Genomic DNA, 563,071 nt, shown 5'->3' on the forward strand with positions numbered 1-563,071 from the left:
CAGATAAAATGCAGCGGATGGGGCATGTGCGTCAGAGGCCAGAACACCTACCTCTGCCTCTGCATTTAAGATGACAAGATCTCCTTCCCCAGGGCGGAAGCGCACCTTGTGTGCGTCCAGACAGGTGGTGCAGCCCAGCAGGCAGCTGCGCACTTGCCAGGGAAGGCTGGTTTCCGCTTCCGGCTTCCGCAGGCTGATGCCGCTCTGCCGCGTGCAGTGACAGGAAAGCTAAGGCAACTTACTGGCCTGGCTGGAACCATGAATTAACAAATTATGGCTTCATGGGCACACTGGCTTGTAGACACCATGGAAACAGGAGCAGCCTCTTCCTTGTGACCTCACAGTGCTCTGCATAAGTTTAGGAGACCTTCAATAAATGCTTGTTGGATCCAATACTCTCATTCCTAATTTTGGGGGAGTCAGTACATTACAAGTTAAGGAATATGTAAAAAAGGACATCCTGTCATTTGAGACATGGATGAACCTGGTGCATTATTTTAAGTGAAATAAACCAGGCCCAGAAAGACAAAGGCTACATGATCTCACTTATATGTGGAATCTAAAAAAGTTGAACTCATAGAAGCAGAGAATAGAATAGAGGTTACCAGGGGCTGCAGAGGTGGTGGTGGGTTGAGGAGATGTTGATCAAACTATAACATCAGGAGGAATTAGGAGGAATGTGTTAAGGACATCTACTATACAACATGGTGACTGTGGTTAGGAACAACGTACTGTATAATTGAAAATTGCTAAGATAATAGTTTTAAATGTTCTTATCACACCAAAAAAGATAAGTACGTGAGGTAAATGACAAGTTATTTAGGTTGATTTAGTCATTCCACAATATATACATATATCAAAATATCACCGGATGCGGTGGCTCACGCCTGTAATCCTAGCACTTTGGGAGGCTGACGCGGGCAGATCACTTAAGCTCAGGAGTTCAAGACCAACCTGGGCAACATGGTGAAGCTCTATCTCTAAAAAAAAAAAGTAAATAAATACAGAAAATTAGCCCGGCATGGTGTTGTATACCTGTAGTCTCAGCTACTTGGGAGGCTGAGGTGGGAGGATCACTTGAGCCTGGGAGGCAGGGGTTGTAGTGAACTGAGATGGCACCACTGCACTCCAGCCTGGGTGGCAGAGCCAGACCCTGTCAAAAAAACAAAACAGAACAAAACAAAAAAAAACCCATCATGCTGTACAACATAAATATATGTAATTTTTACTTGTCAATTTAAAAAATATAAAATAGGTTGGGCATAGTGGCTCATGCTTATAATCCCAGCACTTCAGGAGGCTGAGGCAGGAGAATTGCTTGAGCCCCAGTTGAAGACCAGCCTGAGCAACATAGCAAGAACCCATCTCTACAAAAAACATTTTAAAAATTAGCCAGGTGTGGTGGTGTGTGCCTGTAGTCCCAGCTACTCAGGAGGCTGAGGCAGGAGGATCGCTTGAGCCAAGGAGTTTGAGGCTGCAGTGAGCTATGATCACACACCACTGCACTCCAGGCTGGGTGACAGAGAGACCCTGTCTCTAAAGAACAATTAAAGAAAGAAAGAACAATTAAAACATAAAAATAAAAAATTATAAAATGTCAAGAATATAGCCTAAGCCATATAACCTGAAAGACTCATTGCCTAGCATAAACACAGACATGATAATAAGCACATTGTAATGCTAATAACTACAGTGCATATGCTAATTGACGGTTTCACAAAGTGCTTTTATACACATCATTCCTTGACTGTTCAGGACTTGGGGACCTGAATGAAGTACTTTTCACACTCAGTCACTTTCTCAACACTGTCTACAACTCTCCCTTGCTCAGGCCTTCTCCCTGTCACTAAGGTGCTTGCGAAGCTACTACCTGCTCTCCCTGGGAGGCTCTCAGAGGGCCTCACTACCCTCAGATTCCCCTTGAGGGGCTTCCAGAAAACATCAAAACAGGTCCTGAGCTATTCCAGACTAAAGGGAAAGGGGAGACAGGAAAAGGAGGTGTCAGAAACCTCACCTCTCCCCTCTACCGCCAGTAAACCGCCTCCACTTAGTCCCCAGAATTATTGGCTAAGCCAAATATGTCTTTTAATCAATAATAAACATGATAACAACTAGTTATTAAGCATTTGACCATGTGCCACGGATTATCTCATATAATACAACAATCCTAAGCATCTTTTTTTCCCCCTAAGCATCTTGTAGATGAGGAAATGGAGACTTAGAGAGGTGAGGTCATTTATAGGGAGTAAGAGTGGAACCAGCAGTTCAGATCCTAGACCGTCAGACCCAAAACCCATGCTTGTAGTCAAGCCAGCTCATGCTCCTTCCGTGCGACTCGGCCTCTCTTCCCTGATTCCATACAGAAATCTCCCAGCAGCACTTCTGAATAGCTCCAGAAATACATCATTACTACTATTGTTCCCTACCCATGCCCCACTTGGGGGCCATCGGTGAAAGGTGGCAGAGAGGTTTCATGTCCATGTATTCATTCACTCAGCAAACATTTCAGGAGTACCCATCCTTACTGGCCACTCTTCTACACTCTGGGCACAAAGTCAAAGAAAACCTAGTTCCTGTACTCAAAAGAAGGAGATACATATCCAAGCAAATACATTCAGAAGAGCATGTTAGACAAGGCAGGGAGACACCCGAGAGGCTTGGGGAAAGGTGTGGCCACTCTACTGGTAGCTCAGCAATGACATCACAGAGTAGATAAGACATTCAAATCCTGTCATCGTCTTCAAGTAAGACCGATTAAGCCCCATGGGTGGTATGTCAAGGGTTCATACCTAGAGACCTTATAAACAGACACCTCCCTTAGTCCTGAGAGACAAATCCTGTCCCAGTCCCTGCACAGTGGCCCCTTGTCTGCAATCATTTGGCAAGTATTTCAGCTCTACCTTGTGCTTGGTGCTCTGCAAGGGGCTGGACGTACGGCAGGAACCAGAGGAGAACAGGTTCCTAGCTTCATGGAGCTAATGGCTTTGTCACCAGACCTGTCACACACCAAAAACCTGCCCAGGCATTTGTTAAATGCAATGACTCTTAACAGGAATTTTTTGTGGTGCAATTTGAAAAGCGGGCACATGCATGGTTGCAAACAAACTAGTTTAAGTCAGAGCCCTTGCACCAGATGCTATGGGTGACATAAGGACAGAGGCAGGGCCAGTATCTGCAGTGGCCCAGGGCCAAGAGCCGTAACACATTGATGTTTGCCAAGCAGTGTGCTTCTGTAAGGTGACATTTTGTTAAAAATAGGTGATCTGTGTGAATGAGCCCATTTCTCAAAACCTTCCAAGAAATATAATAGGCACATATTTCATTCCCATCCTCATCGCTACCCTCCAATATCCATTCTTCTATTAATTGTGCAGGTAAAGCTATCATGAAGAGCTTATAATAAGTGTATAATGAATGAGCAGGCTTGGAGTAGGGTATGCATAAAATCTCAACTGTATTTGTTTTTTTGTTTTTTGTTTTTTATTTTTTTTTTGAGACAGAGTCTCGCTCTGTCGCCCAGGCTGGAGTGCAGTGGCGCGATCTCGGCTCACTGCAAGCTCCGCCTCCCGGGTTCACGCCACTCTCCTGCCTCAGCCTCCTGAGTAGCGGGGACTACAGGCGCCCGCCACCGTGCCCGGCTAATTTTTTGTATTTTTAGTAGAGACGGGGTTTCACCGTGGTCTCGATCTCCTGACCTTGTGATCCACCCGCCTCAGCCTCCCAAAGTGCTGGGATTACAGGCGTGAGCCACCGCGCCCGGCCCCCAACTGTATTTGAAACTACTGTTGGACTCTGATAACTCTAGTGCCTATCCTGCCAGCCAAGCCAGATGATAGAGATGTTCAATGTCTCCGCCTCAATTCTCAGTTTCACTCTTATTATTACTATTTCTTCCTGTTTGTTCAGCCACCTTTCTGTCCAGCCCCAACCTCACCATCCATCCATCCATCCATCCATCCATCCATCCATCCATCCATCTTCCATTCACATCATTCTCTCGTTCATTCCAGGGCACTGGTTATTAAGAGATCCCCAGTGCATCCTCCCAACTCAGAATAAGAGATGATTCTGCAGAGAAAGAAAAAATTGGTGTCCTCCTGGGCTGTAGCTGCTGTGATGAGAGAAACTGGGCTTCCCTTTGAAATACGATCTGCAAAGGGACCCTCCATTGCATAGACACAAAGACACAAACAATTTCTGTGTAGCCCATGGAATGAGAGGTCACCATGTAACACTGAATCACTTCATGATGTATATTGCATGGACTATGGAGGGTGGAAAGAAGTATGGATAAAGAAGGAAATTATACCGTGATAGAATTTGGAAGAAGCAGGACTGAGGTCTCAAGAAGGTTGAAATACAAACAAAATGGAGAAAAGACAGTTCAACAGGAGATTGTGGCTGTAGACATTAGGATTGAAAATGGCTAGCAGGACAGAAAACTCAAAAGAAGAGTGCCTTAAACAAGATTGAGGCTTATTTCTTTCTCATAGAAACGTAGGCAACACAGGGCTGTTACAGAGTGCTATGATCATAAGGGAACCCAGGCTCCTTCTACATTGTAGCTCTATCACCCTCAACATGATAGCTTCCAACTCATGGTCCAAAATGGCTGCTCAAGACCCAGTCATCCGTCGGGAGCAAGATGGCCGAATAGGAACAGCTCCAGCCGCCAGCTCCCAGCGCCAGCAACACAGAAGATGGGTGATTTCTGCATTTTCAACTGAGGTACCGGGTTCATCTCACTGGGGAGTGCCGGACAATTGGTGCTTGTCAGCTGGTGCAGCCCAACCAGCGAGAGCTGAAGCAGGGCAAGGCATCACCTCACCTGGGAAGCGCAAGGGGGAAGGGAATCCCTTTTCCAAGCCAAGGGAAACTGAGACACACAACACCTGGAAAATCGGGTAACTCCCACCCTAATACTGCCTTTTAGCAAGGGTCTTAGCAAACAGCACACCAGGAGATTATATCCCACACCTGGCCTGGAGGGTCCCACGCCCATGGAGCCTCCCTCATTGCTAGCACAGCAGTCTGAGATCTAACTGCAAGGCGGCAGAAAGGCTGGGGGAGGGGCGCCCGCCATTGCTGAGGCTGAAGTAGGTAAACAAAGCCTCCGGGAAGCTCGAACTGGGTGGAGTCCACTGCAGCTCAAGGAGGCCTGCCTGTCTCTGTAGACTCCACCTCTGGGTGGAGTCTGACAGCTGTCTGACAGCTTTGAAGAGAGCAGTGGATCTCCCAGCATGGAGGTTGAGATCTGAGAACGGACAGACTGCCTGCTCAAGTGGGTCCCTGACCACTGAGTAGCCTAACTGGGAGACATCCCCCACTAGGTGCAGACCGACACCTCACACCTCACATGGCTGGGTACACCCCTGAGACGAAGCTTCCAGAGCAAGAATCAGACAGCAGCACTTGCTGTTCAGTAATATTCTATCTTCTGCAGCCTCTGCTGCTGATATCCAGGCAAACAGGTCTGCAGTGGACCTCAAGCAATCTCCAATAGACCTACAGCTGAGGGTCCTGACTGTTAGAAGGAAAACTAACAAACACAAAAGACACCCACACCAAAACCCCATCAGTACGTCATCAGCATCAAAGACCAAAGGCAGATAAAAACACAAAGATGGGGGAAAAGCAGGGCAGAAAAGCTGGAAATTCAAAAAATCAGAGAGCATCTCCCCCTCCAAAGGAACGCAGCTCATCGCCAGCAACGGATCAAAGCTGGACGGAGAATGACTTTGACAAGTTGAGAGGAGAAGGCTTCAGTTGATCAAACTTCTCAGAGCTAAAGGAGGAACTACATACCCAGCGCAAAGAAACTAAAAATCTTGAAAAAAGAATGGAAGAATGGATAACTAGAATAATCAATGCAGAAAAGGCCATAAACGAACTGACAGAGATAAAAACCATGACACGAGAAATACGTGACAAATGCACAAGCTTCAGTAACCGACTGAATCAACTGGAAAAAAGAGTATCAATGACTGAAGATCAAATGAATGAAATGAAGCGAGAACAGAAGTCTAGAGAAAAAAAAAGGAAAAAGAAATGAACAAAGCCTCCAAGAAATATGGGATTATGTGAAAAGACCAAATCTACGTCTGATTGGTGTGCCTGAAAGTGAGGGGGAAAATGGAACCAAGTTGGAAAACACTCTGCAGGATATCATCCAGGAGAACTTCCCCAACCTAGTAAGGCAGGCCAACATTCAAATTCAAGAAATACAAAGAACGCCACAAAGATACTCCTCGAGAAGAGCAACTCCAAGACACATAATTGTCAGATTCACCAAAGTTGAAATGAAGGAAAAAATGTTAAGGGCAGCCAGAGAGAAAGGTCGGGTTACCCACAAAGGGAAGCCCATCAGACTAACAGCAGATCTCTCGGCAGAAACTCTCCAAGCCAGAAGAGAGTGGGGGCCAATAGTCAACATTCTTAAAGGAAAGAATTTTCAACCCAGAATTTCATATCCAGCCAAACTAAGTTTCATCAGTGAAGGAGAAATAAAATCCTTTACAGACAAGCAAATGCTTAGAGATTTTGTCACCACCAGGCCTGCCCTACAAGAGATCCTGAAGGAAGCACTAAACATAGAAAGGAACAACCGGTACCAGCCATTGCAAAAACATGTCAAAGTGTAAAGACCATCGATGCTAGGAAGAAACTGCATCAACTAACGAGCAAAATAACCAGCTAATATCACAATGACAGGATCAAATTCACACATAACAATATTAACCTTAAACGTTAATGGGCTAAATGCTGCAATTAAAAGACACAGACTGGCAAATTGGATAAAGAGTCAAGACCCATCAGTATGCTATATTCAGGAGACCCATCTCACATGCAGAGACACACATAGGCTCAAAATAAAGGGATGGAGGAAGATCTACCAAGCAAATGGAGAACAAAAAAAAGCAGGGGTTGCAATACTAGTCTCTGATAAAACAGACTTTAAATCAACAAAGATCAAAAGAGACAAAGAAGGCCATTACATAATAGTAAAAGGATCAATTCAACAAAAAGAACTAACTATCCTAAATATATATGCGCCCAATACAGGAGCACCCAGATTCATCAAGCAAGTCCTTAGAGACTTACAAAGAGACTTAGACTCCCATACAATAATAATGGGAGACTTCAACACCCCACTGTCAACATTAGACAGATCAACGACACAGAAAGTTAACAAGGATATCCAGGAATTGAACTCAACTCTGCACCAAGCAGACCTAATAGACATCTACAGAACTCTCCACCCCAAATCAACAGAATATACATTCTTCTCAGCACCACATCACACTTATTCCAAAATCGACCACATAGTTGGAAGTAAAGCACTCCTCAGCAAATGTACAAGAACAGAAATTATAACAAACTGTCTCTCAGACCACAGTGCAATCAAACTAGAACTCAGGACTAAGAAAATCAATCAAAACTGCTCAACTACATGGAAACTGAACAACCTGTTCCTGAATGACTACTGGCTACATAACGAAATGAAGGCAGAAATAAAGATGTTCTTTGAAACCAGTGAGAACAAAGATACAACATACCAGAATCTCTGGGACACATTTAAAGCAGTGTGTAGAGGGAAATTTATAGCACTAAATGCCCACAAGAGAAAGCTGGAAAGATCTAAAATTGACACTCTAACATCACAATTAAAAGAACTAGAGAAGCAAGAGCAAACACATTCAAAAGCTAGCAGAAGGCAAGAAATAACGAAGATCAGAGCAGAACGGAAGGAGATAGAGACATAAAAAACCTTCCAAAAAAATCAATGAATCCAGGAGCTGGTTTTTTGAAAAGATCAACAAAATTGATAGACCGCTAGCAAGACTAATAAAGGAGAAAAGAGAGAAGAATCAAGTAGACGCAATAAAAAACGATAAAGGGGATATCACCACTGACCCCACAGAAATACAAACTACCATCAGAGAATACTATAAACACCTCTATGCAAATAAATTAGAAAACCTAGAAGAAATGGATAATTTCCTGGACACTTAGAGTCTCCCAAGACTAAATCAGGAAGAAGTTGAATTCCTGAATAGACCAATAGCAGGCTCTGAAATTGAGGCAATAATTAATAGCCTACCAACCAAAAAAAGTCCAGGACCAGATGGATTCACAGCCGAATTCTACCGGAGGTACAAGGAGGAGCTGGTACCATTCCTTCTGAAACTATTCCAATCAATAGAAAAAGAGGGAATACTCCCTAACTCATTTTATGAGGCCAACATCATCCTGATACCAAAGCCTGGCAGAGACACAACGAAAAAAAGAGAATTTTAGACCAATATCCCTGATGAACATCGATGCAAAAATCCTCAATAAAATACTGGCAAACTGAATCCAGCAGCACATCAAAAAGCTTATCCACCATGATCAAGTGGACTTCATCCCTGGGATGCAAGGCTGGTTCAACATATGCAAATCAATAAACATAATCCAGCATATAAACAGAACCAAAGACAAAAACCACATGATTATCTCAATAGATACACAAAAGGCCTTTGACAAAATTCAACAGCCCTTCATGCTAGAAACTCTCAATAAATTCGGTATTGATGGAACTTATCTCAAAATAATAAGAGCTATTTATAACAAACCCACAGCCAATATCATACTGAATGGGCAATAACTGTAAGCATTCCCTTTGAAAACTGGCACAAGACAGGGATGCCCTCTCTTACCATTCCTATTCAACATAGTGTTGGAAGTTTTGGCTAGGGCAATCAGGCAAGAGAAAGAAATCAAGGGTATTCAGTTAGGAAAAGAAGAAGTCAAATTGTCCCTGTTTGCAGATGACATGATTGTATATTTAGAAAACCCCATCATCTCAGCCCAAAATCTCCTTAAGCTGATAAGCAACTTCAGCAAAGTCTCAGGATACAAAATTAATGTGCAAAAATCACAAGCATTCTTATACACCAGTAACAGACAAACAGAGAGCCAAATCATGAATGAACTTCCATTCACAATTGCTTCAAAGAGAATAAAATACCTAGGAATCCAACTTACAATGGATGTAAAGGACCTCTTCAAGGAGAACTACAAACCACTGCTCAGTGAAATAAAAGAGGACACAAACAAATGGAAGAACATACCATCCTCATGGATAGGAAGAATCAATATCGTGAAAATGGCCATACTGCCCAAGGTAATTTATAGATTTAATGCCATTCCCATTAAGCTACCAATGACTTTCTTCACAGAATTGGAAAAAACTGCTTTAAAGTTCATATGGAACCAAAAAAGAGCCACATTGCCAAGACAATCCTAAGTCAAAAGAGCAAAGCTGGAGGCATCACGTTACCTGACTTCAAACTATACTACAAGGCTACAGTAACCAAAACAGCATGGTACTGGTACCAAAACAGAGATATAGACCAATGAAACAGAACGGAGCCCTCAGAAATAATACCACACATCTATAGCCATCTGATCTTTGACAAACCTGAGAAAAACAAGAAATGCGGAAAGGATTCCGTACTTAATAAATGGTGCTGGGATAATTGGCTAGCCATAAGTAGAAAGCTGAAACTGGATCCTTTCCTTACTCCTTATATGAAAATTAATTCAAGATGGATTAGAGACTTAAATGTTAGACCTAAAACCATAAAAACCCTAGAAGAAAACCTAGGTAATACCATTCAGGACATAGGCATGGGCAAGGACTTCATGTCTAAAACACCAAAAGCAACGGCAACAAAAGCCAAAATTGACAAATGGGATCTAATTAAACTAAAGAGCCTCTGCACAGCAAAAGAAACTACCATCAGAGTGAACAGGCAACCTACAGAATGGGAGAAAATTTTTGCAATCTACTTATCTGACAAAGGGCTAATATCCAGAACCTACAAAGAACTCAAACAAATTTATAAGAAAAAAACAAACAACCCCATCAAAAAGTGGGCAAAGGATATGAACAGACATTTCTCAAAAGAAGACATGCATACAGTCAACAGACACATGAAAAAATGCTCATCATCACTGGCCATCAGAGAAATGCAAATCAAAACCACAATGAGATACCACCATCTCACACCAGTTAGAATGTCAATCATTAAAAAGTCAGGAAACAACAGGTGCTGGAGAGGATGTGGAGAAACAGGAACACTTTTACACTGTTGGTGGGATTGTAAACTGGTTCAACCATTGTGGAAAACAGTATGGCGATTCCTCAAGGATCTAGAACTAGAAATACCATATGACCCAGCCATCCCATTACTGGGTATATACCCAAAGGATTATAAATCATGCTGCTATAAAGACACATGCACACGTATGTTTATTGTGGCACTATTCACAATAGCAAAGACTTGGAATCAACCCAAATGTCCATCAGTGACAGACTGGATTAAGAAAATGTGGCACATATACACTATGGAATACTATGCAGCCATAAAAAAGGATGAGTTCATGTCCTTTGTAGGGACATGGATGCAGCTGGAAACCATCATTCTCAGCAAACTATTGCAAGAACAGAAAACCAAACACCGCATGTTCTCACTCATAGGTGGGAATTGATCAGTGAGATCACTTGGACTCTGGAAGGGGAACATCATACACCAGGGCCTATTATGGGGAGCGGGGAGTGGGGAGGGATGCCATTGGGAGTTATACCTGATGTAAATGACGAGTTGATGGGTGCTGATGAGTTGATGGGTGCAGCACACCAACATGGGACAAGTATACATATGTAACAAACCTGCACATTGTGCACATGTACCCTAGAACTTAAAGTATAATAAAAATAAATAAATAAATAAAAATAAAATCCACAGGAAGAAAAAAAAAGACCCAGTCATCACATCCTTATTCCACCTCACAAGAAGAAAGAAGTAAAGAACAGATTGCCCCTTTTCTATGGAGACAGTTCTCAGAAGTTGCATACACCACTTTTGCTCACATCCCACTGAGCTAGAATTTAGTCAGATCACCACAGCCATCTAGTAGGGAGGCTGGAAAATACAGGCTTTATTCTGAACAACTTTGTACCCTTCAATGGCAAATGAAGGCTTTCTAGCAGTCTGCAAAAGGCCTGCGTAAACACTCAAGTTTAAGATCTCAGAGATGGAGCACTTCCAGGTAAAGACACAATGACGAATATGACCCCAGGAACAGGTGGTTGACAGGCAGTCAAAGTGAAGGTCATTGACATATTAAAGTCAAGGGAGAGTGAGGCTTACTTATGGAATGGATCATTAACAATGCAGAAGATGAAGCCACATAGGTTAACTGAAGAGTTAGGGTGAAGAGGAAGATTCGGAGGCCACTGATGATATTGTAGTTATATGGTAGACCTTGCAGCCGCATGAACCACTGACTTAAGTTTATTCTATAATTATTTCAACTTAAAGAATCAGGAACATTCTGATATTTTTGCCTTTGATTTCCCATAGTACTGGAGACATTGAACACACTTAATAAATACAAGTTGTGCAAAGGAGTCACAAACCCTCACTAGACCCCAGAAGATAACCAAATATATTCTATCCCCCAAAAGCTCTTGCTGACTCAGGCATCAGGAAAATGACAAATATTCTTTCTGTTGTGCTGCAGCATTTTGGTAAACTTCCCAGTTTAACAAGCAGCATATTTGAAATACACTACCTGTTCTCTGAAGATTGAAAATACTGTAGGGAAAAAGATATATAAAACAAGAAAAAATAAGGAAGTTATATGTGTGCTGTGTTACTATATAGGAGACTGAGAATAGACTTAAGAGAGTGCAGCATCTGTTTCCAAAACAGCCAGACAGAAGGGAATTCTCTTCCTATTCTCATTACTAAATACTCAAAAGAATCACTGATTTGGGGAGTAAGGGACAGAGCAACTTCTTTCTCCTTCCTGTGAAGATGAAAAGCCAGCCTGCTGGCTTCCATATGAACTGTGCACTTAAAAGGCAACCATCTAAGCAGCTTGGAGGGACCAAGAGTCCTGTGTCTGACTGCTGCCCTCACTGGCAGCAGGGATGCTGAGCCACAAGCCATGTCTTGGCTGGTGCACAAGGGAGAGGTTCATTCGGTCTGCCTTCTCTTCTTCCCTCCAAAAGCTGGCTCCAAGGAACTTTTATCTACTCGGTGTTACAAAGAGGAAGACAAATGGGTGAAGTTCCGCCAGCTGAGACAGGGTCAGAATCCTGCAAGGACCTCATGCCAATCTAAACACAGATTCAAAAGCAAGTGAGATCCAAGTCTAATGAGACTATGCAGAGACTGCAAGGTTCATGCAGTACAGGAGATAACCACCTTAGCAATTTTCTTTCTTGAAACCCTTGATTAGAAATCCACTGCCCCCTCCTTTTTATTTATTTTGTTTTTTTGGTGAGAACTGTGAGTGTACCTATCTAGCTAATATCCATAGCAAGACAGAAAAAATGTTTAAGTTATCCTAAGCTTACATTCCAAAGCAAATGTTCTTTTCAAAAACCAAATATAGATAACAGAATAATTAACAATACCTATGTATCCACCATCAGAATGAATAGTTAAAATCTATTAACATTTATATATTATAAAAATTATAATTGGCTCGCATTACTTTTGGTATTTATGTCCCACAGAGTTACCACAAACACTGAATTCTCAAATACCAAACCATTGCTCCTAGAGGAAATATAAGATTAGCTTCCTGTGAGCCTCTGGCATATGTATCCATGAACAGAATGTGGTATGGTTGTGTAGGGTTTATAAAATGTTTTACATAAACATATCATACCATTTCAATATTCTGCAACTTGCTTCCTCCACTTAACTGTATGTTTCCAAAATCTATTTATATTGAAACATATAGATTTAATTAATTGATTGAAACTTCAGGACAGTAATTCCAAGACTCAGCAATTGGATGATATCAATCACCAAGAATTTCAAGCACTTCCAGTGAAAACGTATTCTTCATCCTATACCTAAAAAGTTGTCTTAAACAAATGTGGTCACAATAGTCTTTTGTTAAATCAAATATGATGTAGAATATAATCAGAACCCCTCAGTACATCAATGTCATCTTCAATCAGGACCACTTCTCTGATGTCATCTCCCATCACTCAACCCCATGCAATTTATGCTGTGGTATACATGTTTTTCATGTCTTTGGCCCTTTCAAATACTATTAGCTCTGCCAGGTAAGTTATTTCTTTCCTTCTTTGTCTGGCAAACTCCTAGACAACCTTCCAAACTCAATGCAAATGCCATCTCCAGAGGAAGATTTACTTCAAAGCCAATGAAATTTAAGCTTCAGGCCTCTCAATTCCACAGGTCTCTACAAAGACCACGGGAGAGATTTAGCAAGGTATCCATGTGGACATTTGTATTTTTGTAAAATCATAGGATTAAGGTTTTTTTTTGTTAAAGGGCCATCCAAATGATATAATCTTAAACTAAATAACAAACAGAGATGGAGACTCTCTAAAGAAAATTATATTTATCTGGGAATAGCATTGCAATGAGAATGTGAATGTCATAATAAACTATGTGCATATTCGAGAAGGGTGGAGCAAGGGGAAGTTTTTATTATTTATTTATTTATTTTGAGATGGAGTCTCACTCTGTCACCCAGGTTGGAGTGCAGTGGTGCAATCTTGGCTCACTGCAACCTCCACCTCCCAGGTTCAAGCAATTCTCGTGCCTCAGTCTCCCGAGTAGCTGAGATTACAGATGCATGACATCACACCCGGCTAATTTTTGTATTTTTAGCAGAGGCGGGGTTTCACCATGTTGGCCAGACTGGTCTCAAACTCCTGACCTCAAGGGATCCACTTGCCTCAGCCTCCCAAAGTGCTGGGATCACAAGCATGAGCCACCACGCCCAACCAAAGGGGAAGTTTTTAAAGGTAAAATGAGAAGAAATACATCAAGTATTTTGAATCAAGTATCCTTGCCTACAAGGTTCAATAACAAGGGTGGCATCAGTCCAAGGTGAGACAGGCAGTTGCTGGATAGACATCCATGCAGAAGTATTTTCTGTGTAAGGTTACTATGGCTTTTGTGCAAGGCTGCAGTTTTTGCCATCTTTTGTAACTGTTCTTGTTATGAGGCACACATGCGTGAGAACCCTCCCTTCATGGCCTTCTCTGCCCCCATTTGTCAGGATTTTAACTCAAGTGACTCTATTTTGATTCTGACAACCTTCAAACGCTTCAGACCCCTCTAAACCTGGATCTGCCCTGATCATCACTTTTGTGAAGCTTTCCATGACCTCCTGAAAGGGAAGTCCTCCGAGGTTCCAGAGCACTTTATGTCTAATACTTAATATGTTTTAGTATAACTTATCAGCCCACATAATTGGACAACATATTAGAGAATTTTTGTTCATATGTCTGTCTCAATAGTAGGTATTCAACAAAAACTTGGTAAACGTGTATTACTGATGAAAATACAAACAGATTCGTGAGCTTATTTGCTGTCTGTTCCATTTTCAGACCCTGCCACCATCCATCTTCAGAAGGAGCCTTCCAACTGCATGCTCACTGCACACCAGCAGACAGGGAGGGGCCAGAGGAAGCCAGACCGCAGCAAGAGGGGAAAGAAGTTTTCAGGAGGGTGGTGAGAAAGAATGTGAAGTCAAATCACAAAAGGAATGGGAGTCAAACAGAAATGAGGCTGAGAGTTCAAACAGGGAAGGAGACAGTAACACAGACCCATCATCTGGGAAGAGTTCTTGTTTGAGGTGGTGGAGTAGTTTCATTTAAAAACAAAGGGAAACGTTCGAAGTACATAAAAAGGAGATATGACAAAAATAGGTATTTAGTTACAATTGGTTAGATTAAACTAGAGAAACTAGCTAATCCTGCACCGTAGCACTCGCTGTTTCTTCCGCTGGACAGGCCTCCCCTGTCAGCTCTCACACATCCTTCAAGAACCAGCTTCACTGTGACTTATCTGAAGCCATTCCTAGGCTTTCCTGCCTGAATGCTCCAGATTTCATTTCTCCCTCAGCTCTGCAACCAAAACTATAAACATAACTATAAGTGTGTTTTTTTACTTATTTTAAACATCTGAGTAAGTACTAAACCATGTGTAAATAAACTATTCTTTATATTTTCATTTGATAGTCTTAACTTTCCCACAATTAACTACTAAATAGAAAATTTTAGTGTTTTTTATTTCAAGTCATCCTTTTATCCCATGTACCCAAGATAGTTATGTTCTAGCAAAATATGACATTGTTCTCCTGGTAAGAGACAAGAAGGCAGGCAAAAGCAAAAGGCAGAACCAAAACACATTTGAAAGCACTTCCCATGGGAAAGAATGTCACATTTGAAAACAGATTCCTCCGTTGTTTCCTTGGTTTAAGCGGAAGTTACTTGCTTTGTAAAATTACAGTTGAAACCATTGTTGCAGAGCAAGAGATTCTCTGTTCTCCTGTGGCAGTTATTACTGCGTCCGAGGCAGGCTCAAATAGAATCTGAGATCATTCAAAATTTAAACAGTGAATGCAGCAATCAAAATGTCACCGGGGTAGGGGAATGAATGAATAATTCAGCTCACTAAAAGTTAACATTTAGAAAAGACCAGACTTGCAAATTCCAGGAGGTAATGAGAGCCTGGAATAAGATGGTCCCTACCGTCTGCCACCTGCTTCAATTAAAAACAAACAAAATGACCATGAAATCTGTATGTTGACCTCCTAGACACCCTGCTTTTTAGGGGTGCATTCAGATCTGAGGAACAGCAGCCAGAGAGTGATCCAACACCCCGATGGGGCATTCAGGAACATTATTTGATTTCAGTTCATCCAACATTTCCTGAGCTTCTACCGAGCCAGCTACTGAACTGGGTGCAGGGAATGCAGAGATGTATAAAACCATCACCGCCTTTGAGGAGCTCATGGTCTAGGAGAGTGGCTGACAAAGACTCAGGGATCCTGCATCATGGGAGGGTATAATAAAGCTATGACAAGGGCAACAGGATCCCTGAAAGGCCCACTTGCATAGGCTTGTGTTTGTGGTGGGGAGTTGTCTGGTATAAAATCTAGATGGCTGGTGACTGTCAGGGAGCTCCAGCAGCAAACTTGGGGTTCAGGACCAGGCCCTCATGAGGACAGCTTTGCTCTTTCATCCCACTGTGACTATAGGTGTGGTGTTTTCTCTGCCTAGGATGTCCTCACCTCCTTTGCCCACCTGGAAACCTCTATTTCTCTGCAAGACATTCACATGAGCTTTACTTTCCAGGTGAAAGTGCTCTTGGCTGTCCCAGACAGCCTCAGGTGCCCAATTGTCATAAACAAAGACAATGACCACATCCTGCGGTGACAGCTCCTCGTCTGGTTCAGTAGATGGTCTGCGAACAGAGAAGGCCATGTTTCATCTGTCTGCATGTGCAGAGCCTGACAAGCAAGGCACTCAGTAAATGTTTGTTAAAATGAATGAGGCCGAGTTCCACTTCGCTTAAGAGGATGTGGCTTCCATTCTAACAACAAGAAAAAGCCTGACATTCTAAAACATCGTAACTTTTCTTGAGCCCATCTGAGGAGGTGAGGCTACGAGACAATGAAGTGAACACAATTCCAAAGACTGACAAGTGCCTCCGACCAAAGGGGACACACCTTTGTCAGAGATGGAGGAGGACATGGCTGCCCGAAAAAGCAGGTTGGAAGGAAACAGCTAAAATGGTAATAAATTCTTAAGTGTGGCCTAAGCGCAACAACATTAGTCCCAGACACAAGGAGCGGGCATTCGTACTCACACGCGAGCTCTTTTCCAAGGTCTCCGTCGGGGCTCCTGAGGAGGCTGGGAGGCAGGACTGGAAGAGCAGAGAAGCCACCACGAGCCTAACACAGAGTAGCAACGAGCGCGGATGCAGAGTCAGCCCATGAAGGCCAAGGTGGGGAAGGGACACTGAGAAACCTCAGGGCAGCGCGGGCCCCACAAGAAGCACCGGGAACCCGCCCAGAAGGCCTCTGCCCCACCCCCGCGGCTGTGAGCGCCCACTTCCGGGTCACTTCCGGGTCCCGGGCGCTCGCTCCTCTGCGTCCGGCCATGAAGGCCGAGGTGGGGAAGGGACACTGAGAAACCTCAGGGCAGCGCGGGCCCCACAAGAAGCACCGGGAACCCGCCCAGAAGGCCTCTGCCCCACCCCCGCGGCTGTGAGCGCCCACTTCCGGGCCACTTCCGGGTCCCGGGCGCTCGCTCCTCTGCGTCCGTCCTCCATGCGGCCTCCTCAGCTGTGACACGACCAGGCTCTGCATGGGTCCCCCACCCAGCGCTGCAGCTCAAGAGACTCTCCAGACAGTCAGCTGGGGCCGTCGCGGGCCGCCTCACTCGCCTCTCCTGTCACGGGGATGACTTTCTCATGCTGCCTGTTGCCCAGGGTAAGAGCCATCGGTTCATAGATTTTCCTTAAGGTTTTTAGTGTTTTAAGTCTCAGCGGTCCGTCTGGTACTTGTTACATCATCTTGGTCAGAAGCAAACGTTCAATTGATTCTCCACAAAGGTGCCAAAGCAATGCAATAAAGAAAAGAATGCCTTTTCAATAAATTACATAGAAACAACTAGATTCTCACATGCTAAAAAATAAACCTCAGCACCTACCTCCCATCAAACAGAAAATGTTACATGATGGGTGCATAACCTGAACGTAGCAGTTAACATAAACGTAATACAGTTTTTAAGGGAAAGCATATCTCTAAAACTTAAGAGTAGGAAAACATTTCTTAGATAGGATACAGCAAATAACAACAATGAAAGAAAAAAATGGTAGATTTTATCAAAACTGAAAATTTTTGCTCATCAAGTGACTGTTAAGAAAACAAATAGGCAAGCTGCTGACTTGGACAAAACATTCACACAACTAAAAACGATTATCTAGGATGAATAAAGAACTACTACAATCCAATAATAAAAAGACAACTAAAAAGTGGTCAATTAATATGATCAGATATTTTACAAGGAAGGTATACATATGTCCAATAAGGATGTAAAAAATTGTTCAATGCCATTAGTCATCAGGGAGCAGCAAATAATTAAAACCAAAAGACATACCACTACATAACCACAAGAATGTCTAAAATTAAAAACACTGACAGCCACAAATGTTGGTGAGGAAGTGGAGTGACTGGAACTCATATATTGTTGGTGGAGGTATAGTGGTATCTAGCAATTTCTTGCTAGGTAACATACACTTACCCTATGGCCCAAAAGTTCTATGCTAGGCATTTATCCAAGTGAAATGAAATATATATTCATTTAAAAAGCTCAGATTTGTAATATCCAAAACTAGGAAACTCCCAGGTATCTATCAATAGGAAAACAGATACACAAACTGCAGTATATTTGTATAATGTGATGCTGCTCAGTAATAACAAGGAACAAATTATTAATACACAAAACAACATCAATGAATCTCAAAACCATGCTAAGTGAAAGAAACCAGATAAAAAAGAGTATGTACTACTGTCTATACATTATAATTACATTTATTTGAAATCTAGAATAAGCAAAATGAATGTACAAAAAAAAGAGAGCTATCCATCAAAACAATGATGATACCAAAAAAATCAGATTGATGGTGCCTCTGGGGAGGAAGGAATGGTGGGAATTAGCTGGCATAAGGGACTTTCTGGGATTACAGTACCATTCTATGCCTTGACAGGGGTTTGGGTTATACAGATTTAGGCAACTACCAAAATTCAACAAATGATAACCTTAAATATTTGAGCATTGGATTGATTGTAAAATTTACCTCAAAAGAAAAAAGTTAAATGGATTGATGGATGAATAGAGGGATGGAAAAATAGATACATATGTGATAAAACAAAGACAGTAAAAAATAGTAAAGTCTAGGTGGTTGGTATATAGATGTTCACTTTAAAATTCCTTCAACTTTTCTTTGTGCCTGAAAATTTCATAATATAAAGTGATGAGAAAAATTGTGTTAAATGAATAGGGCAAGATGCTAGTCTTAGACAGGCCAAAGTACTAGAACAGGGACTCAAGTACAAGGTTATAGGACAAGACCAGTTAAACAGGGGAATAATAGTAATAATGGCCATCATTTATTTATTGGATACTCACTGTACGGGGCCCTGAACAGGGCACTTCTCGAAACTCAGCTTGCTTAAGCCTTCTAACATACCCATTTTACAGATAAGACACTAAAGGTTAGAGAACTTATGTAATTCATCCTAAGCCCCACCCCACAGCCAGAAAGTGGGTAAGCCAAGGTTGAGCCCTGGCCTATCAGATCCCAGGCAGCTTATCCATCATGCTGTTCCTCCTTTGCTACACTTCAAAGGGAAGGCTGGAGCTACTTACTTGAACCAACAGCTTTTAAGATTAGAGCAGGGCTGATTTGATGAGTCACTGGAATATTAGAGTCCAGTCATGTGTTGCTTAACAATAGGGATACATTCCAAGACTGCATCCTTATGCAATTTCATCATCATGTGAACCCATGGAGTTCATTTACACATACCTAGATGGTGTAGCCTACTACACAGTTAGATTTTATGCTATAGTCTAATGCTCCTAGGACACAAACCTGTATAGCAAGTTACCGTACTGATTATTGTAGGCAATTGAAACACAATGGTAAATATTTTATGAATCTAAACATTTCTAAACATGGGAAAGGTACAGTAAGATTTGATATAAAGTTTAAAAAAAAAAGATACTCTTGTATAAAGCATTTGCCATGAATGAAGTTTGCAGGACTGGAGGTTGCTCTGGGTGAGTGAGTGGTGAGTGAATGTGAAGGCCTAGGATGTTACTGTATACGACAATAGACTTTACAAACTCTGTACACTCCAGCTATGCTAAACTTATGTTTAAAATACAGTAAGTGTGATATGACTTTACAACAGCTACAATGTCACTAGGCTATAGAAATTTTTCAGCTCCATTATAATCTTATGGGACTATATTTTAAATTCCTTCTGATTGGGCAAAGAATGAACTCCAGGGTCTAGGAGAGGGCTACCAAAACTGAGGTTCTGCAGTATACACTATGCGGCAGGGACCATATCCCTCTCATGTTCCTGCTATAAACCTACAGGGTTATATAGGTTATATACCTATAGGCATTCCACAAATGTTTACTGGTGAATGAATAAATACATACAGAAATAGGAAACCAGACAGATCATTATAAATTCTCAAGCAGGAATGTGACTACGTGAGTGGGAAAATCATCTTTCTAGATCAATCTTATTTCTCTCAAACTACTTCTGAGATTCTCCAAAAGAATGCAACTTCTTTTGAATGGCTTATTCCTGGAAAGGTTTTTTGTTGTTGTTTTTGTTTGGGTTTTTTGTCTGTTTGTTTTTTGCTGACACTAGAGGTATTCTTTGCACATTCTAATGTATGCCAAGAAGTCTGTAAGAGTTGTGAACAGTCTCAGAATCTTGCTTTTGGAAGATCTTTAGAGGTTGTTCAGGCTAGCAGCTTCCCAAATACAGGATAGTAAAAGAGTCTTGTAATCACTTTTCTCCCTCTTTGCAGGAGAAAGAGCAAAGATTCTAACCTGACAGCAATAGAACAAATGAGAACCACAAAAATCTCTTCTTGAAAGATTCTTAATCTGTGGGAGAGAGTTGCTTTATGAGAGGCCAGGGGCCAGAGCAGGCATGGTCCAGGTTTTGAGTGTTCCAGAGAAGACAGGTCTGCCTGTGCCGTCTCTAGATTTGGTTTTCTTAAGTGTTCTGAAGACAGTTCTATATGGTAGGCCGGGTAATGGAAAAAGAATGCCTCGCCTAAAGACACACTCAAAATAATTTTCTATTTCTGGTTTCTTTAAAAACGATGCTCCCAAACTACTCTTTCAATGAGATTAAAGCCTATTTGCTTCTTTGTTCAAAAGGAATGGGATTCCTTATGTAATTAATTGAGGGCCTTTTGGGCTACTTAGATTCTTTTACAGAACTGGAATTCATCAGTAGGTTCTGGTGTTAATGTGGCTGAACCGCTTCAGAACACTCAGTGATTCTCACAAAATCCCAGTGGTGCAGTGTTGTTTTTGTTCACGTTGTGCAAATGAGGAACTAAGACTCAAATAGATGAAATAACTCACAACGTCATTCCGCTGGTACGAGGAAGAACAAGAGAAGGAGAGCTGATCTTCATGCCCAGGTGAGGTCTCTTGACTGTCAGCTTGGTCTTTTCACAACAGAACTTGAGTGCCTGTTTTTCCCAGGTGCTAGCAATTAAAGCACTCCTGCTAATACTCGTCACAAGAATAGCCTGGGAGTCCGAACTCAGCATGTTTGGTTGTTGCTATTTAGATTCATGACTTATTTTGAAGCTGTCAGGCATTCCCTGAGACCTGATGCCAGGTTTGTAGTTAAAGGAGAACCATGACCTATCTCCAGAACATTCCCTGTGAGTCTGAATAGGATAGAAGTTATAGATCCCTATGTCTTCACTAAGTTCTTAGTATATTCGGAATGGCTCATGCTTACATCCTTTCTGTCAATCTTCCATCACTCTCTGGAACGTGATGTAAGATCATCAACGAAGCAGAATCACTGGAAAGCAGCTAGAAGGGAGTCAGCCTTTGAGTGGGATGGGCCCATGGTTTCCTTGCCTCTTGCTTCTTCATCATTGACAAGTCAAGGTGCTGGCTAAGTGGAGACTCAAAACAGGAGAATTCACAGACGGTTCGGACAAAAGTAGCTTTTTTTTTTTTTTCCTTAAGTGGAATTATCTTGACCAAGTCTGGCAAAGCATATGGAGACCTAACTAAAAATGGCAGCCAAGAAACTATCAGAAGGGTCTATAACCTTTGAAAGAACTCAATAGTACCTGGCCACATCTTCAATCTCTAATGCTAGGGGATGATAAATTATTCAGATGAAATAATCTTGGCTTCCACTCACCACAGCCCAAGAGCATTGATCCACATCATCACTAATGATGATGAGCATCACCAATCCACAGAGGTCTTCATGATGAGATGCCAACATGAAATGGAGGAGTGACAGCATCTCTGCTTTAGACAGTTTACCCCTTCCTCACCCTGAGATTTCACATGCTCTTCAGCGGGCCTCCAGGAGTGAACTGTTCTTCCTGCTACGTCAAACAGCAACATGAAGATCAATTATCTACCTATATTCCCTGTTGGGCTCAGCGTTTGGGGTAGCAAAGGACTGATTCAGATCCCCCTGCTGGTATGGAAGACAAATCCATTATCTCACTTCCATACCAGTGCTTTTAACATCTAGATCAGTGCTTTTAAAACTTAGATTTGCCTAAGAATTATCCATGTATCTTGTTAAAATGCAGATTCTGATGCACTAGGTCTTACTGGTAGATACTCTGCCTTTCTAGCAAGCTCCCAGGTGATGCCAATGGTCCTGGTCTATGGATCACTCTTTGGAAGGCAAGGAACTACATGACTGTGAAAAGTAGGCCCACCCTCTAGACTCTCCACCCGGGTCTAACCTCTACATTATAGCAATATCACACCTCTGCTCAAATCCACTTTCTCTCTCTTTTTTTTTTTTTTTTTTCCAGACGAGGTCTCGCTCTGTTGCCCAGGCTGGAGTGCAGTGGCACGAACTGGGCTCACTGCAGCCTCTGCCTCCCCGGTTCAAGCGATTCTCATGCCTCAGCCTCTGGAGTAGCTGGGATTACAGGTGTGTGCCACCACACCCGGCTAATTTTTGTATATTTTAGTAAAGACAGGGTTTCGCCATGTTGGCCAAGCTAAATTCACTCTTTTGCCTGACATTCAAGGTCCTGTACAAACTGATCCTACTTGCTTTGTAACCTTTTCTGTCATTGCTCTCTTCTCATGATCTGCATCTCAAGCAGGTTGAACTATTGCTGCTTCCCAGACATACTGCCACTCTGCCTTTATTTTGTTCTTTCTTCTACCTGGAATGTTCTTGCCCACCTCTTTCAAGGCCCAGCTCAAGTGCTGCCTCCTCTATGAAGCCAAATGAGTCCCTCCAGCCAGAGGCCTTCTTCCTTCCTCTGGCTACTGATATCACTTTATAGCTATTTCTCTTGGGGACTCTATCACTATCTGTCTTAAACTATGACTTGTGGACCATGTCTTTTATCTTGTCTCTACTATTATTCTTTGTAAACTTTCTTAGGGCAGGTTCTGTTTTGGTTTGCTTGTAACATATAGACACTTATCACAATGAATTACACATAGCAGGTACTTGGAAGTAAGTGCGCGTGTGTGTGTATATCAGTTAATTTTATCAGAGTACGATTTAAATCAATAAAATGCATAGATTTCAACTGTACTGTTCATTGAGTTTTGTACCCAAGCAACTACCACCCAATCAAGATAGAAAACTTTTCCATCACCTCAGAACACTCTATTTCCTGTTCCAGCCAATCCCCTGCAACAGCTCCCCTCCCTAGCTAGAAAATAACTGTTCAGATTTCCACCAGCATAAACTGGGAAAATAACTGTTCAGATTTCTACCAGCATAAACTGGTTTTGTCTCTTCTTGAATTTTACATAAGTGGAATTATAGAAAACCTACTCCTTTATCTGGCTTCTTCCACTCAACATAATGTCCATGCTGCCACACTTTGGAAATAGCTTCTTAAATAATTCACTGATGGGGGCGATGGAAGCGTTGGTTTAGTGAAATCAGACTGGCCTGGGGACTTTCCTGAATTCAAGGACATTTTGGACTTTCTGTGCTTGCTTCCTGCCTGATGTCCACCTGTTCACTAAATTACTGAAACTCTTTGAAGCCCTGTCGCTCTTTCTCTGCCAGCACTTCTGCCTCCTCCACAGTGCCCATGTGTCTTCCCACTATTGCCAGCAAAGGGCTGTCTCCCGACTGCCTTCCCTACCAGCTCCCTAAGACTCTGTTGCTGAGCTTCAAGGTTCTGTGTTCCCTCGGATTGGCTCTGTCTGTTGGAAAAGATGTGCTCTCCACTGTTGGTTTCTGTTTGTTTGTTTTTGTTTTTGCCAATCAGCTTTTCTTCTTTGAGGATGAGGGTGGGTCACCCTCTGAGGCTCAGCCAAAGTCACCCATCCAGTGTCCTCCATGCCCATGACCTGCTATGGCTCATATCAATTCTTTGGCAAGAGGCAAATGCAACTGGAGCCCCCAGTGGGTTGCTGGCCCTGGAGTCTCCTGCGTGCTGCAACCTGGGAATTCTCACCTGAAGTCAGCTTGCTCCCCTCTGCCAGGCCACATGGCCCAGCAGTGGTGACAATGGCAGTAGGCCATTCCTGGCTAACAGACTCATGCTTGGTCTGGTTCTTAGTGTATGTTGGGCTGAAAAGAGCAAGCATTGCTTCCTTCCCATCATAGTAGTCACAAAGGGCTTATTCTCATATCTTTTATTAACTTCGCTGTTGTCTAGGTCAGAGTTGCCTCTCCGGGTCTGTGTGTGACTGATAGGGTGAGAATGAGGCCCAGACTGGACAAGTCCTAAATTGCGGCTCCAGAAAAGGAAGGCCAGGCCTGCACCTCCTGACACTGGGACGTATGGCTGAGATGTGAGCAAAACGCCAGGTGCCACCCACAGTGAATTATCTTAATCTGGGAATAAGGAAAGACAGCCATAGGGTCACTCTGCCATTTTGCACTTTTTTTGTTTTGAGACAGAGTCTCTGTTGCCCAGGCTGGAGTGCAGTGGCACAATCATGGCCCACTGCAACCTTAAACTCCTGGGCTCAAGACAGCCTCTCACCTCAGCCTTCTAAGTCGCTAAGATTACATGTATACACCATCACGCCTGGCTAATTTTTAATTTTTTTCTGCAGAGACAGGGTCTTACTGTGTTGCTGGGGCTAGTTTTGAACTCCCCTGGCCTCAAGTGATCCTCCTGCCTGGATCTCCCGAAGCGCTGGGACTACAGGCGTGAGCCACCACACCCAGCCCATTTTGCACTTTATGGGATTTCATTTCCTGATTGCTCCTGAAGGACATGTGTTCCTAATAATGTGGAACGCCCACATAACCCTTGCAGCCCTATGAGGTCAGCATTGTTATTCCTGTCTTAGGAAACCACAGCCCAGAGAGGGTGCTGACCTGTTCCTGGTTGTGTAGCACAAATGGCAGATCCTGGATTTACACAGGCCTGGCTCCAAGCTGTTCCTACCACTCCATCACCTTGCCTTTCTGTCTGGCTCCTGGAAGGTGATTACGATGTCTCTGATCTCATATATCCCATCAAAGTGCTTAGATGTGCTGACCACAAAGCTCTTCTCGGCTCCTTACAGCACTTAGTGGTGGGAAGCCAAGAAGGAGCTAGTACCTTTCCCCTCCCCGCCAAGGGGTCGCTGGAGCTTGCGGTTCCCGCCCATATGCATTAGCCTCTGCTGCATGACTTGATATTTGCGGTATACTGACAAGACCTATTGTATTAGTTTGCTAGGGCTGTCGTAACAAAGGACTGCAGACTTGGCTTAAACAACAGAAACTTATATTTTCACAGTCCTGGAAGTTGGGAAGTCCAAGATCAACCCTGTCAGCAGCGTTGGTTTCTTCTGACACCTCTCCCTACCTAAGCTTGGAGATGGCCATTTTTGGAGTTGGCTTAGCAATGGCCATTTTTCCCCCTATGTCTTCATATCATCTTCCTTCTGTGCAAATTGTGTTGTAATATTCTCTTATAGGACACCAGTCATAGTGGATTAGTGCTTTAATTGTTTTAACTTAATTACCTCTTTAAATACAAATATAGCCACATTTTGAGGTACTGCGAATTAGGACCTCAACATACACATTTTGGGGGAACACAGTTCAGGCTGCAACACCTATCCAAAAGTATTTGCCATTCCAGGGTTACGACACATTTCAAATTCCTACCATTGGTCCTCTGAGCTAGAGTTTCGTTAAAGTGCAAACATTTTAACAGAAGGAAAGAGTATGGAAACACAGATTCCTACTAACATTGCAGTCATTTTTCCCTATAAATTACTCAGCCCAGTGCCAAGCCTGCTGAGATGGCCTTAGGGCAAATTATTTGAGAATGAGGGAAGAAATTAAGGAATAAACTATAGGGTTCTGCCCAAGAGCCTGGGACAACATGTGGTACCGTATTGAGCTGTGGCTTCATGGATGGAGTGTAGAGGGATGAAAGATGCTGACAGAAACTAAGATAAGATTTACCCACTTTTAGGATTTTGCTGGGCACTGTGTGGTAGAGTGTTAAGGTATGAATTTTGGAATCAGGCAGAACAGGATTTGCTGGTCACCAGCTGTGAGCCCCTGGGCAAGTTGCTTGAGCTATCTGGATCTGTTTCCACTGAGCACAGTGGGGAGATATTAACGCCACGCTCCTGGAGTTGTGATGATGAGCCATCCTCCATTGGGCAGGGAAAGCATGGAGCATAACAATAGCGCACAGAGATGTTCAGGAAATGAACCTCATGCACTGCTCCAACACTCCATCAGAGTACACACAACAACCTAGATCCCAGAAGATATTTCCGAAGTGATGTGGAAAACTTCCTTCCTCACTCGAGTGGAACCAGGATATCCCAGAGAAAGAGCAACCCAGCCGCAGACCTGAAATTCAAAGCAATAACCAGGACCAAACTAGTAAGCAGATTCCAGAAGAATGAGAACTTTCCAGTGTCTGACCTGGCCCTCCGATGGAGAGGGCCCCTGCTAAGAGGTGGCCTGGAACACTCTGAGGTGGGGACAAGGCACTTCATTTTGAACTTGAACCCCAAAGTCCACGAGTCCAAGCTGAAAAGTTAACCCCAGAGCAAACCACGCCACAAAAGACCACAACGTAAGGGCTAAACAGCCCCGACAATCCAGAAGCCAAATCACTGGGAGCTGTTAATCCAGAAGGGGAACCAAAGCCAAAAGCCACACTGAGATCAGAAAGCAAAGGTGCTCCCAGCCAATGGGACCAAAGAGGAGCAAGGCAGTGATAGACTCTGGAACCAGCAGGAAAACCAGCTGCCACCAGCTGCCTGTGGCTGAGAGTGGAGCCACATTATATGCCCTTTAAGAGTGAATATGCAAATTAAACCCATTATGACCTGCAGAGAGTGAGAAAAGACCATGTCACAGCACGTGCCACCCACCTCCTGCACCCAGTGGGCCTGTGCCTTGGCATGAGCAGGGAGTGGAGCTAGGGCTCTGCTATCTTCGAGGACAGTCTCAGCATCTGGGGCAGTTCACCTGGTGAGCATCTTGCCATCCTGAAGGTGATTTTGTTGATACAGATTCAAATTTTTCATATAAAATGGCCTCTAAACGCAAGTCAAACACTGCATCCGATGCTCAGCTCAAGGGGGCAATACTAACAGTGTGCAATTTTTACCACATGTACTGGCCAGACAACCTGAATCCTGTGAAAGTCTACTCTGTATTTGGTACCTATGAATGCAGGCGGGGGCAGATCCTGAACTGTGAAAAATAAGTATTTGTTGTTTAAGTTACCTAATCTATAGTATTTTTGTTATATAGCAGCCTGAACTGACTCAGACATATGAGTAGTCAAATTCCGAGAGACAGAAAGTAGATTGGTGATAATCAGGGGCTAGAGGAAGGAACACAGAGTTGGTGTTTAATGGATACAGTTTTACTTTGGGAAGATGAAGAAGTTCTGGAGATGAATAGTGGTGATGTTTGCACAAGAATGTGAATGTATTTATTGTCACTAAACTGCACACTTAAAATGGCTAAACACTAAATTTTATGTCATATAAAATAACATATGTATTACCACAATTTTTTTTTTAAGAATTGGTACTGTGTAACTAATAGACATTCCCCTCACCAGGAAATCTCTGACCAAACAGCTCAATTAGGTTAAGAACTATGTGCTCAGCAAGTGTATCTACTGGTGTGTTTTGTGGCCATTTTGGCTTTGCCTCCGCTTCCGTTGGAATTGAAGATGCCCAGCCTGTCAGCTGAGCTGCGGGTGGGATGGTTTGTCCCAGCTTTGCAAGGTTAGCCAGAGAGGACTTCGTGTGTCTGAGGCTTCTCCCCTTTACCAATAGTGGCAGTCGGGGAGATGCCTCTTTGCTCCTGGTATTTTCTTCCACGCAGAAACAATCTTAACAACCAGGCCATTCTGGCCTCTGGTCTTCCTCACTTCTGCTCAGCAAAAGTGGAGTGGCCTCTGCCGTGAGGGAGAGCCTCGTGTACCCAGCCCCTTGCTGTCTGCATCTGCTTGGGAGCAGTCCCACTGCAGGAAGCCCACCTTCTGCTCCACATTCCCCGTGCCTGCTGCCTCGGCCTGGGGCTGCCTGGTTGCTGGGCTGTTGTGATCAGAAGCCCCCATGCCTGTAGATCTAACCCTCCTCCTCACATACCATCCTCATCGGTAGGAAAGGTGCTAGGTTGGTCTCTGTCTGCCAACTCCTTTGTCTTTTCTCAATTCGTTCAGAACTTGGGTGGCAAGAGCAATACCGGCAGGAGGCTCAGAGATCTAAACATCATTTCTCATTGTGTTCCTGAAACCACCAGGGGCTGAGTTGCTACATTCCTCTGAGGACATTGTCATGCTCTGGGTCTCATCTCAGCCCAAACAGAGGGGAAGGCAGCCTGGGAAGCAGGGTCCTCCGTCTGAAGCGGAGCTCACCCACTGAGGTGCGCAAGTCCCGCCAGCCGGACTCCAGAGCAGCTGCTGGAAGGACACTCTGCCCTGGAAGGATAGAACATGACACTGGGGGGACCAGGTCACACACAAACAAGACAGCCTGGCCAGAGGAGGCAGCAGAAAGCTCAAACATGGTGGTTCTTTTTCTATTGCTGGGTAACAAATTATCAGATATTTACCAGCTTAAAACAACCTGTGTTTATGATCGCACAGCGTCCATGGGTCTGGAGTCTATGGAAGGTGGGGCTCGCCTGTCACCTTCAGATCCAGCCCGGGGCAGAGTTCCCACGTCAGTCCTTGCTGAGCAGACAGCATTTCAGCAACAATCTCAGTCTCTGACCTGGGGGGTTTAGAATTAAGTCAGTGATCTGGGATATAGAGGCCTGGTCACAGCAGGCTGGGTCCTCAGCTCAGGGTCTTGCAGGCTGCAATCCAGCTGCCAGTCAGGCAGGGGGGTAACAGTCAGCACACACCTCTTACCACCACAGGGCCCCCCAGGGATCCATGAATGCCTGGAGATGGGCGGCTGATGGGAGGCAGCAGGTTACAAACCCCCACAGGGTACGATTCAGAGGCCTTGGGTAACATAATCAGACAGAAGATAGAAAGAAGGCACAAAGTCATGTACGAGGCCAATCTGGAAGCACACAGCGTACCTCTTCTGGGGCTCGGGCCAGCAGAGCAGCAAAAGAGAATCATACCTGAGAGAGACGAGGGAGCCTGCCCACTGTGACCAGGCCTCTGTATCCCAGATCACTGACTTAATTCTAAATCCCCTGGGTCAGGGGCTGAGATTGCTGCTGAAATACTGTCTTGTCAGTGAGGACTGATGCAGGAACTCTGCAGGGCTGGATCTGAAAATGACAGGCAAGTTCCATCTGCAAGGAGTGGGAAGGCAGAGGCCACCAGATGCCTTTAAGCTTTTACTCTTGACCCTGACTTCTCCAGATGAGCTGCTCACCTAAACCTTTGCTCTCCTGATGGTCCTCATTCTACCAGCTTTGTGCTCCTAAACCTCCAGGCTGCTTTTTCTACCTATGCTGCCTTAGACTGCCAACTGATGACAAATTGTCGGCCTCGACTTCTCTGCTTTTTTCTTCTTCTTCACTTCTGAGGTCTTTGCTCCTGATGAAAGGCTGGTGTTGAAAGGATTCCAGCCACAGCCTGGACCACACCCCAGGAGCCAGTCTGTCGATGCTCTTGTCTGAGTACCTTTCTCATAAATCAGCCAGGGAGGGGTTCAGTCTGCATCCTGGCCAGAGATCGATGATGCTAATGGCGTCTGGTCCATTAGAGGTGGAAGAGTTACAGCCTGTGCAAGTCTGCAGCGAATTGCACCATCAGCTCTGCCAGGTACAGACTCTGGGAATATTCCTTGGTAGTTCTCTGGTCACTCAGAACAGGGCACAGTAGAAGGAAAAACCTTGTCACAGGGCCCTCTGACAGACGGTTCTGTCCTATGCCAGGTTCCTCGTCCTTCCTAGTCCTAGGGACACAACCCCTTGCAGTCATCCCATAAAGTAGTTTTCTTGATTATTACTGTAATAGAACTGTCTGTAGACAGTCATCCTTCTCCCAAAGTCTGTAGCCACTCTGCAAATTATCCTCAGAGAGCACTTTAAGCTGGACCACTCCAAGGATGAGGACCTGGAGGAAGCATCTGGATAGATACAGCCTGTGCCGTGCTGCATTGGGAGGGGGTCATCCCAGTGTGGTTCCAGGATTATGGCTCTTGGAAATCCCAGTAAGGATGCCTTATTCTAGAAAATAAGCTTTATGGTTAGCAAAGATGACTATGTTCTCCTTATTAATGGGTACCATTGGAAGATAGCGCATCCCTGGACCTACTCCCTAGGTCACTTCCATGGTAAGGCTCCAGTCCCTCCACACAGGTTCACTCAGGAACATCTCTTATTATCCAGGCAGCAAGATCCTATTTGCCACGTTGTATTCTCTTAGACCCATCTTTTAGCAGCTGTGACTTATGCACATCTTCATCTCTAGGGTATCAAAATCCAAGATCTCTAAATCAAATGTAGGCGATGGCTGGAATTTCCCCATCCTGTGGGCAGCAACTTTTGGGAACACTGACAAAATAGAAGAAAAAAAGAGGCTGGATTCTATTTGCATCTTAACACCAACGGCTGAATGAAGCCCTGACTCCCCGTTTTGATGTGCTACCAAGTTTGAATCATGCTGACACATGCCCATCTGTCAGGTGGAATAATGGGGGTTTGAGTGGCTTGATTGTAGCCCAAGGATTAAAGTCCTGCTGAGTTACCTGGTGTTGAGTTAAGGCAGTAAAGAGAATGCTCTTCTCTGCCTAAACCAAAGCAAAGACAGAGCTTTTTCCGCTAATGGCAACTCCTAGCCACAGATCTGTTGCTAAAAGGAAAACAAGCCCATCTCCTGTTTGTTCTTTAATAGCCTCATCTCTGATGTAAGCAGCCTTCCCACCTCCAGAAACTCAGCATTAAAGTGACATCATTGAAATTTGCCATAAATACTACAAGCACTTTTTTCAAAATGATCTGGTTTATGAGCAGGGTAGCATAGCCATAACAAGCACCCCTTTCAATACCAACGAATTCTATTTGAAATAGCCTGTTCATTATTCCATCCGAGGGTCTCTCACCCCTCCTACTTGAAATGCAAAGCAGAATTTTTAAGATTTTGAACTCTGAAGTCAGACATAACTAGATTCAATCCCAGCTCTGAAAATCACCATGGGGTGTGAAAGTTACAAAACATGTCATCAAAATTTTAACACTCCTTCCATCAAGAGCTGGGGTCCATTGTCCCCTATGCTTGAATCTAGGCTCTGTGACTGCTTTACCCAATAAAGTGCAACAGAAGTTATGGTACCAGTTTCTGGACCCAGACTTTAAGAAACCAGCAGCTTCTACTTGCTGTCTCCTGGGATGTTCCTCCTTCTCAGCGCCCAGTCATCCTGCTGGGAGGAAGCTCAACAGCTCATGGAGAGGTCCACGGAGAGGAGACCCAGGTCCTCAGGCCCATAGCCCCAGCTGGGCTCCCAGCCAACAGCCAGCACCAATGTGCCAACCCTACAAGTGAGCCATCTTATAAGTAGTCAACTAGCCCCCAGGCTATGAATAATGCTACTGTGAACATTCATCTACAAGTTTTTATGTAGACATATGTCTTCACTTCTCTTGGGTATTTTCCTAGGAGTAGAATAGCTAGACCATATGGTAATTCCATATTTGACCATTTGAGGAACTGCCAATCTGTTTTCCACAGCGGCTGCACCATTTTATATTCCCACTAATGATATATGAAGACTCCAGTTCTCTTTATCCTAGCCAACATATTTTATTATATGTATTTCTGCTTAGAGCTATCCTAGTGTGAGTGAAGTGGTATCTCATTGTGCTTTTGATTTGCATTTCTCTGATAGCTAATGATATTGAGCGTCGTTTTATGCACTTATTGGTAATTTGCATATTTTCTTTGGTGCATGTCTATTAGATCCATTGCCCATTTTTTAATTGGGTTGTATGTCTTTTTATAATTATTTGTATATCCTAGATATTTAACAGTTATTTGTATATTCTAAATATCAATGTGCAAATATTTTCTCCCATTCTATGGGTTGTCTTTTTTTTTTTTTCTGAGACAGGGCCTTGCTCTGTTGCCCAGGCTGGAGTGTAGTGGCACAGCTGTAGCTCACTGCAGCCTCAAACTCCTGGACTCAAGTAATCCTTCTACCTCAGCCTCCTGAGTAGTGTGGACCACAGGCATGAACCACTGTGCCCAGCCCTTTTTTTACTTTCTTGGTGGTCTCCTTTGAACCCCAAAAGTTTTTGATTTTTATGAAGTCCAATTTGTCTATATTTTTTTTGGCTACTTGTGCTTTAGGTGCCATATCTAAGAAACTATTGCCTAATCTAAGGTCACAAAGATTTACATCTATTGTTTTTAACAAATGTTATAGTTTTAGCTTTTACAGTTAGACTTTGATCCATTTTGAGTTAATTTTTGTATATGATGTGAGGTAAGGCATCCATTTAATTTTTTTACATGTGGATATCCAACTGTCCCAGAACCATTTATTAAAAAAACTATTCTTTTCCCCATTGAGTTATCTAGGCACCCTTGTTGAAAATCAATTGACTGAAAATTTGAAGGTTTATTTCTGGACTCTCAATTGTATTCCATTGGTCTATATATCATTCCTAATGCTACTAACACACTATCTTGATTACTATAGCTTTATGGTAAGTTTTGATATCAGGAAATTGAGTCTTCCAACTTTGTTCTTCTCTTTCAAGATTATTTTGGCGATTCTGAGTCTCTTGCATTTCCATATGAATTTTAGGATGATTTTATCAATGTCTGCAAAGAACCCAGCTGGAATTTTGATGGAGATTGCACTAAATAACTCTACAGATCATTATGGGGAGTGTTGCCATCTTAGCAATATTAGGTGTTCTGATTCTTGAACATGAGGTGTCTATTTATTTATTTAGATCTTCTTTAACAATGTTTTGTAGTCTTCAGAGCATTAAGTTTTGTACTTCTTTTGTTAAAAATATACCCAAGTATTCCATTCTTTTTGATGCTATTGTAAGGGACAGTTCTTGCTGTTTTTTCAGTACTAAGAAGGCCTTCCTTGCTAATGGTTCTAAGATAGAACACAGATATTTCAAACTACGTAGGAGTTTTAGGCTTCTGGTTAAACTTTAGCTATTTTACAGTTAATCAACTGGAAATAAACTACATAATAAAGACTTTTCCTTTGCCCTGCTCCAATAGGGTCTAACAAATTAAATTTATATTTTCAAGGAGCTTACTTTTCGTTTTATTTACTTTTGTTTCTCAGTTCAAATGCAATCAGCAGGGAAACAAAATGTGGCCCACTATGCTTTCCTCAGACCTATGTTAAATAACCTTACTTTAAAGAAACATAAGGCAGAAGTCCTTTCCCAGCTACTTTCCTTGAAAAGAATTCTATCTTTGGGTTATTTCTGTATGCCCTTTCGGCAATGCAATCTTTAGTCTCAACATATGTGGATATCAAGTTTCTTCTTTCTTGGGAATAATTAGAAAAAGCATAAAGTGGAGTTTGGAAATAGAAAAGAGATGATATAAAAGAAGAGTAGTGGGAATTTTGCGAATAAACCTTGACAGAAATGAAGGGAGCTGACGGCAGGGCCTTTTGTGCCTTGAATAGCTCCTGCTCGGTGAGGAGGGACCTGCTGAGGGACTCTAGTGCCCAGCAGGGCATGGCCTGGCTGTGGCTTCAGGCATCGAAATCAGAAAGAAACCAAAATGGGCTTCTTTTTTTGTTAGCAAAAAGTTTCAAATATACCAAATTTTAAAAATACATATTTGTCATAATGAACAAATACAATGTACCTCCAGGAACCCACCACCCCAGATTCAACAATCATCAACTCATGATCAATTCATCTATAAACCCACCAATCCCCCACCTCCACCTCTGATTATTTGGAAGAAAATCACAGACATTACATTATTTCACCTACAAGCCTTTCGTTGTATATGTATATATCCATATCTGTATGTGTGTCTGTGTGTGTGTGTATAATTTTAACATTATAAAATATTCAACCAGGTTCAAATTTCTCCATTACCTCATAATTTGTTTTCCTGATGGTTTTTTGGATCAGGATCCAAAAACTTATATGAAGCTTCATGTGTTGTAATTGGTAGATGTTTCCCTTTGAGTCTTTTAATCCATGTTCCAATGAAGATCCAGGCACGAGGAGAAATGCACATGAGTCGTCTGCAACAAAGCAAAATAAATGTGTGTTGTCCCGTGGAAATTGTAGGCAAGGACAGTCTTAACCACTTTCAGCAACCAATAACAGTGAGTATAAATTTCACAGGTCATAGATTCAAAAGCATAAAAATGTAACTTCATTTTACCAATTTTTAACTTGAGCCCCCCCATTCTGTCTTTAGTTTGAAAACTCAACCTAGCCTCAGATAAATTTAATCAAATGCAGTGAAATTTCCATTTTAATCACATTCAGAACATACCTTCCCTGATTTCCTCCTGGAGCTGGTGTGATCCACTTAAATGCAGCTTGTGGTGGTGGGGAGGAGCTTATCTGAGCTCCTTCTATTTCATTTTCCCCCTCTGCATTAATTTTTGATTACTGTGTAACAAACTGCCACAAACTTAGCAGACTAAAACAACACTCATTTGTTAGCACAGAGTTCTGTAGGTCAGAAATTCTGCACAGCATGGCTGGCTTCACTGCTCAAGGGAGCAAAGTCCTCTGGAGGCTCTGGGGGAAAATCCACTTCCAAGCTCATTCCTGTTGTTGGCAGAATCCAATTCTTTTTGGTTGTGAGACTGTAGTCCTGGTTTCCTTGCTGGCCTTCAACTGGGAGGTCACCCACATCCTTACACATGAACCCCTCCATTTTCAAGCCAGCAAGGCTGCATCAAATCTTCCATGGGCTTCAAACTTGACTCCCTTATCTGTAGCCAGAGGGAGAAAACTGCTTTTAAAGGGATCATGTGACTAGGTTATTTCCCCCTCCCCACAGATCGTCTCCCTGTCTTCACACCAACTGATGTGGTAACTTAATGGCATCGGCAAAATGCCATCACAGCAGCTTCTAGGTGCATATATACCAGGGACTTGGAACCAGGGTGGGGCGATGGGATCTCAGAAGTTTGCCTACAATGGTCTCCATGAGACACAGCTGCATCCTTAACTGTCCACGCCATACCTTCTGATGGTGGGTCTCCTCATCCAGTCTTGAGTCCTGCTCTCTCTCTCTGTCTCTTTCTCTCTCTCACTCTCTCTCTCTCTCTCTGTAACCTCCAGCTAACCTCCAGAAGTGAGAAAGGCAGGACTGGGGGCTGAAAGAGAAGTTGTCCCCCAGTGTGTTGTAAACTGCAGCTCCAACTCCGATGGCCATTCACAGTTGGCCCAAACTGAGACAAGGAGACTGGGCTTTTATATCCCCACATTGCCCAGTCATTGGCCACAAGCCACTTCTTGGAGGAAGGGGGTGAGGCCTTACCTTGCGGAAGGGGTTGATGCCTAATCAGTTCCCCGTGGCTGAGGGCAGTTTCTGATGACAGACCCAGCTGAGAGATACCTGCTGTTCGCAGTTGCTGGGAAATGGGTGCCTCTGTCCAGAAGAGGGGATACCAGTGAGCGCTGCAACAATATCCACTCCACCCATCTGTTCTCCTTTCCACATCACAATTGGGCCTTTCCTTTTGAATATGTAAGCCAAGAACGTTGGATTTTCAATGCATGAGCTAGCAAAAAAGACTTCATATTTTACAAACCATCCTGCCACAGGAAAGTGGATATTCAAATGCATAGTATCCATTATTATTAATTTAATGTATAATAGAATTTCATTGATTTTTTAGTTGTGCATATACTACTTTACTGGGTGTTTTCATGTCAGTAAAACATTTAAGCCCCCTCACATCCTTTCTGGAACACAGTGAGAAATAAAATCATCAAATATTCATGTGTTCTCATGGATTATTTTACACCTGGAGTCCTACTGTTAGATATGAGTTCTAAATTTCTTTTCAAATAATCAATATGTCAGTATGTTCAATTCTTTGCCTTCTACTTTTAAACTTAACTTCCTCATAAAGCAATCTTTTTCGATTACCTGCTCCACCCTAACTCATTCCGATTACCTGCTCCACCCTGACTCATTCCAATTACCTACTCTACCCTGACTCATTCCGATTATCCGCTCTGTCATAACCATTTTTCCCACCAAAGCACTCACCCCGTCATTCTCTTTAAATTAGCCAGTTGGAATTAGTTTAGCCTGTGCGGTCTAACCCTAGCCAAAAGGGTAACGGCACAGCAGCAGGGACCACATACATCAGAGATGAGAACTCCTTTCCCTCCCTTGTCTAATTGTGCACTCACCATTGCTCCATCTGCAAGGGTGCACCCATCTATAGAAGTAACTTGCCTTGGCCGGGCGCGGTGGCTCAAGCCTGTAATCCCAGCACTTTGGGAGGCCGAGACGGGCGGATCACAAGGTCAGGAGATCGAGACCATCCTGGCGAACACAGTGAAACCCCGTCTCTACTAAAAATACATAAAAAACTAGCTGGGCGTGGTGGCGGGCGCCTGTAGTCCCAGCTACTCGGGAGGCTGAGGCAGGAGAATGGCATAAACACGGGAGGCGGAGCTTGCAGTGAGCTGAGATCTGGCCACTGCACTCCAACCTGGGTGACAGAGCAAGACTCTGTCTCAAAAAAAAAAAAAAAAAAAAAAAAAAGTAACTTGCCTTGCTGAGAATTAAAAAGAAGATTTTATATTTGAGCACAATTTCTTTTGTGGCACCGAAACTTTATTTATAACACTACCAACTCAGTTCTTCCCATAAAATACAATAGGGGTTGTTTTCTAAATGTCTAGTCCCCATTAATTTACCCAAATTGACCCAAGGTTTGGGAAGCCTGAATTCCCATCTGTCTTACTACCCCTGTATCTCCAACACATGCTGCTGACTTGTAGTAGGTGTTTGGCAGTGAATGAATGTCTGATAAAAATAAATATATGCATACACAAATAAGATTAATGTTATATATAACGTTTCAGTGCCACAAAATAAATAGCACTCAAATATAAAATTTTCTTTTACTTCTCAGCAAGGCAAGATGCTTCTGTATAAGGGTGCGCCTTACAGATGGAGCAGCAGCGAGTGCACACTTGGACAAGGGAGAGGAATAAGTCCTCATCCCTGACGCACGTGGCCCCTGCTGCTGTATCATTCCCCTATTGGCTAGGGTTAGACCACACAGGCTAAACTAATTCCAATTGGCTAAAGAGAGTGACGGGGTGAGTGCTTTGGAGGGAAAAAAAAATGGTTATGAAGGGTGAAGAATGAGTCAGAGCAGGGCAGGTAGCAGGTAATCAGAATGAGCCAGGGTGGAGTAGGTAATCGAAAAAGGTTGCTTTATGAGGAAGTTAAGTTTAAAAGTAGGAGGCAAAGAATTAAACATACTGACATACTGAATCTTTGAAGAGAAATTTAGAACTTATATCTAACAATCCCTCCTCTTGCATTTCCTTACAGATTTTGCTGTTCAAACTTTTAAAACATGTCTTGGCTTATTTGCTCTGCTGGATTTTCCAAAAGAAGAAGCTTCTTTGGATAAGGTGAAGGATAGTTAAGGGAAGTTTTAGTAAGTGCCATTTCTATGAGCCCCTCCACCAACTTACAGATGCATGGTATGACACAGCACCCGAAAAGAATAAATAATCCTATTACAGTTGCGAGGGAAATGAGAATTGAGGCTATTATTCCTTTCCATTTACCGAACTACTTTTCTAGCCGTCCTCTAAAGGGGTCATTTACCCCTGAGTTGCTAGCTAACTCATTGGATAGAGCAGTCAGACCTTGCAATGCCTTTGTTATACTTCCATTAGGGGCAGTGTTGTTTGGGATGAAAGTGCAACATTGAATTTGAATCATGATGCAAACTCCTCTTCTTTCTGCTAATACCATGTCTAAGGCTATTCTATTTTCCCAAGCCATCTGGCTAGTAGCCCCTAATTGTACAGCTATTTCTTTAACAGCATCTCTAGTGTAGTTAATAAATCGCTGTTGGTTGTAGTAGATGTAGTTTATTCAATCTACATTTTTATTAACTGTCACCCACCAAACTATTGACTCAAATCCTGCAGCTATTTCACTTCAAGCTTTAAATTGATCTGGTATTCCCTATGGGACTCTAATTGTGTCTAAATAGACATGAGAGTTGAAAGACCCATAAGGGGCTTCTCTAGCTTTATGATGTCTTATTTTTCCTTCCGCTGGTTGATGAAATGCCAGGGTGAAAGGGATAGCCAATTGGACTAAAGCACAAGTGTCACTCCAGTTATTTGGCAGAGTGTCCAGTAAAGGTTCACCACGATACCACCACACATCCACTCAATGATGAACAAGGGCTGACTGACTGATAAGCTCTAGAAAATTCTTTATGCTCACTGCATCCCTTCAGGTCTCCGAGGAACGCTAAGTTTCCTCCCTGTCGTGAGAGAAACAAAGTGAACTTAAGAGTTGGGAGATGGAAGCTGGATGGCCCTTGGGGGCTGAGTCACAAGGTGCCAGACTTTGGGATACAGCAGAGAGATATAACATGTTACACTGTTAACTTTTAGCAAACTTTACTTTTGTTGAAAACCTTGTAAGTTTGGTATTTCAATTATCCTTTGCTGTTAATAAGACCTTGTTTAATCCAAATTAACTTAGAATTGGTATAGATGGTTTCTTCCTGGTTCTGTAAGTACTTTAAGGCTTGGAAACAGCTCACACATTTGAGTAGACCAATTATTAGGCAATTTTCCTAATTCTGCTTTTACAAGAGTTTCCCTGTTAATTACTGAATACCTATTGTGTCTTTTTCCCTCAGTCACCGGGAGGAACCATCTACCCTCTCGGGAACTGTCCTGAAGGGAGTTCCTCCTAGGTCTGGTCAGACCTTTGTGTGGTAATTAATTAAGATTTAGATCCCCTGTTAGGAAACCTGCTGGGTTAAGGGAATTATCAGTGGTTAATGTTAAATCATGTTTTTCTAACAGAAAATAGCCCCACACTGTAAGATTTTTGAGTTAGTAAGCTACATGTTTGCTTTTTTTTTTTTTTTTTTTTTTTTTTTGAGACGGAGTCTCTCTCTGTTGCCCAGGCTGGAGTGCAGTGGCTGGATCTCAGCTCACTGCAAGCTCCGCCTCCTGGGTTCACGCCATTCTCCTGCCTCAGGCTCCCGAGTAGCTGGGACTACAGGCGCCCGCCACCTCGCCCGGCTAGTTTTTTGTATTTTTTAGTAGAGACAGGGTTTCACCGTGTTAGCCAGGATGGTCTCAATCTCCTGACCTCGTGATCCACCCATCTCGGCCTCCCAAAGTGCTGGGATTACAGGCTTGAGCCACCGCGTCCGGCCTTTTTTTTTTTTTTTTTTTTTTTGACTTAGGGTAGTTCTGAACTTGTGAGGTGTACTCACAATGAGGTTTCCTCTAAAAGCTATTTTTCTACTTTCTTCTGCTAGCAAAGCAGTTGCCGCTACAGATTAAATGCATTTGGGCCATCTGCAGGTTACTGGGTTAAGGATTTTTGATAGGAAGGCCTCAGTGCTTTCGGGCTACACCCTTGTTTATACTGACAACAAGGTGGTATTGGAGTGTTATAGGATCACGCAGAAGACCTTCAATTATCTATTATAGGTTTCTAATTTACCCTGGCTTTTAAAGGAATATATTGCACTGTTTTCTCTTTACTACATCTATCTCTCTTTCTCTCTTTGACTTTCTGTCTCTCTTTTTCTCTCTCTTTGACTCCCTCTTTGTCTCTCTCTCTTCCTCTCCCTCTTTGCCTCTCTTTCTGTCTCTCTCTTTCTGCTCTCTCTCTCTCTTTCCCCTCTCTTTCTCTCTCTTTCCTCTCTGCTGTTCTTTCCCTGCCTCTGTCAGCCACTTGTGCTGCTGTTCTTCCCTCTCCTTCCCTTTCCCCTATGGGAAGGACAGGCAGAAGTGGAGCTACTCTTTCTTCCGCTGAAAAGAGGATGCCCAAGATGGACATTAACTTGACTCAAGTGTGCAACTGAGGTCCTAAGAATTGGTCAATTCAGTCTGCCAAATTGAGTGAGTTTCTTAATCCTGAGTTCTAGTTTGATTGCACTGTGGTCTGAGAGATAGTTTGTTATAATTTCTGTTCTTTTACATTTGCTTAGCTTAGGAGTGCTTTGCTTCCCACTATGTGGTCAATTTTGGAATAAGTGCGATGTGGTGCTGAGAAGAATGTATATTCTGTTGATTTGGTGGGGAGAGTTCTGTAGATGTCTATTAGGTCTGCTTGGTGCAGAGTTGAGTTCAATTCCTGGATATCCTTGTTAACTTTTGGTCTCGTTGATCTGGCTAATGTTGACACTGGGATGTTAAAGTCTCCCATTATTATTGTGTGGGAGTCTAAGTCTCTTTGTAGGTCTCTAAGGACTTGCTTTATGAATCTGGGTGCTCCTGTATTGGGCGCATATATATTTAGGATAGTTAGTTCTTTTTGTTGAATTGATCCTTTTACCATTATGTAATGGCCTTCTTTGTCTCTTCTGATCTTTGTTGATTTAAAGTCTGTTATCAGAGACTAGGATTGCAACCCCTGCTTTTTTGTGTTTTCCCTTTGCTTGGTAGATCTTCCTCCATCCCTTTATTTTGAGCCTATGTATGTCTCTGCTCATGAGATGGGTCTCCTGAATACACACTGATGGGTCTTGACTCTTTATCCAATTTGCCAGTCTGTGTCTTTTAATTGCAGCATTTAGCCCATTAACATTTAAGGTTAATATTGTTATGTATGAATTTGATCCTGTCATTATGATGTTAGCTGGTTATTTTGCTCATTAGTTGATGCAGTTTCTTCCTAGCATCGATGGTCTTTACAATTTGGCATGTTTTTGCAGTGGCTGGTACCGGTTGTTCCTTTCCATGTTTAGTGCTTCCTTCAGGAGCTCTTGTAAGGCAGGCCTGGTGGTGACAAAATATGTCAGCGTTTGTTTGTCTGTGAAGCATTTTGTTTCCCCTTCACTTATGAAGCTTAATTTGGCTGGATATGAAATTCTGGGTTGAAAATTCTTTTCTTTGAGAATGTTGAATATTGGCCCTCACTGTCTTCTGGCTTGGAGAGTTTCTGCTGAGAGATCCACTGTTATTCTGATGGGCCTCCTTTTGTGGGTAACTCGACCTTTCTCTCTGGTTGCCTTAACATTTTTTCCTTCATTTCAACCTTGGTGAATCTGACAATTATGTATCTTGGAGTTGCTCTTCTCGAGGAGTATCTTTGTGGCATTCTCGGTATTTCCTGAATTTGAATGTTGGCCTGCCTTGCTCCGGGAAGTTCTCCTGGACAATATCCTGAAAAGTGTTTTCCAATTTGGTTCCATTCTCCTCGTCACTTTCAGGTACACCAATCAGACGTAGATTTGGTCTTTTCACATAGTCCCATATTTCTTGGAGGCTTTGTTCATGTCTTTTTACTCTTTTTTCTCTAAACTTCTCTTCTCGCTTCATTTCATTCATTTGCTCTTCAATTACTGATACCCTTTCTTCCACTTGATGAAACTGGGTACTGAAGCTTGTACATGCGTCATGTAGTTCTCGTGCCGTGGTTTTCAGCTCCATCAGGTCATTTAAGGACTTCTCTACACTGGTTATTCTAGTTAGCCATTCATCTAATCTTTCTTTTTTCAAGGTTTTTAAGTTCTTTGCGATGGGTTCGAACATCCTCCTTTAGTTTGGAGAAGTTTGTTATTACTGATCATCTGAAGACTTCTTCTCTCAACTCGTCAAAGTCATTCTCCATCCAGCTTTGTTCCATTGCTGGCGAGGAGCTGCGTTCCTTTGGAGGAGAAGAGGTGTTCTGATTTTTAGAATTTTCAGCTTTTCTGCTCTGGTTTCTCCCCATCTTTGTGATTTTATCTACCTTTGGTCTTTAACGGTGGTGACATACAGAAGGGGTTTTGATGTAGATGTCCTTTCCGTTTGTTAGTTTTCCTTCTAACGGTCAGGACCCTCAGCTGCTGGTCTGTTGTGGTTTGCTGGAGGTCCACTCCAGACCCTGTTTGCCTGGGTATCACCAGCGGAGGCTGCAGAACAGCAAATGTTGCAGAACAGCAGATGTTGCTGCCTAATCGTTCGTCTGGAAGCTTCGTCTCAGAGGGGCACCCAGCTGTATGAGGTGTTAGTCAGCCCCTACTGGGAGGTGTCTCCCAGTTAGGCTACTCGGGGGTCAGGGACCCACTTGAAGAGGCAGTCTGTCCATTCTCAGATCTCAAAATCTGTGCTGGGAGAACCACTACTCTCTTCAAAGCTGTCAGACAGGGACATTTTTTGCTGATGCGTAACTTCTAAATCTACCCAAGTTAGGCAGTGCAGCTGAGCCAGGATCAGACATTCATGCTGTTTTCAGGCAAGCTTACAAAGCTACATTTTTACCAGTGAGAGCCACAAATATGGTCTATTCCACAAATGTTCTTTGCCCAGACTGAAGGAAAAGACTAGTATGAAGATGATAATTCCTCCCAGCGTTGATGATCAAAGAACCAGATTCTGTCTACACTGGATCTGGTTGCACTGGCTGACTTGAACTCATCTTGGTCAAGAACAGAGTCAGGCCCAGTTAATTCTGCTAGGAGAAAGTGAGTAGCTTGGCTCCAGGTCAAGATGTACAGGAGGTGGTCATTGAGGAAAACACGTGCCCAACTCATCCAACAGCTGACCGTTGAGAAGACCAAACACCTAAACTGCTCCCGTGGAGTTTGAGGAGCTGGCCAGACTATTTCCAATGCAGTGAAAATTTTCCATTTGATTCTGAATAACTGCTTATAAAACACAAATAAATGGAGCACAGTTTTGTAAGTTTTCTTCAATTCTGGCAATAAAGTAAGTGAATTCATTGGAACAATTCCTATGCTAAGCTGCTAACCAGCTGACAAACCAGATCAATAGGATGCTGTCTACTCCTCTGACAGCTACATTTGTGTCTTACCACCTCTAATTGGTATTTGATTTTAAATCTACTTCCAAAAATATGTTTTTTAGAAGTTTAAGAAATTTACTATTAATATTAATTTGAATAATAAATTATAAAATTATAATAATTAATGTGGTATAAACATTTAAAAATGCAATTGAACACATTATGAAGTTGAGAAATAGATCCATATACACACAGAAATTTACTAAAGGATAAGGTTAGCATTTCAATCAGTAGAAGAAAAACAGTTTATTCAACAAATGGTTAGGGGACAATTATTAAGAAAACAGGCCGGGCGCGGTGGCTCAAGCCTGTAATCCCAGCACTTTGGGAGGCCGAGACGGGCGGATCACAAGGTCAGGAGATCGAGACCATCCTGGCTAACACGGTGAAACCCCGTCTCTACTAAAAAAAATACAAAAAACTAGCCGGGCAAGGTGGCGGGTGCCTGTAGTGCCAGCTACTCGGGAGGCTGAGGCAGGAGAATGGCGGGAACCCGGGAGGCAGAGCTTGCAGTGAGCTGAGATCCGGCCACAGCACTCCAGCCTGGGCGACAGAGCCAGACTCCGTCTCAAAAAAAAAAAAAAAAAAAAAAAGAAAACAATTTGCAGCCTGGGCAATATAGGGAGACCCCATCTCTACAAAAAAAATTAAAAATTTGCCAGGCATGGTGGCACATGCCTATAGTTCCAGCTACTCAGGAGGCAGAGATGGAAGGATTGCTTGAGCCCAGGAGCTCAATGCTACAGTGAACTGTGATAACACCACTATATTCCATCCTGTGTAACAGAACTAGACCCTGTCTTGAAAAAAAATAAAAAAGGAAAGAAAAAGAAAAAAAGAAAAAGAAAAATATTTGAATCTGTAATCACACTTTTGTGTTGGAAAAAAATGGAATCATTCAGGTACTAGATGAAATCATGGGGTAATTTGTTTTTGTAATAATCTTAGAAAAGGAAGAGCTTTCTATGTGTGATACCAAATCCAGAGTCTGTATCGTGTGTAATAAAGAATAAAGAAGTTTAGAGAAAAAATAATAAAGGGCTTTGTCCCTGGTTCCTGGGAGTTAATATCTAACTTCTTGGAATTTCCTGGGTGATAGGAATGTCTTTGTTATTCATGGTATGCCCTGATAGTTTATTCTAATAAGGTGACTCATAGGAGGATCTTAGACAGTTTCTAAGAGATGACTCGAGACAGGGGCTGGCCGGTGACAGAAAGACCAATTATGTGATTAGAGGGTTAGAATTTGAGCCAAGTGATATCAGCCCTGACCTCCAGGGAGGGGAAAGGGGCGACTGGAGACTGAGTTCAGAAAGTGACCAGTGTTTCAATCAATCATGCACACATAATGAAACCCAACAAAAACTCTGAACTTGAGGCTCAAGTGTGTATCCTGATTGACAGTACTCTGCATATTGTACACACCAATGTGCTCAGAGGATGATGCATCCCAACTCTGCAGGGAGAGGCCACCAGAAGCTTCCCATCTAGGACCCTCCCAGAACTCTCCCTATCTGTCTCTTCTTTTGATTGATTCATATTCATAATCCTTTTATGATAATAAAACTGTAATTTTAAAAATTGTATAGCTCTTTCCTGAGTTCTATTTATCTTTCTAATGAATTATGAAACTTGAGAGGATTGTGGGAACCCTGAACTTGTAACCAGTTGGTCAAGAGTGAAGGTGGCCTGGGGACCCCTGGGCTGGACTTGCAGCTGATGTCTGACGTGAGCCTCATTTCAGGCATCAGCTGCAAGTCCAGGGGTCCCTAGGTCCCCAGGAAGTTTATCCTCACTCTGGATGCTTATTGTCAGAAGCCATTGCACTCTTTTAAAAAGGACTGATAAAGCTGATAATATTAAACTCAAAATTTTCTACACAACCTCCTCAGAAGTAATGTAAAAAGACCAACACAAACTGGGGGAAATGTTTGCAACTCATATTACTGAAAATGACTAATTTTTCTAACAAATAAAGAACATCAGTACTTTGGGAGGCCAAGGCAGGAGGATCACTTGAGCCTAGGAGTTCAAGACTAATGTGGGCAACATTGTGAGACCTCATGCCTACAAAGAATTGTTTTAAAATTGGCCAGGCATGATGGTGTGCACCTGTAGTTCCAGCTACTCAGGAGGCTGAGGTGGGAGGATTGCTTGAGCCGGGGAGGTCAAGGCTGGAGTGAGCTGTGATTGTGCCACTGCACTCCAGGCTTGGTGACAGAGTGAGACCCTGTTTCAAAATAGAAAGGAAAAAAAAAGAACATCTACAATACAAAAAAGATGAAAAGCCCAGTGAAAAAAGAAGCTTAACCGAAAAATGAAATATAAATGTCTTTTAAATTTATGAAAAGATGTTCAACATCACCACAATGAAAAGTTGCAAAATGATACTTCCTGAGATGTAAAATTTTTACCAGATAAGTAAAAATCAAAAAGTTCAATGACAAACTGTGTGTGGAAGAAGTAGGAAGTAAGCACTCTCATTCTTTCTGGAGGAAGTATAAGTCTGTATGTCCTCCAGGAAGGCCAATTTGGCAATAACTATCAAAATATTACTGCAAGCTGGATGCAGTGGCTCATGCCTGCAATCCCAGCACTTTGGGAGGCTGAGGTGGGTGGGTCACCAGAGGTCAGGAGTTCGAGACCAACCTGTCTAACATGGTGAAATCTCATCTCTACTAAAAATGCCAAAAAAATTAGCCAGGCATGGTGGCTGGCGCCTGTAATCCCAGCTACGCAGGAGGCTGAGGCAGGAGAATCACTTGAACCTGGGAGGCGTAGGTTGCCATGAGCTGAGATCACAGCATTGCACTCCAGTCTGGGCAACAGTGCGGGATTCCATCTCAAAAAATTAAAAAAAAAAATTTAAAAAATTTTAAACCCAAAATATTACTGCAAATGTCTTTATATGCAGTCGTGTTAGTTTTCAAAACCGATTCTATGGATATACTTGCTCGTGTGTAAAATTATTTATATACAAATTATTTACGACAGTATTGTTTCTAGTAGTAAAATATTGGAAATATTCTAAATATTCATCAATAGGAGAGTGGTCAGATAGTTACGCGACAACCATACAATAAAAATAATTCCTATATCCATAGCAATAAATGGAAGCTTTTATGTACTTCGTGAAAAATATAGTAAGTGAAAAAGAGGGGTCCAGCAAAGTGGGTGTTGTATGCTACTAGTTTGTAAAAATTTAAAAAGAATAGCAGAGGCGTACTGGTCTGCTAGGGCTGCCATAACAAATACCATAGACTGGGTGGCTTAAACAACATAAATTTTCTCTCAATTCTGAAAGCTAGAAATCCAAGATCAAGGTGTCAGCAAGTTTGGTTTTTCCTGGAGGCTCTCGTCTTGACTTGCAGATGGCCATCTTCTCCTTGTATCTTCACGTGGTTTCCCTCTGCATGTGTTTGTCTTCGTCTCCTCCTCTTATAAGGACATCATATTGGCATAGGGCCCACCCACATGACTTCACTTTACCTTAATTATCTCTTTAAATGCCCTATCTCCAAATGCAGGACATAATGGGGATTAAAGCTTCAGCATAAGAATTTGGGGAATACAAATTCAGTTCATAACAGGGCGCAATAAGGAAAATAGATATACAGATCTATGTCTATATATGCATAAAATATCTTGGATATACACAAGAAACCATTAATATCATTTGCCTTCAAGGTGCAGCCCTGTGTGGCTGGAGGAGAGGAGGGAAGGGCGACATTTCATTATATGCCTTTTTGAAGTGTCTGAATTTTGGATCATTGTTTATATTTAAAAATATACAAATTAAAAATTGTTTAAATGAACAAGTTGGATTGGAGTCCAGGACTTCACACCATATATGGCATCTGGTGGGAAGACTGTGTATCTGCTGATGAAATAACAAGTCCTCACACTCTTCCAGGATAGTAATTGTCTGCCTGGCACTTATGTAATGGAGATAAACCTACTGGAAGCCAATACTATCACAAGATGAATGCTTCCTATTTTAAAGACAAGCACCTGAGCATTTATCTATTTTCACAATCCAATTTTCTGTGACAGCAGCATTTTTCCATCACTAACTTCAATGTGCAGGATAATGCATTTGTAGCTGACAACTATTTTACAAATAGTAAAGAATGTAGCATAATAATGTATGTTCACTTGGGCTAAGACATAAGTAATTGAACATTTTTATAAGGTAGCTATAGCTGAAATAATACATACTTTATTGCCACAAGATAGGGGAATAATAGCTATGCCTTAATAATCTCAGTGTTAAGAATAAATTTCCCAACACCTCTTAGAAAGGTGAAAGAAGTATAGACAATAGGACTAGAAATACTACATGTTTTGAGGAATAGTAATAATAACTAGTGGTGCAGTTGTTTTGTGCTATATATGTTCAAAGTGCTTTTCACTTGCTCATTTATTCCAACTATTATTTGAAGATAAATTTTGACTCATATTTTATACATGAAAAAAATATGAGGTGGTATAGCACAAAAATGGCCAGCATCGATTCTGAGTGCTCATGAAATTCACAGACTGTTTGTGTGGTATTTGTTATATCTAGAGATATTGCCAATTTAGAGAAATTGGACCATTCTTAAATTGGCTGATGGGTCCTCCTTATACCAAGAAAATGTGATTCAGGGACCAAACCTGAAGTTAAAAAACATGCAAGAGAAGACAAGAACTCCTAGACAGTACATATTTGTTTATTTTTTGAGCAATAATTGCAGTATACCGAGAGTTTTTATTTCATTTTATCTTTACCATGAGAAATACACAGAAAAATTCTCATTTTTAAAAACTCTCAAAGACACATATTAATAATATAATGTATTTAATAATATAAAGACTGTGTTACTTTCTGCCTATGCTATTGAATATTTCAATACATATCTGCAGATGACCCTAAAAACCCACAAAGTCCAAAACTGAAGTATGTGATAGAATTCCAATGACAGACAGTAACTGAACATGAAAGAGTTCTTCTTTCCCCTCCAAAATTAACTATTCAGCCATCAGCTATGTAGAGCTGAATGGGACAGCCACTCTCCAAGGTTCTGAGGACCTGACAGGGTCCCGGTCTACTCTTCTTATCACAGCATAATGAATGCATTTGCAGATTGAGAATATTCACTCCCTGATATGGTTTGGATTTATCTCTCCACCCAAATCTCATGTTGAATTGTAATCCCCAGTGTTGGAGGAGGGGCCTGGTGGGAGGTGATTGGATCATGGAGGTAGATTTCCCCCTTGCTGGTCTTGTAATAGCAAGTAAGTTCTCACAAGATCTGGTTGTTTAAAATTGTATAGCACCTCCCCGCTTTTCTCTCTTCCTCCTCCAGGCATGTAAGATGTGCCTACTTCACCTTTGCCTTCCACCGTGATTGTAAGTTTCCTGAGGCCTCTCCAGCCATGCTTCCTATGCAGCCTCTAGAACCGTGAGTCAATTAAACCTCTTTTCTTTATAAATTACCCAGTTTCAGGTATTTCTTTATAGCAGTGCAAGGACAGACTAATACACTCCCTCACTTTGGTTCCAAGTGAAAGATCTGTTTGTGATTATACCACCAGGAATTCACTTGAGTTGCCTATGGACTAGACAGAGATGAGGAGCCTGTTCAGGGAATACTTAAACTAATCAAAGCAACTTTACTAACAGGCTTATCCCAGACACAAGCTCTGAAATAGTTGGTGATGGATTCAAAGAATGAGGAGGCCAGGTGCAGTGACTCATGCCTGCAATCCCAGCACTTTGGGAGGGCCAAGGCAAGTGGATCACGAGGTCAAGAGATCGACATCATCCTGGCCAACATGGTGAAATCCCGTCTCTACTAAAAATACAGAAAATAGCTGGGTGTGGTGGTGCGTGCCTGTAGTGCCAGTTTCTTGGGAGGCTGAGGCAGGAGAATCACTTGAACCCTGGAGGCGGAGGTTGCAGTGAGTCAAGATTGTACCACTACACTCCAACCTGGTGACAGAGCAAGATTCCATCTCAAAAAAATAATAAATAAATAAAAATTAAAAAAAGAATGAGGAGTACTATTTTCAAGTTTAGCTACATATAGCTACCCTACAAAGATGACCTCCTGGGAACCACACTTTCTGATATTCATGTCTTGGAGAGTCCTCTCCCACATTGAATCTCTGTTGGCCTGTGACTCACATCAACCAAGAGAATGTGGTAGAAATCTTACATGCCAATTCCAGGCCCAGCCTTAAGAGGCTTGGCAGCATCCGCTTCTCATTTTTTGGATCACATGCCTTTAGGAACTTTTAACTACCATGTGAAAAGTCACATGAAAAGTTACCACATGGAGAGAAGTCCCAAGACTGGAGGGAGAGAGGCAGTGTGTGTGTGTGGGGAGACAGAGAGAGAGAGAGAAGAAGCCCAGTGGAGCTCCAGCCATTCCCTCCAAGGCTGCATGTGGATGAATCATCTTGGACCTCTTCAGCCCAAGCAAGCCACTGGCCTCACATGGAACAGAAGAACCACACAGCTGAGCTCAGTCAGAATCACAAGAGATAATAAAACATTGTTTGCTTTAGACCACTGAGTTGTGAGGTGGTTTGTTACCCAGAAATAAAGAACTGAGACACAGATCCAGACCAATTTCATCAGAAATGTGCTAGGCATGTCTGTCTTGTTGCCCACTAGCATCACAAATTCAGCTTGCCCACAATGGAACTAATCATTTCCCCCATGCCCTCTCCACTCCTGTGGCCCTCATAACAATGACTGTACCACCATCCACAGAGTTGCCCAGTGGCCCTCTGGAACGAAAGGGAGAAACTCATTAGGTTTAAAGCTGAGATGACTGGGATAATACATACCCAGGCCTAGCAATGATGGCCTTCTGATAAAACACTTGAATAAATGAACGAACAGATGCCATTCCACAAATTGTCCTGTACTCTCATATTTCCATTTCTCATGCTGCCTTTTTTACTCCCAACACTATCCCTCTTATAATTAATTAGCTTAACTCCTTACCTGTAAGACCAAGCTAGGGCAGGGTGTGGTGCTCAAACCTCCTGTAATCCCAGCATTTTGGGAGGCTGAACTGGAAAGATTGCTTGAGGCTAGGAGTTTAAGATCAATCCAGGCAGCACAATGAGACCCCCATCTCTAAAAAAAATAAAATTAATAAAATTTAAAAAAAATTAATTAGCTGGGCATGGTGGCACACACCTTTCTCAGCTACTGGGGAGGCTGAGGTGGGATTATCGCTGTGCCAGGAGTTTGAGGTTACAGTGAGTTATGACGGCACAGCTGCACTGCAGCCTGAGTGAGAGAGCGAGAGCCTGTCTCAAGAAAAGAAAAAGTCAGAGTTAGAAGTTCCCTTTTCCTGGTGTCTCCCTGCTCTTCACTTCTCCCCTGTGTTCCCAGAACAGCCACACACACTGTGAGGGCTATGGCATGGTGAACAGCACATGCACACAAACGGCACAGTAGCTTCTGCTGCATGCCATGGGGTAGCTGTGTCTTTGATGTGTCTCCTGATGTTTCTCTCCCTTATCACTCATCACTTTGCTTTATACCACTGAAGAAGCTCAGCCGTCAGGGATTTCACTCAAGTGAAAAGAATGAGCAGGTACTGCCTAGAACAGAAAAGTCCTTGATCTGCTTTGAACCAGAAAGTCAAGGCTGACTTTCTGGAGCCTGTCATGAGACAACAATCAAACAATTCAGACTTTTGGGGACAAAAAGGGATTTTTAGACTCCCCTTACAGGCTGACTTGAACTAGACAGTTTGGGGTCCAGACAGTCCTACTGACTTTCGGGGGAGGCTCACAGAGAGCTGGGGAGCCTGCCATGGGGCTCGTGCATATGGGTGAGCTGACCAGGAGCAAGGCAGTCGCTACCACTGGGGTCAGATGGAGGTCCACGCTGAGGCTGGGAAGACCCTGCAGCTCCCCAGAGCTGGGGTAGGGTCAGACAGGTGAGTTATAAAAGCCCCAGACTCTGTGCTAAGACACCAGACCCCAACTTATTACAGATCAGCTTCAGATATATCAGTGCCCAGGGCCTGCACAGCTACCAAAAGAGTCACGTGGGGGCCAGGTGCAATGACTCACACCTGTAATCCCAGCACTTTGGTAGGCCAAGGCAGGAAGATTGCTCGAGTCCAGGAGTTCAAGAAGAGCCTGAGCAGCATATCAAGACCTTGTCTCTACAAAAAATATTAAGAAATTAGCCAGATGTGGTGGCATGCACCTACAGTCCCAGCTACTTAGGAGGCTGAGGCAAGGGAATTACTTGAGTTCTGAAATTCAAGGCTGCAGTCAGCAATGATTGTACCACTGCATAACAACCTGGGTGACAGAGCAGGCTCTGTCTCAAAACAACAACAACACATAAAAAAAATCAGGTGAGGCCACCATATAAGAGCAGAGACCACAGGCCATCACTTCAATACCGGGGTCAGCTGGAGCCAACAGAGAAAAACATGTCAGGAGGAAGTTCTTCCTTAAACTCAGATGCACCTTTGGAAGGAGGAGGAAGATAGAGGAAAGAGGCTAGGTAGGGAGTGTCCTTCAAATTGACTGTTCTAAACTGCAAAGGGCTGGAAGAAGTACATTTAAAGGACACATTTAAGTTTGTCCCATCAGCAAGAATCTCACCCAGATCCAGATGAGCTCAAACAGAAATAATAGAGGTATGTTGGTTTTGCACATTTAAGCGTACTGCATAAATTTCAACTCCCACTGCAATCATTCAGGCTGGGTGACCTTGATCAGGCCATTAATCCTCCCAGGTTGCCGCTTCCCCATCCATAAAGTGAGGATATTGGTACCTACATCAGAGCCACTTGGTGAGGACTCAATGAACTAAGATCTCTCCAGAACAGTGCTGGAAGTAGGGTCAGACCTAAATGTGGCAGGAGTGTCCATTCCTTCTATGATAATTCCACGAAATTTGTATCACTGACTGTCTTTACCATCTTGCTATCTAGGCATCGAGTTCACTAGATTGTGAGCAACTCAAAGACAGACTATTGTTTTGATTTTGTGTCTTTGGCGCTGAGCATAGGGCTGGGCATGTGGTAAGTGCTCAGATATGTTTGTTGAATCAATTTCTCTTGACAGGTAAAGATGAGACAGGCTCAAGGTTGGGAGGCCTCCAGAAGGAAGGCTGGCAGCATAGAGAACAAGACTCTCAGAAATTCGACTTGGCCCTGCCACCGGGAGCCCTCTCCCTCCCCAGCAGGACCCATCCATCATGCAGGAGCCGCCGTAGAGCCCTGGGTTTGATGCTTTGGGCCTTACTGGTCAAGGCAGGCCTAGGCCGTTGCTGTTCACAAAGGCTGTCAGATGCTAATGACATGAGGACGCTGGCCATCTGCCACTGGAACCTGAACAGCTGCTTAGCAGGGAGAGGCGTGCCATCTCTCCACCAAGAGTCTGAAGGTGAAGCTTCAGGTCTAAGAAATCATGAGCAAAAGCCAGGCAGGAAGGAGCAATGAGGAATTTGCTTGATTAATGGGAATAACTGATCTACTGCATATTTACTCCATACCAAGCAGTGTGCCCAGACTTTCTGTGTCACCTCATCGAATCTCCAAAACTCCAGAGAAGATTCAGGATTACGAATCCCAGTTTACAAGTAAAATAATGAAATCCACAGAGAAGTCAAGTTATTTTCCCAGGGACACAGAGCTAGCAAGAGGTGCAATGGTGACTTGGACCTAGGCGGTCTGACCCCACACTGGGGCAGACCAGCACATGCTGCCCCGAAGTATGAAGTATTGCTGAGCTGAAGGCAGTTAGGAAGAAACAGACCCAGGAAAGCTTTCTGCTCTCCCTCTATTTGCCTAAAATCAACACATAGATTTCCAAAGACAAAAGGTATCCTGGCCACCCACCACTTCTACAGAGAACAAAGTTTAACCACTGAAGACAACTTTGGACTCTTATTGGCCTGGAGATGATACATGAAGAATGCTTTGCTAACCAACCTTTGGCTGCCATTTATTTGTCTTATTCCAAGATCTTACCTCCAGAAAATCAAAGTCTTTTTCCTTGTCCTGTAAGTTCTCTAAAAGTTTACTGTTCTTACGTTGGTTAAAGTTAAACAGGTATTATTTAGTTTTTACACAAATTGAACATTGAAATAAAAGCACAACAGGATTATCATAAAACACTAATCTGCTCTTTTTTACAGTTTACAGAATTTTCAGTAAATTTTCTGTAAATTTTACAATTTTCAGAAAATTGTGAAGGGTTATAAAAGGTTTATGAGAATCTTGCCTTATGGTCAAACTGATTAAAATCAGACAGATTTGTGGAACAGACAAAACAGCATGTGGAGACTCACACTGTGGACTTTTGCTGCAAGAATCACTGCAGGAACATACTAGGAAAACCGAAAGAATTCACGGATCCTTTGACGTAAATAGCATGCTGCTTCAAATTCTGAAAGACACGTAAAAAACTGTGAGTCCTCAAAGTGTAAGAGGGGGAAAACCTGCCTCTGAACACATATCCCCACTGGGGAATCTGAAAATCCAGATTACAGGAGAAAGATTTAACCTTACCTGGAGCTGAAACGGATTCAGTGTGAAACATAAATGTAGAAGCGGTGGCAGGAAGAGCCTTGTAGGCACTCCCATTCTCCAGCTCAAGCCCAGGGGAAACCATCCCTGACTCCATCTCACACGGGCCCTCGGGGAAGGCAGCCAGCAGAATTTGGGAGGGGTTACAGGACGAAAAAAGCTCCCAAATGAACTTTGTAATAATTTTGACAAGGGCAAACTCTCTTGAGCAGAATCCGGGGGGTGAACAGGAACTGCTACAGAAAGGAGTGCAGGAACCACAGCTGACAGTATGAGTAGACGGGGAGGAAAGAACGCTGAAAGCAATGCTTGCTTTCTCAGAAGGGAAGCTTATAGCCTGGGGCAAGGTCTGAGTCCTGCATGCAAGCTGCCTAGAGATAAACTTGGTGCTGTTATTGGGGCATAGCAGGAGCAAGACTGACCTCGCCAGCTGTGTAGGAGCTGGGTGATGCCTATTGCTACCAGCTTTCCCTCATTCCCTGGTGATACAGGCAGCCATAATCCCCCCTGGGAACGTAACTCCATTGGCTCAAGAACCACTCCCCATCCACCACAGTGGCCACAGCAAGCCCTGCCCAAGGAGAGTCTGAGCTCAGACCCCCACAACCTTGCCTCACCTAATGGTATTTCTCTACCTGCCCCCATAGCCCAATCATAAAAAAACATAAACTTTTGGGAGATTTATGGCCCCACCCATCACCTGGGAAACTAGAGTACTTCCTGTGGTCAACTCAGGGCAAGCTTATATTCCCTACTATAACTACAGCTGGTGCTCTCTTAAAAGTGCCACCTCCTGACTGGAGGCCAACCAACTCAGGCCATTACAGCAACTCATGACAGAATAACCCTGCTCCAAGGAAGGAGAATACAATAGCTAATACTACTGCCTGCAACATCCTGGCTAACCAGGGGTCCTGAGTCTGTCCACATGACAACTTCACCGCTAGCATACATTCAAGAAAGCCAGCACACTAAGCATATCTACAACCAAGGACTTTCACAGAGTCTGCTTCATTCCCCTGCCACCTCTACCAGAGTAGGTGCTGGTATCCATGGCGGGGAGACCTGAAGTTGTATCACATCACAGGACTCTTTGCAGATATTCCCCAGAACCAGCCAAGAGCCTGGAGCCCCACTGGGTGGCTAGATGCAGAAGAGCAGTAACAATCATTGCAGTCTGGCTCTGAGGAAGCCCCATCCCTAGGGGAAGATGGTGTAGAATACCCTGTGGACAAACGAATCTGAACAGCAGCCCTTGGGTTCTAGATTTTTCCACTGAAGTAGTTTACCCAAATGAGAAGAAATCAGAAAAGTCATTCTGGTAATGTGACCAAAAAAAGGTTCTACAACATCCCCAAAAGACCACATTGGCTCCCCAGCAAGGGATCCAAACCAAGAAGTCTCTGAATTGCTAGATAAAGAATTCGGAAGGTTGATCATTAAGCTACTGAAGGAGAGGCCAGAGAAAGGTTAAAACCAATTTATGGAAATTTTAAAACATACAGTATAATGGATTAAAAATTCTCCAGAGAAACAGATATCATAAAGAAAAAACAATTACAGCTTCCAGAAATGAAAGATGCACTTAGAGAAATACAAAGTGCACTGGAAAGTGTCAATAACAGACTGGAACAAGTAAAAGAAAGAACTTCAGAGTTCGAAGACAAGACTTTTGAATTAACCCAATTAGACAAAGACCAAGAAAAAAAGTTTTTTTAATGAACAAAGCCTCCAAGAAATTTGGGATTATTTCAAGTGGCCAAATCTAAGAATAATTGGTAATCCTAAGGAAGAAGGGAAATCTAAAAGTTTGGAAAATTTATTTCAGGAAATAATCAAGGAAAACTTCCCTGGTCTCACTAGAGATCTAGACATCCAAATACAAGAAGCTCAAAGAACAACTGGGAAATCACCACAAAAAGATCATCACCTAAGCACATAGTCATCAGATTATCTAAAGTCAAGATAAAGAAAACAATCTTAAGAACTGCGAGGCAAAAGCATCAGGTAAACCATAAAGGAAAACTTATCAGATTAACAGCAGATTTCTCAGCAGAAACCCTACAAGCCAGAAGGGATGGGTTTCTATCTTTAGCCTCCTCCAACAAAACAATTGCCAGCCAGAATTTTGTATCCAGCAAAACTAAACTTCATAATGGAAGGAGAGATAAAGTCTTTTTCAGACAAACGAATGCTAAGAGAAATTGCCACTACCAAGCCAGCACTACAAGAAATGCTAAAGGAGTTCTAAATCTTGAAACAAAACCTCAAAACAGAACCTCTTTAAAGCATAAATCTCACAGGACCTATAAAACAATAACACAATGGAAAAAAATCAAGGTATTCAGGCAACAACTAGCATGACGAATAAAATGGTACCTCATATCTCAATACTAACATTGAATGTAAATGACCTAAATGCTCCACTTAAAAGATACAGCATGGCAGAATGGATAGAAATCCACCAATCAAGTATCTACTGTCTTCAAGAGACTCACCTAATGCATAAGGAGACACACAAACTTAAGGTAAAGGGGTGGAAAAAGATATTCCATGCAAATGGAAGCCAAAAGCGAGCAGGAGTAGCTATTCTTGTATCAGATAAAACAGACTTTAAAGCAACAACAGTTAAAAAGACAAAGAGGAACATTATGTAATGATAAAAGGATCAGACCAACAGGAAAATATCACAATCCTAAATATATATGCACCTAACACTGAAGCTCCCAAATTTATAAAACAATTGTTATTAGACCTAAGAAATGAGATAGATGACAACACAATAATAGTGGGGGACTTCTATACTCCACTGACAGCACTAGACAGGTCATCAAGACATAAAGTCAACAGAGAACAAATGGACTTAAGCTACACCCTAGAACAAACGGACTTAACAGATATTTACAGAACATTCTTCCCAACAACTGCAGAATATACATGCCTTGCATCAGCACATGGAACATTCTCCAGGATAGACAATATGATAAGCCACAAAACAAGTCTCAATAAATTTAAGAAAATTGAAATTATATCAAGTACCCTCTCAGACCCCAGTGGAATAAAACTTGAAATTAACTTCAAAGGAACCCTCAACACTATACAAATACATGAAAATTAAATAATCTGCCTCTAAATAATCTTTGGGTCAACAATAAAATCAAGATGGGAATTTTAAAATTCTTTGAAGTGAACAATAATAGTGACACAACTTATTAAAACTTCTGGGATACAGCAAAAGTGGTGCTAAGAGGAAAGTTCTCAGCATTAAATGCCTACATCAAAAAGTCTGAAAGAGCACAAATAGATAACCTAATGTCACACCTGAAGGAACTAGAGAAACAAGAACAAACCAAACCCAAACCCAACAGAAGGAAAGAAACAGCAAAGATCAGAGCAGAACTAAATGAAATTGAAACAAAAAAAATACAAAAGATAAATGAAACAAAAGCAGGTCATTTGAAAAGATAAACAAAATTGATAGACCGTTAGTGAGATTAACCAAGAAAAGAAAAGAGAAGATCCAAATAAACTCAATTAAAAACAAAATGGGAGATATTACAACCGTTACCACAGAAATACAAAAGATCATTCAAAGCTCTGAACACCTTTATACACAAACTAGAAAATCTAGAGGAGATGGATAAATTCTTGGTAATATACAACCCTCCTAGATTAAATCAGAAAGAAATAGAAACTCTGAACAGACCAATAACAAGTAACAAGATTGAAACAGTAATTTAAAAATTGCCAACAAAAAAAAAAATCCAGGACACAGATGAATTCACAGCTGAACTCTATCAGACATTCAAAGAAGAATTCATACCAATCTTACTGAAACTATTCCAAAAGACAGAGAAAGAAGGAATCCTCCCTAAATCATTCTATGAAGCCAGTATCACCCTAATACCAAAACCAGGAAAAGACATAACAGAAAAAGAAAACTACAGACCAATACTCTTGGTGAACATAGATGCAAAAATCCTCAACAAAATACTAGCTAACAAAATGCAATGGCATATCAACAAGCTAATATATCATGATCAAGTGGGTTTCACACCAGACATGCAGGGATGGTTTAACATATGCAAGTCAATAAATGAGATACTTCACATAAACAGAATTAAAAACAAAAATCATACGAATGTCTCAATAGATGCAGAGAAAGTATTTGACAAAATTCTAATATCCCTTTATGATTAAAACCTTCAGCAAAATCAGCATAAAGGGACATACCTCAAGGTAATTAAAGCCATCTATGACAAACCCACAACCAATATGACACTGAACAGGGAAAAGTTGAAAGCATTCCCCATGAGAACTGGAACAAGACAAAGATGTCCACTTTCACCCCTGCTATTCAGCATTGTACGGAAAGTCCTAGCCGGAGAAATCCAACAAGAGAAAAAAATAAAGGGCATCCAAATCAGTAAAGAGGAAGTCAAACTGTCACTGTTTGCTGATGATATGATTGTATACCTAGAAAACCCTAAAGACTCTTACAAACTGATAAATGAATTCAGCAAAGTCTCATGATACAAAATCAATGTACACAAATCAGTAACACTGTTTATACACTAACAATGACCAAGTTGAGAATCAAATCAAGAACTCAACCCCTTTTACAAGTGCAAAAAAAAAAAAAAAAACACTTAAAAATATACATAATCAAGGGGGTAAAAGATCTTTACAAGGAAAACTACAAAACACTGCTAGAAGAGGTCATAGGTGACACAAACAAATGGAAACACATCCCATGCTCATGGGATGGGTAGAATCAGTATTATGAAAATGACCATACTAACAAAAGCAATCTACAAATTCAATGCAATTCCCATCAAAATACCATCACCAGAACTAGAAAAAACAATTCTAAAATTTACAGGGAACCAAAAAAGAGCCCACATAGCCAAAGCAAGACGAGGCAAAAAGAACAAATCTGGAGGCATCACATTATCTGACTTCAAACAATACTCCAAGGCTATAGTAACTAAAACAGCATGGTACTGGTATAAAAAATAAAGACATTGACCTATAAAAGAGAATAGAGAACCCAGAAAGAAAGCCACATATTTACAGCCAACTGATCTTCAACAAAGTAAACAAAAACATAAAGTAGGGAAAGGAACCCTATTCAACAAATGGTGCTGAAGTAATTGGCAAGCCACGTGTAGAAGAATGACGCTGGATTCTCATCTCTCACCTTACACAAAAATCAATGTAAGATGGATCAAAGACTAAAATCTAAGACCTGAAACCATAAAAATTCTAGACAATAACACTAGAAAAAGTCTTCTGGACATTGGCTTAGGCAAAGAGCTCATGACCAAGAACTCAAAAACAAATGCAACAAAAACAAAGATAAATAGTTTGGACCTAATTAAACTAAAAAGTTTCTTTACAGCAAAAGAAATAATCAGTAAACAGATAACGCACAGAGTGGGTTTCTGCTTGAAATATTGTCAATCCTTTCTGTTTTGTTTTTCAGAGCCAAGAAAACTTTTGGGGGGTTACTATTTACAGCTTTTGGCAATTGAGTGGAGCATACACCTATGAGCAAAATTTGGAGCGTAGTTCCTTCTACCTGATTTCTCTAGAATTTCAAAACTATTCATGAGTATTCTTAACTTATGGCAATATAGTTATTTGCATAAGTGCAATAAAAATCTGTTTTCTTTGTAACAGGACACAGTTGGAGAAACTGGTTATTTTACCAGGGCCTTGGCTGGAATGGTATTCTTTTAAATATAAACAGACTGCTTTAAGGAATCAAAGTTGACTTATAGAGCCAATAAAAGCCCCTAGGGAAAGCTAGTCTCATTCCTTGTCTACACAGTCTTTGTACAAGGTTCCTGACCTGCGGGTAGGTAAAGAATAAAGAATGTCACTTTCTGACAGGCCCAGGAGCTGCAAGTTATCTTGGGACCTCAAGAGGAGAGGAATTTACCCCTCAGGCAGTTATTTGCAAGTACAAACCCGTGGCTGGGCTCAAGACTTTGAGAGGTCCAATCTGAGATTCCTTGTGGAACAAAGTTCCATCAAAGCCAGTTTTAAAAGAGCCTGTATGGTGAATAATTATTCTTCATGCACTTTATACAAAAAATCAGGCCAAGTGTAGTCAGGTTAAAACTTATCTTGCAAACAAATCAGTCTACCATGATTGGTTTTTAATAAAAGTGGGGGTTGGAGAGACAAAAAAAACCCATGAATTGCCCTCCCTGTGTTTAGCATATAATAAAGAAAAACCATAAGTATATTCAGTCAGGCAGTTCATACTGCTGCTCTGTCTATTGAGGAGCCATTCTTCTGTTTCTTTACTTCTCTAATAAACTTGCTTTCACTTTTAAATGAATTTAGTGTTCTTTGTTGAGGATGCTATATAAGCTGAAATCAAAGCCACTTCTTTGAGAACTACTCAATTTCTGAGTGATTCCATGTGTATGTGAAACAAACATGTGAATAAACTGTTGGGTTTCTTCTTGTTAATCTGTCTTTTATAACTGGAATCTGTTCCAACTAAGAACCTATGGTTGTCACTATTTTTCTCCAGCACCATACGGGGGACCCACCGAGGAGAGGGTCACATGACACCACATGTGCTTCTCATCAGCCTTAGAACACTTTCCAGCTGGGACATACTCCTGTGTCTCATCTTTCCTACTAGACCAGAATTTGCCACATCTATTCTCTTTTTAGTCCATCTGACACACCTATCCTCCGCCCCACCACACACACACTATACACGTGCAAACATCTCCAATTAAATTAGACTATAGAGGGCTTTGGGATGGAGGGAGGTGCTAGGACCCCAAGCCCTGCTCTGCCTGTAAGCAGCAGTTCACTGACCCATTTGCTTTTCTGAGAAATGTGACTAGATAACTCCTGAGAGCTTCCAGCTCTAACAGTCGATCATCTAGTAAATTGCTACCCAAAATGATTCTATTTCACAGGACTGTATCCAGCCTATGTGCAGATTATCAACCCCCAGGTAGGCTCTGGCAAAGAAAAAATGCTAGCCACCTACTTTGCAGACCCTGAGGCTGTGGTTTATATAAATAGGGACTGCTGTGGCTTGAAAGCCTGTGTTCCTGAGGCCAGGCACAATGGCTCATGCTTGTAATCCCAGCAGTTTTGGAGGCCAAGGTGGGAAGATTGCTTGAGGCCAGGAGTTTGAGACCAGCCTGGACAACATAGCCAGACCCCCTCTTTACAAAAATAAATTAAAATAAAGCATTTAGCCAGGTGTGATGGTGCACACCTGTAATCCCAGCTATGTAGGAGGCTGAAGTAGGAGGAACACTTATGCCCTTGAGTTTGAGGCTTCGGTAAGCTATGATTGCACCACTGCACTCCAGGCTAGGTGACAGGATGAGACCCTGTCTCGAGAAAAAAAAAAAAGAAAGTGTGTGTTTCCTATCAGTAGCCTTTACCCAGAAATGTCATGAGATCATCTCACTAGGCAGCAGACAAATTATATCAATTCTATCCATTACACAAATACTGCAGACAGTTTCCTCGATTTGCAGCCCCTGGAGACTCCAGAGACAGGGCATTGACAGCAGCATGTGATATTGATATGCTCAAATCAATGTTTTAAACATTGACCTCCAAAACTAATAAGACTAAGGAAAATAAGCAGCCCAATTTCTATTTCTTCAATCTTTGAGCAGGAGCAAACCAGACTTTTTGGCCAAATTCTTAGATTTTTAGCAGAGCAACAAGAATGTTGACACTTAACAACTTCTGAAGGACCTACGGAAATTGCTCAACAAGAGGGTGCAGATGCGTGGGCCGCTCAGGTAACTGGAAGCCCTAGGGAGCACTTCCCCCTGCCGCACCGGCAGGTTAAGAACCTGTTGGCCACAGGCCAGGCCTCATTCATCATCACCCGGGTGCTGTCTCCTGACATCAGTGAATTTTCGGCCCCTTGGCAGCACCTGTCTGGCGGCCTGGGCGATCAGCTGCTCTCCTGTGGCTCTGGCTGAGCACAGGGGACAGCCTTGGCCCAGCCCTGTGGAATCTTCCAGTCCACGCCCTCCTCCTCTTGGCAGCCCAGCACACACACAACCCCGAGGGGACCAATGAGCAGTGAGTTTAGTTTCCCTGCATTCAATGGGAGGGCACCAGATGGAAGGCCGCAGAACGCACCAAGCCAGGCCCTTTGTGGGGAGGTGGGCTGTTGGGGGGCTGTCACCATAACAACGGGAAAAGCACTGCTGAAGTTTCTATTTTGGTGCTGCCACTAATTACTATGAATGTTTCATTCGGCCCTGTGATCAGCCATCCCCAGAGCCTCCTGTTACCGGCAGATGGCTTGTTTTCTTTTCTCTAGAAAGTTAGCCAAAGACCACAGTTGTGTTTGGTTGTTTCATTCTTTTTTAAAACACCCAGTGGCCTAAGAATGCTTTGTTTTTGCATTTTGTTGTAAGAGTCAGATGCCTCTAGATTTTCTCCAAACACACACTATTCTGGGAAATAAAAGGCAGGCCTAGTAGCATTGACTAATTTAGTGTTTAAATATATGTATGAGTGAGAAAAAGGATAGTTATGCCCTTACAAGTAGAAATACTTAGCAGATCTGACAAGTAGATACATATGAGGTTATTTTTAGAAGTGCAACTTTCCCCATTTATTGTTTTATTTTTTAAGAGTTAAGGTCTCGTTCTGTTTCCCAGACTAGAGTGCAGTGCCACAATCGTAGCTCATTGCAGCCTTGAACTCCTGGGCTCAAGCGATCTTCCTTCCTTAGCCTCCCTAGTAGCTGGGACTACAGGTGTGAGCCACCATATCCAGCTAAATTTTTTTGTTGAGATAAGGTCCAGCTATTTTGCCCAGGGCGGTCTCAAACTCCTGGTTTCAAGTGATCCTCCAGCCTTGGTCTCCCCAAATGCTAGGATTACAGGCATGAGCCACCACACTCAGCCTTCCTATTTATACACTAAAAATTTTAAGTGAAACCCCATCTCTACTAAAAATGAAAAAATTAACTGGACGTGGTGGTGGTGCATGCCTGTAATCCCAGCTACTCGGAATAAGGGAAGAGATCACCGCTCATATTGTCTTATGCCCAATTTCTGCCTCCAAAGAAAGAAGAAGTAAAAACTAAAAGGCAGAAATGAAATTCACAAGCAGACAGCCCAGAGCCACACCCTGGGTCTGGTAGTTAAAGATTCAACCCTGACCTAATTGGTTATGTTGTCTATAGATTACAGACATTGTATAGAAAAGCACTGTGAAAATCCCTGTCCTGTTCTGTTCCGTTCTAATTTCTGGTGCATGCAGTCCCCAGTCATGCACCCCCTGCTTGCTCAATCGATCAAGACCCCCTCACACGGACCCCCTCAGAGTTGTGAGCCCTTAAAAGGGACAAGTATTGCTCACTCAGGGAGCTTGATTGTTTGAGATGTGAGTCTTGCTGAAGCTCCCTGCTGAATAAAGCCCTTCCTTCTTTAACTCAGTGTCTGAGGGGTTTTGTCTGCGGCTTGTCCTGCTACATTTCTTGGTTCCCTGACTGGGAAACGAGGTGATTAACGGATGGTCGAGGCAACCCCTTAGGCTGCTTAGGCCTGCCCTATGGAGCATCCCTGCGAGGGACTCCGGCCAGCTTGAGCGAAGCAGATCCTGAGAGTGCTCCTGAGTAGACAATTGCCCCAGTGGAATGCCTCGCCAGAGCAGCGCATGGCAGGCCCCTGTGGAGGATCAGCGCAGTGGCTAAACACCTGGAAGGAACTGGTACTTGGAGTCCGGACATCTGAAACTTGGTAAGACTACTCTTTGGAACTTGCCCACTCCATTTGAGTGGAAGCGTGGCCTGATCACCCACAGTGTGCCTGTACCGGCACTTTGGTTTTTGTTTTTGACTTGACTTGGATTGCTTGATACTTTGGTTTTGGTTTTGACCTGGCTTGGATTTCTTGATACTCTGATTTTGGTTTTGATTCTGGTTTGGTATAAACTGTAAGAGTGTGTGTGTACCCTTTTTACCCGTTCTTTGTTTTGTGGTGTGCCTATGGTGTGAGCGTGGTGTTTTGTCTCGAAGAAGCATAAGTCAGGCACAAAGTAAGCCCACCCCACTAAGAACTATGCTGAAAAATTTCAAGAAAGGATTTAAGGGAGGCTATAGAGTACTATGACACCAGGAAAACTTAAAACTTTGTGTAAGATAGACTGGCCAGCATTAGAGATGGGTTGGCAATCAGAAGGAAGCCTGGATGGGTCCCTTGTTTCAAAGGTATGGCACAAGGTAACCTGTAAGCCAGGGTACCTAGACTAGTTTCCATACATAGACACTTGGTTACAGCTGGTTTTAGCCTCCCGCCAACAGTGGTTGAGAGAACAGCAGCATAAGGGGCTGACAGAGGCAAGGAAAGACCAGCAGACAGAGAAACAGGAAGAGACAGAGAGACAAAGTGGAAGTCAAGGAAAGAGGGAGAGAGAGAGAGAGAGGCAGAGAGAGAGAGAAAGAGACAGAGGCAAAAGGAAAGTCAAAGAGAAGAAGAGACAGAAAACCAAAGAGAAAAAGAAAGAGAGAGATATACAAGTAGTAATGAAAAAAAAAAAAAACCAGGCCAGGCATGGTGGCTCACTCCTCTAATTCCAGCACTTTGGGAGGCCGAGGCGGGCGGATCACTAGGTCAGGAGATCGAGACCATCCTGGCTAACATGGTGAAATCCCGTCTCTACTAAAAATAAAAAAAATTTAGCCGGGCGTGGTAGCGGGCGCCTGTAGTCCCAGCTACCTGGGAGGCTGAGGCAGGAGAATGGCATGAACCTGGGGGGCGGAGCTTGCAGTGAGTGGATATCATGCCACTGCACTCCAGCCTGGGCGACAGAGCAAGACTCTGTCTCAAAAAAAAAACAAAAACCAAAAAACAGTGTACCCTATTCCTTTAAAAGCCAAGTTAAATTTAAAACCTATAATTAATAATTGAAGGTATTCTCCATAACCCTATAACACTCCAATACCATTTTGCTGTCAGTGTAAACAAGGACATATCCTGAAAGCACTGAGGCCTTCCTATCAAAAATCCTTAACCCGGTAACCCACAGGTGGCCCAAATGCATTCAGTCTGTAGCGGCAACTGCTTTGCTAACAGTAAAAAGTACAAAAAAAAACTTTTAGAGGAAACCTCATTGTGAGTACACCTCACCCTCACCAGTTCAGAAGTATCCTAAGGTGCGGGGGGCGGCGGGGGGGAAAAAGGATGATTTAACATTAACCACTGAAAATTCCCTTAACCCAGCAGGTTTCCTAACAGGGAATCTAAATCTTAATTACCATAAAAAGGTCTGACCAGACCTAGGAGGAACTCCCTTCAGGACAGGACGATCGATGGTTCCTCCCAGGTAATTGAGGGAAAAAAGAAAAGCCATCTATACCAAATCTAAGTTAATTTGGACAAAACGAGGTCTTATTAATAGCAAAAGATAATTAAAATCCCAAACTTACAAGGTTTTCAACAGAAGTAAAGTTTGCTAAAAGTTAACAGTGTAACATGTATTATAGTAACTTCTAATCTTGTGGCCTTAGACAGTCTAGTCCACAGACATAAAGGAAGTTTGCTTTAGAAAAGAATGGTTATCATCTTCGAAAAAAAAAAAAAAAAGGAGGTGGGGAAAGGGGGGAAGAATTTATGTAAAAAGAGTGTTATATGGTAAATTCTTGTCCTGAAATAAATTAACTGGTTGTTTAAAGAAAGAAATGTTTGCAATAAGTGAGAAAGTTGAGGCATGTCGAAGAATTGTCTATGAAAGTCGTTAAAGAGAAAAATGTTATAAAAAAAGAATTTATGCAAGAAATATTGTATAATTTAAAAGTAACTAGGCCTCCTGAATGTAAAACTATTGGGAAAAAAACAGTTTGTGTGCAAGGTGTATACGAAAAGTAAAATATACCTTTGGTAAAGGATTATAAGGAGGCATTGTAATACCTAACTTTGTTTTAACATGAATAGACTCTCCCTTAGAAACCACACGTTGTTAGATACCTCACCTTGTTTTAATGTAAAAAGACTCACCCTTAGCTGAGAAAACCTGAGGGACTCCATTTGGCTCCTTCATTTGCAAGACATCAAGGGCTCCTTACCCATCCCTTTCCTCAAAGACTTAACTTGTGCAAGCTGACTCTCAGCATATCAAAGAGTGCAATTAACTGATAAGGTACTGAGGCAAGTAATGCCTGCAGTTTCCAGGAATTTGCTCAGGAGATAGTACCATAAAGCCCCCACATTTGTGTCCAGCAGATAACATCCAGAGCTCCCACACCTATCACCTTGGGATGAATTTAAAGCCCCTGCACCTGGAACTGTTTGTTTTCCTGTAACCATTTGTCTTTTTAACTTTTTTGTCTGTTTTACTTCTGTAAGATTGCTACAGCTAAAATCCCCCTCCCCTCTCTAAACCAAAATATAAAAGAAAATCTAACCCCCTCTTCGGGGCCGAGAGAATTTCGAGCATTAGCTGTCTCTCGGTCACCGGCTAATAAAGGACTCCTGAATTTGTCTCAAAGTGTGGCATCTCTCTAACTCGCTTGGTTACAACAGCATAAGAATGTAAATTTTTACCTACATTAAAAGGTTAAAAAAATTGTTTTGAAAGTTTAAGCAAGCTTTAAAACATTAATTATAAAAAACATTCTGTGTGTAAACATATTAGCTAAAGTTAAAGAGGTATCACCCAGTTTTTCTGTGATGTGTGGTGGTATTGTGGTGGACCTTTACTGGGCACTCTGCCGAATAACTGGAGTGGCACTTGTGCTTTAGTCCAGTTGGTTATCCCTTTCACCTTGGCATTTCATCAACCAGAGGGAGAAAAAATAAGATGTCATAAAGCAAGAGAAGCCCCTTATGGGTCTTTTGACTCTCACGTCCATTTAGACACAATTAGAGTCTCATGGGGAGTACCAGATCAATTTAAAGCTTGAAATCAAATAGCTGCAAGATTTGAGTCAATATTTTGGTAGGTGAGAGTTAATAAAAATGTAAATTAGATAAACTACATCTATTACAACCAACAGCAAAGAGCTTTTCATGAGTTAAAAGAAGAACTCATGTCGGCCCCAGCCCTGGGGCTACCTGACCTGACAAAACCCTTTACACCCTATGTGTCAGAAAGAGAAAAAATGGCAGTTAGACTGTGGGGCCCTGACCAATGCCAGTGGCCTATCTCTCAAAACAACTAGACGAGGTTTCCAAAGGCTGGCCCCCATGTTTAAGGGCCCTGGCAGCAACAGCCCTGTTAGCACAAGAAGCAGATAAACTAACCCTTGGGCAAAACCTGAATATAAAGGCCCCCCCCCATGCTGTGGTAACTTTAATGACTACCGAAGGACATCATTGGTTAACAAATGCTAGATTAACCAAGTACTAAAGCTTGCTATGTGAAAATCCCCACATAACCATTGAAGTTTGTAACACCCTAAACCCCGCCACCTTGCTCCCAGTATCAGAGACCCCAGGTGAACATAGCTGTGTAGAAGTGCTGGACTCAGTTTATTCTAGCAGGCCCAACCTCTGAAACCATCCTTGAACATCAGTAGACTGTGAGTGGTATGTGGACAGGAGCAGCCTCGCCAACCCCTGCAAAGTGACTCTGAAGAAGACGACATGCCCTGCTCCAGTCACACTCAGAAGCTCACTGGTCCACGCACGGCTAAAGCATGAGAAAACTCATCGCAGGACTCATTTTCCTTAAAATTTAGACTTGTACAGTAAGGACTTTAACTGACCTTCCTCAGACTGAGGACTGTTCCCAGTGTATACACCAAGTCATGGAGGTAGGACAAAAAGTTGCTGCAGTCCTATAATTTTATGATCATTATAAGTGTACCAGGACTCTAAAAAAAAAACTTGTTTGTATAATGCTATTCTACGCAAGGTATGTAGCCCAGGAAATGACCAACCTGATGTGTGTTTTGACCCATCTTAGCCTCCCATGACCACAGTTTTTTAAATAAGATTAAGGACTGAGGACTTGTGGAGGCTCATAAATGATATGAGTAAAGGGTTAGCCAAAACGAAAGAAAAAAGGGTGCCCAAACAAGTCACCTTGAAGTTTGATGTCTGTGCTGTCATTCATAGTAATAAGTTAGGGATAGAATGCAATTCTTTTAATTAGGAAAGAGGCTATATGGCAGAAAATAGGTACATTTTTCAGAATTAGGACTGTGTGGAAATGAATGTGGATACTGGTCTTGTGTCATTTAGGCTACTTGGATAAAAAATAAAAAAGATCCTGTCCACCTTCAGAAAAGGAAAAGTGGCCCTTCCTGTACCAGTGGTCAGTGTAACCCCTCAGAATTAGTAATAACCAACCCCTTTGATTCTCGCTGGAAAAAAGGGGAGTGTATAACCCTAGAAATTGAGAGGGCTGGACTAGATCCTCGAGTAAATATTGTGGTTTGAGGAGAAGTTTATAAACGCTCTCCTGAGCCAATATGTCAAACCTTCTATGATGAACTGAATGTGCCAGTACCAGAAATTCCAGGAAAAACAAAAAATTTGTTTTTGCAATTAGCTGAGCATGTAGCCCAGTCTTCTCAATGTCACTTCATTTTATGTATGTAGAAGAACTGTAATAGGAGATCAATGGCCATGGGAAGCCCGAGAATTTGTACCTACAGACCCAGTTCCTGATGAATTCCCAGCTCAGAAGAATCACCTGATAACTTCTAGGTCCTAAAAGCCTCAATCATTAGACAATACTGTATATAGCAAGAGTAAGGAAGGACTTCACCCTTCCTGTAGGAAGATTCAGCTGCCTTAGGCAAAAACTGTACAATAATACTCCAAAAACAGCCACCTAGTGGAGTTCAAACCACACTAAGAAAAATCCATTTAGTAAATTCCCGAAGTTGCAAACTGTGTGAACCCACCCGGAGTCCCACCGGGACTGGACAGCCCCCACTGGATTATACTGGACATGTGGGCATGGAGCTTACACCAAATTACCCGACCAGTGGGCAAGTAGTTGTGTTATTGGCACTATTAAACCATCTTTCTTCCTACTGCCCATAAAAACAGGTGAAGTGCTGGGCTTCCCTGTCTGGGCTTCCTGCAAAAAGAGAAGCATAGTTATAAAAAATTAAAAAGATGATGAATGGCCCCCTGAGAGAATAATACAATATTACAGGCCTGGTACTTGGGCACAAGATAGCTCATGGGGATGCCAGACCCCCATTTACACGCTCAACCAAATCATACGGTTACAAACTGTCTTAGAAATAATCACTAATAAGACTGGCAGAGCCATGACTATTCTGGCCTGGCAAGAAGCTCAGATGAGAAATGCTATCAGAATAGATTGGCTCTCAACTACTTGCTAACAGCTGAAGGAGAGGTCTGTAGAAAATTTAACCTTACTAACTGCTGTCTACACATAGATGATCAAGGGCAAGTAGTTGAAGAGATAGTTAGAGAGATGACAAAACTGGTACATGTGCCCGTGCAAGTGTGGCATGGATTTGATCCTGGGTCCATGTTTGGAAAATGGTTCCCAGGGCTAAAAAGATTTAAAACTCTTATAATAGGAGTTACAATAGGAATAGAAACCTGCTTATTGCTCCCTTGTTTGCTACCTGTATTTCTTCAAATGATAAAAAGCTTCACGCTACCTTAGTTCACCAAAATGACACCCCTATAGCAAAATACAGGCTAATAAGAGAAAAGGTACAAATTTATTTAACAGAGTTTTACATGACATGGGAACCTTTAGAAAGGAAGACCCAAAGAACCAGAGAAAAGTGTATTTTTATGCTTGGATGTTATGAAGAATGGACAGTCATATAGAAATGTGATTGTACAAAAAGCAGGTATGACCTAATGGTACTAAACTGTAGGGAACTCAGCAAGGCTTGTCTGTTCAGGTACTTCTTGGCCTCTCTGTCTTTTCCTCCAGGTACAGGGCAAGCCACCTGCACATGAGGGTCTTAAGATCTCCTTCCAGGGAAGGTAGATCAGAGAATTCCTTTATGTCCAGCTGTCACACAGAAAGGCTGGGGTAACCTTCTTGCTTCTGAGATCCACCCCATCATCTTCAGTTCAAAGAAGTTTGGGGTTGCATTTTCTGAGCCCTGATAATGATTTAGTAGAGAGAATTCAAAGCATCAAATGAGAGCTGAACTTCTGAATACTAAAAAGTACCCTAGGAATTACATCATTAAAACCAGTAGTGGCACTCATCCCCAAATTCATATGGAATCTCAGAGACACCGAGTAGCCAAAACAATCTTGAAAAAGCAGAACAAAGTTAGAGAAGTCACACTTCCTAATTTCAAAACTTACTAGAAAGCTACAGTAATCAAAACAATATGGTACTGGCAAGAAGACAGATACATAGACTAACAGAAGAGAATAGATAACCCAGAAATAAACCAGGCACATATGGTCAATTGATTTTTGACAAGGGTGCCAGGATCATTAAATTGGGCAAAGGGCAGTGTTTTCAACAAATGATGCTGGAAAAGCTGGACACTAAAGGGCACTAGATTTTAGTGTGGCATTATACCACCACAAATACGCCTTTTTGGCATGTGGATTGTCTCAAGCTAAGGCCAGTGAGAACACACAGACACAGGAAAAGCTCTAAAAACAGTGTGCAAGTTTTTCTTTTATTTTTTAAAGGAAATTTCCCCTTGCAGAGATGACTTCTGAGTCTCCTATACCAGAAAGAAAAGGACATTTACTCTAATCAATGGAGATGGCACCAACTTAAATCTGTATAACATACCTTACTAAACAATGATAATTTCACTGGTCTTGTTTCTGTAACTTGCCTCCCCAACTCAGAAGCCCAAAGCCCCTTTCGTTTTAGCCTAAGAAGATATTTGAAACCATGATCTAACCTCTTTTTTGAGTAATTCATCTCCAGGCGCTTCCATGTGTACTTGTGCAACGAACACGTTAATGAACTTCTGTTTGGTCCTCTGTTAATCTGCCATTGTCCAGTCTTATTTGCGGGACCCCAGCTGGAGAACCTAAGATGGGTAGAGAAAAATACTTTTTTCCACACCTACAATATCCATATGCAAAAGAATGAACTTAGACCTTACAACATAAACAAAAATTAACTAAAAATAGGTTAAAGGTCTAAATGTAAGACCTAAAACTATAAAACTCAGAAAAAAACACTGGAGAAAACCTTCATGACATTAGATTTGGCAATGATTTCATGGGTATGACACCAAAAGCATAGTCTATGAAAAATAAACAGGCCAAGTGCAGTGGCTCATGCCTGTAATCCCAGCATTTTGGGGGGCTGAGGTAGGCAGATCACTTGAGGTCAGGAGTTTGAGAGCAGCCTGGTCAACATGGTGAAACCCTGTCTCTAGTAAAAATACAAAAAAAAAAAAAATTAGTGGGCATGGTGGCAGCCATCTGTAATCCCAGCTGCTCAGGAGGCTGAGGCAGGAGAATCACTTGAAACTGGGAGGCGGAGGTTGCAGTGAGCCGAGATCACGCTACTGCACTCCAGCCTGGGCAACAAGAGTGAAACTTCTTCTCAATAAATAAATAAATAGGACTACATCAAAATTTAAAACTTTTGCATATCAAAGGATACTATCAAAAGAGTAAAAAACAAACCCCACAGAATGAGGAAAAATATTTGCAAGTCATCTGTCTGATAAGGGATTAATATCCAGAAAATATAAAGCACTCAACAACAACAAAAAATAAGCAACCCAATTAAAAAATAGGCAAAGGACTTGAATAGACATCAATAAGCAGATGAAAAGATATTCATCACTAGTCATTAGGGAAATGCAAATTGAAACTATGATGAGATATCAGTTCATACCCACAAGATTGGCTATTATTTTTAAAAATAGAAAATAGAAAATAAATATTGGACAGGATGTAAAGAAATTAGAATGCAAGTGCATTACTGGTGGGAATACAAAACAATACAGCTGCTGTGGAAAGCAGTTTGGTGGTTACTAAAAAAAAGATAAACATAGAATTAATATATAACCTAGAAATTCAACTCTTGGATATACACCCAAAGAACTGAAAGCAAGGATTTACACCGAGACTTGTGCATGAATGTTTATTGCAGCATTATTCACAATAGCACCCCATCCCACCACCACCAATTTTGAGTTATACGACTTACATATAAAATGGAAGAGGATAGGAAATAGACTCTTAAATGGCAAAAATCTGAAAGAGTGAAAGCCTAGTTTTATTTATTTATTTATTATTTTTACTTTTTGTTTTCTTTTTTGAGACAGAGTCTCACTCTGTTTCCCAGGCTGGAGTACAGTGGCACCATCTCAGCTCACTGCAACCTCCGCTTCCCAGGTTCAAGCAACTCTCCTGCCTCAGCCTCCTGATAGCTGGGACTACAGACACGCCACCACACCCAGCTAATTTTTGTATTTTTAGTAGAAATGGGGTTTCACCATGTTGGCCAGACTAGTCTCAAACTCCTGAACTCAGGTGATCGGCCTGCATTGGCCTCCCAAAGTGCTGGGATTATAGGCATGAGCCACCATACCTGGCCTAAAGCCTAGTTTTAAATTCACAGTGCAGGGTCCTTGAGCCCATGAAGATGCCCCATAAATGTTTGATGAATGAGTACTCATGTTTCAAGGCCCAGTTCAAATGTCATCTCCTTCAAGAAGCTCTCCTCTCTTAGCCTGCATGCTCTGTGCTCTGGTGGAATGATTGTGTGTCTATTACAGAGGGTGGAGTGGGGGAGGGACAGTGATTTAACAGAGTGGACCAAGCACAGCTTACATTCCAGTCCCTGCTCTGTCCTAAGCTGTGTGATTTTGGACGAGTTACTTAGCCTTCCTGAATTTCCTCATATGGAAAGCAGAGCAATCATTCCTACCTCTTAGAATTGCTCTGAGCATTATTAAAGGGCCATACGCAACGAGCACAGAGCACTCAATAAATGCTGTAATCATTGCTATGATGACCACATCCCTATTCTTATAGCAGTAGACTGAATCCTCCCTAGAAAGAACATATCTACCTCTGTACCCCTTTTGTAATCGCGTGATGGTTCTTCCTGACTGCTGCACAGACAAAGCCAATTCACTGAGACTGTGGTATTGCAGTAAAGAAATAGTTAAATTAACGCAAGGCTGGCTACATGACAGAACTGGAGTTATCACTCAAATGAGTCTCCCTGAAGGCTCAAAGGGAAGAGTTTTTCAAGGATATAGTTGGTGGGCAGGGGACTAGGGAATGGGTGCTGCTGATTGGTTGGGGATGTAATCATCAGGGTGTGGAAACAGCCCTTATGTGCTGAGTCCACTCCTTCATGAGGCCACAGGACCAGTTGAGTCATGAGTCATGGGTCTCAGTGAGTTCATTCTGAAAGACATCCAAAAAAACCAATCTTAGGTTCTACAATAGTGATGTTATCTATAGGAGCAATTGGGGAAGTCACAAATCTTGTGATCCTTGGCACATGACTCTTGAGCAGTAAGGGATTAGGATTATAGAAACTATGCCTACAAGCCAGGTGTGGTGGATCACCCCTGTAATCCCAAGCACTTTGGGAGGCCAAAGTGGGCAGATTGATTGAGCCCAGGAATTCCAGACCAGCCTGGGAAACATGGCAAAACCCCATCTCTACTGAAAATAGAAAAATTAACCAGGCATAGTGGCCCATGTGTGTAGTCCCAGCTATTCTGGAGGCTGAGGTGGGAGGATCACCTGAACCCGGGAGGCAGAGGTTTCAGTGAGCTGAGATCACACCACTGCACTCCAGCCTGGGCCACAGTGTGGCCCTGGTGTGGTGGCACATGCCTGTAATCCCAGCTACTCCAGTGGCTGAGGCCTGAGAATCATTTGAACCTGGGAGGCAAAGGTTGCAGTGAGCAGAGATAGTGCCACTGCACTCTAGCCTGGGTGATAGAGTGAGACTGAAAAAAAAAAAAAGAAAAAGAAAAAAGGAAAGAAAGAAAAAGAGAGAGAGGGAGGGAGGAAGGCAGGGAGGAAGGAAGAAACTATGCCTACATTTTAGCAGATTCAGGCCCCTTCCATAATCCTAATCTTGTGGCCTTCGCTGGTTTTACAAAGATGGTTTCAGTCCCCTGAACGAGGAGGTAGTTAGTTTCAGAGAGGGGCTATTATCATCCCCACTTCAAAGTTAAAATATAAACTAAATTTCTCCCATTGTTAGCTGGCCCACACCCAGGAATGAGCAAGGATAGACTGTGAGGCTAGCAGCAAGATGGAGTCAGCCCTGCTAGATTTCTGTCACTGTCATAACATTTGCAAAGGCGATTTCACTTTTTCCCTCACTCAGACACACAGCTCCTGGCCGCTGGTCAAGAGTCAGCTAATGAATGAGTGAGCAAATGAGTGAATGAATGAATGCATGTTAAATCAACCTATTGTCCAGGGGGGTCTCCTGGGGTAGGAACGGCTGGAGACAGGGAAGCTCAGGAATATCACCCACAGCACCAACCTCAGACATTCAGCCTCTTTCATTCCATCTAAGCCCAAAGCAAACACTTACCTTCATGTGGTAACCAGTGGCCTCCCCCAGCCAGTTCCTCAGGACCTGAGGGTGCTACAGCCTCCAAATTGCCCTTATGCCAAGGACTTCTGCCAAAAGGTGGTATCACTTGGCTTGTGTTTCGGATTTCAGTATTATTTGTTTTTCCTCCTGCTCATGACCTTTCATAATGTGTGAAACATGATATTCCCAGCAGCTTGCTCATTCCTCTATTTTTAGGAAAATATTATAGGGGCAGAAGGAAAACTTCTTCTGAAGGTTTACTGAAAAATCAACTTACAAAAGTCAGATGAATTGGAGGAAAAGCATACAAAATATGGGGAGCATCACAGAGTGATTACCCAACCCACCAATGGGTTGCAGAAGCTTCTGTGTGAGCTCAGAGCATGGTCAAAACAAGGCTATGGTGATGAATCTGGTTATGGGAGGGGAGGGGAATGAGAGCTGGCTAGCAAAGAAAGTCTTGTTATGTAAATAAAACCACAGGCAGCAGCCCTCAGAAAGAATAGATGCTAAATGTTTCTTTCAGACCTTTAAAATTGACAGATTCTTAGTTCATCTTTCCTGGATTATGACAAGTGAGAGCCTGGCTTCCTCTATGCAGATTCTCTGTAGATGCAAATTTTCCCCACAAAAGACAGCTTTGCAGGGCTACTTCTGTATGCTGGCTCTCTGGCAGCCATCTCGAAATATGTCAAAGAAATGTATTTTAGAGTAAAATATTTTTATTTCCTTCATTATCAAAAAGTAATGTGCTATTTCTGTAACTGCATTTTCCCTGTTAGTTCAATAGCGGTGACACGTGTTGTCGTGTTTATTAACGATAAACCAGTGGTTCTAACCTGGGGAGTGGGTGAGTAATTTTCCCCCTGAGGGGACATTTTACAATGTCTGAAGACATTTGGCGGGAGGCAGTGCTAGGAGCATCTAGTGGCCAGAGGCCAGGGAGACTGCTACCATCCTGCAATGCAGAGGACAGCCCTCACCACATAGAATTATCTGTCTCAAAACATCAGTGGTGTTGAGGTAGAAGCATTGCTCTGTAACCTAAGAGAAGAAAGGCAGTTATCACTGTTAAATGGTAGTTTTCAAAAAAGACAAGATCATGAGTCTCATACAGATATTAAAAATGAACCCATGGTAAAGATTCTATTTTACCCATGAGGGAAGCAGACAAATACTATAGCCAGTTTAAAAGAAACTCCAAAGAGCAAATGTATGGATCAGTTGTATGAAAATTGATATGCAAATTGAGGCACAATGGTTTTCCCACAGTGGGAGGGAAGTTAATTGAACCTCCAGCAGACGGGACATAATTTGCATCCTACACTGTGGAGTGGGCGGGTGATTTACAGTGATTTACAGAACTGTAAAATAGCTCCCATGGAACCAGAATCATACAGAAGGGTGTTCTGTGAACTACATCAGGGCAAAACACTGATGCTTGTCAGAATTAAATGTTTGTTCCATGAAGGTCAGTTTCAAGTCATTTGAGGATGAAGGACTAACTCAAAGAAAAGTTTCAACATCAGAGTATTATTTTTATTTTCTTAGTAGAGTCTCATTCTTTTACCCAGGCTGGAGTGGAGTGGCACAATTTTGGCTCACTGCAACATCCAGCTCCTAGGTTAAAGCGATTCTCCTGCCTCAGTCTCCCAAGTAGCTGGGATTACAGGCACCTGCCGCCATGCCCAGCTAACGTTTGTGTGGTTTTTTTGTGGCAATGGGGTTTCACCATGTTGGCCAGGGTGGTCTCAAACTCCTGACCTTGGGTGATCCACCCACCTCGGCCTCCCAAAGTGCTGTAATTACAGGCATGAGCCACCATCCCTGGCCTCATCTGGTTGTTTAGAACAGACTTTCTGAAGCTTCAATGTGCATATGATCACCTGGGATCTTCATGTCTAGGATGAAGTTTGAGTCTTGGTGTTTGTAACAAGCTCCCAGGTTAGGCCAGCCAATACTACCAGCTGATGGACATGCTTTGAGTAGCAAAGGTTAGAGAAAAGAAATTTCTTTATTACAAAGTAAGGAAACCAAAGACACAAACACTACAAATAGGTGTGGTTATAGATCTCACTAGTCTCTTGAGCTGAGAAATAAGCCTTTGAAATCCTTAAAACACCCAAAGCATCAGAATTTGCAGGACACGGACCAGACCAGGATGCTGGGACTTCTCTTTGGTGTGGAAGACTAGTACATCCAAAAAAGATGTAGTCACCCAACAGGTTCTTCCTGCTACTGCACAGACAACGCCAGTTCACTGAGTCCATGGTATTGCAGTAAAGAAAGAGTTTAACTTGAGGCCAGCCACATGGGAGAACTCAAGTCACTCTCTCCACAGGCTCAGAAGCTAGTTTTTCAAAGATAGTTGGTGGGCACTGGACTAGAGAATGGGTGCTGCAGATTGGTTGGGGATGCAATCATAAGGAGGCAGGAGAACAGGATCTGGAGGCGGGGAACATAAGGCCAATTCACACTGACTTCCTAGAACTAAATCAAATGGAAACGCTTCCATTATGGCAGGAAATATCATCTCCATTTACATAGGGCATACACCAAGTAACCAAAAGGAACCTCTAGAAGGTATTTAAACCCAAGAAAATTCTGTAACTAGGCTCTTGAGCTCCTATGCTCAGGCCCACTCCCACCCTGTGGAGTGTATTTTTCATTTTCAATACATCTCTGCTTTTGTTGCTTCATTCTTTCCTTGCTTTGTTGGTGTGTTTTGTCCAATTCTTTGTTCAACATGCCAAGAACCTGGACACCCTCCACCAGTAATAATAGAGGTATGGAAAACAGTCTTTGTGTGCTGAGTCCACCTCTGGGTAGGGGCCACAGGACCGGTTGAATCAGGAGACCTGGGTCCAGGTGGGGTCAATCTGAAAAACACCTCAAAAGGCCATTCTTAGGTTCTACAATAGTGATGTTATCTATAGGAGCAATTGGGGAACTCACAAATCTTATGACCCCTGGCCACATGACTGCTGAGCAGTAAGGGATTATAGAAATTATGCTTAAATTTTAGCAGAATTCAGGCCCCGCCCATAATCTTAATCCTGTGGCCTTTCATTAGTTTTACAAAGGTGTTTTCAGTCCCTGAACAAGGAGGAAGTTAGTTTTAGGGAGAAGCTATTATCATCCTTGTTTCAAAGTTAGACTATAAACTAAATTACTCCCACGATTAGCTTGGCCTATGTCCAGGAATGAGCGAAGACAGCCAGCCTGTGGGGCTAGCAGCAAGATAGAGTCAGCTATGCCAGGCTTCTGTCAGTCATAACCTTTGCAAAGGTGGCTTTAAAGATGGGAGGGGTTGCCTTTGGGGAGTCCAGGATGAGGTAAAAATAATAAACAAACAAAATAATAAAGAAAGCAAAGATGGGAGGGGTGAATGTTGGGTAAAAGATAAGGCTTTAAGTCAATTTTAAATAATGAGGTTTAGAAAATGTGACTAAGTATGGAGTTTATTCAAGCCCAAAGGTTGAAGATGGCCACCTGGGAGACATCAACTCCAAATGACGGGGATTAGTGTTTCCAAGATGGAGAAGTTCAGGTTTCACTTATGTAGGCAGAGACAGAGAAGTTTTAGCAGGATTACAACATTTTCCATAGGAGACATAGGAGTGCACATGTTGAAGTGGCCGCATTGTCTGGGGTAAATACCCCGGTTCGTCATTTCGTGCCAGGAAAATTTCGGACATGAACACAGATGAGGATTTTAGGAGCAGAGGTTTAATAGGCAAAAGAAAGAGAAAGGAAAACGGTTCTCTCTAGTAAGAGAGAGGGGCTCCTGAGAGGAAAAAGACTGGCTGGTGGAAGAGTCCGTTAGATTTTATAGGCAGGCTTGAGGAGGCAGTGTCTGATTTACGTAGGGCCCACAGGTTGGTTCCATCAGGTGTGATGTAACATAGCGCATGGGGAAGGCTGGCCACTCCACCCTAATCTTATTATGCAAATGGGCTTTCCAGTTGACCAGCACCATCTTGCCTGCTCCTTACTGTACAAGTGGCTGGTAAAGGGAGAAGGAAAGATGGAGCCACCATTTTGAACATGCCTAATCCCAAGTAGCTTTCTCTGCCAGCGTTCACCCGTGCAAGCTTCCAGCTTGGTTATCTATGTCTGCAGCTCAATTTTACAGGCCGCTCTTTGTTAGAAAAGGATTTGGGGGCTGCTTTTCATTAAAAAAAAAAAAACCTTACTGAGGACTCCAGTAATGTCACTATCTGCCTAGATAATTTCCTCTTAACTCCTATATCAATGTTATAGCAATTTGGTTACAGATTGCTACTATTAACGGAAAAGTCAAACTCTGTAAGTTATTTTAAAGAGTTCCATTCTGAGCCTATATGAATGAATGAAGCCTAGGGAAACACAGTCTCATCAGGTCCTGAGAAAGTGCACCCAAGGAAGTTGGGCTACAGTTTTGTTTTGTACACTTTAGGGAGGCCGGAATTACAGGCAAACACATAAATCAGTGAATGGAAGGTACACGTTGGTTTGGCCTGAAAAGGTAGGATATCTTGAAGTGGAGACTTCTGGGTTATAGGTAGATTCAGAGATTCTTTATTTTGCAATTGGTTAAAGGAGTAAGGCTCTGTCTAAAACTTGGAGTCAGCAGAAAGTAATGTTTTATGATGAGAATGCTATGTAGCAAGATTCATGGCTTGCAGATATGACTTAACCGTTGCCTTGCATGGCCTTAGTCTTGTTTATGATTTGGTATCTTATTGCCACAAAGAGTCTGTTCTGTCAGCTGTATAATCTCTATTTTAACGTTAATACTGATCAGTTACTGTGCCTAAACTCCAGAAGGAGAGGGTATAAGAAAAGGTGTCCAACCTCCCTTCCCATTGTGACTGGGAATTCCGTTTTTAAGGTTTTTCTGGGGTCCCCTTTGTCAAGAGGGTGTCTGTTCAGTTGGTCGGGGACTTAGGATTTTATTTTTAGTTTACACTACGTTCCGAGGAAGATTACTTTATTACTCCATGAGGAGGGGCAGTGATCTAAGGGGTTCTTGTTTTTTATAGGAAAGAAAAGGGCAGATGTTGCAGCTGCATGCCACGTGACTCGGGCCACATAGCCACATTCCTCCCAAGGCTCAGAAGAATCTAAAGTTCCAACAGCTCTAAGTTTGAATTATTTCATTTCACAAAGGGCAAGGACTTTAGAGAGTAAGACAGGGGAAGGAGGATGAAGTGTTCTCCTGGAGAGAGGTGAGGTCTGCAGGCGTATCAGGGGAACCCACCCCCAATGGTTAATGTGGGTTCTTTTCTATTTCCTAGGTGTCTAGGCTGGTTTGAGAAATAAAGGGAAAGAGTACAAGAGAGAGAAATGTAAAGCTGGGTGTCCAGGGGAGACATCACATGTCGGCAGTTTCCGTGAGGTTCCCCTGGCTGTAACACCAGCAAGTTTTTATTAGTGATTTTCAAAAGGGGAGGGAGTACACGAATAGGGTGTGGGTCACAGAGATCACATGCTTCACAAGGTAATAAAATATCACAAAGCAAATGGAGGCAGGGCGAGATCACAGGACCACTGGATGGGGCGAAATTAAAATTGCTAATGAAGTTTCAGGCACGTATTGTCATTGATAACATCTTATCAGGAAACAGGATTTGAGAGCAGACAACCTGTCTGACCAAAATTTATTAGGTGGGAATTTCCTCGTCCTAATAAGCCTGGGAGCACTACAGGAGACCGGGGCTTATTTCACCCCTTCTTCGATTGTAAAAGGCGGTCGCCCTAAGGGAGCCAAGTATAGACCTACCCTCGGGGTGCATTCTTTTTCTCAGGGATGTTCCTTGCTGAGAAAAAGAATTCGGCAATATTTCTCCTATTTGCCTTTGAAAGAAGAGAAATACGGCTCTGTTCCATCTGGCTCACTGGTGGCCAGAAGTCTTATCTCTCTTGTTCCCTGAACATTGCTGTTATCCTGTTCTTTTTTCAAGATGCCCAGGTTTCATATTGTTCAAACACACATGCTCTACAAACAATTTGTGCAGTTAGCGCAATCATCACAGGGTCCTGGGGCAACATATATCCTCCTCAGTTTACAAAGAAGATGACAGGATTAAGAGATTAAAGACAGGTGCAGGAAATCATCTGTACCTGTCTTTTGATTGGGGAAGTGGTAAGTGTTCATGAAATTGTCACAATTTATGTTCAGAGATTTCAGTAAAGACAGGCATAAGAAATTATAAAAGTATTATTTTTGGGGAACTAATAAATGTCCATGAAATCTTCACAATTTATGTTCTTCTGCCACGGCTTCCGCCAGTCCCTCCATTCAGAGTCCCTGACTTCCTGAAACACAGGCACAGCCTGGGAGCATGGGGGCGTGGAGACAGGGTGCGGCTTTGGGACAATCACCTAGTGAAGGAAACCAAACTATGTCACCCCAAAATATATTTCCTTGACATATTTCAATATGACTCTTCGGAAGAGCTAGAAATGCAAGAATAGCTGAAAAGCTGTTTTTCGTGGGTGAGGTTTGCATCTGTAGAGAAAATCTGCTTTTATGCAGCCAGCCTTTCTCTTTTTCTGCCTTGTCCAGATCCAGGAAAGATTAACTGAGAGTCTGACACCTTTGAAAACCTGAGAGAAACATTTACCATCTATCCTCTCTGGGGTCTGCTACCTGTGAGGTTTCATCTACAAAACAAGACCCCCTTTACTAGCCAGGCCTCCTTTTCTCTCCCTCCCATAAACTCGTTTTACCACCATAACCTGTTTTGCCACGATCCAAGCCTCTGTTCTTTCTGTAACCTCAAGATGGTAGGAAAACAAAAGAACTTATCTGAGGAATGCAAGTCCTTTTAATTATCACACCTGGAGAGACATTAAAATGAGACCTCAATCACATCCTACTCCCTGCCTGAGCTATGTAATCATCTCTTGAAACTGCTTGCTACTGCCACAAGTAGCTATAAATTAACCTAATAACATCGCACCAGACACTAAAACTCACACCCTATAGCTTAACCATTATAACCCATCACTAATCAATGTTACTTCTATAAAACAATGAGAATTCCTGACAACAACTTTGCATTTGCCCACTGCCAGATCCCCTTTTTTTGGCCTATAAAAATCCACTTGTGGTCGGGCGCGGTGGCTCACGCCTGTAATCCCAGCACTTTGGGAAGCCAAGGCAGGCAGATCACTTGAGGTCAGGAGTTCCAGACCAGCCTGGCCAACATAGTAAAACCTCATTTCTACTAAAAAATACAAAAATTAAACCGGGAGTGGTAGTGCATGCCTATAATCCCAACTGTTCAGGAGACCGAGGCAGGAGAATCACTGGAACCTGGGAGATGGAGGTTGCAGTGAGCTGAGATCGCACCACTGCACTCCAGCCTGGGCAACAGAGTGAGACTCTGTCTCAAAAATAAATAAATAAAATAAAATAAAATAAAAATCCACTTGTAACTGCTGCACTTCAGAGATTCTATTCAGGTCAACTTGAATCTATGCTTCCAGGTTGGAATCCTCAAACCTGGCCCCAATAAACTCTCTACTTATATTCATTTTACCTGAGCTTCTTCCATTTAGGTCACCAATGGTGTGAAAGCATCAACCATTTGGCCATTGCTTTGAGATCTTTGTAAGACTAAATCTGCCTTCTGTCAGTTGATTTTTCAGTGAACCTTCAGAGGGTGATACAGTTTAGATCTGTGTGCCACCAAATCTCATATCGAATTATAATCCCCATGGTTAGACGTGGGACCTGGTGGGAGGTGATTGGATCCTGGGGTTGGAGTTCTCAGGAATGGGTTAGCACCATCCCCTTGGTGCTATTCTCATAAGTGAGTTATCGTGAGATCTGGTTGTTTAAAAGTGTGTGTCATCTCCTCAGTCTCTCTTCGTCCTGTTCTGACCATATAAGACACCTGCTTCCTCTTGGCCTTCCGCCAGGATTGTTAGCATCCTGAGGCCTCCCCAGAAGCAGAAGCTGCTATACATCCTAAGCAGCCTGCAGAACTGTGAGCCATTGAACCTCTTATAATTTACAAACTACCCAGTCTCAAGTATTTCCTTATAGCAGTGCAAGAATGTGCTTCTTAACTATCAGCAGCAATATCAGGAAATTCTTGCATCTACATCTTAATCAAAACCAAAAATAAGCCAGGTACGGTGGCTCACACCTGTAATCCCAACACTTTGGGAGGTTGAGGCGGGCAGATCACCTGAGGTCCGGAGCTCGAGACCAGCCTGGCCAACATGGTGAAATCCCATCTCTACTAAAAATTCAAAAATTAGCCTGGCATGGTGGCATGCACCTGTGGTCCCAGCTACTTGGGAGACTGAGGCAGGAGAATCTCTTGAACCCAGGGGAGGGGGGTGGCAGGTAGGTTGCAGTGAGCCGAGATTGCGACACTGCATTCCAGCCTGGGTGACAGAGCAAGACTCTGTCTCAAAAAAAAAAAAAAGAATAGACCAAGACATGAGATGGGGAGTTTGGAAGTGAAGTGTATTCCTAGATGTTTAATATGCAAAGCATGCCTGTAATTAGACTTTTTTTATAACTCACTTCACTCATTTACAGTTACTGTCTGACTCTCAGAGGTATTTGAGTTTCATCCTTGGTATCAACCTAATATAAGAAAATGTTTTCCTCAGATTTCTTTGGAAGCAAAGTGTATTCCTAGGTGTTTAATATGCAAAGCATGCATGTAATAAAAGACTATTTTTTAAAAACTAACTTCACTCATTTACAGTTACTGCCTGACTCTCAGAGGTATTTGAGTTTCATCCTCTGTGTCAACCTAATGTAAGAAAACGTTTCCCTTGACTCAAAAGGGCCTACTGACACAGTAGCGAAATGTAATACACGGATCTTGTTTGGTGCATAATTCAAACAAACTAACCCTGATAAAACAGTTTTGAGACAATCTGTAGAGTATAAACATTGCCTGAGATTTAGATGGTATTAAGAAATTACTGTTGGATTTTTTTTTAGTGTGACAATGGTATTTTTATTACTTTAAAAAGTATTCATCTGTTAAAAAGATATGCAGTGAAATATTTACAGGTGAAAAGACATGACTTATGGGATTTGCTCTAAAATATTCTGAAGAATGTGCACTTTTGAAAATTTTCCATAATAGATGGTTTAAGAAAAACAGTGTCTCCCCCGACGAGTTTAAACGTCTGGCCCATTCTCATGCAAAGCAGCATTTGGCTTCTTTTATCTTTTGTTCTCTTTGTTACTCCGACTAAGACTACACATCAACACTCCTGCCATATTGCTAACTTCTTTCCTTCCGCTGGAAAGCTTCCTTTTGATAGCATAATTCATTTAAATATATTTAGATGAGCTGATAGTGTTTTTATTTAAAATATTCATTTTAAAATTTTATATTTGTATATTATGTGTTTGCATTTTATATATTTATATATAATAAATTATAATTTAAAATAAAATTTAAAAGAATATTTATTTTAAAATGAGAATATTAATAGTTCTGGAAATGTTTTGTCTCCATTGGGCCTTAGTGCCAGCCAGACAAGGTTGATGTTGCCACATTACCAGCAGAGGCCTGGCTGTGTCCTGGGCACACCGTTGAGGGTCCTGCAGGGCCTCTTCCCTCGATGCCTTCACTGCTCCCCACTGAGCTCCATAACACAGTCCGAGGATGGGCCAGTGATGTGGTTCACACAGGGGGAGCCCACGCCACAGGGGCTACCGAGGAGACACTCGTACTCTGATGATAATCACAGGGACTCAGATTTCCAATACACTCGTCTTTCGGTCAGCCTACATTCCAGACAAGAGCTTCCTTGAGAAATTCCGTGAAGCTAAAAATGATCCTTCCCAGGTCTAAAAATTATAGTTCTCTATTCCCATGTCTGGCACAATTACCTTCCAAAGGGCATATGTGCCCAACAGGCCCTGAGCGTCAGCTAGCTTGAGTCTCACACGCTTAAAGAAAGGGAAGCAGTGCACTGAAATGAGTGGTCCACACCCTCTCACCAAACCAGGGAAAGCGGAAGCTAACTCACTTGTCAAGGAAACATGTGGAGCTTTTCGTTAACACTAGGACCATATTATCAACCTTGAAGGTTCTTATTTTATAGTTTATCCACAATTTTTTTTTTTTTTGAGATGGAGTTTCACTCTTGTTACCCAGGCTGGAGTACAATGGCGTAAACTCAGCTCACTGCAACCTCCGCCTCCCAGGTTCAAGGGATTCTCCTGTCTCAGCCTCCCAAGTAGCTGGGATTACAGGCACCCACCACCACGCCCAGCTAATTTTTGTATTTTTAGTAGAGACGGGGTTTCACCATGTTGGTCAGTCTGGTCTTGAACTTATGACCTCAAGTGATCCACCCACCTCGGCCTCTCAAAGTTAATTATAGGCGTGAACCACTGTGCCCGGCCAATTTTAAGGGTACCATAAAAGACTCTCGGTCCTTGGTTCAGAGGTTACAGGACACAACTTGGTCATTTACATCCTAGGCACAGATTGCCTTTGGGTGAATGGAAAAAGGTGGCAGGATAAGGTGTACATTACTAGACACAGGTCCCAGACTCATTCTTAGCAAGCTGTGTGAACTTGGACAAGTCTGTTAACATCCTTGCTGTATCCTGTTTCCTGTATATGTGAGTGAGAGACTGAATAGAAACATGGACAACAGCCAGACCACATATAAACATAGAACTCTGACCCGCAATCTGCAGTGACCAGCCCAGGAAGCCAACCTACTATTTACGAGTCACCCTTAGAGAAAGTCAGATCACTCTCTCCAGCAAACAATCCAAACTGGACAATCACCCCCTGTAACAATTGGCCCCAAATGTTCAAGACTTAATAATTAACTGGCAGCTTCCCTACTTTTTGTCCCTGCTCCCAAATTAGGACCAATCAGAGAAAATAAAATATGCACCCCTAACCAATCGCATGGGATGACCTACTCCTACTTAGCCACTCATACCTTCCCCGTGGTGACAGCTTCCAATCTGAAGCTGTCCTTTTTCATGTCGCCCAGGCTGGAGTGCAATGGTGCAGTCTCGGCTCACTGCAACCTCTGCCTCCCAGATTCAAGCAATTCTTGTGTCTCAGCCTCTCAAGTAGCTGGGATTACAGGCACAAGCCAGCACACTTAGCTAATTTTTGTACTTTTAGTAGAGGCAGGGTTTTGCCATGTTGGCCAGGCTGGTCTGGAACTTCTGGCCTCAAGTGATCCACCTGTATCAGCCTCCCAAAGTGTTGGAATTATAGGCAGGTGCCACTGTGCCTGGCCAAGCCTTCTTTTTTCTACTAGAAAGCTTTTCCACATCTCTGCCTGCCTTTGAATCTCTGCCAAAATGCAAGTGATGGTGGCTGACTCCCTTAGAAGTTCTGACTACACAGCCTTTGCTCATTCTCATTTGGGTGGTCTTCATTCATTTCCACATGAGACAGGGTAGACTAAATGATTGATCTAGTGTCCTCATGCTTTTGGATTCTACAAGAATTTACATTTGGTCAACAAGTATTTACTGTGAATCTAATTAAATGCCAGTCAGTGTGCTAGAGGCTAGAGGTATTTGGTGAGTTTCCAGCCTAGTGAGGGAGACACTGGTACATTAAATAATTACACAAATGAATGTAAAATTGCAGCTGTGATGAGGCGCCATACACCATGCATGAGTGCCTAAAACAGTTGGCCTAAGTCAGGGAGCCCAGGGAGGATTTCCCCGAGGAAGTGGCACTTACACTGAGATTTGAAGAGTCTTAAGAGTTTACCAGGTGAAGAAGAGGAAAGAGAAGGAAAATCCAGGCCGAGGTCATGGGGTGTACGAGGGTGTGGATGAAGGTGAGCCCAGATGGGGCACACAGAGCATGGGGGACAATGACAGGTGAAGTCTGAGAGAGAGGAAGGGACCAAGCCACACAGGGTCTCATAGGCACCCTTAAGGAGTTTTGTCTCTATCCAGACACTAGCAACAACTGCAACATAATGACACTGTCCCCACAGGTCCACAAGAATTGCATGCTGGGTTCTAGACAGAAATATAGTTGTAATGAAGCATTAATCAGGCTGCACTCTGGTCCACTTCCTTGCTGCTGAAAGTCACCTGACCACTGGCATCTCCATTGCTCCCATAGACAGGATTGCTGACATTAAGGTCCTAAGACTGCCTAAGAATTGATTGGCATCTCCATTGCTCCTAGACATAGGATCGCTGACATCAGAATCATAAAGTCTTTGTTTAAGGATGCTTAAGATGTTTCTCAGACCCCAAATTCCAGTGAAACAGCTGACGCCAACCAGTTTGAAGACCCCATGGAGGAATGGGATCAGCATGAGAACACAGCTTCTTCATCTCCCTGTCCCATGACTTCACCCTGCACTCTTCAACCAATCAGCAATCTCCACACTTTGGCTCACTCCAAACCCTTAAAAATCCTAGTCTAAAACTCTTCATGGAGATGGATTTAAGGTTCCTTCCCAACTCCTTAGTAGGTGGCTCTATAATTAAACCTCTTCCTCTGCTGCCAACTGGTGTCTTGGCATATTGACTTGCTGTGTGCATTAGGCAACAAACCTATTATGGTTGCAATAGTAGCTCATTATTGAATTATTGAACAACACTTACTGGAAACTATGTATCCTGAATATACAAAGAACTTTCGCAACTCAGAAATAAAAAGACAAAAACCCAATCAAAAATAGGGTGAAAGACTTGAATAGACATTTCTCCAAAGAAGCTATACAAATGGTCAGCAAGTACATGAAAAGATGTTTATGTTATTACTCACTAGAGAAATGCACATTAAAACCACAGTGAGATACCACTTCAGTACTATGGTGAGATGCCACTAGGATGACTGTAATTTTTTTAAAGGAAAATAACAAATGTTGGCAAGAATGTGGAGAAATAGAACCCTCATGCATTGCTGGGAAGAATGTAAAATGAGGTAACCACTGTTAAAAACAGTCTGGCAGTTCCTCAGAAAGTTGAACATGAAGTTACCATAGCACCCAGCAATTCAATTCCTACGTATATACTCAAAAGAATTGAAAATGTATGTTCACACAAAAATCTGCACATGAATGTTCACAGCCGCATTATTTGCAATAGCCAAAAATATAAACAACCCAGATAACCATCAACTGATGAATGAATAAATTGTGGTACATCCATACAATGGAATATTATTCAGTTATAAAAAGGAACAGAGTGCTGATTCATGCTGCAACAGAGATGAACCTTAAAAACATTATGCTAAGTGAAAGAGGCCCGACAGTAAAGGTCACGTAGCAAATTATTCCATTCATGTGAAATGTCCAAAATAGGCAAATTCAAAGAGATGGAAAATAGATTAGTGGTTGCCAGGGAACAGGCAGAGGGGAAAAGTGACTGCTTATGGTTTCCATGGTTTCTTCTTGCAGTGATGGAAATGATTTGCAATTAGACAATGGTGATGGTTGCACAACATTGTGAATATACTAAAAAACCATGGGATTGTACACTTTAAAATGATGCATTTTATGTTATGTGAATTTTTGTCTCAATAAAAAAACTGCAAAAAAAAGGGAATTAAGAAAGCAAAAACAGATGGGGCATGATGACTCACACCTGTAATCCCAGCACTTTAGGAGGCCAAGGCGGGAGGATCACTTGAGGCCAGGAGCTCGAGACCAGCCTGGCCAACAAAAAGATGGACAAAACCCCATCTCTACTAAAAATACAGAAATTAGCTGACCGTGGTACTGGGCGCCTATAATCCCAGCTACTCGGGAGGCTAAGGCACAAGAATCCCTTGAACCCAGGAGGCAGAGGTTGCAATGAGCCAAGATTGCATCACTGCACTCCAGCCTGGGAGACAGAGTGATATTCTGTCTCAAAAAAAGAGACAGCACAACACAAAAAAGCAGAGAACTTTCTCCAACTGCAATCAGAAAAAAAGGCAGAAGGAAGCCGGGTGCTGTGGCTCACGCCTGTAATCCCAGCACTTTGGGAGGCCAAGGCAGACAGATCATGAGGTCAGGAGATCGAGACCATCCTGGCTAACACAGTGAAACGCTGTCTCTATTAAAAATACAAAAAATTGGCTGGGCGTGGTGGCAGGCGCCTGTAGTCCCAGCTACTCGGGAGGCTGAGGCAGGAGAATGGTGTGAACCCAGGAGGCAGAGCTTGCTGTGAGCCAAGATCGCGCCACTGCACTCCAGCCTGGGAGACAGAAGGAGACTCCGTCTCAAAAAAGAAAAAGGAAAAAAAAAAGGCAGAAGGAGAAGCCAGAAGGATTCACAGCAAGAGAAAGACTCAATACACCTTTGGTGGTTTGAAGAAGGAAAGGGCAAAATGACAAGGAATGCAGGTGGCCATAAGGAGCTGTAAAAGGCCCTGGCTGGCAGCCAGCAAAGAAACAGGGACGTCAGTCCTTCAGCCACAAGGAACCAAATTCTCCCAACAACCTGAGTGAACTTGGCAGAGATTCACCCGCAGAGCCTCGAATGGAATGCTCCCCTGCTGACAGCTTGATTTCAGCTTTGTGAGACTCTAGGCAGAGGACCCAGCTGAGCCCCACTGCACACACCCTTTGAAACCACAAAACTGTGAGATAATAATGGATATCGTTTTAAGCTACTAAATTAGTGGCAATTTGTTAGGTCAGCAATAGAAAACGAATACATTGGTTATTTAGAAACTTAGTTTCTACCAATGTATTAATTTTCTATTGCTGCCTTAACAAATTGCCACAAATTGAGTGGTTTACAGAAAGGTGGTTTGGCTGGACGTCGCATCCCTGCATCATTTTATCTAGGTGCTGACTGCAGCATGAACGTGGATAGGAATGTTGAGCGTAGGAGAAAAGACAAGAAGAAGACAAGGAAGGAGGTGAGGACGGGGCCATGAGGATTGCTCCATTACATGGCCAGTCGGAAAGCCACCAACAGGAGGAGAAGCCATGAGGCTCAAGAAGAGGAAGTTAGTGCTGTGTTACGGCCGTTGCTTTGATCAATGCTGTCTCAGACAACAGAATACGCTCTAGCTAATTTAAATAAAATACATGTATTTAAAGTCGTTAGCAATTCATAGAATTGTTAGGAAAAGCAAGGACACAGAGGCTAGGCTGAGCTTCCAGGAATAACGGTCAGAGGAGCTGCTGCCTCTGCCGTCATCGGGCAGTCATCGATCTGGAAGCTATGTCCCTGCTCTTGGCCAGAGAACCTTCCTGCCCCGCTGCAATGCACACCAGCAAAAAGTGATGCCTCCAGCCCTGCCTGCCTGCCCAGCATCTCAGTTTCAAATGACAGTCCCAGAGAGGGCGCCTGACGGGTGGAATTGAAACCTCAACTGGAAAGAGTGGAGGGGGAATATGGAAAATGTCAATTTTAGCTTTCTCCCCACTGTCAAGAAGGTATGCACAGCAGGAATAGAATGAATGCTGAATGAGTCAGCCCACAGTATCTTCCTCAGAAGGCAAGGAAGGCCAGTGTTGCAAGGAGGGAGTGGTTAGGCTGGCAGTGTCAGACGAGGTTGAAAGAGACAATGAACCCGTCCGGAATTTAGTGATGGCAGGACACCTAAACAAAGCTGAACCATGCATCACAGAAGTGGAGCCTTGAAGAATGAATATAAAATAAGGAAATGAAGACAGCGCCTATCATCAAGTGTTTCCAGAAACTTGGCTGTGCAGAGGTGGAAAGAGATGGGGCGGAGCTGCAGGGGTGAGGGGTGTGGAGGGACAACTCAGAGTCATTTTCCCTTCCTCTCCTTTGACTCAGATTCGTTTTGTTTCCAGATGTCTAAAAACTGATGAGAAAGTCCTTCGGGGGTCGGGGGGGCGGGGTTGGATATAAAGATAAAACAGAGCATTCGAAGGGGAAAAGGGTATTCCATACAGTGAGGCTTCTGAGAAGGCAGCAGGGGTGGGGGCAGGGAGGCCCAGAGCGCAGGTGGAGAGTGAGCCTGGTGTGGAGTTAGCCACTTCTCCCCAGAGGAAGACCAGGATGCGGAGGGTGAAAGGGGGCTCGCAGACACGGTAGGAGAAAGACAGGCACAGCCATCTGGTAGCTTCTATTTTCTCTGTGAAGCGGGATGCTCAGTCAGTGGCTGAGAGGGAGGAGGAGGAGGGGGCAGGAGCGGGCAGCTGAGAGCCAGGAGAGGGACGGCGCGATGGGTGCTCTGCAGAGTGAGAGGGCGAGGGGGCCACAGACACAGCGAGGGGCAAGCATCACACCCCTGGGCATGGCAGGACCTGCGTGCTGGGGTGTGGCTCTCCTGGAGCGGAGAGAAAGTACGCGCGCGCACAGAAACAGACACACACAGAAACAGACACACACACACACGCATAGACACACTCCCAGAGACACAGACACACACACACAGACACACACAGAAACAGACACACACACAGACACACTCCCAGAGACACAGACACACACACACAGACACACACAGAAACAGACACACAGACACACTCCCAGAGACACAGACACACACACACAGACACACACAGAAACAGACACACACGCAGACACCCACACACACACCGAGACACATGCACAGACACACACCGAGACATACATAGAAACACACACATACACACAGAAACACAGGCACAGACCCCCACACGTGGACACACAGACACACATATATATGATACTTCTTGTCTCATCTGGGATTGGGTTTCTGCCAGATGAGTACAACACTAAGAAAAAATGAGCTAGGGAGTTGGTTCTGTGAACGCCTAGCTGGTTTCAGAAGAAAACAGAAAGGTGAGGGCTGAGGGAGTGGGAGAAACAGAGGCTGCGGCACCACTTCCAACCAGGTGGCACCAAGAGCCAGTGTGGCAGCAGAGGGGGGAGGTGGGGGAAGCAAACGGCGGGAGAAGAGGTCGCACGGAGAGAGTGCCTCTACTGACTTAGGGATGTGCGGTATTTTGAATGATCGCTATTTTCTAGACCCTGTGATAGACTAAATGGTAAACAACCCCAAGGAAATTCGAATAATAGTGATGACGTGTCCCCAGGGGGCAGACTTACCAAGAAACCTAAGCTGTAAGGCCTGTCACCTGTAAGTCCTGGGAGGGGCACTAGCAATTTTTATATTTGTTATTTTGCGTATACGCACAAGCTTCAGGGACAAAACTTAGGCCCACCTACGGGCCCCTCCCCAGGCCTTGGAAGAGGACATGCACATAAGGAACACCACAGTCAAAGGTTCCTCAGCATCACGCCATCTCCATCCCGTCATGACATCTAACTACGCTGAAAGAAATGAGCATCTAGCTGAGGTTAAGTTTCTGCACTTGTGCGTATGTGTATGGCATAGACTTCAAGGTGGCCCCACGACCCCTGTGACTTGCTCCTAACCAACAAAATATGACCAACGTGATGCAGTGTGACTCTCAGGATTATGTAGTTGTATAAGGCTTGGTCTCCTTGAAAGATTTGAAGAAGCCAGCTACCATGAGGTCTACATCTTTCCACAACCTTGGTGAGTTTGGAAGGAGACCTTTACCTATGAGCATCTCGAGATGAGAACACAGCCCTGGTCAGGACCCTCATTGCAGTTTTGCTGAGGACCCAGACACCCGCCCCACAGAAACATAATAAATGTGTGTTGTTTTAAGCCACTGAGTTTACAGTAATTTGTTATGCAGCATAAAAAATGGATACAATAAGTAAACATAAGGATAATAGCCCTTGCTCTGCTGGGTTGGTGTGAGGATTACGTGGGATATGTGAAGGTGGTGTTATGGTGTGAATGTCTGTGTCCCTCCCTCTAAAACGCAGGTGTGGGAACCTAATCCCCAACGTGGTGGTAGGTTTGCCACCTGAAGCAGACAACGGCCCTCACCAGATACTGAACCAGCTGGTGCCTTAACCTTGTACTTCCAGCCTCCAGAACTGTGAAATGTAAGTTTCTGTTCTTTACAAATGACCCAGCCTCAGGTATTTTGTTATCGCAGCAGGAACAGACTGAGATAGTGGCCAACACAATTCCAAGTGCCTGGTGAATGCTTCCCTTCTGTCCCTTCACGGACAGAAGGTCTAGTAAGAAGCAATAGTTCTAGTGAGAAGTAACTCATCCCAACTCTATTAGAATTGACTTAGAGGTCCAGGCCAATTTAGTTGGTGGGACAGTAAGTGTTTTAGAAGTAGACGTGGGTTCAGATCATGGCTCCATTACATCCCAGGTGTATGATTCTGGGGAAGTGTTGTGCCGGACCCCTGTTGATTCCAACAAAGATGGCACCCTGTCCAAGAGCCTGAAGAAGAGACCCAGAGCTAGCAGACAAGAGAAAGAGTTGAGTGAGGACCCACGTACAGGGCAGTCCAGGAACAGGGGGCTAGACATGACAACTGCCATTGTTTGAAAAGGCATGCCGTTTATGTGGCAATTTTCACTTCGCACCCTCCGTCTATCAACCTCTGTTTAAATGAAAACAAAGGCTTCAATCCCCTGTACGCCTGTGTTCCAAGGAATGGACCAGGGGTTTGGATGTCCCTCATAGATAAGGAGTGAGTCTCTGGGTTGGCCACTCCCAGACACACATTCTTCTTAGACCACAGGGTCATTCTCAGGGTGTGCTTTAGTTACTGCTATCAGTTGCACCTGCCATACAGGAAGTCACTTAACTACCTTGACTGGTGCTGTCTTCACCTATAAAGGAAACATGTTCTTTAATTCCCAGGGGACAGAGGGAACTAAAGCAGATAAAAATACATAGAAAACATTTTGCGTAGTTGCCGGCATGGAATAAGGGCTCAACAAAAGTCATTTCCCTCAGTCTCTTGCATTTCATGACCACAAACTCTCCACCTGGAAGCCCGTGTCCTATCCTACTGCAACCCCTGCACCGCCCTGCTCATGTGTCCTTCTCCACTCTTCTCTGGAAAGCCCTCCTGCCTTGGCCCAGCTCCATTCTTCCAGGGCTCCTTCTTAGAGGATGTGCTTTGGGAAGGAGCTCGTTAGTGCCCTGAAGCCAAGGGGTTCACAGTCCATGATTTAACATGAGGGGCTCCCTGGGGCACTTGGCTTTTCACAGGGCTTAAGCTTTCAACCTGAGGATGAATCTTTAATGACAGCACTTCAGACACTTGGGACAGAACCCTAGGGATGGTGACGAGCAGTCCGTCTTCACTATGCACTTTGGACCCTGCACTGAGCCCCATGGCCTGCTCTTCCGGTGCTAAGCGTTGTGTTGGAGCAGACAGGACTATCAGCCTAAAACACCAAACGCACCCAGTCACCGGGCAGAAACTGAGAGGCGGCACACACTTCCGACCCAGCTGCTGAAAGACGAAGCGATATTTCAAGCCCGAAAGGTTCATCTCATAAAACTCTTAAAATATGCTAATTAATGGTAAACTGGGCAGATACGTTTCTGTTAAAGAACAGATTACAGCTCTAAGTGACCCAGGGAGATGACATTCTAAAATGGATATTCCAGACTAAGATACACTGCCCTTTTGACCAGAATTTGCTGGGGCAGAAATAAACCATATCATTATACAGTTTGTGGTATGTGAAGGTGAAGTGCATTAGTTTCAACGAAACGTTGAGGCACGGGATCTCAAAATGAATTTTTGTATTGCTTCCTAGAGTGAAAAGTTGTCGGATAGATGTAGTTTGTATACTAAAATATTGAAATTTCTGGGGCATTTTGCTGTATTACAGAGACAAGTAAAATATTAGAAACTGGAATGGTTTCAGAAACACTAGAACATATGGTACCCATCCTAGCAAAATTCATTGCCAATGTAGAAACCAAAAATAATTGGAATTTTTGGTGAGGTGAATTTGGAGACACGGCCAAAAAATGGACTCTTCCCATTTCTATCCCTTCTGCTTGCAGTCTCTGGCCAAATGCTGTCCATGGATGAAAAACAAGGTTTCCCAGGAGATTGCTAAAGTAGATGGCACCATGCAGTAGGATGGCCTTGCCCTGCTGAGGAGAAATGACAAGGCACATATGGTGCTCATTCCTGCAAATGTCAACTTATTTCAAAACCAAAAAATGAAATAAAATGCGTTTCAAACATTTATGCACAGATCCACCGAGAATGTGGTTCCAAGGATGTGAGTAGGATGCCATGAAGTGGTTGTCAGAGTGTCTTGCATATCCTCTTGATATCTGGCCTTCTTCTAGCCAGTGGTGCAGCCAGGGAACTGACTCACAATCACTGCAGGGCAGCATGCCTTTCAGCTCACACCAGGAAGACTCTGCAGATTGAGTAAACTTCTTCAAGGGGCTGTTAAACTTTAGATCCTTCGTGACTCACAGAGTGAAGCCTCACAATAATCAAAGTTTAGACAACAAAATATCCTCAAGAGCACTTATGATTTTTACAAAATATGCAGCCTCTTTGCCTGTACCTTCAAGTGGCCATTGGCTGTATTAGTCAGGACAGGCTAGGTTATGCTGCAGAACAAACAGGCCCTGAAATCCTTCAACAAAGGTATAATTTTTGTTCATGATATTTCTCCAGCACAGGTGAGCAGGTAAGGGGGGGTAGTCTGCTCCACATAGCCACTCAGGAACCCAGGGTAAATGAGGCTTTGTTGTCTGTAATGTGGCCAGTGGCCTAGGCAAGAGAAAAGCCTGCACAGACAGCTCACATCTATAGTTCAGACCAACAGGGCCACATATCACTTCTTGCAGTCCATTGGCCAGGACTACTCAAATGACCCCATTTAATGGCAGGGAGGTTTGACATATAGTCTTTCATGTGCCTGATGGAGAGGAGCACTAGTAATATCTATCAGATTTTAGTATTTCATTCACTTACTTGAGCCTGTACTAAATTCTAGACCTTGTGATGGATATAGATGCATATAAAGTACATTAATTGCCCTCAAAATCAGAAGACACCATATCTCAGGATGGAAAAGGTGAGGTTTGAGACCTTGACCACCCATACTCAAGCAATTACATCACTTGGAATATCTGTCTCCTAAAAGATGGAGAATGATTGCCCAGAGGAATGACTGCCCAGAGGAAAACAGACTGGACAGTCCCTGAAATGCAAATCCAGGAATTATGTATGACCCCTGCCATCAAAGGGCTCAGCAAGCACCCTCTTACTATACCTGCCAGAGCCCTGGCAATCAAAGTGGGGTGGGTGATGCAGTGTTCAGAGAAGGATGAGAAGAAGAGGACTATGTGAAAAGCAAGAATATTCTGATTGATGACATATTCTAGGCTCTGAGGCAGGACTGGATCTGCTGTCTGTCAGGCCTCTGAGCCCAAGCTAAGCCATCATATCCCCCATGACCTCCACATGTACATCCAGATGGCCTGAAGTAACTGAAGAATCACAAAAGTGAAAATGGCCAGTCCCTGCCTTAACTGATGACATTATCTTGTGAAATTCCTTCTCCTGGCTCATCCTGGCTCAAAAGCTCCCCGACTAAGCACCTTGTGACCCCTGCCCCTGCCAGCCAGAGAACAACCCCCTTGACTGTAATTTTCCTTTACCTACCCAAATCCTATAAAACGGCCCTAACCCATCTCCCTTCACTGACTCTTTTTTCGGACTCAGCCCATCTGCACCCAGGTGAAATGAACAGTCTTGTTGCTCACAGAAAGCCTCTTTGGCGGTCTCTTCACATGGACGCAAGTGAAACTGTCGTGATGGTTCCTCTGTTTTTGTAGGTTTTTTTCTTTTCTTTCTTTCTTTCTTTTTTTTTTTTTTTTTTTTTTTTTTTTGAGATAGGGTTTGGCTCTGTTGCCCAGGCTGGAGTGATCATAGCTCCAGCCATGGCATGATCATAGCTCACTGCAGCCTCAAACTCTTGGGCTCAAGTGATCTTCCTGACTCAGACTCCTGGGTAGCTAGGATCACAGATGTGCACCATCATGCCTGACTAATTGTTTTTAAATTTCTAGATTTTTGTTTTGTTTTGTTTTGAGACGGAGTCTTGCTCTATCGCCCAGCCTGGAGTGCAGTGGCACGATCTCGGCTCACTGCAAGCTCTGCCTCCCAGGTTCATGCCATTCTCCTGCCTCAGCCTCCCGAGTAGCTGGGACTACAGGCGCCCACCACCACACCCAGCTAATTTTTTTGTATTTTTAGTGCAGATGGGGTTTCACCGTATTAACCAGGATGGTCTCAATCTCCTGACCTCGTGATCTGCCTGGCTCAGCCTCTCCAAGTGCTAGGATTACAGGCACAAGCCACCATGCCCAAATTTTTAAATTTTTATAGAGATGGGGATCTCATTATGTTGCCCAGGCTGGTCTTGAACTCCTGGCCTTAAGTAGACCTCCCATGTGGACCTCCCAAAGTCCTAGAATTATAAGCATGAACCATCACTCCTGGCCCATCATGGCTTCTCAGAACACTCCCTTTTGAACTTTTTATCTTGTCTGAAATTCAACTGATTTGCGATTCATCTTGGTTATTGAGCTCCTTTTTTTCAAAACATGCATATTTCCCAGAGGACTCTGAAGCTAACAGCTATTGAGTGTGGACCCACTCAATCAGACATCTTTCTTTTCTAACACCTAACTGAACTTGGGGATAGGGGTTTTACTGAGGACCAGGTGATGGCAAGGCTACTTGGGGTGCCCAAGTGAAGGGCTCAGGGTACCACTAGTAGACTAGGGGCCTAAGGAAATAACATCCAGGGATGGCCAGGAAGCAGCCCTCACCAGATTCCAGATATTCCAACCTCTTGATCTTGGACTTTCCAGGCCACTTTTGGGTTTGTGGGTGATGCCTTCTCATTGCATTTTCACGTGGTGAAGAGCTGAAAGAGTGAGCAAGCTCTCATATCTCTTCTTACAAGGGTGTTAATCTCATTTGTGAGGGCTCCACCTTCATGACCTACTTACCCCCAAATGCCTCTCCTAAGACCATCACGTTGGGGGTTAGAATTTCAACATATGAATTTCCAGGGTACACAAGCTTCCAGTTCATAACAGGGCTGGTAAGGGTTACAGTTGGAATTGAGGGTTCCATGCTCTTTCCCTAGTGATACCTTCCTTCTGGTCACTGACCTCACCCTCCCTCTTGCAGCTGTGGCCTCCAGGTGTCCAGAGCAGACTCAGGACAGGCCTATGAGGACCAGCATTCTCTCTCTGACCTTGTAGTCAAATGGGTCTTGAGAGGCCCAGCTCAGAAATCTCGCTTCTACAGTTGTTACGTTTCCTGTGGCATCTGAAAGGAAAATAAAATCTCGGGACCCCAAACTTGCTAAGCCAAAGGGAAACATTAAGCTGGGAACTGGGTCAGGCCAACCTGCCTTCCACTTTGTTCCTAAATAGATAGCTACAAGATAAAAGGCTACGTTCTTCCCTCACAATTTCCTCACAAGGAAATCTCTTGTGAGCCCCAAGATTTTTACCCTAAGACAGTTCTGTTGAATTTCACCCTACAATGTGTTAATAAATTAACAGCTAGTCTTCTGCAGAGAGGGAACGAAAACCAAGAACTAAAAGTCATCATTTCTCTGCTCAACTGAGATGAATGCATATCTAACTGCTTCCTCTACTTCCTATGTTTATTTTACCTTATGTAAAAATGGAGATTCACTGAGCCCAAGACAAACGCATAATTGACTATTCCTCTCCTCCCTCCTTACATGAAAAAAGTGTCTTCACTGATCAAAAGACTCAAAGGAATGCAACTGTTTGCCTCTTTTATCTACCCTTTCCCTTTCTTTTCCTCCTTCCTTTTTCCCCTACTGCCTGCTCTTTTTCTCTTTGAATATTGAAGTCCCCAGACCCTCTTTGGGAAAAAATCACAGAACACAAATGTTTCCTGTGGTTTTTACCCTTTTTTTCCCTCAGGCATGTCTTCAACTTTGGCAAAATAAACCTCTAAAAATGATTGAGACTTGCCTCAGTTATTTATTTAAAAAAAATTTTTTTTTTTTTGGTTTACAGTCAAAAGGCTCACCAGACTCCAAGAAGCTTGCTCACAATGCATCCAGGGTAAAAATTCAGCTGCTCATGAAAGCCTGCTCATGTAGTTAATCTCTTAAAGATAGGCAAGGAGTGTTTTTTGTTGTTGTTTTCATTTTTGTTTTTTTGGAGACAGGGTCTTGCTCTGTTGCCCAGGCTGGAGTGCAGCGGTGTGATCACTCCTCACTGCAGCCTCGACCTTCCAGGCTCAAATGATTGTCCCACCTCACCCTCCTGAGTAGCTGAGACTACAGGTGAACACCACCGTGCTTGGCTAATTTTTCAGTTTTTTTGTAGAGATGGAGTCTTGCTATGTTACCCAGGTTGGTCTCAAACTCCTGGGCTCAAGCAATCCTCCTGCCTCAGTCTCCCAAAGTGCTGGGATTACAGCCCTGAGCCTCCACATCCAGCCTGTGAGGAATCTGAAGGTGTTGCTGTAACAGACAGTTCTGGGATACATGACTATAAAACATGTGACTGTTCTCAACCAACCGTTTGGGGAGAAAAATTTGGAGTCTGACCTAATGCATATTCAACACCCCCCTTTCTGTATTTGACAAATACTATCTATTTTTCTGCAACAGATTTAGCTTGTTCCATGTTATCTGCTGAAATTGGCTAGGAGTGGGTCATCACTTCTGAAATAAAATGTCTCCATCCTAGGCTCTGAAATAACACAAAGCATATGAGTAGAGATCACTTTTTTGGTCACAGTTTGCAGGTAGAACACCTGGATTCTCCTAGGTTTCTTCTAGAACTGGATCTGCCACTGGGTATTAATTGCTAGAGACATCATCTAACCTGTTTGGATTTCTGAAAGATGAATGCAGTGAGCTGCAGGATATCTGTTTGCTCAGCACTCTAGGATTCTATGATCTCTGAAGAGTTGGCATAAGAAGACCATTCAGGAAAAATGTGAAGTTCTGGACCATTTAAATTCAGAGATGTAGTGTCCTGGCCAACTTTCTGCTGCCTGGGTTGACATCTAGCATGATATTTTCCATTTGGCACCTGTTTGGGTGTGTGATCAAATATTCAAAACAGAATAATTTCTCACAGCAGCAGAAAGGCAACCTTTGGTTTTCCAGTGCCTTGGAAGGCAACAAACACAGGTTCAGGAAGCAAATAAACCATTTAATGTTGTTCTGACCTGTTCTTCAGGAGGACCGGATTATCATGACGTGGCCTCCTAAAACATCCTTTCGAGGGCAAAGGAGACAGAAGAAAGTGACCTCCTAGCGACTGCCTGTGCAAAGAAGAGACTCAACGAAAGAAAAGACTCCTCTCATGAAGACCCAAGAGTTTTGGGGTCAGAATGAGGATAAGAATTTGGTGCTGCTGACGTTTCTACACCTACTCTTCTGTGCTTCTGCCTTGAAATCTTGGGAACTTCCTGCTCAAAGATGAAACCTCATACACTACATGAAATTTCTTTGTTTTTCTGTGAGTCTTTCTCTTTGGTCAGATTCAAGCTGTTTTGAGATACCCAAACCACGGTTTGCTGAAGTCAACTCATTAATTAAAAACAACAACAACAAGTGATATCAATTCTTTGGCGCTTTACAGACAAAGCAACCTACTGCATGAATTACAGGCCACTTCTACCACTGCCCAGATGAAATGGGACCAAAGCGGACACCTGCCTCCTTCCATACTTAGGTAAAAATGGAGACAGGGTGAACAAACAGGAAAACATTTCGACCATCCATACATGTGGCTCTGTTTCAACAGTGTTTGCCATATACTACAGGCAGCTACAAGTGATGTTTCTCATTGTAAATATATTCTTCAGATTGCAAAAATATTTTGCCCTTTGGTTGCTTTTATTTGATGGGTTCAATGCCATGTACCACAGGCAAAGCCCTGTGCTAGGAGATGAAGAGGTACAGATGATTATAAAGCAGAATCTCAGCTCCCAAACAACAGGTGAGGGAGGAACCAAAATACTTAGAGAATATTTGCATGTGTGAAGGACCTCATTACCGTACCACTGGTTACAAAGGAAGTTCATGGGAATCCAGTGGGGGCAGGAGCTGGAACTGAGAAGGGTGAGCCATCCATGAGCAGAGACAAAGCAGGCTGAACACAGCAGGTGGCGCTGCAGTGAGAGGAGCAGGCACTCTCCCTGAGCACACCCCATCCATTTTGAAGGTATGCTTACACGACCCTTGTGAAAATCATGATAAAAAGATGTTAACCAGGCTGGGCATGGTGGCTCACACCTGTAATCCTAGCACTTTGGGAGGCCAAGGTGGATGGATGGTTCAAGGCCAGGAGTTCAAGACTACCCTGGCCAACATGACGAAACCCCATCTCTACTTAAAATACAAAAATTAGCCGGGCGTGGTGGCAGACGCCTGTAATCCCAACTACTCAGGAGGCTGAGGCACTAGGATAGCTTGAACCTGGGAGGTGGAGGTTACAGTGAGTTGAGATTGTGCCACTGCACTCCAGCCTGGGTGACAAAGTGAGACTGTCTCAATTTCAAAAAAAAAAAAAAAAAAAAAGCGATGTTAACTGAAAGTAAGAAAACAGGAGCATGAGAGAAGTAGAGAAAAATCTTCAAGAGTGATGCATTTTTATGTTAATTATCCCATCGCAACTGAAGCGCAGATCCACCCCCTTCCCTGTTCTCACCTTACCACAGGCTGGTTCTTCCTAAACATTTCACCTGACCGGGCCTCTCAGGGGAAGGAGGATGGCGCTGAAATATTGAAAGAGATAAGCAAGGGTTAGGCAGAGCAATGCCAGCACTGCAGGGAGTATTGAGTAGCTCTTTTTGATTGAAATTTCTGGAGTGCACAGGAGAATAGCAGAAGATAAGGTTGGAAAGGCAAATAGAGATCTGACTTTAGAAAGCTGGAAATTTCAGCTTGAGTGCTTTGGACTTTTCTCAGTAGTCAATGGAAAGTTTTGATCAGGGAATCAAGAGTACAATCAAAATAGTGCTTTAATAATAGGAACGCCTTGAGTATATTTAAGCATATGTTTACAGATTAGCTACTTGGCAGAAAGCCTTGGGTCATCAGGAAAGAGACAAATATTCAAAGCTCAAGGGTTAGCAATTAGCACTAAGACCCTTATCGACCGGCTACTCAGCCGGCACTAGTCACCTACTCTTTTGAACTACAATTTCCATCTCATGTGCAATGAGAACTAGGACCAGAGAACTGCATTACAGACTTTCTGGGATGGAGGCAGCAGATAATGAATGGCAAATGCTCAGGACACATTTCTGATTAGAAATGATGACAAGACTAGACATTGTTTCTCTTTTTTCTTTTTTTTGAGACAGAGTCTCACTCTGTCGCCCAAGCTGGAGTGCAATGGCTTGACCTCGGCTCACTTCAACCTCTGCCTCCCAGGCTCAAGCAATTCTCATGCCTCAGTCACCCAAGTAGCTGGGATTACAGGTGCACACCACCACACCTCGCTAATTTTTGTATTTTTGCTAGATATGGGGTTTCATCATGTTGCCCGGGCTGGTCTCAAACTCCTGGCCTAAAGTGATCCTCTTGCCTCGGCCTCCCAAAGTGCTGGGATTACAGGCATGAGCCACCGTGCCTGGCCTGAGACTAGAAATTATAAAGGAAACTAAGAGGAACGAAAACCAGATTTGTGAACCCTGGATCTGTACTCAATTTTCAAGGAGTATCTACAGAGCAGGGGGTAGAATTTGTGCATAATTTGCATATGTTTGTGCAGAATTTGTATTTGAGACAGGAGCAGTATGTGGGAAAAGTTATTATGTCTGTTTTCATACCTATTATAGTATGAACATATTTTAAAACTCATAGAAACACATTTTAAAATCATAAATAACAGCAACAAATAAATAAAGTCTTTTGATAGGTTTGTTTTCTTCATTTGTCAGAATAATTACAATAATTCCCAAATGACCAATTCGAACAATGAAGCCTCTTGTTAGTGGGGCCAAACTCTGGATCCATTAACAGGGGCATTCCTGTCAAAATCTGATCTTTGCTCCAAGTGCTCAAATAGCCTAGGTGTACTAGATACTGTTCTTCATATCTCTAATATATGCAAACACAGACCTGACAACTATTTCACAACCTAAAAAGGCCAGCCAGAAGTTAGTCATTAACTAAGCAAGATAAATCTTAATCAACTGAATAAATGCAAAGTATGTAACATTTTAAGTAAAACAAACAGGGTAGAGTTAACCAAGAACCCTTACAGGAGGAAAAAAATCATTATTTCCTCCTTCGGGTGAGGCAAATACTGTTTCTTTAAACCTGAAATGTGAAGAGCGTTCATTTATATATTTCAGGATTAGATTCCGTTCTCAGACTGATATGCATTTCTGAAATGTGTGTTACCTTTTCCCTGTTGAGAAAGTGGGCGGATCAGAACTGACTCAGGCCAGACACACCATGGGTAGAATAGGTCAGCACTGTAGTGAGAATGGCTAGTATGTTACATTTATTCTATATTACTATGATCCATGTATATTTTGTGTTCGTTATTGTTTTTCCAGAAAAATCTGTTGATCAAGCAAATCTGAGTATATGAGACCTATGGCAGTAAGGGAGAATACTACAGTGTCAGAGTTTTAGAAGTATCTCAAAACAGAGAAATTAGGAAAGGGTGTTGGAGGGTGTTACAGCCCAGATTATGTGATTTTGAGACATGCTTGCAAGGCAAGAAACGAGATGAGATTTGGCAAAATTAAGATATAATAGGCTTGAAGAGGTGAACACAAGGCGGTGAGGGTCTTTTGTTTTGTTTTGTTTTGAAACAGAGTCTCACTCTCTCACTTAGGCTGGAATACAGTGGTGCCATCAGAGCCCACTGCATACTCAAACTTCTGGGCTCATGCTATCTTTCTGCCTCTGTCTACTGAGTAGCTAGGATTATGGGCGTGGCACCACATCCAGCTAATTTTTTAGTTTTTATTTTTGTAGAGATGGGTTCTCACTAAGTTGCCCAGGCTGGTCTTGAACTCCTGGCCTCAAATAGTCCTCCCATCCCGGCCTCCCAAAGTGCTGATACTACAGGTGTGAGTCACTGTGCCCCGCTGAGATGAGGGTGTTGAAGTGAGCCTTTATGAGCAAGCTGTTAGTTTTCATAAGAAGCCACTTTAATTGCTTCACAGTGTTATCTTCCAAGAGCAAGAATTTAATGGAGCAGGTAGTGAAGGATTGCTCCCAGCATTGTCTAACGCAGGAGCACGTCTAATGGTCAGACTCCATTCCTTCACCTTCTCTTCTGGCACTGAATGTCTTTGCTAATACACTTCCCTGAAGTCAGGAGGAGGGCAGGCATGGCTCCTCAGCGGGCACTTGCTGCCTTGGTGGGTGCGGGGAACCTGCCAGCATCTGCCAGCTTAGTGGGAAGGCTAGGCCTTCCTAGGGAGGGGTGGGCCACCTCCACAAGCCCAAGGGGTTGAGCAGAGTGCGGAGTCCAGATCTTCAGGGGCGATCTGGCAGCCAGCACCTACATAGCCCTGTCCCATATTTAGGATCCTAGCTTTTCCCCACAAGAGCCCTGACCTTTGCATAACAGACCTGCCTTGGCCGAGCATTTAAACCTCTCTGGAGCTCCATGACTCTAACAATCAGGTCCTCAGCCTGCCTCTGAGCTGTGCGTCTGTTCTTCCTCTGCAGGAGCTGGAGGCCTCTTTGGCAGCGGTCACAGGGCCCCGCATGAACAGGCCTTTGTCTCTCCTTCCTCTGTGTGCATCAAAACAGCTGAGTGACATCCAGCCCGCTCTGCCTTTTTTTGTAGGCATTTTCCACCCGTATTCTTAAAACGCCTGCATCATGGCACGCGCCACATTGTCCCCTCCCAGAACATTTGCCAGGCCACTACTGGTCAAATCTGGAGCCTTAGGCCAGGGACTCGAAGTGACCCAGCTGCCAGCCAGGACGCAACCTCTCCACCTGCTAGGGCGGGTGGGCCAGTTCCACATCCCAGCTCCGTGCCTACTTTCTCAACTCATTCCTGTCCCCACTGTGTATTCTGGGTCCTCCCAGAAGCAGATGCCACGACAGGATTGATTGTGCCAGAAATTCATTAGGGGAAAGGCCTGTGAGAGGCAGTGAGGAGGGAGCCGAGGAGACAGGAAGAGCCCAGGCTGCAAGGCAAGCCTGGGCCATGAGTGAAGGAGAAGGGAGGGAGGAAGTTTAGACAGAAGCTCCAGGCTGCTCTGCAGTGCTCAGGAGCTCAACAAGGCTGTTGCCCAATCCTTGAGCCAAGCTTGCCCATCAGACTGCGAGGGAAGGCTGCCTTAGTGACCTGCAGCCCTCCGTCCAGGAAGGAGGGTCTTGGAGTGGATGTAGCAATGCATCTCAGAGCACAGCAGCTGGGCTGCCCGGTCACACTCCCTGCAGTTGGAGATCTGAGGGACACCTTCCCATAGCTGCCACACACACACACAAACACTCACACACACGATACACCACACACAGGAATGTACAGACACCAAACCCACACAGAGCACACACACATCACATACACACACCCTTCAGAGACAGACACACAAATACCAGACACATACCCCACACCATACCACACACAGACACCACACACACACCACACACACAGACATTGAACACCCACCCACCACACACACACAGACACACACATTACATTATACCATACACACACACACAGACTACACACACATAACCACACCACACATGCAGACATGGACATCGGACACATGCACACTGCATGCCCCCCACAGATAGGCACATACAGACACTGCACACACATACCACACACATACATACACACAGAGAGACTCACTGTGGATAGATGACTATGTAAGAAAGGTTTTTAAAAATTTCTTACTGTCATTTAAATATCATTTTTACCCAAGTAAAAAGCGTCAGGCTTAAACTTTTATGACAATGCACTCTACAATTGTTAAATTGTATTTAAATATAAGTAAATCCCCTAACTTTCAATATAATTTGGAAATAAAAGGTGCAGATTATTAATTTAAAATATTAAGATTTCCTTAGCTTCAGGTTCAAAACTTTCCATGACATAGTCCCAAACCACCTTGTTGGTTTTCTCATGACGTTGACCAGTGAAACCTACACTGGCCACACCATCTCACTTGTGGTTACCGGCAATGCTATTCACTTTTATGACTCTTTCTCTTTGCTTTGCTATTTCTTCTATGTGGAGTTCCTTTTTCCCTTACTCTCCACAAATCAACATCCCACTCATTATTCAAAATCTGCTTCTGTGATTCCTGAGTTGGGATAAGCCTGGGAGACAGAGTAAGACTCCGTTTCAAAAAAAAAAAAAAAAAAAAAAGAATTGAAAGCAGGAGTCTGACATGGTGGCATGCACCTGTAGTGTCTGCTACTTGGGAGGCTGAGGCGTGAGGGTCATTTGAGCCTAGGAGTTCAAGGCTACAGTCAGCTATGATCCCACCACTACACTCCAGCCTGGGCAACAGAGTGAGATCCTATCTCAAAAATAATAATAAATAAATAAGAAATTTTTAAAAAAAGAAAGGGAACAAAAACTCAAACAGATACTTGCAAACCAATGTTCATAGCAGCATTATTCACAATAACCAAAAGGTAGGAACAACCCAAATGCCCACTGATGGATACATGGATAAACAAAATGTGATTTATCCATACAACAGAATATTGTTTGGCCTCAGGAAGAAATGAAATTGTGATACATGCTATGACATGGATGAACTTTGAAGACTTTATATTAAATGAATTAAGCCAGACACCAAAGGACAACTCTTATTTGATTTCACTTAGAAGAGGTCCATCGAGTAGTCAGATACATAGAGACAGACAGTAGAATGGTGGTTACCAGTGGGTAGGGGAAGAAAGGAATAGGAATTACTGTCTAATGAGTATAAAGTTTCGGTTTGGGATGATGAAGAAGTTCTAGAAATGGCTAGTGGTGATGGTCATGTGACAATGTAAATGTTCCTAATGCTGTTGAACTGTGCACTTAAAAATGGTCAAAATAGTAAATTTTATGTGATATATGTTTTATCACAATAACAATATTTTGAAAATTAGGATCCCAGCTTCCTGTTAATGAACGTGATTGATATTCCAGCTCCCTCTGGCACCATCATCAATTCCAGGCCTGTTTTCAGATGCAATCATGGAACTGCATGCAGCACTCAGGGGCTCCACCTAGCACATGAGTGTGGGTTGCTAGGCAGGGGTTGCCCAGCCTATTTGGGTCTAACCCTTCCCAGAAACCTAGAAAAATCTACCTGACTGAGCAGCAGGGCATGTGCACACTACAAGTACCCTGAGTGTTATGTATTAGGGAGGCATTGAATTAAGAAAAGAAAACAAATCTGCAAATATTCACCCAGGAAGGGTAAGTTACAACCTATGGAAGAGAAGCTTTCTCTCCAGAGGGACGTGTACAGGCTGGGAGCTGGGACACCACCGTCCTCTGACGGTGCAGCAAGACTGCCTGCTTGAACTCTCACCCCGAGACCCTCCCAAGCTCCACCCATCAATGCTCTTCCATGAAACTTCATGGCTGCAACAGCAGTTCCAACGTCCCCACCACCCTGAGATTGCCTGGCTCTGATCCCAGCCCCCTCACCATGCAGTTTTCTCTGTGGCAGCATCTCAGCGGTGTCCTCTCCTGCCCTTGCAGAGCAGCTGCTTTTCTCAGCATCTGTCAACAACCCCTTACCCCATCAAGCGCTGCTAGCAGCACCCCACATCAAGGGAGGAGGCTCTGGAAAGGACCAGGGCTTCAGTCCAGCCCCCACTTACCAGTTGAGCCATAAGTCTCACACTTCCAAGTGCACAAGAGTTACTGGGGCACCTGTGAAAATCTGAGATGGTCCTGGTGCCCAATTCGTAATACACACTTCCCAAAGAATTCTGATGTAGGCGCTCATATTCTGAGAAACAACAGACTTGAATCTCATTTTCCTCTCTTATAGATGAGAATAATCATCCTTTAATGAGAGAATTCCTTGAGATAATATATACAGCAGCATCTAGCATAGTGCTTGGCTCAAAGTAGGCATTTAGTATATTCATTTAAATTTGAAATGAATGTAGAAAGAAATGGGTTGTGTAAATCATATACCCTTGCAGGAGGATTAAGGCCAGCAAGAGCTTCTGAAATAGAGGGGTTGATACCATTGGTTCTACTGAAATATAAATATAGATGAATTTGATTTTCAAATTCATTTTCTGAGAATAGAGCATCTATCTTTTATCCGGAATCTACTGCATGAACAGCTGCCATGGCTCACACAATGACTAAGAAGGTTGTTCTAGCAAAGATGAAAACTGGAAGCTACAACCAGTCTAAAGTCTAAAGTGGATGCAAGGAGAGCCTCTCTAATGGGCAGCTGGGGTCCAGAGAGCCACAGCTTTCCTGACCCTAACTTCCCAGCTTTGCTCAGAAATGTAGAAACACCACAGAATTTAAAAAGAAAAAATTCACTTCATATCCATTGGGATGTCCATAATCAAAAAAGCAGAGGCTGGATGCAGTGGCTCACAGTTGTAATCTCAGCACTTTGGGAAGATAAGCAGGAGGATGGCTTGTGGCCACGAGTTCGAGACCAGCTTGAGCAACACAGGAAGGCCCTGTCTCTACAAAAAAAAGAATTAAAAATTAGCTGAGCATGGTGGTGTGTGCCTATAGTTCCACCTACTTGGGAGGCTGAAGTAGGAGGATTACTTAAGCCCGGGAGTTCGAGGCTGTGGTGAGCTATTATCACACCACTGTACTCCAGCCTGGGTGACAGAGGGAGATGCTGTCTCTAAAAATCAAGCAGACAGAAAATAACAAGTTTTGGTGAGAATATTAAGAAATGGGAGCCCTTATATATCACTGATGGGAATGTAAACTGGTCTAGCTGCTGTGGGAAACAGTATGGCAATTCCTTAAAAAATTAAACATAGAATTACCATATGATCCAGCAATCTAACTTCTGAGTACATACCCAAGAGAACTGAAAGCAGAAACTCAAACAGATATTTGCACACCCATGTTCATAGCAGCTTTGTTCACAGTAGCCAGAAGGCGGAAGCAGCTCTGGGGTTTATCAATGGGTGAATGGATGGATAAACAGAATACGATGTGTCCACACAAGAGAATATGATTTGCCCTCAAAAAGGAAGGAAATTCAGACACAGGTTACACCATAGTTGAATCTTGAAGATACTATGCTAAGAGCAATAAGCCAGTTATAAAAAGAAAAATACTGTATGATTCCATTTATATGAGAGCCTGAGAGTGTCGAATTCATAGGAATGGGAAGTAAAACGATGGTGTTAGGATTAGGGAAGGGAGAATGGGGAGTTAGTGTGCACAAACAGGTGCAGAGTTTGTGTTTGGGATGATGAAAAATTTCTGGAGACGGATGATAGTGTTGGTTGTATAACAATCTGGATATACTTAATGCCATTGAACTGTATACTTAAAATGATTAAAATGATAATTTTTATGGTATGTATATTTTACTGCAATTAAAAAAAGAAAACTCACAAGGGCGGAAATTTAGATTTTTCCCTTAAATATCCTCTTCTATTTGTGAACACAAAGTATTTTTCTCACATGATGTTATTCTGCTAGGTGGTCATGAGATGCTCTTCTGCAAGACCAGCAGGTAGAAGCAGCCAGCCTGAAGAAATAAATAGAAACTTTCTGAGGGCAGAACCAGGACGTCTTAAGCTAGATTAGAAATCTACTAGTTCTGCCTGCTAATTCTGCAGAGGTGGAAGGTGAGAGTTCACGTAGCCTGAGTGAGGTCACACAGTGGGGGAAGTCAGGCTTTGATGGCTCATGATACTTAAACTTCGACTTGCCTGCCTAGACTCATCCTCTATAATACACTTAAGAAACAGAATGGGCAGGATGAGGCTAGACTCATCCTCTACAACACACTTAAGAAATGGAGTGAGCAGGCCGGGGGCAGTGGCTCACACCTGTAATCCCAACACTTTGGGAGGCTGAGGTGGGCAGATGGTTTGAGCCCAGGAATTGAAGACCAGCCTGGGCAATGTAGTGAGATCCCGTCTCTACAAAAAAAAAAAGAAAAGAAAAAGAAGAAAAAAATAGCCAGGCATAGTGGTGCACAACTCTAGCCCCAGCTACCTAGGAGGCTGAGGTGACAGGATTGCTTGAGCCCAGGAGTTCAAGAGTATGGTAAGCTGTGATCACACTGCTGTACTCAAGCCTGGGCAACAGAGCAAGACCCTGTCTCAAAAAGAAAATGGAGAGAGCAAAGTGGACAGAACAGTATGTGCACGTGTGCACTTAACCAAAGGTAACAGCATGGGAATCATTTATGCATGTGATTCCAGTACAATACAATGATTTAAACCATTTTAGTTTGCCAGAAGATTCCAGAACCAAATGCTTACCTCTCCCCACCATTGCTGCACATTGACCTTTTTTACCCTGTGTGTGCACAAGAAACGGGCCTATTTTCCAGATCCTATTAAAACAAATTCCTACCGAACAGGGGGAAAAAAGATTCAAGAGAAACAAAACTCATTCAGTGTTTCATGCATCAAATATTTATTCAGTGTCTGTTATATGCCAGGGACTGGGACTATGTTAGCCCAGAGACTATAGCTGAGAACAAGCCAAGCATAGTTCCTGCCTCCATGAAGTGCTGTCCTCAGTCAAGTACGTAGAATGTCACACTAAGGGAAGGCTGAAGAGCTTGGGGAACATTTGGGAATTACAGGAAATCAAAGCCTGGTGTTGTAAAGGTTAAAATGAGGAAAGTTTGGAGAGCTTAGGCGGCAATTAGGATAGTTCACTCAGAGAAGGAGAACCCGTGGGAGATAGGAGATAGGTAGGTGGGGTAGGTGGGTAGGTGGGTGGGTGGGTGAATGGATAGAGAAAGGGAGACACAAAGAGGTTTCAATAGAACTGTGGCAGGGATTGGCCTTATGTGGTCATTGTGAGGCTGTTACCTTGACGTCTGAGGCTGTAGTCTAATGTCCATGGGGCAGGGAGTCGGGGAAGGAAAGATGGCTGCAGACTGGGGAGATGTAGAACATGCTGGAACCCATAGCACAAACTGGAGCCTACAAGGAGGGACTAATGTCCACGTCCACCTTACTGCCCCGTCCTTGATGTGGGTGTCAGGCATGAGCCAGCGTTCTTTGTCATGGACCAAAACGCACACACCTGGCCCCAGAGTTGGAGATGCTGAAGGAGGTCCCCGGGAGGGTGGAGTGGCAGGCCCAGACCAGGCCTCATGCCCGGGAGGGTGGAGTGGCAGGCCCAGACCAGGCCTCATGCCCAGGAGGAGAGCCCGTGGGGGCGAGACCGCCTGTGGCAGCCCCGGGAATGGCGGCTGCTCTGTCTCCGCTGCCTCCCTTTTGCAAAACTCTCTTCAGTGCTGACCGTGACTGGAAACGTGGAGGGAAGGGAATTCTGGAAAATGCGGTTCTGCCTTGCCACGCTGACACATTGTAAAGCCACCACAGATGGCAAACTAGCCTGGACTTGGAGTTGGGGCAGGTCTCCAAAGAGAAGGTGACGTCTAAGCCAAGGCCCAAAGGAGATCAGGAGGCAGCTGGATGGAGGAAAGGGAGAGATTCCCCAGAGTGCTGGAATCCCATCAAAAGAAACGTTGTCTGGAAAAATCTTGTGCTTTAAAAAGGAAATGGAATTTTAAAAGGGAAAAATGTGTCCCCAAAGAATAAACTTGTACAAAAACAAAAACATAACACTTTTATTTAGCATCTAAGTGAATCGAAATCAATAAACTGAGAAGCCACTTTCCAAACTCACCTGATGTGTCACACCTTCCTCACCCTTCCCTCCCTTCCACCTTTCTTTCTTCTTTTTTTTTTTTTTTTTTTTTGAGACAGGGATCTTGCTACATTGCCCAGGCTGGCCTCGAATTCCTAGGCTCAAGCAAACCTTCTTCCTCAGCCTCCCGAGTAGCTGGGACTACAGGTCCCACCATGCCTGGCCCTTTCATCTTTCTTACTTCCCTGCCATCCCCTTCCAACCCCTGCCCAATCCTCATTCTCCTCTGCCCACCAACGTCCTTCCCCTCATTCCTCATTTCCCTCCTTGTTCCAGCCAAGGAAATTGCTGGGTGAGGTTCAGATCACACAGATATCTTAGCTTTTGTTTTTAGATGTTACCCAGGAGTAAAATCAGTCATGCCATATAAATATCACAGCTTGGGGTTGCAGGTTAGTACTCACATCGTCTTGGTATGGGTTGCCAAAATGCCAGTGGTGTAAGAGCCTCTGAATCCTCTCAATGCCTGTACAGTCAGAGCTAGTTCTCCCTCTGCATGCCTCAACAAAGAGCAGGGAAATAAATACCATGTTTGCAATAAATACCTGGGTCAGAGTTTGACTCAACAACCAAATACATGTCCTCTAAATTCAGTTTAGTCCATTTCCTGAGTGAAACCAAATATGCTGCAAGAAAGGCAGGCTTCCTGTCTTCCCTAGCCCTTTTCAAAAATGGTTATTCTTAGGAAAACCACCCTAGAGGGCTGCCTCTGGCCTGAGGCTGGACAACCTAGGCACGACAGGGAGGGGGAAGGGAGGGGGGAAGGAGGGGGGAAGGGAGGGGGGAAGGAGGGGGGAAGGGAGGGGGGAAGGAGGGGGAAGGGAGGGGGGAAGGAGGGGGGAAGGGAGGGGGGAAGGAGGGGGGAAGGGAGGGGGGAAGGAAGGAGGAAGGGAGGAGCCCACTGCTGAAGGAGGAGACAGATGGTCCCAAACCAAAATGCAGCATCCAGATTCCAGAGCTTTCGTCCCCATCCTAAGGGGGCAAATCCTTGCTTCCCCACTTAGCCAGGTGTCCCCAAGACAAAGCTCAAATTCTGTGATCCACTGGAAGGACTCCTGGAACTCAGAAGAGCCACTGTGCTCGTGGTTATGGTTTGTTGCAGTAAAAGGATACAGACTATTGTCAAAGGAAAAGGATGCACAGGCCAGAGCCCAGAGAGTGGCGGGGGTGAGCCTCCTGTTCTTACTCTCTGTGGAGTCATGCAGATGGTGCTCAATTCCCCAGGAACCTTGTGGACAAGATGTACAAAGTATCGCCAACCAGGGAAGCTCCCATAAGCCTCCGTGTCCAGGGATTTTGCTGGGCTTAGGCTTTCAGGCATGAGTGCCTCGTTACTGACTTTAGCTATTTGAATTTCAGCCTCTCCAGAGGCGGAACAGTGTGGCCCAAGGTCCCACCATAGATAACACTGTTAGGCTAGACTAGGTAGCGTGGCCCAAGGTCTGAGATTATCAAAGACACTCCTATCAGGCAGAATATTCCAAGGGCTTGGAGGTTATCTCCCAGGAACCAGGCAAAGGCCAGACCTTTCTCTTAGACATGCAGGGTTTGAATGACCCAGGCCTGCAGAGTCAACTCTACCGCCTGTCCACACTTGTCTGTTTCTGTTCCTCACTTCTCCAGTGAGCGTGGAGTTCCACAGTCTCAGGTGGGTGACGCTAGGTAAGAGGTTTCCTGCGACTAACTAGCTGTGTGCCCTCTGGTGAAGATCTATGAGTTCTCATCGCTTGGGTCTCCTCATTGGCAGGTGATAGTCATCACACCCACTCTGAATTTCCTGACAGGCATTAGGAGAATTGAAGACACCGTGGATAATGACAGAGCCTCGTGTACTGCTCACAGGTGCGGAAGCCAAACAGTCACTTTAGGGAGTTCTGGTTGTTTTTTTGGTTTGGTTTGGTTTTTAAGAGATGAGGTCTCACTCTGTGGCCCAGGCTGGCGTGCAGTGGCACAGTCACAGCTCATGGCAACCTGGAACTTCTAGGCTCAAGCAATCCTCCCACCTCGGCGGCCTGAGTAGCTGGGACTACAGACGCCTGCCACCACACTTGGCTAATTTTATTTATTTATTTTTGTAGAGACAGGGGCCTTGCTATGTTGCCCAGGCTGGTCTCGAACTCCTGGCCTCAAGAGATCCTACCCCAGCTTCCCGAGTGGATTTTGTTTTTTAATGGCTATTTCCTTTTCCCCCTAACATTTACAAAATGCTTACATATGCCAGGCACTGTGTTTAGTGCTTACGTGGATTCTCTCATTTAATCCTCAGGCAATTCTCTAAGGAAAGTACTGTCATGTCACCCCCGTCTGAGAGGACTGAGGCTCAGTGAGGTCCCATGAGGTCACAGAGACAGCTTTTAAACTGTGTCAAGATAGCCAGAGCTGGAACAGCAGAGCTACGCTGATTGCTTGCTGGACACGGAAGAGCAGCTTCTCTCACGCAAAGTGTTTTCAGCAGGTTTCCCTCGGTTAAAGGAGAAAGGCTGGATGCAGGATAAAAAGAAAAACACTTTCCTCCATGAAGGTGGGTTCTCAAGGGTGTGTTTGACTGAGGAGACAACTGTAAAGTCTCTTGGAAATTGGTCCTTGCTCTGATTTTTGCCGCGAAAGTACTGTTGTCAAACAGATTCAAATGGGTTTCACAATTAATGTGAAGAGGCTCCGGTTACGCCGCAAACCAGTGTGACTGCCCCTCAGGATTAAGGATGTTTTTCTGTGGCTGAACTGAGGCATCTGTCCCCAGGGCTGGAGGCTGGGTATGGCCACAGCTGACCTCCTTCTCTCCATGGTAAGTGTCTCCCACCTGCCCCTCACGGCCGAACAACTCGTCAGGGGCTCAGGGAATGTGGACTGGCCTTAGAATGAGAACGTGCATTTTGCTAGTTCTCAACATCGTTGTCTTCAAGGAAAACCTCATTTGTATGTGTGTGTATGTGTGATTTTTTATTAATTTTTAAATTTTTGTGGGTACATAGTAGGTGTATATATTTATGGGTTACCTGAAATGTTTTGGTACAGGTGTGCGAGGTGAAATAAGCACATCATGGAGAATTGGGTATCCATCCACTCAAGGATTTATCCTTTGAGTTACAAATAATCCAATTATACTATTTAAGTTATTTTAAAATGTACAATTAAGTAATTATTGACTATAGTCACTCAATTTTTGCTATCAAATAGTAGGTCTTATTCATTCTTTCTATTTTTTTGTACCCGTTAACCATCCCCACTTCCCCTCCACAACCTCCCCCAACTACGCTTCCCAGCCTCTGGTAACCATCCTTCTACTCTCTATCTCCGTGAGTTCAATTGTTTTGATTTTTAGATCCCACAAATAAGTGAGAATATGTGATGTTTGTCTTTCTGTGCCTGGCTTATTTCACTTAACGTAAAGACCTCCATTTCCATCTGCGTCGTTGCAAATGACAGGATCTCATTCTTTTTTATGGCTGAATAGTACTCCATTATGTTTATGTACCACATTTTATTTATCCATTCATCTGTTGATGGACACTTAGGTTGCTTCCAAATCTTGGCTATTGTAAACAGTACTGTAACAAACATAGGAGTGCCAATACCTCTTTGATACACTGATTTCCTTTCTTTTAGGAATACACCCAGCAGTGGGATTGCTGGATCATATAGCAGCTCTATTTTTAGTTTTTTGAGGAACCTCCAAACTGTTCTCCACAGTAGCTGTACTAATTTACATTCCCACCCTTTTCTCCACATTCTGAAGAGCATTTGTTATCTATCTTTTGGATATAAGCCATTTTAACTGAGATGAGAAGATATCTCATTGGAGTTTTGATTTGCATTTCTCTGATGATCACTGATGTTAAGCACCTTTTCATATGCCTGTTTCAAATGTCATTTGTGTGTCTTCTTTTGCAAAATGTCTATTCAAATCTTTTGCCCGTTTTTGATTGGATTATTAGACATTTTCCTAGAGTTGTTTGAACGCCTTATATATTCTGGTTATTAGTCCCCTGTCAGATGGGTAGTTTGCAAATATTGTCTCCCATTCTGTGGGTTGTCTCTTCACTTTGTTGATTGTATACTTTGCTGTGCAGAAGCTTTTTAAATTGATGTGGTCCCATTTGTCCATTTTTGCTTTGGTTGCCTGTGCTTGTGGGATATTACTTAAGAAATCTTTGCCCAGAACAATGCCCTGGAGATTTTCTCCAATTTTGTTTATATTAGTTTCATAGTTTGAGGTCTTAGATTTAAGTCTTTAGTCCATTTTTATTTGATTTTTGTATATGGTGAGAGATAAGAGTCTTGTTTCATTCTTCTGTGTATGGATATTCAGTTTTCCCAGTCACATTTATTGAAGACTGTCTTTTCCCTAGTGTATGTTCCTAGCACCTTTGTTGAAAATGAATTTATTGTAGATGTGTGGATTTGTTTCTGGGTTCTCTTTTTTTTTTTTTTTTTTTTTTGAGACGGAGTCTCGCTCTGTCGCCCAGGCTGGAGTGCAGTGGCGCGATCTCGGCTCACTGCAAGCTCCGCCTCCCGGGTTCACGCCATTCTCCTGCCTCAGCCTCCCGAGTAGCTGGGACTACAGGCACCCACAACCGTGCCCGGCTAATTTTTTGTATTTTTAGTAGAGACGGGGTTTCACCGTGGTCTCGATCTCCTGACCTTGTGATCCGCCCGCCTCGGCCTCCCAAAGTGCTGGGATTACAGGCGTGAGCCACCGCGCCCGGCTGTTTCTGGGTTCTCTATTCTGTTCCATTGGTCTATGTGTCTGTTTTTATGCCAGTACCATGCTGTTTTGGTTACTATAGCTCTGTAGTATAATTTGAAGTCAGTTAATGTCATTCCTCCAGTTTTGTTCCTTTTGCTTAGGATAGCTTTAGCTATTCTGGGTCTTTCGGGGTTCCGTATAAATTTTAGAATTGTTTTTTCTATTTCTGTGAAGAATGTCATTGGTATTTTGATAGAGATTGAAAACTTCATTTTTATTAGAGAACTACAAAAGTAAACAGCACCACTTGACAGAGGCTTCTTCCCTGCCTCCATGGGCTCTTGCTGTTGCTTATCCTCCAAGATGAATCTGAAAGATAAAACAACTGCTCAGTTGCTACAAATCATGGGAAGACTCTGGTGAGAAAATCTCCATAAAAGACTTCAGAAAAGATAGATGTCTTAAGGCAGAACTTGAGGAAAAGCAGGAGACTTGGCACAGAAGCCACAGAAGGCTTTTTCCACGTGTAGGAACTTGCAAGGATGGCAGGAGGCTACAGAGAGCAGACCTGAAACCCTGTGAAAAGAAGAAATAAGCAAAGCAAGAGGATAAGCTCTGGGAGAACAGCAGGCTTCCCAATGTCTGCCTCATCCTGCACAGTAAGAGCCAGGTCAACTTCAGGGAATAAGCAGGCCTCTAAAAGGAAGCATGACTGGAAAATACAGCACAACTAGGAGCATTTGGAAGGGGTCTGAGAAGTGGGGACCATCATTTGGTAATAGAACCTGCTTTGGAGATGAGAGAGCCTAAAAGGATGCCCAATGCCCAGGCAAATACGGATTGTTCAAAATACATTCAATTTTCAATAAGCCACTTTGGGGATTTTTAAATTATTAATAGTATTTATATATGTTATATATAAATATTATTAATTATTAATAATATCCACAATGGAGTACTATTCAGCCATAAAAAGGAGATCCTGTCATTTGCAAAACATGGATGGAACTGGAGGTCATTATGTTAAGTGAAACAAGCCAGGCACAGAAAAACAAACATCACATGTTTTCACTTATTTGTGGGATCTAAAAATCAAAACAATTCAACTTATGGACATAGAGGTAGAAAGTTGGTTACTAGAGGCTGGAACAGATAGTAGGAGGTAGATGAGAAGTGGGGATGGTTAATGGGTGCAAAAAAGAAAGAATGAATAAGAGCTACTATTTGGCTGTACAACAGGGTGACTATAGTCAAAAACCTAATTATACATTTAAAAATAATGAAAAGAGTGTAATTGGATTGTTTGTAACACAAAGATAAATCCTTGAGGTGATGGACACCCCATTCTCCATGATCTGATTATTATATATTGCATGTCTGCATCAAAACATCTCATGACTCCCACAAATACATACACCTGTTATGTACTCACAAGAATTTTTAAAATTTTTTAAATAAGATAATAATATCATAGTTATTTTAATTCTAGAAAAAATTGCTGTGTCCTCAGAATATTACATTACTTATAAATAAAAATGAGAAATTAAATTGGGATACAGTTCTAATATTGTTCCTTATCCCTGCTCTGTCCCACCCTCCCATCTCCGCTCCTAGAAACATCCAAGAAGAGACCCTCTTTCTTCATCCAAAGAAGACTGAGGACTTGATTCTGTGGAATTTGAGTTTCTGACTAAAACATGGCCTGTTTTTCCTTCCCTTACAATCTAGGACCTGGCCCTCTGGAAGTGTTTCTTTTTCTGTAACAATCTAGTTTCTCTTGTCAGTCAGGCACTGTCTCATCCAGTGATAGAAACCTGTGCTACTGCCGTTCAAGTCTCACACTAACCACCTGGTGTTAGCACAGATTCCACAGGCCAAGGGCACAGTCCCCGTCAAGACAGCCCTCACTGGCCAGGTGCAGGGGCTCACGCCTGTAATCCCAGTACTTTGGAAGGCTGGAGCAGGTGGATTGCTTGAGCCCAGGCATTTGAGACCAGCCTGGGCAACATAGTGAGACCCTGTCTCTGAAAAAAAAAAATATGGGTTTTAATTACCCAAGCATGGTGGCACATATCTGTGGTCCCAGCTACGTGGGAAGCTGAGGTTAAAGGATCAATCACTTGAGCATAGGAGTTCAAGACCAGCCTGGGCAACATAGCGAGACTCTATCTCTACAAAAATTAAAATTAAAAAATTAGCTGGGTGTGGTGGCTCACACCTGTAGTCTCAGCAGCCCAGGAGGCTGCAGCAGGGGGATTGCCTGAGCCTAGGAGTTGGAAGCTGCAGTGACTATGATCTTGCCACTGCACTCCAGCCTGGGCAATAGAGCAGAGATCCTCTCTGGGAAAAAAAAAAAAAAAAAAAAAAAGTTACCCCTTACTGTGAACCAGTCTCAAGTTTGGGGATCCCAAAGCCACCTGCACTTCTGACCAACTGGCCACAAATTCAGGGTTTGCATGACTCCTTCAGTTTCAATAATTCACTAGAAAGACTCAAAGCGCTACACTTAGGATTACAGTTTCATTATGAAGGATACAAGTCAGGATGAGCCATATAAATAGATGCCCAGGATGAGGTCTGGAGGGTCCTGAATGCAGAGCTGCCGTGCCCTCTCCCCACAGCATCAGAGCAAAATTACCCTCCTGGCACATGGATGTGTTTACCAATACCCAGGGAGATCATCAGGTGTCTGGAGCTTTGAATGGGTTTCATTTGGTAGGCATGACTGACTGAATCATTGGCCGTGTTATAAAACTCCATCTCTAGCACCCCTCTCCAGGGGTCAGGAGGTCGGGCCTGTATTAAGTGACTCAAAGCCCCAACCCTCTAATCACAGGACTGGCTTTTCCACAAGACTGGCCCCATCCTGAGTCACCTTGTTAGCATCAACTCTGCTGTGGTCCAAGGGCCCATGATGAATAACAGATACTGCTATTACTCAGGAAACCCCAGGGATTTAGACGCCATGTCCCTGGAACCTAAAACAAAAACTAGACACATTCTTTATTATACAACACAATGACAACAGTGGATATTCATTGATGGTTTTCTAGATGTTAAACTCTGTGCTGAGCACTTTATATACATCTCATTTGATCCTTAGGAGATCCTGAGAACATGTGCCCAAGGTGGCCGGGTGTGGCCCACTGCTTGGTTTTACACATTTTAGGGAGATTCAAGATATCAATCAGTACATGTAAGATGTACATTGGTTCAACCCAAAAAGGTGGGACAACTCAAAGTGGGGGGCATCCAGGTCTTAGGTAGATTCCTTATTTTCTTATTGGCAATTGGTTGAAAGAGTTTATCTAAAGACCTTTAATCAATAGAAGGGAGGGTCTGGGTTGAAAGAAGCATCGTGGAAACCAAGGTTCTTGTTACGTAGATGAAGCCTCCAGGTAGCAGGCCTCAGAGGGAATAGGTGGTAAATGTTTCTTATCAGCCTTGAAAAGGTGCTAGACTCTTAGTTAATTCTCTCCTGGGTCAGGAAAAAGACTTGGAAAAGGAAAGAGATCCTGTACTGAATGTAGATTTTCCCCAGAGGCAGTATTGCAAGACCATTTCAAAATATGTCAAAGAAATGTATTTTGGGGTAAAATACTTTGATCTGTATCAGGGCCTACTATCTGTCATGTTGGTATCTTATTGCTACAAAGAGTCTGTTTTGTCAGTCTTAACATCTCAGTTAATGTTAATATTGTTGGTCAGCTATGCCTGAATTCCAAAGGGAGGAAGGTACAATGAGGAATGTCTGATCCCCCTTCTCATCATGGCCTGTTTCAGGTTTACTTTAGAAAGCCTTTCGCCAAGAGGAGGGATCCATTCAGTTGGTTGGCGGGCACTTAGAATTTTACTTTTGGTTTACAAATAATCCTGTGTGCTGGACACATGATTATCCCCATTTTACAGATGACAAAACTGAGGCACAGAGAAAGGAAATAACTTGCTTGAATTCACACAGCTGCCACAGCTGGTTAGTGGCAGAGCAGGGATTTGAACTCATATCTGTAATGTGTACTACTAAGTCCCTCCAGCCCCTCTAGAACCTACTGTAAGAAAAGGGGAAACCAAAGAGGTAGCCATTTTTGCTATAGAAGAACAACATAGGTCTAACATAGGACCCAGGCTTACTTAGCATTCTTGGGGGACAAAACAATCTACGTCCTGCCCTAGAGTGAAAGAATTCAGCCTTTAGAGTCAGAGGGGCTGCTTTGAATATGGGCCTTTCTAATTAGTTGAGTGGTGTTGGAGGGAGAAAAAAGTACTAAACTCTTTATAAAAATGTATAAAGATATGCAAAATCTTTATAAATTAAATGGAGATTCTGCTAACATCTACCCACACGTTTGGTCTGAGGAATAAAGGAGATAATTTACCTGAAAGTGAAAAATCACTATTCCAGTGTAAGTCTTTTTTCCCCCATTCAGCCCATCCCTGGCCTTTCACCGTCAGAATGATCTGCTTTCCACCTGATCTACTATCTATTTATTCCTTGCATCTCACATGATGCCCTTAAGCCTCTCTGATTGCCTTGGATCATATTTTTGTTCTTTAGCTTGATTATTTTTATACCGTTCACGTGGACCATTACTTCAGCTTCAGGAAACGCCCGCTTTGCAAAGCATTTACTAAGCACCTGACAGTGCATACCACTGCACAAGGAGCATGGCCGAGGGGCCATGAGGAGCTGGACCAGTGTAGTGGGAAGGGCCTGGAGGTCGGCCTCCGCAGAACTGAGTTCTGGCCCCCGTTCTGCTTCTTCCTCGCGTTATTACCTTAGAAAATAAACTTAACCCTCCTTCATCTCAGGCTACTCATTTGTAAAACAATACAATAATTGTACCTGACCTGCCCAGCCCCATGGGCAGTGGGAGAGTTGTATGGGAGACTGTATGCAGAATTTTTTTTGAAGCTAACGATATGAATAGAGAACTCTATGACTAGAGAGAATAATTATGTAAGAGAGCATTGAAGCAGACACAGACTCCCACATACAGAGAAAAATAATTCTAGAACAACCCTATAGAAGGAACAGACAGAAAAATAGCACAGGACGTGCACACAGATAAATGTGTTCAAACCACAGAGTCAGGTTCATTTCGGAAGGCAGTTGGCAGGGAGGCCTGGAGAAGAGGTGAGAGATTATTTACAAACGTGACTGGGACTGGAAGCAGAAACATACATAAGCCAGTGGCAGTGTGGAAAAATCCAATGCCAAAAAGGAGAAATGCCCATAAGAGGGTCTTGAAAATTACAATGTGAGTCCCTAGGTGGCACCAACGCATTCCACAGTGACGCTCAAAGAGCTCAACTCTTCTTGTCCATGTTTTGTTTAGAGACAGGGTTTTGCCACGTTACCCAGGATGGTCTTGAACTCCTGGGCTCAAGCGATCATCCTGCCTGGGCCTCCCAAAGCCCTGGGATTACAGGTATGAGTCACCTTGCTGGCCAAGCTCAATTCTTATAATGAATATGGTTATCTGTGGCCATAAGCAATGGAAAACGCCTCCATGTAAGGTGGGTGGAAGGAAATCCAAAGCTGCTGGTGACTTCATTCAGCTGAAGGCCACATGGGTTCCTTCAACTGCGTAAAATCTCCAAACACTATTTTCTGACAGGACAGAAGAAATAAATTGCATATCTTTCAGGAGGGAAGGAAAGGAAGGAAGGAAGGAAGGAAGGAAGGAAGGAAGGAAGGAAGGAAGGAAGGAAGGAAGGAAGGAAGGAAGGAAGGAAGGGAGGGAGGGAGGGAGGGAGGGAGGGAGGGAGGGGGAGGGAGGGAGGGAGGGAGGGGGAGGGAGGGAGGGAGGGAGGGAGGGGGAGGGAGGAAGGGGGGGGAGGGAGGGAGGGAGGGAGGGAGGGAGGGGAAAGAAAGAAAAGGAAAAGAAAGAAAAGGAAGGAAGGAAGGGAAAGAAAGAAAGAAAGAAAAAAGAGAAGAGAGGAGAAGAAAAGAAAACGAGGACTCTGAGGGCTTTGGGTGATAGCTTTGAAAATAAATAAAATTTAAAAGCTTTTAAAAAACGTTAAGTTTTGAGAGAGCTATGACTGTGATCTGAGTCACATAGTAGGTGCTTGCAACTTCTGCTTCTTAGAGTAAGATGAACTCTCTTCTTCATTGTTCTTGTTCTGTAAATGACTAAGAGAACAGAGACCAGACCTCCCCTGCTTCTAATCACCGTTCTTCACTATAGATTAACTGCCTCCTTTATTATCCTGTATCAAACTTAGACCAGGCGGTGCAAAAGACCCCTGACTGTTAAATCTGCAGTGTGGAATGTGAAATATACCTTTCCCAAAAAGAAAAAAAAATTACCTTGACAAATCGGATTATTGTAACTATGCAATCAGCCTTATATAGAAAGATAGTGGAATTCTATTAAGCTTCCCTAAACTTTGACCATATAAATGATCCCAAACTTCTGTACTTTGAAACACTGACTCCCATTCTTTGGAATCTGTGCTTCCTGAGTGGCTGTCCTCAAACTTTGTGCTCAAAACTAGATTCTGACCCTTTTGATTATTTTAGGTTATTTTTCATTATTTTATCTAAGTTGGTGCTAACGTGTAAAATCTTACCTTGGCTACTTTGGTTTGTTCATTTAACAATGCTTGTTCAGTCCCTACTGTGTGTGTGTTCTATGCCTTTGAGATGCCCCAGTGAGCTGACAAAAATCCCTGCCTCTGTAGGGCAGGTGGATTCTCACTGGGGCACAGGGAAGAGGCAGAGAGACTGACCGTGTGCAATAAACCAATCAACAAGGAAGTTAAAGGAGAAAGGAGATGTGATCAATGCTACTCAGAAAAGAAGAGGACAACCTGAAGGGAATTAAAAGTTCAGGGTGGGACAATTGGAATTTTCAATTCTGGGGTCATCTTGAGCACGATATTAACCTCACTAGGCCTCCTTTCCTTTTCCATAAAAGGAAACAAGTACCTGCCTCAGGGTCACAGCCACAATGGAACAAGGTGCTCAACACAGCACTTGATTCAGATGAACACCCACAGAGTCACCACCACCACTGTCACTCACTTGAGTTTTGTCCATTGGACCACTGTACACAGAGAAAGAGAAAGTTGGTAACTGTGTGATTTGTGGAGTTTAAACAACCTCTTCTACCAGAGCCACTGAGCCTAAACCTACTTTAACAAGGAGCAAAGGACATTTTGATCCACAGCAAGAGAAAAGGTTTTCAAAGCAAATACCCTTGAGGTAGAAAACAAAGATTCCACTCCTAGTTCATTTACTTGCAACAGCAGCGGTTGGAGGAGGGTAAGACCAGGCTGAGAAGAAGAAAGGGCACAGGAGGCCCCAGGGCAAGAGGAGGAGGTGAATCCCAGCAGGGGATGGAAAGATGGGAAGAAAAGGCCAAACCATTCGCTGGCTTTCTGACTTTATTTCCAAATGCCCTGCCGGAGGTGTGCTCATTAATGGTTTGTTTGAACAGGCCAAGTCTACCCAATGGACCCAGACTTCAAGGAACAGGAGAGAACTGAGGGAACCTCACTTAAAGTCAAGGGCCTGCTTAGTCTCATGGACTGTACAGAGAGCGGGAGAAACAGCTTGCCCTGGAGACAGCCTGGGAGCAGAAATAATAAGGAGCTAATCATCCATGCTTGTCTGCAGTAATAGAAAGCAAACAATTCATCAGTGGTCCCAACTATCTCTTGCCCAGACCAGTCTATGCCTTACAGAACCCCCTCACACCTCCATCAATGCAGGCTAGCATTGCTTTTGTTTTTCTTTTTTGAGACAGAGTGTCACTCTGTCACCCAGACTGTAGTGCAGTTGGCGCGATTCGGCTCACTGCAACCTCTGCCATCCGGGTTCAAGCGATTCTCGTGCCTCAGCCTCTCGAGTAGCTGGGATTACAGGCATGCACCACCACATCTGGTTAATTTTTGTATTTGTAATAGAGACAGGGTTTCACCATGTTAGCCAGGGTGGTCTCAAACTTCTGGCCTCATATGATCCGCCTGCCTCAGCCTCCAAAGGTAGGGATTACAGGCTTGAGCCACCGCACCCAGGCAGGCTAGCATTGATTTTTGTTCCAATAGCTACTTAGGCTCCCTGTTAATGTGGCTTTTGTTGCTGTTCACTGGCCGTTCACTTCTCATAAGTACCATTGAGGACTAATCAGTCTAACACTGGCACAGAAATATAAATGTATTTCTATGTGCTTTTATAATAAATCTTATAAATCCAGTGAAAAAAAAATTTTTTTATAGTTTGCCTTGGTAATTCCTAGGCCGGGAAGGGGGACCAGATATATCAGGTGCCACATGAGACACCTCTCCTAGGGCAGTACCAGGTACTAGGGAACATGAGATGCGGATGCAAACTTAAGGGGTAGCTTCCCTTGTCCGTACAGTAGCTTAACGATGAAGGTGGACGAGTGGCAGTTCTACCTAGTTCCAGAAACCTCCACAGCTAGACTTGTTTTTGTTTTTGTTTCTGTTTTGAGACAGAGTCTCATTCTGTCACTCTGACTGTAGTGCAATGGTGTGATCTCAGCTCACTGCAACCACTGCCTCCTGGGTTCAAGTGATTCTCCTGCCTCAGCCTCCTGAGTAGCTGGGATTACAGGTGCCCGCCACCACACCTGGCTAAGTTTCGTATTGTTAGTAGAGACGAGGTTTCGCCATGTTGGCCAGGCTGGTCTCGAACTCCTGATCTCAAGTAATCCGCCTGCCTCTGCTTCCCAAAGTGCTGGATTACAGGCATGAGCCACTGTGCCCGGCCTTAGCTAGATCTTTAAGGCAACGGTTCCCCACCTTTTCAAGTATGAGATGCATTGTAACGTTAGGAAACTTCATAGGTCTCATTAACAGTGCTTGTATCATTCATTTTAAAAATCCTATTGTCAAGTGACATTTTTTTTTCTTTTGAGTCAGTCTCACTGTTGCCCAGGCTGGAGTGCACTGATGTGATTGACAAGTGACATTTTAAAATGAATGCTGTGTTTTACAGATGGCAACAGCGCCCTCACACGCTATGTACAATTCAGCCTACAGATGTACTTGGTGGCATTCGAGCGTGATGAGCCTCACAGGGGTTTTCAGACACAGACTTTGCTAAGAACAACATGTGGATGGTTTTAAAAGAACAATTGGAATGAGCAGACTACAATTTTCCAACAGTTACTTTCAACACAAGTGCATGCGGAAAGCTGAAATCATATGCATCTGTGGTTAGATTCTGGCCTTATCCCTGTGCTGACCTTGAGCTTCCCTGTAATTGTTGGGCTCTTTCTCTGCCTCCAGGCTGAACCCTCCACTGCTTTCTCTACTACCAGGAATGGAGGGACCTAAGCTCCAATGTGCTCATCCCGGAACACCAAGGCGCTTTGCGTTTCTCAAACTTCAATTCCCCAAGCACAGGTTTTCTGCTCTGCTGGACGGAAAGACAACATTTCAATCATTCTCAGGCTTGCTCTGCTCCTGTTCCTACTTGTCCAGGTTCATAAACGCAGGACTCACAGGAAGGGCCCCTCCCCTGGGAGTCGCGTTCAGAGGACGGGGCCTATGGCAGGAGGGAGTGGTCTATGAGCCCCTGGGGCTGGAAGATTCCTCTCCATTCTTTAGTGGCATTTCCCTTGGCACTTGTTTTCTGCTCTCGCTACAGACACCTGAACACCTGCTCTCACTACAGACAAGCTTAACCCCACCCTGAAGCCAGGGCATGGTTACCTAACAAAGGCCGCCCTCCTGTGAAGGCAGGTCTGAGAGGCCATCTGCAGAGAGGCAGGGTCATTCCTGAGGGGCGGGGAAACCATCGCAGACACTCCAGCTGCTGCCTGACCGAGTGTCTGAGATGCCTGCCAAGGAAAAAGGAGAATTCTGGTTAAAAGGGAGCTAAAAACTCTGGGGAAGTATTTCAATATCTAACTGAGAGAGAGGCCGAGAAGGCAGCTGGGACCACTGTGGAGACAATCTCAGACAATCTCAAGGAGCTTCAACCAAAGCAACCAAGAACAGGGGGAGTTCAGATTTCTCTCTTAAATTCTGCAGGGGAGGCCAGTGTGGTGGCTCACACCTGTAATCCCAAGACTTTGAGAGGCCAAGGCAGGAGGGTCACTTGAGGCCAGGAGTTCAAGACCAGCCTGGGCAATGTAGCAAGACCCTGTCTCTACCAAAAAAAAAAAAAAATTTAGCCAAGTGTGGTGGCAAATGCCTGTAGTCCCAGCTATTTGGGAGGCTGAGGCAGGAGGATCACTTCAGCGAGCTATGCTCACATCACTGCACTTCAGCCAGGGTGACAGAGCAAGATCCTCTCTCTAAAAATAAAAAATAAAAAATAAAAACAAAGCTGCAAGGAGAAGGGGAAGAAGAAGATACTGAGACTTCTCCCAACAAGAGGAAAAGGCCCAAAGAAAGACCTTTTCTTGAAGGCAAAGTTCAGCTCCTTCATCATGCGTCTTTAGTGCTGTGAGCTTTTGTGCTGTTGGCCCTTAGGACCAAGGAGGCAACATGAGCCCAGATCCAGTAGAGCTACTAGTGATGGGGCCAAAGGGAGGGGAGTCTAGACCCATCCTACTTATTATTATAAAATGTTAGCCTAACCAGCTTCTGGGAAGCAGTCTAATTAAAAGTGGACAGAAGCTAAAAGTGGCAGCTAGTCAGCTCTGCGTACAAATCCCAACTCCATGTCTTCTTAGTTGTTGGACCTGCCCAGGCAAGCCCCTGAATCTCCTTATGTCTCAGTTTCCTCATCTGTCAAAATACTAGTCACAGCAGACCTCCTTTATAGGGTCGTTATGGCCCATGGGCTTGCAATAAATTTGGTGTCTAATTTTGGAGTGATTTGGGACTGCAGTTTAACAAGCTTGATTTCAAATGTAGCACAAAGTAGGCTCTCAATCAACATTAATGGAATGAATCACTCTCAATGATAAATACTTCAGGAGAGGTAGCTGGAAAAAAATGTTCGTGACTGATAAATTGTGTGCAGGGTGAGTTTTACAAGGGAATATTGATACTTTATGAGTCAAGATGGCATTGAGTTTTAAATAGAGGAAACATTTCAGAAGAGAAATAAATACAATTGGCTTTCCAGAACTGCATTCCACATCTGCAGATTCAACCAAAAATATTCTATAAAAGGCCGGGTGCGGTGGCTCACGCCTGTAATCCCATCACTTTGGGAGGCCAAGGCGGGTGGATCATGAGGTCAGGAGATCGAGACCATCCTGGCTAATACAGTGAAACCCCGTCTCCACTAAAAAATACAAAAAATTAGCCGGGCTTAGCGGCGGCGGCCGCCTGTAGTCCCAGCTACTCAGGAGGCTGAGGCAGGAGAATGACATGAACCCGGGAGGCAGAGCTTGCAGTGAGCCGAGATCGCGCCACTGCACTCCAGCCTGGGTGACAGAGCCAGACTCTGTCTCAAAAAAAAAAAAAAAATCTAAAAACATAGATGGTTGCGATATATAGACGTTTTTCCTTATCGTTTTCCCCTAAACAATACAACAACTATTTACATAGCATTTACATTGTATTTCTTATTGTAAGTAGTCTAGAGATTATTTAAGTATACTAGAGAATTGTATAGCTTACATGCAAATACTGTGCTATTTTATACAGGAATTGTGTTATTCTCAGGGTCCCTGCAACCAATTCCCCACAGATAGTAGGGGACAACTATATATGGTTCTACAGAAGTGGCCTTGACATCAAGATACCTAAATTCTAATCCTGATTCTGCTACTAATTTGTTTTGTGGCATCAAACAAGCTGACTTCAGACTCACTGTTTTCTCATTTGAAAAGCGAAGTTGGGCCACATTATATCTAAGGTTCATTTCTATTCAGACAGTGGATAATTCTGTAACAGTCTCTGGAACCTCTGCAAGAAATGCTACTTGTAAAGCAAGGCAAAAGTGGTTTTAAGGGGAAAAAAAAAGATCTATGTCTATTACAATACATGCCTCATTTTTACCAGGATAAAAACCACTACAAACATCATCCGCATCGTTGCTATTACCTACTGTTGACTGTGTGCTAGGCTCCGCACTAGAGCATGTTAGACATACGATCTCATTCAGTCCTCTCAACAGTTTTCAGCATTTCACAAGATTTATTCTGCAAAGAAAAGATTTGGCCAGGTGCAGTAGCTCACACCTGTAATCCCAGCACTTTGGGAGACCAAAATGGGAGCATTGCTTGAGCCTGGGAGTTCGAGAGTAGCCTGAGCAACATGGAGAAACCTCATCTCCACTGAAAATACGTAAATTAGCCAGCCATGGCAGTGCATGCTGTGGTCCCAGCTACTCGGGAAGCTGAAATGGGAGGATCACTTGAGCCAGGGAGGTAAAGGTTGCAGTGAGCCATGATCGCGCCACTGCACTCCAGCCTGGGCGACAGTGCAGGACTCTGCCTCGAGAAAGAAAAAAAAGAAAGAAATTTACATTCCCTCTAAAAAAAGAACTGGATCATTATGGACTGCGTGACTTAAAGCTACCATTTATTGTAGTCTTCTTCATGCCAGGTACTTTACATTTTTCCTAATCTTCAAACAACTCTGCAAAGTAGGCAGTACAGGTCCTGTGTTAGTTTTCTATCGCTATGTAACAAATCCTCACAAACCTGGTGGCTTAAAATAGGACCCACTTATTATCTCATGGTTTTCATGGGTCAAGGAGTCCAGCATGGCTCAGCTGGGTCCCTTGCTCAGAGTCTCTCAAGGCTGAGACACCACCAAGGTGTCAGCTGGGCTGTGATCTCGTCTCGTCTCGTCTCGTCTCGTCTCGTCTCGTCTCATCTCATCTCACTGAAGTCTTCGTCCAAGCCCACTAGTGGCTGGTTCCAGAGATGACCTGCCCCCCCTGCAATGGCAGCCAGCGTTCCTGATGGGTATAGGACTGAGGTTCCTGCTTTCTTGCTGGTTGTCAGCTGGAGCTGCTCTAAGCTCCTAGCGGCTGCCTATCATTCTCTGCTGTGTGGTCTTCTCCACAGCAAGGCATCTTGCTTCTTCAGTCCCAGCACTTTGGGAGGCTGAGGCAGAAGCGTCGTTTGAGATCAGGAGTTTGAGAGCAGCCTGGGCAACAGAGTGAGACCCCATCTCTAAATAAATAAATAAATAAATGCCATCAGGAGAGTATTCCTGACTCCCATTTGTCTCTGGCTTCTGGACCCTCTTTTCAAAGACTCACCTAACTAGGCCAGGTTCACCCAGGATAACCTCCCCTCCATTAACTCAGAATCAACAGATTGGATACTCTAGTGGCAGAAACCCTTCACCTTTGCCATACCATGAAAGATAATCATGGGTGTGATGTCCCACCATATTCACAGGTCCCATGACACTCAGGGCAGGGGGTTATCCAGGGGGTGTATACCAGGAGGAAGGCCCAGGACTCTGCCCACCACAAGCCCTGCTTTAGCCTGATTTAGAAGTCATGAGTTACCTGTCTAAAGTCCCATGGGGGACAGATAGTGACACTGGACCTTCCCTCAAGCAAAGGTCCTGAACCCACCTTGGGGAGAAATAGCCCTTTCTAGACAAGTCTAAGTTTCTTCTTACACATCACAGCTCTGTTCTAACAGCAAACTTCACAATCTCAAAATGAACCCTTTATGAGGTCATCTGGAGCACCTGCAGTTCCTAATACTTTACTACATGTCAAATTCACTGCGGCTCAATCCAGACCCAGATTCCCCTGGGAGTCCCCCCTCGGTACAAGTCAGTCAACTCTGAGCCTGTGCCATCAATTACCCAGAAACCAGCTGACAAAATTGACTAATAATGGCATGCACACCAGGGAACAGATCTCCTGACTCGATTCTATTTCCTTTCTCTCTGCCCCCGCTCTGTCTTTGCCCAGGCATCACACCATTGCTCACAAAGCTTCGCCACCTGGACAGTTTCCCACTCAGTTTGTGATAATTCTTCTCTTGCCTGACTTGGGCCTCACCCAGATTAAGTACTCAAGAAAAATCTTGGCGTGAACTCTTCTTGCTTGGTAATAAGCACATCTCAGACTACCTTAATCTTCTCCCCCTAAGTTTCAAGTGCTGGGGGTGCTTAAGTTAACCGATGTTTGATGCGTGCAGAGCTGTGTGCATTTAGTCCCTCAGTCTCTCCCCAGGTGAGCCTGGAGAGTGAGTATCTCTACTCATTGGCTCAGACACTTACCTCTTTTCTCTACGCAGGTAGCCACATGCTGAGCTTTTCCTACTCTAGAGAGCACAGTGCAAGGATCTCCAGTCTGTTGGGCACCTACTAAATGTCATATCCATATACGTGCAATGATCTATCACCTTTTATAGTTGTAGAATCTGAGGCTCAGAGAGATCGGATTGCTTGTCTGAGGTCACACTGCTGTTGGTATTGCAGCCAGGAGTTGAACTCAAGACTGTGTTTTGGCAAAGCCGTCCTCTTTCCATACTTACTGTTAAATTGTTTTGTTTTGTTTTGTTTTCTTAAACCAAGTGTAGTCCCAACAACGTTGAACAGCGTTTAGGTAGGTAAAAGCTTTGAGGGGACCTTTTAGGGTTTTGATGAGACTTCTTAACAGATATGCATTTCTCAAACATGACAACGTAACATTCATATTAAACATAAAACTTGGTATTTCCATAGAATTTTTCTTTTCTTTTCTTTTTTTTTTTTTTTGAGATGGAGTCTTGCTCTGTCACCCAGGCTGGAGTGCAGTGGCCGGATCTCAGCTCACTGCAAGCTCCTCCTCTCGGGTTCACGCCATTCTCCTGCCTCAGCCTCCCGAGTAGCTGGGACTACAGGCAGCCGCCACTTCGCCCGGCTAATTTTTTGTATTTTTTAGTAGAGACGGGGTTTCACCGTATTAGCCAGGATGGTCTCGATCTCCTGACCTCATGATCCGCCCGTCTCGGCCTCCCAAAGTGCTGGGATTACAGGCTTGAGCCACCGCGCCCGGCCTTCCATAGAATTTTTCATACATTTCTGCATCGTAGTGCATGTGTTTGCCTGAGACATATTAGTCTTTCAGGAAATATTTGAAGACAGAAAGGCAGGATGAGAGGAGAGGAAGGCGGTGGGGATGTGTGGGGTGCTGGTGGGCTGTGTGTTGGGGGGTGGGGGATGCCTGCTACCCTGAGCCTGAGAGCTGCAGAGCCGCTCTGGTACCAGCGAGGACTGGTACATCCTTGCTGCTTCAGCATGCTTCTATCGCCACCTAGCCACCTCGGGGAGAAATGCCCTCTCTGGGCAAGTCCGTCCAGACTTGAATGTTGTTTGCCCACTTACAGGTGGGTAGCTTTAGACCATGAAACTTGGAGAGTCCTTAGTCCTTCCCACAATGGACGCCTGTGCGCCCTGTCTTTTTTTTTAATTAGTGGCTTTCTTTAGCAGTTGATTCCAAGGCCTATTACATTTAAAGATAAATTTTTGAAAATTGGTATCACTGAGGATTGGTACCATTAAGGCTTCTCCGCACAAAAGAAGGGGATTGTTACTCCTTTGAGAGCCCTCTCCTGTGGGAGTGCCTGACACTGCCATGGACCCTCCCCGTGCACATGTCCATATCCAGATCAAATGTGGTCTCCATGAAACTTGTGAAGCAACAGCTTCCATTTAATCAACACTTGCCGTGTGCTGGGGGCTTTATGAGTGTTTTCTCATGTAATTCTCACAGAAATCTTCTGAGGTAGGTATGGTTAAGGGCACCGAGGCACAGTGAGGTCCTGGAGCTGGTCCATGGCAAAGCTGGGATTTGAACCCAATTGGTCTCTTCCCCAGGCCCATGACCCTCCTCTCATCCAGCGTCTCTTGATTTCCCCAACCAAAGTGTCATCTCTCTGCTCTGCAAGCACTTCCTTTCTGTCTCCTAATGCCATTCAGATTATATTTTCTCTTTCTCTAAACCAGAGACTCCAACTCCAGGAGGGACATCGTCCTTTGCTGTGTTGTGTGTGCACACACAGATTCTCACTTGAGGTGGTTACTCAATTCATTCATCCAGGTTGTGAAATTGCAGCAGCTTCAATTTGTTGTTCTATTTCAGTCATTCTGAGGTGGTATCTCCCAAGGTATATAAGGATCCCTGGTGTCAGACAACAGCCCAGGGAATTGTTATTTGCATTCTAATCTGTTCTCGTAGGAGGAGGATGGTCAACTAGTGGTGCTCTATGTAACAAAGGCAGACATGGGATTGACCACTGAGAGAGGCAGAGGGGAAGAGAGACCTGCAGCCAGACTGGAGGCAGGACCACCTGGGAACAGTGAGTCTTGGTTCACATATTTTGAGGAAACTGATCAGCAGGCAGGGAGCAAAGAGTTCCGTCAGCTCCATCCTGGAGCAGGCTGAGTAGAGGCATCAAGAAAACACTCATACAGCCCCCAGCACACGGCAAGTGTTGATTAAATGGAAGCTGTTGCTTCACAAGTTTCATGGAGACCACATTTGATCTGGATATGGACATGTGCACGGGGAGGGTCCATGGCAAACCAGGGACAATGTCACTGGTTTGCTGACTCTTCTTCTTTTTTTTTTTTTTTTTTTTTTTTTTTTTTGAGACATAGTCTTGCTCTGTCGCCCAGGCTGGAGTGCAGTAGTGCGATCTCGGCTTACTGCACCCTCTGCCTCCTGGGTTCAAGTGATTCTCCTGCCTCAGTCTCCCAGGATTAGAGGTGCTAGGAGGCTGAGGATTACAAGCGTCCCCCACCCACGCCCAGCACTGTAAAAGTGCTGGGATTACAGTCCTCCATGACCATGCCCAGCTAATTTTTGTATTTTTTTTTAAGTACAGACAGGGTTTCACCATGCTGGCCAGACTGGTCTCGAACTTCTGACCTCAGGTGATCCGCCCACCTTGGTCTCCCAAAGTGCTGGAATTACAGGCATGAGTCACTGCACCAGGCCAGGCTTGCTGACTCTTGGGAGTGTGGCTATGTTGTAAGTGACAGGCTGTCCCGGGTTCTCCACCTTCAGCCATCGTCACCATCCTGCATGAGGTTCCTCAGCAGGGGACTGAGCACTCGCAGGTCGCTGCTGGGACATGCAGAGGAAAGCAAGACCATCATGTCAGTATGGGAAAAGTGAAGAGTGAGGCCCAGGACTCTGAGAGAAAGGAGTCCTGGCCCAGAGATTGTGTGAGGAGAGCGTGGGATTAATGGGGTGCCCAAAAGCAGAGTCTGGGGGTGATTAGATAGGAAATTAAAGATTGGTGGGTAGAAGGAAAGGAAAGAAATAACAGGTGTAGACAGAAAAATTCACACTAAGAATGACCGTGGGCATGGGACACAGGCCAGTCAGACAGATTGTCAGACACCTGGAGAGGTGCCCAGCAGCTTGGAGCCCTCGGGAGCTCAGGGCACCAGCTCCTGACCAGAATGGAGCAGCCCGGGATCTTACCCACCGCTGCTCTCACGGGGCGCACACTGGCTGAACGTCTGCACGGGGTATAGGCAAGAGGAGAGAGAAACATGAATACCCGAGGTCACCAAAGGACATGCACGCCAGTCAGTGACAAAAGGGAACGTGGCACAGCATGGAGAAGCTGCTCTTAGGTCAGATCAGGCTCCTGTCATCACCACCGGTGACCCTCCCTGCCGGGGAAGGTGGCCCTGGCAGCGAGCACCTGTCCGGCTGGCTGAGCGGCAGCCCACGTGTCCGGGGCAGGGTGGCCAGCTGGCCAGCTGGGCCGGAGCCCAGAGTGCTGAGGCTCGCAGCCCGATCTCGGCAGTCCTGTGCCCTCGCATCAGGCCACAGCCCACAGGTGGCTCTTCCTGCATGCCGGAGGAAACAGAATCCCTGCCAGCAGAGAAGGAGCGGCCCAGCCACTTGCCTGTGGGTTTCATGAAATGTGCGACTCTGATCTCATACCCCTTAGAATTTCTAGTAAAAGATCCAGAATGTCTGACTTCCCAAGAAGGAACCTTCATGGGAAGGAATAGGCAGGAACGTTTTCAGAACCAGTTCCTCAATTTCTCCAGGTTCCAAAAAGCTGCAAGACCATACTCACCTCTTCAGGGTCTCCACATCCCCTGAATATCACATTCAGCTGTTGTTCCCATCACGTCTTGAGTAAATTTTTGTGGCTGTTTCTAATTATCCCCTCTGCCTGGGGAGTTCATTTTGCATCACAGTGTTACTTTGGGCCATCTAAAACTATTTCCATCTTACCATATGTGTTCGGCTCTCACTAATTGGGGAAAGTTATTTTTAGTATTTCCTCTTCTTTCCATCTTTGCAGATTTGCCCTATTTAGGGGGAAAAAAATCCTGAAACAGTTTCTTGTTTTTTAGAGACATACCAGAGATGCTTTTAAAGTTCTACAAGCAACATTTTCATGTGGCGTATGCCTGTAGTCCCAACTACTTGGGAGGCTGAGGCAGGAGGATCACTTGAACCCGGGAGGCGGAGGTTGTAGTGAGACAAGATCATGCCACTGCACTCCAGCCTGGGCAACAGAGTGAGACTCTATATCAAAAAAACAAAAAACAAAAAACAAAAACAAAAACAAACAAAACTTAAACATATTCTCACCATAAAATACAGCAATTGCACTCCTTGGTATTTACCCAAAGGAGTTGACAACATACCCACACAAAAACCTGCATGCAGACATTTATAGCAGCTGTACTCATAATTGCCAAAACCTGGATGCAAACAACATGTCCTTAGATGAATGGATAAATATAAATCGTGGTACATCTAGACAATGGGATATTATTCATTACCAAAAAGAAATGAGCTATCAAGCCATGAAAAGATATGGAGGAACTTTAAATGCATGTTAGTATGTGAAGGAAGACAATCTGAACATCTTCTATGGTTCCAACTATATGATATTCTGGAAAAGGCAAAACTGTGGAGACAGTAAAGGAATCAGTGGTTGCCAGGGGTTAGCAGGGAGGGAAGGATGAACAGGTGGGGCACAGAGGATGTTTAGGACAGTGAAAATACTCCCTATGAGACTGTAATGGTGGATATGTGTCATTATGCAATTGTCCAAATCCATAGAATGTTTAACACCAAGAGTGAAGCGTAATGTAAAATATCAACTTTGCATAATGATATCTCAATGTAGTTTCATCAATTGTAGCAAATGTACCACTCTAGTAGGGAATGTTGACAACGGGGGAGGCTGTGGGTGTGTGGGGTGGCAGTATATGGGAAATCTCTGTACCATCCTCTCAATTTTGCTGTGAACTTAAAACTTCTCTATAAAATAAAGTCTAATAAAAATAAATGTATTTTTTTTAATTAACCACCCTTTATTAAAAGACTTTGTAGGAAATTAAGCTTAACAGAGTAACTGTTACTACATTTTGGTTACTGCTCTTTTTCCAGTCTCTCTCTCTATCCTACAGGTCCAAGAAACTAACTTGGGAAAGAAGAGGGGAAGTTCTTATTTTCACATGCTGGTAAGACATTCTAGTATTACCATGTCGAAATATAAGCTTTAAAATTGTAGACCAGTGGTGGTGGGGGCTCTGCAAACCAGCTATTGAAAAACAAGTGGATTCATCTCTGCACTTTAAATAAGAGGTGATAAGTAGAAAACACAAGTAGGTTCAGAATGGACTAACAGGGCTTTTCAAATTTGAATGTTGTATTAGTCCATTCTCACGCTGCTGTAATGACATCCCTGAGACTGGGTAATTTATAAAGAAAAGAGGTTTAATCGGCTCAAAGTTCTGCAGGTTGTACAGGAAGCACACTGCCGGCATCTGCTCAGCTTCTGGGGAGGCCTCAGGAAACCTACAATTATGGCAGAAGTCGAAGGGGAAGCAGGCATGTCTTACATGGCTGGAGCAGGAGGAAGAGAGAGAGTGGGGAGGTGCCACACACTTAAACAACCAGATCTCGTGAGAACTCACTCATTATTATGAGAACAGAAACAGCACTAAACAGAGATATCCACCCCTAAGAGCCAATCACCTCCCACCAGGCCCCACCTTCAAGATTGAGTATTACATTTTGACATGAGATGTGGGTGGGACACAGATCCAACCTATAGCAAATGTGTGTACAAATCACTTGGGATCTTGTTAAAAATGAAGATTCTGATTCAGTAGATTTGGGACGAGGCCAGTAATTCTGCATGTCTAGCAAGCTCCCATGTCCCAGGTGACATCCGTGCTACTGGTCCAGGAACCACACTTTGGTGGCAAGAATTTGAGTCATTGTGTGTGTTGCTATACTTAGTCTTCCTGGTATTGAACTTGAGACCTTCTTATTCATCTTTGTATCTCCAACACTTATAAGGTGACCAACATCAAGTTAACACATATTTACAGAATAAATAAATCTTAGCCTTTCTTTCTCTGAAACAATGGTGAGAGCAACCCTCTCAGGTATGGATGGGATAATATCCAAAAGTATCCATGCTTCTTCAGGATTTAAGGAAGACCTTCAAAAGAAAATCTAAAGAACAAAAGTGCTCCACATTCGGCCCATATCCACTTCCTTTTTGTAGAAATGATAGAAGCAAAAATAAAGAAAATAGCTTGGTGAGACTAGATGGTTAGATGAAAGGGTTCCAGGGAGTAAAGATGGCAAGAGCTCAAGCTAGCACACTAGAAAAAGTCTCCTTTTCCCGGGTGCCAGTTTCCAAACTATGCTTTGCAAAGAGAACTGTGATGAACATCCTTAAACACTGAATTAATGTGTGTCAGCAAAAAAATTTCCCTAAAATTGTTTTATTCTAAGGATATTAATAGGGAGCGTGCGTGTCCTTTCAGCAACATGCTGGAGCATTGTCTAAAAAGCCCACTGAAGATTATTTAATTCTCTAACAGAATGTCCCTGTGTTTGCCTTTAGTATTTACTATTTGAATATAACTCAGACACTGTGGAGGTCTCTGTGGCCTTATATATTTCCATCCAGTAGAAGGTCTTATTCCAAAGGTTATGGTACCATTGTCCTGCACCATATGATGCAATTATGTATGTAACTTAGCAATGTTATTTAAACATCCTTTTTTAAAAAAAAAATTATTTCTTTAAAGAAATAATTTTATAAATAGAGACGGGGTCTCGCCATATTGCCCAGGCTAGTCTCGAACTCCTGAGCTCAAGTGATCCACCTACCTTGGCCTCCCAAAGTGCTGGCATTACAGGTGTGAGTCACCACACCTGGCCTATTTGAACGTTCTTTTAAAAATGTTACTATAACCCAGCATTTTGGGAGGCCGAAGCAGGTGTATCACTTGAGCTCAGGAGCTCAAGGCCAACCTGGGCAACATGGTGAAACCCCGTCTCAATTAAAAAAAAAAAAAAAAATTCCTTTGAATGCCCAGTTCCTCAAAATGCTTTCTCAACCAGCTTTACCACCTTACTGAATCTCTCACTAATGAACAAATATTTGACATGTTCTAATTGTATATTTGTATGAGAGTCATGTTTTTAACTTTTTGAAAATTATGCTTTGACAGAATAAATTACCAGAAATAGAACTTGGCTCAGAACCTCACATATCTTCAGACCAAGAACAACTATGCTGGAGAAGCTGTATTTCCTTGACCATCACTGAGGAGGCTCATCTGCACCTGGAATGAATTAAGATATCAATGTCCTATTTTGACTGCATGTTGTTCAGAAATGAGACTTTGGGAAGTCTTAGCAGAGGGTAAATGCATTTTGTATGTGTAGGGGAATATAAATAATTTTGGGTCAGTGGGCAGAGGAGTTTTTAATAATTATTTGACACCCCTCCCTTCTGTGGAGCTAATTCCCCTCCCCTTGAGTGAGTCACCTGGTGACTCATTACTAATGAATAGAATGTGGCATAAATGACAGAGCATGACTTTTTTCTTTTCTTTTCTTTCTTTTTTTTTTTTTTTTTTTGAGACAGGGTCTCACTCTGTGGCCCAGACTGGAGTGCCATGGTATAATCACAGCTCACTCAGCTTCAACTTCCTGGGCTCAAGCAATCCTCTCACCTCAGCCTCCCAAGTAACTGGGATTATAGGCACACACCACCACATCCAGACAATTTTTGTATTTTCTGTAGAAACAGGGGTTTCACAGTGTTGACCAGGATGGTCTCGAACTCCTGGACTCAAGTGATCCTCCCACCTCAGCCTCCCAAAATCCTGGGTTTACAGATATGAGCCACTACGCCCAGCCTGACAGAGCATGACTTCTGAGGGTAGGTCATAAAAGACATTGTGACTTCCGGTTTGTTCTTTGAACACTTGTCTAAAGGAAGTCAGCTGCCATGTCTCAATGACACTCAAGTGGCCCTATGGAGGGGCCTAAAACAGCATCCTCCCGCCAACAGCCATCAAGGAACTGAGGAACTGAGGCCCTTTGCTAACAGCCATGAGGGCACGATCATGGAAGTAGATCTCCCGCCCCTGTCAAGCCTTCAGATAACTGCAGCCCCAGCTGACTGCTCAACTGCAACCTCATGAGAAACCCTCAGTTAGGACAACCCAGCTAAGCTATTCTCAAATTCCACAGAAACTGTGAAATAATACATGCTTTTGTTTTAAGCAACTAAGCTTTGGTTAATTTGTTACACAGTAATAGACAATGAATACAGCTGGCTTATCAGGTATGTATAGTTTAAGGCTTTTCATGTAGATTGCAAAATTGCCTTCCTGAAATGTTATGCCAATTTACACTCCCAGGAAGAATTGCATAAGAGTGCTCATGTTCTCAGTCCTTCCTCTTGTTAAGTGCTACATTTTTTCTTTATTCTTTCTGATATTCTTTATTCTTTCTGATAGAAAATGGTATCTTATTTTATTACTCTGATTTATATAGTTTTAAAGTTCAGTGAGGTTGAACACTTTTCATGTATTTATTATCTGTTTTCTGTATCTCTTGATCAAATGCTGTGTATATATATATTCATGGTTAAATTGTAGTGTTAATTTTTTTCATTCATTGATTCCTAAGGTCTATTTGGCTCTTAAGCATCTTATATCTGCCTATTACTATGTTGCAAGTATTTCTTTTAGTTTGCCACATAGATATCCTTATATGGGGGACATGAAGATGTACTGCCTACAACCCTTTCAAGGAAGATTGGTGCCAGCTGTCTCTTGTCTCAGTTGCAGAGAGCTGCCTTGCCCAAGAGTATGCTCTTCCTGTGACCCATATCCATGGACCAGTTGTTGTAGGGTGTAAAGGTCCAGCCATTTCAGCCCACCATGGTCCTGCTCTGGCAAGCCATTGACACTCCCGAGCTCTCCACAGGGTAGCATTACTGATCTGTGTTGTAGTTCAACCACTCCCCTAGAGAAACCCTGCTTCCTTCATCTCCTTTCCACAAGTGTTGATCTGTAACAAACACAGTGCCCATCAAATTTCAACCTGGCATCTGTTTCTAGAATACCTAACCTGTGACATCCTGGAAATTAATTGCTTAATTTGTAATTGATATACTATCTATATACCTCTACACATAAATGCATTACTCTTGAAAATAATGTATTATGTTTCTTCATAGGGGAAACTGGTTCTTTTATAGAACAATTATTGGAATACAAACACAAAAAGTTGAGTGTTATTTAAAAACACAAAATCTTTCCCTATCAGCTGTTATGCAAGTCATTATCTATATCATATTTCTTCAAATAAAACCACCTCCTTATGCTGCGATATGTCCCCTGTCACTTACTATCCCCCTTTATCTTGTTTTTTTTTTTCTTCACAGCATTTTATTTGAGTATCTTTTACATCTGTATCTGCCTCCCCAGCACCTAGAATGGAACATGGCATATAATAGGTGTTCAATAAATATTGATTGACTGGATAGATGAGTAGATCAGTAAATGAGTAAGTGACATTTGGGTAAAGGTAGATAAAGTATATCCAGACCGATACCATATTTGTCCTTCTTCTTCCAGGAAAATGAAGCACAGTATTAATTTGTCTCATATAGAAGTTGCCAAAAATATTTATTGTATGTACACAAATGTATCCAGACCACTCTAGAAACCACCTCTTCTTTGTGCTCTTCTTTCCCCCAGCCTCTCCTCTTTTTGCAGGCTGCAGGACTGCCGAGCTTCGAGGGAGCTGAGAGGAATGCTGTATTCAGGTGATCAGGAGTGGTAACAGATGGTTGGATGCCCTCATTTTGCAGATGCCTCTATATTTGTGCTGCTTAAAAGCATTTTAACTAGCATAGGGCAAAACATGTATTATCTTTTAGTTGCAGCCCTAGTTTCTAGAATCCCGGATTAGTGCGTAGCCCCCTAAACCTCACAGTCACTAATCCACTGCGATGGCTCCTCTGCATCTGTTGATGTTGGATGCTTTCAGCCCCTAGTGAATTCTACGTCTTTAATCTTGTTTGGTGCTGGTTTCTTTTTCCTACCATTAGCTCTTTGGATTGGAATGTGGTTGCCTCATATTTTTTTGTCAGATTCTTTACAGACAAGTAAATAAACTCGAAGAGGGTAAGTAAGGTGACACAGGAGATCTGAGATAGAGCTAGGACTTTTGCCATCTATCCTTGTCATCAAAAGCACTCATTAACCTTATTGTCATTCTGTGGCAGGGTGGTGGAACAGCACAGGTCGATTTAGAGGTTCAGGACAATGGGGAACAGTCACTTTCTCCAGTTCTTTTGTGCAAACAGCTGACCTAAGAGTAAAACTTAAGCATCCAGAATGTCAGGAAAGCACAGTCTATGTTCATATTTAAGTTCATCTATAGCATTTTTGTCACTTTTAGCTACCATTAGGATGCCTTTAAAGCAGTTATTGTCCAACAGATTTCCATTTAAAGGAAAGGATGTTTGTCGTGGTAAGTAATTAAGCAATAGAACATTTCTTAGCTTCTAAGGGAAACCTTTCCGGGTGGAGTCATATGCAGAGGGGGAAATGTCATCTTTTATTCTTTTCCTTCAGAAGGAATTGATTAGACAGAACAACTACAGGAGACCCCAAATGTTGAAATCACCAGAAGGCCTTTAAATTGCATAAAATCAAATTTCTAAAAACATGATTCCACCTGTATTGTTGAAAATAGAGAGGCCAGGCACGATGGCTCACGCCTGTAATCCCAGCACTTTGGGAGGCCAAGGCGGGCGGACCACAAGGTCAGGAGATCAAGACCATCCTGCCCAACATGGTGAAACCCCGTCTCTACTAAAAATACAAAAATTAGCTGGGTGTAGTGGTGGGCGTCTGTAAGCCCAACTACTCAGGAGGCTGAGGCAGGAAAATCGACTGAACTCAGGAGGCGGAGGTTGCAGTGAGCCAAGATCAGTGCCATTGCACTCCAGCCTGGGTCACAGGGCAAGACTCCATCTCAAAAAAAAACAAAAAAAAACAAAAAGAAGAAGAATTAAAGTCCGTTTTATTCAGACGTATCACTGAGGGCTACAGCCCAGAAGCAGACCTCTAGAAAGGTCCATGAAACTACAGCGGCAGCGTTTCAGCTCACTGCTTATATACAGGTGTGGAGATTTTGTTTCTGCAAAATCTCATCAAACTTCCTCAGAAGTTGCATTGGGTGTAAAGTGCATTTGGTTATAGATTACATAGTCATAATCACTAACTTGCCAGACATGATCTTATGTGTAGGAAAAGGCAAGGACTGGGACCATTTATCTTTTTTTTTTGAGACAGTCTTGTTCTGTTGCCCAGGCTGGAGTGCAGTGGCACAAACATATGTCACGGCAGCCTCAACCTCCTGGGCTCAAGCAATCCTCTTTCCTCAGCCTCCTGAGTAGCTGGAACCACACGTGTGGGCCATCATGGCTGGCTAATTTTTTTCATAGAGATTGGAGCGGGGGTCTCACTTTGTCACCCAGGCTGGTTGGTCTCAAACTCCTGGGCTCAAGTGATCATCCCGCCTCAGGTCCCAAAGTGCTGGGATTACAGGCGGGAGCCACTGCTCCTGGCCTCATTTATCTTTTGAGGAATATAGTGACTCAGGCAAGAGAGTTGGGGGTCGTGTGCTCTAGCCTGTTTGGTCCTCAAAGCATCTTTCCCCAAGAGCAGCAAGTTGCCACGGGGCTGGGGCTTTGTGACATTCTGCTGCAGGCAGAAAGCAGCACACGTGACTTCTTATATTTGCTACTTTGTCTTACATTTCTATTGTTGTAATCCCTCCAGGCCCTCTTACCCGACTTGACCTTGAGACCAATGGGTGTGTTGGAAAGAGGCTGGCAAGGTCTGAGGGTACAGCCTGTGGCGGAGGTGGGGCCAGGCAGGCCCAGCCCCTCAAGCCAGGCCGTGGGCCCCAGGGCCCCGCCGGATGGCCGCTCTCTGGGAGCTGCATGCAGAGGTGCCTGGTACCCCCAACCGCGCCCCACGGGGCACCTGACCTCCAGAGGAAGGAAATGAGTCTGGAGATGCCGTAGACGAAAGAGTTGCCGCTTCCTCCGCCTGGGATCACTCACAGATGCCTCAGGGAGGCGGCCGGCCCTGAGTCACGCTGAGCGCTGAGCCGGCTGTGACTCAGCGGGACCGCGGTCCCTTGGCTGCGCCTGGGTTGATTTGCGCCCCGCTTGTTTTCTGCAGAAGACAAGGCCGTCTCGGATTAGACTGCCCCTCCTAAACAACCAGCAACTGTTTTTCTTCCTCAAAGTGCAGTTTCCCTCTGGCACAACCAAAAATAAACACAAACCAGGCTCCTGCCCAAGGAGGAGGCGGGGAGGAAGACAGTCCCCGGGGCGCCCACCGAACGCATGTGAGAGCTCGCAGGTCACCTGCTTGCATGAATCTGTGAAGCAAGCAGCCATGAAGGCAGAGAAACCTCTCCCATCGCAGGCTGCCAGCGCAGAGGCTCTGATTGTTGAGTTGGCGCTCTGTTTATTTCCCCAACTGCCTCCTCTCAGGTTCCGTCCTAACTGCTGGACTCACTGCCGCGTGGGCCTGAGCACATTTCCTTGGCAAATTGTCCTCAGTGGAAGTTTTTTCTTCTCGATGTGGTGAGTCAGAGCTGGCTCACACACAAACACCAAGCAGCAGCCTCAGGGACTAAAGTGCTTTAAGGACACGAGGACCTATCCTCCCTCCCCCTATCTCAGTGGGGTGGGCCCACAGTTCCTGAAAGCTGGCCCAGTGCAGTTCATTTGACAGGCAGAGGCTGAAAATGCAAATCACCCCAGCATAGGTGAGTGCACAGCAGAGACCACGCCCGGGCTGCAGCTTATCCTGAAATCCTGAAGGCAGGAAACACCGTGCCCACAGGAAGAGCTGGGAAGCCTGAACCATGCTAAGATGTCCCAGGGTGAACCGGAGCCACTGGTTAGTCACACTGACTTCACATTTCCTTTGTGAGAAGGAACTGAAGACAGATTCCAGACTTGCTGTGCATAGAATGTATAGTTCATTGCATGTAAGTACACTCATGTGGTTCCAAATCTATAGGATCAATTCAGCCATTTTACCGTTATGTCCATGACATCTGAATTTACAAAAATCTAAGTGTCTCTAAGCTAGAGATACCTGAAACTAAACAGACCCTACGTATTATTCATTTTATTTTTGAATAGATAATTCACTCATATATTCAGATATCAAATCCTCATAAAATGATATTCGTTAAGAATTCTCACTTCCATTCTGTTCCCATTCCTCTCTGCCCCCATAAGTAACCACTTCTACTACTTTTTTTTTTTTTTTTGAGACAGAGTCTCGCTCTGTCGCCCAGGCTGGAGTGCAGTGGCCGGATCTCAGCTCACTGCAAGCTCCGCCTCCCGGGTTTATGCCATTCTCCTGCCTCAGCCTCCTGAGTAGCTGGGACTACAGGCGCCCGCCACCTTGCCCGGCTAATTTTTTGTATTTTTTAGTAGAGACGGGGTTTCACCGTGTTAGCCAGGATGGTCTCGATCTCCTGACCTTGTGATCCGCCCGTCTCGGCCTCCCAAAGTGCTGGGATTACAGGCTTGAGCCACCGCGCCCGGCCAAATTTGTGTTATTTTAAACCACTAAGTTAGTAGTAGCTTGTTACAGACACCACAGGAAATGAACACAACTATTTCCACCTTTTTCTTTTTTTTTTTTTTTTTTTAACTGTTATTTGAGGTTCAGGGATGCATGTGCAGGTTTGTTATGTAGGTAAACTCGTGATATGGGGGTTTGTTGTACCGATTATTTCATCACCCAGGTACTAAGCCTAATACCCAGTAGTTATTTTTTCTGATCCTTTCCCTCCTTCACCCTCCGCCCTCAAGTAGGCCCCGGTGTGTGTTGTTCCCTCTTTGTGTCCATGTGTTCTCATCGTTTAGCTCCAACTTATATATGAAAACATATAGTGTTTGGTTTTCTGTTTCTGCATTAGTTTGCTAAAGATAATGGCTTCCAGCTTCATCTATGTTCCCACAAAAGACATGATCACTTTCTTTTTAGGGCTGCATAGTACTCCGTGGTGTGTATGTACCCTATTTCCACTGTTCACAATAGCAAAGATATGGAATCCACTTTTTTCTTAATGAAAGTTAGCATACCCTGGCCGGGCGCGGTGGCTCACGCCTGTAATGCCAGCACTTTGGGAGGCCGAGGCGGGCAGATCACAAGGTCAGGAGATCGAGACCACGGTGAAACCCCGTCTCTACTAAAAATAGAAAAAATTAGCCGGGCGCAGGGGCGGGCGCCTGTAGTCCCAGCTACTCGGGAGGCTGAGGCAGGAGAATGGCATAAACCCGGGAGGCGGAGCTTGCAGTGAGCCGAGATTGCGCCACTGCACTCCAGCCTGGGCGACAGAGCGAGACTCCGTCTCAAAAAAAAAAAAAAAGAAAGTTAGCATACCCTGTATAGGGTAACCCAAAAGCCTTGGTGGAACTTTAGGCATTAATAACTTCAGAATTATAAATGCTACAAACATCACTTGGAAGTTTTATTGTATAAATCTCTTTTACGCTTATTTAGTTTTGTGAATTTTAAATAGCACATTTTATTTTTTGTTTCAGTATCTCTGATCAAAGATAGAAAACAATAATGAAACAAAAATACTAAGTTTAAAATTTATTATTCCAAATTCACAAGACTAAGTGAATAAGAAATGTATACAAGGCTGAGCATGTTGGCTCACGCCTGTAATCCCAGCACTTTGGGAGACTGAGGTAGGTGGATTGTTTGAACTCAGGAGTTTGAGACCAGCCTAGCAACATGACAAAACCCTGTCTCTACCCCCCAAAAAAAGAAAATTAGCCAGGTGTGGTAGTACATGCCTGTGGTCCCAGCTACTTCGGAGACTGAGGTAGGAGGGTCGTTTGAGCCCAGGAGGTTGAGGCTGCAGTGAGCTGTGATGGCACTACTGCACTCCGGCCTGGGCAACAGAGACCCTGTCTCAAAAATAAAAAAAATAAAAGCTCTTTCCTTGCCTAACGCAGTCATGGTTGTGGTCCCAAGAAGCAGCTGAAGCGGGCAGCAGCTTCATAGCATTTGATGCTGGATAAATTGACCCGTGTGTTTGCTCCTCATCAATCCACCCATCCCCACAAGCTAAGGAAAGTGTTTCTCCCTCATCTTTTCCTAAAGAGCAGAGACTTAAGTATGTCGGACACGAGGTGAAGCAAAGAAGCTTTGCATGCACAGTTTCATTAAGATCAATGGCAAGGTCTGAACTAATGTAACCTACCCTGCTGGATTCATGGATGTCATGAGCACTGACAAGATGTAGAGAATTTCCCTCTGATCTATGACACCAAGGCTCCCTTTCCTGTACATCATATTGCACCTGAGGAGGCCAAGTACAAGTTGTGCAAAGTGAGAAAAATTTTTGTGGACACAAAAGGAACCCCTCATCTGGTGACTCACGACGCTCACACCATCTGCTACCCTGATCCCCTCATCAGGGTGAATGACACCATTCAGATTGATCTGGAGAATGGCAAGATTACTGGTTTCATCAAGTTCGACGCTGGAAACCTGTGTATGGTGACTGGAGGTGCTAACCTGGGAAGAATTGGTGTGGTCACCAACAGAGAGAGGCACCCTGGTTCTTTTGATGTGGTTCATGGGAAAGATGCCAACAGCAACCTCAACAAACCCTGGATTTCTCTTCCCCAAGGAAGGGGTATGCACTTCACCATTGCTGAAGAGACAGACAAGAGACTGGTGACCAAACAGAGCAGTGGGTGAAATGGTCTCTGAGTGACATGTTAGATCTTTGTATGTAATTAAAAATAATATGGGCCAGGTGTGGTGGCTCAAGTCTATAATCCCAACACTTTGGGAGGCCAAAGGGAGTGGATCATCTGAGGTCAGGAGTTTGAGACCAGCCTGGCCAACATGGCAAAACGCCGTCTCTACTAAAAATACAAAAATTAGCCAGGCATGGTGGCTTGTGCCTGTAATCCCAGCTACTCGGGAGGCTGAGGCAAGAGAATCACTTAAACCTGGGAGGCAGAGGTTGCTGTGAGCCAAGATCGAACCACTGCACTCCAGCCTGTGTGTCAGAGTAGGACTCTGTCTCAACAATTATTTAATTAATTAATTACATAATAATATTATATGGCATGATTAATCTAAAAAAGAAAGAAATTTATACAATTAAGTTTTCAAGTCGTGTTTCCTCTATGTTTATAGTACTTTTACTTCTAACATTATAAAAGTTTCGAACTACACTAAGACTTTTGGGATACAGTGGATATTGCTCAGCACTTTGATTTTTGTCAGTCAACAGTATATCCTAGGGTTTTTGTGTCGATACGCAAGGGCTTCTTTTTTTCTTTTATAGTTGGACAGTGTCCTCTCCTGTTGGTGTACCATGATTTATTTAAGTAGTCCTCTATTAATGAATACTTGGGTTGTTTTTAATTATGAAGTGTGCTACATGGGTAATCTTGTACATAGATCATTTTGTGTTGTGCAGGTAGATCTGTAAGTAAATTATCAGAAGTAAGGATGTTGGGTCAAAACCCTACTCTTTAGAAACAAGATTTGCATGAGCTTATTTGCAGGAAAGTAAAAAGAAGCAATAACAGGATGTTATAGATTGTTGGTAGATTGTGGTGGAGAGTGGTAGACTCTGGCAAAGATGGCTACAGTTATTCCTCCCGTCTCTCTGAATGTTCCGGTTCACTGTGACTTTGCCGCGCCTATCATCAAGAGGTCACGTTTATTTATTTACACATTTAGTTTTATTGACACATGTTACATGTATATATTTTCAGAGCACGTGTGATAATTTGATACATTCATATAATCAAATCAGGTAATTGGGATATCCATCACTTTTTTTTTTTAATTGAAACAGAGTCTTTCTCTGTCACCCAGGTTGGAGTGTGGTGGCATGCTCATGGCTCACTGCAGCCTGGACCTCTCAGGCTCAAGCAGCCCTCCCACTTCAGCCTCCCCAGTAGCTGGGACCACAGGCTTGTGCCACCACACCCGGCTAATTTTTTGTATTTTTTGTAGAGAAAGGGTTTTGCCATGTTGCCCAGGCTGGTCTCAAACTCCTAGGCTCAAGCAATCCACCTGCTTTGGCCTCCCAGAGTGCTAGGATTATGGATGTGAGCCACTGCGCCCGGCCAATATCCATCACTCTAAATAATTATCTTTTCTTGATTCTAAGAATGTTCAAATTATTCTCTTCTAGCTATTTGGAAATATATAATCAATTAATGTTAACTATAGTCACCCTACTGATCTATCAAACATCAGGTCTTATATCTTCTCTCTCATATATATTTGTACCCATTAATCCAAGGTCAAGTTGACTTCCTGACTCCTGGGATCTGGGCTGGCTAGTGACTGGCTTTGGCTAATAGAATGTGGAGAAAGTGATATTATAGGACTTCCATGCTGGAGCTTTGAAAGGCCTTGTGGCTCCCTCTGTCTCCTTCTGAACCCTGAGTCCTCCATGAAAAGCCTGGGTGCCTCCACAAGGATGAGAGAGTCAGAGAGCCAGCAACCAGCACAGGTGGGAAGGCCGTCATGGGCCATCCAGCCCCATTGGAGCCTGTGGACGACATGCAAGTGACCCCAGGCCAGACAGCAGGAATACTAGCCAAGCCCAGCCCAATCATCAACCCAGAGGCCTGCTGTTGTTGAAAGTTTCAGGTGCTTTATTATGCAGCAATAGAAAACCCATGCCTCAGGGAAGTAGTTTCTCTTCACAAAACCTTTTTGAAAGGATATACAGTATGTTAGTCACAGCAGGTAAATAACTTTCAGAGTAGCCTGTGGACTCTCAGAAATTTTCTGAGCAAGTCCAATTCAGCTCGTCTCATTTAGCAGGGAGTGTAGGAACTATGGATCCACATCTCAACCCTGAGCATGCCAAAAACCTGGCGACTCAGCACACTATCTCACTTTCACAAAGAGACAGTGGAAGGCTGAGTGTGTGTCGAGGGTGGCTAGGTGAAGGGGTCCCCCCGTCCCGGTGAGGCATTGCTTTCACTGTTGGGCAGCTTCCAAAGTGAAAGGGAAGGAAATCCACTCCTACAGCTTCCCTTCTGAGGCACACTAAGTCTCTTCTCAGTTCAAAAAATCAGGGAAATGAAGAGTCTGAAAGTGGCCTGTTTAGCTTAATCAGGCTCAAAGGAAAGAATATGTTTGATTTCCATTTTTGAACTAATACACCAGAGTTTTCAACATCAAGAAAATCAATTTAATGTGTTGCAACTAGTATTTTTAAAAAATGATATTTGTACACTCATATTCATAGCAGCATTATTCACAATAGCCAGAAAGCAGGAGCAATGCAATGTCCATCGATGAATGAAAGGATAAACCAAATGTTCTATCTATCTCTCTATCTATCTCTCTATCTATCTATCTATCTATCTATCTATCTATCTATCTATCTATCTGGATACATATACATCCAGTGGAATATTACTCAGCCTTAAAAAGGAAAGAAATTTGGACACATGCTATAACATGGAGAACCTTGAGGGCATTATGCCAAATGAAAGAAGCCAGTCACTAAAGGACAAATATGATTCCACTTATATGAAGTACCTAGAGTAGTTAAGTTCAGACGCAGGAAGTAGAATGGAGGTTACCAGAGGCAAAGGAGGGGAAATAGGGAATGGCTGTTTAATAGGTATGGAGTTTGGGATTAGGAAGATGAAAAATGTTCTGGAGATGGGTGGTGGTGATGGTTGCACAGCAGTGCGAATGTAATTAACGCACAGAACCACACACTTAAAAATTAACATGGTTCTTTTTATGTTATAAATATTTTACAATAAAAAATAAGAAGTAGAATAAAATATAGGTTACATAGATGTGTTTATTGTGTGAAAATTTATCAAGATCCACACTTATAATCATGTGCTTTTCTGCCTATTTGCTATGCTTCAATAACAGAATTATTAAAAATCCGAATATAGTAGAAGTCAGAACGCATTGCCCATAATAAGGGTAAGTGTTGTTTTGTGAAACTTTTGTTATAGTTAGAAGTGTGTGTGTGTGTCTGTGTGTGTGTGTGTGTGTGCTGCATTATGATGTTAAGTATATTTTGGATTGTGGTTTTTAAAAAATTGAAGAAACATTATTTTGGGCCTAGTCTCCATTTCTTAGTGCGTGGTTCCTTCCATCTTGAATTTGATATGCTTTTCCCAGTGGAAGTAATTTGATTTTGACATTCATCTATTCAAGCAGAAAAATCCTTTCCCTGGGGTCTTTTCATCATAATCATTTTTCTCCATCTGACTGCTTACAGTAACTAGATTGTATATGCTAGATTAACCAGTAAATTCATGAACAGACTTTCTATCATTTTGCTCCATGGACTGTTCATGAAAGCATTAGCAGCGTACATCACGATGAGAGATGATGATATGAGCTTTATGCTTCAATTCAGAAAAACTACAGTTCCTTTAAACCATAGGGTGTTCGAATTTTCAGATTCCTTGGTGGTTGTGGTTCTAAAGCTCTTGTGCCCATAGGAATCTCATCTGTATCCTCTGAAACAGTGCTTGAGTGTTCATCCAGTGCGTGAACACGTCTGATGGCAATAAGGCATCTCAGCCCATTGATTCATTGCTGGGTAGCCTCCGACTCTAGAAAGCCTGCAAGGGTAGTTTCATGGCAGTCACCCTGCCATGGTAAGTCACCCTGGAACCAGAAGAGGCATCTGTAGTCAGCTAAGCCTTGGTCAAACAGGTGCCTGGAACCATTTGTCATCCACATTTCAAAGGCATCCTTCGTGGGGCATGTGTATTGGTTTAAAAGGGTGCACTTTAATTTTCTGTGTGATTTAATAGAATGGAGCACTTAATGCCAGATACTTCTAAAACAGGATACTTCTAAAACAGGAGAGGAGGCATTGATTTAAGTATTGTGAACATGGGATCAGTGACTGCACACTGATGATTCCATTCTATCTTTATGATCCTGGGGAGAAGGCTGTCACGACTGGGGGACATCTTTCTCTTGGGTCCAAGTGGCCCTGCTCCCCACACCCTCCCTGTTATAGGGGCCGCCTCCAGTGGGGAATGAGGGCCCTGAGGTGCCTCAGCAATGCCTATGGCTGATGGATGAGTCTAATTCTAGGGATCAGTATTTGGAAGTCCACTTGATTATATAAGCCACATCTTCAATTATCAGTTTTATCCATAATGCGGGTAGTATTTTGACTTTCCTTTGCTTTTTGTTTTTACTTTAAGCATGTTACTCATTAGGCCACTGGAATGCAACAACATAGACTTCTATATCCAACTGGCTAAAGAAAGCTGTACAACTGGGCAGATTGGTGAAACTCCAGGTTAGACCCCAACCCTCTATGGCTATTCCTTAGCCCTTTTACCTGGCTTTGGCCAATTTCCTTTCCCATCCTCCTCATCACTGAAGTCAAGCTGCTTCTCTCTGATGTCCAACTGTAGTCTCTGACATCCAGCGGCTTCTCCTCTCTGCTGGCTGAGTTCTGAGTTTCTTATGGGCACAAGATAGGGGGTGGGGTGAGCTAAGGGTGGTTTTGGAAAAGGCAACATGAGCGTGGGAAAACAGGGATGTAAGTCCTCGTTTTGGCCACAGTATTATTAGGCTTTTCGCCTTGAGGGTGGAGCCTTTGCCAGGGACCCACCCTCTTCTGCCCAGAATTTCCCAGCCTCCTGTCCCTGTCATTATTATGCACTGAATGGATTTAGAAATTACTTTTTGTTGACCAGGCGCAGTGGCTCATGCCTGTAATTCCAGCATTTCGGGAGGCTGAGGCAGGTGGATCGCTTGAGCTCAGGAGTTGGAGAGACCAGCCTGGGCAACACGGCAAAACCCTGTCTCTACAAAAAATATAGATAGATAGATAAAGATATAGACATACAAAAATTAGACAGGCATGGTTGCATGGTGGCATTTGCCTGTATTCCCAGCTATCTGTGGGGCTGAGGCAGGAGGATCACTTGAGCTGGGGAGATCAAGGCTGCAGCGAGCCATGTTTGTGCAACTGCACCCCAGCCTGGATGACACAGTGAGACTCTGTCTCAAAACAAGAAAATCAGTTTTTGCTGCAGATTTGACAATGTGTCTTCATTAAGTCAAGCTAAAATTACAAGGCAAAACAGCACTTCTATGCAAATGTTACACTGTGGTAAAGTCATTGTAATTATTAATTTTAGTTGTCAACCTTCTAAGTGGGTTAAGGAATACCCAGACAGCTTATAAAGCATTTTTTTCTGGGTATGTCTGTGAAGGTGTTTCCAGAAGAGGTTGGCATTTGAATCAGTGGACTGAGTAAGGAAGATCTGCCCTCATCCAGTATGACCAGGCAACATCCAATTGGCTGAGGGCTTAGATAAAACAAAAAGGCAGAGGAAAAGGAAATTTGTGCACTCTCTTGTTCTCTCTCTCTCTCTCTCTCTCTCTCTCTCTCTCTCTCTCTCTCTCTCTCTGTTCTGGAGCTGGGACACACTTCTGCCCTTGCACATCAGAACTCCAGGTTCTCCAGCCTTTGGATTCCAGGACTTGCATCAGCAGCGCCCCTGCTTCTCAGGCCTTGGAATTTGGACTGAGAATTACACATCAGCTTCCCTAGTCCTGAGGCCTCTGACCTGGACTGGGCCATGCTACCAGCTTCCTTGGTTCTCCAGGTTGCATGTGGCCTATCATGAGACTTCTCAGCCTCCATAATCTCATAAGCCAATTTCCCCAATAAATCCCCTTTTATATATTTATATCTACATCTATATCCTGTTGGTTCTGGTCTCTGGAGAACCCTAACGAATGCAGATTTTAGTGTTGAAAATGAGATGGTGCTATAACAAATACCTAAAAATGTGGAAGCAGTTTTGGATCTGGGTAATGGGTAGAGGCTGGATCAATTTTGAACCGCATACTGGAAACATCCTAGATGGCCATAAACGGAGTATTAAAGGCAGTTCTGGTGAGGGCTCAGAAGAAGAGGAAAGCTTAGAGAGCCTCGGTCTTCTTAGAGATTATCTAAGTGGTTGCAATCAGAATGCTGGTAGAGATGTGAACAGTAAAGCCCATTCTAATGAGATCTTAGATGAAAATAAGGAATATCTTATTGGAAACTGGAGGAAAGGCCATCTTTGTTACAAACTAGCAAAGGAACCTGACTGAATTTTGTCTGTGTCAGTACTTTGTAGAAATCAGAATTTAAGAGTGATGAACTAGGATATTCGATAGAAGAAATCTCTAAGCAAAGTGTTTCAGGGTGCTACATGGCTTCTCTTGACTGTTTATAATGAAATTCAGAAAGAGAAAAATGAATTCAAGATGGAATTTATATCAAAAGGGAACAAAGGGCTGGGTGCAGTGGCTCATATCTATAATCCCAGCACTTTGGGAGGCCAAGGCAGAAGGATCACTCAAGCCCAGGAGTTTGAGACCAGCTTAGGCAACATAATGAGACCTCATCTCTACAAAAAATAAACAAAATTAGCTGGGCATGGTGTGCATACCTGTAGTCCCAGCTACTTGGGAGACTGAGGTGGGAGGATCACTCAAGACTGGGAGATCAAGGCTGCGGTTGAACCGAGACTGTGCCACTGCACTCAGCCTGGTTAAAGAGAAGGAAAATTATCAGCCTAGCCATGTCGTTAAAAAAGAAAAAGTGTGTTTGAGCAGGAACATCAAGGGTGTGACCAAGCAAAATATTGCTAAAGAGATTAGTATGGACAGAAGGAAGCCAGTTGCTATTCATCAAGACAATAGGAGAATGACCCCAAAGGCACTTCAGAGATCTTTGAGGCTGTGACTCTCATCACAGGCCCAGAGTGCTAGGGCCTTGAGGGAAGAACGTTTCAAAGGAGGATCCCAGGACACCCATGGGACCTTGGGGCTCACAGCCCAGGGGCACCCCAAGCTTCTGCTCCCTGAATTCTGGTGCCACTGGAATGCAACAACATAGACTCCTTGACCACCCCAGCTGTGGCTCAGGGGGTCCAGATGCAACTCAGGTCAACAATCCAGAAGGCACAGTATGTAAATCTTCATGGCATCCATGTGATGCTAACTCTCCAGGCATGCAGAACGTGAGAACGGTGGAAGCATGGCTACCTCCACCTAGATTTCAAAGGATGCCTCACAACCTCAGTCTCAGAGCTCTGAACAGCCACAAGGCAGGGTGTGGCAGAGAGTCCCCACTATGGCAATGCCCAGCAGAGCCACAGGGTCAAGACCACTGCAGAGAGCCCCCAGTAGGGCAATGCTTAGTGAGGCAATGCAAGACAGCCACTCCTAAAGGCTGCAAACCTGTAGAGCCACCAGCATGCAATGCCAGCCAGAAAGAGCCATAAGCATCCAACTCCAACTCCTGAGAGCTGCAGCGTGGGCTTCATCCAGCAAAGGCATGGTAGTGGGGTCTCCTGGGGGACTGGGGACCCAATCCCCACTCCAGTGTGTCTGGAAGCTAAGATGTGGAGTCAAAGATTATTCTCAAGCCTCAAGATGTAATGTTGTTTGCCTCACTGGGTTCTGGACTTACTTGGGATTTATTACCCCTTGTTTCTTGCCTTTTTCTCCCTTTTAAGAATGGGAATGTCTATGCCATGCTTGTCCCATTACTCTATTTTGGAAGTATATAACTTGTTTGATTTCACAAGCTCACAGTTAGGATAAATTTTTCTCAAAATGAGTCATATTTTGAGTTTCACCCTGAGTCTTATCCATATCTGATTTAGATGATATTTAGATGAGACTTTGGACTTAGATTTTAAAGTAGATACTAGAATGAGTTAAGACTTTTGGGGGCTATTGGGATGGAATGAATGTATTTTGAATATGAGAAAAACACGAATTTGAAGGGCCAAGGGGTGGACTGCTACTGTTTGAACATTTGTATTCCCTCCCAAATTCACATTGAAATACAATCCCCACTATAATGGTATTAAGAGGTGGGGCCTTTGGGAAAGTGATTAAGTCATGAGGGCTCCACCATCATAAATAGATTATTGCCTTATAAAAGGGCTGAGGGAATTAGCTTAATCCCTTTTCGCCCTTCCACCTTCCAACAGGTGAGAACACAGCAACAAGGCACCATCTTGGAAGCAGACAGCAACCCTCACCAGACACCAATTGCTGGTTCCTTAATTTTGGACTTCTCAGCCTTCAGAAGTGTAAGAAATAAATTTATCTTCTTTTTTTGTTTGTTTGTTTGTTTTTTTTGAGACAGAGTTTCGTTCTCATCACCCAGGCTGGAGTGCAATGGTGCAATCCTGGCTCACTGCAACCTTCGCCTCCCAGGTTCAAGCGATTCTCCTGCCTCAGCCTCCTGAGTAGCTGGGATTACAGGCACCCATCATGCCTGGCTAATTTTTGTATTTTTAGCAGAGACAGAGTTTCACCGTGTTGGCCAGGCTAGTCTTGAACTCCTGACCTCAGGTGATCCACCTGCCTCAGCCTCCCAAGATGCTGGGATTACAGGCTTGAGCCACTGCACCCTGCCAAATTTCTCTTCTTTATACGTTACCCACTCTATGATATTTTGTTACGGCAGCACAAATAGACTAAGACAGTCATTTTGACCACGACTAATGTTTGAATCATAAGTAATGTCAATCTGCTTTGTCTACTTCTGGTACTAACAAAAGCTAAAATAAGAAGTGAGATCTTCATCCTGACACAACTTTGCACTGGATATATTATTCAAGTTCAAACTATAGTCCCAGTAGTATGTTGTAGACCTCAATGCAAGTACAAAGGAAATTTACATCTTTCAAAACCCGTTTAACTGTGCAATCCTGAGCTTCCACACAACCTTTAATTTGAAGAGATTGTCTACAATGTAATAATTTGCTAAAAAGCAAATATCAAGAGGAGAATCCAATAGAATTTTGTAATGCCTTCCAAGTGATTAATATGCTCAATTAAAATCACATGCTCGTCTAAGACCAAGAATAAGGCAAAGATGCCCACTATCATCAGTACTGTTCAAGATAGTACTGGAAGTTCTAGCCAGAGCAATTAGACAAGAAAAAGAAATAAAGCAGTGGAGGTTTGAGATGTTGGCCAGTTAGATATGAGGAACAAGTTCAAGAGATCTATTGTACAACATGGTGACGCTAACGAGTAACAGTGTATTTTATTCTTGAAAATTGCTAAAAGAGTAGATTTCAAGTGTTCTCACCACAAAAAGGATACGTAGGTGAGGTAATACATGTTAATTAGCTTGGTTTACGTATTCTGCAATGCGTACATAATTCAAAAATCACGTTGCACATGATAAATATGTACAATTTTTATTTATCAATTAAAATAAGCTTAATTTAAAAAATAAAAGGCATAGAAACTGGAAAATGATAAAGTTATCCCTGTCTGCTGATGACATATGTAGAAAACACTAAAATTTCTAAAAAGTCCAGGTGCAGTGGCTCACACCTATAATCTCAGCATTTTAGGAGGCTGAGGTGGGTGGATCACTTGAGCCCAGAAGATTGAGACCAGCCTCGTCAATGTCTCTACAAAAAATATAAAAATTAGCCTGGCATGGTGGCATGCACCTGTAGTTCCACCTACTTGGGAGGCTGAGACAAGAAAATGGCTTAAGCCCAGGAAGTCAAGGCTGTAGTAAGCAGTGATTGCACCACTGCACTCCAGCCTGGGCAACAGAGTGAGATTCTGTCTCATCAATAGACAAAAAGACACCAAACCATAGATCATTAAAGAAAAAAAATGACCAATAGACTTCAAAATTAGATTTTTCTGCTCTTTAAAAAACGCGAATAAGAAAGACTGAGAGGAAATATTGGCAGTATCTGACAGACTAATATTGAAAATATATGAATAATTCTTACAACTTAATAATAAAATAATAAATAACCAAATTTAAAATGGGTAAAACAACATTTCAACAAAGAAGCTATACAAATATCAAATAAGCACAGGAAGTGGTGCACAAAGTCATTAGTCCTTAGGGAAAGCAAATTGAAACCATGGGAGATACCTCTATACACCCACTGGAATGTCTAAAATTAGAAGCTTGAGGGCCGGGTGCGGTAGCTCATGCCTGTAATTCCAGTACTTTGGGAGGCTGAGGCAGGCCGATCACTTGAGGTCAGGAGTTTGAGACCAGCCTAGCCAAAATGGTGAAACCCCATCTGTACTAAAAATACAAAAATTAGCCAGGCGTGGTGGTGGCACCTGTAGTCCCAGCTACTTGGGAGGCAGAGGCAGGAGAATCACTTGAACCCAAGAGGCAGAGGTTGCAGTCAGCCAAGATTGCGACACTGCCCTCCAGCCTGGGCAACAGAGCGAGACTCCATCTCACAAAACAACAACAACAAAAAGAAGCTTGAAAATACCAACTGTTGAAGAGGCTTTAAGGCAATCAAAACTTTTATACATTGCTGGGGAGTATGTAAAGCAGTATAACCACTCAGGAAAATAGCTTGGCAATTTCTTATAAAGTCAAACATACACTTACCATCTAACCTAGCTATTGCAGTTTTGTTTTGTTTTGTTTTGTTTTTTTGAGACAGCGTTTCACTCTTATTTCCCAGGCTGGAGTACAGTCTCAGTTCACTGCAACCTCCGCCTCCCAGGTTCAAGCAATTCGCCTGCCTCAGCCTCCCAAGCAGCTGGGACTACAGGCACCCACCGCCATGTCCAGGTAATTTTTTGTATTTTTAGTAGAGACGGGGTTTCATTTTGTTGGCCAGGCTGGTCTCGAACTCCCGACCTCAGGTGATCCACCCGCCTCAGCCTCCCAAAGTGCTAGGATTACAGCTGTGAGCCACTGCGCCCAGCCCTATTGCAGTTTTAAGTATTTTCTTTAAGAGAAATAAAAATTGATGTCCAAGAATCTGTATACTAATGATAATAGCATCAGCCATAATAGTCCCAAACAGAAAACAACTCAAATGTTTATCAGTAGTTGAATAAAAAGTTGTATATATCCCTGCAATAAACACATCAGCAATAAAAAGAACCAAATTACTGATACCTAGATGAATCTCAAAAATATTGCAACGAGCAAAAGAAACCACAAAATAGTACATACTGTATGATTCTATTAATATGAAATGAGAAAAGACAAATCTAATCTTTAGTAACAGAAAGAAGACTGGGCAGAAGGGAACTTTTGTGGAGTGACAGAAATGCTCATGTTAATCACAGTAGTAGTTACGTAGCTGTATACTGTCAACAGACAAAATTACCACAAATTTGGTTATAGATCTGTTTAGCTTTGCTCAAGACTTGTGAATTGGGACAGCCTCCGTTCTACAAAATATGATGAGAACTCCCACCAAGCTAAGGCAGAACACTGGGCTTTGTGAGATGAAAACAAGGAAACAGAACAATAGCACTGATTAATATCAGGTTACTTTTTTTTTCTGAAAGTTAAAGCAGAGGAACTTCCTTATTATGCTGACTCAGGTAGACTGGAATCTCCTGTTCTCAAAAAACTGGTCTGGCTGGGGATCTATCCGCTTGCTTCCTTGAAGTTTCAGTTTGATTATGTGGCATTTAGCATCAGTGACTCTATTTTGGTTTGGTCTGGTCTGTTGGAGCCTAGCACAGGAGCTCAGCCTAAAACAACAGCCTCCCATAATTTTGTTTAAAAGTACGATTGTCAAAACTCATTAGATAGTACATTTATAATGGGTGCATTCCAGTGTATGTAAACTTAAAGAAATTCTCCACCAGGAGCAGTGGCTCACGCCTGTAATCCCAGCACTTTCAGAGGCCAAGGTGGGTGTAGGTTTGAGCCCAGGAGTTTGAGACCAGCCTGGGCAACACGACGAAACCCTGTCTCTATAAAAAATGCAAAAATTAGCCAGGCCTAGTAGCCTGCGCCTGTAATCCCAGCTACTCAGGAGTCTGAGGTGGAAGGATCACTTGAGCCCAGAAGGCGGAGGATACAGTGAGCTGAGATCATGTCACTGCACTCCAGCCTGGGCAACAGAGCAAGCCCCTGTCGCAAAAAAAAAAAAGAAAAGAGAAGAAAAATCCTTTCTTCCCTATAGTTTTCCATCTCTCCAAATCAGCTTCATTGGGTTTCTGTTTTCACTCCTCCTTTCATCTGTTCAGAACCATTCCTCTCTGAGGAATATTGTATTTGTTTCTTTCAAATGTAAATTGTTTTGGCCTTTTTCAGCTCCATCCAACTCTCTCAACTTCATCCTTTCAGGGATATGCATAATACAACTCCAGTCTGTACAAAGCACCCTTCCTCCTTGGAAGCTGGAGGCTGAGAACTGCAGATACTTATAAATTGCCCCTCACACACACACACTGAAATACATTGCTGTGCCAATGGCAGTGCCAAAGCCAGGACTATAATCCAGATTACCCAATTTTCTGATAGAATGAATGTGTTTCTTATGCCAGCTGCAGCTTAACATGCAAAATCCCTTTTTTGTCTTCTAGTTCAATATACACTATTTGAATAGACGTTAGGTAAATCCCATATTTTCTTCAGAGATAGAGGCTGAGGAGGCTGGGGTGGGAGTGAGGGTTTAATTTGCACCCATGTTAGATGTCATGCCTCCCAGGCTCACTGCTTTGCAGAGGAACTTAGGTAATTATCATAAGGAACAAGCACACACAAATCAAAGGTCAACTGAGCTGAAGTTATTTGATTTAGGATTTTGGTGATGTTCTTTGCCCTTGTTAATGCTGCTGCCGCTTTTTGTTTGTTTTTGTTAAAAAATAGCAACCAAGTGCCCACATTTAAGATATTTTCATCACAAGTTTACTGAAGAGCAACTCACATATTGTCTTTCTAAGAATTCAAGCTGCATTCATTCTTCTCCTTGCCTGTCCCCATGGCAACAGTACCCAGGTGCCATTTTAGCAGGTTTTACTTAGTAACTTTCAGTATCAACACGATTTTTGCATTGTTCTTCTTGTATATACTAAATTAGAAAAGTTAACAACAAAATGATGGACGATAGAAAACACTTCCAAACTCATTTTGTGAAGCCAGCATTATCCTAATGCCAAAATGAGACAGACACCACAGTAAAAGAAAAAACTGGCCGGGCACAGTGGCTCACGCCTGTAATCCCAGCACTTTGGGAGGCCGAGGCGGGCGAATCACTAGGTCAAGAGATCGAGACCATCCTGGCCAACATGGTGAAACCCCGTCTCTAATAAAAATACAAAAATTAGCTGGGCGTGGTGGTGCGTGCCTGTAGTACCAGCTACTCGGAGGCTGCGGCAAGAGAATCACTTGAACTCAGGAGGCGGAGCTTGCAGTGAGCCAAGATCGTGCCACTGCACTCCAGCTTGGTGACAGAGCGAGACTCCATCTCAAAAAAAAAAAACTCTTAAAATGGTAGGTCTCTTGTTAGGTATTCTTACCACAGTAAAATAAACATAATTTTTTTTAAATGACACAGACAGAAAACAGGGTAGGATACACTTCAAAGTACTTGGAAACAACATTTATGTACATCCAAATGTTCTAGACTTTTTATTCCAAATTCCATAGGAAAAGTCTCAATACTGAGTGTTAAGCAGGGAAACACTCAGAATAAAATATATAATTTATTCTATGTAGGAGCTAAATCTGATAGAACAGCTATTAATATATTAATAAAATTGAATAATGCACATTCCTAAATATTTTTTAAATGGTTATTTTTTTCTCTTAATCACCAACTAAGTAGAGTTGTAGACTCCTCAAGTTTGAATATTTAAAAGCTTTTTCACTATCTGGCGGTTTTGTTTTCAGATATTCTGTTTAAGAGTTATTCTTCTGGGCACAGAGGCTCACACCTATAATCTCAGCACTGTGGGAGGCCGAGGCGGACAGAACACTTGAGGTCGGGAGTTTGAGACCAGCCTAGCCAACATGGTGAAACTCTGTCTCTAATAAAAATACAAAAATTAGCCGGGCAAGGTGGCGAGTGTCTGTAATCCCAGCTGCTCGGGAGGCTGAGGCAGGAGAATCGCCTAAACCCTGGAGGTGGAGGTTGCAGTGAGTCAAGATCACGCCACTGCACTCCAGCCTGGGCAACAGAGCAAGACTCCATCTGAAAAAAACAAACAAAAAAAATTATTCTAAATATTGAGGCTAATTAACAGGTACTAACAATCTCCCCCTCAGTGCTTCTCTCAGGTATGACGTGAAGGAAGAAAACAACTCAGGCCTAATTGTCTCTTAAAGTAGGGCTAGAGAACGTTTTTCTAAATCAAGAATTATTAATCCACAGGAAGAGAAAGAGAAAAAGTTACAAGCCACCTGGTTTTGTTTTTCTGCTTCTTTTTAAAAAGAAATTTTATTTTTAGAAGAAAAAGTTTAAAATCTTCTACATGCTTGCCTTTTATATTAATAACAAGAAATATATACATAGTAAATGATTATATAAATTAAAATATGTTTTATTTTTATATTAAGACCAGTTATAGAGGCGCTGGGCACAGTGGCTCACATCTGTAATCCCAGCACTTTGGGAGGCCGAGTTGAGCAGATCACCTGAGGTCAGGTGTTCGAGACCAACCTGGCCAACATGGTGAAACCTCGTCTCTACTAAAAATACAAAAATCAGCCAGGTGTGGTGGCATACGCCTGTAATCCCAGCTACTTGGGAGGCTGAGGCAGAAGAATCGCTTGAACCTGGGAGGCAGAGGTTGCAGTGAGCCGAGATTACGCCACTGCACTCCAGCCTGGGCGACAGAGCAAGACTCTGTCTCAAAAAACAAACAAACAACAAAGACCAGTTATAGACAAACACCATAGGGAAGAAAAGTAACACAGAGAAAGGGGCAAGGATTCAAATACATCTATTGGGAAAGGGCAGACAACACGCATACAGAAAATCATGCCTGGAAAATAGCTCAGCTTAGACTATCATGGAACAATAGTTGTTTTTACCTCCCTATCTGGATATTTCACCTGAGACTTTTTTTTTTTTTTTTTTTTTTGAGACAAGGTCTCACTGTCACCCAGGCTGGAGTGCAGTAGTATGATTACGGCTCACTGCCGCCTCAACCTCCCAGGTTCAAGCAATCCTCCCACCTCAGCGTTCTGAGTAGCTGGGACCACAGGCATTGCACCACCTTGCCCAGCACATTTTTGTATGTTTTGTAGACATGGGGTTTTGTCACATTGCACAGGCTGGTCTCGAACTCCTGGACGCAAGTGATCCACCTGCCTCGGACTCCCAAAGTGCTTGAATTACAGGTGTGAGCCACTGTACTCAGCCTCACCTGAGACTTTAAAAATCTTCGTTGCATTGGTGCAGATCTCAGCACAAATAGCAGTATCACTAGGACCAAAAGGAACTTCAGCATGAAGGTGGTTCTACTCTCTAGAGCTCTGAAATTTCAAGTCTATGAAGCTACTGGCTCCACTCACCTGGGGATTTAGTTTATCTTTAATCCTCATCTTTTGGCATTTGGTAAATCAGGAAATCCAAAGGCAGCCACAACCTCAGATCAAGTCCCAGGCAAAACTGGGAGAGGAAGCAAAAAAGTTTCAAGTCCTTTCCTCCTTTTGGACACCTATCCCAGGAGCAATCTGAGCATCCCAGTGTCCTAAGAGACCGTATCCCTTGGGGTAAGAGCAGGAACGCTAGCCACCATCACAGAGACTTCATAAAGGTGAAGACAAGTGCCAAAACTTATTAGGTGACCTTTGGAAACAGCTTCAGCTGTAAAATCCAGACAAGAATCATAGTACTGGACTTACCGGTAAGATTTTGTTGCATTAGAAGGAAAAACTATTTAAAACGCATAGCACGGTGCTTAGCATTAATAAGCACTCATTAGGTATTAGCTATTATCCTCACTAAGCCTACCTTCTCTTGCCCCGGTCTGTGTTGTCTAGACAATCCAATATGGATTATAGGGAGACACAGTTTCAGCTCCACAAAAAGTTCACAGCCTCTCAAAAGGAAGCACACGTTTGTGAAAAGTGTCACATGGAGAGACTATGGATGAGATGATTCCTAAGGTTGCCTGCCACTAAATACCCCCAAGATTCTGTGAAATCTGAGATCCTTAGTAAGAGACCTGGGGATGCAGTCATTCTGCCCCCTCATGGAATCACAGCTGCCTCCTACCCTCTCTTCCTCCTTCCGCTAGCACAGGGGTCCCTAATCCCCAGGCCATGGACTGGTAGTGGCCGGTGACCTGTTAGGGACTGGGCTGCACAGCAGGAGATGAGCAGCGGGCAAACGAGTGAGTGAGGCTTCCTCTGTATTTCTAGGCACTCCCCATTGTTTGCATTACCACCTGAGCCCCGCCTCCGGTCATAAGAGCAGTGGCAGCATTAGATTCTCATAGGAGCACAAACCCTATTGTGAACTGCACATTCGAGGGATCTAGCTTGCATGCTCCTTATGAGAATCTAATGCTTGATGATCTGTCACTGTCTCCCATCACCCCCAGATGGGACCGCCTAATTGCAGGAAAACAAGCTCAGGACTCTCACTGATTCTACATTATAGTGAGTTGTATAATTATTTCATTATGTACTACAATGTAATAATAATAGGAATGAAATGCACAATAAATGTAATGCACTTGAACCATGCTGAAACCATCCCCCAACCCCTGTCCATGGAAAAAATTGTCTTCCATAAAACGGGTCCCTGGTGCCAAAAAGGTTGGGGACCACTGCTCTAGCACAAAGCTGGAGGAACCCTATTAAGTTTCCTCTTTAATGAAGGACATAAAACAAAAGTTATGCTTTGCTCTGGAATGGGAGGATTCGCTCCTTTGTAGCAAGGTGCTGACACAGCCAATCTTACAAATGATGTTAGTTGTATCTCCCTTTTTTTTTTTTTTGAGATGGAGTCTCACTCTGTTGCCAGGCTGGAGTGCAGTGGTGCGATCTCGGCTCACTGCAACATCTGCCTCCCAGGTTCAAGAGATTCTCCTGCCTCAGCCTCCCTAGTAGCTGGGACTACAGGTGCATGTCCCCATGTATTAGAGACGGGGTTTCACCATGTTGGCCAGGACGGTCTCGATCTCGACCTCGTGATCCACCCGACTTCACCTCCTGAAGTGTTGGGATTACAGGTGTGAGCCACCACACCTGGCCTGTATCTCCTTTTAGAGGTGAAGGCTGTAAGTCACTCTAGAGAAAATGTTTACTATTATAGACAAAATCACTTTGGTGACTTCTGTGCCTTTGCATTAGACCAACTTATCTAACAAGTTTGACACTGGGGTGGCAGTGGATTCATTTGCATACAGACTATGGAGTCTCCTGGGAGGAAAGGTTCTGGGCCTTTCTCTTTTGAGTTCAATGTTAGAACAGCTCTAATAGGTTGAAGGCATTCCAAATGAAAAATGTTAGCAAGAAAGAACACAAAGGACTCTTTCTTGAAGGGCCTGAGGGAGGTGACTCAGGCTTGGGTGCTGTATTTGCAGAATGACTGTAGCACATGAGTGTGAACTAAAAGAGCAGTATCCTTGTGGCTCTGGCAAAGAGCTCTCTTGACCAAATTGGACCAGTAGGAATGTCACTGCAGGGGAGAATAAGAATACGTCAAACTCATATGATATGCAAGAGACCCCAACTAGCCAAAACAACCTTGAAGAAGAAGAACAAAGTTGGAAGACACACTTCCTGATTTCAAAACTTACTACAAAGCAATAATAACCAAGACGGTGTGGTACTGACACAAAGAGACATATAGGCTAATGAAATAGAATAGAGGTCAGAAATAAACCCATACATGAATGGTCAATTGAATTTTAACAAAGGTGCCAAGATTATTCAATGGGGGAAAGAATGGTATGTCAACAAATAATCTTGGGAATAACTGGATATCCAAACGCAAAATAATGAAGTTGGACCCTTACCTCATGTCACATAGAAAAATTAATTCAAAATGGACCCAAAACCTAAATTTAAGACCTAAAACTGTAAAATTCTTAGAAGAAAATATAGGTAAAATTTTCATGATATTGGATTTAACAATACTTTCTTGCCAAAAAACATAGACAATAGCAACAACAACAAAATAGATATATTAAACTACATCAAAATTTAAAACTTCTATGCATCCAAGGACACAACAGACTGAAAAGATAACCCATGGAAAGACAGAAAACACTGGCAAATTATCTATCTTATGAGGAGTTAATATCCGGAATATATCAGAACTCCTACAACTCAACCGTAAAACAAAACAAAACAAAAATCCTGATTTAAAAATGTGCAAAGCCCATGAAAAGATGTTCAACATAATTTGCCATAAGAGAAATGCAGATCAAAACCATGAGATACCACTTCACACCCACTAGGATGGCTAGAATTTAAAAACTGAAAATAGCAAATGTTGGCCGGGCATGGTGGCTCGCGCCTGTAATCCCAGCACTTTGGGAGGTCGAGGCAGGTGGATCACAAGGTCAGGAGATGGAGACCATCCTGGCTAACACGGTGAAAACCCATCTCTACTAAAAATACAAAAAAATTAGCTGGGCATGGTGGCGGGCGCCTGTAGTCCCGCCTATGCGGGAGGCTGAGGCAGGAGAATGGGGTGAACCCGGGAGGCGGAGCTTGCAGTGAGCCGAGATCGGCCACTACACTCCAGCCTGGGCGACAGAGTGAGACCCCATCTCAAAAAAAAAAAGAAAAAAAGAAAAAGAAAATAATAAATGTTGGCAAGGTTATAGAGAAATTAGAACCCTCATATGTTGCTGGTGAAAATGTAAAATGGTGCAGCCATTGTGGAAGACAGTTTGGCAGTTCCTCAAAAAGTTAAAGAACCAGGCATGGTGGCTCCCACCTGTAATCCTAGAACTTTAGGAGGCTGAGCCCGGTGGATGGCTTGACCCCAGGATTTTGAGACCAGCCTGGGCAACATGGTAAGACCCCGTATCTACAAAAAATACAAAAATTAGCTGGGTGTGGTGGCACACGCCTTTTGTACCAGCTAGTTGGGAGGTTGAGGTGGGAGGATCACTTGAGCCCAGGAGGTGGAGGCTTCAGTGAACTGAGATCATCCCACTGCACTCCAGTTTGGGCAACAGAGTAAGGCTCTGTTTCAAAAAAAAAAAAATTAAAGATAGAGTTAGCATATGACCCAGCAAGAGTCCACTCCTAGATAGATACCCAAGAGAAATGGAAACATATGTCTACACAAGAACAAGTACATAAATGTTTTTAAATACACTATTCAGCCAAAAGGTTGAAACCCGAATGTCCAACCACAGACAAATGAATACACAAAATGTAGTATCGTCGTAACTGTCTGCCATAAAAAAGGATGAAATGTTGATACACTCTATGACATGGACCAACCTTGAAAACATTATTCCAAGTGAACAAAGCCAGACACAAAATACCACATATTATACAATTCCATTTATATACATGTCCAGACTCAGCAAGTCTATAGAGACGGAAGGTAGATTCGTGGTTACTTCTGGCTGGGGCTGGATGGGCCATCAGGAGGGTGAGAGCTAAAAGGTATAGGGTAAAGCACCGTCCTGGGATTGTATGCCCCATGCCTGGAACCCTGGGTGCTAAACACATGTCTGCTGACTTGTATTCACTTTAAATTCTAGTTCAAAGAAATAAGCATCTGACATACTTATAGTGAGAGAAAAACATCAATCTGAACCGTAAACACATCCACCCTCTTCAAAGATCTGTTGCTTAAAATGCCAAACCGCTGTAGGTCACTTCCTCACCAGAGAAAATGAAAACAAATGTAGCTCTGATCATAAACTAGGTAGATGTTGTGTTACATAAACGTTTTCACATCACCCTAGCAAAGATGCTGTATCTGCTAAATTCTCAGGTGTAAAATGGAAATTTAACACCAGCCTAATAAAGTTAAATTGAGGATTAAACTAAATTTTTGTATAAAGTACTTAACAAAGTACCTGAAACAGAGTAAGTCCTTAATGAACGGTAATTACTGCATTACTATTATTGTCCCCTACTAGAAAAGTTAAATGCACCTTCACTATGGATCTGCCTATCTGAACAAGAACCAGATAGCGAATTGCCTTGATGTAGCATCATTTCAATTTCTTCCACTTTCTGACTTGAGATAATTTATTGAAGCAAAATAGTAAGCAAAAAAAAAAAAAAGTATTGAAAAAGTATTAATAATGGGGGGAGAAATAAGATATGTAACACTTTAATAAACAAATTTATGTCTTTTCATTGAAGTGTCAATAGAGATCCAATTTTACAATTGTGCCAGCAGTTAAGGAGCTTTTCAATATTTGTGACAAAATAATGTTCACCTAATTGTTTGGCCACAGCTACATAAAGCCCTTTTTAAAAAATTCTATACAAATTGCAAGTATGGAAGTATTGGTTTTACATATGTAGAAAGGATACAAGAAAGAGCTTTAAGGCTACCAGCCCTGAATATTTTACTTCAAAAGCTTATTTCAAAACACTATGCTAAGGCCAGGCACAGTGGCTTACACCTGTAATCCTAGCACTTTGGGAGACTGAGGTGGGCAGATCACTTGAGGACAGGAGTTCGAGACCAGCCTGGCCAACATGGTGAAACCCCATCTCTACTAAAAATACAAAAAAATTAGCCGGGCGTGGTGGCACGTGCCTGTAATCCCAGATACTCAGGAGGCCGAGGCAGGAGAATCGCTTGAACCTGGGAGGCGGAGGTTTCAGTGAGCTGAGATCACACCACTACATTCCAGCCTGGGTGACAAAGCGAGATTCTGTCTCAAAAAACGAAACAAAACAAAACACTATGTTAAAAATAACATGAATGAGATTCAGAGGAGTGTGTTGTTATTTGGAGTCTGCTGTGAAGGGCTATCACTGCTGCAATAGCTACATGATCGCTAGATGGCTCTCAAGGGAAGATCAGCCACCTGCTGTGAAGGAAAGCAGCCACATGGTTATGTTGCCCTCGTTGGCGTCTCCCTCATTAAAGTTGCGTCCAAAATATTTCTAGAACATTGATTTCAATTTCATGAAACTTCAGTTATAACCCCCTCTCTCTTCCTCTCTATCCACAACCAACTCCTTACTCAATAAAATTGAAAATTTAGGTCAGTTCTCTTCCTTCCCATTCTGCCATATGGAAGATGGTGATTTATCAGGCAATGAACCAATGACTGGCCTTTTGTGTCTTAAAATATAATCCTGGGCAGAGATTCCCCCAAGTTTGTACTTTGATGGTATTGTTCCCCAGTTATTGAAACTAAGGCCAGTATTTGCAGAACGGAAGCAGTAAAGCATAGTGGGTAGGCCGGGCGCGGTGGCTCAAGCCTATAATCCCAGCAATTTGGGAGGCCGAGACGGGTGGATCACGAGGTCAGGAGATTGAGACCATCCTGGCTAACATGGTGAAACCCCATCTCTACTAAAAAATACAAAAATTAGCCGGGCGAGGTGGCAGGCGCCTGCAGTCCCAGCTACTCGGGAGGCTGAGGCAGGAGAATGGCATAAACCCGGGAGGCGGAGCTTGCAGTGAGCTGAGATCCGGCCACTGCACTCCAGCCTGGGCGCAAAGCGAGACTCCGTCTCAAAAAAAAAAAAAAAAAAAAAAAAAAAAGAATGGTGGGTAGGAGCTTAGACACTGCCGTTATGCAACTGATGCTGAAGGTCCAAGTTTCCTCTGATCTGTCACCTCACCACTCCCACAACCTCTCAACCTCTCCCAACCTCCTCTGCTGAACCCACATCCTGAGGCTGAGATTTTTACATGGGAGGTTGTTGGACAACACCATTTGTAAGAAGGAAGAGGAAGCAGAATTGGGCAGACAGAGAAGTCCAGTTACAATTTATTTGCAGTAGAGGCCTCAGCTGACCCCACAGGAAATTATGGAGCTCTTCTAACTCTTCAGGGTTAGTCTCCCTTTGATTCTCCTTGTAAGAAATTTGAATTGGCAAAATCGATCAGTCACAGAGACTTGTAGCTCAAAGAGGTCACTAGGATTGTAGGACCTCAAAAGTCTGCTGGTTTCCTAGCACCTTTGACCTGGTAGATGCACAAACCGTACGGTCTATCTGAGTGCACGGGGACACTGAAAAGAATTCAGCTCAAACCGGGTCCAACAACAGTACACGGACTTGGTACAAAGTGTACTGTTAGGTTTCTTTTTCCAGTGAGAACCCTGCCCAAACCCCATCAGGTGAATCTTTCTGCCCTTCCCCCTACAGAACTGGGTATGATAATCACCTTCGTATCTGTATTCAACAGAGCCATAAAAGTTTGACTAGCCTCCACCCATCACCTAAGTTTCCCGGTGCACTTAGAAAGGTGTGTGTGACCCAGCACTTCCTCCTGCCTGGAGGAGAGTGAGCGACAACTAAAGCACCATTTGGAAGGTACTTGTTTCAATTCTTGCCAGATAGCCTCTAAACCATTCATTAAGAGCTAAGAACTGGGAGATCTTACTCCCTACCCACCAACACTTGGGCAAGAGCATTCACAATCAAATCCCAGGAATTATTCTCACGTCACCTATCCTAACCAGGGACCTTTTTCATTCCCCTTCCAGAAAGACGTGACTCTTTCTGAATCGCATTTTCATCACCAGAACTGCAAGAAGTGGGAAGAGTCTGAGATTTTGCACTGATTGTACAAGTTAACAAGTTAGCCTGTTACTATTTCATGGATGCCGGCAGAAGACACGAGACTCCTGAGTCAGAGAAAAAGGACTTTATTACTCATAGCATAACAGGAAGCTGGAGCTTCAGGTTTGTGTCAGTTCCCCTTGCCCACCAAGTCCCACAGGGGCAACTTGCATGGATCCAAACAGATGTTACGCATCTATATGTTATACAGTGGGTTTGCATCACATCTGAGGAACCCTAAACTGCAAGAAAACCTAACTGACCTTTGTCCCAGGGTGAGGCCTTATCTTTATTATACTGGACAGCAAACAACCCTGTCCTCTATGCTATCTTCTAAGATCCTTGAAAAGATAATCCAGAAGAAAAGCCACCAGTACTTATGCTCACAAGACATTCAGAAATGTGAGGGACCCATGGAGAATTGTCTTCCAGTAGTGACACATTCCACCTCTTGATGAGGAAATGGCAAATTTCCAGAAGAGCATGTATGATAGGTGATATAGTTAGGCTGTGTCCCCACCCAAATCTCATCTTGAATTGTAGCTCCCATAATTCCCAAGTGTTGTGGAAGGGACCTGGTGGGAGATAATTGAATCATGGGGGCAGTTTCCTTCATACTGTTCTCATGGTAGTGAATAAGTCCCACGAGATCTGATGTTTATATAAAGGGTTTCCCCTTTTGCTTGGCTCTCATTTTCTTTCGTCAGCAACCATGTAAGATGTGCCTTTTGCCTTCCACCATGATTGTGAGGCCTCCCAGCCATGTGGAACTCTGAGCCATTAAAATTCTTTTTCTTTATAAATTACCCATCTTGGGTATGTCTTTACCAGCAGTGTGAAAATGGAGTAATACAGTAAATTAGTACTGGTACAGTGGGGCGCTGCTATAAAGATAACCAAAAATGTGGAAACAATTTTGGAACTGGATAACAGGCAGAAGTTGGAACAGTTTGGAGGGCTCAGAAGAAGACAAAAAAATGTGGGAAAGTTTGGAACTTCCTAGAGACTTGCTGAATGGCTTTGACCAAAATTCCAATAATGATATGGACAATGAAATCCAGGCTGAGGTGGTCTCAGATGGAGATGAGGAACTTGTTGGGAACTGGAGTAAAGGTGACTCTTGCTATGTTTTGGCAAAGAGACCGGCGGCATTTTGCCCCTGCCCTAGAGATTTGTGGACCTTTGAACTTGAGGGAGATGATTTATGGTATCCGGCAGAAGAAATTTCTAAGCAGCAAAGCATTCAAGAGGTGACATGGGTGCTGCTAAAAGCATTCAGTTTTAAAAGGGAAACAGAGCATAGAAGTTTGAAAACTGCACCCTAATGATGCAACAGAAAAGAAAAACCTATTTTCTGAGGAAACATTTAAGCCAGTCGCAGAAATTTGCATAAGTAACAAGAAGCTGAATGTTAATCTCCAGGATAATGGGGAAAATATCTGCAGGGCATGTCAGAGACCTTTGCGGCAGTGCCTCCATCACAGACCCAGAGGCCTAGGAGGAAAAAATGGTTTCTGAGGCCAGGTCAAGAGCCCCCGTGCTGTGTACAGCCTAGGGACTTGGTGCCCTGCATCCCAGCCACTCTGACCATGGCTAAAAAAGCCCAAGGTACAGCTTGGGCCATGGCTTCAGAGGGTGCAATCCCCAAGCCTTGGCAGCTTCCATAAGGTTTTGAGCCTGCAGGTGCATAGAAGTCAAGGATGGAGGTTTGGGAACCTCCGCCTAGATTTCAGAGGATTTATGGAAATGCCTGGATATACAGGCAGAAGTTTGCTGCAGGAATGGGGCTCTCATGGAGAACCTCTGTTAGGGCAATACAGAAGGGAAATGTGGGGTTGAAGCCCCCACACAGAGTCCCCACTGAAGCACTGCCTAGTGGAGCTGTGAGGAGAGAGCCACCATTCTCCAGACCCCAGAATAGTAGATCCACCAAGAGCTTGCCTGGAAAAGTCACAGACACTCAATACCAGCCTGTGAAAGCAGCTGGCAGGGAGGCTGTACCCTGCATAACTGTAGGGGTAGAGCTGCCTAAGACTATGGGAACCCACCTCTTGCATCAGTGTGACCTGGATGTGAGCCATGAATTCAAAGGAGATCATTTTAGAGCTTTAAGATTTGACTGCCCCACTGAATTTCAGACTTGCATGGGGCCTTTACCCCGTTCACTTTGGCCAATTTCTCCCATTTGGTATGGGTGTATTTATCAATGCCTTTACCCCCATTGTATCTAGGAAGTAACTAACTTGCTTTTGATTATACAGATTCATGGGCAGAAGGGACTTGCCTTTTCTCAGATGAGATTTTGGACTGTGGACTTTTGAATTAATGCTAAAATGAGTTAAGACTTTGGGGGACTGTTGGGAGGGCATGATTGATTTTGAGATGTGAGGACATGAGATTTGGGAGGGGACAGGGGTGGAATTATATGGTTTGGCTGGGTCCTAACCCAAATATCATCTTGAACTGTAGCTCCCATAATTTCCACATGTTGTGGGAGGGACCCAGTGGGAGATAATTGAATCATAGGCAGTTCCCCCCATACTGTTCTTGTGGTAGTGAGTAAGTCTCATGAGATCTGATTTTTTTTTTTTTTGAGATGGAGTTTTGCTCTCGTTAAATGCGAATATTTAGACCTACTATATAATATGTAAACCCAGTGATATGAATATTTAGACCTACTATATAAATATTAAAAGCTACTTAAGTGCCTAAGTATCAACTTTAAATATGAATTGTGAATTTCACAACTCTGGTCTCTACTGGCTCTTAAAACCACCCAAGCTACCTGTTGTGGGGAAACTATTCTGTAAGATGGGTAAGGAGATTTTAAAAATGGTTTACTAACTTCTTAAGCATAAAAACAATGGAAGGAAAGACTGAGAAAATAACTCAGCACATTTGACTAAACATTTTTCAATTTTTTTAATGCTAAAAGTCAAATGGCAGGCTAGGATGATTTTACAGTGGAATAGGAAATCCAGCAAACACTGTGGAAAGTGTAAGACGGGAGGTTGACAACAAGGGGAAGCACAGGAATAGGGGCTGGGAAAAGGAGGGACTGGAAGACCAGGAAAATTGGCATTTTGGATGGCAGCAGCAGAATATGGTGAAATATGGTAGGCTTCATATCCTCAAGTTAGTAATAAAATGGGCAGAGCAATAACCTGTGACTGTGCATACTAGGGCCCCAATGAATGTTTTGGGTCTAAATGACCTTGGAAGTGTACCACCTTCACTAGCTTTAGCTCAGAGTTGGGAATGGAATATGGAACAATGTCGTGTTATCTTACACCCGAGAAGCTCGTTCTCTGACAGTAAGGGAAGGAGAATTTATTCACTCTGAAAGCCTTCACCTTTTAATGGAACTAATAACCACCCATGGAGAAATGGAGAGCTGAGGCTTCTGAAGAATACTAAATGTCCCTACAATGTCTTAATGAACAAAGAGAAATATCCATGGTAACTCACAGCTTCAGGATGGAAGATCTCCCAGTACTGGGATTCCCAATAGCTCTGACATAATTCTTTGCTACCCTCACCATTTTTAGATATATTCTTGTTTGTCCACTCCCCTTTTTTCTCTGCTGAGTTAATATCTTAACAATAAAGGTCCCTCATATTCTCCAAAAATCAGGAGAAAAAACATCCTTCCAGTGTACTTTTCCTCTTCTTTTTTAGCAGGGAAACTGGAGCTGTAGCTGCCCAACAGGTTCTTCGCACCTGCTGCCCAGATAAAGCCAATTTAGCAAGACAAGGGAATTGCAATAGACAAAGGGTTCAATATACAAAGGGCCAGCTCAACAGGAGACCAGAGTTTTATTATTATTCAAATCAGCCTCTCCAAACATTCAGGGGCTAGGGTTTTTTCAAGATAGTTTGGCGGGCAGGGGGCTAGGGAATGGGTGCTGCTGATTGGTTGGGAATGCAATCACAGGGATGTGGAAAATGGTCCTCATGCCCTGAGTCTGCTTCTGGGTGGGGGCCACAGGACCCATTGAGTCATAAGTCCAAATGGAGTCATCTTGGCCATCAGAAAAGCTAAAGTCTGAAAAGATATCTCCAAAGGCCAATCTTAGGTTCTACAATAGTAGATGTTATTTACAGGAGTAATTGGAGAAGTTACAAATCTTGTGACCTCCAGAACGATGGCTGGTTATCCTTTAACTATGCCTACATCTTGGCAGAACTCAGATTCTTCTCATAACCCTAACCTTGTGGGCTTTCATTAGTTTTACAAAGGCAGTTTGGTTTGGGGAGGGGCTACTATCATCCTTGCTTTAAGGATAGATTTCTCTCATAGTTAGCTTGGCCCACACCCAGGAATGGAGGTTACAGGCAAGATGGAGTTGGTTAAGTCAGATCTCTTTCACTGCCATAGTGTTCTCACTATTAGAACTTTCACAAAGGTGGTTTCAGAGATGTGCAATGGCATAATGGTTATGAACCCAAACTCCAGAGGCAGTCTGCTTGGATTTGAATCCTAGGATTTTCATCTAGCTGTGTGACCTCGGACAAGTGACTTAACAGCTCTGTGACTCCAAGTCTCCTGCTGTAAAATAGGGATGATAGCATCTTTTCTTGGTGAGGCTGTGAGGAAAAGGAGTTAATCTGTGTAAAGGCATTTAGAAAGGCCCTGGCATACAGTAAAAGTTAGTTACTGCTATATTTGTTCCTAAAGGAACAGAATATTTATAGACATATAGCCTATTTATTTTCTTCCATTGAGCAGCCAACAGTAATAGTGGATGTATATGTTTGTCTTCTTAATAGGAAAGAAGTAGACTTAGGTTAACAGAGTGCCTACTGTTTGCTAAACACAGTGTAGATATATTTTCACCTTATTCTCCAAACAAGACTGAGAAGTAGGTATTTTATCCCCATTTTTCTTAGGCAGAAACTCGCCCAAAGTTGCACAACTCACTCCAAATCACAGTGCCTAGCAAGGTCTAGGCAGGAATTCAAGCCCATCTGACTACAACATACAATGTGTCAACACAGATGCCCACAAGTTTGCTTTGTATGTAGCCACCTGAAAGAGAATGAATTAGAATCATTATTTTTGAGGGAGTTTAGCACCATCAGGAGTCAAATTATTTATTGGCTATGCCAAACTGTATGGTTTTCTATTTAAACAGAGATTTGGTCTAGGTGTAATTGTAATGTTCTAGATAGAATATTACTTATCTAGTGGCCTATCTCACAAGAAAAGAAATAAATAAAAGAAAAATATTGCTGGAATTTAAAGGATAAATCAATACAGATGCCTCAGAAAAGATGGAGTAGGGTGAGTGGAGTAATAATTTTGGGAAATGTAATGATCAGAAAACAAACTATCACTATTGCTACATTTTGCTTTTGTCCAATATTCTCTTGGCATGTATGGACATGAACTACCATTCAGTGAAACTTACATGTTCTCTCTCCTTTGGGAAGGATCATGGAGGTTTCTGGTGTCAGCGTTTTAAATGTTCTAAATAGAAGCAAACATCTACTGTTAGAAAAGTAAACCAAGTGAATAAAAGAAAAGAAAATGACTTGCATTCTTTTGTGTAGATATGGCTATATCAAGTAATTAGGGTTGTACTAAAGAGGTTGCGAATATATTTTATTTATTTGCTTATGTAATTTTTACTCACTATTTTCATTTTGTGGTGAGTAAAGGGAAAAATGTAGTAAGAACGAAATGACCTTTCCGTTTTGTCCTAAAACCAAACAGGAAGAGGGAGTACTGCCATCTTTTGGTTACACAATATAATAATTTTACATCATTACACTTAACAGCCAGATGAATGCCAGTATTAGTCATCACCAGATAAACAGAAACAGACTTACCTGGCATGAATTAGTTCGTTAGACTATTTCTTCATAATAGCTTTCCTCTGCAAAGCAATCACAGAGACTCCAAAGAGAAAGTACTGGTGGGCTAAGTAGATTATCTTAAAGACCACTGACAGTTCTAATATTTGTATTTAATGATTCTAAAGCATTCAGAGTAGACAAAGATAAAAGAGAACTTTTGTGTTTAATTACTAAAGTCAATTTCACTATTGCCTCGGGGTGAAGAACTTGAGTGCAAGGCTGAACTCCCTTAGACCAAGGAAACACTATGGCAAAGGCTGCCAGGTATCCACTACAGGGCTTCATCTACACCAAGCAAGACAAAAAGTACAGCAAAAACACAACTGGAGCATTCCTAGAATGTTCTTTCTCTTTTTCTTTTTTTTTTCTTTTGTGAGAATGGAGTCTCACTGTGTTGCCCAGGCTGGAGTATAGTGGTGCAATCTCAGCTCACTGCAACCTCCGTCTCCCAGGATCAAGCAATTCTCCTGCCTCAGCCTCCCAAGTAGCTGGGACTACAGGTGCCCACCACCACGCCTGGCTAATTTTTGTATTTTTAGTAGAGATAGGGTTTTGCCATGTTGGCCAGGCTGGTCTCGAACTCCTGACCTCAGGTGATCTGCCCGCCTCGACCTCCCAAAGTGCTGGGATTACAGGCGTGAGCCTCCACACCTGGCTGATTTTTTTAAAGGAAATATGGAACTACAATAGAAGGAAAGTAAAGAAGTTTATCAGAGTGTACTATAGAGGGCCGCCTCTCAGTGAGCTGAATTGGCTGCAGCGAGGCCATAGACACTGTTGTTACAAGACACATTTTATTAACAGGCATCCTGAAGAAAAGACTGAATAGCTTGAGGGTATATATTTTAAAGAGGAAACATTAATTTGAAAAGGAGAGGAATCTGGAAAGGAAATATCCGCTCAAATCATGTCTGGATCCAGAGAGGCAGCTATCCAAATGAGGTTTTTTTAAGGCTCATCAAGGTGGCAGAAAATAGAATATAAAGCCTCAAAGGGGAGTCTTAAGAATATTTGGGGCCGGGCGCGGTGGCTCAAGCCTGTAATCCCAGCACTTTGGGAGGCCGAGACGGGCGGATCACGAGGTCAGGAGATCGAGACCATCCTGGCTAACACAGTGAAACCCCGTCTCTACTAAAAATACAAAAACTTAGCCGGGCGAGGTGGCAGGCGCCTGTAGTCCCAGCTACTCGGGAGGCTGAGGCAGGAGAATGGCGTGAACCCGGGAGGCGGAGCTTGCAGTGAGCTGAGATCCGGCCACTGCACTCCAGCCTGGGTGACAGAGCGAGACTCCGTCTCAAAAAAAAAAAAAAAAAGAATATTTGGAATAAAAGGGAAATATGGAAGTGTCATGGCAGTTGAGTGAAAGGAAGTGAACTGAACTTGACATTTATTTGGATAATATCACTTTTCTATATGTGCAGTACTGATATGTTTTTAAAAATAAAAGCATGAAATTCTTATTTGATATTCTTATTAAGAAGAGAAATAAGCAAACATTTTCACAGGGTACCAGAGAGGAGAGCAGGCTAAGGGAGGACCTGGTTTCTAGTCGTAGGTCTCCACTGACTAGCAGGGTGCCCTTATGCCTCTTAGACTCCCTCAGTCTTTGTTCCCTCATCTGCAAAGTAAGTTTGCTGGATGCCACCATAGCTTCTCAAGCTGAGTTCTGAGGACTCCTCTACATCAGAAGCTGATAGGTTCTCTGCTTTGAGACATATCAGACTCAATCATTTCTAATAGCTTTGCTAGCTCTAAAATTCTAAGATATAAGATATATTTCTCTTCTCTAATTCCCTCAGGACCCAGAGGAGGAAGAAAAGTCAGCATACTTATTTTTTTCCTGTTTTCCTTCTCCCTGACGTGCAATTATTCTATTTTTCTGAATTTCTAGAGCAGTGCTTTCCCATAGAAATACATCTAGCTTAAAATTTTCCAGGCCAGACACAGTGGCTCATGCCTGTAAACCCAGCACTTTGGGAGGCCAGGGCAGGGGGATCACTTGAGGTCAGGAGTTCAAGACCAGCCTGGCCAACATGGTGAAACCCCGTCTATACTAAAAATAGAAAAATTAGTCAGGCGTGATGGTGGGCACCTGTAGTCCCAGCTACTTGGGAGGCTGAGGCAGGAAAATCGCTAGAATCTAGGAGGTGGAGGTTGCAATGAACCGAGATTGTGCCACTGCACTCCAACCTGGGCAACAGAGTGAGACTTTGTTTAAAAAAAAAAAAATTCTAGTAGCCACAGTTTTAAAAGCAAAAAGACGTGGGTGAAGTTCATTTTAATTATATATTTTATTTAGCCAAATATATCCAAAATATTCTCATTTCAACATGTAATCAGTGTAAAAATTAATGAGATGGTTTACATACATATTTTTTGTACTAAGTCTTAGAAATCCAAAATGTATTTTACATTTACAACACATTCCAATTAAAGTAGCTAGGTTTCAGGTTCCATAGTCACATTATAGCACCAGACCCATCTGATTCATCTTTTATATAACAAAGTTACGGATTGTTTTTCAGCTGCCCTGGACCCTCGGGTCACGTGACTTGGGCATGCCCAGATGAACCAAGAATCACAGGGGAAACCTAAGTGCTCAGGCTGAGGATGGGGGACTGGATTAAGAAATGGACACAACATGGCAGGATCCAGGATCCAATCAGATTGAGCTGTGGTGTCACCCCATGGCAGGATCCAGTGAGATCATGCCTCATTACCCTTTGCTTATAAAAACCAGATCCAGCTCCCAGTCCAGGGAGGTACTGCTTTGGGAGCTATCCCAGGTGTTCTTCTGCTCTGTTGCAAGTAAGAAAATCCCTTTGTTAATAATCCTCTTTGGTTCTGGTCATGGGGCTGTCACCCACCAAGCAACCAAACCCACCCACTGTATGGGAAACAACACATGACTGATGTGGGAAGGTCTGACGTCCTGGAGTGGACAGCACAATGACAACCCTATAGTTAGAGGGCTGATATGTGGCTGTTCGGGTACCCTGAAAAATAGGCCTGTTTGGTTACCCAGTACCACAACCTAGGGATGGTCTGGAATGCATAGGAAAAGCTGCGGACCGAGAGGAAACATTTCTCTACTCAAAAACCTGCAGTGTACATGCTTCCTTCTCAGACCATCAGTCCTTCCCTTCCAGAACACATGATAATCGATATTTCTTTTTTTTTCCAGCCCTAATACTGCTTCTCAGCAACAAAGCTGAAAGTGTTTTTCTCAACAGACCACTCCCCAGAGAAGAATGTAATTATATCTCTGTCTTTGGACTCAGTGGGATAATGATTACCCACAAAAATCCCTGCTGTAGAAACAATGAGCATTTGTACTAGTGCTGTTCGTTTTTTAAATGATGCAGAAACATCCATTAATTCACCAACCCTATTGCAGGAGCCTGACTTGGAGACTGTCTGCAATTAATGTATTTTTTTGTTGTAAGACATGAGAGCAAAAGAGGATAGAAATAATTAGAATCTAATTTGGAAGTCGGTGATGTAGACTTCAGTTTGAGATATCATGTTTGTCCTTTTATAGAAACACTTGGAACAGTGAGTAAGAGGAGTAATAAGAAATTTTGCACATTAAAATAAGACAGACTATTCTGTATGGGGGAAGATAAAGTTTTTTTAAAATTCAGCCAACACACTCTGTGAAATAAGAGTATTATCTATGTATAGAAGTACAGAGCTTCTACTTCTTATCAAAGTGGCTTCTGGCATCTTTTAATTTCATCATCTTTCCATTTTCTTATCTTTTTCTCTTGGGGATGGCAGTGTCGTTCAAAGGAATAAAAGGAAATATAGGAATTAAGTATTTCCTGCTTTCTTTTTGAGACAGGGTCTTGCTCTGTCGCCCAGGCTGGAGTGCAGTGGCACGATCAGGGCTTACGGCAGCCTCAACCTCCTGGGCTCAAGCGATCCTCCACTTCAGCCTGTCAAGTAGCTGGGACCACAGGCATGTACCACCGTGCCAGGCCAGGCTGATTTTTTTTTTTTTTCCGCAGATGGGATCTTACTTTGTTGCCCAGGTCTCAAACTCCCAGGAGTAAGTGATCCTCTCACCTTAGCCTCCCAAAGTACAGGCATAGCCACAGGGACAGCCTTCTACTTTCTTAAGGGGGCAAGGGAAAGACTATCAAGATAGAGTATGTCTGTCAACATCAGGTACTTATGTAACATTTGTCACAGTGTGTCAAACTAACCCTCTCCTCATCCCTCTAGGAACAGACTTGGCAAGCCAGAGGGCTGAAGAAGCTAGAGGGGCCACGGGATAAACCACTGATGAAATCACTGGTGGGAACATGAGATTTCCCTGTGTCTCACTCAAGCCCATTGCTGCAGTACTGATTAATCTGTGTGCTTTTTGTGTCAATGGTTCCAGACAAACGCCATCATGCACTCTCTCCCTTTTTCATCATTGGTATCAACTCAAAAAAGATGGGCTCCAATAGAAGGAAGAAGGATTATACCACATATAGTATAAACAATAGATTTGGGGCCAGGTGTGGTGGCTCACACCTGTAATCCCAGCACTTTGGGAGGCTGAGGTGAGCAGATTGCTTGAACTGAGGAGTTCAAGACCAGCCTGACCAAGACAGTGAAACCCCATCTCTGCTAAAAATACAAAAATTAGCCAGGTGTGATTGTGCGTGCCTATGATCTCAGCTACTCGGGAGGCTGAGGCAGGAGAATCCCTTGAACCTGGGAGGCAGAGGTTGCATGAGCTGAGATTGCACCGCTGCACTCCAGCCTGAGCCACAGAGTGAGACTCTGTCTCAAAATAATAATAATGATAATAATAATAATAATAATAAATTTGCAGATCTTCAGGTATTTGGCACATTTCTACATTACTACTGTCCATTTTTAAAAGGTTGATGCTTACTGAAATGGTATCTCCTTCTGGTGTTCTCATAGACAATAAATAAACTCTTCTAGGCCTTTGTACTTCCCCGAGCACTTCCATAGGCATCTGCTGGCTGGTCTCTCACTGGGCATCAGTGCCACAGAGAAGGGAGGTGGACTCGATAGTAATTAATGTGAATGAGGAGGGTCAGCACACCAGTGGGCTAGCCAGGCTAAAATTTCTTAAAAGGAAATGGCAAATTGGTTTTCTTTGTAAAAATTCAGGTCCTGCTGTTTTTCTTTTTCTTTTTTTTTTTTTCCTTTTTTTGTAGCCTGGCCAACTGTCTCTCCCTAGGTGAAAGTGGACTTGGATTTCTTTTGTTTCAGCAGTCATTATCTGCTGTCTTTACTCTGAAAATGCACTTTCCACCTGTCCCCATCTTCCACTCAAGCCTAAGGGATTATAAAAAGGACTCATGTTTACCACTATATGTTGGGTCAAAGAGTATCAACAAATTGGAAATTAGCCTAATCCTTTAAACTCCATATAATCTGTATCCTTCATTTTGCTCCTATCCCCAAATATTTCATTCAGTACCAAAGTCCCCAAGAGAAAATGGATTTCTTCCTAGCTGGACCTGGGGCATCTGGCCAGATCCCCATCATGTTTCACCCCAAGCTACCCCTTAATCCCAGATGGGGCTTTAGACTCCTTTGAGAGAGATGAGGCCTGTCAAGAACTGTAAAAGCTCTGGAACTTTCTCCAACTTACACTGTTAACTGTTTCATTGATGCTAGCAGAAGCCTGTTGGGTCAGAGACAAAGGACTTTATTACTAACAGCACAGCAAACAACATGAGCATATTTGCCCTAGTTCTCTTCCCCATACACAACATACGGATGACATCATAGTCCGAGATGATACCTGCACATGCAGTGGGTTGCGTTATAGGAGAGGAACCCAGGGCTAAGGGCCTGGCCCTTGAGCAAGCAACAAATGAGCCAGTCTTTCTCCACTTTGACCTGTTTAATTGCCTGTGTGACTAACCAGAGAAACCATTCAGTATCAGGAGACAGATAAGTCCTAAAATCCAGTACACTCGGCTGGGCACAGTGGCTCACGCCTGTAATGCCAGCACTTTGGGAGGCCAAGGCGGGCGGATCACCTGAGGTCAGGGTTTCAAAACTAGCCTGGCCAACATGTCTCCACTAAAAATACAAAAATTAGTCGGGCATGGTGGTGGATGCCTGTAATCCCAGCTACTCGGGAGGCTGAGGTGGGAGAATAGCTTGAACCCAGGAAACAGAGCTTGCAGTGAGTTGAGATCATGCCACTGCACTCCAGTCTGAGTGACAGAGTGAGTAAGACTCCGTCTCAAAAAAAAAAAAAAAAAAAAAAAAAATTCCAGCACACTCAGCAAGAACAGGCAGGGACCTTCAGGGTCCATGGTGGGCTGCCTTTCCCAATAGGACCCACATACTTCTCATTATTCCAATCTTTCCTTCAGAATTACCTAATCCAAGGGGGTACAACACTGAGAGCTAGTGGCCCTGGGCTAACTGTTAAAGACTGCATGAAAAGTACTACTAGTTGCTGAAGGAAAATGGATTGTGGGATGTAAATTTGTCTCCTTATATTTAAACAAAAACACTCAAAACCCTCTTCCCCATCCCTTCTACTGTTTCAGTTCCTACTGGTCTGTTATGTAAGTTCTCAGTTCCTGTTAGGTTGTAACACTGAAAAAGAAACCCTGTCTACCCTCTAAGTTGGATGGAGAATTCAACATAAATAGGAAAGATATGTCTACTAAGCGACTGAAGCTTAATATGTCCAAAACCAAACTTCTGGACTTCTTCACACACCATGCTGTCTTCTCCCATAGCTTCCCCTCCATAGAGAAGGTAACTGCTATCCTTCCAGGCGCTCCCGCCAGCAGCCTCGGAATCAGGCTTGATTCCTCTTTTTCTCTCCCATTTCATAGCTCGCTCAACCCCCCAGGCTATCCAGAACCTGAGTGGCTGCCTTCCTCCACGCTGAAGCACCATCATTTCTTGCCTGGATTGTTGCAGTAGCCTCCAAACTGTTTTGCTGCTTCAGTCTTTACTTTCTCACACCGTTCTCAATTCAGCAGCCACAGGGTCCTTTCAAAATGGAAAACCACATCATATCACTTCCTACTCAAAACCTCCCATTGACTCCTAACTCATTCAGAATAGAAGGCCAGCCAGGTGTGGTGGTGAACACTTGTAGTCCCAGCCACTCAAGAGGCTGAGGGGATGATGGCTTTAGCCAAAGAAAGAAGAACAAGGAGGAGGAGGAGGAGGAGAAGAAGGCGGCTAACTTCTTGTAGTGACGTGCCAGGTTCTATATCTCTTTGATCTGATATCTGACTACTGTCCTCTCATGGCCTCCCCATCCCCCTGCCCCCAATACCTGGAACACAGATGCCTGTGCCTGGCCCTTGGCATGTACACAGCCCCTCCCTCTGCCCAGGTGCCCCCTCCACCAGCTGTCCATGGGGCTTGCTCCTGCTGCTCCTTCAGGGCTCCCTACCCCAGCATTCCCCATTCCTTTGTTTGTTTTGAGACAGAGTCTCACTCTGTCGCCCAAGCTGGAGTACAATGATGCAATCTTGGTTCACAGCAACCTCCACCTCCCGGGTTCAAGTGATTCTCCTATCTCAGCCTCCTTAGTAGCTGGGATTACAGGCGCCCGCCACCACACCAGGCTAAATTTTTTTGTTTTTAGTAGAGACAGGGTTTCGCCGTGTTGCCCAGGCTGGTCTTGAACTCCTGAGCTCAAGTAATCTTCCCACCTAGGCCTCCCAAAGTGCTGGGATTACAAGCATGAGCCACCGCGGCTGGCCCCCGTGTTATTTTTATCCATAGCACTTATCACTGTCTGAGGTAGTACAGATGTTTATTTCCTTGTTATGATCTGTTTCCTCTGACTACAATAAAAACTCCATGAAGTCAGGGATTCTATTTGCCATTGTGCACCAAACCCCAATGCCTAAAAGGTGTCTGTCATACACTAGGCATCTAATAAATTGTTGAATTCATTAATTCAACTCATATTTATCATCACTTTTTTCATTTGCAGTTCAAGGCGGAGAGAGAGACAAATCAACAGGTACTTATAATACGGTGGGTAAGTGCTATATTTGGAGAAATATAGGGCATTACAGAGTCACAAAGGAGAACCAGATGCAAATAAAGAATAAGGAAATATAAGCGCCCTCAGAGAAGTCCTCTGACATCCTGCATGCTCCGATTCGGCATAAACAGCCTCCTATCTGACCTGGGGAGTTCTGGTGCTTTTGTTTGAATTTGTGATTATAAATGCGTCAGATGTGTCAGTCACTGCCTTCGTAGGCAAATGCAAAATGACGAAACATTTTCTTACCAAAAATAATAGCCTGGGGCCAGGCGCCATGGCTCACACCTGTAATCCCAGCACTTTGGAAGGCCGAGATGGGCAGATAACTTGAGGTCAGCAGCTCAAGACTAGCCTGGCAAACATGGTGAAACTGAAAACAAAAATTAGCCAGGTGTAGTGGCGGGTGCCTGTAATTCCAGCTATTCAGGAGGCTGAGACAGGAGAATTGCTTGAACCCGGGAGGCAGAGGTTGCTGTGAGCTGAGACTGCACCACTGCACCACTGCACTCCAGCCTCTGACAGTAAGACTCTGTCTCCTAAATAAATAAATAAATAAATAAATAAATAAATAAAATAAAATTGTAAAAAAAGTAATAGCCTGGGAGTCAACAAAAACAATGTTCCTATGGGAACATAGTTTTGTTTTTTGTTTTGTTTTGTTGGTTTTTGTTTTTTTTTTTTGAGACAGGGTCTTGCTCTGTTGCCCAGGCTGGAGTACAGTGGCACGATCACGGCTCACTGCAGCCTCAACCTCCTGGGCTCAAGCAATCCTCCCACCTCAGTTTCCCGAGTGGCTGGGATCACAGGCGCGCACCACCACACCTGGCTAATTTTTTGTATTTTTTCTTCTAGAGATGAGGTTTTGCCATGTTGCCCAGGCAGGTATCAAACTCCTGAGCTCAAGTGATCCACCTGCTTCGGCCTCCCAAAGTGCTGGGATTACAGGCTGTTTTATATTTTTTATGAATTAAGTATCTTTAAATATTTACTGAAGAATTTATTTTAATTATTCTAAATTCTCTTCTAATTATTATGAAGGTAGATACATGTTTCACAAAATTACAATTATATGCACATAAAATCTATAGTACATAAAATCTATACAGGGGGTGGCTCACACCTGTAATCGCAGCACTTTGGGAGGCCAAAGTGGGCGGATCACCTGAGGTCAGGAGTTCGAGACCAGCCTGACCAACATGATGAAACCCTGTCTCTACTAAAAAGACAAAATTAGCCAGGTGTGGTGGTGCACGCCTATAATACCAGCACTTTTGGGAGGCTGAGGTGGGTAGATCTCCTGAGGTCAGGAGTTTGGGACCAGCCTGGCTAACATGGTGAAACCCTGCCTCTACTAAAAATACAAAAATTAGCCAGGCATGGTGGTGGGTGCCCATAATCCAAGCTACTCAGGAGGCTGAGACAGGAGAATCGCTTGAACCTGGGAGGCAGAGGTTGCAATGAGCCGAGATTGGGCCATGGTACTCCAGCCTGGGCAGCAAGAGTGAAACTCCCTCTCAAAAAAAAAAAGCTATAGCTTTTCATGGAATATCTGCATTTGCACATACGTCTCCTCTGCAGGACATTCTTTCATTCACCCAATTGTTTTCTGCTCTTTCTGGTGCCTTTCTTTTCTTCAAGCAACATTTATTCGAAGAAGTCATCAGCGTGGGGGCGTTTCCTATATGCTCAGGGCTACAAAATCAGCTTTTCCCATCATTTTCCCCTTGGTATCTTCCTCCTCCCCGTCCTTCCTCCTTTTGTCTTCTATTCCTAGAAGTCTGTGGCTTTTCATAGTTTGGGGATTTTGTTGTTGTTGTTTTGACAGAGGAATTAAGGTCACACATGTACTTAATCACCTGAGCCGAGTAGCCTCTTTTCCCAAAGGCCACGGAGCTTTGCCCAGGTGCCTCTGCACTGTCATCGCTCACTCATTGGCCTTCCTTTCTCTTCCTCCAGGTCCAGGGGAAGCAAAAATCCCAAATCAAAAATTCCCTTAAGGCTTCATAAAAATTAGAGCTAGAAAGAAAAAAAAAAAAAGATTTAAATTAATTAATTAAGAGCTAACAGCTAATATTTATGAAGTGCTCGCCATGTGCTGAGCATTCTACATAAATTCTGTCACTCCCACTTCACAGTACGTCCACAAAGTAGGTACAAAGGCAAAAATCTCAGCCTCAGAGAGGGCAAGTGACTGGTGTGAGGTGCTCTGAGTTCTGAATGATGGAACATTCATTTCACGTGTACCTAAACAGTCTGACCATGGAGCCACTTCCAGCCGCAATGCAACGCGCAACACTGGTCGGGGAAGCTACCAAGGAGTTAACAAGGCAGTGAGTAACACTGCAGCTGTTACAAGAATCACTAGAAATCGTGGATTTGTAGAATATCGACAATATTTTGTCCTTGTCTTGAAGGAAAGGGACTAGGGCTAGGATTACTTTTTCTTTTTGAGACAAGGTATCGCTCTATCGCCCAAGCTCACTGGCTCACTGCAGCCTTGGATTCCTGGGCTCCAGCAACCCTCCTGCCTCGGCCTCCGTAAGTGTTGGGATTATGAGCATAAGCCATGGCACCTGGCCTAGGGTTACTTTTAGAATGTCTTCTTTCTGGATTCTCTAGGTTTTACTCTAGGATGGATCCCACCCGGTTTGGCTTGAGTAGAATGCTGGTAAAGCTATCTAAGGTTTAGGTCCCCGGGTGATTCCCAGCAGCGAGATTCTCAGCAACTTTCAGAACCCACGTCTGTGTTTGCTACATCAGCCCCTGACCCAGGACCAAGCTTTATTTGGTCTCAGCAGCCACCTGAGAACAGCAGATGCTCAGGATTCTGCCCTGATTGCTGGTGTTTCTACCAAAGAAAGGCCATTCCCTGTCTGGTCCCAAAGGTTCCTCTTCTTGGATTCAAGCTAACCTTGGCCTGCATTGATTTGAATGTTACCTTTTCCCTATACTGGCTCCACCCTAGAAGTTTCTTTGGCCCAGACTCCTAGAAAACCAGAAGCTGCCCTTGCCTTTGCCTTCTGTCCTTCTCAGTTTGTCCAAAATGTTCCTCACCAAGCCATATAGGCTGGCTTGACCTTAAATGAATCTCAGCCTCTCTTCACTGTGCTGTTCAGTTGGCACCTGGCCTGTTCTCAGTGGGGCCTGGTGACCGCGATGGCAGGTGCCTTTCTTGGGGAACCCAACTGCCTTGCATGGGATCTTCCAACCCAGCTGTTACTTCCTATTTGAAAGCTTTAGACCCAAGTAGGTCCACTACAAACTCTGTTTCCAGCCCGGGGACTTTTCTAATTCTCAGTTCATTTGCACAACAGAAACGACACCAAACCCAGTGGGTGTTCATGTCCCTCCCAGATCAGGTGACCCCCTCTGCAACCCCACTCTCTTCCCCTGGTTCCTTCTGATGATTCACCTGTGAGTTACATGCCTGCCCCTGTGCTAGGGCTGTCCTCTAGCCTAGACCCTACCGGGATATTTTGAGTGTTGAGCAGTGCTTTTCACATTTCAGTCTTTCATTTACAGTGGTCACGATTGTTGTCCTAGTTGAATAGATTTTGTCATAGATAAATAAGTATCATCCGCACTATTAATTATTTAATGTATTTTTCTTTAAATCAACTTAGTTTTTAACTTTAAACCCAGTATTCTTCAGTGTTGTCCTAAATAATATTACCTTCAAGATCAGTGGTTGGATGTGCTAGTTATATATTTACTTTTTTTCTTATTTTTTGTTTTGTTTTTTATTTTATTTGAATCATCCACCTCAAAATGTCACTAGTTATATATTTTCTTTTCTTTTCTTTTCTTTTCTTTTTTTTTTTTTTTTGAGACAGAGTCTCACTCTGTCGCCCAGGCTGGAGTGCAGTGGCACAATCTCAGCTCACCGCAACCTCCGCCTCCTGGGTTCAAGTAATTCTTGTGCCTCAGCCTCCCATGTGGCTCGGATTATAGGCATGCACCAGTACACATGGCTAATTTTTGTATTTTTGGTAGAGACAGGGTTTCACCATGTTGGCCAGGCTGGTCTTGGAACTCCAGACCTCAGGTGATCTGCCCACCTTGGCCTCCCAAAGTGCTAGGATTACAGGTGTGAGCCACCTCACCTGGCCTAGTTATATATTTTCAAACACACATTAACTAAACAAATAATTATGAGAACTGAGTCCATCTATATCAATATGATACAACTTTTTGTTCCAGGAAACACTCGCCCAGGAAAATAAGAGTGTAAGCCAATATGTAACTTGGCAATTTGCTTCAGAAAATTCCTGCAAATCAATGTATTTGGGCAGGTGATTTGCTTACCTGGGCAAAGAGCTCGTTTAGTAGACAAGGTTACTCCTAAGGACCCTCGCCTCACAAGCCTTCGAATCCGGAACGATTGTCAGAAACCGGGCCCAACCCCAATCTGTTCTCACGGTTTTGCCGCGTTGCCCAGACTGGTCTCAAACTCCTGAACTCAAGCGATCCACCTGCCGCGGCCTCTCAAAGTGCTGGGATTACAGGTGTGAGCCACCATGCATGACCTGGCATTTTATTTCTTTTTTAAATTTATTTTATTTTTATCTTTTTTCATTTTTTGGCCTGAAGTTTCATATGTTCAACTGTTTACCACCTAAAATCATCTCCTCCATTAGGAGTGGTAGGCATAGCAGCCTTTGATGAAACATTTCCCCTAAAAACACAATCAGAAAGTTCCTCTTCCAGCACTCCACTGTCTCTCCCACGCCTTGCCTTTCTCCTTCAGTCTCTTATGTTCCTCCTCCTCCCACACCTTCACCATCAGTGCCTTTTGCACCTGAGGTCTGCCTGCCTTCTATGACTCAGAAGGACATAAACTAAGGGAGACGGCGATTTCCAGCAGATAAGCAGACAGTATTACAGCGAGACTTACAAAGTGATAAGCAACCTCTGTGGTTTGAAAACACTGTTAACTGAAAATGGAATACTAGACCATCATGGAGCTCATCGTGACACTGGCCACTCTGAAGCCAAATTTCAAGTTTGGAAATTCACCCGATACGGTGCAGTGTCACTGCAGTTGACGCGATGTGATATGAGAGTCTGCACCAAGAAGACTCCTCTGCCCCACATTTCTTGCCTTTCCTCCGTTTTCCCCACAACTCACGAGTCTTAAAGGGCATAACATTTTAACTATAGCTTAAGGGAAACTTTAACTTTTTTTGTTTTGTTTTGTTTCTTTTTGAGATGGAGTTCTGTTCTTGTTGCCCAGGTTGGAGTATGGTGGCACTATCTCAGCTCACTGCAACCTCCGCCTCCCAGGTTCAAGCTATTATCCTGATTCAGCCTCCCACATAGCTGAGATTACAGGTGTGTGCCACCATACCTGGCTAATTTTTGTATTTTTAGTAGAGACAGGGTTTCACCATGTTAGCCAGGCTGGTCCCAAACTCCTGACCTCGGGAGATCTACCCACCTCAGCCTCCCGAAGTGCCGGGATTACAGGCGTGAGCCACCACACCCGGCCAACTTCAACTTTTTAACTTGAACTTGAGCAACACTTTTCTGGTCCTTCAAAGGCAGCAAATCTGAGGAGATATGATTATAAAAACCATTGGGACCAGCATGGTGACTTGTGCCTATAATCCTAGTGCTTTGTGAGGCTGAGGCAGGAGGATGGCTTGAGGCAGGAGTTCGAGGCTGTAGTGAACTATGATCACACCACAGCACTCTAGCCTGAGGACAGAGCAAGACCTTCTCTAAAAAAAGTAAATAAAATAATTTAAAAAAAAATTTTAACTCAACCATTGGTATTTATGGATCACTTATAATGGCTAGGATGTTTTTAAGGTCTCCACTACCTTGCCTGTGTGCTTTGATTCTTAAAGAACCCTGAGAATGGTAGGTATTATTTTCCAGTTTACAAAGGAATTAACCCAGGCTTCAAAAGTTTTGATTATTTTCCTGAGGTCACACAGCTAGTAAGGGGCAGGCCACGGCTGCCTCACCAAGTCCCTGCCCCTAACATTACTGGGAGTGGATCCATAACATAAAAACCGCCTCTGGTGTTTGTGTAGCCCTTGTTGGTCTTATAGACTGCTCGTTCATTTTCTCATTTCCTCACGGGACACCCCCTTGAGGAGGCAAGCTGGGGGTATTTTTAGCAATGGTTTGTCAGTTCCACTTCCTCTGGGATAAGCTGCAGCAGGTCAGCAGAGGAAGGAGGAAGCAGAGTGGGACGACGGGGGAGAGACACCACGCGGAAGGGAAGGCCCTCACTCCTCTCCAGGCCCGTCCCACTCCCGCAGAACACCGTCCTGACATTTGGGCGACAGAAGGGTGCCCTGCTTTGAGAGGAAAACTACCAGGGACCTATGTGCTCTGTAAAATATATAAGGCACTACACAAGGAAGGAAAGCAGTTCCACTGAGATTGGTAATAAATAACAGCTGTAAACAGAGTAAAAGAATAGAGTTAAGAGTCTTGTCAGAGTGCCCCAAAAAGGTAAAAAGTCCTTGTTGGGGTTCAGGCTCAGCTGTAGGCTTTAAATTGTTTAGAGATATTTACAATTCTAAGATAGAGAAATCTAGGGCAATGAAGGCTCCTGCAGCTATTTAAATGGTGTCTGTGAATTAGTGATTTATGTTATTTTTTTTTTTTTCTTTTTTGAGACAGGATCTCGCTCTGTGGCACAGGCCAGAGTGCAGTGGTGCAATCATCAGTCGCTGCAGCCTTGACGTCCCACCTCAGCCTCCTGAGTAGCTTGGACTACAGGTATGAGCCACTGTGCCCGGCTAATTTTTATTTTTTGTAGAGACAGGGTCTCCCTATGCTATGTTGTGCAGGCTGGTGTCAAACTCCTGGGCTCAAGTGATTCTCCCACCTCAGCCTCCCAAAGTGCTGAGATTATAGGCATGAGCCGTGGCACCTGGCAACTCATGCTGTTTCTAATAGCTACCTACCTAATGTTGAGTATCTACCATGTGGTGGGCACATCACCTATTGGCTTCTTATTTTCAGATTAGGATGCTGAGGTTCAGCTAGCAAGTTTATGCATCGAAATTCAAAACTAGGATTGTCTTGCTTGAATGGCTTGGCATCATCATGATGGAACTTCCAGAGGTCAGTCATATGTTACCCCAGCATCAAGGAGAAAAGAATAGACTGGACTGGCAAGCATAGGTTTCCCATTTATGTGCCTCAAATTCCATCCCATTTACTGCCATGGGCATTTTAACAGCCTTTTAAAGAAATATGGCCGGGCACGGTGGCTCATGCCTGTAATCCCAGCACTTTGGGAGGCCACGGCAGGCGGATCACCTGAGGTCGGGAGTTCAAGACCAGCCTGACCAACATGGAGAAACCCCATCTCTACTAAAAATACAAAAATTAGCCAGGCATGGTGACACATGCCTGTAATCCCAGCTACTCAGGAGGCTGAGGCAGGAGAATCGCTTGAACCGGGGAAGCAGAGGTTGCAATGAGCAGAGATCACACCATTGCACTCCAGCCTGAGCAACAAGAGCGAAACTCTGTCTCAAAAAAAAAAAAAAAACAAAGATATTTAGAAACTGGCTGGACATGGTGGCTCACTGTAATCCCAGCACTTTGGGAGGCCAAGGCGGGTGGATCACCAGAGGTCAGGAGTTCGAGAACAGCCTGGCCAACGCTAAAAATACAAAAATTAGCCAGACGTGGTGGCAGGCACCTGTAGTCCCAGGTACTCAGGAGGTTGAGGCAAGAGAATCACTTAAACCCAGATAGCACCACTGCACTCCAGCCTGGGCGACAGAGCAGTACTCAAAAAAAAAAAAAAAAAAAAAAAGGAAAAAGAAATATATAGAAACCTGTTTATACACAAGAAAACCTAATTGAAATACAATGTGGATTTTAGCTTTAGTTTGATTTTTTTAGAACAATAGAACAGAAGCTTTTGAACTTTTTTTACCTTGACCTACAGAAAGAAAAGCCCTTTACATCATGCCCTAGTATACACAAATACACATGTGTGCAACAGAAATTTCACAGAGCAACATTTACTCTATCTGTGAGAAGCACTCTGACATTTTATTTTATTTTATTTTATTTTATTTTACTTTATTTTAGACAGAGTCTCACTCTGTCGCCCAGCTGGAGTGCAGTGGTGTAATCTTGACTCACTGCAATCTCCGCCTCGTGGGTTCAAGTGATCCTCCCACCTCAACCTCCCTAGTAGCTGGATTACAGACATGCACTACCATGCCCAGCTAATTTTTGTATTTTTAGTAGAGACAGGGTTTCACCATGTTGGCCAGGTTGGTCTCAAACTGCTGACTTCAAGAGATCCACCTGCCTCAGCCTCCCAAAGCGCTGGGATTACAGGCATGAGCCACCATACCCAGCCCCTTCTGACATTTTAGATTCTAGTCTAATCTTTCTCTTTTTTTTTTTAATTTTTGTTCATAGTCTTCCTTAATTATCTTAAAAAAAAAAAAGTGGTAAAAACGTAACATGAGCTCGGCCTCTTCAAATCATTTTAAATAGATCTGGCCAGGCACAATGACTCACACCTGTAATCCTAGCACTTTGGGAGGCCGAGGCGGGCGGACCACCTGAGGTCAAGAGTTTGAGACCAGCCTGGCCAACACGCTGAAACCCCGTCTCTACTGAAAATACAAAAATTAGCCAGGTGTGGTGGTGCGTGCCTGTAGTCCCCAGCTACTCAGGAGGCTGAGACAGGATAATCACTTGAACCTAGGAGGCAGAGTTTGCAGTGAGCCGAGATTGAGCCACTGCACTCCAGCCTGGGTGACAGAGCAAGACTGCGTCTCAAATAAATAAATAAAATAGATCTTTCCTTTTTTCGATGCTGCTCATGACCTGCTATATTGATACCAGGATTCACTAATATATTGTTTCTTTTTTTTTCTTTTTTTGAGACAGAGTCTCAGTCTGTCGCCCAGGCTGGAGTTCAGTGGTGCTGTCTCGGCTCACTGCAACCTCTGCCTCTTGGGTTCAAGCAATTCTCTGCCTCAGCTTCCCAAGTAGCTGGGATTACAGGCACCTGCCACCACGCCCGGCTAATTTTTTGGTACTTTTAGTAGAGATGGGGTTTCACCATCTTGCCCAGGCTGGTCTTGAACTCCTGACCTCGTGATCCACCCGCCTCAGCCTCCCAAAGTGCTGGGATTACAGGCGTGAGCCACTGCGCCTGGCCAATATGTTGTTTCTACAACAATGGAATCTGAAACCTGGGTCTAACATTGTTTTTTTGCCTGAAATGACACAGTAGAGTAGTTAAAGGTTCAAAAGTAAATGGGAAAGACAGAGAAGGAGAAAAAGATAAATTTTAAAACTTAATTATTGATGGCTACTCAGTGGGAATATTACCACCCTTATGCATTTTTAATTATTGAAAAGAGATGCCATTTATAAATGCTGCTTATTTTTTCCTACAGGCTGATCGAAGATGATGAAATGCCACATTCGCTTCAGTAAACAGACATTTCAAAGTCCAAAGGAAACAAACTCAAAGGTTAGTTCATTTGTGTCTCAAATAATATTCATCAGCTGGTTTGCTAACTAGGGCAAGTCTCTCTGAAGCAAATGCACGAAGGAACGCGGGTATCATCATCCACTAGGTGGCAGTATAGAACAGGAATAGCCTTAGCCTCAGCCTATTTACTGACACGTGGGTGGTGTGAACTGCAAAAGAATTTCGAAATCCAGGACTCCCCAGTAATTCACAAAGATTCCTCCTGAAAGTTTACTTAATGCTCCTGGCATGTTTCTGCCCTTTCTTGGAACATCCCTGAATTTCAGCTTCATTCTTGCTGACAGGCTGGTATTTAAAATTAGTAATATCCCTGGCTACTTCCTTGTGGCAATGTGGATGAACTGTGGCTGTGTAAAGTCAGAGCCGTAGTATTGTCTGTATTTATTAATGACCTACAAGGTAAGCGTATGCCATGAAGGTTTTATCTCTCGCCCCCTACCATCTAACAGCTTAAAAATACTGAGTTCCTCACATCATTCTCATTGCTAACAATTTCCGTATTTTTCTTTTGTTTTTGTTTGTTTGTTTTTGAGATGGAGTCTCACTCTGTTGCCCAGGCTGGAGTGAAGTGGCACGATCTTGGCTCACTGCAACCTCCACCTCCCAGGCTCAAGCGATTCTCCTTCCTTAGCCTCCTGAGTAGCTGGGACTACAGGCACGTGCCACCATGCCCAGCTAATTTTTGTATTTTTAGTAGAGATGGGATTTCACCATGTTGGCCAGGATGGTCTAAATCTCTTCACCTCGTGATCTGCCTGCTTCAGCCTCCCAAAGTGCTGGGGTTACAGGTGTGAGTCACCCCATCCGGCCTTTTTTGAGACGGAGTTTCACTCTTGTTGCCCCAGCTGGAATGCAATGGCAAGATCTCAGCTCAATGCAGCCTCCGCCTCCCGAGTTCAAGTGATTCTCCTGCCTCAACCTCCCGAGTAATAGGGATTACAGGCATGTGCCACCGTGCCTGGCTAATTTTTGTATTTTTAGTAGAGACAGGGTTTCTCCATGTTTGCCAGGCTAGTCTTGAACTCCTGACCTCAGGTGATCCACCCGCCTTGGCCTCCCAAAGTGCTGGGATTACAGGTGTGAGCCACCCCTCCCCCAGCCCAATTTCTATATTTCTTAGTTGCTCTGCAAATTGTAAAGTCACTGAACATATTTGATTAACATTTTGGTTCTTGTTGTTCAACTGAAAAGGATGGTCTTCTCAAGTACACATTGGCAAGACATTTTCCCTGCAAGAACTAATAGCTGATAAGTTGGAAATGTATCATAAACAAAAATGTACGCTTTATGCAATATGATCATATTCTTTTGACATAACCACACGTATGAGAGATTAAAATCCCCACAGGTAATGTTTATTCATAAAACTTCTTTATATTAACTTAGAAGTTTTACTTATTTTAAAATATTTTTTGAAGTAGCTAAAGAGAAGACATTTATGAATGATTTTCTCTTGCGAATTTATGACATTTTTGTATCATCTGAATCTGAGTATGTATTACTTTTACAAACAGAAAAATAAAAGTGTTTTGTTATAGAATAATACATAACTATCAGAGAAAAACATACATTTTAGTATAGCACAACCTAGAAAGTTATTACTAATAGGTCACATAACTTAAGTGCTAAGTTCATCTTGACCATGAATTGCCGATTTTGGAAATATTTTTGAAGTTAGGTCACTTCTACCTATTCTTATCTATAATTAAGTATTCTTCTCAAAGAGGAAAGATCAAGTTGCTCATTATTCTTACCATGAAGACAATTAGTAAGATACCTAATAGTAGCACCTTCAGTTGTTAAAAACAGCAAAACCAGTATATCTAATATTTTTTGTCATTCTTTACACCACACAGTGACACATCCATGTGGTGGTTCACAGGTTTAGAGCATAAGAAGCACTCTCACTTACCTCTGCACATTTCATATTCCTATTAGATGCATGAAATGGGTGGGGCATCCATAGGGATACAAACTTCTCCATATGAGACCATACATCTATGCAGTCACAGAGCCAAGGAAGAACTAAGCATTGATTCCGAGTCAGGCTATTTGCCTTTCATTTCTGTGGGCATGGCATGAATGCTCCATCCATGTCGATGAGAAAGAGGATGCCTTTTTACCAGGCATTCAATGTGCTAGATGCTCTTTGTTGCTTCTTCTTCATCCGCATGTGGGGAATGAGCTGGAGGGAGTGAAGAGGAGCACAGAAGAACAGGAGTGACCCAGAGCAGCCTGTGAGCACCCGTAATGCTCTCACTCCCAATGTGGAATGGGTTCTGGGAGGATGGCAATACAGGTATTATTCATGCTAAATCTTTTTTTTTTTTTTTTTTTTTTTTTTTTGAGACTGGGTTTCACTCTGTTGCCCAGGCTAGAGTACAGTTGCACAATCATGTTTCACTGCAGCCTTGACCTCCCAGGCTCAAGCAGTCCTCTCACCTCAGCCTCCCAGGTAGCTGGGATACAGGCACACACCACCACGCCCAGCTAATTTTTGTGTATTTTTTGTAGAGACAGGGTTTCACCATATTGCCCAGGCTGGTCTCGAACTCCTAGCATCAAGTGATCTGCCCGCGTCAGCCTCCCAAAGTGCTAGAATTATAGGTGTGAGCCACGGCTTCCAGCCCATGCTAAATCCTAATACCACATTCATTTATCACATTGTCCATTACCTTTCAAATTCTGTGGCAACATAGCCATGTGTTCACCCAATTGTTAAGTATTTGTTGAGCATCTCCTAAGCACCCGGGACTACGTTAGATGCTGAGTCCAAAGTTGAGAGCAGCAGACAGGCTCCCTGTCTACGTGGAATTTGGAGTCTAGCAGGAGAGAGACATTACATTGAAAAGCACAAAGACAAACACATCATTACTAATTCTACGGGGAAACGAAAAAATAGACTTTATGAGAGACACTAGCAGGAAAGAGACATAATTAGGATGGAGGAGGGGTGTGGCAGGAAGTTTTTCTCAAGAAGTATCATTTAGGCCTGGCGCAGTGGCTCGCACCTATAATCCCAGCCCTTTGGGAGGCCGAGGCAGGTGAATTGCCTGAGGTCAGCAGTTCGAAACCAGCCTGGCCAACATGGTGAAACCCCATCTCTACTAAAAATCCAAAAATTAGCCAGGCATAGTGGTGCACTCCTGTAATCCCAGTTACTTGGGAGGCTGAGGCAGGAGAATCTCTTGAACCCGGGAGGCAGAGGTTGCCGTGAGCCAAGATGGCGCCACTGCACTCCAGCCTGGGCAACAGAGCGAGATTTCATCTAAAAATAATAATAATAATAAAAGTATTATTTAAGCTGAGACCTAAATGATGAGTAAGGATTTACAAGGAAAGATTTCAGGAATGGTTTCAAGAAGAGGAACTCCCCTATACCGAGGCCCTGAGGTAGGAAAATGCTTAGTTTGTTGGAAGAATTGAAAGCAAGCTCATGTGGGCAGAGCAGACGATGCAAAGGGGTGTGTGGCCAGAGACCAGGCGAGAGAGGCCTTGCTGCCCATCTTAAGTACTCTGTGTTTATCCGAAGATCAGTGGCAAGCCATTGCTGAGTTACAAGTAGAGAAGAGACATAATCAGACCTTTTCAAAGATGGCATTGGCAGTTTCTGTTGGGTTAGAATGGAGTGGGAGTCCGCGTGGGAAATCAGTGCAGAGGCCCCAGGGACAGATGGTGGTGACAGCACTGGGGTGGTGGCTGAGGAGGTGACAGGAAAGGGAAGCATCCAGACTTGGTGCTGGATGGGATGAGGGGGGTGAGGGAGAGGGACATGCCTCCAAAGTGTGGCTTGATAAAGAGCTCGTGGGTTTGTCACTCGTGAAGGTGCAGAACAGGAGGGGAACAGCTTTGGTGACTGGGGAGGTGGCATCATCAGGAGCTTAGATGTAGACTTATTAGGGGCAAGCCGTCTAGGAGACATTCAAGTGGAGATGTCAGGGAGCCACTTGAATTTAATAGTGTCGTTGAAAAGAGAGCCTTACGTTGGAGCTAATTGCTTTGGGAGATGGTAATAAAATTCATCAAAACTGATGGGACCATCTTGGGAAAAAGAGTATGATGAAAAGAAAGGAAGATCCAGAACCAAGCCCAGAGAAACCTCTACTCTTAAAAATAGATAAAGGGTGCTGGCACCATGGCTCATACCTGTAATCCCAGCACTTTGGGAGGCCAAGGTGGGAGGATCGCTTGAGCAACATGGTGAAACTTCATCTCTACTAAAAATACAAAACTTAGCCAGGCATGATGGCACACACATGTAGCCCCAGCTACTCGAGAGGCTGATGTGGGAGGATCGCCTGAACTAGGGGAGGTCGAGGCTGCAGTGAGCTGTGATCGTGCCACTGCACTTCAGCCTGGGCACAAAGTGAGACCCTATCTTAATAATAAAAAAAAAAAAGGCAAAGGAGAAGGAGGCAGTTAAAGAGCTGGAGCAGGACCTACCGGAGAGGTAGGAGAAGAACCAGGAGAGTGTGGTGTCTAACAAGTCAAGAGAAGAGAAAGTTCCATAAGGAGGAAGTGGCCAGCAGTGCCCAAGGCAGCTGGGAATACAACCCATGAGTAAAGCTTGCAAAGCGCTCAGCAGCAGTTCAAAGAGGAGAGCACTGCACATGAGAAAGGAAAAGATACCTCTGTAGAAATGTCAACTGTGAGTAGCTGGTTTATTTTCAAGGGCACCTTTTACCCACATTCTGTAGTAGCCAGATAAGTAGGAACTGTTAGTACCATTTTTATTTTCCTAATATTTATTTATTATTTATTTTGAGACAGAGTCTCGCTCTGTTGCCCAGGTTGGAGTGCAATGGTGTGATCTTGGCTCACTGCAACCTCTGCCTCCGGATTCAAGCAATTCCCCTGCCTCGGCCTCCCGGGGAGTTGGAATTACAGGCATGTGCCACCAAGCCTGGCTACTTTTGTATTTTTAGTAAGGATGGGGTTTCTCCATGTTGGTCAGGCTGGTCTCGAACTCCCGACTTCAGGTTATCCACCCGCTGTGGCCTCCCAAAATGCTGGGATTACAGGCATGAGCCACTGTGCCTGGCCGCCCAGCTGATTTTTTTTTTTTTTTTTTTTTTTTTTTGTATTTTTAGTAGAGACGGGGTTTCACTATGCTGGTCACCAACTCCTGACCTCAGGCAATCCACCCGCTTCGGCCTCCCAAAGTGCTGAGATTACAGGCATAAGCCACCACACCCAGCCATTTTCCTAATATTTAATTAGGAAAATTTTCAGACATAAAAGTTGAATGCATTACACAATAAGCACCCAGGTGTCTATCACCTGGATTCCACAAGCAACATTTTATTATACCTGCTTCATCACGTTTCTATCCATCTAACCATCCCTCTAACCGTCCATCAGTCCATCGTAATTTTTGGATGCGTTTCAAAGTAAGTTTTAGACATAAGAAGATTTCACAATGAACATTTCAGCATCCATGTAATTAACTAGAGCTCAATATCTGTTTATGGTTCTTTTTCTTTTTCTTTTAGGAGATGTAGTCTCACTGTGTTGCCCAGGTTGGACTTGAACTACTCCCCAAGCAATCCTCCTGTCTCAGGCTCAGTAGCCAGAACTACAGGCACTGCCACTGCCCCCAGCTGATGGTTCTTTTTCCTTTAGGGTAAAATTTAAAAAAAGCAAGCTGCGCAAATCTTAACTGTGCCATTTGATGCTCTTTCTTTCTCTCTTTCTTTCTTTCTTTCTTTCTTTCTTTCTTTCTTTCTTTCTTTCTTTTTCTTTCTTTTCTTTCTTTTCTTTCTTTTTGAGACTGAGTCTCTCTCTGTTGCCAGACTGGAGTGCAGTGGCGCGATCTCAGCTCACTGCAACCTCTGCCTCCCGGGTTCAAGCAATTCTTCTGCCTCAGCCTCCTGAGTAGCCGGGACTGCAGGCACGTGCCACCACGCCCGGCTAATTTTTGTATTTTTAGTAGAGACGGGGTTTCACCATATTGGCCAGGATGGTCTCCATCTCTTAACTTTGTGATCTGCCTGCCTTGGCCTCCCCAAGTGCTGGAATTACAGATGTGATCCACCATGCCCAGCCCTTTCTTTCTTTCTACAGACAGGGTCTCACACTGTCACCCAGGCACAGTGGTGCCTCATGGTTCACTGCAGCCTTGACCTCCTAGGCTCAAGTGATCCTCCCATCTCAGCATCCCACGTAGCTGGGACTACCGGCACACGCCACCACGCCCAGCTAATTTTTTTATTTTTTGTAGAAACAGATTATCCCTATGTTGCCCAAGCTGGTCTGAAACTCCTGGGCTGAAGTGATCCTCCCACCTCTGCCTACTAAAGCTGGGATTTCAGGTGTGAGCCACTGCACCCTGCCTGATACTTTTCGACAAATGCATATCTTGCATGCATCCTATTAAGTTATAGATTATTACATCGCCCCAGAGTTTGTCACTGCTGCTTTATCTTTCAGAAAGTGCAGAGAATGGAAGGAAAGAGCTCTGGTCCTGGGCTCATGGTAAGAACACAGCCAGTGTTCATTCCCTGCTCCCTTCTACAAGGGGATTCTACCACCACGCACACAGATTCACCCACATTTTCACCAAGATAGAAATAGACATTGAACTCGTCCTAAAAGTGCTTTTGTAAACCTTTCACAATAAACCCTTTGTAGAGGACAATGGTATCCAGTGAACCAAGCCCAGCCTGGGAAATCATAATTCCTCTCTCCAAATCCTGCTCTGGGCGTGCTGAGCAAGCTTCTGTTGCAGTTCTCTTACTTGTAAAACAGGAACAATAACCATCTACATCAGAGAAGTGTAACAATGACACTGGCATTTTCATATATTAACGAAAATAGCCCCAGAGAAAAAGGTGAAAAGATTTCAATACCAGGTTAGGAACATTTTTACCAACCCGCCACATTGTCACAGTTTACCCCCTTTGGTGCCCTAACCTGGCCACACTACTGAGGAGAGGCCTGTTGGGCACCAGTTTGAATCAGGGACGCTCTGTGTGGAGTGCTGGGTCTGCTCAGATTTGGCACTGGAATCAGGACTGTGGTTGCTTGTGATGTCTTCCCAGGTCCAATATCAATCGCTAACAACCCCTGAAAGAGGATGTAGACTTTGTTTATTTGTTCATTTTCTTGCTTTTCTTTGTTTTGTTTTCCTTTGTTTTGTAACTCAGGGCTTTAAGGAGATAGTATTAGAAACTTATCGGTTGGAATGAGGAGAGGGTTTCCAAATTACTTGCCCTAAATCTGGATTTAAGGAAATCGGACACGTAAATTGAGATAAGAGTATCTTTCTTTTTTTTTTTTTTTTTTTTTTTTGAGATGAAGTCTGGCTCTGTCCCCCAGCCTGGAGTGTGATGGTGTGATCTCGGCTCACTGCAACCTCCGCCTCCTGGGTTCACAGTATTCTACAGCCTCAGCCTCCCGAGTAGCTGGCATAACAGGCGCCTGACACCACGCCCAGCTAATTTTTGTATTTTTAGTAGAGACGAGTTTTCACCATGTTGGCTAGGCTGGTCTCGAACTCCTGACCTCAGGTGATCCACCTGCCTTGGCCTCCCAAAGTGCTGGGATTACAGGCATGAGCCACTGTGCCTAGCCAGTAAGAGTACCTTTTAAGCTTTAATTAAAATGTGCTTAAGCCTTCTTCCCAAGCTCTGTAAGAAGTCTAATGATTTCCCTGGGTTTATGTTAATTCCTGAGGTTTTGCAGACACATATTCACTTCCAGTTCCACAATCCTGCCCTTGCTGAATGCACGCCTGTGTTGGTGTCTACTTCTGCTGTTGTCATCTTTTTCTGCCCTGGGACAATCTTGTCCTGGAATGCAACCTCTTTTCTTTGATTTCTTCCAAACCACTTTCCCAAGGCAAAGCCTTGTATAATCCCATCTCTATATCTTTAATTTCTCTCCCCTCGCCTCTCTTTTTTTTTTAATTAAATTTTTTAGTTTTTTAATTTTTTTGAGACCAGTTTCCGAATTTTGCTCTTTCACCCAGGCTGAAGTGCAATAGTGCGAGCTAGTCTCATGCAACCTCCGCTTCCTGGGTTCAAGCGATTCTCCTGCCTCAGTCTCCCGAGCAGCTGGGATTACAGGCATGTGCCACCACACCCAGCTCATTTAAAAAATATTTTTAGTAGAGACAGGGTTTCACCATGTTGGCCAGGCTGGTTTCAAACTCCTGACCTCAAGTGATCTGCCTGCCTTGGTCTCCCAAAGTGCTGGAATAACAAGCATGAGCCACCGCACCCGTCTCCCTTTCTTCTCTTGACTGTTCTACTCCCACTCACAAATTATTGTTGATGTTTAGACGTGGAATGGTTTAGCTATAACTTTACTACCTTATATTCTTTCATCCAATGGCCCCAGGGTCTTACTTTCCACCCACAAGTGGCTAATCAAGGCATTTTTCCAGACAAAGATAGTTCTCTAAGAGGAACTTTGGTATAAATTCTTTAAAAAATATATATATACATGTATGCACATATACACATATATACACACAAACACATACATATATACACATATATAATATATATGCATATACATACATCATATATCATGCATCATAGATATGTATATAATATATAAAGTATAAAGATAATTACACAAATACATATTTATTTATTTATTTTATTCATTTATTTTTGAGACAGGGTCTCAACTCTCACCCAGGCTGGAGTGCAGTGATGCAATCTTGGCTCACTGCAACCACCACCTCCTGGGTTCAAGCAATCCTCCCACCTCAGCCTTCCGGGTAGCTGGGACCACAGGCACGTGTCACTACGACTGGCTAATTTGTATTTTTGGTAGAGACATGTTGCCCACGCTGGCACATAAATACATATGTATTTAAATCTATGATACATATTACATGTATATACACACATATAGATATACTCCACTGCACAGATTCAGTCATCTACACATCTAAACCACCTTCACTGTGGAATTAGCGAACTCTTTAGCTCCTGCCTTAGTCTGTTTCTTATTCTCATCTTTATTTCTCATGAAACTGATTATAATATATAAATATATTTGTTATATTGATCTCATCTTTATTTCTTATTCTTACTCATCATTTTATTTCTGCATTGCCACACACCTTCCTTTCTGATTAAAATTAATCCCATCCAGTTTGCACTGTTGAGTTTACAAAATGGGAGACTGGAAATATCTGTTCAGCCACTCATTGATTCAATCATACATTCATTCAACATACAGTAATTGAGCACCTACAATAGAATACCATATTGGGTCCTATAGAAGAGATGGATAAAAGGGAGGGGGTCCATGCCTTCGGAAACTTAAAATCCAGCTGGATGTGCAGCACTCAACACACACGAGACAAAGGCATCCTCAAATGCACAATTCTCATCAGAGGAACAGCAAATTAGAGCAGAAAGCTAAAGCTTTGCCGTGCACACCAGTGCTGCTATATCAGCAGAATGAGCAGGAGGGGGAAAAAAGCCACTGTGGTTAAAAGAAACTGCTGGCCTATGGATTTTTTTAAATTACAATTTGCATGCTCTTCTAACAGTGTTAGTTCTGCTTAGGTGGCAGAGTGGCTTTCCTGAAAGTATGAGCTCAGCCTCGTCTTATGCCTGTTTAGAGAAAGAGGTCAGGTAAAGTGATTGTAGTAACAGCACCAAGCTGGCTGAAAACCACAGTATCGCTCAGATGGCACCAAAAAGACTCACACGATGGAAAATGTTTGCCTGCTAAAAACCTCTCGAAGTCGTTTCAGAAATACTTATGAGCAGTATTTGCTCTTCTCCTTGGGAGTGTTCTCGAGGAAAACAGCTTTCCAAACTTAACAGGTTAAGGTAGTAGAACACTCTAGTAGCCTGAGTTAATTTTGCATTGAGAAGCAAGTGGGCCTTGGGTATTCAGGTAGCAAGTGGTTAAGGAGAATTTGGAGCTGGTCAGTGCCTGGCTAAATTGCATGTGCCTTGAAAAGAAGTCCTTCCAATCCACCTGTGTGTACACAAATTCATGAGTGACTGGTGCTATGAATTCAGTCCCACTAACGCACCAGCTGTGCTTTTCAGTAGCTGTTTCCTTTTCTTGACAATTGGTTTTAGGTTGTGTCAAAAGGGGAAGACACAGAACTGACACAAGGCAAAATTATAAGACATGTATCTTATTATTTAGCTTCTCTATATTGCTATATTTGAGGTGAAGGACTTAATCCTTATATAGCTCTTCCAAATCTCTTCATACAGTACCACAATTTATAACTGAACTCTATACTGAATAATCATTTAAAGCATTTTAAACTACCTTGGAAGACAAATGAGTGATGACTGAATGTATTTGCAAAAACCCATACTCTATATATTGTAGGATGTCTACATAAAAACTAAATAACCCCATCAGTGTTCATTTGACATCTAAGTAGACCCAGGGGCAGAAAATAAAAGGACTCTCATCTTAAAGGCGGATAAATATAGTCTATGTGTGGGATTGATACTTTAATTCACAAATCAAATATATTTTAATGTACACATGGAAGAATCTAACTATGAAGTTCATGAAGAATGGCAACTATTAACATCCTGAAAGATGGTATTCATGTGCAGGAGAAAGATAATCGTCTGTTTCTCAGTGATGACAACATACAGTAAATGACTTCCTTCCATAGAACCTCCAAATTAGAGTCATTCAGGTATTTCCCGTTTCACATTCTAGCAAAGTAAGTTATATCATGCTCTTCTAAGAATTGGTTGTTTTTCGTTGCATACTTCTATGACAAAGTTAAAAATAATTTATTTGTAAGATGATGTACTAGTGGTCTTAATTTGAAAACATTTAGTGAGATGTACCTGGCATACTAGATGTGATACTAAAAGACTTGTGGGGCCGGGCGCGGTGGCTCATGCCTGTAATCCCGGCACTTCGGGAGGCCAAGGCTGGTGGATCACCTGAGGTAGGGAGTTCGAGACCAGCCTGACCAACATGCAGAAACCCCGTCTCTAGTAAAAATACAAAAATTAGCCAGGCATGGTGGTGCATGCCTGTAATCCCAGCTACTCAGGAAGCTGAAGCAGGAGAATTGCTTGAACCTGGGAGGCAGAGGTTGCTGTGAGCCAAGATCATGCCATTGCATTCCAGCCTGGGCAACAGGAGCGAGACTCTGTCTCAAAAAAAAACCAAAAAACAAAAAAACTTGTGGCCAGGAGAGGTGGCTCACGCCTGTAATCCCAGGTGTCTCTGGCTCTGGCTCTGGCTTTGTCGCCCAGACTGGAGTACAGTGGCGCGATCTCGGCTCACCACAACCTCCGCTTCCCAGGTTCAAGTGATTCTCCTGCCTCATCCTTCAGAGTAGCTGGGACTACAGGCACGTGCCACCACGCCCGGCTAATTTTTTTGTATTTTTAGTTAGAGACAGGGTTTCACCGTGTTAGCCAGTATGGTCTCGATCTCCTGACCTCGTGATCAGCCCGCCTTGGCTTCCCAAAGTGCTGGGATTACAGGCATAAGCCACCATGCCTGGCCTCTGGTGATTTTTAATATATTTCTCTCTCTCTCTCTCTCTCTCTCTCTATATATATATATATATGTGTGTGTGTGTGTGTGTGTGTTTGTGTGTGTGTGTGTGTATATATATATATATCTATATTTTTTTTTTTTTTTTTCTGAGACAGAGTCTTGCTCTGTTGCCCAGGCTGAAGTGCAGTGGTGTGATCTCAGCTCACTGCAACCTCCACTTCCTGGGTTTAAGTGATTATCCTACCTCAGCCTCCTGAGTAGCTGGAACTACAGGCATGCACAACCACGCCCTGTTAATTTTTGCATTTTTAGTAGAGACGGGGTTTTGCAGTGTTGGCCAGGTTGGTCTCAAACTCCTGAGCTCAAGCAATCCATCTGCCTCGGCCTCCCAAAGTGCTGGGGTTACAGGTTTGTGCCACCACGCCCAGCCAATTATTATTTGAATTTTAACAATGATCGTTATTTATTTCATCAGAAGGACCCATTAAAGATATTTCCATTGTAAAAATAACTGCATTAAAAAAATTGGCTTCCTGTACTTAAATGAATAATATTAGATCCATGACGGACACCATTCACTGTTTAGTTACAGATAGAACTGTAGAAAATATATGAAACGAACACTGTATATTATTATAAGATTATCTTCATGACTTCGAATGAAGCAAAATGTCTTCTTTTAAGACAGGGTGTCACTCTGTCACCGAGGCTAGATTGCAGAGGCACAGTCACAGCTTACTGCAGCCTCTACCTCACGGGTCCATGCAATCCTTCCCCCTTAGTTTCTGGAGTAGCTGGGACTAGAGGTGTGGTGAGCTACCAGGCCTGGGTATTGTATTATTATTATTATTTTCTGTAGAAACAGGGTCTCCCTGTGTTGCCCAGGGTGGTCTCGAATTCCTGGACTCAAGCGATCTCCCCACCTCTGCCTCCCAAAGTGCTGGGATTACAGGTGTGAGCTACCACACCCAGCCAACTTCAACTTTTATTTTGGATTTAGATGTGCAAGTTCATTACATGGGTGTGTTGCATGATGGTATGAATCATTGCATTACCTGGGTAGTGAGCATAGTACCAAATAGGTAGTTTTTCAGCCCTTGACCTTCTTCCCTCTCTCCCCTCTCAAGTAGTCCCCAGTGTCTGTTGTTCCTTCCCATCTTTATGTTCATGTGTACCCAATGTTTAGCTCCTATTTGTGAGAACATGTGATATCTGGTTTTCTGTTCCTGCATGAATTCACTTAGGATAATGACCAGCTGTATCCATGTTGCTTCAAATAACAAGATTTCATTCTTTTTTATGGCTGCATGATATTCCATGGAATATACGTACCATATTTTCTTTAACCAATACACTGTTGATAGGTACCTCGGTTGATTCCATGTCTTTGTTATTGTGACTAGTTTAAGCAAATTTTATTAACACAGAAAAGACATGAATCATGAAGGAAAAGTTCTTTTCTGAGACGGGGTCTCACAGTGTGTCAGCTCACTGCAACCTCTGCCACCTGGGCTCAAGTGATCCTCTTGCCTCAGCCTCCCAAGCAGATGGAACTGCAGACATGCACCACTATGCCTGGCTTCTTTTTTTTTTTTTTTTTTTTTTTTGTATACTTGGTAGAGACAGGGTTTTACCATGGTGTTCAGAGTGGTCTCAAACTCCTGAGCTGAAGTGATTTGCCCGCCTTGGCCTCCCAAAGTGCTGGGATTACAGGCCTGATTCACCGCACCTGGCCTATAAAGGGAAAGATTTATAAATTTGCTTGTATTTTATAGATGACACTAAAATTAAAAGCTTAATTTAAAATTGAAGTTACAAAACAAGCCACAGAACCAAGGAAAGGTATAACACGTATAACAAAGTATTAGTTACAAGGAAAAAATTAATAAGCAAAAAAAAAAAAAAAATTTGTTTAATGAGCAAAAATATGAACAAGAAGCAGAAAAGGAAAACAAAATCACCAAAATCACAAACGTGTGCTCAGCCTCACTATAATTAGAGAAAAAACTTAAAATGAGATACCATGGTATATACCTCTGATTATCTACCATATTTATCCAGACATATGAGATGTTGAAAAGGATGTAGAAAATAGGAACTTACGGCCGGGCGCGGTGGCTCAAGCCTGTAATCCCAGCACTTTGGGAGGCCGAGGCGGGCGGATCACGAGGTCAGGAGATCGAGACCATCCTGGCTAACACGGTGAAACCCCGTCTCTACTAAAAATACAAAAAAAAAAAAAAAAACTAGCCAGGCTCGGTGGCGGGCGCCTGTAGTCCCCAGCTACTCAGGAGGCTGAGGCAGGAGAATGGCGTAAACCCGGGAGGCGGAGCTTGCAGTGAGCTGAGATCCGGCCACTGCACTCCAGCCTGGGTGACAGAGCAAGACTCCGTCTCAAAAAAAAAAAAAAAATAGGAACTTACATATTCTAGTAGTGGGACTGAAAGCTAGTACAGCCATTTTGATATTGAATTACTGATATCTAACAAAAATGTATGTTATGACCCAGAAAATCTTTTTCTAGAGAAACTTGCAAATATTTGCATAGAAGACATCTACAGAAAGTTGGAAACAATCTAGAAGTCTATCAGTAGGGAAATGAAAAATAAATTGAATATTCCCAAGAACATTAAAACAGCAGTTGATGCTGGATGTGGTGGTGTGCACCTGTAGCCCCATCTATTCGGGCGGCTAAGGTGGGAGGATCCCTTTAACCCAGGAGTTCGAGGCAGTAGTGAGCTATGATTGTGCCACTGTACTCCAGCCTGGGCAATAGAGCAAGAAAAAGCAAACAAAAAAATCCCCAGCAGTTTAAAACATGAACCAGGGCTCTAGGTATTGATGTTATTAACATAGATTACCAAAAAATCATTGAGAAGAAAAAAGAAGCAGGTTGCAAAAATATTTCCATAGTGTGATAAAATTGTTTTAATTGTAAAAACACCAAATATATTGATAATGGATACATAGAAAATAATAAAGAGAATCATGTACTAAAGGAAACTATTAGTTATTGTCTCTGGGGAGAGAAGTGGAGGAAAGTAATTTAAAAAGGTAGCAAAATGGACCTGATCTGAATATTATGTCACTTTTATTTCAAAAAATAAAAGCAGCCAGGGATGGTTACTAACGCCTATAATCCCAGCACTTTGGGAGGCTGAAGCAGGTGGATCACCTCAGGTCAGGAGTTCGAGACCAGCCTGGCCAACATGATGAAACCCCATCTCTACTAAAAATACAAAAACTAGCCGGGAGTGACGGTGCTTGCCTGCAATTCCAGCTACTAGGGAGGTCAAGGCAGGAGGATCACTCGAACCTGTGAGGTAGAGGTTGCAGTGAGCTGAGGTTGCGCCACCACATTCCAGCCTGGGCAACAGAGTGAGACTCTGTCTCAAAAATAAATAAATAAATAAGTGAAAACATATTGCAAAAAATAGCAGTGGTGTGTTTAGACTCTTGCTGCTCTTTGCCATAGATCCTGACAAGCCTCCTGTCTGCCCTCTGACCACCGAGCTGCAGAGCTCCGGGGCTGCAGGAGGAGGACCCGCAGGGCCTGCGGGTGCAACTGTACCCTAGTCAGCATGGGGATGGAGCAGGGCTCTAACTTCAATTTCCGTTTACAGTCATGACATGCAAAAAACATTACTTGATGCCCAGCATGAACCTCACTCACGGACACCCTGAAAATAGTCGCTGATCGCACCAGAGCAATAAAACAGCTTTCGGCCTGAGGAAGATCACATTGAGATAAGTTGAAAGCATTTTGAAGAAAAACTCAGATTGGACACAGGATTAGTCAGGTTGGTCTGAAATCTTCCCCTTGTCTTAGTCTGTTTGTGCTGCTGTAACAAAATATCATAGACTGGGTAATTCATAAAGAACAGAAACTTACTCTCGTAGTCCTGGAGGCTGGGAAGTTTGAGATCAAGGTGCCAGCATATTCAGTGTCTGCTGAAGGTCCAGTCTCCACTTCCAAGATGGCACCTTGTGGCTGCATCCTCCAGAGCAGACAAACACCGTGTCCTCACATAACGGAATGGACAGGAGGCAAAAGGGCCTAAGCTAGTTCCTTCCAGCCCTTTTATAAGGCATGAATCTATTCTTGATGGGGAAGCCCTCATGACTTAATCACATCTCACATCCAAAAACCCCTGAGTCTTAATACAACCACAATCAGAATCATGTTTCAAGATGAATTTTGGAGGGTACACATTCAAGCCATAGCACTTCCCAAAAGATAACTTCTTTAAACAAACATACAAAGCACACAACATCTCTTAGCATGAACAACACATGTGTTATGATGAAAGGGAGTTCTGTTCTTTTCTTCTTCCTTTCTCTCTCTCTTTCTTTCTTTCTTTCTTTCTTTCTTTCTTTCTTTCGTTCTTTCGTTCTTTCGTTCTTTCGTTCTTTCTTTCAGACAGGGCCTCCCTCTGTCATCTAGGCTAGAGTACAGTGGCATGATCATGGCTCACTGCAACCTCCACCTCCCAGGCTTAAGCAATCCTCCCACCCCAGCCTCCCAAGTAGCTGTGACCACAGGCATGCACCACTGTGGCTGGCTACTTTTTTTTTTTTTTTTGTAGAGACAGGATCTCACCATGTTGCCCAGGCTGGTCTTGAACTCGTGGGCTCAAGTGATCCTCCCACCTCAGCCTCCCAAAGTGCTGGGATTACAGGCACTGCGCCTGGCCAAAAGGGAGTATTTTCTAAAAAGAATTATTGAAGGTTTTTCTTCCATCTCTGCTTCTGTTTCACCTGCTGGCCCTTGGATTGGGGATCTACGTCAGAAAGCATCTGACAACATCAATCAGTACCTTCAGATGAAGAATTGAAATCTGACTTGGTTCACACAGTGGAGGCTATCTACTGAAAACTGCACCTAACTCTGCTTTTTATAAATGTTTAAGCAGAAACTAGGAAACCAAGGTACAACTCCACAGTCGAATTTATGAATTTATGCACTAAAATGCATTTGCCGATTTGTGTGCTCTTAGAATCAGCTTGCTTTTACGCAAGCCTGTGTCTGTCAAGAGTCTGGAAAGAGAAAAAAATAAATCTTTGCTAAATTCTTCAGAGATTGCGATATTTGCATATAGTTTAAAACCAAACCTTATCAGAGGTTTTTTGATTAAACTAGGAAAAAAAAAAAAAGTTGTTTACTTAAGAATAAACACTTGCACTTCCCCAGTGTTACTAGGCCCCTTGCAGGCTTGGTTTGGGTGGCTAGAGCTGGAGCCAGTTGCAGCAGTAAAAGTGACCCATATTTTTTGGCTTTTGCCATTCAAGAGCTGGGAGGGTTTAGGAGGTTGAGAAGCCACAACAAGACTATAGCCACTTCCTTGGGACTTCACTGGACCTTGCCTCACAGAAATGGGGCTTGTGGAAATGACTTAAGCCTTCCTCCAGCTCGATTTCGAAGGAAATCGAGTTCTGTGTTGATTTATAGTTGTTAGCCACGATTTTATTTGTCAGTATTGTAAAAGTTGTTGGGAAGTCTACATCATTAAAAAATATTATCTGTCAGCCCAAAGATATGGAAAATAGTTTGGTTTTGTTTTTTTGGTTATTTTTGTTTGTTTTTTGAGAAACATACAGCTTGAGAATTTTCTCCCCTAGATTTCTCGGTCAGTTTAAGGACATTTAACGTCAGTGTTGTTATTTAAATAGCCACATTTCCCAGAAAGCTCCTGTGTTTTTTGTAACCTCCTCTCTTTTCTAACAGGCCTAATACAAAGTTAGCCTCATATGTGTGAGTCCTGGAAATAGAACATTCAGCAGATTCTAGGTAGTAATTACTACCTGGGGCACCAATAGATACGTACTCCTGGTGCTATCTGGCAGACCCCTGGAGCCAGGGCTGAAAACACTGACGTACTACTGGCCAGCATCCGTCTTAACTTGCTAGCACCTGAACCTTACCAGTAGTTCAGCATCGTGAATGTTACTCTGGCCCAGGAGGGCATTATTGCCCCAGGTGCATGGGTCTTGGCATGTTTAGTGCCTCAGCACTGAAATCTGGCTTTGGACCCTTCCTACTCCACGGCTTCTCCAACCTTTCTCTTCTCATTGTTGGGCTATTTTCTTCGTCCTTACCCTTGATCTCTTCCAGTCTCTAGGACCCATCAAACCTTAGGCAGGAATTATTTGAACCTCTCTTCTCATCAACATGGATGTAATGCCAGTTCCCCAGGAGCGAAAACACGATCTGACACCTTGAAGACCTCCCCATCCCACCCCCTGCACCCCACCTCTCTGGAACACATGCATGCACACGCACTCACATACACTCCTTGGCTCTTGCGATGGGCCAGCCTGCTTAACATCCCTGGTGATGATGTCTGAGTCACGCAGCTTCCTCTGTCTTCTGCCTGAAAAGCATCATCTTCAGCAAAAGTGGTTGCCTGGTACGAGGAAGTAACGTAAGAAAGGATATGATAGGGTTCTTTGATCAATCATGTTTCTGAGAACATCATTATCTTCTATCTGTATTCAAAGCAAGTTCCGATTCCAGTGGAAAGCGTGGCCTCTCAGAGCCGTCCTTGTTTACTCAGATATAGAAGTGATCCACTGTCCTCGTGTTCTCTCTTCATATTTACATCATTAAAATTCTACCACAACCCTGTGAGGGAGGAACCACTGTCCCCATTCTCCTGATAAGGACACTGAGCTCGGAAAGACTAATCAAAATGTCCCAAGTCACACTTCTGGAAAGTTAGGAAGCTGATTCAAACCAAGGATTCTCAGATTCCAAAGCCCATGCTGCTCTCTCATCAGTCTTTATGCCTGGTCTTGGATTCAGCTTTCTTGCGTTTCTTTTGCCTGAGGCCATGTGTTGTTTCATGTTCAGCACCAAAGTCTCCCTAAGCACTGGGGTGCCGCTCTGTCCCAGCAGCTCATCCTTAGAGGATGAAAAGCCCCCTCCGACCCTGACTGAAGCCAGAATCTGGCTCCCTGCTGATGACGTTTCTCATTACTCCCTGGCTGCCTGGACATCCAAATCCAACCAGGATTTGCCAACCCAGTGCTCTCCTGTCTGATACATTACCAGACTCCTGCAGGCCAGATCCCTGCCATAGTGCCATAGCTGCTCCCATAAGCTACCAGCTCCTGTTACACACCCTTTGGCTTCAGCTGTCACCCCACCCCAGTGAGCAAGTCAACTTATAAGTCCAGCCCCTCCCAGCCTTCTCCACTGGATCCCACTTCACCAAGCTAAGTCTAGCTGTTTCCTGAGGTGCTTGACTAAATCAATGACTAGCACTTAAGCCTCCCGTCTTTCTTTTTCTGTTTGTTTTTATTTTTGTTTTGTTTTGAGACAGGGTCTTGCTCTGTCACTCAGGCTGGAGTGCAGTGGCTCAAACATGGCCTACTGCGGCCTTGACCTCCCAGGCTCAAGCTATCCTCCCACCTGAGCCCCCCAAGTAGCTAGGCTACAGGTGCATGCCACCACACCCAGCCAATTTTTGTAGAGATGAGGTCATCATGTTGCCCAGGCTGGTCTCAAACTCCTAAACTCAAGCAATCCTCTGGCCTCAGCCTCCCAAAGTGTTGGGATTACAGGCGTGAGCCACTGTGCCCAGCCAAGCCTCCTATCTTTGTCTCTGTTCATTTGCATCATAAGTTGGATTTCCTGAGAATCCAACTTTGAGACAAGGATTTGAGTCCGAGTAGTTTATTTTAGGGGTGACCCAAGGAAGTATTCCTGAATGAATTACCCATGTGAGTCCATGGGGTTCAGTCCCACTAGAGAACTATGAATGACAGCATAGAGCACATCTCAGAGTCCTGCCACATAAAAAAGGCAAGAAAGCTTAGGGTTTTTCCCTCCCATTACCACGGTCATTGGCTGAGGGGTGCACCTGCACTTCAGGCTGAAGCCCTCAAGTGGAAAGTTGTGGGTGCTTGCAGTAGGTTGCCCTGTGATATATGGTGATGGTGATAGTGAGTATCTAGGGCTTACAGGCATAGCACAGGCAGCTGTGCTATGAATTTTATTATTTATAACAAAGTTACAATAAATAAAAATCAGTAAAAATAGCACTCAAAGCTGCTGCATTGGACATTCTGGAAAGCTTCTGGAGTAAGTATCACAAAATTATTACCTGTAGAATTCTTCCCTACCTTATGTTTAGCTCATGAATTGTGCTTCAGAGCCCTATATAACACTGCTCAGGCAAGCCCCCCACCAAAACCTACGTCCAGATGCATCCAGAATTCTCAGAGGCCTTTCCTGTGTTTTTTGCTCTTTTACTAACTCTGAGAATATAGTTCATCATTTAATATTTAGTGAGCCTTCCCTCCACATGAAAGGGCATGAACTAGGCGCTATGAAAGAGCACTAAGTATAAAATACTTCTTTCTTTCTTTCTTTCCCTCTTTCTTTCTTTCTTTCTTTCTTTCTTTCTTTCTTTCTTTCTTTCTTTCTTTCTTTCTTTCTTTCTTTCTCTTTCTTTCTCTTTCTTTCTCTTTCTTTCTTTCTTTCTTTCTTTTGTCTCTCTCTCTCTCTCTCTCTCTCTCTCTCTCTCCCCCCCCCTCCCTCCCTCCCTCCCTCCCTCTCTCTCTCTCTCTCTGTTTCTCTTTCTTTCTTTTTTCAAAACAGGGTCTCACCCAGGCTAGAGTACAGTGGCATGATCTTGGCTCCCTGCAGCCTCAACATCCCTGGACTCACACGATCCTCCTGCCTCAGCCTCTGAGTAGCTGGCACTACAAGTGTGTCACCACGCCCGGCTAATTTTTGTATTTTATTGTAGAGACAAGGTCTCGCTATGTTGCCCAGGCTGGTCTTGAACTCCTGGGCTCAAGCAGTCCTACTGCCTCGGCCTCCTCAAAGTGTTGGGATTACAAGCGTGAGCCACCATGCCTGGTCCTTTTCCTACTTTCAAGGAACTTGTAGTCTTGTTGGACATTAAACTATTTATCATCATTCTTTTGAGGTGGAATACAGGATGAAAGCTGCAGAGATAGAGTTGGTCAAGTCTTTCCAGCTGGAAAATCTATAAGAACAGAAATCAAGATGGCTTGACACAAGAATTAAAATGCTAAATGCACAGAATTAGCAACCTCTGTGGAATCACTGAAGATGGCACTACCTTTAACATTGAGCTGTAGTTGGCATCCTGCCTTATTCCAGCTCTACTGTCAACTCCTCAAGAACAGAATTTTTTTTTTTTTTTTTTTTTTTTTTTTTTGTTGAGACGGAGTCTCGCTTTGTCACCCAGGCTGGAGTGCAGTGGCTGGATCTCAGCTTACTGCAAGCTCCGCCTCCCGGGTTCACGCCATTCTCCTGCCTCAGCCTCCCGAGTAGCTGGGACTACAGGCGCCCGCCACCTCGCCTGGCTAGTTTTTTGTATTTTTTAGTAGAGACGGGGTTTCACCATGTTAGCCAGGATGGTCTCGATCTCCTAACCTCGTGATCCACCCGTCTCGGCCTCCCAAAGTGCTGGGATTACAGGCTTGAGCCACCACGCCCGGCCTCAAGAACAGAATTTTTTAAAATTAATTACCTGTTGTTGCATACCAAGTTATCCCAAAACTTAACATCTTAAAACAAGATGCATGTACTGTCTTAGTTTCTGTGAGTCAGGAATCTGGACACAGCTTAACTGGGTCCTTTTCTCAGTATTTTGCAAGGCTGTAATCAAGATGTTGGCCAAATATTTGGTCTCATCAGAAGGCCAGACTGGGGAAGAATCTGCTTCCAAGTTCACATGGTAGTTGGCAGGATTCAGTTCTTCATGGACTGGTGAACTGAAGGGCTCAGTTCCTAGCCAGGTGTGCTTCTCCAATAGGAAGTCTGCTTCACCAAAGTGTACAAGCCAAGAAAGCAATAGAGAAAGAAGTCACAATCTTTTCTGACCTATTAAGGAAGGGACATCCCATCCCCTTTGCTGTATCTTATAGGTTAGAAGCAAGTCACTAAGTCTAGCCAACACTCAAGAGGAGGGGGTTTCTTACATAAGGCCATGAGCACAAGGAATCATTGGTGGCCATCTTATAAGTCTGCCTATCATGTGTTCTTACCGCCTAGCTTGATAATATTTGTTATTTTGAATGCTTACTATTCCCAAGACAACAAAACAAGTTGAAAGATTGCTCTACAGCAACACAAATATCAGATTTCAGAGGGGGCAGACCATAAATAGGAGAGTTTGGGGGTATAAATTTCTTTTTCTTTTTTTTTGAGACGGAGTCTCGCTTTGTCACCCAGGCTGGAGTGCAGTGGCACGATCTCGGCTCACTGCAAGCTCCGCCTCCCGGGTTCATGCCATTCTCCTGCCTCAGCCTCCCGAGTAGCTGGGACTACAGGAGCCCACCACCACGCCCAGCTAATTTTTTTTTTTTATTTTTAGTAGAGACGGGGTTTCACCATGTTAGCCAGGATGGTCTTGATATCCTGACCTCGTAATCCACCTGCCTCGGCCTCCCAAAGTGTTGGGATTACAGGCGTGAGCAACTGCGCCTGGCTTTGGGGTTATAAATTTCATACTCTTTAGCAGACAAGTCCACTATGAACCCGGTCATGTACTAATAACTAGACTGTGAGCTCCGTGAGGGCAAGACTATATCCAATATCTTGACATCTTCAACACTTAGCGTACCCTTCCCTGACACATGAAAGAAACTTGGAAAACATTAAAGGGTTTGAGGAATGGTCTAGTGAATGACAAATCTATCCCATGTCCCAGGGTACACATTTAACAAAATATTATGAAATTTAGAAAGTGGTCATAAAAAGGGGAAATTTACTATTGCAGGAATACTTTTTTTTTTTTTTTTTTCAGATGGAGTCTTGCTCTGTCGCCCAGGCTGGAGTGCAGTGGCATGATCTCAGCTCACTGCAACCTCCACCTCCCAGGTTCAAGGGATTCTCCTGCCTCAGCCTCCTGAGTAGCTGGGATTACAGATGTGTGCCACCACACTTGGCTAATTTTTGTATTTTTAGTAGAGATGGGGTTTCACCCTATTGGCCAGGCTGGTCTCGATCTCCTGACCTTGTGATCCACCTGCCTTGGCCTCCCACAGTGCTGGGATTGCAAGTGTGAGCCACCGCACCCAGCCTATTTCAGGAATACTTGATTAAATGAATGTCAACAAGGCTTTCCCCATGTTGGCCCTGCCTATCTTCATTTTTCAATAATACTTTTCAAAATGCAAATCTGAGAACACCTATAATGTGGACAAATAGAAACTGTATCCAGTAAAATCCACACTTGCCAGGGCAGTCGGATGAGCCTTTAGAGCCCAGACACTGGGCAAACAGAATGTGAATCTAGGTTTATCTAGTGAGGTCAACCAGCAGGCATTTAGGAACTGCATATGCTCTGGGGAGTAGTGCCCACAGAGATTCAGAGTCGAAGTTCAGCAGAAGAGGAAATTCCTGTGAAAACTTGTGTAAATTTCTCCTCTCTATATAAGGACAGCTATAAAATTTCGTAAGCTCTTAGAAGTCTGGTACTTCCGTGGGTTTAAGAATGTGTCCATTGTTTTAGCATTTACCTCAGAAGAAATGCTGGTTAGAAAAGGAAGTTCACTAGTTCAACCGTTGTGGAAGACAGTGTGGCGATTCCTCAAGGATCTAGAACTAGAAATACCATTTGACCCAGCCATCCCGTTACTGGGTGTATACCCAAAGGATTATAAATCATGCTGCTATAAAGACACATGTACATGTATGTTTATTGTGGCACTATTCTCAATAGCAAAGACTTGGAACCAACCCAAATGTCCATCAATGATAGACTGGATTAAGGAAATGTTGCACATATACACCATGGAATACTATGCAGCCATAAAAAAGGATGAGTTCATGTCCTTTGTAGGGACATGGATGCAGCTGGAAACCATCATTCTGAGCAAACTATCTCTAGGACAGAAAACCAAACGCTGCATGTTCTCACTCATAGGTGGGAATTGAACAATGAGAACACTTGGACACAGGGTAGGGAACATCACATACTGGGGCCTGTCATGGGGTGGGGGGAGTGGGGAGGGATAGCATTAGGAGATACATCTAATGTAAATGACAAGTTAATGGGAGCAGCACACCAACATGGCACATGTATACATATGTGACAAACCTGCACGTTGTGCACATGTACCCTAGAACTTGAAGTATAATAAAAACAAAAAAAAACCCAAAAAGTATAATTGACAAAAAAATTTTTAAAAAGTATAAAAGTGAAAGAAAAAAATAAATATTTTTAAACATGCAAAATTGTTAAAAAAAAAAGAAAAGGAAGTTCATTTATTAAGAGAAATTACTCCTTGGTTTCATAACTAATATACATAACGCTCATTCATTCATTCTTTCACTTCTTCCTTCTTTTCCTCTCTCTCTCTCTTCTTCTTTGTCTTCCTTCCCTCTTTCCTTTCCGGCTTTCTTTCAATACACATATGTACTGTTTTACTGGGATATTCCATAAAAATGACAAACATTCTGAGCGGTTCTCTTATTTTTAAGCAAAATCAGTATTCACAAAGATAGCCTACTTGCATAACCCAATTAAGCCTCAGTTGGAGTAAACTGATTTTTTTTTTTTTTTTTTTTTGACACAGGCTTTCATTCTGTTACCCAAGGTGGAGAGCAGTGGCATAGCTCACTGCAGCCTCAAACTCCTGGGGTCAAGCGATCCTCCCGCCTCAGCCTCCTAAGTAGCTGGGACTACAGGCGTATGCCATCATGCCTGGATAATTTAAAAATTTTTTTTAGAGATGGAGTCTCACAATGTTGCCTAGGCTGATCGTAAATTCCTGGCCTCAAGTGATCCTCCCACTTCAGCTTCCCAAAATACTGGGATTATAGGCACAAGCCACCATGCCTGGCCAATACTTTTAATAGATAATTTCATATTGCGTTTCATGACTCTTCTTATTTAGATACACCATGACACTTGTTGGTGGAGGCTTTTAGCTGAACTTGGAATTTCTGTAACCACTGTACATGTTTATTAAATGATGCTAACCCTACTACTTTCCATTCCCCTGCGTCATATGCTTACACAAAGTCAAACTGGCCTGCTATGGTTATCTTAGAAGCCAGCCTTTCACACCCTGCTGTAGGTATGGTCCCTGAGAAAGTAAGGGCAGACTCTCTTTCCTTTGACAAATTTGTCTATCACCTCTGTCTTAGGAGGAGTGATTTCCTGATTCTATACATGTAAGATATTTGTGGAAAGTCACAAACATCGCCGGCCATTTCAACATTCTTACTCCGTTTTGGGTGACTTAGACCATACATATTAACACTAGCATTCCTTAGATGTTGATAGATGAGTAAGAATCAGATTGTGCACTTCATAACTACAACGGGGTGGTGGTGGGGGGGTTCCCAAGAACTACGGATACTGCAAAAACAAATCCCTTAAGTAAATAGTGGAAAATGATCGTTTATTTTAAGCCCTTTGAGAAGTTGAAAAATGATGCAAAAGGAAAGAACTCGTCTGTTCTTAGTCAGCTTTTGACCTTTGACTATATAAACATAAGAAACACATGAGCTAGAGCTAGGTAACTAAGCAAGACTTCTCTGCCAGCCAGATGAACAAAATGAATCTTCTCCTTAAGGTTTATGGAGACGTACTAGAGCAACACTACACAAAATTATCACACTCAATAATTTATTCATGAAGAAGGCGGTTGCTAAGATCTTGGCATTCTCAGTAACTTTTTATTTTTTAACCTATAAAATGAGGAGATTGGACCAGATGTTTTCTAGTCTTTCCTGCTCTAAAATGTTGACACCAGGGCCCATCAAGTCAGGCTATCTCAGAATCCACACAACAGTTCCTGTCCTTCCACTCCCCTGATAGCAAAAGCCCCTTATTATCTGGCTTGAAAGTTCTATTGTATGTCATCTTGCCATTAGCACACAACAATTAACACACACAGTATGCGAGGCCCTCCCAAAAGCATCCACAAAGGACGATGAAAGCCTCGGCACCAACATCACGTGCCTCTGTTACTATGCACTGAAATGACCTGGCAGGAAGTGGGCCCCAGAGGAAGAAGGGGAACAACGTCTGCTGTAACCTTTATTATCAGAATCTGTTTAGGTTTGTTATATGCCACCTTGACCTTCTAGCTGCTCTTTAGCAATGCTTATCTTTCATTTCTTTCAGGTGAAAACGTACCTCCAAGAAACCCTGTTTATGGCAAATTCCTGTGTAATCTTCAAGTGTTACATGCCCTGTGACATCTGACATCCCCAATAAGACTTTGGGATTCCTTCCTCTCTAAGTTCCCAATTCATGTTGCACATACACTATAATCTTTTCCCTGCTAGCATGTAAGGTCTTCCCAGGAAGGGCTATGTCTCTTGCCTTTGTATCTCCAGTACCCTAGTGCCTGGCATATAAGAGGAGCTAAACATATATTTGCATAGTAAATGCATAAATGAAAGTCTTTTCTGACCAATTTCATCCTGCTCCGACCACTCTTTCATTATACAGCTTAGACTATTTACATCTTGCTACACAAGCATATGCAGCAAATGAACCACTGAGATGCATTATGATTTTTCTTAGTCAAGGAAAATTTTAACGTGCAAGAAAATTGACTATTTAAAGAAACTTTATGTGAATATTTTTGTAACCGGTCAAGGAAGACATGAATTCAAATATTTACAGGGATTTTAAGGAGCAGTCTGAGGGAGGGAGTCCAGAGCTATTCTGTCTAGAATGCAAACTGCCTGAAGAGTCTAAGAACTGGCCTGTTTGCCTCTTCTCAGCCCACACTCCTCAATACCCTAAATTCAAACCTGAATAAAAATTAATAGCAATCAAAAGAAGTATACTCTAAAGAGGTTTACATTCACTAAAAAGAAATGAGTATAAAAGAGAATTATTAAATTTTTCACTTTTGTTTTTCCTTTATTAGACTATTTCTCAAAATGAATATAGCTTTATTTTTTCTTACCATAAAATAGCATGTGTTAATTGAAATAAAATCAGGCAATACAAAAAGCATAAAGAAAAAAATGAAAATTACCTTTAATCCCATCACTCAGAGAGAATTCTCATTAACATTTTACTTTTCCATATTTTTTCCTATGCATATACAGAAAATGTAGTAATGTTATACATGATGTTTTGTAATCTTTTTTTATTAAGCTGCCACACATTATGGGCATCTTTCCTTTACAATGAATATTGATCTTCATTATTATTTTTAAATCTGCAGAGCAATATCCCATTGTATGTCTGTACTGTTACTTAATAAATTCTCTGTTGATGTCATTTACATAGCGTCCAGGTTTTCAGTATTACAAATAACACCATGATGAACATTTTTGTATACTTTTTCAGTTACTTCCTTGGGATAAATGCATATTAAGAAACCGAATACATATTGCCAAATTACCCTCTCCAGAGGCTGATTTTATCACACTCCTACCATCACCAATGAGAGCATGTAGCTCCACAACAACAGTGATCAGCAATCTGCAAATCTATCAGGCAAGAATTACATTCATTGTTGTTTAATTACTTTGACTACTTGCTAGGGAAGCAGGGATCCAATTCTGACAGAAAATTTCACTTCAGCCACGGAAGCTGCTAGGATCAGTCCCATGTTGGGGAAGTAACGAGCGATGTGAATCTGATAATGGTTTAGGCGACGTTCTGCTTATGTTATTTTTTTAAAACACTCTGTTCTTGAAGTCTATATAGTTAAGTTACTGGCTGTTTTGATTTTCATTTTCCCTTTTGGTCTTGCATATGCAAGAATAACTTGAGAAGAATCTGGAAGAATCATGCAGAACTCATTCGCCAACCTCATGTCCCTGCTCACTTCAGTGCGAAATGGGTCTAACACTTCAGTTTACCAACGTGACCAGATCATTCTTCTTTACACGCTCCAGTTTCCTGCTGGAAATACTTCTCTCTCTCTCTCTCTCTCTCACACACACACACATACACACACACACACACACACACACACACACACCCAGCAGTAACCTTATCCCATCCTTCCCTTCCATTGAGTTTTGACTTTATACCAACTGGCTCTCAGTTCTTCCTGCAAAGCAGGACTGGGCCTGCAGCTCACATTTTTCATTAGAAAACCCAGCAAGGCAGGCAGGTCAATATTGTTATGTGAGGGCATGCTGAGAGCCAGAGTGCACGATCTACCTGTGGCTGCTTTAATAAGTAGGATGTGACTTAGGAGATAATCACAATATAGAATATCTGACTAAACTGTTCCATAGATGGAGTGGACAACTTGTTAGATACTGAAAAAAAACAAAACAAAACAAAAAAACACCAAATAAACCCAAAGCTTTTCTGAACTCTTACTGTGTGCCAGGCACCATGTTCATCATTTTCCATAAACTGAATGATTTAATGTTCTAATTATACTTTCAGAAACTGAGAACCAAAGCTTCACAAAAGTGAGTAAGTGACAAGGTCAGAATTCAAATCCAATTACAAAGCTCATGGTTTTCATTATACCATGTCCTTGAGAGTGCCCGTGTGTGATGGTTTAAATGGCGAAGAAATCAGGAATGAAAGAGTCAAAGTTCCCACATTTGGTCATCCCTCTAGACTTTATCCTAGCTCCCCCGCCTCCAGTCCCTCACTCCCCACCCCCAACGCCCACACATTCTTTATTTAACAGCTTGACCATTATAGTTAGGTCCAATTTCCCTGGGCTTATGATACTAGTGCCAACTTAGAATAGTGCAATATATCAAACCAGGCAGCCATGGTGTTCATTACAGGTTCATTACATAATCAAGCCAATTTCAGTCAAGCTTGTAGGGTTAGGTCAGTAACTTGAAATCATCGATGTCCATGCTGGTCTGTGCCCAGAAATAATGACTTTGATAGTGGGAGGAAGAAGATGAATTTTCCAAACAGCCCCCACAATTCTATCCTAAGGACTCTGAGAATAGCTGATTGCACACGAGGTTACTTTATAAGTGGAGTGGCTCCAGAAATTAACTTACGTTACTGGATGTTAAAAGATATTCATCCTGACTTTCTCACTAAATAAATATTTGGGCTAAGGATAAGCCAAAGTTGTGCTGGACGTTAACAAGTCTTTTGACTTGGTGAACAGTGTGGTGCCACATTTACTGGCAGTTGTATTGAAATAAAGTTGAATTGAACTAAAAGCATCTTACTTTCTGTAACATCTTCAAGAAGGTGTTAACAGGCTAGACGCTCCCTTAGCACTCATCCTTACTGTTTTAAACATTACTCTTTGCACTTTTTGGTTCTGCTCTTAGGTAACAGAAATTGGAGGCAACTGGTAAGTCCTTGATTAGTGTCAGGCACCAATGGGATATACACTTTCTCTATAGGTCATGAACTCAAAAAGAGGGTGGTCTACTGTGGATGACCCCATTAGTTGCCTACCTAGATTTACTTCTTCAGCCCCTTCCTTGCTGGCAGAGCTATTTTGTTCAGGAGCTAATGGGCCCCAAACTAGCCCTTCCATTCTCCTTTCTAATTAGTGGCTTAATCATCATAATATTGTAATGTCTTGTTCTGATGATGGTGATGATGATAATGAAGGCTAACACTTTCTAAGCGTTTAGTCTGTGCTAGGTACTTTTTAAAGAACTTTAAAAGGTATCAACTCATTTCGATACAGGAGTTAAGAAGAAATTGCTTAGGCAGATAGTGAGGGTATGGGAGTCCTCAGTAAGGTTTTCCTTTTAATAAAAACAGCCCCCAATCATTTTCTTTTCTAACAAAGAGCAGCCTGTAAAATCGAGCTGCAGACATAGACAAGCAAACTAGGAGCTTGCACAGGTGAATTCCGGCAGTTGTGCCCATGGGAATATACTACTCGGGATGAGGCATGTTCAAAGTGGCAGCACCATCTTCTCTTTTTGCCAGCCACATGTACAGTAAGAAGCAGACTAGATGGCACTGCCCAAGTGGAAAGCCCATTTGTATAATAAGATTAGGGTTGGGAGACCAGCCTTCCCCACGTCACACCTGGTCAAACCAATCTGTGAGCCCTACATAAATCAGACACTGCCTCCTCAAGCCTGCTTATAAAATCTGCTGTGGTCCGCCCTTGCCCCTTTTTTCAGACGTCTTACAAGGAGCTGCTCTCCTCTCCCCTTTCTTATGCCTATTAAGCTCCTTAACCCACCCACGTGTCCGTTTCCTTAATCCTCTTGGCGGGAGATGCCGAACCCTGGATATTTACCCCAGACGGTGATGCCATTTCAGTTTCATTCTTGTAAACCAAAAGAGATAGTTCTCAATCAATCTAGAAAGTTTATTTTGCCAAGGTTAAGGACACACCCTGACATAGCCTCAGGAGATCCTGCTGACATGTGCCCAAGGTGGTTGGCTTTTATACATTTTAGGGAGACATGAGACATCAATCAATATGTGTAAGATGTACATTGGTTCACTTTGGTAAGGCAAGACAACTTGAGGGAGAGCTTCCAAATCCTAAATAGATAAGAGACAAAAGGTTGCATTCTTTTGAGTCCTTGATCAGCCCTCCACTGAATACAAAATTTAGTCTGGCTCAGTGAATTTGCATTTTCACACGAACAATAGGGCAGAGAAAGCAATCAATATGCTCTTGTCTCAGGCGAGCCTCAGAGGGATGACATCGAGCTGCGTCTCTCCTTCGTCCATAAGGAATTTCCTTGTGGGCAAATTGTGAGGGAGGTATGTAGCTTTTTATCTTTGTAGCTATCTTATTTAGGAAAAAAAATGGGAGGTAGATTACCTGACATAGTTCCCAGCTTGTCTTTTCCCTCGGCTTAGTGATTTGGGGGTCCCGAGATTTATTTTCCTTTCACATTCTCATAATAAAGCCATGAGGAAGGTACCATTATTAAACCAAAGCCCAGAGAGATTAACTTGCCTAAAGTCACACAGCTAGAAAGCAGCAGCTGAACCCCCATAGTTTGATTCTAGAGCTTCCCTCTTAACCACTATGTCTTGTAAGCCAGTGAGACAAGAAGTCTGCTGGAGGAACATCTGGGACACTTTAGAGATGAGTTCTTTTTCTTTGGAATGTTGTCATCTGCATATGATATTTGGAACTGCTGCAGGTATCTTGTGTCTATAATAGGAGACACGGCTGAGTATATTGGAGTAAAAAGATGGAAGCTGCTAAACATTTTGAAGACATCATTGGGCAGGGTTGAATTAACTAACCTTGGAACTACTCTATCTCTGGAATTGTTTTTCATGTGACATGATGAACTCAGTATCCTTTAATCTACTTGTTAGATCCCCTGTTACTTGTAGTGAAAAGCACTCTCACTGATACACATAGAAACAAGCATAATTCGGACCTAAGACAAATAGAAATGAGCATAATTCTAACCCTTTTAGGTAGGCACAATATTTGCACTATAAGCAAGATTTTCATTCAGCCAACAAATATTTACTGAACGCCTTCCATTTGCCAGGTATAGTGCAAGTTGCTGCACCAAACAATATGGGAAGGGCAGGTTTCTCCATCCATGGAGGTTATAATCTGGTCATAAATGTAGTGAAAGTGCGGGCAGGCATATTTTGGGACGGTATCTTGAGGACTAATCTGGACTGGGAGTCAGAGAAGGCCCTAATAAAATCCAGTAAAAGCATGCATTACAGATTCAAAAAGAATCCATATAATGTCTGTATCATCCATCAAGTATTTGTGACATGTTTTGGTTTTAGCTGTATAAGCAGTAAGAACTATTATGTGCACAATAGTGTTAGATGTATAAGTATTATTATTATTATTATTTTGAGACGGAGTCTTGCTCCGTCGCCCAGGCCGGAGTGCAGTGGCACGATCTCAGCTCACTGCAAGCTCTGCCTCCTGGGTTCACGCCATTCTCCGGCCTTAGCCTCCCGAGTAGCTGGGACTACATGTGCCCGCCACCACGACCGGCTAATTTCTTGTATTTTTAGTAGAGACGGGGTTTCACTCTGTTAGCCAGGATGGTCTACGATCTCCTGACCTCGTGATCCGCCCGCCTTGGCCTCCCAAAGTGCCGACATTACAGGCGTGAGCCCCGCGCCCGGCCAGGTGTATAAGTATTTAGGTAACTTTATAACAAAATACATTTACTTTAAGAGCCAGACTGTCTTTCCCTTTTAAAGGGAAATACTGAAGCTGAGTTAGGAGAGGCAAACTAACATAAAATATAAGGCAAAGGAGTGGGAACTAAGGCATTTGGTATCTATTTCTAGCTCACTGGGCAGCAGTCCTCCGTGTCTTGAATTCTATAATTTGCGAAATATGATTCATAGGGGTTGCAATGGAATATTTCTGAGTTTTTAAACTAATGAGGGATAAATTTTAAAAATCCCTGTGCTACTGTGAATGTTCTAGAAACTATTCACAAGTTTATTATAGCAAAGAAAATGGGCAAAAGGAAGGGGGTGGGTACAGGACTTGACACTCCAGAAAAGAAGGCAGTGACGTAAAAAATCAAGAGGTAGTCCACACCAGGAAATAGTGCTGTGCACATTAGAGCTGTTACTGAGTAAATACTTGTTGGAATTTCCAGAGATAACCAAACAAACATGAAGAAGGAAGTGGGTTTTTTTTTTTTCAGCTTTATTATGGAAAATATCTAATGTGTACAAAAATACCGAGAATAGTAAATAAGAACGTCCATGCAGCTTCTATGGCCGTACTTACGGCCAACTTGCTTTATTTTTCACCTCCCACTCCTCACTATTCTCAAGCAAATTCCAGACATCATACCATTTCACCCCTAAATATGTCGCACATATCTCTAATGCAAAAGAATGGGAACCAAGACATTTGGTGTCTATGGCTAGCACACTGGGTAGCAGCCTTCTGTGTTTTGAATTTATAACATGTAGAACAAGATTTATAGTTGGTTGCAACCCGAATTTATTTTTAACTAACAGCAATATAAGAGGAGGTGGCTAAACCTCACAAGGCTCTCCATGAGGGAACCTCACTCCTATAAATCCAGGCGGGCGCTTCGTTACCCAGGAGCCCAGGGCGCAGCTCCCGGGCACTTCCTTTCAAGGCCCGGACCCCTGCGGCAGCCCGTGGGACACCGCCCTTTCCGAGCACGGGCTGGTCCCCGCCCCTCCCCCGGGAAGTCTCCGCCCACAGGGCCCCAGCAGCCCCCGCGCGCCCTCGCTCCCTCCCGTCGGCCACCGCCCCTCGGCGTAGGGAGCGGCGTGCCGCCCGGGACGCCTAGGCCTGGGGTCGGGAACGCGCACGCTGTGCGTCCTGGGCTCGCTCGGGATTCTCGCCTGGCGCGGCCGGGGAAAGGTGAACAGTGTGGCCCGCCATGTTCTTCTCCGCGGCGCTCCGGGCCAGGGCGGCTGGCCTCACCGCCCACTGGGTAAGGAGGCTCGAGCCGAGCCCGGCGCTGCTGCCGCCCTTCTCTTGCTCTCTGTGTCTCCCTTAGTTTTGGGCGCAGGAGAGCCCTGGGCTCTGCACGGGCCTGCAGGCGGCAGCAAGGACACTGCGGCCTTCGCCCTCTTAGGGAGGCCGCTGCAGCCCCACCGTGAGAGACAAGCCTCGAGGGAGGGCTGCCAGACTGGGAAGTGTACTCCTAGTTTGGTCGAGGAGGACAGAAAAGAGGGGCTGCTTGGTGATGTGTTTTTGTTTTGTTTTGTTTTGTTTTGTTTTTTTGCTATTTCGCTGTAGCGCAGAATCTAGGCCTGCCCTGGCCAGATCAGTTTCGAAGACCCCCGCCCCGAAGGAGGCACCTCGCATTTCAAGCCTAGTGACCTGGATGCTGTTAGGTTGCAGCATACTGGAGAGCTCTGGCTTGTTTCGTGAAGGCTTACGGAGAACTTCCTTAGGGCTGGAAAAGGGTGACCAATGTTTGATTTACTGCAGTTGTGCTTTGCATATCGGAAATGCTGGGTAAATAAATGGTATCAAACTGACTCTGAAAGAACGGCGCCGCAAATAACTGCACCCAGTTAAAGAACCACAGGATTTTAGAGGTTAAATGGTCTGTTTGAGATCCAAGTACATCTCATTGTAGGCAAGGAAATTGAATTGCAGAGAAGTTGAAACACTCCTTCATGTTAATCTAAAAATGCAGATTCCAGAAATGTCAGTTATAACAACAGGGCCTGTTACACAAGTAATACTGGAAAGAAGCCTTAGTTTTGTTTGTTTTCTAGGAGTAAAATAGGTTAAGTCATTTCTCAGCAAGAGGGAGATAGTGTATGTTCGTTGAGAATGAATTCAGGGTTTTAAGAGTTAGACTCGAGTTTGGATGGTAGCTTAACTGCCTTTTGTGGCTCTATGACTTTGTGCTATTAATCTTCCTCAGTTTCTTCAGTTGTAAAATGGGAATATTCCTTTTTGCAGAGTTCAGTCTTTCAGTAAACATTTGAAGTCTTACTGTAGGTCATGCACTGCTGAGCTCTAGGTAACAGTGTGGATAATAATGATAGTCATTTGATAACTGTTTTCTGTATGCCAAGCACTGAGTTAAATATCTACATTCCACATCCCATTTTTGAGGTTGATATTACTTTTTCCTCATATTACAGATAAGGAAAAGACTTAGTTCCCATTCTTTTGGAATTGATAGTCTCACGTAAGAGGAACTTTAAGATAAATATGAGACGATGTAAAAGCACAGTGTTAGAGATGTGAATAGGGTCATCCAATGTGGTTTCAAGGTGCATAAGATTTTTCCTGAAGGTAGTACTAACAGATTGGGCGTGGGGTCAGAGGGTATTCTAGGTGGAAAGGACAACTTAAAAAAAGCCTTGTTGGCAAGAAAAAGATCGGTATGTATGAGAAGCCACCTCTGCTGTTGGAGGTAAGGTGTGTTCCCAAATGAAATAAGGGGGAGACAGGGGCCAGATATTGGAGCTCCTTGCGTGCCATACTGAAGAATTTGATTTTATCTCAGAGGCAGTAAGAAGTCAGTGAAAGTTTTTAGAGTACAGAAATAAGATCTGGTTTCTGTTTTGGATGGGTCACTGGATAGGACTGAGGGTGGAATGGGTTTGATTTGGACCCAGAAACTGGGAGACTAAGTAGATAAGAGGCTCTTGCAGAATGCTAGGTGAAAGATGATGAGCGTCAGACATGGTAGAAAGAATAGAAATAAGAGTGCCTGTAGATTTTCTTTTGTTTTTGAGGCAAAGGGGCTAGAAGTATAAATTGAAAAGCAGTTTTAACAATGAAAAAGAACAACTTGAGGTAGTGGAGGACCATTTTAATCAGGTTTAATGTTTCTACAACTCTCCCTCTCCCTCTCTCCCTCTGTCCCTCTGTCCCTCTGTCCCTCTGTCCCTCTCTCCCTCTCTCCCTCTCTCCCTCTCTCCCTCTCTCCCTCTCTCCCTCTCTGTCTCCCTCCCGCTCCGCCTCTCCCTCCCCGCTTTTTTTAAACAAATAGTACCTGATATGCAGTATGTACACAATATTTGAGTTGATGAATAAGTTTAATTTTTATTACACATGTAATACGTTATAGGAAAAACAGTATTGAGATTACCACATAGAATAAGCTCAAAAAATAAAAATCATCCATTGTCTTGTCAACCTGGAAATTACCATTGTTAACATTTTGATGTCTACACTTAACAGACCTTACAGATAATTAGTTTTTACAAAATGGGGAAGATATTATTTATACTGTTTGGTAGCCTGCTTTTTTGTAATGTATTCTGATCAGCTTTCCTTATCAGTAGACATTTCTACACTGTCATTTTAATGCTACATAGCATTCCATTGTGAGGCTGTTCTATTGCTTATATAACCAGGCCCTTCTAACCTTTCACAAGTAGTGGGATTTCACATTAAACCGAGCAAGTATCAAGAAAAGTACAAGAAAAGTCTACCTAAGTTCCTTTCCTAAATGAGAAACCTTTAGTATTATTTTTTATTATTGATTTATTATTTTCTTTTTAAACGGAGTCTGGCTCGTAGCCCTGGCTGGAGTACAGTGGCGCGATCTCGGCTCACTGCAAGCTGCGCCTTCCGGGTTCACACCATTCTCCTGCCTCAGCCTCCTGAGAAGCTGGGACTACAGGCGCCCACCACCATGCCCGGCTGATTTTTTGTATTTTTATAGAGACGGAGTTTCACCGTTTTAGCCAGGATGGTCTCGATCTCCTGACCTGGTGATCCGCCCGCCTCGGCCTCCCAAAGTGCTGGGACTAGAGGCGTGAGCCACCGCGCCCGGCCTAAATGAGAAACCTTTAATGATTATGCTTTCAAATAAATTGCCTATTCTAATTTCTGCTTTGCTAGCTGCCATTCTCTTGAAGAGGCTTTTCAGCTCATTGTTGCTTAAAATATGGCCAGAATTAAGTACTAGTTTGTGTGACCTTGAGCCATCACAATCTCTTTGAGCCTCATTTTTCTTTTCTGTAAAGTGAGATAATACCTCATAGGTGATTGTAGTAATTGACTAAAAGTTATAAATTATGGAGTAATAGATAATCAGAATAAGTTTATTCTCTTCTTCAGTAATTGCCCATGGTTTTTCTGTAATGTTGATGCCACTTTAGAACTTACCACTGCCTCATTCCCAAGCTGCTACTGTAGTTTTGAAGGTGAGGGGATTGTGGTGGCATTTTCAATTGCAGTTACTCCTTTACTTACAATGAGATTACATCCTGATTAAACCCACTGTAAATTGAAAGTATGTAAATTTCAATTTACAGTGGGGTTATCTGGACTTAATCGAGGAGCATGCTGAATATTCATCATGCTTTAAAGTTGGGAAATTGCACGACAGGCCATTGTGAGTCAGGGACCATCTGTATTGTATATTTTTTCATTCATTGAGGATATTTTCCTTTATGTCTTTAAGCATGATTATAGCTGTCCTGAAGTTTCTAGTTGATTCTTTCTTCTTGAAAATATGTTTTCCTTTTTTGTTTGTTTCCCATATGTTGAACAATTTTGGATTGTATGCTGAATTTTGTGAATGATAATGTTGTAGAGGTTCTAGATCCTGTTTTATTCCTCCAAATAGTGTGTTTTGTTGTTGCTATTCATATCCCTTGTGGGCAGCAGATCAAATATTGGTTCTGTTCTTTTAGCTAGATTCCTTGGAGTCTGCAGCATGTACATGCATGGTTCAGGGTTCAGCCAGAGATTTCCGTAGAATTTATATACCGAATGTATAGGACTCCCTCCCCCTTTCTGACTCTTCCTTTTCTGGGATTTCCCACTTTACCATGTCTGTTGTTGTTCTAAACTCTAAGTGAGGCCTGCCTTCAGGCTAAAAGATGTAAAGGAAAAACAAAAACCTCATTGGCTTTTTATGCATGTAGACTCCCCTTCTGTGTCTGCCTGTTTGGTTGTTCCCCAGGGCCTTCAGAAAGCTTTTGTTTTTATAAAATATTTTGTCCAGAGTTTATAGTTATTCAGTGGTTTGCCCTGACAGTGTCTACTTAGCCATACTAGAAGTATGCCATCTTGTGTGGTGGCACTTTTCCTTCCAAATTTTAAGTTTTGTACAATGAAATGTTTTCCCCATTCCATTAGAGATTTTTTTTTTTTTTTAACAATTTTTAACATTTTATTGATTTAGGGGCCAAACAAAGCAGCATTTGGTCAGTTAAGAAAGGCACCTCATTGAAAATAATACATCACAGTGCTGTTGAGTGATCCCAGTCACAGGATTTGATAATGGAAAGGACAATCTTTGGATGACATAGCTTAGGACACTTGCTCATTTATTTAAAAGAGTCCCTTCACACACTGCAGCTAAAAGAAGCATAGGACTGGCATGTGCTGGGTAGCTGTGAGAGGTTACTCATGAGAGTAGGTAGCCTAGTAAATCAGTGGTAAGTCAGGGGAAGGGAATCAGCCTCCCTTTCCATTCCATTCCCTTCCCCCTCCCCTTGATTCCAGTATGCTTGATCTGTTGAGCCACCATCCCTGTGAATACACCTTACGTCTCTTTCAAATGTGGAGACGGTTTTTTGATCTTACAGTGTGTGGAACCAGGGTCAGTAATCAAAGCCTCCCTGTTGCAAGCTATAGACACACAGGACGACAATTTGATTTCCTGTACTCTTGGTCTGGAACCCATGGGGTTCTGAGATAAAAGCTGACGTCTTAGTGCACTGGCTTTAAAAAATATTTTCACCAGTCCAGAGTGAATGAAAACCCAATTCCTTAGAAACAATACTGTATCTCTCTATTTCTACCCCCACCCTCCAAGCATGGTTTTTTTTAAAAATTAATTTTTCCCTTACACTTTAAAAACTCCCACCTATGTATAAAAGAAACTGCCACACTACAATAACACTGCTGTTGTTCCCAGTATTCCTCTGAGCCCCTCACCGGCCCTCCCTCACCATCCTCACCCTGACCACCCTTCCCTTCTGCCCAGCACCTAAGAGCAGGGATCACGCCGCGGGGTGATGAGCAGTGGTGTAGTCTCGTCTGGCCTTCTGATACTAGGATGTGGCTTTGGAGAAGGCTGCTAGGATGCTTGCGAACACGACATCAGGGGTCAGGGATGCATCGATAGCAGAGTGGATCCCCTGTTTCCTGTAGTACTCTACGAGTGGGGTGGTTTGAGTGTGGTAGGCTTGCAGGCGGATTTTCAAGGCCTTCTCATTATCATCTGATCGACGAATCAAGGGTTCCCCAGTGATGCAATCTTTCATGGGCTCTTTTGGAGGGTTGAACTCCTCATGGTAGGAACGGCCACTCTTGGGGTGAATCAGCCGAGTCTGGGATGCTGAATTCAATCACAGAATCAAGCTGCTCTTTCCGCGTCTCCATGAGGTCATCGAGCATTTCTGCCTGCCTCACAGTCCGAGGGAAGCCATCCAGAAGAAAACCATTTTTGCACAAGGGGGTCTCCAAATTCTTCTCAGTGAGTTCCACTACCATTTCATCACTCACCAGTTTCCCACCATCCATAGTTGCCTTCAGCTTTATTCCTAGCTCTGAGCCAGAAGCCGCCATGGCCCTCAGCATGTCCCCAGTAGCCATATGGCAGACACAGAAGTTTTCAGCCAATCTGGGTGCCTGGGTGCCTTTACAGGCCCGGGGAGGCCCCAGCAGCACAGCCCGGATGCCTTTAGGATACTCGGGTTCTGCTGCTGGCACGCTGGGAGCCATGTCCACCGAAGTCTCTCACTCTCCATTAGAGATTCTTAAACTTGATTTTGTAATTTCCCAGTGTATCTCCATTGTGACTCAAAGGACTCTAAAGAAGTTAATGTAGGAAAAACACCCCAAAACATTTAGTTTTTTATTCCTGCTGTAACAAATTTCCACAAACTTTGTGGCATAAAACGTCACATTTTTTACCTTACAGTTCTGGAGGTTAAAAGTGACATAGGTCTCAGTGGGCTAAAATTAAAGTGTAGGCCAAGCTTCATTCGTTTTTGGAGGCTCTAGAGGTGAATCTCTTTTCTTGGCTTTTCCAGCTCCTAGAGGCTGCTCTTGATCCCTTCTTTGATCTCCAAACCCGGCAAAGGCAGGTCTAGTTCTTACATGCATCACTTTGACCCTACTTCTGGCATTCATCACATATTCTTCCTTGACTCTCCTTCCTCTTCCACTTTGTAAGAATGCTGTGATTGATGACATTGGGCCCACCTAGATAATCTAGGATAATCTCCCTATTTTAAGGTTGGCTGATTAGCAGCCTTAATTCTCCTTTATTGTGTAAACTAATATTCACAGGTTTCCAGGATTAGGATGTAGTTATCTTTGGGAGACCATTATTCTGCCTGCCATAGCCATAAATTAGCAGTTTAAGGAGAGAGAGAATGAACAAACTATGCAGTGAGCTTCAGTAGGCCTTTTTATTAGAGACGTGACCTTTTTATTAGAGACGCAAACTCAGTTTCCGTTTCAAAGTTATAAATAGTTGGCTTTCCCTTCTCTTTGGGCACTGTTGAGTACCTTAGTGCTCAGTACATTGAGTAATAAATTATAAGTCTATTGACCATGGTGTATAACCTATTAAGTGAAAGTCAGTCTGATTTTCCAATGGGGAACCTTGTCAGTAGTTTTTGAATCAGTTCGGGAAGCATGTTATAAATCAGTTATAGGAAATGTCTTTCATTCAACAAAACATTAAAGACAGTTTACACACATTTTGGTTAGGGGGAAGGTGGCTTTATCTGTGGGATATTTTGCTAGGTGTTACCGGTAAGATATATGAAAATTGCTGGACAAATAAATGCCCAAGATCACACAGTAGTAAGGGCTGGGTTTATTTGCAAGTCCTGTTTTGTTTTGTTTTTAATCTACCTTTCTGAAGTTGCTGAAACAATTGAAGTTGCTAAGGGAAATCACTATGTATGGTGAAGATTTAAATTTAATAGGCACTCTAGTAATAAAAGGTGTGCCAGTGTAAGCAGACTAGGGAAATGATTTCACTTTGCTTAGGGAAAAGAGATGGAGGTTTAGGGGCTTTAAAGGGGTAAGAGGAGGAGGTTAACCTTGGTCATGATGGATGAGTGGAAGGTGTAAGTTGAGATAATGCCGTAGGTATAGCTAGTTACATATACAAGGACAGTGAAGAACATGAGATGAGACTGAACCCCAGGTCCACTGGATGGGTGTTTCATTTCTATAAATTATTCTTGTCCTTAGAACAGTTGGTTGTTGCTTGTATTCATGTGGGATTTTATATCTTTAAAGAATGTTTTCTTTAATGTATGGTCAAGATGACCGGAATCATTAATGTTGTTATCTTAATCTGTAATGCACAGTGCCTGTAATACCTGGGCTGTTCGTGCAGCTTTTCTATAATATAAAATTTAGCCAAATTACATTTGTTAATTCTCTCATAGTATGGTAAAAATTACTTACGTTTTAACCTGAATAACATTTTTAGCTAAGTTACTGATGGAATTTTACTTGGAGGATGTTTGTAAAAGTCCTCCTATGTCTATCTGAAAATACAGCAAAACTTAAATTTTAGTGGTTAAGGCATGTACTGAAGTCAGGAAAATCTGTATGTAGCATTTCATTTATTTAGCTGTGTGATCTAGGGAGAGTTTTTCCCCCTTCTTTGAGCCTTAATTTTCTCACCTGTAAAATAAGATAATAATACCTACTTGGTAGGCTTGCTGAGAGGATTAAATGAATTATAGTGTAGATTTGTAAAGTTTATACCATGAAATCTGACATAGAGTAAGCGTTTGTATTTACGATTATCCTTGAAATAGATTTCACAATTATTAACCCAGCATCAACTTTGTTAAAATAAAATGCACTGAAAAACTTTTGTTTTTCAGGGATTTTTTTTTTTTTTTTTTTTTTTTTTTTTTTGAGACAGAGTCTCAGTCTGTCCCCCAGGCTGGAGTTCAGTGGCGTGATCTTGGCTCACTGCAACCTCCTGGGTTCAAGTGATTCTCCTGCCTCAGCCTCCCAAGTAGCTGGGATTAAAGGCACATGCCACCATGCCTGGCTAATTTTTGTATTTTTAGTAGAGATGGGGTTTCACCATGTTGGCCAGGCTGGTCTCAAACTCCTGACCTCAGGTGATCCACCTGCCTTGGCCTCTCAAAGTGCTGGGATTACAGGCATAAGCCACTGCACCCAGCCTCGAGGATTTTTTTTTTTTAATGTAAAAATACTTAGTCTGAATGAATGTATTACAGACGCTGACTTTTTGAGGAGGTTTCAGTTTCTTGCTTGAACTGGCAATGGGGAACGCTGTAAGTAACAAGTCAGCAGATGATGTGAACAGTGGGAGGAAAGCACGGAGGGAGGGACCTCAGACCACTTTGGATTCACCGGAGATGTTTCACGTGTGCACTGTGACTCTTGCATAGGCAAATACACATCTTGGTGGATTTAATCTGTAAATATTAGGGATCGTCTAAAAGATATATTCCTTGCCTTAGCTGGCCTCTGATAAGGGGGAAAAAAGAGTTTTTGAATTGCCTGACCTTAGTCTTGTCTTTATAATTAGATTACTGCTTCTGTCAGTTTTGTTTTACTGGCTTCTGAGTCTCTTATTAACTTCTGTTAGCTGGATGGGTCCTTCTGTAATGCAAATGTCTGATAGAACTGAAAGGAGAGCTTCGTTGGATGGCAGTATTGTTTGAACAACAGAAGAAATTCAGAAAAAGAGTAGAGCCCATGAAAAAACAATGAAGGAATCTTATTCTTGAGGAGAATATAAAACTTTAATTTTTGTCATTTTGAGCTGTTGGTATTGCCAGTGACAGTGAAAGGGAAATTTCGGCTGGTAGAAAGAGCACAGGGTCCTTAGATTCAAAGAGCCTAGGCTCAAAATCCAGCTGTCACTAAATGTGCGGTATGGGGCAAGTTACTGTCTTTGAGCCTGAGTTTCTGTAAATGTAAAATGGAAATGATGACTCACTACAGATTTTTTAGGAATTGGGAAAAAGTATGTAGAAGAGCTTAACACAGAGGCACTCAAGTTTCCTTGAATCCAATGCAAAGGCAGCCACTGTTTTGGCCTGCTTAAATCTCTGTTCCTTCTGAAACACACACACACACAAGCTAGAATTCAAACCCACTGATAATTTTTAGTTGTATATTAGGCTATGATATTATTTACTTAAAAAAGTTACTTGGTTCCATGCTTTTCTTCTTAAAAAAGGGAAGTTAACTTGCATTTTCAATTGAACTCAATTGGAATTTCTTGAGGTATAGACATTTCAGAGTCCAATGAGAAGCCAGATTCTAGAGAAAAGACTATAGGTAGTCAAAGAAGGGGATGGGTGGGAACTCAGCTTATTCTTTGAATCATTCCAGCCTAGCTAAGTTGTTTTTTCCAGTTTTAAGCCTGGTCCTGGAATGCCTCTTTATTTCAAAGTGAAACAAAATTGAAATGGCCCAGTAAGTAGTGTAAAGATGTTAATGAGAAGTTTTAATATTTTATTCCTTTATTGAAAGTGTCTGACATAGACATTACAATGAATGTAAAATAGGTGATATTCTTTAAACACACAAAAAAACAATTTTCAAAGGCATTTTCAGGCCACCTGTAACTTGATAGGGATGAGTAACAGTTTGTGCCAGTTAAAAAAAACAGCGCTAAGATTTATCAGTTTATCTTCACTATTTAGTTTACTTCTTTATTGTTTGTTTACTTACTACTCTTTTAAGACAGCATCTCACTCCGTCTCCCAGGCTTGAGTACAGTGGCATGATCATGGCTCGCTGCGACCTCAACCTCTTGGGCTCAAGCGATGCTCCCACCTCAGCCTCTCAGGTAGCTGGGACTACAGGCATGTGCCGCCATGCCTAGCTAATTTGTGTATTTTTTGTAGAGACAGGGTCTCACTATGTTGCCCAGGCTGATTTCAAACCCCTGGCTTCAAGCGATCTACGGGGCTTGGCTTTCCAAAGTTTTGGGATTATAGGTATGAGCTACCGTGTCTGGCCAGCTTCTTTTATTTTATAAACATTGTCTCAGCCCTTAACGCAGTTTTGAAGAGGTCGACTTCAGACTTTGAAATTAAGTTGCTCAAATGTTATGCTAGTGTGTATACATTCAGGTTTTTTGCAGGAATAGAAGAGAATGGTGGCAAGGATTAAAAAAAGATCAAATAATTTGCATCTTTCTCTCTTAACAGGAGCATTGTAAGCCAAGTAGGCAGGGCTTTTCATTTCTTATCTGCCTGCCTGTATATATATGGAGGCCTAATTTTCTTCCTTAAACTCCTTGGTTTCTTAGACCTACTATGTTCTTTTAAAGCTTTGATGGCATCAAATAGTCAAGTGGCTAATAATAAGGTCATGGCCTTTGTAGTCATGTGGCCCTAGGATCTAACATAATTTCTGCCAATAATTAGTGATGTGACCTAACCTTGAGAAGTTTGCATAACTTGTTTAAATTTCTGGAAATTATACCCACCTTGCAGGGAACTTTAAGAATTAAATAATGTATAAAAAGCTTAGTGCCTGACATGTAGTACTTCTAATAATAATAGCTAATGATAGCCAGCACTAAATAGTACTTACCATCTGCCAGGCAGAATATTAAGCACTTTATTAAGTACATTTTTTTTCCCCCGAGATGGAGTCTCACCCTATTTCACAGGCTGGAGTGTTGTGGCGTGTGCTAGGCTCACTGCAACGTCTGCCTCCTGGATTCAAGCGATTCTCCTGCCTCGGCCTCCCAGTTAGCTGGAATTATAGGCACGCACCACCACGCCCAGCTAATTTTTGTGTTTTTAGTAGGGACAGGGTCTCATCATGTTGGCTGGACTGGTCTCGAACCCCTGAACTCAGGTGATCCATCCGCCTCAGCCTCCTAAAGTGATGGGATTACAGGCGTGAGCCACTGTGCCCGGCCTGAAGTACATCGTTTAATGCTCTCAAGAACCCTTTGAAGTACATGCCATCATTTTTCTCTTTTTATAAATGAGGAAACAGGCTCTGGAGCTGAGCTTTTAGCCATTTTGCTATATTGTCTCTCCATACATAGGGTATTAATGGAATATTAGATAACAGTGATACATCCCACCTTCAGAGTGCTAGAATGTGGAAAATGTGCTTTTTAGAAATGCTGAAATTGACACTTCCTATACTAGAACGTGTTTAGTGTTGGTTGTCTTTTACACCACACTCAACATCAGAAGGATTTTTTTTTTTTTTTTTTTTTTTGGATAGAGAATCTCGCTGTGTCGCCCAGGCTGGAGTGCAGTGGCTCGATCTCGGCTCACTGCAACCTCCACCTTCCAGGTTCAAGCAATTCTCCTGCCTCAGCCTCCCAAGTAGCTGGGATTACAGGTGTGCGCCACCACATGCTGCAAATTTTTGTATTTTTAGTAGAGATAGGGTTTCACCATATTGGACAGGCTGATCTCGAACTCCTGACCTTGTGATCCGCCCACCTTGGCCTCCCAAAGTGCTGGGATTACAGACTGTGCCTGGCCAGAAGGATGGTATTTTTAAGATTAGTTTGGTGACATTAGACAGGATGTTTTGAATTGACAAAGGGATCAGCTAGAAGACTTACAGTAATGTACAGACATGAAATAATGTCTGAAATAGTGGTGATAGTAAGACAGGGACAGAACTAAAGACTTCATTGGGTTTTTTGGTTGGTTTTGTTTTCAGACAGGGTCTTACTTTGTCACCCAGACTAGAGTGCAGTGGCGTGATTTCAGCTCACTGCAACCTTCACCTCCCAGGTTTAGGCAATTCTCCCACCTCATCCTCCTGAGTAGCTGGGACTACAGGTGTGCGCCACCACAGTCAGCTAATTTTTGTATTTTTTGTTAGAAATGCAGTTTCACCACGTTGACCGGGCTGGTCTTGAACTCCTGACCTCAAGTGACACTCTTGCCTTGGCCTCCCAAAGTGCTGGGATTACAGGTGTGAGCCACTGTGCCCAGCCCTTCATAGGTTTTTAAAAGTTTAAATGTAATACATATAATGGCAAAAAATTCAAACAGTAAGCAAGGCTACATATTATAGTGTGTGTGTGTGTGTATATATATATATATATAAAAAACAGTACAGAGTAGGGATACAAGAATATGTATTATAAAAAATATATGTTGCATATATTATATATGTTTTTTTTTTTTTTTTTGAGACGGAGTCTCACTCTGTTGCCCAGGCTGGAGTGCAGTGGCGCGATCTCGGCTCACTGCAAGCTCCGCCTCCCGGGTTCACGCCATTCTCCTGCCTCAGCCTCCTGAGTAGCTGGGACTACAGGCGCCTGCCACCGCGCCCGGCTAATTTTTTGTATTTTTAGTAGAGACGGGGTTTCACCGTGGTCTCGATCTCCTGACCTTGTGATCCGCCCGCCTCAGCCTCCCGAAGTGCTGGGATTACAGGCGTGAGCCACCGCGCCCGGCCATATTATATATGTTAACCCATGATACATCCCACGTCCTAACTTTCCACATTATAATACCTCTGAAAGTGGGATGTATCACTGTTATCTAATATTCCATAAATACTCTATGTATGGAGAGACAATGTAACAAAACAATTAAAAGCCCAGCTCCAGAGCCTGTTTCCTCATTTGTAGAAACAGAATAATAACAGTGTGTACTTCATAGGGTTCTTGAGAGCATTAAGAGATGTATTTCATGTAAAGTGCTTAATATTCTCCTGGCAGTAAAGACTAGATTTTCGGCCGGGCGCGGTGGCTCAAGCCTGTAATCCCAGCACTTTGGGAGGCCGAGGCGGGCGGATCACAAGGTCAGGAGATCGAGACCACAGTGAAACCCCGTCTCTACTAAAAATACAAAAAAAATTAGCCGGGCGCGGTGGCGGGCGCCTGTAGGCCTAGCTACTCAGGAGGCTGAGGCAGGAGAATGGCGTGAACCCAGGAGGCGGAGCTTGCAGTGAGCCGAGATCGCGCCACTGCACTCCAGCCTGGGCAACAGCGTGAGACTCCGTCTCAAAAAAAAAAAAAAAAAAAAAAAAAAAGACTAGATTTTCTTCCCACTCCAGATCCTTGATTCCTCTGCTTAGAGACAGCAGCTGTTACTGGTTTCTTTTATGATGTCTCTGTTGAGATATTTTGATAGAAAAAGCAGTAAAAAATGGAAACTGGCACATTTCTAGATTTTATTGACTTTCTTAAAAAGAACTTTGACAGATCTGAAATTTTACCCCATTTGTAAGCTAACAAGTTAACCTGCCTCAGTTTCATGGATACTGGCAGGGGGCAGCATCCTGGGTCAGTAGGCAGCATGAACTTCATGTTAGTTCCCCCTGACATTCATATCTAATGGTAAGGGAGGAGACCACCCGCATATTGTCTTATGCCCAATTTCTGCCTCCAAAGAAAGAAGAAGTAAAAACTAAAGGCAGAAATGAAATGCACAAGCAGACAGCCCAGAGCCACACCCTGGTCCTGGTAGTTAAAGATCGACCCCTGACCTAGTTGGCTGTGTTGTCTATAGATTACAGACATTGTATAGAAAAGCACTGTGAAAATCCCTGTCCTGTCCTGTTCTGTTCCGTTCTAATTACCGGTGCATGCAGCCCCCACCGAGTCACGTACCCTCTGTTTGCTCAATTGATCACGACCCTTTCACATGGACCCCCTTAGAGTTGTGAGCCCTTAAAAGGGACAGGAATTGCTCACTCGGGGAGCTCAGTTGTTGGAGACGTGAGTCTTCCCGAAGCTCCCGGCTGAATAAAGCCCTTCCTTCTTTAACTCGGTGTCTTGGGGGTTTCGTCTGCGGTTTGTCCTGGTACAACGGGAGTGATATGGAACAGCCCAGGTGAATGCTGTGCATCATAGCTAAGGGACCTTGACTTGGGAAACCCTGTCTGTAAGAAAACTCACTCAGCTTTTGCCCCAGGAGAAGATATTCTCTACAAAAATAATTGAGAAGATAGTCTGAAACAAAAGCTGTTCAGCGCTGCCGCTCACAAAATGTGCACAAACCTGAGACCCACAAATCTTTCTACCAGCCTATTTCTTCCTCCTTCCCCACTTTCTTTAACTAAAAAAGAAATTTATAAGTTAATTTCAGTGGAGAAGTAGATGGTTTTTTAACCATCAAATACATTATAAATTCACTAGAAAAACTGTAAGCCTTATATATGTGGATATAAAGAAAAACTAATTATGTGCAAATGCAAGAATATTGGCAGTATGTTGTATTTGACAGTAACTCTTTGATAAAGTCAACTAACAGCACAATTTTTAAAAATAGTTGTAGTTTTTTTTTTTTTTTTTTGAGACGGAGTCTGGCTCTGTCGCCCAGGCTGGAGTACAGTGGCCGGATCTCAGCTCACTGCAAGCTCCGCCTCCCAGGTTCACGCCATTCTCCTGCCTCAGCCTCCCGCGTAGCTGGGACTACAGGCGCCTGCCACCTCGCCCGGCTAATTTTTTTTGTATTTTTTAGTAGAGACGGGGTTTCACTGGGTTATCCAGGATGGTCTCGATCTCCTGACCTCGTGATCCGCCCGTCTCGGCCTCCCAAAGTGCTGGGATTACAGGCTTGAGCCACCGCGCCCGGCCAGAAAAAATAGGTGTAGTTTTTAAAATGCAGTTGTTTGGATTTTTTTTTTAGTTATTAAATGTTTTATCCTTATGTCAGTTAAACAGGTTATAATGCTTTACAGGTTATATAGTACTTTCAGAGAAACTTGACTTAAATCTCAAAATAGTCCAATGAGAAGATAACCCTGTTTTATAGGTACAGAAATTGAGGCTTAAAAAAAATTAAGTGAGTTGTGCAAGGTCAGATGTTAGTAAGTGGCAGAATGGTAATCTAAACCCAAGTTCTCAACAACAATTATAAAAAATCTGAAAGTCTGTTTTTTCCTAGAATTTAGCTACTTTATCTTGACCCTTCTCAATCAGTAGTCTGTCTTCAATGATTTGGACTTTAAACCACTTTTAGAAATATGTCTGTGAACTCATGTGCATATCCAGAGTTTCACAGGTCAGCAAGAGAATGCCTCAGAATAGATTTTCCAATATGTAGCAACATGGGCCTAAATAATAATTTTCAAGATTATCTCTATATTTTTATTTTAAATAAAAGTGCATGCCAGATCCTGGATTAATGAGAAAGGGATCAAATATTAATCCAAAATGGAAGCTATTTTAATTTAGAGATTTGGTGTTATTTAATTTGATATACAAGGAGGTTAGAAGGAGAAATAGGTTTTACAATAGAGAAAAGTTTTTCTTACACCTGATGAGTGTTTTAAGTAGGATTTTTTGGGCCAGTTAATCCATGCTAATAGGAAATTTGGAAAATAGAGAAAAATATAAAAATATAAAATAGAGTCCCTTATTTCATTAACATCGTAATAAGAGATAAGCACTTTTAATTATTTAAGGCCTTCTAGTCTTTTAATCAGTGTCTGTAAATTGAGATAATTTATGCATTTTTGCTTTTTTGCTTTATTTAACCCTGATTGCAGTTTCTATGTGATTATTTTTACAAAATATTTTTGTTAGCTATGTCACGTTCTAGTGTCAGAATTATTAGTATTTAGTTAAAATATGCTCAGATTGGGCTTTTAGGTTGTGTTTTTGCTGCAGTAAACATGATAGGAACAACATGTTTTCATGTACAGCTTTATCCTCATTTTGTACTATAGGAAAAATATCTAGGTTAGAATTACTAAGTTAAAAAATGGACACTTGGGGCCAGGCACAGTGGCTCACGCTTGTAATCCCACCACTTTGGGAGGCTGAGGTGGGCAGATCACCTGACGTCGGGAGTTCAAGACCAGCCTGACCGGCATGGAGAAACCTCGTCTCTACTAAAAATACAAAAAATCATCCAGGCATAGTGAGTGGCACATGCCTGTAATCCCAGCTACTTGGGAAGCTGAGGTAGGAGAATCGCTTGAACCCGGGAGGCGGAGGTTGCAGTGAGCTGAGATCATGCCATTGAAGTCCAGCCTGGGCAACAAGAGCGAAACTCTGTCTCCAAAAAAAAAAAAAAAAAGAAAAGAAAAAAGACACATATTTATGCTTTCCATATTTCATGGTAATTTGCTTTCTAAAAGGCTATATGAATTTTTAAGTGTGCTTGTTTCTCTATGTGTTCAACAGAATGGAGTGCTATCTTTACTAAGTTTGGTAGAGTTGGTAGTTTGATAGCTAGTAATGTTATTTTAAATTGCATGCTTTTAGTTACTAGTAAGCAATTTGAATTCTGTGAAACTTGTTTATGATCTTTACTCATTTTTTTCATTTTTTAAATGCATTTATGATCTCTTCAGGCTATTAGCCTCTTGTCATCAAACATGTGCAAGATTTAAGACTCACCAGTGTAGGGTTAACGGATGAGTTCTCAGAGGCAAAGGCTTTATAGAGAATAGAAGATAGAAGTGTGAACTGAGCCCTGAGGACAACCTGCAAGGAGTGGATAAAAAGCCAATAAACAGAAAATTTTAGTGTTCAGAAATTAAAGAGAAGATTGAATACTTTCCCTCCTCTTAAAATTAATCCTTCATTATAAATATACAGTCTTTTCTCTCAGGATTTAGTTCAGTAACTCACTGATGTTACTCAAAAATTGTTATTAGATTAAAAAAATTTTCTGAGCTAAGATGACAGTGACTGTCTTCTAAATTTTAGTTTCAGTTAATTTTTCAAAACAAAACCAACACAGTCGAAGCCCCCTTGTGCACCTCTCTCCGACTGCATCCCTCCCTGCCTCCCAGTTATCCTGAAATTGATATTTATCACTCCCATCTTTTGTACCTGTCTCACATCGTGTACCTTAGTCTTTTCTTAATTAAAGCAGATGTTCCATGTAAACTTATTTATTAATATTTCTTCAACTGAAATACCATTTGGACCTAGGGAAAAGTTAAATATACTATTGTGTTATATTACTCCATTTACTTTCTTCTATGTTTGCCTTTGAATTGTCCAACTCTTTGCTAGTTCCATGCTTGGTTTAACCCACTGTTCTGCCGTCTGTGGTTAGCAGAACTCAGAAATTGGAGGAATCCAGAATAGTAGTTGAAATACTTGGGGTGGGGGACAGGGTAGGAGCAAGAGGGCCAAGAGAAATGAAATGCAGCTGAGAGAATAATCAGATTCCTTCCAAAGCAACTGAACATTGTCAGTCTGCATAGCATCATAAATAGCTTTCTAAAACTACTGTTCTTCCCTGCCCCCCCAGATGGAGCCTTGCTTTGTTGCTCAGGCTGGAGTGTGGTGGTGTGATCTCGGCTCACTGCAACCTCTGCCTCCCGGGTTCAGGCGATTCTCCTGCCTCAGCCTTCTGAGTAGCTGGGACTACCAGTGTGTGCCACCACGCCCAGCTAATTTTTGTGTTTTTAGTGGAGACAGGGTTTTACCATGTTGGCCAGGATGGTCTCGATCTCTTGACCTCATGATCGGCTTGCCTTAGCCTCCCAAAGTGCTGGGATCACGGGCATGAGCCACTGCACCCGGCTAGAAACTACTTTTTACAGCTGGAGTTTCAGAACTAATTTAGTAAAGGATTGAAAAGGAGGATACAGTTGACTCATTTGTACAGAGTATATGACTCATTTGTACAGAATGAAAACATGTTTATGAACATGTTTCACACTAAGTGAAAGCTGGCATCCAACTTGATTCAGACAAAAGTGAAAGTCAAGAAGTTAATAGTACATTAATTCACCAAATGCATGCCAGCAGAGCATGGCAGGAAGGTACACAACTCAGCAGATCTGGGTTGCCCTGGTTCTCCTATTGACTCGTGTGTGTGATGTTAGGCGGGTGAATCTTGCCTTTGAATCTCCATTTGTAAAATACCTCTCCTGAAATAGAGATGGGTAGGGTAGTATACCATATTTCTTAAGATCTTTTATAAGTTGATTCCATTGTTTTAAATTATGAATCCTAAAGTATTTCTTTATGAAAAAATTTGTAAGGCTGTGATTTACTAAACTTCCTTAAAATTTTAAATTTTAGGGAAGACATGTAAGGAATTTACATAAGACAGCTATGCAAAATGGAGCTGGAGGAGCTTTATTTGTGGTAAGTAATTACTTACATTTCTTTGGAAAGAAAAGACTTGGAAATTTGGGTAAATCCATTGTAAAAATCCAAAATATCTTAAATACCGTTGTCTAAAATTGTGGGAATTTACATATAGCTAATTGAATTTACTACATTTCAAAAGACGTGTAGTTCCAGTTGAACCTCATGAGTTTAAATTAGTACCAGGAAAACTGTGGGAATAAGAATTTATTTCCAGTGAAATTACTGTGTGAGCCCTAACCTGATTCTCATCACACTTTGGATTCTCAGTCATGTTGGCTTACTGAGGGTTTGAAGATTGTAACTTGTTGAATCCCAAAATGACACTAGTTTGAAACTTATGGGTTTTAGTAATGTAGTAACTAGATTAGCAGCTGGTCTTTATATTTTTAGTTTCCGGAGTTTTAACTATAGATAGAAATCTATGAACTCCCCAGATTAGTCGCACAATTTGGAAAGGATAAGATACTGTATTTCCCTTTTCTGACAAGGTGCAGTTTTCAGGGATTACTCTTGTGTAAAGGAAATATAGTGGACTTGTGTGATGATTTAGTTAGTGGTGTAAGAAGTAGCTTCCTGCTACATATCAATCATCAAATTGGCCACATATTTGAGATCATTGTCTAGAGTTTCTGTTTTCTTTCCTCTTTTGGTTTATGTCCTTTAAAAAGCAGAACTCTGAGAGTTAACATATCAAGAGATTCATTTCTGTATTCACCACACATACATAACATTAATTGATCGTAAGTGTTAATCTCAGTGTGACTCATTTGATTTCCTGTTGACATGCCATTTCTTGTCCGTTTTTGAAGAGGGCCTGCGTCTGCTCTTTTAAGAAGAAATCAAGCTTCTTGCTGTTGGCTATTATGGAAAATGTGGGAAAGAGATGGTGCTTTTTTTTCTTTTTTTTTTTTTTTTTTGAGATGGTCCTTTTGTACCCTCCTAAAGTAATGGGTCTTAACCCTTTTGGATCCCAGATCCCTTTGACAATCTGATACCCTCTCTTTTGGGAAAATACACATGTTCACATTTAATATTTTGTGTTTTAATTTCATAAAGGCTTCCAATAATTGGTAATGTTTTGGTAATTCTGTCAGAAGATCTTATTCTCTAATGAAGCTGGATAACACTTTTTGTTGTTTGGGTTTTTTGTTCCTAAAGGTACTTTTCTTATTCTTTAAATGGTCCTTTATAAAATTTTAAATTCTAACTTTACTTTGGTAATCATACTCATCAAATGTGTGTTTAGTCATTCTTTTTGATGGAAGGATAGGGTGCCATATATCATGTTGGAATTAAAATGGAGAGATTAAACAATAAGTAATAGTATAGTAATGTACAGTATTATTCACACTTGAGAGAATTCGGATAATTCTGAAAACCTTTTTTTGTTGTGTAGCACAGAGATACTCCTGAAAATAACCCTGATACTCCATTTGATTTCACACCAGAAAACTATAAGGTATGGCTAAATTAACATTATAATTAATGTACCAAATAGGTAATATTTTCTAGATGTGGAAAATGATGTTCTTTCTTTTACACAGAGGATAGAGGCAATAGTAAAAAACTATCCAGAAGGCCATAAAGCAGCAGCTGTTCTTCCAGTCCTGGATTTAGCCCAAAGGCAGAATGGGTGGTTGCCCATCTCTGCTATGAACAAGGTACTGGATTCATTTTTGCCTTAGTTCCAAAAGAGAAGAGATTGTGTATGATAATTTCCTTTTATAGAAATTACTCTGATCATCTCCAGTGTCAGAATCTAGGATTTTGGAGCCCTTTAGCCATTTGTATGTTTCCTTGAATTGTCTTTGTGTTTTTGTTCGTTCCCTTAATGCATAGAGGTGATTTCTAACCTTGCAGGAAATAGGGAAGGCATTATGGTGAAAGAGGGTATATGTGTTTTTTTTTTCTTTTGAAGGAAATGGTCATAGGAAAGATAAAAGATTCCAAATGTGTATAACTTAGTACCAAGATATTCTGAAAATGAATGTAATATTTAAACACTAGAATTACAGAAAAAAAGATCTGCTCAACAGTCTGAAGATTTTTAATATTTTATATCTTTGGCTGCTTAGAAATTGTAACATAATAGGCCGGGCACAGTGGCTCATGCCTGTAATCCCAGCACTTTGGGAGGCCAAGGCAGGCGGATCACAAGGTCAGGAGATCGAGACCATCCTGGCTAACAGTGTGAAACCCCGTCTCTACTAAAAATACAAAAAATTAGCCGGGTGTGGTGGTGGGTGCCTGTAGTCCCAGTTACTCAGGAGGCTGAGGCAGGAGAATGGCGTGAACCCTGGAGGTAGTGATTGCAGTGAGCCGAGATCGCTCTAGGACTAAATTCATTTCTAAATCAATGCATTTTCTACTTGACCGACTATAATAGAGATTTTGTTGTACTTCATTCTTACCACTTTCTAAACTTTATTTTGTTATAACTGTTAGGCTAGACTATCATCTTTCTAAGAGAATAGGAATATCCTCAATTTATCTACTAGGATCCTAAATGCAAATTTTAGATTTAGTTTATTGATCTTTTATTGCATTGTATAGTATTATAACACTGTGTGGATCCTTGGTATTTTTTCCCTATGAAAAATGTTATAAAGCAAGTTTAGTGAGTTACTATCCTGACTAAACATAGGTGGTTATTTTTTCGATAAATTATATATTTCTTGAGAAGTTACTTAACATTTTTTAAAAATTAAAATAGCCAACTTTATAATGATTTAGGTATATGCTTCTAATTATAATTTTATTATTATTTTGAAAACATCATGTTTTTAATAATGATAAGCCTGTTGGAAATCTTGCTGAGTGTCACGTTAGCAGAGCAAACTAAAAATAAATAAGAAACTGAAAGTGAAAACATTTAAAAAATAAGACAGGCATGGTGGTGCACGCCTGTAGTCCCAGGTACTCGGGATGCTGATGTGGGAGGATTGCTTGAGCTCAGGAGTTTAAGACCAGCCTGGACAAGATGGTGAGACCCTATCTCTTAAAAAATACGTATTTATGTATTGTCCTATTATATTTAGGGTTGGATTTGTGTGGGCGAAAGGCAGGAAGTTTAGGGTGTAGGGAATAGACTCAGGATTCTTTGCACTTTACATTTGGGACTTTTATTTTAATGTTACTGCCCCTCCCCCCAACCCATGAAACACCCAACCTTACAACAAAAAATATCCAGAAGCTTAATATTTAACCATCACTAAGGTGTAGGGAGATGTGCAGAATTCCAGGAAGGAGCCTTTTCAAATGAGCCAGGGTCTCATTCCAGATTTATTAAATTATTCCTTTGGTAGGGTTCCAGCATGTATATTTTGATGGAGAGCTCCACAGATTTGGGAATACATCCTTGATTTAGAACTGCCGAATGAAATAGCACAACTACTTTATCTGTCACAAGTGAGTCATGATTAGACATCTTTTGAGAATACATTTCCTTTAGAATTCCTAGTATGAGAAAGTTCAACATACTTGTCTGAAATGCCCACTCTTCTTTTATATCAGAATATGGATATATGTATAATTTCTAAGAATACCAGATAGTAAGTCTTAATGATAATAGGTCACCTAGAAAGTTGTAGACAGAATTATAAATTACAATAGACAAGGACCAGCCCTGGCAAACAGCTAGAAAGCCTTGTTTTCCCTAACAGACTTGCCCTAAGAAAAGCATGCTGAGTTGGTGATCCCCTTAGTTCTGAACACCAGAATGTCAAAACAGTTGTTTTCTATTAATGTCTTGATGTGAAGGGTTAGAAAGTACTAGATTATATGATCCAACTTTCAAAAGAGTATTGTGATATGAAATAGAAGTAGTGTTTTGGATTATTGTGGGAGAAGAGTGTGTGATTGTGTAAGTATGATAATATGTGTATACATATATGTAGAGTTATAAAATTTTGAGTTTACATATTTAAAATATGGGCCAATTAGCTTTGATTTTCAACCTTTTTTTCTGTTGCTGTACCATTTGTATGTAGGCTTTTTGGAAAAAAATTGGTGAGGGTTTTAAAAATCTAATTGCTTCCTTTATTGGAGTTTGGCCATCAATTTTTTGCCATTTAGACAGATTACAAAATATGAGTTTTGATCAAAGTAGAAATTCTTAATAGTGAAAGACTTAAAGATTTAGAGAAAAAGAATATCCTTTTACAGAGGTGAGAAGTAGGGTAGAAGGAGGAAGTTCTGTTAACTCCATTAACTTTTGGGCTCTGTATGGTTTAAGTGTAAGTACATTGTCTGCAAAAATTGAAGAGTTTATATCTCCCAGTTACCCAAGACAAGTATGTTTTCTGCTCTTGAAGAACTTTTCTGTTTTTACCAAATTGAGCCAATATTGAAATTATACTTTGTACAACATAATTAAAGCTCCATTACTAACATTGTAATTATCTTATTTTTAAATATCCTAATATTTTAGGTTGCAGAAGTTTTACAAGTACCTCCAATGAGAGTATATGAAGTAGCAACTTTTTATACAATGTATAATCGAAAGCCAGTTGGAAAGTATCACATTCAGGTCTGCACTACTACACCCTGCATGCTTCGAAACTCTGACAGCATACTGGAGGCCATTCAGAAAAAGCTTGGTAGGGAATACATGATATTTGTAACATGGATAAAAAATAGAATTGTCTCTCTAGATTTGATAATTTCTATCTAAAATTTCCAACTTGTGCCATCTTACTGGATCTGTGTTTTCACATCTTTATTTCTTCCTATTTGGTATTCTTCCTCGGTTCTTAAAGCTGAGTTTTTAATCTTTTCATTTTTAATCAGTGTGTTTGAAATGCTTCTAGAAGTTATAAAATATTCATTGTTTAGAAGATTGTTTCACTTAGAAAATTGTTTCACTTATTCTGTGACAGCATGTGGTATATTGAAAAGTGACCCATTATTGTCCTCATATTCTTCTAAAGAAGTCATGGAACAAATAAGATATAAGCATAGTAAGAATGCTTTGGGAAGGGAAATTTGAAACATGTTGTTATAGTAGCATTTTAAAAGTAAACAGGCACTTTCCCCTAGAAAACTGCTATTGCTACACTTCTAACTATATATGTCAAATTAAGTACTATTTTGTTATTGAATATAAAGTACGTGCATGTTGTAAAAATAGCTGGGTGGTATTGAAATATATAAAACAGAAAGCTGAAGTTGGCTCAAAATCCCCATCCCCAAAACCATCAAGGTATAAATCCTGATAACAATTGGATATATTAGTTGTAGATTTTATATCATTTTAATTATTAAATATATAAACGTACTATATGTATGCTTGCTTTTTAGACTTTATTTTGGCTGTATTTCTACAGCACAATATATATGTCTGCCTCATTTTTTTTTTTCTTTTTTTTTTTGAGTTGAGGTCTCACTTTGTCACCAGACTGGAATGCAGTGGCTCAATCATGGCTCACTGCAGCCTCCAATTACCATAAATATCCAGGTTTTAAAAAAATTCTTTAAACATTTTTGCATTTAAAAGATCAAGTGATCTTTTACCTCACCCTCCTAAGTAGCTGGAGCTATGGGTGCATACTGCCAAACCCAGCTAATTGATTTTTGTTTTTGTAGAGAGGGGTCTTGCTATGTTGCCCAGGCTGGTTGTGAAATCCTGGCCTCAGGCAGTCCTCCCACCTTGGCCTCCCAACTGCTGGGATCACAGGTGTGAGCCACCATGCTTGGCCTGCCTCATTTTTCTGTTACAATTACTTTGATGTACACACATCTTTGCATACTTGTCCTGTTGTATACTGAGATTGTTTACAAGAAGTAGAATTGTAGGGTCAGACTTTGCTGTATTTTTCCCAAATGCATTCCGTAAATGTATGAGACTACCCATTTTCTTCACATCCCTTAATAATCTTTGACGTTAGAAGTTTTCTGAGTCTTTACCAAATCTGATAATGTGACTGTGATTTTAGTAGTTTAATTATTGCAATCAAAATGAAAATAATACAGCCTGATGCACTTCTGTATAACAAACACTGTGTCCTCTGAAATATGATTGCTTTTAAAGGAACAAGTCCACTAAAAACTTCCTTGAATGTTAAAATTACATAAAGAGGTTTTTTTGGGGTTTTTTTTGTTTGTTTGTTTGTTTGTTTGTTTTTTTGAGAGAGTCTTGCTCTGTCACCCAGGCTGGAGTACAGTAGCACAATCATGACTCACTGCAGCCTCAACCTCCTGGGCTCAAGCAATCCTCCTGCCTCAGCTGCTTGAGTAGCTGGGACTACATACCAGCTACTAATTTTTAATTTTTTTGTAGAGCTGGGTCTCCCTATGTTGCCCAGACTGGTCTCAAATTCCTGGGCTCAAGCCATCCTCCCACCACCGCGTCCCAAAGTGCTGGGATTATAGACTTGAGCCACTTACTGCATTTGGCCTAGGAGTTTTTTCTTTTTAAAAAACTTTTTTTTTTTCTTTTTTTTGGGGGGGAGATGGAGTCTTGCTTTGTCTCCCAGGCTGGAGTGCAGTGGCCGAATCTCGGCTCACTGCAAGCTCCGCCTCCCGGGTTCACGCCATTCTCCTGCCTCAGCCTCCCGAGTAGCTGGGACTACAGGCGCCCACCACCATGCCTGGCTAATTTTTTGTATTTTTAGTAGAGATGGGGTTTCACAAGTGTTAGCCAGGATGGTCTCAATCTCCTGACCTCGTGATCCACCTGCCTCGGCCTCCCAAAGTGCTGGAATTACAGGCGTGAGCCACTGTGCCTGGCCTCTTTTTAAAAAACTTAATAGTCTTAAACTTTTAATTTACCTCTGTAAAAATTGTTCTTTTTTTTTTTTTTAACCAAATCACTATTAAAATATAACCTGGTCCTTAGAGTGTTTGTTTATATTTTTAGGAATAAAGGTTGGGGAGACTACACCTGACAAACTTTTTACTCTTATAGAAGTGGAATGTTTAGGGGCCTGTGTGAACGCACCAATGGTTCAAATAAATGACAATTACTATGTGAGTATTTCATGTAATATAAGTTAAAGTTGTATGATTCATATTTGAAATATTTTAAATATTTGATCTTGTGTCCTTAGATGTTGGTTTCTGAATTATTCATTTAGAAGAAATGGTTACCATAAATATCCAGGTTTAAAAAAATTTTTTAAACATTTTTGCATTTAACTTCAGAAGACAAATTTTAAAACTTTAGATTATGAAAAATTTAATAATTTGGATATAAGTACAGAAAATAATCCTTGTGTAGCCAACTATCAGGACTTAACTAAGAGTAATATTTTGCCACATTTTACTTCAGATATTATCATCATCATTTGTAGAAATAAGCTACAGATACAGGTGAAATACTCCATTCCAAATCTTTTTCTCTTCCTTTTATCCCAGAGATATCTTTTATCATTATCATAAATTGTGTCTATATATGTATGCAGCCATACTAATACGTTATATGGCTTTTAAAAAAATTTTTATAGAGATGGTATCATACCTCTGAGTACTGCAGTTGGATCTCACAAGTTTTGCAGTCTTTTTTGTTTTTGATTGTTTCTATTGTTTTTTTAAGTTTTTCATTTTGATTCCTTTGACCTGTAAGTTTCTAAAAATGTTCTTAATATCCATATATATGGCATTTTCTAGTTATTTCTTTAAAAATTGCTTGCTACCCTAATTATATCACCATTTTAATTCAAGATACCTTGTTAGCTCATATTTCTTAGAAATTTGTTTATGGAAATTTTGGAGGGACTGTATTTAAGGTAGATTTTCTTTAAGAAGGGATTTGCTTTCTCTCTTGCTCCTGGCACTACTGCTGGCCCCAGAAAAGCCCCTCTCCTTATACCCTAGGCCTCTGTTCCTCTGGTGTGAAAGGTTCCAGACTAGCAGTTTTCTTTGAGGGATAGTTTACCCTTATACTGAGGTTAAAGCTTTTGGGGACCTTAACTTGTGTAGCTTATATGGTCTTCTGTTAGACTCTCTGGGGCTGGCTGGGTCCCTTGCCCCTTGCCCCTCTAAGCTTTGAAACCCTGAAGCCAAGTTTGCTTGATGTTCCACTTTTTTTCTTTGGTTTTCCTTGAGAATTTGGCCTCTGGGTACTTATTTCTTGATTTAAATAGGAATTAGACAATCAAGGCTTTGTGTGAAGCATTGTTAAGTCTAAATATAGTAGCCTGTAGACGGATTTGTCTGAGATAGATATTCTTTCAGTTAGCAGTAGTTAGATCTTTAGGCATCTAGTTAACAAGTTACTACAGCTACTTTGTACCTTACTGTTTCTTCAAGAATACAGCATTTATTTAGTATGTACCTTGACATTGTTCTGCTTTATATATTTTCTCATTAATCCTCAAAAACATGCTGAATTAGGTTTACAAATAAACTTGAGGAGGCTGGGTAACTTGTCCAAGATTACTAGCTAGTAAGTGATAGAGCCAGAACTCAAATGCAAATATGTTTCAATTCAAAGCAATATTCTGTATTGCCTCTTCAGCTGTAGCTCTTGTTGCATATTATATTTAGCAGTGTGTACTATATATAGGAGTTACTTAATTGTTGATGCCTTGGTAACTATCTTCTGAGCTGAGATAGACAATAAAATAACTGGCATTAGGGATTTACAGATTTCAGCAGTAGAAAGTAATTTTGTGCCAGGCGTGGTAGTTCATGCCTATAATCCCAGCACTTTGGGAGGCTGAGGCAGGAGGATTGCGTAAGCCCAGGAGTTGGAGACCAGCCTGGGCAACATAGTGAGACCTTGTCTCTATAAATATATTGATATAAAAGAAAGTAATTTCAATATGACTATTGTTAATTTTTTTCCAGGAGGATTTGACACCTAAGGATATTGAAGAAATTATTGATGAGCTCAAGGCTGGCAAAATCCCAAAACCTGGGCCAAGGTATGCTTTATTTATATATAAGAAGTTTTAGTGGCTCACCTAAATTAATCTTTCACATAAACTTAATTTAAAAAATTTTATACCTTAAGTTCATAGGAATTGGCAGGAGCTTTGGATAGTATTATCTGTATGAATGTCATCTACAGCAAGAATTTTTTTTTTCTAAAACCGTGTCTGATAATCATCTGATACCTATCTGAATATTTATAGAGAAGGAAATTTTACTACAAATAGAAATCTATTCCATTATTTAGAAGTTCATACTGATAGAAGATTGACCCAAAGACTATCTCCTTCTTAATTTCTACCTCAAAATCCAGTTCTGCCCTTTGAATCAACAAAAGGTAATTTTAGTACCTCTTCCAAATGACAGCTCTTCAGTTATTTGACATAGCTACCCTGTCTTCCCCGTATCTTTTTCTTAGATGGAATATCCAAAATTGTTTCATTGTTTTTCTCATATGACATAGCTTTGGTCTCCCTCCTCTGTGGGTTTTCTAGTTGGCTAGTGACTTTAATGCTTTAATGTGATGCTTAATCATGTTTTTTTTTAAATATTTTGAGACGGTGTCTCACTCTGTCACCCAGTCTGGAGTACAATGGTGCAGTGGCACCATCTCGGCTCACTGCAAGCTCTGCCTCCCAGGTAGAAGCGATTCCCCTGCCTCAGGCTCCTGAGTAGCTGTTGATTACAGGCACCTGCCACCACGTCCGGCTTTTTTTTTTGTATTTTTAGTAGAGATGGGGTTTCACCGTATTAGCCAGGTCTCCGATCTCCTGACCTCGTGATCTGCCCACTTTGGCCTCCCAAAGTGCTGGGATTACAGGCGTGAGCCACCACGCCCAGCCTAATCATGGTATTTTGAGATACATACTGAGCAGCACAGAGCATTATGGGACTGCCTCCTTTGTTCCAGACATTATGCTTGTAATAATTCTGCCTAATTACATCAACTCCTACTTCAGAGACATTACGCAATTAACTGCACTTCATAATACATAGATCTTTTTCTATTCAGTTTATCCAGGTTGCTCCTATCCCATACTTGTGTTATATTAATTACTTTCCTTTCAGTTATGAACTTGAACTTTTAATTTTAAACAAACCCTTATTCCATATATAAGTGTTAAATCACTCAAAATTCTCTCTTAATACTAGCAAATGTTTGCATGGTTTTAGTCATAATCCCTCAAATTTTTTGTGTTTATATATATAAATTTTTTCTTCCCTCAGCACATTTGGAGGTTTTGATGTCCATACGGTAATTCTAATGTTTTAAAACAGCTGTGATGTGCTCTTACTCCAGTTTTAAAATATTTTTCTTAAGCTTTATTATAAATAAAAATTCCCTGAAGTAGAATTACTAAGAGGGTATGAGTGGTTCTATAGTTTGCTAAAACTACTAATAATACCCTATTTAATGAGAAAATGAGGTCGATTCAGGATAACTTAAGTTTAGTAAATGTTAGCTGACCCCTGTTGACCATTACTTTCTTTTCTAAGAAACACATACTGTTTTCAACACCCTGAGCATATAGAATTGAATTTCCTTAAGGAGTTTTGGCATTTTCTTCCTAATTCCTCACTTGCTTGGGTATACCCCCTTTTTAAGGAGGTAAATCATTTCCCTGGTGAAAAATCATTCTCCTTTATGGAGGCAACTGAAGTGAAATCTTTAGTCATCTAACATTACAGTATCTTTTTAGCTAGTGCTCCTATCTCTTACTTATTCTTGCTTTAAATAGACACTCTCCCCCCACTAAAAGTACAAATTCCATAGAATTTTCCACAAGCTTCACCTGCTTTTTAGGAGTCAGGTATTTTAAAATAAATTCATGCTATTCTTAGGTTTGTACTTCAACCCATAACTTCTTTCACCTTTTGGGTACTCTAAAGAATATCTCAAGTGCAGATTTCCTTGTGAAATCCACTTGGGTTCTTTAGATGGCCCCTCTCTTCTGATTAGATGTTTTAAATTCTATAGTCATAACTTTGTTGGGTTCCCCCCCCCACCCCCAGATGGAGTCTTGCTCTATCACCTAGGCTAGAGTACAGTGGTGTGATCTCGGCTCACTGCAACTTCTGCCTCCCAGGCTCAAGCGATTCTCCTGCCTCAGTCTCCTGAGCAGCTGGGACTGTAGGCATGTGCCACCATGCCCAGCTAATTTTTGTATTTTTAGTAGAGACGGGGTTTTACCATGTGGGCCAGGCTGGTCTCGAACACCTGACCTCAAGTGATTTGCCTGCCTTGGCCTCCCAAAGTGCTGGGATTACAGGCATGAGCCACCACGCCCGGCCACTTTGGTGTTTAGAATATTCTGCTTTGCTTCTTGTGAACTGTGGGATCTATGGTTCACAACATTAATCCAGTTATTACTCTCCTGCCACACAAATTGATAGTTGCTTTGTCTATTTTGTTATGTCACATTACATTACATACTCAACAGTCATTTTTTTCACAAACTTTTTTTGAGTGCCTGCTGTGTCAGGCATTATTTTAGGTTGCGCGTACAATTATGAACAAAATAAAGTTCTCATCTTCTAGTGATGGAAACAGATGACTAGTGTAATATGTGAATGATAAAAAGGCTACACAATAAAATGAAGCAGGGTTAGGGGACAGATTGGGAGTAAATTTAGTGAGGAGAGGCCTCTTAGAGGTGGTAACATTTGAGCCATGAACTGAATGAAGAGCTAGAGGGAACCATGTGAAGTGGAAGGAACAGTGTTCCGGGGAGGGGAAAGAGGATGTATCAAAGTCCTGGAAGAAAAGTAAGGTAACAGTGTGACTGTAGTGAGGTGCTCAAGAAAGAAAGCAGTGGAAGGGGTCAGAGGAGATAAGGCCCAGATCAGTAATCTGGGCTGAATCTTAAATATAATAAAAACCGTTGTTGGAATGTTTTCAGTAGGGAATGAAATGAGCAATCTTAAAAAATATTGTCATAGTTGCTATGTGGAGATTAGAATTTAGTAGATGTGTGGGACTAAGGATTTATGAGTGATTTCCAGCTTTTTGGCTTGAGCATCTCTGAGGTTCCTTTACCGAAAATGGAGATTTGTGGTAGGGCAAGTTTGGGGAAGAAAAGTCAAATTTTGTTTTAGACATAGTAAGTTTGAGATGCCTGCTAGACATCCATGGTGTGATGCTGATAGGTAGATATGAACCTGGAATATAGGGAATAGGTTAGGGCTGGAAATGCAAATTGGGGATTCATCAGTTATTAAGGGTAGTATTTAAAGTTATAAATCCGGATGACATCGGGGTGAAATTAAAATCTGTTATTTGTAATATGAGGTACTATAACATTGTACTTTAACAATAAGCAGGAACTAAGTACTCAGTTAAGCATTTTCAACAACATCTGATAATAATAGGGATGTTGTTTATCAGTAATCATGAATAGTTTTTCACTGAGATTTTCTTGATAGTGTTCTGGATTTGAACCAGATACTTTAAAATTATTAGTGTCTGAATCTACTTTTTTAACTTACTACCTCATTTAAAAAGCAGACAAAAGTCTACTTAGGTTTCAATAATTGCAAGCATCCACCAATGCTGTATTATATAAAGCTTGTATTTGGACATAGCAATACTAGAATGTCTTGTCAGCATATGAAAACAAGAACTTTTCACTTTACTTACCCAGTATCTCGGATATATAGGATAATGACAGAGACTGGGATAGCAATAACCATAATACAGTTATAGTTAACTCTTTAACCAAAGCTGTCTGATCCGTTTTTATTGGTATTTTAATAATAAATATCTCTGCTCTTTGAAAGAAGTACTAATGGTGAGTCTTTGTAATGAAAAACCGAGAGGAATTAAACTGCTTCAATAGTAACTGATCCCTGAGTACCACTGCCAGGTCTTATCCTGGCCAAAATTAGTAAAAGATTGATGTCTATTTGTGCTTCAAAACTGCTTTTGTATTATTGTTGGTGAATGACCACTGAAAATATTAAAGCAGTGGTAAGATAGTACAGTTGACTCTTGAACACTATGGGCATTAGGGATATTGATTGCTTATGCAGTTGAAGATCTATGTGTAACTTTTGACTCCTCCAAAACTTTACTGATAGCCTGCAGTTGTCCAGAGGCCTTACGAATAACATAGCACATATTTTGCATGTTGTATTATATATTGACTGTATTCTTACCATAATCTAGAAAAAGTAAAATGTTATTAAAATCATAATGAAAATATGTTTACTCTTCATTAAGTGGATCATAATACAAGTCTTCGTCATCATTTCCATGTTGTATAGGCTGAGGAAGAGGAGGGGTTGGCCTTGCTGTCTCAGAGGTGGCAGAGGCTGAAGAAAATCCATGTATAAGTGAACCCATGCAGTTCAAAACTGTGTTGTTCAAGGGTCAGCTGTACTTTCTTAAACTTGACATTACTAAATATGTTTGTGCTGAGATTGTTCTTATTTTCAGTGAATTTAAAGTACTGAAAAATTCTAAACTTGTTTTCAGGTTACTAATAGAAAGTTTTTAGCGTGGATTAGTTTATAACTCATTTTAAATCCAATTTTAATTCTGCATATTTAGTTTATAAAGACATTTTAAATTTTGCATAATTCCATGGGGTGCAGGTAATATCTGAGATGTAAAAAATATAGAGCCAGGCTATAGTTCCAGTGCGGTTGGTAGATGACTCTAGACAATAGTATCACTTTTGGTTTTTTATACTAAAAGTAGGAACAGTGCTGGATATAGCTCAGCAATAGTAAAAAGATAAGCACTAAACTTTCATAAAGTGATTTGTGTATACAAACTACTTTAAGCCATGAAAGTTTACAGAAAGGCCAAGTTTTCTAGAATGCAAATGAGTTAAAATGGTACACATACGTATAGCGTTGGAATGACTGACGAACCATACTTTTTGAATTTTAGTGAAGACAAGGTAATTACTAGATGGCATTTTAAGCATGAGATATCAGGAAAATCATTTTTTGTTTAGTAAGTGAAAAACACTAGTGTAAATTGTGGCTGTCAGGTGAGTGGATAGGGCTAGCTCACTGCCTCTTGAGTGTTCTGAAGCATGTTTACAGATGAAAGGGGGGGTTACATTTTTAGTAGATTAAACAAAATGATAGGCTTTATTGGAGGATTTTGTAGCCTTTGTAGTATTTTAAGGTATACTGTGTGAATGGCAAGGAAGGGAGGTTTACAGCCAGACATACTGGATCACTGGAACTCCCGTTTTTCTAGACAATGCCATGGGATTGTAATTTTATGGAACAAACTTTAGGAAATGACCAAATTATTTTTAAAGGTACTTCCGGCCAGGCGTGATGGCTCACGCCTGTAATCCCAGCACTTTGGGAAGCCGAGGCGGGCGGATCACGAGGTCAGGAGATCGAGATCATCCTGGCTAACATGGTGAAACCCCGTCTCTACTAAAAATACAAAAAATTACCCAGGCGTGGTGGCAGGAGCCTGTAGTCCCAGCTATTCGGGAGGCTGAGGCAGGAGAATGGCGTAAACCCAGGAGGTGGTGCTTGCAGTGAGCCGAGATCGCACCACTGCACTCCAGCCTGGGTGACAGAGCAAGACTCCATCTCAAAAAAATAAATAAAATAAAATTACTTCCATATATAAAATTGTATAATCCTGTGAAGAACTCAGGAAGTACTTACGATTAATTCTCCCATTTACTGTTCCAGAAACTTCAGTTTTTATAATCTTCCTAAATTGATCCTTTGTGTTGAAAAACTGTGTGTCGATATTAAGGAGCTTATTAATTTTAGAAGATCTGTATCTATCCAAACTGGTAAGACACTTTAAGATACCAAATGCTCAGCTTTCAGAAGACATCTAAAATGAAACTTTCAAATCCTATTCCATTCTGACATTTGATCAAGAGAAAAGTTTTAGGCAGAAAAGAAAACAGGTAGCTGAGCTTAAACCGTAAGAAGAAACCTAGTAAAGGCGAATAAAGTTTCTCCAAAATAATTTCATTGGCATTTAAAGAGCAGCAGTGGTGCCTATCAATAGATAACATAAAAAATTACAGGCCGGGCACAGTGGCTCACCTGTAATCCCAGCACTTTGGGAGGCTGAGGCGGGCAGATTGTTTGAGCCAACAAATTCACGACCCGCCTGGGCAACATGGTGAAGTCTCGTCTCTACGAAAAATACACAAATTAGCCAGGCATGGTGACGCACACCTGTAATCCCAGCTACTCGGGAGGCTCAGGTGACAGAATCACCTGAGCCTGGAAGGTCAAGACTGCAGTGAGCCTTTATTGCATCACTGCACCCTAGCCTGGGTGACAAAGTGGGATCCTGTCTCAAAAATAAAATTTAAAAATTGCAAAATATAATACTTTTTTTTTTTTTAGTTAAGTATCATTTTGCTGCTTACTCTACAAGTTTCAGGCTCTTACAATATACGACTGCTTTTTGATCTGTTTTTGTAGTGAACAAGACCTGTAATCCAAATATATTAACTGATTTCTGACTTTGTAGACATTGTTCATTACTTAGTAACTTGTATTATATGCTGTCTTGAAAGATCTTATAAATATTATGTGGTGTCATTTCCCAGGCTCCAACAAAAAATGATTTCCTAGGGCTGTAAAGAACGGACTTAAAGGATTGATGACACAATGTGAAGGGCAAAGCCAGAGGGGGTTGAAAAGATATAAACTGAACAAGTTCTTTCTTTAGGTAAATCTGTGGCAGGAACAGGTAAATTAGCAAAGCCAGGCAATAGTGGTGGACGGGTGACATGATATGGTAAGCGCTGAGCTGGGCTCTAGAAACAGAGGTCAGACAGGGCAGAGGTGAGCAATTACCTGGGAAAGTGTGTGTGGGGTTGACAGACAGGTTCTTCTCCCTCTATGCTGCCTGTCTTCATAAATTGCTCCATCAGGACTTGTTCTTGTTTGCTTCCTTTTGTGGCTGCTGTGGCCATCCTGGTTTGGAAACTTTTCCAGAAAATTACTGCTACTAATACAGTCTTTATAATACATAAATACAAACTGATTTTGACTTCGCTGCTTCTAAGGGACATTGTCCCAAATCATATTTCCTCAAGGAATCCAGTTTCTCTCTATTTCCAAATACAATATATAAGTGTGTGTATTCCCTGTATTCACTGTGACTGTGGATCTTGATCTAAATAAAATTCAATTATAAGAAATACAGTGCTCTAGTTTATTAAAACATGGTTTTTAAAAATGTTCTCTGGGGTTGGGTATTTTTGCCATAGTTCTTTGCTTTGATTCTTGGGTAGATGCTGAATCTCCCAAATTTGGTTTCTCATCTGTAAAATAAAGTCAGTATCACTTGTCTTGTGGCATTGTAAAGATTAAATGAGCTAATGTATGCATACTGCTCAGTAAACAGGAACTATTGTTAGTGCTACTTTTGTATTTTTTATGTTTATGGTGAAGTCTGATGTTTTTCTATATTTAGGAAGAGAAGATCTTGCATCACTTGAAATGTTTGAATTAAATAATCCATGCTAGTTCTTGGGGTAAAAATAGTTACTTAACTGGGCTCTTGTGAGGTAACAATTACAATTTAAGTAGAAATTTAAAAATGTTAATCATTAATAGTTTAATATTACTTTTCATTTCAGGAGTGGACGCTTCTCTTGTGAGCCAGCTGGAGGTCTTACCTCTTTGACTGAACCACCCAAGGGACCTGGCTTTGGTGTACAAGCAGGCCTTTAATTTATATTGAACTGTAAATATGTCACTAGAGAAATAAAATATGGACTTCCAATCTACATAAACTTTTTATATTATGTTTATTCTGCTTTGTGTACATCCTCGTGGTAACCTTAGCAACTTGCAGCTCTAAGTATTATGTCATAATGACAGAGGACCATTTTAAAGTCTTCTATCTATGACTGTGAAGACATTACATAATCTAGTTAACAGTTACTCTGGTGTCACCCATTTTCAATTTCCAGATTGCTTTTATCAAGATCAGGTTACTGTGAAGTAAAAATTTGGTCAAATTTCACATGTTTTGCTTTCCCATCTTTAGCCACAGCCAAGTTTTAAGTTAACATGATCTTTCTATAAACTTTTGTCAGTGTTCCTTGGAAACATTATTGTATTTACAACACATAATGGTTACTGTATTTCCAACTGGTGAGACCTCAAGTGCACTGTAGGTTTAAGGAGGATATGGTAATTGTCTCTAGTCTCTAGAAGCATTACCTTTTTTTTTTTTTTTTTGAGACGGAGTCTGGCTGTGTCTCCCAGGCTGGAGTGCAGTGGCGCAATCTCGGCTCACTGCAAGGATTACAGGCATGAGCCACCGTGCCCAACCGAAGCATTACCATTTTTAGAAAAGAAAGGTCCAAAACACTTTTGACATTATCCTTAGCTATTCTGACACTGCAAGTACACAAAAAATAATTGGGTGAAGGTATTGGAAGCATGATTGTATACACTCTGCAGTGGTATGGATATTACAACTTAGAAAAAAGGATAAAACCATTTGTGTATTAAGAAACTAGCTGTAGTACATTAGTTTTACAAATAGGATTAGCCAGCTTTAATGCATGAATAAATTTATATATATTAGATTTATCTATCCTTGATTTCTCAAAGTCACTTGTACTTGAAACAGACCATTCACTATTTATTTTTTTTTTGAGACAGGCTGTGTCTCCAGGCAGGAGTACAGTGGTGTGATCATGGCTCACTGCAATACTCTGGCCTCAGAGGGGTGCCACCAACCTGGTTAATTTTCATGTTTTTTTTTAGAGACAGGGTCTTACTATGTTGCCCTGGCTGGTCTCAAACTCCCAGGCTCAAGTCATCTGCCCGCCTCAGCCTCCCAAATTGCTGGGATTACAGGCGTGAGCCACCGCGTTCGGCTATAACGATTATTTTTAAGTATATCTTTAAGAATTTTTTTTTTTAATTGAGACACGGTAAACAAGAGTTAATTTTCCAAGTGGCACAAAAAAGTAATGAAAATGTCCTAGCCTGGAGCTCTCTTGACTTTCTCATAGGCGACTTTTTCTTTGTATTTCACATCATAAATAACCAAATTAAATAACACTATTCCACCTCTAGCCGTAAGGTGCTCTCTTTCTAGTCTTGTTGACCCTAATGATTTGTAGGTGGGAGAAATCGGGAACCTAGGAAAGGGAAAACTCCTGATCTTTAATGCAGGTTTATGCTTTATATAGTAATTTGATGGGACCTCGCCGTCCCTGTCAGGTCTGAATGTCATTTCATCTGCTGTGATCACATCTGAACCCTCAGTTCATCAAGACTAAAGGACAGTTTAACATAAACTTGTAACTGCATGCAGTAAGTCATAAACGGACGCTGTTGTTGCAGATTAACCTCTGCGTAAATAATACGCGCCCAGAAGGAAGTGAGCACACGGGGTTGCCACGCTGCGACGGTCAATCTTCCTCAGGCACCCTTCCCAGTACCTGAGCAGCTCCCTCTCGAATCCCCAACACTACGTGTGGGAACGTGCACTGAATTCCTCTTTAAAGAGGCCACTGGAAGGCGTGGCTGGAAGGGGACGCGCTCTAGATCCCCTGGTCCCAGGGCAGGTGGACGCTACCGCGCTTTCGGGGCGGGGCCCAGGGCTCCACCTGGGGCGGGGGGCCGCGGGCTCTGGGCGCAGGTGCAGCTTTTCCGGCCTGGTGCGGGGCCAGGCGGCCGCCGCCGGCTTAGCGGGGGAACTTCGCCTAGTCCTCGAGCTGCGGTCACAGCGTCATTTTGCCTGAGTTGGATCACGCTCGTCCACCCATCCCGTGTAAAAATAACAGGTGTATACCCTATGTGGGGATCTTCATCGCCGCCGCCTTTTCCAGAAGCTTCCAGTCACAGCCACTGCCACGGTCGCCACAAATGCTTCTGCAGAGCCCGCTTGCCCAGCAGCGTCAGCGGCGCCTGCCCTGCCTCTTCACCCAGCCTTTGATTCCCCCTCCTTTGTCGGATGGTGTCTGCGGCGGGGAGGCGGTAACACTAGCCCGAGTGGGGCGTGGAGACCGACTAACACAAAGGGCGGAGTTCCGGCCCGCACCCCTCCGCCGCCTGCCGCTTGGTACGTCCCGCTTCCCCGCCCTGCAGCTCGCGGAGCCTGCCTGAGCAGCAGGAGGGGCGGGCGCCGGGGGGCGGGGCGGTCACGCCGCCCGTCCCGTGCCCGCGGGAGTCACGTGTCCGCAGGTGTCACGTGCTCGCGTCGCAGCCAATCGCGGGGCGGCCCTGTCCTGGGAGCGAGGAGGCTGTGGTGAGAGACGGACCGAGACCGGAGATGTTTTCAAGCCCGGCCCCGGCGGTGTTACAGGCGGTTGCAGCGGCGACGAAGACAACGACAGCGACGGCCACGCCGAGGCACTCGTTCCGGGGGTGAAGCCTCCTGCGCCGGCCTTGCCTCGGGTCCGTGCGGGTGAGGGGGGCGTGGCGACAGGAAAGGAGGAAGGAGGGGCGCGGTTTCGAGCTTGTCCCCGGCGCCTGGGAGGAGACCCCCTCAGTTCTGCGCTGCTCCCGTTCCCCCACCCCAGAGCAAGGTAGGGGACGCGCCCTGCCCGCCCCACCCGGCCCCGACGCGCCGCCCGCCTAGCCTGGCCCGAGCCGCAGCCCGCCTGACAGTGACAGGCCGTTAGTGCCCCCCGGCGCGGGTTCGCCGGGGCCCCGCCTGCCCCGCTGCCGCCGCCCCTCCCCGCGTCTTGAGGAGCCTTGGCGCAGGTGGGAGCCGCCAACTGGGCGGGGGCGCCGCGCGGGGCGGGGCGGGGGCCGGGTGGAGGACCGCGAGCTGGCCTGGGCGCGGGCGCCCTCACCGCGGCTGTCGGGGCTGGACTGCCGCCGCCTCCCGGAACATGGCGGGGCCGGAGGAGCGTGTGCGTGCGAGTGTGAGTGTGCGCGGCCGAGAGGGCGCCGCTGGCGTGCGGCGGTCGGACCCGCGGGGGCGGGGGCGCGCCTGGCCCGCCGCGCGTTCCCGTCGCTAGCCGCCGGGCGTGCGCCGACGCCGGGGATTCTGCTGGGGCCGCTCGGGCCGGGAGCGTTGGAGGTACCCGGGTCCTGGGAGAGGTGGATGAAAGCAAGAAGGGGAAATTGCTGCTTTAGTAGTGTACGGGGAAAGAGCTGCCACTCTACAGTTCTGTCTTAAATGTCGGCGTAATCTAACCTTGCCGCATTGGGCAGGCGGTTCATCGTTTTTCAAGTGCCCACTTGAGATGCTTCAAGACCCCTGGAGCACGTCAGGTGCTTAGATCTCGTTTTGAGGAGTGATGTGGAATGACGCATCCCTCCAGATCCCAAAGCGTTGAATCAACGGTTGTACAAAGAGGTATCCGAAGCTTAGCTGACAGCTGTTTTAGTAATAACAGTAAGACGCTGTCTGGGATAGGAAGTTACTGTTGCACTCGTTGAAACCTTAGGAAACATTTAAAGCAGTGTTGTCACAGGGATTGTAATTTCCACTGGACACCCGTGGTTAAACTGCGAACTAAGGTGAAGTGTGTTGCACATCCAGTGCTGTGTATGTAATGGTTCGGAATTATCTCTAATCCTAAAGTTGAAATGAGCCTGCATCTTCCGTCGTGTATTTCGTTTTCATTTTAGAATGGTTTGTGTAAATTATAAAGAAAGGCTAGGGAAATAGATATTTTAACATAAATTAACTGTTTATTAACAACACATGCACGGCCGGGTGCAGTGGCTCATGCCTATAATCCTAGCACTTTGGGAGGCCGAGGTGGGTAGATCACCTGAGGTCAGGAGTTTGAGACCAGCGTGACCAATATAGTGAAACCCCATCTCTACTAAAAATACAGAATTAGCCAGGCGTGGTGGCGCATGTCTCTAATTCCAGCTACTTGGGAAACTGAGGCAGGAGAATCGCTTGAACCCAGGCGGCAGAGGTTGCAGTGAACCGAAATCGTGCCACTGCACTCCAGCCTGGGCAACAAGAGTGAAACTCCTTTTCAAAAACAAACAGAAAAACAAACAAAAAAACCAAAAACATATGCTGAAGTAGGACGTTAAAAATCTTGGGCACAGATCTGAGTTTCTTCAATTGTTATACAAAGCCTTTCCTGGAGATTAGCTCAGAACTGGCCGAACATATGCTCTATTGGTGCCAAGTGGCTTAAAAGCAAAATGAAATAGTGTCCACTGTGTAAGATGAAGTCGTTATATTAACTAATCTTGTTGAGAAAAATCTTTAATTTGGGTTAAAAGCGAAACCTTTAAAGATTTGAAATATTTTCCCCTGGAGATTATAGACAAGGGGAGATAGGTTTTAGTGCTTAAGAATCTTTTATTTGATACAGGCACTGAATACATTTCTGAAGCTCTACAGGCATCTTGGCTAAGGTCAAGTTTAACTCGTTATGTGTTTTATGTTAGAGATAGACGAGATGTTAAAATGGAAGGAAAATGAGTGTTAAGTGTACTTATGTAGGATACTTTTAATGTTCTTTATCTCATAGTTCTCATAGTAGTTGTTAAGAATTAGTTATTGGAATAGTTTCATGAACTACACAGAACTGGGAAAGTGGAAATCTCTGGGTGTGTATTCCATGAAGAATATTTGAGGAGGAGTAAAGAGAACAAAAATATTCAGACGAGGAAAGAATTTAGCTGAAAATACATTGTGCAGACTTATACTGGTTTGTTAATACCGAAGGGGGAAAAAAAGCCTGAATTTTATTTGCAGACTAGTGTCCAGCTGGTAGAATGAGTTTAAAAGGAAGATGTTTTTATCAAGCTGTCGATATTACTTTTTCCCTATAGAAGTTGGAAAACATGACTGATAGTCTTTTGAAGTAGATTGGAGAAATGGTAGGATATTTGGAAAACACTTCGTTGGAGAAGAGATTTTTATTCTTAAAAAAATATTAAGAGTGGTTGTAAAAGTATCATTTTGATTTCTTGCTATTAGCTGACACGTAAACTTTTCTTTAAACCATTCTTACGTTTTAATAGCATTATTTCAGTCCAAAAAGAGGATGGTTAATGGAGTCATTTCCATCCTAGTTCATAAGAGGTTTCTCCTACTACTTTCTGTATATAGACTTAGTCATGTTAAGGTAACATGTATCACGTGGTCGTGAAGAATTTGTCTAATAATTGCTGTAGGTTGCTTAAGAGCTATTGACACTGCTTTCTAACTTGGAATTTGTTGCTAACAACATGTATTTGTAAAATGCGTATGCCTTATAAAGGGTACAGTGTTGAGATTTATCCTTGGGACTGGAAGGGACCTCTGATTTTCTTATTCGTTTCCTTTATTTTTACACATGAGAAAATAAAGGTGAAAACACTTGAAGCTAGTCTGCAGCTAGTTAAAAACAACCTGTGGTTTGACCGAGAGGTTTCTTTCTGTGAAGATGCTAATTTGCCTCTTCAGAAGTTTTATGGAGTTGTGGAAAGGACATTGAAATATAAGTGAGAAGGCCTGGGTTTAAATTCTTGATTTATCACTTCCTCACTTCCTAACAATGGTTTTTGACATATCGCATTCACTTTCAGAACCTTGCCTTCTATCAGCTGCAACTTTAAAAATACAATAATAATAATAACTTTGCCTTCTTAACCTGCAAAAGTAATTTTCCTGCATAATTTAATGTTATTCTGTGGAACAAATGAGAATATTTTAGAAAGCACATTGTATACTGTAAACTTCTGTACAACGTGGTGATGTTATTTTTAAAGAAAATACAATTCTTAAAGCATAACAAGGTGTTTAGATCCCTGAATTTTTGCATAGCCCTAGCTTTGTTTTCATCTTCTGCTGTTTTACAGATTATAACTCCTGTAGATACATTTTCTGATCCCCACTTAGTTCTAACCTTAGTTAAGCTGCTTATGAACATTTTAAATATTGCAGTTATTAATCTGACTTTCCCTGGAGAATATGAAGTTTCTTTAGCATTTGAAAATATTCTCATACATACTCATGCATTCATAATCTGTTTCTGTAACAGACAATGGCTTTTTAAAAGTAATAGTGAAAGTAATCTTAGTAGCAATGTTAATTTATTTGACTCTTGCTAGTTTTCAGATACGCAAAAGCAGGAGATGATTTCCTTTAAAAACTCGTCTTTGAATAGTTCATGTTATGGTTATCTGGTATATCTAAAATATTTAGAAGCGTTAAAAACAGTTTTTGTTTGCCTTTGCTGTTAAGTTTGAAACTTCTTAGTGCTGTAAATTGATAATCCTGGAAACCAACATCAGTATTGTAGTATTACATAGATTATCGGAGTTTTTGTAGTTTTGAAAATAAAGCTACTAATAATCATAGATAATATTTGCTGAACACTTAGAATATGCAAATCTCCGTTTTAAGTGAAACATTTTAGGTAATTTTCATAATAACCTTGTAAAATGGAGAGGAAACTGAGGCTGTGAACAGTTATGTGATGTGTAGATTTTACACACTAAATAATAGATTTCATTGTCCTGTTTTATTAACCATTTATCTGCTGTGCCTCTAATTAAGTTGGTTTTCTAAGAGTTTTAAGGCAGGGATTCTTAAATTTCAGATTTCATGAAAAACGTTTGGGGGACAGCTATTCTACCTTCTTGGTGGTTCGGAAAAAAAAAAAAAAGAAGTACCTTTATGGGAATCATAGAACATAGGCCAGCAACCCTTTTTATGAGATGCAGATATACTTGTTGCTGTGGTGGTGGTTTTTTATTAGTTGTCAGAGTACATTATTCTTACCACCTACGGAAAGGGCCATGGTTGTTGGCTATCGTAACAAATTCCACCTTTCTATTGATACCATTCTTCTAAAGAGACATTCTTTCGTCACAGTGAGTGAAGAAAAAACTAACCAAACTCATTTAGGACTTTCATAAGGAAATAGATCCAGCAATAGAAAATTTGCTGAGTTTGTCCAGCTTAGAAAACAGTATCCAAGATCAGGTTTTCTGATTGGTGCGATCCTCCAAAATTCTAAGAAACTTAAATTCAAACATAAGTCCTTAGAAAATTCAGTTGTAACATGGAGACACTTCCAACTTGAAGGAGGTAGATTATGAAGCTGCAAGTTACAGGGTGGAAGTCATTTCTTTTTCTTTGACTTTAAAAAAATTCTAAAAATTAAAAAAATTGTGTCATCTTTGGCCAATTCCTTAACATCTGTTTATTGGGCTAAAATTGTTTCAAAATATGTAATAGTTTACTTTTCTGGTTATCGGTGTGTATTTAGGCCATAACTGGGAAAAATAACACAAATGTTAACGATAAGTACATTTTTAACTACCCTGTGTCTGTTATCTGTCTTATTTTGACAATATAAGATTAATAATCTCTAATAATATGCATAGGTTGGGGAATTGTTAACCTTTCAAAATAAATAGGGGTTTTTTTGTTTGTTTGTTTTTGTTTTGTTTTGTTTTAGAGCCAAGGTCTCACTGTGTTGCTCAGACTAGTTTTGGTCTCGAACTCCTGACCTCAAGCAGTCCTCCTGCTTCACCCTCCCTAGTAGCTGAGATTACAGGTCTTAGCCACCTTACCTGGATATGTAGTCTCTTATTGTAACAATAGCAAAGAGTTATAATAGACCTCTATAGCTTCTCAGATTTCAGATTGTTCCTCCCACATAGGAGTTTTGTCGGCATTCTGACTTCTAATAGAGAACAAAAACCATTTGTGGCTCTCTCTTCTGCCTAGAAATAGCTATATTGACTCTCAAGATAAAAGAAAAGTAGTACCTTAAAAATTGTAGTGCTTTGTAGTTCACACAGTGCTTTTTACATCTGATTCTCTTTTGAACCTCACAGCTCAGTAAGGCAAAACAAGGATTGTCAGGTAATCTGATGATATTGAGCCATGGATTGAATCCAGGTTAAAATTATCTGGAGTAATGTTAGATTCCTTTGAAATTCACTCATGAAAGAGAAGCATTAGCAAACCTAAAGGAAGAGAAAGGAGAGACATGCACTTTTATTTTCTCCCACGAAATTCAAATTGTACACAACTTTCTATTCTGTTTACCTCTTCTGAAACAGAGTAGAGGTAAACATTAAAAACATTCCTTGTACGGCTTTTAATAATTAGTGGTAATGGGCCAGGCGCCTAGTGGCTCCCTCCTGTAATCCCAGCACTTTGGAAGGCTGAGGCTGGCAGATCATCAGAGGTCAGGAGTTTGAGACCAGTCTGACTAACATGGTGAAACCCCCTTTACTAAAAAATACAAAAAAATTAGCTGGGTGTGATGGCGCACCCCTGTAATCCCAGCTACTTGGGAGGCTGAGGCAGGAGAATTGGTTGAACCTGGGAGGTAGAGGTTGCAGTGAGCCAAGATTGAGCCACTGCACTCCAGCCTGGGAGACAGAGCGATGCTATCTCAAAAAAAAAAAAAAAATTTAGTTGTAATGGTTAATGATGATAAAGACGATTAGATAAGAAAATTAAAATTTCATAACACATTTCCTACCGTAATTTGCACAAGAATATTGTAACTAGGAATAAAGCCTTGACTTGCATTCCAGTGTTCCATGTTAGTCTTGGAACCACTGAGTTAAAATAAATCCTTTCTACCAGAGTTTAATTCTCACTACTTGGGAGTTACTTGGTAATCAAGGAAAAGAACTTCTTTTGAGCTTCTGTATGCTGCATACTATTAGATACCTTCATATATGTTACATGTAAGTGCAGATATCTTAAATATCTAGTTAAGAAAACACTTCAGAAAGTTGTCAGAATATCTCTAACTGGATCTTTTTTACTCAAGAACTTAAGTTGAAATTTATAAATTATATAAATTTAAGTTTGTTACTTTGAGAAATTTTTTCTTAAGATCATTCCAATTCACTAATGTATTTATAGTTGACGTGATCATCCAGTAGTGGTTATTCAGCCTTCAGAAATTATGCTTATCTTCCAGGATTTGTAAAAACATATCAGGAGTGAAGAACATTTTTTTTTTTTTTTTTTTTGAGATGAAGTCTCACACTGTCGCCCAGGCTGGGGTGCAATGGCATGATCTTGGCGTACTGCAACCTCCACCTCCCGGGTTCAAGCGATTCTCCTGCCCCATCCTCCCCAGTAGCTGGGATTACAGGCACCCACTAGCATGCCTGGCTAATTTTTTGTATTTTTAGTAGAAACGGGGTTTCACTATCTTGGCCAGACTGGTCTCGAACTCCTGACCTCGTGATCCACATACCTCAGCCTCCCAAAGTGCTGGGATTACAGGCGTGAACCATTGCTCCCTGCCAAGAATTCTCTTTAAGCTGCAGTTGAATATGACCAAACACCACCACCCCCCCCCCTTTACTGTGTTTCTATTTGTCGTCATGTTATTGAAAGTAAGCAAGAATGGTTGACAGCAAATTGGCTTACTCATTCTTTCCCTTGTCCTTTATCATCCTTTGAGGCTCCTCCTCTTCCTTCAGGCACTAGCGCTCTTTCTTGGAAGGGCCCATTCAAAATTAGTCTATACTTACATAGAGCCTTACATACCTATATTTGTGTTGTTAAACTTAAAAATTATATTACTTTCATTTTACATTAGCTAACGCCTGAGAAAATAATCATTTGCATTTTCTCTACTGTGACTTGACACATCATATCCTTTGGCCATTTTTCTTTTTTTCTTACTCAAAACTTCTAGGAGTAGCAATCAATGATTTAAACAAATAATATTTTAACATTTTTATTAGGATTTTACAGCATGCAAGTATTGTATGCTATTGTTTAAAGACTGTAATAAAAGATTATTAATTTTCCAACCTCCTTTTGCATAATCTTTGTATATTAGTGATTATTAGTCTTCTATATGTTACAAATTTTATTTTATAGCACCAGTGCCCCTTCAGAAACCCCAGAAGAAACAGGCTGTCTCCAGAGTACTACTCCCTTATTGGGGTGGTTACTCTTTATGCTCTTTTATTATTCCATTCACACTCCTAGTCTAAGAATTTCCCCTCCCTATAGCTTTTGTATACTCAGATGTTAGGGTGGGAGTAGCAGAAAACAGAATCTTTTGAGCATAGGGGAAACATGTACTCTCACACTTGAGTCATATTCATTAGGAAGTGCTAATAGACTGGCAGAGGTATAATTACTACTACTCCATAGTTGATCATAGGCAGCTAAGGTTTAAGTTAAATCATTTAAAGTTACACATATCTAGTAAGTGATGGTGACTGTATTGCTTCCTTTCAGTACTGCACCTTCAAAGATGATGATATTAAAAGAAAAGATAAAATGATAAATTTAGACACTTTAGGGGAAAATATGTAATTTGTATTATGATTATGGATTTTTACAAGGAGTAAAAAGTGAAAAGTCATGAAATATTCAGTCTGAAAATGTAATGGGTTCTTGAATTTGAAAGTCTTGGAATTTTTATCTTCTCATTTCTGAATTTTCCAGTTTTACCACAATGAACAAGTACTGTAGATATAATGAAGTTTTTATTAGTTTTATTTTTAGATATGGGTTCTTGCTCTATTGCCCCTGCTGGAGTACAGTGGTGCCATCATAGCTCACTGCAGCGTCAAACTCCTGGTCTCAAGGAATCCTCCTGTCCCAGCCTCTCTTGTAGCTGGGATTACAGGCGTATGCCACCATGCCAGACTCTGGATGTAGTGAAATTTTAAACACATAATTAACAGTTTTTAAAGGAATGTCTCTAGGTACAGCACTACATTTAGCATTGTTGAGGCAGGGATTTGGGAAGATACAAGTGAAGGCAATATTATAGTATATGTCTCTTTAAGAATTCACACTCAGGAAACAAAATACAGACATAATCACATAGGAGGATAGTATTATTCCTTAATCATCCAAATTGCTTTCTAGTTGATGTGGAAAGGAACATGGTCAGCCGTGTAAAGACACAAATCATTCTGTTTTGTTCTCTATTCCATCGTGTTGTAAATGGTTAGCATATATTTATTGAATCAATGAGAATCACCTCAGTGACAGTGGCAAGAGGATGGTCTGACTGGCATAAGAAGATGAACTGGGACTAAAAGTGAGTAGCAGTTGAGAACAGCCACAATTATTAGGATGAGGGGCTTAATAAAAATTAATTTCCAAGGTGGGAAATGATATAATACGCATTTTCTTAGAAAGTAATTCTAGAGGTATAGAATTTAAATAGGAGGTAACTATTTAGAAAGGTTCTTAAGGTTTTAGGCCCCAGTTGTAAGCACATATCTGAAGACGGCATTCTCTGTTTATGGGCAACTTAAAATCTAGCAAGAAGAGGTAATTACCTAAAATCAAGATGCATAATTAGGAAGAGGTTTTGTGTGTATTTTGAAGTTGTAGATTTTTTGGTAAATATGAGTTCAGGGAAAAGGACCTGTGTGTTTTAGGTACTGAAATAGGTCTCTTCAAAGAGGCCGAGAATCACTGACTTGGAAATGTAGGTTCAGTTTTTGCTGTAGAACTTTTAGATTCTTAGAGAGTCCTTAATTTCTTTTTTAGGCGTTACTTTTTATAATACAATTCCTTTAGTAAACCTGCTTAACATTTGCACCATCAGTGACATTTGCCTTTTTCTCCCCCGATTCAAAAACATTTGTGTGGTTATATGTCAGAAAGTGTTCTATTTTAAAAATAAAACCAAACCTGGCACAGTGGCACATGCCTGTAATCCCAGCTACTCCAGAAGGTTGAGGTGGGAGGAGCATGAGTTTGAGCCCAGCCTGGGCCAAAATAGTGAGACTCCATCCACAAAAAAAAGGAGTTTTGGCTGGGCACAGTGGCACACACCTGTAATCCCATCACTGTGGGAGGCAGAGGTGAGAGGATTGCTTGAGGCCAGGAGTTTGAAAGTAGCCTGGCCAACATAATGAGCTTCCATCTCCATAAAACTAAAAAAAAAGTAAAAACCAACCAAATACACGCTTATTCTTTTGCGTTGTTGGAGTTTTCAGAGTATCAGCTTTTTCATACTACTTTCTTTCAGCTATTAGAATACAGTGAAATTACTCTGTTCTGGTCCTTCATTACCATATTTCTCCTTCTTATCAACATGCTTTGTCAGGGAAAACAGTTTATAATTCTAAATGACTTTGGTCAGAAGAGCTACCAGTGACATATAATGCTACATTAAACCAGTTTAAAGTGTGTTTTCCTTTGAATGCCCTGGAATGTACAGTTGTTCTGAAATCTAGTGTGTATTGTAGGATGTAGGTTTGTGTTGGAGAGTAAGCAGGATAAAGAAAAAGGTAGCAGATCAAGACTAAAATAAAGGCCCAAACAATTCAGTCCTGGTATAGTCATGGAAGTGTCAATTTTAATCTGTAATTTGAGCAGTGTTATAACCCATCATATTGTTGGATCAGGGTGGAAATGATGTTGTATGTAAGTTAGAAATACTTTGTTACTTGGATTGCTGTCTCGTAGGGATTGATTTCAGCTCTCCACAACTGCATCAAGAATTTGGACATAGTTTTTAGGATCTCAGGCTTATATTGCAGAGGCAGTGATTATTGTTAACTATTCTGGTTTCTTAATGACCTATCCCAATCTCATTTATCTTATGTACCACTGCTAAAACTGTATCCATTATTTAAATAATTAAAAATCCTTTCGTTTAAGGCTAAAGTGTGTGCCTATCATTTTTATAGAAAGCAGTAAAAGTGAGACAGGGCCCTTTTGGGGATTAAGCTGTGAGTAATACTTAAGAGTAGCACCAGCCTTATTTATAATTGTTATGATATGTTGCAAAGATTGGCTGCAATAGCCTATCTTTTGGAGGGGGCCGCAGAGGGAGCAAAAATAAAATACAAAAAAAATTTATTTAGAATATTTTAGATAATTTAAAAGGTACAAAAAATAGCATGATGAACTTTCCCTTTTCTCTAGACCTATTTAAATCCTTTTGTTTCTTCATGGTTCATCTCAACTGTGACTTATTCAGTGAAGCCTGACCTCTTCCATCTTAACTCTGTTGCATATTGTATATAGTATTGAGAGCAGTGTGACTAGAGGAGTTGAAAATAAGATTTATGTATGAGGTGGGAATGTACCTAGAAATCTTGTGAAAGCTAAACTTCAACATTCCACTATATGCAGGACAAAACTGATAAAGTATAGATTTGAGAGGAAAGAAACAAAATAATTATTTTAGGAAGATCAGTTGTGTGGCACAATAGGTCTAAAAGGAAGTGGTGAATTGCCAACTCATTTTGATAGACTTTTTCCCCGTACTTATTTTATGAAATTTTACTCGGCCTTCAAACAGTTTACCGTTTTGCTAGAAGAGAAAGGAGATAGCAGAATTCTTAATTGTGGATGTTTCTAGTTTTCAGAATTTTAGAATCCTTTTAGAACCTGTAAGCTTTTTCCCTGTTGACAGTGAAGTGAATACAGTGGCTGTTAGGTTTCTACTTTTCAGCATTGGTAGTATTTTCTGCTCCCTGTGCCAGAAATGCAAGTAAAGCTGCCTAACCATTTTCTCTGAGCTGTTGCAGCCCTCTACTGGTTTATGGAAGTTGCAGCAATTTAGAACCTGTTAGGGCCAGAAGGTCAGTAAACTCTGCAACTCATTTTAAAAATCTCAGACCTTTAGAAGTCATCTGTGCCAACCGTCTCAATTGCAGATGAATATTTTGTATATCTACCTTAACAATTCTGGAGGGGGGAGACTATATACACACACAAACACACGTATGTATATGTATGTATATATAAGATACCCTAGGCAAATAGATAATTGTAAATACAACTGCCCATATTTATTTACAAACTCTAAATGCATTGTTAGAATTGATCCCTTATAATCAGGTGTTTCACATAGTCAAAAACGTCTCTTTAATGTCTTGTAAATATTTGATGAGATAACAAGAATTTTATTTTTAAAAAATTTGAGGTATTATTACTATTCAAAGATAAATACAACAGATAAATGCTAATTGCTTATTTAAATTATTTCCAAAGGAATTTTACTTCTTATTTATTGCTGGAGCCGGAAACTTAGGTTTCATTCTAGCCTTCTTGTTCTTGTTTACTCTTCCACCCCTGCCCCCTGTGACCCTCCTCCCACCACAATCTGGTCATTGTGCTTTAAGTGGTCTCCTTGTGTCTTAGCTAATTCCTCTCAAGTCCGTCTTTCAGAGTTTCACCAAGGGCACCTTTCTGAACACACTACTCGAATTATGTCACTACTTTTTTGGAAGCCTTTTTTGTTACCATAAAGAACAGACTACACAATGACAACGGGCTTCATGATGAGATCCCTTCCTGCTTTCTTCAGCCTCATTTTCTATCCCACTCTGCTTCAGTCTTTTGCTGTTCCTTCATTGTGGTCTGCTTCTGTGTGTGCATGTGTGTACACCTGTGCATATGCTTATCCTGCTCCCACACCAGCCCCATCTATATCTACCTGCCTCAGTCATTCTCAAGACTCTATTTTAGTGTTCCCTCTTCTTGTAATTCCCCACCCCTACCTCCGTACACATGCACCCAAATTGGGTGCTTGCTTACATAGCATTTATTATTCTGCGTAGTAATTAAATTGTCTTTTTCCTGTTAAAGGCTGTCAGTTCTCTTCAGGCTAGGATTGTGTTTTGTTCATCTTAGTTCCATTATGTGACATGTTAAGTGTTTAGTAAATGCTAAGTGATAGAATAATTGCATGAGCAAACTAGGATATGATAGCTAAAGGAAATACCCACACTTAAATAAGTTAACATCACAGACTTCATTCATTTTTGTTGAAGTTTTAAGGAGAATTACTTGATTTAGACTAGCTAGTGTTTATTGAACATACTTTTCATGATGTCTGTATTAAGGAAAGTGATGGCTGGGGGAGATAAAGAATGGTAGAATTTTAGAATTGGAATGGACATCGTTTTAAAATAGGAAACTGAAAGCCAAAGAGTGTACTAGAAATTTCGAGTTACAATTAGAACCCAAGTCTTGTAGTGCTTATTTTCTACTTTCCTAATTTCCTTCTAATGTATTTTACCTAGATTTGGCTAGGATTAGTAGATATTGGTTGTTTATTATTTCAGGTAATTGGACTATCTATATAGAACTCTATCCTATAGGTTTACCTTTGTGGAATTTTGAAAGTAATGATAGACATATAGCTAAAGCAAATTGGCTATTTGTAATGATGTATTTATTTATTTATTTTTATTTTTATTTTTTGAGAAGGAGTCTCACTCTGTCACTCAGGCTGGAGTGTAGTGGTGCAGTCTGGGCTCATTGCAACCTCCGCCTCCTGGGTTCAAGCGATTCTCCTGCTTCAGCCTGCTGAATAGCTGGGACTACAGGCATGCGCACACCATGCCCGGCTAATTTTTGTATTTTTGGTGGAGACGGAGTTTCACCATGTTGGCCACGCTGGTCTTGAACTCCTGACCTCAGGTGATCTGCCCACCTTGGCCTCCCAAAGTGCTGGGAATACAGAAGTGAACCATCGTGCCTGGCCTGTAATGTATTTATTTTGTATAGTCTTCTGAATTCTCTCATGCTCAGATTCCTGAAAGGTATAATATTTAGCAACACTAATAAAAAATGAAGCCTATATTTAATGGATTGAGCTTGTGTCCTAAATCTTTTGCTTCTTTCCCTGTTGTGGTTTTAGAGTTAGAAAATATGTAAGTACCTTTTATCTCTTTTCATCTACCACTGTCTGAAACACTCTGTTACCTGCCGCCTCATGTATTACTTCCTCTTGAGTTCTACCCAGAATGCTCTAGGACTCCAGAGGAAATCAAGTAGAAATGGACCTATGTTATTATTTTAAAAGAATTTTTATTTGCTGATAAAAGCAATACATGTCCATTCTAAAGTTAAAACTTTAGAGAACTTTATAAAATAGACCATAAAAATTCCTTAAGAACTTTTAAGAACATTGTTTTAAGGACATCATTGAGGACAGTTTATTGTAAAAGATTGTAGATGCCTGTACTTTTTTCTTCATCTTTTGCATGCTGTTGGTGGTTAAATTTTGTGATTGTGTGATTTTTTTATTTATTTTTATTTATTATTATTATTTTTTGAGATGGAGTCTCGCTCTGTTGCCCAGGCTGAAGTGCAGTGGTGCGATTTTGGCTCACTGCAAGCTCCGCCTCCCGGGTTCACACTGTTCTGCCTCAGCCTCCCGAGACTACAGGCACCTGCCACCACACCCAGCTAATTTTTTGCATTTTCAGTAGAGATGGGGTTTCACCATGTTAGCCAGGATGGTCTTGATTTCCTCACCTCGTGATCCGCCCGCCTTGTCCTCCCAAAGTGCTGGGATTACAGGCGTGAGCCATTGTACCCGGCCAATTTTGTGATTAAAAAAAAAAAAAAAAGGATACTAATTTCTTGATCTGGAGTGCAGCCATTAGGTTTTTGTGGGAAAATGTTATGGAATAACTGCCAGAAAACATCGTGGTGAAAATTAACCATTACTTTAGGAAAATATGATAAAGAGAGCATGTTCCCTTTTTATAGACTGAATTCTCACTTGAATGGCTTAAATAGTTAAGGCAGGGAGGGAAGTCCAGTTAATATCTCAGAAGCACGGCTATTTATTTTGAGGCCTTTTCCAGTATTTTTTTCAAAACCATTTTAAAAATGTGAGGGAATTAAGCTGTTTGCTCGGTTTAAGTAGGAATTAGTGTTTATGTCTAATGGTTTATTTTTTGCATGTGAGGAAAACAGCAGTAAGTACATGTAATAATTTAAGGTATCATTTTGCATTCATAGAAAAAATACTAGAATTTGAAGTGAAATCATTCTAAACCTCTTATGCAAGAATCAGAATTTTGGAACGAGAGGATCTTAAATGTCATCTAATCTAATTTTACTTTCAAGAAGAAACAGAAATAATGAGAACTGATGAAGGTCAACCAAAAAGTCTTTAGTAGATCTCAGTAGAATCTTGGACCTCAAGCTCCCAGATCAAACTACATGAAAAGTGATGGTCACTTTCCTAACTGAATGACCCTTAAGGGCCATTCAAAATTGTTTACTATGATTTGGTCCTTTACTAGTTGTCTTTTTTTCTCAAATCAATTTCGAAGAAAGCATTTTTGCCCTGAAAGCGGCTGCAGCTCAGTGGAAGCTGGAACTGAAATAAAGTTAGGAACTTGCATTCCATGCTCAGAGTTCTCTCTTTACTTTCTCCAGTTAGAATACAAAGTGGGTGGTAAGTTTGAATATTTTATATGCACTGGGGTCTATGCTAAGGTATAATTTTAGTTACTTTTCATAGCCTTTTTATTGAACTTTATCATTCATAATATAGATGATGAAATTAAGTAATTTAGGCCAGGTGCATTGGTTCATGCCTGTCATCCCAGCACTTTTGAGAGGCTGAAGCAGGAGGATTGCTTGAGGCCAGGAGTTTGTGGCTAGCCTAGGCAACAAAGCAAGACCTGGTCTCAATACTTAAAAAACAAAAAGAAAAAAAAATTTGAACTTGCTCTCAGTTGTATTTAATCTAAAGTAATGTTTTAGGGACTTCTGGACAAAAGGATAGACTGGAGATGCCCCCTTCTTTTTCAAACATGGAAATGCTAGATAAAAATAAAACATTTAAAGAAAGGGGAATCTGCAGGTGCCTGAAATGAAAAAGAACACAGTCATAACAGAGAACGTAAGTTGAAACTTTGTCCTATAGGGAAAATAAAAAGATACCTTTAGTGTGTGAGCTTTAATGTAGTAGTGGAATCCATCGGCCCAGGAATGGCAGGAAGCCGAGACTGGGCTCTTTGAGTAAAAGTCCAGACCAGGAGGACTCTCAATTTTTCATAAATAGGGCCTTAAAAAACAGGCCATTTACCAGCCTGGGTTTGTATTTCCAGATATAACTTCTTCCTGTCTTTTTATTGTCACCATTTTTGGTCTTCTTTTGTGGTCTGCCTTTTTTTTTTTTTTTTTTTTTTTTTAAAGTATATTGCTGGATTCTGTTTATCCACTCTTACAGACTCTTGATTAGTGAATTTCATTTATTTTAGTAACATATATATTGTAAATTATTTACATTCTGTTTACCACACTTAAAAACATTTTTTTTTCTGCCTTCTGTCACATAGATTGAATGTTCATTTGTTTTCAAAGATATCCATTTGATTTATTGAGACCTATATTTCTATTCATTTTCTACAGTTTTTAAATTTTAATGTGTACTTTTCCTCTAAGCCAGATAAGTCCTTTAAGTGCTTTCTCACTTTCCTGTGGCCTTTTTCCCTCTCCTCGACCCATACCCTTTCCCAGAAGCCATGTTGATTGATAGGGGTATTCTTTTACATATTTGTCCTTTTTCTTTTTGTATGAAATAGACTTATTAGATTATAAACTCACTGTTACTCCCATATATTACATAATATCCTCATATATTTCTTTTAAAAAAATTTTTTTTGTAGAGACAGGTCTCAAATGTTGCCCAGGCTGGTCTCCAACTCCTGACCTCAAGCAGTCCTCCTACCTCAGCCTTCCGTAGTGTTGGAATTACAGGCGTTAACCACTGTACCCAGCCCATAGATTTTTTTCTATTATTTGAGTGCCTACTCAAAAGCAGATTTTCAAACAGGGTATTTGTATGTCCTTCTAAAGCCTTTTGATGTCTGAAAATATTTTTAGTTAAGCCTCATGAATAGCTGATAGCTTACTATCACCAGTAGCTTAGTTCAAGTAATGATTTTGGTTTTAAATATTTTCCCTTTAACATTTTGAGAACATCACTACATTGTTTTCTTATCTCTGATATTACTTTGGGGAAGTTCTGATGTCAATTTGATTTCTTTTCCTCTCTAGAACATTTTGAAATCTTTCGTCTTTTTCAGTTTCGTTATAATGTGTCTGTGTATAGTTCATTTTCCTGGTTTGGCCCTTGGATTCATGTTTACTCATTTACCAAATATTGAATTTGTTGGGAGCCTACTGTGTGTCCCAGGATGTATTCCAGTCAATTTAATCTCAGTTCTTTCACCTTTTCTCATTTGGGGGAAATTACTGGTCATTTTTTCAGATATTTTGTTTTCTCCATGTTCTTCTCTTTATGGAAAAAATTGGTCATTTTTTCCAATATTTTGTTTTCTTCTCTTTATGAGAATTCTGTTATATGGATTTTTTCACTTCTGGTTTCTCTATATCTCTTAACCTTTATATATATATATATATATATATATATATATATATTTTTTTTTTTTTTTTTTTTTTTATAATCCCTTCCTGATGTCTTCTGTGGGACTGTCTTCTCTACTTGTTCTTCTAGCTCACTAATTCATTCTTTGGCTTATCTATTATATACGTAATCTGAAGAGTTCTTTATTTCAACCCATGTATGTTCATCCTCTGTATTTGTTCTTTTTTGTAACTACTTAGTTCTACATGTTATCAGTCTTCTAGCTCTAAGAGGCTTTTAAATGTTTTAAAAATTCTTCATATGTCTTTTCCATTAATTCTGCATTGTATACATAGTTTAGTTTGAATGGGAAACCAATACAAAAGTTCAAGCGGGGCAGTGATATAATTTCATTTTTAGTTTTAAAAGATTACTCTGCGGCTGGGCACAGTGATTCAAGCCTGTAATCCCCCGCACTTTGGGAGGCCAGGGCGGGAGGATGACTTGAGCCCAGCAGTTCAAGACCAGTCTTGGCAACATGGCATAACCCTGTCTCTACAAAACATACAAAAATTAGATGGATGTGGTAACATGTGCCTGCAGTCTCAGCTACTTGGGAGGCTCAGGTGGGAGGATCGATCACTTGAGGTCGAGACTGCAGTGCACCATGATCATGCCACTGCACTCCAGTCTGAGCTACGGAACGAGATCCTGTCTCAATAAATGAATGAATGAATGATTACTCCAAGTCAGGTGCAGAAGCACATTTGCCTGTACTCCTAGCTGCTTGGGCAACAGGTGGGCAGATCGCTTGAGGCAGGAGCTTAAGGCCAGCCTGGGCAGCGTAGTGTAACTCGTCTCTTAAACAACAACAATAACAACAAACACTCTGGCTACTCCCTGTAGAAGATAGGATATAAGGTGGAGGTGGTGACAAGAGTGTAAGCAGGAAGATAATTTGGGAAGTGTTTGCAATAGTCTATTCAAGAGATGATGGTGGCTTGGAATAAGATGGTAGCAAGTGAGATGGGAAGACATGAATTTAATTTGTGGTATATTTTAGAGATGGAATCAGCATTTCTGGTTTAAGTGATGGATGGATGTTGGTGGCATGTGTTGGAATAGAGAAGATTAACAGACAAGAGTTCTGTAGTCCTTTTTGGTTTGGTTATGTGTATTAGATATCCATGTGAAGATGTCAAGTGGGTATTTACATACACAAATCTGGAGTTCTAGAGAAGGTCTAGGACTAGAAATACAAATTTGGAAATCAGTAGCTTATTAGTGGTATTCAAAGCCGTGAGACTGGATTAGGTTTTCTAACTTCACACATTTAGGTAGCCTGGGTTAGTGAATAAAAAGTGACCTAGCCTCAAATGTTGAGGCACTCCTAATATTTACAAGTTCTTCAGAAAAGAAGAGGTTAAAAAAATAAGAAAGCTGCTTTTCGGAGAAGTGGGGAGGGTTAATGGGTACAAAAAGTAGAAAGAATCAGTGAGACCTAGTGTTTGCTGTCACAGCAGAGTGACTATAACCAAAAATAATTTAATTGTACATTTTTAAGTAACTAAAAGAGTATAATAGGGTTGTTTGCAACACAAAGGATAAATGCTTGAAGATAATTTTCAGTATAAAAATGCGCCATAATTCGTTTAACCAGGTATAAATGGATATGTAGATTTCCCTTCCAGTGTTTTGGGCATACTATAGTAACAGTTTGTTGAATATATTTTTATGTTATCTTTACATGTTTGTGTAAGTACACCTGTAGGATAATCCCTTAAGTAGAATTACTAGAAGAGAAGGCTGAGCATTTAAATTTTTATGGTTTCTGCCAAATATGTCTCCAAAGAGAATATCCCAGTTTGTATCCCCATCAGCAGTGGATTAAAATGCTGGTTTTCCTAAGCCCTTGCCAACAGTTTTAATCTTGGTCGTACTTTTAAGTGAGAAGTCATGTCATTGTTTTATAGATTCAAAACTGTGAATGAGTTTGCATACTTCTGTATGTTTATTTAACTTGTGTGTTTTTTGTTCTTTGTTCTTCATGTCTGATTTTTTTTTTGTAATGAGTTTTCTGTTTTTCACTGTTTTGTTATACCTCTTGGTTTGTTCTTTTTTGTAAGTGTTGCAAATGTTTTCACTTGTCTTCTGATTTCTGTTTATGATATTTACATTGTAAAAATGGCTTTTAAGGCCAGGCATGGTGGCTCACGCCTGTAATCCTAGCACTTTGGGAGGCTGGGGTGGGTGGATCACTTGAGGCCAGGAATTCCAGAGCAGCCTGACCAACATGATGAAACTGAAGCTCTACTAAAAATGCAAAAATTAGCTGGGCGTGGTGTTGCATGTAATCCCAGCTACTTGGGAGGAGAATCGCCACTTGAACCTGGGAGGTGGAGGTTGTGGTGAGCCAAGATCACACCACTGCACTCCAGCCTGGGCAACAGAGTGAGACTCTGTCTAAAAAAAAAAAAATAAATAAAAAAGACTTTTGACTTTCATATCGTATTTTGGAAAGGCTTTCTCTCTCCAAGGATTTTTTTCCCCTAATACTTCTGTGGTTTAATTTTTATATTTTTTTGTCCCAGATACCAACATTTTTACCTTGTCAGAATTAATTCTGAAATTTCATTTGGTGAGAATTAAGATAATTTTGAAAAAGAAAAATGGTGAGGAGGGAGTAAAATTAGTATTAGAAAGCTATACAATAAAAACAATACAGTATTGATACAAGAATGGAAAGACAGAGTAGTGGTGGAATAGACTAGAAAGCCTGAAAAGAGATTTAGTTATTAACATATAAAGGAGTAAGATTGTGGTTTAAAAATAAAAGTTGACATTATAGATAAGTGGATGAAAAGAGTTAAACATCAAAAGTAGTTGAAATAAGATTGAATGTATTCTGATCTTCAGCTTTAGAAGCTTTATATCTAAAAGCAAAGGAAGGATTTATCAAGAAAACTACAAGCATCAAAAATGTGTTTTCATTGTTTACCCATGTTTATAGCAGCATTATTCACAATAGCCAGAAGGTAGAAACAACCCAATATCCACTCAGCAAAATGTGGTATATTCGTAAATGGAATATTACTCAGCTTTAAAAAGGAAAGTATTGGCTGTGTAGAGAGCATTGAAAAAAATTGTGACACATGCTACAGCATGAAGTCAGTATGCTAAGTGATATAACCTAGTCACATAAAAGGAAAAATATCATATGATTGCACGTGCACGAAGTACCTAGAGTAGGTTCATAGAGACAGAAAGTAGAATGGTGATTACCAGGAGCTGGGAAAAGTGGGAAATGAGCTGGGAAAAGTGGAAAATGAGTTGTTACTGTTAAATGGGTTTCAGTTATGAAAGATGAGAAAGTTCTAGGGGTAGATGGTAGTGATGATTGCATGACAGTGTGGATGTTACCTGGTGCCACAGAACTCTAGACAGTGCTTCTAGACTTAGAATGGCATTATATCCCAACTAAACAATAGTTGAAAATACTGTAAGTTAAAAATACGTTTAATACACCTAGTCTACTGAACATCATATAGCTTAGATTAACGTCTGTAAATGTACTCAGCATACTTACGGTAGCCTACAGTTGAGCAAAATAACATGAAGCTTATTTTATAATAAAGTGTTGATCATCTCGTGGTTGTTTACCCCTGTCATTGTGTGGCTGACTGGAAGCTGCCCAGCATCACAAAAGAGTGTAATACCACATACCAATAGCCTAGGAAAAGGTAAAGATTGAAAAATCGAAGTACTGTTTCTAGTGAATACGTATCACTTTTGTACTATTTATAAAGTCCAAATATTGTAAGTCGAACCATTGTAAGTTGAGGACCATCTGTATTTAAATATGGTTAAAATAGTAAATTGTGTGTGTGTGTGTGTGTGTGTGTATTTTTGTTTGTTTGTTTGTTTTGAGATGGAGTCTTGCTCTGTCTCCAAGGCTGGCATGCAGGGCGTGATCTTGACTCACTGCAACCTCTGCCTCCTGGGTTCAAGCAATTCTTCTGCCTCAGTATGTTATGTATATTTAATCACAGCTTTAAAACATATGTAACAAAAATGACAGCATCGGTTTTTCTCTTACAAATTGATAGGAAAATGATTGCTACAGCAGAAAAATGACCAAAGATACTAACAAAAATTCTGAAAAACAAAAATAAAGTAAGTGGCTTAAGTGGAGTAGAAAAGGTTTTTAATTTTGAGAAGTCAAAGAACCTAAGTGGTCAGACTGAGATGGGGTATAGACATGAAACCAGGATGGGGACAGGATTTGACATAGAGATAAAGGCTGTGAGTGACACAAAGTCAATATGAGGTCAAGTAACTAGAGATGTAGAAGCTTGCTCTGAAAAGGATGGAGTCGTTGCTTAATGGCTTCCAAACCAGCAGTTACCTGAGAAACTTTTTAAAATAAACTTTTTACTTTCGTAGAGTGGTTTTAGATTTACAGAAAAACTATGAAGATAGTACAGAGGTGTCCTGTACACCTTTATACCAGTTGCCTCAATTGGGATGATACATTTGTCACATATAAAAAACCAATGTTAATAAATGATTGTTAACTAAAGTTCATACTTTATTCAGATTTCCCTGGTTTTTACTGAATGTCCTTTTTCTGTTCCAAGGTCCCATCCAGGATACCACAGTACATTTAGTTATCATATCTCCTTAGGCTGCTCTTGGCATGACAGTTTCTGAGACTTTCCTTATTTTTGATGAACTTGACAGTGTTAAGGATTACGGTGAGGTAAGTGTAGGATGCTCCACTATTAGAATTTGTCTTAAGTTTTCTCATGATTAGGCTGGGGTTATGGCTTTGAGGAGGAGGATCACAGAGTTAAAATGTCATTTTTATCACATTACATCAAGTGTACATACTATCAACATGACTTAGCACTATTAGTGTTAACCTTGATCACCTGGCTGATACAGTATTTGTCAGGTTTCTCCACAGTACAGTTACTCTTTTTTTCTCCTCTTTCCGTGCTGTATGCTTTGGAAGAAAGTCACTCTGCCCAGCCCACACTTCCATGCTGTTCCTCCTTGAGAAGAGGTGTCTACATAAACTATCTGTGGTTCTTCATGGAAGACTTACTCATTCTCTCTCATTTATTCGTTCTCTCTCATTTAGTTCTTCATGGAAGACTTACTCTTTCTCTCTCATTTATTCAATTTACTAATCAGTGTGGACTTACAGATGTTGATACCTTGGGTTATAATCCAATACTACTGTATTCTGTTTCTCAGTTTTTTTCTGGCATTGTCTGTTGGGACCCCTTTCACTTTGCACCCGTATGCCTTTGACATATCACTATTATTTATGTATACTTTTTGAGTACTTCCTTTCTGGGAGTGCAAGATTATCCAGACTCATCTTTTGTTTCCTGCCTTGGCCTGGGATCAGCCATTTCTCCTTTTACTGAGAAAGGTTAATAACCAAGATCTGCATTTTAGGTGTGCTTCTTGCTACTGGGGTGTTGCAGCTTGTGGATTCTCTCCAGCTGACATAGTAAGGAAATGTATGTGTATATTACTAACTCTATATACATATCTATAATGCCTATGTAACTTTGTATCTGCATTAAACTAAACATGAGTCTGTATTCGTATTTCCAGCTGTAATCCATTACCACATTCTAGCCTTCTCCTGACTTGTCTATCTGTAATCTCCCACTCCAACAGCAAGAAATCTGGCTTCTATTCACCATCCATTTATTAATATTTAATTGTTCATTTTCTGTATACATGTATAGTAGTTTCAGATTTCTTTTTTTTTAATTATTTGAGACAGAGTCTTGCTCTGTCACCCAGGCTAGGATACAGTGGCACGATCATAGCTTACTGCAGGCTCAAACTCCTGGGCTCGAGTGATCCTCCTGCCTCAGCCTCCCAAGTAGCTGGAACTACAGATGTCCACCACCACACGCAGCTCATTTTAAAATATTTTTTTATTCTTGCCCAGTGGCTCATCCCTGTAATCCCCACACTTTGGGAGTCCAAGGTGGGCAGATCGCTTGAGCTCAGAAGTTTGAGACCAGCCTGGGCAACATGGTGAAACTGTGTCTCTCCCAAAAATACAAAGTATTAGCTGGGTGTGGTGGTGTGAGTCTGTGGTCCCAGCTACTTGGGAGGCTGAGGCATGATCACAGCTCACTGCAACCTCAGCTACCTGGACTCAGGTGATCCTCCCACTTCAGCCTCCTGAGTAGCTGGGACCACAGGCTGTGCCAAGGCACCTGGCTAATTAAAAAATAATTTTTTTAGAGATGGGTTCTTACCAGCTCAGGCTGGTCTCAAACTCCTGACCTCAAGTGATCCTCCTACCTTGGCCTTCCAAAGTGCTGGGATTATAGGCATGAACGCCCAGCCTGAACTATTTTAAGTATACAATCCAGTGGTTTTTTTAGTATATTCACAATGATGTGCAACTGTTGCCACTGCCTGATTCCAGAATACAGTCATCACCCAAAAGAAACCCTTGTAACCATTAAGCGGTCACTCCATGTTTTCCTAATCCCCTGGCAAGCACTGATGGAGCTTTCTAAAAAGTGTTTTTTTAATCACTCTACTCAGATACTCCGATTCTGTAGCTCTGAAAATGAAGGTAGGGATCTGTATCTTTTTAAAAAACGTATTCTACTTGCTTCTGGTATCCCGGCAAGTTTGCATTATCAAGTGTTATAAGCCTAAAAGAACAGCTTATTAAATTTGAGAATAAATTGTAATGTTCTAGAAGCAGTTGTTATGAATCAAGGAGCACCTAATCAAAGCTAAAAACAGTGCCAACACAATTTGATTGTCTTTAAAAGTCATCTTAGATAGGATTGAAATGAGATAAAGAAATCATTTTATAAACTGTTAGCTTGTTGCATCCATGTTTAGATTTCGGGTAAATTTAATCTGTAGTCATTATTCGTCCATCACTTTAGTTTTGGTGTGTTTTGTTCTTCTTGGTTTCCCCTAGTTTTTTTTTGTTTGTTTTTGTAGAGATGAGGTCTTACTCTGTTGCTTAGGCTAGTTTTGAACTCCTGGGCTCAAACAGTCCTCTTGACTTGGCCTGTGTGTGTGTGTGTGTGTGGTGGTGGTGGTTTTTTTTTTCCTTAAATTTTTTAAAAACTCCTGCTTACCTTAGTTCAATCAGAGGGAAGCCATCCTTCTCCATGACCTCCAGTACCTTAGTAAAAATGAGCTCTTAAAGAGTGTGTACTTCTTGCTCAGTATGTAGCCATGGTAAAGCTAAGTATATCTGAAAACTTAGTTGTGAAAGATTTGTAGACAGACTTTAATTTTGATCCCTTTTTGTCCTTTTTTTTTCAATTTCTGTTTTTATTTTTAATTGAAAAAAGAATTTTATATAGTTACGGAGTACTATGTGATGTGTTGATACGTATATATATGTGTATATGTATTTGCGTATATACGTGTGTGTATGTGTGTGTATATATATGCATGTATATATATAATGATTATACCAAGCTAACACTTTCATTATCGCTCATACTTACATATTTTGTTGCAGTGAGAACATTTACATACATTATTTATTTATTTATAATTTTTTTTAGAGACAGGGTCTCGAACTCTGTTGCCAGGCTGGAGTGCCATGACGCAATCATAGCTCCCTGCAGCCTTAAACTCCTGGGTGCAAACCATCCTCCCACTCCAGCCTCCTGAATAGCTGCAACTATAGGGGGATGCCACCATACCCAGCTAATTTTTTTCCCTTCAACTTTTAAGTTACGGGGTACATGTGCAGGATGTGCACGTTTGTTACGTAGGTAAACATGTACCATTGTGGTTTGCTGCACAGATCAACCCATCACCTTGGTATTAAGCCTAGCATCCATTAGCTGTTCTTCCTGATGTTCTCCCTCTCCCAACCCCTCCCTCCTAAAGACCCCAGTGTGTGTCTCCCCCCACCACCCCAGTATGTCCGTGTGTTCTCATCATTGAGCTCACACTTAGAAGTGAGAACATGTGGTGGTTGGTTTTCTGGTCCTGCATTAGTTTGCTTAGTATAACAGCTTCCAGCTCCATCCATGTCTCTGCAAAGGGCATGATCGCTTTCCTTTTTATGGCTGCATAGTATTCTGTGGTGTATATTTACCACATTTTCTTTATCCAGTCTGTTATTGATGGGCATTGGGGTTAATTCCACGTCTTTGATATTGTGAATAGTGCTGCAGTGAACATACACATGCATGTATCTTTATAATAGAATGATTTATATTCCTTTGGGTATATACCTAGTAATGAGATTGCTGGGTCAGATGGTATTTCTGCCTCTAGATCTTTGGTGAATCGCCACGGTGTCTTCCACAATAGTTGAACTAATTTACACTCCCACTAACAGCGTAAAAGCATTTGTTTTTCTCCACAACCTCGCCAGCATCTGTTTCTGGACTTTTTAATAATCACCATTCTAACTGGCATGAGATGGTATCTCATTGCGGTTTTGATTTGCATTTTTCTAGTAATCAGTGATGTTGAGCTCTTTTTCATGTTTGTTGGCCACATGAATTCTTTTTTTGAAAAGTGTCTGTTCGTGTTCTGTGCCCACTTTTTAATGGGGTTGGTTGTTTTTTCTTATAAATGTAAGTTCCTTGTAGACTTTGGATATTAAACGTTTGTCAGATGCACAGATTGCAAAAATTTTCTCCACTTCTGTAGGTTGTCTGGTCACTTTGATGATAGTTTCTTTTGCTGTGCAGAAGCTCCTTAGTTTAATTAGATCGCATTTGTCAATATTTGCATTTGTTGCAATTGTTTTTGGCGTTTTCATCATGAAATCTTTGCCTGTGCCTATGTCTGGAATGGTATTGCCTAGATTTTCTTCTAGGATTTTTAAAGTTTTGGGTTTTACATTGAAGTCTTTAATCCATCTTGAGTTAATTTTTGTATAAATTGTAAGGAAGGGGTCCAGTTTCAGTTTTCTGCATGTGGCTACCCAGCTCTCCTAACACCATTTATTAAATAGGAAATCCTTTCTTCATTGCTCGTTTTTGTCAGGTTTGTCAAAGATCGGATGATTGTGGGTGTGCCATCTTATTTCTGAGTTCTCTATTTTGTTCCATTGGTCTGTGTGTCTGTTTTTGTACCAGTACTGTACTGTGCTGTTTTGGTTACTGTAACCCTGTAGTCTGGTAACATGATGCCTCCAGCTTTGTTCTTTTTCCTTAGGATTGTCTTGGCTATACAGTCTCTTTTTTGGTACCATATGAATTTTAAAGTAGTTTTTTCTAATTCTGTGAAGAATGTCAGTGGTAGTTTAATGGGAATAGCATTGAATCTATAAATTACTTTGGGCAGTACAGCCATTTTCACCGTATTGATTCTTCCTATCCATGAGCATGAAATGTTTTTCCATTTGTTCGTGTCCTCTCTTATTTCCTTGACCAGTGATTGGTACTTTACTTGAAGAGGTCCTTCACTTCCCTTGTTAGTTGTATTCCTAGGTATTTTATTCTCTTTGTAGCAATTGTGAATGGGAATTCATTCATGATTTGCTTTCTGCTTGCTTGCTTGTTGCTGTATAGGAATGGTAGTGATTTTTGCACATTGGTTTTGTATCCTAAGATTTTGCTGAAGCTGCTTATCAGCTTAAGCTTTCACGAAGACAGTGCGATTTTCTACATATAGGATCATGTCTTCTGCAAACAAAGATAATTTGACTTCCTTTCTTCCTATTGGAATGCACTTTCTTTCTTTCTCTTGCCTGATTACCCTAGTCAGAACTTCCAATACTGTGTTGAATAGAAATGGTGAGAGAGGGCATCCTTGCCTTGTACTGGTTTTCAAGGGAAATGCTTCCACCTTTTGCCATTTAGTATAATAGCTGTGAGTTTGTCATATATGGCTCTTATTATTTCGAGGTATGTTCCTTCAATATCTAGTTTATTGAGTTTTTAACATGAAGGTATGTTGAATTTGATGAAGGCCTTTTCTGCATCTGTTGAGATAATCATGTGGTTTCTGTCTTTAGTTCTGTTTATGTGATGAATTATATTTGTTGATTTGTGTATGTTGAACCAACCTTGCATGCCAGGGATGAAGCCAACTTGATTTTTTTGTGTCTCTCTCTTCTTCAGTTCATCTCTGATCTTGGTTATTTCTTGTGTTCTGCTAGCTTTGGTGTTTGTTTGCTCTTGGTTCTCAAGTTCTTTTAGTTGTGATGTTAAGTTGTTAATTTGGTATCTTCCTAGCTTTCTGATGTGCGCATTCAGTGCTATGAATTTCCTTCTTAACACTGTTTTAGCTGCATCCCAGAGATTCTGGTACGTTGTCTCTTTGCCTTAGTTTCCAAGAACTTCTTGATTTCTGCCTTAATTGTATTTGTCCAGGAGTCATTTGGGAGCAGGTTGTTCAATTTACATGTAGTTATGTGGTTTTGAGTGAATTTCTTAGTCTCGAGTTCTAATTTGATTGTGCTGTATTCTAAGAGAGTTTGTTACAATTTCAGTCCTTTTGCATTTGCTCAGGAGTGTGTTATTAATACTTGTGATTATGTGATCAAATTTTGAGTAAGTGCCACGTGGTAATGAGAATAATATATAATCTGTTGTTTTCAAGTGGAGAGTTCTGTAGATATCTATCAGGTCTGCTTGATCCAGAGCTGAATTTAGGTCCTGAGTATCTTTGTTAATTTTCTGTCTCTGTGATTTGTCTGATATTGTCATTGGGGTGTTAACGTCTGCCACTATTATTATGTGTGGATCTAAGTCTATTTGTAGGTCTTTAAGAACTTGCTTTATGAATCTACGTGCTCCTGTATTGGGTGCATATGTACTTAGGATAGTTAGCTCTTCTTACTGAATTGAACTTTTTATCATTATGTGATGGTCTTCATCTTTTTTTGATCTTTGTTGTTTTAAAGTCTGTTTTGTCAGAAACTAGGATTGCGACCCCTGCTTTTTTCTGTTTTCCATTGCTTGGTAAGTTTCCCACCATCCCTTTATTTTGAGTCTGTGTGTGTCTTTGTATGTGAAATGGATTTCTTGAAGACAGCATACTGATGGGTCTTGACTATACATTTTGCCATTCTGTGTCTTTTAATTGAGGCATTTAGCTCATTTACATTTAAGGTGAATATTGGTATGTGTGAACTTGATCCTATCATCATGATGCTAGCTGGTTATTTGGCAGACTTGTTTATGTCTGCCAAATAGGAAAGTTTTTCCTTTCCATATTTAGTGCTTCCTTCAGGAGCTCCTTCAAGATGGTGATGAATATCCTCAGCATTTGCTTGTCTGAAAAGAATTTTATTTCTCCTTTGCTTATTAAGCTTAGTGTGACTGGATATGAAATTCTGGGTTGGAAATTGTGTAAGACTGTTGAGACCAGGTGCGGTGGCTCACGCTTGTAATCTCAGCACTTTGGGAGGCCGAGGTGGGTAGATCACCTGAGGTCAGGAGTTCAAGACCAGCCTGGCCAAGATGGCAAAACCCCATCTCTACTAAACATACAAAAATTAGCCGGGTGTGGTTGCACATGCCTGTAACCCCAGCTACTTGGGAGGCTGAAGCAGGAGAATCACTTGAACCCGGGAGGCAGAGGTTGCAGTGAGCTGGGATCACACGATTGCACTCTATCCTGGGCAGGAAGAGTGAAGCTCCACCTCAAAAAAAAAAAAAAAAAAGGTTGAATATTGGTCCCCAATCTTTTTTGGCTAGTAGGGCTTCCACTGAGAGGTCTGCTGTTAGTCTGATGTGTTTCCCTTTGTAGGTGGCCTGGCTTTTCTCTCTGGCTGCCCTTAACATTTTTTCTTTCATTTTGACCTTGGAGAATCTGATTATGTGTCTTGCGATTGATCTTCTTACTGGGGTTATCTGGGTTTCCTGAATTGGAATATTGGCCCTTCTTGCTAGGTTGGGGAAGTTCTCCTGGATGATACCCTGAAGTATGTTTTCCAATTTGATTCCGTTCTCCTCATCTCTTTCAGGTATCCCAATCAGTCATAGGTTTGGTCTTTTTACATAGTCCCATATTTCTCGAGGTTTTGTTCATTCCTTTTCATTCTTTTTTCTCTATTCTTGTCTATCTTATTTCAGAAAGACACTCTTCAAGCTCTGAGATTCTTTCCTGTTCTTGGTCTATTCTGCTATTGATACTTGTGGTTGCTTTGTGAATTTCTTGTGTTGTGTTTCTCAGCTCCATCAGGTCAGTTATGCTCCTCTCTAAACTGGCTATACCATTTAGAAGCTCCTCCATTGTATCATGATTCTTAGCTTCCTTCATTGGGTTGCAACATGCTCCTTTAGCTCAGCCAAGTTCATTTTCACCCACCTTCTGAAGCCTACTTCTATCAGTTCAACCATCTCAGCCTCAACCCAGTTCTGTGCCCTTGCTGAAGAGGTGTTGCGGTCATTTAGAGAAGAGGCACTCTGGCTTTTTGAGTTTTTAGCTTTTTTTTTGCATTATTTCCCAACTTTGTGGACTTACCTACCTTTGATTTGTGAGGCTGCTGATTTTTTTTTTTTTTTTTTTTTTTTTTTGAGACAGAGTGTCGCCCTGTTGCCCAGGCTAGAGTGCAGTGGCACGATCTCGGCTTACTGCAACCTCCGCCTCCTGGGTTCAAGCAATTCTCTTGCCTCAGCCTCCTGAGTTGCTGGGATTACAGGCACATGCGCCACCATGCCCAGCTAATTTTTTGTATCTTTAGAGATGGTGCTTCACCATGTTGGCCAGGCTGGTCTCAAACTCATGACCTCGTGATCTGCCCGTCTCAGTCTCCCAAAGTGCTGGGATTACAGGCGTGAGCCACTCTGCCCAGCTGAGGTTGCTGAATTTTTTTTTTTTTTTTTTTTTGAGATTGAGTTTAGCTCTGTCGCCCAGGCTGGAGTGCAGTGGCACAATCTTGGCTCACTGCAACCTCCGCCTCCCGGGTTCAAGCCATTCTCATGCCTCAGCCTCCGGAGTAGCTGGGATGGCAGGCACCTGCCACCATGCCCGGCTAATTTTTGTATTTTTAGTAGAGACGGGGTTTCACCATGTTGGCCAGGCTGGTCTTGAACTTCTGATCTCAGGTGATCTGCCCTCCTTGTCCTCCCAAAGTGCTGAGATTACAGGCATGAGCCACCACGCCCGGCCAGTTGCTGACCTTTAAATGGGGTTTTTGTGGTGTCTTTTTTGTTGATGCTGCTGCTGTTTTCTGTTTTTCTTTTAACAGTCAGTCCACTTTTCCATAGGGCTGCTATAGTTTGCTGGGGGATCGCTCCGGATCCTAGTTGCCTTGGTCTTTCCCTTACCTGTAGGTATATCACCAGTGAAGGCTATGAAACAGCTGAGATGGCAGCCTGCTCCTTCCCCTGGGAGCTCCATCCCGGTGGGGGGTTGGGGGGATGGGGGGCAGTACTGACCTGTTGCCAGCCTGGACACTGCTGTAGGAGGTGTCTGGAGATCCCTGTTAGGAGGTCTCACCCAATCAGGAGGGACAGATCAGGGACCTGCTTAAAGAAGCAGTCTGGCTGCTTTTTGGTTGAGATCAGGTGTGCTGCACTGGGAGTAAGCGTTCCTTGCCCAGACTGCCTGGACTCTCCAGAGCCAGCCAGCCTAGAAAGGCTGAGTCAACTGAACCGCAGAGACATTGGCCACTCCTCCCCCTAGGGGCTTGTCCCAGGGAGAGATGAGAGTACTGTTCCTTTAACCCTGGCTGGAGTTGCTGAAATTCCTGCAGGAGGCCCCACCCAGTGAGGAGGGATGGGTTGGGGTCCCACTTAAAAAAGCAGTCTGGCCGTGGTCTGGCACAGCAACTGTGCTGCCCTGTGAGGGACTCCTCCTCATCAGGACCACCTGGATTTTTGGGAGCAGGCTAGAACAGCTGGGTCAACTGAACTGCAGAAATGGCAGCCGCCCCTCCTCCTGGGAACTCATCCATTTTAGGCATGCCTGTCTCTAGCCTGTTGCACCGGCTGGTTAGAATTCCAAGCCAGTGGGTTGAGGTGCCATGGAAGTGAGGCCCGCAGAACGACACTGCTTGGTTCCCAGGATTCAGCCCCCTTCCTAGGGGAGTTTATGGGTAGATTTCTCACTTTGCTGGGATTCTCAAGGCTGGAGTCTGTAAAACTCCCGGGTTTCTGTGTAAGCCTGAGCAACTGCTCTGCCAAGACTCCATACAGCTCTGTATATTGAACCTAAGGCCCTGGTGGCCTGGGTTCATGAGGGGATCTCCTGATCCATGGTTGCAAAGATCCGTAGGAGAAGTATGGTTTCCTGAGTGGGGTTACACAATCACTCACCGCTTCCCTTGGCTGGGGGTGCGGTTCCTTTGGCTCCCCAGTGCTCTTGGGTGGGCCATTGCCCCACCCTGCTTTTTTTTTTTGTTATCTGTGGGTCATGCCGTCCTCCTAGTCAGTCCCGGTGTGAGAACCTAGACATTTCAGTTGAAGATGCTGAATTCACTTGCTGTTGTCATTCTTCTCTGAGAGCACCACGGACTGCAGCTGTTTCTAATTGGCCATCTTGGCCCCTCCTGCCCCCTTCTTGTCTTACAGGTGGAAGCTGAGGAATAATCCCAGTGCTTTGTGAAACTGCTATGAAGAATTTTCAAGTCAAGCTTAAGTTGGAAGATAGTGACTAGAGCAAACAGACCAAAACATTTATTTATTTATTTATTTATTTATTTATTTAATTTGTTCATTCCTGAGACAGAGTCTTGCTCTGTTGCCCAGACTATAGTGCAGTGGTGTGATGTTGACTCACTGCAGCCTGCACCACCCAGGTTCAAGCAACTCCTGCCTAAGCCTCTGGAGTAGCTGGGAATACAGGCGTGCATCACCACTCTTGGCTAAGTTTTTATATGACCAAAGCATTTAAAGCATTGATTCTGAGAGAACTCACTAAATGCTGCAGGACTATAAAGTGATCTGAAAATAGACTTTCTGTATTTGGAACACTTCTGTAGATACTCACTTGTGTTATACATGTGCAGTCTCCATGTCTGTAGCATATAGATTTGCAAATTCTATTACTTCTGTTCCCCGTAGTCCTCTAGGCCACATTGGCAACTAGAGGTGTTTTTTTCTCTCAGTCCTATCTTGTAAATAGTCTGAGTTGTCTTTCTCTGTTACTGGATTTTCCTCCATTTCTCCCTCCTTTTGTCAGTGTTCAGTAGTTTTTCCTCCACAGAAATGGTCCCAAGGCTTCTGTCCTTCTTGATCACTTGATCAGCTTTTCAAAGCCTCCTCTGTTTTTGTTTTGTTATGTTTTGTTTTTTTTGAGACAGTCTCGCTCTGTCACCCAGGCTGGAGTGCAGTGGCACTATCTCGGCTCACTGCAACTTCTGCCTTGCTGGTTTAAGCAGTTCTTAAGCCTTAGCCTCCTGAGTAGCTGGGACTGTAGGCACGTGCCAGCACACCCAGCTAATTTTTTGTATTTTAGTAGAGATGGGGTTTCACCATGTTGCCCAGGCTGGTCTTGAACTCCTGAGCTCAGGCAATCTGCCTGCCTTGGCCTCCCAAAGTGTTAGAATTACAGGCGTGAGCCACCACACCCAGCCAAAACCTCTTTTTGACAAAGTTCAGCCTCATCCTATAGGTGATTTTGTACTCTCTGCTAAGATAAAATTTTCTCCAAATTCAAATTGTTAGCCTTAGGATGAAGGACAATTCATGAACAAAAAAGAACTATTTGTTTCCTGAAGAGTCAATTTAGTTATTGTAGTAAGAAGTTTGTCAAACAAGACTTGTTGTACTGCACTTACCTCAGCTTTCAAGAAGGATGTTTATCTGTGTATCATTGCTGTTGTCTTGAGTTGTGTGTTTTGATTCTGCTAGTCTTGTTATTATAACTTAGCATTAGTTTAGTGACATTGCTATGATAATGATACTGGTTATCTATGAGGAGTCACAGCTAGGTGAACATTTCTGTTTGCCTAATATCTTTGAATGATAGAAAATTTTAGTTTTGGTTATAGTTTTGACTGAATTAGAAAACAGACAAATACCGTTCTGTTTTTTTGAGACTGGGTCTGGCTCTGTTACCCAGGTTGGAGTAGCACTGTTGCCCGGGCCAGACTGCAGTGGTGCAACCTTACCTTACTGCAACCTCTGCCTCCCAGGCTCAAGGAGTCCTCCCACCTCAGACTCCCCAGTAGCTGGGACTACAGGGACATACCACCATGGCCAGCTAATTTTTAAATTTTTTCTAGAGACGAGGTTTCACCATGTTGCCCAGACTGCTCTCAAACTCCTGAGCTCAAGCAGTCTGTCTGTCTCAGCCTACCACAGTGCTGGGATTACAGGTGTGAGCCTCTGTGCCCAGCCCAAACTCAGTTCTTAAGGTGCGTATACTTAAAAAAAAAAAAAAAAAAGGCATCTGTACATCTTCACCCAAATGATGTTTAGTTTACACTAGAGTTTTTGATGTATGTATATCTTGGTACCTCAGAATAGCAACTAGAATGTTTTGCCTTCATTATAAACAAAATTATTTAGAAATAGCAGTGATATTGAACAATATATTTTTAGTATCCCTTGAGTGATCCCAAGTAGTAATGCCATTTGAAAAAAACCACCAAAAGAATACTGGGTTATTTTGTTTTAGAAGAAGGTATATTTTACTGCTGTAAATTAGAGTGGAAAACGGTCTAATAGCATACATTTAGAGAATGTTAATCCTGAAAGTCAGTTGCTGTTCGATAATCCTGCCAGTCAGTTGCTGTTCAATACATAGACTGGTCTGTAAGGAGCAAGAACATACTAATTTTAAGGGAAGAAACATCTTCAAAGGCAGAACAGAATCTGTAAACTGCATCATTTAGCCATTGGATAACAAAGTCTACAGTAGAGCTTGCAGCTGGTTGGCTTACACAGGAAAGTAGCCCTGAACAAGTATTAATACCTCTGTGCAGCCCTTAGGGCATGGAAATTGAAGTGCAATCTGTGTAATAGCCACCAAGATTGTTACACAAAGATTGGAGGAATATGAAGAACTCTTCTTAGCCACATGAAGATACCACCAAGTATTTTCATTTAGCAAGTGGCTGTACCGCTATACATCTTGCCCGTCCCCTCTCACCCTCCAGCCACATTTGAGAGTTCTAGTTTCTCACCAACATTTTTGGTCTTCTTAGTCTTTAATTTTAACCATTCCGGTGGGTGACATCTCATTTTTATTATTTTAAAAATTTAATCGTTTAATTGACCCATAATATTTGTACATATTTATGGGGGTACATCTGATGTTTTGTTCTATGCATAGAACATGTAATGATCAAGTCAGATTATTTAGGATATTCATCACTGAGTATTTGTCATTTCTGCGTTGGGAACATTTCAGGTCCTGTCTACTAGCTATTTTAAAATATATAACCTATTGTTGTTAATTATAGTCACATACTGTGATGTCAAACGTTAGAACTTATTTCTTCTATTTATGTTTCTACCCTTTAATTAACCTCTTGTCATCCCCCACCGTCCACAGATACCCTTCCTAGCCTTTGGTATCTGTCATTCTCTCTACCTTCATGAGATCAACTTTTTTTAGCTCTCACATATGAGTGAGAACATCTCATTAATTTTCCTGGTGACTAGTGAGGTTGCACATCTTTTCCTGTGCTTATTTGCCATTCACTATATGTTCTTTGCTGAACTGTTAAAAAATCATTTGCTCACTTTTAAATTGGGTTATCTTATTGATTCATAAGAGTTATTTATATGTTCCAGATATAATTCCTTTAGAATTATATAATCTGGATATAAGTCCTTTATAAAGATGTGATTTGCAAGTATTTTCTCCCAGTATGGCTGGCTTTTCATTTTCTTAATGCCTTAACGGGATCATTTAAAGAGCAGAAGTTTTTATGATGTGTAATTTATCCACTTTTTGCTTTCGTAATTTCTGCTTTTCATTGCCTATTTAAGAAATCTTTGTCTAATCCAAGGCCACTAAAATATTCTTTTTTCTGCTAGAAGTGGTGTAGTTTTAGCTCATAAATTTAGTGTTTTTTTGTTTTTTTTTTTTTTTTTGAGATGGAGTCTCACTCTGTCCCCCAATCTGGAGAGCAGTGATGCGATCTCCGCCCGCTGCAAGCTCCGCCTCCCGAGTTCAGGCCATTCTCCTGCCTCACCCTCCCCAGTAGCTGGGACTACAGGCACCTGCAACCACGCCCGGCTAATTTTTTGTATTTTTTAGTAGAGACGGGGTTTCACCATGTTAACCAGGACAGTCTCGATCTCCTGACTTCGTGATCTGCTCGCCTCGGCCTCCCAAAGTGCTGGGATTACAGGCCTGAGCCACTGTGCCCGGCAAATTTAGGTTTATGATGCATTTTGAGGTAATTTTTCTCTGTGGAGTGAGGTAAGGGTCAAGGTTCTCTCTCTTTTTTTTTTTTGCATTTGGATATATAGTTTTTCTAAGACCATTATTGAAAGGAATGTATCCTTTTCCCAGTGAATTACGTTGACAGATTTGTTGAAAATCTGTTGGATTGGATGTATATGTGTAGATCTGTTTCTGGACTTTCCATTCTGTTCCATTAATCTATAAGTCTGTCTTTAGTAAATACTGTCTTGCTTACTGTATCTTTGTTAGTAACTATGGAAGTCAGGTGATGTGAGTCTACCAATTAATTTTTTCCCAACATTATTTGGACTTTTCTAGGTTCTTAACATTTTCATATACATTATAGAAACAATTTGTCAGTTTCCAAAAAGAAAAAAAAAGGATCCTGGAAATTTGACTAGGATTGCCTTGAATTTATAGAGCAATTTGGAGAGACTGACATTTTAACAACATCAAGTCTTCTGATTCATGAGCATGGCATATCTCTCTATGTATTTAGATCTTTTTTCACTTCTTTCCGAAGTGTTTTGTATTTATCATTGTACAGTCTTATTATATACATTTTGCTATATTCCTGAGAATTGTGTTTTTGATGCTATCATAGGTTATGTTTTTAATTTTAATTTCTAATTGCTTATTGGTAGTATGTAGAAAAAGTTTTTCACATATTCACCATGTATTCTTACACATATTTTGTTATATTATCCCTAAGAATTTAGTATTTCTGGTGCTGTTGTAGGTTGTATTTTTAATTTTAATTTCTAATTGCTTATTGCTAATATGTAGAAATAAATTAATTTTTATATATTGATCATGTATTCTATGTCCGAATACTTCCTATATGCATGTATTAGTTCTAATAGCTTCTTTGTAGATATCTTTGTCTACATAGATTATCATGGTATCTGGAAATAAGGCCATTTTACCACTTTCCAAGCTGTATGCCTTTTTTTCTTGCCTTATTGAACTATATGGGACCGCCAGTAAGTGCAATGTTGAATAGGAATGGTAACAGCGAACTCAACATCCATGCCTCATTGTTGATCTTAGAAGAGAAAGCATTCAAGTTCCCTTCTAATTCTGGTTTGCTGAGAGTTGTTTATTATTAATGGGTATTGAATGTTATCTAGCACATTTTCTCTTATCTGTTGAGATGGTCATATATTTTTGTGGTTTTAATTAATACAGTAAATTATAAAGATTGATTTTTTTTACGGGGACAGGGGCAGGGCCTCATTCTGTCACCCAGACTGGAGTGCAGTGGCGTGATCATGGCTCACTGCAGCCTCAACCTCCTGGGCTCAAGCACTCCTCCCACGTAGCTGGGACCACCTGCACGGACCACCATGCCCAGCTAATTTTTTTATTTTTAGTAGAGGTGGAGTTTTGCCATGTTGTCCTCAGGCTGGTCTTGAACTTTTGGGCTCAAGCTATCTGCCCACCTTGGCCTCCCAAAGTGCTGGGATTACAGGTGTGAGCTCCCATACTTGGCCTGGTTTAACTTCTTTGTTGTCTACGAACAAACTTTGTATGGTTTTAATTAAATTTGTTGAAGTTTGTTTTATGATACAGAATGTGGCCTATCTTGGGGAATGTCCTGTGTGCCCTTGAAAGAGTATTCTGTTGTTGAGCAGATATTTCTGTAAATATCAATTAGAACCAACTGATTAATGGTGTTTTTCTGTTCTTATATAATCCTTGCTGATGTTCTGTCAATAAAAAGTATAATAGTTGAAGCCTCCAGCTGTAGTTATGAATTTATCTGTTTTGTCTATCAGTTGGCAGTTTTTGTTTTCATGTATTTTGAAGCTCTGTTGTTGGTTGCGTACATATGTAGGATTGGGATGTTGTCTTAGTGTATTGACCCTTTTATCAATATGTCATATATAATGTCCTTCTTCGTTCTGAAGTCTGTTTTGTTGATATTGTTAATATAGCCACTCAAGCTTGCTTTCTTTCTAAGCACTTGGAAACTCAAGTACTTCCATGGGTTCTTTTTCCATTCTTTTATTTTAACCTACCTATTATTATATTTGAAGCGAACTTCTTGTTGGTTTTTTCCCCACTATCTGACATTCTCTATCTTTTGGTGTGTTTAAGCCATTTGTGTTTTATATAATTATTCGTATTTGGGGTTAGATCTATATCATTTTATAATTTTGTTCTTTCTGTTCTTTGTTGCTCAATTTTTCTTTTCCTGCCTTCCATTGGATTATTTGTATTTTTTTAATATTCCATTTTAACTTACCTAGTGTGATTTGTATTACTTTTTGTGTAGTTATTATATAGTGATTGCTTTAGGGATTACAGTATACATCTTGCACCCAGAAGCTAACTCAATATTAAATGCTTAATGTTTGTTGATTGAAGGAATATTTTTGGAATCCAGTTGTGATTTTTATTGTTACTGGTGGCATTTTTCTAGGTAGTTATTGAGAAATAATATAAGCTTTTCTTTACATAGAATCTATTTAGTATAATAATATTGCCCTGGCCAGGCGCGGTGGCTCAAGCCTGTAATCCCAGCACTTTGGGAGGCCGAGACGGGCGGATCACGAGGTCAGGAGATCGAGACCATCCTGGCTAACACGGTGAAACCCCGTCTCTACTAAAAAATACAAAAAACTAGCCGGGCGAGGTGGCGGGCGCTTGTAGTCCCAGCTACTCGGGAGGCTGAGGCAGGAGAATGGCGTAAACCCGGGAGGCGGAGCTTGCAGTGAGCTGAGGTCCGGCCGCTGCACTCCAGCCTGGGTGACAGAGCGAGACTCCGTCTCAAAAAAAAAAAAAAAATAATAATAATAGTAATAATAATAATACTGCCCTGTAGAATGTTCTCAGAAAATATTTGGCACTCCTTTAGTTCACTGATAACTTGCTTTGCTTCATCTACCAAGGAGACATCGTTTTATCTTCACAGTCTCACTTAGGCCGATGTTTATATCAAAAGCAAAAGCTCAGTTTTGCTTTTGAGCCAGTCTTTTTGTTTTCATGTGGCTCATAACTTTAACTCCATACGCTTTACCAATGGCTAGCTTTGAGGACAGTGCTATGTTTAAATGATTGTTTATGTTAATGAAACAGTTGAATGGCCCCAAGGTAAGTTCTGCTTCTTGAGTGTAATGTTAAAAATGTTTCTTAATTTCTTCAAGTTTGTTTCCTTCTCTATAAAATGAAAGATCTGAACAATTTTTCTTTAGTAGTTTTTTGTATTGTAATGTAGTCTAATTTAATTATTGCCAGATTAATATGGTTTTGATAGTTTACAAATTAGTTCAATTTATTTAAGGGAGTTTTGGTTTTGTTTCTGTCAAAACGAAAGAAATTTTAAAGCACTAACAGGACAGCAGATTTTACTAATATTCTGTTCAAGGTGTCTGAGTTTTAATAATTTACGTAGATACTAGAATGACAGCTGACTTATATCTATGATATCCATCTGTAGGAGATTTATAGCATGAAAGAGTTCAAAGTAATCTTGTCAGTCATTCTGCTTGTTGTTGTAGCCGAAGTAATACTCCCCTTGGCCAACAGCCTCAATCTAGCCCAGTGCTGTGCAGTAGACCTTTCTGTGATTACATAAATGTATATCTATGCTGTATAGTACAGTGGGTAGTTTAATTTCGTTTTAATTAATTTTAAATTGCCACATGTAGGTAATAGATTATCTGACAGCAACATAGTTGTAGCCTCATAGGTTCCTCTTTAACATGTAAAACCCCTTGGAATTTTTTCTGCATCATTCAGTCATCAACTTGTCATAATCATAAGCTCTTGGGAGAATCTTTGACCTATTAAGCTTGTAGAATAGGAAAGAGAAGGCTGAATGAATTGGAAATAAAATAATGTATACAGTGGTGATTGCAGTACAATAGAAGTATATTAGTGAATAGTTTGATAAAGTGACTAAATGGCTGAGGATGTTCAGTAAAGAAAATAAACTGCTCTAGGGATTTTAAACGGGAAGGATTTAATGTAGGGAATTAGTTGTTGTAAAATTACTGATCAGACCTAGCAGGTTCTTGATTGGGTCTTCAGAAATGACTTCCAAACCAACACAAAACTACAAGGGCATCGATTAGGAGCTCCCATTATGGATTCCTACTGAAAAGAGAAACGTTTTGTCACGGCTTCCACTTTCACTGCTTCTGGATACCCAAAGCTGGAGATGTTACTTGTCTAGAGAATATGGGAAGATATTTATAAAAGTAATTCTCCTTTCTTTTCGGTGACAAGCTGAGTGGACTTGACTAAGAGAACCAGAAGCTAAAATAAAGCGAAAACTTATTTTAGCTTAGGATAGCCTCTCTGAGAAAATAAGGTATCTTACAGAGACAGAGAGAAAACAAATTGAACTAACTTTGGTTCATAAACTTCAAGTAGGTTCTATTGTATATGTATTCAAATAACCCTTACCTATCCATTCTTTACAGATCCAGGATGAGAAGACTGACAAAAGAAGCAGCTAGCTGAACAGCTATAAAATGCCCAAATCTGGGTTTACAAAACCAGTTCAGAGTGAAAATTCTGACAGTGACAGCAATATGGTAGAGAAACCATATGGAAGAAAGGTATGTGATTATACTAAAGATTTGTTGACTTTTTGAACTGGGAAAAAGACTCCCAATTAAGTATTTTTAGTAATTTCTCATAAGATAAAAACCAGTATGGATGCTGGGTAAACCCAAACCATTTATGCTCTTTAGAAATAAATTGGATTCCTGGGGAAGTGATTGTTTATCATTCCCTAAGGTGAACACACAACTACTAAGTAAAACACAATTACTAAGATTGTGCAATTAAGAAATAATGATTGAGAGAGGGAAAAATTTTTATTATTAGTCATTGTCAATGACATGTAATTCTGTCTTTTTATATCTATCCTTTTTCATTCTTATGTAATTTAGACCCTCAGAACCTTCATTTGGACTCCTGCAATTTGTCTCCTAACTGGTCTCACTATTCCTAGTCTCTCCTTATCTCTGGTTTTATACATTCTTTGAATTTTTTTCTGTTTGCTTTTTTAAGTCTTTTTTAAAGCCATTTTCTTATGGAAAGATGTCTGAGGTGTTCCCAGACATTTTTAGCTAATGAAATTGTGCAACCATCATCACAATAAAGTTTTAGAACTTTGCCATCATTCTGGAAAGATCTGTGTTGCCCATTTGTAGTCAGTCTCCACTGCAACCCCAAACCCTCCAGGCAACCCCAAATCTGCTTTCAAAATCAAGTATAAGTTTTCAAACTATTCTTTTCAAAATCGTTTTGAGTCCTTCATGATTTCATAAAAATTTTAGGATCAGCTTGTCAGTTTCTAGAAATACCTGCTGGGATTTTGAAGGAATTTTATTGAATTTTTTCATTGCATCTGTAGATCACTTTGAGTCGTATTGCCATCTTAATATTGTCTTCCAATCCCTGAACATGGAATATCTTTTCATTTACTTAGATCTTCAGTTTGTCTCAGTAGTGCTTTGTAGTTTTCAGTGTAAAAGTGTTGCATTCTATTGGTAAATTATTTGTGAGTATTTTATTCTCTCAGTGCTATTATGGATAGTTTTATTTTGGGTTCTTTATTGCTAGTACAGAAATATAATTATTTTTGATGTAGTTATCTTTGTATCCTGTGATCTTACTCAATTATTAGTTCTAACAATTTGTAATTCCTTAGGACTTTCTACGTATGGCATCATATTATCTGTGAATAAAGATAATTTTACTTCTTTTCCAGTCTGGATATTTCTTGTTTTGCTTGATTACCTTTATTCCCCCACTTTTTTCCCCCGATTGCACTGGCAAACTCTTCTTGATTACAGTATTTAGTCCACTTACATTTAATGTAATTATTGATATGACTTATATCTGATGATAATTTATATGTGCAATTTTGCTCTTTATTATGTATTCCATGTGTTTTTTGCTACCTCTTTTATGTTGCCATTTTTGGTTTTAAATATTTTTCAGTGTACTATTTTAATTTCTCTGATTTTTTAAAACTGTGTTTTTTGATTTATTATTTTAGATGTTGATCCTAGAGATTGTAATACACATCCTAATTGATCACAGTCTACTTACAGGTTGATCTTGACACAATTCCAGTAAAATATAGCAGCTTTGTTTCAATATAGCTCCATTTTCTTCCTTCGTGTTATTTATATAACATCGATTAATCTGGATATGTTATTAACCCAACAAAAGAATGTTATAATTGTTTGATACAAAATGTATCTTTTAAATAAACAAGAGAAATCTGTGTTTATGAAGTTTCGGGTTTCCCCATAAATTTACTGATTTTGGTATTCTTAGTTTCTTCCTATAGATATAAGTTACTATCTGGTATAAGAATTTTCCTTAGTACTTACTATAAGGCAAGTCTTCAGCCATGAATTCTGTCAGTCTTTTTTTGATCTAGGTAGGAATATCTTGATATTGCCATTTTTTTTTTCCTTTTTGAGGCAGAGTTTTGCTCTGTTGCCCAGGCTGGAGTGCAGTGGCATGATCTCAGCTCACTGCAGCCTTGACCTCCCAGGCTCAAGCAATCCTTCCACCTCAGCCTCCTGAGTAGCCAAGACCACAGGTGCACACCACCATGCCCAGAGATAGGGTTTCATCATGTCATCCAGTCTAGTCTCAAATTCCTGGCTTCAAGTGATCCACCTGTCTCAGCCTCCCAAAGTGTTGGGATTACAAATGTGAGCCACCATGCCCTGGCTGATTTTGCCATTTTTAATAAATAGCTTCATTGAGATATAATTCACATATCATACATTTAAAGTATACAATTCAATTGTTTTTATATTTACAGAGTTGTACAGTCACAACCACAATCAATTTTAGAAGTTTCACCCCAATATATACTCTTGAGATAATGAGAAAGATAAAAAATAACATCTTAATGTTATTATGAAGATACTGACCTTGCAGATCTCCTCAGTTGGTCTCAGGGACCATAATTTGAGAACTGCTATACCGGTGTAATAAGCTCATTAATGAAACTACTGAGTGTATAGTGATGGGAGGAAAAAAGGAGAGAATGCTACTTAACAGGTTCAGGGATAACCTAACAGTAGAATAGGTACTTAATCTGGGTTCTCAAGGTTGAATACATATTTGACCAGAAGGAAAGTGAAAGTAAAGGGTAGTATAAGTGAAAGAAACAGCAAATGAAAAACTTGTTGGGATGTAGCCTATGGAGGATGGGAGGTGAGTCTAGCACTAGACAAAAAGCAGTTCATTATAGCCTTGTGTGCCTTGTGAAGGATCTTGGAACTTATTCTGTTGTCAGTGACTTGGGAGGGAAGGGTCATAGAAAGACCAGTCAGAGTGCTGTTTAATTAAATATAAGTAGGAGGCAGTGTGGACAGTGGCTTTCGGGATGAAGAGAAGTTGGCTGATCAAAAAGCTGTTGAATGAATTAAACTTGTGCGTGGAGAAAAAATTGTCTGGGTCCACTCTGATGCTTGTTTACGTTACTAGGTTAATGATTGGGCCATTTCCTGAAAGGAAATTCAAGAGAAGGAACAGGTTGTTTGAATAAATTTGCTTTGTACTTGCTGAACGGAGTTGGCCCTGGGAACATCCAAGTAGAAGTGGTTAGTAGGCAGTTACATGAGAGTGTAAGAACTCAAAACAAGGCTAGATTGGAAATAAACATACGAGGATTTGTAGAAAGTAAGTATGCAAAAGAGTGTACAAAGTGTGTATAAAGTGGCACAAGAATGGAGGAGGATATACTCTGAGGAATTCAAATATTTTAGGAGGAGTAAAGAGACAAAGGAAGAGGAGGACAGAGAGAGAACCAAGGGAGTTTCCACAGAGAATGGCTAAGGGAGGAGAGAGTCTGCATTGCCAAATGCAACAGAGAGTTTAATAGGAAAGATGAGGCCATTGACGCATTTTAAATGACCTTGATGAAAGTAGTTTGCGTGGAGATGTGGAGACAGAATACAATGTTAGACTTTAAGAAAGCATCAGAACTTTTATTTCTGCATGTTTAGGTATAGTGAAGGTTACATTTGTGGAAATTCATCTGGGCTGCTTGATGCCACTTTTTGGATTTGAATTTATAAGGCTAAACTCAGTGAAGCTTTAATTGTTCCTATGTACTTTTCATGTATCTTTTGAAAGTTGTCACTAAATAAGTAGTGCCTGAATATTGCCCTCCTAAAAGTTGTAGTTTCTTTTATTTTCTTTTCTTGTTTTTTTTTTTGTTTTTTTTTGAGACAGAGTCTCGCTCCGTCGCCCAGGCTGGAGTGCAGTGGTGCGAAAAAAAGTGTGATTTCTTAAAAGTGTAACAACAATAGCAAAAACCAAATATTTCACTAACGTATTTCTATTTAAAACATTCATTAGTTAAGTTAACAATACTTGTTAATCATTGGATTTATAAAATAAATGACAAGAATGAATACAAACTATTACATTCCTCTAGTTAACAAATGTTTGGCTTACATAAAGGGATGTATTTATTCTCAGTCTCTGTTTAACTGTATGTTTTTCAGGATCACTAGTTTGGGTAAGGATCAGAAGCTCTTTTAAGGCAACATGCATTGTACTTAAATTGCCATGCTTTGGGATTTCAGTGCAATTTGATGTCAAAAGCTATTGTTAGAAGTATTTTCCTCAGTTTTTTAGTGAATATTTAACCCCTTATTTTACCTTGAGAGGAAGGGCTGTAGTTTTTATTCCAAAGATGCTAGGTGTAGACCATGTTGCTGCTCGTTTTTAAGACAAAGTGAGTAAGTTGGGGTCGGGGGTAGAAGGCATGACCATTATTCACGTGTATATTTTCACTGCATGTTTCTTTGATTGTCTTTTCATAGTGAGTGGCGTTGAAGCCAGCTTCTGGGTTCTGCTAAGTTGTTTTTCCCCCATAACATTTTTAGAAATGAGGCTGGGCATGGTGGCTCGTGCCTGTAGTGTGTGCTTTGGGGAGACCAAGGCAGGAGAATTGCCTGAGGCCAGGAGTTCAAGACCAGCCTGGGCAAGACCCCCATCTCTACCAAAAAAAAAAAAAAAAAATTAGCTGAATGTGGTGATACACAACTGTATTCCTAGCTACTGGGTAGACTGAAGTGGAAGGATTACTTTAAGCTACAATGAGCTATGCTTGTGCCACTGCATTCCAGCCTGGGCAGCAGAGCAGGAGCCTGTCTCTCTCTATTCCTTTCTGATTTTTTTGAACAGTTCTCTTAGGTAAGTAGACACCCCGTTTACAGTTCAATATGACAGACTATTGCTGTTATGAGGTCCTAAATTAATAAAATAACCTAAACCAAAATCTCACTCCTTAAATTCATTTAAGTAGAGCATAACTTAAATAATCGTATTTTATAGCAATTTAATTTTTATGTAAAGTCCTCTCATTAAATACTAAAATAGTTAGGATTTTGGCAAGAATATTCACACCTTTCACTGCTCATCTGTGTTCTTTTCCTCCCATTGATTCTAGTTTAGTTTAGAAATTTCTCTACTACTCTTTTAGCTGTAAATCAGTATTTATAATTTGCAAAACAGATCTTTTATAAAATCTGTTAAGATAATCTAAAACCTGGTTAAATTCATAAAATGTGAGAGGGGATGTTAATTGTTTTAACCATCTGAATAGTTCTTTCGTATCTTTTCGTCATCAGTGTAGTTCAGACATTCATTATTTCCTTTCCAAGTGACTATTGATAATTTTTTTTATTATCCAAGTATTATAATACATGTTCGTTGTGAAGAATTAGAAAATACATTTAAGAATAATGAAAATAGAAATTACCAATTACCTTGTCAACAACTGTGAAGGTTCTGAGATTTTACCCTACTTGTAAGCTAATTAGCTTCATGGATGCTGGCAGAAGACACAGTTGCTAGGTCAGTGATGAGGGAATATTTGCTACTCAGCAATAGCAGTAGCCGGAGTATCAGTGTGTGTGCCTGTTCCCTGAGCTTCACTTCTCACAAGGGGGATGCAGTGATGGGCAGATGACAATTGCATATGCAGTGGGTTGTATTACAGGGTAGAAACCCCAAGTCTTTTATGATGGGCAGTAAGTCTGCCTGCACTTTTCCCTAGAAGGAGACATTATTACACTGGACAGCAAACAGGTATGTCCTTTGCTTTAGAGGGAGACACTATGTCTCTCTTTCTAGGCTGTTTATCATACAAATACCCATGAAAAGATAGTCCAGGACGAAGGAAATTAGTGTTTCTGCTTGCAAGATGTGCAAAAATGCAAGAGAGACATAGAGAATTATGTCCCAGCACAACTGTAATGGCACCACTGACAGATAGCTGTTAACATTTTGGTTTACAGGCGTACCTCATTTTATTGCCCTTCACTTTATTGTGCTTTGCAGATAATTGTGCTTTTTACAAATTAAAGATTAGTGGCAACCCTGTTTTGAGCAAGTTCATTGGCAACATTTTTCCAACAGCACGTACTCACTTGTTTCTGTGTCACATCTTGATAATTCTCATATTTCCAACTTTTTCATTATCATTATGATTATTAGTGATCTTTGTTACTGTTGTAATTGTTTTGTGGGCACCACAAGCTATATGCAGAAAAGATGGCAAGCTTAATACTGTATGTGTTCTACTACACTTACTGGCTGTTCTCCCAACTCCGCCCCTGCTTGGGCCTTCCTGTTCCCTGAAACAGCAATTTTGAAATTGTATTTCAATGGTCTCTAAGTATTCAAGTGAAAAAGAAGAGTGGAATGTCTCTCATTTTAAGTTGAAAGCTCTGAATGATTAAGCTTAGGAAGGTATGTCAAAAGCTGAGACAGCTTTTGCACAGGAAAAGTTCTTGAAGAACATTAAAACTGCTGTTAAAGTGAACACACCATAAGAAAGCAAAACGGTCTTATTGCTGATACGGAGGAAGTTTGGAGTGGTCTGGATAGAAGATCAAACCAGTTACAATATTCCCTTAAACCAAAGTTCAATCCAGAGCAAGGCCCTCTCTTCAATTCTGTGAAGCCTGAGAGAGGTTTGGAAGCTGCAGAAGAAAAGTCTGAAGCTAGCGAAAGTTGGTTCATGAGGTTTGGTTTAAGGAAAGAAGCTGTCTCCATAACATAGAAGTGCAAGGTGAAGCACCAAGTGCTAATGTGGAAGTTACAGCAAGTTATCCAGAAGATCTAGCTGTGATCTTTGATGAAGGTGGCTATACTACAGATTTCAGTATAGATGAAATCGCCTTCTATTGGAAAAAGATACCAGCTAGGACTTTGAAAGCTAGAGAGGAGAAGTCAATCCCTGGCTTCAAAGCTTCAGAGGACAGGCTGACTGTCTTGTTAGGGACAAATGCAGCTGATGACTGTTAAGTTAAAGCCAGTGCTCATTTTCCATTGCAAAAACGCCAAGACCTGTAAGAATTATGTGAAATCTACTCTGCCTGTAGCTTATAAATGGAAAAACACTGCCTGATGACAGCATATCTGTTCACAGCGTGGTTTTCTGAATAGCTTAAGCCTACTGTTGATACCTACTAAGAAAAAAGGATTATTTTCAAAATATTACTGCTTATTGACAACATGTCAATGAGCTGTCACTCAAGAGCTCTGACAGAGACATACAAGGAGAATAATGTTTTCATGGCTGCTGGCATGCAATCCATTCTGCAGCCCATAGGTCAAGGAATAATTTTAACTTTTCAAACAAGCCTTGTTAAAGAAATATGCTTTGTAAGGCTGTAGCTGCCATAGAGAGTGATTCCTCTGATGGATTTATGCAAAGTAAATTGAAAACCATCTTGAAAGGATTCACCATTTTAGATACCATTAAAAACATTCGTGTTTCATGAGACGATGTCAAAATACCAATATTAACCAGAGTTTGGAAAAGTTGATTCTAACACTCATGGATGACTGAGGGGTCCAAGACTTTAGTGGAGGAAGTAACCGTGGATGGGATTGGAAAAAGCAAGAGAATGAGAGTCAAGTGGAGCCTGAAGATGTGACTGAATTGCTGAAATCTCATAATTAAACTTGAAACCTAGTTTTAAAACAACTTTATAAGCAAAACACTTGTCTTTGAAGCTCCATTTCATTGGCAGAAGAGAAAAAAAAGCTCATCTTTCTTGTGGATGAGGAAATAAAGTATTTCTTGAGATGGAATCTACCCTTGGTGAAGATGCTATAAACATTGTTGAAATGACAGCAAAGGATTTAGTATATTGCATAAGCTTAGTTGATAAAACAGCAGCAGAGTTAAAGAAGATTGACTCCAATTTGGAAAGAAGTTCCGTGGGTAAAAGCCGTCAACAACATTGCATGTTACAGAGAGATGTCTTGTGAGAGAAAGTCAATTCACACGGCGAACTTCATTGTTGTCTTAAGAAATTGTAATAGCCACCCCAACCATCAAAAACCACTGTTCTGATCAACGAACAGCCATCAACCTGAGGCAAGACCCTCCACCAGCAAAAAGATTACAACTTGCTGATGGCCCATGCTATCCTTAGCATATTTCAGTATATTTAGTACTTTAAAATTAAAATAGGCATATATATATTTTAGGCATAATAGTATTGCACACTTACTAGACTACATCATAGTGTAAACATAATTTTTGTACTGGGAAACCAAAAAATTTGTGTGACTTGTTTTATCATTATAATTGCTTTATCATGGTGGTCTGGAACTGAATCTGCCATATCTCCAAGGTATGCCTTGATGTTGTTCCCGACTTTTCTGATTATATATGTGCATGTGTGTATATATATTCTTGTTTTCTGGATACATTTTTTACCATTTTTTCTAACTGAGATGACAGAGGCTATCAATACATCATTTAATAGAATTAATAGAAGATAATTCTTACCATTGATGCTTTCATTATTATGTATGATGGTTGTTGCCAGTTATTGGGACAATAATGTTAAATGAAAAGACTCCAGAAATGTTTTAAGATAATAAACCTAACAGAGTTATGGGCCTAGTATGTGCTAATGAGAGTCTCTTGAATTCGATAGAGTATTTCTACTCTTCGGTAATACAGAAATTTCACGACTATCAAAAATATTTCTTTTGAAAGTTAAAGTGTTAAGAATCTCACAGAAACCCTTTGTTCAAATACGCCTTGAAGGACAGTTTTATAGAGGACATAACAAGTAGTTAGCAGTTATGAATAGTTACACTTATCACCGTATTGCACGGGAGAACATATTCCATATATTCCTATGCTGTTTTCTTTCAATGTGATATCACATAGGTTTTTTTTTAAACTCATTTTGTAGCACAGACCTGTATCCTATATAGCTGCAAGGGAGAAGGGATTTTTAAGTGATTCTTAAATCTTTTATTCATAACAATGATTCATTTTCTAAGGCAAGTTACTGGAGTTTTGTTGGTTAACCTGTGTATTAGCTGTGTCTTTTTATTTTCTGTATTTCTGATGCTTTGACTTCTCAGGCATTGCTGACCATTGAGATACTATATCTACCAGGCCTAGCCAGTTCCTAGAGATAATAAACTCACTGTGAGCACATCTTTCATTCGCAGACTGACCTATCTAGACCCCACATCCAAATTCCCAACTTTGTTGGGCTCTCGGATTCTGGGCCACTAGCCATCTGTCCTGATCACCCCAGAACCAGGTATCAATTAGAGAAACAGCTCCTATATCCCAGAGCCCGCTGAAATTATTCAAGGTAGCCAATCCCAAGCCTGCTTACCCTGCTTCACACTTTCTTTCCTGTGGAAACTACAATAAAGGCTCTTGCTCACATTTCATCTTTCTTCTTTTACCTCTTGACCAACCACCCTGATGCTTCCCTGTGTGGTCTGGAGTGGCATGATGTGGCATGGCATGCCCCCCACCCCTTGGAACTGTGAGTAACAATCTTTTCCATAGCAGTAATATCCTGATTTGTTGGTCTCACCATATAATAAAACCTACATTTTGAACAACCTTATAAGCAAAACACCTTGTCTTTGAAGCTCCATTTCATTGGCAGAAGTGAAAAAATAACTCGAGGATTTTGCTTGAAAGCTTGGAAATTGATCAAGAATGAATGTAGAATTTATTGTTACTATTATTGTCACTTTGTTCTTGCCATCATCTGGTTTTCTTTAATGTTTTGATACAGTGAATTAAGAGGTTTTCTATCCGTGAACTATCCTTGCATTCTCTAGATGAGCCCTGCTTGATTATAATATATTCTGAGATACTGAATTTGGCTTGATAGTCTGTTAAGGACTTTTGCATTTATGTTCATAAGTTGATTTTTGTCTAATTTTGTATCTTGTACTGTTTTTGGTATCAGTTTTATTTTAGACTTTTAAAATGAATTGGGTAACTTCTAATCTTTCTGTGCTCTGGTATTTATAAGAAATGGAAAATACTTGTTGCTTGAAGTTTTGTTTATTTGGTTAAAACTCTGTTGTAAAATCTTCTGGAGTAGGTGCCTTTTTAAACATATGTTTCACTATGGATTTATCTTTTTTTTCCTCTTTTTTTTTTTTTAGAGACAGGGTCTTGCTCTGTCACCCAGCGTGGATTGCAGTGGCGTGATTATAGGTCACTGCAGCCTTCTGTCTCAGCCTCCTGAGTAGCTGGGACTACAGTTGTGTGCCACTGTGCCCAGCTAGTTTTTAAAAAATTTTTATGGCGATGAGGTCTCACTGCGTTGCACAGGCTGGTTTCAAACTCCTGTCCTCAAGTGATCCATCCGCCTCAGTCTCCCAGAGCATTGGGATTACAGATGTGAGCCACTGCACCCAGCCTGATTTACTGTTTTCTATGGTAATTGGTCTATTCTGGTTTTCCCTTCCTGTCATCCTGTCATGAGCTCATTTTTAGTAATCCACATATTCCAAGGAAATTACCGAATTTTTACAGTCTGTAAGTTTTTTAATAGTATAAAACTAAATACAGCATTTTTTTTTTTTTTTTTGGATACAGGATCTCACTCTGTTGTCCAGCCTGAAGCACAATGGTGAGGACATGGCTCACTACAGCCTCAATCCTCCCAGCTCAAGCAATCCTCCTGCCTCAGCCTCCCAAGTAGCTGGGAACACAGGCGCATGCCACCATGCCTGGCTAACTTTTAAATTTTTTTATGGAGACAAGGTCAAGGTCTCCCTATGTGGCCCAGGCCGGTCTCAAACTCCTGGGCTCAAGTGGTCCGCCCACCTCGGCCTCCTAAAGTGCTGGGGTTACAGGCATGAACCACCATGCCCAGCCAACAGCATTCTTGCATAACTTTTTAATATTCCCTCTATAGTTGTATTCAGGCTCAATCTCAGTATTGTTGTTTTTTTTAATCTTTTCTCTGATTTTCATTATTAGATTTCACCAAAGGTTTGTTTATTCATTTGCTCTTTTAGAGTCATCTTTTGTATTAATTTGTCATGCCCCTTTTTCCTCCTCATCTCTCCTTTATTTTTCATCTTGGATTGAAAACTGGTATCTTTTATAGTCTGAATCTACTTTTCATTTGCTTTTGAGAATCTCTGCAATCATGATAAATATCACGTCTTATCATAGCTTGGGAATGTTCTTTTAAGATCTCCTGCTAAGGCAGTGTGGCTTAGTTATCAGTATGAAGCACATTTCTCACAAAGGAGTTGTCATGCTTTGGTTTTAGATGTGCCATATCAATTTGGATGTTTGATTATAGGAGTGAACTTCATATTACCTATAGGTCACTTCACCTAACTGGGCAAGTACACAGTATTTTTATTTGGTATGTCATTCTTTTTCTGAATTGAATTATAAATCCATTTCTGGTTTTCTGATTTAAGAAATAGGGTTGTAATCTACTGACCTGGATAGATTATTCTTTGGTTCCTGTGACCCTTACATATTTTCTTCTTTATTGATAAATAATAGTGGTTCTCAAACTTTACTATGCATCAAAATCATGTGGCAGGACTATTAAAAACAGATCATTAGGCCCTAGCCCCAGAGATTCTGATTCAGTAGGTCTGAGATTTTGCATTTCTAGTAAGTTTCTAGGTGATGCTGATACTGCTAGTCAAGAAGCCTTTTGAGAACTGCTGATACAGATTATTTATTTATTTATTTATTTATTTATTTATTTATTTATTGAGACAGAGTTTTGCTCTCATTGCCCAGGCTGGAGTGCAGTGGTATGATCTCAGGTCACTGAAGCCCCTGTCTCCCAGATTCAAGTGATCCTCCTGCCTCAGTCTCCTGAGTAGTTGGGATTACAGGCACCTGCCACCACACCTGGCTACTTTTTTGTATTTTTAGTAGAGACAGGATTTCACGATGTTGACCAGGCTGGTCTCGAATTCCTGACCTCAGGTGATACCCCCACCTTGGCCTCCCAAAGTGCTAGGATTACAGGCATGAGCCACTATGCCCAGCCAACTTTATTTTTTAAATAAAATACCATCAGTTTGATTCAATTCAGAATTGCTTTTTAAGATTTACATATTCATTGGCGCTACATCTAGATATAGTGGTTCTATTCAAGATATTTTGTTTTACTGTTGTTTTAAAATTGTTGTTAGAAGTACCATTCAACCCAGCAATCCCATTTTTGTTTACCCAAAAAAATATAAATTGTCCTATTACAAAGACACATACATGCGTATGTTCATTGCAGGACTACTCACAGTTGCAAATACATGGAATTAACCTAAATGCGCATCAACAGTAGACTGGATAAAGAAAACGTGGTACATGCACACCATGGAACACTATGCAGCCATTAGAAAGAATGAGATCGTGTTTTTTTGCACAGCAACATGGATGGAGCTGGAGGCCATAATCCTAAGCAAACTAATGCAGGAATAGAAAACCAAATACCACGTGATCTCATAAGTGGGAGCTAAACATTGTGTATACATGGGCATGAAGGGAACAGCAGACACTGGGGCTTACTTGAGGGTGGGAGGAGAGAGAGGATCAAAAAACTGCCTATCAGGTACTATGCTTATTACCTGGGTAATGAAATAATCTTTACCCCAAACCCCAGTGACATGCAATTTACTCATATAACAGACCTGCACAGGTACCCCTGAACGTAAAATATTTAAAAATAAATATAAAATTATGTTATTAAATAAGAGTAGGGAAATATGAAACAGGTTAGGAAAAAATACAGTTGTTGAAGCTGAGTCTTGAGTATATTGAATACAGTGATATGTAACACTGTCTCTCTTTTTGTGTATGTTTTTCCCCAGTAAGGAGGGGTTTCTATATTGTATTGCTTAGCTAATGTTGATATAACTTTACTCTATTTGACTTTTTAATAGAGTAAAGACAAGATTGCATCCTACAGCAAAACTCCAAAAATTGAACGCAGTGATGTGAGCAAGGAGATGAAAGAGAAATCATCCATGAAACGTAAACTTCCTTTTACCATTAGCCCATCAAGAAATGAAGAACGAGATTCAGACACAGGTAGAATAATTTGCTGTTCTCTGGTAAAATCTTGTTCATTCTTTAATTCTGATTTTTGTTTCTTGTACACCACTCCTCTTGACATCCCAGTTTATTGAGAAATATTTGTATTTCACTGTTTCAGATTTATCATTTTGGGGCAGAAATTCATCTGTCATGCCAAGTGTGGTTTCTAACCAGAGATGACAACAATTTTCTTTATTCCTTACTCTTTGAATGTTTATTGTGAATTTCTTCATCAAGAAATTAATTTTGGGGGGAGCACTCAAATGATTAAAATTTACTCAGTGATAAGGAAGCAATAGAATATGCAGATTTGAGAAAAAGTTATTGAGCTTTTATGAACATAAGGTCACACCCCAAAGAAGTTTAGGCACTTTAGATTCAGAAATGAATTAGAAACATGCATCACGCACGCGCGCGCGCGCGCACACACACACACACACAAATTGAGGCTAAACTGCCTCAGTGCTTTTCATAGAATTTTTGTTTCCCAAAACTCCTACATACCAGAAATTGATACTTGAAATCAACCAATCCCAGTTATTCATAGCAGATGAGATTCTTACTATTGCTATCTAATAAATTACTAGCTTGTGTTTTAGCCCTGAACTAACCGATTTTTGAAACTAATATAAACTTGAATGTATGTATTTACTGTAGTTTTAGTCATTGCATGAAATATTAATAATGAACTGTTCTTAAAAATGTTGTAGCCTCAGAGAAAGTATTCCATTCTGAGTTTATGTACATAGATTATATTCTGCCTATATCTTTCTAGTCATTTTAATGGTCAGTTCAGAAATGATCTTGACTCCAGAAACTGAAAATACTCATAAGATTTTTGAAACATTCTATACTAACATAGCTTTAGAAAATCGTGTAGTATACGCTTTTGGTAGCCAGGTCTCCTTTTGTGTATTTTGCCACTGCTGTTGTGTGAATTAAAAATTGTTCTTAAACACTCATGACATTTTTAAACTTTGAAGATTGCTCTTTCTTGCAGTGATTACGAAATCATGTGTTTTTTCATTTTAAGCTACACTGGTTTCTTTGGGAGATTCAGAACCTATTTTTTTCCCCCTCGAAGCATCCTAAGTGATATTCTCAAGCTATTACTAGGTCTCTTAGCTGAGAAGAAGGTGCTTATGTGCCTTTGGACAGCCATTTAAGATTGAACTCTTCTCGCATATTAAAAGTTTCGTTGCTAGTCATTTTTAAATTATGTTACTCGGGTTTTGTTTTCCAATGAGTATATTTCTAATAGTTGTTCGAAAAATAGATTTCGATAAATTTGAAGAATATTAGTATTTTTAAGGAATAAAGTTTCAAGATAATCTTTTCATGAGAGCCTTTGTCATTAGATCAGATGGATTTTTATTTTATTTAGAATAAAATAAAGGAGAAAATGTTACTTAGGAAGATAAAAATTTAGGTATTGAATAAATGTAACCTCATTCATATGTCTAAAATTGGGTTATATACACTTTCCCCCTTACATTTTTTTCTACTATTGGACTTTAGTTGGGATATTGTAACTCTCTGTAAGACTGTTTCATAACACTTATTCTTCCATTTGAAAAGTTACATGTTGTCACCAAACAAAATTTTGATGGATTTAAAACACAACTGACCCTTGAACCATGTGGGGACTAGGGGCGCTAACCCCATCCTTCCCCCCCTTACACAGTCAAACCTGTGTATCTTTTGACTCCCCAAGTACTTAACTACTAATAGCCTGCTATTGACCAAAGCCTTACCAATAACATAAACAATTAACACATCTTTTGTGTACTCTGTTATTTTTTTCTTTACTAAGTCTTAGATGACATGTTATGTTATATACTGTACTCTTTAAGCTAGAGAAAAAAATGTTAAGAAAACCATAAAGAATAGAAAATATATTTACTGTTCATTAAATGGAAGTGTATCATTATAAAGATCTTCATCCTTATTGTCTTCACACTGAGTAGACTGAGGAAGAGGAGGGGTTGATCTTGCTGTCTCAGGGATGCAGAGAGGCAGAAGAAAATTCCTGTGTAAGTGGATCTGTGCAGTTCAAAATTAGGTGGTTCAAGGTCAATTGTATTTATTTTTTTGGTAGGCTTTGTTTATAAATTTTAGAAAGTAATAGATGACGTCTTTGGTTTAACATATCACACACAATGAAAACATTAAGGAGGATTTCCCTAGTACCAGTACAAAATGTGTTATTTAGATTCAAGTGTCTTTTATATAATTTTAAAACAAAAGTAGAATTCAGTACCATTAAGTGATATTTCCCATATGAAAAATACAGCATCAGACTTCATATTTGACGTTTATCTTTTTTGTGTAGTATGCTATATTTTAAACTATTAGCTGAAACTGTGAAGATAAAGATACAGAAGGGAGAAACATATGCAGCATTCATCAAAACCCTTAATATATGTAGCATTTAAAGATCTCTTAAATGTGAAAAGGAAACTCAAAAATGGGAAAATGGACCCAAAAATACAAACAGTTCAGAACAACAATTATAGTTGGCAAAGAAATACATGAAAAAATACATCAGTAGTAGTCAAAGAAATACAATTTATGATGAATGACAAAATTGTTTTTGGTCTGAATCACCCAGTAGTTACGGGTTGGACATAGGAATTTGCTTTAGTGGGTCTAAATTATAGAAATACTTTGTTTAAGGTAAATAGGACAATGTATATAAAAATTGTTTCTTAACATTTGACTAATTTTTTCTTTGGGCATTTATTATAATAATGATAACTATTATTATTTTGAGACAGAGTCACTCTGTCACCTAGGCTGGAGTGCGGTGGTGCCATCTCAGCTCACTGCAACCTCTGCTTCCTGGGTTCAGGTGGTTCTCCTGCCTCAGCCTCCCGTGTAGCTGGGATACAGGTGCCTGCCTAGCTAATTTTCATATTTTTAGTAGGAACGGGGTTTCGCCGTATTGGCCAGGCTCTTAACTCCCGACCTCGAGTGATCTGCCAGCCTCAGCCTCCCAAAGTGCTGGAATTACAGGAGTGAGCCACCATGCCTGGCCTCTAATAAATAGTTATTGATGAAAACATTTGTTTTTAAGGATGTTTATCTCAGCCTTTTTTTTTTTTTTTTTTTTTTTTTTTGAGACGGAGTCTCGCTCTGTCGCCCAGGCTGGAGTGCAGTGGCGCAATCTCAGCTCACTGCAAGCTCCGCCTCTCGGGTTTATGCCATTCTCCTGCCTCAGCCTCTCGAGTAGCTGGGACTACAGGCGCCCACCACCTCGCCCGGCTAGTTTTTTGTATTTTTTTTAGTAGAGACGGGGTTTCACCATGTTAGCCAGGATGGTCTTGATCTCCTGACCTCGTGATCCGCCGTCTCGGCCTCCCAAAGTGCTGGGATTACAGGCTTGAGCCACCGTGCCCAGCCTCAGCTTTCTTTATAATAGCAAAAAAATCAGGAGAATTGTGTTGACTAATACAGGATTTGTTAAATTATGATAAATTCAATGAAGAAATAGTTTTCACCCTTAAAAATAATGTTGTAAGGCTGGGCATGGTGACTCACACCTGAAATCCCAGCACTTTGGGAGGCCAAGGCAGGAGGATTACTTGAGGCCAGGAGTTTGAGACCGGACTGGCCAACAGAGTGAGACCCTGTATCTACAAGAAAATTAAAAACTGAGCCAGGCTTGGTGGTGTGCGCCTGTAATCCCAGCTACTTGAGATGTTGATGCATGGGTATTGCTTGGCCTGGTAGGTTGAGGCTACAGTGAGCTGTGATCATGCCACGGTACTCCAGCTGTAGAAGAATACATAATATGGGAAGATGATCATGATATATTGGAAGTAAAAAATTAGATTATGAAACAGGATGTGCTATTTGCATTAAAATTGTAATTTGTGTATTTACATTTATCGTGTGTATATATGTGCACACATGTATATTAACACATGGAAAGATTAAGACTGTCTAAATATAAGACTTTTTTCACTGTAGGAACTATACCTGTTGGATGTGTTTTAGGTACAGAACAAAATATAAATGTTTTAAACCTTGACTTAAGGAAATAATAGAACAAGGGGTAGGGAATAAAGAGAAAGCATATCATCTTATCTCTAAGCAAGGGATTAACTGATATTATCTAAAGTATATAGTTTCTTAAAATGATTATATAAACTTTTTAATGTTCCTGTATTTAAAATTTCTTTATATTTTTGTTTATATTTTATAGTAGTATCTTTTATAAGGAAGAAGCAATGCCTTTAGTTTTTTTTTTAATGTTGGATTAAAATAAGTCTTTAAGCCTTTTATTTCAAAACAGCATATGTGTGTTATTTTCTTGTTCTTACATAAATTTATTACTGTCTCTGCTAGTTCCTTTGTCATTAATACGTATTTAGATGGATGCTGGGAATGATGCTTGCCAGAGGTTAACACTTTATTTCTTGGATGTGGGGTATCTGTTACTTTCCTCTTGGTCCTTTTTGTATGGCTTGAATTCTTGAAATAATGGACATATGTTACTTTTATAAAGTCACTACTTTTCAAAAGAGGTATTCATGACATTGTCCAAGGAAAGCCCACTGGCACCCCAGATTAGCAGCAATGCTGTCTACTGAATGAGAGATTCCTAGCCTCCGTTTTGCAAGGCATCATAGTGTGTCTTAAACTTTCTAAATTCTCAATTATTTAATACTTACTAATTTTTTTAAAAAAGAAAACACTTTCTAGAAAAGTAAGTGCTTGGCTAGACAGAAAAAATCAGGGAATGAATTACAACGTAATTTGAAATCAGGCCAGTGGGTCCTTGTAGCTCTATCATAGTACTATGTTCATTCTGAATTAATTTATTTCAACAAATCACTAACATTGTCTTACTGTGTCAAAGAATTCCCATGAATTTTGTCCTGTGGAACATTAAGCCAATATATACAATGACCCATTGAACCTATGGAAGTAAAAAGCAACTGCTTATCTAAAAGACATTTCTTAACACCTACATCAGATTGCTTTATCACTAATTTTTACCTTCTCCTTTCATTCTCTGCTACTCTGGAATTGACAGGATAAATTTTTTAGTTGTAGCAGAGGTAAATCATGGCAGTGTTTATTACTGAAGATTTTGGAATCTGACTAGTGTTGACCCTCAGTCCCCTACAAGCGTTGGCCCAGTAATTTGACTTCTTTGTAAGTCCCAGCTTCCTTATCTGTAAAAGTACATATAATAGTATCAGTTTCAGAGAATTGTGACCTTCAAGTGACATAGCATGTAAATTTAGCTTGTAAAACTAAATTAAACATAACCAAAAACTAACACTGGTTTAATTACATAGGAATTTTACAGTTTAATGCAGTAAGAAGGCCAAGCATAGGCAGTACAGGGTTGGCATAGCAGTTCAATAATGCCATCAGACTCTGATCTCTTTTCATCTTAATGCTGTGCCACTCTTAGCTCATACATGGGCTTTATCCTTAATCATTTTGCCTTATAATCACAAGATTATTGCTTCTTCCTGGGGAGAAAGTAGGAGGGAAAAGACCAAGGACAAAAGTGTTTTTTTCCCAGTGAGATTTGGCCTTTTTGTTTCTGCATCTGATTGGTTAGGCTATTCTAGTTGCAGGGGAGTCTGAAAAATCATACTTTCAGCCGGGCATATTGTTTCTCTGATCAAAACTGGGGTACTCCTGGTAAGAAAAAGAGAATGAATGTTGTATAGGTATCATATAATATCTGCCACCATATATAGTGTAATCAATAACTGATAACTTTTGTTATCTTTAATAATTAATACAGTTTCCACCTAAGTGAACTTTATTCCTGCATTATCAGTCACGAAATCATACTTAATTTCTTCCCTAGTCTTATGGTGTCCAAGGGAAAGCCAAACTCTCTTAATGTGAAAGTGTTAAACAGCTGTCTTGAGGCTACATGAGAGAGTCTCTTCTTGGCCCTCAAACTAAATTTATAATTCTTTTGTTGTGAATAATGCCATCAAGAGCATCTTTGCAGATTGTGATGTTTGTCATACACTGAGTTGTTTCTTTATTCATTCCCAGGAGTAAGGTTACAGTGTTATAAGGGTTAAACATTTCTGTGATTCTTCAGGTTTCTCCAAAATAATTATACCTAGTTAGAAAGCCTCCAGCAGTACATGAATGTTCTTTAACCTCAGATAGCATTGGGGGACACGTTTTTCTTTAGGTTGATAAATCTGATGTTCTATAGAGATAAACCAGTAGTCCTTTGTCATTTTAGTTTGCATGTTTAAATAATCAGAAAGATTGAATGTCTTTCACTTTTTTCTTTACGTAATTGTTTCCTCTTAGCATTATTAGTAGGCAAATAGTTTACTAATTTTTTTGGCTTTTTTTTTTTTTTTTTTTTAAAGTGATACAGAGTGTCGCTCTTTCACCCAGGCTGGAGTGCAGTGGCACTGTCTTGGCTCACTGCAACCTCTGCCTCCCAGGTTCAAGCAATTCTCCTATCTCAGCCTCCTGAGTGAGTAGCTGGGATTACAGGCATGCGCCACCACACCTGGCTGATTTTTGTATTTTTAGTAGAGGTGGAGTTTCACCATGTTGGCCAAGCTGGTCTCAAACTCCTGACCTCAATTGAGCCACCCACCTCGGCCTCCCAAAGTGCTGGGATTACAGGTGTGAGCAACTGCGCCCAACCTTTTTTGGCATTTTAAAAAGAATATGAGAAAATTCAGAGAACACAGTATGATGTGTTCACTAAGTCTATGGAGGCAGTTGTAGAATGTGTTGAAATTTTATTAACAAAATCTCTGCCAGCCAGCCTTAGTTCTATTTTCCTAAGACTTTAGATGCCATTTAAGGGTTTACCATATTATAATGTGACTCAATCAAATTTGAGGAGAGGAGCTTCTTTTGAAAAGAAAACAGATAGATACAATTTTTCTGGGAACTATATTAAAATAGATAAAATTAGTGCTTTGCTTAGTAAGAATAATCACCTTTGGTGATTTTTTTCCTGGCAGTTATTCATGATACATTTACCTCTGCCCCCTTCCTGATATTTCATTATGCAAGTTTCAAACATACAGTACAGGCTTTTAAAATTATTTTTAGTATTTTTCTCTTATTTCCTTGCAACCCAAGCAAAATACTAACTTAAAAAGATTGGTTTTAAAATGCAAGTATCACTTGTTTTGCCTCGCTATGAAGAACATGTGTGGGAGAGAGAGTGGCTCTGCTTTGCACTCAATATTTTGTATCAGTCTCATAAACGGTGGTAATCTCATACAGCCTAGTCTTAGTACAGCATAAAAGGAAGTAGTTGAGGAAGGGGACAGGGATATGTTAATAGAAGCTTTAATTTTCTAGTTCCTGAGTTAAAGCTTTGTAGACTATGCAAATGCCACCAATAGAAATATAGTTGTTTGAGTAAAAGCCAATGTGGGGTCAGAGTGGTTGCTTACTTCCAAAGGAAGATTTGGATAAACTGTTAAACTACATTAATATAATTGAAAGGTTAGTTTATTCACTGTGGTTTAATCTATTAAAATAATATCTGCTTTCAACAATTCATTTAATCCTATTGGCACAATTTAATGGTTGCTGGTTTGCTTTGCAATCTGTGGTGGTTATTTAAATTTTTTTGCTTGTCTTTGTCAAATACTATTTTTCATGAAATTTTTTAGTTGCTAACTTAATGTATTCCATTTTGAAATATGTGTTCATTGAAAGTTTTACCATTCAGCCCATTTACCTGTTTAGAGTTGGTCTAAATGTTATTGATGATTCCTCTTTCAGTTGAGTGAACTTTCTCATCACTAAACTTTTAGGGTTATCTGTAAAATTTTCAAATACGATGCTTAGGGTTTATTTGTTCTCTTAAGTTGTTTTTTTTTTTTGAACACTTGGTTACTTATACCTAACTGAAATCATGAATACTGTGTAACAGTGATCCTGGGAAAAAGTTTGTCAATTAAGGATATGAAGATCACAATAATATTGTGAGTTGAAATGGCATTTGTAAGTCAAAATATATTTATAAGTAAAAATATCTGCTCTGGCCATATTACCAAAGTCAGTTCTCCATATTCATATTTCTCTGTCATGAATTGTTAGGCAGAATTCCATATATATATATATATATATATATTTTTTTTTTTTTTTTTTGGTTACGGAGTCTCCTCACTCTGTCACCCAGGCTGGAGTGCAATGGCACGATCTCAGCTCACCACAATCCCTGCCTCCCGGGTTCAAGCGATTCTCCTGCCTCAGCCTCCAAGTAGCTGGGATTACAGGCATGCGCCACCACACCTGGCTAATTTTTGTATTTTTAGTAGAGATGGGGTTTCACCATGTTGGCCAGACTCGTCTTGAACTCCTGACCTCAGGTAATCCACCCATCTTGGCCTCCTGAAGTGCTGGGATTACAGGTGTGAGCCACTGCGCCCAGCCAGAATTCCATATTCTTAACTGATAAACTTTGTTTTGATTTAGGTTACTTTCTATCCAGGCGGTCTTCAGTAGTAATCACTGTAGTAATTTATACCATTTGAAGTGTATATAATTTGTGGAAAGGTCTGTGGTGTAGGATGATAGTGCAGTCCAGAGTGTTCTACTATCTCCAGAGTAGTTTTGGCACTCACAGAACAAAAAGCGTAAGACAAGTTCTAAACAGAAAACCAGTGATAAAGTACTGGCGCTTTTACTGTTATTCAGAGGTTGAAAAAATACATAGCCTCAAAAAAGATAGTATGTTTTAATATATGACATCAGTAATACCTGTTATTGAAACTGCATGATTGAATTTCCCAACTTTAAGATATTTTTGTTGAAGAATTTAAAATATTAGGTGTTGATCAAACCTGTGTTTTAAATATAATTTTGGCTTCACTTTAAAAATAATCTTTTGGCAAAACAATGACAGCTTATTAACTGGTGGTCTTTTGAAAAATGTTGGTTTGTTGAATTCTGCATTTCCCTCCGTGTGCTTTTTTCTCTTCTCCTGTCTCTTCTCATTCTGTAGATTCAGATCCAGGACATACAAGTGAAAATTGGGGGGAGAGACTTATATCTTCTTACAGGACATACTCAGGTAATTAGATTATCAGGTGCTCCTGTTTAGCCAGTGGTTTCTGTCACATTTACAATTAATTATTGTACTATAAGTAACTTATTTTCAAACCAGTATATAGATATTTTTGGTTAAATAAATGAACTACATGGGTGACACCACATTTTCCCATTTTTGCTCTGAGGTACTCAGTGTATCATATCCAACACAAGCTGTGTGAACCTTGTAGTAGGACTGCTATATACCTCCACTCTGATTTTTTACAGCACGATGTGGGGAACACCATTCATGTAGAAAACAGTGTGAAAGTCAACCCCTGGTATTGCATAGTGCAGTGACTCCTATGGGAAGATACCCAAGTGTTTTGTTGTATACCCTTCACAAGGTATACCAAGTGTACTGATTTCAGTAGACAGTGTCATCTTACCCTTTAGTCATGTGATGTTTTTTAAAAAACACGTTTAATACAATTTTTTTCCATTGAACTCATTAGCCTTTATTGACTTTGTTGCCTAGGTTAAATTTAATTATAACTAAATTAAAATACCAGGTTACCTAGAGAAATGGCATTACCACTAACTGTGTTGCAACCTCTCTGTTAAGCTGTGGCACCTGTTATTATATGTTACTGATCCATAATTGCTCCAGATAGAATACAAGAGAATATACAAGTATTGTGTCCTCTTAAAGAGTAAATGTGTTTTCTAGTATGTGAAAGCTAATTAGTTAAATGTTTTTTGATTATCTTTTTTTAAATTGACTAACACTGTTATCTCTGAATTCAAATAAAAATGTTAATTTTTTTAGTCCCGGGGTGTCTAAGTGTCTAGTTTTCAGCATATGACATTTAGCTATAAAAACTAAAGTAAACCTGTTTTTATACACTGTTTATTTATTTTATACATTTGTGGGGTTGGGTAGGGGCAGTGGAAGAACCAAATAATTATTCTTCAAATTATCCTGAAAGTTTTAATTGAGCTGATAAATCAGTAGTGCCTGGTTACCAAAATTGAGGGGGGTGGCACATATTTACAGTCAGTTACTGTGGAATTATGCATGCTTTTCTAAAAGGTGACTTCTAAGCACCAAAGTGCCCCTGAAAGAGCTGTATGTATATGAAGCCATCCAAAATCTGAGTATCATTGCTGGAAATCAAAAGATGCAGACATTCAATTAAAAGATTCATGTAGATATTTTAGAACCAGAGAGTAATGGCAATTTTTTTTTCAGAATTGAAGTATGCACATTGCAAACAGGATTGATTTAATTATGTTCATCTTTGAGTTGTGATTCCATTGTTTGATTCTTATAGTGACTGCTTTGTGGGAAGATGTTATATTCTTTAATTTCTGAGACACTAATAGGTTTATGAACCGAGTTCCCTAAGAAAAACAATTTTGTCTCTTCTCCATAATAGGTACTTAATACTTAATTGGGATGTGATGACATTGAGCTTTCTATTTATTCTGACAAGACCTGAAAAGAAAGCATTAATTTTCAGCATTATAAAACTGGAACATCTTTGTATATCTGAAGATCCTCTAAACCTTGAAAGAATGTTGGAGCGCTGAAAAGTCCATTTCTCTGTTTGCTTTGAATAGTCTTTACTGAATCTCATGTATATTTTCTTAAAAAAATCCCTAGGCTGTCTGAATGGAAGTTTATAGTAGACTGTGCTAAATGAGCACATTTGTCAGTATACTTAGCATTTAAACTTTAAAGTTCTTGTCTATTAGGGCAAATAAATACATTTTTCAGGTACTGAATCTTGAGAAGTAGCTCTGTTTTTAAGTATTACTGAATCACCTTCCTGATAAGAGAAGTAGCTAACTCTTTATAAGATATATAGTATATTATCATTTGTTACTTACGATGGATCAGAGGAAACAAATTATTTCTAGGACAAATCCCAGATAGTCTTGTTGACTGCTTTAAACTTGAAAACGCATACTTTGGGACATACTAGTCTAACACAGTTTTGACAAACAGTATAGTTGTCTCTCTCCTAGCTGTCTTACACCGGCTGCTGTTTTCTTACTTTCCTGTCTCATGCAGAATATGAACTCAGACATATGACTATCGTAACTCAAAGAAAACAGAGTTTATATTGGATGTTAGCATCTGATTCGAATTTTTGTTTTAAATATTTGGAATGTATACAATTTGTTTCTTTCCAAAATAATTGCATCTTTAAATATTTGGCAGCATGGCATTCTAATGATGCATTTATAAGTATCTTTTTACTGTTGCCTGGATATATATTACTTTTATCACGTTAGACTGGCTTTTTTAAACCTTGTGTTAAAATGCAGTCAAAGGCCGGGCGCGGTGGCTCACGCCTGTAATCCCAGCACTTTGGGAGGCCGAGGCGGGCGGATCACAAGGTCAGGAGATCGAGACCACGGTGAAACCCCGTCTCTGCTAAAAATACAAAAAATTAGCCGGGCGCGGTTGTGGGCGCCTGTAGTCCCAGCTACTCGGGAGGCTGAGGCAGGAGAATGGCGTGAACCCGGGAGGCGGAGCTTGCAGTGAGCCGAGATCGCGCCACTGCACTCCAGCCTGGGCTGGGCGACAGAGCGAGACTCCGTCTCAAAAAAAAAAAAAAAAAAAAAAAAAAAAAAATGCAGTCAAAAAAAAAAGGCACTCTTTTTACAAACAAAAATACGAAATTTTCCCCAATATTTAGAAAACATTTTGAGGATAGATGCTAAGTATTTTTTGTTTCCTCTTATTACTATATTTTATTTCTTGTCTTTGAAACATCTTTTCTATTTTCTATAAAATTTTCATAAAGTTAAATATATTTATTTTAGGAGAGAAATACATTCATTATAGGTAAAGATTTGTTATTCAAATGGAAAACCATTAAAACAAGAACGGTTGTGGTTCCTTATTAAATACTAGAGAACCAGGATATGCAGAAAATTAAGAGAAAAAATCCATATTATGCTTCAGGAAAAAAATTGGCTTCTCCAAAGATCTGTTTAGGGCTTTATAATACAGTGTAAGTTAGGAAAAGTACTGTGCTAAAATTGGATTTATACTAAATTGGATCATTTATGATAATGAAATAAATATGAAAAAAGATTTATACTGGAAAAAATAAAGTCGATTTAAATAAGTCTTGAAATTTTGTTTTTATGCAAAATCAAATATTCAAGAAAATGGACTTTTTAGGAAATGTCTAATTTTGAAAGATTTGTGGGCAGCAGAGTTTTTAAAATTAGGACCTCTGATTTTTCTCAGCCATAAAGGTGACAGTATCCTGATTAAGTGGCACACTGGAAGAATTATTACTTTAATTTCTTATGCCTGCTAATAATATCAGGTTTTAATTAGTTTTTTTAAACTTGCTAGATTAAAACATGCTTTTCTTTTAGAGTTTTTTAGCTGCTCTTCATATATGCTTGAAAAAAGACACTGTTTTGACTGCTAAGCCTTTCCTTCTCCCATTTTTGCTATTTTTAAATATTCTTTAGTTTACTTATTTATTTTTGCAGCTCCTCTTTGCAGGTACCCTCAATCCTGGATCAATAAATTCCAGATATTTGTATAGGGTTTCCCAAGAAATAGATGCCTGGACAGGTAATAGCCAGACCTTTGCATTTGGTTGCACAGAGCACCTGCCTTAACTCCCAAAGGAGTCTTACAGAAAAGACAAACATCTGTATCTCTTACTTATAGAATTCAGTTCAGTCTGAATGTGCTGACACTTAATGGGGAATGCAGGCTGCATTGCTAATGGGTTTTCCAGATAGTTAAATCTGAGAGCTAACTTGATGATGGGTCAGATCTCTTTGAAAAGATCCTTGAAAATTTTTGGATCTTTGCAAGATCTGTTAACCCATAGCCACACAGAATCTTTAATTTGCACATTCTTGGCTTTGACTATTTCATGTTCAGCTATCCTGTGACTGGAATAAAATGATTTGGTACTTTTTTTCAGTAGTTATTCTGTGTGATAAGACTTGTCTTAAATATTTAGCTCGTTGGAAGATTGTATGAATCATTGCTGGAATTAAGGAAGTAATTTGAAGGAGCATTGCTATATAGGCTTATCAGCAATTATGAATAAAATTGAATAAAAGAGGTTTCAAAGATGCAATACTAAAGAATGTCTGCACTGTTAATCAAGGAATTAAATTTTACTAGAACAAGTCATTAAGGTAAAATTTTACTAGTAATAAGTTTCCAAGTATTACTAATTTTCTGAAAACAATAGAATTAAGAATCTATGTTTTTCAAAGCAGTCAGGAAGAAAATTGTTTATATAATATAAAACCCATTGTGCTTTTGTCTGGCTAGTACTAGTTCATATATTGTACACATTTCTCATATATATGTACAGCATCTATCAAAAAGATCATCTTACCCTTGCTTTTGAGTACTTGGATTTGTTTCAAATTCTTACATATGTGTTAATAATTCCAGAGAAAGAAGGTCCAGAAAAGAAGAAAACAAAAAAGGAAGCTGGAAATAAGAAATCCACACCAGTTAGCATTCTTTTTGGTTATCCACTCTCTGAGCGAAAACAGATGGCACTTCTTATGCAGATGACAGCAAGAGACAACAGTCCAGGTGATACCTACCATCATTGAGTTAATGTGTATCCTTAGTTTTCCTCACACAATTGTAGTCTTAACAATTATTTTAACTGCTTTCAATTTTGATTCTTTCTTGGATTTAATCAGAATTACTCGTAAGTCAGTGGTAATTTTATGATTATTTGTGTGACAGTTTATCATCTGTATCCTCTGCTAAAGTAGAAGCTATACGAGAGTAGGGCTCTTCACACTGTGTGTAAGCCATATTTTATTAAGATCTGAATTCTTTTATAAGGAAAAATGTCAGCAGTATATTATGTTTATTTCATATTTTATGTCACATTTCCAATTAAGGTGTTGTGCCACATGTATGTATGTTTGTTTATATACTGTGTGCTCCAGAGATAATTGATGATGACTTACCAGCAGGACAAAAACAAAAAGGGAACAAACCAAACAGCATGCTAATTTATAAAAGGGAGCTAAAAAGGTAGATAAAATCCAGACAGCTGGCCTGAGATAGTTATTACTATTCACATCCTGGCAGCTAAAAGTACAGAGGAAAAATTTTGAGTTACATAGTTCTCATTGACTGATTCAAGAAAATAAATCACTTTTGTCTGGAGAAAATTTCTGTTGGCCCTGAATTCAAAGCAATTTTATGTAAGACTCTGGGTTACATAACAGATCATGCTGAAATGTACTGAAAAAGATATTTTTTTTCAGTGAGTTTTTCCTGTATTGCCCTTTTTAAAAAATGGGATGACATGGTTAAATTCTTAAGAGTTTCTGAGTATTATAATTTCAAAGCATAAGTGTATCTAATATCTGTCACTGCTAAAAAAATGTTTTAGGGCTTCCTGCTTTTAAAAATAGAGTACGTTGTGGTTACTCCTACCTTTTCCACCTCCAATGTGGGAAAGTCTGTGACCAAATTAAAGACATTTTACCATGTAAAAACTTTGTTTCTGTAAAAGTTTGACTTTGACTTTAAGTCTGATTTAATAGTTAAATGGAAAGACATTTGTTAAAACTGATTTTTTAAAATAACGTGAACCTTTGTCCTTCTTAGAATAAATTAAAAGACCAACAGATAAAAAGTAAAAGTCTTTCATCTCCAGTCACCTCCCCTCAAGAGGTGACCACTGTTAACAGTTCCTTATCTTTATTTGTGTGGCTTTCCTAGGCATAAACATACAAATATGTATCTTTTGTTATGGGTTAATTTTTTTTTTTTAATTTTTTTTAGTATAAATAGGAGTATGCTATAATACTGTTCTGCAGTTGGTCCTTTTAAGGGTGATTCTTAGTCAACTCTCTGTATTAATATGTATAGAATTAAAATGGAAAACTTGAAATATCAAGATGTTTGCCATCATACAGATACACTCGGAGTTTATGGTTGTTTTATTCATTAGATACGTCTTTAGATTTTAAGAAATTCAGCAAGCAAATTCTCTTGACAAATAATTTGACTATAAGGATTATATTAAAATTTATTCATTCATCAAATATTTCTTGAATACCACTGTGGTATGTAAAAAGTCTTCTAAGCAGTGATGAGTAAGATAGATAAGGCCCTTCTCTTAGGGAGTGTAAATTTCTAGAAAAACTTATGTAGGAAACTATTACTGAGACAATGTACTTTAAAATCCAAAAGGTAGGGCTGGGCATGGTGGCTCACACCTGTAATCCCAGCACTTTGGGAGGCTGAGGCAGGCGGATCTCTTGAGGCCAGGAGTTTGAGACCAGCCTGGCCAACATGGTGAAACCCTGTCTCTACTAAAAGAGACAGAAGTCAGCTGGGCATGGTGGCACACGCCTGTAATCCCAGCCACTCGGGAGGCTGAGGTGGGAGAATTTCATTTCTTGAACCCGGGAGGCGGAGGTTGCAGTGAACCGAGATCAAACCACCTCACTCCAGCCTGGGCAACAGAGCGAGACTTCATCTAAAAAAAAAAAAAAAGTCTAAAAGGTGAACCTTAACCCTTTTTTTTTTATTATTGAGGAAAGGATGGTATTGCCTTAGAGCTCTAATCATGTTAGGTTTTAAACTGGTAAAAAGTTCTTTTCCATAGATTTCTTTTCTCTTAGAGCAGTTTCTTTTAGATAGTTGTAAATGTTCAGAATTAATTAACACTGTATGTATGTCTTGAATCCTTAATTAAGAAACCGGTTTTTGTTTTTTTTTGTAGTTTTGAAATTGGAGAGGAGACTTTGGGCATCATCTAATTTAGCTTATTTTAAATATAGAAACTAGAACAAATATCAAAATATGAGAAGGCAAAGTACAGTTTTTAAAGGCCCTTTTCCAGACTGCCCTTATTTTTTTGTAACTTTTCTCTTTCATTTTCATAGTATAATCATCATGACCTTGATTTACACATAATATAAGAACAGAACTCCAATGCTTTGTCTGAGTCAGAGGTGTGGACTCCAGCCTTCAATTTCACTTCCTGTAGGTCTTAGAATAATAGCATGACATACCTAGGAAAAATATTTTGTAGTTTATCACATCATTAAGCAAACATTTTAGAGTACATATTTGATACTTTATCATTTTAAACCAATTTTATGAATTGACAAAACATTTTTTTTAATTGGCTCATGATATATGATAGCTTTAAGGGAAGATCTCTGTGTATTTGGGTCACTAACGTATCATCCAAGTTAACGTTTAGGTTGTTAGGGGGAGAAGGTGTTCCTTGTGTTTCAGGAGATTAGCATATTACCAATAAAAACCTTTAAGTAAGTATACAAAATATTTAGCCTAGAACTTCTGCTAACTTTCTTCTTTCTTACAGATTCCACACCAAATCATCCGTCACAAACAACACCTGCCCAAAAGAAAACTCCTAGTTCTTCATCTCGACAGAAAGATAAAGTTAATAAAAGAAATGAACGTGGTGAAACTCCTTTACACATGGCTGCTATTCGAGGAGATGTGAAACAAGTTAAAGAATTAATAAGTTTAGGGGCAAATGTGAATGTGAAAGATTTTGCAGGTAAGACTAGTAGTTCAATACCTACTATTGAGGCACTAACATTTAAACGGATCCTGATTACAATTTAATCCATATTCTTTTATTCCTTCAGCTGAAATGAAAGAGTTCTAAAAATATTCTTTATTACAAAACTTTTGGAGTTTGCACGTAAAACCCCTGATCTCTACTGCAATTCCATGTCAATAATTTACTCATATTTTTACATACTAAACTTATACTTTAGTTGACGTATTACTTGCTGTATCGTTGTCTATCCAAGTTAGGTTTTGCCCTAGATGAGATTGAGTTATATGTTTTCAAAGTAGTTGATTCATTCACAAGTATTTTAAGAACATTTATTAGCTTGAACCATGAGGACTGTAAGAGTGTGGTGTTACTTTCATTTTCAGTATTCAAGTAGCATACCAGTACATTCTTACTGTAAATAATTCAACAGTAAAAGTATGTACAGAACAATACAAAAATTTTCTTTAACTTCACATACTGCACAACCTTACCCTCCCTCCCACACAGGTTCTTTCTCTTCCATAGAACTATTGTTAACACCTAGGAGGTTACTCATTCAGTTCATTTTTATTTTATATATATATAAAGTATTTACTTACATATCAACTTTTTAAAATGAAATTATTGCATCTGTATCAGTCTGCCTTAATGTCTTACAGATATTTCGGTCAGTATATATAGGTAGGCCTTCATTAATTTTTAATAGCTGCATAATATTTTCTGGTATAGCGTTCCAAAGGCAACACTGTAGTAAATACCTGTATAGAAACATCTTTGTGTATAGTTATGGAGTATTTCAGTAGAAGTGAAATTGCTAAATCAAAAGAGATACATGTTTTAAATTTCTGAAATAGTGGAAATTGTCCCCCCAAAAATTCTGTATCAGTTCATACTACCATCAAGAGTATATGAAAGAGCCGTTTTCCGCATAGCTTCACTAAAACTGGATATTATCAACTTTTGATTGTTAACAATCAGACGAATGAAAAATCTTAATTTGGATTTTCATGATCAGTAGTGATGGTAAACATTTCTTATGTGTATTTTGAATTTATGTGTATTTTGTGAATTGTTGGGTCCACTCCTTTGCTCATTTTCTTTTGGTTTAGTACTGTTTTTAACCTACAAGAGCCTTTATTTAGTCTAGATTTTCTCTATCAAATATGTAAAGATTTTCACAGTCTGTGGCTTAGATTGAATACACTGTCATTACAGTGTTTATTGTACTAAAGTTTTCATCTTTTATGTATCATATCAATTGACCTTTATGGGTTCTTGGTTTGGTATTTTATTTAAGAAGGCCTTCTCTTTCTCTGTATCATAAAACTATTCCTATATTTTCTGTTTTTTTCAAATTTTGTTTCTGTTTTGTTTTTACATGTAGCCCTATTATAATACACCTGGAATTTAGGTCTTTATTTGGTGTGAGTGGGGAATGGTGTGATATACAGTATCTACCTTAAATAATGAGACTTAAAATGCATGGCATTTATTCTAGAGGAAAACTTGACATTATTTATCAAAAACCTAAAAAAATATTTCTTTCATCTGACAATTCCACTTCCAAGGGTTTATTTTAAATAGTTAATCATGGATGAACATGAAGGTTTAGTTGTAATGATACTTGTTACAGCATTGTTTCTAATTAAAAACTAGCAATAATCTGTACCCTTAGTAATAGGAACTCGTTGAAGGAAATTATGGTATATTTGATTAGTACAATACTATGTTGTAGGAAGGTATAATGACATAGGTAATTATTTTCACTTTAGTAAGTAGAGGAAGCAGGTTGTTACTCTTCTAAGTTTTATAAATATGTGGGAGAGCTAGTAGATATTATGTTGGATTCTTGAAATTATTATATCTGGGTGGTAAGATTATGGACAGTTTTTTTTTCTTTGTATTTTTATCTAATCTTTTGTGAACATGTAACTTTTTAATTACAAAAGTAATTAAGTTTATTTTAGTTAAAATAAGTATTAAGTCCAGAAAACATTGTATCAACAGAATAAAGCCCTTAAGATATTAGGAGTTTTGTTTACTGAAAGACACTAATCAAGCTTATTAATATTTCACCCCTTTAATATTCTTTTTCATAGTTTAAATTATTGAAAATATATCAAGCTTATATTTATTGGAAGCTTAAATATTTAATACTTTTGTCAAATAATTTAGCACAGTGGAAATACTATTGACCCTTGAAACTATGTAAGTCTACTTATATGTGGATTTTTTTCAGTAATTATATTGGAAAATTTTTTTGAGATTTGGAACAATTTGGAAAAACTCAGATGAACTGCATAGCCTAGAAATGTTGAAAATAGGAAAAAATTAAATACGTTATAAGTGCATAAAAGATACCTAGATACTATTCTATCACTTACTACCGTAAAATATAAACAAATCTGTTCTAAAAAGTTAAAACATATGCATACAAACATAGGCTATACATAGCACCATTCAGAGTCAGGAGAAATGTAAGCTGACATAAAGATACAGTATTAAATCATAACTACATAAAATTTACCGTAGTACATATTGTACTCTTGTAATAATTGCATAGCTACCTCCTGTTGCCATTGTGGTGAGCTCAAATGTTGGGACTATCTGCTTAAAACACCATGTGACTGACACAAATCATCTCCACATAAGCAGTTCATCTCTCTAGTAAGTTGCATGCCACAGTGAAACATCTGATTCTTGCATGTTTTTCATCGTGTTTAGTAGAACACCGTAAGCCTTGAATAACGCCAGGGGACCCATTTTAAGTACTCCTGGTGATAAGAGAAGCGCTCCTAAGAAACAGAAAAGTTAAGACATTCAAAGAAAAAACTGAATTGCTTGATAATGTACTTGATGATAATAAATTGAGGTCTACAGCTGTGGTTACCTGCCATTTGAAGATAAATGAATCCAGCATAAGGACCAGTGGAAAAAAGGAAAGGAAATTTGTGAAGCTATTGCTGCATCTATGCTAGTGGGTTTGAAAACCTTGCACTTTTTTGTAAAACATTCTTTTGTCTCATGCAGCTTTTATGTGGATGCAAGATTGCTAAAAACAAAAACAAAAACAAAAAAAAGTGTACCTATAGGTTAGATTGAAGAAAACGTGAAGTTATCTTACACAACAATTTTAAGGAAGGTGAAGGATCTAAAGCTGGGGAATTTAATGCCGGCAAAGATGGTTTAATAATTTTAGAGCAAGTTTAGTTTTAAAAAAAATGCCCAGATAACAGGCGAAGTGGCTTCTGTCCATTGATAAGCAGCAGATGAATTCCCAGATACCATTAAGAAAATCAGTGAGGAGAAAGGATATCTGCCTGAACAGTTTTTTAATGTGGACAAAAGTACTGTATTCTGGGAAAAAGAAAAATCCACAAAGGACATTTATTAGGAAGAGAAGCACCAAGATTTAGGGCAGGAAGGGATTAGCTAACTCTCCTGTTTTATGTAAATACAGCTGGGTTTATGGTCAGGACTGCCCCCTGAACCCTGAAGGGAAAAGATAAACCCAGCTGCCAGTCTTTTGGTTATATAACAAGAAAGCCTGGACAATGAGAACTCTTTTCTGGATTGATGTCATTAATTTCTTCCCGAAGTCAGGAAGTACTTTGCTGGGAAGGAGGCTGTCTTTTAGTGTCCTCTGGCCTCCTGGAACCCTATGAATTCAACACCAAAAGCATTGAAGTGGGTTACAAACACAGTGTTTCTAAACCAGCCTCTAATTAGAGGGTCATAAGGCACTTTAAGGCTCATTACACAACGCTGTAGAAGAGAACTCCGATAGAATGTCATGCAAGTCTGGAAGGGATTACACCGTTGAAGATGCCATCGTTGTTAAAGAAAAAGCTGTGAAAGCTCTCTCCTCCTGGAGGAAACTGTGTCCAGATGTTGAACATGACGTTGCAGGATTTACCACAGGACCAGTCAAGGAAATCATGAAAGAGATTGTGGATATGGCAAAAAAGGTGATAGGGGGTGAAGTTTCAAAATATGGATCTTGGAGAAATTGAGGAGCTAGTAGATAGCACATCAGAGGTATTAATAGGTGACTTGATGGAGCTGAGTGGTTCTGAACCAGTTTCAGGTGATGAGGAAGAAGACAGAGGAAGCCCTGCCAGTAGACAGATTGACCTTAGAGGTTTCCAATAATTTAAAGTTGCTTTGAGTTTGTTTTTTTTTAAAAACATGAGCGCTTGTATGATCCAGGCACTGAAACCAAAGCAAACAGTGGAAGAAGGACGGTGGTACTGTGTTAAAACATTTTTAGAGAAATGAAAAAGCAAAAACGTCAGACACAAATTACAGTGTATTTTTGTAAAGTTACACCAAATGTGCCTGCCTCTCCCACCTTTACTTTTATGTCTTCTCCCTCTGCCACCTCTGAGACAGCAACACCAACCCCTCTTCTCCCTTCTCCTCGGCCTGCTCACCGTGAAGATGATGAAGATGACCTTTTTGATGATCTACTTCTACTTAGTAATAGATTTTTCTTACGATTTTGTTAAATAATAATTTTTCTCTTGCTTTATTGTAACAGTACAATATTTAATATATATACAAAATATGTGTTAGTCAAACTGTTCATGTTACTGGTAAGGCTTCCAATTAACAGTTATTAGTAGTTAAATTTTGGGAAGTCAAAAATTATATGTGGATTTTTGACTGCATGGGGGTTAACACCCCTAACCTTCACCTTGTTCAAGGGGTCAACTGTAATATTATCTTGAATGAACCTTCAGTAAATTGGTATTGTTCTTAGATATTTATTTTTAGTAGCTTCTTTATCACTTCTTTTTTCTTTTGCACGATGTGCAATTTTAGAATTGATGTGTCACACATAGGTATGTATATGAAAAGCATTTATTTTGAAGTAGCGCAAGTGAATCATGTTAAATTAATAATCTAACTTTAGGTTGGACACCACTGCATGAAGCTTGCAATGTTGGATATTATGATGTTGCTAAGATACTTATAGCAGCTGGAGCAGATGTTAACACACAAGGATTAGATGATGACACTCCACTCCATGATTCTGCTAGTAGTGGGCACAGAGATGTAAGTATGATAGAAAAAAATCAATAATACACATTTTCAAAATACAAATTTAACCCAAAGTAATTTCATTTACTTCTTAGTCATATGATCTGTGTCATATTCCACTCATTGCTTGATCAACTCATCTATATTTTGTTTTCCCTTTTTTCTACTTTCTATTAGTTCATAGTTTAGATTTAGCATTTTCTTTTCATAAAACCCATTTAATTTGATAGTTGATTAAATAATTTGGCAAAACTTTCATTTCAAGGCATTCTTTTATAAGACAATTGGATGTATTAAAGGGTATATATATACTTTATTTTACTATATTATATATAGTAAAAATTGTACAGTGTTGAATTGCCTATCTTTTGAAAGGCATTTTACTTTATTTGAGACAAAAATAGAATTTGGAGTAAAGATAGATACAAGTGCAGTTCTGGCCTGGCCAGTTTACTAACTCTGTAATCTTGAGCAGGTTACTTCCCTCCTTGGAACTTCCATTTCCTCATCTTTAAATTATATGATAAATAATACCTATCTAAAATTGATACTTCGAAGGAAAAAAAAGACACTACATGTAAATGCACATTGAAATTTAAGATGGTCTAGAAATATCAGGGGTAAAAGATTAAAAAGTTGCCTTTATGGGTGCAGTCAAATACACCTAAAATTCAGAAATTAAAAATGCTATTTTTCTCAATTACATTGTTATAAGGCATTTTTCCATGTTTCTTAGTAAAGAACTCTTATTTTGAATGAAGAAAAATGTAGCCTATAAATAATTTTTCTAAACTGATTCTTCCTTACCAGTGGTCTACTCTTTTCTCTGTGCTTCTTTGGCGATTTGTACAAACGTATGTCATAGCATTTACTACCTTATTTTTTAGTGGTATTCTTGTCTAGTGTCATGTTTCTGGCACTAGACTGTAAATACTACCGTACATGCTGGCATTTTGTGTTGTTTTCTGTTATTTACTCTGGAACTGCTTGTCACCTAGAAATGTTCAGTAAATCCATCATGGATGCACTTGTAGACAGATGGATAGGTAGATGAATGGGTAACTGAGGATAGGCAGAATGACAAAAACTTAATCCATCAGGTCCGACAACATGTAGGGTACGTTGCTCTTTCCTCTGAATTTATTGGAAAATGACTTATTTTCTGGCTTTGATATTTTAAATATTGCCCTTTTAAAAAATAGTTTACCAGGAATGAATGATTTTCCTTTGAATATGATAATAAAGGTTTCCCGATTTCAAAGTGTTAATTTTAAAGAATTGTGCCTGTGACTAAGACATGGTTTCTGTGAACACAAGTTTCTAAATATGCACATAGCTGCAGATATTTCCAGAAGCTGACCTTTTGAGCTCATGTACTTACAAGGACTCACACTATTTCCAGTCTCTTCCCAGAGGGAGGGACCTTGGCTTTTCCTCCTACCAGCATGCCTAGGATAGTAGGATTCACCATTCAAGAGCTATTGAGAGCTATTTTCTCCTTGTTCCTTTTACTTGTGCCTTAGGAAGAAGAAGGAGAGTCATGAAAAATTCATTTCTGTATATCCATAATGTGTATTTTTGAGCCGCTCCCAAATAATTAGATTTCTTTCTTTCAGTAGTAGTCATGACAACTTCAGCCATCCATAAAGCGTTTTTAAGATGGGAAAAGCAGAAACATAACAGTTCTGTAGCCAGGTCTAAATTATTATAGAGAGGATTGACATAGCTTACTAAGAACCCAATTTTTGACTTGCTGTTTGTAAATGTGTAGTAATTCCTAAAACCCTTTTTTTTTTTTTTTTTTTTTTTTGGAGACAGCATCTTGCTGTGTCACCCACACTAGAGTATAGTGGTGCAGTCACAGATTACTGCAGCCTCAACCTCCTGGGCTCAAGTGATCCTCCTGCTTTAGCTTCCCAAGTAGCTGGAGTACAGGCATGCACCACCATGCTAGGTTAATTTTTAAATTTTTTTTGTGGAGACCCTATGTTGTTCAGGCTGGTCTTGAACTCATGAGCTCAAGCGATCCTCCTGCCTCAGGCTCCCAAAGTGTTGGGATTATGGGTGTCAGCCACCGCACCTCACCATAATACACATTTTAATACTAGCCTTATTTCTAGTTCTATTTTAGATACCTGTCTTCTTTTGTCATCATTTTTACCTACTTCTAATTGTTGACTGTTACGTTTTAAGCAACTTTAAGAACAATTACTTGCATTTGAGGATGATCTGTAAAATCTTGATTATTTGATTTAGGGTGTTTGTAACATGAATGAACCAGCTGTACCTGATTCTTCATAGTCATGTAATAAGTATTTATTGATGTATTCCTGATGGGGATAGAAAGTTTTCAGCAATATCAAAATTCTTTATTCTGTTTTCTCAATCTAGGGCTGTAGTCTAAGGAAATCAGCCTAAAATTGGAAAAATTTCAACTCAAAGATATCCACTGCAGTATTATTTATAATGACTAGAAGATTTTTTTTTCAGTTACTCTCTCAAATCCCTAAAATGACAGTAAGGGGAAGTTTCAAAGGACGTAGACCCACAAGGGCAAAGAACAGAAGAAACAAATATTTTGGAAGATGGAAATTGGAGAAATGAGCAGTTACTGATGTAGAACAGGGTTTGACAATTTTTTTCAATAAAGGGCCAAATAGTAAATATTTTAGGCTTTGCAGGCCACATACTCCCTCCTTCACCTCGTCCGTCTCCAACTCTTCTCCTTCAACAGTCCTTTAAAAATATGAAAACTATTCTTAACTGGCAGACCAGATTGGCCCGTAGGTCATAATTTTCCCACCTCTGATTTAAAAGAGACAAGAAAATTGAAACCAAAGCCATTACAACACAGAATCCTAGAAAGAAAAAAAAAAAAAAAAAAGCTTAGGAATTGGTAGCACCAATGACCTCTGGAAGTGCTTCTTAAGATATGACTGGAAACAGCTATTAGATAAAGGTTTTTTTTTAGCTCTCGCATCCTCTCCCCAATCTTTCACAGCCCAGTAATTGCACCTCTCTCACCCTGGTAGATGACTGGAATATGGAGATAAGTATCAGGGACAATTGTTCTTCACCAGCAGATTTGGAAACCTAGTTGATCTTTTAAAATCATAAGCATGTGTAATTTGATAAAAATTAAACAGTTACAGTTGGTATATTTGTTTTCTCTACACATTATTACATTTCACATTTTCTGCAGTAATCTTGAAAATTTTTTCTCTTTATTCATTGTGAATCATTCTTAATTCGTTACAAATTTCTGATTTCAGCATCTTGTTTTAAATTATTCCTTTGATGGTAAATGCAGTCAATATTCATCTGTTTCATGTTATTCATTTAAGTATTTTTAAAGGTGTGATATTTTCTAAGTACCAGAAAACACCATAGTTATGTCCTCGGAATGCAGAGATGAATAGAGACTTGATTTTATATGAAACTTATAGTTCAAGGGGAGAAATGTGTTAATGAATTGTAGTATGGGTTTATGTATGATAGAATAGAGACTTGAATTTATATGTATGATAGAACACACCAGTGTTAATGGAAATACACAAAATATCAAAACAAGAAGAGATGGTAAGGAGGCAGAATCAATAACACCTGGCTACCTCTTTGATGTAGAGTATGAGTGAAAAAGAATTAATGATGACTCCCAAATTCTGGCTTCAAGGCTTCAGTGACTGGGTAAATTTTGGTGGCAGTTATTGAGAATGGAAATAGATAAAAGATAATAGTACAAGTTTAGTGAACTCCATTCAGATCCTGTTGGTTTTATGCTTTTGTATCAAAATACAATCAGTTGGATGTATCCCGTGAATATTTGAATGTTTGGGTTTGGAGCTCAAGAGAGCTGAGAGAGAAAACAGACAAGAGAATGAATGGGTGGATCTCATAATTGTCATCACATTCAGAGTGGATAAGTTCTCCAAAGAGATGATATATATATTAGAACGTGAGAAAGTATATCAAGGACAGCATCATAGGGAAACCATCATTGGTTTAGATCTTTTCCGGTCTTAAAAGAGCCATTCCATAAGATTGATGGTAGCAGAGTTGTAGGTGAAAGAGTGAAGGGCCAACAAGTAACAGCTGCAAGGGCAGATGTCTTTTCAGGAGATTGGCAGTGAAGAAGAAAGGTTAGCTAGGGGAAGAGGATATAGGTTTCAACAAAGTTTCCTTGTTTTGTCCATGTTTCATTTCTTTAATGCCGTTATTTTTTTAAGTTGCAAGAAATATGAACTGTGGAAAGATGGGCTTCTAAAAAGGAACCAACCAAAAAGAGGTTAAAACTATGAAAGGAAGAGGATATGAAGAAAAAACAAGTAATAACTAACAGGGCAGATCCTGGTTATGTGGAACTTGAAGCTTATGTAATTTGTTAGAGAAGGAGAGAGGTCCTTTCAAAGTGATGACTACAAAATTAGATAGAGCATCCTCCTGTAAGGACCCATGAAAGTGAAGGGTCTTGAAGTTTAAGCTTTGGAGTTCATGATACTTACAGTTCCTGGGCTACGAGAAATAGAGTAAGATTAAGAGCATTGACAGTGATATTAGCCTAAAGCAGAAGGGAAATACTTCTTTGAAACTTTTTCTAGGATACACATTTCAAGAGGCCAGGGAACTTGTTATTTTTGTTCATTGGTTTATTAGCAGAACTCGGAAATGTAGTTATTACAAGTTCTCAATAAATATTTGACTTTATGATGGAACAGGATGAAAAAATGATGAGATTAATTGCTAAAGTAACCCAGTTTAAATTTTAAGGAGGAAATTTTTTTGTAGTAGTTGAGGTCATCTGATAGGGGAGTGTCAGTGAAAATGGATCTTGAAGAGAATAACAATTTAGAGTAGATGGTGAGGAATGGATTCAGAGTAAATGAGATAACACTCAGAAGGATACTATGAGTATTAGCAAGAGAATGGGTGCAGTGATACAGTCTGTGAAGGGACTAAGTCGTCTTGCTTTTTATTGTTGCAGATAGTAAAGCTGTTACTTCGTCATGGTGGAAATCCATTTCAAGCTAATAAACATGGGGAGCGTCCAGTGGATGTAGCAGAAACAGAGGAGTTGGAGTTGCTACTAAAGAGAGAGGTGCCTTTATCTGATGATGATGAAAGTTACACAGGTTTGTTTCAGATAATCTACATTCATCTCGTTCATTTAACATGATATTTGATAGAACATTCTGGATTCATTTATAATATACAAAATGTTTGCATACCTTAGAATATTGCTGGCCAGCTAGAATCATACTCAGCTAACTAGCTAAGAATGATGAAGTTAGTAACCTAGGTGTTTACTACATACACCCTGTGTGAATGGAGTCATAATGCCATTGCCCCATTTCTGTTTTCTATAAAGTGCTGAAGTACTCATTATTACTTTTAAGCCTGCTGCAGAACCTCTCCCCATGCATAGCTGCCACCACTGCTACTCTGACTTCTTTTCATTCTGTTATAAATTACAGAGCTACTAACTAAACACTTCATGTCTTTTTCTGGTGTCCTGGTGTTAACGAGTCATCTCTATGGTTTTACTTTTGTGATTTAGATGGTTGAATTCTGATCATTGTTGCAGGGAAGGACAATTTTTTTTTAAACACAATTTTTGTTTCGAAGATAACAAAAAAACCTTTACTGTGTTGAAAGTCGTCTTTATATAGAAGGGGTTTACCATATTTCAGGCAAAATTCAATGAAAAAGAGTTTCATCAGTCTTACAAATGGCTGTTTCCTCATAAAGTCTTAAATAATTCCTATAAACAATTAGGTAATGTTACTTTTATATTACCCATGAAGGAGTAAAAACCACACTTTACTCATTTAATGTCAGCCATTGCCAGAAGGCAGTGGATCATTTATAGTTTTGAGGCAGAAAGTTCTACCCTTTATTTTCATGTACTATAGTTAAATTATCTTTCACATGGAAAGGCAATTGAAAGAACGCACCTTCTGAATATAACGTTTTACTTGTTGAACAAAAATTGTAAATATACTCCAACTGATTGAGATGATGCCAAATTATAAACAAAAAAAAAATGAAGTCACGGAATAAAAACTTTTGGCAGTGAGCACTGATTACAAACAAGATGTTTAAATAACTGTGGTAAATATTGTCAAATTGAATGTAAATATCATCATACTTGAAAAGGGAAAAATGAAAAAACTTAATTATCTGAAATTTAAATATAAAATTAAAACCAACAGCAACGTTTGAGAGGTGATGATAAAAGTATAGTAAACTCAGGGCTGGGTGTGGTGGCTTATGCCTGTAATCCCAGCACTTTGGGAGGCCAACCTGGACAGATCACATGGTGAAACCCCATCTCTTTTTTTTTTTTTTTTGAGACGGAGTCTCGCTCTGTTGCCCAGGCTGGAATGCAGTGGCATGATATTGGCTCACTGCATGCTCCACCTCCCCGGTTCATGCCATTCTCCTGCCTCAGCCTACCCCGAGTAGCTGGGACTACAGGGGCATGCCACCATGCCCAGCTAATTGTTTTTTTACCCCATCTCTACGAAAAATACAAAAAAAAAATAAAAATAAAAAATGCTTTTGAAGACAAAGTAAGAATTTCAGTATTGACATTAGACAAAGAATTAAAGTCAGAAAATAGCGCATGACAAAAGATAATTTTGTGATAATAGAAGCATATGAACAAAGCAAAGATAAAAATGTATTGTTGCCTTCTTAATTGAATGTAGCTTTTGTTTGGGAAAAAAAAATAAGAAAAGTGTACTGCCTTAAGCACTAGATAACACTGTCAAAATATATAAAGCAAAAGTTGTTAGAAATACAAGATAAAATTGACCAGAAACAGAATACTAGTTGGAAACTTCTAAGTTTTTTTTTTTTTTTCCAGCACATGCAGTTTCTTATTAAGTAGAAAGTCTCAGTTATAGATATTGTATACATAACCATTAGTACTTATGTGATGAGACCAGAGTTGTTCTGTGTTCACTGAAAGTTCATAGTTACCTTCATTAAACTTGGTAAGAATGAAAATAAATGAACTTAAGAAATCAAGAGGAGGAAGTAAAAGCAGATCCACAGAGAAAAGCAAGATAATAAAGAGCACAATTAAATGACTGGAAAACAAATTTTGTAAGTATTATATAAAGAAACAAATGTCCTAATATTTCTAGACAATACAGCAGAATGAAACCAGGAGTTGCTTTTCTGACAAGATTAACTAGAACATCTAGGAAGTCTAGTTAAGGAAAAATGAGTAGAAATTCTTAAACGTCACTGATGAGTAAGAAAATGGATAGAACCACAAAAGTATAAAATGTTTTTTCAGACTTTAACAGAATACTGTATATAGATGTTACCAAAAAAATTTTAAAATGATCAACACAGAGCAGACAGTAACACAGAACAGAAAGAGGGATATGAAGGGAGAAAGACTGGAAGGCAGAGAGAGGGGTAGGTGTAGGCAAACTCAGGTTGCCATACTGTTAAATGGTCTAATGGTATAAAAGTAGAAACAGCTGCAGCTTTTTTTTAAGCCAGCAAAATCCTGATACTTTGAGAAGGGAAGACTACAACTAGAAAACTGCAGAACAGTCTTCAGTTTAACACAGTAATTTTAACATACAGAAGTGCTTGAATAAAACTGCCCTATAAAATTGGTAAATATTTAAAAAAAAATAGTATTCGGATGTTGGTGAGCTTGGAGTGAAGTTGGCATCATACACTGTTGTTGAGAGTGCTTTCTGGAAAACAGTTTGTTAGTAAGTGTGAAAAATTCAAAAAGATACAACCAGAAGTGCTGCAAAGATATAACCAGAAGTGCTGACTATATATGTGTGTAAAGCTGTTAACATATTAGTGCTTGTAATAAAAAGTTAGAATGACTTAAATGCCCCAAAATGGGCAGAGAAATAATTTTTAAAGTTTATGTATCTTGTGTAGTCATTGTGTTTGTAAATTTTTCTAATGATATAGTTAAGTTTCTTCTATATACCGTATATACCAAAATAAAAGATAATCTACATTTTCCTCCAGTAAGAATTAAAAAATTAAAAAGTCTTGTGGGCTAGGCATGGTGGCATGTGCCTGCAATTCCAGCTATTCCAGGAGCTGAACCCAGGAGTTTGAGACTAGCCTGGGCATTAGAGCAAGCTCCTGCCTCCAAAAAAAAAAAAAAGAACACCTCTTTAGTAATTAAGAGACAACAGATGGAAATAAAGATTTTAAAAACACAAAAGGCTTGTGAACTATTTGAATAAATAAACAATATAGGGATAAAATAGTCATCTATTTAAAGTATTTATTTGGCCAGGTATGGTGGTTTATGCCTGTAATCCCAGCACTTTTGGGAAGTCGAGGCGGACAGATCACTTGAGCCCAGGAGTTGAAGACCATCCTGGGCAACAGGGTGAAACCCCATCTCTACAAAAAATACAAAAATTAGCCAGGCCTGGTGGCGTGTGTCTGTACTCAGGAGGCTGAGGTGGGAGAATGGCTTGAGCTCAGGAGGTGGAGGTTGCAAGGAGCTGAGGTCGTGCCACTGCACTGCAGCCTGGTTGACAGAGCCTGACTAACTTTAAAAAAAAGTATTCAAATATATACATTTGAGATAACATATGTATTAATGTAGAAATACTAATTTTCCCCCTACTCTGTCCTGAAATGATTTTGTAAAAACTGTTCACATATTTTGAAATCAATGTTTTCATCAACACCAGAACCACCTTTTAGCCACGAATGATTTTCCATCTTAACTTCTCTGTCCACAACCTTAGATACTCAGTACTTTTGAAATCCAAATATGATGCCATAGGAAAATTTATCCCAGATTACCCACTTAAAATTTGTGCTTTTTATAACGTAACCACTTACAGTACTTTTTTAAAAATCCCCATATGTTATTACGAAAATATTCAAACATGTAGCAAAGCTCAAGAATTGTATAATGAGCATCCTGTACCCACTAACTACATTTAACAGTTGTTAACCTTTTGCTCTGTTTCCTTTATTACACTATCACATGGCTATCCATCAATCCATATTATTTTTTGATACATTTTGTAATAAGTTGAAGACATTCCTAAGAACTTAAGCGTGCATTTCATTAACTAGAGTTTAAATTTTTTTGCAATATTCATGATATAATTCTTAAATATAATGTACATATGAGTTTTTGAATTGCCTCCACCTGTATAATCCAACACCATCAAGATGTAGACTGTTTCCAAGGCCGGGCACGGTGGCTCACGCCTGTAATCCCAGCACTTTGAGAGCCTGAGGTGGGTGGATCACCTGAGGCCAGGAGTTCAAGACCAGCCTGGGCAACATGGTGAAAGCCCATCTGTACTAAAAATACAAAAATTTAGCCAGGTGTGGTGGTGCGTGCCTGTAGTCCCAGTTACTCAGGAGGCTGAGGCAGGAAAATCACTTAAACCTGGGAGGGAGAAGTTGCAGTAAGCTGAGTTCACACCATTACACTCCAGCCTGGGCAACAAGAGCGATGCTCCATCTCAAAAAAAAAAAAAAAATTTCCATCACTCCTGAAAGTTCCTTGATGCCCCTTCCTGGTCAGTTCCTGCCCCTTCCACTGATCATTTTATAGCCATCATGGTAAACATGATTAGACAGTAATGACTAATTGCTGATAAACTTGGGAGGTAGATTTTTACATACGCTTTTCAAATCAGAAAGGGTGGGTAGAGGAAAAATAGACCAATGATTATATAGTAGAGAAATCCAGCAGCACCTAGACTGTGTGATCTCTATGTACATCATCAAAGGAAGGAGATATGCCCATATCTGCCTCCAGATGGGATACCTAAGAGGGATATAACATCACTTTATTAGTATTACAGCTGAGAATGCATCATCATGAGAAGTGCTCTTTTTTAAAAAAAATAAAGCCAGTTTTATGTAATGAAAGATTAAGAAATGGCAGTTATCATAAGAGACCAATAAAGGCAGTAGAAATATGCCAAATTATCTCCCGAGATGGTAATTAAAGGCAGTACCTGCTCCTAGACTGGATCCTGTACTGGAGGGGAAAAATGATTATAATGAACATTATTAGATCATTTAACAAGGAAATATACAGTAGATTGGTGTCATATCAGTGTAAATTTATGAAGTTGACTACTGTGCTGACAGAAGAGAATATTCTTGTGTCTTAGGACTTATATAATAAGTTGAAGACATTCCTTTAGTACTTAGGAAAGTACTAAAGTATATATGGTTTAGGGCCATGATGCACTTAATTTATACTCATATACTTCAGAAGAAGATATGTAATATATATACATATATATCTAGAAAGAAAACAAGTTATAAAGCAAGGAGGTAAAACATTAACTGGATAAATCTGGGTTACAGATATATAGTATTCAGTATTATTTCTCTAACTTTTTGTGAGTGTGAAATTATTTCTGAATAAAATTAAATATATATACAAATAACTAAAAGGAATGACTAAAATAGCAATTATCATTCCTACGTCCCAGATTATGATCTAAAAATGTTTTCTACAAAAAGAAAACCAAGATTTCTTAGAAGATGATTCCAGGTCTGGGGCAGGAAATATCTGAGCTTGGAATATCTTAAAATTGCAGGTTTCAGGGAAGCTATCAAAGACTAATATAAGATCTTACCGAAAGGTATTAGGAGACAATTTGGAGCAGTTTTGTGTTGACCAAAGATGGGACAGTGTGAGCTTCAAGAACAGTGTAAATTGCCATGGTTTGAAACCCATCAAATATGTTGTAACCCATGAGTTTATAATGATGATTTCCCCCTTTTATCGCTATATAATAATTTGCATATTTATGGGGTACATGTGAGTTTGTTACATGCAAAGAATGTGTAATGATCAGGGGAGGGTAATTGGGGTATCCATCACCTTAAGTGTTATTTTTATGTGTTGGTATCATTTCAAGTCATCTCTTCTAGTTACTTTGAAATATACATAATATTGTTACTAAGTATAGTCACATTAATCTGCTATCAAACATTAGAACTTATTTCATCTAACCCTATGTTTGTATCCACATCCACTGCTTCCCCACTCTCCACCACCAATCCCCTTCCCATTCTCTGGTATCTGTCATTCTAGTCTCTATGTCCATGAGCTTAAGTTTCTTAGCTTCCACATAAGAGTGAGAGAACATGCTGTATTTGTCTTTCTGTGCCTGACTTACTTCACTAACTCCATCCATGTTGCCGCAAATGACATCCATGTTGCCGCAAATGACATTATTTCATTCCTTTGTGTGACTGGTTTCCTTCCTAGTGTATATATGCACCACATTTTCTTTATCCATTCATCCATTGATGGGCATTTAGGTTGATTCCTTACCTTTGCTGTCGGGAACAGTGCTGCGATAAACGTGTAAGTGCGGGTATCCCTTTGATGTACTGATTTCCTTTCTTTTGGATAGATACTTGGTAGTGGGATTGCTGGATTGTATTCTATTTTTCGTTTTCTGAGAACTCTCCAAACTGTTTTCCATAGCAGTTGTACTAATTTACATTCCCACTGACTGTGTAAAAGAGGTTCGCTTTTCTCCACACCCTCGCCAGTAACTGTTATTTTTTGTCTTTGTGATAATAGCCATTCTAACTGGGGTGAGATGCTATCTCATTGTGATTTTGATGCCTTTCCCTGATGATTAGTGAGGTCGAGAATTTTTTCATATATTAGCCATTTGTATATCTTTTTTGAGAAATGTCTTCAAGTCCTTTGCCCATTTTTTAATGGTGTTATTTGGAGTTTTCTTTACTGTTGAGATACTTGAATTTCTTGTATATTCTGGATATTAGTCCGTTGTCAGATGAGTAATTTGCAAATATTTTCTCCCATTCGAGAGGTCTCTTCACCCTCTTGATTCTTTTTGTTATGGAGAAGCTTTTTAGTTTGATAGCCCCGTTTGCCTACTTTTGTTTTTGTTTCCTGTGCATTTGAGGTCTTAGCTCTAAAATCTTTGCCTAGACCAATGTCCTAAAGAGTTGTCCATGTGCTTTCTTCTACTAGTTTTATAATTTTGAGTCTCACATTTAAGTCTTTAATTCATTTTGAGTTGACTTTTATATGTGGTGAGAAATAGGAATCCAGTTTCATTCTTCTGCATGTGGTTATCCAGTCTTCCCAACACTACTTATTGAAGAGAGTGTGCTTCCCTCAATGTATGTTGTTGGTGGCTTTATCAAAGATAATTTGGCTGTAAATATGCAGATTTATTTCTGGGTTCTTTATTCTGTTTCATTGGTCTCTGTGTCTATTTTTATACTAATGCTGTGCTCTCTCAGTCCCTGTAATATATTTTGAAGTGATGCCTCCAGCTTTGTTCTGTATGCTCAGGATTGCTTTGGCTTTTCAGGCTCTTTTTTGTTTCCATACATGTTTATGGATTGTTTTTTCTATTTCTGTGAAAAGTGACATTGATATTTTGATAGGGATTACATTGAGTCTGTAGACTGCTTTGGGCAGCCTGGTCATTGTAATGACATTAATTCTTCGGATCCATGAGCATGGGAGGTTTTTCCATTTGTTTGTGTCTGCTTCAGTTTCTTTCATCAGCATTTTGTAGTTTTTCTTGTAGAGAACTTCCACCTCCTTGGTTAAAGTTATTTCTGTTTTGTTTTGTTTTGATAGCTATTGTAAATGAGATTGCCTTCTTGATTTCTTTTTCAGCTGTTTCATTATTGGTGTATAAAAATGCTACTGATTTTTGTATTTTGACTTTGTATCCTGCAGCGTTACTGAATTTGATTATCAGTTGTTAGTCAAATGTGTTTTCTGCTTGTGTTGAAATTATCATATGGTTTTTGCCCTTCATTCTGTTTATGTGATGTATGATGTTTATTGACTTGCATATTTTGAACCATCCTTGCATCCCTGATATAAATTCCATTTGATCATGTTGTATTATCTTTTCGATGTGCCATTGGATTCAGTTTGCTAATATTTTGTTGAGGATTTTTACATCTGTTCATCAGGGATGTTGGCCCATCAGGGATGTTGGCCTATAGTTTTCTTTCTTTGGTGTGTCCTTGTCTGGTTTTGGAATCAGGGTGATGCTGGTTTTGTAGAATGAGTTAGGGAGAATCCCCTCCTCTTCAATTTTTTGGAATAGTTGCGGGAGGATTGGTGTTAGTTCTTCTTTGTACTAATTGGTAATTCTTTGTACTTCTTTGTAGTAATTCTTTGGTAGAATTCTGCAGTGAGTCCATCTGGTCCCCAGCTTTTCTTTGTTAGGAGACTTTTTATTACTGAATTGGTCTGTTGAGATTTTCTATTACTTTCTGGTTTGATTTTGGCAGGTTGTATATTTCCAGGACTGTATCCGTTTCCTCTAGGTTTTTCAGTTCGTTGTGTTTAGTTCATAATAGTCTCTGGTGATTTTTGGTATTTCTGTGATATCAGTTGTAATATCCCTTTTTTATTTCTGATTTTGTTTGGATCTCCTCTCTTCTTGGTTAGTCTAGTTAGCAGTTTATCTTTTCAGAGAACTGATTTTTCATTCCATAGATCCTTTGCATTTTTTAAAGTCTCTGTATTTTGTTTAGTTCTGCTGTGGTCTTTATTATTTCTTCTGCTAGCTTGAGGTTTAGTTTGTGTTTGCTTTTTTTAGTACCTTGAGGTGTGTATCACTAGAGTGTTTATTTGAAATATTTATTTGTGTTTATTGCTATAAACCTCTTTTTTTAGCATTGCTTTTGCTGTGTCCCCAGGTTTTGGTATGTTGTGTTTCTACTTTCTTCTTCTTTTTTTTTTTTTCTTCTTCAAGACAGAGTCTAGCTCTGTTGCCTAGGCTTGAGTGCAGTGGCACGATCTCGGCTCATTGCAACCATTGCCTCCCAGGCTCAAGAGATTCTTCTGCCTCAGCCTCCCAAGCAGCTGGGACTACAGATGTGTGCCTCCACACCTGGCTAATTTTTGTATTTTTTTTTTATTTTAGTGGAGACGAGGTTTCACTATGTTGGCCAGAATGGTCTTGAACTCCTGACCTCAAGTAATCAGCCCGCTTCGGCCTCACAAAGTGCTAGGATTACAGGCATGAGCCACCATGCCCAGCCTCTGCTTTCATTTGTTTCAAGAATTTTTTTTATTTCCATCTAATTTCTTCATTGATCTAGTGGTCGTTCATGAGCATATCTTTAAATTTTTGTGTATTTGTGTAGTGTCCAAAGTTCCTCTTGGTATTGATTTCTAGTTTTATTCCATTGTGGAATACAGTGTGATTTCAAGTTTTAAAAATTTGTTGAGACTTGTTTTGTGGCCTAACATGGTCAGTCATATATATGTTCCATGTGCTGATGAGAATGTATGTTCTACAGTTGTTGGATAAAACGTTCTGAAAGTGTCTGTTAGGTCCTTTCGTCTGAAGTCCAGTGTAAGTCCAGTGTTTATTTTCTATCTAGATGATCTGTCTAATACTGAGAGTGGTGTGTTGAAGTCCCCCAGTACTACTGTGTTGGAGTCTTTCTTTGTATCTAGGAGTATTTGCTTTGTAAATCTGGGTACTGCAGTGTTGGGTGCGTATATTATTTTGAATTGTTATATTATCTTGCTGTAATGATTTCTTTATCATTATATGATAAAGACTTTCTTTGTCTTTTTTTAAACTTTTTTATACTTAAAGATATTTTATCCGAGCCGGGCGTAGTGGCTCAAGCCTGTAATCCCAGCACTTTGGAAGGCCCAGGTGGGTGGATCCCAAGGTCAGGAGATCAAAACCATCCTGGCTAACACGGTGAAACCCCATCTCTACTAAAAATACAAAAAATTAGCCTGGCATGGCGGGAGGCGCCTGTAGTCCCAGCTACTCGGGAGGCTGAGGCAGGAGGATAGTGCAAACCTGGGAGGCGGAGGTTGCAGTGAGCCAAGACTGTGCCACTGCACTCCAGCCTGGGTAACAGAGCAAGACTCCATCTCAAAAAATATATTTTTTATCCAATATAATTATAACTACTCTTGCTTGCTTTTGGTTTCCATATGCATGGAATATCTTTTTCCATCCCCTTATTTTCAATCTATATGTGTCCTCACAGGTAAAATGCATTTCTTATAGGCAACATATAGTTGGATCATGTTTTTTTACCCATTCAGCCAGTCTGTATCTATTAAGTGGAGAATTTAACCCATTTACATTCAGTTTTATTGATATGTGAAGTTTTGTTTCTGTTGTATTGTTGTTTTCAGGTTATTTTGTGTATTATTCTTTGTTCCTTTTTGTCTTGGTTGTCCTTATTGTTTGCTGATTTTCTGTGGTACTACCATTTGATTATTTTCTCTTCCTCATTTGTGTATTTACTTTACCAGTGAGTTTTATATTTTCAGGTGTTTTCATGGTAGTAACCGTTGTTCTTTCACTGCCAGGTTTAGGACTCCCTTGAGCATCTCTGGTAAGGCAGGTCTAGTGGTGATGAATTCTCAGTATTTACTTGTCTGGGGAAGATTCTATTTCTCCTTCGTTTATGAAGGATAATTTTGTTGGATGTAGTATCTTTGAGTGACAGTTTCTTTCTTTCAGTACTTATTTTCCTATTATATCCTGGCCTATAAGGTTTCTGCTGAGAAGTCTGCTGTTAGTCTCACGGTGGTGCAGGGAGGCCTCTCTGTAGGTGACTGGATACTTTTCTCTTAGTGTTTTAGAATTTTCTCTTTGTTACTGACTTTAGACAGTTGGACTATACTGTGGTGTGGAAACCTTTTTGCATTGGGGATCACTGGGCCTCCTGCATCTGGATGTCTGAATCTCTTGCTAGACTTGGGAAGTTTTCATCTGCTATTTTGATAAATAGGTTTTTCATCCCTTTTGTTCTCACCTCACCTTTAGAGATACCAGTAATTCATATATTTGATTGCTTATAGTATCCCATATATCACAAAGACTTTGTTCATTCTTTTTTTTGTTTCTTTCTTTATTTTTGTCTGGGTTGTTTCAAAAGACCTAATTTTTTGTTGTTGTTGTTTGAGACAGAATCTGGCTCTGTTGCCCAGGTTGGGGTGCAGTGGTGTGATCTCAGCTCACTGCAACCTCTGCCTCCCAGGTCCAGGCAATTCTTGTGCCTCAGCCTCCCAAGTAGCTGGGATTACTGGTGTGTACCACCACACCTGGATACTTTCTTGCATTTTTATAAGAGACGGGGGTTTCACCATGTTGACCAGGCTGGTCTCAAACTTCTGGCCTCAAGTGATCCATCCACCTCGGCCTCCCAAAGTGCTGGGATTACAGGTATGAGCCACCGTGCCTGGCCAAGACCTGTTTTCAAGTTCTGAGATTGTTTCTTCTGCTGGGTCTAGTCTGTTGTTGAAGTTTTTTAGTGTATTTTGTATTTCATTCAAGGAATTCTTCAGTTCCAGAATTTTTGTTTGGTTCTTTTTTATGATCTCTTTCTGGTAAGTTTCTCATTCTTCTCTTGAATGGCTTTTCTGATTTCTTTGTATTATCTTTGGAATTCTCTTATATCTCACTGAGATTGCTTCGTATCATGGTTTTGAAATTTCCCCCCAGGATTTCTTGAATTTCTTTTTGATTGGGATCTGTTGATCGGGAATTACATGTTTCCTTCTTTTTTCATGTTTCCTGTGTCCTACATTCATACCTGTGTATCTGGTGTAATAGTACTTCTTCCAGCTTTTCGAACTTGCTTTCATAGGGGAGAGCTTCTTCCCAAGGATGTGTCAATGGTGTTAGTTTGATAGGGCCCTTTGGCTTTGGTTCGGAGTGCGTATGATAGTGCAGTGTACTCTGTATGATTTTCTTTGGCCGTCAACAGTGTCATTGGTGTCTGTGATTTCCTTGGTAGTTTAGGGTGCACTTAGTGGAGTTTATGGTGAAGTTTTGCTAGGGACAGACATGTCGGGTGGGCCAGTCTTTGGCCCCAGTGGTGGCAGTGGTGGGCTGAACATGGCTTATTCTGAGCCCCAGCCTAGCATATTCTGGCACTGGTGTTAGCCAGGACCAGGTGGGTCAGTTCTTAGACGTCCAGGTAGCTTGCTTAGATGCCAGTAACGGCACAGTGGGCTGGGCAGGTGAGCAGGTTCTCAGGTCCCAGTGTGGTATGGGCAGTGCCAGTGGTGGGATGATCCCCTGGATTCTAAGTAGTGAATGCTGGTGTTGGCAATGGCTGTGGTGCAGGGTCACCGCACAGCCCCACACACAACTCTCAGGCTCTCTCACTCTCTTCAGCAGAGCTGCACAGAATGGAGAAGGGAATACAGCCTTCGTACACAAGCCCCAGCACAAAGGCCATGCCACCAGTAGGGGCACAATCACCACTCACAGGCCTATACAGGCAGCTCTCTGTTTCGCTCCCCCCAACATCCAGTGGTAGCAGCAGCAGCTGTGCCTGCATTGATGTTTGGAGTGGGAGAAGGGGTACCACTCTACATGTGAGCCCAGGCACAGAAGCTGCTCCACTAGTAGGAGGTGGGGGGGTCTCACTCCCACAAGGCTGAGCACAGAGTTTGTGCCACTGCTGGTGGTGGGGTCACTTTTCACAGCCGTATGCAGGGAGCTCTGGGCTCTAGAAAGCTGGTGCTTTAGTTTCCTTTGTCCCACGGGCTTCCCTTTTGGTACAGTGCATTATTATTTCCCTGGAGAATACTCTATTGAGTTAGAGTACCAGAAACCCCATAGCATCTTTGGGTCCAGCCAGCACTGTGCCACTCTAGCCCTCTGGGTAGAGACTGGGGGAGTGTCAATGGAAGCTCCTGGGATGTGGAGATACGGGGGCTATGGTTCCCAGCACATGATGAAGTCCCATGACAGCTGGGCTCTCGCGGTGGTGCCCAACTCCAGCTGCTTAGGTACCAGGGGCAGGGAGATGGGGTAGTGACCCAGTGCAAGTTCCCTGTCTGGTGCAGTGCTTGTGCAGGGTCTCCAAATCACTGCCCACACTAGTTTCAGGGTTGGTGTGGGTAGAGGAGCTCTCCTGTGGTTCAGATTGCAGCAGTTTGTGATGGGGTTGTGGACTACTAAAGTTCTCACGTACTCTTTCCCCTGCCCCAATATTGAGCCCCTCATGGCCACCAGCAGATCTCAGACAAGTAGGCTGCTTGGTTCCTTCCCCTTCTCTGCCTCAAGTGTTTCCTGTGACTTCTCTGTTGGACTTTAATGTTCTCTTCCTAGATAACCTATTCAAGATATGATTACCTATTTGTAATTTTAGCTCACTCTGGAGAGGGTGGGTGTCTGCTATCTCTAGTCTGCCATCTTGCTTAGTTCTTTATGATAAGTTAAAAATTAATTCATCATCACAAGAAGGTGATAGAGAACCAGTTTGTCATCTTAAAAAACAGGCCAATAGCTAGGCCTAATGATGCATAACTGAAGTCTTAGTTACTTAGGATACTGAGGTGGGAAGATCCCTTGAGGCCAACCTGGGCAACATAGAAAGATCATGTCTGTTAACGAAAACAAAAGTGGAATAGGAGGAGAAAAAATTCCTTTATCTTGCCTTCGTTATATGAACTCTGTCAGTGGATAATTCCGTCACAGGTAAGGAGAAGTATCTTTATAATACTAATCCAGCTAAAAAGAAAAAAGTTAAAATATGACTATTTTGCCATAGTTAATATATCTAAGCATTGAATATCAACACTTGCTAACACTAAAGAGAAAAAGAATATACTATATTCTTGCACACCTGATGAAAGAATATACTGTACTCCTGCTATAGCCTTATCAAAGGGATCAAACCTTAGTCTCTTCATCCTTAGGATCCAGCTACCAATTTGCAGGAAATGCCAAGTTCAGCGGAGCAAGTTGAACTATACCAAGAGTATGCAATCAGCAAATTCCAGATTGTGAGAAGGCCAAACAGCCTTGGTTCTTTAACAGATATTTTGTGTGGAAAAGAAACAGAAGAGGACCATGTAGAAAAAAATAAAAATGATTTAAAAGGCACATCAGACTTTTAATGGGCAAGACTGAGAAGTATGTGTTTAATAGTTGATTTATTCTTCTCTGGGAAAATCTTATAGAAAACTCAGGTAAGATAAATGGCATATATAATATCTAGATATTGAGGGACCTTTTTTTTTTTTTAGTACTGAGAAATTTTTGATTATATGTTAAGGGAAAAGCCTGATACGTTTTCCACGCTTTTGAGAAGAGACCAGCAATAGTGATAGTTCTTTTGTTTAGCTTAGGAAACAATTACGGCTTCCACTAAACTATCTACCCGTCCAAAAGTGGAACTAATTTAGGAAGAGGAGACAGGGGAAGTGGGGAATGAAGAAGAAAAAGATAGCAGTGGTAAAGGATTGACATCGATATTTAAAGGAAATAATGAATGGAGCTAAAACTATAGAAAAAATGGTGAAGGTGGCAACTTTGCTTTTAATATCTATTTTCACCTCTTCACTATCCAGTAAAAATAAACGAGCTTACCAACCCTCCAAGATTGCCTAGAAAAGTGAGAGAATGATAAAATTGAACAAACAGAATGTTAACCCACCAAAGTGAAACTACTAGAGGAAACAGCTTAAACAACAACAAAAATGGGCACTTAAGAAAATTCAAGTACAGCATAAAAATACTTTTCTGAGCTTAAAACTCAATGAAACGGGGGATGGTCACTGTGGAGACTTCAAATTATTCAACTGGAGACTTCTATTATTAGACTGGAAAAATAAAGTAAGATAAATCTTCACAATGTAGAGCAAAAATAGGAAGAGAATCATGAAAGAAAAGGTAAAAGACTTAAGGAACAGATTCAGGAGACATAACAGAGCTAATGGGAATAATATTTATAGGAATTTAAAAAGGAGAAAAACAGATGGAAGATAGATAATATTTATGCAAATAATAGAAAATTTTTCTGAGCCGGAAAAGCCTATCAGTTTTGAAGTTCAGTGGACTTCAGATTGATTTGGTGAAAACACACATACATACCCCTTGACATACATTGGCCAAATTCTTTAGCTGTGAAGTGACAAGTTATGGGCAAAGAAATACTGTCAGGTTGGCACTGAACTTCAGATTTGCAATAGTGGAAGATAGACTACTGAGAGAAAAGAACTGCAACATAAGAATCCTGTCCCTGGCTGAGATATTACTCATCTGTCAGGGTAAAAGGATAATTGCAAACATTTAAAGATTTTAAAAGCCTATAAATATATTTTCTTACACATTTTTAAAAAAGAAAGAATGAGAGAATAAACCAACAACTTATAAAATGGTTACCTAATAAGGAAAGGGGTAAAAATGGAGGTTATGTAAATTTTACCATCTTTTAGAAAAAGAGTCTAACAACAGCTAACAAAACTCAGGAGTCCTAGGGATACATACTTGACATATCTATCAATGAAATGATAGGATATGAACAAGATCTTCAAAATGATACAGGGATGGGGCGAATGGAGGTGTGAACTGGTCAAAGATTGATGGTCAGTGGAGCTGAGACAAATTGTCTCTATAACATTCTGTTCACTTTTGTGTAAGTAAAAAATTTACCATCACAAAAATGCTCTTAAAAATACTTAGGCTTCATGATCTAGCAGTCAGACTTGTGGGAGTATCTTATGTTTGTTATAACATTCTTTTTAGGGGCAAAACAATAGCCATCACTAAGGGATTGGTTGATTAAATCAGTGTATAGCCTCACCATAAACTATGGCACAACCATGAAAAAAACATGTCAGTGCCGTGCTTGGAGTTGTAAGGTTACTTGAAGACATTTTTATAAAGTATTGTTGAGTTCAAAAAATCAAGAACAGTTATGTCTCATTTTTGTAAGATGAATTGTTTTTAAAATCTGTATGTATGTTTATGTACATATGTTTGTGTAAAATTTTATTAGCATGGAGCAAAATCTGGAAGGGTGTGTACCAGGCCATTAAGGAGACATGTCTTAGGGAGCTAGTGGCAGAGGAGATGATGATTTGGATGGATAGAAGGGTCGAAGTACAGTCGAACACAATCATTGATAATTTTTTTACACATATATTTACAAGACTCAGCAAAATCTTCTTCTGCCCTGCATTGCTGTTTAATCATTTATGCCCTTCCCTTTACAACTAAGCTTTTTAAGGTACATTGTAGACTGACTGACTCTCCTGCATGGAACCTAGTTTTACTGAGATTGCACTTGCTGTCACTGCCAGATCCCACAGTCATATTTCAGTCCTTATCCTTTGAAGTTCTCCATAGAATTTGACATCGTTGACCATATTCTTCCTAAAATTCTCTTGCCTTGGTTGCTGGGACAAACTTGGCTTTCATCCAGCTCCCCAGACTCTTCCTTCTCAGTTTCCTCCTAGATTCTGGTCTTCATAGCTTCCTCATTTCCTTTCCATAACACCCCTGTGTTGGTTTTCCTGGTCTTCATAGCATCCTCATTTCCTTTCCATAATACCCCTGTGTTGGTTTTCCCAAGATTTTTACTTTCTGGACCCCTCTTCTCATGGTGCATACTCTCTCAAATAAATTTCACCCACACTTAGAGTTTTTACTGCCATTTATATAATGATTTGCAAATACATCTGTCTCAGACATTTCTCTTAAGCTTCAAACTTACATATTTGGCGGCTTTCTGAATATTTCCACCTGGATTTCCTCAGCTAAATCTCAAAAATCAGCATACCCCCACCATTACACTCCTCTTCGTGTTTTTTTCTCACTTAATTAGTGTAACGTCATTCATCTGCACATATAAGTCATACACTCGAGAGTCATCTAAACTCCTTCCTTTTCCTTCTTTCAATTACTCAACATCTGTTTTTGAGCACTCATTATAGGTTAGGCATTGCTTAAGTACTGAGGATACAGCTGATTAAGAAAATGGAGAAAACATAATCCAGTAACTCCTGTCAATTTCAGCTTTCAAAATATTTGTAAATCCATCTTCCCGCTAAAAGCCAAGAGTCCTTTGAACGTTTTCGTCCAATCTAAACTGGAATAAAGATTATAATAGCTGGAATTGCATTAACTTCCGTGAGAAAGTAAGAGTAATATGTTAAGACTGGGTGCATGCAGTGGCTCACGCCTGTAATCCCAACACTTTGGGAGGCCGAGATGGATGAATCGCTTGAGTCCAAGAGTTCAAGACCATCCCAGGCAACGTGGTGAAACCCCATTTTTACAGAAAATAAAAAATTAGCCAGGCATGGTGGCACACACCTGGAGTCCCAGCTGTTCGGGATGGAGCTGAGGTAGGAGGTTCACTTGAGCCTGGGAGGTCAAGGCTGCCATGAGCTGTGTTTGCACCACTGTACTCCAACCTCGACACAGAGTGAGACCCTGTCTCCAAGGAAAGAAAATAAGATTTTAAAGGTAAAAAATGTTTATATGGTATGTTAACTGTTATGCTATTATAAATATTATATATTTGGCTGCCCTCTGGATATTAAGAAATACCAAAAATCAGCTAATTCTTTTAATTGCTGTCACTTCTGAAGATTGTAGCTATGAAAAGCAGCTTTGTTATAAACTTGCTTTTAGAAAGAAGTGCTGCAACAAATTTTCCCACGGAAGAAGGGAGGTATTTTATTTGAACTTACATGTTTAATTAGTGCAGAACACACCTTCTAGAACCTTTTTGATTTTCACTGATCTTGATTGTTTCATGTGTTCATCAGCTATATATTGATTTTTCAGAATATTTATTTTCCACATGGTGAATGTGCCTGAATTATTGCTTGGTCAAAGTCCCTCAAGGAATGATACAAAAATCATCAGTAAGTATCATATAAAGATTTTGGAGTTGCTGAAAAAGACTGATGAAAATACCCAAAATTTATTACTTAATTTACATGAGGTCCTTATTAGATTTAACTGTACCAAACTTCATCCAATCTAAATTCAGAACATACGAGGGTATAATCATATAAGTGCCCATAGATGTTTGTATATATGAAGCCGAGTAGCATAATCTAATACAGCACATCATCTATGTGACAGATACACTTTAAGTGTTGAAAGTTAAAGAATAACCAAAATTATGAATTTCAGAACTTAATAAATTTGGAGTAACTAAGAGGGTGTCATGTATGTAGCATTCTAAATGCGGTTTATTCCATTAGTCATTGCACTTTATGCCAGTGCTACTCAGAGTAGCCTTTCCATTAACTGTTTGTTACCAGCCCTCAAGATAAGGAGCCTGTGCCAGAATGTCAGTCAGTGCATTGCTTCCTTCATTAGAAAGGAAAAAATACTATGGAAAAAATGTCCACTAAAATAAGCAGTGTGCTTAGTGACATAATTGATTTCCATGTTTGGTACCAGCTCCTTATTTTATGATGGGTCAGTAATAATTTGCAGGTTGGCCTATCTTTATGAACCACACTTTGAGTAGTAGTTTTATATCATGTATATCAGACATTTATGATATTGTTGCAGGAATACATGTCCTGGTTAATACAGCTTATTTGTGTATAAATGTTTGGCACTTTTAGATGTACATAATTATTTAGTCTTTTTTTTTTTTGAGACGGAGTCTCGCTCTGTCGCCCAGGCTGGAGTGCAGTGGCCAGATCTCAGCTCACTGCAAGCTCCACCTCCGGGGTTTATGCCATTCTCCTGCCTCAGCCTCCCTAGTAGCTGGGACTACAGGCGCCCGCCACCTCGCCCGGCTAGTTTTTTGTATTTTTTAGTAGAGACGGAGTTTCACCGTGTTAGCCAGGATGGTCTCGATCTCCTGACCTCGTGATCCGCCCATCTCGGCCTCCCACAGTGCTGGGATTACAGGCATCAGCCACCACGCCCGGCCAATTATTTAGTCTTTTTTTCCCCTAACTTCTGCCGTTTTCCCTTAGTCTAAGTACATGTTACCTTCCTGTATAGAAATTCTATCCAGCAATAGTGTTTGCTACAAATGATTGCTTCTTGCTACTGTGCGAGAACTCAGTCATATTCAGAGAACCAGATCTTGCTCATAAACCATAATCGTGGAAATGGAGAAGTGGGTAACTTATGTCACATAACACCCCTCCCGCATACTTTCTGACACTCATTAATTGCCAGTAGAGATTTTGTTAACAACTTTGCCAGACACTGGTTTTATTACTTAGAGTGTCTAATGAACAAAGTTTAAAATGCCAGTCACTGTCAAAAGAGCTAGTCACCATTTTCTACCTTACTTTGTCTAAACTGGTTTTGTTTATTAAGCGGCTCCTATAAATGTTCCTCACTTGCATACTTCAACTTAAGAAAATGCTTCATTAATAAATAAGCTACTTTTCAAGCTTACTGAAGACAGATTAGGAGATTGGAAATTACAGTAATATGTTGTTACCCACTGGTTTACTGAGTGCATTTCTGTGTCATAAAATTAAAAAAAAAAAATGACCAGGCCTTTGAAGCCTACTTTTCTCAGTGTTATAACAGTAAATTGTACTATTATAAATATATTGTCGTAATTTGTACAACTTATTTCGTCAGTTTTATATTTCAGGAACTATGAAAATACAACTATTGGTACATACTTACATGGAGTTTTAATAGTTAATAAATCAAGAGATCAAAAAAAAAAAACCAATTATTTAAGTCAAAATATACCAGAATTTTTTATCAAATGGATTATATGATGTTAACAGTTAACCATAAATCGGGAGAAGCGTCAGCTTAGGAAGTTTTAAAGTAAATTTTTTTAACCTAGAAGCATAAAGACTACAAGAAGAGGTTACATTGGGTGTTTTTAGTATGTCCAAATACATATATCAACAAATTTGATCATTGGGAATCTAGACTTGATAGAGCATTTTATAGAGTAGTTTACATATTAGTATACCTAGAATACAAGATTTTTCATTTAACATGTAGTTAAAATGTAAATAGTATTTTATTTTTGTCCTTTCTAAATGACGTCTTAGTAGCTTCCAGTGTATGTGTTAGGTAATAATTCAGGCTTCATACAAAAAATTGCAATCCATTTGTAAACCAAGAACCTTGTTTTATTTAACCAGGACTATTAGCTACCTCCCTGATTAAGCCTATTTCTGAGGCTGTTGAATAGCAGCAAGCATCATGTTTGGTGTTCAGCACCTTTGTCTCGTATCCCTGTGATACGAGTGCTTAGAAAAATTAGGCACTTAAGTATCTATTATGTGCAGAGGGCTGAGCATAGAGCATGATAGGCAATGAGGTATTCTTTAATGAACACTTAAAGTGTTTTGCATGCTTTATTTTTCCTGCTCTGCTTTGTAACGTACGTGGTGTGCTTTACACACAGATTTCTGAATCTTAGTTTTTTAAACTTTTTAAATGTATATATCACCAACTTCTGCCTCTGTCTTAAGCGAACGGAACACATACAAATGTAAATGAATTATATCAGGCTAGCTCCAAAGCCTAAGAGTTTTAAATTCCAGGTAGATTTTTTTTTCCCCCAAAAGAAAAATATATGTCAGTGTTACGCAGAGGAAAAAAGGAAAGAAATTGCGAGTACGTAAATTAACATACACTGTAAGAAATCACTTTTAGCAGTGTCTATAAATCGAAACATCTTTGACTTGCACACATATATATGTGTACATACACACGCGCGCACACACACAGACATACCAGAAAAATAAATGGCAAATTGTGCTTGCAGCTGCAGTGTTTTCTGGATGGCTGCAAATTAATGTAAGTCTTTAAACTTTATGGTACATAAGACTATTAAATATCTTTCTTTGAAGTTCATGTAAATATAGTAGACAAATTTCAAATGTATTTGCCCAAAAATTGTAGTTATTTATTGCAGATACCAAAGCTAATAGTTTTTTTGTTTAAAATATTAGCGATGTGTTTTCCTTAGAAACTGAATTTCTATCAGTGCCTATCAACTTAAAGTGAGTCTGTCACATAATTATAGTAGTGAGATATTGCTGAATATTTAAGACTAAAACTCTGCGTAAAGGGTACACTTGGGCAGAACACTAAAAAATACCTTTGGCTTAAAAATATCATATATGCATACAAAAAAAATGAGTTCAGCTTTAGTGATCTCATCCTGTCTGCAGAAAAATGTTTTGTCTAGCCATGGGTTAAAAGGACCTTCATGTAATGTATATATTTATGATGGAAGAGCTGAGACTGGGTAATTTTGTCAGTTTCCTTTAGCGACATCAAAATTTTTGTAGTGATACAAGTCTTATTTTCAGAGGAAAAATTCTTGATTAATTGTAGAATCAGATTCTGTGTTACAATTTAGTAGAAAGGCATTGTATGATTGAGGGGAGTACATAGAGTGCTGTGGTACTTGATTTTATTTTGTATGTAGATTTTGCTTTTAGACTTAGGTACTTGATTTTATTTTGTATGTAGATTTTGCTTTTAGACAGGTATTTTCAGCTATTGATTATATTCTCTTCCTTCCCCATCTCACACTTAAAGTTCTAACTGTAATTCTCTTACCAGTATGTAATACTATAGTAATACAACGAAAATAAGTTCTTTTCTGGCATACTTATCTCTGAACAGATGTTTGTGACTACTTTTCTTTTGTAAAGTAGAATTAAAATTCATAACCTTTCCTTTAGAAAATTGAGATTTAGAAATGGAAATTTAGAAGAGACTATGTAAAATTACCTCGTACTTGATTTTCCTGTCTCGAAGCTACCTTGCTCCATCAGTTTGGGGATGTGAAAGCTGTAAAGACTTGTTTCCCAAAGTGCAGGTGCTTTTTTCTGTTACTTGTTTAGGCAACATAAATAACAGTTACATGTACATAATTCTTGAATACATTAGTTTTAGTTAGTGAGCTGTTTGTGTAACAAAGGAACCACTCAATAGGAGGCAGAGTCCTGCTGCAGATGTGAAATGTTCCTCCCAGTGATGCCCCAGAGAATCTCTGAAATTCAGAGTCAGCTGGTTCAGGGAACCAGATTCAGCTGAGATCACTACTGACAGGCCTCTCACTCAGAGGAGACTCTCCACAAAACCGCTGAAAAATGAATTTTTCCCTCTATCAATATGAAAAGAAATCCAGAGATTTGAGGAAAATCAAGTGGATTACAGATAAGAAGGGACAGCATGAACAAACAAAACAGTTGATCCTCAAACAGATAATGTAGGAAACAGAAGGGTAAGTTACGAGTATCCTTGGAGGTTACAGAGGGCAGTGGATCCACCAACCATAACAAAAAGCTGCAGTGAAAAAGGGTAATCAGAGACCAAGAAAGTCCTTGGAATTCAAGATAATACATGGTTACTAAAGTAAACATTCTATCGAGAACTAAGTAATAGACTAGACATTGCTGAAGATCTAATTTGATAACATATGAAGCATGTAGAAAACAAAGATGTTGGAAATATGAGGAAAATGATTTTTTAAGAAAATGGACAAAACATACATTCTTTATCTTACAAAATGCAAATATTAGAAAGAAGATAGTTTTTTAAATTGAAGAAAGTGTCCTGAGCCAGGTGCGGTGGCTCACGCCTATAATCCCAGCACTTTGGGGAGGCTGAGGAGAGTGGATCACCTGAGATCAGGAGTTCAAGACCAGCCTGACAAACATGGTGAAACCGGTTTCCGTCTCTACTAAAAATACAAAGAAAAATTAGCCAGGCTCATGTAATCTCAGCTACTCGGGAGGCTGAGGCAGGAGAATCATTTGAACCCAGGAGGTGGAGGTTACAGTGAGGCGAGATCGCACCACTGCACTCTAGCCTGGACAACAAGAGCGAAATTCCGTCTCAAAAAATGAATGAATGAAAGTATCTCTTAACTGAAGACAGACAGACTTTTAGATCAAAGGGAGTTATTTTAAACCTAGAATGCTGTCATCAGCCAACCATCAATCAGGTAAAAAGGCTAAAAACATCCTTGGATATACTTTCTATTCCTTTTCTGGAAAATTATTCAAAAATACTGCGTTTTAGTGACACAAAATATAAAACTAAACGACGTGGAGGCTTAACTCCGTTTGTTGTTTGTTTGTTTGTTTGCTTTTGAGATGAAGTCTTGCTGTATTGCTCAGGCTGGTCTTGAACTGATGGGCTCAAGAGATCCTCCTGTTGAAGCCTCCTGAGTAGCTAGTACTATAGATGTGTGCTACCATGCCCAGCTCTAACTCAAGATTTTGATAAAAAATTCCAGAATGACAGCAACAAGCAATTGACGTATTTTATAACAAAATTTCAGAGAACTTTGTGAAGAATGTTACCAAGAAAAGAGTAGTTCCTAGTACTTGTATTGTGTGATTTTGATTCTGAGAGTTCATTGTGTCATGCTGTTGATGATATGATGGCATTTTGTGCTGATGAACAAGAAAAGAGACAAAAATTTCAGTAAGTATGACGCAGGCTAAAATAATAGCATGATTTTGGACTTCTCATGGAGTATAAGCATGCTTTCTGAAATGACAGTCGTAGATCAGATAATTTAAAAGGGCCAAGAGGACAAGCCTAAGGTTTAAAAGTTCTCTTTATTATTTCCAAGTTAATTAAATTCAGATAAAATCAAGCATAATACTTTAAGCTTAAAAACGTTTCTCCTGGGTGGTGAGATTATTTTATAGGTAGCGTTTATTCTTTTCTTTTACCCATCTCTCTGTTTTTGTGACTTTCTGACATGAAGTTTTATAACAGAAGCACAATAAATGTTATTTTAAAATAAAATAATCACTAAAATATACCTTAGGACTTTTTTATGCACTTAGCTCATCTGAATAAAAAAGGCCATATAAACAAATACCGTTCCCAGTGTAAAGGCAGTTTTTCTTAGTAGTAATTCTACTGTTTAAAAGAATACCTGGCCGGATGTGGTGGCTCACACCTGGGATCCCAGCACTTTGGGAGGACAAAGCAGGCAGATTACTTGAGCCCAGGAGTTCGAGACCAGCCTGGGAAACATGGCAAAACCCCATTTCTAGAAAAAAAAGAAAGAAAAGAAAAATTAGGTGAGTGTGGTGGGGCACACATGCAGTCCCAGCTACTTAGGGAGCTGAGGTGGGAGAGCCCAGGAGGTTGAGGCTGCAGTGAGCTGTGGACACTGGTCACTCCACCATGCTCCAGCTGGGGCAACAGAGCTGGACCCTGTCAAAAAAATAAAAAGACCAGTTTATAATCACTAGTTTGTAATTGTTTAAGGTCAAGGCATCACTATTTTCTTTATAAACTATATTAATAGTTTATATGTAAATCAAGATATTTATGCCTGAGTTGTGAATATCTCAGAATCAGGTAAAGAATAGACAAACACAAAATTCATATTTGAAATTCAATTTTAATCTCAGGTGAGTATGTTTCATAGCATTTTGTTTTCTTAATTTAAAACTTATAAATTGAACTCTTATGTAAATCAATAATAGTAAATCTCCTTTAAAATAATACTTTGTTCTAGAGCCTAGATTTTTGTGGCAGGGTTGTTTTGTCAGTATACTCAATCATGACATCAAGATAGAAGTAGAAAATATTCAAATACTTACGGAAAGGTTACAAAGTATGGCATCATTTTTTTGGATGTTTATACAGTTGTGGTACCTATATTTGGTTTTGTCTTACCTGTATTAGGAGGTAACATAGCACAATGGTTGTACCAGTTTTGGAGTCAGAGAAACTTGGATTTGAAGACATAGCTCTGCCACTTACTAGCTTTATGGTCATGACAGATGTATTATTAACATAACATAGTGGTATTCTAGACATGTAAGATAGACTTAGATGAATGAGACAATTTATAGATTTGCATAAACACAGTATTCATTTTAACCTTTTACTGAGGCCTATTTTCAGTGAAAAGTTCTCTGCTTAGCTGTAGAAACTTTTAAACATTATATACTGGCATTAAATTGTAGTTAGCAAATGCAACAAAGTTGATATTATTGTGTCCCTCCCCTGTTTGCTGTCTCCACTCCATTTCCTTTCCCTTTTAAGGAGTACTGGAAAATATGTTACACAAATAACTGTCAATTATGACTAGTACTTTTATAATAATAGTATAAATTCCACCAAACACTAATACATGAAATATTAGATATAAGAAAATAAGTTTCTTGGTTCACTCTACTTCTTCTTTCCCCTTATGCCTCCCTGTACCTCTCCTTCCCTGCCCATGAAAAATTACTATCTACATATTTCCATTGTTTATTTGAAAGACTGATGGTTTCCATTGCCCTTATTCTAAAGGACCACATACTTCCATTGTAGTCCTGTAATAAGTGAAATAAGTGCCCAGAGCAAGCTTGAATCTTTCTGTCTTCAATCTTATAGTACAGTGTTAAACAAATAAGGGATTAGACTTTGGCCTTTTAACATTGACATATGTGCTTTATTGAATTTGGTAGTATTTGATGTCAAAAATATGTTATTTAAATTTTTTTTTTTTTGGATGGAGTCTAGCTCTGTCACCCAGGGTAGAGTGCAGTGGCTCACTGCAAGCTCCGCCTCCTGAGTTCACACCATCCTTCTGCCTCAGCCTCCCGAGTAGCTGGGGCTACAGGTTCACGCCACCATGCCCGGCTATTTTTTTTGTATTTTTAGTAGAGACGGGGTTTCACCGTTATTAGCCAGGATGGTCTCGAGTCTCAATCTCCTGACCACATGAGCCACCATGCCTGGCCTAAAAGTTTTTAATTTACATGATACATTCTTCTCTTTTTTGTAGGCAGTGAGTTACTACTTATCACATGCATGGTATATGTGCCAGGTGTATGTCAGGCACTTTACATAAATTAGTTAATCCTTACAACAGTCCTGTGAGTATTAATTCCTCATGCTAGATTACTGACCTTTTGCATGGAAGAACAAAGATTTGAACCTAGGGCTAATGCCAGAACCAATGTGACTTTGCATTACACCAGGCTGATTGTTACTGAGTATAGGAAGTTCAGAGTCAGATGATCCTGCTGTTAGCATGTAACTGGAATATGAATTTTGTGTACATTTATTTGATTTAATTACACCTATTTTGAAGTGTGCCAAGACAATTTCTTCATTATGTTTGACTGTTACACCTTCTGTTGGGCAAAAAGGATGCTGAAAATGAAATAAATTAATGATTTTGTTTGTTTTGCCATAGAGCCTACTATTAACTAATTTAAAATCCTTGGGCTCGTGCCTGTAATCCCAACGCTTTAGTAGGCAGAGGCAGGAGGATCGCTTGGGGCCACAAGTTCGAGACTAACCTGGGCAACAGCCAACCCCGTCTCTACTAAAAAAAAAAAAAAATGGCCTTGGTGTGGTGATGTGTACCTGTACTCCTAGCTACTTGAGAGGCTGAGGCAGGAGGATCGCATGAGCCCAGGAGCTCAAGGTTACAGTGAGCTGTGATCGTGCCACTGCACTCCAGCCTGGGCAATGGACAGAGACCCTATCTAAAAAAAATTTTTTTTTAATTATAGGGCTGCTTGTTATTGTGATTAAGTGTACTACAATATTATATCTAGGCTAATTAATTTTTATCTTAAAATATCCAGTTATTGTTCTAATTGTCTCATAAAAACATGTGTTTTAAAAAGCTTTTTTGAAATAATAGTAAAGTTCGTATATTGCAATTGGTTGATATATCTGAGTATCTTTTAATCTATAGATACTCCCCCTCCTTTTTTTCTTATGTTCTTGCAATTTTCTGTTGAAATAATGTGATAAATCTCCCTGATAAGTTTTCCCAGAGTCAGGATTTTGAGTATTGCATCTCCATAGTTTTTTTTGTTTGTTTTTGTTTTTGTTTTTGTTTTTTTTCTTGAGATGGAGTTTCACTCTTGTTGCCCAGGCTGGAGTGCAATGGTACAACCTCCACCTCCCGGATTCAAGTGATTCTCCTGCCTTAGCCACCCAAGTAGCAGGGATTACAGGCGCCCACCACCTCGCCCACCTAATTTTTGTATTTTTAGTAGAGAGAGCGTTTCACCATATTGGCCAGCCTGGTCTCGAACTTCTGACCTCAAGTGATCTGCCCATGTCAACCTCCCAAAGTGCTGGGATTACAGGCATGAGCCACCGCGCCCAACCCATAGTTTCTTTTAAAGCACATTTATTCAAGTGTTTTCTTATCTTATTTCAAGTTTTTACAGTTAACCTGTAGTGATTTCAATGTTGGGAAGAACAACTTGCATGTGGGGATTTTGCTGGGGTTTAACATGAGATCGTAATTGTAATGGTTCTGATCGATTTTCTTAATTTTTGTCAAGACTGAAATGAACATCAGACTTCTTTTGAAATATTTCTGGCACTCAGTATTGACATAAACTTGCTGTACAATTATTAAAATCATTTACATAATGACTTGCCCATAATTTTAAAACCTTATTTTTCATTGCTGTTTCTCAAAATGTTGACAGACTTAATGACTCTGTGTCTCAGTCTCTCTAAGTGACATAAGTATTTCATATACGTTCTTTAATTTTCCTTTGCTTCACAATTGAACAGTCTTTCAGTGAGCTTCTGAAGGAGGCTAAAGATTCATTTTACCTAATCATTTCCTCCTTTATCTTAATTGTGTTACTGTGTCTGCAGTTTTTTTATATTCATAAAGTACATATACAAATAATTATACGAACACCACTATATAAACGTGGCTCCATTGTATAAAATAAGAAATTTTGTTTGGCAAAAATGTTCAACAACTGAGAAAAGTAGGAAGACAGGCAAGTCAGTGCATGTGTGAAAGTGCATCCTATGTGATAGCTATGGATGGCATGGGAAGCAAATCAAATAGCATGTCTGTGCTCCACATGGCAGTACAGGAAATCATGGCATATGGATGAAACATTTGGCACCTCTTCAAATTGCCGAGTTTAGAGGAAACATCAGCAGTGAATTATCCAGACAGTAGTTGCCACCTGGATACTACACAAAATTATATGGTAAATAAATTTGTATTTGATGCTTGTATCTCTTTCTACACTTCTCTCTTATCCCACCATAAGCACCCCCACTTAATTTCTTGATGTCTTAATACAGTTCTAAAACTCATTGGACATTTAACATTAAGCACCTACTATGTGCTAGACATTACGAAAGTCTCTCTGTGTAGATCACAGGCTTATATTGGAAGTAACTTTTGAATAATGTGGAAAACAAAAGGAGAAATTTACAGCCACCATAATGACGTTACCTTCTCTACAGAAGACTTCCAAATTCCATAAATGGGCCTTTTTTCCCTCAGTAACCACACTCTCACCCTCTCACCCTCTCACCCCTCTCATCCCTCTCATCCTTCACTGAACATATATGACATATGAAAGTTTCATTCCCTGGGTGCTATAAATGGTGCTCTTAATAAAGTGATGCTTTGATAAGTTTACAGAAAGCTGAATGTGTGTGTTTGAGCACTTACTCATCTAGAATACATAGAATGCATTGGGGATATTGTGGTAGAAATGCATACCTTTGAAATGATTCTAAACCAGTGATGTTCCCAAGGAGTGATTGGGAGGTTAACTTTACCTCCTTCCAAACCACTTCAAATAAACATAATCTAAGTAAATTCCAATGCAAATACACTCTCAAGACAAGTCTACTTCCCATCTTCCTTCCCTCAACAGATTACTACCCTAATCCCTATCTATACGTTTTTTTAAAAGGCTAGTCAGATAAAGCAGTGGGAGTAGAAAAAGAATAAATCTGTAACTGGTTGTGATCAATTAGTTCTAAACACCATTGCACTTGGACTAACATAGGTATAAATTCCTGAACTGCTCCTCTCCCTGACCATTAATCTGAAATATCTCCTAAAAAGTTGGAAAATAATAGAGAAACTGATTGGAACCCACATAAATATGCATGGAATTTTGGGGAAGAGGAAGTGTACTCCACTATTATGGCTAATGTGTATAGCAAGAAGCAATGAAAGACGGGAGTCATGGTATAACACATTGTGAAATCAGACAAAAATACTCTGGGCTGCATCGCTTTGTAGGTGACCTTGGAAAAACTACTTAGTAGCTCGGTTCGTCTCTTAAATGGGGATAATAACAGCTGTTGTAAAGACCATATATTATCTGCTCGGCTAATGATAGGGCTTAATAAATAGTGGTAGAGGCCATTCTGAGTGCACTGGTATTTACAGCTAATTGATTACAACTAGTTACGGATATCTTTGTTGCTGCTCCACTCCCACTACTTCACTTGACTAGCCTTAAAAGAAAATGGTGGTTATAGTGGAGATGGTGGTCCAGATTTTGAGAGTTCTTTATCCTTGTCAGAGTTTTTACGTTATCCTACAGTGGGGAGCCCTCAGGTGAGAAGAGAGATGATAGATAGTGTTGGCCACATTGTTGTTTAAGGTGATTACTGATCTAGCCAAGGAATGATGAGACCCTGAGCTGAGATAATAGTAGTGGGAATAGAGAGAAAATGGATTTAAGAGTCCAGGCTGGGCACAGTAGCTCATACCTGTAATCCCAGCACTTTGGGAGGCTAAGGTGAGAGGATTGCTTGAGGCCAGGAATTCAAGACCATCCTGGGCAACATAGTGAGTCCCCATCTCCACACAAAAAAGAGACTAGTCGGGTGTGGTGGCGCACACCCGTAGTTCTAGCTACTGAGGAGGCTGAGGCAGGAAGATCATTTGAGCCCAGGTAGGAGGCTGCAGTGAGCTATGATTGTACCACTGCATTCCAGCCTGGGCAATAGAACAAGACCCCGTCTCTCAAAAAACAAGAGAGTCCAGAAATGAAAACTCTGAGCAGTTGAATTTGGAAGTTGAGGAATTGAGAGAGTTTGAAATGACTCTTGAGATTTTTAAATTTGAATAGCCGGATTGGTTGGTGTACCACAGAGGTGAGGAATACTGACTTTAAGCAGTAAGAGAAAGCAGTTGTGGAAGGAAAAGTAATGAGTTGAATGTTTTCGGTCTTGTTTTTGAGGTAGTTGTAAGGAGTCCAGGAATATCCAGGTTGAATATCAGAGGAAAGATTGGAAGTAAAGACTGGAACTTATGACTATAAGTTTTTTTGTTTGTTTGTTGTTTTTTTAGTTATGGTATATTTAGTTATGGTATATTTAGTTTTGTATCATTATCACCTACCCCTGAAATATATGTGACAGTCATAATTATATTTTCTAAAAATATGTAATTAGTACAATTCAAATGTTTTAAAATCATCTCTTATTAGGCATGTGAAATGTAGTTACTTCGTCAGATGTCAACATGAGAATAGATGTCATGTGTCAACACCTCTCTGCCTATTATTTTTTTGAGAGATTTTTGAGGGAGGGATTTACACTATGTATTATTATCTCCCCACATCAGCCACATCTGCTTCGTTTGGTTGCAGTTCCATTTGCATACCATACAAGAAAAGATGGAAATTGATGGTTCAGGAGAACAGTTAAGCCTAAGGATAACATTTTCACCATTCTTTAAATGTTACACTTTTAGTTGCAAATATCTGAAGCCGCCTTGAGATGTACAAGAACTTTTGAATGTATTTAAATGCATTTAAATAATAAGATAGAACTTAATTTTTTTTTCACGGAGAAGAAAAATGCTGGCTGGGCGCGGTGGCTCACTCCTGTAATTCCAGCACTTTGGGAGGCCAAGGCGGGCGGATCACCTGAGATCAGGAGTTTGAGACCAGTCTTACCAACATGGTGAAACCTTGTCTCTACTGAAAATACAAAAATTAGCCAGACATGGTGTCAGGTGCCTGTAATCCCAGCTACTCGGGAGGCCGAAACAGGAGAATTGCTTGAACCCAGGAGGCGAAGGTTGCAGTGAGCCAGGATCGTGCCACTGCACTCCACCTGGGCAGCTGAGTGAGACTCCATCTCAGAAGAAAAAAGAAAAATGTCTTAATAAAAATTTTAATAAAATGTTTTAACAGTTGCTTAACCTATTTCTCACTTTCTTTCCTAGTTTGCCAAATAAAATTGTTGAGAATAAATTGAGATGATCAACATTAAAAATTTTTAAAGAGCGTTTTGTTAAAAATAATTGTATAAAATATTTTATTAAATACAGGTTTAAATTTATAGATAGCAGAGACTTTAAAAATTGGAAAAATGGAAAATAACTAGTGTAATGATAAACATAGCCATTTTTTACTTAAGGGAACTTGAGGATTTGGAGATTTTAGGTGATTTTCTCACCATAGCAGTCATCTACTAAGAAAGGCAGAACAAACTTTTTTTTGAAGAGTTAATACTGCCCCACTAGAGTCCAGGACCAGGTTGAGCTATGTTCCTGAGTGATTAGAGTAAATTTAAAAATTGGGACTGCTCAGGCAAAGAAAGGGAAGTGGTCTGCAAGTGAAATGGCATCATGGGGGTGTAGTGGTCTTTGCTGAGGCCCACAGGCTGGCCAGCCTCTGGTTGAGCAACACAGGGTCATTGCAGATGGCACTGAGAAACCAGTGTTCAGAGGGATGAGTCTGATGGGCATGTGTGTCCCAGGATCCAGAGCCATGTGAGGGTCATTCAGCTGTAGAAATGTCTTGGCTTTCATCATGGACATTAGTGTCAGGAAAACTTATTTATGTTAGAATTTACGTTCTTTCGTTTTAAAAAAAGTAGGCATCTTTTTAAAAAACCTTTAGAAAAAGACATATCTGAATTGAAATGCATTGCTTTAAGTTGATGAATCAGGAACACAAATGACAAACCATGGATATCTCAGTTTATGTTTAACTCCCTTAAGAGAATTTACAGGGCTGGGTGATGGGTGCAGTGGCTCATGCCTGTATTCCCAGCACCTTGGGAGGCCAAGGCGAGTGGATCACTTGAGCTCAGGAGTTCAAGACCAGCCTGAGCAATTTGTGAAACTCCATTTCTACCAAAAATACAAAAAATATTCCGAAACACATAAAACAGTTTGTGATGTTTATATAATTAAACCCTTTAAGTTAGTGTTTTTTAGTCAGTTTTGGATTAAAGGATCTTATTCGTGTTAAATATTCTCTCTCCTAAAAAAGTGCATATGTGCAGAATTTACACATTTTACTAGCTAATGTTTCCCCTTAATCAAGACCCCTGGGTTATATATATAAATGCGTATGTATATAAATGTATATATAAATATGTATGTTTTTGGTTATTTTTTTAATTTTTAATTATGGATACATAATAGTTGTATGTAATTTGTGGGGTACATGTGATATTTTGCTAAAGTATACAATGTGTAAAAATCAAACCAAGGTAATTGGTTTACCTCAAGCATTTATAATTAATTTGTGATAGGGGCATTCTAATTCCTCTCTTAGTTATGGTGAAATAGGGAATAAATAATTAACTATAGTTGCCCTATTGTGCTACTGAACACTAGATCTAATTTATTCTATCTATTTTTGTACCCAGTAACTCTCTCTCATCTCCCCCTTTCCACAACCCTTCCCAGTCTTTGACAGCTGTCATTCTATTTCTATGAGTTTAATTTTTCACTCCCACATACGAGTGAGAACATGCTATATTTGTCTTAGTGTGCGTGACTTATTTCACTTAAAGTACTGTCCTCCAGTTCCATCCATGTTGTGGCAAATGATAGAATTTCATTCTTTTCTATGGCTGAGTAATATTCCACTGTGTATATGAACCACATTTTCCTTATCCATTCATCTGTTGATGGACACTTAGATTGATTCCATATCTTGGCTATTGTGAATAGTGTTGCAGTAAACATGGGAGTGCAGTTATCTCTTCCATATACTAATTTCCTCTCACCCCATTTGAAATGGCTTTTATCCAAAAGGTAGTCAGTAATGAATGCTGGCATAAATGTGGAAAAAGGGGAACCCTTGTACACTGTTGGTGGGAAGCAGCCGCTTTGGAGAACAGTTTGGAAGTTCCTCAAAAAACTACAAATAGAGCTACCGTATGATTCACCAATCCCACTGCTGAGTGAGTATACACCCAAAAGAAAGGGAATCAGTATATAAAAGAGATATGCACTTCTATGTTGACTGCAGGACTATATTTTTATACTATATATTGTGATTTTAACATACACTGTGCTTTTAGAAGTGTCAAAAGGAGCCTCACCATAAAGCATATTCTCTAGAAAAGCTGTTCTACAACACTATCAGAGTTCTTACATATTGCTATTACATTATTTCCGTATAAATCTGAAGTGATTATGAATTTGAAGTGTTTATTGTATAAGCTATATCTTTTTCTCAGAAGAAAAAAAAAAAAATTCTGACAGTTGTGTGTTGACCAACACCACATTTTCTTTTTTTATTCTAGATTCCGAAGAGGCTCAATCTGTAAATCCTTCTAGTGTTGATGAAAATATTGACTCTGAAACAGAGAAGGACTCTCTCGTCTGTGAAAGTAAACAAATACTTCCCAGTAAAGCACCTCTTCCATCTGCCCTTGATGAGTATGAGTTCAAAGATGATGATGATGAAGAAATTAATAAGATGATTGATGATAGGCATATTCTTAGGAAAGAACAACGAAAAGAAAATGAACCTGAAGCAGAAAAAACTCATTTATTTGCAAAACAGGAGAAAGCTTTCTATCCTAAATCATTTAAAAGTAAAAAACAAAAGCCATCTAGGGTCTTATATTCAAGTACTGAAAGTTCTGATGAAGAAGCTCTTCAGAATAAAAAGATTTCTACTTCATGTTCTGTCATCCCTGAAACATCAAATTCTGATATGCAGACCAAAAAGGAATATGTAGTTTCAGGTGAACACAAACAGAAAGGCAAAGTTAAAAGAAAATTGAAAAATCAGAATAAAAATAAAGAGAACCAAGAGCTAAAGCAAGAAAAGGAAGGAAAAGAAAATACAAGAATAACAAACTTGACAGTAAATACTGGACTAGATTGTTCAGAAAAGACCAGAGAGGAGGGGAATTTTAGGAAATCTTTTAGCCCAAAAGATGATACTTCATTACATTTATTTCATATTTCGACTGGTAAATCTCCCAAACATTCTTGTGGATTAAGTGAAAAACAGTCAACACCACTAAAACAAGAACATACTAAAACATGTTTATCACCAGGAAGTTCCGAAATGTCATTACAACCTGATCTTGTTCGGTATGATAATACAGAATCTGAATTCTTGCCAGAAAGTTCAAGTGTAAAATCCTGTAAGCATAAAGAAAAAAGCAAACATCAGAAAGATTTCCACTTAGAATTTGGTGAAAAATCAAATGCCAAAATAAAGGATGAAGATCATAGTCCAGCATTTGAAAATTCAGATTGCACACTGAAAAAAATGGATAAAGAAGGTAAAACATTAAAAAAACATAAATTGAAGCATAAAGAGAGGGAAAAAGAAAAGCATAAAAAAGAAATCGAAGGTGAAAAGGAAAAATACAAAAATAAGGATAGTGCCAAAGAACTGCAGAGGAGTGTGGAATTTGATAGAGAATTTTGGAAAGAGAATTTTTTTAAAAGTGATGAAACTGAAGATCTCTTTTTAAATATGGAACATGAATCCTTAACATTAGAAAAAAAATCAAAATTGGAAAAAAACATCAAAGAAGATAAATCAACCAAGGAAAAGCATGTCTCAAAAGAGAGGAACTTTAAAGAGGAACGAGACAAGATTAAAAAGGAAAGCGAGAAATCTTTTAGGGAGGAAAAAATAAAAGATCTAAAAGAAGAGAGAGAAAACATACCCACAGATAAAGACTCAGAATTTACTTTGGGTATGAGTGCCATTGAGGAATCCATGGGGCTTCATTTAGTGGAAAAGGAAATAGATGTTGAAAAACAAGAAAAGCATATAAAGGAAAGTAAAGAAAAACCTGAGAAGCGATCTCAAACTAAAGAAAAGGACATTGAGAAGATGGAAAGAAAAAACTTTGAAAAAGAAAAGAAGATAAAACATGAGCATAAGTCAGAAAAAGACAAATTAGATCTTAGTGAATGTGCTGATAAAATAAAAGAAAAGGACAGGCTATATTCGCATCACACAGAAAAATGCCATAAAGAAAGTGAGAAGAGCAAAAATACTGCTACTATTAAAAAAACTGATGACAGAGAGAAAAGTAGAGAAAAGATGGATAGGAAACATGACAAAGAAAAGCCTGAAAAAGAGAGGCATCTAACAGAAAGCAAAGAAAAGCACTTGATGGAGAAAAAAAATAAACAATCAGATAATAGTGAGTATACTAAATCAGAAAAAGGCAAAAATAAAGAAAAAGACAGGGAGCTAGATAAAAAGGAAAAATCTAGAGATAAAGAAAGTATAAATATAACTAACTCCAAACACATACAGGAAGAAAAAAAATCAAGTATAGTAGACGGTAATAAAGCACAACATGAAAAACCCTTATCCCTTAAAGAAAAAACAAAAGATGAACCTTTGAAAACTCCAGATGGAAAAGAAAAAGATAAGAAAGATATAGATAGATACAAAGAACGAGACAAACATAAAGATAAAATTCAACTAAATAGCTTACTCAAACTAAAATCTGAAGCAGATAAGCCTAAACCTAAGTCATCACCAGCGTCAAAAGATAACCGGCCTAAAGAAAAGAGGTTAGTGAATGATGATTTAATGCAGACAAGTTTTGAACGGATGCTAAGCCTTAAAGACCTAGAAATAGAGCAGTGGCACAAAAAACATAAGGAAAAAATTAAACAAAAAGAAAAGGAACGGTTGAGAAACCGTAACTGTTTAGAACTTAAAATAAAAGATAAAGAAAAAACAAAGCATACACCAACTGAATCCAAAAATAAAGAACTTACTAGGTCAAAGAGTTCAGAATTGACTGATGCATATACCAAGGAGAAACAACCTAAAGATGCTGTGAGTAACAGATCACAATCTGTTGACACCAAAAATGTAATGACTTTAGGGAAGTCATCTTTTGTTTCAGATAATAGCTTAAACAGGTCTCCTAGATCAGAAAATGAAAAGCCGGGTCTCAGCTCCAGATCTGTATCCTTGATTTCTGTTGCTAGTTCAGAAGATTCCTGCCATACTACAGTGACAACCCCAAGGCCTCCAGTTGAGTATGACTCTGACTTTATGTTAGAGAGTTCAGAATCCCAAATGTCCTTTTCCCAGTCACCTTTTTTGTCAATTGCCAAATCTCCTGCCCTGCATGAAAGGGAATTGGACAGCCTGGCTGACTTGCCAGAGCGGATTAAACCACCATATGCAAACAGACTTTCAACATCCCATCTTAGGTCATCTTCTGTAGAAGATGTTAAACTAATTATAAGCGAGGGGAGACCTACTGTAGAAGTTCGAAGATGTAGCATGCCTTCTGTCATTTGTGAACATACAAAACAATTCCAGACAATATCAGAAGAGAGCAATCAAGGTAGCTTATTAACTGTGCCAAGAGATACTAGTCCTTCTCCCAAACCTGAGGTATTCTCAAATGTGCCTGAAAGAGACCTTTCAAATGTGTCTAACATACATTCCGGTTTTGCAATTTCTCCAACTGGAGCTTCAAACAGCAAATATGTTTCAGCTGATAGAAATGTCATCAAAAATACTGCCCCAGTGGGCACTGTAATGGACAGTCCAGTGCATTTAGAGCCATCTAGTCAGGTTGGTGTGATCCAGAATAAGTCATGGGAGATGCCTGTTGATAGACTAGAGACATTAAGCACTAGAGACTTTATCTGCCCAAATTCTAACATACCCGATCAAGAATCCTCTCTTCAGAGTTTTTGTAATTCTGAAAATAAAATACTGAAAGAAAATGCTGATTTTTTATCCCTGCCCCAGACTGAACTGCCAGGAAACTCTTGCGCTCAGGATCCAGCATCCTTTATGCCTTCACAGCAGCCTTGCTCTTTCCCCAGCCAATCACTTTCAGATGCTGAATCGATTTCTAAACATATGTCTTTGTCATATGTTGCCAATCAAGAGCCAGGTATTTTACAGCAAAAAAATGCAGTTCAGATTAGTAGTTCTGTTTTAGATACTGATAATGAATCTACAAAAGATGCAGAAAATACTTTTGTCCTAGGAGATGTTCAAAAAACAGATGCCTTTGTCCCAGTGTACTCTGACAGCACTATTCAAGAAGCATCACCAAACTTTGAGAAGGCTTATACTTTACCTGTGTTACCATCAGAAAAGGACTTTAATGGAAATGATGCCTCTACCCAGCTAAATACACATTATGCATTTAGCAAACTAACTTATAAGTCTTCCAGTGGCCATGAAGTTGAGAATAGCACAACTGATATTCAGGTCATTTCACATGAAAAAGAAAAACTGGAGGGTTTGGTTTTAACTCATTTGAATAGGTGTGATTCTGATTTATGTGAAATGAACGCAGGGATGCCAAAAGGAAACCTAAATGAACAAGATCCAAAACATTGTCCTGAAAGTGAAAAGTGTTTGCTTTCCATAGAAGATGAAGAATCTCAACAAAGCATTTTATCAAGTCTGGAAAACCATTCACAACAGTCAGCTCAACCAGAAATGCATAAATATGGTCAGTTAGTTAAAGTAGAATTAGAAGAAAATGCCGAAGATGATAAAACTGAAAACCAAATTCCTCAAAGAATGACTAGAAACAAAGCAAATACAATGGCAAATCAAAGCAAACAGATTCTTGCTAGCTGTACACTATTATCAGAAAAAGACAGTGAATCCTCATCTCCTAGAGGAAGAATAAGATTAACTGAAGATGACGATCCACAAATTCACCATCCGCGGAAAAGGAAAGTGTCACGTGTACCTCAGCCTGTGCAAGTGAGTCCCTCTTTACTACAAGCAAAAGAGAAAACTCAGCAATCTCTGGCAGCCATTGTAGATTCTCTGAAACTAGATGAGATTCAGCCATACAGTTCAGAGAGAGCAAATCCATATTTTGAGTACTTGCACATAAGGAAAAAAATAGAAGAAAAACGCAAATTATTGTGTAGTGTGATTCCTCAAGCACCTCAGTATTATGACGAATATGTAACATTTAACGGATCATATCTCCTGGATGGAAACCCCTTAAGCAAGATTTGTATTCCCACAGTAAGTAACATCATCCCTTCCTATACACCTGTAACACTGCCCAATAGAAGTATAACGCTAGCCACATAGGTAATTTGAAGTTTTCTAGTAGGTAGATTCTTTCAGCAAAGCCGTCTGTGAATGAGTCAAGAAATACAAAGCTAGTAACGTTCTTTCATTCCCCAACTTTATTTTCCCTTTAAGAAATTTTAGCCAAAATAATATGTAGTGACATAGCCTTGAAATATAGGTACAACTATAAAAAACAAATTTAAATTAGAACTTTGTACAATTTCAGTAAAAATCATTTCAGATGAACCATATTAGGTTGCTGCCTTAAATCAGTCTGTTGACTTTATATATGTATACATTTATTGTATAAATTTATCCAGGGATTTATACACATAGACTACATAGAATCTGCATATGTATTGTAAACACCTAAATGTGTTTGTTATATTTGTACTGTCACCTTTTCTTACTCTTGCAAAGGTGATGTAATTCAAGTTTGACTTCCTTGAAACGATTCTTGGGATATGTCTAGTTATATTAGAAGTTTAGCTGTATCGAATACTGTTCTAAAAGGGACTATAAGCAGAGGTGAGAAATATTCCTGGATGTAGTGGGAAGTTTTTTTAATTTTCGTTTTTTAATGAGAATTACTAAAGTAGCAAAACACAGCACAATATAATAGAAAGCACTGTAGATTTCCAATTCGCATATATTACTGCAGTCTGGATTTTGCTACAGACCCACTGTGTGATCTTAAATAATTCATTTCCCATCTGTGATCCTTAGTTTTCACATGTGTAAAACAAGAATAAATGTCTACCCTACTTCAAAGCAGGTTGAAATAGTATATGCCAAAGCCCATTAAAACTTTAAAACAGTATATAGATTTAAGGTGGTTACCATTGTTTTATACAGCTGCAAATCACTGTAAGGGTCGTATTTATTGAAGCTAATATATGAACTCCAGACTTGTACATAAAATGCTGTGTGTTTGAGTTTACTGGACTGAAACTCGTTTACTTAAAATTTAGTTTGAAAAATAATAAAGACCAGAATAACAAAAATCTTGTGGGCACTACATTCTTTTTCTTACTTTCCAATATGGCTTTATCCATTTGTTTCCTCCCAGCCAACTAATTGCCATTTTATGAAAGTAATCTTTCCTCACATTTATGTACTCCAATTATAGAACTAGAAATTGTGAAGTGGAGGCCAGGCCTGATGACAATAAATGTAATCCCAATACGTTAGGAGGCCAAGGTGGAAAGACCACTTGAGGCCAGGAGTTCAAGACCAACAAGATGTCTACAAAACTAAAAATGAAAAATGAAACAAATATGGTAAAACATACCCAGAGTCAGTTTGTTTATTCTTCCAGTACTTTAATCATAATTTAACCAAAATGCTGCCATTTTTCCAGAAGAAATCAAGGGGAGTAAAACTGCAGGTCAGATCCCCAAAATCAAATGAACAGGGAGGAAGACGAGATTTGTTACAATCTAGTCTCTGCTGTGGCCACTGATTACACACTACAGAAATCTTGAAGGGGTTCCAAGAGTGGATGATCAAAGGAAAGTGAATCCATGAGAAGCGGTCAAGGGAGTATTGTCAAGACTCCTGGGACCCGGATATTGAAAGACAAAATCTCCAAGCATGATTTACTTAAAAGATAGAGGAGGAAAACAGCAGAGGGAAAGCTTCCTCAGAAAACCTCCGTATCTCTTTGGTGATTTTCCCTTTCTGCTTTATGCGATCTATGTTAATGTTTCCTACATTTAAATATCCTGCCCAGATCTCTCTCCTTCTTTTTTGTAACTGCATAGCTCCACCTGAATGTCCATAAGCTTCAGAAACTCAGTAAGTCAGCACTGAGCTGAACTTACCCAATAACCTGCTTCTCTTTCTCCTCTCCTGTTCCCTCCTGTGGCCTCTATTACCACCCTCCAGTTCTCACACTAAGCCTCAAGTCCTTCTGAGGTATTCCCTCTTGTTTATGTTTATTGGGCCAGTCACCAGTATTTTTTGAACCAACCCATTTCCTTCACTCCCTCCTCCATCTCACACCAACACAATAGTAATCTGCTTCCTCAATTCCTTGCCTACAATGTTGTCCCCATAGTGTCTGTTCACACACAGCAGCAAGCTGTCAGACCTTTCATGGTTCTCTATTACTTAACTCTAACATGTTCTACATAATATCTCTTCCACAGTATGTTATTTGAAAACCTCCTGTGCAAATGGGGGAGGCTTTCATGGTCAAGTAAGTTTGGGAAGCACTATTAATCTAAAAATAGGTTCACTGCAGAACTTACCAGAAACTTTGATGTATTGGGAGTTTTCTAAGTGGGTACGTTTATACCATGTTTTCCAAACTTGTTCTTGGAAGCATTTTTGTGGATCTTCACAGAATTGTAAGATTGTAAAGAATTGTAAGAGAAATTGTGGGCCCAATCTTTTGTGGAACATACTTTAAGAAAAGCACATTTACAGTGTAGACTGCAGCCTGCATTACTTTGCCCCTGCTGATCTCTTCTGCGATCTTAAGTTCTTAGAAGATCAAGTTGGACAAAATGGTGTGAAAAGAGGATAACGAGAGTAATGGCAAAACCCAGTTACTTTTGCACCAACCTGCCTGGAGTTGTCTGCAGATACCATTCTGTTTGTTTTTGCATGACATCCTGTCTTCTGGGAATTACCTCTCTCCCTCTTTTTCCTTTCTTCCCACATGACTCATTTCACTAACTCTTTAACTCCGGCACTTCCTATAAGATGCAGGTCAGGCATTTACCCTCTTGAGGAAGCTTTCTCTGGCACCTCAGTATCAGACAGTAGATAATCCGTCCTCTACATTCCTTGAAATAACTAGAGGCCTATATGGTTTTCTAGAACTAAAACAGCACCAAACTACCTATAACTCATGCTAAATTTAAAGCAGTTCACAGGATGCAGAAATCCAACAAATGGATTACTTCTATTAGAGGCCTGAGAAATGATCAGTTCCAGTAAGTTATTTGTCCTGTAGAATTTTCCACATTGTGATTGAACTGATTGAGTCTTTGTGGTTGTATTTAACATATTTTCAGTCTCTGCTGATTACAGAGTCTGTAGAGCCAGGTGTGATTTTTGTCGAGCTTTTCATATATGTGGTGTATTATGATTCCTGTGGCACTACATCAAGAAGTGGAAAATACCTGGTTGTCCCACTTTCATATAGAATTGACTATTAAACCAGAAGTGTTATAACTTGCCAAAACATACTGAGATACCTTCCTTTGCACTAATGTGCTAGCAAGAATTGTAAGCAAGAATAAGAGGGGGAAAATACAAATTCTCCAAGGGGTAGAAAAAGAGTATTTAGGGATCACAGATGGTTTTTGCCATCTCTTGTTTTGTTTTTAACTTACGAGACAGGGCTTCGCTGTGTTGCCCAGGCTGGAGTGCAGTGGTACGATCATAGTTTACTGCAGCCTCAAACTCCTGGACTCAAGCTATCCTCCCATCTCAGCTTCCTGAGTTGCTGAGGCTACAGGCGGACACCACCACACCTAGCTAACTTTAAATTTTTTTTTTTTTTTTTTTGATGGGGTCTCAATATGTTGCCCAGGCTGGTGTCAAACTACTGGTCTCAAGCAGTCCTACTTCAGCCTCCCAAAGTGATGGGATTACAGGTGAGAACCACCATGCCCAGCCAAGATGTCCCTTTTTTTGTTTGGTTTTTTTGAGACAGAGTCTTGCTCTGTCACCCAGGCTAGAATGCGAATGCAGTGGCATGATCTCAACTCACTGCAACCTCCGCCTTCTGAGTTCAAGCTATTCTCCTGCCTCAGCCTCCTGAGAAGCTGAGATTACAGGCATGTACCACCACACCTGCCTAATTTTTGTATTTTTAGTAGAGACAGGACTTCACCATTTAATCAGGCTGGTCTCGAACTCCTAACCTCATGATCCACCCACCTCAGCCTCCCAAAGTGCTGGGATTACAGGTGTGAACCACCGTGCCTGGCCAGTGTATCTTACTTTAAGAGTGGAGTTACATGCATAGATTGAATCAGCTTCCTTAACCTCCAGCATTTACCAGAAAACACAGTTCACTACAATATCAAATTGGAGATTAACCAAAAGCTTTTTGGAGTATGAATAGACAAAGTCATGTGGGATAAAGTTTGAAAAAAATTCGTTAGACCATTTCATCTACTTTTATAAAAGAATTAAGTGTAACACTCAGGACTTTAGTGTTTGATATTGTATTATGTCTGCAGACAGACCTCACTATATAGATACAGTTGAACTGCTTTAATCTTAAGGAGTGTTTCCTCCATGTTTATACCAGCTTTTCTGGTTTTGCGACTCCTCCCTCCTTCCCTCCTTGTCTGTGAGCTGACACTTACTGAGGATCTAAAATGTGTCTGGTAGTCCTTCTGATTTGCTGTTTGAAATTTGTTGTGGCCTTAGAATCAAAACATCTAAACTGTGCTCAATGTTTCAAACAGAAGTAACAACTAGTTCTATAATTAGTGCTGTATTATTTAATTCACAGGACATTGGAATTTGATTTTTTTATGCACTAAAAGGGTTTAATTTTAAAAGAATAGCCCATTATTGTAAATAAAACCTAATATTTTAAACTATATATGTCTTTTTAATTAGATTACACCACCACCTTCATTGTCAGATCCACTTAAAGAGCTTTTTCGGCAACAGGAAGTTGTAAGGATGAAACTACGTTTGCAACACAGTATTGAAAGGGTAAGAAATGTTTAAATTTGTACTTACGCTAAAAATAACTGGTTTTTACCAATACATTAAAATGGCCAATAATTTTTTATTAGTGGATTTTTAAAATTTAGAACCATTTTGAGAAATGGTTTGGTTTTATCTTGTGTTTAATTAGATGGAAAAATTTTAAGCCTATTTTAGGATTGCTGCTCCCATATTATAATTTATGTTGAATATATTTTTAATATGTAAGTCTCTGTCATCTTGTTATTTGTTGAATTTGTAGAATTATAACAGTAGATTCCTAGTGGAGTATTTGAATTTCCAAGTTTTGGAATCGTTGCTTGGTTCCAGCTATTTCAGGGCAAAAGGGCAAAATACTTATAAAGGCTATGCTTATTTGTCCACGTAGGTCTGCCTTAGTATCGGCCTTCCGGTGGTTAGTCTTGGCTTGAAATTACAGGAAGAAAAACCTTTTTCAGAGTATTTATAGAAATTATAAGTCATTTCACTTGGATTTACAAAATATAGTATGTTCTTAATTTTGGGGGAGGGTTGAGGACCTCTGAAAATGTGGTGTAAACTATGATCCTTCTTCACAAAAATGTATACATACTCATATGCAAATAAAATTTGTGTATAATTTCTTTGATTCATACATGATCGATTTTCTTGGCACAGGTTCTTAACTTTTTTCCTACTGTGGACTTCTGTAACAGTCTGGGAAATTTGGAACCTCTTCTCAGAATGTTTTTAAATAAAAAAATATTCATAGGATTACAAAGAGAAGCAACAAATAAAAGAAGCACAATACAGAATTTACAACACTGCATGACCCATTGACAGTGAGCAATTTGTCAGCAATAAGAAGTTAGGTAATATAACACACATCAAAAGCTATTTCAACTATCAGACATTTGAGGTCACCTGGTGTATATTCATCTGTGTACCTGTCCAGGTTACAGAAAGTCTTGCCACCTTACAGTTAAGAATTCTTATTTGAATTGTGCAATTTGTAGAACTTTAACACATAACAGAATGATACATCTTCCATGTATTTGACCAGTAAACAATTTAGAATTGCAGAATACTCGAGGGCAACTTTACATGTCTCACCAACGTGAGAACAAACCACTTCACCGTCTGGTGGCTCAGTAACTACTAGCTACCAAATTGCTTGATCCTGGCCAGCTATGTCATACAAGTATCTCTACACAGAGCTGCAGTTAGGTGTCGTGTAGCAGCAAATCTCATAACTGCAGGGATTTTGTTTTGTTCTGTTTTTTGAGACAGTCTCACTGTCACCCAGGTTGGCAGTGGTGTGATCATCATGGCTCACTGCAGCCTCAACCTTCCAGGCTCAAACCATCCTTTTGCCTCAGCCTCCCAAATAGCTGGGACTACAAGCATGCACCACCACACCCAGCTAATTTTTTAAAAAATTTTTTTGCCAGGCGTGGTGGCTCACGCCTGTAATCCCAGCACTTTGGGATCATCCTGGCTAACACAGTGAAACCCCGTCTCTACTAAAACTACAAAAAGTTAGCCTGGTGTGGTGGCGGGCACCTGTAGTCCCAGCTACTCTGGAGACTGAGGCAGGAGAATCACTTGAACCCGGGAGGCAGAGGTTGCAGTGAGCCGAGATCGTGCCATTGCATTCCAGCCTGGACGACAGAGTGGGACTCCGTCTCCAAAAAAAGAAAATGTATTTCTCACATGGTGTTTGCTTTTGAGGGATTTTTGGTTATTGCTCTTAATCTCTACAGTACTACAGCCAACTTTTTAGGAAGACACATCTAGCTATTTTTTCTTTTGCGTCAAGGTTTTGGATATGTATTACTTCAAGTTGCACTTTAAATTGTACTTAATAAATCAAAAGCGTTAGGCCTACCTCTTTGAATATCGTTTGTCATACAAGAATTAAGTTAATTAGGACCATGCTTCTTTTTTTCGTGAATTTATGAAAACATTAAAACTCTGCAATAATACATATTTGGATATATTGTGGCCTGTTTTCTCCATCAGGAGAAGACCAAAGTTCCTTGGAGTTGAGGAGAGAATGGGAAACATGGTGGGGAGGAGAAGACTAGGCACATTCTTTGTATTCTCCCAGCCCAGCCTTCCAGACAGGGCCAATAAAATGATATCTGTTATGAAACTGGCGAGTTCCTGGAGTCACTTTACCTCTCCATGAAGTTCTAGCTAGCCACAGGTCCCAGGGTTATCCCCATTGATATTTAGGCCAAAGAATGTAGTTAGGACCAGATGGCACAATCTGTAGCCAAGATTAGAATGGGTTGGGATCTGTAGCTGGACCCCAGGAATTCTCAGTTTGCTAAATGCAGAAGATTGCCTGGATCGTTTTATGAACCTTGTGGTAGAGTGACTCTGCATATTACATTAGTTTTGGGCCCCACTGAATACATCCAGGCAGGATTTTATTGTGTGTGGCAGGTTTACAAGTAGTTGACGTCATCATACAGTATGTTTATTTCTATAAAAATATTCAGTATAAAAAAGCTGCCAACACAAAGGCATACCACTTCACACCCAGTAGAATGGCTGTAATCGAAAAGATAGATGTAACAAGTGCTGGCGAGGATGTGAAGAAATTAGAACCCTCCCATTGCTGATAGGAATGTGAAATGACACAGCTACTGTGGCATAGTTCGATGGTTCCTCAACAAGTTGAACAGAGTCACTAGATGACCCAGCAGTTCCACTCCTACTTATTTATCCAAGAGAAATGAAAACACGCATCCAGACAAAAACTTGAGTGTGAACGTTTATAGCAGCATTTTTTATATTAGCCTCAAAGTGTAAACAGCCTGTAGGGGAGGCAAAAGTTAACCTCCACCATCTTAAGATCTCCAGCTGGGCCTTAAGGTCACCTCAGCCTCCCAAAGCATTGAGATTACAGGCGGAAGCCACCGTGCCTGGCCAGCATGTTTTAAGTGATTTTTATCTTACTTCATCTGACATAGATTAACAGGAGAAAAATGTGCAGATTTATTTCATACAAGATTTATGTCACATGGGAGCCAAAGAACTGGCAAAACCTGAGTGATTTTATGCTAGGTTGAAGAAAGAAAGGCGGCTGTGGAAAAGTAACTAAAATCCACTGGAAGGCTAAAGGAAGATGAAAGTTATTTTAACAAGGTCTGTTTGTACAGAATTCTCTTGGCCTTGACTCCCTGTCACTAGTCATAAGAATGTTTCTTTCCTCCTGGTTTCAGGAGACCATCTTTCCCATGGGAGTTTTATCTCTGGCTTTCAGGTAGAAAGGGGAGGTCAGAGCACTCTTGAGCCTGCTGAGTTCAAATTGCCTTTAGCTCAAAATAATTCTTATGCCAAAGAGGCATATTTTGGGGTAGCATTTTCTGCCACCCTTCAAGCCCAAATGTCTGTCAACTGATGAATAAATAAAATGTGGTATATCCATGCAGTAGAATATATTTTTCAGCCATAAAATGGGATAAAGTATTGATGCATGCTACAACATGGATGAACCTTGAAGTCATTATGCCAAATGAAAGAAGTCAATCATAAAAGACCACATATTGCATATTGTATGATTCCATGTATATTAAATGTTCAAGATAGGTAATTCATAGAGACCAAAGTTAGGTTGGTGGTTACTAGGAGCATAGAGGAAGGGGTACGGGGAATGAGGATTGACTGCTGATGGGTAGCAGGTTTCTTTTTGGAGTGATGGAAATGTTCTGGTGATGGTGGAACATCTTGGTCAATACACTAAAAGCCACTATTTTATACCACCATACTTTAAAAATAATTTTAAAATAGAGAAACTGCTAGTTTTGGAGAGAGAGAATATATTTCTACTTTTGAAACACTGGGAGTTCTCAAATTTCTTAAGCCTACTGTGAAGAAAAGACTACTCTGAAATTTGGGTTCTTTAGCTTGTGTGTGTATGTGTGTGTGTGTTTGTTTGTAGAGATGTGGTCTTGCAACTATGCCTGGCCTAACAAATTGTTTTTGAAATAAGATAAAATCACTTAAAATATGCGGGCCAGGTATGTGGGTCACACCTGTAATCCCAGCACTTTGGGAGGCTGAGAGAGGAGAATCACTTGAGCCCGGGAGATGGTGACCAGCCTGGGCAACATAGTGAGACCCCCATTTCTACAAAAAAATTTAAAATAATAATTAGCCAAGTGTGGTGGTCCACACCTATAGTACTAGCTACTCAGAAGGCTGAGGTGGCAAGATTGCTTGAGCCCAGGATTTCGAGATTACAATGAGCTATGATCATGCCTGCACACCAGCCTAGGTGACAGAGTGAGAAGAGGCCAGGCACAGTGGCTCACGCCTGTAATCTCAGCACTTTAAGAGGCTGAGGTGGGAGGATCACTTGAGCCCAGCATTTTGAAACCAGTCTGGGCCACATAGTGAGACATCATCTCTAAAAATATATATATATTTTTAATTAGCTGGGCTTGGTGACACACCCCTGTAGTCCCAGCTACTAGGGAGGCTGAGGTGGGAGGATCACTTGAGCCCAGGAGGTCAAGGTTGCTGTGAACTGTGATCACACCACTGCACTCCAGCCTAGGCGAGAGAGTAAGATTGTTCTTTAAAAAAAAAAAACTGTTGAAGAATTTATTTTTTTTAATTCTCTATTCAACTAGGAAAAACTCATTGTATCCAACGAACAAGAAGTTTTGCGAGTTCATTACAGAGCTGCAAGAACATTGGCAAATCAAACACTGCCATTTAGTGCTTGTACTGTTTTGCTGGATGCCGAAGTATACAATGTACCATTGGACTCTCAGGTAAAATGTTTGTTGATACATTTAGAAGGAATGCTCTGAAAAAAATGCAACTTGGCTGTTTTTAGAATCTATTTCCATGGAAAGAACTTGAATTCAACAATCATTAAGGTCAAAGAAGAAAAACTCTTTCAAGCCAGAGTACTTCCAGATCAACTGGTCCTCTATTTTCTAAAGCACTGTAAGCATTAGGTTTCTATTATAAAAGCAGATGATCACAAAACACCTGTACGTTTAGGATAGTGCCCTTATAGGTACACGTAATTTGTTTCTAAAGTGAGTGTTTATACCTTTAGTTCTGACCTTCAGGCAGCTAGAAAGCTATTGTACACTGAAAAATAGTGCAGCTAGATGGTACCTCTAGGTTGTGACAGTCCTAAAAACAGCGAATCTTCTGGTTTAACTTTGAATGTTGGTGGAATACATGAATGGTGGAAGACTGGAGAAATACCTTCAATAAGGTTTACTGCTACATATAAATTACATGAACTCAGAACCAGTCATATTAGTTTTCAGAATTTTTTTATGGCTCATAAACCAGAAAAGAAAGAATTTAATGATTAAAATTTTTATAATAAACAGTGAAGGATTATCACCTGAAAACAGACTAGGAAATGCTGTGTTAAGGAAATAAGCTAGTAATACAAAGGATAATATGGTATTTCACAGAAAAATATTTTTAGACTCTTCTGAGCTTTATTTTTCTCATCTATAAAAAAATCAAGATTGAACTAGATAGGTAGATTTCAAACTTAAGGCACCGGATGGGCGTGGTGTCTCGTGCCTGTAATCCCAGCACTTTGGGAGGCCAAAGTGGGCAATCACTTGAGCTCAGGAGTTCAAGACCAGCCTGGGAAACATGGTGAAACCCCGTCTGTACAAAAAGATACAAAAATTAACCGGGTGTAGTGGGGCACACCTGTAGTCCCAGCTACCAAGGAGGCTGAGGTAGGAGGATCTGTTGAGCCTGGGAGGTCAAGGCTGCAGTGAGCTGGATTGCACCACTGCAGTCGAGCCTGGGCAACAGAGTAAGACCCTGTTTCAAAAAAAAAAAAAGAAAAAACTTTAAGGCATCAACTTTTATTTCAAATGAAAGTGTTCAGAGATATCTGAGGATGCTATTAACATGAATAATTGAATCTCTTCAGAAAGAACTGTGTGTTAAAGAAATAGGCACTGGAGAGGCTACTGAGGGACTTTCTGTAACTTTCATATTTAAAGATGTTTAAAGGGAAGAATGGATGGTTTTTAATAACTGCAATTGGCCGGGCGCAGTGGCTCACGCCTGTAATCCCAGCGCTTTGGGAGGCCAAGGCGGGCGGATCACAAGGTCAGGAGATCGAGACCACGGTGAAACCCTGTCTCTACTAAAAATACAAAAAATTAGACGGGCGCGGTTGTGGGCGCCTGTAGTCCCAGCTACTCGGGAGGCTGAGGCAGGAGAATGGCGTGAACCCGGGAGGCGGAGCTTGCAGTGAGCCGAGATCGCGCCACTGCACTCCAGCCTGGGCGACAGAGCGAGACTCCGTCTCAAAAAAAAAAAATAACTGCAATTAACAGTTTAACCATATTCTTATAGGCTGGACTAAACAGTGGTATCTTGAGGTCTTTTCAAGTTTTGAGCAGGCATAGAGTAATGAAATGAATTTCAGAGCAATATAAATTGAGCTTTGTAATCAAGCTACAATGAAAAGTCTCTTGAAGATTTCTAGCTCAGAATGGTTGAGTAAACATACATACCTCTTGATTTCTTCTTTCTCCCAAAACTCATTGAAATGACAAAAGACGCAAAAATTTAAAAGCCTGGCACGGTGGCACATGCCTGTAGCCCCAGCTACCCCCAGTGGCTAAGATAGGAGGATGGATTAAGCCAAGGAGTTCGAGCCTGCAGTGAGGTGTGATTGCGCCGCTGCATTCCAGCCTGGGTGACAGAGCGACACCTTGTTTCTTAAAAATAAAGTAATTAATTAAATTCGTTAAAAATAAAAACAAATTCATAGCAGACCTGGAAATTGAGGTGGGAAACTAACTGTTAGACAAAAACATTAAGGAATTTCTGATAAGATTTAAAATAGATGAAAACATATTGGTAATCAAATACAGCGGAGTTGAGGAATGCCCAGTATCATATAGATTAAAAAGAGAATTTTTTTGAAAATGCGTTTTCCTAGAACAGTATAAATTTTCAGCTATAAAGGGATTTTGAGAATTTGAGTAATTCATTTTACCCTGCCCCAGATTTTCTTAGTGATCCAGACCACCTGACTTTAGATTAAATTAAGCTTGCCGAGATCCTTTTGTGGATCATAAGCCTGATGATTGGGTTTTCACACTGTGTGAGACAGGCCTCTCTCAAACCTTGTTGCATCGTGCACGCATTACCTGTCTGACATGGGGTAAGAAATTTAGCTTGATGAGATACCAAAATGTGAGGTGTATTCTCTTGACAGAGAGAAACTTAGGCTAAAAACATTTCTGCATTTTTGGTGACTTACTTAAATATGGAACTGTTATCTACCCTTTTACAGCTGGCTTTAGAGTAGAAGGTCTCAGGTGGCATGCGTTATTTCCTATGGGAATAGCCTTGGAAGGAACTAAAGGGAAAAAAGTCTACTTTTCTTTGGGTAGGGGCTTGGATCATACATTAGTCTACTCTCTTATCATTTCTTCCTTTTCAAAATAAACTTGTTTGAGCACCTGAAATGTGGTAAAGAAAAATAAATAAACTTGTAATATTTAAAAGAGCCAACAATATACATTTTAAATAGTCAAAACATCTAACTTGGAGACCAAGGAAGAAATTATAACGACTAAAAATGTGAGTAGTGGCCAGGCACGGTGGCTTACACCTGTAATCCCAGCACTTTGGGAGGCCAAGGTGGGCAGATCAGAAGGTCAGGAGTTCGAGACCAGCCTGGCCAATACGGCGAAACCACGTCTCTACTAAAAATACAAAAATTAGCCAGGTGTGGTGGCGGATGCCTGTAATCCCAGCTACCTGGGAGGCCGAGGCAGGAGAATCGCCTGAACCTGGGAGGTGGAGTCAGGATCACGCCATTGCACTCCAGCCTGGGTACAGAGCAAGACTCTGTCTCAAAAAAAAAAACTGGGAGTGTGGGGCTACCTGCTGCCTGGAAGTGACTGACAGCACTGGTAGTGGTAGTGATAGAGGGAGTGAGTGCTGCGTTGAGTGCTTCCTGTGTACCTAAGCATTATGATGAGGGCTTTATAGACACTTCTCATTCTCAAAACAAGCTGAAGAGAGGTACCGTTACTACATTTTACAGAGTAGAAGAATCAAACTGTATAATTAGTTCAAGATTACATAATAAGATACAGAGCTGAAATTTGAATATAGTGTGTTAATTCCAAAACTGGTATTCTTAAGTGTTGATAAAGAATTTCTTCATAAGCACCCCAGATATTGGTCCTGGAAGAAATTTTGGCCTCAAAGGCAGCTCTCTCCCAACTGGATACTTTTTGTCCCTACAGATAGTAAACTATAACATTAAAATTAAATCTGTAATTGATTATACAGTAATAATGTCACAGGCACAGTACTTAATGTAACATGCCTTTTTGTGAAACATCTTTGACTTAGAGCAGTAGGAATCTATTTTAGTTAATAATTAAACCTACCATCCCAAGAATTCTAATAACCAATCTGTCTACACAATGTGGAAATAAAAGCTTTACCAAACTTCAACAGTATTCAATTTATGTATTTTTCAAAATATATTTTCATCATTACTAAGAAAGGGGCATATCCCATAAAAATACTCTTAATGGCATATAGATTTTAAAGTGGTTTATTGTATTTTATAATATTCAACTTTTCTCTTTTAGTCTGATGACAGTAAAACTTCTGTGAGGGATCGCTTTAATGCAAGACAATTCATGTCTTGGTTACAAGATGTGGATGATAAATTTGACAAATTAAAGGTATGTATGTTTAGAAGTCAGTTTGAATGAATGTTTCCCCCTTCTTAAAAAAAAAAAAAAAGCTCTACAGCTGTATTAGGGAGAAATAATTAGGAGAGGAAATACTGGTTAGTCATGAATCCTCACACTGGGTCACAATTGGAAAGATAAAGACCACAAGCCCGTTTTAAGGACTAGCTGTAGTATGAAAGAGGAAATTACCACAGAAGATTCAGTTTCTAGTGTGGGTCTTCATGCTTATTATCCAGTGTACCTGTCTAGTTATAGTTTGAACATATAAAAGAATAGGAGAATGGTAAGAAAAGGAATATAATTTTCAAATCTATAAATTATTTTTTTTGAGATTTTGAATCATTTCAGAAATCTTTTCCCCCTAGATTTTCATGTTTCTTTTGATAACTTGAAATCTCATAATTTGAAATAATATTTTCAAATTAAAATCTGTAACAGCAGTCCCAACCTTTTTAGCAACAGGAACCAGTTTGGTGGAAGACAATTTTTCCATGGGTTGGGCTGGGAGGATTGTTTGGGGATGCAACTTGCACCTCAGATCATCAGGCATTAGATTCTTATAAGGAGCATGCAACCTAGAACCCTCGCATGTGCAGTTATCAGTAGGGTTTGAGCTCCTATGAGAATCTGATGCCACTGCTGATCTAACAGGAGGCTGGGCTCAGGTGGTAATGCTTGCTGCCACTCACCTCCTGCGGTGTGGCCCAGTTCCTAACAGGCCATGGATTCGTACCAGTTCATGGCCCGGGGGTTGGGGACCCCTGCTGTATAAGATGAAAATGAAGTTGCAGACCCACAAATAGTTGGTATGTGTGTACAAACAGGATGAAACAGAAATGGACTTGTAGCCCTGGTGTGGCGGTTCGCACTTGTAATCCCAGAACTTTGGAAGGCCCACGTGGGCAGATCACCTGAGATCAGGAGTTAAAAACCAGCCCGGCCAATGTGGTGAAACCCCATCTTTAACAAAAACAAAAGTGAGCTGGGAATAGTGGCACATGCCTATAGTCTCACCTACTTGAGAGGCTGAAGCAGGAGAATCGCTGGAACCCAGGAGATGGAGGTTGCAGTGAGCCCAAGAGCTCACCACTGCACTCCAGCCTGGGAGACAGCGAGACTCTTGTCACAAAAAAAAAAAGAAAGAAATGGACTTGTAATTCAAATGCTTTTTATGCTCCTGATGTGTCCATCTTAGTCCCTAAAGAAACTGGATGAGATTAATTTTTAAACAAAGCAAAGTTAACAGAATAATCAAGTAACTCTTCTCTTCTTTTAAATAGACCTGTCTTTTAATGAGGCAACAACATGAAGCTGCGGCTTTAAATGCTGTCCAGAGATTAGAATGGCAGCTCAAACTCCAGGAACTTGATCCTGCCACCTATAAATCTATCAGCATTTATGAAATCCAGGAGTTTTATGTTCCCCTTGTTGATGTTAACGACGACTTTGAATTGACTCCTATATAGCAGTCAGTACTTCCTGATGGTCTTGTCCTAAACTGGTGATGCTCAGGCATTATACTGTGGAATACTGCCTTTTGACAAAAATACTCATGCCTTTACAATTGTTAGTAAAGTTCGATTATAGTTGGTTATGTAGTAAACACTGTCATTTTATAAAAAATGAGAATTATTTTGGATCTTAGATCCAAACACAGTTTCTAATAGAAAACTATTATTTATATTGGGAAAGGTAACTATTGCATTAGAGCATGTTGGCAGACTGGTAGATATTTAAAAAGTTGAGAATCTGCTAACAGCGCTGGAAGTTGTTAGCACTCTGAGTAATAACCACTAGTATTCAAATCTCTTTCAGGTTTTATTTAAAAAAAATATCAATAAACTAAAAGGTTCAGTTCCTACCAAATAATTTCTAATGTGGGAGAAAAACTTGGCACAAAATTTCTTCAGTTTATTATCTGTAAATTAATTGTACAGTTTTCTTTTTCAAAGTTTTAATATTGTCTTCCTTTTTAATAACTTATTTTATACATATTGTGCAGATGTAAATCTTGTAATTAATGGTCAAACTGTATACAAAGGGATTGGTAGTCAAAACATGTACAAAGAAATACCTGTAAAACTGTTTTGTCTCATGTTTTATTGGACCAAAGTTGTGGTTTGTATGGAGTGTAGTAGTAGTGTGTACAGGTAGAAAACTTTTAAATACAGCATGCATGTGTTTCAGTTAGCTTGTTTTCATCACCATAACTGCAAAGATGTGGCTTAGTTGTATTGCATGCTTCCTATAATTTAACTCTCCATAATTGATGCCTGCAATAGTGTAAGGCGTTTCATACTAGTCTCCTCTAGTAGACCTGTGACTTACTGTGTTGGACATATTATTTAGACTTAGTCATACAAAGAAACTTAGCTCTTTTTTCATCTCACAGTAGAGCCTATTTCCCCAGGAAAAAAATAAATGCCTTTGAATGAAAATTCTGAAATTGTAAATGTCTATTTTAATATTCAACTATGAAAAAATCTGTGAATATATGTAAATATGTTTAATAAATTTTATTGGTCATGTTAAATCATTGTAAAACTTTTTTACATTGCTTAATGTTTTAAGCTTAATAGCCTTTGCACTTTTAAAATAAAAACCAAGTATGCAAATCAAAAGAAGATATTTGGTAGTCAAAATAAGTAAAAGAAATATAGGAATATTCCAGTCAGTCTCTGAAATGTTTATGAAAAACAGGTTAATATGTTGTATTTTTTTCCTTGTATCAAGATGCAAAACATAATTTGCAAAATTTTATAATTGAAATAAAACTTGGTATGCTGTTTTATAATAAATTAGCAATATACTTAGAAAAAAATCCAGTTTCTCCTATAACATGATGTAAATTAAATATTCAGGAATATTTCAGGTCTGAAATCTGCTGCTGAACTTGTTAGACATTTTTGAAAGGAAATTAGGTTAGTGTACAATATCATAAGTATATGAGGTAAAATTTGCAAAATTTTCCACAGTACTTTCTTGAATTATAATACTGAATGTTTTCTGTTCCAATAGAGAAAAGTGAAGCAAATATGTGAGGAATGAAGTGATCTAGTGGAAGTTGGAAATTCCAGCTAATGGGAGAGAATGTAAATGTTTTTGAGTGCAAAGGTACATATTAAGCTTAGGAATTTTTGAATTTTTACGTCAATTTATATTTTAATTCTTACTGTACTTGGCATGCGCAATAATGCAGCACATGTAAAAAAAAAATACACAGTGCAAGGACTTTATTATAAAGGTTGGATGTAGTTTTATTTAGAAATTTAGGTGAGAGATTTTGGCCTTTTTTATTGCATAAATTGGGCCAGAAAGGCAGGGTAGATTTCGAAGCACTGGTTCTGTTGAAGTTAAGTTTATTAAGCCTGGGAACATTAAAAGCTAATTTATAAAAGCAATACTTTTTAATATGAAAACTTACTGCAAAGTTTGTTTATACTTTTGCCTAAAAAAGGAAATTTGATGGGATACTGTGGCAAATCATAAAAATCAAAAACCAGATAATTGAACTTTGAAGTTATAGAAAATCAGAGAGGGGTAAGTTTATTAGGGCATTTTGTTCTGATGGTTCAACCAGAGGGCTGGGAAATAGCACTGCTGGACCAAACAGAACAACCTTTTAGAAGATAAAAGCGAGCAAGAAGGAATCTGGTGAATTTTAGTCATCCCAGCTTTTTAGTCTTAACCACAGTTCTCACTTTCTTCAATGGTACCTCAAAAAGCTGGAGCCTCTCTGCCATGATTATGCTTCTACAAATTTCCTTTGTAAAGAGACTCAAAGCTAATGATAGCTTAAAAGAAAAGTTAATGCCTTCTCATTGGAAATGTATAATCAAATAAGTAGTTAAGGGCTTTTGGTATTAAAGATATTCTGAAGCTCTGAAATGCTAGAAAAAATTTTGGAATGGAGTATATGCCTGAAAAGGTTTTGAATTCAGAAAGAAAAATAAAGGATGGTCAGTTTAATCAGTGATTCTTTTTAAACTCTTCAAATATCATGAACAAGATACTAAATTGTACCTAAGGATTTGTATTTCTTTACAATTTGTTCTAAATATCTGTTTAATGACTAGTTGATATTTGTGCATGTTATTTAATAAAGAGTTATATTTTTATAGAAAAAATAAGAGTGAAATGTGTGCTAACTGTTTTTTACTTAACTTTACTTGGGCAGCTAGCAAAATTGCAGAAATATTCATCCTGGGAAAAGAAACAGCCTTTGAAGAATTAGCCTTTCAAGTTCAAATCTATTTAATAATGGGAAGTCTCACAAGTGAATTTTTAAGTACAGGCATACCTCAGATAGACTTTAGGTTCCCGACCATCACAGTAAAGCAAATACCACAACAAAGCGAGTCGAGAGGAATTTGTTGGTTTCCCAGTGTGTATAAAAGTTGTGTTTATACTATAGTCTATTAAGCGTGCAATAGCATTATGTCTAAAAATATGTACATAAGTTTAAAAATATTGCTAAAAAATGGTAACAAAGTGAGCACATACTGTTGGAAAAAGAGCACCAATAGACGCTTGAAGCAGGGTTGCTACAAACCTTCAGTTTGTAAAAAGCGCCAATATATACAAAGCACAATAAAGCAAAGCACAGTAAAACAGGATTGCCTGTATCAGACATGCTACAAATTTCTTAACTGGAAACATGTCAAAGACCCCATGAAGCTCATTTGAATGGGACTTAACAATTAGACAGTTATTCTAGAAATTGAGTGTAGACCTAAGTACATTTCCAAAAAGAAAAATTATTGTCTCTGATACCTTAAAACATAAAAACCCAAATTTTTATATAGAAGAAATTGACTCTGTTTAAAACTCAATGAAATAGTCCTCTTTTTAAGTTTAAAGGAAGCATTTTCACCATTTGTAAAAATTATTTTTAAATATTTAGGGCAAAATTGTTAGATACTAATGGAAAAGCTTGTATGAGTTTAGTGGTTAAAATATCTTGTAATTCATCATTCTTCAAGTGGCTTCTTGGGAGTCGTCTTTGTACCTAAAATGGAGTTTTCTTTTAAACCTCCACAGAAATAGTCACCCAAAGTATTTCCAGTCAGTAAAAGCAGAATTCATAGAAGAAACTGAGGCAAATTAAACAAGTCCATTAATCAAAATGGCTTTAAACAAATTATTAGCATAAAAATAGCAAAACTAAAAAAAAATGGTTGGGTTTTCCCAGTGGTTAAATCCTATATAATAATTGCAGATAATAGTACATGGATGGCATCCTCACAAAATAGGTCAACATGGTGAAACCCTTTCTCTACTAAAAATACAAAACTTAGCAGGCGTGATGGTGCCTGCCTGTAGTCCTAGCTACTTGGGAGGTGAGGCAGGAGAACTGCTTGAACTTGGAAGGTGGAGGTTACAGTGAGCCAAGATCATGCCACTGCACTCCAGCCTGGACGACAGAGTGAGACTCCATCTCCAAAAAATATATATATATAATTTTTTTTTTTTTTTTTTTTTCTGAGACGGGGTCTTACTCTGTCATCTAGGGTGGAGTGCAGTGGCACAATCATGGCTGGTTTCAAACTTGGGCTCAAGTGATCCTCCCACCCTGGTCTTCCAAAGTCCTGGGATTACAGGCATGAGACACTGCCCAGCCTAAAATTTTTAACCTAAAGATGAATGCAATCTGCTTGTATGGGGATTCAGTTTTATTAGGTCCGTTAGTTACTCAGAGAAGTGAACAAATATATAAAGTACGTTGATTTATTCTGTTGATGAGCTTTTAATTGCATTTCTTAAAAATTGGATTCCATATCCACGTATCTGACTAGTACTAGATACGAAGCTTTTAGGTAGCCATGTTTTTTTCTCACCTTTTTTTTAAAAAAGTATATTACAGGCCAGGTGAGGTGGCTTACGCCTGTAATCCCAGCACTTTGGGAGGCCGAGGCAGACAGATCACCTGAGGTCAGAAGTTCAAGACCAGCCTGACCAATATGGTGAAACCCTGTCTCTACTAAAAATACAAAAATTAGCCAAGGGTGGTGGCAGGCACCTGTAATCCCAGCTACTTGGGAGGCTGAGACAGGAGAATGGCTTGAACCCTGGAGGCGGAGGTTGCAGTGAGCTCATGCCGTTGCAACAAAAGTGAAACTCTGTCTCCAAAAAAAAAAGTCTATCACATATGTAGCATGTGTTTACAAGTTTAAAAGGCACCACCTATGCACCCATCACTCGAGAATATCAATAACTTTCTCAGGTTTTTTTTTCATTCTTATAGTCTATATTCAATAAAATTACCCAGATCTCAACTAGGCAGTTTGATAAATCCTGACAAATGTAAACACTCATGTTACCATCACCCAAATTAAGATATTGTAAAACATTTTCATTACTCTAGAAAGTTCACTCATGCCTCTCTCCAGTCACTACCCCCGAGGCAGCCACTGTGCTGATTTCCCATCACCATACGGTAGTTGTACCTAGCCTTGAACTTCATAGATAGGGAGTCATACATACTTTCTTGTGTCTGCCTTGTTTCTCTCAACATGACGTTTTGAAATTCATCCGTGTTGCACCTATCAGTAATGAGTCGTAATTTATTAATGAGTAGTAGTATATTGTACAAATGTGTTTATTCGTTCTCTTGTTGGTATCTGGATTGTTTCCAGTTTGGGACTATTGTTAATAAACCTGTGAATCTGCAAGCCTATTTTGTGGACATATTTTTTCATTTCTCTTCGGTACATACCACAGAGTACAAACACTAGGTCATAGAGTAGGTGCATGTTTCATTTTATTAGAAACTGACAGTTATCAGCTGGGCATGGTGGCTCACGCCTGTAATCCCAGCACTTTGGGAAGCCAAGGCAGTTGGATCACTTGAGGTCTAGGGTTCCAGACCAGCCTGATCAACATGGTGAAACCCCGTCTCTACAATACAAAAATTAGCTGGTTATGGTGGTGCGTGCCTGTAGTCCCAGCTACTTGGGAGGCTGAGGCAGGAGAATCGCTTGAACCTGGGAGGCAGAGGTTGCAGTGAACCAAGATCGGATTGTGCCACTGCACTCCAGCCTGGGCAACAGAACAAGACTCTGTCTCAAAAAAAAAAAAAAAAGCAGTTCTCAATAGCAGTTGTATCATTTTATAGCCCTACCAGCAACCAGCAGGAGGCCCAGTTACTCTGAATCGCCATCAATATTTGGTATTGTCAGTCTTCAATTTCAGCTATTCTCCTAGATGTGTAGTGGTATCCTGTGGTTTTAATTTACGTTTCTCTGGTGATTGAAGAGATTGAGCATACCTTTCATATGCTTACTGGCCATTTATACATCTTATTTTGTGAAATATCCTATTTTGCCTATTTTTAATTGGGTTGTCTTTTTATTATTCATTTGTAGGAGTCCTTTATAAGCCGCATAAAAGTCCTTTGTCAGATACAATTGTCATGGATGTTTTTACCCAGTGTGTGGCTTGCCTTTCCATTTCTCTTAGCGACTAGTTTCCTCACCTTTTAACATTCCTTTAAACTGATGATGATCCTCCCAGAGTATTTAGTAGATATCTTAAGTCACCCCAAAAAACAAGTTTTTCCCTTTAATAACTAGTGATCATGAGGCCACATGGGTACACAGTACCTGTTGGTCTCTTAGGAGCACTACCTCTATTCATTTTAAGGCCATTTGTATTTTACATTAAGGAGTTTTCAAAACCCCCTCCTGAATTAACCTATTACTTCTTGACACCCTTTCCATATTGCCTGGGTTGTAGAACAAGTATTTCTGTTGTTCTTAATACAGGGTGTTTTTTAAGCACACGGTGGATGGTCATGAAAAAGCCCGGTATCATAGTGAACTTTAGGAAGGAGATAAATTGTCTGAACTGGGTCACGTGAGCAAGTTTCCAGCCCTCCTGCTGATTTACATGCATCTATGCATGAAACCAACCAGCACACACTTAGGACTCCATGGGTTGTGTCAGGGTCTGTATCACTTGAGGATTTACACAGCATTTACCTGGGTCATCGGTTCTCAAACATTTTGGTCATAGTACCCTCTGGACTGCTAAAGTACTTTGAGAGCTTTTGTCTCTGTGAGATCTCTTGATATTTACTATATTAGAGATTACAACAATTTTAAAGAATATTGATCAGTAAACCCATTTTGTGTTTATTTTTATAAAAAATATATTCCCAAAGTTAATCAGAAAAGTACATTATTTTACATTTTGGAAAATCTTCTTAATGTGTAGCCTAATAGGAGATAGCTGGAATTTCTTTTTTTTTTTTTATGGAGTCTCTGTCACGATGGCGTGAAGCTCACTGTAAGCTCCATCTCCCGGGCTCACGCCATTCTCCTGCCTCAACCTCCTGAGTAGCTGGGACTACAGGTGCCCGCCACCAGGCCTGGCTAATTTTTTTGTATTTTTAGTAGAGATGGGGTTTCACCGTGTTAGCCAGGATGGTCTGGAGCTCCTGACCTTGTGATACGCCCGCCTCAGCCTCCCAAAGTGCTGGGATTACAGGCGTGAGCCACTGTGTCCGGCCACAGCTGGAATTTCATTTCTGCATCCACACTCAGTGTGTTGGGATCTGTTTTGGTTTTGCTCTTTTGGTGTTAAAGAAAACATGACATCACAAATATGTAGTAGGAAAAGAGAAATACTTTAATAGATTTTTAGATAATTATGGGCATTATTATTTAATTCCACATCAAAACATGACAAGCAGTTTCTAAAAGGTTAGTTGCCTTGTGGAATCAGAAACCACATCCATGAGCTTTTAGGAACTTTTCCTAATTCTGTTACATTAAAATTCATTTGACCATCTTGTACTTTGAATGGATCTTTTGCCAATGGATTATTTTGTACCATCATGCCTTCATCATTAGGAAAATAGTGTTTCACTGAAGTATTCAGATCTTCCAAATGCTGACACCTTTCATTATACAATATCAAAAAAAAAATTCACATTTTTATCACCAGTGATCTCATCAGAAAAATCTTCTAAGTAGTAGGAAGCTCTTAAACTCTATATGACGTGTAAAGGTAAACTGAGGCTGGAGCCAAACCGGGAATGAAGACACAAGGCAAATGGCAGTGAGAATAGCCTTTATTAGGACTCGCGGGCAAGGTTCCTCTGTCCGAAGGTGCAGGCCGAGGAAGTCGTGCTGAGGGAGGAGGGTAGGGGCTTTTTATAGCCCGAGAGGTAGGGAAGCTGGTTGTGCAAACAGAGCCTGGGGGGTCTTGAAACTACTAGGGCAGGAGTTGAGTAAGGGTCATGAGGAAGGGGTCTTTGGAAACTGTTAACCGAAACTGCTGTTTACGAACTTGTGGAATGCAGGTGAGCTGCAGGTGAGCTGAAGTGTGGTTGCCCAGCCAGAACCTCTGACGTATGTAAGTCTGCGGGTGTGTACAAGGGTGAAGGGAGTCTTTAACAAAAGGTCTGCTACGCCGGGTAATGCCACCATGTTGGGTCTAGATTCCTGCCTAACATGACGTACACAAGTTTTCCAAAATCCCAGTTTTCACTTGAAGGCATAGGCTTTCTCATTGGCAACAAACAATTGCCATTGTTTTCCTTAAAAAGTAACATGCTCGCTTCATTTATTTTCAAGAATATGTCTGTGAAGGAGCCACGTGTGCATAACTGCAACCTGCTCAAGTCTGGCTGCACGCCACACAGAGGCCAAACGTGAGAACCCAGGTGTGATGAAAGGAAAGCAATTTTTTTTTTTTCTTTTTTCTTTTTTTTTTTTTTTTGAGACAGAGTCTTGCCTTGTCGCTCAGGCTGGAGTGCAATGGCATGATCTTGGCTTATTGCAATCTCCGCCTCCTAGGTTCAAACAATTCTCCTGCCTCAGCCTCCCCAGCTGGAATTACAGGTGCCCGCCACCACCATGTCCAGCTAATTTTTGTATATGTTTTTAAGTAGAGACGGGGTTTCACTATGTTGGCCAGGCTGGGCTCGAACTCCTGACCTCGTGATCCGCCCACCTTGGTCTCCCAAAGTGCTGAGATAACAGTTTTTCTTTTTTTTTCTTTGAAACAGAGTCTCACTCTGTTGCCCAGGCTGGAGTGCAGTGGCATAGTCTCGGCTTACTGCAAACTCTGCTTCCCGGGTTCAAACGATTCTCCTGCCTTAGCCTCTCGAATAGCTGGGTTTACAGATGTGTGCCACCACACCCAGCTAATTTTTGTATTTTCAGTAGAGATGGGGTTTTGCCATGCTGGCCAGGCCTCAAGTGACCTAGCCTCAAGTGACCCACCCGCCTTGGCCTCCCAAAGTGCTGGTATTAATAGGTGTAAGCCACCACGCCTGGCAGGAAAGCAACTTTTTTGATCAAATGCTAGCAGATGGGAGATGGCCAGGTTTCTGCCTCAAAGAAGCCATCTCAACCTTCTGGGCTGAGTGAAGGGATCTGGGGACTCCCTGTCTCCTTCCCGTGGTTATCTTGAGGAACCGCCTATCTGGACGTCCAGTTTGCATCATACTGACTTGGCCTGTGGTGAGGGACTAATTGTTCATAACTCCCTCTAGGGAAGGGATTCTGCAACGAGGTCACCCCGCCTGGTTTGTTTTAAAATTGGCCCCTAGAATCTGTAAGCAAACACGCAATTAGACAAGTAGGTGCTGTGCACGGAAACTGCCTGGTGGCAAAGGGAGAGAAACAAAGAGTTTTGAAGTACAAGGCTATGTTCTGAGGTTAGGAAGAAAATGAACAAAAGTTTCTTTTTCTTTTCTTTTTTTTTTTTTTTTTTTTTTTTGAGATGGAGTCTCACTCTTGTCACCCAGGCTGGAGTGCGTGCAATGGCGCTACGTCGGCTCACCGCAAGCTCCGCCTTCAAGATTCGAGCGATTCTCTTGCTTCAGCCTCCCAAGTAGCTGGGATTACAGGCGTGCACCATCACGCCTGGCTAATTTTTATATTTTTAGTAGAGACAGGGTTTCACCATGTTGGTCAGGTTGGTCTCGAACTCCTTACCTCAGGTGATCCACCTGCCTTGGCCTCCCAAAGTGCTGAGATTACAGGTGTGAACCACCGCGCCTGGCCCAAGCGACAAAGGTTTCAAAATGCCTTTCAAGGCTGGGATATTTGGTTATATAGCCACAGTTTGTCAGTCAGTCATTTTTTCAAGTAAAAATGATGTCTCATGGAAAAAGCAGTTGGATTTGCAACTCAGTCAAGGACTTTTCTCCAATCACTTTACTTTGGTATGCAACAAAAGTATTTTATGCATTCTCCCATTTTTTAAAACAGAGTAACAAAAAGATGTGGATCCAAGGGTTGAGGTTAAATAAAATCAATGATTTTTACTGTTTTATCAGCAACATTAAAAAGCTGGCTTTTCTGGCCAGGCTCAGTGGTTCATGCCTGTAATCTCACCAGTTTGGGAGGCTGAGGCAGGCAGATCACCTGAGGTCAGGAGTTTGAGACCAGCCTGACCAACATGGAGAAACCCATCTCTATTAAAAATACAAAATTAGCGGGACGTGGTGACACATGTCTGTAATCCTGGCTACTTGGGAGACTGAGGCAGGAGAATTGCTTGAACCCAAGAGGTGGAGGTTGCAGTGAGCCAAGATTACACCACTGCACTCCAGCCTGGGCAACAAGGTGAAACTACGTCTCAAAAAAAAAGGTTGGTTTTTTTGTTTTTTTTTTTTTTAGACAGCATCTTGCTCTGTCGCCTAGGCTGGAGTGCAGTGCCACAATCACTGCTCACTATAACCTTGTATTCTTCCGCTGTTTGGGTCCTCCCACCTCAGCTGGGACTACAGGTGCGTGCCACCACTCCCAGCTAATTTGGTGGGTTTTTTTGGCAGGGTGGGGGTTGGTTTTTGCTTTCAACAATGAGAGCTTGGCAGTGGAGAATGCAATAATTACTGGTACAGTTGGCTGCAGCTGCCTCAGTTTGTGCTAAGGCACCAAGAGTTTCATGTACCATTGTTTGGGTACAAATGGCAACACTGTTACAATTGCAAATAATAAAGAATGTTTTCCTATCATTAGAAAGTCTGTAGACTACACTTTGAGAACTGCTGACTTAGCACTTCTATAAAATAAAGGTGAGTAAAAATATATTATAAATTTGCCCAGTGAGTTACTGTGTAAATATAACAGAAGGGAAAGGAACTAGACTTATATGGTTGGTTGATTGGTTTTTGCCAAATTTAAATGGAAACCTAAATTTTCCCCCACACCAATTCCTTGATGGCTGCTGATGCTATATAAGAATTAAATTCCCGGCCGGGCGCGGTGGCTCAAGCCTGTAATCCCAGCACTTTGGGAGGCCGAGACGGGCGGATCACGAGGTCAGGAGATCGAGACCATCCTGGCTGACACAGTGAAACCCCGTCTCTACTAAAAAATACAAAAAAACTAGCCGGGTGAGGTGGCGGGCGCCTGTAGTCCCAGCTACTCGGGAGGCTGAGGCAGGAGAATGGCGTGAACCCGGGAGGCGGAGCTTGCAGTGAGTCAAGATCACGCCACTGCACTCCAGCCTGGGCGGCAGAGCGAGACTCTGTCTCAAAAAAAAAAAAAAAAAAAAAAAAAAGAATTAAATTCCCCCGGTGGCTTCCTGAGTTTGAGATCTGACACTTTGCTTTTAATACATTACATTGTAGGTACACTTTTCTAAGTCATTTGGTTTTTGTTTTTTGTTTTAATTTGTTTTGTTTTGTTGTTAGAGCCTGTCACCCAGGCTGGAGTGCAGTGGCCTGATTTCAGCTCACTGCAGCAGCAACCTCCTGGGCTCAAGTGATTCTTTCACCTCAGCCTCCTGAAACTGAGGTGCCTATAGGCATGTGCCACTACGCCCAGCCTGTTATTTCTGAACAGCTGTGGCTATTAGAAAACTCTTTCCTCCAGGGCCTCCACCCTCTGGAACAACACTTCTGGTAAGAAAAATATTCTACAGATGTGTTATACAAACAGATTATATAAATAATAATGGTTTAAATATACATTCTCTAATGGGCTAAACAAAAAATAATATGATATTAGTGCAGAACAAATAAATCAAATGGAGAGAATCCCGAAACAGATTCATATATACTGAACTTCTGTACCATGATATAGGCAGTATTTCCTGTATATTGTCTGTGTGTAACAGACAATATTGATTACGCGTGGTACTGGGTCAGCTGGAGGACATAAAATGATAGATCCCTACTTCATGACAAATTCAAATATAACTTCATATTGTAAATCAAAAATAAAATTCCAAGACTCCCAACCATCTGAATGGACCCCTCCTCTTAGCCAAGGGCATTCCAGATATAACCTGAAACACTAGTTCAGGCCATGGTGGGAAGCGGGAGCTGGACACCCATCATTGCACCCTCCTCCCTTTTGGAAGTCAGGCCTAGCTGACCAGCATTAACATTAAAACAGGTGTTAACGACTGACAAAGAAGACTGTTGGTAACAATAAGATACCAAATTCCAGCCTGACTTTAGTATAGCATTACATGACAGATCACAGGTCCTGAAAGAAATTGAAGTGTTTTACCCCAAATTACGTTTCTTTGCCGTGTCTTGAAGGAGTCTTGCAAGCTGTCTCTTGTGGGGAAAATTCACATTCTGAAGAGAATCCTGTTTCTTTTCCAGGCCTTTTTCCTGATCTGAAAGAGAATCAGCTCTGATAAGACACATTTACAGACTGGGCGCAGTGGCTCACGCCTATAATCCCAGCACTTTGGGAGGCTGAGGCAGGTGGATCACCTGAGGTCAGGAGTTCAAGACCAGCCTGGCCAACGTGGTGAAACCCCGTCTCTACCAAAAATACAAAAATTAGCTGGGTGTGGTGGCATGCACTTGTAACCCCAGCTACTCTGGAGGCTGAGGCAGGAGAATGGCTTGGACCCAGGAGGCAGAGATTGCAATGAGCTGAGATCACACCACCACACTCCAGCCTGGCGACACAGTGAGACTCTGTCTCAAAAAAAAAAAAAAAAGACATATTTACAATATATTCTCTCTAAAGTCTGCTACCAGAGGCTTCCTCTACATCATGGGAAGTTGGTTTCCACAACCCCTTATCTTAACCCAGACATTCCCATCTAATGGTTCTAGGTCTTTAGACAATAACTTTACTTTTTCAACCAATTGCCAGTCAGAAAATCTTTGACCTATGACCTGAAGCCCCTGCTTCGAATTGTCCTTCCTTTCTAGACCATACATCTTACCTGCATTGATTGACGTCTCACGTCTCCCCAAAATATTTAAAACCAAGCTGTAGGCCAACCACCTTGGGCACATGTTCTCAGGATCTCCTGAGGGCTGTGTCACAGGCCATTCGTCACTTATATTTGGCTCAGAATAAATCTCTTCAAATATTTTACAGAGAGAGTTTGACTCTTTTGGTCAGCAATATGGATGAAAGATAAACTATCCATTCAGCAGGTTTTTTTTAGCCTTTATTATGTGCCAGATGTTATGCTAGGTGCCAGATAGATGTGGTTCCTGCCCTCATAGAACTGAAGTCTACATGCGGAGTGACTATAGAATTTGTCATCCAAACTTGGACATTTTTAATGAGTGAAAGGAAGCTCTATTAAAAAGTACATCATGACAGTAGGTATAAATAGAGTCTGTTTGGGGCAAACTGTACCGTATGGGCAGAGCTGCCTTAGCCCCAACCAGGAGGGGCCCCTGTCCTAGACTTTGTGCTTTAGAGGTCCTCACAGGATGGGGCATCTGCCAGGCAAGGGAACGTGCTCACTGACTCCACATGCATTCCCCCAGCCCCTTTCTTAACCATGCTACAAGTTTCCTGGACACTAATCCCCTACCCAATTAACCCTGAGGCCACTTTCAGGGTCCATATGGTTCCTTCCTCTGGATCTGTTCCCTGAGGGTGAATTTCTCTGCAGGTGTCAACACCCAAGTAGTGGCCAAGGGGCTGCTGTTTGGAAGAGTGTGGACAGAAATGGGACATTCATGCAAGACAACATCAATGCGAGGCAACATTCATGGCAGGTGTAATTCATGGAAGGCATCATTCTCGCAAAGCAACATTCATGCAAAGTGTCATTCACGGGTGTAATTCATGGAAGGCGACATTCATGCAAGAGGATGTTCATGCAAGGTGACATTCAGACAAGGTGTCATTCACTGAAGACATCATTCATGGAAGGTGTCATTCCCACAAGGCAACATTCTTGCAAGATGACATGCAAGGTCCTCACAGGATCATCATTCATGGAAGATCATAATGCAAGGTGTCATTCATTCAAGGTGACATTCATTCAAGGTGACATTCAGGCAAGGGTCCTTAAGGTGCAGAACAGAGCTGGCAGTGAGAAGAGAAGGGAAACATAGAGACTTGTACTCCATTGAAACTGCCTTTGTAAAAATTATAACAGTGAGAAAACTATGACAGTGAAAGAGATCTGATCTAATCAACCCTCATCTTGATTTTAACCCCCAAACTGCCCTTAGTTATTCCTGGGCTTGGGCTCACCTAACTTTGGGAGAAATTTAGATTATAGTTTAAATGATAATAGCTCTTCCCCCAAACTAAACTGACTTTGTAAAGCTGATGAAAGACCACCAGGCTAGCAGAATGAGAGGAGCCGGAATTCTGCTAAGGGGTAGCCACAAACGACCAGCCATTATTATAGAGCTCACAAGATTCACAACTTCCCTCATTACTCCTGCAGATAACATCACTATTATAGAACTTAACGTTGGCCTTTTGGGATGTCTTTTCAGGGTTTTGCTTCTTTTTTTTTTTTTTTTTTTTTTTTTTTGAGTCAGAGTCTTGCTCTGTTGTCCAGGCTGCAGTGGAGTGCAGTGGCATGATCTCGGCTCACTGCAACCTCTGCCTCCCAGGATCAAGCAATTCTCCTTCCTTAACCTCCTGAGTGGCTGGGACTACAGGCATGCGCCACTGTGCCCAGCTAATTTTTTGTATTTTTAGTGGAGACGGGGCTTCGCCATTTTGGCCAGGCTGGTCTTGAACTCCTGACCTCAGGTGATCCGCCCAGCTCAGCCCCCCAAATTGCTGGAATTACAGATGTGAGCCACCACGCCTGGCTAGGTTTTTGCATTTCTGACAACTGATGGCTCCACCTGGATCTACCAACTGGCCCTGTGGTCCCACCCAGAAGTAGACTCAGCCACATGAGAACCATTTTCCACACCATTGCAACTGTGTCTCCAACTAGTCAGCAGCACTCATTCCCTTGCCTGCCAAACTACCGCTGAAAAACCCTAGCCTCTGAATTCAGAGAGGCTGGTTTGAGTCACAAGAAAACTCTGGTATCCCATACAGGGTTTAATTCATGCAGTCATCTCGGTGTGAATTAAACTTTTTCTCTGATGCAATTCCCCTGTCTTGATAAATTGGCTGTATATGGGCAGTGGGCAAAATGAATCTATTGGGTGGCCATACTATAATTTTACTCTATTTGTATTCTGAAAATCAAGAGCTATTAGAAAACTCTATCTGTCGGGATAGAGAAAATAGACTACTATTGCTCCACAGTCTGGACTAGGAGGATATCTGGGAATTCATCTGCTTTTTGCACAAATTCACCAATCTGAAATACTGATTCTACCATGGTATTAAAGTTGAGTATATATGAATGTGTTTTAGGATTCTCTCTTTTTAATCTATTTGTTTGGTACTAATATTAAATCATTTTTATTATTCTTTTATATGTCAGTTCAATACTATCCTTTTAAAAAAAATCTCATGCCTGTTCCTAAATATTCAGTCTTTGGTCGAAATTTTAAATCACCTTGTTCAGATATTTTTTAAAAAAACAAAACAAAGTACATTAGGTTTGTTTGAAGCATCCATGGGAGTCCATGGGCACTTGCCATCTCCTATCAAAAGAAATGTAAATTTTAAATGGAAAATTAAGAAAACATAAGGCTGTGCACAGTGGCTCACACTTGTAATCCCAGCACTTTGGGAGGCTGAGGCGGGTGGATCACCTGAGATTGGGAGTTCGAGACCAGCCTGACCAACATGGAGAAACCCTGTCTCTACTAAAAATACAAAATTAGCCAGGTGTGGTGGCACATGCCTGTAGTCCCAGCTTCTTGGGAGGCTGAGGCAGGAGAATCACTTGAACCCGGGAGGCGGAAGTTGCAGTGAGCCGAGATCACACCACTACACCTCAGCCTGGGCAACAAGAGTGAAACTCCATCTCAAAAAAAAAAAAAAAAGAAAGAGAGAAAGAAAACATAAATAAGTGAACCAGGAGTTCCATTATAAATAGAGTAGTCATTACAGAGACTGTGCACAGAAACAGAGAGGGGATAATTTTTTTTTTTTTTAAGGAGACAAAAGGCTGGCCATGGTGACTCACGCCTGTAATCTCAGCACCTTGGGAGGCTGAGGCGGGTGGATCGCTTGAGCCCAGGAGTTCAAGACCAGCGTGAGCGATGTGGCAAAACCCTGTCTCTACCAAAAAATTTTAAAAATTAGATGAGTATGGTGGTGCACACCTGTATTCCCACCTACTCAGGAGGCTGAGGCGGGAGAATTGCTTCAGCCCAGGAGGTCGAGGCTGCAGTGAGCTGTGATCACACCACTGCACTCCAACCTCAGTGACAGAATGAGATTCTTTGTCAAACACACACACATACACACACACACACACACACACACACACAATAATTATTAGCTTTATAAAGATCTGAGTGTTCAGGTCTATAGGGCTTAATGGCAAATGGAAATAAAGCAAAGACATATACCTAACTAGGCTCATCCTGGTGACATTTCTAAACCTTAAAAAGAAAAAGAAAATTCTAAAAGCATCTAGGGAGAAAGAGCAGATAAACTACAAAGAATGAGCATCAAATCAGCTCACAGACTTCTCAACTAAAACAGGATGCTAAAAGGCAATGGAATAATAATAGCAAGTGAGTCGCGCACAGTGGCTCATGCCTGTAATTCCAGCACTTTGGGAGGCCAAGGCGGGCAGATCACCTGAGGTTGGGAGTTCGAGACAGCTTGGCCAACATGGTGAAACCCTGTCTCTACTAAAAATACAAAAATTATCCGGGCATGGTGGCACACATCTGTAATCCTAGCTACTTGGGAGGCTGAGGCAGGAGAATCACTTGAATCTGGGAAGCGGAGGTTGCAGTGAGCTGAGATTGCACAACTGCACTCCAGCCTGGGAGACAGAGTGAGACTCCATCTCAAAAAAAAAAAAAAAAAAAAAAAAAAGGAAGAAAGAAAAGAAAAAGGAAAAGGAAAAATAGCAAGCATATCTATCTATATATATATGGTTGCCGTTACATCCATCAGCACTATTATAAGCACTTTATTAACTTATTTTATCCTTACAACAAACCTATGGGATAGGAGTACTCTTATCATGCCCATTTTACAGTTGAAGAAATTGAGGCGCAGAGGGGTTGAATAGCTTGCTTAAGAGTACACATTAGCCAGCTAAAAAGTGGCTGAGCTAGATTCAAACTCAAGCAGTCTGGCTCCAGAGCGTGTGATCATAACTATGCTCTGTGGCCTCTAGTGGAAAGTCTTCAAAGTTCTGAAAGGCTTTTTGTATTAGATTTCTATTGCTGCTACACTAGTATCAAATTACTACATATCAAATTACTAATAAACTGGGCACAGTGGCATGAGCCTGTAATTCTAGCTACTTGGAAGGCTGAGGTGGGAGGATTGCTTGAAGTCAGAAATTTGAGACCAGACTGGGCAACACAGCAAGACTCTAAACAAAAACGAACAAGCAAAAATTCCTAATAACAAATTACTATAAATTATCAGATTAAAACAACACCCTGGGTCTGGCACAGTGGCTCATGCCTATAGTCCCAGCACTTTGGGAGGCCAAGGCAGGTGGGCTCAAGGTGGATTGCTTGAACCCAGGAGTTCAGAACCAGGCTGGGCAACATGGAAAAACCCTGTCTCTACAAAAATACAAAAATTAACTGGACTTGGTGGTGTATGCTGATAGTTACAGGTACTCAAGAGGCTGAGGTGGGAGAATTGCTTGAGCCCAGGAGGTTGAGGCTGCAGTGAGCTGTGATTTCACCACTGTACTCCAGCCTGGGCGACAGAGCAAGACTCCGTCTCAAAAAAAAAAAAAAAAAAAAAAAGAAAACCAAATACTGCTTGTTCTCACTTATAAGTGGGAGCTAAACAATGAGAACACATGGACACAGTGAGGCGAACAACACACACTGGGGCCTGCTGGAGGAGGGCAGAGGTGTGGAGAGCATCAGGAAAAATAGCTAATGCATAGTGGGCAAAATACATAGGTGATGGGTTGATCAGTGCAGCAAACTACCATGGCACATGTTTACCTGTGTAACAAACCTGCACATCCTGCACATGTACCCTGGAAATTAAAATAAAATAATAAAAAAGAATATGAAATAAAGATAAACTCAAGAAAATTGTGCAAGTTCTATATCCTGAAACCCAAAAAATAGTGCTGAGAGAAATTTTGAAATAAAGGGAAAGATATACTATACTCGCCTGTAATCCCAGCACTTTCGGAGGCCGAGGTGGGCGGATCACAAGGTCAGGAGTTCAAGACCAGCCTGGCCAATATGGTGAAACCCCCTCTCTACTAAAAATGCAAAATATTATCTGAGTGTGGTGGTGCATGCCTGTTGTCCTAGCTACTTGGGGGGCTGAGGCAGGAGAATCACTTGAACCTGGGAGGCGGAGGTCGCAGTGAGCTGAGGATTGCACCACTGAACTCCAGCCTGGGTGACACAGCGAGACTCCATCTCAAAAAAAAAAAAAAAGATACCATACTTATGGATTGAAAGACTCAATATTGTTAACATGTCAATCATAAGTTGTCTATACAATTCCAATCAATACAGAAAGTTGTCTGTACACAAATCAAATCAATATCCCAGCAGGGTTTTTTTTGTAGATTTTGACAAGGTGATTCTAAAATTTATATGAAAATGCAAATAATCTAGAATACCCTAAAATTTTTGAAAAAGGGTAAAGTTGGAGTATTTATACTACCTAATTTTGGGACTTCCTATAAAAACTACAGTAATCAAGAGCATGGTAGTGGCATAAATATAGGCACATATATTAGGGGAACTGACTAGAAATGCAGAAATGGACCCACATATGTAGAGGCAATTGATTTGCAACAAAAGTGCCAAGGAAATTCAATGTGGGGAAGGATAGTGCTTTCAGTAAATGGTCCTGGAACAAGTGAACAGCCATACGCAAAAATATAAACCTTTACCCTTACTTTACACCACATACAAGACATAACCTAAAATGGATCAAGACATCAATGTAAGGGTTGAAAGAATAATGCTTCTCAAGGAAAACAGGAAACAGCTGGGAATGGTGGCTCATGCCTGTAACCTCAGCATTTTGGGAGGCCAAGGAGGGTGGATCGCTTGAGCTCAAGAGTTTGACACCAGCCAGGCCAATGTTGTGAAATCCTGTCCCTACTAAAAATATAAAAACTAGCCAGTCATGGTGGCGTGCACCTATAATCCCAGCTACTCGGGAGGCTGAGGCACAAGAATTGCTTGAACCTGGGAGGCAGAGGTTGCAGTGAGCTGAGATTGTGGCCATTACACTCCAGCTTGGGACACAGAGTGAGATGAAAGAAGGAAAGAAGGAAAGAAAGAAAGAGAGAAAGAGAGAGAGGGAGAGAAAGAGAGAAAGAGAGAGAGAGACAGGGAGGGAGGGAGGGAGGTAGGGAGGAAGGAAAGAAGGAGAGAGAGAGGGAGGGAGGGAGGGAGGGAGGAAAGGAAAGAAAAGAAAGGGGGAAAGAAAGAGGAAGGAAGGAAGGAGAGGAAGGAGAGGAAGGGGAGGAAGGGGAGGAAGAGGAGGAAGGAGGGAGGGAAGGAAGGAAGGAAGGAAGGAAGGAAGGAAGGAAGGAAGGAAGGAAAAAGGAAAAGAAAAGAGGGGAAAATCTTGTTTATTTTTACTTTTTTGAGGTGGAGTTTCACTCTTGTTACCCAGACTGGAGTGCAACGGTGCAATCTTGGCTCACTGCAACCTCCGCCCCGCCGGGTTCAAGTGATTCTCCTGCCTCAGCCTCCCAAGTAGCTGGGATTATAGGCATGCACCACTATGCCTGGCTAATTTTGTATTTTTAGTAGAGATGGGGTTTCTCTATGTTTCTCAGGCTCGTCTCGAACTCCTGACCTCAGGTGATCCGCCCACCTCAGCCTCCCAAAGTGCTGGGATTACAGGCGTGAGCCACCACTCCCGGCTGAAAACAGGAGAAAATCTTAGTGACATTAAGTGAGACAAAGTTTCCTTAAGTAGGATAGAAAAAGCACAAACTGTAAAACAAAAAAATTAGCAGATTGGGCTTCATTAAAATTAAAAACATATGTTCTTCAGAGACACTGTTAAGAAAATAAGAATATAAGCCACATACTGGGAGAAAACATTTGTAAAACATGTATCTGATAAAATACTTGATTCCAGAATACATAAATTCTTGTAACTACAAAAACCAATAAATGGGCCAAAATTTGAACATACTTTACCTAAAAAGATGTATAAATGGCAAATAAGCACATTTTAAAAAGCTCAACATCACTGGTCATTAGGGAAATGCAAATTAAAATCACAATGACACACCACTACACAACCACTAGAATGGCTAAAATTAAGAAGACTGAAAATACCAACTGTCAGTGAGAGTGTGGAGCGACTGGAACGCTCATACATTGCTGATAAAATGTAAAACGGTACAGTCACTTTGGAAATTCCTTGACAGTTTCTTCCAATGTTAAACATATACTTACCATATGACCCAGCATTTCTACTCCAGAAAATTTACCCAGAAGAAAAGAAAACTTAAGTTAACCTAAGGACTTGCATATTATTTATAGCAACTTTATTTATAATAGTTCAAAATTGGAATGAACCAAAACATCCATCGACTGATGAACGGATAAATTGTATTCATACAATACCACTTAGCAATGAAAATGAATGAATTACTGATACATGCAACAACATGGATAAATCTCAAAGGCAGTATAATTGGTGAAAGAAGTCAGACACAAAAGACCACATAATAGAAAATTCCATTCATATAATTTCCTAGAACAAGCAATATTACAGTGATAGAAAGCAGATAATTAGTTGACAGGAAACAGAGATTGGGAGAAGGAACAAAAGGAAACTCTGGAGGGAGGGAAATGTCATGATTGTGTTTGTGGTTACACCACTGCCTACATTTTTCAACTCTTCCAATTTTACAACCACCACATTAATGTATTTCCTGTAGATTTCAATAACATTTATAAAACATAACAATGGTTTTTATTTTTGACAACCACCTTCTTCTTTCAATGTAATTGCTAATATTTGTCAATAGTTTTTAGTTAGTTTATAATTCATATGGATAGAAAGAAGAATTTGCAGTAACATCTTTTTTTTTTTTGGCATCGAATAAGTTTTTTTTTAAATTTATTTATTTATTATTATTATTATTACACTTTAAGTTCTAGGGTACATGTGCATAACGTGCAGGTTTGTTACATATGTATACTTGTGCCATGTTGGTGTGCTGCACTGCAGTAACATCTTATATGTCTTTATTAGTCTCGGCCTCCCTCCTAGCTCTGTCATTATTGAATGGGAAATAGTCCTTCCAGCAGGCTGGCTGTGGGTGAGGGCACCTGGGGATGATGGTTAAACAACTGCCCATAGAGCCTTGCCATCACTACTGAGGGGCAGTGTTGGATGCCATGGCTTTTCCCTAAGGGGACCAGGCCATTCTAGAGTTCAAGATTATTTCTGTTTAAATCATCTGATTTTGTACATTAACAGCATGGAAGACTGAGGATGGGGAAAGGAACAGTTCGTCCTAGAGAAAGCATCCAAAAGCTCTAATTATCTGAAATAAGTTAGCAAGCATAGCACCAGTAAAGTTTAATGAGTAAAAATTCAGTGAGCAAAAATAGACTCTTCACATAGAGGCAGACAAAACTCAAGACCAAAGACAATAATGCCTAATCCAGAGGGGGTTAACAAATTGAAACTGGCAAACAGGTTAAGAATAATAGCCTAGGTGTCTTCTTGTGATTTCATTGTTGGTGGTGGTTGGGATTGGAGCCTGACCGAAGCACAGGATCCCTGTTAGATGTCAGGAAGAACTGAGGAGGAGGGGACCCAATTTTAGAAGCCTTTGACAACAGAGCAGAAAAGAGCTGAAGGCTCTTAAACAACTACCATGGCTTGGATCTGCTAGTAGGTAGGTGCCATGAGAACAGAAGTTTTGGTTTAATGCGAAATCTTCAGTGCCTGCACACACATGGAAGGTACTCATTTTTTTTTTTTTTTTTTTTGTGAATGTTAATGAATGATACAGCAATGCGGCAATGTCAGATATCTGGAATACTTTATTTTGAATAGACCTTCCTTTTCCTTCTTTTTGTATTTTTTCTTTTTAAGAGTGTTTACATTGGTATATCTTTATTACCTACTAAAAAATATTTAAGTTTAAGAGCAGTGAACAAATAAATTGGTAATTGAATTTGTGGATCAGAGAAGAATCTTGGGGAAGGGCATTAATTCATCTTTCCCAGTTAACTGATCAGATGGTGACTGCTCAAGGGTCTTGACCCTGGTTTTTCGCCCTTGAATCACCACCACTGAGTACAGTTGCTGGCACATTATAGGTGCTCAATGATGAGGTTTTTTGAGTTGTTGTTTTTTTTTTTTTTTAAGAGGTGAGGTCTTGCACTGTCACCCAGGCTGGAGTGCAGTGGTACAATCACAGCTCACTGCAGCCTCGAACTCCTGGTCTCAAGCGATATTCCCACCTCAGCCTCTGGGTAACTGGGACTCCAGGCTTGCACCACATGTCCCGCTAATGATGAGTTATTGAGTGGTCTTCCAGATGGATTCCAGTGTAGAGATTATCTAGTCTCAATGTTACCTCGCCAGGTGCAAAGCCTATGGTAACAATATTTGATTTTAATTATAAATACACATACCTGACACAGAAACTTTCCACCCTGATACATAAAGAAACTTATTGTTAGATTATAGTTGAATCCAGCAAAGCATCCAAAATAATTAGTGGCCAGTGTTGCTGGAACTCTAGTCCTGCAAGTGCTCCACAGATGATCTATAATAAAAGGTTCATTAGTAAATTAAGAGCTCTGAAAAGTTCTATAAAAAAGAAACCTATTCAATCCCTCATTTTTCTAACTTTTTTCAAGCAACATCTAATCAGGTCTCTTGAAACTATGAATTACTGACGCGTTTTTGAGACACACTGATTCATTATTGCTATCTTATCTGGCAGACCAGACTCAGAGAAGACAACTGCAAAGGCAAGTTTTAAGTTATCTCTAAGCTGAGTTAATGTAAACAAAAACAAATAAAAAGCAACCATTATAAGAATCTTGGGGTTTTGTGGGATGTGATAGATTGTATTTTCCAGAGTTGGCCATGACAATAAATTCCATTCCACATATTCTTCTTACAATGACACTCCTTTCATCTGGGTGAGGTTGGGACAACAGAAGTGGTACTATGTGACTTCCAATGTTAGGTCATAAAAGGTAACACAGCTCAGGCTGGGCGCAGTGGTTCACACCTGTAATCCCAGCACTTTGCGAGGCCGAAGCGGGCAGACTGCCTGAGGTCAGGGTTTCAAGACCAGCTGGGCAACATGGTGAAACCCCACCTCTGCTAAAAATACAAAAATTAGTCGGGCATGGTGGTGCATGCCTGTAATCCCAGGTACTCGGGTGGCTGAAGCAGGAGAATGGCTTGAACTCAGGAAGCGAAGGTTGCAGTAAGCCAAGATCATACCACTGCACTCCAGCCTGGGCGATAGAGTGAGACTCCGTCTTAAAAAAAAAAAAAAAAGCTCCTAACTGGTTCTTCTGGGACACTCGTGAGTCCTGAGCTGCCATAAAAGCAGAACAACTGCCCTGAAGCCACCATATTGGGAGGAAGTCCAAGGAGATGATCCAAGCCACCACCTGAGAGGACCCAAGACTACATGAAGCAAGAACAATGCCCAGCCTATCCCCAGCTGCTGCAACTGCACACCTGCCCTCCCCCTTCCAGCTCCAGCCTCTGTCCACCAGCACCTGCATGAGAGATGCTGAGAAGAAAACCACCAAGCCAAGCCCTTCCTGAATTCCTGACCCACAAAACACATGAGAGAAGAAAAATGATTGTTGTTGTTGTTGTAGCCCACTGAGTTTTGGGGTAATTTGTCATGTAGCAATAGTAACTGGAATATGAGACATATGCACAAGGAAATTTTCTGAGATGATTTTGAAAGATAAAGAAAGAGGACTACATGCTACCTGGGCAGACAGTATTTATATCTAACTTAAGTTAAAATGCTACAGATGTATTTATCATCAGCTCCATTACCAATGTTTGTTTTTTTATGAGCTTAAATTATTTTCCAAGTCTGAGCAGTGTTAATGTATCTATTTGTAGAGATATTAATTAAAATACTTGAGCACCTATTTTGTGCCAGGCACCAGGTTCTATTATCCATGAATGGTCAGGTTCCCAGTATGGGATATAACATCATCACATTTTTATTCTGATCTATACAGTGACTCAGGCTTAGAGATATAAAGAAAACAAGGCCACTATAGGTTTGAGAGCATTAACTATCATTCCGTCTCAGCCCGAAGCACTGATTATAACACTATATCCTCAATTTGTAGTAAAAAATGGCAATATCAGTCTGACTCTGATTTAGATTTAAAAACAAAGTTAGAGCCAGCTGGCCTCTTGGTTTCCATAGCACTGTGTTCACACCTTTGTTGGAAAACTTGGTCACATTCTTTCATTCCTTATTTGTTCATGGCTATTTGTTTACAGCTCTCTATCTCTTCTTGGTCTTGCTCCTCTTTGTATCTGTGCAATTAATAATTCAAACTTAAAGCTGTTGGAACTTTAGATTATTCTGAGCCTTGAGAGGAATGTGGCCATGCAGCCTGAGTCACGTGGCATGCAGTTGCAACTTCCGCCCTTTTTTCCTGTAAATAATTATGAAGACCAAATGGCATCAGAGATAAGATCCCCTCAGACCATTATCCCTCCTCATCAAATAATAAAGTAAACTTCCTTGGAGTGTAGCAATCTGTAATCAATCAAATAGTTATGATGTATGCACTAGTCTCATATGGAAAATATCATAATCCAGCTAAAACTTCTTTGTCTCTGCCTACATAAGTGAAATTTTAACTTCTCCACTTTGGAATGCTGATCCCATTCATTTGGAGTCTATTTCCCTGGGTGGCTGTTCTCAAGGTTTGTGCTCAAATAAACTATATACTTACTAATGTTTTCTAAATCTCATTATTTAAGTTTGACATATCTTTAGTGCCTCACCCTGTGCTGGACACATGGCTGTTGCTCCATGAATATGTCAACACTCAGGGCCTGATCCCCACTACTGTCTTAGAGTTTTGACTACAAAATACCCCCACATCCCTGGGCAACCCCCAGTTTCCCAGGCTTCCCCTTCCTCAGCTGCCCCACGAGGAGGTAGGACTAGACTGCGTGGCTCTTACAGTTCTCACATGGTTGGGAACTCTATGTGAAAGGTCCTGCTGTTATGTTGTTGTTCAGATGAGAGTGGGGAGCCCAGCAAGGCTCCCCTGCTGCTTCTGACCCTGCTGTGCCCAACCTGCAGGTCAGCCTGGTGTTTGTACTGTACTTGGAATCTCATCAAAGCCATTCCTTCTTTTCCCTGTTAAATGAATTTCAGTTGAAACTATTGTTAGTTGGCAAATGCCAGCATTTGAATTGGAGCCAGACAATCACGCCCACTTTTCTTGGTGATAAAATGTCCAACATCACATTGCTGTAATCAGGGACATGACATGTGTGCACTTACCAAGCAAAATACTCAGAAGGGCTCATCATACAGTAACTGCAGATCCTAGAGTCTGCTCCATGTGTGGAGAAAGAGGGCCACCACATAACACTTGCGACAAAAGCAAAAGGTGAATCCAAGCAGTTGTCTCCATTGCTTTGCACCAGCTTATATTCATTCCATTGCCTTTTTCATTTTTTCCCCCCAAGTAGACCTAGGCTTTTAAAAAAATAATTAACTTGCAATGAGCTAAGAAACTGACCTTTAGAAAGGGGACAACTCAAGTGCAGAGAATTGAGTAAATTGAGCCACATTGTTTTGGTGCCTCATAGAAAAGCTAAATGTCTCTGTATTGTACTCCCTCTCTATTCAAGAATGCTTTCCTATTTCAAGCCTGGTGCTAAGGATAGCATATCCTACACCACGTAGGGGAGCAAGAGTTGGTTTTCTCCTACTTCTCTGACCACTTCCAAATCTTTACATGTGAGACTTCCTCAAGGCTTAGTCGTCTTGTCTTCTCTCTTTATATAACTCTTTCACTTGGGGAGCTCACCCATTTCCAGGGCTTTCAGTGTCACTGACACTGAAAATTTAGGGATGTAGGCATCCCTAAATTTAAGTCACCAGCCCAAATCTCTCCTCCAAGTGCCAAACGCCATATGTGGCAACCTAATCGACACTTCCATGTGGATGCCTAACGAACATCTCAAACTTCCATGACCCAGCCTCTTGATTTCCTCTCTGAAACCTGCTCTTTTCCCCTTCTTCCTCAATTCACTCAATGGCACCACCAATAGTTCAACCCAGAAACCTAGGAGTCATCCTCAAACCGTCCTCTTTCTCTCCTTTACACCCTCCTGCTTCTGGTCTGTTACCTAGTCTCATTTCTACTCCAAAATATACATCATATCTGTCCATCTCCACAGCCATCACTCCAGCTGAAACCGTCCTTGTCTCAACAGCCTCACTGGTCTCCTTGCTCCACCCTCACCTACTTTAAATCTAGTTTCCACATCATGGCCAGGGTCAATCTTTTAAGAACATCAATGTACACATGCCACTTCCTGCTTTAAAACCTTCGGCAGTTTCACGTTGCACTTAGAATCTTTCCCAGGGCTTCCAGAGCCTGCACGATCTGGCGCCTCCTGTCTATCTTTTTAACCTCATTTCTTCTTTCTCATCTTAGAGACTTAATCCATGCTGTTCCCTCTGCCTGGAACTCTCCCTGGTTCTTGCTTCCATGTCGTCTCCACACAGATACCTTCCTTATCACTCTATCTAAGTGAGGCTCTCCCTATTATTCTCTCTCGGCATGCTGTTAACTTCCTTCAAAGAGCTCATCCTATTTTGTAATTATAGACTTAGTTGTCTATCTGTTTATCATCTGTCTCCCTCCTCCCCAAATGCACACTGAAATGTAAGCTCCAAAGTTCGGGTAGCATCTTCTTTATCATCATGACCAACATCATCATTACTGTGGCAGCAGCTGACATTCCTTGAGAGCCTACTGTATGCCAGACACTTGACATTATCTTATTTAATCCTCAAAACAATCAAAACAAGTAGATACTATTATTCTCTCCATTTTACAAATGAGGACACTGAGGCATGGAAATGCTAGGTTACTTGTCCAGAATTACACACTAGCAATAGACAGTGCCTGACACATAGTGCTTGGCATATAAGAGATCTTCAACCTATTGATCAAATATATACTTATTTTGAATCATTCAATGCATTTTTTCATGGGAACCTGTGGGATAAATTCCTCTCAAACATCAGTATTAAGTAATACTTCTAGTTTTATCCCACAAACACTGTTCATATCATAATAGGTTGTGCTTTCTATCTTTGCCTTTACTGCTAGGATACTTAGAACTAATATGTTACACTCATCTAGATGAGTCATTTTCGTGCCACTCTGTGCCTCAATCTTTTTAAGATCTTATTAAGAGAATCTTAACCTTATGCCCCCTTCTTGCTTGGCCTTTTCTATATTGTATGAGTTTCTGTAAGCCTCTCCAATCCTTCATGGAATAAGGCAGGATACAAACATCCACCCACAAGGATGGCTACAATACAAAAAACATAAAAATAAGAAATGTTGGCAAGGATGCGGAGAAATTGGAGCCCATACACTATGCCAGTGGGAATGGGAAAATGGCGCAGCTGCTGTGGAAAGTAGTTCGGCAGTTCCTCAAAAGGCTGAACATAGAATTACCATGTGACTCAATAATCCTACTCCTAGGTATATACCCAAAGAAACTAAAAACAAGTGTTCAAGAAATGCAAATCAAAACCAAAATGAGATATTGCCTCACTCCTGTTAGTGTGGAATTTGAGGTTACAGTGAGCCATGATCAAGCCTGTGAACAGCCATTACACTCCAGCCTGGGTGGGACCCTCTCTCTAAAAAAATAAAAATAAAAATAAAAATGAGGCTTGGTGCAGTGGTTCATGCTGCAATTCCAGCACTTTGGGAGGCCTAGGTGGGAGGATCGCATGAGCCCAGGAGTTTTAGACCAGCCTAGGAAACACTTCGAGACCCTGTTTCTACCAAAAATTTTCAAAAATTAGCTGCACATGGTAGCATGCACCTGTAGTCCCCACTACTCAGGAGGCTGAGGAAGGTGAATCACTTGAACCTAGGAGTTCAAGGCCACTGTGAGCTATGATTGTGTCACTGCACTCCAGCCTGTATGACACAGTGAGATGCTGTCTCAATTAAAAAAAAAAAAAGAAAAAAGAAAGAAAGAAAATGTGACATATATACACAATGGAATACTATTCAGACACAAAAAAGAATTAAATCCTGTCATTTGCAACAACTTGGAGGAACCTGGACGACCTTATGTTAAGTGAAATAAACCAGGTCCAGAAAAACAAATCCCACATGATCTTATCATATGTGGAATCTAAAAAGTTGGTTTCATAAAGTAGAGACTAGAGCGGCCAGGGGCAGTGGCTCATGCCTGTAATCCCAGCACTTTGGGAGGCCGAGGCAAGTGGATCACCTGAGGTCAGGAGTTCCAGACCAGCCTGGCCAACATGGTGAAACCCCATCTCTACTAAAAACACAAAAATTAGCTGGGCGTGGTGGTGTGTGCCTGTAGTCCCAGCTACTCGGAAGGCTAAGGCAGGAGAATCACTTGAACCTGGGAGGCAGAGATTGCAGTGGGCTCAGATCATGCCATTGCACTCCAGCCTGGGTGACAGAGCAAGACTGTCTCAAAGTAAATAAATAAATAAATAAATAAATAAATAAATAAATAAATAAAAAGTAGAGAACTAGAATCGTGGTCAAAGGTGTTGGTCAAAGGATATATAATTACAGTTAGGTAGGAGGAATAAGGGCAAGAAATCCAGTGTGAGTATAGTTAATGATGATACATTATATTCTTGAAAAATGCAAAGATGATGGATATTAAGTATTCTCACCACAAAAATGATAGCTATGTGAGGTAGTTAATGCATTCACTAATTAGCTATATTTAAGTACTCCACAATGTATATATACTTCAAAACATTTATCATGTACAACATGATAAATACATACACTTTGATCTGTTAAAAAAAAAAACCAAATAGGTGTTCAAACAAAAACTTGTAAACGAGCATTCACAGCACACTACTATTCACAATTGCCAAGAAGCAGAAACAACTCAAATGTCCATGAACTGATAAGTAGATAAACAAAATGTAGTATATATAAACATTGGAATATTATTCAGCTATTAAAAGGCATGACATTTTGATAAATGCTACAACAGGGAGAAATCTTGAAAATATTGTGCTAAGAAGCCAGACACAAAAAGCCACATACTATATGATTCCATTTACATTAAATGTCCAGAATAGGCAAACTCCTAGAGACAGAGAGCAGATTAGTGGTTGCCAAGGGATAGGGGAGGAGGAATGAATGGGGAGTGCTGTTCAACGGGTACTGAGTTTCCTTGTGGGGTGATAAGCACATCCTGGAATTTGATAGTGATGGTGGTTGCTTAACATTGTGGCCATATTAAATTGAACCACTAAATTGTCACTGAATTGTATACTTTTAAATGGTTAAAATGGTAAATTTTATGATATGTAAACTTTATCATGCGCACACAATGAGCATTAAGTCTACTGGGCGCTTGAATGATCCCTCTTGTGCACAGTAATGTGGCTCTGCCAGCAGGGACTATGGTTGTCCCGGTGGCCTGCTGCAGGGAACTCAGGTGTCCTCCTAGCCAAACATCCTACCATCATTACCCCTCCTTCACCTCCACTCCAATGTCTCCTTCCCCTCTGCCCCTTCAAGGTCAATCTCCCCTTCAGTTCAAGCATAAGTCTTGAGGAAGTCTTCCTAATTATTGCAGCTTCACTGATTTCTGTTTTTCCTAATCTCTTAAAGTACCTATTAAGCTCTTGACTCTGCCTATGCAGTCTTCTCTTTTCATGAATTCTTTTATCTCCACCTCTGGACTACTGCTGTCATCTTGGCTAATACAGGGAAGACCACAAGTCCTAGTCTCTGTGGGTCCTCTAAGTACCTCAGCAATCCCTGCGCACAGTGACATGACACGTGAATGACACAATTCCTGCTCTGAGGAAGCATCTCAAATTAGCTGAAAAAACAAAACATATGTACAATAGTAGTGAAAGGCCAGTGCAAATACATGCTTAGCAGCTCAGAGGCTGTTGGGGACTTCAGCTGGGAGGGCCCTTCGTTTAGCCGATACATTCAGTAACCATGGATTGAGCACTTGCTGTGTGCCAGGCACTGTGTTGGCTCATGGAAGATGATATTGGATCTTTGAATACGGTTTAAAGAGTAAGTAGAATTTGTGTTGCCAGAAAAAAAAAAAAAGAATCTTGTCCCAAGCAAAAAGAAGAATGTGAAGAAATATAAGAGTGGAAAAGTGTGAAGTGTGAAAATAGACCAGCTTGGCCAATGGAGTGGAATTGTGTAATATCCAAAAGAATGATGTAGAACTACCTAGACTGGTATGGAAAGATGTCTTACATATCTACAGGCATACCTTCTTTTACTGAGCTTTGCTGTATTGCACTTTGTAGATGTTATGTTTGTTACAGATTGAAGGTATGTGGTAACCCTGTGTCAAGAAGCCTATCAGCGCCATTTTTCCAACAGCCTGTGCTCACTTTGTGTCTTTAGGTCACATTTTGGTAATTCCTGCAATATTTCAATTTTTTCAGCATTTCTTATCTGTTAAGATGACCTATGACCAGTGATCTTTGATGTTATAATTGTTTTGAGGTGCCATGAACACACCCATACAAGATGTGAACTTGATTAATAAATACTGTGTGTTTGATTGCTTCACTGACCGGCATTCCCCATTTCTCTCCCTCTCCTCGGGGCTTGCTATTTCCTGAGACACAACAATATTGAAATTGGTCTGTTAATAACCCTACAATGGCCTGCAAGTGTTAAAGAAAAAGGAAGAATTACAAGTATCTCACTTTAAATCAAAAGCTAGAAATGATTAAGCTTAGTGAGAAACATTGTAAGCTGAGATAGTCTGAACACTTGGCCTCTTGCAACAAACAGCCCAGTTGTGAGTGCAAAGGAAAAGTTCTTGGAGGACATTAAAAGTGCTACTCCCATAAAGACACAAACAATAAGAAAGCAAAGTAGCCTTGTTGCTAATATGGAAAAGGTGTGAGTGGTCTGGACAGAAGATTAAACCAGCCACAGCATTCCCTTAAGTCAAAGCCTAATCCAGACCAAAGCCCTAACTCTCTTTAATTCTATGAAGGCTGAGAGAGGGGTGAGGAAGCTACAGAAGAAAAGTCTGATGCTGGCAGAGGTTGCTTCATTAGGTTTAAGGAAAGAAGCTGTCTCCATAACATAAAAGTGCAAGGTGAAACAGCGAGTGCTGATGCAGAAGCTGCAGCAAGTTTTTCCAAAGACATAGCTAAGGTCATTGATGAAGGCTGCTACTCTAAACAACAGATTTTCAATGTAGACAAAACAGTCTTCTATTGGGAAAAGATGCCATCTAGGAGTAGCTAGGAATAGAAGTCAATGCCTGGCTTCAGAATGTCAAAGGACAGGCTGACTCTCTTATTAGGGGATTGCAGCTGGTGACTTTAAGATGAAGCCAATGCTCATTTACCATTCCAGAAATTCTAGGGTCCTTAAGAATTATGCTGAATTTAGGCCAGGCATAGTGGCTCACATCAGTAATCCTAACACTTTGGGAGACCAAAGTAGGAGGATCACCTGAGGCCAGGAGTTCAAGACCAGTCTGAGCAATATAGCAGGACCATATCTCTGCAAAAAATTAAAAAATTAACCAGGCCTGGTGGTGTGTTCCTGTAGTCTGAGCTACTCAGGAGGTTGAGGAGGGAGGATTGCCTGAGACCAGGAATTAGAGGCTGCAGTGAACCAAGATTGTGCACCATTGCACTCTAGCCTGGGTGACAGAGAGAGAACCTATCTCCAAAAAAATTAAAATAATAATAAAAAAAGAATTAGACTAAATCTAGTCTGCTGTGCTCTAACAATGGAACAACAACAAAGCCTGGATGACAGCACACATATGCTTATAGCATAGTTTACTGAATATTTTAAGCCCATTGTTGAGACCTACTGCTAAAAAAAAAAAGTACTTTCAAAATATTACTGATTATTGACAATGCACCTGGCCATCCAAGAGTTCTGATGGAGATGTACAAGGAGATTAATGTTTTCCTGCCTGCTAATGCGCTAGCTATTCTGAAGCCCATGGATCAAGGAGTCATTTCAACTTTCAAGTCATTATTTCAGAAATACATTTAGTAAGGCTATCACTGCCATGCATAGTAATTCCTCTGATGGGTCTGGACAAAGTAAAATGAAAACCTGGAAAGGATTCACCATTCCAGATGCCATTAAAAATGTTTGTGACTCATGGTAGGAGGTTAAAATATCAACATTTACAGGAGTTTGGAGGAAGTTGAGTACAACCCTCATGGATGACTGTGAGAGGCTCAAGACTTCAGTACAGATGTGGTAGAAATAGCAAAAGGACAAGAATTATAAGTGAAACCTGAAAACATGGAGCCTGCAATCTCATGATCAGACTTAAATGGATAACAAGTTGCTGCTTATGGATGAGCAAAGAAAGTAGTTTTTTGAAATGGAATCTACTCCTGGTGAAGATGCTTAGGACATTATTGAAATGACAACAAAGGATTTAGAATATCAGATAAACTTAGATGATAAAACAGCAGCAGGGTTTGAGAGTACTGGCTCTCAACGTTTTGGAAGAAGTTCTTTTGGAGTAAAATGCTATACGATAGCATTGCTTGCTACAGAGAAATCTTTCATATAAGGAAGAGTTGTTCAATACAGTAAACTTCATTGTTGTTTTATTTTAAGAAATTGCCACGGCCACCCCAACCTTCAGCAACCACCACCTGGATCAGTCAGCAGCCATCGAGATCCAAGCAAGACCCTTCACCAGCAAAACAATTACAATCCTCTGAAGGCTCAGATGATCTTTAGCATTTTTTTTAGCAATAAAGTATATTTTAATTAAGGTATGTACATTTTTAACATAATGCTATTGTACACTTAATACATTCTTGTGTAAACGTAACTTTTATATGCACCGGGACACAGAAAAATTCATGTGACTCACTTTATTGCAATATTTGCTTTATTGCAGTGGTCTGGAACTGAAACCACAATATCTCCAAGGTATGCCTATATTAAGTGGAAAAAACAAATTACAGTGTAGTGTGCTTAAGATAATTTCTTTTTCTTTTCTTTTTGCAAATACATCTTAAGATACATAACTAAAAAAAGAAAGCAGGGCTATACCTGAAACTCTTGCTAGGAGTAATATCTAGGGGATTTGATGGCATGGGGTTCTCATTATGAAGTTCCATAGTTTTTGGATTTTCCCCAGTCAAGCATATATTGCTTCTGTAATGGGAGAGGGGGCTAAAATGAAAATTACTAAATATTTTAAATACATAAGCTGTAGTGTTTGGACCAAATTTGGTAGGCACCAATGAGCCAGGTATAAATATTGGATTTTGTAAAGCCTTAGAGGTTTTTAAGAACATTTGTAAATATCTCAATAGCTCTTGATAACTGTTTGCAAATATCTTTTGCTGAAAGAGCAGTATGGAGGGGCCTGCATGCTTCCTTTCCCAGTCTCTACCTGAGAATCCTACAGCCCCCAAGCCCCTGCACCTTACGTTTGCCTGGTGGATTAACAACTCCTTAATTGTAGAGGGAAGTACAGGGACTTCAGAATTCGAAATAAAACAAACCAAAACCTCCTTGATAATTCCTATATTTCTTCTTGTTTAAAACAGGAACAGTGTAGAGGTCTTTGGAAGTAATTCCTTTTTCTTTCCTCATTCTTTTGACCCCTTTGCAGTAATTCCCCTAACAGAGCAGGGAGGGAGGAGGGAGGAGAGCAGAGGAGAGGAGGAGGCTTCTCCTCATACAGGCTTCTACCCCCAGCACGTCTTCCCTCCGTCTTCCCTCCCGTAAGAGCAGGCTGAGGGGCTGAGAAAGTGTAGCTCACTTTATTCCAAATCTGTAAAACCAAATCAGCTCACTCAGTTGACTCACTCCAGTGGAAAGAGATAAGAATGGGCATATGGATTCTAAACCAAAATCCCAATCTGCCAGTCAGCTGATCACCCAGGGGAGACAGTGATTTTCAGGCCTCTACTGGGCTGCAGGGCCTCATGCTGGAAAGCTTCCCTTCCCAGACTCCTCACCCTACCTCCTGCAGGTTAGGGCTGGGGCTTGCCCTCCCGCCATACAGAACCAACAATGTGGAGCTTAGAAGTGGGGAATACAGACCAATAGGAGCACTTAACCTGTGCTTCAACCTCTTTTCATTCCTTGTTCTCTGGGGTGGATTAGCTGGGGCAAAGGAAGGCCTAGAATTGAGACGGTATAATCCACCAGCCCTGAGAAGTGAGTTCTAGATCAGAAATTCACAAACTACAATTGTCCTTGTTATAACCCCATGGTAGGCAGAATAATGTTGCCCCACCAACCCCTAAAGACTTCTGTATCCTAACCTGTGAGTATGTTGTCTTATATGGCAAAAGGGCCTTTGGAAATGTGTTTAAGCCAAGTATCTTGAGATAGGGAGATTATCCTGGATTATCCAAGTGGGCTGGACATAATCCCAAGGCATTGTAAAGAGGAGATGGGAGGGTCAGAATTGCAGAGGGAGTGTGATTGTGGTCGAAGAGTTGAGACAAAAAGTGAGAAAAATAGGAGGGAGGTATTGATGTGAAGATGCTAAAGCTGCAGGCCTTGAAATGGAGGGAAGGACCACAAACCAAGGACTTCAGGTGGCCTCTAGAAGCTAGAAAGGCAAGACAATGGGCTCTCTCCTAGAGCTTCCAGAAGGAACACAGCCCTGCTGACACCCTGATTTTAGAATTCCTGGCCTCCAGAACTGTAAAGTAATAAATTTGTGCTCTTTTATTTTATTTTATTTATTTTTTGAGACAAGGTCTCACTACCATGCTCAAGTTGGAGTGCAATGGTATGACCACAGCTCACTGCAGCCTCAACCTCCCAGGATCAAGTGATCCTCCCACCTCAGCCTCCCAAGTAGCTGGAACCACTGGTGTATGCCACCATGCCTGGCTAATCTTTAAATTTTTTTTAGTAGAGTTGGAGTTGTGCCATGTTGCCCTGGCTAGTTTTGAACTCCTGGGCTCAAAGTATCCTCCTGACTCGGCTTCCCAAAGTGCTGGGATTACAGGTGTGAGTCACCTCGCCCTGTCAAATTTGTATTGTTTTAAGCCACTAAATATGAGGTAATTTGTTAGAGCAGCTGTGGCTGGCTGAGAGACTCCACCCACTGACACATCTGTATCTGATTGAGGGTTGGGAGGGAATCCTTTGACCTTTTCATTAAACTCTACAAGGAGGTCTATCATGTTGTTGTCAGACTCACTTGCAATGATCAGAAAGTCTTCTGGTAAAATAAAATAGCCACTGCAGTGACCCCCGTGGCTCCCAGATTCCCAAATGGCCAACCATTTGAGATCCAGAACCACTTGATATTCACCTGAGGGCTCAACTACCGTTTGACCTTCCAGGTCCTATCAAAGAGGATCTTTAATTTAAATTAAAAATAACTCTTACTTTTCTTATTATCAAATTAATACAGGCAAAGACATCAGAAAATGCAGACAAGCAAAAAGAAAAAAACATCATTAACAACAGACAACACTCCAGCTCACTGAGATAATCACTAACACCATCATTATCTTTCCAGCACTTTAAAAATAACTCTAGTCCAGGTGCGGTGGCTTGCGCCTGTAATCCCAGCACTTTGGGAGGCCAAGGCGGGCAGATCACCAGGTCAGGGGTTCGAGACCAGCCTGGCCAACATAGTGAAACCCTGTCTCTACTAAAAATACAAAAAATTTAGTAGGGCATGGTGGTGTGCGCCTGTAATCCCAGCTACTGGGGAGGCTGAGGCAGAAGAATCTCATGAACTCTGGAGGCGGAAGTTGCAGTGAGCCGAGATGACGCCGTTGCACTCCCATCCGGGTGACAGTACAAGACTTCGTCTCAAAAACAAACAACAACAAAATTAATTATTCAAACACTATGCGGTACTTTAACATTTTTTATGTATCATGAATATCTCTAGTTGCAATATTCGTCTGCAACTCTAGTTGTCATAGTGTGATCTGGGGCTGCTAGGGAGGGGTCCTAAGACATTTTCAGGGGGTTGTGAGCTCAAAACTATTTTAATTTTAATTCTAAGGCATTATTTGACTTTTTCTCTCTCATTCTCTCTACTAGAGAGACTACATAATACGAAGTAGAGACTACATAATACATGATACTGCAACAGTTTGAATACAGAAGCAGATATAAAAACAGTGGCTATTAAGTTTGATATTAAAGGCAATAGCAAAAATGTAAAACCACGCTGTTCTTCCTACTGTTTTAAAATATATACTTACTTTTCATAAAATATTTGTTACCATATAATGGGTTTATTTTTAAATGAAATAATGAATATGTAAAAATTGTTTTAATTTTGAAAGTATTAACAGATGTAGCACACATACACAAAACCTCTTTGGCATGCTCCATAATTTTCAAGAGTGTAAAGGGATTCCGAGACCAAAAAGTTTGAGAACCTCTGATCTGCAGTATCATTTTTTAATGGCTGAATTAGTGCATTGATCGGAAGTTTCCTAATTCACTTAACTAGTATGTAATGCCAAGAATAAGAATCTTATCCTTAAATTTGGGTATACCCTTAATCATTTCTCCAGGATAATTTTCAGGGATGATTTTTAAAACCTATATTTATTGTACAAAAGTGGGCTAGTATCAGTAATGCAATCCACCCCTCAGCCAATCAGCTGTTTTCATTCTTTCTGTTTCCTTCCAATCAACAAAGTGGGGTGGTAGGCATTTACGACTTACTAGCTTATATAAGGGTTTGACACTAGGTCATTATTTCCAAGGGAAGGTGCCCCGCGGACGGTCTAGTCTAGTGCGCTCTAACTTAATCACCCTGGCATCTTCTTTAAAAAGCAAATTCTGGCCGGGCACTATGGTTCACACCTGTCATCCCAACGATTTAGGAGACCGTGGTGAGTGGATCGCTTGAACCCCGAAATTTGAAACCAGCTTGGGAAACATAGCGAGACCCCATGTCTACAAAAAAATAAAATATTAGCCGGGCGTGGTGGTGCACGCCTGTAGAGGCTGAGGCGGGAGGATTGCTTGAGCCTGGGAGGTGGAGGCTGCAGCGAGCCCTGATGTCGTCACTGCCCTCCAACCTGGTGAGACCTTGTCTCAAAAGAAATAAAAAAAAAAAAAAAGAAGAAGCAACCCAGAGTTGTGGGAAAGAACTGAGTGTCATTCTCAATGTTTTTAACCTACGTGCTAACCGCGCACCTTCTACCTAGGCTGCGCGACCTCCGCGCCCGGATCCGCGGCGCCCCCTCCTCTCGAGTTCGGATGCAGAGCTCAGCGCCAGCCCGGCAAGTTTTAACGCATTGGTGAACGAAGTTCCGAAAGCTTTATCCTCGGAGATCCGTATTCGGTAGGTCTGAGGCAGATCTAGGAAACTCTCATTTTATACAAATCCTACCTCTGACGGCAAACGACAAGGGTTCACATGCCAGCTCTCCTCGGCGACGCGCTAGGCTACTCAGCGCCCCGCTCGGCTTTGCATCCCTAGAACCCGGCCATGGCCGCTTCCTTACAGGGCGGCTGTGAGGAGTGCTGAGGAATTTTACTACACGGCATATCCTCAGCGTAGTGGCTAGCGCATCACAAGGCTTTAATCGTGAGTCGCTGTTAATCTTAACACTGCAACTGAGGGGCCCGGAGAACGGGCCTGACAGGAGGGTCTGTCGGAACCTGAGGGACTGGGGATCCCGGTGCGGAGAAGCGCGAAGGGACATCGCGCTGGGCAGCCAGGGTGGGTGCGCCTGGGGGCGTGGCCTCCGGGGGACAGCGGGCGGGAGATCGCGGTGGAGGCGTGGCACGAGGGAGGGGCGAAACCGGGGGCGCGGAGGGGGCGGGGCTGTGGGAGGGGCGGGGGAGTGGGCGGGGCCGAGATGGGGGCGTGCGCGCTGACAGGAGCGCCGCGGGAGTGAGAGACGCCTCCTGGCGGGAGCTGGCGGCTGTGGACCCCAGCGAGGGCGGAGGGGAAGAGGGGAGCTGGGGCTGGGAGCCAGGAGCCGGGAGGAGGGCGGCGGGCAGGCCTGTCTCTTTAAGGTGCCCGAGGCTCGCGGGCGCTGCGCGGAGGGGACGGCGGAGGCGCGGCCTGGCCTCTCACTCAAAGCCGCCGCAGCGCGCTCCGGGCTCGGCCGACCCGGCGGAGATCCAGGGGTGGGTGACTTCGCGGGACCGCGGCGCACGGTAAGCGGCAGCGGCTGGGGGATTGTGCAGCCTCTTGGCCGGGAAGGGGCCGGGCGCCGAGCTCCGCCCTCTCGAGGCCCGGGGCCGCGGCGAGCTTCGCGGGGGCCGGGAGAAGCCTGGGCCCGGCTGCGCGGAGGACAGAGGGGGGTGCTGGGCGCGGGCGCACAGGCCGGACGCCTGGAGCCGGCAGCATCTCTGCGCCTCCTCGGTCCAGACCGTCTCTGGGCCGGCCCGCGTCCTCCGCAGCCCGCGTCGGCCGAGCCGGGGTGGGGGTGGTTGCGGGTGCCGGGTCCCCCGCGCCGCCGCCGGCCTCTGCCTCGCGGGGCGTCCGGCGCCTTCGGGGCCCTGGCACCGCTCCACAGAGGCTCTGCTCTGCCCTGGTTGCTGTCAGTGCCATCTCCCTTAACGAGAAACTGGGCGTGATGTATGCGAAACAATTTTGATACGTGATGGTTTCTGACTCCTTAGGAAAAGATAAGTCCTTTAATTCTGTTACCTGATTTGGACATGGCCGTAGTTACTTGAATACTTTTTCCAGTGAAATCTGGGGAGTAAGATGAATTTGTGGAACATTTCATAAGACAACAGTAAAAGTTGGGGGAGGGAGAAAATCCCAGTTTTCGTGGTTGTAGGATGAAAACTAGTTCCACGACAATTAGTTTCCAAATAACCTTATTTGGCCCCTGCGTATATGTACTGGTTGCTCCAGAAATCATCCTATTTGGTATGCGGCGTTAAATACATTAGGAAATTAGGTTACTAACGGTCTTTAGGGAATGCTTTGTGAGCCTCAGTAATGATCACCAGGGCTTTCTCTTTCAAAATTGACTCATACCAGGCCCAAAGCCCTTTATTCTTTTCACTCTTTTATTGTTTTTCCTTTAATGTACTTTGTAACACTTAGAATAAAAGTTTAGAGTAATCATAAATGCCCCCATAAACTCACTATTTATCCCTCTTATGTCAGTAGTCATTTATTTTAATTTATTATGTTTGATAGGGAGGTGTTTTAACCTGAAGAAATTATATCTTCCCGTATTTAAAGTTTAATAACTATGTATACTGTTTGGCTCCTGTCAAACTGTATTTGTGCTAGTCTTTTTTCCTTCTTCTTTTTGAACTATAGTATCTTCTTAGTAACTCTGAAGAATGCATGATACTAATAGAATTAAAAGAATATCTTGGCCGGCGGCTGTGGCTCACCCCTGTAGTCCCAGCACTTTGGGAGGCCGAGGCGGGTGGATCACCTGAGGTCAGGAGTTTGAGACCAGCCTGGCCAATATGGTGAAACCCCGTCTCTACTAAAAATACAAAAATTAGCTGCGCGTGGTAATAGGCGCCTGTGATCCCAGCTACTCAGGAGGCTGAGACAGGAGAATCGCATGAACCTGGGAGGCGGAGGTTGCAGTGAGCAGAGATTGCGCTACTGCACTCCAGCATGGGCAACGGAGAGAGACTCCGTCTCAGAAGACAAAAACAAAAAAAGAATATCTTCACAGTCTAATAATTACCCAGACTTCTTAATGCAATTAATAATTTACACTGCCTTTTGTTATTTGCTCAATTATTTAAGAAGTGACTCTGTGGACTACTTCTTGCTTTGAGCTGCTCTATTCTGTCTAAACCCTAGAATAATTTCCATTTAAAATTTTGTTTTGATTCTAAGAATGAAAATTAAATATCTTAAAATTATAATACAATATTAATAGTTTTATATGGTCTTAAAGTTGAATAATGGAGCTAAAACTAAAGTTGAATAGTAGCAGTGCAGTATTGAAACTAGCTATTTGCCTGATGTATTCTCAGGTTACTGAGGGTTTAGATATACTCACTCTACTTTCATAGTCACCATTTCTGGATAGTCTGAGGAACTGTAGTGTTCTAGGTCCTCGAAGATTGCTATGAAGCCATTATTATATAAAATTACTGTTTATTTTTAAATGTTTATATAATCTTTCATTGAGAATGATCTTTAAATGATCACTCAAAAGTTTTTTTGAAGACCAGGCATGGTGGTATTGTCTGTAGTCTCAGATAACTGGGAGGCTGAGGTGGGAGAATCACTTGAACCCAGGAATTGAAGGCTGCAGTGAGCTGTGATCGCACCACTGTACTTCAGCCTGGGCAACAGAGCAAGACTCTAAAAAAGAAAGAAAAAGTCTATTGACACAAACAATGAGTCTTAGTTTATGTTTTGTTTTTCATTTCTATATTTGTTTTTACCCTAGCACTTGCCTTTGAATTAAAGTTATGTTTGTTTGTTTGTTTGTTTAGCTTCCTGGGAGTTACTGATCATCTTCTTTGAAGAAACATGAAGTTACACTATGTTGCTGTGCTTACTCTAGCCATCCTGATGTTCCTGACATGGCTTCCAGCATCACTGAGCTGTAACAAAGCACTCTGTGCTAGTGATGTGAGCAAATGCCTTATTCAGGTAGGACTAAGAGTACTTTTATTAATATTGAACTATATTGTAGAGCAGAAACATTATGTTTATATACAGATATAGGGTATGAGTGTTGGGTCAGGGCCTCAGGTACTGAATCATGACCCACAGGTCTGGATTTTTACCCTCACAGCAATCATATATGTAGCAAGGTTAGATTCAAGAAGTTCAATACTGAGTATAATATCCTGTTGTATAAACATGTCATTACAAGGTGATGAGCACTCTATTCAGATGATTTAAGGGGTTCCCTTGTGTAATCTAATTAACATAGCAAAGATGTTCAATGACTGTATTTAGAAAAAAAAATTAGCTGATCAAATAATAAATTGTTACCCTAAGTACGATGTATTAGTTTTCTATTGCTATGTAACAAATTACCCCAAAACATAGCAACTTAGTGCAATAAACATGTATTATTTCATGCAGTTTCTGAGGGCCTGGAATCTGGGAGCAGTTTAGCCAGGGGACTCTGGCTCAGGGTCTCCCACAATGTTGCAGGCAAGTCGTTGGCTGGGATTGGACAATCTGTTTCCAAGATACGTCGCAGTTATATCTTTTCCAGTCATCAAGGCAGGCCTCTTAATGTAGCCACCACGGTCATTTTTCTGGGGAGAAAAGTAAGAGTAAGTGATGCGGCTCAGTTACCAGGCTGGTATTGAACTCCTGATTAGCTTCCCTTCTAGTTGCTGGCTGTGCACTCAGAAATTCAGTAACCACACACATTAGCATTCTATGTAAAGTGTGAGTCAGCTAACATGACTGTAACCCTCACTCGAGACTAACTGTGTGTATGTGCTGGAGTGACAGTTGTTTTTATACATCAGAAACATTTTGTGCTTATTTCTGACATTTTGGTCCTTCGCGCTAATAGTTGGAATTTTATTTGCCCCCGTTTCATACTCTGATAACCCTAACTTTGCATTTCAAACCAAAACATTGAACTAGGGAAGTCTGTTTGTTGTTCAGTTTTCAACTTTCTTGCTGTGGACATTTTCAGGTATAAAAGGAGAAGAATATAATGAACCATCCATGAGTAGTTACTGCAGTCACTACCTCACAGCTACTCTTGTTTCATCTATACCCTCCTTCACTATCCACTCCCAGCTCTGTTTTAATTTTAAGCAAATCCCTTGATACTGTTTTGTTGATAATTCTAATATGTATCTCTAAAAGAGAACTCTTTACCAACATAGCTATTAGAGCAACTGTACAGTTTAAAAATTAACACTAATTCTTTAATCACCTAATTTTGTATGTGGAAATCTTAATAAGGCACGCCTGCTTAGGCTTGTGTTGGCTGGAAATTTTGTGTCTGCACATGAAGCCCAGTTTTGTGCTATGGTCAGATGAGGAGTCTGTGGTATCTCCCAGGTTGTTTCAATGTAGCTTCATTATTCATTATTCAAAATAAAGTCTCATAACATTTGCTATATTCATGTTTAGATGGAGATTCTCTTTAATTCCAAATTATATTCTTTACTCTTCAACTCTATAACTTGCATTAGTTCAAGTAATTAAAAATTGTACTTTGGCCAGGCACAGTGGCTCATGCCTCGTAATCCCAGCACTTTGAGAGATTGAGGCAAGAGGATCGCTTGAGCCCAGGAGTTTCAGACCAGCCTGGGAATCACAGTGAGACCCTGTCTCTACAACAAATGATCTTTAAAAATTAGCTGGGCATGTTCACGTACGCCTGTAGTCTCAGCTACTTGGGAGGCTGAGGCAGGAGGATCATTTGAGCCCAGGAGGTTGAGGCTGCGGTGAGCTATGAATGTGCCACTGCACTGAAGCCTGGTGATAGAGCAAGACCCTGTCTCAAAAAAAAGAAAAAAAAGTGTACTTTATTTAAAATACCTTGCTTTTAAAGGGAGTATTTAAAAGAGAAAGCTTTTGGTTAATATGGGTAGATACTTGCAAAGGTTTTTTGTTTGTTTGACTCTTTAAAATTTTTTTGGCTCTATTACAGCTTACTACAGCCTTGACCTCCCAGGCTCCAGCGATCCTCCCATCTCAGCCTCTGGAGTAGCTAGGACTGCGGGCACGTGGCACCATGCCTGGCTGATTTATTTTCTATTTTTGGTAGAGACGGGGTTTTGCCATGTTGCCAATGCTAGTCTCAAACTTCTGAGCTCAAGCGATCTGCCACCTCAGCCTCCCAAGTGCTGGGATTACAGGTGTGAGCCACCATGCCTGGCCAGTTAAAAAAATTTTAAAAATCACAGTTACAAAAATTAGCCAGGCATGGCAGCCCATGCTTGTAATCCCAACTACTTGGGAGGCTGAGACAGGAGAATCACTTGAACCCAGGAGGCAGAGGTTGCAGTGAGCTGAGGTCGCGCCACTGTACTCCCACCTGGGCAACAGAGCAAGACTGTATCTCAAAAAAAAATTATAAGACTTAAACAAAATACTTCAAAATGTAAAGAGTGCTATATCAGTGTAAAAAAACCGGAAAAGCAAATGGAGCTCCACCTAACGCAAATGGTGATTCTAGTAAACAAAATAAGCTAGGATACATATTCAGTCACAAATTCATGGATGCTGACATTTCTGAGATTCCTGTTCCTTCAGAGCCAGGAAACATCAAACTTTTTTCTGGAGTAGCAGATAAACTTTCCTGGTGGATGACAGACTACTTGGGGTTAGAAAAGATCTAGGGCTCAAATATTGAGAATTTTCCTGTTTGTTTATTCACAAACATTTATTGAGTGTTGAAATGAAATGTGATTAGTTCCACTCTTCACCTGGTTTTGTGGACTCCCAAACTCTATCAGATTATTTCACGTTCTGAGCTTTAGTTTCCGTGTGTTCCTCTTTCTATGGCTGTGTGGCAAACCACCCCAAAAACCGGTGGGTGGAAACAACATTTATTTTGCTCACGAATTTGCATTCTGAGCAGGGCTCTGTGGAAGAGTTCATCTCTGTTCCATGTGGCATTAGCAGGGCGGCTTGAAGGTGGTGGGAGTGGAAGTATCTGAAACAGCATTATAGACAGAGCTTTCTGCGATGATGGAAAAGATCTACGTCTACCCTGTGCAATGCAGTAGAATCTAGCCGTACGTGGCTACCAAGTACTTGAAATGTGACTAGTATGACTGAAAATCTGATTTTAAATTTAATTCAATTTTAATTTCATTAACTGCATAGCTGCATATGACTAGTGGCCACTGTATTGGACATTGAAAATCTGAAGGCTCACTGATAAAGTCTAAAACCTGGGCTAGGAAGATTCTTCGGGTATACGTCTTTTCCTGACTTCTCCTCCCCTTCTTCCCTTCTCTATCCCCATCTCCCTCCCTCTCTCCCTTTCACTCTATCTGTGTGTGTATGTGTGTGTTTCTGTGGTCCTGATATATGATCTCTGCTGCGGGTCCACTTGGATTTAAGTGGAGGGAACATAGGCTCCACCTCTGTTGGAGGAGTGACAGTGTCATGTTGTAAGCTGAACATGTGGATGGGATAGAATGGTGTGGCCATCTGTGGAAAATATACTCTGCCACATTTAAACTGTAAAGTGAGTTGACTGGCTAGGTGAGCTCAAAATTTTCTTCTAGTTCTAGGCAGTTTTAAAGAAAGAAACCAACTAGTATGTGTCAAATGTTCTCTTTTTTTCATCAGAGTAATAAATTATTAAATTATTAGAAGGATACATGGTGAAAAAATGAATCCCTTGATCTAATTCTCCTTACTCATTCTATTACCCTGGGAAAAACACTTTTAATCTAACTGCTTATATTTTTACTTCTGTTAGTAATTTTTAGCCATGTGCCTAAATAATATGCTTGTACTACTATTTCTTGATTTATCAGTTTTAGATGTTATATATCTAAAATTGCCTTTCTGCTGTAACAGATAAGGTCATAGCTCATCATGTTCTTCTTCCCACTCCTGCGCTGACACACTTGTATCACAGTTTTGAGTTTATCTCTTGTTTATTTTTTCAATTTCTTCAGTATATTTAAGGTTTTCTATTCTGTTCTATCAACTGGAGATATTATCTCTTTATTCCTGATGTAAGTGGAGAATATTAATAGTCTCCTTCTTTCCTTTTAAAGTTTATTTTATTATTATTATTAGCAATGAGACAGACTATAAGTGAGTTTTAAGAACAGTGCATTTCTTTAGGGAATCGAAGAGAGGGTTTGTTTGGGCTCCAGTCTTGGGAGATCATGTGAATCTACCATGATTAACATCATAGAAAGCAGAGAAATCAGTTTTTTCCCTTGCATTTATGAGTACTGCCCTCAAAATTTTCTACTTTTGGCATTCTGATGGGCTACTTTTGGAATTCTGATGGGCTGCATCAAAATCTGTGGCGAATGGAGTGTTACCTGTACTTTTACTTTTATATTGTCAAGGTTGATAATATCTGTATTCTGAGAGGCTGCATAGTATAATGGTTAAGAGCATGAACTCTGGAACCAGGCTATCTGAATTTGGATCCAGTTCTGCCATTTACTGGTTGTATGACCTTGGGCAAGTTAGTTAATCTCTCAATGCCTCAATTTCCTCATCTATAAAGTAGGGATAATAACCATACTGTGCGAGTATTGTGAGGATTAGGTATAAAGTATTTAGAGCAATGCCTGGCCCGTGAGTGCACTATCGGTAATTACTAACCTTATTTCTCTGTTTTGTAACTGTATTTGAATCTTCTATGCTTTATTTACAGGTATATTCTGAAACTGACAATAAACCATGTTTATGTTATAATGATTATATATTGTTGACTGTTGACTGTATAGTCACATAGGTACTATGATTATATTTCCCTTCTTGAATGATTTTTTCTTGAGTTTCTAATTATCTTTCTTCACCTTGTGTCATCAATCATTAACACCTTATATTGTTTTAAGTATTTAATGTATTTTTCCTCCCAAATGGAGCCTTCAGTCTTGATGTTTCCATACTTAACGGATTGCAATCTAGGTCTGATGCAAGCTGTCTTATGGTGACTTTCCATCATTACTTTCCCAAGTTGGTTCCACTGTTTCTTGGATTTCATAACTTGTTGTTTTTAACAGTAACTCTCATTTTGTCCCAACATGCCCTCAGGTAACTTCCTAAGAAAGCTTGTGTGGGAAGTAAGCTTTCTGGGTCCTGCATATCTTGAAAATGTATTTATTCTCACTTTTTACCTGACTGATGGTTTGCCTGAATACAGAATTCTATGTTAAATTCTTTTCCCTCAGAACTTTGGAGACATTTCTCTATTATCTAATAGTATTCCATATTGCCAATAAGAAGTCCGATGCCAGTCCATTTCCTTTTTTTTTTTTTTTTTTTTTTTTTTTTGAGACGGAGTCTCGCTCTGTCGGCCAGGCTGGAGTGCAGTGGCCGGATCTCAGCTCACTGCAAGCTCCGCCTCCTGGATTCATGCCATTCTCCTGCCTCAGCCTCCCGAGTAGCTGGGACTACAGGTGTCCACCACCTCGCCCGGCTAGTTTTTTTTTGTATTTTTAGTGGAGATGGGGTTTCACCGTATTAGCCAGGATGGTCTCGATCTCCTGACCTCGTGATCCGCCCGTCTCAGCCTCCCAAAGTGCTGGGATTACAGGCTTGAGCCACCGCGCCCGGCCCATTTCTTATTCTCTGTAGGTAACTTTGTTATATCTTCTCTCTGGAAACTTTTGGTATCATCTCATTAGCCTTGGTATTACGGAATTTAAACTGTTGAGTCTAGTGTTGGTCTTTTCATTCATTGCGTTTGGTATCTTGTGAGTCTTTTGGGGATCAGTTTTGAGCCAAAGACTAGGAAATGCCTTGTGTTATGTGTATATGTGTGTGTGTATATATATATCTATATATATATATCCCTTGACCTAACATACATACATATATAATATATATGTTTTTATGTAATATATATTTTTATATAATATATAATTATATATAATGTCCTCCTTTCTGGAACTCTTATCTAAGATGGATTCTCTGTTAGATCTTTTTTTAAAAAGTTTTATTGAGATATATGATTCACATATTACAAAATTTACCCATTTAGGGGTACAATTCAGTGGTTTTGGCATATCGACAGACTTGTGCAACCATCACCACAATCTAATTTTAGAACATTTTCATTACCTTAGAAGGAAACTCCATGCCCTTTAGAAGTCATTGCCTATTCTCTCTCCCCGCAAACCCGAGGCAGTTTACTTTCCCTCTACATGCTTGTTCTGGATGTTTAATATGAATGGAATCATACATTGTCTTTTGTGTCTGACTTCTTTCATTGAGCATAATGTTTTCATGGTTCCTGTGTGTTGTAACATATTCAGTATTTCATTCTTTGGTCAAATAATATTCCACCGAATGGGCATACCACATTTTATTTATCCATTTATTGGTTGGTAGATATTTGAGTTATTTGTATTTTTGGCTATGGTAGATAATACTGCTATGAATATTCAAGTTTTAGTGTGTGGATGTATCTTTGTTTTTTAAGAGACAAACTATGTTACACAGATTTGTTTGCACCACAGGCAGTGGTGCAATCATTGTTCACTGTAACCTCGAACACCTGGGCTCAAACGATCCTCTCACCTTGGCCTCCCAAGTAGCTAGGACTACAGGTGTGTGCCACCATACCTGGCTAATTAAAAAAATAGAAAATTTGTGTGGAGACGGGATCTCATTATGTTGCCCAGCTTGGTCTCGAACTCTTGTCCTCCAGTGATCCTCCTGCCTTGGCCCTACAAAGTTCTGGGGTTACAGGTGTGAGCTGCTACAGACAGCCCTGGATGTATCTCTTAATTTGTCTTTCGTATATACCTAGGACTGGAATTGCTGGGCCATATGGCAACTCTGTGTTTAACATTTTGAGGAACTGCTGAAGTGTTTTCTAAAGTGGCTGCACTGTTTTACATTCCCACCAGCTGTGTATGAGGGTTCTAATTTCCCTATAGCCTCACCAACACTTGTCTTTCCTTTTTATTGTAGCACCTTTGTGGAGTGGTTATGATTTGCATTTCCCTAATAGCTAATGATGTTGAGCATCTTTTCATGTGCTCTGTGTGTGTGTGTGTGTGTGTGTGTGTATGTATTTTTTTTTTTTTTTTTTTTTGAGACAGGATCTTGCTCTGTCACCCAGACTGGAGTGCAGTGGTGCAATCACGGCTCACTGCAACCTCAACCTCCTGGACTCAAGCAATCCTCCCACCTCAGCCTCCCAAGTAGCTGGGACTATAGGCATGCACCACCATGTCTGGTTAGCTTATTGTGTATCTTTGGGGAAATACCTATTGAAAACCAGTGCTCTTTTTTGTGTGTGTTTGTTTTAGACAAGAATCTCGCTCTGTTGCCCAGGCTGGAGTGCAGTTGCTCTATCATAGCTCACTGCAGCCTTGAACTCCTGGGCTAACACGATCCTCCTGCCTCAGCCTCCTGAGTAGCTGGGACTACAGGTATGTGCCATCACACTTGGCTAATTTTTAAATTTTTTAAATTCTTTATAAGGATGGGGGTCTCACTATATTGCCCAGGCTGGTCTTGAACTCTTGGTCTCAGGTAATCGTCCTGCCTTGGCCTCTCAAAGCACTGGAATTGCAGGTGTGAGCCACCACGCCTAACCCAGAACCTATGCTCATTTTAAAATTGGCTTGTCTTTTTATTGTTGAGTTGTAAGAATTCTTTATATATTCTGGGTTCAAGTCCCTTGTCAGATACATGATTTGCAAATATTTTCTCTCATTCTGTGGGTTGTCTTTTCAACTATTATGTATCATTTGTATCATAAAAGTTTTACATTTTAATGACATCCGATGTTTCTGTTTTATTCTTTTGTTACTTGTGCTTTTGGTGTTGTATCTAAGAAACCATTACCTAAGCCAAAGTCATAAATATTTACTTGTCTATTTTCCTCTAAGAATTTTGTAGTTTTAGGCCAGGTGTGGTGGCATGTACCTGTAATCCCAGCACTTTGGGAGGTGGAGGTGGGAAGATCACTTTAGCCCAGGAGTTCGAGCCTGCAGTGAAGCAGGGATCCAACTTTATTATTTTGTGTGTGGATATCTACTTGTCCCAGCACCATTTCTCCCCCACTGAATTATAGCGCCACCCTTGTTCAAAACCATTTGACCATAAATGGTTTATTTATGGACTGTTAGTTCTATTCTATTGGTTTCTATCTCTATTTTTATGTTTGTACCACATTGTCTTGATTACATAGTTTTGTAGTATGTTTTGAAATTAGGAAGTCTAAGTTCAACTTTGTTCTTTTCCAAGATTGCTTAGGCTCTTCTGGGTCCCTTACATTTTCATGTGAATTTTAAATCTACTTGTCAATTTCTGCAATAAAGCCAGCTGGGATTTTAAAAATATGTAGACTTTATTTTTTGGAAAAGTTTTAGGTTTACGGAAAAATTGAGCAGAGAGTATAAAAGGTTCCCATATACCCATTCCCCCTACATGTCCACAGTTTCTTCTGTTATTAACATCTTGCATCAGTGTGGTATACTGTTACTATTGATGAACCAATATTGATATGCTATTATTAACTAAAATCTATACTTTGCATTAGCATTAACTCTGTATTTTACCTTTTTATGGGTTTTGACAAATGTATAATGTCTTGTGTCTACCATTACAGCATCATTCAGAATAGTTTCATTGCTCTAAAAATCCCCATAAGCTAACCTATTCATCCCTCCCTACCTCCTGCCAGTCCCCTAGCATCCACGGATCTTTTCTACTGTCTCTATAGTTTTGCCTTTTCCACAGTGACATATAGTTGGAATCATACAGAATGTAGCCTTTTAAAGGGGGCTTCTTTCACTTAAGAGTATACATTTAAGTTTCCTTTATGTCTTTTCATGGCTTGATAATGCATTTCTTTTTATCACTTATTGTTGCCTAATAATATCCCACTGTATGAATGTACTCACTGATTAATATTTCACTCACTGATTAGTATGGATGTACCAGAGTTCGTTTATCCATTCACTTATTGAAGGACATCTTGATTGCTTCTAAGATTTAGTGTCTATGAATAAAGCTTAGCCAGGCATGGTGGTTCAGGCCTGTAATCCCACTGCTTTAGGAGGCCAAGGCAGGAGGGTCCCTTGAGGCTGGGAATTCAAGATCATAGTGAGATCCCCATCTCTACCAAAAAAAGCCATCTGGAGTGGTGGCGTGCACCTGTAGTCCTAGCTACCTGGGAGGCCATGGTAGGAGGATGGCTTGAGCCCATGAGTTCAAGACTACAGTAGGTTATAATCACACTGCTGCACTCCAGCCTGGATAACCAAGTGAGACCCTGTCCCTATAAAATAACATAAAGCTGCCATAACCATCCATGTGCAGGTTTTGTGTGGGCATAAGTTTTCACTTCATTTGGCTAAATACTAAGGAGTGCAATTGCAGCTTTGTAGGGTAGGACTATGTTTAGTTTTGTAAGAAATTGCCACTGTCTTTCAAAGTGGCTGTACCATTTTGCATTCCTACCAGCAGTGAATGAGAGTTGCTATTGCTCCACATCCTCACCAGCATTTGGTGTTTTCAGTGTTTTGGATTTTCACCATCTAAATAGGTATATGGTGGTATCACATTATTTTAATTTGCAATTCTCTAATGACATATGATGGGGAGCATCTTATACTTATTTGCCATTTGTATACCTTTTTTGGTGAGGTGTCTGTTAAGAATCTCTGGCCCATTTTTTAAATTGGGTTGTTTACTTTTTTTATTGTTGAGATCTCTGTATGTATGTTTTGTATAGCAGTCCTTTATCAGAAAAGTCTTTTGCAGATATTTTCTCCTGGTCTATGACTTGTCATCTGATTCTTTGGAGAATATTTTTTTGCAGAGCAGAAGTTTAAAATTTCTATAAAGTCCAGCTTATCATTTATTTCTTTCATGAATTGTGGCTTTGGTATTGCCAGCTAAGATTTAATAGGGATTGCATTGAATCTGTAGATCAATTTGGGGAGTACTGTGTTGCCATCTTAGCAGTATTATGTCTTTGTTTCATGAACATGTATGCCTTTCCTTTTATTTGGATTTTCTTTCATTCAACAATATTTTGTAGTTTTCTGTGTATGTATTACATTTCTTTTGTTAAACTTGTTCATAAGTATTTTATTCTTTTTGATGCTATTGTTAGTGGAATTGTTCTCTTAATTTCATTTTTGGATTGTTCATTGCTTGTATATAGTGTATTAGCTCTTTTCTATCCCATCATACCTTCTTACTCTATATTCTGGGAAATTTCCTGACTTTACCTTTGGACTCTTTCTATTGAATTGTTTAATTTTAGCAATAACTTTTACATTTCAATAGCTCTTATTTATTGCTTGTTAATTTTTCCTATTAACATTATTTACTTGTTTTGGATGCATTATTTTCTTCAATGTCTTGGAGGATACTTATTGGAAGTTTTTTTTGCTGGTGGAGGAGGTCTCTTTTGAGATCTTTTTTTCTTTTATGTCTTTATGTGTCAGGATTTCTTCAAATGTATAGCATTCTTTGGTTGTCCATATATAGTTAAGAATGAGGCAATAAAACCTGGTTGGGAGATCCATGTGTTTAGATAGGACTTACAGACTGGACTTAGAGCAGAGAACACTTGGAGATAAGGAAGGCCTTGATGTTGGAATGTGTTCTCTGCTCTGAGGCTAATCATCTTTCTGAAGAGAGTTGTTGGTTATTTGTTTATTTCGATTGGCTGATTTTCTTGTTGTGATTGGAGGTGAGTAGATGGTCAGTAGATGGTCAGTAGATGTCTAGTTCTTGTCTTTTTGGTCTATTGTGTGAGTAGCCTAACTGATCTGATAGAAACCTGAACTTGAACATCCTCTTTTTATCCCTGTTCTCTTTAGTTGAAGAATGGTTTGGCTCTTGGTATTTCATGTGCCAGTGATTGTTAACTGGGGCCCTGGACCTCTTAAAGGAGATCCCCCAGATTGTATTCAGGAGATCCCCAGGATTATATTCAAAACTGCCTGTGCATCGTTTTCTGGGGAGAAGGTCCACAGCTATCAAGAGGTTCTCACAGCAGTTGGTGAACCCGAAAAGGTTAAACATTGTTGGGGCTTTGCTTTCCATTCCAACATACTGAGTTATGAAATTCTACTTTCATATTAGCAAAGTACAAGGCACATTGACATTTTAGATAATGAGAGCTGCTTTTCTCCTTAAACTTGCAGAAGATGTACAGAAATGAATACAATAAGGTGGAAGATAAGTACTTTAAGAAAGACAAAGATGCAATGCTATAAAAGTTTATAAAAAGATATTACTTTCCTTGTAGACGGAATTTAGATTTCTTTTTGTTAAATTGGTTTCGTTTGAACAACATTTGTAATGTTGAACTGATGTACTATGAGGATAAATTAGAACATTTGTTTATATTGCATCCTCTGTACTTATAACTAAGTATGAAAATTTTTCCCTGGAAGCTGTTATGTAAATATTTTTTACCAGCATGGTTGCAAAGCAGTACAGTCATTCTTGCCAATCCTACAAGTTGCTGTGCCTAAGGGTGGTCCCTATGTAAATATTTATTTTGTGCTTCTAACAGGAAAGAAATCTAACTTTAAACATCAAGAAAGTAAAACTGTCATCTTGGTGTACTTCCGTGCTCATATAATGAGGGGTTTAGCTATCCTGTTTCAGGAAAAAATAAATTTGGTAATATGGGATTTTCCTTTAAGAAGATCTTTACTACTTTCCCCTGCTGCTTTTGTGAAAATAATTTTTAAAATTTGGATCAATATTATGCTATATCCTAGAAATCTCAAGTCCCATTTTGTATCAAGAGTGGAAAAACCCTATATTAACTTGTGGGTACTTTGGCTAATATTTATGATAGTTTTTAGGATGATATAAACATTGTATTTCATGAGAATATTCAACATTGGGTTCAGAGATAATTAATGTATCATTTTAGTACTTTGTTATCAGAACATTTATTTCGCGCTTTTATGTGCTAAATTGACAATGTGCTTTTTTATTCTAAAAATTGATTTAGTTATTAAATAAATCTTAAGTTTTCTGAAATAAGTTGGAATTTTAAAATAGTTTACTTCTCATTAATAATTCCAGCTTTTAAAAGTATATTTTGTCTTAAGTTAAAAATATCAGTAGTTCAGATAAGTTTAGGGCTTCCTTAATTCAGTAAATTAAAGAATTAACTTTCTCTTCTTTTTTTATCAGTGCAAATTAGATTCTACTTTAGTCTCTTGCTATAGTTATCTTGATTTGTTAGTGTACTAGTAATATTTTGGTTTGCAATGTAAAATGTTTTCTTTTCTCTCTTGTGAACATTATTTTCCTAAATTGTTTCTTTCCTCTTCATCCCATTTTCCTGCTCTTAAAAGTTGTTGGTGCTATGGCTGGACGCGGTGGCTCATGCCTGTAATCCCAGTACTTTGGTGGCTGGACGCGGTGGCTCATGCCTGTAATCCCAGTACTTTGGGAGGCTGAAGTGGGCGAGTCACAAGGTCAGGAGTTCGAGAACAACCTGACCAACATGGTGAAACCCCATCTCTACTAAAAATACAAAAATTAGCCGAGCATGGTGGCACACACCTGTAATCCCAGCTACTCAGGAGGCTGAGGCAGGAGAATCGCTTGAACCCAGGAGGCGGAGTTTGCAGTGAGCTGAGATCGCACCACTGCACTCCAGCCTGAGCAACAGAGACTCCATCTCAAAAAAAAAAAAAAAAAGTTGTGGCACTAACCTATTTTTGTCCTGTTTTGCTTCAGTTAACACCACGTGAAAATCTCTGAAATTAATGTTCAAAGGTAATGAATTAGGCCTGATATAATTTAAAGGAAGAATAAATCATTGTTCCCCTCCAAATGTTTAATACAGTTATAGTAGCTGCTGATATATAAATGGAGATTAAAATTTATTTTCACTGGTTGTTTCACCTGTTGCATTGTTAAAACAAAACGAGGATTTCATTGGGACACACGGACATTTTCACACATACATAAGTAGGAAAAATTGTAAAATAACCCCCCCATTTACACATTACTCAGCCTCAACAGTGATCAACATGTGGTCAGTCTCTGTACCTACTCCCAACTCACTCCAGCTGGATTCTTTTAAAGAAGTTCATTAGGGCACTTGTACAGTAAGAAGGATTAGCATCTAAATTTTTGTTACTAGGTTTCTGTGAGAAAGAGGCACTAGGGCACTATTTGATATATTTTGATAATTGATATATATATTTGAACTTGTATGCTGACTTATTTAGCCAAAAATAAGTACTCTTTTCAGTACTGATTCATTTAAGTGTATGTTATTTTCAGGACAAAACTTTACCAATCAGAATTGATAAAGAACAACATGCTAATGAGGTTGGGTTGATATTTCTTTCCTGGGTTTGAAGATTCATGTGACGCCCTCCTTAAAGAGTATTAATATGGCAAAGCAGGTTTGTTATAACCCAATCTAATTAGAATTGTTTATTCTTTTGAATACAGGCGAATTGAAGATATTGTGTTTTATTTATTTATTTTTAAATACTCATTTGACCTAAGTAAAAGTAGTGTCAGCATAGGTATAATATAATGCTTCATTGATTACTTATGCTTACACAATATGCAAGTAAATACTTCATTAGATTTATTCCTACATTTCTGTTTTTTAGCTCAAGATATTATAAATACTTAGTTTCCTTAATTTAAGAACCTCAGTTTGTGTTTTTGAATATCTTTTGTAATTGTTCAAACGTTAATTAAACTGGATCTTAAGAAGTCATAATATCCAATAAATTAAATGTTTATTTGCTATTATAAAAATATATTTTCTACCCCCAAATTCAGAAAATACAGAGAAGTACAAAAAAAGAGTAAAACATTCTTAGTCCTATTATTCAAACACATACTACTCTTACTATTTTGATATAGCTCCTTCTGGTTTTTATTCTCTGTTTAGATGATTTTTAGCAATTTTATGGTATATACAATTGTTGTATTTTACATATTCACTAGCATTATTTTATGTTTCTTTGAAAAACATTGTGTTCGGTTAGAAAATTTCAGTTTTAGGTTAAAAGTAAATTAAAGCAATATATTTTCAGAGTTAGAACTGTCTTCTGCATTGCTTAATACCAACTTAATGCTTTATATTTTTCAACTTAGGTTTATTTCTTCAAAATTTATGGAGAAACCCTGATGTACCATGCTGGGTTTTTTTGTTGTTGTTGTTTTGTTATTTTTGTTTTTTGAGATGGAGTCTCGCTTTGTCACCCAGGCTGGAGTACAGTGGCTCCATCTCAGCTCACTGCAACCTCTGCCTCCTGAGTTCAAGAGATTCTTCTGCCTCAGCCTCCTAAGTAGCTGGGATTACAGGCACACACCACCACCTGGGGTTTTGCTATGTTGGCCAGGCTGGTCTCAAACTCCTGAGCTCAAGCAATCCACCCACCTTGGCCTTCCAGAATGCTGGGATTATAGGCATGAGCCACTGCTCCTGGCCTGTTCACTCTTTTTAGATGTACAGTTTTATGATTTTTGGCAAACATATACTCATGTAACTACTACCACAATCAAGATAGAGAATATTTTTCATCACCCTAAAACATTCCCTTGTGCCCCTTTGTAGCTGGACCTAGCTTTTTCCCTAGCCTCAGCCCCTGGCAACCACTGATTTGATTTTTTTTCCCTATATAAAAGGAGTCATACAGTACATAGCCTTTTGTTCTGTCTAGCTTCTTTCATTCAGTATAAGGCTTTGAGATTCAGCCATATTATTGTGTGTGTTTGGTAGTTCTTTCCTTTTTATTGATGAGTAGGATTGCGTTGTGTGGATGTACTGCAATTTGTTTATCCCACTGGTTGTTGGACCTTGCATGGTTTCCAGTTTTCAGTAATTACGAATGATGTTGATACTTTCCCATATGGGTCTTTTTATGGACCTATGTTTTAATATTTCTTGAGTAAATACCTAGGAATGGGATTGCTGGGTCACCAGAGCATTTTGATACTCGTTATCTCATTGGGATGCCAAAGTTTGTAAGGGAAAATCCAGGAACACCATTCCTTTTTCATGACTGGGAAACCAAGACTCAGGGTTACAAACAGCTTATGGGCTTAAAACCAGATCTTGTAAGTCCAAGTCATTTGCTATCTTTACTAGAATATAATGTTGTTTTCAATGACGTTTCCTTGTTTTATTATAGCAACAGGGTTAACACATCTCTCAGATCTTTGCAACAAGAATGAAAATATTTATCAGTAACTAAGAGTCAATATAAATAAGATTCTTCCTCAAGTTGTTAGTTTCCATTTCTGGCCTAGAAATTTGGGAGTTCGTATAATAAATGTTAACTCTTAAAGTCTAATCTTAGTCTTGGATAAATATCCTCCCCCTCAACTTATTTTGCATAAAGAATTAGTATTTCACCAGAACATCAGTTGTATAGTCATGGCACTGCGTAACAACATTTTGGTCAATGGCAGACAACATGTATGATGGTGGTCACATAAGATTATAATACTGTATTTTTATTGTACCTTTTCTATGTTTAAACATGCAAATATTTACCGTTGTGTTATAATTTTACAGTATTCAGGACAGTAACATGCTGTACAGCTTTGCAGCCTAGGAGCGATAGGCCACACCGTATAGCCTAGCATTACAGCGGGCTCTACCATGAAGGTTTGTGTAGGTATACACTGATATTCATATAACAACCGAATTGCCTAAAGACACATTTTTCAGAGCGTATCCCTATCCTTAAGAGATAAAGCATGACTGTATATGGAATAAGATTCTTCTCTAAAGATGATTGTGTCTGTCTTCTGGCATTTAAAATTTTGAAATTCTCTGTCATATTGAAGGTTTTCCTCAATATAAATGTAGTAAAATATATTTTCAATGATTAGATTTTTTCCATCAAACTTTTCATCCTGCCAGACTTTGATTTCATATAAACTTTTAAAACAGTTTGCCAAATTCTCTCTAAATACTCATGCTGGTCAATAAAGAGTAACTCAAATGTATAAATTTCAGTTTTCCGTTTAGTGTAAAGTTTTAATTTTTTTCCATCATAAAATTATTGAACAATGTGTCTACCAAACTTTTAAGAACATCTAGCGTAGTTATTTACACATAGAACATGTCTTATTCCATATTACCTCGCCTCTAACATGCAAGAGCAATGGTAGTAGAAAGAGCCTTGAGTCAGAAGACCTTGTTTCAAAGCCGTAGTTGTGTGAACTCACAGAAATCATGAAACCACTCATTCTCAGCCTTCTCTTCTGCACATGAGGAGCAACCACACTTTCTCTGTGACTTGCAGACTAGGGAAGCAGAAGATACAGTCATTAACCAGCTGAAGCGACAACAAAAAATATTAAGTATTGCATTCCAAGTCACTGGTTTTGCAACTCTTAGCCAATGATTCCAATTTTACCTTACAAACAATGATTAAACTTGGGCAATGGCATTTCTAATTGTATTCAGGTACTGAGAGTGAAAGATACAATAATGCCTTTGATTAAACAACCTAAAGAATTATCTAAGTTTAATTATAGGCTTATTCTTTCTAAGAGAGTAATAACTATAATTATTAAAATGTTAACTTAATGAAAAATAACTTTTATATTCTCATTTTAGTGTTTAAAAAACAGGAATACCTAACCATAACTGGGGTCAAATTCTAGCCACTAATTGAATGAAGTTGTATAAATTTCGTGACTTCATTTAAAAAATAAGCATAATAACGACCTGCATCTTTATGAGATTCAAGACAATGCATATAAAATACTTAGCACAGTGCCTGTAAGGGTTAAATAGAACCCATTTAAAGACTTTGGGGGAGGTGGTGGCAGTAAATAATTGGAAGCATTGAGTCAGTCTTTATTTTTGACTTCAGGGAACTTGGTGTTTAGTTTTGATCACATGTTCCATTCAACTGAGCAGAACCCAAATTTAGTCATAGTGAGGTTAGTAAAATATATAAATAACCCAGTCCAAAGAGAAAATTCTAAATTTCAGCTCTACCATATTTTCTGTTTAAGGAGTGGAGACTTAAAATAATAGTAAAATAGAAACTGATAAAGTTTATGAAGGTGATAAAAAATGAGAAAGTGGACAAGGTGTGGAAAGGATTAAGAATTTAATCACTGTTTCTGAATTTTGGCACATTGATGTACTATTACGCACTGATTAAATTATGTTGACAGATTTTTATGGTAGAGAAATGCTATTTTTTTTAGATCAAGGTAGTATATAATCATCATTTTGTTAGACATGCATAGGAATTTACCAAAGGGGGAGGAATTTAGGGTTCGTTCTTTCTATTCTAGTAGATATTTTCCAAAGTCTTATATAATTAAATAAATACTTTAAAAATTTTGGTAAACCTTTCTTTTTATCTTGACTTTACCCTTTCTTGTTATAGAAGACGTGTATTCTTCGGTGAAACCCCGTCTCTACTAAAAAATACAAAAAACTAGCCGGGCGAGGTGGCGGGCGCCTGTAGTCCCAGCTACTTGGGAGGCTGAGGCAGGAGAATGGCGTGAACCCGGGAGGCGGAGCTTGCAGTGAGCTGAGATCCGGCCACCGCACTCCAGCCTGGGCGGCAGAGCCAGACTCCGTCTCAAAAAAAAAAAAAAAAAAAAGAAGAAGACATGTATTCTTATAACTGAAACAGCTAGGGGTAAAGTTTTCTTTTCTTTTCTTTTCTTTTTTTTTTGAGAGGGAGTCTTGCTTTGTTGCCCAGGCTGGAGTGCAGTGGCCCGATCGCGGCTCACTGCAAGCTCCGCCTGTCGGTTCACGCCTTTCTCCTGCCTCAGCCTCCCGAGTAGCTGGGACTACAGGCGCCGCCACCGCGCCCGGCTAGTTTTTTTGTATTTTTTTTTTTTTTAGTAGAGACGGGGTATCACCCTGTTAGCCAGGATGGTCTTGATTTCCTGACCCTGTGATCCGCCCGCCTCGGCCTCCCAAAGTGTAGTGTTGGGATTATAGGCGTGAGCCACCGCGCCCAGCCACAAACTCTTGTTTTCTTTCCTTTTCTTTTTTTTTTTTTTTTTGAGACGGAGTCTCGCTCTGTCGCCCAGGCTGGAGCGCAGTGGCCAGATCTCAGCTCACTGCAAGCTCCGCCTCCCGGGTTTTCGCCATTCTCCTGCCTCAGCCTCCCGAGTAGCTGGGACTACAGGCGCCCGCCACCGCGCCCGGCTTGTTTTTTTGTATTTTTTTTTTAAGTAGAAACGGAGTTTCACTGTGTTAGCCAGGATGGTCTCGATCTCCTGACCTCGTGATCCGCCCGTCTCGGCCTCCCAAAGTGCTGGGATTACAGGCTTGAGCCACCGCGCCCGGCCCAAACTCTGTTTTCAAAAGGTCGGTTTGAGGAGCTTGTTTTTCTTATTTGCCAATCTCCTAAAAAGAATGCTGATGTGAGTTATGAAGAATTGAGAGTATTTGGTGTATGTGGAGGCTCATTTACCCGAGTTATGAACATTTCTTAATTTATGGTGATTAAACTTCTGCTTTATTAAGACAAAGGTTTTTTAGTCTTTTCTGTAGTAAGGTAGAAAAAAAGAAAAATATTAGCCAGGATATTGTTGTTTGGTGTCCAACAAGTTTTAATAGTAGTTTTTACCATTAAAGTCTTAAACTGAATTTTTGTCTCTTTAATAGTACAGTAATGAAAGCTTATCTCTGTCATTTCCCTCTTGTTTCTCCCTACCATAGCTTTTCACATTGTATTCTATCACTAAATTGTTAAGCAGTAAAAGTGCAGGACAGGCATCTATTAAGAGGGTGTGAAATACATTTAATCTAAAGAACTAGATAACCTGGGCAAGTTCAAGCAACTTTTAAATAGGCTGTTTTAACGTTTGTTAAAACTACATTTGTTAATGTTTTTAACATTTTGTTAAAACAACGTTTGTTCACAGTAATCTCAGTCTCACCCACCTTTTCATTCTAGTTTAAAACACTTCACAAATACCTGACAGTAAAAGGCATAATGAATGCCTCACAGACTCAGATTTCTCTCATGGAAGCCATTACACTGACGTCCATTTTTAAAACTTATTTGACATAATATACAGTCATTCATTTAGCAGGCTACCATTTGGAAGCTGCCGAAAAAGGAGAGACTTTGAATAAATTTGTTACTTTTCTAGTTTGTTTCTCCTGAGTTAGTTTAGTCAATAATGTAAATACAGGTTGAGCATTCCAAATCCAAAAATCTGAACTCCAGAATGCTCCCAAATCGGAAACTTTCTGAGCATCGACATGACATCAAAGGAAATGCTCATTGAAAGGCTTTAGATTTTTGGATACGGGATGCTCAGCTGGTATAATGCAAATATTACAAAATCCAAATAAACTCAAAATCCAAAACACTTTTGGTACCCAGCATTTCAGATAAGGAATACTCAACCTGTATAAGCAACTAAGATAGTAAAAGGATATTTTATACACATAATGTAAATTAAATTTTTTTTTAAAACTTTGTTTCTTGTGACTAAGTGCTAACCTTTATAAATCTAAAAAAAAAAAAAAAAGATTGTTAGTATTCTTGTCTGATGCTATTTCTAAAAAGTATGTACTCAGAAAATGTTCTCTTACTCCAAAGACAAAGTATAACTTTGGCAATTCTGTTTTTCTAGATTGCCAGCTAAGTTGGAGCTTGTCTGAATCAGGCATTACCAGTTTTGTAATGAAGCAGCTATACTTATTAAGTCCCTGCCCTTTCAGTCCCTCTCTTTCTTATAGGCCCAGCAAAGTTACCTAATGTCTATGTCACATGAATGCAGCCTGAGTGTACAAAATTCTGCATTACTAAAATATTACAATGTGCATATATTAGGTCACACATATACGCTTATATCAAACTAATAGTTAGAAAATAGCACAAGTGTTGATTCTTGAAAGTGCTGTATATGGCCGGGCGCGGTGGCTCACGCCTGTAATCCCAGCACTTTGGGAGGCCGAGACGGGTGGATCACGAGGTCAGGAGATCGAGACCATCCTGGCTAACACGGTGAAACCCCGTCTCTACTAAAAAATACAAAAAACTAGCCGGGCGAAGTGGCGGGCGCCTGTAGTCCCAGCTACTCCGGAGGCTGAGGCAGGAGAATGGCGTGAACCCGGGAGGCGGAGCTTGCAGTGAGCTGAGATCCAGCCACTGCACCCCAGCCTGGGCGACAGAGCGAGACTCCGTCTCAAAAAAAACAAAACAAAACAAAAAAAAAAAAAAAAGAAAGTGCTGTATAATTAGCGAAGGGACTTTTGGAGACAGACAACAACAAAACCCAAGGAATTAAAATCAGTGCTGCAAAAAATGTCATATTAGAATAATGGGCTGACTCCAACAGTGTAGAAATATTTAATAGGGATAAATATTATGACCTGTGTTTACATTTTAAAAGCACAGTATTGAGGTATAGAAATGAGAAATAATAGTTACATTGCACTAGTTAATTTTTAAAAACATGCATATCAATAGCATGCCATTAGGTCTCAGATTTTTTAAATCTTACTGAAATGATTTGTTGGAATGGTTTGAAAGTACCACAGTTGCTGACAGCATATTGCTATCCCAAACAAACAAATTTTAGGCTTCTTTAATTTTAAAAACTAGTGTTCACAATCAAGGAGGTAAGCAGGATTCTCTCCTTCTTGGCTAGTTACATTATGCCATAAGGAAGAGGAGAGGAGCAGGGGGAGGAGGAGGGGGATAGGGATGATGATGATTTAGGATTACCACACTTTCACCTAATGACAAAGCTAATGGCAGGGTTAACATCATGTCATGGGGAACAAGTGAAGAAACCATGGGAGTATTTGATCTAAAATGAGGACGTGGGGGAATAAAAATAGAAATCATTTTGTTTTAAACAGGGCTTTTTTGGTTGGAAATAACTAAAGCCTATTCCAATTGGTAAGAATATCTCAATGAAGAATATTTCCAACTAATAACAGTATCTCTAAGAACAGGAAGTGCAGTTGGCACTAGAACCAAGAACTGGAGCATTATTAGGAATCAGAATGGCTTCTTCCCTCCCTTCTTTTCTCCTTGTGACCATGAATGTCATAGTGCTTATCTTTGGAAAATAGGAATGGGGGGGCCACAGGATAATTTTTTACCTCTTATTTTGAAATGGCCTCCCCAGCCTCAGCTTTGTATCATCCCCTAGTTCAAGTTCCTAACAGAGATTGACAGTTATCTGTGTCTTACTTCCAAAATCTTAGAAGACAATCTGATTGACCAGCTACAGTCTGTTTTTTACCTCTGTTCCAATTATTTGTAGCCAGGGAGAAAAAAGGTCATATAGTTCAAAACAGAGCTGCAGACAGGCAGGTTGGCAATCAAAGGCAGGCGGCAGCCAAGCAGGGCAGACATTCCAAACTGTCCAGGGCAGGTGCCATGAAAAATTAGAATGGCTTTGTTGAAGAGAAATTATATTTGGAGGAGGGAGGTCTTAAGGACCTGGCTTCTGGGAATCGGGCTTCAGTTCAACAAAACAAAACACTTAAAACTTTATAAGATTGGGACCGGCTATTTTGGGTTATTAAATTCCTTGTCAGCTGTGGGCTGCAATGGCCATATGTTGATGGAACATTATAGAAGCGATTCAGCTGTTACATAGAAAGATGGTTTTGTTGACCTGTGAAATTCCTTCTAAGCCTGAGAGTAAAATCAGTTTTGTCATAAGTTATTTCCACCAAAATAATAAAATATTAATGTTTTTCTTATAAATATATGTGGTATCTTAAACCAGGGAAAGCAAGTAATCAGTGGTGGCTGCAGAATTTCCATTTCAGTTGGGTCTATTCAGGAGTGGCAATCTGATGGCAAGGGGAGGGCAGGGGCAAGTGCTAAAGGAATTACTTTAGAACTTCATGTACAGAGCAAGCTATCTTAGCTCTTGTGGAGTGACAAACCACCCTAACGTTTAGTGGGTTAAAACAATAGCCATTTATTTAGCTCTTGTTTCTGTGGGTTGACAGTTTGAGCCTGGATCGGCTGGGTGGTTTTCTAGCCTTATTCCCGTGTCTGTTGGCAGCTGCTGGTTTATTGGAAGCTGGCTGATCTAGGATGGCCCCAGGTGGACTGACTTGTCCACATGGCCATATCCTGGCTTCACATGGCAGCTGGGCAAAGTCCTAAGAGAAGCAGTGGATGCACTCAAGGCTTCTTGAGGCCTGAACTCAGAAGTGACATAATGTCATATCCACCAAACCCTGTTGACCAGAGTGAATCTCAGGATCACCTAAATTCAAGAGGTCTAGAAATTGACCCTGTCCCTTGATCAGAGGAACTGTGAAGCTGCATTGCAAAGAGGGGAGACCTAGAGAGGGAAATAATTGCCACCTTCTTTGTAAATAATCTACCATACCAAGCACACTGTTTTCTGTATCATGGAACAGTAAAAATAGAATTTCCGAATTTCTTTTACTCACATTTTACATATTGAGAAACCCTACAAGTTGGCTATTTGTTTAAATTTGGGCAATGAGTATAATAGCTGAGAAGCAGTTTTGGTTCTTGTACTGAATTATTCGTTGAGGTGGTGTGGGTAGTCAAGTAATGGGTTATAAAATAAAATATTTTCCTTATTTCAAAATATGGTTAAAGCATTCAAAGTATGTTCACTGAATGTGTCCAAAAAAAAATCTATGTGACATTGTAGATATTTATGTTCTGATGAATAGTTAATAATGTTGAATAAAAAATTATGTCAAGAATACATTACTGTAAATGCAAATATGGCAGGGTTTTTTGCTTAAAAAGTAACAGTTTTCTATATCGTTATTTGGAATTTGAAGTTTAACATCTGCCTTGTTTCTAGGAGCTCTGCCAGTGCCGGCCGGGCGAAGGCAATTGCTCCTGCTGTAAGGAGTGCATGCTGTGTCTCGGGGCCCTTTGGGACGAGTGCTGTGACTGTGTCGGTAAGTTGATACAAGGGAAACTTCTTAATATTTCTTATCACAGAATCCTTGTTTTTAAGAGACTTTGAGGAATATAAATGTAGTTTATATGTATAAACAAGTATGTGTGGGAGATACAGTAAACATACAGAACATTGTATTTTTACATTCAGTTGTATTCAGTAGTATTTACCTATACATGTATTTAAAAATGCTTATCCTTGGGAAGTAGGAGTGGGGGGCCAAGGCAGAATTTTTAACTTTTTATTTTGAAAGTTTTTATACTGTTGAATTTTTTATAAGCAGCAGCATTTTATTTTATTTTATTTTATTTTTTATTTTATTTATTTATTTTTTTTGAGACGGAGTCTCACTCTGTCGCCCAGGCTGGAGTGCAGTGGCACGATCTCGGCTCACTGCAAGCTCTACCTCCCGGGTTCACGCCATTCTCCCGCCTCAGCCTCCGAGTAGCTGGGACTACAGGCGCCCGCCACCACGCCCGGCTAGTTTTTTTGTATTTTTAGTAGAGACGGGGTTTCACCATGTTAGCCAGGATGGTCTCGATCTCCTGACCTCGTGATCCACCCGCCTCGGCCTCCCAAAGTGCTGGGATTACAGGCTTGAGCCACCGCGCCCGGCCTATTTTGTTTTTAATAAGAAGTAGGTTTTATAAGAAGAAACATTCCCAAGATGTGTTAAGTAAAAAAAGCCAGGTTCAAAATTATGTTTATAGAATGCTATCATTTGTGTGTTAGAAAGAAAACTTACGTGTGTCAGAAGAAACACCTGTCAGCCCTTCTCTGACCAGTTAACTCATTTTCAACCTTTAAAACCCCAGGTCAAGTATCCCCATTCCTTGGAAACCTTCCTTATTTGACTGAGATAGACGATCCTCTGTGCTTCTGAGAGATCATTTATTGCATGCTCCTATAATCGTTGTTTTGCATGTTTTTTTCAACTGAGTATAAACTCCTTCAGAACAGGAATATAGTCATACTGATGTTTTTTACATTATCCTTTATCAAAATAGGCTATATGCATATAGTTTTTAAGGCACATAGTACTAAAACAATCCCATCTCACTTCTTTCCAAGCCTTTGATCCTATGCCCAGAGACTACCACTTACAACTTTTCAGCATTGCACTTCTTCCAGAATTCTGAATAATAACCCTATACTACTCTCTTGATTCTTTGATGTTAGAAACTATCAGTTGACTTCCTCTTATGGTAGACATGCATTTAGTTCTGTTATCTCTTTATCTTCCTAATGTGATTTTATCACTCCTTCTAGTGAAATCAGTATTTACTTTAAGAATCACTCTAATGAATTAGTGATATATATTCATGGGATGCATAATAAAGTCAGCACTAATTAATTAAATGAGTTATCCCATTATCTGTCTTCCTGTATTTTGGGTGTACTTCTTGAGAGATTTCCTAACCTTTTCACCCTTGTATTAATTTTTTAAATTTTTACTTCCTTTTTTAATTTCCAAGAGCCCTTCTCTGATTGTCCTTTTTGAAGGAACATACTGTTCTTGTTCTTTATGTAATATATTTTTCTTATCTTTCTGGAATTCTTAATTACACAGTTTTGTGGTTGCTGTTGAGTTTTTTCCTTCTACTCCTTGCATGGTTTCCATTTTCTCAGGTGTCTGGTGACCCTTGGCTGTCTATTCCTTTGTACAATTTAGGTACTCCAAAGCGGACTGGGAGTACCTAATCCATGGGCAGGGCATGGAATCTAGTTTGCCTCACTAAAAGGTGGTTGGAGGATAAACTGCCTTTTTCACTGACGAGCCCTCTTATTTCATGTCTATAGACCTTTCCCCTTAGGGTTGCACATTTTTTCTAGAGAAAGATTTCCCGGTTTCCTGCTGGGGTTGAGGCTGGGGTAAGGGGCAGTCTGCCAGGCTGCAAATGTTCTGGGAACCTGAGGGGTGAGGTCACAGTGAACAGTGAGCATACTTTTATTTACTTTCCTTGTTTTCTTCCCATACTCATCTCTATCCTTTGCCATTTTTGGCATTCCCAGTCCAGGGCCTCTTTGGCTTAATTTCTCTAAAGAATAACTCTCTCCTTTCCTCCAGTTGTGGAAGAAGAGACAGGGGCCTGAAGGTGTAGCTACCCCCCAGAATAGGCTTGCCTCTGCCACACTGGCACCTCCAGCTCCTGAGTCTCCTCAGGGTTCCGTGGGGCACGTGGCCTGTGTGGAGACTCTGCTCAGTCAGGTACCTTTAGCTCTTAGCTTCTCCACACATAGAGTTAGTGTTTCCATTTCTTGTTTTTCTTTAGTGTTTTGTAGTGAATTCTGAGAGAATGGGGGCACAAGTATCTTTTCCTCTGTCCTCTTATATTCCTCTTGGTATCTCTAACAGCTGGCTTTGAATTATTTTAGGGCATTAACTGTTTATTAATTTAATATGTACAATGAAAGTAAAAAAGAGAAAATAGCCATCTTAATCTCTGATATACACACAAAAGACTTTTTTTTGAGACAGGGTCTTGCTATGTTGCCTAGGCTGGAGTGCAGTGGCGTGATCATGGCTCACTGCAGGCTCAACCTTCTGGGCTCAAGCAGTTCTCCTGCCTCAGCCTCCCAAGTAGGTGGGACTGCAGGAATGAACCACAACACCCAGCTGATTTTTGTAGTTTTGGTGGTGCCAGGGTTTCGCCATGTTGCCCAGGCTGGTCTCAAACTCCTGGGCTCAAGTGATCCACCCGCCTCAGCCTCCTAAAGTGCTGGGATCACAGGCATGAGCCAGTGTGCCCAGCCTCACACGTAAGAATTTAACTTAAACATGGATGCCAAAATACACAAATGAACTTTTATTGATAGCATTGCCTAAAATAATGTGCACGTATATGTGTGAGAGTGTTTGTGCGAGTGTATGAATGTGAGTGTATGTGTGTTATATGTGTGTGTGTCTTAACCATCACACCATGATGACAGTGCTGTTCAGTGTTTTCTTTTAGGAAGAGAGTTCTGCATTTTTTTCCACTGAGAAAGAATAATTATACGTGCTTATATCTCTACAATTTTAGAAGCAACTGATATGCTTCCAGGCTAGTTCTCATTGAAAAAAAAAAAAAAAAGCTTACTTACCTTTAAGGGTTGGATGTCCAGTTTTAAACTTTGATTAAGCTCATAATGTAACTTTATCTTTCATTTTAAATTAAGTTAATCTTGCCACTTTCTAGGATAAAATTGAGATATTCCAGTTCTATTTATATAGCAGTCCTCCTCCTTATAGGCAGCTCTCTTCCAAATTAGGCTCTCTTAATGTCCTTTGCAAACCTGCGGCTGCTCCTCCTTCCTAAGTTGAAATAGTCCCCATACTTTTCATGGGTGGGGCACAGACCTCTAAGAGAACCCAAATTAGAATGCAGCCTTCCTTTCCTCTCTCATTCTGTGGACTTCAGCACACACTTTCTCTAGGAAGCTTTCTCCTGTGGCTCCCTTGTATAAGGGCTTCCCTTTTCTGATTGTTTCTTAAGGTAAGAATAACTACCATAGTTCATTTTCATCGTTGCTCTCCAACATATTCCTCAAATCCTGTGGGTTTTGGATCCCAGATCTCCACCCACAAGCCCTTTTTTCTTGTTTTACTATTTTTACTTTTCCAAATGTACACAAAAATAGAGAGTACAGTGATCTGCTGTACGTCCTACCTGCTTCAACAGTCGTTAATACATTGCCAGACTTGTTTCATCCATTCATCTGTTGGTATGTGTCTGTTTTTCCCCACAACCTTTTTGTTTTGCTTGGGTATTATAAAGTAAATCGTTTCACTATTACCCCGATGTACTTTAGTTATACATCTCAAAAAAAGAGTATTCTTACATAACACTATGTCATTACTGTAATGTAATTAACAGCACATCTTTATTTTATTTTTATCTTTATTTTTGAGGCAGAGTTTTGCTCTTTCGCCCCGGCTGGAGTGCACTGGCGCGTTCTCGGCTCACTGCAACCTCCGCCTCCTGGGTTCAAGTGATTCTCCTGCCTTAGCCTCCCAGGGAGCTGGGACTACAAACAAACGCCACCATACCCAGATAATTTTTTGTATGTTTTGTACAGACGAGATTTCACCATGTTGGCCAGGCTGGTCTAGAACTCCTGACCTCAAGTGATCTGCCCTCTTCAGCCTCCCAAAGTGCTGGGATTACATGCGTGAGCCACCGCACCTAGTCATTTAACAGTACTTCTTTAATATTGTCTAATACCACTCAGATCATACTTAGATTTCACTGAAGACTAAATGTTTTTGACAGTTGTTTTTTTCAAATCAAGATCCAAAAAGGATTACTCGCTGTATTTGGTTGTTAGATTTCTTAAGTTTTTTTTATTCTAAAACAGTTTCTCCTCCCCGTTTCTCCCATCCTTTAATATTCTACTGGCTTTTTGAAGAAACTAGTCATGATTGGTTTCTTCAAAATAAACCACATTCTGGATTTGGCTGATTGCTTCTTTTGGTTATTTAACATGTTAGTTGGTCTTCTCTATTTCCTGTAGGCTGGAAGTTAGATATAAAGGCTTGATTAGATTGAGGCTCAGTTTTGGGGAGGAGGGAACAGTGGTATAGTGTACACAAAGTCAAACAATATCCAGACGTCCTGCTTTTAGTAATGCTAAAATTGATCCCATGAGTTTTGATGGTGAAAGTCTGATCCCTTGGTGATAAAGGGCCTCATCAGCCTTTCACCTGGTGATTTCACCCTTCGTTGATGACCATTGCCTAAGTCAGCTACTTCATTAGAAGTTGTAAAACCGCCAGCCATGGTGGGTCATGCCTGTAATCCCAGCACTTTGGGAGGCCAAGTTGGGGAGATCACCTTAAGTCAGGAGTTCGAGACCGGCCTAGCCAACATGACGAAACCCTGTCGCTACTAAAACTGCAAAACTTAGCCAGGTGTGGTGGTGGGCATCTGTAATCCCAGCTACTAGGGAGGCTGATGCAGGAGAATTGCTTGAACCCAGGAGGCAGAAGTTGCAGTGAGCTGAGATCATACCACTGCACTCCAGTCTGGGCAACAGAGAGAGACTCTGTCTCAAAAAAAAAAAAAAAAAAAAAAAAAAAGGAAAGAAAAGAAAAGAAAAAAAAGTTATAGAACAATGATTTTCTATTTTTATCATTACTTCTGCAGTTATTCGCTGGAATTTTTCTGTATAATGTAAATGGAATCCCACATTACTACATAGTAGCTTAAAATACATTTTAGAAAAGCATGAAATGATGAATGATTTAATAATAGACTCTTTAATGCCATTAAGACATTATAACTTCGATTCATGTTTAATGTGCATTAAAAGTTGGATTCTGCCTGATCATGATGGCTTATGCCTGTAATTCCAGCGCTTTGGGAGGCCACAGCAGGAGGATCACTTGAGCCCAGGAGTTCGAGACCAGCCTAGGCAACATAAAGAGACCCCATCTTTACACAAAATAAAATTTAATTAGTTAGGTGTGGTGGCATGCACATATGGTCCCAGCTACTTGGGAGGTTAAGGCAGGAGGATTACTTAAGCCCAGGAGGTCAAGGCTGCAGTGAGCTCTCATTGCACCACAGCACTCCAGCCTGGGCAACAGAGTAAGACCCTATCTCTAAAAATTTTTTTTAAATAAATAAATAAATGTTGAATTCTATGGTTAAATTATAAAAAAAAAAAAAAAAATTGCCTGGGTGCAGTGACTCATACCTATAACCCCAGCACTCTGGGAGGCCAAGGCAGATGGATCACTTGAGTTTGAGACCAACCTGGGCAATATGGCAAAACCCCTGTCTACAAAAAATATAAAATTTAGCTGGGCATGTGTGGCATGTGCCTGTAGTCCCAGCTACTTGAGCAGGAGCAGGGGCTGTGGCAGGAGAATCGCTTGAGGCCAGGAGATTGAGGCTGTACTGAGCCATGTCTGAGCCACTGCACTCCAGCCTAGGTGGCAGAGTGAGACTTTATCTCAAAAAAAAAAAGAGAAAAAGATAAAAAGAAAGAAGAAGAAAAAAACTAGGCTGGGCGCAGAGGCTTACACCTGTAATCCCAGCACTTTGGGAGGCCTAGGTGGGAGGATTGCATGAGCCCAGGAGTTCAAGATCAGCCTGGGCAACATAGGGAGACTCTGTCTCTACGAAATAAAAAACAAAAAATTCACTGGGCATAGTAATGCATGCTTGTAGTCCTAGCTACTTGGAGGGCTGAGACAGGAGGATCACTTGAGCCCAGGAGTTTGAGGCTGTAGTGAGCTATAATTGTACCCCTGCACTCCGGCCTGGGCAACAGATCAAGACCCTGTTTCAAAACAATTAAAAGAAAAAATTAATAACTTGTGCCAATGAATTAAAACATGGCAAGCATGAACGTTTTCATCTTGAACCACCTGTTTAGCATGTCATGGAACACTATAATTCAGTGGTGCACTGTTTGTATAATGTTGATCTAGAAATAGCAGATTCTTTGTCGTACCAAGATCATTTATTGTACTTAATAAATTGGAAGCATCATAAGCTCCAAGACCGAGGCTGGGAAGCCTGCTGAAAACTTGCTTAGCAACCACAACTTGGCTCATTTTGCCACACCAGCTCATAGATCCTAGATGTCGCTCTGGTGAATGGAAGAAAGGGGTACAGGGAAAGAACCAGAAAAGGTGGGTGGTGTCAGGCAATAGGCACAGTGCCTGCAAAACCCAGGAAAACAGGATCAGACAGCTCTGCACTGGGAACGCAACCCTGGGACAGGCTGTACCACCTAATGGATCACATGTTTTTTCTTTAATCCTGCTCTTTGTTAGGCAAATGCTTTGAACTCTGACTTTGAACTCAGCGCCACAGTTCCTTGATGGGTCTTGGCATCTTCCTTTTGGAACATCCAGGCTTTTCGTTATGACTCTCTCATATCTCAGGTCAGATCCAGGTAGATCCGTCGGTTCCTGCCCAGAATGGATTTCTGTCTTGCTTCACTCTTAACACATGTTACTTTTCTAATATTAAGGAATAAATAGGTGCTAGGAGTTCAAATTTTCTGTTTTTTGTTTTAAGAAAAGCTATGCAAATTATTTAGATACAACATTTACTATTATTAATTTGAATTGACAAATAAAAATTGTATATATTTACCCAGTGCAACAGGTTGTTTTGAAATATGTATACATTGTGGAATGGCTGCATAGAGCTAATGAGCATGCATTACCTCACCTTTTCTGTGTATGGTGAGAACACTTAAAATCTACTCTCTTAGCAATTTTCTTTTTTATTTTTTCTTGAGATAGGGTCTCTGTCACCCAGGGTGAAGTGCAGTGATGCTGTCACAGCTCACTGTAGCCTCAACCTCCTGAGCTCAAGTGTTCCTCCCACCTCAGCCTCCCGAGTAGCTGGGACTATGCTACCTCGCCTGGCTAATTTTAAAATTTTTTGTAGAGAGGGGGTGTCAATGTGTTATCCAGACTGGTCTTGAACTCCTGGGCTCAAGCAGTCCTCCCACCTTGGCTTCCCAAAAGTGCTGGGATTACAGGTGTGAGCCACTGTGCCCAGTCAGCAATTTTCAAGAATACAATACATTGTTACTAGCTATAGTCACCATATTATACAATAGATCTGTTGAATTTATTCTTTCTATCTAACTGAAATTTTGCATTCTTTGATGGACACCTCCCCTTTTCCTCAGCTCCTGGTAGCCATTCTGCTTGCTGCTTCTTACGAGTTCAACTTTTTTAGATTCCACATATAAGTGAAATCATGCGGTATTTGCCTTTCTGTGTCTGGCTTATTTTACTTAATGATGTCCTCCAGGTTCATCCATGTTGTTGTAAATCGGGGCCCCCAACCCCTGAGCCATGGACCAGTAGCAGTCCACCACCTCTTAGGAACCGGGCCACACAGCAGGAGGTGAACACCAGGCAAGCGAGCATCACCGCCTGAGCTCTGTCTCCTGTCAGGTCCGCGGCAGCATTGGATTCTCACAGGAGCTTGAACCCTATTGTGAACTGCACATGCAAGGGGTCTCGGTTGCATGCTCCTTATGAGAATCTAATGCCTGATGATCCAAGGTGGAGCAGTTTCATCCTGAAACCAGTCCTATTGCCAGAAAGGCTGGGGACCACTGACAGGATTTCCTTCTTTTTTTAAGGCAGAATAGTATTCCATTGTATATAAAGCGGAATTGTATTTTATATTGTATATATAAAATATACCACATTGTGCATATATACCACATTTTCCTTATCCATTTTTGGACAATTAGATTGATCTCTATCTTGACTATTGTGAAGAATGCTGCAGGGCACATGGGAATGCAAATATCTCTTTGACATACTGAGCTAGTTCTATTTTTAATTTTTTTAGGAACTTCCATACTGTTATCCATAATGGTTGTACTCATTTACATTCCCACCAACAGTGTGCAAGGATTCCCTTTTCTCCATGCCCTCTCCAACACTTGTTGCCTTTCATCTTTTTTATAGTGGCCCTTCTAAAAGGTATGAGGTAATATCTTATTGTGGTGTCTTTTTGTTTTGTTTTGTTTTTGAGATGGATCCTTACTCTGTTGCCCAGGCTGGAGTGCAGTGGCATGATTTCGGCTCACTGCAACCTCCACTTCCCTTATTCAAGCAATTCTCTGCCTCAGCCTCCCACCTAGCTGAGATTACAGGTGCCTGCCACCATGCCTGGCTAATTTTTTTGTATTTTTAGTAGAGATAGGGTTTCACCATCTTGGCCAGGTTGGTCTTGAACTCCTGACCCGCCTTGGCCTCCCAAAGTGCTGGGGTTACAGGCGTGGGCCATCGCACCTGGCCATTATTGTGGTTTTAATTTGTATTGCTTTGGGCTGGGTGCAGTGCCTCACGTCTGTAATTCCAGCACTTTGGGAGGCTGAGGCAGGTGGATCATTTGAAGTCAGGAGTTCAAGATCAGGCTGGCCAACGCAGTGAAACTCCATCTCTATTAATACAAAAATTGGCCGGGCACGATGGCTCACGCCTGTAATCCCAGCACTTTGGGAGGCCAAGGAGGGCAGATCACCTGAGGTGAGGAGTTTGAGACCAACCTGGTGAACATGGTATAACTCCATCTCTACTAAAAATACAAAAATTAGCTGGGCATGGTGGCACATGCCTGTAGTCCCAGCTACTCGGGAGGCTGAGGCAGGAGAATCGCTTGAGCCCCGGAGGTGAAAGTTGCAGTGAGCTGAGATCATGCAACTGCACTCCAGCCTGGGCAACAAGAGCAAGACTCTGTCTCAAAAAAAATAATAGTAATAATTAGCTGAGCATGGTGGCGCACGCTTGTAATCCCAGCTACTCAGGAGGCTGAGGCACAAGAATCACTTGAACCCAGGAGGCGGAGTTTGCAGTCAGCCAAGATTGTGCCATTGCACTCCAGCCTGGGCAACAGAGTGAGACTGTGTCTCAATAAATAAATAAATTAATTAATTAATTAATTAAATAAAATAAATTGTATCGCTTGGTGATTAGAGATTTTGAGCATTTTTACATATACAGCATATGTCTGTTAGCAATTTGTACGTCTTCTTTTGAGAAATGTCTCTTCTGATCCTTCGCCCTTTTTTTTTTTTTTTTTTTTTTTTTTTGGGTTGGAGTCTTGCTCTGTCAACCAGGCTGGATGTAATGGCGCGATCTTGGCTCACTGCCCTCTCTGCCTCTCAGGTTCAAGCAATTCTCATGCCTCAGCCTCCCGAGTAGTTAGGATTACAGGTGCCTGCCGCCATGCCTGGCTAATTTTTGTATTTTTAGCAGAGATGGGGTTTCATCATGTTGGCCAGGCTGGTCTCAAACTCCTGACCTCATGATACTCCCACCTCGCCCTCCCAGAGTGCTGGGATTACAGGCATGAGCCACCACGCCTGGGCCTTTTGCCCATTTTTTAACATTGGATTATTTGCTTTCTCACTGTTAGGTTGTTTGAGTTCCTTTTTTTGCTTTGAGACAGGGTCTTGTTCCATTGCACAGGCTGGAGTGTGTGCACCACCATACCCAGCTTACTTTTTAATTTTTGTAGCAATGGGATCTCACTATGCTGCCCAGGCTCATCTCAAGCTCCTGGCCTCAAGTGATCTTCCCACCTCAGCCTCCCAAAGCACTGGGATTACAGGCATAAGCCACCATGCCCAGCCCCCTGAGTTCGTTACATATTTTTTATATTAACTGCTTATCAAATGTATGGTTTGCAAATATTTTTTCCCATTCTGTAGATTGTCTCTTCATTCTATTGATTGTTTCCTTGACTGTGCAGAAGCTTTTTACTTTGATGTAATTCCATTTGTCTATTTTTGCTTTTGTTCCCTGTGCTTTTGGATTCATGTCCAAAAAAATCATTGTCCAGCCAGGCACAGTGGCTCACATCTGTAATCCTAGCACTTTGGGAGGCTGAGGTGGGCGGATCATGAGGTCAAGAGATCGAGACCATCCTGGCCAACATGGTGAAACCCCGTCTCTACTAAAAATACAAAAATTAGCCGAGTGTGGTGGCATGCGCCTGTAGTCCCAGCTATTTGGGAGGCTGAGGCAGGAGAATTGCTTGAACCCGGGAGGTGAAAGTTGCAGTGAGCCGAGATCGTGCCACTGCACTCTAACCTGGCAACAGAGCAAGACACCATCTCAAAAAAAAAAAAAAAAAAATCATTGTCCAGACCAATGTCATGGAGCTTTAACCTCTATCTAGTTTTAGATACATCATGATCACTTTCCAGTCCCCTCCCAAATTCAACCATTGTCAGTGTTGAATTTCACTGAATACATATACTAGAATTTGTATGCCAAAGGATAATGCTTTATGTGCTTTTTTGTAGGGTTTTATTTTGCCAAAGATGTTTGTTTGGTCTAGATGTTTGCAATTGTTACCCGATAAGTACTTAAAGACACCAAAGACTAGAGTCATTTACGCCTATTCAGAATTTACTTTTAAAACTGATGCATTGATTCAGAAAACCAAAACTGAATGTAATTTATCCATTGGGTCAAATAGCACAGGACCTAATTCCAAAATTAAGTCCAGCCACAGATGTTTTCTACTAGTAACAGTAGTTTCTTCCTTAGAGTGAATTTTCTTCAGGGACATTCATTTAAGTATCCTTTCCTGCTCTGAGCCTGTCAAAACTTGTGAGTTGTATAAAATATGAGCCATAGGGCCGGGCGCGGTGGCTCAAGCCTGTAATCCCAGCACTTTGGGAGGCCGAGACGGGCGGATCACGAGGTCAGGAGATCGAGACCATCCTGGCTAATATGGTGAAACCCCGGCTCTACTAAAAATACAAAAAACTAGCTGGGCGAGGTGGTGGGCGCCTGTAGTCCCAGCTACTCGGGAGGCTGAGGCAGGAGAATGGCGTAAACCCAGGAGGCGGAGCTTGCAGTGAGCTGAGATCCGGCCACTGCACTCCAGCCTGGGCGACAGAGCGAGACTCCGTCTCAAAAAAAAAAAAAAAAAAAAAAAAAAAATATGAGCCATAGCATAATATTCAGGAACAATTTCAATAACCGTTTCCCCCCAGAAAAGCTATGTTAGGTAATTGTTCATTTTTTAAGTTAAGGGGATTTTACTCTAAGTAGCCAAAATGGAATAATAATAACTTAACTCTGAGGTGTTTCCCTGAGATATTGAATAGCAGTACCTTTACTCCAGATTAAACTTAAAAAAGAAATTCCCTTTTGTGTGATACCCGTTGGGCCTATTAGACTGATCTGACTTCCCTCACTTTTGGAAATGACAGATTGACCCTATACTTTAAAATTGCTTATAAAAGTCCCTTAAGTTGCCACAAAAGCAGGTTTGGGGTTACATTATGAATATTTAGAAGTGAATTTTTGTTTTTTAGTATTTGCATATGGCCTCAAATGTAAGTCTCAGCCAAAGCAAGGAAACTGCATTAATTTAAAGGATTTTAGAAATCACTTTTTTTTTTTTTCTTTTTTTTTTGAGATGGGGTCTTGCCTTGTCACCCAGGCTGGAGTGCAATGGCATAATCTCAGCTCACTGCAACCTCTACCTCCCGGGTTCAAACCATTCCCCTGCCTCAGCCTCCCGAGTAGCTAGGACTACAGGCGCATGCCACCATGCCTGGCTAATTTTTGTATTTTTAGTAGAGACAGGGTTTCACCATGTTGGCCAAGCTGGTCTCAAACTCCTGACCTCGTGATCTGCCCCGCCTTGGCCTCCCAAAGTGCTGGGATTACAGGTGTGAGCCACCGTGCCCAGCCTATAAATCACTTATATACATAGTTTGCCTTCCTTATCCTAAAACGAACTTTGAGGTTGCTTGTAGTATATTTCCTAAATATTATCTGCCTTTTTAGAAGACAGTTTAAAAAGAAGTCCTACCCCAGTAGCAATGAACACACCAAGAATAAGTGAAGATAAAGTGAAACATTTGTATTCTTTTTTTTTTTTTTTTTTCTTGAGACAGAGTCTCACGCTGTCACCTGGGCTGGAGTGCAATGGCACAATTTGGGCTCACTGCAACCTCCGCCTCCCGGGTTCACGCGATTCTCCTGCCTCAGCGTCCTGAGTAACTGGGGTTACAGGCGCACACCACCACACTCAGCTAATTTTTTGTATTTTTTGTACAGACAGGGTTTCACTGTGTTGGCCAGACAGGTCTCAAACTCCTAACCTTGTGATCCGCCCTCCTTGGCCTCCCAAAGTACTGGGATTACAGGCATGAGCCGTCACACCTGGCCAACGTTTTTATTTTTAATTGATCTAACAGATGACAGCTTGATCAAAATAATAGCAACACTGTATTTAATTATGTGTGCCTATGTATATACATTATATACAGTAGTTCCCCCCTTATCTGTGGGAGATACATTCCAGGGCCCACAATGAATTCCTGAAACCACAGATAGTACCAAACCCTATAAATACTATGCTTTTTCCTATACATACATTCCTATGATACAGTTTAATTTATAAATTAGGCATAATAAGAGATTAACAATAACTAAGAATAAGAACAATTTATAACAATAATACGGTAATAAAAGTTATGTGAATGTGGTCCCTGTCTCTCTCTCCCTGTGTCTCAAAATATCTTCATGCTTTCAGATGATAGTCAACCACAGGTAATTGAAACTGGAAAAACTGCAGATAAGGGGCAACTACTGTATGTATATTATATATACATATATAATATATGCTTATGTTTGCTTATTATAAGTGAAATGAATGAAAACAATGATACATGGACAGGAGGGAGGAATTAGGATTATTTTGTCATTATAAGGTACTCACACTACCCATGAAGTGATATAGTCTTATCAAATGTGAACTTGATTTATTGTAAATGTATATTGCAAACTCCAGGACAACCACTAAAAAAAGTAGAAGCTTAAAAAAGAAGAGAAAATGGAATCAAATAAAATGCTCAATTAAAACCAAAAAGGCAGGAAAAGAGTAGAAGACAAAAATAGGAACAAAAGACAAGAGCAACAAATAGAAGATAGTAACAAATATGATAGATATTAATCCAGTTATATTAGTAATCATTTTGAGTATCAGTGGTCTAAATGCAGCAATTAAAAGAGATTATGAGTGGATCAAAAAACAAGACCCTATTGTATGTTATCTACAAGAAACCCACTTTAAATATACAGACATATAGATTAAAAGTGAATGGATGGAGAAAGATATACCATGCTAACACTAATCAAATGTTAAGTGAGAACAGCTATATTAATTTCTGACAGAGAAGACTTCACAGCAAGGAAAGTTATCAGAGATAAAGAGGGACACTACATAGTGATAAAGGGGTCAATTCTCCAAAAAGAAATAACAATCTTTAATGTGTATGTACCTAACAACAGAGCATTAAACTGTGTAAGGCAGGGCCAGGTGCAGTGGCTCGTGCTTGTAATCCCAGCACTTTGGGAGGCTGAGGCAGGTGGATCACTTGAGGGCAGGAGTTCAAGACCAACCTGGTCAACATGGCGAAACCCTGTCTCTACAAAAAAAAAAAAAAAAAAAAAACATACAAAAATTAGCTGGGCATAGTGGTGCATGCCTATAATCCCAGCTACTTGGGAGGCTGAGACATGAGAACTACTTGAGCCTGAGAGGCAGAGGCTGCAGTGAGCTGAGATTGTGCCACTGTACTGTCCAACCTGAGTAACAGAGTGAGACTGTCTCAAAATAAAACAAAAACAAAATTATGTGAGGCAAAAACTAACAGAACTGCAGCAGAAATCCACTCTTATAGTTGAAGACTTCAACCCCCCTCAACCCAGGAAGCAGAGAATCCATAGGGACATGTTTGAACTAAAAAACACCATTAATCAGCTGAATACAGTGGATATCTATTGACTGTTTCATCCCACGACAGCAGAATACTCAAGCATGTAAGCTTTTTCTCAAGCCTACGTGAAACATTCACCAAGATAGATCACATTCTGAACCATAAAACACACCTTAGCAAATTTAGAAGAATAGAAATTCTACCATGTCTGCTCTCAGACTACAATGGAATTAAATAAAAAAATCAATAACAGAAAGATAATTGGAAAATCCCAAAATATGTGAAGATTAAGCAACACACTTCTAAACACAGGGATGAAAGAAGAAATCTCAAGAAAATTTAAACCTTTTGTACTAAATAAAAAATGAAAACATCAAAATTTGCGGGATGCAGTTAAAGCAGTGCTTAAGGGGAATTTATAACACTGGAATGTTATTAGAAAAGACAAAAGATCTAAAAATAATCTAAACTTCAACTTTAGAAAACTAGAAAAAGAAAAAGCAAACTCAATCCAAAGTAAACAGAAGAAAAGAAGTAATAAAAATTAGAGTAGAAATCAATGAAATTGAAAATAGGAACTCAATAGAGAAAATCAGCCAAACCAAAAGCTGATTTTTTGAAACAACTCAATAAAATCAATAATCTTCTAACTAGGTTAAGAAAAAGAGAGGACACAAATTACTAATAGCAGAAATGAAAGCGAGAACATCCCTATAGATCCCATGGACATTAAAAAGGACAATAAAAGAATACTATGAAAACTCTTTGCCCACAGATTTGATAACCTAGGCGAAATGCACCAATTCCTCAAAGGACACAATCTGCCAAAACTCACACAAGAAGAAAGTCACACAAGACTTCAAACCTCTGTTTTTTAAATAAATTGAATCAATTGCAAATAACCTTGTAAAATAGAAAGTGCCAGGCCCAACGGGTTTACTAGTAAATTCTACCAAACATTTAAGGAAAAAATACTAAGACTCTACAGTGTCTTTCAGAAGACAGAAGCAGAAAGAATTCTTCCCAACTCATTCTGTAAGGCCAGCATTGTCCTAATACCCAAATCAGACAAAGATATCACAAGAAAACTACAGACCAACACCTCTCATGAACATAGAGGCAAATTCTCAACGTAAGGTCAGCATCGTCCTAATACCCAAATCAGACAAAGATATCACAAGAAAACTACAGACCAACACCTCTCATGAACATAGCGGCAAATTCTCAACGTAAGGTCAGCATCGTCCTAATACCCAAATCAGACAAAGATATCACAAGAAAACTACAGACCAACACCTCTCATGAACATAGAGGCAAATTCTCAACGTAAGGTCAGCATTGTCCTAACACCCAAATCAGACAAAGATATCACAAGAAAACTACAGACCAACACCTCTCATGAACATAGAGGCAAATTCTCAACGTAAGGTCAGCATTGTCCTAACACCCAAATCAGACAAAGATATCACAAGAAAACTACAGACCAACACCTCTCATGAACATAGAGGCAAATTCTCAACGTAAGGTCAGCATCGTCCTAATACCCGAATCAGACAAAGATATCACAAGAAAACTACAGACCAACACCTCTCATGAACATAGAGGCAAATTCTCAACAAAATAGTAGCAAATCAAATACAGCAATGTATAAAAATAAATTTACACTATGAGCAAGTGGGATATATCCCAAGTATGCCATGCTGGTTCAACATTTAAAAATCAAGCAATGTGGGCCGGGTGTGGTGGCTCACACCTGTAATGCCAGCACTTTGGGAGACCGAGGCGGGCAGATCACGAGGTTGGGAGATCGAGACCATCCTGGCTAACACGGTGAAACCCCGTCTCTACTAAAAATACAAAAAATTAGCTGGGCATGGTGGCGGGCGCCTGTAGTCCCAGCTACTCGGGAGGCTGAGGCAGGAGAATGGCATGAACCCGGGAGGCAGAGGTTGCAGTGAGCCAAGATTGTGCCACTGCACTCCAGCCTGGGTGACAGAGCGAGACTCTGTCTCAAAAAAAAAAAAAAAAAAAAAAAAAAAATCAAGCAATGTAATCTATCACATCAACAAGTTAAAAAAGAAAAAAAAATCACATGATTATATCAATAGATGCAGAAAAAGCATTTAATAAAATCCAACACCCGTTCATGATAAAAACAACAACAACAAACAACTCTCAGCAAGCTAGGACTAGAGGGAAACTTTCTCAACTTGGTAAAGAATATCTTCAAGAAACTTACAGCTAACATCAAACTTAATGGTAAGAAACCAGAAGCTTTCCCACTATAGTCAGGAACAAGGCAAGGATGTCCCCTCTTATCACTGCTTTTCACCGTCATACTGGAAGTCCTAGCTAATGCAGTAATACAAGGAAAGGAAATAAACGGTGTACAGACTAGGAAGGAAGAAATAAAACTATCTTTGTTTTATGAAGATGACATGATTGTCTATGTAGAAAATCTGAAAGAACTGACCAAAAAACTCCTGAAATGAATAAGCAATTACACTAAAGTTGCAGGATATAAGGTTAATATATAAAAAGCAATTGCTGTTCTACATACCAGCAATGAACAGTAGAATTTGAAATTGAAAACACAATATTATTTATATTAGCACCCCCAAATACTTAGGTATAAATCTAACAAAACGTGCACGAGGTCTGTATGAAGAAAACTACAATGAATGAAATCAAAGAATTAAATAAATGGAGGATGTTCTATGTTCATGGATAGGAAGATTCAATACTGTCAAGATGTCAGTTCTTCCCACCTTCCTCTATAGATTTTTTTTTTCTTAGACAGAGTCTCACTCTTTCACCGAAGCTGGAGTAAAGTGGCATGATCTCAGCTCACTGCAACCTCTGCCTCCCGGGTTCAAGCAATTCTCCTGCCATAGCCTCCCAAGTATCTGGGATTATAGGCACCTGCCATCATGCCCAGCTAGTTTTTTTGTATTTTTATTAGAGACAGGGTTTCACCATGTTGACCAGGCTGACTTCGAACTCCTGACCTCAAATGATCCCCCCACCTCAGCCTCCCGAAGTGCTGGGATTACAGGCATAAGCCACTGCACCCGACCTTCGTCTATAGATTTAGTGCAATCGCAATAAAAATCCTAGCAATTTATCTTATGGATATTGACAAACAGATTCTACAGTTTATATGGAAAGGCAAAAGACACAGAATAGCCAACACAATATTGAAGGAGAGAAGAAAGTTGTAGGACTGATACTACTGGACTTTAAGACTTACTATAAAGCTACAGTAATTAAGACTGTGGTAATGGCAAAAAAAAATAGACAAATAGATGAAAGGAACGTAATAGCCCAGAAACTGACCCACATAAATTTACGGCTGGCCCTGTATATCTTTGGGTTTTGTATTATTGGATTTAGCCAACTGCAGACCAAAAATGTAGTTAGGGCTTGACACGGTGGCTCACGCCTATTATCTCACCCCTTTGAGAGGCCGAGGAGGGTGGATTGCTTGAACCCAGAAGTTTGTGACCAGCCTAGGTAACATGACAAAACCCCATCTCTTCAAAAAATAAAAGAATTAGCCAGGCACGGTGGCACACATCTGTAGTCCCAGCTACTCGGGAGGCTAAGGTGGGAGGATTGCTTGAGCCTAGGAGGTGGAGGTTTCAGTGAGCTGAGATTACCCCACTGCATTCCAGTCTGAGCGACAGAGCAAGACCCTGTCTCCAAAAAGAAAAAAAAAAAAATGTATTAGGCCTATGATGGTTATGTCTGTACTGAACATGTACAGAATTTTTTTTCTTGTCATCATTCGTTTAACAATAAAGTATAACAACTATTTACATGTTACATAACAGTATGTTTATACTACATTATGTAGATAAGTAATCTAGAGATTATTTCAAGTATTCACGAGGCTGTGCGTAGGTAGGTTATATGCAAATACTATACCACTTTATATAACAGACGAGCATCTGTGAATTTTGGTGTTTCCTGGGGGGTCCTGGATCCAGTCCCCCACAGATCTATCAAGGGATGACTGTAGTCAAATGATCTTGACAAAGGAGCAAAGGTAATACAATGGAGCAAAGATAGTCTGTTTTTTTTTCTTTTTTTTTTTTTTGAAACAGAGTCTTGCTCTGTTGCCCAGGCTGGTGTGCAGTGGTGTGACCTCAGCTCACTGCAGCCTCCACCTCCCGGGTTCAAGCAATTTTCCTGCCTCAGCCTCCGGAGTAGCTGGGATTACAGGCCTGCACCACCACACCCAGCTAATTTTTGTATTTTTAATAGAGACAGGGTTTCACCATGTTGGCCAGGCAGGTCTCAAACTCCTGACTTCAAGTGATCCACCCGCCTCAGCCTTCCAAAGTGCTGGGATTACAGGCATGAGCCACCGTGCCTGGCCTAAAGATAGTCTTTTTAACAAATGGTGCTGGAACAACTGGCCATCCACATGCAAAATATGAATCTATACACAAATCTGTTTCACAAAAATTAACTCAAAGTAGATCACAGACCTAAATAAATGTAAACACAATACTGTGAAACTCCTAGAAGATAACATAAGAGAAAATCTAAATGACCTTGGATTTGGCAGTGACTTTTAATTTGTGGGGTTTTGTTTGAGACGGGGTCTCCACTCTGTTGCCCAGGCTGGAGTGCAGTAGCGTGATCTCAGCTCACTGTAGCTTTGACCTACCAGGCTCAAGCCATCTACCACCTCAACCTCCCAAATAGCTAGGACTACAGGCATGTGCCACCACGCCTGGCTAATTTTTGTATTTTTTGTAGAGATGGGGTTTTGCCATGTTGCCCAGGCTGGTCTTGAACTCTTAAGCTCAAGTGATCCACTTGGCCTCCCAAAGTGCTGGCATTACAGGCGTGAGCCTGGCAGTGACTTTTTAGATATAACATGAGAGAAAGGACTGATAAGCCAAACTTCATTAAAATTAAAAATGTCTACTCTGCAAAAGATACTGTAAAGAAAATGAAAAGTTCAGCCACAGACTGGGAGAAAATATTTACAAAAGTTGTATCTGAAAAAGGATTGTTACCCAGAATACACAAAAACAAGACAAGGATGCCCTCTCTCACCACTCCTATTCAATATAGTATTGGAAGTCCTGGCCAGAGCAGTGAAGCAAGAGAAAGGAATAAAATGTATCCAAATAGGAAGAGAGGAAGTCAAACTATCCCTGTTTGTAGACAACACGATTCTATATCTAGAAAACCCCATAGTCTCTGCCCAAAAGCTCCTTGAACTGATAAGTAGCTTCAGCAAAGTTTCGGGGTACAAAATCAATGTACAAAGATCAGTAGCGTTTTTGTACACTAACTAGCACCCATGCTGAGAGCCAAATCAGGAACTCAATCCCATTCACAGTCACAAAAAGAATAAAATACCTAGGAACACACTTAACCAGTGAGATAAAAGATCTCTACAATGAGAATTACAAAACACTTGTCAAAGAAATCAGAGATGACAAAAACAAATGGAAGAACATTCTATGCTCTTGGATAGGAAGAATCGATATCATTTAAATGGTCATACTAGCCAGGTGTGGTGGCTCACACCTGTAATCCCAGCACCTTGGGAGGCCGAGATGGGTGGATCAGATGGGTGGATCACTGAGTTTAGGAGTTTGAGACCAGCCTGGGCAACTTCACAAAACCCCATCTCTACAAAAAAATACCAAAAAAAAAAAAAAAAAAGCTGGGCATTGTGGCTCACACCTGTATTCCTACCTACTAGGGAGGCAGAGGCTGAAGGATCACTTGAGCCTGGGAAATGAAAAAATGCTCAATATCACTAATCATTAGATAAATGCAAATCAAAACCACAACGAGATACTATCTCACGCCAGTCAGAGTGACTGTTATATTAAAAAGTCAAAAAATAGCAGATGCTGGCGAAGTTGCGGAGAAAAGGGAACACTTATATACTGCTGGTGGGTGTGTAAATTAGTTCAACCATTGTGGAAAGCACATTCCTCAAAGAACTAAAAATAGAACTACCATTTGACCCAGCAGTCCCACTACTCGGTATATACCCAAAGAAATATAAATCATTCTACCTTAAAGACACGTATGTTCATTTCAGCACTATTCACAATAGCAAAGACATGGAATCAACCTAAATCCCCATCCATGTAGACTGGATGAAGAAAATGGTACATACACACCATGGAATACTATGCAGCCAGAAAAAAGAATGAGATCTTGTCCTTTGCAGAAACATGGATGGAACTGGAAGCCATTACTGTTACCTGTAGCAAAGTATCACAGAAATAGAAAACCAAAGGCCCCATGGTCTCATTTATAAGTGGGAGCTAAATAATGAGAACACATGGACAGAAAGAGGGGAACAACAGACACTGGGGCCTACTTGAGGGTGGGGGTGGGGAGGAGGGAGAGGTTTGGAAAAACACTATTGGGTACTATGTTTAGTATCCAGGTGATGAAATAATCTGTATAGCAAACAAGTTTACCTATATAACCTGCACAAGTACCCCTGAACCTAAAATAAAGTGAAAATGTTTTGAAAAAATAGATCCCAGAGGAAAAAACTATAATGGACAATTCTATATAAAAGAAATACATCTATCCATGTATCCTATTGTAGAATAAAGAGACTTGTTTGAAAAAAGAAACTTCTTAGTATTTTTATTAGAAGTGCCTTGAATCTATAGATCAATTTGTAGAGAATTGATGAAGCTTTAATATTGATTCTTCCTACCCATAAACATGGTATTACTTTGTCTTTAATGAGAAACTCATATGAGACTGTACTATGGAGTGAATTGATTGTAGTCTTTTAAAACTTGATGCTTCTTTGATTAAAGATATCCTGAAGAGAAAAAAAGATCCTGGTTTCTTAACATCAGGCATTCCCTGTATACTGTGTGACTCATTAGAGAATTTTGTCTAGTAAAACAATTTTTAATTCTTTAAAATGTCAGGGTAGCAACGTCTAAATTGGATTTGATCTAGTCAGTCATGGAATATTTTGTGAAACTTAATAATAGCTAATGCTTTTATAGCATCTTGTGTGTGGCAAGCACTCTCCATGTATTACTTCATTCAGTCCTAACAACAAACCTAAAGAGTGTGAGAGTGTTATTTTCCCTCATCTGTTCCACACATGAGGAAACTGTGTCCAGAACTAGGTGACCTCCTAAGGTCGAATAACTAGTATGGAGGAAAGCCAGAGTTCCAGCCACGCAGTATTGCTTCAAGGGTCCGTGCTCCGTGATCCAGTATGTTACACGGCTTCTTGATGTTATACATTATTCAGCTTCTTGTGAAGATGAAGGTGAAGGTGGTTATCATTCTAAAATCACATCATATGCACAGTAGCTTTCATCTGTAGCATAACTATTACTCTTGAGCTAGTAATGATGTTGGTTTTAATAAATAGTTATTTACAACTACTGATTTTTCATAATCTCCAGAAAGGTAACTGGGACTGAGGACAAAGCTGTAGTCTGTGAACTTAGATTTTCTCTTTGGATTCAGCCAGATTGCCTGAGAACTGCATACTTAGACTGCATTTTTGTGGCTCTTTATGAAATTGCCTCAGCTGAACTACACTTGGCTTTACACATTGAGTCTTCATTTAGAGGCAGCGTATAAATATGACAATTTGAGAGAGGACAGATGGTAGTGAGATTTTTATGTTTATCAAAACAGAGCCCAGGTTTTAATAGATTAAGGAAAGCTGCCCTAGACAATGTCATGCCCTCATTTTTCAGTGTCAGTCATTATTTGTCTCAGCAGTGTCCTTTTGGCTTCACTGTGTCTTCTAATATCATCAGCCAAATTGTTTCTTTCTTTTGTAATCTGTAGTTTCAAAATAATAGTTGTTCTGCTTTCAGAAAAAGACAATTACACTGTTGATTTGGTTCTTTTTAAAAACTATACACACCCTCTGGAGATTGATTTACTCCCTGTATTCATGCTGAGGAAACTAAGTGCCAGCAATGAAGACTTCTCTGTACTCTCGAACCCCTCTCACAATGAGGTCTATTTGCTCAGATGCTGTGAATCCCATCAGCTTTTCTGGGTAACTGCCGGCACATTTTGCCATAGCGATCTAGCTACTTATTATGGCTAGTCTCCTGCCATCTGTTCTTCTAATGCAACTGTTCTCAAACTTTTTTTTTTAAATCTCAGGACCCCTCTACACTCTGAAAAATTCAGTCTTTTGTGATGTGTTGTAATGGTTGAAGTATATAAAGAAAATACAGCCTCACACAGCTATGTAATTGGAAAAGAAAAGAGCATTTTTAATAGCCTCATCCAATAATTATGTATCTGGAGTATCGTATTAATATATTCAGTATTTTAAAACTCATGAAGTAATAATTTTGCATACCTAGGTAGATTACTTAAGGTTCAAGCATTATGTTAAATTTTTCAAAAATGTAGAAAAGAAAGCCATCTAGCATCTACTACTATTAACATATATGTATTTCTCTTCGAAATGTAATTTACAAACTAAAATGACTACTTAAACATATCCTTGAACATAGTAAATTCAAGCAATGCCAAGAAGGTGTTTATAATGAAATGCCTCCCTTTATACCCCTAGTTGCTCTTCCTCAAGTTGTTTATAATACAGCTAGTAAAGAGGTATGTATTTTTGAACCTATTTTTGAAATATACATCTAGAAAGTATACCCCACAAGCGTACAGCAAAATAAATTTACCTGGCCTTTACACATCCCTGTTACTAGCATCCATACGGAAAACCAGAACATTGCTAGCACCACCAAAAACCTCATTGTGCTTATCCGCACGTTTTAACATAGTTGTGCTTAAAACTCTACGATACCGTTAGAATAACTCTAAGATATCTTTATCTTTTAAAAACTCTAAGATACCTTTAGAATAACTATATTTATTTGCATCAAAAGATATCTTTCAATAATATTTTTGGGTTTTTCTTGTCATTTACAGAAAGCACTTACATGAACCATACATCTCAGCTTTGGTTTCCTCTTTTCCTCATCACTGGAAAGTTCTCACTTTTGGGAAAGTTAACCATATTTAGAAAAAACAAGAGGAGGCTGGGCATGGTGATTGGGCGCGGTGGCTCACACCTGTAATCCCAGCACTTTGGGAGGCCAAGGCAGGCAGATCACTTGAGGCCAGGAGTTCAAGACCAGCTTGGCCAACATGATGAAACCCCGTCTCTACTAAAAATACAAAAATTAGCCAGGCGTGGTGGCGCACACCTGTAGTCCCAGGTACTCGAGAGACTGAGACAGGAGAATCGCTTGATCCCAGGAAGCGGAGGTTGCAGTGAACTGATACCGTGTCACTGCACTGCAGCCTGGGTGACAGAGCGAGACTCTGTCTCAAACAAACAGGCCGGGCGCGGTGACTCACGCCTGTAATCCCAGCACTTTGGGAGTCCGAGGCGGGCGGGTCACCTGAAGTCAGGAGCTCGCCTGGCCAACACGGCGAAAACCTGTCTCTACGAAAAATACAAAAATTAGCGGGGCGTGGCAGTGGGTGCCTGTAATCGCAGCTACTTAGGAGTCTAAGGCAGGAGAATTGCTTGAAACCAGGAGGCAGAGGTTGCAGTGAGCTGAGATCACGCCTCTGCACTCCAGCCTGGGTGACAGAGCAAGACTCCATCTCAAAAAAAAAAAAAAAAAAAAACTCTATTGGAAAAATAATAAATTAAGAGAGGCTAGAAAAAAAAAAAAAAAAAGGAAATAGAAAGAGGCTCTCCCCAGCAAACTCTGTCAGCAACTTTAGGTAACAAATAGCAAAAAGGTTGAGGTGAACCACTTAATATCAAAATATGTCTTACATACAATGACTAAATATACAAGTTTGAAGAACACAAAGACCAGTATGGCTAGATGTTCATAAACAAGGGGAAGAGTAGAGAAAGATGAGTGAGAGAGGTAGGTCAGGACCAGGTCTTGGAGACCATGGAAGGGAATTTGGCTTATATCCTAAGTATAATGGAAACTCACTGGAGAGTGTATGGTGGTGACATCTGAATTACTTTTTTTTTCTTTTTTTGAGACAGAGTCCTGCTCTGTCACCCAGGCTGGAGTGCAGTGATCTTGGCCACTGCAAACTCCGCCTCCCAGGTTCAAACGATTCTCCTGCCTCAGGCTCCCAAGGGGCTGGAATTACAGGTGTGCACCACCACACCCAACTAATTTTTGTATTTTTAATAGAGATGGGGTTTCACCATGTTGGCCAGGCTGGTCTCAAACTCCTGACCTCGTGATCCGCCCACCTTGGCCTCCCAAAGTGCTGGGATTACAGGCGTGAGCCACTGTGCCTGGCCTTGAATTACATTTTTAAATGATCATTCTGACTATTATATGGAAGGTAGATTTGAGAATGTAAAGAGAAGAAACAAATTAGGAGACTGTTGCAGTAGTTCAAATAAAAGATTATGGTGGATTTGACTAGGATTACTGATAGCAGTAGAAATGGTGGAGCTCAGATTCTGGAAATATTTTGGAGGGAAACTGTCAGAGTTTGGTTTGAATTGGATATAAGATCTGAGAAAAGTGAGGAATTAAAGTTGACCTATGAGGTAGCTAAAGTGGGGTGGATTTACAAATCATTGTCATTAAGGAATTGAAATTTTGACCAGAGTGTTGGGCGAATCTTTGATGTGAATATTGAAATTGTCAAGAATGACAGTGGGTCCAGTGGTGGAAATGAGATAGTGATCCAGGTATTGAAGTTTATTAGTAAGTAGGGGGGAAGTGGCTGAGTATACAAACATAGTAGCTAAAAGGAAAGAAGAGGAATGGTAACATTAAATAATGTGTGTTTTTTATTTTATTTTATTTATTTTTGTTTTTGAGACAGAGTCTCGCTCTGTCGCCCAGGCTGGAGTGCAGTGGCCGGATCTCAGCTCACTGCAAGCTCCGCCTCCTAGGTTCACGCCATTCTCCTGCCTCAGCCTCCCGAGTAGCTGGGACTACAGGTGCCCGCCTCACCCAGCTAGTTTTTTGTTTTTTGTGGGTTTTTTTTTTTGTATTTTTTAGTAGAGACGGGGTTTCACCGTGTTAGCCAGGATGGTCTCGATCTCCTGACCTCATGATCCGCCCGTCTCGGCCTCCCAAAGTGCTGGGATTGCAGGCTTGAGCCACCACGCCCAGCCTATAATGTGTGTTTTAAAGGAGCTGGAGTTTTCTAAAGAGAATGGAAGACACCTTAAAATCCATTAAACAATTGTGTCTCCAAGTTCAGTTAAAATGTCATGGGGGCTTGGTCTAGGATGATAGCAGAGGAGATGAAGAGAGGTGGCCTCGTTAGAAAAATAATTACAAGGTTAAACTCAATTAGATTTGGTGACAGTTTGGAAATGGGAACTGAGGGTTGATGGGAGCCAGGAATTACCTCTAGGTTTCTGTTTATGTGACTGGATAAATTGTGACAGGGAACCAAAATAAGCTTACCTAAGACCCAGGTGTGTTAGGGAAGATGACTGAGACAGTTGAATTTGAGGGGACTATAAAGTTCTCAAGTGGTGATGTTCTATAGAAAGTTGGATACAAATATCTGGAAGAAATGGATCAATGATGAGTAGATTGGCCGGGCACGGTGGCTCAAGCCTGTAATCCCAGCACTTTGGGAGGCCGAAACGGGCGGATCACGAGGTCAGGAGATCGAGACCATCCTGGCTAACACGGTGAAACCCCGTCTCTACTAAAAAATACAAAAAAACTAGCTGGGCGAGGTGGCGGGCGCCTGTAGTCCCAGCTACTTGGGAGACTGAGGCCAGAGAATGGCGTGAACCCGGGAGGCGGAGCTTGTAGTGAGCCGAGATCGCGCCACTGCACTCCAGCCTGGGCGACAGAGCAAGACTCCGTCTCAAAAAAAAAAAAAAAAGATGAGTAGATTGATATGCAGGTAGTGGTTGATCACATTTCCCAACTCCTTCAAGTAAGTGTGACTTCTGGTTCAATATCATGGTCTAAATTCACATATTTTCTTCCCTTCCACTTAGGATGCCAGTAAAATGAAATAAAGGAATAAAATTGGAAATAACTCTAAAAACAAAGAGAAATGAAAGGAGCGATTGTAATTTGAGTTTGCATCAGATATCTAAAAGGAAAGATAGAAGTGCTTTCCCTTTTTTTTTTTTTTTTTTTTTCCTGAGACAAAGTCTTGCTCTGTCGCCCAGGCTGGAGTGCAGTGGCTCAGCCTTGGCTCACTCCGCCTCCTGGGTTCAAGCTATTCTCTTGCCTCAGTTTCCCGAGTAGCTGGGACTACATACAGGCACATGCCACCATGCCTGGCTAATTTTTGTATTTTTAGTAGAGATGGGATTTCACTGTGTTGGCCAGGCTGGTCTTGAACTCCTGATCTCAGGTGATCCACCTGCCTCGGCCTCCCAAAGTGCTGGGATTACAGGCATGAGCCACCACACCCGGCCCAGATGTGCTTGCTCTTTAGTAAACAGATTGGAAGGAACACCAAAACAAATTGCATAAAAGGGGGTTATGGTGAGAGTAGGAGTGACGTCCCAGCTAAACCCCAAAGAGGCTCCAGTTGCAGCTTTGTGGAGTGTGGGAGTGAGAAATGAATTTGAAAATAGCAAGATTATTTGAAGATCCGTCTGTAGAACAGCTGTATGATTTGATAACCAATTCCGTCCTCCATCAGAAAAAGTTCCAAGTAATTAAGAAGTTTCTCTAGGAAAAAGAAATTGGAGAATTTCTCTCCAGAGAAATTGAAGGCAACTAGCTGAAAAGTAGTCGGGCCACTAATGTGTTGTTGGTACCCAGGCAAGGCCTCCTCATTCAGGCATTGCAGGGAGGAAAGGCGTCGTCAGCCTGATGACTAGATGTGAAAGAAAAACAGAGTACGTGTGCCTTAAAAGAAAGAATGAAGAGCAGACCATGGAGGAAATATTTAGGATATAAAAGAAATCTTTTAAAAACCGATTGTTATCTTTTAGAAAAAGTTAACAAAATGTCATGTCTATATTATGAAAAACAATCAGAACAAGAAAACTTTTGCAGATTTAAAGTTCAATTGGGGCCAGGCACGGTGGCTCACGCCTGTAATCCCAGCATTTTGGGAGGCCGAGGCGGGTTGATCACCTGAGGTCAGGAGTTTGAGACCAGCCTGGCCAATATGGCGAAACCCCAACTCTACTAAAAATACAAAAATTAGCTGGGCGTGGTGGCGCATGCCTGTAGTCCCAGCTGCTCTGGAGGCTGAGACAGGAGAATCGCTTGATCTGGGGAGGCGGAGGATTCAGTGAGCTGAGATCATGCCATTGAAGCCTGAGCAACAGAGAGAGAATCTGTCAAAAAAAAAAAAAAAAAAAAAAAAAAAGGCCGGGCGTGGTGGCTCACACCTGTAATCCCAGCATTTTGGGAGAAACAGGCAGGCGGATCACCTGAGGTCAGGAGTTTGAGACCAGCCTGGCCAACATGGTGAAACCTCATTTCTACTAAAAATATAAAAATTAGGCGGGCATGGTAGTGGGTACCTGTAATCCCAGCTATTCAGAGGCTGAGGCAGGAGAATTGCTTGAACCCAGGAGGCGGAGCTGGCAGTGAGCACTCCAGCCTGGGCGCCAGAGCGAGATTCCATCTCAAAAAAAAAAAAAAAAAAAATCAATTAGAAAAATAATCAGAGAGTCTGAAAATATTATTGGAGTGTCATAGAATATAGTGAAAACAGGCAGGTAATAAAATATAACAGGGAATATAATACTCCAGAAGAATTTTTTAAAAAAAGAAGGAGGGAAGAAATTATCAAATAATAGAAGAAAAATTACCAAAGCTGAGAAAAAAAAACAGTGAGACCTTAGGTTGAAAGAGCCTACAGAATGCTGAGTGAGATGAGTGAAAAAAAACCTACATGTGCCACATCCTCAAAATTTTACAACGTCTAGGTTAAAAAATATTCTAAAAGATTTCAGAAAGAATAATAGGGTTCGTCTACAAGAAGTTAAAAATCACACTGCCATCAGCCTTCTCATCAGTATCACTGGGCCAATGACTTAACTGGTTGGTGGGAAAATTATTTTGACCTGTCAAATTATCAGGAATGTGGATGTAAAATAGAAACATTTTTAGACAAATAATAACTCTAAGTTTACTTCTCACCTACCATTTCTAAAAGAATTAATAGAGATCAATCAAACAAAACAGGATAGAAAACCAAGAAAGATAACAACATGGGTTGAAGGAAGCGATAGCTTTAACTGGAGTTCAGTTAAGGATAGCTGCAGAATGATAATCACACAGGAGGCCTGGGATGAAGCGTCCTGACTGAAGCAGTAAATAAAGAGAAAAAAGAAACTGGATTCAGCATATCATTGAGAAGCAGAATAAGTTTTCAAGATATGCTGAAACATTATTGTGTGGTACACAGAAAGAAAATTCCAAGCATAGAAATGCCAAGAAAAAAGAAAACTGAACAAGAAAATAATTCTCCATAAAGGAATTAAATTTGGCAGTTAATTTTTTATTATAAAAATATTGAAATATACACAGAAGTGGAGCAAAGAGCATAATGAACTATGTATTCCTCACGCAGGTTCAGCAGTGGTCCAGAATATGCCACATTCGCCTCATCCTTTCTTCTTTCTTTGCTGAAGTATTTAAAAGCAAATTGCAGGTTGGGCGCAATGGCTCATGCATAATCCCAGCGCTTTGGGAGGCCAAGCTGGGCAGATCACCTGAGGCCAGGAATTCGAGACCAGCCTAGTCAAAATGGCAAAACCTCATCTCTACTAAAACTACAAAAAAATATTAGCTGGATGTGGTGGTGGGTGCCTGTAGTCCTAGCTACTTGGGAGGCTGAAGCAGGAGAATCACTTGAACCCAGGAGGCAGAGGTTGCAGTGAGCTGAGATTGTGCCATTGGACTCTAGCCTGGACAACAAGAGTGAAACTCTGTCTCAAAAAAAAAAAAAAAGCAAATTGCAGACATCAAATACTTTTTACCCCTACTTTCCTTCAGTGTCAATCTCTAAAAAAAGGTGGACATTGACTTTTTCTAATCATAATGCTGTTATAACACATAACAAAATTAACAATAAGTTCTTGGTGAAATCTAAAATTCAGTTCATGATCAGGTTTCTCCAGATGTTTCAAAAATGTGTTTTCACAGTTCACTTGTTCAAATTAATTCACAATTCTTGTATTGAGTTTGCTTGTTGCGTTTTCATCCAGATTGACCCTCCTTCCATTTCTGTCATGCCACTTGCCAATGAAAGAACTGTATCAGTTTTGACCTATAGAATAGCCCACATTCAGGATTTGACTGCTCCCTGTGGTATCCTTTAACTTGTTCCTCTGCCCCTCTGTATTTCTAGTAATTTGAAGCTAAGTATAAGAAAATGGTTAGATTCAGGTTTAATATTTCTTGGCAAGAACATCTCTTAGGTCATGCCATGTGAAATGTAACATGGTTTTCATTGTTTTATGAAGTTCAAGGAAAAGTTCACTTTATCTCAAAATCAGAAGTATTGTCCTCTGACAATATGACATTGAACAAGGAAGTCCTACCATACTACCTGTTCTGTCATGAACAATTTTCATAGGATTATGTTAAGGTAACTACTTGTACTGGTTTTCAACTCTTTCAGTGTATGAGAAAACTTGTACTGGTTTTCAACTCTTTCAATGTATCTTTTCAATGTATGAGACTAGGCTGCATTGTGAATTTGCCACAGAATATGGTTATCAAGTTTGTCAATATAGAATTTGGAGAAGTTGGCTAGGGAAAGTGGAAAAGACCTTAGTATCTTTATCAGCAAATCAGGGACATCAGGTTTACTAGTTTTAATGCAGTATATTGAGATTTAAATTACGAATGTTTTTGTCCTAAATTTGTTAAATGCACAAAACTCCCCACACATTTTTTTGATAGAATGAAATCTCTGATAATGAGCACTGAAGTTTCATTTATTTATTTGTTTGTGTTTTAGAGACAGGGTCATACGAGTTACCCAGGCTGGCCTGGAACTTTTGGGTTCTGTCAGTCTTCCTGCCTCAGCCTCCCAAGTGACTGGGATGCGTGCCACCGTGCCTGGCTGAAATTTCTTTAAAGTCTTCAGTAAATGTTAAATTTAGCTTTTATAATGTTTGAACTCAGTTGTTTACCTTCAACTCTATTTACTAATTTGTTTGTTTGTTTGTTTTTTGACTTTTTGTTTGTTTGTTTTTGAGATGGGGTTTCGCTCTTGTTGCCCAGGCTGGAGTGCAATGGTGAAATCTTGGCTCACCACAACCTCAACCTACCAGGTTCAAGCGATTCTCCTGCCTCAGCCTCCTGAGTGGCTGGGATTACAGGCATGTGCCACCATGCCAGCCTAATTGTGTACTTTTAGTAGAGACAGGGTTTCTCCATGTTGGTCAGGCTGGTCTCGAACTCCTGACCTCAGGTGATCCGCCCGCCTCAGCCTCCAAAAGTGCTGAGATTACAGGTGTGAACCACTGCGCCTGGCCACTAATTTTTATTTATAAATTTGGCAGAAGACTATATTATGTATAGTTGTATAATATAAGCATTCTAAGTATTATTTGCTTTTTGATACCACTTAAAGATTATGTATAGATGTAGTTATTAGAAAGAGTAGTAGACATGAAATCAGGAAGCTACATCATGATCTTGACTCCGATCCTAGATGATATAATATTGGACAAGTCATTTGACTTAACTGCGCCTATTTCTTCATTTTATGAATAAGGGGATCAGATTTGATCATTTAAATGATCAAACAACCTAAGTTATTTAGGTTATTAGGTCATACAACCTAAGTTATTCAAGTTCAGATGTATTGAAAAATGTGATGAAGAGCACACACAACTTTGTTCTCCTCTGCTCGTGCCATGATCCTTAAACTAACAAAATGAGGAAATAGATGGCTTTTTTCCTCCTCCCTGAATTTATAAAAATAGGAATTTATAAATTTGGCTTAACCTTTTTTTTTTTTTTTTTTGAGATGGAGTCTCGCTCTGTCGCCCAGGCTGGAGTGCAGTGGCTGGATCTCAGCTCACTGCAAGCTCCGCCTCCCGGGTTCACGCCATTCTCCTGCCTCAGCCTCCCGAGCAGCTGGGACTACAGGCGCCAGCCACCTCGCCCGGCTAGTTGTTTTTTTGTATTTTTTTTAGTAGAGACGGGGTTTCACCGGGTTAGCAAGGATGGTCTCGATCTCCTGACCTTGTGATCCGCCTGTCTCGGCCTCCCAAAGTGCTGGGATTACAGGCTTGAGCCACCGCGCCCGGCCTGGCTTAACTTTTTAAACTTTTAATCTGAGGAAGAAGTGAAACTCCATCTTACACCTAATAGATGCAAAACAAAAATGAAACATAATTTAGCTTTCAGAAGTATAGCCACACCCCACGGAGATATTGCTGCTTTGGTTCCAGATCACTGCAGTAAAGCGACGGTCTCAATGAAGTGAGTCACGCAAATACTTTGGTTTCCCAGTGCATATAAAAGTTATTTTACACTATACTGTAGTTTATTAAGTGTGCAATTGTATTATGTCTTAAAAAATACATACCTTAAATACAAAATACTTCATTGTTAAAAAATGCAAAAAATCATCTAAGCCTTCAGGCAATTGTAATCTTTTTGCTGGTGGAGGCTCTTGCCTCCATCTTAATGGCTGCTAATTGATCAGGCTGGTGGTTGCTGAAGGTTGGAGTGGCTGTGACAGTTTCTTTCTTCTTTTTTTTTTTTTTTTTCCCAAGACGGAATCTCGCTCTGTCGCCCAGGCTGGAGTGCAGTGGCACAATCTCGGCTCGCTGCAACCTCCGCCTCTCAGATTCACGCCATTCTCCTGCCTCAGCCTCCCAAGTAGCAGGGACTACAGGCACCCACCATCATGCCCAGCTAATTTTTTGTATTTTTAGTAGAGACAGGGTTTCACCGTGTTAGCCAGGATGGTCTCAATCTCCTGACCTCGTGATCCACCCGCCTCGGCCTCTCAAAGTGCTGGAATTACAGGTGTGAGCCACCATGCCCAGCCCTCTTTCTTCTTTTTTTAAATAGAGATGGAGTCTCACTATGTTGCCTAGACTGGTCTCAATTTCCTGGCCTCAAGCAATCCTCCAGCCTTGGTCCCCCAAAATGCTGAGATTATAGGCATGAGCCATCACACTGGCTGGCAGTGTCTTAAAATATGATAACACTGAAGTTTGTTGCATCAGTTGACTCTTCCTTTCATGAAATATTTCTCTGTTGCACATCATGCTATTTGATAGTATTTTACCCACAGTAGAACTTCTTTCAAAATTAGGCCGGATGCAGTGGCTCATGTCTATAAACCCAGAGCTTTGGAAATCTGAGACAGGAGGATAGCTGCAGGCCAGAGTTTGAGACGAGCCTGGACATCATAGTGAGACCCCCATCTCTACAAAAAATGGAAAAAATTAGCTGGGCATGGTGGTGCACACCTCTAGATCTAGTTACTTGGGAGACTCAGGTGGGAGGATCCCCTTGAGTCCAGGAGTTCAGTACTGCAGTGAGTTGTGATTGTGCCACTACACTCCAGCTTGGGTGAAGAGTAAGATTCTCTCTCAGTAAATAAAAGTTAAAAATTAGAGTCAGTCCTGAAACCCCGCACTGCTTTAACAACTAGGTTTACATAATATTCTAAATCCTTTGTTGTCATTTCAACAATGTTTACAGCATTTTCACTTGGAGTAGATTCCATCTCAAGAAACACTTGCTTTGCTCATATCCATAAGAAGCAACTCCTCATTTGTTCAGGTTTTTTAATGAGATTGCAATAATTCAGTCACATCCTCAAGCCACACTTCTAATTCTAGTTCTCTTGCTATTTCCACTACATTTTCAGTAATTTTCTCCACTGAAGTCTTGAACCCCTCAAAGTCATCCATGAGTGTTGTACTCAACTTCTCTTCTAAACTCTGATAAAGTTGATAATTTGACCTCCTCCCATGAATCATGAATGTTCCTAATGGCATCTAGAATGGTGAATCCTTTCCAGAAGGCTTTCAATTTAGTTTGCCCAGATCCATCAGAGGAATCTATGGCAGCTATAACCTTACAATATATATTTCTGAGATAATGAGACTTGCAAGTTGAAATGACTCCCTCAACCTTGGGTTTCAGAACATCTGCTGTGTTAGCAAGCATGAAAGCAACATTAATCTCCTTGTACGTCTTCATCAGAGCTCTTGGGTGACCAGGTACAGTGTCAGCGAGCAGTAATATTTGAAAGGAATCAGTTTTTCTGAAAAGTAGGTCTCAACAGTAGACTTAAAATATTCAATAAACCATGCTATAAACAAATATGCTGTCATCCAGGCTTTATTGTTCCATTTCTAGGGCACAGGCAGGGTAGATTTAGCATAAATCTTATGGGTGCCCTAGGGTTTTTGGAATGGTAAATTAGCATTGGCTTCAACCCAAAGTTACCAGCTGCATTAACCCCCAGCAAGATAGTGGGCCTGTTCTTTGAAGCTTTTGAAACCAGGCATTGATTTCTTTCTAGCTAGGATAGTCCTAGATAGCATCGTCTTGCAATAGAAGGTTGTTTCATCTACATTGAAAATCTGTTGTTTGGTGTAGCCACCTTCACCAATGACTTAGCTAGATCTTCTGAATAACCTGCTGCAGTTTGTACATCAGCACTTGCGGCTTCGCTTTGCACTTTTATGTTATAGAGATGGCTTCTTTCCTTAAACCTCATGAACCAACCTCTGCCAGCTTCAGACTTTTCTTCTGCAGTGTCCTTACCTCTCTCAGCCCTCAGGTAATTGAAGAGAGGCCCTTGCTCTGGATTGAACTTTAAGGGAATATTTTGACTGGTTTAATCTATCCAGACCACTCAAACTTTCTCCATATCAGCAGTAAGGCTGTTTCACTTTCTCAGCATTTGTGTGTTAAGAGTAACACTTTCCATTTCCTTCAAGAACTTTTCCCTTGCATTCCCAACTAGGCTGTTTGGCACAATGGCACAGGATTTCCCTCAGCCTTGATGTACCTGATGTTTACTTGTGACCAGACTTACGTCACACATTCTTGGCAACATTACCACCTCCCATCACTGGTGATGTTAACTTTGATCTTCTGATCATATTGGTGCCCGCCAGACTTCTCCACATTAAAGTCATTATTAATGACCTTTTGTAAGTGATTAGTATTTTGTGGAGAGCTTTCCCAGAATACATCAGCATGTTCTTATCTAACAGTCACCCACCAGACTTAATAGCCATTGACTACTCCCATCCGAATCAGACCCCTGTGAGAGTGCCAAATGGTGATTTTCTGTTTCCTTTCTTCTATGTTTATCAGTTGGTAAGGAATATCATTCCCTTCTCTTGTATTTATTTGTATATAAAAACTCATTGCCAGGCGCGGTGGCTCACGCCTGTAATCCCAGCACTTTGGGAGGCTGAGGCGGGCAGATCACAAGGTCAGGAGATCAAGACCATCCTGGCTAACACGGTGATACCCCGTCTCCACTAAAAAATACAAAAAAATTAGCCGGGCGTGGTGGCGGACGCCTGTAGTCCCAGCTACTCAGGAGACTGAGGCAGGAGAATGGCGTGAACCTCGGAGGCGGAGCTTGCAGTGAGCCGAGATCCTGCCACTACACTCCAGCCTGGGCAACAGAGCGAGATTCTGTCTCAAAAAAAAAAAAAAAAAAAGAAAAGAAGAAAAAAAGAAAGAGCTCATTGATTCTTGTTTTGTTTACAAGATGGTAATCCATTTTGATTGATTGATTGATTGATTGACATGGGGTTGCCCAGGCTAGAGTCCAGTGGTACAGTGATAGCTTACTGCAGCCTTGTCTCCTGGGCTCAAGAAATCCTCCCGCCTCAGCCTCCCAAGTAGATGGGCCTACAGGCATGTACCACCACACCCAGCTAATCTTTTTTAATTTTTGTAGAGATGATGTTTTCTATGTTGCCTAAACTGGTATCAAACTCCTGGGCTGGCCTCCTAAGTGCTGGGATTATAGGCGTGAGCCAATGCGCTCAGTTCATTATTATTTTAATGCTCAAATTGTCTATTAGCCAGTAGGAGCCCCTTCAGTTGGCCTCCTGTGTCTCTTCAGCATGCCCCATCGTTCATGGTGCACTTCCTTACTTTCTGGCACAAATGTGTTCCTGGCTCATTTTGCACTTTCCTGACCCAGCCTTCAAATCAGTCTTTCCTCCAAGGAGCTCTGGTTCCTATTAGGTATTTTAAAAACAAGATCTAAGCGTTCAGTATGCTTGAAGCTACTGGGGTAGGATATCATTTAGGCTCACCTAGCAAAAAAAAAAAAAAAAAAGCTAGGAAAATATCTACATGTAATCCTAGAAGTTACATAATTTTAATGTGTTATAGCTGTGATTGCAAGGCAGTGACTAACAAAATCTTATGATATTACCCCCAACCCAGGTATGTGTAATCCTCGAAATTATAGTGACACACCTCCAACTTCAAAGAGCACAGTGGAGGAGCTGCATGAACCGATCCCTTCTCTCTTCCGGGCACTCACAGAAGGAGATACTCAGCTGAATTGGAACATCGTTTCTTTCCCTGTTGCAGAAGAACTTTCACATCATGAGAATCTGGTTTCATTTTTAGAAACTGTGAACCAGCCACACCACCAGAATGTGTCTGTTCCCAGCAATAATGTTCACGCGCCTTATTCCAGTGACAAAGGTAACTGCCAACAGTTGACTTTTTCCATTCCGCCCCTTCATGTGGTCTGTCCGTGCAATCTATAAAACCTATATAAGACCATCTTTTGGAGCAGCTTTTTGGTTTTGAATTTGTATCATCTCACATAAATTCTAGACTCAATAACCCTGATCCCATCATATCCTTCCACATGCCAGAAGGATAAGAGAAAAAAAAATATCTCTGATCCCTGAGTAGATAAAGAGGCATGTCGACCAGGTGTGGTGGCTCATGCCTGTAATCCCAGCACTTTGGGAGGCTGAGGCAGGTGGATCACGAGGTTAAGAGTTCAAGACCAGCCTGGCCAACATGGTGAAACCCCGTCTCTACTAAGAATACAAAAATTAGCCGGCCGTGGTGGCGGGAGCCTGTAGTCCCACCTACTTAGGGAGGCTGAGGCAGGAGAATTGCTTGAACCTGAGAGTCGGAGGTTGCTGTGAACCGAGATCGCACCACTGCACTCCAGCCTGTGTGGCAGAGCAAGGCTCTGTCTCGCCAAAAAAAAAGATAAAGAGGCATGTCAGCATATTGTCAAAATTCCTCCATACTCCTGGCAGCAGAGGCTATACTGTACTGGAAAATAGATAATTGTTCCTAATTCTGGTATTTATTTGTCTTAGGCTTTATTCTCTTCATAAGATAACAACAGTGCTGCTTCTCTAATATGATATTGCTCATTGTCAGGTAACGTTCAGAGTATCCCATGAAGTCAGATTTTTATAATAGCAGACGTTCCAAAATGATGCCAAAGTCATTAGCTAAATTTCTTTATAAGCAAGTTGGTATTCCAGACATCTCATTTCCAGGCATAAACTAACCCCAGCCAGTTCTCTGCAAATGAGTGCTGTTGTTCAGAAAAGGAATTAAATGAGAAAATAACTTATACAAATTACAGAAGCATATTTAAGAGCATTTATTAGTGAAGATAGGGCATATCATAATTTTGGAATGTAAAAAGCATGTGACTTTTATAAAATCTTTGATATTTTTGATAAAAGTCACCATATTTTACTGTGGAAGCATAAAGCACTTATGAAAAATTGGAATTATTTCTTAAACTATGAGGTGAATTATGTATAAATAGTATAATTTGTACTCTTACTTGACTATTACTTGTGCCCTCCATTACATTCCTACCTATATAAAACAGTGTGGGCCGGGTGCAGTGGCTCACGCCTGTAATCCCAGCACTTTGGGAGGCCGAGGCGGGCGGATAACCTGAGGTCGGGAGTTCAAGACCAGCCTGACCAACACGGAGAAACCTCGTCTCTACTAGAAATACAAAATTAGCTGGGCGTGGTAGCGTATGCCTGTAATCCCAGCTACTTGGGAGGCCAAGGCAGGAGAATCGCTTGAGCCCGGGAGGTGGAGGTTGCGGCGAGCTGAGATCGTACCATTGCACTCCAGCCTGGGCAACTAGAGCAAAACTCCATCTCAAAAAAAAAAACAACAAAAAACCGTGTGAGCTTTGGACATTAAAGTAAAAGCAAAACAGATTCTGTTAAATGACAGTGTAAGAATTCTTACTGCCTTTTAGGTTAAAGTACTTTGTAAAACAAATGCTAGATTTTGGAAAACATTAGAAACGTATGGAATGCAATAATATTTTTTTATCATTTTCTCCATTATTAAAATGTAAATAATCAACATAATAGATATTAAATAATAATTCATAAGTTTTGTTCAAACATTATATACATTTATGAAGCAATTAGCAAGAAGCTAATTCCTGGAAACTCCAGCTATCTTCAAGACACAGCTAAAGTTTTTTCTCTGTGACATCTTTCCTGGGCACCTCTTCCCCCAGATAGAGTTAGCCTCTTCCTGCTGCTCCTCCTGCATTTGCAGTTTGTTTGTTTGTTTTTTGAGACAGAGTTTCACTCTTGTTGCCCAGGCTGGAGTGCAATGGCGCAATCTCGGCTCACTACAACCTCCACCTCCCAGGTTCCAGTGATTCTCCTGCCTCAGCCTCCCGAGTAGCTGGGGTTACAGGCACCTGCCATCATGCCCGGTTAATTTTTTGTATTTTTAGTAGAGACAGGGTTTCACCATGTTGGCCAGGCTGGTTGCAAACTCCTGGCCTCAGGTGATCCACCTGCCTCGGCCTCCCAAAGTGTTGGGATTACAGACTTGAGCTACCATGCCTGGCCTGCATTTGCAGTTCTATTTGTTGTCTGTTTTTAGCTTATGTATCTATCATTTTCTACTTAGTTCTGTGGATTCTCTGATTCCTCTACTGAAAATATAAAAATTAGCCAGGTGTGGTGGTGTATGCCTGTAAATCCCAGCTACTCAGGAGGCTGAGGCAGAGAATCACTTGAACCTGGGAGGTGGAGGCTACAGTGAGCCAAGATCGCACCACTGCACTCCAGCCTGGGCGACAGAGTGAGACTCCATCTCAAAAAAAAAAAAAAAAAAAAAAAGGAAATGCCCAGTTTAAAAGTACAGTTGTATAATATAGCAAATGTTTTTAAGCCCAATAAACCAACCTTTAGAACAAAGCCTGAAATTTAATAAAAGAAGCTAAGGAAGCCCTTTGCCTTCTTCAGTTAGAGTGAGAGAATCTGACTTCCTTCTCAACATAATTAATTAATGAAGATCTTTTTTCCTGTACCTCATCTTTGTCATGTACAGACCAGCAGTAAGAGAACTAAGATAAATAACTATTAATATTCAACTAGGTAATAAAGCTTTTTTTTTGTTTTCCTTTTTTCTTGCCCTGAAATCTTAAATTTTTGTTTTTCAGAACACATGTGTACTGTGGTTTATTTTGATGACTGCATGTCCATACATCAGTGTAAAATATCCTGTGAGTCCATGGGAGCATCCAAATATCGCTGGTTTCATAATGCCTGCTGTGAGTGCATTGGTCCAGAATGTATTGACTATGGTAGTAAAACTGTCAAATGTATGAACTGCATGTTTTAAAGAAGGAAGACAAATGCAAACCAAAGCAACTTAGTAAAAGAATAGGTATAAAAAGTTATTCTGTAAGTCTGTTGGTTGTATCAGAATCCCGGTAAGTTAAGTTGTAAAGACTTTGGAATAAGTTTCTTTTAAAATATGACATAGCCAGTGATGTGTTTAATTATATAACTGTTCTTACTGATTGTATTGCCCCTAGCAATAAGCCCTTTCCTTTGAATACATATACGACTTTGGTCATATGAGAAGCAGGTGTACGGAGAATTTCTTGAAAGATCTGAGGTTTTTAACATGAAGCCTGATGTGGTTTTCCTTTAGCATTCCAAAAGGTTTTTGCAGTGTTAGCAGAAGCTGTTGATGTGAGTTATGATTTCTTCATGTGCAACTCTTAGCACAGAGTTTTTATAGTTGCACGTCATTCCTCTTTGTGCCTTGTTTTATCCATTTTATAAATAGAGTAGATATTTGATATACCACTCTGATAACTCATATAAAAATATCATCATAAAAAGCTTAATTTCTTCCCTTTTATGTTGGTTTTAAAAGGTAAATGCTTACCATATTTTATAACTGAGAACTCTTATATAGTAGAATCCATTCTATAATACATGTGTTGACAAAACTTTAGAGAAAGTTTCCTATTCTGTTCTATTTCCCCTGCCCAAAGTGCTGACATAGGCAGTGATGAAGAATCTTTACCAAGATTGTCAGGGTGTACCTATGAAATTGCATTAAATGCACTGCTAGGGTAAATAATGAGCAAGCAAAAGCATTTCTGTGACTTAAGGTACCAGCTTAAAGAGCACTAGGGATGGGGAACGAATGCCAAATCAGACTCCACCTAGAGCACCAGGAAACAGCTTGTACCCTGGTAGGGAAATGGTGTCGCTGAAAGGGGAGGCTGAGCCGGTGCGAGACTGAACTCCTGCAGCCTTAGCCGAGACAAAGCAGTGTTTTCCAGCAGACGGGTGATGGGACAGGAATTGAAGAGAATTTACTGGTATGAACAGGGCAGGGTGAAAATGCTGGGAATTATAAAGGGAAATAAACTTAAAACCATCTACGTTCATATTTTGTAATATTTCATTTGTTAAGTTTATATCTGGATATAATGGTCTTTTTAAACAAGTATAATCATATCGTGGGAGGTTAAGATTATGAAATTTTAAAATCTCTATTCAAGATGATGTTCACTCCAGATAGGCTACAGAATTTAGCCAACATTTTGTATAATGTTTCAAGAACTGTTTCAATAAAGATACTATGTGCCCTTCATAGTAATAAAATCTCAATCTTTAAGCATGAATCTAAAACACAAATGTTTATATTACAGACTCTTAATTTTACCAAATTACTAATTGCTCTAGTGTATATCTGAACTATAAGCAACTTTTTAGGAATACCTCTTTGTACATCTACATATTTTAGTATATAAAAATAGGTAATGCTCTTGGATACATTTTGTGTTATTCATGATCTGAATAGCAGTTAGTTAAAAGATCATTTGTAATATTATGATCAACTATTATAAATTAAAGTCTTAATACCTTTTCTGCTCTTTCAAATAACTCTAATTAATATTCAAGATATTTTAGCCTTTTGAAAAGTTGAGATTTAGCTCATGGATATATTTTTTGGTAGGAAAACATTAGGATCTCCTTTTCTTCCTTTTACCTAGAATGCCTCGTTTAAAAGTGCCTTGAAAATACTTAGCTCCCCTTCATGAGCACCTGTAGAGCTGAAAGTATCCTTGAACTTTACACAGAAAGCTGAAAGGAATCTGCAGCCTCCTGCTGCAGTTCAACTCTGCTGTTTTTCAGTCATTTCCTACTGTGAGTGGAGTGATGTTTGTGTGTGTGTTGGCAACATGCCTAAGTTTTCTTAATGATGACAACAAATATTTTAAAACTGCGTTTATCATTTTTTAGGTCTTTATTATTAAATTTTAAAATGTAATATCTGTTTCCCACCCCCTACATTAGGAGGATGCTTTCTTAAACCACATTGTTTTCATTGATTTTTCTTACCTTGATTTCTCTCATTAGAAATGATCCCTAAATGTAATGATCTTTTGTCTTCAAATTTGGCTTATTTTTTCAGATTTATGAGGGGTTGAAAGAAAGAATTCACCTAAAAGATTCCATTTCCAGTTTTATAATGTATTTCAGGTTCTGAATAACAATATTTTTTCCAAATTGAAAGTAAATATTCAAGAAGTTGATAGCCTGGTTAAAAGTTAGATCCTCTATTACCATGCTAAGCACATTAACTTCTATACTGAAGTTTTGGTAAAAATTCTTTTTTCTTTTTTAATAAAAAATTAGATTATTGCTTTTCTTGTAACCAGATTTTAAAAGCACTAGATTTTAAATCAGTGGGTATCATAAAAGCCATATATAAAAGATCCTTTCTTATAGTAAGACTTGTGCTTGTTAACAGGTTTTTCTGTTAGTTTTTCCCCCATAACATTTAATTATTACTAAAACTGTATTTACAATAGTGCCAAATCAAATGATAATTTAAATAAAATCTATTCTGTGTTTATGTAGGGTGGTATAAAAAGAGGTCTTCATTTAGACATGTGATTTCTAAAATTCCAGAAAGCAAAATTGATAAGACGTTAGAATATTTGAACAATTATTTATAATCAGGGTAGCATTCAAACGGAGAAAAGAAAGTTTTCTGAAAAAATGCAGTAAATCTAAGCCACATTTCTAAAGTTTATTTTTGTGAAAGCTTCTTTTAAGATTTTTGAAATCTATTCTGCATTCCCAAGAGTTTATGTTTATTGTATTTTATATGATCTACAACATATAAAATTGTGTATTTTTCTTTGGTTGTCCCTATAAACAAAAAAGTATTTTAATAAAAAATCGAAATGAGTGTGAGTCATATTTTTTGTTAACTTCAGCATAGACATAAATTTGACATTTCTGTCTAAAGAAGATAGTGTTTAAGGGATCAGCGGACAGGGTGCAGTGGCACTTTGGGAGGCTGAGGTGGGTAAATCACTTGAGCTCAGGAATTCAAGACCAGCCTGGACAACATGGTGAAACCTTGTCTCTAAAAAATTAAAAAATTATCAGGGTGTTGTGATGAAAGGTGAAGCCACCTGCACTTCCTGGGTCAAGTGGGGACTTGGATAACTTTTCTGTCTTACAAGAGGATTGTAAAATGCACCAATCAGTGCGCTGTAGCTAGCAAGAGGATTGTAAAATGCACCAATCAGTGCTCTGTGAAATGCACCAATCAGTGCTCTGTAGCTAGCAAGAGGGTTGTAAAATGCACTAATCAGTGCTCTGTAAAATGCACCAATCAGCAGGATACTAAAAGTAGCCAATCGCAGGGAGGATTGAAAAAAGGGCGCTCATAGGACAGAAACCTGAACATGGGAGGGGCCAATAAGGGAATAAAAGCTGGCCACCCCAGCCCACAGCAGCAGCCAGCTTGGGTCCCCTTCCATGCTGTGAAAGTTCTGTCTTTTGCTCTTCACAATAAACCCTGCTACCACTCACTCTTTGGGTCTCTGCCATCTTTAAGAGCTGTAATGCTCACCGCGAAGGTCTGTGGCTCCATTATTGAAGTCAGCAAGATTAAGAACCCACAGCAGGAGCCAACTCCAGACACGGTGATGTGTAGTCCCACCTACTCTAGAGGCTGAGGTGGGAGGATCACTTCAGCCCAGGGAGGTGGAAGCTGCAGTGAGCCGTGATTGTGCCACTGCACTTACGCCTGGGTGACAGAGCAAGACCCTGTCTTAAAAAAAAAAAAAAAAAGCAATCAACAAACAATGTTCTTTTTCTCAGGATGTCTCTACAAATTCTCTCAGAACAGATTTTTGAACATTTTGCTGTCTACTTTTTCATATGCTTTATTCCAATATGGGGGAACCTTTTAAATGAATACTTTACTATTCTGCTTGCTCTGTGGGCCTTCGGATGCCAACCAGCTTTACAAGAATGATCTAAAGGTTGCAAGGAGTTGCAGAAGGGTCAAGGTAGAGAAAAACCTTCTCAGCTCTCCCACAGGATACTGTTAGAATTGGGAACCGTGAGCTGTGCTGCCATGGCCAAATCCACCTCATTTCAGAGTCCGTGTTTTGGCAGCCTGGTGCCTGGAGGATCTAGAGAGGGGAAGAACTCAAGAGGACAGCCTGAGTGACTTAAGAAAGGAGCTGCGGCATTTGGAAGGTAGAATGAATGTCAAGGACAGAGAGAACGTTTGACCAGGAAAGATGTACTTCTGCTGAAGGTGTCCACACGGCAGCTAGTCCTGTGGACAGTCAGAGAGAGTGAAGCTGAGCTGGGAGGGGAGGCATCCAAGCCCGAGGCTCCAGGAGACATTGCAGACAACATGGTGCATCCGGCCCCATAGGGCTGCTCCAGACCTGGCGGGCACTGAGCTCAGTAAGCCAGGCAGACACGCCATTGGTGAGTGGGTGTTAGCCATTACAGCTCTTCAACCTTTGAGCTTTAACCAGTAAAAAGTAAATGTGGACCGGTCGCAGTGGCTCATGCTTGTAATCCCAGCACTTTGGGAGGCGAAGGCGGGCAGATCACCTGAGGTTAGGAGTTCGAGACCAGCCTGGCCAACGTGGTGAAACCCCGTCTCTACTAAAAAATACAAAAAATTAGCCGGGTGTGGTTTCGCGTGCCTGTAATCCCAGCTATTTGGCAGGCTGAGGCAGGAGAATCGCTTGAAGCTGGGAAGAGAAGGTTGCAGTGAGTTGAGATTGCGCCCCTGCACTCCAGCCTAGGCGACAAGAGTGAAACTCCGTCTCAATTAAAAAAAAAGTAAATGTGTTCTACCTCTTTTTATTTTAAAGTCTGCTTGAAGTGTGGGGTCAGCAACAACTCCAAGGTTTGGCTTTTGAGATGAGAATTCTCCGTGCAGATGCAAAGAGGAAAAGAATTCTGCCCCCGCTCAGTAGTGCTGGGAAGCCTAGAGTCCGCGCTGTCACTCACCGAATGACGCCTGGAGAGTGCAGGTGCCCCGCCAGTCAAGGAGACAGGACTTCCCTCACTGGGCTGAAGGTAGCCCCTGAAGTTAGGCACAGTCACCGGCTAAATATCTTTATGGCAGAAATGTGTTTCCTGCCCGTCTAACTTATGTACTTCCCTCTGCAGCTAGCGCAATCTTTCTAGAATATGTGTGTTAGTAATTACTGCTTCCATCCCCCAGTTCTAGGCAAATAGCAAGACCGTTGCGCTTCTCTGCCTCGGAAGGGTGTGAGTTACCCACTAGGATGTCGAGCAAGGTCAGAGAACCTGTCTTTTGTTTACCTGTAGCCTCCCTGCTTCCGGGGTGTCCTGCTAGGGGAGTGGAGAGAACGAGGACTTTGAGGGCCTGAGAGAGGGGCCAGAAGAGTTTGCAGAGGCCCAGGTCACCTGATTGTGGAGACCAGCGCTCTCGGCCCGTGGCTCACGGGGAACCCGAGCCTGCTGTTGCCTCTTTCCAGGGGTTTCTACCTAGAAATATTAGCAGCCCAGCCCTCATTGTCCAAAGCCCCCCAGACCTGCCGCCAGGGTTCTGTGAGTCCCGAGATGGATGACAGAGCCTCTCTCCTGGCCAGTGTTGGATGGGATGAGGCTCAGAGTCAGATTTTACTTGATTCCAAGAAAACCACGAGACAGGATGCGTTGCAGTACTGGGTCTGTGGACTGCATTTGTGTCCCAAGACTCCTTGACTCACAGCCTCGGCTGGCATCTCCCCTTCCTGTCTCATGTCTTATACCCACTCCCGTCAGTGCTGACTTCCCCCTCAGCAGGCCAAGCTCGTGCCACCCTCTCTCTCCACCCTCAGGCTGTCGCAGGAGGAGTGTCCCCTGCTAGACCTGCTTTTTGTGCAGATTGTGGCTCCTTGCTCTGACCTCCCTTTTTTTGTTGTTGTTGTTTTTTGAGGTGGGGTCTCCCTCTGTCACCCAGGCTGGAGTGCAGTGGTACCATTTTGGCTCACTGCAGTCTTCGCCCCCCTGGCTCAAGCGATCCTCCTCACCTCAGCCTCACAAGTAGCTGGGATCACAGGTGCACACCACAATGCCTGGTGAATTTTTTGTATTTTTGGCAGAGACGGGGTTTTGCCACGTTGGCCAGGCTGGTCTCAAACTCCTGAGTTCAGGTGATCCACCCGCCTCAACCTCCCAAAATGCTGGGATTACAGGCATGAGCCACTGTGCCTGGCCCTCTGACCCCTTCTAAAGGAGCAGCCCCTCCCCACTCCGCCATCCCATTCGTCCGCTTTCTTTAATGGCAGACACCTCTCCAAAAGTATTCATCGGTTACTTGTTTATCATGCATTCTCCTCTCAGACTGTGGGACCCTTGAGGGCAGGGAACTTGTTTCTTTGGTTTGTCACTGCCCTAAACACAGCTCTCCAGCACCTAATGTCTCACACTCAAGGGCATCAGCTCCTCTGTGGATGAGTGATGGCAAGTCTTAGCCTATATCTGCTTTCAACAGTGGCTCCTCAGTGCCCTCAGACAAGTAAGTGCCAACTGTGCAGCAGACCTCTCAGGGCCAGGCAGCATGCCCCTGCTCACCACCAGGCCCATCTCAGCAGTCCAGGTGGCCATCCCCTGGAGCCACCGTTTGTCCCCCTCTAAGTATGGTTTTATCAATCTGAGACACTTGTCCCTCTGTGCCCATTGCTCACACCTTTCACTGAGTGGCTCACAATGGCGTAGCCTTTGACCCCAGGGCATTCCTCAGCAGCATCCTAACTTCATCATTACCTTACACTTCTGCTTCCTACACGTCAACCTGGTGTCCAGGTTTCCACTGGGCCATTCGTAGTATTGCAAATACACCTTTAGCCATGTGGCTGAGGCTGTTTTTAGACTGCTGACCCATGCAGGCTTTGTGGGAGACTAAGGGACTTCTTTAGCAACCTAGCAAGAAGACCATGCATGATGATGTGAATTTTTTTGGTGTCCTTGAGGGCAAATTTTATTCGCAGAAGACACTACACAGAAACTAATGTTCATTTTTAAAATTAATTTTTAATGTATTTAATTTATAAAATCAAACTTAGGTCTTCCATAAATTTTTAAAAACAGCTTACAAATATTTCTTCTAGCAGCCTAACTATATATCTAATAATCATTTTTACAGGGCCCTCGTTCAGTATTTGCTGAGTACTTCAACAGCTAATATACTCACTATTAAGGTGAACCTGATGAAATTTCCAATACTGTACATACACAAGAAGATTTCAACTTAGAATCAACTCTCATTCAATTTCACACTTACCAATTTTAAATTGGAGTTGTGAGGTTGTGTTCTAATAAGCCAAATCCTCTAAAATATTCAAATAAGCCCATTCTTAACACAATAGTACTAATGATGTAGTTTTGAGTCTCTTTTATCCCAGATCCTCCAAATCATTCCATGATTGAAAAACAGGTTCTGGTTAAGCAAAACAGGTCACAGAAGTTTCTATGGCCTCAGTAAAATAGGTGCCAGAGAACTTGGAAACAGAGGGAGGCCAGATTAGAGGACAAGACTTAGCCAACATTTAGCCAGACACCCCCCAAAACATAAGTCAAGAAGGGCCTGCCCCTGGACAAGCAGCGCAAAATTCATGTTCTTTACCAATAGTTTACTACCAAGATGAAGAGTATGCCCAGTTTTCTTCCCAAATTTGCCGGTCACGTTGTTTCTCTGCTCAGAGGCAGAATGAGTAGAAAGGCAGAGAAAGGCCCGTGGTGCACTAAGTGATTTCCTACCCAGGAAGGAAGCATCAGGATTAGGGAGAAGTTGTTCTCAGTTCCAAGTGATACACATTACCTACGTCTTCCCAACTTCTCAGAGAAGTCTGCCCTTTCCACCCAGGTCAGTGAGTGGATTGGATTTTGCACGTCTTTGGTTCTTAAGATTACATTTTTGTCTTTTTCAGCTGGGCGCGGTGGCTCACGCCTGTAATCCCAGCACTTTGGGAGGCTGAGGTGGGCGGATCACTTGAGGTCAGGAGTTCAGGACCAGCGTGGCCAACATGGTGAAACCATCTCTACAAAAATACAAAAATTTGCCAGACACGATGGCAGGTGCCTGTAATCCCAGCTACTCAGGAGGCTGAGGTGAGAGAATCACTTGAACCTGGAAGGCAGAGTGCAGTGAGCCGAGACACGCCATTGCCCTCCAGCCTGGGCAACAGAGCGAGACTCCATCTAAAAAGTAAAAGATACATTTTTGTCTTTTTCTCTTAAGTACCCTTTGGTGAAATTCTCAATATGGAAATAAGTCTCTTTTGAATATCAGGTTCAAGAACTTTGAATCTAATGGACTCTTGCATTTTTTTTCCTGTTCTAAGGATCATACAACTGTTCTACAATAATACCATACAGAATTTGAGTTATCTCAGATGGCTTTGCCTAACTAGTGGCCACAACGTTTAGGTCTTTCTATGGAAGCCTGTTTCCATTAAGGATTTCCAGGGGCCTTTATTCTCAGGAGTTTGTCATGGCAGACCACAGGCCTAGCTTTCCTAGTCTCCCCTTCCACCCTTATTTGGTCCCTTCATTTTTTAATGGCTAATATTAGAGACCTGAAGTAATTGTAGCTTGAACAACTAGAGACTGTTCTCACATAACTTGAAGTCTGAAAATACATAGACCAGATCTGGAATGGGGGCTCTACGTTGTCACCAGGAAATAGGCTTTCCTTTTGCTCTGCTGTCCTAATATTTGTCTCATGGTCTCAAGATGCCTTCTGGAGCCCCAACCATCATATTTGTTTTCCAAGAAGAAGAAGGAGATTAGTGTAAAAATTATATACCTCCAAGCCAAGTCAGCCTTCAGGAAGCCCATCCAACAACAATTGCCTGTGTCTCACCACCACTATTTGCAGGAGTGACAAGGAATTAGCACCTGAATAAAATTCAGGATTGTTAGTAAGGAGAGAATGAAGAAGGGGAGAATGATTGGCCCAAGCCATCTCCACTATGCATGGGTGCCTATAGCATCCTAAACACTTCCCATTCATAGTGTTTATCACTCCATGTTGTAATTGCCTGTTTACTTGGCTGTATATACCCACACCAGAATGACGTTGTATGTCCAGCTTGAAAGTGCAGAGGCAGCCCCTGGCACAGCTAGAAAAGCACTGATTCTAGACAGAGTGGCAAGTAAAGAAGGATGAGGTTTTGTGATTATCAAAAGGGGCATGACTTAAAATCTAGATGAAGTTAGCTAATAGCAATTTCTGAGGTGCTTGGTTTTGAAGATGTATATAGGAGCTGGATAACTTCACATGTTAATAGTGGTCTTTTTATCTGTGTAATAGAGTTTCTCATTTAATGCAGTTACATTTTTCTCTTTGGCTGAATTTCTCTAGAGAAGATCAATATTCTCTAGTTTCTCTGTGCTATTTGAAGGTGAAATAAATTATTTCTTTTCAGCCGAAAACCATATACAATCCATGACTGGACCAGTTTGTTGAAACTTCGTTGATTAGTCTGCAGTGACTCTCGTCCCTGAACAAGAGCGCTCAGCCTTGAGATTTTTCCATATTAAAATCATAGGCCACAGACTCTTCTCTCTGGTTTCTGAAGTAGTCTTGCAGGACAGCAAGACTTGTGAATCATATATGTAATTTAAAATTTTCTAGTAGCCACATTAAAAAAGTAAAAAGAAACATGTAGAATTAATTTGAATGATATATTTTCTTTAACCCAATATATCCAAATCAGCAATTTAGCATATAACTTATATAAAAATTACCAATGGTACATTTTACATTCTTTTGTTTTGGCATTAAGTATTTGAAATTGGTGTATGTTGAACAGCACATCCAAATTTGGACTAGCTACATTTCAAGTGCTCAGTAGCCACGTGTGGCTAGTAGACAGCACAGATATAGAGGACTTATACCATGTTAACACATTTCATCACTTATCTTATTGATCTCCTGTCTAGTTGTTCTATACATTATTGACAATTGGGTGTTGCAGTTTCCAACTATTATTGTTGTATTGTCTATTTCTCCCTTCAATTATGTCAGTTTTTGCTTAATATATTCTGGAGCTCTTGTTAGGTGCATATAAAATCTTCTTGATGAATGACCCTTTTATAATTATAAAATATCTTTGTCTCTAGTAGCAATTAGTACCTTAAAAACTATTTTGTTTGATATTAGTATAGCCACTCCAGCTGTCTTTTGTTTACTCTTTGCATGGTATGTCTTTTTATATCTTCTTACTTTTAACCTATTTATAGCTTTGACTCTAAAGTGTGTCTCTTGTGGGTACCATATGGTTGCATCATATTTTTTAATCCATGCTACAAATCTCTGCCTTTTAATTACAGAAATTTTAATCCATTTACTTTTAATGTAATTATTGATAAGGAAGGATTTATATCTGCTATTTTGCTTTGTGTTTGCTATTTGTCATTTGTCTTTTTTCTATTTCTCCTTTACTGACCCTTTCTTTTTTACATTAAAGACCTATTTTGTCATGTACCTTTTTCTCTTGTCATTTCTTTTACTATATATTCTTATAAGTTATTTTCTGAGCAGTTGCCCTGAGGATTATGATTAACATCTTAACAATCTAGTTTTGATTAATGCCATTTAATTTCAGTTGTATGCAGGAACTTTGTTTCTATGTCTCTCTATTTCCTCTCTCCTCCTTTGTGATGTTATTGTCTTACAAGTTACATCTTTATGCTTTGTGTGCCCATCACATAAACTTACAATTACTGCTTTATGCAGTTGTCTTTTAAATCAGATAGGTGGGGAAAAAAGAGTTACAAACAAAAAATATATTGATACTGTCTTTTATATTTATCTCGTTAGCTACCTTTATGAGTGCTCTTTACTTGTTCATGTGGATTTGGGTTACTGTCTAGTGTCCTTTTATTTCAGCCTAAAGAACTCCCTTTAGTATTCTTATAGAGGAGGTTTGGTTACAAATGACAGAAATCAAATTTAAAGTAGCTCAAGTGAAAAAACAATAGAAAATACCAGGGAGAAGTCTCAGATATCTGAAAAGCCTTGGGATACCATGGCTTTAGGCAAGTCCAAGTGCAAGAAATGGCCTCTTGCTTGTAGCTCTTTGGTACTCTGCACTGCACATTCTCAGAGAGCCCTCCACTCCACCAGGCTCACGTGTCAATCTCAGCAGGAATAGATCATCACTATCCAGATAGCCAGAAGTCCCAGATAAGACTCTCACTGGCCCAGACTGGAAGTCAATCCTCCCAAGTCATGTGGACACCGTTGGGGAGTAGTAGATCCCCAAAAGAAATACAGACATTAGCAGAAAAAGGGCTTAGGATAAAGCACAGGTAAAAGCTAAAGGTCTTCACTAGGTATGCTTCCGAAAAAGTTTCAGCTTTATTAAATGTTCTCTTTAGAAACCCACTTCTACACAAACTAGAACAACTGGAAATCCACATGCTAAAAATATTTAAATATTCTTCATCTGAGGCCCCACAATTTTTTTCTGGTCTGACATGTTAAAAATTCTTACTAATGTAATCTAGTAAATCAGTCAAGATGTAGTCCTGGCCAGGTTCAGTGGCTCATGCTTGTAATCCCAGCACTTTGGGAGGTCGAGGCAGGAGGATCACTTGAGCCCAGGAGTTTATGACCAGCCTGGGCAACATAGTGGGACTATGTCTCTACAAAAAATAAAAGATTAACTGGATGTGGTGGTGCACATCTGTAGTCCCAGTTACTTAGGAGGCTGAGGCAGGAGGATCACTTGAGCATGGAAGGTTGAGGCTGCAGTGAGCAGTGATCATGTCACTGCACACCAGCCTGGGCGACAGAGTTAGACCATGTCTCAGAAAAAAAAAAAAGACAAAAAAAGAACAAGTATTCTTTTAGCTAAAATATGAAAAGAACGTCTATGAAGGCCAGTTTGAATCTCAAGTCTGTAACATATTTTCTTAGGATAAAAAATGTATTTTGAGTTTTAATAAAGGGCATGATAAATATCCATAAACAATGATTTATTCCTCGATTGCTATGTTGTACTATTATTCCAAACTATTCATAATTCATAAATGAGTAATGCAATAATAATTTGCTATAGCTTTGTTAGTTTGTTTGTTTGAGATGGAGTTTCACTCTTGTTGCCTAGGCTGGAGTGCAATGGCGCGATCTTGGTTCACCACGACCTCCAACTCCCAGGTTCAAGTGATTCTCGAGCCTCAGCCTCCTGAGTAGCTGGGATTACAGGCATGCGCCACCACGCCCAGTTAATTTTGTATTTTTAGTAGAAATGGGGTTTTGCCATGTTGGCCAGGCTAGTCTCAAACTCCTGACCTCAGGTGATCCACCCACCTCAGTCTCCCAAAGTGTTGGGATTACAGGCGTGAGCCACCACACCCAGCCAGTTTTTTATGTCCTTTATCCAGATACGTACTAGGTACTAAAAATGGACAACCAAAAAATGTAAGAACTCTATCAGATCCAATACTTGAGATTCAGGGAACCTATGAAAAAGGATTACTGATTTTTAATTTCTCAGTATAGAATACAAGAAGCTGTGTTTAATGTTTCTTCTATTTGATGTGAGTCTAATCATGTATTCACTGCCTTTGGATCAAGTCCAAGATTATGTTCTGTGTTTTTTTAACTATTTGAATTTGTCCCTTATTTAAGTGGATTTTTCTACTGGATTTTTGCAGAGATTTTCTTCTGGATACTGCTACTAGATTCTTCTTCCGGTTTGGGTTTTTGTTGTTGTTGTTGTTGTTATTGTCGTCGTTGTTGTTTTTGAGAGAATCAATTAGGGTGTTGGTAATTAAACTTTTAAAATCTGTGCCTATTGGTGTTTGAGGAGTAAAGCATATATTGGAAGACTGTGCCTAGACTGGTTGTGGGGTACAGACAATTACTGACAGGAAACTGTGGGCATTTCTAAATGTTTTATCAGTGGGACAGTTTTATTCTGAGGCTCTCTCAGCATGATAAATGCGTGTTTATGAGTTGGTGGTCAAATGAAATGGGCAGTCACTAAGGCAGTAATGATACCCAGAGATGATTTTATAGTAGCTAAAGACTTTGGCAGAGTGACATTCTGATGTCTTTGACTCCAGTGACTAAAGTTTTAATTTCTAGTTCATGTATGGTGGCCTATTTCCACACGTTTTGTACTTTTGGAGTGTAAGCTCGTGCTCAGCGGGGCTTTGTCTGGGTGATTTCTAGGGGACTTGGGCTGTGGATATATAGTTTTTAGGAGGATTTTTGTTTGCTTCTACAGCTGTTCCAGGGGGTTACTAGCCCAGAAACCCTTGATGTTAATTTCTCAGTTTATAGGAGTCAGTATAAATTGGTAGGATACATTTTTGAACTCCAGAATAGCATGACGGCATGAACTTTCATGATCATGAACTTTCAGGGAGACATTTGCCCTATTCAGGGCCAGACCTATTCAGGGCCAGACCAACACAGTTATTTGTCATTTGTTCTACTATTGTCAGAAAGAGAATTTTTTCCAGTCCACCCTTTTATCAAGAGTCTCAGCTCCATGGGAGATGAGAGAAGGCCTCTAAACAACAATCTCTATCTTCCACAGGCCAGTGCCTCATAAGAGTGTCATTCTGACTTTCAGCTTTGGCATTAGACTTCTTTCTTTTCTTAATCTGGGGAATTTCCTTAATTATTTATAAGCCCAGCTTCATATTTTAAAAAAAAGAAAAAGGTTTGGGGCTGGGTGAGATGGCTCATGCCATGCCTATAGTCCCAGCACTTTTGGAGAGTGAGACATGAGGATCACTTGAGTCCATGAGTTTAAGACTAGTCTGGACAACATAATGAGACACCATCTCTAGAAAAAATAAAATTAATCAGGTGTGGTTGCACATGCCTTGTAGTCCTAGCTATTCAGGAGGCTAAGGTGGGAAGACTGCTTGATTCCAGGTATTTGAGGCTGCAGTGAGCTATGATGATGCCACTGCACTGCATCCTGGGCAATAGAGCAAAACCCTGTGTATCTATATATATTTACAAAATGCATATATATATTTTTTTTTTACAAAATGCATATATATATATATATATATTTGGTTATATTTTGTCAGCATTTCTTATTATTTTTTATCTGGAACTTTTCCCAGCAATCTAGCCTGCTGAAATGCTAGGGACATCTGAACATTTACTTTTCAACATAAACATATTATATATTAGCAGCGTCAGAAATTCAGAGAAGGGTGGCAAGAATCCAAGTGTGTAGTAGACATTAGCTGGAGCAACTTCCTTCTCACTGTGACCTCTCAGTGACCTCTTCTATGCTGTAACAACCCTGCATCCCAGCACAGCTGGGATCAAGACATTCACTTGACCTAAGCCAAAACAGCTCATCTCTGTCTCAAGAATGTGTAACTTGAAGACAGTTACCCAGGAGCCCAGTCACTTAATGACACCATTCTGGAGAAGTGTTCTACCAACAGATTCTCTGGAGCTGAGCTGCTGTTTGTCTTCCCCAATTTGATTCTTAGATTTCCCCCAACAATCTTCCAATGAAATGTGTTTTCTTGCTTAAGAATCTATTTCTGTTGTTGCATCCAAAAGAACACCAACTAATAATAAATCGCTTACAAAATGCATTTAAAATCAGGAGAGGGATATTAAAACATGTTATAAATGCTATAGTAATTCATATGAACAGCCATATTTATGGTAGAGGTAAGTCTAGAAATAGTTCTGAATGCATAAAACATGAGGTATAAGATAAAAGTGGTCCTGCACACAAGTGGGAAATGTAATTACATAAATGTGGGAAAGACTGGGTAACCACCTGGAAGAGAATAAAGAGGGAATCATACCTCACACCTTGTACCAACATAAATCTCGTATCAATCAAAGATTGAAATGCAAAAAATTAAACTACAAAATACCCAAGAAAGAGAAAATGTTTTTAGTCTCTATGTGGGAAAGGCCTTTCGAATTACAATTTAAAAAAATCTAAAACCGTTTATTAGCTTTTAGAGGAGATTGATACATTTGACTATAAAACTAAAATTTTAATTCGGGAATGAAAAACACACCCTAAACAATGCAAATGACAAATGAGAACTTGTACAATATATTCTTGATAAGTCAGTAAAATAAAGAACAACCTGATTTATAAAAATAGACTAGTCACAGACCAGGAAACGCCAATGGCCATTAAACACATAAGAAGATTCTCCACTTTTCTCAAAATGTGAGAACTCTAAATTAGAATAGGGACACAAAATAAGAAGATGAAGATACCATTTTTCATCTGTCAAACTGACAATGATCAACATTTCTCATCTGTCAAATTGGCAATCATCAAATAACGCCTGACCTAGGGGAGGTTGTGGGAATCGGTCCCAGCGTTCTTGGGAATGTAATTTTCCACAGCCTCTGTGGGGAGAGGGGTGCCTTGGCACTTATGCATTGACCTGTTTCAAGTCTAGGAGCTGATCCTGTAGATTCATCTTACACTGTGAGAAATGATCCATTGCAGCATCGTCATGGCAAAATTTCGTTGTTTTTTTTTTTTTCTGAGATGGAGTTTCGCTCTTGTCACTCAGGCTGGAGTGCGGTGGCATGATCTTGGCTCACTGCAACCTCCACCTCCCGGGTTCAAGCGATTCTCGTGCCTCAGCCTCCTGGGATTACAGGCATGCGCCACCACACCTGGCTAAAATTTTTTTGTATTTTTAGTAGAGACGGGGTTTCACCACGTTGGCCAGACTGGTCTCAAATGCCTGACCTTAGGTAATCCACCCATGTCGGCCTCCCAAAGTACTAAGGTTATAGGCATGAGACACCACTCCCGGCCACGGCAAAATTTTGGACCTAATGTCCAACCATGGTAGCTAATAAAATTATATACATTCTTATAATGGAATATGATGGACTGATAGAAATTGTCTCTAAGAAATACTGTTAACAGAAAAATATAAGCTTCAGAAGTATGTACACATATAGTCTGGCATTTGTTTAAAACAAGAAAAAGAGAAAAAAATGTGTGCATATTTGCTTGTATGCAAGTAAGATACCTGGAAGAATTCACAAGAAAATAAAAACACTGGCTGCCTCCAGGGAGGGAAAACGGGGGCTGAGAGACAGGCGTAGGAAGAGACTTTGCACTGTGCAGCCTTTTGTAGCTTTGATTTTTTTTTTTTTTTTGAGATGGAGTCTCGCTTTGTCACCCAAGCTGGCGTGCAGTGGTGCAATCTTGGCTCACTGCAGCCTCCACCTCCTGGATTCAAGTGATTCTCCTGCCTCATCCTCCCCAGTAACTGGGATTACAGGCACATGCCACTGCGCCCAGATAATTTTTGTATTTTTAGTAGAGACAGGATTTCACCATGTTGGCCAGGCTGGTCTCAAACCCCTGACCTCAAGTGATCCGCCCGCCTTGGCCTCCCGAAGTGCTGGGATTATAGGCATGACCCACGGCATCTGGCCTGTAGCTTTGAATTTTGAGCCGTGAGAATGTACTACCCTTTCAAAAAGTAAACGTTTAAACTAAAAAGGCACTTTTATCTTGAAACTTTCTTCTTAAAAAAAAAATCAGGTGTAAAGGGAGAGAATGGCATTGAAAACCAGGACGGCTGTGTGAAGGGCCAGGATAGGGGTTCCACGGGAGCTGGAAGGAGAGGCCCCTGATGCTGCTGGGGAGGCCCTCCAAAGAGAAAGAGGCTTCTTGGCCAGGGACAGTGGCTCACACCTGTAATGCCAGCACTTTGGGAGGCTGAGGCAGGTGGATGACTTGAGGCCAGGAGTTCGAGCCCAGCCTGGCCGACACGGCAAAACCCCGTTTCTACTAAAAATACAAAAAGTAGCGGGGCGTGGTGGCTCCGGGACCTGTAATCCCAGCTCCTCAGGAGGGTGAGGCTTGAGAATCACTTGAACCTGAGAGGTGGAACCTGGAGGTTGCAGTGAGTCGAGATCATGTCCTGCACTCCAGCCTGGGCGACAGAGTTAGACTGTCTCAGAAAAAAAAAAAAAAAAGAGGAGGGGACTTCTGAAAGAAAGGTCCTCACAATTTGGCAGCACCTTGGTTATCAGTGCCTAGAAAATGGGTTCATATGAAGGTCTAGATACTCACAGTTTCTAATGGAAATGTTAGCCCGCTATGGGAACAAAACGCTGTTGCCCTAACTGGAAACTCGCACTGCTGCTGATCTATCACGTTTTGGATGGACAACGACAGATTCAGTTCTCAAACTCTACCAAATAGTTTCCACAGAGGGGCTTAGGTTGGTGCAGGAAAATTTCAGGACAGATAATCCTATAGTTTGTGCCTTCTTCTACCATGGAATTTCCTTCTTTTTCCTTATGGAGGAGTTCAAGAGTGCAAATTCAGTTCATAGCATTCAAACGGCTGCATTCCAGCTTCCTTAAACTAGTCAGAACCAATAAGAATACCAGCAAGGAGCTCGAAGCCTTGGTTTTTAAATTACATGAGAATAGTTTTGAAGAGTGTATTTTAATCACATAAAACACACTAACAAACAGCTCTCATCTGTTGCCACGTTTCTAAAGTGTGAAACGGCTGCTCTGCACGGCTTTCCTCTGTCCCCCGTGCCTCCTGCCCCCATTCACAGGGCCTCCATTACATTCCCGACTTGGAATTTCCTTGCAGTTGCCAGCTATACAGAGTCCCATAGGTTCGCCAGGGCCAGCACTCCCCGGATGAGGAGGAGGGAGCCTCAGCCTTGTAATCATCTAAACGTGACTGTTAATTTATTAAAGCGAACTTGTCTATCAGAGTGTTTACAAGTCTCCCTTTTGTGACTGTACTGAACAGACACACCAGATTTCCTCTGAGGACCCATTCTACACAAGCACAGACTGTAGGACAAAAGACCTCATTCCAACAGCGCCCAGAGCACCGCCACGCTGGCCACCCCTGGGGCCAGTGGCAGGGTGCCAGGCGTGTTCATGCTCTGAGGCTCCAGAAACTAATCTGACCTCTCGAAAGAACACATTCCGACTGACTAGGAATCTTGAATGAAATTCAAGCAGTGCAGGTGTTCAGCCATTCTGAAGACAAAATTCAGACAGCAGAGCTGCTGCCTTCTCTGGCGGATGGAGGAGTGCGAAGGAGGGCCCTTCGCACCCCCAAGGAGCTCCTGGCGTCCCTGCCTTTATCTGAGACTCTCCTTGTCCTCTCTTTGAATGCTCTTTTTTTTTTTTTTTTAAAGAAACAGAGTCTCGCTCTGTCGCCCAAGCAGCTAGACTGCCGTGGCATGATCTCGACTCACTGCAACCTCTGCCTCCCAGGTTCAAGCAATTCAAGTGCCTCAACCTCCTGAACAGCTGGGATTACCGGTGTCTGCTACCATGCCTGGCTGATTTTTTTATATTTTTATTAGAGACAGAGTTTGCATTATTGCCTAGGCTGGTCTTGAACTCCTGAGCTCAGGCAATCCACCTGCTTTGGCCTCCCAAAGTGCTAGGATTACAGGCATGAGCCACTGCACCTGGCCCTCTCTTTGATTTCCAAATAAAAAGAAAAACTTCTACTGAAGGTGGGGAAAGGAGAAAACTATTTTCATTTAATGCTTGATTCTCCCCATGATAAGGGTCTATAAGATGGACTGAAAAACAACCACCCATGATTTAATCATTTGGCAAATCCAGATATTTCTGCTGGGAACCAGGAGCAGTGAGCAGGCAGGCCTAGCAGGCAGGGTAGGCTCTGCTCTGGGCCAGGCACAGACAACCTCTGGCTGTACAAGGTGGGGCACCCCTGTTCACCAGCATGGAACTGCATCCTCTTCTACCATTCAGGCTTTCGTTGTGTTTCTTATCTTTATTACTCACGGTGGGGACACTGCCAGCTCTTTCTTTTAAGGTGCTCCACCCCCGCTTCCAGGCCACCGGCACTGCCAGGCTAAGACCGAGTAACCCACACTGCCTGGCTAATTGGGCCGGGAGCACAGGTGTCCCAGGAGAGCCCATAGCCTGGGCTGCTCATGAGGCTGGGCACAAACACAGGTGGGCCATGGATATTCCCTTGTGGGTGTTGGAACCAGAAGCCCCTGGGAGAATGACGAGACCAGCAGCAGGAACTCAGCTAAAAGATTCCAGTTGCACTGGGAGGGCCGAGGTGGCCCTGCCAGGTCCTGTGCAGGCCAAAATTGTGAAGGGAAGAAAATCTAAGTAGAAGCTGCAAGCAAGAGAAACAATCCAGAAAGGAGGTGAGGGAGCTGGTCAGCCACAGGGCAGAGCAAAGCCATCACACAGGCTCCTTCTGAGGCCTCTAGACCTGCCTCGATTCCAGAGTAATCCTCAGTCCTGACTATTTGTGGCTTTTCCTTATCATTATGCAGGTGTTTTCCCTCAATGAGCCTCTCCATTCTTGAGGAATTTCAGTGAGTCTCTGTTAGTTCATTACAGCCATAAAACCTTAAGTACTATAATATTTCTCTAGCCCTTTTTTTAATTTTTTTTTTTGAGACAGGGTCTTTCTGTCACCCAGGCTGAAGGGCAGTGGCGCAATCTCGACTCATTGTAACCTCCACCCCCTTGAACTCAAGTGATCCTCCCACCTCAGCCTCACAAGCAGCTGCGACTACAGGTGATTTTTTTGTATTTTTTGTAGAGACAGGATTTCACCATGTTGCCCAGGCTGGTCTTGAGCTTCTCCAGATCACTCCTCAAGTGATCTGCCCACCTGGGCTTTCCAAAGTGCTGGGATTACAGGCGTGAACCACTGCATCTGGCCTTCCTTAGCCTTTTTTTGTTTTGTTTTGTTTTCTGTATACAAAGGTGACTATATACTCTTTCTTCCAAAAGTGGATCTAACTGCAATGCTATATTGTAACTTACTTTTTTTTTTTAACTTGACAATATATTGTGAGCATTCTCATAGTATTATTAGAACTTTATAGGATTTCCTTGCAAGGTACCCAAATCTCTGGAAAGCTATCATCACCATAGTGAAGTTCAATTTGCTGCCAACCTTACTGAAAGAATGTCATCCGGCACAGAAACCCGCTGCAGAGTCGAATGAAACCTTCAAGTCCACCGCCTTCCTGGGAGCCCGCCTGACCCCTGCCCTGGGCTTTTCTTGCCCATCCAGCAGGCCCTTGGTGAGTTCTAGCAGCGAGCCAAACACAATTTTTCAATAGCAGAAACATACTGGAACTGTCAAAAGAACATGAAATGAACCACCAAAAAGCATGAAGCATAACACAGTTTTATTTGTTCTGTGGCCTTTTTTTTTTATGGAGTCTCGCTCTGTTGCTCAGGCTGGAGTGCAGTGGTGTAATCTCAGCTCACTGCAACCTCTGCCTCCCAGGTTCAAGTGATTCTCCTGCCTCAGCCTCCCCTATAGCTGGGACTACAGGTGCCTGCCACCACGCCTGGCTAATTTTTGTATTTTTAGTAGAGACGGAGTTTTGCCGTGTTGGCCAGGCTGGTCTCGAACTCCTGACCTTGTGATCTCCCTGCCTTGGCCTCCCAAAGTGCTGAGATTACAGGCATGAGCCACTGTGCCCGGCCATTCTGTGTCATTTTTTAAATAGCAAATCTGTCATCAAAAAAACCAAACAGAAACTCTGAGCACTTTGGTATGACTCAAGTGAAGATGACCCTGCATCTCTACTGAACCATCTCACAGGGCTTTCAAGACATATGGGCCTTTCAAAACACATTTTTGACACATCATGCCTACAATGGCACAGATCACACTCCTGTGGCTTCAAACATCTGCTCCCAAAGCGTGTTTCAGTGGCGGCTGCAGCCAAGAGGGGCATCAGTGTTACCCCAGTCTTGCACCCAAGGACCTTCACTTGGGGAGCCCCAGGCCCTCAAGAGTCCTGGATCCAGGCCTCTTGTGGAGGCACTGTCTGTCCCTTGAGCCTCCCAGAGCACAGTGGTGTTCCTGAGAACCGTGTGCTGGTCTCTCCCTCTGACCTCTGTTGACCTGACCAAGCTCCAGCCACAGGGCTGGCCTCTGTCCTGATGGCTGTTCTCATTGAATGTGGCCAATGCTACTCTGTCACTATGTCCAACATCCTTGCCTGGAATGAACACATTTGGAATTAGGAGTTTCTAAGAAATGTCCATTGTAGTTTGAGCTCTAGCTGTTCGTTCTTGGTGGTCAGTAAGTCACTTTTTTGGCTTTGCCTGACAACACAAATGACCTCCGAGGCTCACCTTCTCCACCCACAGAATGAAGCCATTTGTTCCCATGTCATTGTCTGGCTATGAGGCTGGGAGGTTATGGCCACGGTACTCATAACCACTGGCATACAGTTTACACTGGTGTTCAGTCCATCTTTATTCCTGCCCTTTCTTCTTTCATAATTTCTCCAGGGTCACACCAGAGATTGGAGAAGATGAGGATATCAGAAGGTGAAATGCTGGCATTGTTCCATAGCGATGGGCCTTAGGTACATGGCAAAAAAAAAAGAAAAAGAAAAAGTTCCCTTCTCGTAGTGTCCCTACCTGGAGTTAGCTGTCAGCCAAAAGCACTTTAATGTGTCACATCCTGGTGGTTACACAGGTTACACAATTGTCAAAATCCATTGGGCTGCACACTTAATACCTGTGCATTTTGTTGTGTGTTCATTATCTCTTAACATTTTTTTTCAATAAAAAAATTAGACCAGAAAGCAATGCTTCATCTGCTAATTAGCACTGTAAGATTAGGTGTAGATGTACATAAATCTGTCTTTCCTGTGGACTCTCTAGTAGGCAGAGACCTTGGGCCAGGGTTCCCTTCGCTCCCTTCCCTCATACCCCACTTTCTCCCCATGGCTCCCTGACTCATACACAGCCACCTAGCGGGTCCTTCTGCCTCTGTGCTTGGCACTTTCCATCCATCGTCCTCACAGTTACCCCAGTGACCTTTGTAAAATGCAAGTATTAGCCGGGCGCGGTGGCTCAAGCCTGTAATCCCAGCACTTTGGGAGGCTGAGACGGGCGGATCACAAGGTCAGGAGATCGAGACCATCCTGGCTAACACGGTGAAACCCCGTCTCTACTAAAAAATACAAAAAGCTAGCCGGGCGAGGTGGCGGGCGCCTGTAGTCCCAGCTACTCGGGAGGCTGAGGCAGGAGAATGGCGTGAACCCGGGAGGCGGAGCTTGCAGTGAGCTGAGATCCGGCCACTGCACTCCAGCCCGGGTGACAGAGTGAGACTCCATCTCCAAAAAAAAAAAAAAATGCAAGTATTGTCATATTATTCCTCGCTTAAAAGTAATCCTCAGTCACTTCTCATCTCCTCCCAAGCGTGTAAAATCCAAGCTCTTCTCAGGATATGCAAACCCCTGGATCCTGGCCACCCTTGAGCTTCTCTCCCACCCCTGCCTGACTCCCATTTCATGCTCCAGATATGTAAACTGCTTGTAACTCCACACACACCCGGCTTATCCCCTCTGCCTGAAATGCCCTTTCCAAAATTACTAAATTAAAATTGGTATCAGGACAAACACATACTGTGCTTATGAGCTTCCAAAAGAGTGGTCCAATTTTAAATATTCACATTAAATAGGGACATTTGCCCGGTTTATACTTGACCAGTTATTCTGTGAGGAGGAGCTCTGGGCTTGGGGCCAGACCATCATTTAAGTCCTAGCTCTGCTCCTAGTGACTGCAGGTCCTTGGGCTGGTCACTTGGGATGCCTGAATCTCATTTATTTTATGCACAATGAGGGTTATAAATATTCACCCTAAAGGAGGAGGAACACATGAACTGTTAGATGTGAAGGCGCCTTATAAACTGCAGCGCTGCACAAATGCCTCCTGAGTAGAAGGCAGCCTGTCCCCAGTGAGCAGCTTAGAGCAGAGTCCTGTCACATGCGTCCATGTGAAGAGAGTCCACCAACAGGCTTTGTGTAAGCAACAAGGCTGTTTATTTCACTTGGGTGCAAGTGGGCTGAGCCCGGAAAGAGAGTCAGCGAAGGGAGATAGGGGTGGAGCAGTTTTATGGGATTTGGGTAGGTAATGGAAAATGAAAGGTGGTTATCTCTTGAGGGCAGGGATGGGGATCACAAGGTGAAGAGTGGGTAGATCATGAGACTCATTGTCTGGGGTGGGGGTGGGGGTGGTGGGGGGAATGTCACAAGGTAAATTGATTAGTTGGGGTGGGGCAGGAACAAATCAAAATAGTGGAATGTCATCTTTTGTGGTTCTTCAGTCGCTCCAGGCCATCTGGATGTATACGTGCAGGTCACAGGAGTTATGATGGCTTATCTTGGGCTCAGAGGCCTGACATTCCTGTCTTCTTACATTAATAAGAAAAAGAAAACAAAATAGTGGTGAAGTGTTGGGGCAGTGAAAGTTTTTGGGGGTGGTATGGAGAGATAATTGGTGATGTTTCTCAGGGCTGCTTCAAGTGGGATTAGGGGCAGCGTGGGAACTTAGAGTGGGAAAGATTAAACTGAAGAAAGATTTTGTGGTAAGGGGTGACACTGTGGGTTTATTAGAAGGAGCATTTGTCATATAGAATGATTGGTGGTGGCCTGGATGTGGTTTTGTAGTAATCAAAAAAGGTTGCTTTATAAGGAAGTTAAGTTTAAAAGTAGAAGGCAAAGAATTGAACATACTGATATATTAATTCTTTGAAAAGAAATTTAGAACTCATATCTAACAAGAAAGAGAAAAACAGGTATTAAAGGACTAAGAATTGGGAGGACTCAGGACATCCAATTAGAGAGTGCCCAAGGGAGTTCAGTGCAATTATTTGCTTGGTTGGCGAGCTTCTGGGCTCTATCCTCGAGTTTTTTATGTTGTCTTATACCAGGCCAGATTGATTTAGGTAAAAACAACACTCTTCATTTAGAAATATGCATAGTCCTCCTTTTTCAGCAGTAAGTCAAGGCCTATTCCTGTCTTCTTATATTAATAAAAACAAAACAAAACAAAAGAGTAGTGAAGTGTTGGTGACATGAGGGGAACAGGAAGCTGTTTGGTCCCATTTGCAAATTGATTTTTGGGGGTAAGGAAAACTAGTGACATGTGCCTGTCCATTTAGTAGGTAGACACATGTAGGTGGAGGAGCCACGGAGGAAGAGACCTTGTGTAAGGCAAAACTGGAAATGTAAAGTGAAAAGATGAGAGGGAGCACCAAAAGAGATGTCTTACACCCTGACTCAGGGATCCAGTGAGGGCAGCAGTCGTTAGAGGTTGTAATGGGGATTGATGGGGCAACTGGGCAGAGGGGGAGGTTCGATTTTTAAAGTATATGAGAAAGTGCATGGTGTCTACAAACAACCTTTCATTGTTATTCAGGGGTTGGGTATAAGTAAACAAGAAGGGGGGCTGGGAAGGAGAGTCCAAAGAACAAGGAGAAGGTAGCCAAGGATGGAGTGAAATGCAGGACAAATGTCTTAAAGGAAATGAGAGGTTCTAAGAGGTGGGCTAGTGGCTTGTAACCCACATGGAACAGGTTATGAAAGGACGATAGAATGGAATGAGCCTGTGAGGCTGGAAGGAGGAATTTTCCTTGGTCCAAGAACTATTTGCCTTGAGTAGGGAGGGATTGATAGATGGAAACTTCAGTGGGAGAGTAAGTAGGAGTGACTGATGGGAAGGAGAAAAACTGGCCATGAGGACAGAAATAGGAATAATGGCTGCTTCTTTAGCTGTCTTATCAGCATAAATGTTACCTTGAGCAGTGGGGTCTGAGGCCCTTTGATGGCCTTTGCAGTGAATGACTCCAGCTTCCTTTGGAAGTAAAGTGGCCTTGAGAAGAGTTTTTATTAAAGAGGTATTAATGATGGAGGACCCTTGCATAGTGAGGAAACCTCTTTCAGTCCATATAACAGCATGGCGGTGCAGGATATGAAGGCATATTTAGAGTCAGTATAAATATTGACACGTAGTCCTTTTGCAAGAGTGAGGCTCGAGTTAAGACAATGAGTTCGGCTTGCTGAGAGGTGATGGAGTGGGGCAGAGCGGTAGCCTCAATGATAGATGTGGAAGATACTATAGCATAGGCTGCCTTTGCTGGTGAGTAGTGATTAGGCCTGTTGGAACTGCCATCAATAAACCAAGTGTGATGAGGGTGAGGACCAGGAAAGAAGGAAATATGGGGAAATGGAGTGAATGTCAGGTGGATCAGAGAGATACAGTCATGGAGGTCAGGTGTGGTATCAGGGAATAATGCGGGAGGCTGGATTGAAGTCCGGGCCAGGAACAATGGTAATTGTGGGAGACTCAACAAAGAGTGAGTACAACTGAAGGAGCTGGGGGTGGGGAGTGGGGGGCCAGAAAGTATATGCCTCAGGTGTGAGGAAGAAAATAGATTTTGAAAGTTATGAGAACTGTAGAGAGTGAGTTGAGCATAGTTTGTGATTTTGAGGGCCTCTAAAAGTATTAGAGCAGCAGCAGCCCCTGTACACAGACATGAGGGCCAGCCTAAAACAGTAAAGTCAAGTTGTTCGGACAAAAAGGCTACAGGACGTGGTCCCGGTCCTTGTGTAAGAATTCCGACTGCACAGCCCTGCACTTTGGCTGTGTGTAATGAAAAAGGTTGGGACGAGTCAGGAAGAGCTAGTATGAGAGCAGTCTCTAGAGCTGCTTTTAAGGAACAGAAAGAGGAGTGGGGAAAGGATTTAGGATCTATGGGGTCAGCTTGGTTTTCCTTTGTGAATTTATATAATGGTTTTGTTAGGATGGCAAATCCAGGTATCCAAAGGTGAAAATATCCAACCATGCCCAGGAAGGAAAGGAGTTGTTGCTTTGTAGAAGAGGTTAGGGTTTGAGGATCAGCCGGACACAATCGGCAGGGGGAGTATGTGTGTTTAGGTAATGGATAGAGAAGAAATTTAAGCTTTGGAGGGGGATACATGATATTCCCTGGAGAATAAATGTTGAAGGAGTAGAAGGGTGTCTTGTTGAGAAGATTCAAAGGAGGGACTACAAAGTAGAAGGTCATCAATATATTGAATAAGGTGAGAAGCAGAGAGGTAGAAAGAAAGTAAATCATGAGAAAGAGCTTGACTGAAGTAATGAGGGCTGTCCCTGAAGCCTTGCAGCAGTACAGCCCAGGTAAGCTGCCGGGACTGATGGGTATCAGGGTTAGTCCAAGTAAAAGCAAAGAGAGGCTGGGACGATGGGTGCAGGGGAATAGTGAAAAAAGCATCTTTAAGATCAAGAGTGGAATAGCGAGTTGTGGAGGAAGGTATTGAGGATAAAAGAGTATACGGATTGGGCACCACAGGGTGGATAGGCAAAACAATTTGATTGATAAGGCACAGATGCTGAACTAACCTGTAAGACTTGTCTGGTTTTTGGACAGGTAAAATGGGGGAATTGTAAGGACAGTTTATAGGCTTTGGAAGCCCATGCTTTAGCAGGCAGGTGATAAGAGGCTTTAGTCCCCTTAAAGCCTGCTGTGGGATGGGATACTGGCCTTGAGTGGGGTAAGGGTGATTAGGTTTTAATGGGATAGTAATGGGTGTGTGATTGGTTGCCAGGGAGGGAGTAGAGGTGTCCCATACATGTTGGATAAGGTTGGGGGATGCAAGAGGAAGATGCAAAGGAGGCTTGGGTTGGGGAGAAGGGCAGCAATGAGATGTGGCTGTAGTCCAGAAATAGTCAGGATAGCGGATAATTTTGTTAAAACATCTTGACCTAATAGGAGGTGGGGATAACTAAAAAGGAGTACATAAAAGAATGTTGTCCAAGTTGGCACCAAAGTTTGGGACTTTTAAGAGGCTTAGAAGGCTGGCCATCAATACCCACAACAGTTATGGGGGCAAGGGAAACAGGCCCTTGAAAAGAAGGTAATGTGGAGTGGGTAGCCCCTGTATTGATTAAAAAGGGACTTATCCTTCACTGTGAGAGTTACCTGAAGCTTGGCATCCGTGATGATCTAGGTGGCCTCCAAGGCGATCGGACAGTGTCAATCTTCAGCTGCTAAGCCAAGCAGATCTGGGAAGGAGTCAGTCAGAGAGCCTTGGGCCAGAGCTCTAGGGGTTCTGGGAGTGGCTGCCAGGCAGGACCAATTTCCAGTGGGATCCCACACAGATGGGACATGGCTTAGAAGGAATCCTGGGCTGTGGGCATTCCTTGGCCCAGTGGCCAGATTTCTGGCACTTGAAGCAAGATCCTGGGGGAGGAGGTCCTGGAGGAATGCCTGGCCACTGTGGTTCAGGTGTTTTGAAGTTCTTGTGTGCTGGAGATGTGGCTGGGGTTTCTCTCACAGCTGAGGCAAGTAACTGCAACTCTGAAATATGTTGCCACTTGGCTGCCTCCTCTTTATTATTGTACACCTTGAAAGCGAGGTTAATTAAGTCTTGTTGTGGGGTTTGAGGGCCGGAATCTAATTTTTGGAGCTTTTTCTAATGTCAGGAGAAGATTGGGTAATAAAATGCATATTGAGAATAAGACGGCCTTCTGGCACCTCTGGGTCTAGGGCAGGAAAGTGTCTAAGGGTTGTTGCCAAACGGGCCATGAACTGGGCTGGGTTTTTATATTTGATGAAAAAGAGCCTAAACGCTAACTGATTTGGGAGAGGTCAGCTAAAGAAAAAGGAGCATTAACCTTGACTATGCCTTCAGCTCCAGCCACCTCTCTAAGAGGAAATTGTTGGGCAGGTAGGGGAGGGCTAGTTGCAGAACAAAACTGTAAGCCAGACTGGGTGTGAGGAGGGGAGGTGATAGGAGGATTATAGGGTGGGCAAGCAGAGGCTGAGGAAGAATTGGGACCTGGCTCGGCCTGGCGAGGAGCAGCCAGGGGAAGACGGGAGAGGTCAGATGGGTTCGTAGAAAAGGAGGATTCAAAGGACTCAGAGCTTGGGGTGGAGACTGAAGGAACAGACAGGAGAGAAAGACGAAAGATTTGGGATGAGTCACACTGGAAACAGAGACTAGGGAGGAACCAATGTGTAAAAGAATGACTGGACGTTAGGCACCTCAGACCATTTGCCCATTTTTCAACAAAATTATCTAGATCTTATAGGATGGAGAAATCAAAAGTGCCATTTTCTTGCTATTTGGAGCCATTGTCGAGTTTGTATTGGGGCCAAGTGGTATTGCAGAAGAAAATAAGATGCTTAGGTTTTAGGTCAGGTGAGAATTGAAGAGGTTTTAATTTTTTTAGATTTTAGAACACAGACTAAGGAAGAAGAAGGAGGACTGGAGGGCAGAAGGTTGCCCATAGTAAAAGGGTAAGTTTAGAAAAAAGAGAGTGTAGAGACATGGAGAGAGGGGGTGGTACTTGCCACCCAGGGGAGGTGGTACTTGCCACCAATGTCAAGGATCAAGGCAGGCATCCCCGCGGTGATCAGACACCTCTGAAATGTGGGTGAATAATCAGGCAGGCATCCCTGCAGTGATTAAACACCAAGGGAAGACTGTCTTCCCGAGTCCATGACTGGTGCCAGAGTTTTGGGTCCACAGATAAAATGTGTCTCTTTTGTCTCTACTAGAGAGGAAAAAAAACCTGGAATTGGAAGGACTGGGAGATTGAAAGATAGCAAGAGAGGCTGGGGAAGACAGTGAAAAGACTGCTTACCTGATTTGAAATTGGCGAAATGTTCATTGGGCTGGTTGGTCTGAGGACCCAAGGTCATAGGTGGATCTCCTCACGGAGTGAGGGCAAGGACAGGGGACCAGTCTCTCAAAGGAGTCCTCCTGTCCCAGGTCTTTGGCACCAAATGTCACGTGTGTCCTTATGAAGAGAGTCCACCAACAGACTTTGTGTGAGCAACAGGTTGTTTATTTCACTTGGGGGCAAGGGGGCTGAGCTCGAAAAGAGAGTCAGCAAAGGGAGATGGGGTGGGGCAGTTTTATAGGATTTGGGTAGGTAATGGAAAATTACAGTTAAAGGTGGTTATCTCTTGAGGGCAGGGGCGGGGGTCACAAGGTGCAGAGTGGGGAGATCATGAGACTCATTGTCAGCGGGAGTGGCGGGGGGAAGTCACAAGGTCAATTGATTAGTTGGGGTGGGGCAGGAACAAATCACAATAGTGGAATGTCATCTTTTGTGGTTCTTCAGTTGCTCTAGGCCATCTGAATGTATATGTGCAGGTCACAGGGGTTATGATGGCTTAGCTTGGGCTCAGAGGCCTGACAAGTCCATTGTGGGATCTTGGCAACATCTTATGGAGTGGGTCTGTTCAAGAATGTCTTGAGTCCTGGGAAGAATTTTCGATGGCCAGCTCTGGCATGTAAAACACTATTGGCTGCTCTGTCAAGCACCATAAGGACTCCTTCTCCAAGGGCAAATTTAAGAAGATGCAGCATCTGCCCTCTATTACAGGTAATGATAATGCATCTGATGGGCACGTGTGATCCCATGTGGACAGGCTGTTGCAAGAATTTAGCAAACATGGTGGACAGGGCACTGGATGGAGGAAGTTCTAATCCTGTCCCTGCCACCACCTTGACCTCCCTGGCCTCAATCCTCTTGCCTCTCAGATCTTGTCTAGATTGGTGCTAAGATCCCTTCCCATTCTGACATTCTATGCATGGCCCAGATAAGAGTGGTGCAAAGTAAAGCTTTAAAAACTGAGTTTTGAGTAACACCCATCTTTAGTAGCTCTGGATCAATTAACTCACAAATATGAATTGCTCTACAATGTGCTTGGTGTCTAATCCAATCAATCACCATTCTCACCAAAGCAATAGCTCAGTCTGTCAATTCAGATGCTGATTTCTTAGGAGAAATTTCCTTTGTTTGGAACAAAGAGGTGCCTCGTTAAAAGAACTGGTTAGAAACTGGTCATGCCTCTGCAGAGGAGGAAAAGGAAGCAGCAAGACTTACTTCTTACTTTTCTTTCCACCTTGTGAATTTTGTACTTTCTGTTCGTATTACCTATTCTTTGAAATAATCACTTAACTCTTTACTTAGGCAATGATATGATGTCTGGGACTTGCTTTCACATGCTCCAATGAACGACTATGGGTCGGGGAGACAGGATCAGCCACGTATTGATCATTGTAGAAGCTGGGTCATGGGTGCATGGGGGTTCCTTATACCACTCTGTCTATTTTGGAATATGTTTGAAATGTTTCATAGTGAAAAATTTAAATAATAAACATTTAATTTGTTTAAAAGTACAGTTAAAATGGTTAGTCATAAACTGCAAACATTTGCTTGATTTCACCTTTTGCTTGAAAATTGTGTCACCATAGGCTAGGCACAGTGGCTCATGCCTGTAATCCCAGCACTTTGGGAGGCTGAGGTAGGCAAATCACAAGGTCAGGAAATTGAGACCATCCTGGCTAACATGGTGAAGCCCTGTCTCTATAATAAAGTACAAAAAATTAGCTGGGCATGGTGGTGGGTGCCTGTATTCCCCCAGCTACTTGGGAGGCTGAGGCAGGAGAATCACTTGAACCCAGGAGGTGGAGATTGCAGTGAGCCGAGATTGTGCCACTGTGCTCCTGCCTGGGCGACAGAGACTCCATCTCAAAACAAAAAGAAAGAAAGGAAAGAAGGAAGGAAGGAAGGAAGGAGGGAGGGAGTAAGCAAGGAAGGGAGGGAGGGAGGAAGCAAGGAAGGAAGGGAGGGAGGAAGGAAGGGAGGGAGGAAGGAAGGGAGGGAGGGAGGGAGGAAGCAAGGAAGGGAGGGAGGGAGGAAGGAAGGAAGGAAGGGAGGGAGGAAGGAAGGGAGGGAGGGAGGGAGGAAGCAAGGAAGGAAAGGAGGGAGGGAGGGAGGGAGGGAGGGAGGAAGCAAGGAAGGAATGGAGGGAGGGAGGAAGGAAGGGAGGGAGGGAGGAAGGGAGGGAGGGAGGGAGGAAGCAAGGAAGGAAGGGAGGGAGGGAGGAAGGGAGGGAGGGAGGGAGGAAGGAAGGAAGGGAGGGAGGGAGGAAGGAAGGAAGGGAGGGAGGGAGGAAGGAAGGAAGGAAATTGTGTCACGATAATGAAAATGAAAAGTTCCCTAGGATTAATCAGTCAAATTCTTGCAAGAGAAATTAGTGTGAGAAACTGGAGGTGAGACTGGAGTCGGAAGTTGGCCCCTTAACTCCTGCAGAGTGACAAAGCCGGTTAAGACTGAGAGAGACTTCTGGCAGATATCACGTGGGGATCTTCTGCTCTTCCTTGACCAAGTCTGAGCCAAGACAGACCCTCCGGGCCAGGGCTGCCTGGGTGTATTGACTGAGTAGGGACCATTGTTTGTGCACTCCTTTTGTCTCATGGACTCTTCCTTTAGAGAAAAAGTGTAAGATGTCACTCCATTAACAGGAGAGTAGGCTTCAAACGCGCACCCAGCAGTGTGTCTCTGAGGGAGAAAATGGTCTTGTATACCTGCATGCCCGAACAAAAGCAGCTACTGTTCTGATTTACTTAGCAATGCGAAAAAAAAAAAATGAATCTATGAATAAGGATTTCTGGCACTGGGAAAAACTGCTGAAATAAGCTGGGTTTTTATATCATTTGTATTCATTTCCTGTTTCTGCTGTAGCAAATCAGCATCAGAAACCTGATGGCTAAAAAAAGCACAAGCTTATAATCTAACAGTCCAGGAGGCCCAGAAGTCTGAAGTCAGTCTCACTGGACTAAGGTCAAGGTGTCAGTAGGGCAGGTTCTTCCTGGAAGTGCTGACGGGTGAATCTGTTCTCTGCCTTTTCCTGCTTCCAGTAGCTGTCACATTGCTTGGCGCATAGCCCCTTCCTTGGCCTTCAAAGTGCATCACTCCAGTCTCTGTTTCCTGCTCCTCCAACCCTGACTCCTCTGTGTCCCTCTTAGAAGGGCCTTGGTGATTACATAGGGTCCATACAGCTAATCCAGGCTGATCTCCACATCTCAAGACACTGAATTTAATGACATCTGCCAAGTCCCTTTTCTACACAAGGTCATATTCATAGGAGATTAGGATCTGGACAACTTTGTGGGGCCAGCATTCAGCCAAGCCCACCTGTCACAGTGTGACACTACGGGAAGCACCTTGCTGGTGGCCCAGACCCAAGTCATGCTACTTAAACTGAGGTACGTGTACCCAGGCTCATGGGAAGAAGCTAGGCAGTTCTCAAAGGTACAAGAAGAATATAGCGTTTTACCTTTATTTCATGAGAAGTGATTTAAGACTATTTTATTTTATTTTATTTTATTTTATTTTATTTTATTTTATTTTTAAGACAAGGTCTCACTCTGTCATCCAGGCTGGAGTACAGTGGTGTAATCATAGTGCATTGCAGCCTCAGACTCCTGAGTTCAAGTGATCCTCCCACCTTAGACTCCCAAGTAGCTAGGGCTACAGGTGTGTGCCACCACACTCTACTAATTTTTTAAAACTTTTTGCAGAGATGAGGTCTCACTATGTGCCCTAAGCTGGTCTTGAACTCCTGGACTCAAGCGATCCTCCTGCTTCGGCCTCCCAAAGTGTCAGGATTACAGGTGTGAGCCACCCCACTTGGCAAGACATTATTTTAATATTTAAGTAAACACAGGTATGTTACAGAATAGAATGTTAGATTCTCATAAATTCTAAAACTAAAAATGTAAGTCTTGAAAGAAACATTCCCACTGTTGGCAAGGCTATCTAGACCCTTGAGTTGGGTGAAACTCACTTCTGCCACTGGAGTTCCTCAGTGTATGAGACTGAGAGGCACTACTCATCAACTCCTCGCTTGACAGACAAGGAGACGGAGGCCCAACAGACAACAACCTCTTAAAATCGCAAAGAGGCAGACGAGGGTGGGTGCGCAGCCTCCCCGGCTTGTGGTGGTTTGCTGTGTGTTTACTCCAGAACGCCCTGTTCACATGGCTGAGACGGAGGACAGAAGGCTTGAGAGAGATGGAAAGAGCAGCCAGGTGGACCGACTGACGTGCTTCCTCACAGAAGGCTGCGTCACTGGCCTATCTGGTGGTATCCTGGGCACCGCCTGTATCAGAGGCTTCTCTGATGGTGGGATAAGGGCTCTGAAAGGCATGTTCTCTCAAGGGGAAATGAATAGGAATTTTTGGCAATTTGCCAGCTGCTAAATATTGATTCTGTTTCCCTTGAAGGAAGTTTAGCAGGATTCTAATGAGACATTTATGTGTTTACCAGCATTTATATGGCAAAGCATTTAGTAATGTTTATTTTAAAACAGTGGGTTTGAACCTAATGATTTTCTGTTGGAAGACCATGTCCGTCAGAATTTCACTCACTTGAGAAAGCAGGAAACTCACATTTGGGGCCTCCTCTTCCTTTCTTCTCTCCCCTTCAGATGCTTCTAGATTTTCCCTGTTGCTTCCTAAAGCAGTGATCCTCAGCCAGGGGAGTAAGAGTCTCTTTTTGAAATGGGATTTGTCAGATTTTTTTTGAAGGGAAATATGCAAAAATACAGATCGTGCCATGACAGCATGAATCACACATCGATACAAAGCTCAGCCAGTCCTACCACTCCCCATGATGCAAGATTGCCTGGACACGTTAATTGTCTGCTAGTTATTTTTGAATCTAACATCACTAGTACCAGTGTGTTGTTAACACCAGAGAATTGTGTTTGAGGCGATGAACTACGTGCACCAGAGAATGAAGCAGTGGAGAGCTGTTTGCATCGGGCGGGCAGTCAAAGCTCGGTGTGCCGGGCCACACTCTTGGCCCATGCACAGTTGCATGGGTTGGAATGTCATGGCTTGAATTCAGTAAGCCTCTGACTGTTAGTGCTCTGGGAATATTTCACTCCCTCAAAAAGATTCCACATGTCTCCAGGCAGGATCTGTACCTTTTCATGTGCCAAATGAAAGACATACACAGAACAATTACTCTGGTTGTCAGAGGTAGCCAAAAATATCCAAAACCTGGTACCAAATATGTAGGGCAAGTGATTATTATGCAATGCCAATCTCAAACTGTGTTAGTTTCAGAAGCCCTTGAGTCAAGCATCGTTTCAGGTCGCAAATTTGTGGGTTAAGAAGTAGAACTCCATTCAACAGCTGGGAAATTACTTGGACATTGGCAAATGCCAAAAAAATAATGTTCAAAGTAGGAGAACAAAATAACAAGCTCCTTTGTTTTAAAAGCATTACCCATTTCACAATTCATGAGGTCCTCAGAGCTAGGTTTGTATGATGAACAATTAAGGCATCTGCGAAGCGGCAAACACATTGAATTCATGTTTAAAGCAAAACCACATTTGCATGACGAACACTAGAACATTGCTCTAAATAACGACCGGTCCCTGGAACATCCAAAAACTCAGGAATGCAGAACAATGTGGGTACTTTGAGCAAACGAGGATGACTGACAAGATGGCGAACAACAGGAGGACAGCAGATTGCTCTTTTTTAGAAGCTTCCACCTCTAAACATATTGGATTCATTTTACATTCCTAGCCCAGGGAATATGACTGTTGCTATTATAACTTAACTGTTCATGAGCCACTATTAGAAAGGTCACTTGTATCAAGGTATGAAGCTATAATGACTAGGACATTTTTAAAAAGGCAAACTGACTCAGATCTCGGTTGTCTTAACTCTGCCCATGTAAGTACCATATACACAGATACTTACTTTTTTGGACAAAGTCTGATAAAATAATGAAAGTGTCCATATTTGCAAATCATAACTTTAGGCATTTTTTAAAAAATTAACTGGTTTTATTTACAAGGAGATTAGTGATTTTCTCTGCATTTGATTTCACTAAACTATCAAGCGCAGGTACAATATGTACTTTCTAGGTTCACACTCCTTAAGGAACACTTTTCTTTTTTTTTTTTTTTGTTTTCAAATGTTGCTCTCCAGGTTGAGCCTCCCTAATCTGAAAATCTGAAATTGGAAATGCTCCAAAATCTGAAACTTTTAGAGCGCCGACCTAATGCCACAAGTGGAAAATTCCACACCTGATCTCATGTGAAGGGTCTCAGTGAAACACAGGCACACAAACCAGTTTATTCAGTGGCCCCAAGGGGAAAAAGACCTTCCCAGCCTCTCAGCTGCAATAGATATGTTCACTTATTCCCAGATTCCCCCAGGCAAGCATGCCCACAAAGGGTAATAAAATAAAACTTCATTTCATGCACAACATCATTTTAAAATAGCGTATAAAATTATCTTCAGTCTATGTGTATAAGCTGTATGTGAAGCAGAAATAAGGTTTGTGTTTAGATATTGCATCCCCAATATCTATATCATTATGTGTGTGCAAAGATTTCAAAATCCAAAAATTTCCAAAATTCCATACACTTCTGCTCTCTAGCATTTGGATAAGTGATAACCTGTATTAACAAGCAGTAATTAATTTTAAAATGTGCTATGAACACGGTGAAACCCCGTCTCTACTAAAAATACAAAAAAAAAAAAATTAGCTGGGCATGGTGGTAGAAGCCTGTAGTCCCAGCTACTCCTGAGGCTGAGGCAGGAGAATGGTGTGAACCCGGGAGGCGGAGCTTGCAGTGAGTCGAGATTACGCCACTGCACTCCAGCCAGGGTGACAGAGCGAGACTCCATCTCAAAAAAAAAAAAAAAAAAAAAAGTGCTATGCATACTTTTACATAGCTCATGGTTTCAGCAGCAAGGGTGATCATCTCTGCTTCATATCCAACATTTCACTAATCATCTATTTTATAAGGTTTCTTTTCCTTAATCCATATCACTCTGTTACAATACAAACTAAGGCACATTAAAATTTTAAAGAGTTTCTTGAGCAGACAGATTCATGAACTGGGCAGCACCAGACCTCAAGTAGCTTGAGGCACCACCAGAGGGACACTGGAGTTTTTACAACATGAATGCAGAAGCAGGGCAAAGAAATCCATCCAGTCAAAGTCCCTAGTTAGAAGTTAGTTCCGATTGGCCTAGAATGCAACCGTTGACACTGAGGTGGGTTTTGTTTGCTTACTAGGAAGCCAGGGTGCTGGAGCCTCCTCACTCTAGTGGCCTCCCAATGAATTATATGAATTATTTATTTAGAAAACTGATTCTCTTTCAACATTCCAGTCATATAATGAAAGTATTTTTGTTTGCTTTTTTCTTTCTTTCCTTTCTTTTTCTTTCTTTGCTTCTTTCTTTCTTTTTTTTCTTTCTTTCTTCCTTTTTTTTTTTTTTTTTTTCTGAGATACAGTCTCTCTCTGTTGCCCAGGCTGGAGTGCAATGGCACAATCATAGCTCACTTTAGCTTCAAACTCCTGAGCTCAAGCCAGCCTCCCACCTCAGCCTCCTGAGTAGCTGGGACTACAGGCATGTGCTACCACGCCTGGCTAATTCTCAGTTTTCTTGAAGAGATTAGGTCTTGCTGTGTTGCCCGGGCTAATCTCCAATTCCTGACCTTAAGCAATCCTCCTGCCTCAGCCTCCCAAAGTGGTGGAATTACAGGCATGAGCCACTGCACCAAGCCTATTATTATTTTTTTAATTAAAAAATTCTGGCTGGGCATGGTGGCTCACACCTGTAATCCCAGAACTTTGGGAGGCTGAGGCAGGTGGATCACAAGGTCAGGAGTTTGAGATCAGCCTGGCCAACATAGTGAAACCTCATCTCTACTAAAAATACAAAAAATTAGCTGGGTGTGGTGGGGGAGCACCTGTAATCCCAGCTACTCGGGAGGCTGAGGCAGGAGAATTGCTTGAACCAGGGAGGTGGAGGTTGCAGTGAGCCGAGATCATGCCACTGCACTCCAGCCCGGGCGACAGTGCAAGACTCTGTCTCAAAAAAAAAAAAAAAAAAAAGAGTTCCATATACAAAGATGTTTTCATTTGTAATATGAGTTGGTCTCATATCCGTTATAAACTCCTTTGCCTCTGTTAGCCAGATTTCAATTGTGAGCAGATACTTTTTATCACTGTTGAGCTTCATAGAATTTCACAGCCGGTAAGACTAAGTTGATCTGGGTGCTTTCCTTATATATGTATGCTATGGTTTGGATTTGTGTCCCCGCCTAAATCTCATGTCTAATTCTTTTTTTTCTTTTTTTTTCTTAAGATGGAGCCTTGCTCTGTCACCCAGGCTGGAGTGCAGTGGGGCGATCTCAGCTCACTGCAACCTCTGCCTCCCTGGTTCAAGCAATTCTCCTGCCTCAGCCTCCCAAGTAGCTGGGACTACAGGCATGTGCCACCATGCCTGGCTAATTTTTGTATTTTTAGTGGAGACGGGGTTTCACCATGTTGGCCAGGCTGGTCTTGAACTCCTGACCTCAAGTGATCCACCCACCTCGGGCCTTCCAGAGTGTTGGGATTACAGGCGGGAGCCACTGCGGCCTAATTATAATACCCAATGTTGGAGGATGGGCCTGGTGGGAGGTGATTGGATCATGGGAGTGGACTTCCCCCTTGCTAGTGAGTTCTCTCGAGATCTGGTTGGTTAAAAGTGTGTAGCACCTCCCGCTTCTCTTTCTTCCTCCTGCTCCAGTCATGTAATGCATGCTTGTTTCCCCTTCACCTTCCAGCATGATTTTAAGTTTCCTGAGGCCTCCCCAGCCATGCCTGCTGTATAGCCTGCAGAACCATGAGCCAGTTAAACCTCTTTTCTCTATAAATTACCCAGTCTCAGGTAGTTCTTTATAACAATGCAAGAACGGACTGATACAGTGTATTTATATGAAGTGCTTCTGAAGACAAACTGCCTCTGAACTTCATCATCTAGGGCACAAACATCACCAAGCTGGAGAACACCCTCGGCCTGCTGCAGCTTCCTTGACATCGTCTTGCATAACTTCCTCCGGCGGCCTCACTTCAGAGACGATCCCTGGTCCATGAAAAGCAGAAGGCAAGTGAAAATGTACACATAAGCCCACGACTCATTTCAGCAAGCCAGGCATCTCTTTCCCTTTTATCATTACACAAGTAAAGCATGAATTCATGCTGATTGTAAAAAAAAAAAAAATGCAGCAAGGCAGAAATACATGGAGCAAAAAGTGAAAGCCCCTTCATCACACCTTCTTTCCATCTCCTTCCCCTCCCAGACGTCTCTCAGAGTATTTATAGATTCCACAGATGGAAGACCTCCCGCCCCAGCTCGGCTCCACCCCACCCCTGCACTCCTAGGAAGACCTCTCCTTCTCATTCCCCAAGAGCACAGATTTTATGCTGGAGAATTTCTAGAGTGGAAAAGGAGGCCCAGGTTTACAAACTGAAGGGGTCCCATAGATACCGCAGGCAGAGCGGGAAATCCAAGCATGAGTCTGTAGAGGGGGAGGTGCAGCCTAGTGGCTGGCGGCCGGCGGGCAAGCAGAGAGGCTGCAGGCAGGCAGCTTTGGGGACAGTGAGGAGGATGTGAGTAGCTCAGACAGAGGCGAGGGCACACAGAGGCCTCCCTCCCAGGGAACAGCTCCAGCTTTAGGACCTATCTTTTGCAGCTCAGGGTTAGCAAGGACGTGGACTCTTCTAAGCCTTCCTTTGTGTCTTTGTGTAACTGCCTTTGTCTGGGGAGCCCCGGGGGCTGCAGCTGTCAGGAGAAAGCGGGCCCAGCCTCAGCCAGGCCTGCACGGCGAAGGGGCAGCCCACTCTCTGGAAACAGGGAGGACCCAGCGCAGAGCAGCGTTCCCCAGCAGAGGACAGTGAAATGGGCCCGGACCTGCCTTAGGGGTGGGAAGAAGCTGCCCTTAAAAAGGGGTTACAGGCCGGGCGTGGTGGCCCACACCTGTAATCACAGCACTTTGGGAGGCTGAGGCAGGCGGATCACTGAGGTCAGGAGTTCGAGACCAGCCTGGCCAAAATGATGAAACCCCCGTCTCTACGAAAAATACAAAAATTAGCCTGGCGTCATGTCGGGAGCCTGTAATCCCAGCTACTCGGGAGCCGGAGGCAGGAGGCTCGTTTGAACCCCAGAGGCAGAGGTTGCAGGGAGCCTAGATTGCACCACTGGACTCCAGCCTGGGCAACGGAGTGAGACTCTGTCAAAAAAACAAACAAACAAACAAACAAAAAGTAGGAGGGGTGGGGTGTGTTATGAAAGTTGCTGGTACCGAAACGGGGTCACTTAGGTCAAACTCTAAACTCTAGCAAAATGGAGTTGCAGGGAGGCCATGAAAAGCCCTCATGCCCACATGCTCGCCACCGAACCCATCTCAAGATGTTCCTGCACGTAGACCCACATCAGGACTGGTTGCAAGGACTTGTGGAGGCTGCAGTATTCCAGATCCGCCACCAGCACAGGATAGTGACCTGGCAACGGTCGCCTCCACCAACAAACAGACGACAGTTCCTGCAGCGAGCTTCTGTGACCTGACAGTCTTGTTTCAAAGCAGCGTGCGTGGACTTCTCTTTGTCTTTTAAACCTTATGAGCCATCATGGCACACGCTTCCACAGATTGCAATCCCTTGCATAGTCCCAAATGAGCTCATTTGTTTCCGAGTCTGTCTCTCTGAGTTTCCTCTTTAGGTTGATGGCATGATTTCATTTTTTTTTTTTAACTATGTATATACACAGATATATAATTTTTAAAAACTGTAAATGGAATCCTGTTATTTTTCTGTGACTTGCTTTTGCCCTTAATAGACTACAGCATTTCACATTGCTAGATGTAGAGCCATCTTGGATTTTTTTAAAGGAAAGCTGCCTATCTTTCATAATTAGAAGGCTCCGCGGGGCGCGGCGGCTCACGCCTGTAATCCCAACACTTTGGGAGGCCCAGGCAGGCGGCTCACTTGAGGCCAGGAGTTAGAGACCAGCCTGGCCAAAATGGTGAAACCCCATCTCTGCTAAAAATACAAAAATTAGCTGGGCGTGGTGGTACGCACCTGTAATCCCAGCTACTCAGGAGGCTAAGGCAGGAGAATTGCTTGAACCCGGCTGGCAGAGGTTGCAGTGAGCCAGGATTGCTCCACTGTACTCCAGCCTGGGTGACAGAGTGAGACCCTGTCTTAAAAAAAAAAAAGAAGGCTGTTGGTGGGCCGGGCATGGTGGGATTACACGCCTATAATCTCAACACTTTGGGAAGCCAAGACCAGCACATCACATGATGTCAGAGTTTGAGACCAGCCTGGCCAACGTGGTGAAATCCTGTCTCTACTAAAAATACAAAAATTACGGCATGGTGGCGTTTCCCAGCTACTGGGGAGGCTGAGGCAGGAGAATCACTTGAACCTTGGGAGTGGAGGTTGCAGTGAGCCAAGATCTGGCCACTGCACTCCAGCCTGGGTGACAGAGGGAGCCACCATCTCAAAAAAAAAAAAAAAGAGAAAGAAACAAAAGGCTGTTGGCGGTGCTCCTTTGTTTCCGGCAGCGGATTTAGGATTAAGAAGCAGTCTGTGTAAAGGATGGGGAGGGCTAGGGAGAGTGAGGCCTTCGGTGAGACCACTCACCCAGACGTGCAGTGACCTGCTGGAGCCTGCCTCTAAAACCCCCTTTCCTACTAACCAGCCCATGTCCTGGGGGAGCAACCTGCATGTCCTCAGCCCCTACATCTCTGCAAAGGAGAGATTGGGGAATGTTGAGTGGAGATCCCCAAATTCCATCATTTTGAAAAATACTTTTGTTTCATTTTAGTTTTCCATTGCACAAGCCTATTAAACTTTCAAAGAAGGTTTAATGATGTTAAATGGCCTTCCTCTTCCCTTTTATGTCATTTGCTCTCTTTTTTGAAGGAATCAAAGACAAACTTCAAATGCTGAGAATGTCAACTTCATCCAGTTTAATGCTTTTATATGTGTTGCCAAGAAAGAAATTCCCAGAAGCAAAAATGTCGAAATAATCTTTGTGAAAGGCAAAACACAAAAAACAAACACAAAAAACCCAAAAGCCTATTTCAGATGTCAATGGTCAGCAATATTATTGAAAAATAATTATCACCTTTGAAAATTATGTTTCTTAAAATTAATTTCCCTAAGATCACAGTTGGGCTTTCCTTTCACAGAACTATCAAACAGCTTCTGATATCAAAATAACTGGCAATTTGCTTTTCCTAGGGCAGTGCTGAATTTCCTTAGTAGTTAGTTAGCTTTTATAAGTTAATAAAGTGTGACAATGCCATGAATGTTGGAGCAGGGTCAAAGACAGGAAGCCGAGTAGATGTGTCTTTCGTGGTCCCGGCTCTGTTTTCATGGCCACACAAGTGCCGTGGCTTGCCTCGTGGATGGGAGACCCTGTGAGCCAGATACTGAGTCAAAATTTGAATTTTTCTAAAGTTAGCACAGAGGGGATTTCACAAAGTGTAATTCTCTTGGAAGAAGGGCTGATGTCATTTTTAAATTGTGTGAAATTAAATCATGCAAACTTAAAGCTATTAGAACCTTAAATTATTCTGAGCCTTGAGAAGAATGTGGCTATGTGGTCTAAGTTACGTGGCATGCAGCTGCAACTTCTGCCTTTTTTCCTGTAAATAATTAGGAAGACCAGGTAGCACCAGAATCAGGGCCCCTCAGACCATTACCCCTCCTCACAGAGAAATCATCTTCTTTGGAATGTAGCAATCTGTAGTCAATCAAATTGCTGTAATATATGCTCTGATCTTGTATAAAAAATGTTACAATCCTGCTAAAACTTTTCTGTCTCTGCCTATATAAGGGAGACATTAGCTTCTCCACTTTATTTATTTATTTATTTATTTTAGATACAGGGTCTTGCTCTGTCACCGAGGCTGGAGTACAGTGGTGCCATCATAGCTCACTATAACCTTGAACTCGTGGGCTCAAGTGATCCTCCTGGTTCAGCCCCCTGAGTAGCTGCTGAGACCACAGGCACGTGCCACCATGCCTGGCTAATTTTTTTTTACTTTTTTTAGTAATGGGGTCTCAGTATGTTGCCCAGGCTGGTCTCAAACTCTTGGCCTCGAGTGATCCTCCCGCCTTGGCCTCCCAAAGCCTTTTGGGATTACAGACATGAGCCACCACGCCCAGCCAACATCTCTACTTTAAAATGCTGACCCTATTCATCTGGAGTCTGCATTTACCGGGTGGCTATCTTCAAGCTTTGCACTAAACTCTACACTTTCATCCTATTTTCTGAATTTCACTATTTAATATTGACTACTGTAAAACTGAATTTCAAATTCTCCTCCCCACTATAGGGTGATAGAGCTATCCAGGGGGAATGGCTCATCTGGGGGAAAGGGGAAGCCTGAGAATTTTCGAGCAGGATTTCCCAGTCCTGAAGAGGGCGCTCCTGGTGAGTCCTGGGATGATTTCAAAGCAGTGACTTTGGCAATCAGGTTTATTGGAGCTTTATTTATTTATTTATTTATTTATTTATTTATTTAATAGAGCAGGGCTTTATTTACCCCAACAGAGGGCTAAAGGGCATACACTTGATGACAATAGAACGGTCATTGTTTTTATTCCAGTTTTTTAAAGACAGAGTCTCACTCTTTCCCCTAGGCTGGAGCGCAGTGGCACAATCATAGCTCACTGCAGCCTCAAACTCCTGGCATTAAGCAGTCCTCCCACCTCAACCTCCCTAGTGGCTGAGACTGTAGGTGTACGCTGCTATGTCTGGCTAATTAAAAAGCTTTTTTTTTTTTTTTTTGTAGAGACAGGGTTTTGCTATATTGCCCAGGCTGGTCTCAAACTCCTGGCTTCAACTGGTCCTCCCACGTTAGCCTCCCAAAGCACTGGGTTTACAAGCATGAGCCATTGCACCCAGCCCCAACTGTTAAAAATAATGCAGTAATTACTTTTAAAAAATTTCCCAGCACTTTGGGAGGCCGAGGCGGGCGAATCACGAGGTCAGGAGTTCAAAACTAGCCTGGCCAACGTAGTGAAACTTCGTCTCTACTAAAAAATACAAAAAAAAAATTAGGTGGCCATGGTGAAGGGTGCCCATAATCCCAGCTACTTGGGAGGCTGAGGCAGGAGACTCGCTTGAACCCAGGAGGCAGAGGTTGCAGTGTGCCGAGATCACGCCATTGCACTCCAGCCTAGGCAACAATGCGAGTAGACTCCATCTCACAAAAAAAAAAAAAAAAAAAATTTTTTTTTCAACCCTAAAACAGAAAGTTTGAGCCCCACCAAATGCTTTTCCAATAATTGGATCAGATGACCCAGTTCAAATATTAGTTACTCCTGTTAGTGGGCTTATTTGGTGGGTGGACTATTACACAGTTCTTCATTGTTTTACCCTTAATTTTATAAGGTTTTTTGTTTTTGTTTTTGTTTTTGTTTTTTGAGACGGAGTCTCGCTCTGTCACCCAGGCTGGAGTGCAGTGGCCGGATCTCAGCTCACTGCAAGCTCTGACTCCCGGGTTTATGCCATTCTCCTGCCTCAGCCTCCCAAGTAGCTGGGACTACAGGCGCCCGCCACCATGCCCGGCTAGTTTTTTGTATTTTTTAGTAGAGACGGGGTTTCACCATATTAGCCAGGATGGTCTCGATCTCCTGACCTCGTGATCCACCCGTCTCGGCCTCCCAAAGTGCTGGGATTACAGGCTTGAGCCACCGCGCCTGGCCTATAAGGTTTAATTTATATAAAACTACTGCTCCCGGCCTGGGGAACATGATGAAACCCCATCTCTACAAAAAATAGAGAAATTAGCTGGGCATGGTGGTGCACACCTGTAGTTCCAACTACTTAGGAGGCTGAGGTAGAGGATCATCTGAGCCCAGGGAGGTGGAGGCTGCAGTAAGTCATGATCACACCACTGCACTCCAGGCTGGGTGACAGAGAAAGACCCTGTCTCAAAATAAACAAAAAACAACAGCAAAACCCTACTGCTCAAAGTGAGAAGTGGAGTGAAAAGGCAACCCACCAGATAGGAAAATATATTTTCAAGTCATGTGTCTGCTATAGGATGAACATATAGAATATATAAATAACTCCTGCAACTCAACAACAAAAACAAAAACCTGAAACAACCCAATTTAAAAATGGTCAAGGGACTTGAATAGACCTTTCTCCAAAGAAGATATACAAATGGCCAATAAATACCAGGCACGGTGGCTCACACCTATAATCCCAGCACTTTGGGGGACGAGGTGGGTGGATTACTTGAGGTCAGGGGGTTCAGGACCAACCTGGCCAACATGATGAAACCCCATCTGTACTAGAAATACAAAAATTAGCTGGGAGTGGCGGGAGGCACCTGAATCTCAGCTACTCGAGAGGCTGAGGCACAAGAATGACTGGAACCCAGGAGGTGGAGGTTGCAGTGAGCCGAGATCATGCCACTGTACTCTAGCCTGGGCAACAGAGCGAGACTCTCAAAAACAAAACAAAACAAAACAAAAAGCAAATGGTCAATAAGCACAGGACTCATCATTAGGGAAATGCAAAGCGAAACCAAATTAGATACCGCTCCACACTCATTAGGATGACTATTCTTTCTTAAAAATACAGCAAATAACAAGTGTTGGTGAGGATGTGGAGAGTTGGAACCCTTGTGCACTGTTGGTGGGAATGTAAAGTGGTGCAGTCACTATGGGAGACAAGATGTTGGTTGCTCAAAAAAGTCAAACAGGCAGGACGCAGTGGCTCACACCTGTAATCCCAGGACTTTGGGAGGCTGAGGCGGGCGGATCACCTGAGGTCAGGAGTTGGAGATCAGCCTGTCCAACATGGCAAAACCCCATCTCTACTAAAAATACAAAATTAGCAAGGCATGGTGGTGCATGCCTGTAGTCCCAGCTACTCAGAAGGCTGAGACAGGAGAATCACCTGAACTGGGAAGGCAGAGGTTCAGGTGATCCAAGATCACACCATTGCACTCCAACCTGGGTGGCAAGAGTGAAATTCCATCTCAAAAAAGAAAGTCGGCCGGGCGCGGTGGCTCACGCCTGTAATCCCAGCACTTTGGAAGGCCGAGGCGGGCGGATCACAAGGTCAGGAGATCGAGACCATGGTGAAACCCCGTCTCTACTAAAAATAGAAAAAATTAGCCGGGCGCAGTGGCGGGCGCCTGTAGTCCCAGCTACTCGGGAGGCTGAGGCCGGAGAATGGCGTGAACCCGGGAGGCGGAGCTTGCAGTGAGCCGAGATCGCGCCACTGCACTCCAGCCTGGGCGACAGAGCGAGACTCCGTCTCAAAAAAAAAAAAAAAAAAGAAAGTCAAACATAGAATTACCATACGATCCAGCAGTTCCACTTCTGGGTATATACCCAGAAGAATTTAAAGCAGAAACTCAAACAGATATTTATGCACCAATGTTCACAACAGCCTTTGGAAATAACCCAAACGTTCATTGATAAATGAGTAAATGAAAAGTAGTATGGGCCGGGCGCGGTGGCTCACGCCTGTAATCCCAGCTCTCAGGGAGGCAGAGGCGGGAGGATAGCTTGAGCCCAGGAGTTCGAGACCTGCCTGGGTAATATAGCGAGACCCCGTTCTCCACAAAAAGGAAAAAAAAAAAAAAAAAAAAAAAAAAGACAAAAGAAAAGTAGTATGTACATATCATGAAATCATCTTTAAAAGGAATGAAATTCTGACATGTTACAACATAAAGGAGACTTGAATTATACTAGGTGAAATAAGCCAGACACAAAAAAACAAATATTGTATGATTCCACTTACATTGGATACCTACAGTAGTCAAATTCATAGAGACAGAAAGTAGAGGCGTGGTCACAGGATTAAGGCAGGGGCAGTGGGAAGTTATTTAATGGGTGCAGGGTTTCAGCTGGGGAAGATAAAAAAGTTCTGGCAATGTCTGGTGGTGATGGTAGCACAAGAATGTGAATGTACTTAATGCCACTATCTGTATGCTTAAAAATGGTTAAAATGGCTAATTTTAATGTTACATATATTTGACCACAATTTTTTAAAAGTGGGGAAGCATAAGGAATGCTTTGTTCAATCACAAACAATTTAACAAGGAACACAAAAATGATAATTTTTCAAGTTCCTGTCAAGATATTTTCCACTAGATCTATACCATATATTTATCTGGTCATAATTCTTACATAGCATATCAAACTATCTCTGGTTCTTCAAACATCGATGTTAAAAGAGAAAATACTACTATATAGTAAAAAAAAAAAAAATTCAATTTGGCTTTTTACTTAAAAAGAAAAGAAGATCTGTACTCACAATGTATGATTTCTGAACAAATGACAACCAATAGCACCAATAGCAGTTTGAGATCTTCTCTAGCTCCTCATTTAGAAACAAAACTGAAAAATTACAAAAATAAGCCAACCAGGTTTTCTAAAACCAAAAATTGCAAGCATTTGAAATAGCTGCTTTGGTCTATTTTCTGATGCCATCATGCAAATACATTTCCATCTAAATTTTTTCTCATTTAAACAAATTTGTATCAACATGATATATGTAAATTACTTTTAAAAAAGAGTACAGCTTAAAGTCAGCTGATGAGCAATGAAAAAAATAAAAAGTAAAAAAATCAGAGTATAGCAGGGTTTGTGATGAAAAGTCTATGTCTCCTTCCCACCCTAGGCCTACCCTCATAGGCAATCATTTTTCTATATTTTGTTCTCTTGATCATTACCTTCAGGATTCTAAATTTTATATTTCCATACTACTATTTTTAGATTAGATGGATAACATCTAACAAGTCCCTGCTCTAAAAGATGAGGATTTAACCCATACTATTGCCTTTCTCCTCTCAATTTTTATTATTATTTTGCTTATGTCTTTTTCTTTTTTTTAATCTTTGTAATTTGAAATGAAACACTTAAGCCTCTATTTCGTGATCCATTAACTTTATACAATATTCCTTGCTAATCCAGGATATAAGATTCTCTGCAACTTGGGTTCCAGTATTAAGTCTTCTGTGAATTGTCTATTGGTTGACTTTTTAAAGTTGAAAACCATTAAATAGCATGCACATTATAATAATATGTAGGTATTATTAATCAGAGAGCTTTTAAAAAATATGCTAAGATTCTGTTTCCTCCTCTATATGGTCAATGTCAGCACTCCAGTGTCAACTGAAAGAAGTCCTAGAATCATGGGCAAAAAATACTCTCTTCTAAAACACTATCAATTGCTCAAAATGTTACAATTACATTTTAGCATGTTTCATGTTTGAATCAGGACTATCCTGTACAATCTTCTGTTTTGCTTGGCATTTCTAATTGCCTTTTGCTTTTTTTTTTTTTTTTTTTTGAAATGGAGATGGAGGCTCACTCTGGTACCCAGGATGGAATAGAGTGGCACGATCTTGGCTAACTACAACCTTCGCCTCCTGGGTTCAAGCAATTCTCCTGCCTCAGCCTCCCGAGTAGCTGAGACTACAGGCATGCACCACCACACCTGAGTATTTTTGTATTTTTAGTAAAGATGAGAGGAGGGGTTCTCACCATGTTGGTCAGGCTGGTCTCAAAACTCCTGACCTCAAGTGATCCACTGGCCTCAGCGTCCCGAAGTACTGCGATTACAGACATGAGCCTCCACACCCGGCCTCTAAGTGCCTTTGTTTTATCTGATTTGAAAAAGAAGCATGTCTTCTTCTTAATAGGCTTCTAGGTCAGTTTAAATCTTTGTTGTATCCCATATCTTCCTTTCTCTTGGCTGTCTACATATTTCACTAATATATACATCCTCAAAATCTCCCTAAAAACGAATGTGTGGGTGCTATACTTTCTAAGTTCTTGGACGTGTACAAATATCCTAATTTTGCTTTCTCATTCAATTGATAGGTTGGCTATATATGGCATTTTAAATTGAAAATAATTTAAAATTGATATGATAGAAAACCCTGACTTACCACTTTTTCCTACAAAAAACAGTTTGTCTGTTTGTCTACCTTAGTATTTTCGTTTTTGCAGTTTATTTCTTGTATATCCAGGGGTCCTTAATTGCTCATATTTGCTGTCTAGCCAACGACTATGCCTCAAGGCTATCCTTCATTAAGGGCTGCTGTGTTGGTAGCAGAGACATTTTGGTGGTCAAGTCGTTTTTCCATTGATAAGGTTCTCTGACAGAAAAGATTATCTTATATCTAGTGGACTAGTAGCTTTGCAATCGGGGACCTTACCCCTGACTTTCTACCACTGCATGTCACAACATTCTGTAGCTAGTAAGGTAACAAACTCATTAATGCATCAAAAGTCCCAGAAATTGCTAAGATAACTAAAATAGTATTTCATGAGGATGTAAATTTCATTCAATAATAAGATAAATGGCCAGGTGTGGTGGCACACACCTGTAATCCCAGCATTTTGGGAGGCAGAGGCAGGCAGATCACCTGAGGTCAGGAGTTTGAGACCAGCCTGACCAACATGGCAAAACCCCGTCTCTACTAAAAATACAAAAATTAGCTGGGCATGGTGACATGCACCTGTAGTCCCAGCTACTTGGGAGGCTGAGGCAGAGAATCGTTTGAATCTGGGAGGTGGAGGTTGCAGTGAGCCCAGATCGCACCACTGCACTTCAGCCTGGGTGACTCTGTTTCAAAAAAAAAAAAAAGTAATAATAATAATAAATATAATAGCTGAGATGCCTGCTATTTCAAAACGACAAATGAATTATTGTTTTCAAGATACAGGTTTTAAAGGGACAAATGAGAAAATGTATATTAAGCAACTTTTAAAAAATAAACAGGAAAGTAGTATAAAATGACAGAAAAACTTTATATTGGCATTGTATCTCCTATCTTTTGAATCTAGATCAACTTCTGGATAAGCAAATTTGTTCGTATCCTTGATATTTATTAAAGCATAGATTTTTAAATATTAGCCTATTACATATTTCATGATTTTAGATATTTCCAATGTCAAACTTTCAAAAGTACATGTTTAACTCCTAATGATTCTTCAATTATTTGCATATCTTTTTTGTTTCTAATGTTGTTTACAAATGAACAAATTCTTTAGTTAGAAATGCTAGTTTAAGCCAGACATGGTGGCATGTGCCTTATAGTCTTAGCTACTCAGGAGGCTGAGGCAGGAGGATTGCTTGAGCTCAGGAGGTTGAGGCTGAAGTAAGCTGTTGATTGAACCATTGCACGTCAGCCTGGTGACAGAGTGAGACCCTATGTCTCCCCCCCGAAAAAAAAAAAGAAGAAGAAAGAGAGAAAGAGAAAGAAGGAAAGAAATGCTAATTTAGGTGAGAGATTCAATTATATATTATAATTAGACAAGAATCAACAAAGTAATGACTACTTAATTTGTTCTTAATTAAACTTTTTTTCATTCTTAGTCTTCCTAGAGCATGACTATTCAAATCAGGCTATACTAATCAGTCTAATCAGACTAATTAGAATATCTTATTCTAAAGGATCAAAACATAACAAACACAGCTAGATAACATCACATTGTTATGTTTTTCTTGCCTAATTAATTTTAACCAAAGAACATGGCATATATCAGCTGTTACATTTTAAAAGTCAAATTTGGGCTTATAACAATGGGTTTATGAAATATAAAATAATTATGAAAATTATAAAATAGCTATTAAAATGTTTTTTGTGTCATTATACTTAATTTCTCTCTTATACAGGCATACCTCATTTTATTGTGTTTTGCTTTATTGCCCTTCACAGGTACTGCATTTTTCACAAATTGGAGGTTTGTGGCAACCCTGCATAAATCAAGTCTATCAGCACCATTTTTCTAACAACATATGCTCACTTGTCATCTCTGTGTCAGCATTTTTTAGCAATATTTTAAAATTAAGGTATGTACTTTTTTAGACATAATGTTATCGCACACTTAGTAGACTACAGTGTAGTGTAAACATAACTTTTAAAAGGTTTTTTATGTTAACTTTATTTTTTCAATTGAATAATAATTGTACATATTTATGGGATACATAGTGATGTTCTGATATATATAATATGTAGTGCTCAGATTAGGGTAATTAGAAGATCCATGATCTCAAACATTTATCATTTTTTTGTGTTGGGAACATTCAATATCCTCCTTCTAGCTATTTGAAACTATGTATTATTTGTAACTACAGTCATACTACAGTGGTATGGAACACTAAAACTCATTCCTCCTATCTCACTGTAATTTTGTATACTTGGACAAATCTCTCTCTATCCCCCCTTCCCTATACCCTTCTCAGCCTCTAGTAACCTCTGTTCTATTTTTTACTTCTATGAAATAAAAAAAATTTTTTTTGATAGAAACAGGATTCTTGCTATGTTACCCAGGCTGGTCTTGAACTCCTGGACTCAAAGGATCCTCCTGCCTCAGGGTCCCAAAGTGCTGGTATTACAGGCATGAGCCACCGTGCCCAACCAAGATCAACTTTTTCTAGCTTCCACATATGAGCGAAAACATGTGGTGTTTAACCTTCTGTTCCTGCCTTATTTCCCTTAACATAACGTCCTCCAGTTCCATCCATGTTGCCATGAATGACAGGATTTCACGCTTTTTTATGGCTGAATAGCATTGCATTGTGTAAATACACCACATTTTCTTTATGCATTCATCTGTTGTTGGACACCTGGTTTGATTCCACATCCAGGTTATTATGATTACTGCTGCAATAAACACAGGGGCACAGATGCCTCTTTGATACACTGACTTCCTTTCCTTTGGGTAAATGGGTGGCAGTGGGATTGGTGGGTATGGGTAGTTCTATTTGTAGTTTTCTAAGGAAGTTTCATACTGTTCTCCATAGTGGCTGCACTAATAACTGGGGAATCTGTTATTATTAATTGTACTAATAACTGGGGAGGATGGGAGTCTTTTCACCTTTCTGGCAAATTTTCTCTATGCTTGGAATTATTTCAAAATGAATCATTAAAAATAATTTTAAAAGGAGAACAGGGCAGGAGAAAGTCAGAGGCAGTGAGTATAGAAAACAGAGTTTTACTATCACAAGGAGAGTTAAGAAGAGTTTAATCAGTTTCAGCCTTCAATCTGTTTCCGTTGACACCACGCGGATCCAAGAGGAGCGCCCCCAATAAAACTCAGCCCCAAACACAGATCTGTGAGCTAATGAGATGATTCTTGCTCTTTTAAACCACTGTGTTTTGGGGTAGGTTGTTAGTAGCAATAGTGACTGGAGCAGAGCTCTCTGGGTTTTCGTTTATGAATCTTATAACAAGCAGACCTCGTTTTATTTTGCTTCACTTTGCTTTGAACAAACCTTCAACTTTTGTTGTTTATCTGTGCTTCACAGACACCACCATCTTTTGCAAATTGAAGGTTTGTGGAAACCCTGCATAGAGGAAGTGTATCGGCACCATTTTCCCAACAGCACGTGCTCACTTTGTGTCTCTTTTCACATTCCCCTGAAGAGGGAAACAGCACAGGCCTGGGCAGTTCAATGCTTCCATAGTGCACCTCATTGCATGGACATTCCCCTGAGGCTGGTGGGCAAGTCAGCGCCAAGCAGCCCATTCTGTGATCAGCCCATCCCCCATGGGAGTCTTGTCCCTTGGTGGCAAGTGTTTCCATAGTGCTATAGAATGGATAGTTGTCCCCTCGAAATCTCATGTTGAAATTTGATCCCCCAAGTTGGAGGTGAGGCCTGGTAGAAGGCATTTGGAATCCAGGGGCAGATCCCTCATGAATGGCTTGGTGCCATTCTCTCAAAAGTGAGTTCTCACTCTTAGTTCCAGAAAGAACTGACTGTGAAAGAAGCCGGCACCTCCCTCCCTCTTTTCCTTTCTCTCTCCTGCTCCCCTTCACTTTCTGCCATGAGTGGAAGCTTTCTGGGGCCCTCACCAGAAGCAGATGCCAGCACAATGCTTCTTGGACAGCCTGCAAAACTGTAAGTGAAATAAACCTATTTTCTATGTAAGCGACCCAGCCTCAGGTGATTATTTTATTGCAATGCAAAATCGACTAAGATACGTAGCCTCTAGGTGTCCAAGCCATGCTTTTCTTATCTAAACATGCAGAGAAACGAATAGCCCCCTGCAGTCATAACCACTCATTATAAACCTCCAAAACTGCAGCCCTCACTGGTGACTTTTCAGCCACTGCACACCCAAAGATCATGTTCTCTCATAGCACAAAGGCATCCCTGGTACTCCCAAAGCTAAAGAGACCAGAGAACTGACTCATAAGAAACAATAAATCTTTCTGAGTTTCTCTTCAAAGGGTTTAGCCTGTTGACTTCCCTACACTTTGTTCTCAAACTCAACGTTCTTGTTCTTCCTTGCCCCTACTCACCGTAAACAGCCTTCCCTTTCACATCAGCTCTAATCAGTAACTCACATCTGTTCCCTTGGTTACCTGTACCCATTGTTCCCCCGAAACTGCACGTCTCACTCAATCCACCTCTGTACCTCACGTCCCCCTCCCCTGCTATATTTAGGAAAATATGTACAAGTAGCCAATCAGGTCAGCTCAAATTGTGCAGTCCGACCCCAGCCCATGTGGCTGTGGCACAGGGACAGGGACTGCATTAAGCATAAAAATCCCCTGGTGTCCTTTGTTCTGTGTGCACTTGTGATCTTGATTGACGTGAGTGACACCCTTCTGCAGAAGTAAATTGCCTTGCTGAGAGGATTAAACTTTTGCCTGAGTGCTGGTTTTACTTTGCAGCACCAAGCATTTATTCCTGGAGTGTTTTATATCCAACATCACTGCAAAGAGAACAGAGCTCTAGACCCAAGAGAAACCTCCCCTCAACTCTTGGGACTCCATATGGAAGGCAGAAGACCCCCAAAAGGGGATGTGTGACACCTTTTTCTATGTTCTTAAGGGGTCTCAGGGTTGCTAGAAGTCTTCTCTAGATTCCTTCATGTGGTCTTGAAGATAGCAAATGAAGGAGGAGTGGAGTGGAAGGAAATTGAAAACTAAGTCTTAGAGGAGCCAAACTGGGGCAATTTCAAGCTTTCCAAAAGGCAAAAGTCATACCAACAAGAAAGGCACCACACAGAGGGACCAAACATATAAATTGTTTTAAAAGGGGGGATGCTCAGTCAACTGAAAACAAATTCTCAGACAGAGGATGCAAAAAGAGAAGAAAGCTGGGTGTGGTGGCTCACACCTGTAATCCCAACACTTTGGAAGGCTGAGGCAGAGGTACCACCACTTGAGCCTGGGAGTTCAGGACCAGCCTGAGCAACATAGTGAGACTTCGTCTTCACAAAAAGTTTTTAAAATTAGCTGGGTGTGGTAATATGTTCCTGCACTGCCAAATACAACGGGAGGCTGAGGCGGGAGGATTTCCTGAGCCCAGAGATCAGGACTGCAGAGAACCACGATAGTGACACTCTACTCCAGCCTGGGCAACAGAGTAAGACTCTGTCTAAAAAAAATAAGAAATAAAAAAAATCAGCTTTTTTCCCCCCCACACAACACAACCATAATACCAGCTTTTAATTAAGCTGAGTTCTGATCACTGAGTTCATTAATTAATTAATTTTTAAAATTTCTTGTTTTAGAGACAGGGTGTTGCTCTGTTGCCCAGGCTGGACTGCAGTGGCATAATCACGGCTCAGTGTAGCCCCAAACTCCTGGGCTCAAGCAATCCTCCCTCCTTGGCCTCCAAGAGTGCTGGGATTACAGGTGAGAGCCACCATGCCTGGCATCCTCTTCAAGTTCTTTTACTTTTGCTTCTGCTGCTAGCTGGGCTTCCATTCTGTCCACGGAGGTGGCTGCCCCACTGCAGAGCTGCTTGCCCCTTTCTGCCCTCCCTTGCCACAGTGGGGTACGTGGCTCTTGGCTAAAGGTCATTCTAAGCCTGCCAGCATTTGGGAGCATCCCTGTACTCACACCATAGTCTGCAAGCATCTAAAATGTTTGACCCTGGGGCCTCCCCACAAGATGCTTCGGTGCCTTCGCCCATTTCTTGATCTCAGTTCCTGGCTAGTTCACCAAATGTTCTGCAGTAAGCCGGGCTGTGCAAACCTGCTCCCAAAGATTGAGGGAGCTGAGAGGTCAAAGAAAGAGGCTGACAATTCCATTTTCTCAGAAAGAAACGTTTAATAAGGACTTAAAAACAGAATCCATGTCTCAGGCAGCTGCAAGATGGTGGAACCCTGCCACAGTCCTCCAGGAAAAAATTGTATATTTGTAAAAAATATATAATATATATTATATATTTTTACATATATATTTTATATATATTTAATATATATTTTAAATATATATATTTAATATATATATTAAATATATATTTTACGATAGTGTCTCGCTCTATCTCCCAGGCTGGAGTGCAGTGACACGATCATTCCTCACTGAAGTCTTGGCCTCCTGGGCTCAAGTGATCCTCCCACCTAAGCCTCCTGGGTTGCTATTAATAGATAACAGGTATGAACCACTGCCACAAGCTTTTCTGGTAAAACGTGTAGCTAGTCACACCTCAGACTTTTTGTGAAACTTATGACCACTGGAAAGGTTCAATAAACATCTCTATGAGGGGTTATCTACGCTTGAGACAGATTCTCACTCTGTAGCCCAGGCTAGAGTGCGGCGGTGTGATCGTAGCTCATAGCTCACTGTAACTTTGAATTCCCGGCTTAAGCAATCTCGCCCCAGCCTTCCAAGTAGCTAGGACTACTCTTAGGATCTTACTCAAGAGGAATAAAAACAGATGTTCACAAAAAGATTTGTACAAGAATGTTCTGTCAGGAGACAATTCTCTGTAGGTCTCTGGTGTTTTACACATGTTGTGAGCAGAAGTAATGGGCTGCCTTTTTCTGAGGTATCTGTATGTTTGCACAGAGAACAGCCTGGGAAGATAACAATAATGTCGCCCTCCAGGGCAATTATAAAAGATTAGGAATCCTTAAGCTCACGGTTCCTCTCTGGTAACACCTGCGTAACTGTATGCAGATGTCACTTGGCTCTCTGCCTGTCACCCTGTGGAAACGGGAGCTTAGGGGGAACTCTCACAAATTCCCGTAACTGTGGCCACTGCTATTGCTGTGAGTAAGAAAACTGTCACTCACTCAGGAGTCTTGTGTTATCTGCCAGCATCCATGAAATTGCAGCAGGCTAATTTGTAATCTTGCAAATAGGGTAAATTTTTGCAAATTCAGACCCTGCGTAGTTCTTGACACGTTTGTAGCAGCTTCTTTCCTAATTGTCCTGTTAAACAAGGTTTATGGGAGGCCATTGTTTTGGACTAGCCTCCTGCACTGGGCCCCAGGAGACTAGATCAAACCAGAATGAAGTCACTTGTACTAACTGCCACGTAATCAAACTGAACATTGACATGGGCGAGTTTTCCTAAAAATCAGGAGATTCCAGCCAACTTGAGTCAGTGTAATAAGGAATTTCACTCTGTTTAGTACTACAAGGAAAGTAACTGAAAAGACCCATCTGCTTTTTTTCTTTGCTTCTGCCTTCTTTAGCCCTTTCCTGCCTATAAAGTCAATGCCTCCACTCAGCTCATTGAAACACTCATTCCACTTTATAGAATGAGGTGTTGCCTGATTCCAGGATGGCAAATAAAAGCCAATTCAATCTTTAAACTAAGTTATTGTAATTTTGTCTTCTGACAGCCCTAAAGTGGAAACAACAAATGTCCATCAACTGGAGAAGAGATCAAATGAGTTGTGCCATACTTCAATGATGTAATACCACTCAGCCATAAAAAGGAATGAACTATGGAGACCAACCTGGGCAACATGGTGAAACCTTGTTTCTAAAAATATACAAAAATTAGCCAGGCATGGTGGTGCATGCCTATAGTCCCAGTTACTCAGGAGGCTGAGGTCGGAGGATCACCTGAGCCTGGAGAGGTCAAGGCTGCAGTAAGCCGTGATCATGCCACAGCACTCCAGCCTGGGCAGCAGAGTGAAACCCTGTCTCAAAAACAGACAAAGGAATGAACTGGCCAGACACAGTGGCACACACCTGTAATCTCAGTGCTTTGGGAGGCTGAGGCAGGAGGATTGCTTGAGGTCACGAGTTTGAGACAAGCCTGGGTAACACAGTGAGACCCCGTCTCAACAACAAAAAATTATTTTAATTAGCTGGGCATGGCAGTATGCAACTATAGTCCCAGCTACTCAGGATGCTGAGGCAGGAAGGTTGAGGCTGCAATGAGCTATGATTGTGCTCCTCCCCTCCAGCCTGGATGACAGAGCAAGATCTTATCTTAAAAAAAAAAAAAATTAAGTTAAAAAATTTTTAAATAATAAAACAAAATCAGATCTGAACTGCTGAAACACAAAACATGAATGAATCTCAAAAACAGGCTGAGCAAAAGAAGCCTTACATAAAACAGTGCTGTGTGATTGCACTTACGTAAAGTTCTAGAATAGGCACAACTAATCTATGGTATAAAAATTAGGGCAGTAGTTATTTCTTCGTATGGGCAAAGCTGGGGACTGATTAGGAAAGGGCACAAAGGAATCTTCTTGGGTAATGAAATGTTTTCCAGATAGGGGTTGGGTGGAGTTTTGCATTTTTAAAGACTCATAGAATGGTGCAGTTAATATCTGTCTATGTCACTGTATGTGTTTTACTTTGAAATAAAACAACACTATAAAAATACAATGATCTAGATAAGTATTTGCAAGCTGAAGTGTTTAGGGATATAGTGTACTCAGGTCTGCAACTTTCTTTCTTTTATTTTTCATATTTTTAGAGATGGGCTCTTGCTTTGTTGCCCAGGCTGGAGTGCAGTGGCATGACCACGGTTTGCTGCAGTTTTGAACTCCTGGGTTCAAGTGATCCTCCCAGCTCAGCCTCTCGAGTACCTGGGACTCCAGGCACATGCCACCTTGTCCTTTTTTTTTTTTTTTTTTTTTTTTTTGTAGAGATAGTCTCACTACATTGCCCAGGTGCTGATCTCAAACTCCTGACTTCAAGGGATTCTCCCACCTCAGACTCATGAGTAGCTGGGATTACAGATGTGAGCCAGTTTTGCAACTTACTTTGAAATGCATTAAAAAATAAGATAAATTACGAGGCTGAGGAGGGTAGATCACCTGAGGTCAGGAGTTTGAGACCAACCTGGCCAACATGGTGAAACCCCCATCTCTACTAAAAAATACAAAGATTAGCCAGGCGTGGTGGCAGGCACCTGAATCCCAGGTACTCGGGAGTCTGAGGCAGGAGAATCGCTTAAACCCTGGAGGCAGAGGTTGCAGTGAGCCAAGATCGTGCCACTGCACTCCAGCCTGGGTGATAAGAGCGAGACTCTGCCTCAAAGATATTAATAATAATAAATAAAATAAGATGAATTGATGAATGGATGGGTACATGGATAGAGAAAGGTGGTGAAACAAACAGAACAGCATATTGACAATTGTAGAATTTAATGATTGGGTATATCACTGTGCAACTCTTTCAACTTTTCTATGTATGTGAAAATTTTCATAATAAGATACTGGAGAAAAAGGCATATAAAAATTCGAATGGGGTTAGAGATACTGTACTGTGAAAGGAGTCCGTTAATGAAAATAAGGTTGGGAAATAGCCCTCAGAGCTAAGTTTGTCAGTCTTTTCAATTCTTTTCAACAAGCTATAAATTCAGAGGTGTCTGCCAGGCAAGAAAGAGACAGAGAAGGGAGAGAAATGAAAGAGGATGGAAAGATTTCAAGCTTGGTAGAAAAGGAATATTTCAAGTATGTCCATTTGCTACATAAAACTTTACTAATAGAAAAGAAAGTATCTTTTAAAGTTATCATGGACAAGTTTATAAGTAACATGATTCATACAAATCATCCCCTAACACCACCGAAATTCTGATAAATCAATGAAATTTTATTACATTATGAACATGTATTATATACTATTATTGTGCAAGGCTAGATACTTCAATTTCTGATACTATTATATTTTTTGCATATTGTATTTTTTAATTTATAAAAATCATTTTGGCTATATCTGTAATATTTTTAATGATGAAATCATTAAATCATTTTTCCCCAAGGAAAAATATAATAATTTATTTCATATCACAGTTCTCAGCAACAGTTTTGGGAAAATAAATTACTACTTATATTTTAATTTAATAACTTATATTTAAATACAGAATTTTTGTTAGGAAAAGTGTCCTACTATTTATATCCTATGTGAGGAAATTGGATTGGATGATCATAGATCTTTTTAGCCCAATATTCTATTCTTTATTCTGTTTCCTCAGCAGAAAATAAAAATCACAGCCGATTTTTCCCTTCCAAACGGAAGCCATCATTGTTTTCTGCCCTCATATTGCATCACTTTCATCAATAGTTCAAACAATAGAGACAGGAACATGTTCTCGTACATATTCCATCCAGATAACGAACACTTTGCTGTTTGCTGTATGTCAGAAATATGATTCATGCAAAAATTAAAAATCTGTCTTTTAAAAACTACACACAGTATTCTACTGCAATAGATAGATTTTAATTGACTTACTCAAGCCCTTGTTGATGAAGCTTTCATTATTAAAAATAACAATAGTCTAAATATTCCTGTGCATGCCACACTTGTCCTATTATAACCTTAGACTACATTTTTGGATCCGTGTATATTTAAAATTTTGTTAGATATCCTAAATTTCTCTCTAGGAAGCCTACACCAATTTACAGTTCCACCAACCATGTTAGGTTTTAGCTACTGCCTCAGCTTCTAGAACCCTGCAGCTCCTACTTCACAACTTAAACTACTTAACAAAGGAACTCTGAGATGTTCACTAGCAGGACATTTCGCATCCTTCATTTGCCAGATACTGCCACTTAAATCAAAGACTTCAACAATATTGAAGGATATTTCAATTGATCATCTTTTCTCGTAATTAGACTCACACATAAAATTCCTAAGGAGTGATAACCCACTGTGGTTTTAAAAGCCTATCATTTTAAAAGCCTGCAATAGCCACTATAAGGAAATCCTTTTAATGGCAAACTTCAAAGCCCTGTTTTGGTTAAGGCTCTTTTCTTTGTGCTTCAACTTCAGTAAAAAAGATGAAATACCTGATTGCTTTACTTGAAAACTAAAAATTTAGTCATTCAAGACACGTCTCCACAAGCATAGCTGAATCCAACAGGACTGAAACACTGCATTCCTTAAATAAAGACTGACATCTCTTCTCCTGTTTGGAAAGCTCTGTGCTAGGTATGAATGGAAAAGGAGAAAATGGGAAGGGAGAGAGGAGCAGCAACCTAATATCTATTTGAAAAGATTACTAAATAAAACTATTAAGTGTTTTAGAAAGATTGGGAACTAAAGTGAATGTTTTTGGCTGAGTCACAAATAGCATATCTACATGTTGCAGGCAGAGCCAGAACCACACATAGAGCAGTGAACCAGAATGTCTATGCTCCAGTAAACAACTCTTTGCAAATTATACTATCATAGGCCTTGTTCAATCCAGCCAGGCCACAGACCTTAGAGAGTTTTAAAAATTTACTCAAGGTCACCTGTAACCGGTAAGTGGCAAATTCCAGACGCAACCCAAGGTCTATTTGATTATGAGACTCCACTTCATTGCCTTGGTTCATATTATTTCCAAGTGCCAGAACAACCTTAAAAAGTAGTTAGCATTAACACCATTTTTGCAAACGACCTAGCCAAGGTTAAAAAATATATGATTGGCCAGAAACACTTTGGGAAGCCGAGGTGGGCACATCACGTGAGGTCGGGAGTTCGAGACCAGCCTGACCAACATGGAGAAACCCCATCTCTACTAAAAATACAAAATTAGCCAGGCATGGTGATGCATGCCTGTAATCCCAGCTACTCAGGAGGCTGAGGCAGGAGAATTGCTTCAACCTGGGAGGCGGCAGTTGTGGTGAGCCAAGATTGTGCCATTGCACTCCAGCCTGGGCAACAGAGACAGAGTGAAACTCTGTCTCAAAAAAAAATATATATATATATATGATTGGCTGGGAACAGTGTCTTGAAGTATATTTTGTGTGTTGTTAAAAGCTGATTCAACTTTCTTGTGATCACTACTTGCACAGTATATCTGTTTCCATCTTATTTCTTTCAAATGATGAGTGTCTTTAAATCTAGAGTATGTCTCTTTTAGACAATCTATAGTGGGACTTGCTTTTGGTTTTGAATCCAGCTTGGCAGTCTTTTCCTTTTGATTGCAAAGTTTAGTCCATTTACATTTAATGTAATTATGACATAGTTTGATTTACACTTGCTATTGTGAAGTTTGTTTTCTGTATGTCTTTTCTTTCTTGTTTCTTTGTTCCTCCTTTTTATTATTACTGTTTTTGATTGTGGCATAATACACAGAACATAAAATTTGCCATCTTAACCATTTTAAAGTGTACAGTTCAGTACATTCACATTGTTGTGCAACCATTAATTTCTCTTTTCTTGCAAAATGGAAACTTTATACACATTAAATAATAAGTTCCAATTCTCTCCTGTGCACAGCCCCAGGTAACCACCATTCTACTTTCTATCTCCATGAATCTGACTTCTCTAGTAGCCTTATCTAAGTGTAATCATAAAGTGTTTGTCATTTTGTGACTGGCTTATTTCTCTAAACATAATGCCCTCAAAGCCCATCCATACTGTAGCATGTGTCAGAATTTCCTTCTTTTCAAGGCTGAATAATATTCTTTTGTATCTCTTTACCACATTCTACTTACCCATTTGTTCACTGATGGACATGGGTTACTTCCATATTTTGACTATTGCAAATAATACTGCTATGAACATGGGTGTACAAATATTTCTTCAAGTTCCTCATGTAAATTCTTTTGGGTATAAGCTCGGAAATGGAATGCCTGGATCATATGCTAATTCTATTTTTAATTTTTAAAGGCACCATTATACTGTCTTCTATAGCAGCTGCACCATTTGACATTCTCTCCAGAAGTGCACAGAGTTTCCAATTTTTCCACATCCTCGGCAACACTTGTATTTTCTTTCTTTCTTTCTTTTTTTTTTTTTAAATAGTGGCCATCCTAATGAGTATATGGTGGTATGTCATTGTGGTTTTGAACTACATTTCCCTAATGACTAATAATGTTTAGCATATTTTCATGTGTTTATTTATCATTTGTATATATTCTTTGGAGAAATGTCTATTCATGTCCTTTGTCTGTTTTTTAATTGAATTGCTTGTTTTTTGTTGTTGTTGAGTTCCTCTGTTCCTCCTTTTCTGGTTTGTTTGTTTCTTTGTTTAGAGATGGGATTTTGCATATTGCCCAGATTGCCCAGACTGGCCTCAAACTCCTAGGCTCAAGTAATCCTCCTGCCTCAGCCTCCCTAGTAGCTAGGACTATAGCCACACACCACTGTGCCCAGCTTAGTGTACACTTTTAATTCATTTGTTGATTTCTTAGCTATATTTTTAACATTTTAACTTTACTTAATTTGCCTGTAATCCCAACTGCTCACAAAGCTGAGGTGGAAGGATCACTTGAGGCCAAGAGTTCAAGACCAGCCTGGGTAACACAGTGAGACCCAATCTCTGAAATAATTTAAAAAATTAGCTGGATATGGTGGTGCATACTCATGGTCCTAGCTACTCATAATGTTGAGGTGGGAGAATTGCTTGAGCCCAGAAGTTCAACATTACAGTGAGCTATGTTTATGCCCCTGTACTCCAGCCTGGGTGACAGAATAAGGCATCATCTCATTAAAAAATTACTTAATTTTACTTAACAGTTTTACATTTATATATTTCACCTAAAATAGTTTAAATTACTTTTTTATTGGTTATTCTAAGGAATACAATGTGTACTATGGTTTGAATGTTTGTGTCTCCTCCAAAATTTGTAGGTTAAAACCTAATTCCCAAAGTGATACTATTAAGAGGTAATTAAGAGACTGGGTGTGGTGGTGCATGTCTGTAATCCCTGGACTTTGGAAGGCTGAGGCAGGCAGATCACTTGAGGTCAGGAGTTCAAGACCAGCCTGGCCAACATGGTGAAACCCTATCTCTACTAAAAAAATAATACAAAAATTAGCCAGACGTGCTGATGTACACCTGTAATCCCAGCTACTCGGGAGGCTGAGGCATGAGAATTGCTTGAACCTGGGAAGCGGAGGCTGCAGTGAGTAGCCACTGCACACCAGCCTAGGTGACAGAATGAGACTCTGTCTCAAAACAAACAAACAAAAGGTAATTAAGTCAAGAATGTGGAGCCCTCATGGATAAGATGAGAGCTATAACTGCTTAAAGGATTCATTGTGCCCACTGCCCAGATAGAGCCTAATTAACAAGATAGGGGAATTGCAATGCAGAATTTAATACACATAGATTTGGCTAAACAGGAGACCAGAGTTTTATTATTACTCAAATCTGTTCCACCCTCCTTCAAAATTCAGAGTCTAGGGTTTTTCAAGGATAGTTTGGCAGGCAGTGGCTACAGAATGGGTGCTGCCCATTGGTTGGGGATGCAATTGTAGGGATGTGGAAAATGGTCCTAAAGTGCTGAGTCCAGTTTTGGGTGGGGGCCTCAGAAGAGCCACTGGTTCAGATGAGGCCATCCAGTCATCAGAAATGCAAAAGCCTGAAAAGACATCTCAAAAAGGCCAATCTTAGGTTCTAGTAATTGGGGAAGCTGTAAGTCTTGTGATCTCCGGAATAATGGCCAGTAATCATTTAACTATGTGTATATCTTAGCAGAATTTAGGCTCCTCTCATCCTCCTAACCTGGTGGATTTTTATTAGTTTTACAAAGGCAATTTGGTTTTGGAAGGGGCTATTATCATTTAAACTATAAACTAAATTTCTCCCAAAGTTAGCTTAGCTCATGCCCAGGAATAATCAGGGGCAGTTTGGAGGTTAAAGGCAAGATGGAATTGGTTAGGTCAGATCTCTTTCACAGTCATAATTTTCTCACTACTATAATTTTTTGCAAAGGTGGTTTCAGGACCCTTATAAAAGAGTTAGAAGTTGAAGGGCAAGGTCTTTCTTCTCTCTTGCTCTTCTGCCATCTGTCATGTAATGATGCAATAAGAAGGCCCTTGACTGATGCTGGCACCTTGATCTTGGACTTTCCAGATGCCAGAACTGCGAGAATAATTTCTACTCATTATAAATTATGTAATCTGTAGTATTTTGTTATAGTTGCACCAAATGAACCGAGACTTGTATCTTTAACTTAACACAATTTCTTTCAGGCTAATACTAACTTAATTTCAGTAAACTATAGCCAATTTGCTCTGATATAGTACCATTTCCTCCCCTTATTTTGTGCTATCACTGTCATATATATTGCATTTATATAATATCAACAATATAGTATAAAATTATTGCTTTAATCATATTTTTAAAAGAAATTAAGAAAATTGTGTGTATAGCCTTTTTTACATATTTTTAAAATTTCTCATCTTCATTCTTTTCTACATATCAGAGTTACACTCTCCTGTAATTTCTTTTCACTCTGAAGAACGTCCTTTAATATTTCTTGGAGGGCAGGTTTGCTACTAACAAATTCTCTCAGGTTTGTTTTTCTGGGAATGTCTTTATTTCACTTTCCTTTTTGAAGGACAGTTTCATTGGATACAGAATTCTTGGTTGACAGTTTCTCCCTCACTTAGCATCTTAAATATATCATTTCAATGCCTTATGATCTCCTGTGTTGCTCATGAGAAGTCAGCTCTATGTCACATTGTTTTTCCCCCGATGACTCATTTTTCTTTTGCCACTTTCAGGATTTTCTTTTGTCCTTGGCTTTCAGCAGTTTGACTATGATGTATCTAGGTGCAGTTTTCTTTGTGTTTATCTTACTTTGTGTTCATTTGAACTTCTCGTATTTGTAGGTGTTTTTTTTTTTTTTAATCAAATTTGGGGACTTTTAGCATTATTATTTCAAAAAATTCTGGCCCTCTTTTCTCCATCTCCTATCTTTCTAGAACTCTCATTTCATGTATGTTGGGATATCTGACATAATTTTACAGGTCTCTGAGGCTCTTCTCTCTCTCTTTCTCTTATTATTATTTTAACTGCCAACCAGAACTTTATTAGGTAAATACAGTTGATTTTGGTTCATGATTCTCTATTATGCAATAATTTGTTTCGTTTTCTGGTAAAATGATGTTTGATTTTTTTTTTTTTTTTTTTTTGAGGTGGAGTTTTGCTCTTGTTGCCCAGGCTGGAGTGCAATAGCACGATCTCAGCTCACTGCAACCTCCGCCTCCCAGGTTCAAGCAATTCTCCTGCCTCAGCCTCTCGAGTAGCTGGGATTACAGGCATGTGCCACCATGCCCAGCTAATTTTGTATTTTTTAGAGACTGCAAATACATAGACAGGGTTAGAGACAGGGTTTCTCCACGTTGGTCAAGCTGATCTCGAACTCCCGACCCCAGGTGATCTGTCTGCCTTGGCCTCCCAAACTGCCGGGATTACAGGCGTGAGTCACCCATGCCCGGTTGATGTTTGATATTTAATAAAAATTATAACAGCTGATATTTACCTATGATCTCTAATATAAAAAGTGCTACCATGCTCTTTCTCTCATTAATACCCTTTTTTCTTTTTTCTAGTTTAACCAGTTTATTTCATATGGTCTTAAATCTTAAAACTATTTATTCTGTATAGATAAGTAATTCAAATCATTGGCTTATTTCCCTACCCATATGTTCAAACTTCATCTGTCAAATTCATTAAGTGGTAGTTCCCAAACATCACATAGCAAAACAAAACAAACAAACAAAAAACCTAAAACACTAAAAAAAAAAAAAAAAAAAACCCAAAAACCCCCACGACCCTACCAATATTTATTTTCGTAAAATTAGTGCTTTTCTGCAGTTGATTTTTGTCTCAATAATCCAAATTCAGTTTTCATTAGTTTTAGCAAATGAAGTAAACTAAAATGTTATGCTCAAAAATATACATACACACGCCAAAGGCGGAGAGATATACCAAGCTATTATTAATGGTTATCTATAAGCAGGTAAAATTTTAAGATTTTTGTTTGTTTGCATGTTTTCTTCATGTAGATACTCTTTTTTAAATAATTTTTATTTTATTTCAATAGTTTTGGGGGTACAAGTGGTTTCTGGTTACATGGGTAAGTTCTCTAGTGGTAATTTCTGACATTTTCATGCACCTATATCCTGAGCAGTGTACACTATACCCAATATGTAGTCTTTTATCCCTCACCCTCCTCCTAACCTTTTTCCCTGCCCCACCCCAAGTCCCCAAAGTCCACTATATCATTATTATGCCTTTGCATTCTCATAGCTTAGCTCTCACGTACAAGTGAGAACACCCGGTATTGGTTTTCCATTCCTGAGTTGCTTCACTTAGAATAATGGCCTCCAGCTTCACCCAAGTTGCTGCAAAAGACATTATTTCATTCCTTTTTATGGCTGTGTAGTATTCCATGGTGTGTGTGTGTGTGTGTATGTGTGTGTGTGTGTATATAACATTTTCTTTACCCACTCATTGATTGATGGACACCCAGGTTGGTTCTGTATCTTTCGAATTGCAAATTGTGCTGCTATAAACATGTGTGTGCATGTGTTTTTCATATAATGACTTCTTTTCCTTTGCATGGATACCCAGTAGTGGGATTGTTGGATTAAATGGTAGTTCTACTTTTAGTTGTTTAAGGAAACTCCATACTGTTTTCCATAGTGGTTGTACTAGTTTACATTCCCTGTTTTTTCTTCTTCTATTTAAAGCTACAGTCTATGTCCTTGAGTCTGGGTCATTGCTAAAAATATCCTCTCTTTTATGGATGTGTCATTATATTTCTTCTTTTGCTTCATTTTTCTGTTTTTTTGAATAGGATAATTTCTCTATCTTCAAGTACACTTTTTTTTGCCATCTCAAATCTTTCACTGAGATTATGTAATACAATTTATATTTCTCTTACTGTATTTTTCAACTCTAGAAATTTCATTTTTTATAGAATCATTTCCCTATTGATATCCTTTATATGTTAAAGAATTATCATTATATTTTCCTTTCTTTGAAAAATGTTTAATTTTTAAAAAATAATTGTAAGAGCTACTTTCAAGAGTTTGCTTCTGAATCCAGTATCTGAGCCCAATGGGTCTGTTTCTATTGGTTGCTATTTTCTTCCTCAGAGTGGGTGACACTGTTTCTTTGCATAAACCATGATTGTTGGTTGAAAAGCAGATATTTTATATATTGCAGCAATTCTAGATGTTTGATTTTTCTTAGTTTTATTTTATTTTTTTTTTAATTTATCTTCTTAGATTTACACAGATTTAAAATCTGTCTCTATATGGCCTGTGGCTGCTGGTATCTTTGCTCTGTTTTTAAATTCACATTTTTATTTTTACCCTGACTTTCTGGGCTTTGTCCCTGTGTTTGCATAGCTGTGGAGAGTCAATGATTTGGCAGTGGTTGCACTCAAACACCTTGATTTGGGAGTCTTCTTCCCTCTGCTAATGGATCTGTGTGTGGATTAGGGAATACATTCACAGTTGCCACCAGTTCTCAAGTCTCCCTTTGCTTTTACTTTTCAACAGGTCTCTTGGGTCAACCCCAGGCAGATGCATAGTTTCCCAATCAGTCAGAGATGTGTGGAGATGTAATTAACAAATAGAGTAGTTCTGTGGGGAAGTAGACTCTATAAAAAAGAATGTTATTTCCAGAGTTAAAAAGTACAGGCTGGAGTGCAGTGGTATAACCATAATTCTTCAATGACTCTTATTTCTAAAATCTCCCTGTTAGATTTTTGAGTGGCTTGCCATTTGCCCCACCTGGGACTGTAACCTCAGGTAAGCACAGCTGTGGGTTTGCCCTGTTCATTTCCATATGAGTTTGTCACTTTTAGTTGGCAAAGCCTTGGGTTTTTGACCACCCACCACAAATTAAGTCTATCCCTTGGGCAACAAAGCTGCTAGTTTTCTTGGCTGTTCCTACCCACACTGGCAAAACTGCAGTTCTGGTGCAACAGGGTGGGAGAGAAGCAGCCTCAGGTCAGAAGGCCACAGATATCCACTGTTCCTGCTAGAAGTTCTAGCTGTTTTTGAAGCACAGATGTTTCTCAAATTGTTTTCTGTATTTGTTTGATTTCCAGTGCTCTGAAATGGTTGTTTTTGCCAATTTATCCAGTTTTATACTGGTTTTGTGTGCAGAGAATTGCTGACTATGCCACACAGCCATAGCTGAAAGTCCCTTGCAAAGTTTTTTTACGTAGGAACCTGTATTAGTTAGGACCTTTCAGTGTCATATAAAAGAAATCCAACTGAATTAGTTAGGACTTTTAGAATTTTAATATGAACTGGCTTAAACAATACAGGAAATTTGTGGTTCACAATTCTGGATAGTCTGTAAGATGGCCTTGCTCACAATCCCGAATAGTCTATAGGATAGTCCATAGAATCAAACAGGTGAGGTTTGACACTGCAGCTCAAACCATGCCACCAAACACAAGGTTCTTCTCCATCTTTCCCGCGTTCATTTGACAGTACTGACTTCAACCCTAGGCTCTACATGTTGCCCTCCCTCTAAACTCTCATCCTTCTAGGGTTTCCCCTTATAGGAGGAAAACGGTTGCCACATTTCCAGGCGTCATATACTTACACCATGCTAGATAAGCAAGGAAGCTACCGTTTACTGGAAGTTCCAGCCCAAGTCTTTGTGGGTTCATTGTTTCTGACTGGGCTTGTGACCATCTCTGCTGCTAGAGGGAATGGTTACGTTGCCTGGCTTAAATGGGAGGAATAAATACTCAGGTGGCAGCCAACAAATATATTCTATATCCACACACATTGGCTCCAAATAATAAATCAATCAATCAGTGGGCCCACTTACTTAGGCTCACGTGCTCACAGCACTTAAAAAGCTGCACAAACCATGCCTCCAAATGAAACCACGGTCTACATTCTGCCAGCTCTTTCTCCCTTTCCATTTCCCCTTTCTTCTCTTTCCCACCCTCACGTTTGGCTAGGCCACTCGGTTGCAAGAAACACGTCCATCAGCAATTGCCTCAGTAGAAAACTCCCTCTGCTCCCCTCTTGCGTCCATATAGCAATTTCAGGCAAGGCCTCCATAAGGCCCAGCGTGGATCAATGCCTGTCCCTTGGCCGAATCAGTGCTGTCACAGGCAAAGAATTGTCACTGCCATGCTCACCTGCCCAACCCACTGGTCAGAGAAGACTGTTGTATTGCGAAAGGGGCCATGAGAAGGCTTTTCCGAAAGTCAAAGACCAATGGCTATGTCAGACCATGCCGTATCCACTTGTGGGAGGCCCCTAAATGAATGTAAGGCCCCAGGGGTTGAACTTTACTGGGTAGGAAGCGCAGAGTACTAGAGACAGATTTACCGCCCGCTTTGAGGAAAGCTGATGTGGGAGCAGAGAGCAAGATGGACAGCAGCTGCCAATCTAAATAGGCAACGAAGAGCCACAGAGAGTGCTGCACGTAGGAATGCCAGGGACAGGGAAGGGTCGTCTATTCCAAGTCCCACCTCTCCCCTAATAAA

At 41.0% G+C, this 563,071-nt stretch overlaps 5 protein-coding genes, 5 long non-coding RNA genes, 1 other non-coding gene and 1 pseudogene across 62 annotated transcripts; 8 read left to right on the forward strand and 4 right to left on the reverse strand.

Annotated features, from left to right (window-relative positions):
- Window positions 1-16,918: 16,918 nt before the first annotated feature.
- On the forward strand, window positions 16,919-138,880 carry LOC106994412 (uncharacterized). Its single transcript, XR_013408352.1, has 7 exons — window positions 16,919-17,322; window positions 48,361-48,456; window positions 91,774-91,896; window positions 112,930-113,448; window positions 134,618-134,691; window positions 136,705-136,898; window positions 137,124-138,880. It is a non-coding gene; the product is annotated as an uncharacterized LOC106994412 (long non-coding RNA).
- LOC106994413 (uncharacterized) lies at window positions 27,617-100,680 on the reverse strand. 5 transcript variants are annotated; one of them, XR_013408349.1, is made up of 8 exons: window positions 74,041-74,422; window positions 70,409-70,540; window positions 35,519-35,717; window positions 34,520-34,967; window positions 34,111-34,262; window positions 29,302-30,579; window positions 27,917-28,875; window positions 27,617-27,873 (listed from the first exon to the last, which is right to left on the reverse strand). XR_013408349.1 is itself a non-coding variant. In XM_077975244.1 (6 exons), exons 1-4 carry the CDS (start codon window positions 100,556-100,558, stop codon window positions 34,890-34,892), a joined length of 360 nt encoding a protein of 119 aa, XP_077831370.1. In that variant the 5' UTR covers window positions 100,559-100,680; the 3' UTR covers window positions 29,604-30,579; window positions 34,111-34,262; window positions 34,520-34,889. The 5 variants fall into 5 exon arrangements, 1 of the variants encoding a protein (XP_077831370.1); XR_013408348.1 differs by lacking the exons at window positions 27,617-27,873; window positions 27,917-28,875 and adding an exon at window positions 50,010-50,144 and having other exon boundaries at window positions 29,604-30,579; window positions 74,041-74,426; XR_013408350.1 differs by lacking the exons at window positions 27,617-27,873; window positions 27,917-28,875 and adding an exon at window positions 50,010-50,144 and having other exon boundaries at window positions 29,604-30,579; window positions 35,597-35,717.
- Window positions 138,881-141,456: 2,576 nt separating the features above from the next.
- On the forward strand, window positions 141,457-215,860 carry LOC106994409 (uncharacterized). 2 transcript variants are annotated; one of them, XM_077975246.1, is made up of 9 exons: window positions 141,457-142,573; window positions 153,606-153,707; window positions 167,986-168,184; window positions 181,875-181,904; window positions 188,564-188,666; window positions 188,913-189,014; window positions 191,330-191,406; window positions 206,514-206,690; window positions 215,449-215,860. In XM_077975246.1, the coding sequence occupies exons 1-3, from the start codon at window positions 142,448-142,450 to the stop codon at window positions 168,061-168,063; spliced, it is 306 nt and encodes a 101-aa protein (XP_077831372.1). In that variant the 5' UTR covers window positions 141,457-142,447; the 3' UTR covers window positions 168,064-168,184; window positions 181,875-181,904; window positions 188,564-188,666; window positions 188,913-189,014; window positions 191,330-191,406; window positions 206,514-206,690; window positions 215,449-215,860. The 2 variants fall into 2 exon arrangements, with proteins under 2 accessions (XP_077831372.1, XP_077831371.1); XM_077975245.1 differs by lacking the exons at window positions 181,875-181,904; window positions 206,514-206,690; window positions 215,449-215,860 and adding an exon at window positions 196,920-197,086 and having other exon boundaries at window positions 141,471-142,573; window positions 188,568-188,666.
- On the forward strand, window positions 144,549-145,435 carry LOC722373 (small ribosomal subunit protein eS4, X isoform-like; annotated as a pseudogene).
- Window positions 170,959-209,243, reverse strand: LOC144336495 (uncharacterized). The gene is made up of 5 exons (XR_013408353.1): window positions 209,175-209,243; window positions 206,783-207,335; window positions 193,340-193,612; window positions 173,473-173,531; window positions 170,959-173,090 (listed from the first exon to the last, which is right to left on the reverse strand). It is a non-coding gene; the product is annotated as an uncharacterized LOC144336495 (long non-coding RNA).
- Window positions 215,861-223,746: 7,886 nt separating the features above from the next.
- On the forward strand, window positions 223,747-258,831 carry NDUFV2 (NADH:ubiquinone oxidoreductase core subunit V2). 4 transcript variants are annotated; one of them, XM_077974645.1, is made up of 9 exons: window positions 223,747-224,191; window positions 233,896-234,001; window positions 242,144-242,209; window positions 243,612-243,674; window positions 243,760-243,876; window positions 246,645-246,813; window positions 249,072-249,181; window positions 251,003-251,079; window positions 258,676-258,831. In XM_077974645.1, the coding sequence occupies exons 1-9, from the start codon at window positions 223,782-223,784 to the stop codon at window positions 258,767-258,769; spliced, it is 1,212 nt and encodes a 403-aa protein (XP_077830771.1). In that variant the 5' UTR covers window positions 223,747-223,781; the 3' UTR covers window positions 258,770-258,831.
- Window positions 258,832-261,262: 2,431 nt separating this feature from the next.
- On the forward strand, window positions 261,263-395,657 carry ANKRD12 (ankyrin repeat domain 12). 34 transcript variants are annotated; one of them, XM_077975222.1, is made up of 14 exons: window positions 261,263-261,588; window positions 300,786-300,923; window positions 313,570-313,717; window positions 322,701-322,769; window positions 327,180-327,320; window positions 330,097-330,297; window positions 335,219-335,361; window positions 340,328-340,475; window positions 372,877-373,025; window positions 373,371-378,079; window positions 382,718-382,816; window positions 387,436-387,579; window positions 391,423-391,518; window positions 392,811-395,657. In XM_077975222.1, the coding sequence occupies exons 9-14, from the start codon at window positions 372,887-372,889 to the stop codon at window positions 392,994-392,996; spliced, it is 5,373 nt and encodes a 1,790-aa protein (XP_077831348.1). In that variant the 5' UTR covers window positions 261,263-261,588; window positions 300,786-300,923; window positions 313,570-313,717; window positions 322,701-322,769; window positions 327,180-327,320; window positions 330,097-330,297; window positions 335,219-335,361; window positions 340,328-340,475; window positions 372,877-372,886; the 3' UTR covers window positions 392,997-395,657. The 34 variants fall into 34 exon arrangements, with proteins under 34 accessions (XP_077831348.1, XP_028693683.2, XP_077831346.1 ...); XM_028837850.2 differs by lacking the exon at window positions 372,877-373,025 and adding an exon at window positions 357,921-358,000 and having other exon boundaries at window positions 261,263-261,457; window positions 327,180-327,326; XM_077975220.1 differs by having other exon boundaries at window positions 261,263-261,457; window positions 327,180-327,326.
- Window positions 349,198-353,866, reverse strand: LOC144336496 (uncharacterized). Its single transcript, XR_013408354.1, has 2 exons — window positions 351,523-353,866; window positions 349,198-349,337 (listed from the first exon to the last, which is right to left on the reverse strand). It is a non-coding gene; the product is annotated as an uncharacterized LOC144336496 (long non-coding RNA).
- LOC144336497 (uncharacterized) lies at window positions 376,690-388,640 on the reverse strand. Its single transcript, XR_013408355.1, has 2 exons — window positions 387,345-388,640; window positions 376,690-379,247 (listed from the first exon to the last, which is right to left on the reverse strand). It is a non-coding gene; the product is annotated as an uncharacterized LOC144336497 (long non-coding RNA).
- On the forward strand, window positions 389,868-389,968 carry LOC114673903 (small nucleolar RNA U13). The gene has a single exon (XR_003724753.2). It is a non-coding gene; the product is annotated as a small nucleolar RNA U13 (small nucleolar RNA).
- A 35,424-nt stretch (window positions 395,658-431,081) lies between the features above and the next one.
- On the forward strand, window positions 431,082-546,597 carry TWSG1 (twisted gastrulation BMP signaling modulator 1). 11 transcript variants are annotated; one of them, XR_013408078.1, is made up of 7 exons: window positions 431,092-431,176; window positions 433,451-433,610; window positions 456,384-456,483; window positions 492,053-492,319; window positions 495,084-495,194; window positions 544,385-544,518; window positions 545,977-546,597. XR_013408078.1 is itself a non-coding variant. In NM_001257525.1 (5 exon segments), coding segments are annotated over 4 exon segments (672 nt in total). In that variant the 5' UTR covers window positions 431,082-431,176; window positions 433,451-433,487; the 3' UTR covers window positions 495,266-498,105.
- LOC144336505 (uncharacterized) lies at window positions 458,950-468,882 on the forward strand. Its single transcript, XR_013408361.1, has 2 exons — window positions 458,950-460,637; window positions 468,648-468,882. It is a non-coding gene; the product is annotated as an uncharacterized LOC144336505 (long non-coding RNA).
- Window positions 546,598-563,071: the final 16,474 nt, after the last annotated feature.

This window comes from Macaca mulatta, chromosome 18 (genome assembly GCF_049350105.2).
Source record: "Macaca mulatta isolate MMU2019108-1 chromosome 18, T2T-MMU8v2.0, whole genome shotgun sequence".
Taxonomy (NCBI): Eukaryota; Metazoa; Chordata; class Mammalia; order Primates; family Cercopithecidae; genus Macaca; species Macaca mulatta.

Coding starts and splice junctions, on each gene's coding strand:
- ANKRD12 (XM_077975205.1), top strand. CDS start 300,837: ATGCCCAAATCTGGGTTTACAAAACCAGTTCAGAGTGAAAATTCTGAC. Junction 313,718..322,700: donor AGAACGAGATTCAGACACAG/GTAGAATAATTT, acceptor CTCATTCTGTAG/ATTCAGATCCAGGACATACA. Junction 335,362..340,327: donor CTAGTAGTGGGCACAGAGAT/GTAAGTATGATA, acceptor TTATTGTTGCAG/ATAGTAAAGCTGTTACTTCG.
- LOC106994409 (XM_077975246.1), top strand. CDS start 142,448: ATGCTAAGATGTCCCAGGGTGAACCGGAGCCACTGGTTAGTCACACTG. Junction 142,574..153,605: donor GAATGTATAGTTCATTGCAT/GTAAGTACACTC, acceptor ACCTTCCAACAG/GTGAGAACACAGCAACAAGG. Junction 153,708..167,985: donor ACTTCTCAGCCTTCAGAAGT/GTAAGAAATAAA, acceptor TTCCCCTTCCAG/AAAGACGTGACTCTTTCTGA.
- LOC106994413 (XM_077975244.1), bottom strand. CDS start 100,558: ATGTTTAGGAAGAACCAGCCTGTGGTAAG. Junction 70,541..100,529: donor AAGAACCAGCCTGTGGTAAG/GTGAGAACAGGG, acceptor TACCCATCTTAG/GTTCTCCAGCTGGGGTCCCG. Junction 35,718..70,408: donor ATGAATTACTCAAAAAAGAG/GTTAGATCATGG, acceptor CATATTCAAAAG/GAAAGGCCCAATTGTGATGT.
- NDUFV2 (XM_077974645.1), top strand. CDS start 223,782: ATGAGGGAACCTCACTCCTATAAATCCAGGCGGGCGCTTCGTTACCCA. Junction 243,675..243,759: donor TCACACCAGAAAACTATAAG/GTATGGCTAAAT, acceptor TCTTTTACACAG/AGGATAGAGGCAATAGTAAA. Junction 249,182..251,002: donor AAATAAATGACAATTACTAT/GTGAGTATTTCA, acceptor ATTTTTTTCCAG/GAGGATTTGACACCTAAGGA.